Here is a 526818-nt window from a genome sequence, read left to right on the forward strand (position 1 = left end):
ATTTCATTCTTGAAGCCACTTGCTCCGTACCCACATCGTCAGCCAGCACATGAACGCACGCCACAGCTCCAAGACTCCAAGCTCTCTTCCTCAAGAATTACTATTTAATCTTCACCCTGCAGGTCGGAGTCCAGATGTGCTGGGGACATAAATAACGTTAATTCCCACCCCCTGTGCAGCCTCAAAAATCACGACACAGGCTGAGGAGGCAGCACATGGATCAGGATGAGGGGGAAGGAGAAGGAGCTGGAAAAGATCTGGCTCCAAAGAAATAGCCAGCGGGCAGGCGCAGAAACCAGAGCCCGCCCAGAACGTGAGCGAACGCGGAGCCTGTCACAACACAAACGTGTCCCCCGACACACGTGGGAGGGCAGCTCCTAGGTGAGGAGCCTGTGTGACGGCGACAAGCAAGGGGGATGATCCAGAGAGCCAAATAAAAGGAGAATAAGAGAGGGTCTGACGGTCAGGAGCTGCTTCAGATACTTAATGAAGGAGAAAAGGACAAGCGGTTGCTAAGGGAAGTGGGACAGATGGGCTGGCACACAGAACTTGCTGACTCTCGGAGACTCAAAACTCTCTTTTTGGGGGGGTTGCAGGGGAGAGTGGGCACACAACGCAGCAGCACAAGCGCGAAGATGACCGCCTGTCCCTTCCCTCCGCCTCCCATGTCACGGCAGATCAGCTCAGAATGGAGAAAGGTCACCCGAGCCGCAGGAGACAAACGCGCTTGCACATCAGCTCACCCAGAGCAATCCCCGCCATCGGCTCGCTCCCCTTCACCAGAGGCCACCAGCGCTGTCCCCACGGGCAAGTGACAGCAGCCCCCGGGACAGCGAGTGGGCAAAGTCACAGCTCTGAGAGAGGAGAAAGCCAAGGGGATGCTGGCTCTGGAGATCAAGCTGTCTGTGAAATACCATCGCTCCTGGACATGCTGTCTCCGAGATACATTTACACCTCTCCCTGACATTTAAAACCATCTGAGCCTTTTGGCTTCTGCTGCTGTCATCCCTGTGCCAGGTCTTTTTTCTGGCTCTAAAAAAGAAATAAAGTCTCCAAGTTGATTTCCCTGCACAGACAAACCCTCCCCGATGGGTCTCGAGGTGCAGGGCACGGGGATGCGGGGAGAGGACGGGAGTTTCTGCCACCGCGTCGCTTTGCTGGGGATGGAGGGAGGTGCCAAGAGCCTGTCAAATCCTGATGGCCATAAACAAGTCTCTAAAGGAAAAACCTGAATAAAACAAGCCTTGGCAGCAAAGACAGCAGAGCTCACCCACTGAGACGTGCTGCTGTGTGATGCCAAAATGCTGGGGTTTAGGGGTGCAAGGGCTCACAGGCAGAAGTAGGGGTTTGGGGAACCTTGAGCCGGACCAGGTGCCTTTTGTCACCGTGTCCCCAGCAGCTCTCACACACATGGGAATAAAAATCCTGGAGTCAGTTTTGTGCCCCTCACCCCAAGAAAGGCCTTGAGGTGCTGAGTTGAGAGAAGGGAATGGAGCTGAGGAAGTGGCTGGAGCACAAGTGTGATGGGAGCGGCTGAGGGACCCGGGGGGTTCAGCTGGAGAACAGGAGCTGAGGGGAGACCTTCTGATCTCTGAACTGCCTGAAAGGAGCTTGGAGCCAGGGGGGTCGGGCTCTGCTCCCCAGGAACAAGCGCCAGGAGCAGAGGAAACAGCCTCAAGTTGCGCCAGGGGAGGTTGAGGTTGGATGTGGGGAACAATTTCTTCCCCAAAGGGCTGTGGGGCATTGGAACAGGCTGCCCAGGGCAGTGCTGGAGTCACCATCCCTGGAGGGGTGAACAGACGGACATGAGGTTCTCAGGACATGGGGCAGTGCAACAGTTGGGCTCAATCTCAAGAGCCTTTTCCACCCAAAACGCTTCTGTGATTCTATTTCAAGGCAGGCAATACGGAGCAGGAGGAGGATGCCTCAATGGCAGGACAGGACATGGGACGTGCCACCATCGCACTCCAGCTTTGCTGTGAGACAGATTTGGGCCACCACAGATTACCAGGGCCAGCAGCATGGAGAGGAGGGGATGAGGAGGGGTGTCGGTGCCAGCTCGGAGCCGCTCGCCCGTCCCGCTCGGCTCGGCCGTGTAGGCAGCTCCATCTTGGAGCGACGCTCAAAGCAGCCGCGCGCCGCAGCCGCCACCATATTGCGTGCCAAACTGCTGCGGCTGCTGTGCAGATAAACCCACACAAACAAACAGATGCTTAGACAAGCCAAGGAGATATATTATATCAGCATCGCTCACATGCCACAGGCTGTACCCAGGCTGGCTGCTCTCCAGCTTGTCCCCTCCTGGGGGAGGACAAGTCACCAGCACATCTTGTCCCTGTACATCAGGGGACGACGAGGGGTTTGCCAGGGGCACACACAGCCCCCCCAGTCCTTGTCAGCTCCTTTTGTGCTGTGACAGCAGCTCAAATTCAAGTTCAGGCATGCAGCAGTGAGCAGGGATGCCTGGCTGTTGAGTGGTAGAGCTTAGAGAGGAACATCTGCAGCCAGACTGGGGGATTCCAGCTCCTCTCCAGCCCTGGACCAGGGGAACAAGCCCCACAAACACAACCTCACCCCATTGCCCCCTAATCAGTGTGATGTGAGTGAGACCAGGCTGATGTACACCCCCCAAGCAAGACACAAAGTCCACTGGGACCTAAGGAGCCCAGCAGCTCCTGGGACGCACTGTCACTGAGGGCCACTGACCCTCACCCTGGGACACCAACACAGCACCTCTCGCCAGCAAAAATCTGCTCTTGAAACAAGTAAGTATGTCAGAAGACCCTGGGAGAGCCCATGCGTAGGTGGCTGAGCATTTAAACACATCTGGAGCTCACTCAAGCATAGGAAGACTCAAGTACATTTTTCCCCAGGTTCTCTCTCCTCACCCAACAACCACTGAAATACCAAAAATGTGAACAAAATTAAATAAAGAGGGTAAAAATAAAGGATTCTATCCCAAGCCTTCTGCTTTCCTCTGCCCATGCACCCCAGACCCGCACCCCATTGCACCCACGATGACTCCGGTGTCCTCTATCTCTTTTGCTTGTGCCTCAGCCCTCCCAGGTGCTGATGGGGACACCCCTGCTCCTCCTGCACAGGGCACTGAGCCCCAGTTTTGGGGGTAGAGGGCTGGACAGTTGTGCCCTGTCCACCTCTGCAGGGCACAGAGCCAGGGACACGCAGGCACCGCGGCTCCGGCTGCCACAGGGCTGTCCTGCAATGAGCTTGGCAACACATGAAGAGCTTGATTTCTCGTTTTTTCAAAATTAGGCTGATGTAATTACTCATCCTTAAAAGCACCAGCCTCAGCTGCTGGCGGTGACACCAATTACACACCCGGTGCCACGCAGCTGCTGCCGGCTGTTGCTGACCCATCACCTGAAGATTCTGGTACTACAAACGATCACAACAATCACTGAATCATTTTGGGTGGAAAAGCCCCTCAAGGTCATCAAGCCCAACCATTCTCCCACCCTTGGCACTACCCCATGTCCCTGAGAACCTCATCTCAGTCTGCCCAGCCCTCCAGGGATGCTGACTTGCTCTTGCTGCTGGTTGCACCCCAGATCATCCAGCACCTTCTCACCTCCTCCCAGCTCACAGGGAGCAGCCCTGGCTCTACCAACCACCTGCTTCTCCTCCCCAGAGTCTGCCTGGGTCACCAGTGGTTTGTCCTCACAGCCACAAGCACCCAGAGGCAGTTAGGGACACAACTTGTGCGTTCCAGTGACAATACAGCAGGGCTCAAACAGCCCATGGCCACAGTTTGGGGTTCAGCCACAAAAAGCAGCATTTGCAACTACCTGCAAGGAGGTTGGAGCATGGAGGGGGTTGATCTCCTCTCCCAGATTACAAGTGACAGGACAAGAGGAAACAGCCTCAAGTTGCACCAGGGGAGGTTGAGGTTGGATCTGGGGAACAATTTCTCCCCCAAAGGGCTGTGGGGCATTGGAACAGGCTGCCCAGGGCAGTGCTGGAGTCACCATCCCTGGAGGGTTGGACAGACAGACATGAGGTTCTCAGGACATGGGGCAGGGACAGGGGTGGGGGAACGGTTGGACTTGATGATCTTGAAGGGCTTTTCCAAGCAAAAGGACCCTGTGACTCTAAGGTTTGATGGCCACACTGCTGGGTTTAACACCAAACAACCAGATCAGGAGCAGCTCAGTGAGAAATGGCACAGGGCTGTGTCACCCCCAATGCTGGTATCCGCAGGCAGAGCAAGACCCAGCCAGGCAGCACTAAGCAGGTAAAATTATTTGGGAAAAAAAGTGGAGGAAAACTCCTGGTTCATCCCCAGGCTGTAACTCACCTTCCTTGGACACAGCAACAGCAGCTCCAGAGCCCCAGGTCACAGCCACCCCTGCAGATACAGCAGAGCCAGAAGCTCATCCTAAAGAGGTTCTCCCTGCTTTGATCGTCCTTTTATCAAGGTACTTCTATCCTTAATCTGCTGCAGCTGGGAGCCTCATGCGCAGCACCTGGGCTGTGAAGGCAGCTGGGGCTCAGCCCTGCCTCCCGTCCAGGAAAACATTCCGATCAAGGGCAGGGAAGCTCCGAGCCAAGGCAGATTTGAGCTTGTGCTCAGCCTTTGTGTCCCCGCTGTCCCCCATCTGTCCCCCTGCCACCCCACCATTAGCTCCCCACCTTCAGCCTTGCTTCAGTTACATCGGGGTACGGACCCATCTGTTTTTTCCCTCCCACCCAGAGGTTCCCAAACCCCCTTTTCCCCAGGGCAGAGGCCGATTCACACGCCCCATCCCCACGTAGGTGCGATGTGGAGGCAGCTAATGAGGGAGCTCGTTTAGTCGCTCATCGGTGACCTAGATACACTGGCATACTCTGCTCCTCTGCCTCTGTAATCCGGGGGACACCAGTGGGATTTCTGCAGGTGGGGGGAAGGATCAACCCCTTTCCATCCTGGGGCTGCATCCCAGGGTCCCCCATCCCTCTCCCCACTTCCCGGAGGCTGCTCCTGCTCTCTGGGTGCTCCCTGCTCCGCATCCCTCCCTAAATCCCAAAAATGGGTGAGCCAGGCTCTGCTCCTGCCACACATCCTTATATCCTCTGGAAAATGATCCCAGGGGAAAGAGGGACCAGGGATGCTGGCGGCCACCCCATCCCACTGCCCAGTCCTGCCCCGGGAGGGAGACAAAGCCACTGGGGACCAGGGTGACATCCCTGCGAGGGACACGGGCTTGGGGCAGCAAGGAGCAAGGGAAAGGGGTGACTGCGGTGGAATATTCCAGCACATCCCGCCTCACCTCCTCGTCTTTGGCTGCTGCTTTTTAAAGCCCGTTTCCCTCGGGACGACGCAGCTAATTTAGCCAGAGGTCAGTCTCCCTGGGTCAGGGCTGAGGAAGGATGCAAATGGGACAGCTTGCTATAAAAAGCAACTCACAGCTGCTGCCTCTTTTTTTCAGCCAGGTATTGATTTTTCCTTGTGTATCTATAACTGCAGGGTACAGCATGGCAGGGGGGAACTGGCCACCCCTTCCCGTGCGAGCCGAGCAGCAGAGCCAGGTACAATCTTTTCGGCAGCAAATCCCGGTTGTTATGATCTGGAAAGGGGGATGAGCAGAGGTGTAACCCCACCACGGGGTCCCAACACCCCAAACCCCACTCTAACCCTCTCTTTTTGCTCCCAGCCGTGGCCGTGACACAGCCAGGGCAGCAGCAGAGGGATTCCTGCAGCTGCTGCTGGGAAGATGCACTTTAGGGACGTTTCCCACGGAGAAGCAACAGCTTGTGGAGACGGGGTCACAATGCATTCGGCATAGCCCGTTTGGTGTGGGGACGGGGGCACAGCGCGCTGGAAATACAACCACGCGCTGCCCCGAGGGTCCTGGTTGTTCCCGTTCTTCCTCTCCCCCTTTTATTTTAAATACCTTTGCCAGCAAGAGCGTGGGGGAAGTAAAACCAGAAATTGCTGCTGGCAGCAGAAGTGATTTTCCACTCGCAGCCTCCTGCCCCGCTCCCCGCGCTCCCACCAGCCAGGGACCGCGGCCCGAAATCAGATTTGGTGCATTAACCTAATGCGTTCCTGGAAGCGCGTGGAAACACAACCCCGGTGTCGCAGCGGGCGCCGGTGGGGTCCCCGTGGGAATCGTGGGCGCATCCCGGGGCTGCAGCTCTGTCCCATCGCGGGTCGCCCCGGGGGCTGTGACCTGGGGACAGGAGGGGCGGGACGCGGGGCCACGGCACACGGCGCGTCGGTGGGTGGTTCGGCGGCCGCTGCCCGGTGGGTGGTTCGGCGGTTCGGTGGTTCGGCGGTTCGGTGGTTGGGTGGTTGGGTGGTTCGGTGGTTCGGTGGTTGTTCTCCCCGGGTGCCACCAGGAGGAGCTTTCAGACCGCACCGCCGGCTCTGCTCCCGGGGCAGCCCGGATCCCGCTGCATCCCGGTGCATCCCGATGCATCCCGATGCATCTCGGATCCCAGTGCATCCCGGATCCCAGCGCATCCTGGTGCATCCCGGATCCCAGTACATCGTTGATCCCAGTGCACCCTGGTGCATCCCGGTGCATCCCAGTACATCCCAGTGCATCCTGGATCCTGATGCATCCCAGTGCATCCCAGTACATCCCAGTGCATCCTGGATCCCAGTGCATCCCGGATCCCGGTGCATTCCAGATCCTGGTACATCCCGGATCCCAGTGCATCCCGGTGCATCCCAGATCCTGGTACATCCCTGTGCATCCTGGATCCCTGTGCGTCCCAGTGCATCCCAGATCCCAGTGCATTCCAGATCCCAGTACATCCCAGTGCATTCTGGATCCCAGTGCATCCCAGTGCAACCCGAATCCTGGTGAATCCCAGTGCATCCTGCTGCTCTTGGTGCTTCCCAGTCCTTCCTGGAACCCACTGATTCCCAGATCCCAGTGCTTCCCCGTGCTCCCACTGCATCCCGGCTCCCAGTGCTCCCAGTGGTCCTGGTGCATCCTGGATCCTGGTGCTTCCCAGTGCTCTTGGTGCATCCCGGTGCTCCCAGTACATACTGGTGCATCCCGGATCCCATTGCATCCCAGTGCTCCTGCTGCATCCTGGTGCTCCTAATGCATCCCAGTGATTCCAGTGCATTCCACTGCTCCCAGTGCTTCCAGTGCATCCCAGTGCTCCTGGAGCATCCCTGTGCTCCAAGGGATCCCAATGCGCCCAGTGCACCCCAGTACTCCTGTTGCTTCCAGTGCATCCTGGGGTTCCTCACGTTCCCATCACATCCCAGTGCCCCCAGTGCATCTCAGTGCTCCTGCAGCATCCCAGTGCTCCCAAGAAACCTGATGCTCCTAATACATCCCAGTACTCCCAGTGCATCCTGAGTTTCCTGGTGTTCCCATCACATCCTGGTGCTCCTGGTGCACCCCAGTGTTCCCGGTGCTCCCGGTTCTCCTGGAGCATCCCTGTGCTCTGAGGGATCCTGATGCTCCTGGTGCATCCCTATGCTCCTGTGGCTCCCAGTGCATCCTGGGGTTCCTTGTGTTCCCATCCCAGTGCTCCCCGTTCACCCCAGCCCTTCATGCCCTGCCAGGGCTGCTGGAAGAGCTCCAGGCTGCAGCACCCTGGGGCTGGCAGGACCTGAGCTCTGTCCCCAGCCCCACTTCTCCTCCCTTGCCGTCCGCTGGTGCAACTTGAGGCCGTTTCCTCTGCTCCTGGCGCTTGTTCCTGGGGAGCAGAGCCCGACCCCCCTGGCTCCAAGCTCCTTTCAGGCAGTTCAGAGATCAGAAGGTCTCCCCTCAGCTCCTGTTCTCCAGCTGAACCCCCAGGTCCCTCAGCCGTTCCCATCACCCTTGTGCTCCAGCTCCTCACCAGCTCCATTCCCTTCTTTCAACTCAGCACCTCCAGGCCTTTCTTGGGGTGAGGGGCTCAAAACTGACACCAGGATTCGAGGTGCAGCCTCCCCACAGCACCCCCACCCCACTGGGGCCAGATCACAACATCAACCCCTACACCGGCAGCCAAGGGTGTCTGATTCCTCCCCGACACTGCCAATAAAGCCTTGCTAAAGCAGCACCTGGGTATTGGGGGTGGGAGGATTTGCGTCAGCGGGTGACACGCAGCCATGGAGGGGGACACCGCTGGGGGAAGTGGCAGCAGTTGAGTCACATGCGGAGAAGTTCCCCAGGGTGGGATGGGACCCACAGCAGATCCTGAGGGGTGGGAGGCCCACCATGCCAGCCCAGTATATGCCGAGAGGATGAGGATGGAAGGAGGGGGGCTATTCCCACCAGGAATAACCTGCCCTGGGGTGTGTTTCTGTTGGCCAGGAGGGAGCAGGGACTCACCCACAGTTGGGACACCAAAATATTGATCATGAATGGAGACACCCTGCTTGGATGCTTCTCAGAGGGGCACTTAAACCATCCTATCCACATCCTATCCCACCCCATCCCATCCCGCCCCATCCCACCCCATCCCATCCCATCCCATCCCATCCCACCCCATCCCATCCCACCCCATCCCATCCCATCCCATCCCATCCCATCCCATCCCATCCCATCTCCCCTCTCTCTTGACAACAAACTGCCACTAATGAGGGCAAGACCCACCAGACCCCAATTAGCGGCTGGCGCCACCCCAGCTCGTGCACAACCCAGCCTGAAGTGCCCCCATCCACAGGGTCAGGAGCCCAGAAATTGGGAAATGGCAAATCCTTGCGCTGCTCTAATCCATCCCCAACCATTCCCCCAGCTCCTGCCTCTGCTTCATCACACAGCCCCAGCTGCAGCGGTCACAGCCCCTCCTGCTACTGTCCCCCATGGGGACATACCCAGAGCCTGAGGGACACCAGGAACCCCCAAATCCTTCCCCAGGGGAATCCAGGGAAAGCAGCAGGCGCTGCTCAAGCGCTACAAATCCACATTGGGGCAATTTAAATGGCCCATTCCCCAAATGTGTGCCAGCCTCGCTCATCCAGCCGCAGGCAGCAGGTGCTGGGCAGCGCGGGCAGGCGGCTGCTGCCTTTTCAAAGCCTCTTTGGGAATTCGGGCAGGCGGCTGCGCCGTGGAATGGGTCCCACACCATCCGCACCGGGATAAGGGGCTGGGGCGGCCGGAGATGCCGTGAGCACCGCCGCGGCGCTCCCCGCCGTGCCGGGAGCTGTTTTCCCTGCGCTGCGCTGGAGCAGTGGGGCCGCTCGCTGACGACCCATCTGGCGCTGAGCCGCGGGGACCCGTGCGGGACATCTGCTGCCAGCCCTGGGGACTGCAGGGACAGGCAGGGACTGGTGTCAGGTGGCGATGCTGAAACCCACAGGCTGCTGCGAGTGTGCGGGGTGTTCACAGCCCAAGCATCTGCCGGCAAGTGGTTGGGATGCTGGTGTGGCGCAGGAGCTGCTGTGAGCTCTCTGTGCACCACACATCGTTTTTGGGGTGGGTTGGTGTGTTTTGGGAGGTGCTGAGCACTGGGGAGTGGATGCTGAGCAGAACAATCCTATTTTGGGGTACCTTCTCTGGTGTCACCCTCTCCAGCTGCAGGACACAAATCCTTCCCTGCACAAAATCAGGTGCCAGAGGCTCTAGTGATGGTGTTGGGGAGAAATCAGATGGGACAGGGGCCTGTCCCCCACTCTGGTGCTGTCCCCTGAGCAGAGAGGACAAGGATGGGCAGCAGGAGACCTTGGAGGCTGATGGACACGGTGGCACAATTCCATCCGGGGTCTGTCACAGGCAGGACAGCGTGTCCATCCGCGGCCAGGTCTGCAGGACTGACGGACACCGGGATGACCGGGGCTGCCAGGAGGTCCGGGGGCTCCCGGTCCCACCAGCCGCATGGACACCGTCCCCACGGCCCAGCCAGCGCCACAGCTGGGGACAAGAGGTTGTTATTCAGCTCTGAGTGTGGTCATTACCATTTAATAATCGCTAATCCCCTCATTACCAGTTATCTCCGCTCAGGGATTGCTCAGCTGCTGTGCAAAGCCACCGTCCCCTCCTCCTTGTCCCCAGGGCCGCTGGCAGGGACTGGTCCCACGCCTGGCACAGCGATGGTTGCCTCTGCCAGCACCTTCAACCATGGAGGGATGAGGCCACCAGCTCCTCTCCGTGACCACATCCATCCCCTCCAAGTTGTCTCCTCTCCCTGCAGCCACTTTGGATGCCGCTGGCAAATTTTGGTGCTGCCAAATCCCCCCGGGGCTGCTGGCATCCCCCTGGCCCTGGGGCACTCTGGTCTGCTGTGCCCTGCGCTCCCCTCTCTCCTCCATCGCCGATGATGTTTAATGAGGCTATTAGAGGGGTTTGGCACAACCTGTTCTTAATAAACCCTTTTGCTCACCGGCTATTAGAAACCTTTCTCCTAAGCGCCCGCATTAGTGATTCCGCTCCTCCGCAAATGGGTATTTTTTGCCAGGGCGGGATGGCAAAGCTGATTTCCCGCTTTTTCTCGCTTTGTCCTCCCTGTTCCCCTTTCCCCTGCCCCAGAGGGTCTGGATTTCTGGATCCATCACAGGCAGGGGCTGGAGGATCCTCCTGAGCCGGGACACCCGCCTGGCCTGGACTTCGCTCCGACACCTGCAGCAGAACTGAGGTGTTTGGTTTAAAGCTCCTCTGGCTCTGTCTTGCCAGGAATTTCCCGCACGTTTTCCCCACCGTGTCCCCACTTCATGGCTTTTCCATGAGTCCTTTTTGCAGCTTTGGGGACAGCCTGGTCCCCACTCCTGGGTGACTGTTCCCTGGCTCTACTGAGCCAGACCCTGTGGCTTTGGGGACACCCAACAACCCCTAATCCAGCATGGGGACTGCAAAGCCAAGACTATCCCACCCCTGAGACTTCGGGCTTGCCAGACAGGGTCTTCTCCAGAGCCTGGTCTTCTTGGTTAGTGGATCCTCAACGATCTTGAGGGTCTCTTCCATGCAGAATGATTCTATGATTCTCCAGAGCTCTTTCTTCTCCGCAGCTTTTTCTTCTCCAGGCTGCTTCTGCCCACCCCGCTGATCCCTTAAGAGGAGTTTTGTTTAATACCGGGGCAAAGCAAGGGTTCGGTGGCACTGCTGGAACATCCCTGAGGCTTTGGAGGGTGGATTCACCCCACAACATGTCCCAGGGAGACAGCAAGACCGATGTGACCACACAGGGACACCCAGACGTGGGAGAGAGCCGGGGAGCTGCTGCAAGTCGGGGCGATGAGCGTAACAACGATTTCTTTCTCCGGCTCTTTTATTTCTCCCTCGGGTTTTCAGGCAGATTTTATCCCTCTATCAGATTTTTCCCGGTCCCCCGCGCCCTCGCTCCTGCCCTTGCAGCCGTGCCATGGAAATTGCGCATCGTCACCCCCGGCCGTCCCCAGCGGCTCCGCTCCATCAGCGCCTGCAGTCGCGGGGATGATTGATTCCTAATTGTACGGTTACTCGGCAGAACCCGCCTGCCTTTCTACCCACCGAAAAAAAATGGAATAAAAACCCCAGCAATGTACTTTAGGAACTCCTGATGAGACTAATAGCATGCCTAATAGAGGTCAGTGTTCATTACGGAGCCGTGTACCGCATTTTATACGAACGCGGGGACGCAGAGAGCTTTTGTTTTGGATGCAGCACGAGCTCTCAGGCCCACGTTGGCATCGCAGGAGCACTTTGGGGCAGGCAGAAAGGGCAGTGGTTGTGGAGCATCTTCTTCCCTGGCCATCGACCGTCAGCGCCTTCCAGCGCTCATGAAATAAAGATGCCCTGAGACCAGCCCCAAAGGGTTCTGAGGGAGGGAAAATGGGGGTTCAACAGGCTTTGGCGGGGGGGGGAAAGGGAAAAGTGGGCTTGATGATGGTGCAAATTGCTCCCAGGCTGTGTTCTGAGCCCGGCAGGGCCACCGCAGACACCCCCGCTGTCACCTCCGCTGTCACCGTTCCCAGCTCCCCTGGGGACAGCATCGGGGTGGCGGGAGCAGATGTCACCCCAAACCCCTCGCAGGGCACCCAGCCGGTGCCAGCCCTGCCAGCGAGCACCTGGAGGCGCCGTGGCCACCCCCAGGGACTCGGGGTGGTGGCCCAGCCCCGATGGCCACTGGACAGAGGGGACCTGCTGAGTCAGGGCAGTGGGGCCGGAGCGAGCGCTTCTTCATCGATCGAAACCTGATCCCAAACCCAGGGCTGGAAAAACAAACTCCCTCCTCGGGTGATGGCTGCTGGCAGCTGCCACATCACTCCCCCGGTTCCCTGCCCCTTGTCCCCTGTCCCCAGGTGGGTGCTGGCATTGGGCAGGGTTTTCAGCAGCCCCCGGTGCAGGGCTGAGAGGCGATGGGTGACCACACGTCCTTCATTTCCAGCTGAGCCCTCCAGCAATTGTTTATCCCTTTATTTAACAGCATCTCAAACAAGAGGAGACACTGCCTGACATGAGCGGGGTGCAGCAAGAACAGGGGAAAACCCAGTTTTCAGTTCTGTGCTGCCAAAAGGGACAAGTGTGGGCTCGTGGTAGCTGCTCCAAGCCACCCACCTCATCTGTGGGGTTTTGGGGGGCAGTGCTCATGCATCCCTGGCCGAAACCCACCACAGAGGTTCCTGGGGTCCTGCTGCATCTCGAGGGTGTCCCTGCACCCCGGGGATGCCACGGACTTGGGAAGGAACCCAACCCAACCCTGTGGTGAAGCCCTGGCACCCGTCTCACCTGCCGAGCAGCTGCTCCTGCGGGCAAAGTCCGAGCTGTGACCTTCAGCCTCCACCTGTTGCCTTTCCCCATCTTCCTCAGGGCTTTACACCCCCTCCCGCAGCAGCAACAGCTGCGCTGCCCATCCCCGAGGCGTCAAACACCATCCCGGCTCCCGCATCGCCACACCAGAGCTCCCACTCGTGCTTTTCTCTCTTGCACATCTTCCCTCATTTACCCACCCAGGGCCAAAGGGAATTTGGGGCAGGAATATGGGGTACAGGCTGGGGTAGCGGGGCTTGCTGTGGGCTGAGCCAGGGCTCAATGTCTCCAGCGCTGCACATTAATTATAACTCATGCTTCTGGTTGTGTTTCTTTTGTTCTTTTAGTAATCTTTGCTGAATTCCTCCAGCGGAGAGCTGGATGAGCAATATCCCAGCGGAGCCTCCCAGGTCACCATCTGGAGCCTTGACGGCTTCAGCCTGGAGCCTGAGGACCATGAAATCACTGACGCATCTTCTGGAAGAGCCACCACACCTTGGGCGCCAGTGTCACCACCCACAGGCAGGGACGCGCTGTGTCTTTGCGCTGGCGTGGCCATGGCTGTGCCCACGGCAAACGTGGCACCGAGCAGCTGTGCCGCGGGAGGGATGCCCCTCCATAATTAATTGTACACCAGGCCGCTCAGTCGCCACCGGGCCAATTATTCACATGCCGAAGGGAACAGTGACCCGTGTCACCCGACGGTCTCAGCTCGGGTGGGTTTCCAGCTGTCCTGAGCAACCACAACCCACGGTTGGGCGCTTTGCTCATATACGACGTGCCGAGCTTGTCTATTTACACACCGGAATAACTCATCGCAGGGATGAGCATCCTCCCGGAGCCACACCGGGGTTCGCGTGAGCTCAGCAGCCGCCGGCCCCGCTCAGCCGCCCGACCGGTTCTGTGTTTGCACAGAAAGACAAACACGGCACCGCATCGCTGGGCTGCGCCTCCGAGGACGAGGAGGACCGGCTGGGGAGGAAGACGGAGCGGTGGGAGAGCCCCGTTGCTGCTGCCGCTTCATTACCATGTTTATTAGCTGGAACAAGCGCCGGGTCACAGCCCGCTCTTGTCAAAGTTGCGAAAGAGTTCGCTTTCTAACCCCCTGTAATTACTCCCGTTAGGCTCTGAGAATTTCATCGTTTTCAGATGAAATTTCCCCAGGCTTGGCCTCAGCCCAGAGATTAATTTGTATAAAAGCCTTGAGCGAGGGGAAAAGAACAAGAAAAGGTTCTCCCCGTTCAGTGGGAAGGGAGAATAAGAAATACCCATTTTCTCCCCATTGACAAAATAAAAGAGAAAGAGAGAAGAAAGGAGCATAATGACTCTTTTCTGAACAGTGTGAAAGCCAAAGAGGCTGGGAACTGAAAACTGCAATTTGGCAGTGGAACCTGCCTTTGCCAGTGCCTCCCGGAGAAATTTGGGTTGAGTTGGTGGAGTTCTGGCCATGTGGGAACTGTGGTTTGGGTTGCCCAGGGATTTGGAGTACACAGAGGGTTGGGATTCCAGGGGCTCAAATTGTCCGGGAATTTGGGATGTCCAGGGGTTTGGGATATCCAGGGATTTGGGGTACCCAGAGGGCTGGGATTCCAGGGGCTCAAATTGTCCAGGAATTTGGGATATCCAGGAATTTGGGATACCCAAGGGGTTCAAGTTGACCAGGGATCTGGGGTACTCAGGGGTTTGGGATGCTAGGGGTCCAGTTGCCCAGGGCTTTGGGTACCCAGGGCTTTGGGATAGCAGGAGCTCAGGTTGCCCAGGGATTTGGGGGACCCAGGGGTTCAGCATGCCAGGGGTCCAGTTGTCCAGGGATTTGGGGTACCCAGGGGCAGGTTGCCCAGGGATTTGGGGGACCCAGGGGTTTGGGATGGCAGGAGCTCAGCTTGCCCAGCCATTTGGGGTACCCAGTGATGTGGGATGCCAGGAGTCCAGTTGCCAAAGGATTTGGGTACTCAGAACTTCGGGATAACAGGCGCTCAGGTTGCCCAGGGATTTGGGGTTCACCTCCCTGCACGCCCACCTCCTCGACTTTGTGCAAGCTGTGGTTTTGGCCGAGTTTCTCCTTCCATGGTGGTCCAATGGGCAGGGAAATGCATCCCCAGGTGCCAGCCCCATGGCACGAGCGTGGCCAGCGGCGGATGCTCAGGGTGGTGCTGAGCGCGGCGCTGAGCCCGGCTCTGCCGTGAGTCAGTAGCGTGTTTTACACCCACTTGGCCCCGGTGGAAGTGACGGCGGGCGGCGGCGGAGAGTGGGTGCGGGAGGTTACGGTGCTGCCGGGATGTCTGTGCGTGCGGGGGGACGGGGATTTTAAAGCTTGCTTGAAGAGTGTGTGGGAAGCGAGCGGAGAAAAGCAAGAGTGAAAGCAAGGGTTTGTGCCAAGGGTTTAATGAGAAGGTTCCCACAAAGGGGAAAAAGAAAAACCAAAACCAAAATAAAGATGCATGTCCCTGTAAAAAGGCTTTACCACCCCCTTGAGCGGAGGAGGGGCTGGGGGCTGCTCCCCCTCCTCAGCCCACCTGTGGTCCTGGGGGGCTGGCAGCAGCCTGGCACCCACCCCCCTCGCTGGAAGAGCTTCGCCTGGGTGTACGTGCAGAAGTTTGCCTGGCACGTGGCTCCCCAGCGAGCCGCAGCGGCTGCTGCCTGCGCACGGACCACCAGCTTCCCTGGCACCCACCCCGGGCTGGCCCCGCGCCGAGGGGCTGCCAGAAGCCCCCGGCCCTGTGGCAAGTGCCACCGTGGGCAGCGAGCCAGGATGGGCAACGAGGAGCCCGCAGCGTGAGTCAGGCACACGAGACTGGGTGGTTTATCACCCCCAGTTTTGCCGGAGCGGGCAGCACTGGGTGCCAGCACCTTGCTGCCGGGAAACCCCTGGTGCTGTGGTTGTGCTTGCCCCCCAGAGCAGCCCCATCCCTAAATCCAGTCCTTGCTGGTTCAGGGGTTCCTCCACAGGCTTTTCTGTATTAAAGTTATTATAAGGAGATATTTTCTGCTTCATTCTCTGCTTGAAACCCAGCCTGGGGACAGGGAAAGTCGAGGTTTAGTCCATGGAGGTAGTTTTTCTGGCTCTTACCAGCACAGTATGACTCCAGGGGATCCTCCACCTGATCCCCTCCATCCTGCAAGGAGCCCCTCGAGGTTCCCACAAGCCCTGGACCGTCCAGGTGAGTGTCCCAGGCCCATCACCTGGTGCTGGGAGGGGTCTCTGAGCCCCCCACTCAGCAGAAGGGGGAAGCATCCACAGCTCCCAATCCTCCCAGCAAAGCCCCCCCAGCCGCCATCACCCTCCCCTGCCCCATCCCTCCGTCTGGGAGCACCTCCTGTACCAGGTGCTGGTGTCTCCTCCTCAGCCTCGCTCCATCCCACCCCAGGGACACCCAGGCCAGCACCCCGGGGACAAGCTGGGGGTGCTGGTACCTGGCAGGCCCCGCTGTTTGCACACCCCCGGTGGAGCAGCTCTCCGGTTTGTTTGCTCTTCGCCTGCGTCTCTGTAACAAATGACAAAGACGCAATAAAAACCGGGGCAGAAATTGCCTTTGCGTGCTGCGGGGAGCGGGAGGGGGAGATAGCGGGAGCGAGTCGCACGCTTCGCACCCGCTCCCATATTCCACGCCGCGTTTTCCACCGCCCGCGGCGGTCGCCGCGCCCGCAGTGCCCCGGCAGCGGCCGCCGCGCCCCGGCACCGGCAAAACCCGGTCTGGATCCCGCAGGAGCGGGGCAGCCCGGAACCTGCTGGGGTGAATCGGGGCGTGTGTGGTGGCACCGGAGGGGGTGACCCGGGGGTGCTGCACCCCCCGCGTGTGTGCGGTGCCTCCTGGGGTGCGCTTGGGCCTCCCGGGGATTGTCACCGTGCGCGCGCGTGGTCCCCATCTGGGTCAGCGGGACTGCGGGTGTGTCACCGCGTGTGTCCCCCTCCGGGGCTGTGCGTGTTCCCGCGTGGGGCCGAGCCAGCATTGACCCCCCCCCGGCCGCTTCTCCCTCTGCCCCCTCCCCCGTGGCTGCAGTTTCCTCTCCCGCCAGCAGCGAGCAGCAAGTGGATGCGCGATCGGGCGCACAGACACACAGACACACACACACACACACACACACACCCGGCAGGCAGCAGGCAGGGAGCAGGCAGCAGGCAGGCAGCGGGCGGGCAGCACGGGCTCCGCGGGGCTGCCGGCCCCCGCCGCCGCCGCATGCGGGTCCCCGCCGCCGCCCCGCCGCCCGCTGCCCCCGCGCCCGCCCCGCCGCTGCCGCCCGCCGCCTCCGCCGCCGCCGTCTGATGAGCCACAGCCCCGCCGAACCGGGCAGCCGCCGCCCCGCCGCCCGCCACCATGTACCTGCACCCGGAGGCTGCCAGCGCAGGTGAGCCCGTCGTGCGGCGCCGAGCACCGGGGGGGACACACGGACACCGGGAGACACACGCACACAGCGGGGCGAGCCGCCGCACGGTGTCCCCTGAGCGGCCCCAACGGCGGGACCGGTCCGCGCCGCCGCCCCCCCGGCCCGGGGCCGCTGCCCGGTTCCCCCCGTCGCCTCCCCGGCTGCGGCTGTGGCCGGTCGGGAGTTACGGTAGTTTGGGGAGAAAAAGTCACCGCCGCCGCTTTCAAATGAGTCACCGCCCTGCAGAGCTGCTGGAGCCCCGGTGGCCCCGGCCCGCTGCTCGGGGACAGTCCCCACCCGGGGACACCCCAGCCCGCGGGGCCAGCACCCCCTCCCGGGGCTGCACCCGGACCCGAACAACCCCCAGCCTCCAGACGAGACCCCCGCCCCCGAGGTGACCCCCCAGCCCCGCTGGGTGCCAGCACCCGGCCAAGCATCCAGTGGGCAGCGCATCACCCCCCTCCTCATTGCTCCCCCCTTCATCCTTCAGGGGGTCCCCAAGCCTCAGTCCCCAGCACCGTCCCGCTGCGCCTGCCAGGGTGGGTGACCGGGGAAGGGGCTTTGGCCAGCGCGGATTTGCTGAGCTCATGCTCCGAAGGCATCGCTCGGCCCCGTATCGAGGAATCTGGGACGCTGCTGGGGAGATTTTTGGGTGTAAAGCCTCCTGGTGAGGGCTGGCGGCAGCCGGTGCGGAGGGGAAGGGATGCTGCCGGTGCAACGCGGCTCACCGGGGCCTGGCAACCGTCACCCGCTGTGTCCCGCGGCTCAGGGGACGGTCACCGGCGGGCAGAAGGACAATGTGTCCTGCGGTGGCGTGGGGACGTGCCGGCGGGGACACGGGGAGCACCGCCGCGGTGCATGTTGCTGGGGCAGCGCCAGGCCTGCGGGAGCCGGCAGGTCGGAGCAGCGCTGGGGACCACACGCTGTCACCCGCCGCAGGTGACAACATCAGTGCCACCCCGGGAGTTGGCAGCTCCAGACAAGCTGCCCTCGAGGTGAAGTTTCCGCCTACCCGGAGGCTGAGTGCTCCCACCGCAGTCCCGGAGCAGCTCGGTCCCATGTCACCCTGTCCCCAGGACCCCGCGGGGATGTCCTGCGGGCAGGGGAGCGCCGCACGGCACTGCCGGCCGCTTGGCCCAAGGTCACCCGGCGGGTCAGTGGCAGAGCGGGGACACCAGCCTGTCCCCACCGGCAGGGCTGCCCTTCCCTCCTGATGCCTGAGATTTGCCCCTGCATTATTTCCCCTCCAAATTTCATGTTTGCCCCCTGTTTTTCCCCTTGTCTCCACCGGCCATTACCATTGGTACTTGGTGGGCCACCAACCACCTGGCACTGCTCGGCAGGCTGCCAGGTTAAAAGGCAGAGTCTGCTGGGGTTTGGGGGGGCAGACACCCTTTCTCCCCCTCCCCAAACCCCGCAGTACCCGGCTGCTGGGTCTCCATCACGTGGGAGTTTTCCCATGTCACTGTGCCGTGGCACCTGGGCCCGTGGGGTGACACGGCAAGGCCACGGACACGTACAGCCGTGCCGGCAGCTGGTGCTGGGACACCATCTGATGAATTCACCCTTTTCCCCTGGCCCTGCTTCTCCTCCTGTGCCACCGCTGTGCCATGCGGGTGGCAGGTCTGTCCCTGCTGGTGGTGGCTGGGAGGGTGCTGGTGGCTCACACCCCCACGGGGTTTGGCAAGAGCCGAGTGTTTGCCATGCCACATCCCTGGGGGAGCAGTTCCAGTTCTCCCCTGAACCTCTGCCTGGCTCCTTCAGCATCAGCCTCATCCCCTGCTCTGTGTCACCACACAGGGGTCAGTGGCTGTGGCCCCCAGCACCAGCTGCGTTTCAGGGGGAAGATGATGCCTTATGGGGAAATTTGGGAAACTTTGGTTCACAGGAAAGGGGGGAGCAAGGTGGAGCTCAGAGGTGATGCTGGAGGTGGGAGGTTTGGTTCTGGGGCTGGGGACGCCTGAGGGAGCCTGTTGGAAATGGGGACTGAGCACAGGTGCTTCCCAAAGCAGCTCCCTCCCGCTGGGCAGCTTGGCTGGGGGGCCACAGGGGGCTGTGCCGCCGGTGGGGCCATCGTCTGCGTGACCCGTGTCCCCGTGACATGTGGGGAGAGCCGTGGCCGAGTGCGAAGCAGAGATTGGGTCTGAAGACAAAGGTGCCCTCTGTGCCACAGGGACAATGTCCCCCATGCCACCCACACTGGCTCCAGGGGGGGACACCAGCAGCTCTCTCCTCCCTGCTGCAGCATGAGACCCCCCCATTCATCCCCAGCTGTCCCCTCTCCAAAGAGACAGTTGCACCCCAACTGCTTCATCTCCTCGGTGCATCACGCAGCTGTTGGGGATCTCTGGACACCCTGCCCCACATCCCCATCCTCCCAGACCCTCCTGTCCCACATCCCCATCGCCCCAGGCTCCGTCCCTGCCACCTGGATGGAGGATGCCGAGCGGCCCCGCGCCGCGGCAGCCCCGGTGGATGGAGGGTGGTGAATCAATAACCAGGCGGCTGCTTGTTTTCCCCCAGCGCTGTCTTGGGGCGGGCGATGGAGAGGTCTGCGCGCTGACGCGGTGTTGGGAGCAGATCCTCAAGGGCTGGGACAAAAGCCAAAGAGCTGGGTTCAAAATGAGCCAAAATACTCTTGGGGGGGCGAGCGGGGGTCCGGGGGGCGGCGGGGAGGATGCGGGGGAAGCGCGACAGCCGGGGATGGCAGACAAAGAGCGGAGGGCTGGCGGTGCGCGGGGCCGGCCGGTGGCGCCGGGAGCCAGGCACCTGCTGCAGCCACGCGTCCCGCACGGCACGGACACAGTGCTGGCAGCTCCGGCCCCCCCGGGCACCCCCGCCGTGCTCAGGGTTGCGGTTCACCAGATTCAAGCCCCGCGGATGCTGTTGCTGCATCTCAGAGCATCTCTCGTGGCCTCAGCCCGTCCCTTCGTCCCCCAGCGCTCCTGTCCCCCCGCGGCAGCTCCGTTCTGTCCCCCGTGGCAGGGCGGTGTCTGTGCAGGTGCTGAGGCCCCCCTGGGATCTCTCCTGCTCCCCCGCTGGGGTCCAGCCTGCTTTTGCTCTTCCCCCATCACCTCCCAAATTTTCAGCATCCCCGTGTCCAGGGGGACCCCACTCTCAGGCGTGTCACACACATGTCCCAGTGGCCCAGGGACAGCAAAGACAGGGCTGGGAGGGACACAGCCAGGCGGGGGGATCTGCCTGATCCCCCTCCCCAAACGCCAAAGAGCAGGAGAGGAGCCGGAGGCGGCTTTTCCCTGCCTGATCTCGCGGCTTTTCAGGCTGTCGGGGAAGGGCGGGGGGGGGAGCTGAGAAACGAAGACAGATGCAGATAATATCGCTGCCAGCCCCCCCCGGCCCCTGGGGGCTCGGCTACAATATCTATTATGGATGGATTCAGCAGGGGAAGGGCTTTCGAAGAGCCGCCGGCGGGGCCGAGGCGCAGGGACGGTGCACAAAGGCACAACAGCAGCCAAAGCGTCGAGCGGGGGGGACGGGCTGTGAATGGGGGGCTGGGGCTGTGTGTGGGGCTGGGGTGGGCTCAGAGGGTGACAGGCTGGGTTGTGCCAAGGGGCATGTCCTGTGTCACCGTGGATGCCAGCCCAGTGGTGGTCCAGGGGTGCTGGGTGCTGGCTGGTGAGGTTGGGGGCCCCCCCGAGCACCCTGTCCCCTCCTGATGTCCCCAGGCAGCTCCTGCTGCAGGAGGGAGAGGGTCACCTTGGGGGGAGTTAATGAGGTTTGAAAGGGAAGCGGCCGATGGCGCTGCCGGAGCCAGAGGGACGGCACAGCGCGACAGCCCTTCTCCCGAGCCGGGGGACATTGTGGGGACAACCCTGCAGCTGCGGGTTGGGGGGCTCCATGCAGCCCATGCCCTCCGGATGGGGCTGTGGGACACTGGTGGCTGCAAGGGGGCAGTGGGGGACTGTCCCTGCTTCCCCATGGGTGACTGTCCCCACTCCCCCGGGGTCTCAGCAGGTGTCACTGGAGGATGCAGCCCAGGGACCAGGGTCTGCAGGAGGATTCCCACCAGCTCCATGTCCCACCTGTCCCCTGTTCTCCATCTGGGGCCTTCCTTATCCCTTTATTCCCCTCCTCTGCCTCCTCCCTCCTCCCCTCCCAGCTGCCTTGCTCCATCTTCCTCCTCCAGCCCTCCTCTTCCTCCCCCTGCTTTGGGTGCTGATGCTGAGCATCCCCCCAGCACTGAGCTCTCTGTGGGGTTCTTGTCCCTATGGTGGCTTTCCTGGCCACAAAGCTCAATGTCGGTGTGGGTCCTGGGTGGCTGTGGCCAGGGGACACTACCCAGGGGGGCGAGGGAGCTGGGGAAGCAATTTGGGGCTCATGGGGCTGGGTACAGCGCAGGGAGCCTGCTGGCTCCTGTCCCCCCGCCCGGAGCATCTGGCTTTCTGCCACCCTCTCTCCCGCTGTCACCCGAAGTGGCCGGGAATGATGGAGGGCCCTGGGGCGAGAGGCTAAGTGGTGGTGGCGGCGCGAGAGCTGGCAATGCCACTCGGCGTGAGAGCCCGGCCAGCTCCTGCCGCTGCCACCGGGAGAGGCTCCTACATGGGTGACATGGGGCTGGGGCTGCCACCGGCGTAGGGGGTGATACCCGGGGGGCCAGGCGTGACCAGGATTTGTGTTTTGGGGCAGAGCTGAGCGGGAGCAGAAGCCAGCCTCGCCGGGGGACGAGGGGCGTTACAGCGGCGTCGGGAGCGTGGTTTGGAATGGGGAGGGAAGATGGAAAACCGACAGGACTTGGGCACAGGGGGGCGGGGGCAGAAAGCCCTCGGGGGGGTCCGGGTGCTCCTCGGGAGGAGCGATGCGATGGGGACGATTAGGCAGAGAAACCACACGCGTCTCTCCGGAAATCCTCAGCCAAAAATAGCCCAGCACCAGGGGAAGGAGCCAAATTCTCCCTCCGCTGCCGGTTCCTGCGTGCGGCCACCCCGGCGTGGGGACGGGTGATGGCCCCGAGGGGTCTGCTCTGCCGCGGGGAGGGTGACAGCTCTGTGTGTGTGTGTGTGTGTCACCCGGGGCCTTGCGGCTCGGCTGAGCGGCACGTGAACGTGTCGTGCATCCGGCACGCCGGTTGCATACGGGAGCAGGGCAGCGGTGCGGCGTGCGGGCAGCTGGGGAGCGCGGGCAGGGGGGTGCCGTGGGCTGGGGACTCGGTGAGGCACCGGGCGCCCTGAGCATTCTCTTGCTGGGATTCAGGGCTGAGAGCTCTGGGGAATCGTGGGCTGAGCCATTCCCGGTGGCTACGGCTCGTGGCAGGAGGGTGAACCGGCCACCGCGGTGCCCACCAGCTGTGGGGAGGGTGATGTGGTGATGCACAACCCCAGTGCCATTCCCAAACTGCAAGCAGCAACGTGAAATGAAACCTGGGTGCACAAGGGACCTGGTGGTTTTAACAGCAAAACACCCATGGCATCGTCCATCCCGCAGGTTTCTCGCTCTGCCCCTCACAGGATGTGTCCGTGGATGGTGGCGGTTTGGGACAGGGGATGTCTGGCTGCACCCGTGCCTGGGTTTTGGGAGGGTGCTGCTGTCCTTGATGTGGTGTTTTTGCTGGGTCTGGGTGTCTTGGCATCACCGTGGCACCAGGCACACGGGTGCTGGGGGACAGGAGCCCGCACAGGGTGCTCCTCACTGGGTGCCTGGTGACAGTCCGGAGGTAAAGCCCCCAGGGCAGGCGGCTCGGCGTGGGGGAGGCAGAGACAGACAGATTGACAGCTCCGGGGGATGGACAGATGGCTGGATGGAGAAAGCAGATGTGTATGAGGGATGGATGGATGGAAAGATTGATGGATGTGTTGGAGAGGGGGACGCACAGAGAGACAGACAGATGCACAGATGGAGAACAGACGCCTGTTCCCTTCCCTCTCGCCCCGGGCGTGCCTGGGGTGCTGAGCTGTGGCTCCTGTCCCCTGAGATGCGTCCAGTGGTGGGATACTGGCCAGGAGCAGTGGGGTGGCCATGGGGCTCCCCGTATCCCCTGCAAAGCCACCCCTGGACACGCGACACCAGCAGAACCACCCCGTTCCACCTCACAGCTCACCAAACCCGGCTCAGCGCAGCCCCAAAACACCCGGTGGGTTGTTTGCAGGGATAGCGGCGAGGCCTCGTCCCCCTCTCCGAGCTTTTACATCCTGGTATCCCCCCCATGCCCAGCTCCTGTCCCCCTGCCAGCACTGGGGACATGGGGACATCTGCCTGCCCTGCTCACCGTGCTCCTGCCCCGCTCCCACCTGCGCTGCGCCCCAGGATCCTGCACAGGAGCGCGAGAAGCTGCAAATTCACAGCTTTTCAGCTGCAACCTAAAAATAAGAGGGTTTGGGAAATATCTAGCAAATGAGTGGGAGGACGAGAAGAGGAGGAATTAACGGCCCTGGCGCCAGGCAAGCGGCATCTGGGAAGCCCCTGGGGTGGTGTGTGTGGTGTGAGGGGACGCTCTGGTGTCACACAGGACAGGATCGGGCCCCCGCCCACCCTCCAACCCCCTCCCCAGCACCATCATCCCCATTCGGGCTCAGCGTCACCTCCCTCGGCGGCTCGCGGTGACAAAATCTGGCGGTTATGGAGGGGGGAAGCGCCGCTCGCTTGGCACCTTCTCCCGCTCCCCCCTCGCCGGGCGCAGATGCGTTTCCGCCGGTTTGGCGCGGGTTGGCACGGCGGGCGCTCGCTCAGCACCGGCAGGCGGATTGGCACGGGGAGCAGCTCCCATCGGCGCTTCCAGAGAGCGCGGTGGGCGGCCGGGGCTGGGGGGGCTCTGCAAAGCTTTGATTTCGTTCCCCCCACCCAGGGTGTTTCGCATTGATGGGTCTCACCGCTGGGTGAGGATGCTCAGGGAGGTGGGGCTGGAAGAGAGAGAAGCTCAGGGGAGATGCTGTACCCACCCCCAGCTGGGCATTTTGGGGCTTTGCACCCAAAATATGGCCCTGGGAGCCCGGTTGAGGCAACTGGGTGGGAAGGGGGTGTAACTGCCCCCAAGCAGGAGGATCTTGCTGTATCGGGCTCAAGCGATGTCTTACCTGGAGAGCTGGGTGTGCACAGAGACACCGAGGTGCACAAAGCCACCCAGATGTGCCCAAAACCACTGAGATGCACAAAGGCACCCAGATGCACAAAGCCACAAAGATGTGCAAAGCCACCAACATGTGCTCAAAGCCACCAAGATGTGCCCAAAGCCACTAAGATGTGTGAAGCCACTGAGATGCACAAAGCCACTGAGATTCACGAAGCCACCAAGATGTGCCCAGAGCCACTGAGATGAGCAAAGCCGCTAAGAGGCACAAAGCCACCAAGATGAGCAAAGCTACTGAGATGCATAAAGCCATCAGGATGTGCCCAAAACCACCAAGATGCGCAAAGTTGCCAAGACGAATAAAGCCACCAAGATGTGCGAAGCCACCGAGATGTGCCCAGAGCCACTGAGATGAACAAAGCCACCAGGATGCACAAAGCCACCAGGATGCACAAAGCCACCAGGATGCGCAAAGCCACCAAGATACTCCAAACCACCGAGGTGCACAAAGCCACTGGGATGCACAGGGCCACCAAGGTGCCCAGAGCCACCAGTATGATGCCCAAGGCCAGAAGGAGGTGGCAAATGGCTGGGGCACCGCGGGGTGTCCCCGAGCTGGACTCCCCACAGAGGGACCCCTGGCTCTGCCACGACCCCAGCACCCACCACCCCGGCACGGTGCTGGCGCTCCGCCACGTGCCGAATCCGTCGACATCAGCAGTTCTGGCCGCCGGCTCCTTGCCGTGAGCTCCTCGCTCCGATCCTGCAGGATCTGCGGCTTTTCCCGCTGCTGACAGCAGAATAATCCTCCCGCCCGGATTCCTGCGCCTCCCGCTTGTGCTTGGATCAGGTTTTGAAGTGTTCCCTCCGCAGCTAATCCCGCGGTGGCTTAGGGGTCTCGGGCACACGGTGGCACGCTGCTGTCACCGCCGCTGGCCGCTTTCCCAAGGACCTGGGGGGCTGTTTGCACAGTTGGGGCTGGGAAGCATGCATGGGGTGACTTGCTTCCCTGTGCAAAGGTGCACGCTCCGAGGAGGGCGTCTTGCACCAGGACCCTCTCTCCCAGCGTGGGGACCCTCTCCCCCCGTCAAGCAGCATGGCGTACTGGGGACAGGCCAGGAGCTCCGTTCCACTCAGTTTCTCTAATTAACCAGCACTAATTGCCCGGAAAAAAAAGTCATTTAAATCATGCTGAGGGCAGCAGCAACCCTGGGGGTCAACAGCGTGTCCCTAGCGCTGGGGACACAGCCAGCACGAGCGGATGGACATGTCCCCGTGCACAGGGACCCTGTGTCACCGGCAGGGTCACGGGGTGATGCTGGGGTCACTGTCACCGCTGGCATGAGCGTCTCTCGTGCAGGGTACCCTGCTTTTGGTGTGACACCGTGTCCCCAATTAGGCATCAGGGCTGCGGGGGGCATGGGAGGTGAGGCAGCATTTGCGGGGGGCTCACCCCAATTCCCAGCCACACCAGTTTGCCCAGTTAACCCACATGCCGAACTTGAACTGGTTGGGGTCCCACACCAGCCCCACCCCCAGTGCGGTTGCTTTACACCCCCAGCAGCTTCTCGAGCTGGGCTTTATAAATGTTTGAAATTAAGGGCTGGTCCCAAATTCCCTCCTAGGCAACAGTTGCTACGGGAGGTTTATACACAGTCACGAGGAGCGATGGCTGGAGGGCCCCCCCTCGCTGGTTTTTGGCTGGAGGGAACACGTGTGCCGCTGCCGGGGCTGCCCGTGGCCCAGGAGCTGCAACCCCCCTGCCCTGTCCCCAAAAAAACCCCGGGGTGACTTCACCCATTGGCACACCAGGGTGACGGTGGCATGAGGGACCCCCGCCATGTGCTGGGGGGGACACCTGAACCCCCAGTTTGGCTGCCTCGGGGCCACTCTGACTCATCCCAGCCTCGGAGCCGCTGGCAAATTTCATTACAATAACAAGGTCTGCGGGCGAATTAATTATTAACGATTATTGTTTAATATTGATACTGCAGTACATTTCCAAGGCAGGCTGGTCTGGCCGTGGCACAGATGGTGGCCTGTCCCCAGGGCATGGCTACAGGGTCCCCACAGGGATGTCACAGCGGGGGCACCTGCCAGGGGACAGGGCTGGGACCCCCCCAAGCCACTTTGGGTCCATATTCATCCTCCCAGGGCCACCCCTCTCACTGGCCCCGTCACCATCCCCAGCTCCCGTGGGGATGATGCTGGAGGAGCACAGGGTTGTCCCCTCACTTCTGGGGTCCCCAAGGTTGTCCCCATGGCCAGGCTGGGGAGGAGCAGAGGAAGTGACAGCCTGACCCCCTCCCTGGCAACCCTTGTCCCCACCAAGCGCCCACGCTGCTGTTTGGGGTGAATTTGTGGGGATTTGTCTGAGCCAAAGAGGGACAAATCGTGTGGTGGGGATGAGGTGGGGAAGAGGAGAAGAGGAAGGAAAAGGGGAAGAAGGTGGAGAAGGTGAAGGGATGGGAAAGGCAAAGGGGAAGGGAAGAGGAAGAGGTGAGGAGGAAGAAAGAAAAGGAGGAGAGAATGGAGAAGGAGAAGAGGATGAAGAAAGTGAGAGGATGGGGATTGGGAAGGGATGGGCATTAGGAAGGCAAAGGGGAAGAGGATGGGATGGGGAAGGGGAGGGGAAAGGGGAAGAGAAAGAGGAAGAGGATGAAGAAGGTGAAAGGATGGGGAAGGGATGGGCATTAGGAAGGGAAAGGGGAAGGAAAGAGGAAAGGGGATGGGATGGCAAAGGAAAAGGGGAAGAGGAAGAGGTGGGGAAGAGGAAGGAAAATGGAAGAGGATGGAGAAGGGGAAGAGCATGGAGGAGATGAAAGAATAGGAAAGGGATGGGGAAGGCATAGACATTAGGAAATGACGGGGAAGGGGAAGGGTAGAGCATTAGGAAGGCAAAGAGGAAAGGGACAGAGGAAGGGATGAGCAAGGGGAAGCAACACAAAACGTGCCGCGATGGCCGGTGGGAGCAGGGGGAGGCACATGCCCATGCTGTCCCCGTCCTGTCCCCTCGCCGAGCGGTGGCTCTGCTCTGTCCCCCACCAGGAGCTCCCTCCCGCGACGTCCTCCTCGTCTCAGCCATCATCACCGTCAGCCTTAGCGTCACCATCGTCCTCTGCGGGATCTGCCAGTGGTGCCAGCGCAAACTGGTGAGTGTCCCCATCCCAACCGGGCGCTGGGGTGGGGAGCAAGTGTGACACACCGTGTCCTGGCCACCCTCTGCCCCTTGGTCATGGGTGGGGGTCCCACTGGCTGGGGACAGTGGCCCCGTGGAGCGTGTGGCTCCGGCGGAGGCGGTTTGCGGCGGGTGCCGGCTGCAGCTTGTATTTTGCTCTTTAGGAGATGCGATAATTAAATGTTTGGGCCAAACTGTTTGTGCAGCATAAAGGAGAGTTTCCAAATACATATGTAAGGGTATATATATATATATTTGCAACAAGCAGTAACGATCTGGCCCCTGGCCTGCTGGGCACACTCCTGCCTGGCAAAACCCTGCGGGAAGGTGGCCAGGATGTTCCCAGCGGTGCCAGGAGCCACCCGCTGTGTCCCCCAGCACCCCCAGGACATCCAGCATCCCTCCCTGAGCCTCAGAACCTTCCTCCACTTCCTGGAATATCCCAGCACCAGCACCTTTTCCTTCTCCATCAGATTTAAATCTGGGTCAAGTGCTGCGATGGCGACGGCTCTTCCTGCACGGGAGATGCTCACCCCAGCGATGCCGGCGGTGGCACCGGTTTAAGCGCTGGGGAGGAGAAGGGCTGGTTGTGCCCAAGGACAGAGCTGGCAGAGGAACAAATCAGTATAAATCGCCTGGGAAAGCGTTCAGGCTGGGAATGGAAAGACACGTCCCAGCTGGCCCTCGATGGGGCTGGAACAGCTGCGGGGAACCGCAGCCAAAGGTGGCAGCGCCAGGTCGGCGAGTGCTGGGGGAACGTGGGCCAGCAGCCGCTGCCACTGTGTCCCCATCATCCCTGTGCTGGGGACAGCGCTGGGCTCAGGGCTGAGTCCCTCCGGGCTGGCCAAAGGGCATCCAGGGAGGTTGAGCATCCCTGTGCCTGGGGCAGGATCACCCCAGGGGCATCCAGGAAGGTTGAACATCCCTGCAGCTCCATCCAGGATCATCCCAGGGGCATCCAAGGAGGTTGAACATCCCTTCAGCTCCCTCCAGGATTAGCCCATAGGCCCCCAAGGAGGATGAGCATCCCTGTGCATCCCAGCAGGATCCAAATAGATCCAGCGTCCCTGCAGCTCCCTGTAGGATCATCCCATGGGCATCCAGGGAGATCCAACATCCCTGCAGCTCCCTCCAGGATTATGCCATGTGCAGCCAAGGAGGTTGAGCATCCCTGTGCCTCCTGGCAGGATCATCCCATGGGCATCAGGGAGATCCAACATCCCTGCATCTCCCTCCAGGATCATCCCTTGGGCATCCAAGGAGATCCAGCATCCCTGCGGTTCGTGGCAGGATCATCCCAGGAACATCCAAGGAGGCTGAGCATCGCTGTGCCTCCTGGCAGGATTAGCCCATGGGCAGAAATCCCCCGTTCCATGGGCAGGAGGGATGCTGACAAGCCCAGTGCCGCTGTGCTGGGAGGGCTGGTCCACAGCCCCCGCCTGCTCCGGCAGCTGTTCCCATCCCACCTCAGCCTCCCCACACCTGCACGGAGCAGCCTTCGCTCCTAATTGTTCGCTAATTGGCTTTAATTACGCTCTTGTCCGCCCTGGATGGGAACAGCAGGCTGAACCTGTGTCGGAAATGGCAGCGAAGTGCCCTGATTACAAGCCCCAATTAGGAGCCAGCGCTGGCTTCATTATCATATGGCAACTCTTCCCGTTCGGTGGGGAAGGTGAACTCAATTAATTCAGGTTCAATTATTCCTAAAATTACCTGCTCCTTCCCCGGTGAGGCGGTGGAAGGGTACACAGGCAGTGGCTGCTGCTCTGTCCTTGGGGCGACAAAGGGCACAAGCCACCCCTGGCCCTCCAGCCCCTTGGGGACAGTGACTGGGAGCCAGGGTGGCCAGGCCAGCGTCTCCCCAGTGCCTTTACTGGTTTTAAGTGCCCAGAGATGAAGCATTGAGAATTTTGCTGCCTGGATCGGTGGGATGGAGCCCAGTGACCGGGAGGCTGTAGGAGAAAAGGGCAAAATGCAGGTTGAACCCTCCAGCTGATAGAGGGGCAGTGGGGTGTCCCTGCTGTCCCTGCTGTCCCCTGACCCCCGACCCTCTCCTCTCCACAGGGTAAGCGGTACAAGACTTCCCTGGAGACGGTGGGGACCCCCGATTCCAGCCGAGGCCGCAGCGAAAAGAAAACCATCAAGTAGGTGCCAGGGTCAGGGGGGAGAGGGGCAGGGGGCTGTGGTGTCCCAGGTCCCTCCTTGGGGACATAGGTGGCCGTCCCTCTGCTCCCAGCAAGGAGGGGCCGTACCCAGACCTGGCAGAGGGAGTTTGGGGGACACTGAGCAATAGGTGGTCCCCACCATTGTACCAAAGCATCGCCGAGCCCCCTGCTCAGTGCAGGGGTGTCCCCAGGTCCCCCAGCCCCAGTGGGAGACTGGGAGAGCTGGTGGGTCTCTCCTGGCTTACCCACCAAGCGGTGACCATGGTGGAATGGAGCTCTGGGGACCTCAATGTGGGTGTCCCCAGGGACGCAGAGGTGATGGAGCCATGGGGACCTCAGCGCTGTGTCCCCAGGGATGCAGAGGTGATGGAGCCATGGGGACCTCAGCATGATGTCCCCAAGGATGCTGAGGTGATGGAGCCATAGGGACCTCAGCATGGCGTCCCCAGGGATGCTGAGATGATGGAGCCATGGGGACCTCAGTGCTGTGTCCCCAGGGATGCAGAGGTGATGGAGCAATAGGGACCTCAGTGCAGGTGTCCCCAGGGATGCAGAGGTGATGGAGCAATGGGGACCTCAATGCAGTGTCTCCAGGGATGCAGAGATGATGGAGCCCCCTCCCAGGTTGCTCTATGGGCACTGGGGATGCATTGGGGAAAGGAGCACACACGCCCCAACTCAGGGCGCGGAGCAAGGTGGGGGTTGGCAGTGGGGGGGCTCTCTTGGCCGCCTCCAGCGCCAGCTCTGCCCCCTGTACCCCTTGGCATCCACAGGGTCTCGGGAGGAGCTGGGACAACCAGGAGGGAAATAGCCCCTGCCTGGAGCAAGGCTGTTGTAAATCTACTCCTTGGGTGCCACCTTTTTGCCAGGGTGTCATCGGGGTGCAGGCATCCGGGGTGACCTCGGGCACCCTCTACCCGGGCACAGCTGCTCCTGGCCACACCAGGGACCAGAGGGGGACACGTCCCCTCCTGACAGCTGACAGGGGACTCGCCGGAGCTGGAGGGGCTCAGGCTTGGGGGCAGCGTGGTTTGGTGTGGGGTCTGCAGTGAACGGCAGCGTCATGGTTAACCGAGCAGCCTGCGCTTTCAGGACCCGGCTGCCGAGGAGGCCAGGACACACGGACACATGTGCTGGGGACATACGGACACACATGCCGGGGACGCACGGACACGCGTGCTCGGGACACGGCACTCGCCAGCACCTCTCTAACCCCCCCCATCCTTCTCTCCTCCCCAGCCAGCTCCTGTCTCTCCGCAGCTCTGCCCTGCTCCGTCCGTCTGTCCGTCTGTCTGTGTGTCGGTGTCCCGGGGTGGGCGGCCGCGCTCCCCGTCTCTCTCCGCAGGATCCCGGCGCTCCCGGGGCGGAGGGGCTGGTGTTTTTCTTCCCTCCCCTTCTCGCAGGAATTCAGCTTTTCTCTCTTGTATTTTCCCTTTTGTTTTCTTTCTCCCCGGTCTGCGGCCGCTGTAGCGATCTAGACAGAGACTTTTGGAATAACAATGACAACACAGTGCAGCAGAAATGGAGCTCCTACCCTCCCAAGGAGTTTATTCTAAACATTTCACCTTACGCCCCGTACGGTGACCCCCGGCTTTCCCTCAAGTGAGTCTCTCCTTACCGGGTTTGCTCCGTGTAGTGAGTATTTGGGCAGCACCCACTCGCCTTCCTCCTCCTCCTCTTCCTCCTCCCGGGCTCCCCGCACCACCCCCCATGGGCAGCCCCATGGAGACGAGCAACCCCTCCTTCCCCATCCCCCCAGGGGTGACGGGTCCCCCCCAAACCCGCGGTGGCACAGGACGGGGTTGCGCGTTGGGGACACCCCCTCGGCGCGGGGACAGGTCCCCCCTGGGGCCGGGCTGCCGGCGAGCGGGACCCCGACCCCCCATCCTCCTCCCCTCTTTTATTTTGGATGGTTCCCCCCGTCCCCAGCCAGGACCCCCCTTTTATTTTTCTTTTGCAGTGCTGATATCTCTCTCTCTCTCTCTGTCTGTCTGTCCATCTCTTGTCCGTCTGCCCACCCCCACCCCACCCCCCAAAACCACCACATCCGTCTGTCCGTCCGGCTGGTTCGTGTCTGTCTGGGGGGGTCCGGCCGCCCGCCCGTCCCAGTGGCTCTCTGTTATCAGGGGCCAAGCTGACGGCGTCGGCCGCCGCGGGGTTGGCGGGGGACCACGACGCCGCTCGCCCCGGGGAGAAGCAGCGGCTCGGCGAGGACGGCCTGAGGAGCAGCGTCTCTGCCCACAGCGAGCCCGGCGCGGGGAAGGCGGCGCGAGGCCGCTGGCACACGGTGCAGAGTCACTTGGCCGCAGGGAAACTCAGCCTGTCCAAGTGAGTGAGCACGCACGGCCCGGCAGCGCCATCCCGGCATCGGCGTCCCGGCACGGGCCACCGAGAGATCCCCCGGGACCACTGTGCCGAGGGGACGCCCAGGGCTCCGGCGGCGTTGTGGCTTTGGGGGGAGCGGAGCTCAAGCCCCCTCCGGGCAGGAGGAGCACCCTTGGGTGCTGTCCCTGGCACTTTGCTGGGTGCTGCGGGGGACACCATGGCGGTGATGCCCTGAAGGCAGGAGCTGCTGTTCTGTGTCCCCATGTCCCTGGGATGTCCCTCCGTGCTGCCCCCCCGACACCGCGCTTGCAACTCCGCCACCTGATGCCAGGGAGAGTTGGGGAAAATTGTTGGTTTAACAAATTTAGGGGAAAACCAGGGTTTTGGCACATTCTGCAGGGCTTGCGGCTGGGTGGGGGTCTTGGTGAGACCCTCCGCTGCCAGCAGAGACCATAGCTCTGCTGGGGGAGATGGCGATGGCTGTGGGCTCCGTCCTATGTTCCCGGTCTCTGCGCCAGTTTCTCCACCACCGTGGTACCGGCTGAGCAGCCGGCGGGTCCCGGCAGTGGCTCCAGTGCCTTTGGAAAGGTCGGTGACGATGGCAAAGCTGCTGTCGTGCCCCATCCATGACGCTTCTTCCAGCCTTATCGGTGGGGAGAAAAACCTTCCCAAAAGAGAAAGGCCAGTCCTGCCGCCTCGGATGAATCCTGGAGCCCCAAAAATGGGTGTTCACCCTCATTTGGAGCCATAGCTGCCTGTTTGGCGTGATGCTGGCGTGTGGGGAGGCCAGAGGGAGAGGCGAGGAAGAGGGGGGAGCCATGCAGCCTTCATCCCTCCCCAAACCCACCGGGATCCTGTGCTGCTCCGCGGGATGTGCCGAGGCTGGGGATGAAAAGGCGTCGCGCAGATGCTGAGAGACATGGACCTGCGCCATTCGGTGCCTCCGCCACCACCGACTCAGAGCGGTGCCAGCCTGAGGACGGGCTCTGCCATCCCAGCAGGTGGCTCCAGAGCCTGGCAGGGCTGGGAGAGGGACAGACGGACGCACAGACGTCTGTCACTGTGCTGGTGCGGGCGGTCAGGGCAGGGTTAAGGGGACGAGGATGCCGCTGGTGGAGCATCCTGCCATGCAGCAATGGTGTGGCGCAGAGCCTTTGGGGTTGGAGGGGGTTTGGCTGCAGGCAGGGAATGCAGGCAGGGTGTGCAGGCAAGGCATGCAGGCAGGGAATGCAGGCAGGGAACACAGGGAATCCAGACAGGGTGTGCAGGCAAGGCACGCGGGCAGGGAATGCAGGCAGGGAACCCAGGGAATGCAGGTAGGGAACGCAGGCAGGGCACACGGGCAGGGAACGCGGGCAGGGAACGCAGGCAGGGCACACAAGCAGGGAATGCAGGCAGGGCACACGGGCAGGGAACGCAGGCAGGGCACACGGGCAGGGAACCCGAGCAGGGCACACGGGCAGGGCACACGGGCAGGGAACGCAGGCAGGGCACACGGGCAGGGCACACGGGCAGGGCACACGGGCAGGGCGCGCTGCCGCCTGGCACGGTGCTGGCAGGAGCCGGCGTCTCCAGCTGGCGCCGGGCCGAGAGGAGCCAGATTTAGTTTCCTGTGACTGAGAGGTTGTAAATGAAACTAATTTCGGATGTGACGGGGAAGTGAAAGGAGGTCGGCGGCAGGCGCGGGGGGGCCGTGCCCCCAGGTGCCTCCAGCCCCTGCTGCGGGGCCAGACCCGTCCCCACTCCTCTCAACCTCCCTCCCTCCTCTCTCTCTTCTTCTCACCTTCCGCTCTTTCTTCACCTCTTTATTTTTTTTCAAGCTATTTATCCTTCCTCCCTTCCCTCTCTGTCCCCCCACTGCTGGCAATGCACGACAGCACAGCTTGGCCGTGCGTTTTCAGCCAAGAGTGACATCGGTGGCTGCTGCTGGAGGTGACTCCCCAGCCCATGGGGACCTTGTCCTTGTCCATTGGGGACCCCCAAGGCTGGCTGGACCCCTGGGCTTGTGGCCAGGAGCTTTGCAGGCAGCATGGGCTGCGCCGCGCATGTCCTGCCGCCCCGGCGCGGGGCTGGTGCATGGGCCACCACCGCGTCCCCTGCCGGCATCTTGCCTGCTCTTCGCTCTCTGCCAGAAATGAAGGAATTTTGCCTTTTCTGTGTCCCCATCCCATGACTGGGGGGGGCGCTGGGAGCATGGCCAGACCCCCCCAGCATTGGGGTCCCTCTCTGCTGGCTTGGCCCTGGGGACACCCAGCTTGGTGGCATGGCACAACCGCGGGGTGCTCGACATCCCCGCGGCTGCGGGACCCCCTGGTGGCACCGTCCCGCACGCCGGGGGATGCTGAGACCCGGCGGTGCTGGGCTGGGAGGGACGGGGACAGGGACGGGCTGGCTGGCAGCACGTGAGCGGGCGCCGGGGGATTCACCGTCACGCAGCAGCCTAATTAGCTGGCAAACGAGGGCGGCCGGCGTGCTGGGAAGGCACCGGCTGCACGGCAGGAGCGGGAGGGCACCCGGCCGGTGCCGAACCCCCTGGCAGCCCCGACAGCCCCCCCGGCGAGATGGCGGCGACACGAGACCCCCGCGTTGGCGGCGAGAGCAAAGCGGGGCCGAGAGGCAGAGGAACCGGTCGCTGCACCCGCTGGCCCTTGCCGGAGCGTTCCCTGCGCTGGGGCATCTTCTCTCTAACTCTTTTCTTTTCCTTCCTCCAATTTTCCCCCTTTACCTTCTTCTCCTTTCTCTCCTCTCCTCTGCCCTTCCTCTCCCTAAGTTTCGAGGACTCCACCTTGTCCACAGCCACTACCCTTGAGTATATCCCCACCTCAGCAGGCGACCCCAAATGCCAGAGGCCCCGCACGCTCATGCGCCAGCAAAGTCTCCAGCAACCCCTCAACCAGCGCGCCAACCACAGCCAACCCACCACCAGCCAAAGCTTGGGGCATCTCCAAGCCCACAGCGGCTCCTCCACCGGCACCGGCAACCCGCGGGGCTCCCGCGGTGCTCCGGGGCGGCAGGGCATCGCCGCCGGCTCCAAACAGCGGATGGCTGGCGGCCGGAGCCGTTCCAATCCCGGCAGCTGGGACCACGTGGTGGGGCAGATCCGCAACCGCGGCTTGGACATGAAGTCCTTCTTGTAAGTCTGCGCTCGCTCCTTCTCCGTCGCTTGCTCCATCGCTCTCTGCTCTCTCCATCACTCTCTCCATCTCTCCTTCCTTCACTTGCTCTTTTGCTTACTCCTTTGTTCTGTCCATCACTCTCTCCATCACTCTCTCTGCCTCGCTTTCCTTCACTTGCTCTCTCCATGGCTCCTTTGCTCTCTCCATTGTTCACCCCGGCACAGCTGCTCAGCTGGCACCACCTCGGGGCAATGTCACCAGTGGGAAGAGCCACGTCCCCTCCAGCCCCATCATGGGCCACAGGGGTGGCTCCCAAGCCCCAGAAGGGTCTCCCATGCTCCCCCCACCTTGCTTTGCCCCGCAGCTTTGCTGCAGATCACCAGCTGGTGTGGGTGCTCCCTTTGGTCCCCAGGGAACGCCGGGATGTCCCAGCCCATGGGATGGACACTGGCATGGTCCCCAAGGAGTGACATTGTCCCAAGGAGGAGGAGGGGGGCGCAGCTTTGCCAACAGGGTGGCTGTCTGTTGTCCCCGTATCGCTGCCTGTCAGGCTGCTTTCCACCCGTGTGATCTTTAATCTGGCTTAACCCCATCTCCATATCAGCGCTGCCTTGCAAACCTCAAACGCCGGGGACTGATCCGAGTCCCCTGTCCCTTAGCACATGACATTGTCACTCCTCTGCAGAGCTGCTCCCGTCCTCCCCGGGGTCGTCCTGCTCCCTCCAGCCTCTGTTTGCCACCAGGCACCCAAAGGAAGGGGATGCTCAGTCCCAGCTCTGTGGCTGGTGTTCGGGGTGGGGAGGACAGGCCTGATCCTGCCCTTGCTGTGTCAATACAGCACCTTCTGCATGGGGATGAGGCAGAAAAAACCCTTGGGGACACAAATTCAGCTGCCCCCCCAGCTCCTGCTGCTGAATTCCCACCGAGCGGCTCCTCGCCAGCTCCATTTGCCGCGGCCTCGTGTCGCGACGCGGCTCATTACCCATCCCCAGGGCCACGTTCCTCCGTGTTTACCCAGCGCTGATGCTGGTTCCAGCTTTAATTGTGGGGGGAGCAGCCGCAGAGCTGGGACGTGCCGAGCCGGCAGTGGTTTCCCCACCGAGGAGCCGCTGGTGTTCACCACCACCGCTTGCCAAAGCCATTGACTTCACTTCTGGCTCTTTCCTCTCTTTACCCTCCCCGGCACCGCGGCGTAAATGTGGTTACGGGCTCCAGTGGAGGCTGCGCCGGCAGCAAAGGCCGTTGTCTGTGGCACCTTCCTCCAGAGAAGGATGCTGGGACCTTGTTCCCTTCACGCTGTCCCTTGTCCCCAGCCCCTCAGGGCACATTTTCCCCCCTCGGCAGGACCGCAGCATCCTGGACCGGTGGAGAATGGGGTGGTGGTACCCACGGGTCACCGGCGCTGCCACCTTTGTCCCCACAGCCCTTTGTACCCATCCTGGACATGGTTTCCTGCACAGGGATCGGTGGCCAGAGCTGGGGTCCCCTCGCTGTCACAGGGACCCCGGGATGCCACCGCTCCTGCGGGTTCCCTGCCTGATGCTGTGTTCTCCTCTTTCTCTTTTTGTTTTCCTTTCTTTCTTTCTCTCTCCCGCTGCCGGCGGGGCCGCCCCGGGCAGGGAAGGCCGGATGGTGGTGTTATCCCTGGTTTTGGGACTCTCAGAACAAGATGACTTTGCCAATATCCCTGACCTGCAACCCGCTGGGACGCAGCCGCCCAACCAGCCGAACGCTCAGGGGGACAAGAGGTATGAGCGAGGGACAAGGACAGTCCCGCAGGAGGAGGAGGAGGAGACGAGGGCTTCACCCAGGGTGGAGGAGGAGGAGGAGGAAGAGGAGGTGGAGTGCGAAGGTTGGAGCGGCACAGGGTGGCCCAGCGGGGCACGGTGACATCTGCAGCGCCCCACCGTTCTGCCACCGGAGCGGTGACACCGAGAGGACACCCCCCATCCCTTCCTCCTTCCTCCCTGCCCTCCCTCTCCTGCCATCCCCCCAACCCTGGCTGCATGTTTGGGGGGACACATGCTCGGGAGCGGGGCGCGGGGCAGGGGGACAAGGGGGTGACAGGCTCAGGGACACCCCCGTGGTGATGCCACCTGAGCCGTGTCCCATCCCAACGCATGTCACTGCCACCCCCAGCCCAGCGGGGCTGTTTGCAGCCCGGGGTGGGGTGAGCAGCTCCTTTGGGGACACAGGGACATCCCTGCGGTGGCATGTCCTCGAGCCCTGACGCTGGTGAGGGGCAGAGCAAGCGTGACAAGCTTGTGGGGACACATCAGCCCCTTCTCCTCCAAGCAAGCCTCCAGCTGCCCCCCGCCTTCCTGGGGTGCTGGAGCCTCTGCAGTGCATCCCACACTGGCACTGGGGGACCAGAGGGTCCCCCCACTGCCAGGATGGGGGTGTCAGTCCCCTCCAGAGCGAGGAGGAGGCGCGAAACTCAGCGTGTTAATGAACTGGCGCCGTTCTCAGCTATTTTTACCCCGCTCGGCTTTGGTTTCGCTCCATCTTTTAGCACTTTTCCCGGCGTTGCGCTGCGTGGCTGGTCCCTGCTGGGGACACCGGCCGCTGTGCCGTGGCATGGGGACGTGCGGCATGGGGACATGGGGCATGGGGGTAGGTGGCTGTGCCGCAGCAAGACCCTGCTCCCTGCTTCCTCCCAGCTCGCTACCCGAAAAACCCATCCTGGTGCATGCATGGCCCCCCCGCCTCCATGTCCCCCCTGCTCCCCGTCCCCATGGGGGACACGGGACATTGGGGGTTCAGCCGGCTCTGCCCCCCCCCTCCCACCTGCCCACCCTCCTGCTCTTCTTCCTCGACACGTCTCCTCCATCCCCGTTTCTCAGCTCCTTCCTTGCAGCCCGTCCCCGGCGGCTCCAGCCCAGCCCTTCGATGTGTCTCCCGTCCCGGCGACTTTCCGTCTGTCCGTCCGTCCATCCCATTCCTCTCTCGCAGTTCCCTCCCTGCAGGCCAGCACTGGACAACGCTGCTCCTCTTCCTCTCTCTTCGCTCTTTCCCGCTCTCTCTTTTTCTCGCTGTCCGTGACCTCCGCCAGCACCCACGGCTCCACGGCACCTCCTCACCCAGCGGGTCCTGCCGCCACCTGCATTTGCGCTGTTTTTAACCTGATTTTGCTTCCCCAGCTACCTCGGGCTCTCCGGTCCTCCCCGGTGCCCTCGCACCGGGATGTGTGTGCGTGGGTGTGCTGCTGTCCCCGTCGTCCCCAGGTCCCCCCCGACATGTCCCCGTTGGTGTGTGCTTGGCGTGTCGGTGGGTGTCTCGTGGCATGCGTTGTGGCTTTGCTGGGGCTGTGCCACCAACGTGCCACCTGCCGTGGTGTGTGTGTGTCCCCTTGGTCTGCTGGTTTGTCACCGTGTCTCGACGCAGGGGGGGTGCATCGTGGGGTGCCTGTCTGTGTGCGCATCCCCTCTGCCCTCGGGTCTCTCTAGAGCCACCCAGGGCTGCCCCCATCACTGCCACCACCTGTCCCCTGTTGTCCCCTGTGCATGGTGGCAGTGTGGCCCCGGCGTGTGCCCACCCGTCTCTGTCCGACTGCCCCCTCCCCGGCACTGTGGCCACCAGCGTGGCTGTCCCCAAGCCCCGGCTGTGACAACTGGGGTGTGTGGGGACAGCTGGGACACCGAGGGGGGTTTGATGGCAGATGAAAAGGGGGTGTTAGCACCAGGGCACCAAAACCACGACACAGCACAAAGCCCTGGTGGGTCAGCTCTGTGTTGCGGCAGGAAGGAACTGCGCTGGCGGGGCCTGGGTCACCACAGGGCTGGGTGGCTGCTGGTGACATCGCCATGGTCTCTGTGGCCATGGGGAGTGGGACGTGGCCGGGGCATGGGACCCGCTGCCGTGCTCTGGAGTGACATCCCGCGGGGCACCGGCTGGCACCGAACCGGAACCAGCTGTGCCGGGAGGCTGGTGGCTGCAGCCGGTGCCACACAGCTGCCGGTGGCACATCCCGGATGTCCCCACAGCCCGGCTCTGCCCGTGTCCCTGCCGGGAGAGGATGCTGCCCCTCGCTGTCCCCTCGGCTCTGTGCCCTCTCCCCTAAGGCTGTGCCTCTCTTTCCGCAGGTTGCCGGCCGGTGGCAAGGCGGTGACCACAACGCCGGTGCCAGGGCAGCCACCCCAAGATGAGTCCGACCGCAAGACAGAGCCACATTCCTCCGTCTCTGACCTGGTCAACTCCCTGACCAGCGAGATGCTGATGGTGGGTGATGGGATGGGGTCCCTGGGGGTGACATCCCACCCTGGGCATCTCCTCGCATCCCCCCGGCTCTTCCCTGTGCCACAAGCACTCCGACACGTCCCAGCCTGCTCTGCCGTGTCCCCGTCACAGCCGGGCACCGCGGTGGCACAGCCGGGGCGACGCAGCCATCCCCTCGCGAGCGAGTGGTGCCGGAGACGTGAGGGACAGGCTGTCAGGAGGAATTTGGCTAATTGGTGCTTCCCCGTCCCCGGGACGTGTGGCGCAGAGCCAGGAGTCATCCAAGGTGATGGCACTGATGGGAAGAGGCTGATGCCTTCTGACAGATGGGGGTCGGGTGCTTTTGTGAACAGAGTTTGGGTTCCAAAACGGGGGAGGGGGAGAAGGGTGTGCAGACCCCACTGGTGGTCCCCTGCACCACGCTCACCCACTTTGTCCCCCCGCCACAGCTCTCCCCGGGCTCCGAGGATGACGAGGCCCATGAAGGCATCAGCCGGGAGAACCTGGGCCGCATCCAGTTCAGCGTCGGCTACAACTTCCAGGAGTCCACCTTGACCGTCAAGATCATGAAAGCGCAGGAGCTGCCAGCCAAGGACTTCAGTGGCACCAGCGACCCCTTCGTCAAGATCTACCTGCTCCCCGACAAGAAGCACAAGCTGGAGACCAAGGTGAAGCGAAAGAACCTCAACCCACACTGGAATGAGACCTTCCTCTTTGAAGGTAGGGGCAGGGTTAGACTGGAGTGGACTGGGGTGGGAGTGGAGCTGTTGTGGGATCCTCTGTCCTCGCTCCTGGGCTGGATCAGCTCAGCTTGAGCTGCCAACGTGGTGGCCATTGGTGGTGAGACAGCTTAGCTAACGGGGTGGCCATCAGAGATGAAATGGGTTGGCCAGTGTGGTGGCTATCACAGGTTGGCCAATGTGGTGACCATCAGTGATGAGATGGGTTGGCCAACCCATTGGGGATGAGATGGGTTGGCCAACAGTGTGACCATTGGTGATGAGATGGGTTGGCCAAGCCATCGAGGCCAGGTTGAAGGATTTTGCTCTGTGTCCCATAAAAGGGACATGAGAGGAGGCTCCTTCTCCCCTCAGCAGGCACCCATGGGTGAGTGCACACAGGGAACTAATTTGTTACCAGCCGCCGTGGTGGCCCAAGACCACAAGAAGCGTCCCATGCTGTCTTCTGCCCATCCACTGCCTGTCACCAACATACCCCCATCAGCACGGGCACTGGGTGCTGCTCACCATGGCCATGGTGGTGATAATGATGGATCCTCATCACCTTCATCTCCGGCACAGGGTTCCCTTATGAGAAGGTGGTGCAACGGGTGCTGTACCTCCAGGTCCTGGACTACGACCGCTTCAGCCGTAACGACCCCATTGGGGAGGTGTCCATCCCCCTCAACAAGGTGGACCTCACCCAGATGCAAACCTTCTGGAAGGATCTGAAGCCCTGCAGTGATGGCAGCGTAAGGGTCCCCCTGCCACCCCCAGGGGACAACCCTCGAGGGGAGGCCACCCCCTGTTCCTGTGGTGTCCCGTCCTCTTGCTGCCCCAACAGGGACGTTTTCTGCTTTGCAAGAAGGTTCGCCATCCAATGGAGAGGTTTCTCTTCCCAAATCTTTATATTAAGGCACTAAGTAGCCCAAAGTAATTGTTTTATTTGGGGTCAAAAAGAGCTGGTTCAGGTAGATCTAAAATGAAAAGTTTTCTTTTTCTCCTGCCTCCAGCAAGACCAGAAAATGTCCCACTGAGGATGGCCCCGTGTCCTCCTGCCCTGATTTTCTGTACAACCCCAAAGTCTCACCTTGGGACAGGTTGGGAGGGTCTCAGCCCAGCACCCCACTCCTACGGTGGGACATCGGGGCTTGGGCTGGGTGCTGTAGCACGACGGGGGTTGGTGTTTTGGGGTGCCCACCTGAGGTGCTCCATGGGTCCCACAGGGAAGCCGTGGGGAGCTGCTGCTGTCGCTGTGCTACAACCCCTCGGCCAACTCCATCGTGGTGAACATCATCAAAGCGCGGAACCTCAAAGCCATGGACATCGGGGGCACATCAGGTAGGAGCTGTGACTCCCCCCACGCCGGCCATGGCTGTTGGAGGCCCAGCCGGGGCTGAGAGCAGCTCCTGCCCCCCCCAGACCCCTACGTGAAGGTGTGGCTGATGTACAAGGACAAGCGGGTGGAGAAGAAGAAGACGGTGGTGATGAAGCGGTGCCTGAACCCCGTCTTCAACGAGTCCTTCGCCTTCGACATCCCCACGGAGCGGCTGCGCGAGACCACCATCGTCATCACTGTCATGGACAAGGACAGGCTGAGCCGCAACGATGTCATCGGCAAGGTGGGTTCTGTGTGGTGGTGGGACCCAGGGATGTGTCCTGCTGAGGGTACGCACAGCTGGGTCCCTGGTTGATGGAGATCGGGGCCATCTCAAGCTGGAGATGAAGGTGGATGATGGTGGGGACCTGGCCTGAGCTGGAGGGAGCTCCAACCTGCCAAAAATCTATTTATAATGAGGCAAAAATCAAAGTCCCTGATGGCTTCTGTGTGCTGGGGGTCCAGGTGGAGCTGGAGAGCCTCCCCATGGTGGCACCATCCTGAGCGGGACAGCAGGGACCAGCTGTGGGGATCAGCTGGGGGTCCCCAGGGTCCACGTCCACCACCAGCTGTGTCCCCGTGCCGGCGTTACCCACCATCTCCCCATAACAGGAGTGGGGGGATCCATCCCCTCTGCATTTGATTTCCATTAAGTCCATCCCTCTCTCCGCTCGTTAGGGTAACGATGACAAACGAGCGCAGTAATCTCCGTTACTGGTGCTCACCGCAGCCAATGAGCCCCAAATGCTGTGCCATAATCACGCAAAACACATAAATTGGGATAAACTGCGGAGGGGGATGAGGTGTTGGCACCACAGATGGGACATCGCCAGTGGCACAACGCCAGCCAGGGGTCTGGACAGACGGACAGACCGATGGTGCCCACGATGTCTCCACTTTGCGTTAAAGCTACCGGGAGCATCATGGTGCAAAAGCAAAGCCGTGTGAGAGCCAAGCGATGCTGCCGATGGTGGAGCCGGAGGAGAGGAGCGTGCCCTTCACACCATGGCCGGCAGCCTCCTAATCACTCTTAATTGCATAATTAGCAGCGATCCGCTAAGCCAGAGAGGCAGCACTGGCTCCATGAGCCATAGGGCGGGCTGGCACATGTGGTTTTCCCCATCACCATATGGAAAATAGATGGATAAAAGGGCGTGGGGATGATGCCAAACATGGGGGGAGTGGGGAGGGAGGAGGTTGGGGACAAAGATGACAGCTCCAGGGAGCAGGATGGGGCTGGGGGGCCAGATCCGAGGTGCTGCGGTGTCCCCACAGATTTACCTGTCGTGGAAGAGCGGCCCCGGGGAGGTGAAGCACTGGAAGGACATGATCGCCCGGCCCCGGCAGGCCGTGGCACAGTGGCACCAGCTGAAGGCCTGAGCACCCCAAGACTGTGCAGGGGTCCCCCAATTCCCACCTGGCCCCCGTCACCCCTCCGAGGAGCCAAGGGACCAGTGGGACAGTGGCTCATGGGGACCTGGCGGTAGGAGGGGGATGGAGCCCCCCCAGCTCCCCGCTTTCTCCTTTCGCCATCACGGGGATTTGGGGGACACCCAGCCAGGACCCCCAGCCAAGGAGGGTGACAGAAGCGATGACCCCACTGTCCCCATCCCCGCCACCGGGCAGGACTTCTGCGAGTGCTTCCAGCCCTGGGAGCCCCTCTGCCCCCCCCATTTCAGGGGGACCAGGCTGTGGGTGCAAGAGGGTCCCCCCGCAACGTCCCCCTCTTTTTTCAGCTCAATAAAACCTCTCCGAGCCGTCAGTGTCACCCAAGCGGGGCCACAGACCGCCCCCCCATGCCCTGTCATGTCCCCACCGCCCTCCCCGAGGTGGGGGACACCTTGAGGGGGGGCGGAGGGTGACACCCCCCTTTCCCTGGGCCCTCTGGGATCGGAAGCCATGACACAGTTCGTTAGCCAAAGCGGGCTCTAGTGCACTGCCTTCAGCTGGGCTCGATGCTTTACCTCCATTTTCGGGCTCACTCCCTCCATGGGGACCCCACCAGCCTGCCACCACCCCAGCTCTTCCCCTGTAACCCCCACCGCGGGCATGTCCCCGCAGGGGACGGTCCCTGAGCCCCCGGGGGGACACTGAGCATCCCCGGGTGACCCAGGCACTGACGGGCTCATCTGGGACACCCTCATGAGCCCTGTGCTCAGCGCTGGGGTCCCTGGGGGATAGTCCCATTTTCCCCATCCTGGGAAGGTGACGTCCCCCTCCTGGGGAGGTGACATCCCCTGGGCCACCCCCTGTATCCCCATCAGCCTCTCCCAGACCCTCCTGCCTGCTCCACAGTGCAGGGGGTCCCCAAAGTGGGGACAGACCCGCCTCGGAGCCCCGTGGGACACAGGGACTTGGGGGGGTGACAGATGGGGTCGGTTGTCCCCACTGCCCTGCGCTGTTGGGGGGTCAGCGGTGGCTCTGACAGGACCACATCAGCACTTGGGTGGGATGTGACACATCCCTGCCCATCCCCAGCAGGTGACACTGGTGCCACTTGGTGTCCAGCTACTCCACCAGGACCGGCACAAGGCGAGGACCTGGTGGCCAATGTCTGTGTGTCCCCATGGAGGCTCCTGGGGTGTCCCCGTGCCCCTCTGGATGAGGGACATTGGCCGAGCCCTCCGGGAGGAGGGGACAGGTGGGTGCTGCCACCTCCGCAGCCATCTCAGGTAGGACACAGCCACCCATGGGGACACCCAGAGTGATCCCAAAGGCAACTGGGTGCCCACAGGCACGAAGCCACCTCCCCTGGCCAAGGGTCCCCCATCCTCAGTCTTCCTGCTGTCCCCGTGGGACCCGCCACCTGTCACCCCTCCCGCACCCGTGGGGACGACACCAAGGACACCAACACCCCACTGCTGAGTGCCACCGAGCCACAGCCCCCAGGTGCCACCGAGACCGGGGGCTGTCCCCTGCGGGGGCTGCGTACAGCCCACTTTTAGCGTGTCACCCTGTCACCATTGCCCCTGTGCCACAGCATGTCCCAGCCGGTGGCGTGTGTGTCCCCACGAGCGTTAATGCCACCCCGCGGGACTGCGTGGGGACATGGGGTGCTGGGGGGGGCACCCGCTTGAACCCCCATGGGGTTTTCTCCAAGTCACGGGGTGGGGGGATCCCGCACCAGAACACCCCAAAAGTCCCCAGGGTGCTAGTCCCTCCTCCCACTGATGGGGATGTCACCAGTGCCCTGGGGGACGAGCCGCCTGGGGACACGGTGGCAGCGGGACCGTCCCATGGGGGTTTGCCAGCCCCCCCAGTCCCTCTTTAGCCGATTTTGGACAATCTGGAGAGAAGTCATACTACTGCTACTACAGTAATAACTGACGCTTTTAGGGACATTTGTACTTTTATCATTTTCTCTCTTTATTTTTTAACACAAAAGAGATTGACACGTCCAGGGCGGGGGGGGGCACCCCAAAGCCGGGCACTACAGCGGGTTGTGCCGGGGTCCCCCCGAGCTAGGGGGGCTGTGCCAAGGTGGGTGTCCCCAAACGGCCCCTCGGTCACCCCCTGTCCCCTGGGAAGGATTTCTTGTCTCCAGTTGGCTCCCCCGGAGCCTCGTGTGTTCATTTTTTAACTCTAGAGCTCTTAGCCGTTCTCTTGTTCAGGTATCTTTCTTCTTCATGTGACAGTAACATCCAACTGGTGTGTAAAATACAGCGAAAAAGACAAAAAAAAAAATTAAAAATATAAAAAAAAAAACAATAATAAAAACAAAAGAGAAAAGCCCAGACCAGCCGGCGAGGGGGTGCCCGGCCGGCAATGTCACCCCTGCCGGTGGCTTTGCTGCGTGGGGTGGCTGTGACCAGATCCCTTTTCCAATAACAGCAGCAGAGGCCGGGGGGGCTGGGGGGGTGGCAAGGGTTGGGGCGCCTTCTTTGCAGAATCCTATTTTTGGGGAGCGGGGCCCCTCGTTTTCTGGAGGCAGCCCCTGTTCTCGGTAATAAAGGACAGTCAGTAACTGCCACTGTGCTTCGTCTCTGGGCCGGGAGGGGCGCGGGGGACGGATCCTGCGGTCCCCTGATAGCTGTGACTGCAGGGATTGCGGGCCGGGGGGGGTCACAGTGTCACCTGCACCTGGCTGAGCATCCCCCCAACACTGAGCATCCCCCCAGCACTGAGCATCCCCCCCAGCACTGAGCATCCCCCCCCAGCACTGCGCATCCCCCCAACACTGAGCATCCCCCTCAGCACTGAGCATCCCCCCAGCACTGAGCATCCCCAGCACTGAGCACCCCCAGCACTGAGCACCCCCAGCACTGAGCATCCCCCCCAACACTGAGCATCCCCCCAGCATTGAGCATCTCCCCAGCACTGAGCATCCCCCTCAGCACTGAGCATCCCCCCAGCACTGAGCATCCCCAGCACTGAGCACCCCCAGCACTGAGCATCCCCCCCAACACTGAGCATCCCCCCAGCACTGAGCATCCCCCCAGCACTGAGCACCCCCAGCACTGAGCACCCCCAGCACTGAGCATCCCCCCCAACACTGAGCATCCCCCCAACACTGAGCATCCCCCCAGCATTGAGCATCTCCCCAGCACTGAGCATCCCCCCAGCACTGAGCATCCCCCAACACTGACCATCCCCCCCAGCACTGAGCATCCCCAGCACTGAGCATCCCCCCCAGCACTGAGCATCCCCCCAGCACTGAGCATCCCCAGCCCTGAGCATCCCCCTCAGCACTGAGCATCCCCCCAGCACTGAGCATCCCCAGCACTGAGCATCCCCCCCAGCACTGAGCATCCCCCCAGCACTGAGCATCCCCAGCCCTGAGCATCCCCCCCAGCACTGAGCATCCCCCCCAGCACTGAGCATCCCCCCCACAACATGCACAAGGAGGGAGGACAATGGGACAGATGATGCTCGAGGACCCCCTGGTGAAGGGGACACGTGCTGGGGAGGACGGGAGGGGAAACAGTTCCTGCAGAGGGAGTGGACAAGGAAAGACACCTGGGCCTGCTAATGAGGGCAGGTAATGAGGGTAATTAATGAGGGTTCATTAAGAGCAGCCCTAGCAGGCAGCAGGCTCTTGAGGTGGCTCCTAGGAGGGGTGTAGGATCCTCCCTTGGGGTCCCTGCAGGGGCTTTGGGGACCCCCCCCAGCCCTGGGGGACAACGCTGCCCCAGGTGACACAGCCAGTGAGGGTGACAGAGGGGTGAGTGTCCATCCCAGCAAGGCTGGGCCCCTGGGCTGGGTCCCTGGGGGTGACATGGGGACAGGGACTGGGATATGGCTCTGCGGGGGGGACAGAGAGGGGGGACAGTGTCCCGGGCGGGCAGGTGACACGTGGCTGGCACCGCAGTGGCTCGAGTGGCTCTTAAATAATTCAACCAACGCTGGTATTGAATAAATAAAAGAAACTCCAAACTTGGGGATGGCAGGAGAGCCGTGTCCTCCGTGCCTGGGATCGTGTCCCTCCAGATCCCCAGCAGCTGGTGGCAGTGGGGGACAGCAGGGCACAAGGTTGTACCCTGCCTGGCTCCTGTGTCCCAGCAGAGGTCAGGTCGCTGCTGCTCCAACCCGTTCAGGCTCTGGTTTGTGTCCAGCTGAGCCAAATCTGGAGATTTTGGCAGCAGCAAGCCACCAACAGCACCGGTGTCACTGCGCCTGGCTGCTGTCCGGGCTGTCACACCAGAGCTGCATCTCTTTTATCGCGCTGCATGTTGAAAACAGTGAAAATAAGAATCCTCTTGGCCCTGTGCAGTGACCTGGGGGAACCGTCCGGAGCCACAGTGACCCCCCAAGCCTGTCCCTTTGTCCCCACGGCCGGTGGGAGCAGATGGGAATCACAGCGTGATCCCGGCGAGGCCACAAACGCTGCGACGCGGGGCTGCGCGGGTGGGCAGGGATATATATAGAGACAGACGTATGGATGATGCACGCTGCGCGCACGCCTTGCCGGCTGCCGGGGCTCCGGCGGTGCCCCAAAAATACTCGTGCGGAGCAGAAATGTGTGAGGGTTCTGCTGACTGCGGCAGCTCCTGGTGCCCACGTCACCGTGCCAGTTGTCATCGGTGCCACAGACCCCAACCCAGTTCCTTCCCCCCGCCGGGGTGGGAAACCCAGGGGTGGGAAAAGGCTGCAGGGAGCTGCTTCCCAGGGTGTCGGAGCTTCTGGATCCGACCCTGGCAGTGGGGACAGTGTGGTGACACCCAGGGCCACCTGCACGCCTTGTCCTGGGGGTCTGGCAGGGGTCTGCACGGAGCAGGTGACAGCAGCCGGGTTGTGCCAGGCAGAAATGTGTGTCTTGCTTATCAGCAGGGGTCTCTGCCAGGGCCAGCACCCCACTGGGTGATGGCTAATTACCTGCTAATTAGCAGCTGCGTCTCCCCAGGCAAAGCAGTAGCACCCCCAATCGATGGGGTGCACCCCAAGGTGCCGCATGTCAGGATGCTCTGCCCGTTACAACCACCACAGCGAAGGCTGCCCAGGTGGCAGAAGGGACCAAGAGCCTGTCCCTGTCCCCAAACCTGAGTGGGGACGGTGAGCTGAGCTCCTGCTGAGCTTGGGTGGGTTTGGGACCCACCCTCCGCAAGCGGGAATGGAAACGGCGCCTCATTACTGCTGGAAAGGCAAAAGCCTCATCAGCCACTCCGCGCATCCCGCGGACGAGGATGCTCCGGTGCGTCTAAAATAGCTGCGGTTCCCGCTGCAGAGCGAGGAGGGGGGGAAAAAGCCTCGTGAGCGTGGGAGAGGATGTGGCGGGAGCGCTGGCTGCCTCCCAGCCCCCAAACCCAAAGCCCTCGCGATGCAAAGCGGATGCGCGGTCTGAAACCTCCAACAATACCCCAGCGTTTGGCACCGGGGTGCCTCGGCGGAGAGAGGGAGCCGGGCGGAGGGAAACGGGGCTCCCTGGGGTCTTAAAAATAAGAGGAGCTGGCGGTTTTGCACCAGGACATGATGCTGTGTTGCCAGCAGTTTCCAAACAGCCCCCTTCTCACCCGCATCCCCACCAGAGAACAGAGCCCATCACCTTTCTTTGACACCAGGATTTCTTAGGTTTGTGCTTTTTTATTGCTTGAGTTTGGTGCAAACAGAGCTCAGGGAGGGGAAAGAGGAAGGATAAGTGCCCATTTTGGAGCAGGGGGAGCTGCTCCTCTTCCTGTACAGGGGCAAAATCCTTTCCAGGTTTGAGACGGGCTTGTGCCCCAGTGGAGTTTCCATGGGCTCCTTCCCCAGCCCGGCAGAGCCCTCTCTCTTCCCCAGCCCAATTCCAGCAGCAGGACAGGGATCTCTGGGGTGAGGAGGGATCTGCGTCTTCAATCTCAAGCCTTGCTGCTCTTCAGGGTGACGGGGTCCGTGTGGAACTGATGCAAAAGTTGCTACTTTTTCCTGTCCTGCCCCACGGAGCCAGGAGCAAAGGACGCGTGTGGAGGCAGTGGTAGGCAGGTCCCTGTGCTCGTGGGCTGGCATCTGGGGGACACCGGGCTCTCAGTAGCACCGTGCGGCCTGTCCAGCAGGCAAGGGGGTCTGTGGGGTCACCCATCAAGGCAGGGGGCTGTTTCCCCCCATGCAAGGCACCCTGCGGTTACATGGGATGCTCTGAGGTGGGCTTGTGGATCCCAGTGGTGCAGATCCAGGTGGCAGCTCCTTGTTGTCTCAGCTGGGAGATGCTGGTCCTCGTTTTCCTTTGCGTGGAGGCTGTGAGCTCCCTTCTTCCCCAGCTCTAGCTGGGAGTCCTTGGGAGGGCAGTGGAGGATCCTCATCCCTCTGCTGTGCATCCCTGAGGGCGTCTGGCTGCAGCCTGATGGCTCATGTTTCCTCCGGGGAGCCGGGCAGGGCCACAAAGTTGCTGTCCCCGTTTTCCAGTAGTGGGGAGCTGTCCCCAGGGGCAACCGGTAGGGCTTCGGTGCCTTCCTCCTCCTCCTCCTCCTGGTGCTGCAGGCTCTGCAGACGCTCCTGCCGTGCCTCCATGAACTCCTGCGCCCCGTCGCCCACCAGCCGGACAGCGTCCCCCACGCAGGGCGGCTGCCGCGCGGGGTTGTGGTCGTAGGAGAGGAGGCGCAGGGCGGTGAGGCCGCTCAGGTCAGGGAAGCGGGCGATGCGGTTGCGGTCCAGGTCGAGGACGCGGAGGTGACCCATGCGCAGCAGAGCGGGGGGAAACTCCTCGAAGCGGTTCCCGTAGAGCCAGAGCCCTCGCAGGCCGGCCATGCGGGGCAGGGTGGCGGGCAGGTGGGCCAGGCGGTTGTCACCCAGCTGGAGGCTGCGCAGCTCGGGCAGGCCCAGGAGGGCGCGGGGGAAGCAGGCGAGGAAGTTTCCCTCCAGCCAGAGGCAGCGCAAGCTCTGCAGGCGGGCGAAGGCGGGCGGCAGCCCCTGCAGCCCGTTGCGGCCCAGGTAGAGATGCGCCAGGCGGGGCAGGCAGCACACGGCCTCGGGCACCTCCAGCAACTCGTTCCCATCCAGAGCCAAGGTGCGGAGGTGCCGCAGGGTCCCCAGCTCGGCCGGCAGCTCCCGCAGCCCCGCACCGCTCAGGTAAAGCTTCCGTAAACCCCGTTGCGCCCACAGGGCCGGCGGGATCCGGCCTCCCCGCACCTCCAGCCGCTGCTCGGTGCCCTCCGGGCCCTCGGCCACCGCCAGCCCCGCCGAGCCGCCGCTCCCCATCCCCGCCGCGGGGCCCACGCCGTTGCCGCGGCAACCGCCCGCAGCCAATGAGAACGCGGGGGCGGGGCCTGCCAGCGGGAGACACGCCCCCCTCCCGGCACCTGAGCAGTTGCCATGCCCCCGTCCCGCCTAGCCACGCCCCCATGCCCCACCCTGCCCCACCCAGGCACCATCAGCATCTCCCCCAGCGCTGGGTGGGCCTGGAGGCCCCTTCGTAATCTCCCGTGGGACCCTCCAGGAGGTGCTGCAGGGTGTGTGTCCCCCAACACAGCCACCCCCCAGTGCCATGTCACACCCCATGGCCAGGGAGGGACCTTGTCACCCCGTCACCCCATGTGATCCCACCCTGCAGACAGCCTGGGGTCTCCTTCCTCCTCTCCTGTCCCTGTTGTCCCCCCCCAGTTTGTCCCCTGCCACAAACCAGCTGTGTCATCCCACAGCTGGTGACACAAAGCCAGGCTCATACAGCCCCCCAGTGGCTGCCGGCCAGGTGGCACCACCCCCCAAAATCCTCCTGCCAGCTTTGGGGTGCAGGTATCCCCCAAAATGAGGGACCTGGGGGGCAGAGGTGACAATGACTTTGTGTCCAGGAAGATCATTCTCAGTCTTTATTTCTCTGTGTGCTCTCAGGGACTGAGGGGGTCCCCAAAGAACTGGGGGCTACTAGTGAGACTGTGGCCCCTGGGGTGCCACTGGTGTCACCCAGGGGGCTGCCCACCGGTGTCCCCAACCCCAGTGGGGTGGTTGTTGGTGCTGAAGCCGCTGGGGCGCAGGGGCTGGATCCCCCCCATGGGTCTGGCCGTCAGGTTTGGGTCCCGCCAGCACCGGGCTGGAAAATCCAGGAGAAACGGGGTGAGGGGGCTGGACCCAATCCCCCTGGGACAATGACAACCCCAGTCCCAGGGTCACCCCAAACTCACCTGGCGCTGTGGGGGACATGGCGGTGCGGGGGGGCATGTACTGGCTATTGTTGGTGGTGAAACCCGATGGCTCCTAGGGGATGGAGAGGGGTTGGGGGGACAGGGATGGAGACAAGGACAGGGATGGTGATGGCCCTGCTGGGTAAGGGGACAGGGTTGGGGACAAGGCCACATCTGCACCCACCATCCTGCCAGCCTTCTGCCGTCCCAGCAGCCTGTCCCGTGTCCCTTGTGGTGCCCGCAGCCCTCGGGACACGAACCGGACGGCGTGACCCACCACGGGCAAGTCCTGCATTGGGGACAATGAGTGAGGATGGGGAGGGGACATGGGGACAAGGCAGCGGGACAGGGAGGGTCCTGCTCACCACTGTGCCCAGGGAGTTCGGCACCTCCCGGGTGAAGCCGCTGCCTCGCTCGGAGCCCCCTGGCAGCTCTGGGAGCGTCTCATCGCCCTGCGAGGGGACAGAGATGTGATAGGGGTGTCCTCTGCCTGTCCCCCAGCCCTGCCTGGTGTCCCCACCCCTGTCCTGCTTACTCGGCTGCACACAGAGGGCAGATAATCCGTTTTGGTGACACTGACACTGAGCTGTGGGAGGAAAAAAGTGTCCCCTGGGGTGTAGAGAGGATTTGGGGGGCTGGTGGGGGGTGACAAGGGACATGGCGGGGTGGGGACTCACGGGCTGGGTTGACAGGGCTGGCAGGACATTGTCACCCCGCGGGAAGGCCTTGGTGAAGCCCGATGGCTCCGTGGCGCCGATGCTTGTTTTCTGCAGGATGTCTGTGGGGAAAAAATGAGGAGGGAGACCCCCTGTCCCCAGCCCTGTCCCCCAGCCTTGTCCCCAACCCCACAGCCAGCCATGGCATTTCCTGGTGTCACAGCGCTGGGGACAGCCTGTCCCCCTGTGTTTGGGGGGTCACAAGGATGAGTGACACAGAGGAGGACGCCCCCGCTGGAACTGCCCCCAGGGCCACGGACACCCCAAACCCTCCTGGGGACAGAGCTGTCCCCAGGGCCACCAACCCTGTCCAAACTTTCCTGGGGACAGAGCTGGCCCTGGGGCCACCAATCCCCCCCCAAAGCCTCCTGGGGCTGGAGTTGGCATCGAGACCCCCCAACACCCCGAAACCCTCCTGGGGACACAGCTGTCCCCAGGGCCACCAACCCCCCCAAACCCTTACCTGGCTGAGTGCAGCTGCTGCCACACTCCCCAAGTGACTTGGGGACGTCCTGGTGATGCCACCTGTGCTGGGGACTCACGCCCCCAGCGCAGAGGCAGCAGGGGGGACACTCCTGGTGGTACCCGCTCGGCGGCTGGTGCAGGTGCCGTGGCAGGAGGCCGCGGCCATCGGGGTGCCAGTGGGGCTGGAAGTGCTCAGTGGTGGCCGAGATTCTGTCCTGGCTGTGACATGGCCAACACAGCTGTGACAAAGTGGCTCCAAAAGTTGTCCCCCAGCCCAGTGTGGGGGTACATACCACTCTGCGGTGCCGCACGAGCGGAGGAGGGAGGGCACGTCCGAGCGGTAGTTGGACACGAAGCCAGCGCCCGTGTGGTGGCCGAGGCGGGGACGGAAACATGGCTGGCCTGGGGGACAGCGGGGACAAGGGGGGCTCAGCCTCAAGAGTGAGCCCCCCCTGTTTTTGGGGAGTCCTTCGGGACCCCCGTACCATAAGCCAGCCCGTAGGTTGTGGCGTAGAAGTTCATGATGTCAGTGCTGCCCCCGGCTTGTCCCCTCACCGAGGACCGCAGCTTAACACGGGGACGGGGATTGACAAAGGGACAGACGGACGCCATGGTGGGGCTGTCCCCAAGCAGCTCCCTGAGACTGCGGAATGTCCCCGCAGGCACAGTCTCCTGGTAACCAGCACGGTGACGTGTCACCAGAGAGCAGGATGTGCGGTGACGTGTCACTGGGGAGCAGGGTGTCCCACTCCAACCTCCTGTGGGGGGATCACAGACCCCCCCAAGTGTGGGGCCACATCCTGTGGGTCCCCAGAAAAAGGATTTCAAAGGGACAGGTAGGAGTTGGGGACAGCGGCGAGCTGGCACGTGCTAGTGTCCCCTGAGCGCCTAAATCTCCATGTGACAGAGCAAAATACTGAAAACGCAGCAGAAGCAGCAGCCACGGCTTTATTCACCGTGTCCTGAGTCCGAGGGAGGAAGAGGAGGATGAGGAGGGTCACAGGGAGGGCAGCAGTGTCCGTGTTTCTGTCCCTCCTCTGCCCCAGGGACGGAGCGGGGAGCAGGTGACCCCCAGAATCAACGGGGAGGCTCAAAGAGATACTCCAGGTCCGGCTGCCGCAGCCGCTGCTCCCTCTTCTCGTTCCTGGCAAAGTCCCTCAGCATGGCCATCACGTCCGTCTCGAACTCGGCCGGCGTGGGCTTGGCTTCTGCAGGGAAAAACAGCAGAAAAAGGGCAAAAAATATGGCTCTGTCGTGTCCTCAAGCACCAGTGCCCTGCGCAGGACAAGGAGCGGCTGCTCTGTACCTGTGGCCCAGTAATAAATGTCCCAGTCGTTACTGGGCTCGTTGATGAGCCGGTCGTAGCGGTTGAGCTGCTGCTCGCTCATGCGGTTCAGGTTCTCCTTGGCGAAGAGGCTGGAGAGAGGATGGAGGAGGAGGAGGGTGGGTGAGCAGAGGAAGAACGGGGCCAGTGTCCCGCTTCCCGTTAACCACTCCCAGTCCTAAAACCTGACGGGCTTTGCCTCCTCCAGACACCCCAGAAATTACAGGTAATTCCCAAGAGATTTCAGCTCAGCAGCTCCCAGAGCTCCCCCCACACCAGCGGCAGCGCTGGTCTCTGTAAAGCTTTTTTGGGGATTTATTCAACAATTCAGCCTTCCCTGCTCTAACCAACACCGAATTACCTTCCATTTTGGATTACGGCTGCGCACAACCCCACCAAACTCTCTCCTGCAACGCTCGAGGGCTTTTCCTTGTTAATTAAAAACCTGTAGCGTCATTGGGGAGCTAAACCACCCTCACATCGACCGGCGTTTCTCCCTTAGCTGATGTTATTGCTCCTGGAAAGTACGTCCCTGTCTGCAGGGGATGAGTTGTCAGGGACAGAGCGGCCCTGACAGTGAGGAAGAGGAGGAAGAGGAGGAGGGCTGGGCCCCTCACCTGAGCAGGATGCAGTTCTCCAGCATCCCTCTCTTGCGGCTCTCGTACAGCAGCCGCGCACGCTTGGTCTCCAGCGGCTCGTGGGGCCGTTCCTGCCAGGGGGGCAGCGGGATCTCCAGTATGTCCTTCCCCGAGTCCCCGGGGGATGTCCCGCGGTAGCTGCGCTGCGGGGACACCCCCCCGAAAAGGTGCCAGCACAGCGCCCGCCCGGGCAGGGAGCGCAGCTGGGAAAGGGACAGGGACAGTGTAGGTGACGTCAGGCCTGGCTGTGGCAGCGCAGCGGGAACATCCCCAGCACATGCTGTCCCCTCAAAATTGTTGGGCATGATCCCCCATCCCGCTGCCCCCCCAGAGCCTGCTGCCCCAATCCCACAGCCCCCCCATGACCCTGCTACCTTTTATTCTCCCCTTATGATCCCCCCAGACACTGCTGCCCCCAAACCCCATCCCATAACCCCCCCAGACCCTGCTGTATCCCATCCCAAAGCCCCCTGGGCCCTGCTCCACGTGCTCCCCCGATCCCACATCCCCCCAAAACCCTATAGCCCCACCAAACCCCATCCTACACCCTCCAGACCCTAAAACCCCCCAAACCCCCATTCTACGGCCCCCCAGGCCCTGAACCCCCACCAATTCCCCATCCCACACCCTACTGTACCCCATCCCAAAGCCCCCCATCCCTTGTTCCCCTCGATTCCCCCATTCCACACCCCCCAAACCCTGAAACCCCCCAACCTCCCTTCTACAATCCCCCAGACTCTGAAACCCCCCCAATTCCCCATTCCGCCCTCCCCCAGACCCTGCAGCCCCCCGGGCCTCCCTCACCTCCGCCCTCCCTGCCTCTCCCAGGCCTTTGGCTCCTTCCCACATCCCCCTAGAAGCCCCCATTCATCCCCGGTAACCCGCATTCACTCCCAATAACCTCCATTCACCCCCAGTAACTCCCATTCACTCCTAGTAACTCCTATTCATCCCCAGTAACTCCCATTCTCTCCCAATAACCCCCATTCACTCCCAATAACCTCCATTCACCCCCGGTAACCCTCTCACCGCGACCGCCGCCATGATTCCCCCGCAGCCGCTCTACCCTCCACTCGAGCCGCTCTGTGACGGGAGAGAGAGAGAGAGAGAGAGATGTCCAACTCTATGGTGCCGCAAGAGCGGGGCCGGAAGGGGCGTGGCGCGGGGCGGAAGGGGCGTGGCGCGGCGCTGGCGGTGAGCGCGGTTGGCGGGCGCGCTCGGGGCCTGCAGGCGGTAACGGGCCGGGCCGGGGGAACCGCGACACCGCGACCCCTCCCGGGGCCTGCCGGGCCCCGCCGGACACACACGGCGGGCACGGCCCCGGCGGGGGGGCACTGGGCCGGGGGGCGGCGCGGTTCGGGGTGTGGGGAGCGCTAGGGCCCCCCCGGGGATCTCTCTGCTGTGGAGGGTTTGCCTGAGGGGGGGCACCGGGTTTGGGGCAGGGAGGTCGGGGGCTGTGGACCCCGGGGTGGGAGGGCAGGTTGTGGCTGCCGCTTGAGGGGAGCTTGTTTACCCTTGAGGGGTTTTTTTGCTATTTGAGGGGGTTTATTGCCCCCGAGTGTGTTTGTTGCCCCCTGAGAGATTTTGTTGTCCTCTGAATGGTTTGCTGTCCCCTGACTGTATTTGTTGCCCCCTGAGGGGTTTGTTACCCCGTAAGGGGGTTTATTGCCCTCCAAGTGTGTTTGTTGCCCCCCAAGGGAGTTTGTCGCCCCCTGAAGTGGTTTGTTGTTTCCCAAATGTGTTTGTTGCCCTGTGAAGAGTTTGTTGCCCCCCGACTGTATTTGTTGTCCCCTGAGGGCTTTGTTGCCCCTTGAAGGATTTTGTTACCTTGTGAATGGTTTGTTGCCCCCAAGAGGAGTTTGTTGTCCCATGGATGTATTTGATACTCCCTGAAGGACTTTGTTGCCCCCTGAGGGGGTTTGTTGCCCCCCCGAGGGAGTTTGTCTCCCCCTGAAGTGGTTTGTTGCCCCCCAAGGGGGTTTGTTGCCCCTCCTGGATCAGTCGGGTCTGGGGAAGTGGGGCCATGTTGTCCCCCAGGTGTCCTTCAGCAAGGGGGTGATTGTCCCTGTGTGTCCGAGGTGAGGGGCTGCTGGGGGTGGTGCCTGCAGGGAAACCGGGGACTGGGGAGGACATAGGAGACTTGGGGGTACGTGCAGCAGGTCCCCAGTGCCTCACTGACCCCCGTTTCCCCCCGCAGTGCACCCCGTCTCGCCGCTTCGCCCCGGTCCCGTCTCTGGAACTATGTCCGAGGGGGTGGATCTGATCGACATCTACGCCGAGGAGGAGTTCAACCAGGTGAGGTGCTGCGTCCCACCAGGGAGCAGATCCCCCTTTTTTGGGGGGCAAAACAGCGTAACCGGCGTTAGCCGACTCATTAGCGAGGTGCCGGAGTGGTTAACCAAGCTGCTGGAGCGATTAACAGGGCTGGACACGACTGGTGTGCCCAGGCAGGGGGAACCCAGGACTGGGACTGTCCCTAAATTCATCACGAGTCAGGAATCGAGGGTCTTGCTGCGGATGTGTGAAGGTGGATGTTTGAAGATCAAAAAGGGCTGTGGAAAAGAAAAGTTGGTCTGCGCTGGAGGACAAGAGGAAGCAAAAACTGGAAACAAGACCCATGGAGGAGACACCTGGGAGACCTGGGAAAAGCAAAATGCTGGAAACGGTGTGAAGCGCCTCAGGGGACGGAGGAGCTGGAATTTCCCTGCTGAGAGGAGTCGCCCTGGAGCAGGGCAGGGTCTGATCTGGCTGTATCATTGCCAAAAATAACGGGAATCTCGCTAGAAAGGTGATTTGCAAAGCAGATTGCGCTGCCTGTAGCAGCCGGACGCCCTCTGGCTCTGCCATGCTTGTGACCTTCCTGAAAAACCCCCCGGAATAAACCTGATTCCCCGTGTGTTAAACAATCTTGGGACCAAACAGAACCGCTCAGGCTTTGAGGTGGCCTAACGGGGATGTTTTTATGCAATTTGCTTTCAGTAGAAGTGGGGAAATGGGTGTGAGTGGAAGGGAGAGCTGCAGGGATGAGGATGGATTGAGAAAACGTGTGGAGGTCACTGGGCTGGAGCTTAGAAACGTGCAGAATAATGACAGAACTTAGTTTATGGCGATTTCTCTGAACGCAAAAGGGAAGTAGTGGAAGTGGACATAACGTCTGCTCTCTGGAGAAGAACTGTGCCGTTGGGAAGTCTGGAACATCTTGGAGGAAAATGAGCAGCAAAGTCAACGGAAGAATTCTGCTGCAGTTCTGTGGAGTCAATGCTGAGCCCGCAGGAAGGTTTTGCCGCAAAGGTTCCGGCACCAGGATGCCTGGAGCAGGATGGGTGACAAAAGCGGGGGCTTGAATTGACGCAGGAATGTCCTTTGGGGAGCTGAGAGGGTCTGGGAGGGGTCAGGCCTGCCCTCATGGCTGTTAGGGAGTAAAGAAGTGAAGCAACATTGAGAGCACGGAGCTGCAGAGCAGGGAACAGCATGGAACGATTTCACCGGCGGCTTTGGAGACCGGACACAGAAGATCTTTGACATGGCTGAGCAGATGGAGGCTTTATGAAGGCCAGAAGATCCCACTTGCAAGGCGAAGCCTGCCTGAAGTCGCTTTCCTCCTGCAGCCCCTTATTTATTTTCATTCTCGACTTCCTGAAACGTTTCAGGCCGAAATTCCTGCAGCCTCAGGCCATGGTGGGGGCGGGAGCGTGGGAGGGCGGGTTAAACAAACGCTGGTGCTGTTTGGAGAACAGCGCAAAAACATCGCTGAAACCCCGTAACCTTTTTATCGGCTCTGCGGCTGAAAGAGAAGTTACAACTTGCCTTAGAAACAGACGGTGCTGTCAGGAAGGGCGTTTTGGGGGAAAATGGGTGGATTTTTTGTATTTCCCTAAGCTCGCCAAGGGCTGTGTTGTGTGTGTGGTTGCCTGGGCATCGCAGCGCAGGGGATTTAATCACCTTGTGCTGTCTCTGACAGAAGACGTTGTCCCAAGTACATTCGCAGTTCTAAAATTAAAAATTAGCAGAATCTCCGGTTTTTGTGCTGCACGGGACCTCTGTGTTGCTTCCGGAGTAATTTGTAGGATTAAACGCTGCTCAGCACGCACTGAACCTGGATGAACAATGAGTCTGGACGGTCTGTAGTAAACACAGCGCTGACTGCGCGCTCCAAATTAAATACAACTGGGGAGAGGGGATCGACGAGCAGGTCTGGGACACACGAATTCGCGGCTCAGGAGCTTCCTCGGTGGCTGGGTCGTGATGGGAACGGCCGCGCTGCCAACGGGGTTTGCTTTGCTTTGCTTTGCTTTTCCGCCACTTGTAGGTGAAGCTCGGAGGAGGAAAATCAAACCAGCGTGGGGTAAAAGCTCGTGGTTCTATTTTCCTGGAGTTTTGCTGCCTTCTGGAGAACAAGTGTGATGGGGGCGGCTGAGGGACCTGGGGGCTCAGCTGGAGAACAGGAGCTGAGGGGAGACCTTCTGATCTCTGAACTGCCTGAAAGGAGCTTGGAGCCAGGGGGGGTCGGGCTCTGCTCCCCAGGAACAAGCGCCAGGAGCAGAGGAAACGGCCTCAAGTTGCACCGGGGAGGCTGAGGTTGGATCTGGGAACAATTTCTTCCCCAAAGGGCTGTGGGGCATTGGAACAGGCTGCCCAGGGCAGTGCTGGAGTCACCATCCCTGGAGGGTTGGACAGACGGACATGAGGTTCTCAGGACATGGGGTCAGTGCCAGGGGTGGGGGAACAGTTGGACTCAATGACCTTAAGGGTTTCTTCCAACCAAACCGACTCTGGGACTGGGTGGGATTTCCACATTGCACTGGGGGAAAAGCAGCTGTTGTGGTGGATCCCACAGGCAGGGGGTGGTCATAAGGCCTGTGCCATGGTTCTCACCCTCTCTCCCCTTGCAGGATTCAGAGTTCAGTAATGCCGATCAGATGGATCTGTACGACGACGTGTTAGCCGCCAGCTCGCAGCCCCCCGAAAACCGCACTGGCAGCTCGGAGCCTCCCCCAGAGATCCGCCAAGAAACCTCTCCCAAAGCCAACAACAAAGCTCCCGCCATCCTGTACACGTACAGCGGGCTGCGCAACAAGAGAGCTGCCGTCTACGTGGGCAGCTTCTCCTGGGTGAGTGGGGGGCTCCAGCACACCTGCCTGGGATTTTTGGGGTCTCCTGGGGCGTGTACGGAGGTGGGGATCCCCCTGAGAATCCCGAGGGGCTGCAGGGCAGTTTGGGCTGTTGTTCCTCCTCAGTCTGTGCCGAGCTGGTGTCCTGGGCTGGGTTTGACCCTGTGATCTTCAGGAGAAAGGAATTTTTAGCCTTGAGGGGTTTTAGATCCAGCCTGGGTGAGAGAAAAACCTGCCTGGTTCTGCCTTCTTGGGGACCGAGTCCCCTTCTCCTGGTGACAGACACAGGGACCGTTCTGGGAAAGCTCTGTCTTGTCCAGAGACACCTCTGAGACCTGTGCCCAGGGCCTGTTTTAAACTCCCTGCGTGGACTCTGAGGGCGGTTTTACTTCCAGCGCCCCCGAGTGCTAAGCCTGGCTTAACTGGGGAGCACCAGGGCCTTGTGAAGGGCTGGGTGAGGTGACACCGACCTCTTGTCCCCTCAGTGGACGACGGACCAGCAGCTGATACAGACCATCCGCTCGGTCGGTGTCTATGATGTGGTGGAGCTGAAATTCGCAGAGAACCGAGTGAATGGCCAGTCCAAAGGGTGAGAACTGAGCTGGGGGGATGGGGAAATGAGAGGGTTAGACCCTCAGAACCAGATTTTGTGTGTTTTGGGGAGCAAGGGAGCTTGTCCTGAGGGGCACAAGCCCTGCCTGGAGCTGGGGTGGCAAAGCAGAGACCCCCAAATATCACGGGAAAAGGGTTTGGGGGGGTTGTTAACCCCAGGCTGGGCTCAGCGGGAGGCGAGGGCTCTGCCTGCGAGGACAGATGGAGCCCTGGGGGTGTCCCCGTCCCCACGCAGGGGGTGACAGGCTTCCCCGCAGGTACGCAGAGGTGGTGGTCGCCTCGGAGAACTCGGTCCACAAACTCTTGGAGCTTTTACCCGGCAAAATCCTGAACGGGGAGAAGGTGGAGGTGAGGCTGGCGACCCGGCAGAACCTCTCGCAGTTCGAGGCGCAGGCTCGCAAACGTGAGTGGAGGCGACGTGGCGGGTGCGGGGGGGTCTCCATGCTGCCCGTGGGCACCCCCAGATCCTCAGCAGAGCTCGGCGAGACCTCAGGGTTTTTGGGGGGAGCAGGAGGAGTCTCTGCGGGTTGTTTTCCTTTTGCTGCTGAGTCTGATTTTTTTAGATCCTGACTCGAGTCTTTATGATCCCCTTTTTTTAGGTGCTTCCCACACTGCGAAGATCCCTCGTAGCCTCCTCCTCCTCCTCTCCAAACTGAATGGGCTTAAGCTCTTCAGCCTCTCAACATAGCTAAGACCCTCCAAATATCTCTTAGTAGCTTCTTCTCTGGATCTCCCTCCAGAATTTGTCCATCCCTGCGGAGGTAAGGTGCCCAAAACTGGACGCAGGATTCCAGCTGGGGCCTGCCCGGGGGCAATAAGGTGGTCCTGGCCTCACTCCGCAGCGATGGGACACCCCAACCTCATGCCGGGGGGGTCTCTGCCGAGCTGCAGGGACTCTCTTGCTCATTGTAGATCCTGTGACCCATTTCACGCAAGAACAATTTTTTCAGTGCTCTGGCTGAGTTGTAGCGGGGCAGCTGTGATTTTCACACCTTCCCTTTGGCTCCAGCACCCACAGGGTGCTGTGAGACCCCGTCCCATCCTCCCTGCATGTTTTGGGAAGCAGGATGTGTTTCTTCTCCCGCCCCTCGTCCCACAGAGGCTGAATTTCAGGCGGGGCTTTGCCACCGGCACAGCCGAGCTGATGTGAACCCTTGTCCCCAGCTCGGTGCTCTGCTTGATGGCTCGGGCAGCGTCCCCCGTCATCCCCTCTCCTCTCTCATCTTCTTTGGACACAGCAAAGGTTTCTCATCCCTCTCTTAAGCACCGAGTTTTCCTTCCTCCAGCAGCTCCGTGGCTGTCGGCACTTGGGTTCTGTCCCCTCGTGTTCTTCACCTTCAGGCCTTTCTGAATCCGTGCGCGGATCTCGGGCTCTCTGGGGCGTTTTATGTCTTTTGGGGACCCAGTGACCTCTTTGCTGGGGACTTCCCGCTGTTCCTTGTGGCTTTTCGCTCTCTCCCTGTGACCTCCTTGCTCGGCAGCTGGAGAACCGGTCCCCCCTTCGAGGCAGCAGGAAGCGGAGCCTGGATCTTTCTCTGGGCACCTCGAGCTCTCCCGGGGTCGGATCTCACGGGGAAGGGGAGGAAGAGGAGGAGGAGGAGGAGGTCTCCGAGGCCCGGCCCCCCCGGCAGTGGCTCAGGGCTCTTTCCCGCTGCCGTTCGCAGGTGTGCCGCCGCGGGCCCACTCCCGGGACTCGGTGGATTCGATGGACGGCTGCGCCATGCCCACGGGGAACGCTTTGCCGCCCGCCCGCCTGGAGAAACCCCGCTCCGTCCTGCCCTTCTTCAGCCGCCCCCCCACCGCCCTCCCCCTCATGGGGCTCCCCCCGCCACCCATGCCGCCTCCGCCCCCCCTTTCCTCCAGTTTTGGCGTCCCCCCGCCCCCCCCAGGCATCCACTACCAGCATCTCATGCCCCCGCCGCCCCGACTGCCCCCGCATTTGGCTGTGCCCCCCCCGGGGGCTGTGCCCCCCGCCCTGCACCTCAATCCCGCCTTCTTCCCTCCCCCAAACACGGCGCTGGCTCCTCCGCCGGACACCTACGGCAAAGCCATGGCCCCCTACAACCACAGCAGGTGACGCGGGGTGATAAGGGGGGCTGGGTACCGGATTTTTGGGGGAGGCTGACCCCCGTTCGTGCCTCCACGCAGCCGGGAGCTCAGCCTGCCCGCTCCCCCTGCGAGCGACCTGGAGTTTGAGGAGATCATGAACAGGAACCGGGCGATTTCCAGCAGTGCCATCTCCAAGGCAGTGTCTGGCGCCAGCGAAGGTACCACTCACCCCCGCATGTCCCCCGTGTCCCCAGCCCCGGACAGACCTGCGTCCCTCACCCCTTCTCCCGCCCCACAGGTGATTACAGCGATGCCATCGAGACCCTCCTGACGGCCATCGCCGTCATCAAACAGTCCCGCGTCGCCAGCGACGAGCGGTGCCGCGTCCTCCTCTCGTCCCTCAAGGACTGTCTGCACGGCATCGAGGCCAAGTCCTACAGCACCGGCAGCAGCTCCTCCCGGTACCAGTGGCTCAGGGGGGCCCCTCTGCACCCCGTCTTGGGGCTCTGCATCCCGGTGACATCCCTAAAGGTGACTAAACCTTTTTTTGTTGTTTTTTCCTCAGGAAAAGACACCGATCTCGGGAGCGCTCTCCCAGCCGGTCGCGCGAGAGCAGCCGGCGGCACCGAGATTTGCTCCACGGTGACGATCGGCACGAGGATTATTTCTCAGAGCGGAACCGAGAGCACGAGCGACATCGCGACAGGGACAGAGACAGGGACCGGCACCACTGAGACAGGTGAGGTGGTGGCAGGGGGGCCGCAGGTGTCCCCCCTTGAGGATTTGGGTGTCCCCCTCACCGCTCCACTCTCCCCACAGGAGTTTTGACAGTTTAAGTGGTTTTTAACGGACTCGTATCTCACCTCGACCAGGACTACGTGACCGAGGCCGCTCCGCTCCCCCTGTCCCTTCCCCAGCTCTCTCCGGGTGCCCGAGGGGGCTCCCACCCCCACCTCGTGGCCTTGCCTGCACCCACTGCTCCGGGGAACACCCGCTCTGCTCCGTGGACACTCGGACCCAAAGAGAAATGGTGCTTTTTTTTGCCACGGAGGGGGGTTCGTCACCTGTTTTTTGGGGTGGCTGGAGGGGATGGAGCCCCCCCGGTGCCACACAGCACTGAGGCATGGAGGGTGGACGGCTCCTGACTCTGCTATGGGGTTTTTGGCCACACTTCTGTCCCCGTGACAAGCCCTGTGAGTTGCCATGCTCCTGTTTTCCCCCCCCCCGAAAGGGGAATCGTGGCTGGCGGCGTCTCTGCCCCGATGTCACTTGCCGCAGTGGCTTTGTCACCCCCACGCTCATCTCCTGCAACAGCAGCTCCGGAGCCACCTCTCCCGCAGCATCTTCCTTGTTTTAGAGGAAGAGGAGGAGGAGGCAGAGCCCCCCCAAAACCCCGCACCCCTCTGGGGTCCCTGGGGCAGGAGAGGGAGCTGAGGGAACACAAGGTGACATCCAGGGTGGGTGGCATCACCCTCTGAACTGTGGACAGGAGAAGCCCGGCTCCGGAGGTCTTTTTTTAGGGTAAAATCACACAAACTAACTAAAAAAAGAGTCTTGTAAAGTACCGTGAGGTGCCGGGGGGGTGGGGCTCGGTGGGACAGTTCTGGTTATTTTTTTTTTACTTAACGACACAAATTTTTAGGTTTTTTTCTTTCCAAATAGTGGGGGGCAACAGCGCAGAGCAGCCCCCGATTAACCCCCAGTGAGGCGCTGCCCCCCCGCTCGCAGCCACTAGATTTGTTTGTCTTTTTCCGATAGGTTGGAAATTGTGTAATAAACTTGATGACATTGTCGATCTTTTAGACGGCGCCGTCAGGTTCTTCTCTTGCGTTTCCTCCTTATGATTATTATTGGTTTTTTAGGTAATAAGTGGGGTTGGGAGCGTTTTAGGGCAACTGTGTGGGAGGGATGAGTGGTGCTTGGGGACTGTTAGTGCTGCTGTGCCCTGTCCCCAGTTGTCACCATCCTGTGACACTTTTGAGGGGCCCCCCAAGCCAGCTCAGAGCTGTGGTGCTGGTAGCTCATGGGGGGAACCCACATGCCCAAGCAGCAGGTAAAAATAAATATTTATTGGAAAATAGTGACTTATTTTGAGAAGGCAGTAGAAAACCAAAAAATAATAACAGTTCTCTGCACCTCGAACTGAGCCGCGTGTCACAAGCCCTGGGGGGTGAGTCCTGGGTTGGTGCCACCCGGCAGGTCACCCGTGGGCACAGGCAGGGGGGAACTCCTGCTTGGTGCTGCCTGCGGGTGCCGGAGCTGGAAATGGAGCTGCCGGCTCCTGCGCCCGATCCTTTGGCATGGCACGGGGCCTCAGTACGAATCCGCGCTGCTAAGAAGGAGAGAAAGGGGATGTGTCAGTGCCAAACCTCAGAGCTCAGCGTGCTGGTTCCTCTGGGCACAAAGGGCCGGCGGTACCTGGAGAAGGAGAACAGCGCCAGGACGCCCAGCAGCACCTCCGCAGCGTAGAAGAGGAGGAGGATGGCGCTGAGGATGGCTTCCAGGCGCAGGGCGTAGGTCTGCAGCAGCAGGTAATACACGGCCATCACGGCTGCGGGCCCGGTCAGGGCCAGGCTGATGGAGAGCAGCACCTTGCGCTGGCACAGGTTGCCCTTGGAGCCTGTGGGGTGTGTGGTTATGGGGGGGGTGACACGCACAGGGGACTCTGTGGTGGGAGGGACATGGTAAATAGCACCATTGGGGTCCTAGCAGTTCCGGGGAGGGCTCTGCAGTCTGGTGTCATAGAATCACAGAATCGTTTTGGGTCGAAGAAACACTTGAGATCATTGAGTCCAACCATTCCCCCACCCCTGTCCCTGCCCCATGTCCTGAGAACCTCATGTCCGTCTCCAGGGATGGTGACTCCAGCACTGCCCTGGGCAGCCTGTTCCAATGCCCCACAGCCCTTTGGGGGAGAAATTGTTCCCAGATCCAACCTCAGCCTCCCCTGGCACAACTTGAGGCCATTTCCTCTGCTCCTGGCACTTGTTCCTGGGGAGCAGAGCCCGACCCCCCTGGCTCCAAGCTCCTTTCAGGCAGTTCAGAGATCAGAAGGTCTCCCCTCAGCTCCTGTTCTCCAGCTGAACCCCCAGGTCCCTCAGCCGCTCCCATCACCCTTGTGCTCCAGCCCCTCACCAGCTCCGTTCCCTTCTCTCAACTCCCTCCAGCACTGCTGTCACCCCGGGGGACACTGTCCCAGCCGCGCTGTCCCCAAGACTCACCGAAGAAGATGCGTGTGGCCTCAGTGCCGAGGTAGATGAGGAGCAGCACCACGTCCAGCACCAGGTTGGTGAAGGGATATGGCAGCAGCAGCACTGTGGGCAGAGCCGCTGCTATCAGCCCATGCCCGGGGTGGCGGCTGCAGCCCGCGGGGAGCCGGGAGGGATCTGGGGTGGGGGTCTCACCCTTGTAGACGAAGATTAAAGCTTCCAGGACGAAGTAGGTCGCGCTGTACCAGCCGTTGAGGAACAGCAGGACCTGCAGCGGTGCCGAGGAGCGCTGGCGGCCTGGTGGGGGCACGGCGGCCGTGGGTGGGGGCGGCACGGGCCGGCCCCCCGCCCCGCGGAACCTCGATCCCAGCCCACAACCCGCTGCCCGTCCTGGTCTCGTTGCTCCCCCCGGTCCTGGCCCCGTTCCGCCCCCATCCCCCGGTCCTGGCCCCGCTTCTGGCCGCGGACCCGCACTCACTCGTGGGCGCCATCTTCCATCTCCATGGCAACGGCCGCAACCGCCGCAACCGCCCTCGCTGGGCGGGAAAGGAGCCGGCCGCTCTCCCCGCCCTCTCTATGGTTCAGGAGGACTCAGCGCGGGACCACAGGTTCGAGTCCCGCGTCCGGCAGACGTGGCTGGGGGGAACCCCGGTTCCTCCCTCCGGTTCTGCCTCCGTTAGGCCGAGCGTCCCATGCTGCGAGGTGGGAACAGGCCCGTTCTGTGGCTGCGGGGAGCAGGATAAGGCTGTGGGGATAGCAGCTGCCATCCCTGGGAGGAAGGGAATCACCGGGGGGGCCAGGGCACACAGAAATTACAAAATGTGGTCGATTTATTTGTTTACTTTTTACTAAAACACTCCAATCCCAACAGGCGCTGTGGCACTGGGATGGAGCCTCCCACCGATCCCCAGCACCCGCAGGAGCTGCGCCGGTGCTCCCCGAGAGGAAGGTGACAGGGCTGGAGCCGTCCCCAAAGGGACCGCAGAGGTGCAGAGGGACGCTGGAGGTTGCCGGGGAGCCGAGGGGACAGATGGTGGGTCCCCCAGAACCCCAGCGGAGCCGTCAGCCGCGGAAATGGGCAAATTCTTTGCGCAGCCAGCGTGAGTCTTGGTAGAAGAGGGGGTCGCCCAGGTGCACCGCCGTCCGCTTGTAGAAGTAACAGTAGAGCACAGCCGCTGTGGGGGGGCAAAGTGAGGGGGGACCCCACCTGCACCCGCACGGGCTCCCCAAAAGGGGCAGGAGCCCAGCAGGGACCCCATGACCATGAGTCCTTACCCAGCCGCTGGAAAACAAACAGGGTCTGCAGCCCTTCGGTCCAGACGAAGCGGCTGGAGTCCCGCCAGCGCAGGTTCTGAGCCGGACAGACAGATGGACGGGAGGCAGGAATAACCCTGCGTTACTTTGGGGGCAGCAGCCACTGGGGGAGCAGCCCCTCACCCCAAAGATTAAGCAGCTCAGGGGATTTAGCAGGACCTATTTGAGCTTCAGACTCCAGATCCCGGCAAATCCCCAGCAATCCCCCGCCCGCGCGGTGTGGGCAGCGCCGGCACCACCGCCTGCTCCGGCACCCTGGTGTGGCGCAGCCCCTCCAGCCCAAAGTGATTCCCCAGGGCAGTATGGGGGGACAGACCCTCACCCAGAGCCCCACGGAGGGTGTCCAGTGTGGGGCACAGTGTGTGGGTGGCTCCTATGGAGGCTGGTGGCTGGGGCAGGGGACAGAAGGGACTTTATTTAGGAGGAGAGAAGGGGACAATGCTGCCTGGACAGAAGCAGGACCCCCAAGAGCCCCTCGGTGCTGGGGACGGGGCTGTCCTGGGCGCTGGCGTTTGCTGGGGATTAATCCTAGGTAAAGCAGGAGCCGCTGTCACGGCCCCAAGCAGGGATTAGCCCAGCGCCGGCTCCTGTGCAGCACTGAGGCTGCTGGGCTTCCCCAAGGAGGAAAGGAGGATTTTTGGGGATGGGGCAGCTCCCTTCCAGCCCGGTATTTGTGCAGGGAGTCACAGGGGGACACTAAATTGTCCCTGCCTATCCCTACCATCATCCAGACGTGGAAGGCGATGCTGAGCGCTAGGTAAGCTGCTGACAGCAGGATGGTCCCCTTGAACTTGTGGAAGAGAAGGTTGACCAAGCCAGCCTGGAAGACGAAGGTGTTGAAGAACATGAGGAAGATGATGATGACATTGAAGAGGATGGTGATGTCCTGGATGCTGTGGGAGGAGAGAGAGATGCGGTGAGACTCCCCCCAGCCGTCTTGCACTGCCCGCCCACCCAGTGCTCACATGAAGAGGACAAGCTGGACGGCGGGGGCCACGCGGAGCAGCTCCGAGAAGGAGTTGACGAAAAGGTCGTAGAAAAGCAGGAGGAACTGCAGGAACAGCACCAGGCTGTAGTTGCTGGTCTGGAGCATCTTCCTTCCCCAGGGGTTGGAGCTCTCAGCCCCAGCATCCCCAAGAGCAGAGCCGGCTGCTCATGGTGCGGAGCTGACGGGCTCAGCTGGTACCTGCAGAGTGGCAGAGGTTTATTTTGGTGGGGGGGATGCACCCCCAGTGCCTCACAAACCTCCTTAAAGTTGGGTCAAAGCAGCAGCAGCTGCAGAGCCACGCTCACAAATAAATCATTTCCCCTCTCTTCTCACCACCCTCAGGTTCAGTCTCCCCCTCCCGCCTTCCAGCCTCAGAGTCGCCCTCATCTCAGGGAACAGATGTGGTGGGATACTAGGAAAAAATTCTTCCCAGAAAGGGCTGTGGGGCATTGGAACAGGCTGCCCAGCGCAGTGGTGGAGTCACCATCCCTGGAGGGGTTTAAAAGGCGTTTAGACGAGGTTCTTAGGGACATGGTTTAGTGCTAGAGTGAGGTTATGGTTGGACTCGATGATCCTGAGGGTCTCTTCCAACTGAAAAGATTCTATGATTCTATGAAATTCGGAGACGATGGAGACGTGTAAGACTCAGAGCTCCTGCCAAAGCCCGGGGCTCCACGGGCAGTGCTGAGCTGGCCACGCTACAGGGACAGGTTTGGACACGCTGTGACCCAGCGTCACACTCCTCACCCCAGCACCGTGCACCCACCTGGGCAGGGAGGGGACGGGGACACCGGGAGGGACGTGCGAGGAGCCACACGGCCCGGGGACAGCGGCACTAGAGCACTGGGGAAGGAGGAACGGGACACGGAGGGAGGTGAGGTGCTGCTGGGGGGCCTGGGAGAACGGGGGATCCCCCGTGTCCCGGCGGGAGAGGCCTGCGCTGGGGCTGCCTCCTCTGTGAGGGAGCACAGGGCTGGAAATAGGGGAAAAGGGGTCACAATGCCACCTCCTGCCTTCACACAGCCACCTCACGGTCCCCAGGTCCCCACTGTGTCACCACACAGCCCCCAGGTCCCCCCCGTGTCCCCTACACCGTCCCCAGGTTTCCCGCTGTGTTCACACACAGCCCCCGGTCCCTCCTCCCTGGACCCTCAGAGGGCGCGGGGCCATCGGGGCTTCCCCAGACCCGCCGCCCCGGGAGGGCCCAGTGCCCCCCGCCCCGCCGGTGCACACACAGTGCCCGGGGCGGTGGGTGCCGGTGAGTACCGGGGGGTCCCCGCTCCCCAGCCGGGCCCGGCCCAGCGCTGACCTGCGGCCGCCATCTCCCGTCTCCACGGCAACGGCGCAGCCACCGCGGCGGGGGCCGGAAGCGCGGGGCTTGGAGGAACCGCGCCGGGGCCGCTCTGGCCTCTCCTCTCTCTGGTTCGCCGGGCGGCCTTGGGCAGGAGCCACCACCGAGGCGAGCGGCCAGAGCGGCGCCGTCCAACATGGAGGCGCCCGGGGAGGCGGCGGGGCTGAGGTACGGCCCCGGCCCCGTGTTCTGGGGACCGGGAGGAGCCGCTGGTCCCTGTGTGCCGGCTTCGGGGAAGCCTCGGGGCCGGGCCCCATGTCGTTGGGCCCAGGGGAGTTGTGAGGCCCGGGATTTGGGGAGCCGTGGGGCCAGCCCCACATTCGCAGGCCCAGGGGAGCTGTGGGGCCCCAACTGTGGGGGAATTGTGGGGCTGGGCCCTGTGTCCCCACAGCCGTGGGGCCCAGGATTTGGGGGAGCCATGGGGCAAAGTTCCCAGGCCCAGGGGATTTGTGGGGCCAGGCCCCATGTCCCTGGACCCAGGGGAGCTGTGAGGCCCTGGCTGTGGGGAAGCTATAGGGCCCGGCCCTGTGTCCCCAGAGCCACGTGGCCCAGGATTTGGGGGAGCTATGGGGCCAGACCTCAAGTCCCCAGGCCCAGGGAATGTGTGGGGCTCAGGATTTTGGGGAGCTGTAGGGTCAGGCCCAGGGGAACCATGTGGCCCAGGATTTGGGGAAGCTGTGGGGCTGGTCACAAGTCCCTGGGCCCAGGGGAGCTGCTCACCACTGTGATGAGCGTTACAAGGCCTCGGAGCGAGTGGGTGGTTGCGCTCGTCACCTGTGTGCTGGGCCATGGCCACGTCCCACCCACCTCCTGCCTCACGGTCCCGTGGGGGGAACATAAATATCTCTTTCTGGAGGCAGATGCAAATTACTGGGCAAACAAGCGCAGACTCACTCCTGCCAGGCTCTTACACAAGGGCTGTGGTGGCACCAGGGCAGGGGTTGGGGGGCTGTTGCCAGAAGGTCCCCCAAATCCTGGTGGGGTGAGGGCTGGTGCAGGAGGGAGTGGAGGTGCTGGGACTGCTAGGATCCAGGTTTGGGAGGTATGAGGGGCTTCCTCGCACCCCACCAGGGTGAGCCCTCGGCTGGGGGTGTGCAAGATGCTGCAGGGGTTGAGAGGGAGTGTGGGTGCCAGTGGGGAGGTGAAAGGGGCTGGGGTGCAGGTTTGGGGGTGTTGATGAGATGGAAAAAGTGTGTGTGAGAGAGAGGAAGGGGTTTGGATCAGTGAGTTCTTGGGGACGGTGAAGGGGAGCTGGGGGTGCAGACACCCAGAGGCCCCCCATGGGACCCCAGCTGCTGTTACAGGTGCAGTGCAGCGCGTCAGGGTGGGTCCTGCACAGGGACCCAGCTCTGCAGGGACCAGTTCCACCCCAAGATCCTTCCCCATGCGGGCAGCAGCTGAGCCAGAGCCACCCCCCTTGGGCTGCCGGTTCCCCTTTCAATCTGGCTCCTCCCTGGGGGTGTCCACACACAGCGAGAGCCCCGTTGGAGCCTCACTGCACATTTTATTACCCCCCAGGTGCCACCGTCCCGTCGCGGAGATGCCGGATCTGCCTTTCCTTCCCTTCTGCGTCCTCCTGGGCAGCCTGGGCTTGCTCTGCGTCGCCTTCGTGGGTGCCTGGTGCCAGCACTGGCGCGGCGGCTTCTCCCTGGACGGCAGCGCCCGCACCTTCAACTGGCACCCGGTGCTGATGGTGACGGGCATGGTGGTGCTGTACGGCGCAGGTGAGGGCGGTGCGCGGCGCGGCGCGGCCCCAGCGCGGCTCTGCCCTGACCCTCTCGCCCTGCAGCTACCCTGATTTACCGCCTGCCCCCCGCCCGGCGCGGCCCCAAGCTCCCCTGGAAGGTTGTGCACAGCGCGCTGGCCCTGGCTGCGTTCGTCTTGGCCGTGCTGGGGCTGGCAGCTGTTTTTCGCTTCCACAACGCCCATGGCACGCCAAACATGTACTCGCTGCACAGCTGGCTGGGGCTGGTCACTGTGCTACTCTTCTCCTGCCAGGTGGGTGCTGCCCCGGACCCCCCTGCACCCCATTTGTCTCTTTTCCCTCGCCCTCACCCCCTCTTTCCGCAGTGGGCGGCCGGTTTCAGCGCCTTCCTGCTGCCCTGGGCTCCCAACTGGCTCCGCGCCTTCTACAAACCCGTCCATGTTTTCTTTGGTGCCACCGTCCTCATGCTGTCGGTGGCCTCGTGCGTGTCGGGGATCAACGAGAAGCTGTTTTTCAGCCTGTGAGCATCGCGGCGGGTTTGGGGTTGGGGCTGGGCGGCGTTTCTCTATGGCAGAAGTGGCGTTGAGCAAAACTGAGCGCAGGGAAGTGAGCGATTCCCCGCTCAGGTATGAGGGTGAAAGGGTTTAGGGGGAGGTTTGGCACCTCCAGGAGAGCTCTCGGTCCCTTTTTTCTCCCCAGGAAGAACGGGACGACAGAGTACAAGCTCCTGCCGGCCGAGGCTGTGTTTGCCAACACACTGGGGCTTCTCATCATCCTTTTTGGGGTGCTGGTGCTGGGCGCCCTGGCCCGGCCCAGCTGGAAACGCCCCGACGCCAACTCCCCAGACTCTCACCAGGTACCAGATCAGCTCTCGAGGTTCAAAGGGGGGGCTTGGGGGGCCAAACTGGGGGTCCTGCCCCCCACCACAGCCCTGGGGTGGGGAGGGAAGGGGGGCTGAGCAGGGCAGCAGGGTCACCATGCCTCTCCCCCAGCCCCTGCTCACCGCCGAGCGCTGACACCCGAGGACACCGTTGACCGCTGCGGTGAGGACTTCTTTTTGCCTCTTTTCGGGACGGTTTTGGCCTCCTGCCTGCTGGAGGATGCGGGCAGCCCAGCATGATGCTCCTGCCTGTGTCCTCGGGCCCTCGCTTGCCCGTTCCTGCCGGGTCCAGCTGGTTTTTGGTGCCTGGACCACAGTGGGTGCCAAACCAGCTGCCCTGGAGCTGTCCCAGCCTTGCTGGGTCAGAAGCCACCCGAGGAGCATCCCTGTGCCTGTCAGCACTGCTGTCCCCCTCGCTGGGACCATCTCAGGGCAGTGGCAGCTTCCCAGGGCCCTTATGGACATGTAATAAACGGATGGCTTCTGTAGCGTCCCTGTGCCTGTGTCCTTGGGGACAAAGGGGACACCAAGAGCTGTGGTGGGTGCCCAGGCGCAGGTCCCGGTGCCCACGGGCCCTGTCCCCTCCCAGCGCGTCACTTGTCCCCACCAGCTGGTCCCATGCTCCCCCCAGGCCCTTGTCCCAGCTCAGGGCACCCCTGTGCTGTGGGGACAGCTCTGCCATGTCCCCTGTTGTCCCTTTCCCAGCATCCCCTCCCAGCCCCGTGCCCAGGGACATGTGAGCCCTGCGGTTTCCCCTCCCAGCACCCACTGGGGAGAGCTCGTGGCTGCCCCAGCTGCTTCCTTCCTCTTCCTCACGCCGGAGCACAGAATCAGCTGAATCTCTGCTCCTGTCCTCTGCACCTGGGGACACATCCTGTGCAAACTGGGGACGTCCTGGCTGAACCATTTCCATCCCCATCAGCCAATATCCACATCGCCCCATTCCTCACGTGGTGACGGATGCTCTCAGGTAGCTCAGGGGACCACAGAGGTTTATTGGGGGTACACTGGAGCCACGGGGGGGTGACAGATGGCTTGTCACCCCTGCAGCCCCTCCAGCACGGCCCGCAGCACAGCCGCCACCGCCACAGCTCCCGGGTCGGGCTGCAGCAGCCGCGCCGAGCCGATGTAGCTGGCTCTGCCCGCCCCGGCCTCCATCTCCTTGGTGGCCTCGGCTGCCGCCTCCCCGCTCTGCAGGGGACAAAATCAGGCTGTCGGTGGTTGTCCGCCCTCCATTTCCCCAGCTTCCCCCTGCCCTGTTACCTGCACGGCGGCCGCCAGCACCGGCAGCAGTTGGGCACCGGGGCTGCGCAGGGTGCCCAGAGCCTGCGCCACGGCCCATAGCGGGTCCAGCTGGGAGAAATTGGGGACAGCAGCTGAGAATTGGACACGCGGTGACACTGCCACCACCCCTGGCTCTGCCCCGTGTCCCCAGTGCTCACCATCGTCCTGTCCCCTGGTGCGGCTCCACCGTACCTGTGCGGGGGTGTCAGGGTAATGTGGAGGGGACGGGGATCCTAGGGAGGGTTCAGGGGTCCCAGGGGGTCCTGGGGAAGGGACAGGGGGGTCACACGGCACTCACCGCTGCATCGCCTCCACTCCAGCATCCACGGCGTCAGCCCACGCCGGGAGGTCGTCACGGTTGAGCAGGGACCGAGCGGCCGCCGTCAGAAACAGCCCATAGAGCTGCCAGGACACCGTCCCTCGTCACCGCCCATGGTGGTGGCACAGTGGGGGCCCCAGGGGGTGACGAGGCAGCCCCATGCCCCCCATCCCCATGCTCACCACGCCGGAGGAGCCCCCCATCTTCTCCAGCAGCAGGTCAGCCAGGGCGGAGAGCAGTGGGGCCGGGGCTGCCGGGGGTGGCCCAGCGCGCAACCACTCCTGGATGGCTGCAGGGACAGAGGCACTAACGGGTTGGGGACCTCAAAGTGTCCCAGGGGTACCCTGTCCCTTGGGGACAAGCAGGGACTCTCCCCCAATGCTTTGGGGCAGCTGACACTGGACACAGACGTGTCAGGACTGTGGCTTTGGTGTGGGGACCCTGTTCCCCAGGAAGGGATGGCTGGGGGTCCCCTGTCCCCTAAGAAGGGACAGCTGAGGGGACCCTGTCCTCTGGGAAGGGACAACTTGGAGGGACCCTGTCCCACAGGAAGGGATGGCTGGAAGAGAACCCTGACCCCCAGGAAGGGTCAGATCCTGCACCCTGTTGGAAAGAACAACCTGGGGTACCCCGCTCCCCAAGAAGGGACATCCCAGGGAGGACCTTGCTCCTGGGAGGGGGTGGCTGTGTCCCCTGTCCCCCTCAATCCCCATCCCACGTCACCCTGTGGTGCCAGCCCCACCTCGGGCAGCCCGGGCGTGCGTGTGGCCGCAGTCCCCGTCCCCCGCCGCCCGGTCCAGCTCGTTGAGCTTGTCCTGCATGTCGAGCAGGGTCCTGCACACCCGCTCCAGCACCCGCTGCACCCGCGCTGCGCCGGGCCCTGCAGGACGGGGAAACTGAGGCATGGGGAGGTGACAGCCCCCTGGGGAACTCGAGCATCCTGGGGACACCCGTACCCGTGCTGGCCTCGTGCTGCACAGTCCCTTGTTCCTCCGTTGGTGCCGGTATCTCCGATCTCTGGCTCGTCGCTGGTGCCGCGGCCAGGTTGGGCCAAGCTGCGGCCGTGGTGGGGGCATCTGGAGTGGCAGGAGGTGACAGGCATGTCCTGGCTGTCCCAAGAGATGGGGACCCTCCTGTCCCCCTGTCCCCACTCACCGAACAGCCCCACGAGCTCTTCATCCACCAGCATGAGGGTGAGGGAGACTCCGGCCATCTCCAGCGCCGTCATGAAGGAACCCACCAAAGCCCGGGCAATGCGGACGCCTCGGCTCTCTGTGGGCACAGGGGGGGTCTGTCAGTGAGGTGGGGGGGTCCCCAGAAGAAGAAGGGCCAAACCCATGGAAATGTGCCCGAAAAATCCCCCCAAACAGTCACCCAGGCGCCGCACGGCTGCGCCAGCCACGATGTTGAGCTCCAGGCAGGACAAACCGCCCAGGTTGTTCACCACCAGTACCACCGAGGCTCCTGTGGGGGGGGAACAGGGTGAGACACCCCCGGGGAGCACCAGGGCTCGGGAGAGGGATGAGATCCCTGCCTGGGGGGTCATGGTGGATTTTGGGGCTCACCGGGGCGCAGGGGCAGGTGGGAGGCGTTGGAGGGGTCCGTCATGTGCGCCAGCATCGTCTCCACTGCCTCGTCCGCCGGCAGCACCTGGGGGGGAAAGAGGGCGTGTGAGGGCAGAGTGGGGGGGGCCAGGGAGCTGGAGGGTGGGCGGTGAACCCCCCCTCACCTTCATCCTGCGCACACCGGCCTCGCCGTGGATCCCTGCGGAGACGGGGGGTGTCACCCCACTGCCCCACGGGGCACAGGGGACACTCAGCCCCCACTGGGAACATTGGGGGGACACGTGGGGGGCGCAGCTCCTCACCCAGCCCCAGCTCCATCTCGTCCTCAGCCAGGTGGAAGGTCGGCTTGGATCCGGGGACGCTGCATGGGGACAGGCTGAGCCCCAGGGTACCTGTGCGGGAGGGAAAATGGGGTGAAACTGCTGGGATTTGGGGCTGGGGGGCACTCTGATTTGCGCCGAGGATGTGAGGGATGGGGGGGACGTGGCACAGCACCCCCGGGGTCCCACACACGTACCCATGGCTTTAGCGGCCACCGACACCTTCTCCACGATCTCATCCAAGGTGGCCCCCGCTTCGGCCATGGCCCCCGCCACCTGCCACGGGGGAGCGCCGGGTGATAAGGGGACCGTCCCCCCCCAAGTCCCCCCCTCCCCGGGCACCCACAGCCCCCACAGACCTTGTGCAGGAGGACGGTGCCGCACAGCCCCCGGCGCCCCGCTTTTTTGGGGGCGGCGAAGGCGCTGTCGTCCCCCACCACCAGCATGCGTACGTCGGCCCCCCCGGCCCGCGCCCGCTCCAGCGCCAGCCCGAAGTTCAGCCGGTCCCCGGTGTAGTTCTTCACCAGCAGCAGCGTCCCGGCTGTGGGACAGGGACAGCAGGTGACAGTGTGGCCAGGGAGGTGACACCATGGCAGGGGGTGATGCTGGGATTTTGGTGTGACACTGTGGCGGGGGGTGACGCCATGGCAAGGGGTAAAGCCATGGGAGGGGATGTTGCTGTGGTTTGGGGTGACACCGTGGCAGGGGGGTGATCCCGGGATGGGGGGTGACACTGTGGCTGGGGGTGACACTGTGGTTGGGGTGGTGAAGCCACAGGAGGGGGTGACACCACGGGAGAGGGTGACGCCGTGTCAGGAGGTGACGCCTTGTCACATCAAGGGGTGAAGCCGCGGCGGGGGGTGAAGCCCCTTTTCCCCCCATGTCACCCTACCTGCCCCAGCCTGTGTCACCGCCCGGATGGCCGCCAGGATGCTGCCCACAGCCGGAGAGGTGAAGACGGCACCGGCCACCACGCCGGTCAGCATCCCCTTCCCGATGTACCCTGCGGAGGGGACACGGGGACTCAGGGACCTGCCGGGGGCCACCGGCACACGGCGATGGTGACGAGGGCTCACCTGCATGGGCGGGCTCGTGGCCGGAGCCCCCCCCGGAGATCAGTGCCACTCGTCCCCGGATGGCGGCCAAGTCAGCACGAAGGACCACGCGGTGTCCCCGCAGCAGCCGCAGCCCGGGGTGACAGGCCACCAGCCCCGCCAGCGCATCGTCCACACAGCCGGACACCGAGTTCACCAGCTTCTTGGGGACCTGGGGGCACAGGGGGTGGCGGTGGCGGGGGGGCAGGGGTGGCACCCCGATCCCAGAGGGGTGGCAAGGGGGTCCCCGCCGCCCTGTCTCACCTCCATGCGGGCGACGCGGTGGGACAGCGGAGGATCCCAGCCCTGGGCACCGAGTCCGAAGTCTGTCGGGAGCGGAGGGGGCCGGGGGGGACAAGGTTCGCCATGGGCAGGGACAGGCCGGTGTCCCACTGGGGCGCCCCGTGGGGACAGCGTGGCCTGGCACGGGACAGCGGGGCGTGGGGCGGGATGCGGGGTGCGTGATCAGAGAGGGGGGGCTGGGGTCGGTGCCACCCCCAAAAAGGGTTGGGGGAGGGACAGAAACCCCACAGCGGTGACCCCCTCAAGGGGAGGGTGACCGAGATGGAAGAATCGCCCTGAGCAAGGAGCCCATCCTGGGGTGAGGGGAGCAGGGTGGGAGCACCCCGAAAAGCAGGGACCCCCTCCTGGGGCAGAGGGAAAGGGGGGCACCCCCCAACAGGGACCCACTTTTTGTGATGTGAAGGGGACCAGGGTGGATGCGTTCCACCTGTCAGCGTGGGACCTGGGTGGATGCACCCCCTCCCCAGAGGGGACCCCTCTTGGGGTGTGTGGGGGGACCAGGGGGTGCACCCCCTTCCCGGGGTGCAGTGGAAGGAGTAGGGGGGCTGCTCCCCCCAAGTAGGGGGACACGGGGTGGGAGCAGGGTGGGAGCATCCTCTCCCCAGCAGGGATCCCCTGGGGTTTGGGGGGGACCAGGGGGTGCACCCCTAAGTGGGGACCCCCCCAAAGCACAGACCCCCGGAGGATCCCTCATCCCCACCTGCCCTCTCGTCTGCTCCTCCAGGTCCTCCAAACCACCTAGAGCGGCCCCCGCGTGGCTCCTTCCGGCGGCGGACGGAAGGGGCGGGGGCGGCGGCGCAGAGGCCGCGGTCCCGCTGCGCGCCCTGTCCTGTCCGGGCCCCGTCCCGGTTCTGCTCCGCTTTACCGGCCCCCGCCCGCCGCCGCCATGTCCTACAACTACGTGGTGACGGCGCAGAAGCCGACGGCCGTGAACGGCTGTGTCACCGGTACCGGCGGCGGGGCGGCGCCGGGATCCAGGGGCCTAACGGTGGCGGCGAGGCCTGAGCGGGAGTGGGGGTGATGGGGGCTGAGGGACACCGGAGGGCTGGGGGGAGAGTGAAGAGGTCCCTGGGGGTCACTGGAGGGACATTGAAGTGCCTGGGGGTCAGCGAGGCTCTGGGGCCCGTGGCGGGGTTGTGGGGCACTGGGGGAGTTTTGGGGCACTGGGGTGATTTGGGGGCACTGAGGGGGCGGTTGGGGCACTGGGGGGAGCCGAGGGGTTCACTGAGTCCGCTGTGGGGCGGCTGTGAGTGAACTGTGGTATTTTGGGGAGTGCTGAGATGTGGCGAGCACTCAGGGCTCTGGGGGTGCCCTGGGGTTCATAGGCGTGTAAAGGGGCAGCTAGGGGGGCTTTAAGGTTTTTGGGGGTGGTGTGGGGCTTTGAGGGAGCTGGGGGCGTCTTGAGTTTCTTTGGGGGGCACGTTGAGGTTCATGGGTGTGATGTGGGACGCTGGGGTTGTGCTGAAGTTCCTGGGGGTGCAGGGGGTTTTTCTGGGCCAGGCTTGAGGTTTCTGAAAGCTGGGTGGGGTTTTGGGGTGTGGGGGTGAAAGGGTGCTCCTGGGGGGCTTAGAGAGCAGCAGGGGGTTGGTTTGGTGACATCTGTCTCTGTGTCCTGTTGCGAGGTGTTTTGGGGTGTTGCAGGGAGGAGGTGTGGGGGAAAAGACCTCCAGGAATGAGGTTTCATGGGGAAGGATGAGAAATCGGAGCTCAGGGAAGGCAGTTGCCGAGGGGGTCTGGGTGTTGTGGCAGGAAGGTGCTGGAGTTTTGTTGTGCAACAGCCAAGGGGGAGCTGGTGCTGAGTCTGTGACTCTGGGGGTGCAGGCTAGATCCCCCGAAATCAGGAGACTCTGGCACATTTTATGGCGACAGCACCCCAAGGTGCCGCCTCATTTCTTCGTACAACTCAATGGCGATTTCTCCTCTCCATTTTCCAGGCCACTTCACCTCGGCGGAGGATCTGAACCTGCTGATCGCCAAGAACACGCGCCTGGAGATCTACGTGGTGACAGCGGAGGGGCTGCGGCCCGTCAAGGAGGTGGGGATGTACGGCAAGATCGCCGTCATGGAGCTGTTCCGCCCCAAGGTGGGTGCTCTGCTGAGCGGGGAGGGGGTACAGGTGTGCGGGGGGGTGCTGCTGGCTCTTGTCACCCTCCCAAACTTCATGGCACTGCTTTACTTTGGCAGGGGGAGAGCAAGGATTTGTTGTTCATCCTGACGGCCAAGTACAACGCCTGCATCCTGGAGTACAAGCAGAACGGTGACAGCATCGACATCATCACCCGCGCCCATGGCAACGTGCAGGTGGGTGAAGCTGCGGCACCGCCAAGGGGCTGTTCCCATCCTTGGGGGGGGTTTTAGCTTCCTGGTGAGGAGAGTAGGGGGTTTCTGCCTCATTATTTGCGATTATTTGCCCACCGCTGACTCTGGTGTGGTTTGCCTGCTGCCACTGGTATTTCCAGAGGGTTTTTTTTTCGAGGAATCAGTCCCGGGCTCAAGGACTGGGGACATGGCTACAACTCTGTTCTCGGGGTAGTTTGCAGAATAAGAAGGTTAATTTGAGGTGTTCCAACTGTAAAGAGAATTAATCCTCAAAACTTAGTGAACGGTAGGATTTTTCATGGGAAATTACTCCTGCAATATTTCATGTCTGGTCTTTACACCAGCAAAGTAACTTCTGAAGTTACCATCATGGCTGTACAATGTTGTTAATAACTATAGATATTCTCTATTGTTTTGGTGTATGTGGATTAAAATCACTCCTTGTGAGCAGGTCAGAGATTCACGTATCTCTTTGGATTTAATCAGTCACTAGCCAAATTATTTCCATCCAGAACATCTTCCCTTTGTTTCGAGGCGCTGAGCTTCCACCAAGGGAGTGTTGGTGGAGCTGAGCAGGGGGTTATGGGCAGGAGATGTAGGTGGGCAAGTCCTATAACACATTAATGTTTTGGGGGAAAAAGGGCTTAATCTTCCTGTGCCACAGTTCTGCCCTGTGCCATATGGCAGGTGCTGATATCAGACCCTGTCTGTGGGGGCCGATAATGGCGCTGGATTTCCAGAGGGTGATTTTTGGTTGTGGGGCTCAAAGTGCTTCACAGCAGCGGGAGAACATCACTCTCCATGTGCAATAGGAAGCGGAGACAGCGATGTGGCTTCTCTGAGGTCATTCAGCAGAGAGTTGGGATTAGAAAACCCGTTCCAGGGTGGCTGGGAGGGAGGAATTGTGCACTGTGGGAGCTCTGCCTGCCTCTTGGGTGGAAGAGCTGCTGCTGAGGTGCCCAAATCACCGTTTCCTTGCCAGGTGGTATTTTAAACCTGGTGGTAGAGAGTCCTTCCTTACCCAAGGGGCAGTAACCCACAGCTCCTATTCTCAAATCTTTTTCTGACCCTCTTTGCCCTTTCTCTGTCCCCTCTCCGCTGATCTCTCGCTCAGGATCGCATCGGTCGTCCCTCAGAGACCGGCATCATCGGCATCATCGACCCCGAGTGCCGGATGATTGGCCTGCGGCTCTACGACGGCCTCTTCAAGGTCATTCCCCTGGACCGGGAGAACAAGGAGTTAAAAGCTTTTAACATCCGCCTGGAAGAGCTCCAAGTCATCGACGTCAAGTTCCTCTACGGCTGTCAGGCTCCCACCATCTGCTTCGTCTACCAGGTACCTTATTCTGAGGCACCAGCCGAGGTCTCTAAAGGTTTTCCAAAGGCCTTGGAGGAGCAGGAGCGTGTTGGAACCAATGGAAAAAAGTGATTTGGGCCGAGCGAGAGATGGTTCTGGCTCCTGCAGGCTTGTTGTGCGGCTGAGGAAAGTCTGTTTTCCTTAGCACTGCTTTTTTGTTTGTTTCTGGGAGAGGGGAGTGATGCTTTCCCACTGGAGAGCTGGGCAACCAATGCTTTGGATGGGACCATTCCCTTGTGGAATGCCCGGGAGGAGAGTGTGGATCTCTCCAGCGAGCACCGAGCAGGTGGATTGGAGCCAGAGCCAGGGATTGCTCTGAGATTTGAGCCTTCCTCTTAAAAAAACACAGCAATATGTCTTTATTTGGGATTTGGAAGGCACGTCAGGAGTGTGAAGAGGGGCTGTAACCTCTCTGATCGCCCGGATGCTCTGTCCCAGACACAGTGTTTCTCTGAACACTTGTTTTGAACCAAAGAGCCTTTGCTGTGCTGGCTGAGCGAGGGATTATCTTTGCTTTGTCAAAGTAAGGCTTAGCCTGGGCCAAGTGGGGAGTTCCTGGGATGGCACCACAGGCTCTGGTGTGAATTTAGTTCAGTTTTAATGTAGTTCATACCTCTCACGGTGTGAATTTGCCACTACAAACCACACAGCTGCAGCAACTTGATGATTCCCTCTCTATATCGAATTCACTATTATTATTTTCAGGAGGGGTGGGTGCTGCTGAACCCCCCTGACAGTGAGAGGGGGCAGAAAGTCACTTTGTCACCAGGTGACATGGGGTTGGGACAGTGCTTGTCCCCTGTCCTGTGGGTGCCGGGTGCTCTCCCTTGTCACCTTGACAAACCTCAGCGTGCTGGGCCGTGTCACCACCTGTCACGTGTCCTCCCCACCTCGCAGACAGTTAATGATTTAACAGTGTGCGTAAAAAATAAGAAAATAAGGAGGGGTTTGATTACCTGGGAAAAACAAAGGAGTTTTTCTTTTTTTTTAGAGCAAATCTGCTGATAGTTTATTTGCTATAAACATGAGCGTGCTGCTCCGGAACGTGCTGAGCGTACCCCTGAGTTTGCTTAGTGCCGCTGCTGTTACGTGCTGGGGAAACTGAGGCAGAGAGGGATGGTGATTTGGACAAACTCTTCAGTTTGGTGTCAGGGTGGGGATGGGAGCACAGCGGTTTCCACTCAGTGCTCAAGAGCACAATAAAAAAAGGTCTTATCTCAACATCTGACATATTTACAGATTAAATCAGAGCAAATCTATTAAGACCTCATTGACTATAAACATATATTATACAAACAAAGAGTAAATTAACAGCTTGCTTCGTGTCTAACGCTCGATATGAACTTGATCCTTGTAGCAGGAGCGAGATCTAAGTTCTGACTCATTAGGTTTTACATGAAAGTCTCGCTTTGTTTTGATCCCTGGATATGTGTGGAGAGGGGAACGTTTCCAAGCTGCTGCTTTGATTCCTTTTCAATTTATTAATCATTATCACACGGTTTGGACTGAATTGAATATCAGTGTCTGAGATAATTTTGGTGTAGTTCTGAAACCAGAGGAAGACACCACAAAAAGGGGAAGCGCTTAATAAAGAAATCTTCTTGAAAGCTGCTGTGGTGTGGAGTAAAAAGGTCCAGAAATGTCCAAAGCTTCATTAATGACTCCACTGCCATTTTAATTTCAGTTTTCTCCTCCCGGAAAAGCTGTTTCTCCTCCTGCCTTCCCCTTCTCTCTCAGCTCTTCGCTTCCCTCGCGGCTGCACCGCTGGGATTTGCCGCAATTCCAGGCTCCGGAGCTCTGTTGGGGAGGAGGTTTGTTTGCCAAGCAGCAGAGGCTGCGAGGCGTGAGCCAGGAGGTGCAAAAAACCTGCTTTTCCTCCGATCTGGAAAGCGGCGAGGCATGATAAATAAAAACCTGAACAGCTCTTTTGAAGTAGTGCCTGAGAAAACCCAGCTCGCTGTGATTTAGAGCCTCATCTCAGCTTTTGAGACATAAAAGGGCTGGAAGGCGAGAGGAGTGTGGAGATGGGAGCTCAGCTGCTCCGCCACCCCAGCTCCTGAATGTGGAGCTGGAGGTGGTGGCGATGTCTAAAAATGCAATAAAATCGTTTTCAACCCTTTTTTTTTTGGCACGGGGATTTCTTCAAAAATACTTTTCAGTCTTTTTTGGCACAGGGGTTTCTTCAGAGGTTGTGGTGGGTGGTGAACCCCGTGTACGGTTTGGGGAAGGCTGAAGAGGGGTGGGCAGGGTGGAACAGCGGCAGCTCGCTGGTGTTTCTGCAGCAGACGAGATGTCGTTAGCGCACGTCACCGTCTGTGGCTTCTCTTTCAGGACCCTCAGGGTCGACATGTCAAGACTTACGAGGTCTCGCTGCGCGAGAAGGAGTTTAACAAAGGGCCTTGGAAACAGGAGAATGTAGAGGCCGAAGCCTCCATGGTCATCGCAGGTTGGTCTTTTGGAAAAGATCTTCCTTCCCGTCGTGCTGCACAGGTTCCCTGATAAATTAAATGTTTGTCTTCCCCCCTGCGCAGTGCCGGAGCCTTTTGGAGGCGCAATCATCATTGGGCAGGAGTCCATCACCTATCACAACGGAGATAAATATCTCGCCATAGCTCCACCCATCATCAAGGTGAGCGACTGATGAGTTCTAAAAGTGCATCTTGTGGAATTTTTCCATGAATTTAAACCACGCGTATCTCCAGGTGTAACCTAATAGGGCCGCTTACTCACAAAACTCACAGAGGTTTGGCGAGTACGATGTTTTTTGGGGTCTGAGGGACGTGTGTGATCCTTGCACGTGTGTTTGCGCCGCAGCGCGTGGCTCTGCTCTGCGTGGAGTGCTTGGAAATGCCACAGTAAGGCTAAAATCCTGTTTGGGCCCCGGAAAACGGGATTAATTAGGAGGCAGCACACAGAGGCCTGCGGCCAGGCCAGAGCCAGGTTTTATTTCAGGCAGCAGACTTGATTGCACTGGTGTATGATTGGGACACGTGTTCAAAAGCAAAAAAAAGACTCAGAGAGTTTGTGACAGAAGCTGAGCTTGTGGTTTCTGTCAGAGGAATGGGACAGTGCCCACATTTAAACACCGCAGGAAGCGCAAATGGTGCGGCCGGCAGAGGCTTGAGCTGGGATCAGAAGGTCCTTTAAAAATGGAAATAATGCCAGATTAGAAAGGAGCTATAAATCTTTGGTAAAGAAACACGGATATTGTTGTGAATGATGGTGCTCTGTGATGGAAAGTCTTATTGTGGAGCAGGCGGAGCGGACGTACGGATCTGAGCCTTGACCTGTGAGCAGAGCACAGGCCCGTCTGTACTCGAGGCCGGGAATAAAGATCTGAGAAAATCAGGATTTTTAAAGCAAATACGTTGACAGGAGGCCGGGCAGCATCTACTGCACAGAGCAAAACGTCTGCAGGGCTGGGGGCTGGAGATGCAGCTCCCAAATAGCATCTCTGCATCTGTGGAAAGCCCAGCATTGGGAAAACAGGCTTTCTGATGGCGTCTTTCATGGGCAGTGAACATGCTAATGATGTGGAATTTAATTTAGGGGCAAGAGGCATTTCCTAGTGACCAAAATGAGAATGTTTAACCCCAGATTCTGGTTGTGTTCACCGAAGCAGCCTGGGATGTGGTTGTTCCCTTATGGTGTGCACACAGGTGGTCCTTGCAGGATGAGACGCCCTTTTGGGGTGATTTTAACAGATTCCTACAAAAATTCCCTCCTCCTTTCCATGCAGCAAAGCACGATCGTGTGCCACAACCGTGTGGATCCCAACGGGTCCCGTTACCTGCTGGGGGACATGGAAGGGCGGCTCTTCATGCTGCTGCTGGAGAAGGAGGAACAGATGGACGGCACCGTCACCTTGAAGGACCTGCGCGTGGAGCTGCTCGGCGAGGTGGGATGCGTTCCTGTCACTTCTCCCGGGTGGCAGGAACGGTGACGCTTTTGGAACATGGGGTGGGGGGCTGTGTCATGTTGTCACATCTCTGAACTCTCGGTCGCTGGGAAATTCTTTATCTGGGTGTTTGAAAGTCTGCACCACGTGCCTGAGGTTTTGCCTGGAGCTCGTGCGCTGTCCCTGGGAGATGCTTGGACTCTCTGTGGGTTTTGTAAAGGGATGAAATTGCCCTCGTGTGCCTTCCCGCCGGGCTGCAGCTGAGCTGTGGTGCATGTGGGGTGCTGCCGGTCATTGTCGTGCCCATGGTGCTTCATCTGCATCTCCTCGATCCCCAGACATCCATCGCAGAGTGCTTGACCTACCTGGACAACGGAGTTGTGTTTGTTGGTTCTCGCCTTGGCGATTCGCAGCTCGTGAAGGTACGTGACAACCGTCTTCTGCCTTAGTTGTGTGTGCAGACAGGGTTTTGTACGTATTTATTTTCACCATGGCCTCGAGATGTGTATGTGGGTACATTTTGCTTTCTTTCTGCCCTGCACCCTTTCCACTTGTTTGGTTTTGCTCGTCAAAAGCCAATGATTGCGTTTATTCGCAGCTCAATGTGGACAGCAACGAGCAAGGCTCCTACGTGGTGGCCATGGAGACCTTCACCAACCTGGGGCCCATCGTAGACATGTGTGTGGTAGACCTGGAAAGACAAGGCCAAGGGCAGGTAACGTGCGTTCTGTTTTTTCTCAGCGCTGGGGGTGTTTGGGGCAGCCGGATGTGCGCGGGGGTTGTCGGTGGGAGGAAAAGGAGAATCTCAAAGTGTCATCCAGGTGCAGGGATGGTTTTGAGGTTTTGCACTGAAGAGTGGTGTGAGCAAGAAGGCCGCGGTTGCCTTTGTGCAGTGGGGAAAGATCAGCTGCCAAAAAACTGCTTTTGAGAGCGCATTGCTGCGAGGAGGAGTGGGGAACCCTCCCAGCAACGGCTGGTAAAGATCGTCAGCTTTTCCTCCAGCTGGTCACGTGCTCGGGCGCATTTAAAGAGGGTTCCCTGCGGATCATCCGAAACGGCATTGGGATCCATGAACACGCCAGCATCGATCTGCCGGGAATTAAAGGTGCGTGAGCTGTTCTATGCTCTCAAAAATAACCCACAGCCCAAGAAGGCCCAGCTGGGACCTGTTGTGTGAGGTTGGGCTGTGTGACAGGGGACTTGCCACCACCCACTTGCTTTTAGAATATTCACAGTGAGCAAACATGGCTGCTCTTTGTCGCAGGTTTATGGCCCCTGAGGTCGGACGCTCACCGTGAGACAGACAACATGCTGGTGCTGTCCTTTGTTGGCCAGACCAGGTAAGCTGGGCTTAATGCTGAGCCAGGCTCTCGGCCATATGTGGGAGCATGATATAACAGGAGCTACCTTTCCTTTTCAGGGTTCTGATGTTAAATGGAGAGGAGGTGGAAGAAACGGAGCTCACAGGGTTCGTGGATGATCAGCAGACTTTCTTCTGCGGCAACGTGGCGCATCAGCAATTGATCCAGGTAATGCAAATTCTAGGGAAATGCAGATATGTCATCTCGTGGTGACCCTGCAGCCCTTATTGATTGTGGTGCTGATGTAGATCTGTGCTGTTTATCCGGAGAAGGGTTTGCAGTGCTTCCCAGGGCCAGTGTTGGGAGTGGCGTGTCATTCTGGCTCTGAGCTTAAGGTATTTTCTCTCTCCCCAGATCACCTCTGCCTCAGTCAGACTTGTTAGCCAAGAACCCAAAGCCCTGGTGAGCGAGTGGAAAGAGCCCAATGGCAAGAACATCAGCGTGGCCTCCTGTAACAGCAGCCAGGTGGTGGTGGCTGTGGGACGAGCGCTCTACTACCTGGAGATCCGACCCCAGGAGCTCCGGCAGATCAGGTGGGTGCACGTCGTTCATCCTGACCCGAGGGCTTTCAGACTTGGCCGTTTATCTTTGTGCTCAAGACTGACACCTCTGTCTGCTTCCTCCTCCCTGCCAGCTGCACGGAAATGGAGCACGAAGTGGCCTGCCTGGACATCACCCCTCTGGGGGACACCAACGGCATGTCCCCGCTCTGTGCCATCGGGCTCTGGACCGACATCTCTGCCCGCATCCTCAAGCTGCCTTCATTTGAGCTGCTGCACAAAGAGATGCTGGGAGGAGGTAGGGGTGTCCCGGGGGGCGGCAGTGGTCCCTGATCTGTGTCGAGAGGGACATCAACCTTCTCTTCTCCTCCTCCCTGCAGAAATTATCCCTCGCTCCATCCTGATGACGACCTTTGAGAGCAGCCACTACCTCCTGTGCGCCCTGGGGGACGGAGCCCTCTTCTACTTCGGACTCAGCCTTGAGACAGGTGACTGGCCCGGCTGATCTCCTGCCCTCTTACTCGCTTCTTTCATCCTTCTGGAGATATCGCTCTTTTTCTTGACTTTTTCACTGTGACGGGTTCACAGGACTGGCCATGGGCACTGGGAGTTGCTGGATTTCTCCAGTGGGCTCCTTTGCCAACAGTGCGGTGATTTCCCACCCTCATTCCTTCCCAAGGTCTTGCAGCTGCATTGCGCTCGGGCATCCTGCTCTTCTGAGCTCCGTTGCAGCATCTCCCAACACCAACGCTCCTTTTCCGCAGGTTTGCTGAGTGACCGAAAGAAGGTGACCCTTGGGACCCAGCCCACTGTCCTGAGGACGTTCCGCTCACTCTCCACCACCAATGTCTTCGCCTGTTCTGACCGGCCCACCGTCATCTACAGCAGCAACCACAAACTGGTCTTCTCCAATGTCAACCTGAAGGAAGTGAACTACATGTGTCCCCTCAACTCCGATGGGTATCCCGACAGGTCAGCCTGCGCCTCACCGGGCATGACGTGGGGTGGGAGAGGTTTGGACACTGCAAAGGGGGTCCTGGGATCATAGAAGCGTAGAATCACAGAATCATTTTAGTTGGAAAAGGCTGTCAAGATCATTGAGTCCAACCGTTAATCCACCCCTGGCACTGCCCTGTGTCCTGAGAACCTCATGTCCGTCTGTCCAACCCTCCAGGGATGGTGACTCCAGCACTGCCCTGGGCAGCCTGTTCCAATGTCCCACAGCCCTTTTGCGAAGAAGTTGTTCCCAGATCCAACCTCAACCTCCCCTGGCGCAACTTGAGGCCGTTTCTTTGTGTCCCTGTCTCCCCTCAGCTCCTGTTCTCCAGCTGAACCCCCTCAGGTCCCTCAGACGCTCCCATCACACTTGTGCTCCAGCCCCTTCCCCAGCTCTGTTCCCTTCTCTGAACTCTCTCCAGCGCCTCAAGCAAGGGGATCCAGGATCAGCAGTTTGCAGAGGACAGGGAGGTTCTTGCTGTGTCACCCACCTTACAAGCGCCATTGCTCATGGCACTTTTAATTTTTCTCCCCCCCTGTATAGCTTGGCACTGGCCAATAACAGCACCCTGACGATCGGCACCATTGACGAGATCCAGAAGCTGCACATCCGCACAGTTCCCCTCTATGAATCACCCAGGTGAGCTGTGTGGGGGGAGGAGGGAGCCTGGTTTGGGGAGCCCACACGTGGAACAGGGTTGAGGACAGATTTTTGCAGTCAGCGTCCCAGCTGTATGCTCAGCACACAGGCTGAATTGAACAGCTCAGTCTCTTGTCTCCAGAGCCTCTGTGCTGTCCTCCAGGTGGCCTGTCCTGGCTCTCCCACTCACACAGCTGCTTTTTCCGCAGGAAAATCTGCTACCAAGAGGTCTCGCAGTGTTTTGGCGTGCTCTCCAGCCGCATCGAGGTGCAGGATGCCAGCGGGGGCACCACAGCGCTCCGGCCCAGCGCCAGCACCCAGGTAAGAGGCAGCTGCTCCGTTTCCTATTCCTCAGGCCAAACCATGATGCGGATTTTTCCTTTTCGCTGAGTGCAAACGCTCCCTTTGGCAGCCTGGGAGGAGACGGGGTGGTGAGATCTGTCCGTGGGGGTGAGAAGGGCTCTGTGCTGCTCACTGTTCTGTCAGATCACTTTTGGTTTTGGGTGCTGCTCCATCGATCTTCCTGTACAGGCATCTATTGGGTCTCAAGTGGTTTCTTTCCCCCAGGGATCCAGGCACAAGACTTCATAAACTCTTGTTAATTCTTTGCCACCCCTGCCACACATGTCACCTGCTGCTGTTGGCACAGGGAGTGTATCCCTTCACTCAGGCCCAAATAGCTCCTTGTTCCACCTCCTCTCCTGTTTGTTCTCCCCTCCCCAGTTGCCTCAGCCCTCATGGAGCAGCGTGAGGGTGTTTATTTTTGTTCTGTTCCATTTCCTTGTGTCCTAGGCCCTGTCCAGCAGCGTGAGCACCAGCAAGCTGTTCTCCAGCAGCACGGCACCACACGAGACGTCCTTTGGCGAGGAGGTGGAGGTGCACAACCTGCTCATCATAGACCAGCACACCTTCGAAGGTACCGGTCCCAAATGCCAGCCCTACCCTAGGCCAGTGTTCTCCTTCAGCATGAGCCTGTCAGTGTGTGACTGAGACTTGGGATCTACACTGGGACCAGGGTGGGGATTGTCCGCCTGTGTTGGGCACTGTTGAGGCCAAACCTTGAATCCTGGGGTCAGTTCTGGGCCCCTCATGTCAAGAAAGCCCTTGAGGTGCTGGAGCAAGTTGAGAGAAGGGAACGCAGCTGGTGAGGGGCTGGAGCACAAGTGTGATGGGAGCGGCTGAGGGACTTGGGGGGTTCAGCTGGAGAACAGGAACTGAGGGGAGACAGGAATACAAAGAAATGGCCTCAAGTTGCACCAGAGGAGGTTGAGGTTGGATCTGAGGAACAGTTTCTTCCCCAAAGGGCTGTGGGGCATTGGAACAGGCTGCCCAGGGCAGTGCTGGAGTCACCATCCCTGGAGGGTTGGACAGACGGAGATGAGGTTCTCAGGGACATGGGGCAGTGGTGGGTGGGGGAACGGTTGAACTCCATGATCTTGAAGGGCTTTTCCAACCAAAATTCTGTGACTGCATGATTCACAGACTTGCAGACGTCTATGATCTTGCAGGTTTCCTCCAGTCAAAGCATTTTTTTCTAGAGGAGCATCCACCATAGAACATAGTTTTAAGACATAGTGTGGTTTTTTTTGATGGCACAAGGTGTTGGGGAACAGGAGAGGGGATCTCCAGGCAGGCATCTTAGCCATGTCTTAAGACCCTGTTTTTCTACCTTCTCCCTCTGTGCGCAGTGCTTCACGCTCACCAGTTTCTGCAGAACGAGTACGCCCTCAGCCTGGTTTCCTGCAAACTTGGCAAGGACCCCAACACCTACTTCATCGTGGGCACTGCCATGGTCTATCCAGAGGAGGCAGAGCCCAAGCAGGGCCGCATCGTCGTCTTCCACTACTCTGACGGTAAGAACAAGGTGTTCTCACGTGGCAACGATCGAAGATGAGCTTCTCAGACCCCACAGAACTCGCATCCCATTTCCTACAGATGCCCAAGAATCCCTCACCAGAGTGGGATTTTGGGTTTTGCTTTGCATGTTTCTGCCCCTCTGGTCACCACAGGACCCCAGGAAATGGCAGGGAGATGGGCCAGGGGAGGGTCAGTTGGACATGAGGAAAAGCTTCTTCACACAGAGGGTGCTGGACACTGTAACAGGGAGGTGTCACAGCCCTAAGCCTGACAGTGTTCAAGAAACATTTGGACAATACCCTCAGACACATGGTGTGAATTTTGGGGTTGTCCTGTGCAGGGACAGGAGTTGGTCTCGATGATCCTTGATCCTTCCATCTCAGGACATTCTGTGATCTATGTCACTCCTGCGTTACCTGCCTGCAGATCCTCCGAGACATTTCTAGGGAGAGCGATTTTGTTTTGAACCCCCTGGGCTTACACTTTTGGGTGAGCAGGACAAATAATGGGGCAATAATGGGTTTGTTCCAGGGAAACTGCAGAGCCTGGCCGAGAAGGAGGTGAAGGGCGCTGTGTACTCCATGGTGGAGTTCAACGGGAAGCTCTTAGCCAGCATCAACAGCACGGTAGGGCTCTTGTAACACCCTCATTTATTTTTTGGGTGCGTTTCCGAGCCGGAAGCTTCTCCATGTCCCCGATCTCTGTTGGGGAGTGCATTTTGGCTGGCTCAGCGCTCTGTCCCTCCCCTCAGGTGCGCCTGTACGAGTGGACGGCGGAGAAGGAGCTGCGCACGGAGTGCAACCATTACAACAACATCATGGCGCTCTACCTGAAGACCAAGGGTGACTTCATCCTCGTGGGAGACCTGATGCGCTCCGTCCTCCTCCTGGCCTACAAGCCCATGGAAGGAAACTTTGAGGAGGTATCGATGCTGTTCGTGAGGCTCTGGGGAGGGAAAACAGTGTTTAAGGTGATAAAAGACAGAGCCTGGCTCACCCCACCTTTGAAGACCAGGCTGTAGGGCTGTGCAGCGTCACCTGGATGTGTTTTTAGACAGATCCCCATGGTTTCTGGAGGGACAGATCCCCGGGCTTCCAGGAATCGGGCAATGAATCAGGAACCTGGGGAAGAGCGGGTGCTGGTGCGTGGTTGCTGCCTGCCAGGGTGGAGCTGCCATCTGGGCAGCTGGAACGGCTCAGTGCTGCTGTCGCTGCCTCTATGTCAGCAAATGCAGCGTAGCTGGAGGCACCAAGACAATCTGTGCGCTTTAAATCGCTTGAGTGGCTCTGGGCATGGCTTTGGCGCAGGCTGCATTTGCCCAGGGAGCGTCTTGGCATTGTCCCACGTACCACTCGGGTCAGGGCCACCTCCCAAAGGTCCTCGGTGCCTTTTTCACTTCGTCTGGAGCAGAGAGGAACAGACCGGATCCCATCTGGACATTGAGGGTGGGATGAAGATCCATCTGGGCACTTTTCCACTTCTCTTGTCCCCTTCCAGATTGCCCGGGACTTCAATCCAAACTGGATGAGCGCCGTGGAAATCCTGGACGACGACAACTTCTTGGGAGCAGAGAACGCGTTCAATTTGTTTGTGTGCCAGAAGGACAGGTGAGCTGGCTGCCGGGGGTTGTGACAGCGCGTGACGGGAGGGATGCAGTCACGGGACCTTCTGGTCTCCTCCACGCTCCATGGAGATGTGTGTCAGCTTGGGAGGAGTGTCCCTGTCTCCAAAAGCAGCGAGGGGGGAAATGGGGGAGCTTTCCCGTCCCCCCAGCACATTCTGAGCCGGGCACTTTGTGTTTCAGCGCGGCCACCACCGACGAGGAGCGTCAGCACTTGCAGGAGGTGGGACTGTCCCACCTGGGGGAGTTTGTCAACGTTTTCTGTCACGGCTCCCTGGTCATGCAGAACCTGGGCGAGACGTCCACGCCGACACAGGGCTCGGTTCTCTTCGGCACGGTTAACGGCATGATCGGTAAGGGTGAGGGTCCCCCGGGCCGGGGTTGGGGTGGCAGGTCCCTGTCCCCACTGATGGGGTTCCCTCATGTCCCCGTGTTCCCCACTCTGTGCTGTCCTCCCCTCAGAAACCTCAATTTCTCCCCAAATTGCTTCCAGGAGAAGAAAACGCTCTGGTTATTCCTTATCCCAGCTCTCCGAGCTCAACTCCAGTCCCAGCAACCTACTGGAAGCTACTGGGATGAGCCCATCACCTTCATCTGTGTTCTCCCCCTTTGCAGGGCTGGTGACCTCGCTGTCGGAGAGCTGGTACAACCTCCTGCTGGACATGCAGAACAGGTTGAATAAAGTCATTAAGAGCGTGGGCAAGATCGAACACTCCTTATATCCTTCTGTGGTCCAACCAAGAGCCTGGGCCAGTCATTTCCAGGGTTTGGCTCGTGAATTCGGCCTGAACCGGGTGTGGGGTGGGGTGTTGGGTTTGTCTCTGTTGGGAGCACGTTCTTTTGCGGTGTGCCCAGGGCTTTGTGCTCAAAGAGAAGGTGCCTGTGGCAGAGAGGAGTTTATCTCGCAGGGTTTGAGGTTAAATCTGGCTAAAGCTGGCCCTAAAACGTGGCTTAAATCCTGCGACAGCACCGTCAGGCTGTTGGTGCGCCTGTCAGCCGTTCCTCCTCATGGATTTGGCTCCTTGACGGCAGCACCTGGAGATCATTTCACACCGAACGCAAGACAGAACCGGCGACGGGCTTCATCGACGGTGACCTGATCGAAAGCTTCCTGGACATCAGCAGGCCCAAGATGCAGGAGGTGGTGGCGAATTTGCAGGTGAGGCGGGTGGCATGAGCCTTAACCCTTTCCAAACAACCCCGCGCAGGCATTCGGGCTGAGCTAAACCAGTAAATCCCAAACTCCCGCCTTCCCACCAGGCGATAATTCGAGAATGTTCTTCAGCCCGTGCTCTGATGCCTTTTTCTCCTCGCAGATCGACGACGGCAGCGGCATGAAGAGAGAAGCCACCGTGGACGACCTGATAAAGATCGTGGAGGAGCTGACCCGCATCCATTAGCAGGAGCTGGGGATCCTTTCCCCCGCCTCGAGCAAGAGAATCTTGTCCCCACCCGCAGCTCGGGGACCGAGGGGACGCGGGGAAAGGGTCTGGCAGGGGATTTTAAGGGGTGTCGCTCAGGCACCGCAGCATCGCCTGCGTCAATTCCTGAACCCGCGGACTCGGCTGCTGCCCCTAGACTGGGCTTTACTGGGTCACCCAGCAGTAGCGCTGCCCTGGATCCACTCTTCACCGTTGTCTTCAGTACCTTTTTTTTTTGCTTTCGGTTTTGTTTTTTGATTCTTTTCGATTCGTTGTGTTTTCGGAAGCGGAGGGCGATGGCAGGAGGACCTTTCTGGGGTCAGGCGTGTGGGCGCGGAGTCGGGGAGGATTTTATCGGGGTGCCGGAGCCCAGCGGGACAGCGCGCTCCTCAGGGAGGGGAGTCCCGGGGCAGCTCCAGCCACTGGGGGTTTTTGGAGTTTTACCAAATAAAGTAGTCCAAGAGGGACGCTGCGTCTGTGGTGCTCGCGTGGAGGTGGCGGAGGAGCTGCTGCCGGTGTCGGGTGAGGCTGATAGATGCGGAGTCTCGGGTTTATCCTCCTCAAGCATTAATTAGCACTAACGAGGGCGGTGTGCGCCTGTGCAGCCCCACATCGGCCAACACATCCCCCACGAGCACAGCGTGGGGGCGATTTGGTCCCCACCAGGCTGTAGCGCTGGCACACACGTTAATAATTATCCTCCTGCCCTCCGTTTGTGTATTTATGGTGGAAATTGTGTGAGCCAGGGGCTGGCACGGGCTGGGGACGGGGACTTCCCCGGGTCACTGCGACCAGAATGCACGGGAGGGTGGCAGAGGAGTCCCTACCTGCCCTTCTTTCTCCTTCTCTTTCTTTCTCCTTCTCTTTCTTTCTCCTTCTCTTTCTTTCTCCTTCTCTTTCTTTCTCCTTCTCTTTCTTTCTCCTTCTCTTTCTTTCTCCTTCTCTTTCTTTCTCCTTCTCTTTCTTTCTCCTTCTCTTTCTTTCTCCTTCTCTTTCTTTCTCCTTCTCTTTCTTTCTCCTTCTCTTTCTTTCTCCTTCTCTTTCTTTCTCCTTCTCTTTCTTTCTCCTTCCTTCTTTTTCTTTCTCCTTCCCCTTCTCTTCCCTTTCCTTCTTCCCTTTCCTTCTCCTTCCCCTTTCCTTCTCCTTCCCCTTCCCTCTCCTTCCCCCTCTTTCTCCCTCTCCTTCCCCCTCTTTCTCCCTCTCCTTCCCCCTCTTTCTCCCTCTCCTTCCCCCTCTTTCTCCCTCTCCTTCCCCCTCTTTCTCCCTCTCCTTCCCCCTCTTTCTCCCTCTCCTTCCCCCTCTTTCTCCCTCTCCTTCCCCCTCTTTCTCCCTCTCCTTCCCCCTCTTTCTCCCTCTCCTTCCCCCTCTTTCTCCCTCTCCTTCCCCCTCTTTCTCCCTCTCCTTCCCCCTCTTTCTCCCTCTCGTCTCTCCTCTCCATGGCTCTGAGCTGAGCCACCCCACATCTCACCCCCCGTTTTAAGACCCCACCTCCCATTGCGGGCAGGTCGCTGTCAGCACAGGGTTGCAGCAGTGCGGGCGGGTGCAGCCTCCTGACGGCATCCTCGGGCTCCATTACCATCCCTGAACTGATGTTCCGGAGGTGACAGGGCCAGGGCTGTGTTTGGACAGGCTGCTGGGGACAGGGGGACACGGACTGTGACCCTTTTGCAACCAGCCTGGACTGGGTGTTGGTGCTGCCTGGGGTTTATGAGCTGGGATGTTTGGGCTCTGTGTCCGCTGCCCCAAGTCGCTCAGTTCTTTGGCTTCTCCCAAAAATGTTGGGGTCACAGGGAGCACCCCAGCCCAGTAAAACTGGGGGTACTGGTGCTGATGTGATGCTGGCAGCCCCCCCTTTTTTTTGTTTTCTGCAAAAAGCCTCTCACAGCTGCATTTGAAATGGGTGTTGGTCATGGGCCACTGGCCACACTCCAGCACTGGTGGTCACGTCCTCCCCAGACGGGTGTCCTTGTGTCCCCCCCAGGGCTGCACCGGGGGTCCTGCACCCCTGAAATTGGCTGTGCCCATCCCAGCACCCCATAACACTGAATTTCTAAGTGTGTGGGGACGGGTGACAGTGCTGGGGGTGACGCCAGGTCCTGCCTGGGGGGGACTGTGTGGGGGGGACCCCAACCCTTGGTCCGGGGTGTATTTTGGGAGGGGAAATTGCCCCTGGGGTGTGAGCAGGAAGCTGCAGGGATCCCCCCATCCCTGTGCCAGCCCTTTGCTCCCTGGGATCAATCATTTACCTGCTGCGACCTTCGCTTTGGCCCCCGGCCCGGGGGGGCGGTTTGAGGTGTGGGGGGGGGGGGTTGGCTTTGGAGGGGGTGGTTTGGCTTGGGGGGTGACATTGCACCTCGGAGCAGGGTGACACTGCGGTGTGGGCGCCATGGAGCATCCTCCACCCCTCTCCTTGCTGGGTGCCCCCCACCATCCTGGGTGCGCCACCCCCCCATCCGGGCTCCACTTTGGCCCCTTTATCTGGGGGGGGGCCCTGTGCAGGGCTGGGAAGGCGGCCCAGAGGAGGAGGAGGAGGAGGAGGGGAGAGGCCATGCCGGAGCTTTGCCAGATGTGGGAAAGGAGAGAAGGGGGGGGACACACATGCTTTCCGTCACATTGGGACCCCCTCCCCATCATCCTAAAGCCCCCATCCCCCCGGGATGCAGCTGCTCGTGTGCCAGAGCCCCCCAGCTTTGGGGGAGCGTTCCCCCGGGCAGGGTGTCCCCGCGATGGGGGGGGTGGAGAGCCGAGTGTCCCCCCGCAGCTCCCCCCCTGCACCCCCCGCGTTGTTCTGGGCGGGAGGAGGAGGAGCGGGGCCAAGGGCCTGCGGGCGGCAGGCAGGGAGCGGGCAGGGAGCGGGCAGGAGAGCAGGCAGGGGCTGGAACCATCTGTCATGCTGGCGGAGCTGCTCTTCCAGGCTGCCTGTGTGTCCCTGTTGCTCTCGGGGGGCCAGGGCAGGGTGTACCCCGGGAGGAAGAAGCCGCCCAGCTTTGCCGTGGAGAGGTAGCCCGGGTTTCCTCCCCCCTTCCCTTACTTTTCCTTCTCCCCGGCTACACCTGGGAACGGTGTCGAGCTCTGGCCATCTGTCCCCTCGGCTGCCTTCGGGGCTCCGGCCGCACCCCTCATCCCGGCGGGAGGGGCTGGTACCCCGTGTGTCCCCCCTCTGCCCTGGGGTGGCCGGGATAAGCGGAGTGACCCTCACAGGAGTCCCGCCCCCGCATCAACATCCTGCTCCTGGCACCCCCGTCTTGTTCCCCGCATCCTTGTCCCGCTCCCCACACCCCTGTCCTGCTCCCCGCATCCACATCCTGCTCCCCGCATCCACATCCTGCTCCCCGCATCCTTGTCTTGCTCCCCGTGTGCTGCAAGGGACGTTTCCCCCTGTCCCCACGTACTGGGGTGTCCGGGTTGGCTGGAACACGGTCCTGTCCTTCTGTCCCACCTTGTTTTGGGGTCACACCGCACCCCGGTTTGCCCTCCACCTGTATCCCCGTTCTGCCACCCCGGGCGCGGTGGCTGCGAACACGTCGTGTGTCCCCCCGTCCCCGCGGTTCCCGGGGCGGAGGCTCCCCCGGGACCTTTGCTCCCTACCCGGGGGGCTGGGGACGCGGTGGCCTCAGCTTCGTGTCCGCCCGTCTGTCCCGCAGGCGCCGCGTGGGGCCCCACGTCTGCTTCTCGGGCTTCGGCAGTGGATGTTGCCCGGGGTGGATGCTGTCTCCGGGCAGCGGGCAGTGCACCCTGCGTGAGTACGGGCTCTGGGGACACGGGGACAAGCAGGGGTCCCTGTCCCCCTGACGGCCGCCTGTCCTCGCTCCCCGCAGCGCTTTGCTCCTTCGGCTGCGGCAGCGGCTTGTGCATCGCCCCCAACCTCTGCTCCTGCCCGGATGGGGAGCAGGGAATCACCTGCCCAGGTACCCCCTCCCGAGACCCCCGGGCTGTCCTGACAGGGGACATCGCTCCTTGTCACCTCGCCCTGCGGCATCGCCCGGTGCCATCCCAGTCCTGGCAGGGACGCTCCCAGGGGAGGGCGCATCCCTTGAGGATGCAGGGAGGGGTTGGTGGCCACTGGGGTGACATCGGTGTCCCTGCGGACCCCCTGTCCCTCTTCCAGAGCCACCGGGGACGTGCGGGGAGTACGGCTGCGACCTGTCCTGTAACCACGGCGGGTGCCAGGAGGTGGCCCGCGTCTGTCCCCTCGGCTTCTCCATGGTGGAGACACCCAACGGCATCCGCTGCACCGGTGAGCCGGGCTGGGGAGGTCCCGCTGGGTCGGCGGGGGGGTGTCCCGGTGGCGGTGACCCCCCCATTTCCAGCTGTCCCCTCTCTCCCCCAGACATCAACGAGTGCCTGAGCGCTGCCTGCGAGGGTCTGTGTGTCAACACCGAGGGCGGCTTCGTCTGCGAGTGCGGCCCCGGGATGCAGCTCTCCGCCGACCGCCACAGCTGCCAGGGTGCGGGGGCCGGGGGTGGCGGGGGGACAAGCGGGGGCCACTGATGCTCAGCCTGTGTCCCCCCGCTCAGATACAGACGAGTGCCTGGCCACGCCGTGCCAGCACCGCTGCAAGAACAGCATCGGCAGCTACCGCTGCTCCTGCCGGCCCGGCTACCACCTCCACGGGAACCGGCACTCCTGCGTGGGTGAGCACCGCGACCCCCTTATCCCCGCCCCGTGCCATGAAACCCAGGGGACAGAGGTGACGGTTGAGCCCATCGGGAGGGTGCTGCCACCTTGCCCTCAGCCTGGAGGGGGTGGCTTGGTGCCGCTTCCCGGGGTGGCGGCACCTCCTGCCCGGCCACTGACAAGTCCCCGTGTCCCCCCCCCAGATGTCAACGAATGCCGGTGGGCGGGCGAGCGCCGAGCCTGCCAGCACTCCTGCCACAACACCCCGGGCAGCTTCCTCTGCTCCTGCCGCCCCGGGTACCGCCTCAGCGGCGACAGGGTCTCCTGCGAAGGTACCGGGGTCCCCCTGCGGGCAGGGACGCCCCGAATCCCCGCCTGCCCTCGGTGACGTCTGTTCCCTCCCTTCCAGGTTACCCCAAATCCATCCTGGCCCCGTCGCCCATCCTGCAGTCCCTGCAGCATCCGCCCACCCTCCTCCTGCTTCCTCCCGGCTCGGGGGGTCCCCTCCTTGTCCCCAGGGGGTCCCCTTCACCCCACTTCCCTGCCGCAGCTCCTGGGACCCAAATCCCCCCCTCCTCCCCGGCCACCCCGCGGGCGGCGGGACCCCCCGGTACCGCCACCCCATCGTCCCCTCACTGCTGGCACCGGGGGGCTCCACGGGAGCCCGGCGCTCGCTGGACAGAACCGGGGTGCCGGAGCTGCACCTGTCAGGTGAGCCCCCCCGTGCCCCCCCCCGACACCAGTACGACGTAGGGGGCTGAACGGGTGCGTGCCCTCCACAGGGGGGGCGAGTTCTGTGCGAAGCCGTGAGCTGCCCCGTCCCCTGCTCCCACCCGCTGCCCCCCCCGGCCGGGGGCTGCTGCCCCAGCTGCGCAGGTGAGCCCTGGACCCCCCCCATCCCCGCTGCCCGGGTGGCCCCCCCTGACCCCCCTGCTTTGCAGGCTGCCTGTACGAGGGGGTGTCCCGGGCCGAGGGCGATGTTTTCAGCCCATCTGATGAGAATTGCACTGTCTGCGTCTGCCTGGTGAGCCCCCATCATCCCGGGGTGGGCAGCAGCATCCCGCGGGGGCAGCATCCCCCTGCATCCCTGCTCAGCCATGAGCTCCGGGGTGATGGAGTGGGATGTGTTGGGGTGGGTGATACCCCAGCATCACCCTCCCCGCGATGGGGACAGGTTGTGTCACCCCCCCGGCCGCCCCGTGACCCCCCCGCTCTGCTCGCAGTCTGGGAACGTCTCCTGCATCTCCCCCGAGTGCCCCCCCGGCTCCTGCCCCAGCCCCTCGCCCACCGACTGCTGCTCCTGCCAGCCAGGTGCGTCCCCGGGACCCCCAAATCTGAGGCAGGGGGAGCCCAGGGGATGGGTTTTGGGGATGGGGGTCACTCCCCGGCCCCACTGTCTTTCTCCTCCCCAGCAAAATGCAGTTTTCAGGGCCGCACGTATGCACATGGTGCTCGGTTCAGCCTGGATGGGGACGACTGCACCACCTGCATCTGCCGGGTGGGTCCCGGGGGGCTTGGGGGGACCCCAGGGATGCTCCAGGTCCCCCCACACACCATCCTGCTGCTCGGGGGAGCCAGGATTTGCTGGGAGCTGAGGCAGGAGCTGACGCGTCCCCGTGTCCCCAGGGCGGTGAGGTGGAGTGCTCCTTCGCCCCCTGTCCCATGCTGGACTGTCCCCAGCACCAGCGTCACCTGGGCCCCGGGCAGTGCTGTGTCACCTGCCGGGACCCCCCCGCCCCCACCGGTGAGCCCGCACTGGGGGACAGCTGGGGACAGGGAGAGTGGGATGGGGGCAACAGCTGGGGGACAGGAACGATGGGACTTGGGGGACACCTGGGGGACGGGGAGAGTGAGATGCGGGAGAAACCTGGGGACAGGTAGAAGGGGCGTGGGGGACAGTGAGGATGGAGCCGGGGACACCTGGGGACGGGCAGGGTGGGATGGGGGGGACACCTGGGGATGGGGAGGTTGGGAATATGTGGGCACAGGGAGGGTGGCATGTGCGTGACAGCTGGGGAGGATGGGATGCAGGGGACACCTGGGGACAGGTAGGGGACATGGGGAGCTGGATGTGGGTGCATGGGGCCTGGCAGGGGGCTGGGAGGGCTGCACAGGGGTTTGGAGGTGGGGAGGGGGCACAGGATGGCACCTGAAGGGCTGGGGGGTCCTCATGTCCCTTTCTGTCCCCCCAGGTTGCTCCGTGGATGACAACGGGGTGGCGTTTCCCGTGGGACAGATCTGGTCTCCGGGCGATCCCTGTGAGTTGTGCATCTGCCAGGTGAATGAGAACCTGCTCTGCTTCACCCCCTGCCTGCCCCCACCCCCGGCTCCTGTCCCCCGTCCCTTGGGCTGCTGGTGGCCACGCTCCCCGGCAGCTCCCCGGCTCCGTGGGCTCCGAACGCGGTGGTTCGGGGCAGCCCGAGGTCTCTGGCAAGTGTTTCCCCACAGGCGGACGGGTCGGTGAGCTGCCAGCGCACGGACTGCGTGGAGACCTGTCCCTACCCCATCCGCACCCCCGGGCAGTGCTGTCCCGACTGCTCCGCAGGTGACGAGTGCTGGGGGCGCTGTGTCCCCCCTCTGTCCCCTCTGTGTCCCATCTGCATCGCTCCTGCATCCCCTGTGTCCCCCAGGCATCCCCTCTGAGCCCCTCTGCATCCCCTGTGTCCCCTCTGCACCCTCTGCATCCCTCTTGCATCCCTTGTGCCCCCTCTGCATCCCTTGTGTCCCCTCTGCATCCCTCCTGCATCCCCTTCCTGCAATCCCAGGCAGGATCAGACCCAGTAAGCCTGGGTTTAAGCAGAGAGCTCTCCTGAGGGGTCCCCAAGCCACCTGGTGACCCCAAGTTGCACCAGGGGAGGTTGAGGTTGGATGTGGGGAGCAATTTCTTCCCCAAAGGGCTGTGGGGCATTGGAACAGGCTGCCCAGGGCAGTGCTGGAGTCACCATCCCTGGAGGGTTGGACAAACAGACATGAGGTTCTCAGGACATGGGGCAGTGCAACAGTTGGACTCAATGGTCTTGAAGGTCTTTTCCACCCAAAATGATTCCGTGATTCCGTGATTCTCAGGCTGCACCTACATGGGCCGGATCTTCTACAACAACGAGACCTTCCCCTCCGTGCTCGACCCCTGTCTCAGCTGCATCTGCCTGGTGAGGGCTGCGCCGGGCACCGCCAGATGTTTCCATCTCCTGCCCCATGAGATGAACCCCAGTTTGTTCCTCCCTTGCAGGAAAAAGCTCCTGGGTATTTCGGGGCTGCCCCGCTCACCTTTTCCCCACCCTGGGGGGGCTCTGACGCCCTCGTGTCTCTCTCGCAGCTGGGCTCGGTGGCCTGCTCGCCCGTGGACTGTGCCATCTTCTGCACCTACCCCTTCCACCCCGAGGGCGAGTGCTGCCCCGTCTGTAATGGTAGGAGCCGGGGGGGGACCATGGGACCCTGTCCTGGCACCCCGTGATACCCCTGCCCCAGGCTGAGTTGTGCTTTGCACCCCCCAGACTGCAACTACCAGGGTCGGAAGGTGGTGAACGGGCAGAGCTTCACCCCCGAGGGACAGCCCTGCACCCGCTGTACCTGCCAGGTGACGGGGGGACCTGTGGGGTGACAGAGGGGATCAGGATGGGGTGGCTGACCCCGCCTTTGCCCCCCAGCTCGGGGAGGTGAGCTGCGAGAAGAGGCTTTGTCCCCGGTCCTGTGCGGAGCCGCCCGTGCTGCCCGCTGCCTGCTGCCCCCCCTGCCCAGGTAACAGGGACACCAGGGACACTTGGGGACATCCCTGCCCTGGCAGGCATGGCCACACTGTGGCCCCTGCACAGGGTGGGGGGGTGCTGGGGGTGGGTGTTAACCAAAAACTTCTCTCATTAGCCGCAGATGTCCAGAGCAGCAACGTGTCCCTGTCCCCATCCCACGGGGACTCACGCGGTGACACCCCACACCCCAGCCCCCCGACATCCACCCGGGCCCCCCCCCACCGCCTGGCCCAGCTCCTGCTCCCCAACACACCCCCCCACGCTCCCTCTCTGGGGAGTGAAAGGGCTGGGGAGTCCCCCCTGACCACCCTGAGCCCCTCTGGGGACCCTCCGACCACCCTGAGCCCCCCCGACACCCCATCTGAGGCCAGTGCCCCCCCAGGTCCCCCCAGCTCCAGCCCCAAGGATCAGGGACCCCCTGGAGGCACAGAACCCTCTGCTGTGTCACCAGCTCCCTAGGACCCAGGTGACACAGGAGGAGGATGAGGATGGGGGGTGCAGGACCAGCAGGTCTGGCCCAGCAGGTCCCCCCGGGGGGGTGGGTGACTGGGAAGGGGGAGCCAAGGAGACAAGGTGGGGCTGGGGATGCTCCTGGCCGGGCTGGGGTGTCCCAAGCCAGCCCCAAACTGCAGCATGTGCCCCTTGGAGGGGACAAAGTGCCACTCTGTCACCAATAAAGTCGCCCTGGCATTTATGTCCTGTCCCTCCTGCTCCATGAGCTGAACCCAGAACCCAGCTACAGGACTTTCCCTTGGGGTGGAAATTGGGGTGAGTGGCCCCCATGGGATGACAAGGAGGGAGTTTGTCCACCCAGCGTGGGGTCTGGGGACAGGAGGGACATCCCCAGGGATGCGATGGCAGCACCAGCCCTTCCCAAAGACACGCAACACACAGGTGCTTCTCTACAGCTTTATTGTACTTGGTGTCAGCAGCAAGAGGGGACAGGGCCAGCTCTGCCAGACACCAGGTGGGGACAGCAGGGACAGCGGGGACAGCTGCCTGTCCGTGTCCCCAGCGCCGTGGTGTGCGCTCAGAGCAGGCGGGACAGCCCCACTTTGTTGGTGGCCCTGTCGAAGATGACGTAGTACTCGCGGATGAAGACGTCCCCGAGGATCCAGAGCTCGCCTGACTCGGTGGGGACACCCATGGATTCGAAGCCCAGGCTGCAGGTCCCTTCGCTCTGCACCAAAAAATACGCTGTGTACAGTTCTGGACCCCCCTAAAACCCCCAAGTCCCCTCCCCGGTGTGACGCTCACCTCTGTCACGTAGGCGCTGGGCGGCACGGGGAATCTGTGGCCGTTGATTTGGAAGACGATGTCAGGCAGCGAAGAGACAGAGTCACAGCTGATCTGGAGGGGGACAGTGGCAGGTGGGGGTCAGTGGCCACCCCAGAGGCACCACGTGTCCCCAGGAGCAATGGGGACCAGCGCACCATGTCCCAGGGATCGATGGGCACCCCGTGGAGCAGCCCCAGGGTCCAGCCGGTCACCCCACAAAGCCCCAGGTGTCCCCAAAGCCCTGTGTGCCCCCCCAGAGCCTCACATATCCCTCAGAGTCGGCGCCCAGGTCAGACATGGTGGCTGCGTAGGCTTTGTTGGACATGACGATCAGCGAGGTGCCCGTGTCCACAATGGCCTGGCAGGTGTGGTCACAGCCGATCACATTGTCATCAAGGGTGACCCTGGGGAGAGGAGGACAGGGTGAGGGGCTGCACCCCCAAAAAACAGCGTGTGGGGGAGGGAGGAGCCGCTGGGGCTGGGGGTGGTGCTGGGTCTACTTGTCCATGGTGATCTGCCAGTAGGTTTCGGCGGACAGAGGGATCCATTTGATGCCAGTGAGGGTGTAGAGCGGGTCGATGGCACCAAAGAGGACAAAGCTGCCGCTCCTCCCATCCCTGTAAAGGGGGAGACATCAGGTGGGGGTCCCATCGCTTTGCGGCCATCATCCCCCACCAGTGCTGGTGCTCCCCAGGAGCCACTGGGCACCGCAGTGGCCGGAGCCGGCCCGCTGGGAGGAGAGCGGGAGAAAATCCTCCGTCTGGCCAGGACTTACTTGCTCAGGTAGACGGAGAAGAGGTCCCTGGCCACCAGATGTTCTGCCATCATGTTGTCAAAGACGGGGGTGGCTCCGGAGGAGGCGATGCTGGGGAAAGCCAGCCCCAGGATGCCATCGAAGGGGGCGTAGTAAAAGAAATCACCGGGCTCAGTCACAGACAGCCCAAAGATCTGGTTGTGGACCTCAATGTCTGCGACCTGGTCGGGGAGATGAGGAGAGAGGGGGATGGTTGCGTTTGAGTGGGTGGTTCCGGGGTATCCCTGCTCCCGTGGGACAGGGGGGTTGGTTTTCCCCCCGCCTTACGGTGACGGTGTCGTAGCCCAGGATGCCGGTCATGCTGCCAGTGCCATAGGCGATGGAGACGCTTTCGTTGGTGCTGACAAAGGTGGAAGACTTTGTGGGGTTGAAATGGTTGTGGTCACCTGCAGGTATGGGAAGTATATGGTGACAGTCCATCCTGTCCTGAGGGACCAAGAGTGACCCCAAGTGTTCCCACATCAACCCGTGTCCCTTGAGAGAGACAGGGCAGAGCTGTCCTCCTCTCCCAGCCCTGCCATGGGCTTCCCCAGCCTCGGCCCAGGTGGGCACGGGGCTACCAGACACCTACTGCAGGCCAGGCTTCTGCAGTAGATCGAGGGCACCCAGAGGTTGGAGGAGCCGGTGTCGAAGATGACGGTGAACTCCTGGACTGGGGTGCCGATGGAGATGGTGCCGTAGTACTCGTTCTGGCAAAGCAAGGCGGGGAAGGCATTAGCCAGATGGGTAAGAGGCTAGCAGGATGGATAGTGGGCTGGTGGATTGGGTAAGGGACTGATGGGATGGATAATGGGTTCGTAGGATGGTTAATGGTCTGGCAGGATGGATACTGGGCTAGTGGGATGGGTTATGGGTTACAGGAATGGACAGAGGTCTGGTGGGCCAGGTAAGGGGAGAGTGGGTCAGGTAAGGGACTAGTGGGATGGATAATGGGCTAGCGGGCTGGGTAATGGGCCAGTGGCCCCGCGGACTGCCTGCCGTGCTCACATCCAGGTAGTTGACCATGGGCTCGGAGGAGCCGAAGATGTCGAGGAACTTGGCGGCCGGGTTGTACGGGTGCCGCTCCAGGAACTGCTCCAGCAAGCCGTTCTCCCGCAGCACCTGCCGCAGGGACTTCCCCCTCCTCAGTGGGATCCTGGGGACGGGGGACACCAGCTGTCACTGGGAACCGGCCAGGGGATGTGCCCTGGGGGGCCACCTTGTCCCTCAACCCCTCCTGTGGGACATGGGGACCCTCCTTGCTGTACGGAGCTGCGCCCATGGCTGGGGGGCTGCTGGTTGTCCCCACATCCCTCCCGCGTCCCTCTCCCAGTGTGGGGGTCCCCATGGTCACCCCGATACCCTCGCACTCACCTGGTGATGTGGCATTGGGCCAGGGCCACCAACGCGAGGAGCAGGAGCAGCTTCATGGTTGCCTTCTGCCAGCCAAGCGGCGAAGTGACACGGCAGGTGTGCCACCGGCCCCAGCCCGGTCCCTTATATGCCAAACCCGGCTTGTTTGGCCAGCGCCCCGATAAGAAAGGCAAATGGCTCTGGGAGAGGTTATCGCAACGTCCTTACGGGGGACAGGACAGGGGCCAGAACATCCAGCCCGGGGCTCTCCATCTTCCCCGGGGTCAGAGCAGAGATGCTGGTGACAACCTGGGGGAGAACCACAGAGAAAAATATTTATTCTCCAGGGAATAATATTTATTTTCCCGAGAGAAATATTTTCCAGTTGGCTTTATCTTACGGGGGCGGCCACCACTGCTGCAGGGGGTGACATTTTTGCAAGTGCCCTGGGGCGCTCTGAGCTGCTCTTGTCGCATTGGGAACCCCTTCCTGCAGCCCTGGGGTTGGTTTTGGGTCACAAAGGACCTTAAAGCTCATCCAGTCACCCCGTGCCATGAGCAGGGACATCTTCACCCAGACCACACTGCTCAGTGTCCCATCCAACATGACCTTGAACCCTTCCAGGGATGAGGCATCCACCACCTCTCTGGGTAACCTGGGCCGGGCTCTCACCACCCTCCTGGGGAAGAATTTCTTCCTTAAATCTCATCTAAATCCATCATGTTTTTCAATTTAAAACCATCACTCTTTGTCCTATCACTACGTTTTCCCTGGAGCCTTCTCCAGGCTGAACAACCCCAAGTCTCCCATCCCTTCCTCATGGGGAAGGTGCTCCAGCCCCATCACGGCTCTTCCCTGCAGAACTGGGACCAGCTGGGGGGTCAAACTGGGACTAATCAAGGGGAAAGAGCAGCTCAGGATGGTTGAATGACGCCAAGGTCACCCTTGCTGAGCTGCGTCAGGGGCACCCACGGGTTGGACCCGGGTCCCCGTCACAGCCCCACGTGCGGTTGATGCGGCTGCCGGCGCGGTCACCTTGTCCCAGCGCTCGGAGGAAAACAAAGCCGGACCCTGCGGTGACAACCTGGGCACCGTGCTGGCTGGGAACCCCTCCGAGTCCAGCGGTTATCCCACCCCTGAGAACCTCATGTCCGTCTGTCCAGCCCTCCAGGGATGGTGACTCCAGCACTGCCCTGGGCAGCCTGTTCCAATGCCCCACAGCCCTTTGGGGAAGAAATTGTTCCCCACATCCAACCCCAACCTCCCCTGGTGCAACTTGAGGCCGTTTCCTCTGCTCCTGGCGCTTGTTCCTGGGGAGCAGAGCCCGACCCCCCTGGCTCCAAGCTCCTTTCAGGCAGTTCAGAGATCAGAAGGTCTCCCCTCAGCTCCTGTTCTCCAGCTGAACCCCCAGGTCCCTCAGCCGCTCCCATCACACTTGTGCTCCAGCCCCTCACCAGCTCCGTTCCCTGAGAAGGGGATGATTCACTGCAAACACACAGAAAATATTCATTTATATGTTATCGGAGCTGAGCACTTGAGGATGCATCCGACATCAGGGAAGCTGCCGTAGCCAGCTGCCTTGGGACCGCGCTGATGGGCTGTTAAATTGCATTTTTTCCTCCAAAAAGCGTGTGTGCACACAGGGAAAAGGCTTATTCTGCTGTTTCCCCAGCACATGCAGGTGTCACTGCTCCACAGGGACAGGTGACAGGGGGTGATCTGCTGGGGCTGCTGCAGGAACCTGGAACAGCTGCTGCAGATCCCAGGGGTTTATAAGGGAGATTCAGAGCTGGGGTTTGCTGGGTTTGCCCAAATCTTGCTTGATTGCTCTGTGCTGGGAGGGCTTTGCACTTCAGGTGGTGAATTCTTCCTGCCTGGCAAGAGCTGGGCTTTGGGGACTGAAGTTTGGGCTCTTGTTTTTCAGTTTGATAAGTTTTGCTTGTTTGGTTGTTTTCCAGAATGTTTGACAAAATGAAAATGACAGGTTTTTCGAGAGCTGTTTGTCAATTTCAGGTGGTGGGTTTTTGGTTTGGTTGGTTGGTTGGTTGTTTCTTTTGTCTCTGCTGTATCCCCTCTACATCCCCGTGTCCTCTGTGCATCCCTTGTGCCCCCTCTGTGTCCCATTCTGCATCCCTCTTGCATCCCCTGCCTGCAACCCCAGGCAGAACCAGACCCAGTAAGTCTGGGCTTAAACAGAGAGCTCTCCCAGGGGCTCCCCAAACCACCTGGGGACCCCAAGTGCAGCCCAAGCATGATGGGGACCGGCTGAGGGACCTGGGGGCTCAGCTGGAGAACAGGAGCTGAGGGCAGACCTTCTGATCTCTGAACTGCCTGAAAGGAGCTTGGAGCCAGGGGGGTCGGGCTCTGCTCCCCAGGAACAAGCGCCAGGAGCAGAGGAAACGGCCTCAAGTTGCGCCAGGGGAGGTTGGGGTTGGATGTGGGGAACAATTTCTTCCCCAAAGGGCTGTGGGGCATTGGAACAGGCTGCCCAGGGCAGTGCTGGAGTCACCATCCCTGGAGGGCTGGACAGACGGACATGAGGTTCTCAGGGGTGGGATAACCGCTGGACTCGGAGGGGTTCCCAGCCAGCACGGTGCCCAGGTTGTCACCGCAGGGTCCGGCTTTGTTTTCCTCCGAGCGCTGGGACAAGGTGACCGCGCCGGCAGCCGCATCAACCGCACGTGGGGCTGTGACGGGGACCCGGGTCCAACCCGTGGGTGCCCCTGACGCAGCTCAGCAAGGGTGACCTTGGCGTCATTCAACCATCCTGAGCTGCTCTTTCCCCTTGATTAGTCCCAGTTTGACCCCCCCAGCTGGTCCCAGTTCTGCAGGGAAGAGCCGTGATGGGGCTGGAGCACCTTCCCCATGAGGAAGGGATGGGAGACTTGGGGTTGTTCAGCCTGGAGAAGGCTCCAGGGAAAACGTAGTGATAGGACAAAGAGTGATGGTTTTAAATTGAAAAACATGATGGATTTAGATGAGATTTAAAGAAGAAATTCTTCCCCAGGAGGGTGGTGAGAGCCCGGCCCAGGTTACCCAGAGAGGTGGTGGATGCCTCATCCCTGGAAGGGTTCAAGGTCATGTTGGATGGGACACTGAGCAGTGTGGTCTGGGTGAAGATGTCCCTGCTCATGGCACGGGGTGACTGGATGAGCTTTAAGGTCCTTTGTGACCCAAAACCAACCCCAGGGCTGCAGGAAGGGGTTCCCAATGCGACAAGAGCAGTTCAGAGCGCCCCAGGGCACTTGCAAAAATGTCACCCCCTGCAGCAGTGGTGGCCGCCCCCGTAAGATAAAGCCAACTGGAAAATATTTCTCTCGGGAAAATAAATATTATTCCCTGGAGAATAAATATTTTTCTCTGTGGTTCTCCCCCAGGCTGTCACCAGCATCTCTGCTCTGACCCCGGGGAAGATGGAGAGCCCCGGGCTGGATGTTCTGGCCCCTGTCCTGTCCCCCGTAAGGACTTTGCGATAACCTCTCCCAGAGCCATTTGCCTTTCTTATCATGGCCACTGGCCAAACAAGCCGGGTTTGGCATATAAGGGACTGGGCTGGGGCCGGTGGCACACCTGCCGTGTCACTTCGCCGCTTGGCTGGCAGAAGGCAACCATGAAGCTGCTCCTGCTCCTCGCGTTGGTGGCCCTGGCCCAATGCCACATCACCAGGTGAGTGCGAGGGTATCGGGGTGACCATGGGGACCCCCACGCTGGGAGAGGGACGCGGGAGGGATGTGGGGACAACCAGCAGCCCCCCAGCCATGGGCGCAGCTCCGTACAGCAAGGAGGGTCCCCATGTCCCACAGGAGGGGTTGAGGGACAAGGTGGCCCCCCAGGGCACATCCCCTGGCCGGTTCCCAGTGACAGCTGGTGTCCCCCGTCCCCAGGATCCCACTGAGGAGGGGGAAGTCCCTGCGGCAGGTGCTGCGGGAGAACGGCTTGCTGGAGCAGTTCCTGGAGCGGCACCCGTACAACCCGGCCGCCAAGTTCCTCGACATCTTCGGCTCCTCCGAGCCCATGGTCAACTACCTGGATGTGAGCACGGCAGGCAGTCCGCGGGGCCACTGGCCCATTACCCAGCCCGCTAGCCCATTATCCATCCCACTAGTCCCTTACCTGACCCACTCTCCCCTTACCTGGCCCACCAGACCTCTGTCCATTCCTGTAACCCATAACCCATCCCACTAGCCCAGTATCCATCCTGCCAGACCATTAACCATCCTACGAACCCATTATCCATCCCATCAGTCCCTTACCCAATCCACCAGCCCACTATCCATCCTGCTAGCCTCTTACCCATCTGGCTAATGCCTTCCCCGCCTTGCTTTGCCAGAACGAGTACTACGGCACCATCTCCATCGGCACCCCAGTCCAGGAGTTCACCGTCATCTTCGACACCGGCTCCTCCAACCTCTGGGTGCCCTCGATCTACTGCAGAAGCCTGGCCTGCAGTAGGTGTCTGGTAGCCCCGTGCCCACCTGGGCCGAGGCTGGGGAAGCCCATGGCAGGGCTGGGAGAGGAGGACAGCTCTGCCCTGTCTCTCTCAGGGACATGGGTTGATGTGGGAACACTTGGGGTCACCCTTGGTCCCTCAGGACAGGATGGACTGTCACCATATACTTCCCATACCTGCAGGTGACCACAACCATTTCAACCCCACAAAGTCTTCCACCTTTGTCAGCACCAACGAAAGCGTCTCCATCGCCTATGGCACTGGCAGCATGACCGGCATCCTGGGCTACGACACCGTCACCGTAAGGCGGGGGGAAAACCAACCCCCCTGTCCCACGGGAGCAGGGATACCCCGGAACCACCCACTCAAACGCAACCATCCCCCTCTCTCCTCATCTCCCCGACCAGGTCGCAGACATTGAGGTCCACAACCAGATCTTTGGGCTGTCTGTGACTGAACCCGGTGATTTCTTTTACTACGCCCCCTTCGATGGCATCCTGGGGCTGGCTTTCCCCAGCATCGCCTCCTCCGGAGCCACCCCCGTCTTTGACAACATGATGGCAGAACATCTGGTGGCCAGGGACCTCTTCTCCGTCTACCTGAGCAAGTAAGTCCTGGCCAGACGGAGGATTTTCTCCCGCTCTCCTCCCAGCGGGCCGGCTCCGGCCACTGCGGTGCCCAGTGGCTCCTGGGGAGCACCAGCACTGGTGGGGGATGATGGCCGCAAAGCGATGGGACCCCCACCTGATGTCTCCCCCTTTACAGGGATGGGAAGAGCGGCAGCTTTGTCCTCTTTGGTGCCATCGACCCGCTCTACACCCTCACTGGCATCAAATGGATCCCTCTGTCCGCCGAAACCTACTGGCAGATCACCATGGACAGGTAGTGCCAGCACAACCCCCAGCCCCAGCGGCTCCCCTTGCCCCCACACGCTGTTTTTTGGGGGTGCAGCCCCTCACCCTGTCCTCCTCTCCCCAGGGTCACCCTTGATGACAATGTGATCGGCTGTGACCACACCTGCCAGGCCATTGTGGACACGGGCACCTCGCTGATCGTCATGTCCAACAAAGCCTACGCAGCCACCATGTCTGACCTGGGCGCCGACTCTGAGGGATATGTGAGGCTCTGGGGGGGCACACAGGGCTTTGGGGACACCTGGGGCTTTGTGGGGTGACCGGCTGGACCCTGGGGCTGCTCCACGGGGTGCCCATCGATCCCTGGGACATGGTGCGCTGGTCCCCATTGCTCCTGGGGACACGTGGTGCCTCTGGGGTGGCCACTGACCCCCACCTGCCACTGTCCCCCTCCAGATCAGCTGTGACTCTGTCTCTTCACTGCCTGACATCGTCTTCCACATCAACGGCCACAGATTCCCCGTGCCGCCCAGCGCCTACGTGACAGAGGTGAGCGTCACACCGGGGAGGGGACTTGGGGGGACCTGGGGGGTCCAGAACTGTACCCAGCGTATTTTTTGGTGCAGAGCGAAGGGATCTGCAGCCTGGGCTTCGAATCCATGGGTGTCCCCACTGAGTCGGGCGAGCTCTGGATCCTCGGGGACGTCTTCATCCGCGAGTACTACGTCATCTTCGACAGGGCCACCAACAAAGTGGGGCTGTCCCGCCTGCTCTGAGCGCACACCACGGCGCTGGGGACACAGACAGGCAGCTGTCCCCTCTGTCTTTGCTGTCCCCAGCCTGGTGGCTGCCAGAGCTGGCCCTGTCCCCCCTTCCTGCTGCCACCAACCACAAGAAAGCTGTAAAAAAGCATATGAGCATTGCGTGTCTTTGGGAAGGGCTGGCGCTGGCACCACATCCCTGGGGATGTCCCTCCTGTCCCCAAACCCTACTCATGGGGAACAAACTCCCTCCTTGTCATCCCATGTGGGCCACTCACCTCAAATCCCCCCCAAGACAAAGCCCTATGGCTTTCCTCCCTGCAAGGGAGGAACAAACTGGGGTTCAGCTCACAGCACAGGAGATGGAAACATCTGGCAGCCACCATCCCTGGAGTCACCATCCCTGGAGTGTTGGACAGACGGACATGAGGTTCTCAGGACACGGGGCAGTGCCAGGGGTGGGGGAATGGTTGGACTCAATGGTCTTAAGGGGCTTTTCCACCCAAGATCATTCTGTGATTCTCAGGCTGCACCTACATGGGCCAGATCTTCTATAACAGGGCTGTCAAACTCAGTTTCACCGGTGGCCACATCAGCCTCGTGGTTGCCTTCAAAGGACCAGATGTAATTTTAGGATTCAGTCCACAGGCCTTGTGTTTGCCACTCGGTTGTGTGCATTGCGTTTCTTTTTCACCAGCACTGTCTCATAACACAAAAGACATACTGGTTTTTCTCCTTGAAACACAACCATATATTCACTTTCCCATCTATCACTACCTTGCCTTCCTTTTGCATCAATCTTTGTCTTACTGGACGTTTTGGGATTGACAGTGTTCTACCAAAGATGGTATGATGTGTCATCTAAGTAACAGACCGAGACGAACTTTAGGACCAGGTTAAATAACACTCAGCCCTCTCACACAGGCTCAGCTCTCCTTCAGAACCCTTCCCCCTATGGCAGAGCTGGCCGTGTCTGTGGAGAACAGTGTAGAGTTCATGAGTGGGACCCTGCGTGCTGGTTACAAAGCAGTTACTAGTGTCCCCATCAGTCTCACCGATTGCTCTTCTCGCACAGGCTCAGCGCTCTCTTGTATCTATGACCACAGCTCCTGCAGCACAACGTGTGTCACACACGCTGCACAGCGACCAGCGCTGGCAGGACCTGGGGACAAGGACCCGGGGACAAGGAGCTCAGCATTGCCACCAGGTGGAAACAAAGGGCCAGGCTGGGTGAAACGAGGTGGTGGGCCAGGTGTGTGACAGTGTCATCCTCACCAACGGGACCTCCCCTCCCTGCTCGACCCCTGTCTCAGCTGCATCTGCCTGGCGAGGGCTGTGCCGGGCACTGCCAGATGTTTCCATCTCCTGCACCGTGAGCTGAACCCCAGTTTGTTCCTCCCTTGCAGGGAGGAAAGCCATAGGGCTTTGTCTTGGGGGGGATTTGAGGTGAGTGGCCTCCATGGGATGACAAGGAGGGAGTTTGTTCCCCCTGAGCGGGGTTTGGGGACAGGAGGGACATCCCCAGGGATGTGGTGCCAGCGCCAGCCCTTCCAAAAGACAAGCAATGCTCATATGCTTTTTTACAGCTTTATTGTGGTTGGTGGTGGCAGCAGGAAGGGGGGACAGGGCCAGCTCTGGCAGCCACCAGGCTGGGGACAGCAGTGACAGAGGGGACAGCTGCCTGTCCGTGTCCCCAGCGCCGTGGTGTGTGCTCAGAGCAGGCGGGACAGCCCCACTTGGTCGGTGGCCCTGTCGAAGATGACGTAGTACTCGCGGATGAAGACGTCCCCGAGGATCCAGAGCTCGCCCGACTCGGTGGGGACACCCATGGATTCGAAGCCCAGGCTGCAGGTCCCTTCGCTCTGCACCAAAAAATACGCTGTGTACAGTTCTGGACGCCCCTGAAACTCCCAAGTCCCCTCCCCGGTGTGACGCTCACCTCTGTCACGTAGGCGCTGGGCGGTACGGGGAATCTGTGGCCGTTGATGTGGAAGACGATGTCAGGCAGCGAAGAGACAGAGTCACAGCTGATCTGGAGGGGGACAGTGGCAGGTGGGGGTCAGTGGCCACCCCAGAGGCACCACGTGTCCCCAGGAGCAATGGGGACCAGTGCACCATGTCCCAGGGATTGATGGGCACCCCGTGGAGCAGCCCCAGGGTCCAGCCGGTCACCCCACAAAGCCCCAGGTGTCCCCAAAGCCCTGTGTGCCCCCCCAGAGCCTCACATATCCCTCAGAGTTGGCGCCCAGGTCAGACATGGTGGCTGCGTAGGCTTTGTTGGACATGACGATCAGCGAGGTGCCCGTGTCCACAATGGCCTGGCAGGTGTGGTCACAGCCGATCACATTGTCATCAAGGGTGACCCTGGGGAGAGGAGGACAGGGTGAGGGGCTGCACCCACAAAAAACAGCGTGTGGGGGCAAGAGGAGCCGCTGAGGCTGGGGGTTGTGCTGGCACTACCTGTCCATGGTGATCTGCCAGTAGGTTTCGGCAGACAGAGGGATCCATTTGATGCCACTGAGGGTGTAGCGCGGGTCGATGGCACCAAAGAGGACAAAGCTGCCGCTCCTCCCATCCCTGTAAAGGGGGAGACATCAAGTGGGGGTCCCATCGCTTTGCGGCCATCATCCCCCACCAGTGCTGGTGCTCCCCAGGAGCCACTGGGCACCGCAGTGGCCGGAGCCGGCCCGCTGGGAGGAGAGCGGGAGAAAATCCTCCGTCTGGCCAGGACTTACTTGCTCAGGTAGACGGAGAAGAGGTCCCTGGCCACCAGATGTTCTGCCATCATGTTGTCAAAGACGGGGGTGGCTCCGGAGGAGGCGATGCTGGGGAAAGCCAGCCCCAGGATGCCATCGAAGGGGGCGTAGTAAAAGAAATCACCGGGTTCAGTCTCAGACAGCCCAAAGATCTGGTTGTGGACCTTAATGTCTGCGACCTGGTCGGGGAGATGAGGAGAGAGGGGGATGGTTGCGTTTGAGTGGGTGGTTCCGGGGTATCCCTGCTCCTGTGGGACAGGGGGGTTGGTTTTCCCCCCGCCTTACGGTGACGGTGTCGTAGCCCAGGATGCCAGTCATGCTGCCAGTGCCATAGTAGATGGAGATGCTTTTGTTGGTGCTGACAAAGGTGAAGGACTTTGTGGGGTTGAAACGTTTGTGGTTACCTGCAGGTATGGGAAGTATATGGTGACAGTCCATCCTGTCCTGAGGGACCAAGGGTGACCCCCCAGTGCTCCCACATCAACCCGTGTCCCTTGAGAGAGACAGGGCAGAGCTGTCCTTCTCTCCCAGCCTTGCCATGGGTTTTCCCAGCCTCGGCCCAGGTGGCCACGAGGCTACCAGACACCTACTGCAGGCCAGGCTTCTGCAGTAGATCGAGGGCACCCAGAGGTTGGAGGAGCCGGTGTCGAAGATGACAGTGAACTCCTGGTCTGGGGTGCCGATGGAGATGGTGCCGTAGTACTCGTTCTGGCAAAGCGAGGGGGGGAAGCGGTTAGATGGATGGGTGAGAGGCTAGCAGGACGGAGAAGAAGCTAGTGGGTCAGGTAAGGAGCAAGGAGGATGGGTTAGTGGCTAGCGGGATGGGTGATGTTTAGAGGAATGGGTAAGGGGTTGGTGAGTCAGCTAAGGGGCAAGTGGGATCAGTAAGGGGTTACTGTGTCAAGTAAGGGGCTAGGCAGACAACTACAGGGCTAGTCGGTCAGGTAAGGGGCAAGCAGGATCAGCAAGGGCCTAGTGGGTCAGGTAAGGGGCTAGCGGGCTGGGTAATGGGCCAGTGGCCCCGCGGACTGCCTGCCGTGCTCACATCCAGGTAGTTGACCATGGGCTCGGAGGAGCCGAAGATGTCGAGGAACTTGGCGGCCGGGTTGTACGGGTGCCGCTCCAGGAACTGCTCCAGCAAGCCGTTCTCCCGCAGCACCTGCCGCAGGGACTTCCCCCTCCTCAGTGGGATCCTGGGGACGGGGGACACCAGCTGTCACTGGGAACCGGCCAGGGGATGTGCCCTGGGGGGCCACCTTGTCCCTCAACCCCTCCTGTGGGACATGGGGACCCTCCTTGCTGTACGGAGCTGCGCCCATGGCTGGGGGGCTGCTGGTTGTCCCCACATCCCTCCCGCGTCCCTCTCCCAGCGTGGGGGTCCCCATGGTCACCCCGATACCCACGCACTCACCTGGTGATGTGGCATTGGGCCAGGGCCACTAACGCGAGGAGCAGGAGCAGCTTCATCGTTGCCTTCTGCCAGCCAAGTGACCCAAGAGAAGTGACACGGCAGGTGTGCCACCGGCCCCAGCCCGGCCCCTTATATGCCAAACCCGGCTTGTTTGGCCAGCGCCCCGATAAGAAAGGCAAACGGTTCTGGGAGAGGTTATCGCAACGTCCTTACGGGAGACAGGATGGGGGGCAGAACGTCCAGCCCGGGGCTCTCCATCTTCTCCGGGATCAGAGCAGAGATGCTGGTGACAGCCTGGGGGAGAACCATAGAGAAAAATATTTATTCTCCAGGGAATAATATTCTCTAGTTGGCTTTATCTGCCACCACAGGGGGTGACATTTTTGCAAGTGCCAGTGTGAAAGGCCCTGAGGCTGCTCCGGATGGTTCTTGTCCCACTGGGAGCCCCTTCTTGCAGCCCCGGGGTTGGTTTGGGGTCACAAAGGACCTTAAAGACCATCTTGTCCAACCCCTGCCATGAGCAGGGACATCTTCACCAGCTCAGGTTGCTCAGAGCCCCGTCCAGCCTGGCCTGGGATGTCTCCAGGGATGGGGCATCCACCACCTCTCTGGCCAACGTGGGTCGGGGTCTCACCACCCTCCCCGTGGAAGAATTTCTTCCTTATATTTCATCTAAATCCATTATTTTTTCAATTTAATACCATCACTCCTTATCCCATCGCTACATTTTCCCTGGAGCGTTCTCCAGATTGAACATCCCCAACTCATCCCTTCCTCATGGGGAAGGTGCTCCAGCCCCATCACGGCTCTTCCTTGCAGAACTGGGACCAGCTGGGGGGTCAAACTGGGGCTAATCAAGGGGAAAGAGCAGCTCGGGATGGTTGAACGACACCAAGGTCAGAGGCATCGGCATCGGACCCGGTGTCCCGGTCCCCGTCACAGCCGCACGTGCGGTTGATGCGGCTGCCGGCACGGTCACCTTGTCCCAGCGCTCGGAGGAAAGCAAAGTCAGACCCCGTGGTGACAACCTGGGACCGGTCTGCCCAGAAGGCTGGAAAACCCCCCACAGCAGCTTCAGCTCAGCTCTAAATCATAAGAAATTAAGGACTGGAGCTACAGTGCAGCAGGGGAATGAAACAAATACAAACGTGGTGGGATCAGATGGGAGAAAATGGATGAAACGATGAATTTTCCCCTAGTGAAAAGGAAGGTTTGATGCATTCAGGTTGCGGTCTGGAAAGGACAAGGTCTTGGCTGACCCTCAATAATGGAAAATCTGGACCTGTCGCAGCCTGAAAGCCCCACCTGGAGACTTGGCACTGCGGTCCTTGCAGCCTCGGGCGCCGCTCGGTGCCCCGGGAGCTGTGAGCTGCCAAAAATCAGACATTAGACAACAGCAGGCACTTCTCGCTTCGCTCCCGTGCAAGGCAGCGACGTGTTGTGATGAACACGAGCTCAGATAAGCAGCAATCCTAGAAAGGGGATGATTCACCGCCAACACATGGAAAATATTTATTTATATGTTAGCGGAGCTGAGCGCCCAAGGATGCATCCTGCAGGGGAAGCTGCTGTGGGTAACTGCCTTGGGACTGCTCGAGTGGGCTGTTAAACTGCATTTTCTTCTCCAAAAAGCGTGTGTGCACACAGGGAAAAGGCTTATTCTGCTGTTTCCCCAGCACATGCAGGTGTCACTGCTCCACAGGGACAGGTGACAGGGGGTGATCTGCTGGGGCTGCTGCAGGAACCTGGAACAGCTGCTGCAGATCCCAGGGGTTTATAAGGGAGATTCAGAGCTGGGGTTTGCTGGGTTTGCCCAAATCTTGCTTGATTGCTCTGTGCTGGGAGGGCTTTGCACTTCAGGGTTTGAATTCTTCCTGAGAGTAAGAGCTGAGCTTTGGGAGCTGAAATCTGGGCTTCCCCTGGTTTTGAGGGTGGTAAGTTTTGCTTTGCTTTTCTTTTGCTGGAACATTAAAGGGAAGGAAAACGACAAGCTTTTCAAGAATGGTTTATCTATATATGTTTTTTTCCACATAATGATGTAAACATAAACCTCTCGGTGCAAAGAAGAGGCTGCTTGGGGTGGATGCTCTCCTTGTGTTTAGAAGAAAAACCCCAATGACAACAAACCAACCAATCACATTAAAAACAAACAAAACCAAACAAAAAACAAAAGCAACACAGAAGCAGCCTCATGCTCAGCATTAGTGGTTGTGTGAAATGTGACCTATTTTGTAGCATTTGGTAAATAAAACCTGTTCTATTTTCATTGCTCAGAGCAGCAAATGGACAAGAGAAGCTACAGAAGCTGCTCTGTTTGGATAAAAAAAGTCTATTCTGTGTTTTTGGGCTGATATGTGGGGTTTTTTGTGAGCTGGCTTCTTCTGAACACCCAAACTGTCCCCCAGATTTGGGGATTGTATCACGTCATGAAGGTCCAAAGCAATTGTTCAACCTTTCCCTGCACGATTGTTGCTGAAATTGGGCTCTGTGTGTAATCACTGACGATCAGGGACATGTGTTTTGATTGGTTTTTTTCTTTCAATGACAATAAATAGTTTGTCAAATGAGGGGAAGGTTTGCGGTGAGCTCATGCTTATGTCAATAGATCACATCATCGGGAGCCAACGGAAAAGCTGCGTGTTCGGATTTTTGGATGCACTGTTATACGTAGAACGAAGCGGTTGTGGGTTCAGCACCAGAGCAAGGATTTGGCGCCATTAAAGAAGTCAAAACCAACCAAATAAAGAGTGAAAAAGGGGGGAGGTTGGGCGGGGAAGGGGCGGCCGCTCTGCCGCGGCGGCGCTTGGCAGCAGAGGGCACCAAACGATGGGGAGAGCTCCCAAAGACTCGGCGTGTTCTCCAAAAACGAGACGGATCCGGAGGCTTTTAGCTCTTCTTTGCCTCTTCCCGATGCCGCTGTTAGGAAATAAACACAGAAAACCCCCCGAGATTCACGTTCGCGGACCAAAAAAATCAATATTTTAATGCTAATATCTGTCGGTTTTATATCTAAATAAGGCTGGATGTGATTCCCTGCGTGCAGAGGCTCTGTTGAGCTTGGGTGATGCGGAAACATTAAACAACTTTAAAGAAAGCACTAAAATAAAGCGGTGTTTGAAGGGGTTGTGGTTGACTTGAAAGGCAAGAAGAGTTGGGTGGTGACATTGACCTTCCCCTGCAGACAAGGACCAAGGAGATACAGGACTAGTGACAGGAGTATTTTAGGCTTTACTGCCCAAAATTTGCATGAATTTGTGCACGAAGAGACGGTTCCTCCAAGGGTTTTGTGCACCTGGAGGTAACTCACGGGATCCAGGTCACGAACAACGCGAGGCGGGCACCTCCCAAAGCCGCGTTGGCTCCCAAATCAACCCTGGGTGGCAAATAAATCAACCCCAGGGCGTGGATCCCGGTCAGGAATGCAACAGTCCCAGGTTCTATATGATTGATGCCGACGTCCAGGTGCCTGAAAGTCTCAACGGGAACCACACGAGATTAAGCGTCAACCGTTAGGCTGCGTTTAGCTGCCGCAGGCCTCACCCCAGGGTTAAACGTGGCTGGATGTGGATTTTTAAGCTTTCTGTACGGGAAAGGACTTTGCTGACTCAGCTCAGAAACAGCTTTATCCAACTTTATCGGCGCAGGCTTGAAAAGGTCCGCCCGAAAAAAAAATCGCCTTATAGAGATATCCCTTATCTTCCTAACCGCAGATTAAGGAAACAAACTTGTTTTCTCGTCCGTGTTCCTGGTTTTCCCCATCCCTTCCATCAAGGCGTTATCAGAGCTGGGACAGATTTATCAGAACCATCAGGTGAAAGGCACCAAGGCCTGGTCTGAGGCTCCTGAGCTGTCAAACCCAACGATTCCCCATAAGAATATTTGATTTAAGCCATTGAGAAAGCACTCGGAGGTGTGGGTTGGCTCCTGAGGTGTCAAACCCCCAAGATTTGGTGTAGGAATATTGAATTAAATTGTTGAGGAAGACATTGGAGATGGAGGCTGGTGGCTCCTAAGGTGTCAAACCCCCAAGATTTCATGTAGGAACACTGAATTATCAAGAAAGCCCTTGGAGATGGAGGCTGGTGGCTCCTGAGCTGTCAAACCCCCAAGATTTGGTGTAAGAATATTGAATTATCAAGAAAGCCATTGGAGATGGAGGCTGGCGGATCCTAAGGTGTCAAACCCCCAAGATCTGGTGTAAGAATATTGAATTAAATTGTTGAGGAAGACATTGGAGATGGAGGCTGGTGGATCCTAAGGTGTCAAACCCCCAAGATTTGGTGTAAGAATATTGAATTAAAGTATCAAGAAAGCCCTTGGAGATGGAGGCTGGTGGATCCTAAGGTGTCAAACCCCCAAGATTTGGTGTAAGAATATTGAATTAAAGTATCAAGAAAGCCCTTGGAGATGGAGGCTGGTGGCTTCCGAGGTATCAAACCCCCAAGATTTGGCGTAGGAACATTGAATTGCATTGTCGAGAAAGCCCTCAGAGGTGCAGGCTGAGGTTGTGGGTGGATTTTTGGTGGAGCAGGACCTTGGGGTGGTCAGCCCAGCTCTCGTGACCTGCTGTGGGTGGTGACAAACACCTTTGGTGGTGAAGGTTATTTTCTACCCAGATAGCGGCCGGACCACAAAGCTTCCCTGTCGTAGAACAGGCGAGCGCAGGGAAGGAGCTGGTTTGGTTGTGGCTGGTTTGTGGGAGCCAGGGGACATTGGTGACGTGGCGCGGAGAAAAGCCACAAGGAATGGTGTTTTCTGAGGAGAAGAAGATGGGTGGGATTGCGAGAAAAGGCTCTTCTGTCTGGATCCTCCCTGGTGAGGAACACAGGTGGCATTGTCTGCAAAACAAACATTAAAAGAAAAAAAAAACCTACATTATTGATTTTTTGTTTTGGGAAACGCTCCAAATTTCCTTTGATTCCTGGGCTGGGAAGGAACGTTCACCACAAATGAACTTGGCCAGATAATAAACAAAAGGCGAAATTTGACAAAGGATCGGGATTGCCCAGATTAAATTTGCACACCAGGAGGGTTTTTTTTAACCTTTTGCTGGTCGTGTGTTAATCGGCCCTGTGGCCTCTACCCCCCCTCGGGATGTGGAGGAGCCGCAAACCTCGTCAGCGGCACTAACGAGCCCCTGCATCCATAGCGAGCTCTGGAAGCTTCCATTTCACCCCAGTTTAATTTTTCTCAAGGTATTAAGACTTGAAGCTGCTTCAGAACCTGGTTCTGCAGCTCAGTGCTCCTACCGAAATAATTGTACTCCTTTCTGCTGGTTTTGTCCCAAGCCACGAGTGTTTTGTTGGTCCAGAACAGCTCACTTGGTGTCTATGCTCAAAATTTGGTGCCTGGAGTGATTTGACTCCCTCATTTTCAGGCATTTTCGCTCACGGTGTGTATTGGATATCGGTCTTTCACCTGATAAAACACCTGTGCGATGTATCGCAGTGACCAGCTGAAACCATCTCTTAGACAAATTAAGGATGTTGGTAAACAGATAAAGAGCAAAACCTTGAGCATTAACCAGAAAATACCCATTTATTGCATTTTTTATTTGCTGAGTAACACTTATATCATTTAACTGGATACTTTTCTGCTTAATCTTTCATAGAATCATAGAAAAGTTTTGGTTGGAAAAGACCTTAAAGATTGAGTCCAACTGTTAACCCAACACTGTTCCCAGGAACCTCGTCTGCAAAGAATAAATTTGAACAAAACTTCATTTCTCCTCTACTCAGTCCTCTCAGTTCAACATAAATTACTAATTAACTGTGCTCCAGCCCTTGCGTGCCTGCAGCTTCTCTTCAAAATACCAATCTCTTTGGAAAGTCAAGCCCCTTTTTCTTGCAGTAACATTGAGTTTTGACCCGGTTATCAACCCCGCTATGAACAAATCGCCCTTGATGGGGACCATAAGCTGCCTATTAGGATTTGCATGACTCATATTTATTATACAAGGCTCAAGTGGCCTCACGTGGTGCAGTCTGGGCAGGGACAAGAGGCGCTTTTCCCCGGGACGTGGCTCTTTGGGGACACCTGGGTGACCTTGTCCAGCCTCCATCACCTTCCTCTCCCCGCTCAGCACCTCCAGCGTGTCCCATCCCGCAACACAGAGCTTTTTCCCATCCTAACACAACCCTGAACCCTCCTCGTGTCTGCGGGAATGCGGAAGGACAGGTGGAAAGGTGGCGATAGGATTTGAGCTGCTTCTCTCTCGTGATGCTTGGGAACTTTCCGTTTTCATGCGAGGAAGAGCTAACGCAGGTATTCAAGTGGGATTGGCTTTTATCTCTTGGTTCTGGTGATGCCACCTGGAATAAAATGTCGCTATATTAGTTTTTGGCACATTTCTGAGGTCTGTGCATACTGCCTTGGTGTCTCTTTCTCCTGCACTTCCATCAGCTCTCGTCCCCACGTCCACCTCTGCCACTTCCCCCTCCACGCTCACTTTGCCTCCATCCCTTTACCCATCAAGCAAGTTCCAATTTCATTTTCATTTCTCCCAGGGCTGGATTTACCAGGATTACAGCTGACCCAGCTCCAAATCCCCCGAAACAAGAGGCGTTTGAGTGTTTCTAACACCAGCTGCTACTCTCCACGCCACGACCTGCAGGGAACAACGTGGCTTTGCAGCGGCTTTTGTTGCTCTTAGACCTCCAAAAACCCACAAGATGCAGGAGCCGGCTGCCTGTGTGGGAGGCCCTGGTGCTGACGAGGTCACAACAAGGCACAAATTGCTTCAAATCTCCCCGTAAATCCAACCGCAAACCCGTTACGCTTGAATTTCAAGCAGCTGCCCGGACACAACGCTAGGATCTGTTGTAACCCGCATGTGGTGATTAATCTCGCCCCATCTTTGCGGCTCGACGGTTTTACGCCTTTTGGAAGGAGCTGGGTGTGAAAAATGCAGTTGTGATGCGTGCTAAGATGTTTAATGTTTACAGATATAACCAAATGAGGCACGGGCTCTGAACTTGGAAAAGGGAAAAAGGTGGTTAAGTTCTATGTAAAAAGTTATGAAACTTGTTTAGGAAGTTATATTGATAGAGGGAACTAATGTTTTAAGGGTTAAGCAACTATATAATAAGGGCCTACTAACAAGCTAACATTTTAAACCACATAATTAATATCTAGTTTAGAGCTGTATGTAACCAATCGTGCTAAAAAAAGCAGGACTTCATTAAATGCCGAGATAAGAAGTTTTACAGCACCAGCTGCAACCTTGAGGAGACAAGACAGCCAAGATTTACAGCAAAAAGGGGGCGCCGGTCTGGTTTCAGTTGGTTTGGTAGCTTGGGTTCCAGCCAGTTCTTCATAATGAGCCAAAGGTAAAAAGTGCACTGTGATGAAGCTGAAGGAGCCTTCATCCAAAGACCCCTACAGACCCTTCCTCAAATTCACCAAGTGATGCTGCGCAGGCGAACAGCGGAGGGGCAAGGAGGGGAATATGGAAATGGTGATCTGAGACTCACTTCATGAATATGTATAGGCGTTCCTGGGGTCATTATTAATATGTAATACCTTACTGTATTTAAGCACACTTCTTATTGTTAAAAGTGTGCGTGTTGGGCGGAGCGAATCCCCCGCGCACCCAGCGCTGTTTTGCTTATGCTCTAATGAGCACGTGTTTAAAGAATACAACTAAGGAGTTGGATTAAACGTTGTTTATCCATAGAAAAAGCGTAAGTTATTTATTTCGTGGTGAAAGACAAGCGGCTGCTGCTCAGTGTTTGCGGGGAGACTTGAAATCAATGTATTAAAACCAGCACGGCGGCTCCAAACCACAACGGGCGACCAGGGGGACGTCCCGTCAGCTTTTGGATGTCCCTGTGGTGACGTATTAAGGTGACAAATCTCTTGCTTGCAGTGCTTGAGCTCAGCACGTACTCAGGTGTTTTCTATGAATAATATCAATAATAACACAAAATAACTAAGCAGAACAAGACAATTCTTCCAGGAAGGCACAAAACTGTAATTAGAGTCAATTATAAGGGATGGTGTGCTAGGGTATGACACAGGTAGGATGTGTAGGGAGCTTATGGTCTGATCAAGGACAATATGTTCATAAAGGGGTTGATAAATGGGTTAAAACTCAATGTTATTGTGCAAAAAGGTGCTTCCCAAAGAGATCAGTATTTTGAAGAGAAGCTGCCAAAGGGCTGGAGAAGAGTTAATTAACAATTTGTATAAAATGCCAGGATTGAGGAGAGGATGAACTAAGCTGTGTTTGAATTTATTCTTTGCAGGTGCGGTGCTTAGGGACACGGTTTGGTGCTGGGCTTGGCAGTGTTGGGTTAGTTGGACTCCATCTTAATGGTCTTTTGCACCCAAAACGATTCGATGATGTGAAGGCTCCAGGAGGCCAAAGCTCGAAGAGAGTTACACCAGCACGAAAGTACTTATATTTATTTAAAAAAAAAAAAAAAAAACCATGATATTTATCAAACACGGCCACACCGCCACAAGATGGCGGCGGCGGAACGTACCACCCGCCTTCTCCTCCCGCCCTACGGGGGGCGCCGCGTCTACCCCCCCGCCCCAACTTCGCGTGGTACCTCCCACTTCCTCTCCCGCGCCGGAAGCCGGAAGTGCGTGGCGGAAAGAGGTACCGGCTGTGCGGCGGTGAGTCGCGAGCGGGGTCGGTGAGGCTCCTGGTGTCTCCACACGGGGGGCGGACACGTCCCGTCGCTTACCCTGGTGCTCAGGACCCCTCCGTTGGGCGGTTGCAGCCGCTACTCGCCGGCATCTCCGCGGGGCGGGGGGGGCGCTCAGCCAGGCCAGGCCTCGTCCCGCGGGCCGCCGCCTCTCGGTTGCCGTTCCCCGCTCCCCTAAGATGGGCCTGGCGGTGGCAGAGCAGCCTCTGCCGTGTCCCGGTGGGGTGGGACCGGCTTTGGGTGGGCACCCCCGGGGCTTTGGGGCATGTCCCCAAACGGGGACACAGCACCGAAGGGGTGACGGTCCGGGGGGATTCCCTGGTGGGGCCTTAACGAGGCGCGGGGGCCCCTCAAAGGGACCAAGTGTCACCTCGTTTTACCGAAACGCCGCTAAAACTGCCGGGATCCGTGAGGCTGGAGCCCCTGCCCGGTACCCGGGTCTTTGTGTCCCCCTCCTGGGCTCATTTTGGGCGCTTCCCACAGACCCTCCCCACTCTCCCACCCCCGCACAGCGATGGGGATCGAGCTCCCCACTTGCCACTGTTAATCATTTTTCCTTTTCCTTCTTGAACCAAAGCGAATGGCAGGCGCAACAGTAAGTCTAAAGCATTATGAAACATTTAACGTTCAAACTTGGTTTTGCACAGACCAAAAGCCATGTTGATTCAAATACAAAACCTCTTGTCACCAATAGCTGTGACTGCTTTAGGATGAGCCAGTTCATCGCACACTGAGCAACATTGTTGGTCAAGACACCACTTTCTGGCACGGGGATATTTGTAGTAACTTTTGCTTTCTCTAAGAGGCTGCAGATAATAAGATGTGGACATTAACACCTAGTGAATGCATTTAACTTTCCATTTAGCTGTAGCTTTGTTTGGCATGACTGTGGATAAGGGCAGCATCAAACAATCATAGAAACTTAAAGAACATTTTTAAAATTAAGTACCAAGGCCTCATATTTCTTCTGAAACAGTTTTATTTTCAGGGAATAATGTTTAATTTAATTTTCTTAATATTTTTTTACTTAGTTCACAAGTTTATTATGAAAACCATACCCTTTGTGACCCTCGTTAATAACAAAAAAACCCACCCATAACTGACAGGTGAATGTGACAAATCTGTTGCTTACAGTGCTCAATCTCAGGACATACTGGGGTATCTTCTATGAATAATATCAATAATAACACAAAATAACTAAGCAGAATAAGACAATTCTTCCAGGAAAGCACAAAACTCTAGTTAAGAGTCAATTATAAGGGATGGTGCATTAGGGCATGACACAGGTAGGATGTGTAGGGAGCTTATGGTCTGATTAAGGACAATTTGTTCATAAAGGGGTTGATAAATAGGTTAAAACTCAACGTTATTGTGCGAAAAGGGACTTAAAGAAAATAACTATTTTTCCTTGCAGAGCGCTGAAATTATCTACGCACCTGTGTAACAAGGGACCTAATTTCCCGCTTTTTAGGTGGTTTTTAGTCAGACACGCTCAGCTGGATCCTGGGAGAAGCAACTGGGTAACTCTGAATGTTCCTGTGTCGTTCTGTGTTCGTACAGAGACTGACGGGACCTTCTGAGCACAAGACCCTCGAGATGTTTCGCCCGGGGCGGAGGTAGAAGAGCCACAAGCGATTCAAACGCTGCCGAAATCCCCATCACCCACTGGGTACGTCCCTTTCCCTCTCCACAGAGTTCACCCCTCTCGTGTTTCTCACCTATTTTTTTAGCATATTATTATTATTGCCCTTTCTCCCCCCACATGATTGCATCCCATCTCTTAGAACCCTGGGCATCAATGTGTGATATTTGATAAATATTAACAGACAGCCCGGGTTATTTGGAATAAGTCATGGGCAGTGCAGAAAAATCCGTTATTTCACTGATTTTAGTAATATTTAACTGATTTTTCGAATCACAACTATTACATCAAATTCACATTAATGCCATCACTTGATGTTTTCTAAGTGATAGCTGAGGGAAATAGTGGACACAGTGTGGCTAGAAAGGGAAATACATAGGAATCAAACGCAACTAAGAGATGGGAGCTGAGGAACAAAGGAGGTGACGAGGTTTGGGGACACACGGGAGGGGACGACGGTCCCACCGGTGACCATGAGGACAGTTGAACGTGAGTAGATGTGTGAGGTTTGCTCAGCAGAGCGGGAACGTGGAACAGGACAGTGAAGGGAGAGTCAGGATGACATCGAGTGGCTGTGAGTAGGTGTTTCTGTGACAAAACCACCTAGTACACATGAGAAATCCTTCCAAAAATGCTGTGAAAAGGAAAAAAAATCAGTTGCCAAAGCAAGAATGAGTGGAAATGTTGTGTTTTCCTTCTTGGTCTCACTGTTTCTTTAGAGCAGAGGGAGAATCTCTGTGTTTCAAGCAGTCTAGTTTTAAATCCTTAATAGGATTATTGCCTGTTTGCAGTTGGGCTTTATAAACCTCGGCTTTATTTGAGTTTATTTCCCCGTCGTAGGTGTGCGTGGCTCCTCGGGACAGGATGGACACGCTGAGGAACCGGACGGTGGAGGAGCTGCGGGAGCTGCAGGAAAACGCCGAGGAGATCGAGCGCCTGGCCCTGGAGTCGCAGGAGGTACGTGGGGACATCGCGACGCTCCCCGGGGCTTTTGTCACCTCGCTGGTGCTCATTGTCACCTCCCCACAGGTCCAGGAGCTGCAGCTGGAGCGCGAGATGGCCCTGGCCTCCAACCGCAGCTTGGCCGAGCAGAACCTGAAGTTCCAGGCGCCGCTGGAGACGGGTCGGACCGACCTCTCCAGTAAATACGAGGAGCTGCAGCAGCTGGCCGAGCGCTGCAAGGAGCAGAAAGCCAAACTGGGTGAGCGTTGGGCAACCTGACGTCACGGGGGAGTTTAACGCAACGTCCTTCCCTTTTACTTCTGCCCGAGTGGAAAAACCCTTTGGGGTGGTGGCAGAAAGGACTCTGCTGCCTATAAAAATCTCTGTCTTCCTGTTTCCTGGTCCAACTCTGTTGGAAAAATGAAGACATTGTCCCAGGAAAAAACCTTTCTAGTGCAGCAGTGACTAAAGTTCTTCCCTCTTCAAATTTTCTCCTCACATCAAGAGTTTCCAAGACGTTCCTGTGTGGGCTGCAGGGCTCTGCGCTCCTGATTTTCCCATTTTGTGTTTAATGTTCCATTCTGCTGCTTTCTTTTGTTTCCCCAGAGAAATTCGCCGTGGCGATGCATCCTCAGACCTTGCTGGATCTCCTGCAGGTGGAAAGCCAGAAAATCGAAGAGGAGTCTGAGGTGAGCTTCAGCTTTAAATCCATTAGCAAGTCAGCTAATTAGTCCGAAAAGGCTTGTAGTTACGCTCCCAAGCTTAATCCCTTAAATTGAGGATTATCTCTTTGTAGTTTGGTGTTATTTCTCAAAAAAACAAAAGAAAGGATTCTGCTTTGTTTGTTTGCGTGCGGTGCCGTGGTCGTGTGGGACAGACGTAAATCCTGAGCCGGGCTTGACGCGGCGCTGAACCCCAAAATCTTTCTTTTCTTCCAGAAAATGGCTGAGAAGTTCCTGGAGGGCGAAGTGCCCCTGGAGACGTTTCTCGAACAGTTTTCCGTCATGAGGAAACTGTCCCATTTGCGCCGGGTGAGGGTGGAAAAGCTGCAGGAGATCCTGAGGAAGCTGGAAACGTCACGGGAAGCCGGAGGGGACCCTCAGCCGCCTCCTCACGTACCCACCGACCCCCCCAAACCACAACCCTTCCCTCCGGGGGCTCCATCCTTCCCCCTGCCCTACAGCCCAGCCCCAAACGCGCCTCTCGGCCCCACGGCGCACGGAGCTCTCCCTCCCGCTCCTTTCTCCGCCTCCCCGCTCCCGGGGGGACACACTGCCCCCCCCCAGCCCCCCTTTCCCTACCAACCTCCCGACGCCGTGCCGGGGTATCCCCACCCCCCGTCAGGGGGTTCTGCTCCAACTCCAGCTTATTCCTGGTCTCCATCCCGGGCCCCACCTCAGCCCCCCCCATTTGCTGCCTCGCAGCCCTCTCCTCCCCCACCCAGACCCGGATTTCCCCCCTACATCCCCCCCCCGGCAGGGAGACCCGCGTGCCCCTACCCCACCCAGCCCCCTCTCCCCGCTTTCCCTCTCCCCCCGCAGCCCCCCTACCCTCCGGGAGCACCCCCACCCTTCGGGTACCCCCCACCCCCGAATCCCCAGCGTCCTGCTTGGCCTGGCTACTAAATCCAGACTCCTGGGGGGCATTTTTTCTTCTTCCCCCCTCATTTTTTGTGGACTGAGGAAGAAGAGCAAGCCCAGAGCGTCATTTCTCAATCCAGAAGCATAGGGGCTTGGGGCAGGACGATGCTGCCCTGGCAAGCTGAGACTCTTTAGGTTCAATTTAAATTGGAGGCTGATGGGTTTGAAACGTTGGCTTCCAAATCAGCTCATCGAGGTCACAACGGGCGCTAATTGCAGCCCCCTCATTTGCACGGGCGAGCGGCGGCGTTCGCCGTGCGGGCAACAAACGCTGTTAGCGTCGTTCTGAGCCTTCTCGCAGCCGTTCAGAAGACACGAGGAGAATCTCTGGGTGATATTTCTGACGCAAAATCAGAACTCGCTGCTTCCCGAGGACTTTCCTGGAAGCCGGAGGCAGAGCCGGCCCAGCGTGTGGGTGATTCAAACCCTTCGGCTGAGCACAGCCCTGAGATTTCTGCATCTGAGCTGTTCCTGGCTGTCTGCAAGCTCTGCCTGCACCGTGAGTCCCAGCGTGCTCCAAAACAGAGGGTTTTCCCCCCAAATCTTCAGGATTCAGGTGCTCCCAGCTCACCGGGGATACAAAAACCTTTCTGCTGCTGCTTCTTTCCAGCACGGAGCTCACCGAGGGTTTGGTAACTCCCCGGAGTTACACACGTGGATATTTCGGGTTTATTTGAAGTAAACTGGGCTGGCACGACGTCTTGGGCTGCTGCTGCTCTGGGGGCACGTCTGGTGATTTATTTTTTGGGGTGCTGGGGGCTCCGGCCTTCCCCCTTCTCAGGAAACACTAGATAACGGAAGGAGCGACAAATTAACGTTAATAGAGACGGGGTTTGCTTTGCTCAGCACTTTATCCTACAAATCCTGCCTGTATCTCCGTAAGTTATTTATAAGGAAAGATTTACTAATGGACTAGGACAAGGCAAATGCTTCTGGGGTTTGATGGGAACGATTCCGTAGCGGCGGTTAATTACAGTAATAAAACTTGATGAATTGCACGCGAGGTCACGGCAGTGGTTGCTTTCGGAAACGGCGCCTTCTATTGATCTTTTTATGCCGTCCTGGCGTCTTGACACTAAATTCCTTTTGGTTTTTGTCAATAAAACCTTTCCCCCTCTTGCAGGACCAGCTCATCCTTCCAGCTCATCCTTCCTGCTGGTTTTCGTCTTTCCTAAGGGGCCCATTTGTGTGCGGCTCTTGTGTATCAGCTCGTCTCTCTGGCACCGTCATGCGTTTTCCCTCCCTGGATGGAAGTAAATGGTCTAAGGAATGGAACTGGGAGCGTTAGAAGGAAGAGAACAAGACGTAATTACTAGAAAAACATCAGTTTTATTACAACAGTTATTGCTTATTAAATATCTCAGGACTTTTTTCTCAGTATTCTACCCACTCCGCGCTCCTCGCATCCTCACTTTGCTTCTTCACGTCTCTCCGAATCTCGTTCCGTCCCACGTAGACACGTCGCAGTCATTCTGTGAAGCTCAGCACCCCGATTATCACCCAGAAGCACCCGATTTCGCTTTCAGCGCGGCCCGGGTAGGACGAGGAACGTGGTTTATCCGATTTTCAGAGGGGGAAAAACAGGCAAACGCCCTCGGAACGGCCGCACTGCTCCGCTCTCCGTGCGGATACCAACCCTCCTGCCACGCCGCTGCCGCTCCCATTACACAAATAGCTTAAAACATCTCCCACCTCACACGCTGCAAGAAAAAAACAGGAGGAAGGTTTTTTGGGTGCTGGTACGGGGGAGCACAGGCAGGTTTAGGGGTCCCGGAGGTTCCCCGTCACACTGGGGGGGTCGCGGGTGGGTTTATTCCGAGGTGAGCAGCGCAGATTTCTGTCATTTCTTCTTGTCAGTTTTGTTCAGTTCGTTGCGCAGAATCACGGGAGGGTTTGGGTTGGAAAGGAACCTTCAAAAATCACCTTGTTCCCCCCCCCGCCACGGGCAGGGACGTCTTCCGTGAGATTAAACTGCTCAAAACGTCCAAGTTGCTCAAAATGTACCTTTTTTGGGCTGCCTGCAGGGCGGGAAGGGGCCTGGCGACGGAAACGAGGTGGCTTGCAAAAATAACATGCAAGAAAAGCCGCTAATTCAGCAATTGCAGCAGCCTGGGACGGTGCTGGGTGGTGGGGAGGGGGACAAGGGGGTCCCGGCTCTCTCAGTTTTGGGGGGTCACAGTCTGCGGGTGGAGTGCAGGTCGTAGTCGCTGTCGGAGGAGTTGTCCAGGGGGATGGACGCTCTGCAAGCACCTTCCAGGGCTGGGGGGATACGGCTTGTTTTTTGGGGGACTGGGGGGGTCACCCCCGCCCCGGCGTTGGCAACGTCTCGCTGTGATGCTCTCGCCGGGGCAGTTTGTCCCCCATCGGGTTTTGGGGACAGAGGGGACATTCCCGGTGTCCTGCGCCTTACCCGGGTACGCCGAGAGCTGGGAGCTCTTCTGGGGGGGCTGCGCGTAGTCGTTGTCCCCCCGCTGCGCCCGCTGCCCCTGCGCCCGTGGGGTGGCCGTGCTGTTGCGGTGGAAGGAGACTGGAAGAGATGGAGAAAAATGAGGATTTTGGGGCTGCAGCAAGAGCTTTGGGGTGATGTGCCCCACCACACTGCCCGGGGGGGGCGCTGAGTAAAAGTGGGAGCTGCTCCCGCACCCCGAGACGGGGCTCGGTGCTCCCAGGTGAGTTAATATCGCGACGGTGAGTTAATATCGCGACGCTGAGTCAACGCGGTGGCAGGAAGCGAGAAGCGGGACTGGGGACCAACCCGCTCACACCTTTGCCTGCTGGGGGGTGAGCGCCCCCCCACCCCAAAAATCCAGCCCTGTGTTGGGCGGGGGGTCACCCCACACTCTCCTCACCCGTCTGGTTGAGTCCTGTGGGGCCGATCCACTGGCGCTGCTTCTTTTTGGAGACTGGAAGACAAAGGAGCGGGGGACGACAAGCAGGGGGGTGTCTCACCGAGGATGTGTCCCCCCCGCCGACCCCATATGTCATCCCAAATAATCTCCCCCACCCGATAATCCCCCCCCTCCAAGCCCCTCCAGCTGCTCTTTTGTGCCTGCTCGGTGCCTAATCCCCCCTCGCAGCATCCCCTTCTTTGTGCCAACAGCGTGTGGGGCAGGCGTGGGGACAATGGGGCAGGGTTGGGAACAACGGGGCAGGCTTAGGGACGGACAACAAGGCAGGCTCAAGGACAACAGGGCGGGGGGATCTGTCACACTGAGCAGCATGTGTTCCCCCCGAAGAGATGGGGGGGCGCAGCAGGGATGGATGCAGGGAATGTGGCTATGGCAGAGCAGGAGGAAGAAGAGGAGGAGGAAGACGAGGAGAAGCAGCTCCAGAGCTCGGCACCTACTTCTCTTCATCAGCCTCCTGTAGGCGGGGGGGCCGCAGATGAGGAAGAGGATGGCGAAGAGCAGCAGGGCCAGGCAGATGCTCACGATGGTGCCGGCCGCTGGCCCGGGGGGCTGCGGCTTCGAGTCCTGGCCTGGGGACAGGACGAGTGTCACCGGGTGAACCCCTTGTCCCCAGGCTGGGAGCCTGAGCAGCCACCACCCAGCTCGAGGGGTTGCAGAGAGCCCCAAAAAGTCTTACACCCAGCACAGTGACTTACACGTGACCCTGGTCCGGGAGCAGGTCTGGGGGACCCCGAGTTTGTCGTGACAGAGGTGCAGGGTGGGGACACGGCAGGTGACACCCGTGGAGGGGGGGTCCTGGATTTCGGCGCTGGAGGAGAGGTTCCCGCACCGCAGCTCCCGGCACAGCTGCCGGCTCCACTCGGCTCGCCGTGCCCTGTTGTCACACAGCACCCGCCACTGTCCCTCGGCGAAGACCTCAATGTCCCCTTCGCAGGGCGTGGGGCCACTCGCCAGCCTCCGCAGGGCCTGGGGACGGGAGCCTGGGGGACAGAGAGGGTCAGACTCATGGGGGGACATCGCAGATCGGCATCCTGCATCGCACGGTCCTTTGTGGCACTGGGATGCTCACGGTGTCCCTTGTGCCACGGGGACCGTACCAGCGCCACGCGTTGAGGAGCTTTGTGCTGTCCCCACGGGGGATGCGGCGGGGAGGGCGGCTCTGCCAGCTGCCCGGTGCCGAACCCCCGAATCCCGCGGGAGGGCTCTGAGCTCAGGCAGATGGCGGAACCTGCGGCAAACCGGCTCCTCACCCTGTGGTTTGGGTCTTCGTGCCATGGCGCCAAGATGCTCCGTGGGGAGATGTTCAGGGTGGGGGGATGATCGGGGATAGAGGATGCTCAGGGATGGGGGATGCTCAGGGAAAGGGGGTGCTCAGGGAAAGGGGGTGCTCAGAGAATGGAGGTGCTTGGGGACAGGGGGATGTTTGGGGATGGGGGATGTTTGGGAATGGGGGATGTTTGGGGGTGGGGGATGCTCAGGGATGGGGGAAACTCCATAGGAGGATGCTCCATAGAATGATCCCTGGGACAGGAGGATGCTCCGGGATGGGGGATGCCTGGGGAGGGGTGATGCTTGGGGAGGGGGGATGCTCTGGGATAGGGGACACTCGGGACAGGGCAATTCTTGTAGCACAGAGAAGCTCAGGGCAAGGGATGCTCATGTCAAGCATCCAAGAGACGCAGACAAGCAGGGTGCTGGGCCCTGCCAGGACACCCCGCACGCCCATGTTGATTTTTGGGGAGCTGACACGGCGCTTGCCGTGCACTGCCCAGCTTTTCCTACTCTGCAGCGCGGATGTGTTCAAAGCCACGGGTGCCGCTGCCGGGAAGCCAGCACGCTGGGGACGTTTTCTGTTTTGTCTTTGCACGCAGGAGAGGAAGAGAAGGAGGATGGGGTGCGTGGGGTGGTTGGGGACACAACTGTCACCCTGCTCAGGGCTTGGGCCACCAGCCGGGCCAAGGGTCCGAGGAAGAGCTCTCACCCGAGCAGACGATGAAGGCCGGAGGATTTCCCTGCTGGGCGCTGGTCCTGTTGAAGCAGTCGAGGACCGAACTGCTCTCGCAGGGCTCCACCACCTCCCACCGCACCGGCAAGTGGCTTCCCCGCTCTGGCGTGGGGTGGCCGTGGCCATCGATGGCGGCGCCGCAGCCGACGGTGTGGCAAAGGCGGGTGGCCAGCGCCGGTGACAACCCCTGGGTGGCCGCCACAGCCCCCCAAAGCCCCTGTCTGTGCAGCTCCACGAAGCCCGAGCAGCCGATGTCCCCGTCCACCAGCCACAGCCGGGGGGGTCCTGCCAAGGGACAGGGGGGAGAAAAATCATAACATCATCTCGTTACAAACCGGGATGACTTTTCTCTCTGTTATTGAGCAGAAAGTCCGCGAGCCCGCCGCATCCGAAGCTTAATTGATGCCGCAAACACTATTAATGACACCAGGCCATCTGGCAAGGCTGGGGGGCAGCTTGTTTTGTGTGTGCCCCCCAGTTCAGCCGTTGCCGCAGGGATGGGGCTCTTACCCGTGGGCTCCGGGGTGGTGGTCGGCGGTGCCGGCGGGGGCTCGGGGGTGGTTTTCACCGGCTCTAGAACAAAAGGACGGGGCCAGCTTGGGGTGGTTGGTCCGTGGGGGTGTGGGGGTGTGGTGGGGGGGTCCTTTCTCACCGCTACACACGAGGACAGCGTGCTCCGTGCAGTTCGCCGGCACCCACCGGCACCGCGCCAGCGTGTCCGCTGGCCCGAAACACCGCGGCGTCCAGGCGCGTGTCGGCTCCTTCCCACCGGTGACCGTGAGCTGGGGGGGCCCGGGGACAGGGGGGCCGCAGTCCAGCTGCTGGCAGATGCTCCTGGCCCTGGCTTCGCTCACGCCGTCCCGGCACACGCGGCTCCACCGGCCCTCCAGCTGTGCCTGTAGCAGCCCGGTGCAGCGGCAGCCGCCGCCGGCCAGACGCAGGCTGGGTTCTGGGGGAAAAACATGGGAGTTCGGGGCTTTCCTTCCCTTTGTGCGATATTTCCACCCCGGCAGCCACCACAGGAATGAAGCTGTGGCCAAGGAGCTGTTAACGAAGCCGCTGGGGGTTCCCCAAGGTGCTGCTCCCCCCCAGACTCACCTCCAGGGCTCAGGGTGGCTCCTCTGGGGACAACTGCAAGAGAGAGGGGGACAAAGCGTCAGTCCCCCCGGGCTGGGGCAGCAGCTCCCGGCCCTTGGTCTGTCGCTGGTTATTTGGGGGGAAAAAGGGCAATTCTGGGGCTCAGGCCAGGGCAGACATGCTGCTGGTTGTCCCTGGACATGCCGCGCTCTGTGACATTGGGGGACAGTTGTGTCCCCAAAGCTCGGCGTTGGGGACAGAGCCCCGAGCTGGCTGTGTGTCCGCAGGGGCCAGAGGACAAGGCTGGGTTGGTTTTTTTTTGCGAGAAAAGAGCATTTTCTGGCTTCCTTAGTGGATTTGCTCTCACTCCTCCTCCTCACACCTTTAATTAAAATTAATAATTATGAATGACCACATGTGACTGACCACAGCGCTGCCCGCCCACCCCTCTGCCGGTGATCACTATGGCTGAAGGAAAAACAGACAAGGCCACCAGCTAATTACCGCTAACTAACCAGCATCGTTACCGGGAGAAGACATGGCCAAGCAGCCCTGGATGGTGCCACCGTCACCTCGGCGAGCCGGCGTGGTGCCATGAGGATCGAGGGGACAAGGACAGGGGGACAGCGGGTGCCCCCCCCACACCTGAGAATCACTCCTGGGGCATCACGAGCATCTCAGGGACCCCCAAAACTGGGGGTGGGCACACAGGACCCCCGGCACTGAGCTGGACACGCTGCTGCGTCCACGGCCAAGGGCACAGGGCTGAGCCCCCCGAAACATTCCCAGCAGCAGGGGGGGTTCGCCATGGGATTTCAGGGATCCGCAGGGTGTGGTGGGACTGGGTCCCCCCTGAGCGCGGCCCTGGGACCTCCCACCCCTCAGAGCCCCCAACATACTCACCCCACAGCCCCAGGGCCAGCAGGAGGCTCAGGGCGGGCGGGCAGGCGGCCATGGGCACAAGCGGCCGTCTGTCCGTCCGTCCGTCCCGGCGCTGGCGGGGGCACGGCCGCCTCTGCTCCCCGGCTCGGGTGAGGGGGGGGGCGGGCAGGAACAGGCTGTTTTTCCTCCCTCTGTGGTTTTCTGCGTCACGTCTACGCTCGTTTGAAGCCCTTTGAGCTGGCAGCTGCCTCCCCAGCACGGGGACAGAAAACCGGGGGGCTCAGCCCCCACTGCACCCCCATGATGGCGTCACCCCCATCTCTGCAGCGGCAGTGACGCCGGAGGGACGGTCAATGTCCCCAGGGCTGGGGAGAGCCCAGCTGTCCCTTGCGTCCCCACAAAACTGGAAGGTGGCGTGGCCAAGCGGGACCCCGGGACAGGCACCCAAAGGAACCTGCCAAAAATAACCTCCCGGTGCCAGCAGTGGCTCCTTCCCCCTCCTCCTCCTCCTCCTCCTCCTCACCCGCTTGCTTGGGCTCTACCGCGGCTGCACCGGCACCAGCACGGCCGCTGCGGTCACCGGGCGAGCGGCACCGCTGCAGCGGGGCAGGAAACAGGGCTGCTGGCACCTGCAAGGGACATGGTGGATGTCACACTGTCACATCGTGTCACACCATACATGGGCTGTAGCATGGAGCGGGTCTCTTCTCCCAAGGAACAAGTGATGAAACGGCCTCAAGTTGCACCAGGGGAGGTTGAGGTTGGATCTGGGAACAATTCCTTCCCCAAAGGGCTGTGGGGCATTGGAACAGGCTGCCCAGGGCAGTGCTGGAGTCACCATCCCTGGAGGGTTGGACAGACGGACATGAGGTTCTCAGGACATTGGGCAGGGACAGGGGTGGGGGAATGGTTGGACTCGATGATCTCGAGGGGCTTTTCCACCCCAAACAACTCTGTGATTATCTGCCATGTCACACCGAGCCACCGCGTGCCCGCGGCAGCACCGTGATGTCCCCGCTTGATGGCTACCGGGGCACTTTCATCCCAGCACATCCCCATTTCTCCCAGTTGCTGCCACCCCAGGGCCACCGTGTATCCCTGCAAGGGCACGTGGGGCACAGGCGGTGATGGACGATGCGTTAATTGATTATGTCCTAATTAATTCCTGCAAATCCAGGTCATGCATGCTAACGAAGGCAGCTGTTTTCCATTAACTCCACCGGTATTTCTGCTGAGAGGGCCTGGGGACTGGTGTTGGTGAAACTGGGCTTACTGGGTGAGGTGCCACTGTCCCCAACCCCAGAGCCATCGGGTGCTCCGGTGCCCAACCCCAGGGTGCGGGTTCAGCTCCGCCGGGAGTTTCCTGCCCCAAATCTCTCTCCGGTTGCAGATTTTCCATGACTCAAGAGGAAGCCAGTTAGGGTGGGGGGGTTGCAGGCAGCCGGGGCTGCCTGGTGCACCATGGATGTTGGGGGGGCAGGTGGGGCTGGGGCTGCTGCCTGTGCCCCCCCCATTCCCATCCCCTTCTGGGGGTCCCGCTGACCCCCAAGATGAGGTTGGTGCTGTGATGGGAGCCGGTTCTGCTCCATGGGACACTGTGGGTCCCGATGCTGCCCCCCACCCACCCATGGGCTCTGGGGTTTCTGATGGAGGGTTTAGCTGAGCCCTCTCACCCCAAATCAATACGAGGTCAGTGATTCACCCTGGGATGCTTCACCCCTCAGACAGGTGCACCCCCTGTTATCCCCGGGTGTCCGACCCCCATGGATGGGGGTGCTGGGGATCCAGACCCCTCCCAACGAGCCATATCTGGCGTCTGCAGGTTTGCAGCTCGGTTTGAGCATCTCCGTGCGTCAGCTCAGCATCCTCTGCCCGCTGCGACAGATGCGCGTGATTGTAATATCTTTCCGCAGGGTTCGTTTCTTTTTTGGGGGGTGGGGGGAGCGCTGGGACGTGCCGCCTGATGTGAGAAGCATTCTGAAGAGGCAGGAGCTGCTTTGGTGTGAGCGGGAAGGGGCTTGTCAGCTGTCAGCCTGCCACCCTCAGCCCTAATGATGCTGCAAGTGGCGCTCCCCAGCGCTTGTCACCGCGGGCGGGAGCGGGGACGGTTGGCACTGATGTCCCTGTCTTGTGAAGGTGACACAAAGACCCTTCACCCCCTTCCCTGGCTTATCCCCCACCCCGGGGCATTGGTACCCACGATGCATTGGTACCCACAGGCATCAGCATCCCCAGGCATCAGCATCCCCCATGGTCCCCTTGCAAAAAAAGTGTCACCATGTCCTCCACTGGCACAGGGAGCTGTGAATGCAGCCGGGGGCACCCCCTGTGCCCCCCCCCGTCCCTGCCTTGCTCACAGCAGCGGCTCCTTGCTCTCGCCTCGCTCCTCTCCCCTTTGTCTGGGGTTTGGTTGCTATTTTGGTGCTTCCTCCCTTGTTGCGGTGCAGCCCCTTTTGTTTCGGGGCCGCTGGAGCCTCTCGCCTCGGTATAAACAGCTGGAGGATGTGGCGGGGGGGTGAATTTTCCACGGGGGTGGGGCTGAACCCCCCATCTCCGCTGAGGTTCCACGTCGCTGTGCCCGGGGAGGTGGAAACGTGCCGGGGGGGGGGAAGATGCATCGTGGGGTTTGGCTCAGCTTTCACCCCAAAATGGGGGATGCTCTCCCCGCCTCGGGCGCCGTATCCCACCCCTGGAGCTCTGGGTGATGGGGACAAACCCGGTTTGTCCCACCTCCCAGTTTGGTATGTGAGAAGGTCCAGGACCCCTCCCTACCTTTGTCCTGAGTTTATGGGGACAGTGGCCAGCATGTCACCAGGATTTGGGGGACCATGGTCTGGAGGGGTGCAGGGAAGCTCCTGAGACTCTATATCCATTGCTGTGTTGTCACAGGGTGCTGGGGACAGCTGTGGGACACCACCACCCCCTGCCAGCCACGGGGACCCGCTTTGTCACCCCCAGCCAGGGGACTGTGTGGCCGAATCGGGCCCTGCCACCCCCCCTCCCTGGGCACAGGGGTTCCGGCTGCTCCTGCCCAGCCTGGGGACAGCTCTGTGGGCAGAGGGGACAACATCTGCTGGCAGACAAGAGCACAGAAGGGACATCTTTGGCTCACTTATCCCTTGGGTAACTCTTGGTGACCCAGCCTTGCTGCGGGGCAGGTGACAGCCACCCCTATGGCCAAGGGACACGGTGACCCACTGGGTAAAGCTTTTAATGTCTAAACATCCCCCCAGGTGCCACCAGGACCGGTCCCCACATCCCCACACAGAGGAGGTGGCCAAGAAGTCCAGAGGTGACATTAGCAGTGGGATGGCGCATCCTCGGCCACACAGTGTCAGGTCCCCCTGCCGTGTCCCACTCTCCCTGGCAGCTTCAGTAGGCAGAGCCTTGGATGTCATCGTAGTCACTGCCCTCGGAGGAGTCGGGGTCCTGTGCGTGTGTCCCCAAGGGACAGGAAGGGACTGGCCACCCTGCGAGTGACAGAGTTCATCAGGCAGAGCTGACAGGGGCGGGAAGGAGGATGCTGAGGGACAGAGGAGCCCTGGGCCCCATCGTGTCGTCCCCAGCGTGGGGACATCACCAGGGTTTGGGGACAGGTCCTCACCAGGGTTTGGGGACAGGTCCCCGGGTGGCTCCATGCCCTGGACGTTCTCGTACCACTCCCCGGAGGAGGTGCTGGAGCTGTCGGTGGGGTTGGGCTCTGCTGGGGGCACCGGCGGGGACAGCACTGGGTCGGGCACGCTGGGTGCTGCTGGGGGAACTGGGGGAAGCAGCGCGTCTCACTGGTACCTTCTGTCACTGCTCACATCCCCTGGGGTCCTCCACCCCCTCGGGTCTCTCCATCCCCTTTCCTGTCCCCACGGCTGTCCCCATCCCTTGCTTCTGTCCTTGGAGCCTCTCTCTTTCACTCCTGTCCCCAGGGCTGTCCCCATCCCTGCTCACATCCCTGGAGTCTCTCCATCCCTGTTCCCATCTTTAAGATCTCTCCATCCCTGCTGCTGTCCCCATCCCTGCCCCAGTCCTTGGGGTCTCTCCATCCCTTTCTCCCATCCCTGGGGTCTCTTCACCTCTGTTCCTGTCCCCAGGGCTGTCCCCATCCCTGCCCCAGTCCTTGGGGTCTCTCCATCCCTTTCTCCCATCCCTGGGGTCTCTTCACCTCTGTTCCTGTCCCCAGGGCTGTCCCCATCCCTGCCCCAGTCCTTGGGGTCTCTCCATCCCTTTCTCCCATCCCTGGGGTCTCTTCACCTCTGTTCCTGTCCCCAGGGCTGTCCCATCCCTGCCCCAGTCCTTGGGGTCTCTCCATCCCTTTCTCCCATCCCTGGGGTCTCTTCGCCTCTGTTCCTGTCCCCAGGGCTGTCCCCAACCCTGCCCTGGTCCCTGGCACCCCACATCCCCCTGGTGCTGCCCACCTGTGTCAGTGCAGCCATGGGCGGTGGGTGCTGTGTGCTGGTGGGTGCCATGGGTGGGGGGCGATGGGCAGGGGTGCGGGGGGGCCCCGTTTTCGTTGCAATAGGGCTCGGAGGAGGAGAAGGAGGAGGTGGAGGAGCTGCCGCAAGACGGGGGACCCAGCACTATGGGAGATGGAATTCACGTCAGGGTGGCCCCCCTCGCCCTGCCACGGGCAGGACGGACAGACGGACACCCTGTCGTGTGGTACCTTCGGCAGGGAACGGCTCCATCCCGTCCTTTCTGGGGAGCAGAGGGTCCCCGGGCTGCCGGCGTAGCGAGTCTGTGGGATGGGGACAGGGATGGGACATCAGTGGGGACACCCCGGGGCTGAGTGTTGGGGTCCTGGGGCCCTTTGGGGTGCTCACTGTAGAAGGTGGAGAGGGCGACGGGCGGTTTGCTGCTGAAATCGTAGTGTTCGTAGTCAGAGTCGGAGCTGGAGTCCTTGGTGATGGGATGGGATGTGACAGCTGGGTCTGGGGGGGACATGGGGACAGGGCCATCGCCAACCAGGACCCCCGGCCCCCCCAGAGCCCCTCAGGATGGGACGGTGACCTACCAGACCTACCTGGTCCTTTGAGAAGACTGGGGGGCACCTCCCGGTAGTCATTGGGGGTCGCGGAAGGGACATCGGGGCTCTGTGCGCTGTGGGTCACCAGCACGGGGACAGCCAGCCCCAGGGGGGACACGGCGTGGGCTGCGGGGACATGGGGGGTGCACCTGCTCAGCTGCCCCACGGCACAGCTGAGCCTGGAGAGTGGGGTGGCAGCGTCACCCCTGCCATGTCCCACAATGGGCTGGTGGTGTCACCCCCTCCATGTCCCCCACGGGAGGTCCTTACCACTCCTCTTCCTCACCCTCAGCAGGGCGGCGGTGAAGGCCAGCACGGTGAGCAGGAGCAGCGCTGCCAGCACCAGGCACAGCACGAACAGCAGCTGAGGGGACAGTGTCCCCGTGGCTGGGGACACCTCAGCTGGGGCAGAGAACGGTCACAGCTCGTGACACCTCACTCCAGGTAACGGGGGGGTGAGGTAGGTGCTCCCCTCAAACCCGGGTGATGGTTGTGGACACTCACTGCTCAGGAGGGTGACATTGCTCGTTGTCACCGTGGCCATCGGGGTGGGTGTCCGCAAGCCCTGGGAGCCTGGCGGGGAGTGGGGAGCACAAGAAATGGGGTCACAGCTCATCTCCAGGGGACCCCCACACCCCAGGGGGGTCACTCACCATTGCAAACCGCTCCGGCCGCCTGGGACTGGTAACACGGAGCCGATTTGTTGTAGACCCACTGGCAATGGGCCAGGGAGGGCTGGTGGCCCCCGCACTGGTACAGCATCCTGGTGGGCAGCGTGTGGGCGAAGGAGGGACGCGAGAGGGACACCCCGCACCCCAGGCTGTGACACAGGACATCGGCTTCCACCGCGTACCACGCGTTGTCACACACCGTGCTCCACGTCCCGCGGTAAAACACCTCGACGCGCCCGGCACAGCCGTCCATGCCACCGGTGAGCCGCCATTCCTGGTGTTCTGGGGGGAGAAAGGGAGGATTTGCGGACATCCCACCGATGCCTGATGGTGACAAAAGTGTGTGCCGGACGCACCTGAACACACCACGCCGGCGTCCTCCTTGTGGCTGCAGTCGTGGTCCGGCGCGGCCGGGCAGTCCCCGAGATGCTGCTCGTGTCCCTTGCACCCCACATCGTCACGGAGGATGGGGCCGGTGCCGCGGCCGAAGGCGCTGTCGGTGAGGACCCGCACGGCCCAGCCGCAGCGCAGCTGGCGGCACACGACGTCCCCATCGGTGACATCCCACTCATCGTCACACACCGTCCCCCAGATGCCACCCTGCTCCAGCTCCACGCGGCCCTCGCACTGACTGCGCCCGCCGGACAGACGGACTGAGCCGTGACCTGGGGGGACACGGGGGACAGGTGGCCGTGGTGCTGTCCCCAGTGTCACCGCTGGCTCCGGGAGGATGGGGTCCCCACCAAAAGGGGGGTGCACGGATGTCCTCGACCCTCACCTGGTGTCACCGAGGTGTTTCCAGCTGCGGTGCTGGGGGGTCCTGTCAGCTCCATGGGGGCTGCGAGGGGGGAGATGTGGGGGGTACAAGGGGTTGAGCCCACCGAGACCCCCCCTTGGCACCAAATGTCCCATCTGTGTGATTCTGTGATCTGAGGGGGTGACAACTGCAGGACAGACGGACAGACTGCCACCAGCTCCGGCTGCTCACAGGTGACAAACCGGGGGGATGTGGCACCCCGGCATGTGGCCACGGAGAGGGTGGGGGCAGATGGGGGGTGCAGAAATGTATACCCCAGCCCCCCGAAAAGTGACACTGATTTGGGGAAGAACAGCCAAAATGGCGTCCCCAAGCTGCCACAAAATGGGGACCCACCCCAAGCCTGGGACACCCCTAAAAACCAACCCCTGTGTCCCCACATCATCCCTTTTTGGGGGGGACATGTGCCCTGGGGACACATCCTGGCGCAGGGTCTGCTGGCGGGATGGCGGAGGCAGAATTTGGGCCTAAACATGGCGATTTTTGGGACACGACTCACCGGTGGGGACGCGGTACGGCGGGGTCACATTGTGGATCGGGGGTGTCACTGTCGCTTTCACCTCCCGGCTCACTGCCCCTGGTGACAGAGAGGGTCTGTCTGCTCCTGCCTGCGCCCCCAGCATCCCACCCTCCCTGTCCCCAATCTCCCATGCTTATCACCCCAAAATTAATCACTTGGCTATTCAAGGGCAAAAGATTCACTGCCCATAGATTTAACATCATCACTCCCAACATTATGGCATTTTCTGTACCCCCAGCCGCACGGGGTTGATAACGCAATTAGTGCAATAACGCAATTATTGCCATAACGATTTCTGACCAAAAAAGGGCATTATTTTTGCAAGCTCTACGTCAGCCCCGCGGTGCCGATCGAACCCGCTCGCACCTTCGCCCGTCGAGGCGCAAAGGAAAACGGCTGAGGGTGCAGAAAATCAAATGTCTATAGGTGAATACAGTTTTAAAGGAAAAAGTAGCGAAGGAAATTGAAATCTGAAAGGAAAAGATGTTGAAGGAAATTAAAATCTTAGAGGAAAAATTAAAGGAAGTTGAAATCTTAAAGGAAAATAATGTTAAAGGAAATTAAAATATTAAAGGAGAATGATATTAAAGGAGAAGGTGAGGGGTGAATGCAGGAGCGGGGGGACACGGGGGTGAGTTTGGCAGGTCCTGGTGTCGGTGAAGGTGTCGTTGTCAGAAACGGTGGCGCTGGTTCCCCATTCAATCCAAGGCCTTGGGGCTGCTCTTGGCAGCCATTTCACTGCAAAACCACCCCAAACCCTGCGGGGCAGGTGGCATTGTCCCCATAGCCCTCCCGGTGACGCTGGTGACACGAGCGGGTGGGTAAGTTTTTGTCCTGTACCAGGAGAGCATCACCCTGTCCCCAGAGACCATCATCCCGTCCCCACGGGGGTGGGAGCTGGGGGGGTGGGATGTCACCAAGAGCCCTTTTCAGTGTCCCCAATCCCCAACAGGGACACTTTGCCTTCGCTCCCATGGGGGGAAAAGCTCAAATTTGTGGATTTACCCTCAGAGCACCCTCAGTGCTGAACCACCCATGTCCCCACACCAACACCCCCAGCCCGGGGGGGTGACAGGTACCCGGCTCTGAGCTGTAACCCCGGGGTCCTGGCACACAGCGAGGGGACAGGGAGGTGACACTGACGTACCTTGTCCGGGTGCCACAGCGGCGAGAGCCACCCAGAGCAGGCAGAGCAGCCCCATCCTGCTCAGCAGCCGTGGGGCAACCCCATAGCAGCTGGGGGGCTGGGGGGCGGTCCTGTCCTCCTGCCACCTCAGTCAGCAGCCTGGGGACATGGTTCGGAGGTGTCTCCGTGCGTTGCTTGTCACCCGCTCCCGGGTGGTGGCTGCAGGAAGCAGCTCAGCACCGTGGGGTGGGGGTGACGATGGGGTGGCCCCATCCTGCACCGTCACGGCGGGGTGGGATCCGTCTGGGGACGTGCCATGAGTCTGCGATGTCCCTGGGGGTCACGGGAGCCCTTGGGGACCTGGCGGTCCCACCGCGGGTCATCCTCAGCCCTTGGGGGACACGGATCTTGCGGGAGCCACGATTTGGCAGCTCCTGGTGAGTCACCATGTCACGGGCTTGGGACATCAGCGGTGGCACCTCATGGGACAACATCCCCGGTGGCACCTCAGGGTCCCCGGAGCTCCGCAGGGTGACGGCGCAGAGCGTGGGGTTCCCTCCATCTTCCCCCATTTTTGGGGGCAGGAGGATGCTCTTGAGGCCACTGGCAGCTGGGACATCATGGCCAGGGACCTTCAGGGGACACCCCATGGTGACCCCAAAGATGTGCCACCTGTTTTCACCCAAAATCATGACAGAAAACGTGGTCTGGGGGGCAGTTTGGGGGTGTGGAGGGGTGGCGGGGGTGCCTGCCCGTTGTCTGTCTCCTCTGAGCTTCCTGTCTTTCTCACCTATATCTCTGTCACCTCTCTGGTCCCCTCACTGTGTCTCCAGCTTTCCCCCCCAGCCTGGGGACAATGACAGGACACTTGTCTTTTTTTTTTTTTAAATATTTTAATTTTTTTGTAACAACGTCAGAATTTTAAAAACCTGCCATAAATAGCAGCCCCCGGCGGCCGCCCCCCCCGCGGCGGGGTGTACAAAATGTCAGTCGTACAAAACGGTGAGCTGGGGGGGGCACGGGCCCCTCCCCGGGATCAGACCACAGGACTCGTCACCATCATCATCATCACTATGAACACAATGTCGCAATGAGACCCCGAGCAGCAGGGACACCGATGTCACCGAGGTTTGGGGGGGGCTGGTGTGGACCCCGAGCTGGGTGGAGACACCCCCCCCCGCCATGTGGGGTTGGTCCCTCGGGTGGCTCAGGCCACCAAGAGGGACGTGCAGTGGTCCTGGGGAACGGGGGACATGTTCTCTCCCGAGGTGACACCAGGAGGAGGTGGGTCCCTTATGGGTTTGGGGAGGCTGCCCCCCGGGGGTCAGGAGCTGCCCCGGATCCTCTCCATGTAGCTGCGGAGCTCCTCGGGGTCCCGCAGCCCCATGTCCTCGCACACCCAGCGGATGTCATCGTCACCGGCCACCAGGATGGACTGGACGTTGGGGACAGGCTGGGGGGGCTCCTCGGGGACACGGGGCGGGGCGAAGGTGACAAATTCCACCCGCTTCCTCCTCCCGCCGCCCCCCGGGGTGTCTTTGCGTGGCGTGGCGGTGCCAGCGGGGAGGACACCGGCTTGGTCACCGGGTGCGGTGTTGGCGGTGGGGACGTCGCAGCAGCAGCGCCCGGTGTCGGTGGCCGCGGCGGGGGCGGCCGGGGGCTCGGGCTGCCGCCGGTCCAGTTGCCGGCTCAGCTCCTCCTGGTCAGTGCCCAGCCAAACCCAGTTGTGGGGCTGGGGGGCCGGGGAGGCGGCCCCGGCGTCCGGCAGCTCCTTCTGCTGGTAGCGCAGGACGAAGAAGATGCAGTTGACGAGGAAGATGAAGATGGCGAGGCAGAAGACCCCCAGCAGGACGTACATCCCGATCTCCAGGTCAGTCACCCGCTGCGGAGCCTTCACCATCTCATCCTCCTCCTCCTCTTCGTCCCCGGCGGCGCGTCCGCGGCCGTAGCCTTCTTCCCCCTCCTCCTCTTCCTCGGAGGAGGACCCCAACCCTTGGAGCTTGGTGGAGGAAGGTCCCACACCGGCGGGGACCCTCCGCCGCGGCTCGGTGGCCACCGTCACCGCCTCCCCGGACATGGCCCCCTCGGCGCGTGGGAAGGGTGGGCTGGGCCGGGGGGGGCGGCCGCCGCGGGGCGTGGGGACACGCCGGTTGTCCCCCACCTCAAGCCAGGTGGTGGCCGTGGCCAACGCGGCCACGCGGTGCCGGCCACGGCGACAAGCGTCCGGGGGGTGCAGGCTGAGCTGCAGCAGAGCCCCCCGCCCCGCGCCCTCTGCCACCACCCGTGGGCGGGCGGCGGGGACACCGGGTGACACGGTGACCACAGCAGGGTCAAGTGAGGTCAAGGTCAAGGCTGCGTCCTGCCCGTACAGCTCCAGCGGGGCCAGCGTGCGGTCGGAGAAGGACAGCCAGACGGACAGTGTCGCCTCCTGCCAGGGACACCAGGTGGGTGACACCGGGGTTTGGGGACACTGGGCACCTCGAGCATCCCCCCTACCCCTCTCACCTGCTTAGGGGCACGCAGGGTGGTTGTCCCCAAGGTGGTAGCGGTGACAACACCAGGGTGACCCGGCTCTGGGCGCAGTGTCAGGGACAGCCCAGCCACCAGCTGGGGATGCAGCGCTGTCACTGCCACCTTCTCCTCTGACACCGCCAGCATCTGCTCCCCCAGGATGGAGTCGGAGAGCGGGGAGCGGACCTGGCGGGGACACGGAGGGGACCTTGTGAGCCCCCAGACTGTATGGCCTCTGTGTCCCCATCCTCTCCACACCCTGTCCTGGTCCCTAGCCCCACTTTGTCCCTCTCTCCAGCCCCCAGGACCCCCTCCAATCCCCCATCTCCCCTCAGGGCCACCCCGCACCCCTCCAAAAGGTGACACCCCCCCCAAACCTACCTCCACCGAGGTGACCCCGGGCTCCCGGCCGATCACAGTGTTTCCCTCCAGTGTGGCCACCCGGGGGTCCTGCACCCGGGTCCGGCTGGCCACCAGGTGGGTGACATCCAGGAGCCACTGGGGACCGGGCAGGTAGGCGAGGTGACGGCCACCATCCAGGGGGTGGGCGACAAAGTGCGCCAGGACCCTCAGCGCCGTGCGCTGGTACTGAGGGCGGCAGCTGCGCGCCCGCCGATCGCCGTCCTCCCCGGGCTCATCCGCCTCCGCCGGGACACTGCGGGGACACGGGTGTCACCAGCCCTGCGGAGCTGCCTGGGGCTGCTGGGGGGTGTCATGAGTGCGTGGGGGCTCGGAGGGGCTGGGGTGTACAGCGCCATGGGGCTCAGTGGGGCAGGGACACATAACGAGCATGTGGGGGCTCAAGGGGGCAGGGATATGTGTCACGAGTGTGTGGGGGCTCAGCAGGGCAGTGGCGCATCTATGGGTGCCATGGGGCTCAGTGGGGCAAGGACATGTGTCATAAGTCCCACAGGGCTCAGTGTGACAGGGACATGTGTCACAAGCACCCCCCGGGCTCAGTAGGGCAGGGGACATGCTCTCAAGCACCCTGGGGCTCAGTGGGACAGGGACACGCGTCACGAGTGCAGTGGGACTCAGCACCCGCTCCCAGCTCCCCCCTCGCCCACCGCCGCGGTGACAGGGGGTGACAGTAGCGTCCCCCCCGGTCACTGCTCTCACCTGTCGGGGCCACCGGGCAGCCGCCAGCCCCGCACCTGCTCCAGCGCGGTGTCACCCAGCTGGACGCGCAGCGGCAGCAGCGGCGCCCAGACGGTGAAGCGCAGCGAAGCGTGCAGGCGCCGCGACCAAAAATCCACCCGCGCCCCCCGCGCCCCACGGCTCTCCTTGCCCCCCACGAACACGGCGTCACAGGCGTCCGAAACCTGGGGGGGGACACGCAGAGGGGGAGCAGGCAGCCCGAGAGGGGCGAGGGGACAATGGGGGGACGTGTGGGGTCACACTCACCTGCAGCACCTGTTTGTCGGCCGACTCGCAGCCCGGCGGCTCGGGGAGCTCGGTCACGCCACCCCCCGCCTCCACCATCACCAGTTTGACCGGTACGGAACGGGGGACCCCGGTCAGCAGGGCGGTATTCAGGATCTCCAGCTCCTGGTGGGTAAATGGGGGTGAGTGTGTGGCCTCCCCATAACCAGGGTGGGGGGATCTGGTTTGCGGGTACCCACCTGTACGAGGGGGACAAGGGCGCGGACGTCCCGCTCCGACACCTGGATCTCCCAAACCAGTTTGTCCTTCTGGGCCTCGGGGTCCTGGCCCGGGTACTCCACCTGCCAGGTGAGGGGCCGCGCCAGCCCCCCCGGCGCCAGCCCCCCCGTCCTGTTCTCCACCGCCAGCTCCAGGTGCAGGAACGTGGCCGAGTCGGCCACCCTGTGTCACCGCACGGGGGTCAGGGCTGCCCCGTGCCCCCCAGTTCCCCACTGGGACCTACTGGGGTGGGACTGGTGCAATGCACAGGTCACCCTGGGCTATACTGAGATGGGAGCGATGCAAGACACAGGTGCCCCTGCTCCAACTGGGACATACTGGGATGGGACTGGTGCAATGCACAGATCACCCTGGACCCACTGGGTCATATTGGGATGGAAACAGCACAACATGAAGGTGCCTCTGGGTTACACTGGGATGGCAGTGGTGCAAGGCACAGGTCCCCGTGGGTTATACTGGGATGGGAGTGGTGCAATGCACAGGTCCCCATGGGTTATACTGGCATGGGAGTGGTGCAATGCACAGGTCCCCATGGGTTATACTGGGATGGGAGTGGTGCAAGGCACAGGTCCCCATGGGTTATACTGGGATGGGAGTGGTGCAAGGCACAGGTCCCTGTGGGTTATATTGGGATGGGAGTGGTGCGATGCACAGCTCCCCCTGCTCCAACTGGGCCATACTGGGACAGAGGCAGTGCACAGTACAGGTCATCTCCCTCCAACTGGGCCAAACTGGGATGGAGGCAGTGCCACGCAGACCCCCATTGCTCTAACTGGGCACCACTGTGCCCCCACACAGGAGCCCCCTCCCACACCGGGCACCCCCGGGGTGTCACGCCGCTCCCACCTCCATCCGCCGCGGTTGTCCCCGCTGCGCCGACACGTCACCACGACCGTGGAGTGCTTGGGACCCCGCGTGCGCTCCAGCTGGGCGCTCCAGGCGCTGGGGACACCGGGGCGGGCGGCCACCACCTGCAGCCCCTTCTTCGCCTTGATCCTGTCACCAAACCCCCGTCACACGACGTCCCGTCACCCACCACGGGGGGTCCCCTGCCCACGGGGGGGTTCTCACCGCAGCGTCAGCTGGTCGGCCGTGAAGTTGTTCCGCAGGGCGAGGGTGGCGGTGAAGCGTTGTCCCGGGCGCAAGGTGGCATCGGGGACCCGCAGCAGCACCTTGTCATCCAGCCGAACCTCCTGCCGCCGCGCCGGCTCGGCCGCCCGCAGCTCCAGAGCTCCCAGGTATTGGGGTGCGTCCCCCCCATGACGGTTCCGCTCCCGCCCCCCCCCGCCGCCGCATTCCCCCGGCCCCACCACGCCGTAGTGCAGCTCAACTGGCTCGGGGGGCTCCCCGGGGGGGTCGGCTGCCCGTGGGGATGGGGAGAACCAGCGCGGGGGGATCTCCAGCTCCACCACGCAGACGCCCAGGGGTGCCTGGGGGAGATGGAAAACAGGGTCAAAAGGCAGCGGGAGATGAGCGGGGTGGTCCCCAGGATGAAGGGGTCCTGCCCCGGTGGGTGGCACTGACCTGCAGGCGACATGTCCCACGGGCCACCCGGCCACGGTGGTGCGCGTGGAGGGCGACGCAGGGGAGGTCCCGCTCCTCGGAGTGGTCCCGCACCCCAGGGTGGTCCCGATCCCTGGGGTACTCCCTGGGGTGCTCCCTGGGGTGCTCCCGTTGCCCAAGGTGGTCCCGCACCCCGTGGTGGTCCCGCTGCCCAGGGTGGTCATGCTCCCTTGGGTGCTCCCATTGCCCAGGGTGCTCCCCAGGGTGCTCCTGCACCCCAAGGTGGTCCCGGGGGTGGTCCCGCTGCCCCAGCAGCCAGTCGGGACCCTGCAGATGGAAAAGGACGCGGGCGATGGGCTCGGTGGGGGACACGGCGCTCTCGAGGGACACGGCGCGGATGGCCCACGCTGCCGAGGGGCCGTCCCTCCCCAGGGGGCGCTCCGTGGGCAACTCCTGCAAAAAACATACAGGGATGGAGTTGGGGGGCTGGGCTGCCCCAGGGGCGGCGGGGGCGGTGGGGGTGGGTTTACCTGGCGGGTGCTGAAGGGGGGGTAGGTGGCCCGGACGAGGGGGTGCGCGGGGGGACCGTGCCGCAGCAGCAGGAAGGTCTCAGTGTGGGTGTGCAGGGACGCGTTGGGGGGCATGTCCTGGTCCGCCCGCTGCAGCCGGTAATACTCGGGCACCCCCAGCACCTCCAGATCCGCCGGTAGGTACACGGGGTCGGGGGGGTCCCCATCGCCCCTCACTGCGAGGACAGGGGCCATGTCACTGGCCTCGGTGGCCACGGAGGGCAAGGGGTGTCGGGGGGTGGTGAGTGGGGTTCTCCAAGCCCACAGTCTGATGCTGCAGCTTGGTGACAGCTCCTCTGCCCCCAGGACCCCTCCAGTTCCCCCATCTCCCTCCCTCTGCCCCCAGGACCTGCTCCAGGACCCACCTGGCCACCCCTGCCCTCCTGGGGACAAGGACACCCTGCACCCCAGGATGCTGGCCCATCGCAACCCTTGTGCCCCTCCAGTGACACCCCAATAATGCCAGGGTCAGCGTTAGGGGGTCCAGCGTGTTTCCCCCCCAGGCCTGGCTGCTCCCCACTAATGAAGCATCACTCATTAGGCTGACCTGGCTGTGCCAGCGGGGTGGGGACCCGCTCCCCTCGTGGGGACAGGGATGGTGACAGGTCCCCCAGGGTGGGATCCCGAATCGGGGTATCCAGATCACCAGGTTCCCCATGCGCAGGGAACAGATCCTGCCAGGATCCCCCATCCCCACGGGGGGCAGATCTCACCCGATCCACAGCTCCCCGTGGGCAGGGGAGGGGGCAGCTCCCCCCGCGGGCAAATCGCGGGGGATCGGGTGAGCGGAGAATCACGGGCGTGGGGGGAAAGCAGATCCCCTCGGACCGCAGGGATCCCATGTGGATGGCGGGGAGATCCACTCCCTGAGATCACAGCAGATCCCACGTTCCTTGGGGGATCGCATGTGGTAGAGGGGGAGCGGATCCCCTCGGGATCCTGGGGGATCCGGGGAAATGGGGGGGGAAGACCCGGGGGGAGCGGATCCCGGCGATCCCGAATGCGGGGAGACAGGTCACCCGGGATCGCGGGACCCCCGGTGGGAGCGGATCCAGGCGGGATGGCGGGGATTTCCCCCGCGATCGGGTGCGGAACCCGGCGCGGGGCTGCCGCCGGTGCCGGCGCTGATCCTGGTGCCGGTCCCGGTGTCGGTGTCGGTCCCGGTCCCGGTGCCGCCGCACTCACCTGATGCGCAGAGCAGGGCGGCGGCCAGCAGCGCCAGCCGCGTCCCCGGGGCCGGTACCGGAGCCGGTACCGGGGCCGGTGCGGGGGCCATGGCCGGGGCTGGCTCCGCAGAGCCTCCGTGCCAGCGGCAGCCGCCGCTCCCGTCCCTCCGCCTCCGCGCCCAGACAATGGGGCTGGGGCGGGACCGGCACCGGCGCCGCCTCGTCCCGCCGGGTCCTAAACACCGGCCCTGGGCAGCGCCGGGCACCGCTCCCGCCCCGGCCCCGTTCCTGTCCCCATCCCTGTCCCACTCCCGTCCCTGTCCCTGTCCCACTCCCGTCCCCGTCCCCAGCCCCATCCCATTCCCCAGCCCCATCCCTGTCCCCATCTCTGTCCCCGACCCTTTTCCTATCCCCGTTCCCACTCCCATCCTGTCCCCGTCCCCATCCCTGTTCCCATACCATCTCTGTCCCCATTCTTGTCACTATTCCATTCCCCACCCTTGCCCCCGTCCCTGTCCCCATCCCTCTCCCCATTTCTCTCTCTAACCCTGTCCCCGTCCCCACCAGGTGACACAACTGGCTATGCAGTGGGACCCCGCACGCACACGGAGGGGGCTCCCACACCAGTTCGTGTCCATTCTTCCCTGTCCCACCCCGACTGGGGCAGCTGGGGGACACTGGGGACACGGGAGGGACTGCGGGGTCGTTGTTGCCAGGGACAGGCAGAGCGGGCAGTGGGGACAACTGGAGGGCGATGGGGACACGGAGAAGTGGACGGAGCCTGGCACGGATCAACCCCCCCTTCCTCCTCCTCCTCAGCAAACAGAGGGAGAGGGACAAGCGTAGGGTGAGTGTGACACGCTCCTGTGCCCCCGAAATGTGCCACCCGTGTCCCCCAGCCTGAGTGGGGTGTGGGGGGACAGGCAGCCCCCAAGCGGACCCCCCACAGGGACAGCAGCCAAGCCAGGCCACGGTGAAACCATCTTTATTCAGAACCGCATATCAAAACAGTCCAAAAAGCAGCTGAAAACCCAAGGACTGACAGCATGGGGGCCGGGGGGGGGCTTCAATCCCCCCAAATGAGGACAGACCCCCCCATTTTAGGCTGGGGTGATGCCTGGGGTGAGGAGCTGGGTCCCCTCTGATGGGCACAACAGCCACCAGGGTGGGTGAGGGGGAATTGGGGTGTCCTTGTTCTCCCAATCATGGCAGGGGGGATTGGGGTGTCCCTGTAACCCCCTCACTGTGGTAGGGGGAATTGGGGTGCTCCCCCCACCGTGGTAAGGCTGGATTTGGGGCTGGGGGGATACAGGGGCCATACGACCCCCCCTAGGGAAAGGCACTTGTGGCTGTTGCTAAGGCACCGTGGTGTGTGTGCAAGGAGGGGAGCTCCAGTTTTCAGGGTGCTGCACTGAGGGAGGCCCCCCAGCAGGATAAGGGGACCCCAGTGATATTGGGGGGCTCCCAGGCTGGTGTGCAACATGGGGTGGAGTGGCTCACAAGGGCAGGGATGGGGAGCGGGCAGAGAAAGGGAGACAGGGTGCTCAGCATGGAGGCTGCAAAATCAGGGGTACAGCGCTGATGGGACGCCCCAAGGTGTGGGGGCGTCATTCCTCCTGGTTCCGAGGGCCCCCCCACTTTTGCCGCCGCCGCAGCTCCTCCACCTTCCACTCCAGGCTGCGCACAGCGGCGTCCAGATGGGCGCTGGAGCTTGAGGGGGCCAAGAGGCTCCCCAAAAGGGTGTAGAGCACCCAGAGCCCCAGCAGCATCCCTGCCTGCGCCGTGGGGCTCTCGTGGGACGCGGTGACGTGCAGGAAGGCGCCCAGGAAGCAGCAGAGTGTCACCCAGCGCAGGGTGGGGAGCAGGAGCCCCCGCACCCGCGACAGCACCCAGGACCCCGCCAGAGCCACCAGACCCCACAGCAGCACCCGCTGCACCTCCCCGGGAGCCAGCGCTGCCGCACGCACCAGCCGGTCACCTGCGGGAAAGTGTCACCGGTGTCACCAGCGTGGGCGATGAAGCTGGGGCGATCCCCCCCTGCTCCCCTTGACGCTCACCGGTGACACCGGAGGCGGCCAGGAGGTCACCGACGATCCCGCAGAGCGTGGTCAAAGCCACCGAGATCCCCGAGGACAGGAGCCAGAGGGTGGCGGAGAGGCTCTGCGGGGACAAAAAGGGGTGGCGGTGGGTGGCAGCCCCGCCGTGTCCCTAGAGGAGGGGACACCGGGACAGACCTCACCTCTGCCACCAGCCGCAGGGGCTGGGGACCCACCCAGCTCTCCAGGGTGTCCCAGGCGGCTCGGCCCAGCCGTGACAACAGATCATCGGGGACAGCGCTGGGACCCCCAAACGCGTGCTGGCTGTCCCCCGCTGTCACCCCGAGGACGGGGACCCACAGCAGCACGGCCAGCAGGGCCCGGCGCCCCGTGTCACCCCCCATCGCGTGTGTCCCGCCGCCGGGCCGGGGGCTCTGTGGGGACAGGGACCCCCCCGAGGTGCTGACAAGTTCCCCCCGCCATGGCGGGGCCACCTCCGGGCGGTTTTGGGGCCGCCGTCCCGTGTCCGCTGTGTCCCCCCCGCCCGGCTATCTTTAGATCGGACGTCAGCGGGACGCCCTGCCCAAGGACATGGGCCCGGTTTGGGGGGGACACCGTGGCACCCCCTGTCCCGGCGGGGGGCGCGGGTGCTGCGGGACGGGGTGCAGCCACCACTGCCCCCCAGGACACCCCACACCCCCGGGGACCCCCGCTCCCCTCCACCCCACCCCACCGTCTCCGATCCCGGGGTGTCCCCGTGTCCCCCCCGAGCGGGGTGTCACCCCTTCTCCCCCCGTTACCACCCCAGTCCTCCCCTCCCTCTTCGTACCCCCGAGCGCCCCCCCGCCAGGACACCCCCAAACCCGCCGGGACCCCCGTGTCCCCCGCTCCGGGACCCCCCCACCCCCCGTCCCCCTCCCCTGTGTATCCCCGCCCGAGTCCCGGGTTCCCCCGTCCCCGCGTTCCCTCCCGCCCCAGCCCCACCCGCCCGGGCCCCCCGGGTGGGGCAGCGCTCACCGCCGCCGCGCGGGGGCGCTGCGGAGCCGGGCGGGCCCGGGGCGCGCGCACAGAGCCACCGGCCGCCGCCGCCGCGGGGCACGCCGGGAGCTGTAGTCCGGGAGCCGCCGCGGGGCACGCCGGGAGTTGTAGTCCGCGAGGGGTGAAACCGCCGCGCGCGCGGTGCATGCTGGGACACGGTCGCCATAACAACAGGCGGGGCGCGGGGCACGCCGGGAGGCGTCGTTACTCGGGGGGTTGGGGGCGTGGACGCGGGGCACGCCGGGAGCGCTTCCGTTTCCGGCGGTGGCGGAGCGGCGGCGGCGCCCGCGTGAGCCGGTGGGAGCGTCGCGAGCGCCGCCCGGAACCGGAACCAGCACCGGAGCTTCGAGCGGAGGCGGAGCGGCCCGCAGGCCGAGCCCCGCGGCTGCCGGGCCCCCGCCATGGCCCTCATCTGCTCCAGTGAGCGGGGGGACGGGGGGACCGGGCGGCGAGGCCCCGTTCGGTGCCGTGATCCCCGTTCTGTGCCGTAAACCCCATTTCGTACCGTAACGCGCGGGGAGTACCGTAGCCCCCCGTTCGGTACTGTAACCCCCGGGTGGTACCGTAACCCCTCTTTCGGTACCGTAACCCGCGGGCAGTAATCCCCATTCTGTACCGTGACCCCGCGTTCGGTACCATAACCCCCGTTCCGTACCGTAACCCCCGCCCCCCTCCCCGCCGCAGTTTCCAACGAGGTCCCCGAGCACCCCTGCGTCTCCCCGGTTTCCAACCACGTCTACGAGCGGCGGCTGATCGAGAAATACATCGCGGAGAACGGCACCGACCCCGTGAACAACCAGCCCCTGTCCGAGGAGCAGCTCATCGACATCAAAGGTATCGCTGGTGAGGGGGGGGGTGTGCCGATTCTCCCGCCCTGCGGGGACCGGGGGCTGCAGGAGGTGGTTTTTGGGAGGGTGACGGTGTCGTCTCGTTGCCAGTTGCCCACCCGATCCGGCCCAAGCCGCCGTCTGCCACCAGCATCCCAGCCATCCTCAAGGCTCTGCAGGATGAATGGGTGAGTAACTGGGGCAGCAGCAGCCTGTGGCTTTCATGAGTGTATTTTGGGTGGAAAAGGCCCTCAAGATCATTGAGTCCAACCGTTCCCCCACCCCTGGCACTGCCCCATGTCCTGAGAGCCTCATGTCCGTCTGTCCAACCCTCCAGGGATGGTGACTCCAGCACTGCCCTGGGCAGCCTGTTCCAATGCCCCACAGCCTTTTGGGGAAGAAATTGTTCCCAGATCCAACCTCAACCTCCCCTTGCGCAACTTGAGGCTGTTTCTTCTGCTCCTGGCGCTTGTTCCTGGGGAGCAGAGCCCGGTCCCCCCGGCTCCAAGCTCCTTTCAGGCAGTTCAGAGATCAGAAGGTCTCCCCTCAGCTCCTGTTCTCCAGCTGAACCCCCAGGTCCCTCAGCCGCTCCCATCACCCTTGTGCTCCAGCCCCTCACCAGCTCCGTTCCCTTCTCTCAACTCAGCACCTCAAGGCCTTTATTGTTGTGAGGGGCCCAGAACTGACCCCAGGATTCATCCCCAAGCCTGTTCCTCTCCCTACCTGCACTTTTCCCTGCCTGACTCTGTGTGTTCCCCAGGATGCTGTCATGCTGCACAGCTTCACGCTGCGCCAGCAGCTCCAGACCACGCGCCAGGAGCTGTCCCACGCGCTCTACCAGCACGACGCTGCCTGCCGCGTCATCGCCCGCCTCACCAAGGAGGTCACTGCTGCCAGAGAAGGTGATGTGGGGTGACGCAGGGTGGAAGCTGCAGTTCTCGGGCATGCGGGGGGTCTCAGTGGCTGTCACCGCACCATATACCACCTCCTTTCCACTCCGAGCACCTCATGAACTCGTGTTTTTTCTCTTTCCCTGCAGCTTTGGCCACTCTGAAGCCGCAGGCCGGGCTCATCGTGCCGCAGGCAGTGCCGTCCTCGCAGCCCAATGTGGCGGTGAGTCCCCGCTGCCCCTCTGGGTGCTTTCCCTCTGGCTGCCGATGTCCCCTCGTCCCCTCTCTGGGTTTAACGAGCCCCATTTCCATCCGCACAGGGAGCCGGCGAGTCCATGGACCTGGGTGAGCTCGCAGGCATGACCCCCGAGATCATCCAGAAGGTAAAAGCTCTTTACTCGCACCGCTCCAGCCCCCAGAAGTGATTTTTTTCCCCCTCCTCCCCGCATGAAAACCCCACTGTGACCCCCTTCTCGTTTCACAGCTTCAAGACAAGGCAACGGTGCTGACCACGGAGCGAAAGAAGGTATGTGGCCCCATTTTGCTCCCAAAACACCGTGGTGGCTGAGCTGTGCTGCGAGAGCCCCTGATGTTTATCTCTGGGCTGTTTTCCTTTTGCAGAGAGGCAAGACCGTGCCAGAGGAGCTGGTGAAACCAGAGGAACTCAGCAAATACCGACAGGTTGCTTCGCACGTGGTGAGTGCTGTGACACAGTCGGGGGGGCTCAAAAAATCCCCCTGGCCCCTCCTGTGCCACTTCGCAGCATCGATAAGTGACAGATTTGTGACTCTGTGCAACAGCCCACGGTTTTCTTGCTCCTGGCATTAATTTTCTTGCTTGTGGCGTTAATCTGGCATCCTCCTCCATCACGCAGGGGCTGCACAGCGCCAGCATCCCAGGAATTCTTGCCTTGGACCTCTGTCCTTCCGACACCAACAAGATCCTCACCGGTAAGGGAAGCTCCTCCGCTTGCCGGGGACTCGCGTGGTGTCACCAAGAGCCTGTGCCTGCCTGGGAGTGGGTCCCTTTGTGCTTTTTTTTGGGGACAGAGGTGGGGCAAAGGGGCGCAAGGGATTCTGGGGCCTCAGGGCAAAGCTGCTGCGGATGGTGATTGCCAGGAAAAGTGGGTGAACTTGGCCTTGGTTGCCACACATGCGTCTCTCACCACTTCTTGCTTTGTTTTCCAGGCGGGGCTGATAAAAACGTCATCGTCTTTGACAAGAGCTCGGAGCAGATCCTGGCCACGCTCAAGGGACACACCAAGAAGGTCACCAGCGTCGTCTTCCACCCATCTCAGGTGCGCTTAGCCCAGCGTTTCGCCTCTTCTTTCACAACCAAATTTGCTTTTCTGGGCCCATTTCTGGTGCTGGGCCTGTCAAAACCTCCCTCAGACGGAGAGATGACTTTTTAGTGTTGTTAACAACATCTCTGCCTCGTTCCTCTTTAGGATTTGGTGTTCTCAGCTTCTCCCGATGCCACCATCCGCATCTGGTCTGTCCCCAACGCCTCCTGCGTGCAGGTCGTCCGTGCCCACGAGGGCTCCGTCACGGGGCTGAGCCTCCACGCCACGGGCGATTATCTCCTCAGCTCCTCCGATGACCAGGTGAGACCCTCCCAGAGCCACAGACCCCCATCCTTGCCTTCTCCTCTCTCTCTGCTCAATGTTTTTGTTGTTTTTTTTCCAGTATTGGGCTTTTTCGGATATCCAGACAGGCCGTGTCCTCACCAAGGTGACAGATGAGAGCTCTGGCTGCGGTAAGATGAGTCTCCCCACCCTGGGGGGGCTGTTGTGAGCTCAGAGCTCAAAACAACTTTGGGGGGCGCTGCTAAAAATCAGAAAATCTCCCCAACCCTCTGAATCTCCCCCCTGTGTCTTTGCAGCTCTCACTTGTGCCCAGTTCCACCCGGACGGGCTCATTTTTGGAACAGGGACGATGGATTCTCAGATCAAGATCTGGGATCTGAAGGTAGGGGGGACAGGGGATGACAGGGAGGTGACGTGTTGGGGGTTCAGTGCCCGGCAGAGCGGTGGGGCTGAGGTGTGGGGAAACACTCATGAGTTTTTCTCTCAAAATACAAAGTTTCACTTCAAGAGCAGCTGCTTCTGGTCTTGTTGAGTGGCAATAAAGCGTTCACTGCGTCCCCAAGAGAAGGGGTGACAGAAAGGAGGGTTTGTCACTGGTTGCTTAACCCTTTTAACTGTTTTATCCCCAGGAACGCACCAACGTGGCCAACTTCCCCGGCCACTCGGGCCCCATCACCAGCATCGCCTTCTCGGAGAACGGCTACTACCTGGCCACGGCGGCCGACGATTCCTCCGTCAAACTCTGGGATTTGCGCAAACTCAAGAATTTCAAGACATTGCAGCTGGACAACAACTTCGAGGTGCGTCAGCATCCGCTTGTCCCCATGATGGGTCTGCTCTCCTGCTCTCCGCCACCCCAGAATTTCTCTTGACTGTTGTCTTCTGCTTTGGGGGAGCCCCATGTAGGGGTGCTGCACCCAGCACCCCAAAAAAACCCTTTTTTTTTGGAGCTTTTTGGCCCAAATTTGAAGCTTCATTCCCTTTTCCACAGGTGAAGTCTCTCATCTTCGACCAGAGCGGTACCTACCTGGCGCTGGGCGGGACGGACGTGCAGATCTACATCTGCAAGCAGTGGACGGAAATCCTCCACTTCACAGGTGAGGGGGGGCAGAGGTTCAGGGGGGGCCTCTAGGTCGCTTTTCGGGGCCAGAAAATGGCTTTTTTGGAACGGAATATGGCTTTTTGGGGATGGAAAATGGCTTTTTGGGGTCTGTAGGGATGAAAAATGCCTCTGCCTGCACCAAGACCCTTGGGCGGGGGGTGTCCCCAATCACTGCAGTGGCTCCATGGGATTGTTTGTATTTTATTTCCCCCCCCAGAGCACAGCGGCCTCACCACAGGAGTGGCTTTTGGCCACCACGCCAAGTTCATCGCCTCCACCGGCATGGACCGCAGCCTCAAGTTCTACAGCCTGTAATGGGGTCTCCAGGGGTGGGTCTCGCTGCCGTGCTGGGGGTCGGGGAGGGAATTTTGGGGTGGGGAGGGGGGCAAGTGGTTTATCGCTTCTCCATCGCCTTCTGCGCTTTCTCCTTTTAGTTTTCTCCTTTTTGAGTTCCGCTTGTGTCTTTTTCTGCTTTTAGTTTCTGTTCTGCGGTTGTAACGCGCACCGGGAGGCTCCAGCCCCGGCGCTGGGGGGTGTTTGCGGCCAGGGAGGGGGGCAGGGTGGAATTTCGGGTTGGGGGGACGCACCGTGCAGGTTTTGTAAGCAGTGATCTAGTTTCGGTAAGGAAATAAAAGAAGGATTCACCGGAGCGCTGCGTCATCCGCAGGGTACAGAAGGCAGAGGGGGGGCTGCCGGGGGGGTTGAGAAGAGCTCTGGGTGTCACCAGCTCTGGGATGGGGACAAGGGACTGTCCCCAAGGGACAAACCACCACCGCCGCCACCGTGTTATGAACTGATTTATTTTTCCAGCTTGCTGGGGCATGTCGAGTGGTGTCTGGCTGGAGGAAGAAGAGGAGGAAGAGTTGAGTTAGAGCTGGGATGAAGCGGGGGGACAGTTCAGGAGGGGAGGGGACACTCACCCCGTCCCTTTGGCCTCAGCCTCTCTGTGCCTTGGGGACCTTGGGGAAGATGATGTGTCCCTGTGAGGTGACGATGGCTTCAGCTGTCCTGTTGTCACCCAGAGAGCGGCGGGCTCCTGCGGAGGCACAGGGGGTTGGTGTGGGAAGCTGGGGGGTGACAGGCAGGGGGGTGACAGGCGGGGGGAGGTGACAGGCACCCCAGACTCACGTGAGGGCACTCCCAGCTGGCAGGAGGGCCGGCAGGGCTCGGGCTGGGCCAGGTGACACACCGAGGCACTGCAGGAGATGTACACCTGGGAACGGGGGGTGGGACTCAGCAGGGCTGGGGGACACCCCAAGAAGGGGCTCTGACCCCCCCCCCCCCCCCCCCCCAAAAAAGAAGAGCGGCGTCCTCATTGCAGTTGTGGAGTTGGGAGAGGAAGACGCTGCACCGGCACCCTTGAAAATGTGGTGGGACGGGGGCTTGGTGACACCGGGGGGCTCAGGGGACAACAGGGAACATCTGAAGCCCCTGCCCACCCCCTGGGACGATGCTGCAGGGCCCCCACCTCTCCCTCGAGCACGGCCATGGACGGTGGCTCCACGAAGGTGAAGGTGGAGATGACGAAGCGCTGGTAGTGACTGGGGAAGGGCAGCTGCGGCGTGGCCGGTCCCACTGGCACCAGCTGCGTCCTGTAGTTGTCACCCGTATAGGGACACCTGGGTGTGCAAGAAGGACCCTCGGTTGGTACAGTGATGCCCCCACACCCTCCTCCTGTCCCCCCACCACTCACCCGTCCACCAGGATGGGCCACTGGGGCTCGGCGGTGCCGGCAGCTCCGGGGGACGCCCAGCACTGGTGCAGAACCAGCACCAAGTTGGGGTCCGTCTTGTGCAGCAGCCGAACCTCCACGTAGACGGGGTCCCGCAGCACCCGCACCAGCGGGAAGTCGCCCTCGGCATGGTACGAGCTGTAGCTCTCGTCTGCGGGGAGGGTGCGGGGGTGAGCGGGACGCGGGGGGGACACGCTGTGGGGACATGGTGGGCGCTCACCTGTGGCGATGCGGAGCTGCAGCCCCAGCGGCCCCTGCATGGCCAGGGCGGTGACGGTGGGGGGAACGGCCACCTCCATGTGGAGCGGCAGCAGGTCGCTGGCGTTGTAGATGCAGCGAGCTTGGAGGCTGGGGGGGCAGAGCAGAACTGGGTGTCCCCCCTGGCATCTTCCAGCACCCCTCAGTGTCCCCAAGGAAGGGGAGACATGCCTGGGGGTACTGGTGGCAGCAAGTGGGGGTACAGGTCTGGGGGTGCTGCAGGTGGATGGGGAACAGGACGGGCTTTGCTGAGGGGGGGGTCCCAACTTTGCCCTCCCCTCCCCTTACATGTAGGTGCTGTCGCGGGTGATGGAGCCGCGGGGGGACCCCTGGACATCGATGGTGGAGATGAGCTGGTTCTCATAAACCAGCTGGTCCTCGATCACCTGGGGGACACATACACGAGGTGTCAGTGTCCCCAGAACGCTCTGAGCGGCTTTTTTGGGGGGGTGACACCCCCGTACCTGGACGGTGGTGCCGCACTGGGTGACGGCGAAGCGGAACATGACGAAGGCGTCGGTGACGCGCAGGGGCTGGCAGCCGGGCTCCGCGCTGGCCAGGCGCACGCTGTCCAGGTTGTAGGGCTGGGTGACGAGTCCCCGCGGCACCACCAGCACGAAGTGACCGTCCAGCAGGCACTGCACGGTGGCTTGTGACACAAGAGGGGTGACCCGTGAGCACCTGTCACCCCCCTGATGAAGACGGCGTGTCCCCAGGGACCCCCGCAAACCTCCTACCCGTGTTGCCGTAATAGCAGGGCGCCACGCGGTCCATGTCATCGTAGCAGCATCCTGCCTGCAGACACGGCTCCCGGCCCGGGGGGGCCACGCAGGCCATCCTCCCCGCCGTCACCTGGCACTGCTCCCGTGTCAGCTGCATCCCTGCGGTGGCACAGAGGGGACACTGTCACCCTGAGCATCCCCCTGCCAGAGTGTCCCCTCTGTCCCACTCCGTGTCCTTACCTGCCCCTGCAGAGGGGTAGAAGAGAGCCGTGGACTGCAGCAGCCTAGGCGGGGACTGAAGCCCAGGGTGCAGTAAGCCAGGCTGGGCTTGGGGCTGGAGTCCTGGACTCACTAAACCCGGCTGAGGCTGAGCCTGGAACCCAGGATGGACCAAACCTGGGCGGGACTGGAGTCCCGGGTGCATTAGGCTGGGTTGGGAATGGACCAGTCCAGTTTGGCTCTGCAGAGCTGAGTGGACTAAACCAGACTGGGGACTAAGGTGAGACAGCCCAGTTTGGCTCTGGAGCCCAGGGTGGAGGAGACCAGTTTGGGACTGGGTCTGAAGGCTGGGGCGAGTTAAACCCGGCTGGTTTTGGGGCTGAGCTCCTGGGCGTACAAACCCAGTTTGAGTCTGAGCACCAGCGTGTGTTAAGCCAGACTGGACACCAGGGTGCACCAAGCCATGCTGGTTGTGGGGCTGAACCGCTGGGCGAAGAAAACCTGGTTGGTTTTGAGCTCCAGGGCTCACAAATCCAGCCTGGTTTTGGATCTGAACCCCCGGGCGAAGAAAACCTGGTTGATTTTGAGCTCCAGGGTGCACAAGCCCAGGCTGGATTTGGTTTTGAACCCCTGGACGAAGGAGATGGTGGGTTTGAGCTCCGGGGTGCACCAAACCAGCCTGGTTTTGGGTCTGAACCCCGGGACGAAGAAGATTTTGTTGGTTTTGAGCTCCAGGGTGCACAAGTCCCAGCTGATTCTGGGTTTGAACCCCTGGGCGAAGAAAACCTGGTTGGTTTTGAGCTCCGGGGCTCACAAATCCCAGCTGATTTTGGGTCTGAACCCCTGGGCGAAGGAGGTTGTGTTGAGTTTGAGCTCCAGGGCGCACCACACCAGCCTGGTTTGGGTTTTGAAGCCCAGGCTGGGCTGGGAGCTGCATGCCCGGGCGTATGAAGCCCCCGTGGCGCTGGAGCCCTGGGCGAGCCTGGCTAGGCTGGGACTGAATCCCTGGGTGCAGTAGGACAGGCTGGGTCTGAGCTATGGGAAGTCCCCGCTCCGAGTGGCTTTGGGGAGAGATTTGGGGTCCCGGGTGGGCAAGGACAGACTGGGACACATGGTGCAGGAGGCCAGGCTGAGACAGGGGGACAAGGACGTTGGTCTGGGGCCGGCGGCCGGTGTCACCGCGGCCGGGCTGGTGCTCGGTGCGGGTGTTGACGATCTCGTCGTCCACCGTCTGCGGACAGGTCATGTTGACTTGGTAGGAGGCCACCAGGACCCCGCTGAGCAGCAGCTCCTCCAGCTGCACCCTCAGGACGTACCGGTCCTCCTGCAGTGGGACAGGAGGGGCTGTCACCCCCCAGCCTGCTGGCACCGGGAGGGGACAACGGGACAACGGGAGGGATGAGGACATCACCTTGACCAGTACGTGGCAGCCCTCGTAGCCAGAGGAGAAGATGACAGTGCCGTCCGTCCCAGCGTGGAGCCAGTGGAGGCAGATGGAGCAATTGGCCACGTCGAAGCGGGTCCCAAATTCGTCTGCGGGCACACGGTGGCAAGGTGAGGTGACACAACCGCGTGCCGCGATGCCCACACCCCCCCCCCCCCCCATGCCAAAAATCCCACCCAACCCATCAGGCTGAACCCATCAAGGGTGGGATCTTCCCCACCAGCACCCCACAGCACTCAGGTTTTGGGGTAACCCCAAAGGTTTTGGCACGTGTCACCCCAAAAGGAGCCCTGGGGGGGGCAGTTTCTCACCCAGGACCTTGAAGCGGACGGTGCGGCCGGGGGGGGGATGTGCCAGCAGCTGCATCCCCTGCTCCCCGCAGTCATAGCGGTAGCGCAGGAGTGAGACGGCGGCTCGGGGACCCGGGGGCAGCAGCAGCAGCAGCAGGAGGAGGGAGCAGCCCCGTCCCATGGTGGTGACAGTGACACCGGAGCTTGTCTGTGGCTCGGCGCTGGGGACAGGGATTTATAGGGCTGGGACGTGGCGGGGGGGGTCAGATGACCGGAGGCCGTGCCGGTACGGTGCCCGGCCAGGGCTCCGCGCTCCCCTGCCACCGGCGACCTCGGTGCCCCCGACCGCGCTGTCACCTCCCGTGGCCGTGCCGGGGTCACCAGGGAGGGACACGAAGCTGTTTGTCCCGCGGCGGGAGAGACTGCCCTGCAAACGGGGAACAGGGACCACACCGACCAGGACGGGGCTGCTGTGTGTCCCCCCACCTTGCCACGAGCCGGTGAGGACAGCGATGGCATCTGGGGACATCTGGAGCACAATGTCACGCCTCCGGTGAGGGTGATGGTCCCCAATTCCCGCCTTGGTGACTACACAACTTGCTGTGCCACCGGGAACACCGGGAACCCCTTTGTCCCCCGGGAGAAGGGACCTCAGTCCCCTGGGGTGGCTGCTTTGGGGGTTTCCTCTCCTGCCGTTTTCCAGAACTTTCCTTTCTGGGTTTTATCTTGATTACAGACTGAACTAAGTCACCTCCCACCCCGGTGCCGCTGTGATGGTCACGGCCACCTCCTGCCCCCACACGTGTCGACCGTGACCATGACCCTGTGCCACCCCCCCGTCCCAGCATTTTGGGGGGTTCAATCCTCCTGCCCCATGGGAGTCGCTGTCCTCGGCGTTTTGGGGGGGAAAACCCACCCTGATCCCACCATCTCTTGGTGCTGAACCTCGCTTTATAGCGTAAGGGTGCGCAGAGCTTGGGGTTTGGCTATAGCCCCCCCAAAATCTTAACAGCCTCATTAAACAGCGATATCATCTCCAGCGACACCCCAAACCCCCCCATACCTATAGATGTACCTATAGACACATTGGGGTCCTCCCACGTGCTGTCACCTGGTGTCCCCACCCTGTGGGCACAGGCAGCGCCGTAGGCAGGGTGCGTTTTATTGAGTGGGGTGACAAACGGGGTGACCCTGGCCCCTTTTACCCCCCCGCAGCCATCACAGCTTCACGGTGGTGGTGGGACCCAGGTGGAGCTCCAGGAACTGGATGATCTCCTGCCACGAATGCTCCTGAGCTTTGGCGTGGGCTTGGGCTTCACCCCCCCAAACCACCGGTTTGGGGGTGCCCCGAATGCTGGAGACGCTGCAGAGCGGGGAGCCGGGGGGTTCAATCAGGTGCCCGGCCCCGGGGTAGGAGAGGAGGCGGCAGCTCGCGGGTGACATCCGCGCCATGGCCAGCTGCGCAAAGAGCTTGCTGTTGAAGCCACGGTCAGCCTCCCCCACCACGAAAAGGACCTTCCCACTGATCTTCTCAGTGGGGATGGCCGAGGAGCTGTACATGGGGTCCTGGGGGTCCCCAAAAATGGCTGAGTTGTCCAAAGCCCCCATCTCAACGAAGACGATGCGTTCAACGAAGTAGGGGATGGAGGGGATGCGGAGGTCCCTGTAGAGCAGGGGGTTGCCGTGGAGGAAGGCCGTGCCGTTGATCCACACCGTGGCCACCACTTGCGGGAGGAAGGTGGCCATGGCCAGGGCCACCTCTGCGCCTTTGGAGACACCGATGACGCCCAGGCCGGGGCCTCGCACCTGTGGTGGGGGAGGAAATGGAGCCAACTGGCAGCAGCGCTCACCAGCACGTCACCGCGATGTCCCCAGGCATGAGGACAACCCACCGGCTGGGACGTCCGTGGTCACCAGGACATCCTTCTCACTGGGATGTCACCAAGACATCTTGCTTATCAGGATGTCCCTGGTCACCAGGACATCCCATTCACTGGGACATCCTTGGTCACCAGGACGTCCCAATGGCTGGGGCATCCCTGGTCACCAGGACATCCTTGGTCATCGGGACATTCTGCTCATTGGGATGTCCCCAATCACCAGGATATCCCATTCACCAGGACATCCTTGGTCACCAGGACGTCCAAACAGCTGGGACATCCCTGGTCACCAGGACATTCTGCTCATTGGGATGTCCCCAGTCACCAGGATATCCCACTCACTGGGATGTCCCTGCTCACCAGGACATCTTGCTCTCTGGGATGTCCCCAGGACATCTTACCAGGACATGCCCCATCACCAGGACATCCCACTCATCACAACATCACCAGGATGTGTTGCTCTCCAGGACATCCCTGGTCACTAGCATGTCCCACTCACTGGGATGTCCCCAGGACATCTTGCTTATCAGGATGTCCCTGGTCACCAGGATGTCCCCATAATGCTGGTACCCCCCGCTGTGCCACAGGGCTCACCTTGGGCTGCCGCAGAAGCAGCTCAGCCGCCTCCTCGAAATACTCCATGTCGAGCTGGGCCAGCGTGGGGGGCAGGTCCTCGTAGGCAAAGAAAGCCAGGGCCAGCACGGCGAAACCCCGGGTGGCCAACAGCCCCGCGCGGAACTCAATGAGGCCACCCGCACCCCCAAACAGGTCGATCACCCCCGGGAAGGGTCCTGGTCCTGCGGGAGAGACCGTCACTGCAGGGAGAAGAGGAGCCACTGGTGCCACCCCAGGGTGTCACCGCTGGGGACAAGGACAACCAACCCAGGGTACCCACACCCCGATGCTCACCGGGTGGCAAGAAGAGGGCCCCGCGGACACGTCCCTCCCGGATGGGCACCCGCTGCACGCCGGGACCCACGTACCACCGCTCGGCCTCGCAGGACGCCAGCGGCCGGTCCTGGGGACCAGTGACCAAGCAGAGGCCATCGAAGACCTCGAGGTGCAGCAGGAAGGGGCTGCCGACCACGTCGCGCTTGACCAGCCGTCGGAAAAGGGCGTCGGGCTGCAGGAACCAGAGCAGCCCCATGGGCCAGACGCCGGTGTAGCTGCCCCCCAGGGCGGGATGGCGGCCGGGGTCCACCTCGCCCGCCTCGTCGGCGCGGAAGAAAGCCCGAGATTGGAAGATGTCGCCCTGCTCATCCACCAGCCATGCCCGCAGGGTGACGAGCTGCGATGGGGACAGTCCCCGAACGTGCACCTGCACCGGCCGGTCGGCCAGCGAGGATTGCGGTGTCACCGTCACCTCCACCATGGCGCACCTGGGGATGGGGGCGGGTGTCACCACTTGGGCATCACCGTGGGGTGTCCCCCTTCCTCCCCAGGGACGCTGGGGACACGGCGAGCGCACCATGGGGTTGGCAGCTGGGTACTCAGTCACCTTTCGCATTGTGCGCTTTAATTCTGCTGTGTGTAATCATTTTTCAGTCTTTCACAAAAATCTGTTGTGTCTGTTTCTTATCACAACTACAAGAGTCTAAACGCTGTTTGTTCTACATTGACATGGCTGTCGTGTTTAGTTATTCTCATTATTACGTTTAGTTGATTTTTGCTTTAAATGCAAATTATCTTAAACACGGTTACAGATCGGATATCTATACCTCTTTGAGGATAATGTCTAAAAATATACGTTTATATGGCTGCTGTAGAAAAAGCCCAGCAAGGTAACTCATTGTAGACGCAATTCAGAAGCTCTGAATTTACAGCGGGTGAAACCAGCGAACGCTACTTTTGAAGCAGCAGCTCATAAAGGTAAATATTCCGTAAATTATTTAGTTAATAACCCACCCCTCCCTCCCTGCTCCCCCCCAAGGACACACAGCACCGCACCCCCCCAGCACCCCCCAAAACTTGACACCCCTTTTCCTTCTGTCCCCTCACCCCATCCTCCTCCTCTGCACCCCAGGGCTGCATCTGGGGAGGGATTTGGGGGTCAGGGCCCCCCAGTCCCACCCACCCCCATTTCAGCAGCCAGGCCGATCCCAGTAAAGCCCTGGCCCCAGTCCAGCACAGGAGGAGACACCTCGTTCCCCCACGTCCCCCCGAGTGTGAAAACAGCCCCCGGAGCCCCAACCCCACGGGGACGGGCCCCTCGCGCCCCCTTACCCAGCGAGGCGCAGGCTGGGTTGGGGCCGCGGCTCCGGGCGGGATGGGGGGGACAGGACTCTGCCCGCCCCACGCTGCTGTTATCGCCTCAGTAATCATTAATCCGGGGAGCGGCGAGGGCAGAGCCCTCCCGGCCCATGACCGGAATGCCTGCCCCCCCACGGCTCCACTGGGGCCCCCCATAGTTCCACCAGACCCCCCCACCCTGCCCAGGACACCCCTCAGCTGGGAACCCCCCAATTCTTGCCCAGTGGGTTATCAGGATGTTCCCTACCCTTACCCGCCATGGGCGCTGCTAATCCTGGGGCCACCAGCTTGTGTCCCCTCCACCAGGATGAAGCTCTGGGCCCAGGTATCAGCCTTGTTTGCCCCCCCCAAAGTGACACCCCTGTCCACCCCAGCCCACCCACTTGGCTCCCAGCCAGCTCAGACACAGCCCTCAGCAGGAATGCAGAAAAGGGCGTTTAGAAAACAAGAAAAACCAGGAAAACTTAGAAATCCATGTTGTTTTCTCCTCCTGAGTCCCTTCCAGCTGCACCCCCCCCAGAAACCCACCCTGCACTCCCAGAGAAGGTGACAAGAGGCATCAGGTGTCCCCTCCCCTTGTGACAGGGGGGTAACAGGCTCAGGGGACAAGGGGACCTGGGGCTCTGTGACGCCAGGATGGCTGAGGGAGCCCCAAAGTGGAGCCACCAGCCCCCCCAAGTCCTTGGAGGCGAGTCCAGCTCAGTTCCTTTTCATTTTTATGAAGAAAAAGCAGATTTGGGCGGGTGAAGCAGTTCCTCCAGCCCCCGGTTGTCACCCACACAGGGCAGGGGGGTCCAGCAGCCGGTTCCTGCCCCAATGTCCATCCAACACTGAGCATTGTCCCTGGGGAGTGGGGGGACTTGCCGAAGCCCATGGTGCCACGCTCCCTGTCTCAATCCGCGGCTGTTTTGCGCCGCACGGGCGTTTTCTGGAGCAGGGCCAGCGTGTCCCGCTTCTCCACGCGCCGCAGCTGCTTCTTCTTGGCCCGTTTGAGCTTCAGCGGGTTACGGATCTGCATGAGGAGGGGGAAAAAGGGATTTCAGGCACAGAAACTGCACCCTCGGCAGAGGAGTGAACCCCTGCTCTAGCTGGAACTCCCCAGTTGTCCCAGTGCTGCTCGACAGGGAGAGGAACTGGAGCAAACTGGAGCCCAGTTCTCAGCTCTGGAGGTCACCGTGGTGTCCCCAGCCATGAGCGGGGTGTCCCCAGGCACTCACCACTTGGACAATCTCCGCTTTCCGCTCGTTCTCCAGCCGCCGCTTCAGGTTTTCCTCCCGGCGACGCTTCTTCTCCTGCAAGAAACGGCACCAAAACGTTCCCTGCGGGTCCCTCTGGGCTCAAACCCAAGCCAGTGTTGCCCTGCGGCTGCGGCAGCACCAGCAACACCCGCCCAAGCGTTAAATCCACTGCACAAAGCCAAGGCAGCAGCTTTTGTTTCCCTGGCATGAGGTCTGAACTGCCCGAGCGAGTCGATTCCGAGTCGGTGACTCGCAGCACGTGAGCGTTGCAGCCGAGACTTGGCAGGAGGAATAAACCGTCCCGGCTGGGGTTTGTGCTCACCATGGTAACACCGTGGTGAAATTCTGATGCCTGTAGCTTTGTTTTTAGATATATTTATATCTCTACTGTATCATTTAATGACCTCAAGTTCTGCCAGGGGAGGTTGAGGTTGGATCTGGGGAACAATTTCTTCCCCAAAGGGCTGTGGGGCATTGGAACAGGCTGCCCAGGGCAGTGCTGGAGTCACCATCCCTGGAGGGTTGGACAGACGGACATGAGGTTCTCCGGACATGTGGCAGTACCAGGGGTGGGGGAATGGTTGGATTCCATGATCTTGGGGGTCATTCCAACCAACATGATTCTATGACTCCTCTTACCTCTCGCTCTCTCTGCTTCGCCTCCTGCAGCTGCCGTGCCAGGTCCTGGACCAGCTTCTTCTCCTGCCGCTCCTTCATCTTCCTCGCCCAAGAGGAGCGAAGAGCCTTGTCCTGGATCATGTGTGAGAACCTGGGCGGGCAGAGGGGTCGTGTCAGGGCAGAGCCCCCCACAAACCCCCCAGCTCACCCCTTCCACAAATCTATTAATAGCCCCAGACGCCCCTACATACCACCCACCAACACAGCCCAGCTCAACCCACACCCAAAACAGCCCCGTTACCCAAAACTGTCCCCCCACAGAGCCTCTCCCTCGAGACCAAGAACCCTCAAACAGACCTACCCCCAAAACAGATCCCCCCCCAGAGGCCTGGAGATCCCCCTAAACCTGGAGACCTCCCCACAGACTTGGAGACCCACCCCCCCATCAGCTTGAATACCCCCCGAATTCTGGAGACCCCCCTGGAACACTGGAAACCGCCCCCCGAACTCCGACACCCCCCGCTCCCACCTCTTCTTGCCCGGGTCCTTCCACACCCTCCCCGATTTGGGCCGCCCCCGCGGGATCGCAGGCACCGCCGCCGCCGCTTCCTTTCGATTCTTCGCAGCTTTGCGACGCCGCCGGGCCGAGGCTGGAGCTGGGGCCGGTACCGGTACCGGGGCCGCCCCGTTGGGTCCCTCGGACCCCGGGGCCACCCCGTTCTCCCCCTCCATTCTCCACGTGGTCTCTTTCCCGCGACGGCGCAGCGCGATGACATCACAGACACGCCATACCAACGCGACCTCCGCGCATGCTCAGAGCGGAAGCGCTGCCACTCCGAGCCCCTGACCGCCATTTTGGTATCGGGCAACACTTCCCTCCTTCCCGATGGCGCAGGGCGGGTGGCCACCATGTTTGTTCCGGGCAGAAGCCGCCATGCTTGTTCTGGGCAGACGCGTACCGGTGCCCGTTATCCCGTTGCGACCGCGGCTTGTGCCCGGTGCCCTCCACTCCTCCCTACGCCCACCCGGTGCGGCGCCCGTGGGGGAGCCCCGGAGAGACGCGAGGCCTGAGCTGGGGGGAGAGGCCTTTATTGGGGGCCACGCAGGGGAGTTGGACCAGGCCTGGGCGCACCGGGGGGGTCTCGGTCTCCGGTTCCACCGTGTGCGTGCGGTGGCTCTGAGCAGGACACGGCCGCGGGCTCGGGCCTGGCTACATTGCCTGGGGGAGCAAAAAGAGGGGAAAAACCCCAATTTTGGGGTGATGCAGAGGGACCCCCCCAGCCCACCCGCCCATCGCCCCCTCACCATGCGCGTGTAGTTGTGCTGCTGGATGGCGGCGCAGCCGAACGCCAGGACCGCCACGGCCGCACAGAACTCCAGGAGGCTGAGGAGGACGAAGGTGGAGTCCAGCCCGTTCCTCAGCATCTGCCGGGAGGAGAGGAGGAGGCACAGGGTCACAGAACGTCAGGGGCTGAAGGGACCTGGAAAGCTCATCCAGTGCAATCCCCCCATGGAGCAGGAACACCCAGCTGAGGTTCCACGGGAAGGGGTCCAGGCGGGTTTGAATGTCTGCAGAGAAGGAGACTCCACAACCTCCCTGGGCAGCCTGGGCCAGGCTCTGACACCCTCACCATGAAGAAGTTTCTTCTCAAATTTAAGTGGAACCTACTGTGTTCCAGTTTGCACCCATTGCCCCTCATCTTGTCACTGGTTGTCACCGAGAGGAGCCTGGCTCCATCCTCCTGACACTCCCCCTTTCCATATTGATCCCCATGAATGAGTCCCCCCTCAGTCTCCTCTTCTCCAGCTCCAGAGCCCCAGCTCCCTCAGCCTTTCCTCACACGGGAGATGCTCCACTCCCTTCAGCATCTTGGTGGCTGCGCTGGACTCTCTCCAGCAGTTCCCTGTCCCTCTGGAGCTGAGGGGCCACAACTGGACACAATATTCCAGGTGTGGTCTCCCCAGGGCAGAGCAGAGGGGAAGGAAGAAGAAACGACCCACGGATCCCACTTGCTGCCAGTGTCCCTTGTCCCCTTCCCCTGACCATGTCCCCGCAGTGGCACAAGGCTCAGGGACCAGGAGTTTCCACCTTGTTCTCCAGGTTGAAGCACCACTCGGGTTTCGGCTGATATGGCAGCATCTTGTCACAGCCGGGGACGTTGCGGCTGATGGCCGTGGCATGGAGGAGCATGGCCACCAGCGTGCTGAGGGCGATGACCACATTGACGACACAGCAGGTCTTCACCTGGGCAGGGTGTCACCTCGTGTCACATCAGCCACCAGCGGTTCCATCATTTCTGCTGGGAGCCATGTGGGTGACAGCGTGACACCCACCCCAACCCCTACGAGGTGTCACAGACATGGGGAGAAGCCACCTGGGGCAGCCACCCTCTGTGACACCTTTTGTTCCCATCACCCGCGAGTGGCTCCACTGGGTCCCAAGTGTCTTGTGGAGACCCTGAAGCATGAAGGTTTGTTGGATGGGGGGGACCCGGGCACCTCCAAAGGGTAAGACAGGTCTTAGGTGGGAAGGAAAGGGACAGAAGTGGCAGAAGCAATGGGGGATTGTGTTGTCCCCCCGCTTACCAGCAAAATGTTATCTCGTTTTTCACTTTCCACCAGCAAAGAGCCTGAGACCAGGAGCTGCTCAGAAAACAGAAGAAGGGGGTCAGCAGCGAGACACCCATCCCAGCACCCTCCTGGTGTTTGGGGCTGCCTGGAGGGGACAGCCAGAACATGTGGGGTAAGAGGACACCCTGGTGATGAGAGGATCTGGTACCCAATGGGACAGTGAGGGGGTGACGGCCAGGAATGTCCCCACTCACCAGGAGCCCGAGCCAGAAGAAGATGCCGCTGGCCACGGGCAGGGACGGGCTCCGGTGCTCCGCCAGCGTCAGGATGATCCCGAAACAGATGTGGATGATCCCGCTGAAGACGTGGATGATCTGGGGGAAGGACGAGCGAGAAGGGCCCCCCCTGTCTGGATGTCACCATTGCTGTTGGCCATGTCCCACCCCGATGTCACCATCACACCGCGGTGACGGGAAGGGACCTGGGACAACTGGCACTGGGCACAGCAGCACGAGCTGGTCCCAGACATCCCATCTTCCCCAGGAGAACCCCAGAACCACCCGCCAAGGAGAACCTCAAACAGGACAATCCCCGATCCCCATTTAGTCCCCGAGGTGCCCCGTCCCCCCACAGGGGACCCCACATCTCACCCCCAGCACTTTGGGCTGAGCTCTGCGGAAGCCCCGGACCCGAAACGACGTCCCGGCGGGCGCGGGGGGCTGGGAGCCGGCGGCCAGCTGTGCCGCGCGGGGATCGCTGGCCGGGATCACCTCGGTGATGATCCTCACGCCGCCCGACTCGGTCACCGCCGTGGCTGCCATAGCGGCCCCTCCGCTCCCCGAGTGTCCCCGGGAGGTGGTGGCCGGCAGGGACGCGATCCCGCCGCCCTTTGCTCCTTTGATGGAAATCTCGTCAGGCTCCTCTTGCTCAACGAGGGATTTTTGCCAACGGAGGGGAGAGAGTTTGGGAAACACCCCGTGAGGGGTTGGGCGCTTGTACCTCAAGATGGGGAATAAAAGGAGGAAAACAGGACGCGACACAAATATTATGAACCCTGCTGGTCTATAAAGGTCTCAAGAAAACTATTTTATTGCCTTTTTTATTATCTTTGGGATTCTCTTTCCTGTGCAAGTGCCTGGATCCCATGGATCTGTCCCCAGTGGGGACATCCCCCCCACAGGAGCGAGACCGAGGGAGGTGACAGCACGGTTTGGGGTGACAGCCCGGCGTGGGGTGCCGAACCGAGCCGCAGTGGTTTCCGATAGGAAATGAGAGCTCAGCCTGGGAACGGAGCCACCGCACATGGCCTGGAGCCCCCTGGGGCCCCTCCGACCCCTGCCAGAAAACGGCCGTTTCCTTCGTGGCCGCTGTCCCCATCTGCTCACCAGGGTTTGGGGTTCTCCATGGGGACCCCCCGGACACCCAAGGGGCACGGGGTGGGATGTTGTGGGTGCTGGTGCCGTCCCCACTCATCCTCATCCTCCTCTGTGGGACTTGGGTCCCCTCCTGTGGGTCCCCCCAGTTTCTGGGCTGGAGAAGGGGACAAGGGACAAAGGGGACAAGTTTGACAACCTGGACACAGGAGGTGGCTTGGGGAGGTGGCTCTGGGTTTTTTTCCTCCCTTGGGTGCATCAAATGTCTGACCAGTGGTTTTTTTGGTGGAAAAAGGATATTTCGGTCCAGGGTCCTGGTATCTCTGAGCGTGGCCACTGCAGATGTCACCAGGATTCGGGACCTGTCCCCATCGCAGCTCCAGGCTGGTCCCAACTGAGCATTTTAGGAGTAGGTTTGGGCATCGCCTTTTCCCTTCCTGCGGCCCTAGAGGGAGCTGAGACACCTGGTTTTGGGGACAAACCTCCCCCAGAGCCGGGAGGAGGCTGAACCCCGACACCTTTCCATCTTCCATTTCTCATCACCGCATCCCTCGTTCCACCCCCATGGGGTGACGAACGCTTGAGCGCTGTGGCAACATCGAGATCCCCTCTTTAGACAAGAAACAGGTTTATGTTCCCAGCCAAAACGGCCCTTTACAGACGGATTTTCCTCCCAAATCCGCCTATTTTGGGTTCCTGAACCATTCCCGAAGCCGCAGCTTTTCAGGCAGAAGCAGCCGTGGCCACGGCCGGGTCGTGGGAGCAGAAACCCCCTTTCTGAGTGAGGTATCCGTGAAACACCCCCCCTTCTCTCCTCTAAATGGAGGCAGGGCCAGCTGGGGGTGGCAGGAGCCCAAGGCAGGTTGTTATCGTTTATTTTGGAAGCAGATGCCAGAGGAGCTGAAGCTTTTAAGCAGACGCGGGGAAGTGGCAAAGCTGGAGCCGTCCGGCCCTTTGTTTGCAGGAGTTCTTGGCTTCGCTGATATAAACAACACGTTCCTTGGGGTTTTATTTCTTCTTTAGGTTGAGTTTTGCTCTCCCAACAATGAGATTTTTATCAATATTGCTGGTTTTGCTTTTAAATCCCCAGGAGCCGCTCGGATGAAATTTCTACCCCACCAGCGCGATTTTTGGCACGAATCCCCCAATGGGTGCGGATTCACACAGCGGTGGCACCAGCAAAAGTGTCCCTTGTCCCTTAGGATGTCGCAGGATGGATGGGGGAAGCCTGGCGGGGTGTTCAGGTTCATGGGCGTTCAGCAACCCCCCCCCAAATCCCTTCCCACCAGCACAGGACAAGTTTATGAGCCTGGTGGAACCAAAAAGTCCTTTTCCAACCCCAAAAAAGCCCCTTTTTTTTCCCCAAAGAAAATAGAAATGGTTCTTAGAGCGAGTTGTGCTTCCTGTGGAAAGGAAAACAACTTTATATCCCCATAAAAACACCCCAAAGTCAACATTGTGCTTTGCCTCCACATGTTTCTGGTTCTCACAGGGCTCTCACCGCGCTGGTTCCAGAATGAGAAAAAACACGGTTTTTAGGGGTTTTTATGTTAAAAAGCAGCTGCGTTTTCCCTGTGCTGTGCGGTGGGGAACCCCTGGGACAGACGGCTCTTGGTGAACCCCCCTAAAGGCTTTTTGGGGGGGGGTTTATACTGGTTTTGGGGGGCACAAAGGTGACAAAAGTGTCCCCAGGCATTGTCCGCAGCCCCTCTCCCGTCCCTGTCACCTCCTGTCCCCATGCATTGTCCGCAGCCCCTCTCCGATCCCTGTCACCTCCTGTCCCCAGGCATTGTCCGCAGCCCCTCTCCCGTCCCTGTCACCTCCTGTCCCCAGGCATTGTCCGCAGCCCCTCTCCGGTCACTGTCACCTGCTGTCCCCAACCCTGAGCGGTGCCCGCTCCCCCACAGGAGGTTTCAGGGCTGCGTAGAAATACACATATAGAAAATAAACCTATTTCCACAGAGGCTTAAAACACCCGATTCCCGCATTTCCTGGGAAAACTGCACCCAACGGAGCGGCAGAAAACCCTGAAATCCAGGAGAGAGAGCACTTGGGTTTGAATAGCGAGGGGCTCCGGGTTTAAAGACTGAGGAGATCTGGGTTTAAAGATTGAGGAGCTTTGAGTTCAAAACTTGAGGAGCTTTGGGTTTAAAGGTTTGGAGGTTCTGGGTTCAAAAATTGAGGGGTTCTGGGTTTAAAGACTGTGGAGCTTTGGGTTTAAAGATTGAGGGGCTCTGGGTTTGAAGGTTTAGAAGCTTCAAGTTTAAAAACTGAAGGGCGCTGGATTTAAAGGTTTAAAGAACGAGGAGTTTGGGGTTCAAAGATTAAGGAGCTTTGGGTTTAAAGTTGTGGGGTTCTCGGTTTAAAAATTGAGGAGGTTTGGGTTTGAAAATTAAGGGACTCTGGGTTTAAAGACTGGGAAATTCTGGGTTTAAAGATTGAGGGGTTCTGGGTCTAAAGATTGAGGGGCTCCAGGTTTAAAGATTGAAGGGATCTGGGTTTAAAGATTGAGGAGCTTTGGGTGTAAAGATTGAGGGGCTCTGGGTTTAAAAGTTGAGGAGCTTGGGGTTTTAAAATAGTGGGGCTCTGGGTTTAAAGGTTTGGAGGCTCTGGGTTCAAAAATTGAGGGGTTCTGGGTTCAAAGACTGTGGAGCTTTGGGTTTAAAGATTGAGAGGCTCTGGGTTTAAAAATTGGGGGCTTTGGGTTTAAAGGTTTAGGAGCTCCAGGTTTAAAAACTGAAGGGCTCTGGATTTAAAGGTTCTAGGTTTAAAGACTGAGGAGCTTTGGGTTTAAAACTTGTGGGGTTCTGGGTTTAAAAATTGAGGGGGTTTGGGTTTAAAAATTGAGGGGCTCTGGGTTGAAAGACTGGGAAATTCTAAGTTGAAATATGGAGGGGTTCTGGGTCTAAAGATTGAGGGGCTCTAGGTTTAAAGATTGAAGGGATCTGGGTTTAAAGATTGAGGAGCTTTGGATGTAAGAATTGAGGAGCTTTGGGTGTAAAGATTGAGGGGCTCTGGGTTTAAAAACTGAGGAGCTTTGGGTTTAAAGCTTGTGGGGTTCTCGATTTAAAAATTGAGGAGGTTTGGGTTTGAAAATTGAGGGGCTCTGGGTTTAAAGACTGGGAAATTCTGGGTTTAAAGATTGAGGGGTTCTGGGTCTAAAGATTGAGGGGCTCCAGGTGTAAAGATTGAAGAGATCTGGGTTTAAAGATTGAGGAGTTCTTTTGTGTAAAGATTGAGGGGCTCTGGGTTTAAAAGTTGAGGAGCTTGGGGTTTAAAAGTAGTGGGGCTCTGGGTTTAAAGGTTTGGAGGTTCTGGGTTAAAAAACTGAGGGGCTCCAGGTTTAAAGATCAAGGAGCTTTAGATTCAAAGCTTAAGTGGCTCTGGGTTATCGCCATCCTAACGCCCCATTTCCCAGGAAGGGACATTTTACAGCCACAACAGGGATGCTCTGAGACCGATGCTGGGAGAGGATGAGCCAGGAGGGAACCCCCCAGAGGGACCCACCAGCCTGGATTTGGGGTGTCAGGGCTCCATGGTGGCCCCTCCAGGGCTGGAGAACCCCCCGTCTGCCTTGGAGATGCAGGGCAGCGTGGAGCCATAATGGGCCGTGAACTTGGGGTGAGCGGAAAGAGCCTGTTCATCCCGCTCCCCCCAATCTCCGGGGCTTTTTCTACCCAACCGCCTCATTATTTTTTCAGAGCCGGGACCAGAAATAACTGTCAGCGAGTGAATAATCCATGAGGCTCTGGCTGAGCAGCCCGAGCGCCGGCAGGGCAGGGCGGGGGCTGTGGGAACGGGAAAAATAGCGTAATAATAAAGAAATCAAAAATAAACTAAAGAAAATAAAGAAAACACTAAAAACACAAGCAAGCAAAACACACACGCACATTAATTTGGCCCAAAACTAAAGAGGTGGTTCCAACAGGCATGCCCTGCGCTGGGGCCCAGAGGTGACATTTGGGGGTGGATACTGTCCCCAAATGATGGTGGGGGAGCAAAATCAGCCAGAGACCCCCCCCTTAGGGTACCGATAGCTCACCAGATGCTCTCACCCCTCTGAAAAATCAGCACCGGGTTCTCCTTTCTCATCTCCATCCCAAACTCTCAAGCTGCTCTGTAAATAACCTGCTGGATGCTCATCACCGCCCTTACTCCTCATTAGCTCCTCAAACATCCCCCCCAATGTGGGGTAATTAATGATGGGAGTCAGTAACGAGCTTGTCAAACCTCTCTGCTGGTTAAAAATGGGCCGAGAGCTCTTTGGGCTCAATTCCCCCCCCCTCCCCCGAAATAAGTGATTTTTGAGGGGTCGCTGCACGGGTGAGCGCTCATCGTGCCCCCCCGGCTCTGTCCCCGTCACGTGGGGACCAGGGACCGTGTGTCACCCGTGTCCCTGCGTCACCCCAAGGAGCAGCCCCAGCCTGGGGACAACTCCTGGGCTGGTGTCATCATCATTGTCACCGTCATTGCCGCCGGCTGCCCAGCTGCTCCAGCAGCGCTATATATAGCCAGATGTGCTCTGATGTGTATAGGGGAGGATTAGGGGGGTAGGTGGGACCAGGTGAGGGTGACGGACATCAGAGACCCCTGGATGGGACGGACAGTGGCTCTGCACAGTGGTTTTCAGCTCCCAGACCCCCCAAACGAGGAGACACAGGCTTGGGCAGAGCGTTTCTTTGGAAGATAATTCAAGCTGGGGGGGTAGGAGCCGAGGTAGATGCTCCAGCTGCCCCCACACATCGGGGGCTCTATGGGGTGTCTGCAACATGGCCACCAGATCCCGAGAAGCCCTTGAACCCCCAAATGAACAAACCCCAGCAGACAACCGGGGATTTATGGGCAGAAACACCCCACGAAGCATCCCCTGCAGAAATCCCTTCTCCAAAGCAGCCGGCAGGCAGAGCCCCGCTTTGAGACACAGCAGATGGGCAGGGAGGGGGCAAATTTGGGGTGTTTGCTGGCTTTTTGGCGGGGTACCAGCATGTCCCAGCCTGCAGCGTGGCGGGAGGAGGATGCTGCAGCCCTGGGGATGGTTTGGGGAGGGTAGAAGCAGGACTCTGTACCCAAATCCTCGGGGCCAGCACCTGGTGAGATTTTGGGGATCCAAAGAAACCCAAGAGCTGCTGCTTTTTGGGGGGGGTCAGGGCTGGGGGGGGCCATGCTTTCCCGGGGTGGGAGGCACTGGTGGCAATGGGAGAAGGTCTGACATGCTGCTGGGAACCAGCCCGGCCACGGCTCCGCTTTAACTGGGCTGCTCTTTGGGGTCGTAGATCACCTCGGTGTAGCTGGGCGGCTGCGGCAGCTCGGTCAGCGGCACTGCCAGGTCGCCCTGGGTGGCACTGGGGACGATCAGCATGGCCTGGGGGACAGCAGGGGGTTGGGATAGTGCTGGGGGGGGGTCCGGTTGGGGCTCAGCCCCTTCACGCCCCCCTTGCCCTACCTCGTTAGAGCTGAGGCGGGTGGCCCGGCACCAGAAGTTGGCGGTGGCCACAGCGATGCAGAACTCCAGGATGGTGAAGATGAGCAAGACGATGGAGATGCCGTTCCCTGCGAGCTCCAGGGGGGAGAAAAACAAACCACAAAACATCAGCAGCAGCACAGGAGGAGGAAACCCCACAGGACGGGACCCCCCTCACATTTTGGAGCAAGGATTTGGGGGTTCACCTCCTCCCACAAGTCCTAAGCGCTGCAGCCCCGGTTTTGGGGGAGCCGGGGTCTTGCCCAGACCCCCCCACCTCGCCGTTTTTATGGCTTATAGAGAGAAACGGGCATTTCCAGGGTGTGAGTCATCTCCCGACGTACCAGCCTAAAATAGGTCAAGCGCACGGCACCGCAGCGGCGGACGGGCCCAGGTTGGGGTGTCACTGGCCATGGGGTCCCTGATCCCCGGGGGTGATGGGGCTGAACCCCACAAAGCCTCCTTGTCCCCTTGGAGGGCTCAAGGGGAGGGAAAACAGCCCTTGGTGGGGATGGAGAAGGGGCCGGGGGCGGTCCCAGGGGCTGGGGGGGGCTGTACCCCCGCTTACCAGAACCAGGTAGCTGTAGTAGTCGAGGCCGGAGCGGTAGAGCCCGTTGAGGTTGAGGTCTACGATGAAGGCGACGATGCCCAGCAGAGCGAAGATGGCGCTGATGACGTTCATGGTCTGGCTGCCCTTCACCTGCGGGCGCCCAGAGGTTTTGGGGACAATGGCAGACCCCAAAACCCATGGGGACACCCCCCCAGGAAACCAGGCACAGGTCACAGCTCAGGCTGCCCTCAGGGTCTTTTTCCTTCTCTCTTTCCCATTGCTCATTGACAGAAATAACCCCAGCGTGAGCTTCACATTTGGGTTTGCTCTGATGGGTTTTACCCAGGGATGAGCTGCCCCCTCCCGCTCACCCCCCCTGCAGCGTCCCCCCCGGGACACTCACCGCGCACTCCGTGGGGCTCTTCTCCGCCCCGATGGACAGGCAGCCGGAGATGATGAACTGTGCCAGGAGAGACGGGGACAATCAGCTGCCACCAAGGTCACCCTGAGCCCCCCAAGACCCCACCCACATCAACAACCTTCCCACAACTTTTAGGGGCACGGTGACCCCCACTTTGTGCATTGTCAGTCCTGGAGTTTTAAGGCTGCTGGACCAGAACCCGCTATCCTTGGGAGCTGTGGGACACCCGTGGGCATCCCCCACTGTGGGCATCTTTCCCCAGTGGGCATCCCCCTTCGTGGACATCCCCCCCGTGGGTATCCCACCCCGTTGGACACCCCCCCGTGCCACGCACCGACACGCCGCCCAGGAAGGGAATCTCGCCGATGACGAAGACAGAGGTGTAGACTTTGGTGAGCGTGGTGAGGATGATGCCGAAGCCGATGTGCATGAAGCCCGTCATGATCTGGATGGTCTAGGGGTGGGACAGGGTGACATTTCCCCCGCCCCGCCCTGGGGATGGGGTTGTCCCTGTCCCCCCGTTGCTCCAGGGCCTGTCCGGGGGGGGCAGAAATCCCCAGGGAAGGGGCAGAACCCCCCGGGGAAGGGGCAGGGGGGGATTTTCCAGGGGTACCAGCTCCTCCCAAGCCATCCCCCCGAAAAACAACTCACCCCCATCACTCGGTTCTTGCCCTTGGGCAGCGTCTCGGCCGTGTACATGACAGCGCGGCTGCCCAGCCGCAGGTTCCCCATCCCCTGCATGGAGGTGGCGGGGGGCAGCGGGACCCCCCGCCCGCCCCGGCCCCCGGAGCTGCCCCGCTCGGTCCCCGCGGGGCCGCCCCCGCCCCACCCCGCCCCACCCCGCCCCTACGGCCTCCCATTGGCTCCGCGCGGCTGACGTCAGAGCCTGCAGCATCCTCGGGCCGCCGCCCAGCCCATGGGTGGCCCCGCGACCCACGGCTGGACCCCCAGACCCACGGGTGTCCCCACGACTCACGTGTATCCCAACGGGTGGACCCCAAGACTCATGTATGTCCCCATGACCCACGGGTGGACCCCACGACTCATGCATGTCCCCATGACTCATGCACGTCCCCAGGATCCACGGGTGCACCCACAACTCACGTGTGTCCCCACGGGTGGACCCCAAGGCTCACGCATGTCCTCATGACCCACGGGTGTCCCCATGACTCATGCATGTCTCCACAACTCATGCATGTCCCCACAACCCATGGGTGTCCTCATGACCCCCAGGTGGACCACACAACACATGCATGTCCCCTATGACCCACGGGTGTCCCCACAACTCACACCTATCCCAATGGGTGGACCCCAAGACTCACACATGTCCCCACAACCCACAGGTGTCCCCATGACCCATGGGTGGACCCCACAACTCATGCATGTCCCCCATGACCCACAGCTAGACCCCATGACCCATGGGTGGACTCAAAACCCCACGGTTGTACCCGCAACCCACAGCTAGACCCCACAACCCACTGGTGTCCCCAAGGCACACTGGTCCCCATAACCCACAGGTGTCCCCTTGACTCATGCATATCCTCATGACCCACAGGTGGAACCCCCTCCCAAGCTCTGCCCACTCACCCGTGGCCAAGGGACACAGATGGAAAAGGGGGTGCCAAGGGGCAAGAAGAGCAGCCCCCACACCCCCAAACCCACCCCAACCATGGCTGCAGCCCCATGGGGAGAGGAAAGTGGGGTACAACCCTCAAAGAGACACCCCAACTGCACAGGGGGGCTGCTCAGTGTTGCCCCCCCATTCAGAGAAGGGGCCCAGGGCCCTGTGGCCCCACGGGGAGGATGCTCAGACCCCCACCCACAGCAAAGTGGGGGAGGAAGTGGGGTGTCAGGGGGGGCAGCACTGCCCCAATACACAGACTCTGCCCCCCCCGGCCTGTTTACAGCAGCTCAGAGGAGAATAAAAACGAAACAAAAAAAAAGAAAAGAAATTAAAAGCCTCTCTGCAGCGAGTTCCTGGAAAAAAGATCCATCAGAGGCCATTAGGCACAAAGGCCTCCTCCCTGCACAGGAGCGGGGACACGTGAGGGAGGGGGTGCCCCATTCCCATGACCATTGTGCCTTGCTGTCCCCCCACCTACCCCCCCTGCAGCCTCCACAGCTCCCTGGCCCCACAACAAGCCCCCCAACCCCATAGCAACCCCCCCAGAGCTCCCCAGGCCATCTCTGCCTCAACCCCCCCAGCTTTTTTCTTATAAAATCCTTTATAAGTGGGGGGGAAGATGCTCACACAACCCTCATGGGGACCCCCACCCTCACAGCCACATCTTGGAGGATCCCCCCACATCGTGGGGACCAGACCCCCATGCCCCCCCTTCCCCAGACAGGGATTGTCCCCGGCTGCAGGAGGTGACAGGCAGAGGGGACCCAAAGCAAGTCCTGGTGTCATCATCCCCCATCCCACTGCGGTGGCCTCACACCCGGGGGGGTGCATGGTCTCCCCAAACCCCCACAGACCTGGCACAGCCTTTTCTGCCTCAGGTTTATTTCTAAAACCAGGATTTTCACACCATGGCAGGGACCAGAGGAGCAGGGGGCGTCCCTGGGGCTGTGGGGGCCATGGCCACAGCTCGGGGCTCCCCGGGGGCTGCTTCGGGAGCCCCCCCCAGCCGGTTTTGGCTCCGGTGTCGCTGCACAGAGCAGTAGCAGCCGGCCATGCCCACGGTGGCAAGGATGGAGCACATGGCCACCATGGCCAGCGTGGGGCCAGGGACAGCTGGTCCTGTGGGGTCAGACAGGGGTGAGGGGGACAGCAGGGTCACCCCAACCACCCCCAGCCCCAGGGGACACACACACACGCACACACTCACCTGGGTCCCTCTTCTCCCCCCGCACCACGGGGACCGAGGGGTGGCCAGGGGGTGCGGTGCTGGGTGCCGGTGCCGTGGGGACACTCGAGGGGACAGGGGACAAGCTGGGCAGGGCCGAGAGCAGCCCCAGGGGACCCAGCTGGACGGTGGCTTCACCAAGGAGCCCTGCGAGGAGACACTGGTCAGGCACTGCTGTCACCCGCAGGGCTCTTGGGTGTCACCAAGGTCGGGGGGGGTCTCACCTCGGCCACCAGCCCCCCGCCGCTGTCGCCGGTCCCTGCAGCCCCCCGGGGAGTCACAGCAGGAGCAGTCGGCCCCATCAGGGGAGCGCCAGGCGGCTGCTGTGCCATTGTAGAAGCAGGCTTTGCCAAAAGTGTCCCCGGTCCCCTGTGCCACAGCCTTCAGGTGACAGCGGAGGTGGATCTGCGGGGACAAACAGCCTCCTGCCACCTCCTCTGAGCTGGTCACCCGCAGCCACCCCATCCCCACATCAGCAGGTGTGGGGGGGGTCACCCCGCACACCCAGGCCCTCGGCACGGACCTGGCTGCTGGAAGCATTGAGGAAGAGGAAGGTGTCCAGCTGGAAGCGGAGGGAACCGTCACCGCGCCGGGGGAGGAAGCGGGAGCGGCCAAACTGCCCGTCCAGCAGGCACCTGCGGGGTGACACGGGATTGTCACCCCGCTGGGGACAACCACGCTCTTTCCTCCGCTGTCCCCAGCCCTGGCGCTCACCCGTTGTCACCGATGACCTTGAACTTGAGCTGTGTCACTACACTGGGGCTGGCCACGCACTCATCCACAAAAACCCTGAGGGACACAGGGGGAATGGGGCTCACCGACGCCTCGATGTTGATGATGTCCCCCAGGGAATAGGTGGCCTGGTGCTGGCGGGAGGACCAGGTACCTGGGGGACACATTGGGGACATCATCCCAGAGCCCCAGCCAGGCTGAGGGGACCCCCACACAGGGGAATGGGTGGGTTTGGGGTCCCCCACTCACTGTCGTACGCGTCCAGGGCGAAGCGCAGGCGTCTCCGGTGAGCGGCGGTGGAGCCAAAGGGGACCCAGGTGGGTTGGACACCCCCGGATGAAACACTGCCCGTCCTGCAGAGCATCCTTGAGTGGGGTGACACCCCTCCCTGCCATGTGCCCCCCACGGACCCAGCACCGAGGGGTCCCATGGTGGGTGGCACCCAGAGGGCTCCACGGGGCACCCACGTACCTGGGGTAGTAGCAGTGGATGGGGAGGGTGAAGGGTCCGGCACGAGCCACGGCCCCCCTGAGCATGGGGCGGTAACAGAGGACATTGCTGTAGTGGATTCTGTCTGGGAGGAGCTGGGGGGGGACATAGGGCTGGAGGTGTCACCTGGCTCCAAGCAGGTGTCACCTCCCTGTCCCCAGCACCCAGAAAGCTCCTTGTGACATGGCAAGAGCTGGTGTCACTTCACCAGTACCAACCCCACTCACTTTAATCAGTGCCCCCACTCTAGTATGAAGGTGGGACCCTCCCCATGGGGACAGCAGGACCTGGGGGGTCCACCCTGAGGCTCCCCCAACACACGGGTTTGGTGACAATGGTGGCACCGGCACCCGCATGGTTTCCTCCCCTCACCACAGGAGTTTCGGCAGCCACAGCCAAGGACATCCCAGCATTGTCCCTCCCCTGTGGGACGCCCTACAGCCCCCCAAGGGGGACACCCCACATTGTCACCCCTGCCTCCTCACCTCCAGGGTGGTCCCGCAACCCCCGAGTGGGTGCTCCAGCTGGTACTGGTCCCCATCAGTGCTGGTCACCCCACAACTGTGTCCCAGCGTCAGCTCCCCATCGGTCACTGGGGTCCCCAGGAGGCTGGATGGCACCGTCACCGAGAGCCACGCGTGGCCACATGTCACTGAGACTGGTGGGGGGAGGAGAGGGAGCCTGAGCCAGCTCGCCGGGGACTCCCAGGCTCCCCCCAGCACCAGCGTCTCCCAAAATCCCCCCATTTTAGCATTTACAGCTTTAGGGACAGAGAAGGAGGTGGCACTGGGAGGTCGAGCCACTTCATGCTGTCACCCCAGAGCACTGATGTGACCTCTGAAGGGTCCCAATGGGGACACGGGGAAGGTGCAGGAGCCACCCCAGGGCTCCCTCACTCCAAATCCTGCCCCCCATTCCCGAACTCCTTACCCCAGGCATCCCGTGCCCAGGCTGCAGTGACAAAAAAGAGCAGAAAGCACCTTCCCTCAAGAGCCTTCATCATGCAGGGGGAGGAAGAGAAGGGGCTGCCTCCCCCATGGCTTTAACACCTGGGCCAGGGTCATCACCCACCCCCTCGCACCCACCTGGGGCTCGTCTCCTCCTCCCAGGGCCAGAACAAGAGCCTCTGTCCCTATTCTTGTCCCAGCTCTGCTCTTGGTCCCTGTCCCTGCCTGGGGGGTGACGGAGAAGCTGGGGGGGATGTCAATCTTTGGCCATGTGACACCCTCCTCTCCCCAAAACCAGGCTGGTCCATGCACACAGGGTGACAAGCGTGTCCTTGGGGCACCCTCCCACTCAGAGCCTCTGGGGAAACTGAGGCACAGCCAGGCAGATCCCTCTGCAGGGCTCTTGTCCCCCCACAGAGCCACCAGCACCTCCCAGTTTGGCATCAACCGCAGGGTCTGGTTTCCAGTCAGCTGCAGCCCTGTTCCCACCACCCCTTTGAGCTGCGTCCAGCTGGTTTGTCACCCTGTCCCTGCTCATCTCGCAGCCGTGGGATGGGGGTCAGAAGGACGCTGAGAAACAGGCTCCAAAACCTTCCTAAAATCCTGAAAAAAACACCACCCGCCACCTTCCCGTGACCCCAGAGGTGGGCGACCTTCCCACACCAGGATATCGAACCAGTTCAACGGGACTTTCCCTGTTAATCCCCACCAGTGATGGCTTTATTCTTTAAATTCTTTCCACCACCGCCCTGGGTGACCTCCTCACTCCTTTGTTCCTGGCACTGAGGTGACACTAACGGGGCTGGAGTTTCCTGGAACTTACGAGCCTATTTTTTTGTGTGTGTGTGTTGGTCTGGATACACCAGCGGCGCTTGGCAGTGCCGGGGTGGCTCCGGGAGGGTCAATAACCAGAGAAGGGCACCAGGTAAAGCTAAAAGCAGAGGGGACAAGTGAAGAAACCAGTGTCCACGGGATTTTGGTAGCCTGAGTGGCCCTGAGGACACAAGGATGCTCAACGTGGCTTTTGGCATTGGGGTCCTGCTGGCCCTGGCCGGTGGCATGGCTGTACAGGGCTGTGGTGAGTGCCAGCCCTCCTGCAGAGGGACAGCTGTCCCCACACAGAGGGGACACCCCCAGTGACCTCCCGGTGTGGGGTGTCCATCCTCTCTCCTCCCAGTTGCCCCACAGCAACTGGTCTCGGAGCTGGCGCAGCGCATGGACGACTTGATCAAGGCGGAGGGGACGCCGAACCCCAGTGTCCTGCTGGCCTTGAACTTGGCCGGGGCCACGGGCAGTAACACCCGCAAGTGGCTGCTGCAGGAGGTCGAGGAGGAAGCTGTGACCAGAGCCCAAAGAGGTAGGATGGGTGGGGGGTGCGCCCCTCTTGCAGCACCCCCGGTTCTCCCTGGTTCCTGGCGTGCCGGCTGCTCTCTTGTCCCCACAGACATGACATCAGGGGAGGTGGCTTTGTCCGTGCTGTCCCTGCTCTCCTCCTGCCGGGACCCCCGGAACGTCCAGGCGCTGGGACTGACCGTCGACCTGGTCCAGGTCCTGCAGCAGAAAATGGACGAGGAGATGGCCATGCTGGGTATGGCGGGAGGCGGCGGGGTGTCCGGGGAGGTGTCCCCAACGCCAGTCCCTTGTCCCCACCTCACTCACTGCTCTTGGCTTTGCAGAGGAGGAGGGGATCCCCAAAACCACGCTGTACAGTGTCAGCCTGAGCGCCCTGGCCCTGTGCCTGACCGGGGCAGGTGGCTACCAAGGGGCATCCGTGATCCTGGCCAAGCAGGTGCTGAGCCCCGACAGCCACCTCTCTGTGGGTAAGGGACCCCTCCGGCCCTGCCGTGTCCCCTCTCTGCCACCTTGGCAGTGACACCAGCATCCCGCAGACACCTGTGCCATGGCGGCGCTGGCCATGACGTGCACATACGGACAGACGGACCTGCAGGACCTGCAGGAGCTGCTGTGGGAAGCGCTATCGGCCGTGGCCAACAGCTTCCTCGATGAGCAGGAGGAGGGGGACGGTGTCATCGGGAACATTTACAGCACGGGGCTGGCCATGCAGGTACGGGGTGACAGGCTGTGCCACCGCAGCCGCCTGGTCCTGCTCCTGGGGCTGCTGGTGCCACCTCCTGTCCCCTCCACAGGCGCTGGTGGCCACAGGCGAGTTTTACGCCCCGCGGGTGTGGGACTGCACCCAAGCCTTGGCTGCGGTGTCCCGCCATGACTACAGCCTGCCCATGGCCATCGCCCAGGTCCTGCCCGCGCTGGTGGGCAGGTCCTACCTGGACACGGCTGACCTGGACTGCACCACCAGGATGTCCCCAAATCTACAGTCAACCCTGTCCCCAAAGCTACAGCCGTCCCCGTCCCCAAAGCTACAGCCATCCCTGTCCCCTAAGCTGGGTACAGCCGCGGTTCACAGAGGTACAGCTGCCCCTCAGACCCCGTGGGGACGATGTTTGCAGACCCCCATGACGTTGTGGCAGGTGCCCACCCTGCCCCTCTCCCCTCCCAGCAGCCACCATCACGGTTCACTACTCCATCAGCAACACGCTGCAGGGAAGATACTTCAGCTACACCACCGCGGTGCAGGTCCCAGACGGCTCCGTGCTGCTCCAGGTGCTGCAGGCAGCACAGGAAAAGGAACCCGACATCTTTAGGTGATGGAGGGTGGCTTGGGGTTTTTTTGGGGTTTATCGCATCCCCCAACCTTTATCGCATCCCCCAACCCATCCCTGAGCCCACCCGTGTCCCTGGCAGCTTCCAGACAGAGCAGACATCCTGGGGGCCCATGGTGATCTCCATCCACGGGCTGGCTGCTGACCAGAACAGAAAGACCTACTGGCAGTTCCTGAGCAGTGGGGTCGCCCTCGAGGAAGGTGGGGAGCTGGGGTAGGGAGTACGGGGGCCATGATGGAGGCCATGGTACCCCAACCTCACCTCATCCCTCCACCGCAGGGGTTGGCACCTACAAGCCACAGGACGAGGAGCACATCCAGGCCGTCTTCAGCACCTACTGAAGCCACCGAGGGACCACCATGGAGTCAATAAAGAGCCATTTGTAGCACAAACCTCTGTGTATGTGCGTGTGTGTCTGGGCTGGCTCCTTGGGAGGTGTTTAAAATACACAGGGATGAGACTCTTAAGGACATGGGTTAGTGACAGTGCTGGGTTAACGGTTGGAATCAATCTTGAGGGTCTTTTCCACCCAAGACGGTTCTGCAGGAACATGGCACAGCACAGGGGAGGGGGCAGCAGTGGGGCAGTTTTGTGCCCCTTACACCAAGAAAGGCTTTGAGGTGCTGGAGCGAGTTGAGAGAAGGGAACGGAGCTGGGGAAGGGGCTGGAGCACAAGTGTGATGGGAGCGGCTGAGGAACCTGGGGGGTTCAGCTGGAGAACAGGAGCTGAGGGGAGACAGGGACACAAAGAAACGGCCTCAAGTTGCACCAGGGGAGGTTGAGGTTGGATCTGGGGAACAATTTCTTCCCCAAAGGGCTGTGGGGCATTGGAACAGGCTGCCCAGGGCAGTGCTGGAGTCACCATCCCTGGAGGGTTGGACAGACGGACATCAGGTTCTCAGGGACATGGGTGGTTTAATGGTTGGACTCCATGACCTTGAGGGGCTTTTCCAACCAAAAGGATTCTATGGTTGTAAGGTCAGATGTGACTCCAGTGATCTCTCTCCCTCTTGCTCTCCCTGACACTGCTCAACCTCGTCACCTCCTCCGGGAGCTCCGTCACTCACAGGGGGAGCTCTGCTCCCTGGGCACAGCACCCGTAGCTGTGTCCCTGCTGACACGTGCTACGGCTCTCCGAGCAGGGCACATCCTGCCGCTGCACACCTGGCTTCCAGGTGTCGCTATGAGTTCTGGGAGAGCAGAGCCCAGCAGAATCGCCTCCCATAGTGTCCCTCCACAACGTCACCCCCAGCCCCCAACTCTGTGACAGGCAGGGGTCCCCACCAGGCAGGACCCCCCGAGTCCCCATGTCCCATTGAGGCCTTTGACAAGACCTTCCACCAAGAGAAGGGCACAACCCAAGGCTTGCCCCCACCCCTGCTGAGGCCTCATCCCCACCAAGGGGTCTGGACCCTGTGTTGTAATCTCACAGAATAATTTTGATTGGAAAAGATCCTCAGGATCATCCAGTCCAACCATTCCCCCACCCCTGGCACTACCCCATGTCCCTGAGAACCTCATCTCTGCCTGTTCAACCCTTCCTGAGGTGCTGCAGCCTCAGACACACACACACACACACACACACACACACAGAGGTTTGTCTACAAATAGGTCTTTATTCCCTCCATGGTGGTCTCTCCTTTGATTCCGTAGGTGGTGAAGTTGGCCTGGATGTGCTCTCCATTCCGCGGCTTGTAGGTGCCAACCCCTGCGGTGGAGGGATGAGGTGAGGTTGGGGTACCACGCACCCCATCATGGCCCCCTGTGTCCCCCCCCAGCTGCCCACCTTCCTGGAGGGGGACCCCACCGCTCAGGAACTGCCAGTAGGTCCTTCTGTTCGGGTCAGCAGCCAGCCCGTGGATGGAGACCACCATGGGGCCCCAGGACGTCGGCTTCGTCTGGAAGCTGCTGGGGACACGGTTGGGCTCAGGGATGGGTTGGGGGATGCCATAAACCCCCCAAACCCTCCAGTTGTCACCTAAAGATGTCAGGTTTCTCCTTCTGTGCTGTCTCCAGCACCTTAAGCAGCACAGATCCGGCCGGGACATTCACCGAGATGTTGTGTTCGAAGTATCTTCCCTGCAGCATGTTGGTGATGGTGTAGTTAACCGTGATGTCTGTTTGGAGGGGAGAGGGGCAGGGTGGGCACCAGCCACGGTGCCACTGGGCACACAGGTCCAGGAGCATTGTCCCCACAGGGTCTGGGGTCAGCCCTACCTCTGTGAACCGCAACTGTACCCAGCTCTGGGGACAGGGATGGCTCTAGGTTTGGGGACATACCGGTGGTACAGTTCAGATCAGCCACGTCCAGGTAGGTCTTGCCCACCAGCGCAGGCAGGACCTGGGCGATGGCCATGGACTGGTTGTAGTCATGCTTGAACACCACGTCGCAGGCTTGGGCAGAGTTCCACTTCCGCGGGGCGTAAAACTCCTGAGTCGACTCCAGCGCCTGTGGAGGGGACAGGAGGTGGCACCAGCAGCCCCGAGAACAGGACCGAGCAGCTGTGGTGGCACAGCCTGTCACCCTGTACCTGCAGGGCCAGCCCCATGCTGTAAATGTTCCCGATCATGCCGTCATTCTTCTCTTGCTCATCGAGGAAGCCGTTGGTCACATTGTGCAGTGCTCTCCACAGCAGCTCCCGTACGTCCTGCAGGTCCGTCTGTCTGTACGTGCACGTCATGGCCAGCGCCGCCATGGCACGGGTGTCTGCGGGATCACAGTGTCACCACCAAGGTGGCAGAGAGGGGACACGGTGGGGCCAGAGGGGTCCCTTACCCACTAAGAGCTGGTCACCAAGTCTCAGCACCTGCTTGGCCAGGACCACAGATGCCACTCGGTAGCCTCCTGCCCTGGCCAGGCACAAGGCCAGGGCGTCCAGGCTGACACTGTACAGGGTGGTTATGGGGATCCCGTCTGTGACTGCAAAGCCAAGTGTGGTGAGCTGAGGGGTGAGCAGGGTGGGGGACACCTCCCTGGACACCCCAAGCCCTCCCTCCCGTCCCCTCATACTCAGCTTGGCCACCTCCTCATCTGTTTTCTGCTGCAGGATCTGGACCAGGTCGATGGTCTTTCCAAAGGCTCGGACGTGCCGGGGGTCCTGGCAGGAGGAGAGGAGGGACAGCACGTACAGAGCCACCTTGCCCGACGTCATGTCTGTGGGGACAAGAGAGCAGCCAGGGTGTGGGGGGGCCAGGAACTCGAGAGAACTGGTGGTGTCATGTCGGGGTAGAAGCCCCCTCCCCTCCCTACCTTCTTGGGCTCTTTTCACAGCCTCTTCCTTTATCTTCTGGAGCAGCTGCTTGGTGTAATTCCCGGTGTCCCTAACCAAGTTCAAGGCCAGCAGAATGCTGGGGTTTGGCGTCTCACTCCCCTTGGCCGGGTGCTCCATGCGCTGCACCAGCTTGGAGACCAGTTCCTGTGAGGCGTCTGGGAGGAGAGACGGGACAGACATCCCACTGTCACTCGCAACGGGAGGTCACTGGAGGTGTCCCCTCCACACAGCCCCTCGCAGAGCCACCCGTCCCCCCTCAGTCCCTCCCCAGAGGGCTGGCACTCACTGCAGCCCTTTGCGGCCGTGCTGCCAGCCAGGGCCAGCAGGACCCCGATGCCGAAAGCCACGCTGAGCATCCTCATGTCCTCAGGTCTGTTCCGGCCACCAAAGTCCTGTGGGCACTGCATTCTCCGTGTGTCCTCTCTGCTTTTACATTTTCTCGGTGCCCATCTCTTATTTACCCATCTGCCACACTCCGCCCCCTGACTGTAGTCAACCCGAATAATTTGAAGACCAAAAGCCATCACCAGCGTGAGTTAATGAGGGAAATGTCCCGTTGAACTGGTTTGATATCCTGCTGCGGGAAGGGCACCCAGCTCCAGGATGACGGGAAAGTGGTGGGTGGTGTTTATGGATTTGAGGAAGGTTTTGGAGCCTGTTCCTCAGTGTCCTTCTGGATGAGGCGCGCAGCTGTGGGATGAGCAGGAATGGGGTCCCAAACCGGTTGGATGCGGCTCAAAGGGGTGGTGGGAACGGGGCTGCAGCTGACTGGAAACCAGTCCCTGCAGTTGATGCCAAACTGGGAGGTGCTGGTGGCTCTGTGGGGGGACAAGAGCCCTGCAGAGGGATCTGCCTGGCTGTGCCTCAGTTTCCCCAGAGGCTCTGAGTGGGAGGGTGCCCCAAGGACACGCTTGTTACCCTGTGTGCAGCAACCAGCCTGGTCTTAGGGTGAGAAGGGCAGAATATGACCAGAGGTTGACTGCCCCCAGCTTCTCCATCACCCCCCAGGCAGGGACAGGGACCAGGAGCAGGGCTGGGACAAGGACAGGGACAGGGGCTCTTGTTCTGGCCCTGGGAGGAGGAGACGAGCCCCAGGTGGGTGCGAGGGGGTGGGTGATGACCCTGGCCCAGGTGTTAAAGCCATGGCAGAGGCAGCCCCTTCATTTCCTCCACTGCACGATGAAGGCTCTTGAGGGAAGGTGATTTCTGCTCTTTTTTGGCACCACAGCCTGGGCAAGGGATGCTTGGGGTAAGGGGCTGTTTTGGGGTTGGCACCTACAAGTCACAGGTTGAGGAGCCCGTCTGGGCCATCTTCACCACCTACTGAAGCCACCAAGGGACCACGATGAAGGCAATAAAGAGCCATTTGTAGCACAGACCTCTGTGTATGTGCGTGTGTGACTGAGGTGGCTCCTTGGGAGGTGTTTAAAATACACAGGGATGAGACTCTTAAGGACGCGGGTAAATGACAGTGTTGAGTTAACGACTGGACTCGATCTTGAGGGTCTTTTTCACCCAAAATGGTTCTGCAGGAACAAGGGCTGTGGGGCATTGGAACAGGCTGCCCAGGGCAGTGCTGGAGTCACCATCCCTGGAGGGTTGGACAGATGGAGATGAGGTTCCCAGGGACATGGGGCAGTGCCAGGGGTGGGTTATGGTTGGACTGGATGATCTCGAGTGGCTTTTCCACCCAAAATGGCTCTGTGATGCTGTAACTCCAACCCCGGGTCCGCGTTTCCCGGGGGCGCTGCGGGGACGGACCGGGACCGGACGTGTCCCCGCCATGGCGGCCCCCTCTCAGGCACTTCCGGCGGGGCGATGCGGCCATGGCGGCTCCTGCTGCAGCTCCGGCCCGGAGCAGGTCAGGGCAGCCCGGGCAGCGCTTCGCGGGGCCGCCGCCTGCCCCGGGGGAGCGTGTCCGAGCGCCGGGGGCCCGGCGGGGAACGGGGAGCGGGGGGGGAGCTCCGGTATCGGGGCCGTCTGTATTACCGGTCGGCTGTGGCGGCCGTGGGGGAACATTGGGATCCCGGGTGGACATTGGGCTGCGTGGGGGGACATTGGGATCCCCGGGGGACATTGGGCTGCGTGGGCGGACATTGGGATCCCGGGGGGACATTGGGCTGCGTGGGGGGACATTGGGCTGCATGGGGGGGACATTGGGATCCCGGGGGGACATTGGGCTCCGTGGGGGGACGCTGCGGTCCAGGGGGGACACTGCTACCCAAGGGCGTCCCTCCTTATGCTACCCAGGGATCCCTCCAATTTCCCCGCACTGACCCCCGCTCTGTCCCGCAGGTCCCGGCGGTGTCACCATCCCCCGGGCCGGGCTGAAGAAGTTGGTGATACCCCCGGACTACAGCGGTAAGAGGGAGAACCCATGCCCCAGGAGGGCAAGGACACCCCTTGATCTGCCACCCCCACACCAGGGTGTCCCAGGTGACCCCCACACACATGTCCCCCCGCAGGTGTCACCATCCCAGAGAAGACAAAGCTGAAGTTCATGGACAAGGTCCCAGCGGTGCCCAAGGTCAAGCGGGAGCCCCGGCAGCTGCGTGACATCCGCGGGCCGTCCCGGGAGGCCACCGACTTCATCCAGGGCCAGTACGGGATCCTGGTGAGTGGGGGGTGATGAGGGGGACAGGTGTGGGGACCCCCCTGCCTGGTGCTGAGCGCTCCCCTGGGTGGTGAAGCCACCAAATCAAAGCAGTGACCAGAGGGGACCGCTGACAAACTGTCTCCGAAAAGCTGGATTGAGTGAGGCTAACGGCACATACCTCAGGGGATAAGGAATGTAAGACCGAGCTTAAATTGGAAAGGTGGCTCTGATACATCCCCAAAAAGCACCTGTGACGCCAGGGGAACAGGACAGGGGACCCTTTGTCCCTCTGTCTGTCCCTGAGGAACCCTGTCCTTCCCTCCGCAGGCTTTGGGGGGTGGCTACCTCCACTGGGGCCACTTCGAGATGATCCGCTTGACCATCGGCCGCAGCATGAACCCCAGAACCATGTTTGCCATCTGGCGGGTGCCAGCCCCATACAAACCGGTGACACGGAAGAGCTTGGGCCACCGCATGGGAGGTGGCAAAGGCCCCATCGACCACTATGTGACGGCGGTGAAGACGGGGCGCTTGGTGGTGGAGATTGGCGGGCGCTGTGAGTTCGAGGAGGTGAAACCTTTCCTCACGCAAGTGGCCAATAAACTGCCCTTCCCCGCCGTCCCCATCAGCCGCGACGGCCTCGAGCAGCTGCGGCGCGAGGAGGAGGAGAAGAAGCTCAACAACCAAAACCCTTGGACTTTCGAGCGCATCGTCACCGCCAACATGCTGGGGATGCGCCGGTACCTCAGCCCCTATGATGTGAAGTTCCAGGGACGTTACTGGGGGAAATTCTTCCTAAAACACCGGGTGTAATGAGCAGTGGGGCTGGGAGCCGTGTTAATTAAACCTCACAAGAACCTGTGTTGATCATGTTGGTTTTTCGGAGGCACAAAGACGGGGCTGGGAGCATCCCAGAAGTGATAGACCCTCCGTCCATGACACAGCACCCCAAAGCAAAATGTGGGGGATCTCTTTATTTGGGAGGAAGGCTCCGGTGTGGGTGGCGAGGCAGAGAAATCGTAGAATCACCGAACCGTAGAATCATTTTGGTTGGAAGAGACCCTCAAGATCATCCGGGCAGGAGGGGGAAAGGCCACCTGTGACAGGGACGAAGATGAGGATGAGGAAGGGGATGTGGCTGTCCCAGTCCCTCCCCAGCATGTTCCCTGGGGACACCCCTTCTACACCAGTGCCTTTTGGCAAGTCCAAGGGGGGTGAATCCCACCCAGCGTGGCCCAAACCCACCCTCCGGGTGTGGCGCGGCACTGGGAACCCCAGTGTCACCCTCCTGCCATGTCCCCTGTCACCTGGAGGGCAGCGGGGGGAGGACTCAGGCGAAGATGCTCCCGATGCTGGCAGCCAGGATGACGGCGAGGATGATGCAGCAGATCATGATCATGATCTTCTTCTGCGAGGGGAGAGAGGGGACATGAGGCAGGGGAGGGGGACAAGGGACAGGGGATGGGGAGTGGGGAAAAGGGACAAAGGATGGGCTGGGGAGAGGGGACAAGGGACAGCGGCCAGGTGGAGGCAATAGGGGCTGGGGATGAGGGGCAGGGGCTAGGGACAAGGGACTGGGGAGAGGAACAGGGGCTGGGGACAAGGGACAGGGGCTAGGGATGAGGGCCAGGGTTTGGAAAAGGTGGACAAGGGACAGGGGCTGGTGGGGCAGGTGTGAGCTGGCCCTGTGCAGCACCAGGACGTGGCTGTGCTGCTGTCCCCGTGGCCAAGGGGCCATGTCCCCGTCACAGTGACTTACCCAAAATCGCAGGGAGAGGCGGTTTGTCCCCTGTCACCTCTCCACCCTGAGGGATGGTGTCACTACAGCCCCTGAAAACCTTGGCCAAAGCCACCGGCGCAGCCACGATGTCGCTACCGTTACGAGCTGAGCTGTCCTCAGCCCCCCCATGTGGGGTGTCCGGGGGTACCAGCACCCCACTTGTCCCCATTTGTCCCCAGTTTCACCTTGTGCATGGAGCGGAGAGGCGCAGGGTGGGCGGCATCCGGGATTTTATTGTAACGGGGATTAAATAACCAAATAACCACGATGGCCGTGTCCTCCCCCTGGGGGACATGCCAGCCTCAGACATCACAGCCAGAAGGGGACAAGGGGACAAGGTCCCTAGTGGCTCTGTTTGTGGGAACAGCAAAGTGTGACCAGAGCCACCAGCAGCTGCTGGTGCCACCAAACCCCCTGTCCTGACCATATTCCCATCCCTCATCCCCATGGGACATCCACGCAAGTGACCAGGTCACCTTGTCCCTGCTCGCAGGGGATGTGGCACCAGCTGCCGCATCCCTCCAGTGTCACTGTGTCACCGTGGCCCCCTCCAAAAGATGGGGGGGACAAGGAAAATTATAAATAGAGTCCTGTCTCCCTCCTGCAGGGGACACAAGGGACAGAGCCTGCGGACTGGTGGGACAGCAGGGGACAGTCAGCGGGGGGACAGCGTCCGGTGACAGGAGGACAGTCGGTGCGTGCGGGACGCAGGGAGAGGAGGGGACTGAGCCGCGGTGCTGGGGGGGGTCCCACAAGGTGACATCGCCGCTGGGACAGTGTCTGGAGGAGGGAAAAGGGAATTTGTCACCCCACCAGGCAGAAGGGACAGTGGGGAGGGGGACAAGGGGCTGTGGGGGGTGGTGGGAGAGACATACAGATGAAATCCAGACCCCCCCGAGCACAGCAGGTTCCTGAGCATCACAGAGCCTGCAGACCCAAGGCCACCATTCCTGTCCAGTGTCCCCAAGGTCCCCATGTCCCCACAGAGGGGTTCCCCTGCCCCCCCCGACACTTACAGGCTACAGCCCCCGCCTCGAGGGGGGTTATTTCTTTTTTAGCCCCAGGGAAAGGCCGATGATGAGCGCAACTGTCCCCAGCGCGAGCAGCGCTACCGCCACCAAAACCAGCATCTTCTGGAGGGGACGAGAGGGGACACGGGGGGGTCGGTGACACCTGCCCGGTGTAAGGGGGGACAGGGGACAGAGGTGGGCACAGAGGAGCCCAGAAGAGCCAGAAATGCTGCAGACCCGGGGGCTGAGCCCCCACCAGCTCATCACACCTGAGGGCAGGAGGGGGCTCAGGGCTGGGGCTGGTGCGGGGGGGACAGGGAGGGACAGAGCTGACAGCCCCATGGAGGTGACAAGGGAGCAGCAAGGGACCAGCTGGGATGGCTGGCGGTCACTGGGGGCAGGTGGGAGCTGTTGGTGACAGCCAGGGGACACAAGGGGCGAGTTGGGGACACAAGTGATGGCTGGGGGACACTGGGAGCAGGTATGAACCATTTGGGACATCTGTGGGATATGAGGGGGGGCTGGGGGACACAAAGCGGGTCTCCGGGCCACTGGAGGATATGGGGAGATACTGGGGGCACTGGGAGGTGTGACAGCACGCTGAGGGACGAGAGGGGGACACTGGGGGTGGCTTTGGGATTTTGGGGGCTATGGATGGGACACTGGGGGACATGAGGAGTGGCTGAGGGACACAAGGGGTGGCTGGGGACATGAGGAGGTCTCAGGGCCACTGGAGGATATGGGGGGGTATTGGGAGCACTGGGAGATGTGACAGAATGTTTAGGGACAAGAAGGGGACACTGTGGGTGGCTTTGGGATGCTGGCAGCTATGGAGGGGACACAAGGGGTGTCTGAGGGACACATGAAGTGGCTTGGGGACACAAGAGGGTCTCAGAGCCACTGGAAGATACAGGAAGATACTGAGGGCACTGGGAGATGTGAAGGGGACTTTGGGGTACCTTTGGGATGCTGGGGGCTACAGAGGGGACACTGGGGGACACTGGGGACATGTTGGTCCATCTCACCCTCCTGGCTTCACTTTGGTACTTCACGGCCTTTTTGGTGTCGGCCACGGCCCGTTCCACAAAGCCGACAGACTGGTCCATGTTGTTCTCGATGCGGTCGATCATGGATCCCTATGGGGCGTGGGGGGGACACGAGGACAGAGAGGGACAGAGAGAGTGGCCGGAGCCACCACAGTGTGGGGTGCCTCTCTGTGTCCCACCCTGTAGGTCCCCACAGGTGCTGGGTGGCCCCATGGGGACGTGTCACCACCCAGCCCTGTGTGGCTCCATGCCTGGGTGTCCCTGCGTGTGTCCCTGTGCCACGCTGGGTGGCCCCGTGCAGCCCGTGCCACCCTGTGTTCCCATGGGTCCATGTGCTGCCCTGACTCCCAGTTCTTGTGTGGCTTCATGCCCAGGTCCCCTGCTTGTCCCCCTGTACATGTCCCAGCTTGTCCCCATGCTCAGGTCCCTGGTTGTCCCCATTCATCCCCATTCCCAGGTCCCTGTTTGCCCCCATTCATCCTCAAGCTCTGGTCCCTGTTTGTCCCCATGTCCAGGTCCTTGGTTGCTCCATTTCATCCCCATTCCTGGGTCCCTGTTTGTCCCCATTCATCCTCAAGCCCTAGTCCCTGTTTATCCCCATGCTCAGGTCCTTGGTTGTCCCCAAGCAGCCATTAGCACAGGTCCCTGTTTGTCCTCATTCATCCTTAAGCTCTGGTCCTTGTTTGTCCCCATGCCCAGGTCCTTGGTTGTCCCCATTCCCAAGTCCCTGTTTGTCCCCATTCATCCTCAAGCTCCGGTCCCTGTTTGTCCCCATGCTCAGGTCCCCGGCTCTCCCCCTGCCCATTTCCCTGGTTATCCCTGTGCTCAGGTCCCCGTCTGTCCCCAGTCCATGTCCTCGTCTGTCCCCACACCTGGTTCTCCACCAGCATGGCGATGTCCACGAACATGTCGTGCAGCTCCTTGATGCTGCTCTCCAGCCGGACGATGTCCTTGTGCCGCCCCTCGATCTCGCTCAGCGCCTGCTTCGAGATCTGCGAGTCCATGATCTGCAACACAGCGGGGCGGGGGCCATCAGAGGGGGGTGTCCTTGTCCCCTTGTCCCCTCCCAGTCCCCCCTGGTGCTCACCCCCGAGGTGAAGATGGAGGGGTTCCCGCTCTCCAGCATCTCCTCCAGCTCCTCATCCGTTGTGTTCTTGCCGGCTGCAGGTGGGGTCAGTGGTGGGAACAAGCCCCGCCCACTCCATTGAAGGGGTGGAGCCTGTAGGACCTGACTCCACCCACTTTGCCAAAGGGGCGGAGTCTTTAGTGCCCAGCTCCACCCATTTTACCAAAAAGAAGGGATCTGTAGAGGCTGGTTCCACCACCTTGCCAAAGGGGCGGGGTCTTTAGTGCCCAGCCCCGCCCACTTTTACCAAAGGGGTGGGGGCTGTATGACCAGGCTCCACCCACTTTGACAAATGGGCGGGGTCTGAATGTTCAAGCTCCACCCACTTTGCCAATGGAAGGGGCTGTGGGGACTGCCCCCACCCACTTCACTAAATGGGCGGGGTCTACCGGGCAGGCCACGCCCAGTTCTTCCCAAGGGGCGGGGCCTGAGGGGGCGGGGCGCACGCACTGATCTCGAGCTGGCGCTGGATCCGGCCCTTGCTGCGCTCCCGAAAGTCGACCTGCGCCTCGTTGTACTTGGTCATGACGTCGACGAACTTGCGGGACAGGACCGAGTGCTGGGGACAAAGACATGAGGTTGGAGACACCCCAGGCATGGCACACCCCTGGGGGACAGGCCTGAGGACAGGGGACAGGGGACAGGGACACGGACACGGACATGGGGCTGGGGACACCATGGGCATGGCACACCCCCTGGGGACAGGAGCGAGTGCTGGGGACAAGGACATGAGGTTGGGGACACCCCAGGCATAGCACACCCCCTGGGGACAGGAGCAAGTGCTGGGGATGGAGAAAGGGACATGGGACACTCCAGACATGGCATGTCCCAACCTCAGGGGACAGGACCCAGTGCTGACGACAGGGATGGGGACATGGAAGACCCCAGGCATGGCATGTCCCCATGGGCCATTTTCCCAGTGGACAAGAGCAAGGACAGGGGTGTGAGCTGGGACACCCCGGGCATGGTGACACCCTGGGCACAGCACGGGCCAGCCCCAGGGGACAGGAGCAAAGACATGGGTGTGACACTGGGGACACCCTCAGCACGGCACAGCCCCAGCCCAGGGGACAAGGTTACGTGCTGGGGATGGGGACAAGGAGTCAGACCAGTGACACTCTGGGCATGGCATGTCACCAGCCCCAGGAGACGGGGCAGAACAAGGTGCTGGGGCTGGGGACAGGGACATGAGACCCAGGGGACCCAGGAGATGGCATGTCCCAGCCCATGGGGGACAGGACAGCATGTTGGGGATGGGACAGAAGGACACAAAGCCGGGGAGCACCCAGCTGTGGTGCTGATGGGGACAGAGATGGGAGACCTGGTGACAACCAGGACTTCTCCATCCCACAGCGACAGGGTGGGACAGGGCGCTCAGGACATGGGGGTGCTGGGAGGGGACATCCCCGGTGGCAGGTCTGGGGCACAGGGCTCACCTGGGACTTGCGTATCCGGAGGTCGGCGGAGGATCGTGCCTCATCCTGCTCGATGTTCCTCTCCATGCCTGGCGAGAGCCGGACCCCAGCCCCTCAGACCCCACGGTCCCCGTGTCCCCAGCACACCCCACCCTTCCCGTGGGGACAGGGGGGACCCGCGGGGCTGGGTGACACAGCGGTGGGGACACAGCCACTCACTCTTCAACTTGTTGCGGACACTGTTGGCCATTTTCTTGATTTCTGTCGTCAGCTGCTCCAGGTCGTCTTTGGTCTCTGCAGGGTGACAACACGTGAGCTGGGGACATCCCGGAGACACCGCCAGGAAGGGGACACAGGGACGGGGGGGGCGCAGCCACCGCGCTCACTCTGTTCGGGGATGGGGGCTGAGAGGATGATGCTGTAGAGCTTCTTGGCTTCCTCCACGTTCTCAGAGATCTTGTCGATGTTTTGCCGCGTCTCCTCGATCTGGACAAGCCAGATGGGGGATGAGGATGAGGCGGGGACAGAGAAGGGACGCCCAGACCCCCCAACCCCATGTGTGTCCCCGCACTGTCACCTCCGAGAAGAACTCGTCCATAAACGCCGTGTTGTCGATGGCGATCTCCAGCTCCTCGCTGTCATCGTCCGCCTCCTGCTTCTGCGAGGGGGACAACACAGCACTCAGGGGGATCCCCAGGGACCACCCCAAGTGACATCAACCACACGGGGTCAGCAGGGCCACCAGCTCTGCAGGGTCAGTGGGGGACGCGGCAGGAGGAGCTGTGGGGACGTGGTGGCATGGGGGGGACATCTGCAGCTGGAGGGGGGGACGAGCGCATTGCACATCTGGCTGGGGAATTAAGGGATTGCTGGGCTTGGCTGGAGGGAGGGGACAGGGACGGGGACAGGGACATGGTTTTGTGTCCCCAGCCTTCGCACTGTGCAGGTCTGAGCAGCACTGGGGTTTGGGGGGGTCCATCACCCCAGTGTCGCGCCTGCCCCCCTCCACAGGCTCCCCACTCCGTCCCTTCCTGGGGTGTCACCCCCAGTCCCATCGCCCCCCGGCCCCCCTCGGCACCCCCAATGACCAACTGCGGTGTCCCTGGGGAGGGGGACAAGCCCCAGCCCCCCCCCCATCTTGTTACTGGAGTAAAAATAAAATTAATCCCTTCTCTCCCCCCCAAGGGTTTTATCTGGTGGCTCCATAATCCGCACTAAATCCCCGCCAAGCCTCCCGCCGCGGCCACCCGCCCCACACCGTGGCTGGGGTGCAGGGTGGGGGGCTGCTAGGACCCCCCCACCGGCTGGGGACCTCCCCACGAGGTGGGGACCCCCCCGGAAGCCAGGGGGACAGTGGGGCCCCATGGCAGGGCAGGCAGAGGGAGGAGGAAGCGGCAATGGTGGCGGGAGGGTGAGGGGTGTGAGGTGCAGGATGGGGTGCTGGCCCTCTGGGGACCGCACATTGCTCTCACCTTCCCCCCGAGGGACAGATCCCCCTACCCCATGCAGACCAGGGCGTGCTGGTGAGTCCCTGTGACCCCATCCCTGTGACACCCCCATCCACTGTGCTGTGGGTCCCAGGGCTCCCTGTCCCCATCCAACTTGAGGGGGCTCTAAGGGACCCCCAGCCCTGTGATGTCCCCATCCAGCTTGTAGGGGTTCTCAGGACCCCCAGTCCCGTGATGTCCCCATCCAGCTTGGCTGGGGGGTGTCAGGGACCCCCTGTCCCCATGACACCCCCATCCACTGTGAGGTGGGTCCCAGGGCCCCCTGTCCCCATGACATCCACCTCTGCGATCTCCCCATCCACCTGGGTTTCAGGAACCCCCATCCCTGTGACACCCCCATCCTCCGCAGGGAGGGGGTTTGGTGACATCCATCCCCGTGATGTCCCCATCCAACACAGACCTGGGATTTGGGGACCCCCATTCCCATGACACCCCCATCCACCATGGGATGGGGTCTCAGGGACCCTCATCCCAGTGGCACCCAGCTCCATTGGGGACCGTCACCACCCCCCGAGGTGTCGCCTGTCCCCTCACCCCACCCGGGAGTCACTCACCGCCTTGAGCTGCTCCAGCCGGTCCTTCATGGTGTCCCCAAGGGCTGGCGGGGCACGGGTGGGGTCCCCGTCCTCGCCCACCGCAGGGATGGGGGATGTCGCCCTCGGTCCTCCCTACATCCAGGCGAGGTGGCGGGTGGCCCTGTCCCTTGTCCCTGTCCCCAAGCCCGGGGCTGTCCCTGCGCTAATCCCCCGTGATGGGCACAAGGAAGGCGCCGAGGGGAGGGACGAGCTGGAGCCACCCTTCACCTGGGACACTTGGGGACACTGGCAACGGCTGTGGGTGCCCCCTGTCACCCCAGGAGGTGACAGCGAGGTGAGGACGGATGTGGGGTGGCCCCATCTCGGAAGCAATGGGGAAGTGTGTCCCCATGAGTGTCACATGTCGACGTGTCCTTCCCTACTGTGGGTGGCTTCATTGGGGGACACGGCTGGGGATGCGGGACATGGCTGGGGATGGGGAACACGGCTGGGGAGAGAGGACATGGCTGGGGGACACAATCATGGATAAGGGTCACAGCTGGGGGGACACAGCTGGGGATGGGGGACACGGCTGGGGACACAGCGATGGATAGCGGTCACAGCTGGTGGGTCACAGCTGGGGATAGGGGACAGCTGGGGGACATGGCTGCAGACAGGGGACACAATTGGGGGGCATGACTGAGGATGGGGGACACGACTGGGGGTAAAGGTCACAGCTGGGGGACACAGCTGGGAGGAATGACTGGGGACATGCCTGGGGGAAATGGGGTGTAGGGGACATGGCTGGGGGGACATGGCTATGGGTCACAGCTGGGGACAGGGGTCACAGCTGGGGGGCACACAGCTGGGGACACAGCAGGGACAACATGGGGTGACAGGTGGGGGGACATGGCTGTGAATAGAGGACCCATCATGGGGACAGAGCTGGGGGGACATGGCTATGCATGGGGTGACAGCTGGGGGGACATGGCTGTGGATAGGGGACCCGGCAGAGTCACAGAGCCGGGGGCACAGCTCCAGATCCGCGATGTAGCTGGGGACACCGCTGGGATAGGGACAACGCTGCGACCGCCGTGTCAACACCCGCGGGGAGAAAAGGTCACGCTGCCCCTTTAAGACCAGGTGGGATTGGGGCGGTGCGGCGCCTTTAATTCCGCGAGGAGGCGTGGCCAACGCTTGACCACGCCCCCAATCGCGCCTCACTGCCGCGCACGCGCCTTCCCGCCGGAGGGGGCGGGGGTGACGTCATGCGTCTGCGCCCGCGGCGGCGCATGCGCGGCGGGGCCCGGGACCGGAGCGGCCCGGACGGAGCCTGCGGGCGGGGGGCGCCGCCGCCTCCTCCGTCATGTTCCGGTACCAGGTCAGCGGGGAGGGGGGTCAAGTGGGGTCGGGGAGGCGGGGGGGTGCGGCGGACCGGGGTGGGGAAGGGGCGCGACGGGCCGGTTCCCGGCCCGTCGCGCCCCTTCCCCACCCCGGCCCGCCGCACCCCCCCGCAGGCCTGAGGAGGAACCGGGACCTATGGAAGACGGTGGGGGGGTCACTGTGGAGCTGTAATGCCCGTTCTGACCCCCGCCGCCATTCCTCAATCTCTCTTCCCCCCCCCAGTCCCTGGAGGACTGTCCGCTGGACGAGGACGAAGACGCTTTCCAGGCCCTGGGGGAGGAAGATGAAGATATTGATCAGTTTAACGATGACACGTTTGGAGCCGGGGCTGTTGGTGAGTGAAACCCCTCCTGGCCTCCCCTCATGTACCCCCCCGCCTCGCTGTTGCCCTCCCACCCCCTTTAACCGTCTCTCTCACCACCGGTCCCTTGCAGACGATGACTGGCAAGAAGCACACGAGCGGCTGGCGGAGCTGGAGGAGAAACCGGCGGTGACCAGGGAGCAGGATGGTGCTGGTAACGAGGAGGCAGATCTGCTGGGGGATCCCGAGGACGTACTGGCGGAGCGGCTGACCAGGCTGGTCATTGACAGCGAGCTGGAGGACCCCGCCATCATGCAGGCCGTGCAGACCAGGGTCCCTGCACAGGTGGGACTGGGGCTGGGTGGGTGCGCAACAGGACCCAGTAGCTCGGTGCTGACTCCCCGACTGGTTTTCCAGCAGCCTGGAGGGCTGAACTCCAGCATCTGGGACAGCTCAGCCGTCCTGCGGCGGATCCGGGGGCCACTCCTTACTCAGGTAGGGTGCTGGGGTGTGGGTGGCTTCTCTAATGTCTTCTCCAAACCCCTGCAGCAGCACATTGGGCCCTGAGGGATGATGTGCTGGACTCCTGTGGGTTTATTGGTGCTTGGGAGCACCAAAGATCAGCCTGGGACTAAAGGGGGTTCTGCTGGTTGGGCTGGGTCTGGGTGGCCACTGTTTGGCTCCCTTGTAGACCCTCTAGGTGTCACCTCCTGTCCCTACTCGGGGTCCAGAGAGCCGGGCAGGGCGTTCTCACAGATCCGTGGTCCCTGGCGATGTCTGAGAGACGTCAGCGCTCCTGTCAGGGCGTGGGAATGTCAGCGCCTCCAGGCAGAGGATTTTTTTTCTTGCGGTTTAATTAAGAGTCAGGGTTTTAAGTGCAAGCGGAGCGCATTGTGCGGCCAACCCTCTCCCAGCTCCGCAGGGCTGATGAGGGCCGGGAACCGAGCGTGCGTGTGGCTGCGTGGCGGTGATGCAGCTCCCACCCCGTGCTGTCACCCCAAACGTGTGTTCTGGCAGTGATGTGTGCTCTGGGGGTCCCCAGGAATGCCCACCATCGTGTGCGGCTCCCGGGGATGCAGAGGAGACCCGGCAGGAGGGAGGATGTGGCTGTCACCTCCTGGGAATGTCCCCGGTGTCCCCATTATCTTAAGGGGACCTTTCTCTCCCCTCCCGCTCACAGGAGATGCCGTCGGTGTCCGTGCTGGACTACGCTCTTCCCCAGAGACCCCCCCAGCCTCGAGAAGAGGAGCGGGACCCCTCGGAGCGAGCGTTACCCCGCCGGTCCTCGTCCCCTGTCATCGGGAGCCCCCCTGTCCGGGCTGTCCCCATTGGCACCCCACCCAAACAAGCCGCTGCCCCCAACTTCAACCAGCAGGTACCTTCCCCCCAGCCCCACTTGTGGCTCAGCGGCTGCAGGTTTGTCCCTGGGGGACTAACGGGGGGTCTGTGCTGCTTCCCTCCCTCCAGATCCTGTGCCCAAAGCCCGTCCACATCCGAGCGGCCGTGCAGCAGCGTTATCCCCCTCCCTACGGTGACAGGATGTCCCCAAACCAGCTCTGCAACGTACCGGTACCCACTGACCCCACACTCCTCTTTATGGGGGCTGAATTTGAGGTCTCCAGCCTCCCCAGAACTGCCCCCATCATCGGTGGTGACCCAGGCCCCTCTTTTTTGTTGTTTTTCCCCAGAATTCCTCCATCCTGGGCCACCCGTTCCCCCACAGTGTCTCTCCCGTCCTCACCCACCTGCAGCGAGCGCAGCTGCTTGGAGGAGCCCAGGTACAAACCCCGCTTTGCTCCCTCCCGGCCCCCCCATGGGCAGGGACCCCCTGAAATCTTCCCCCAGCTGACTTGGGGTGCCCTCTGTGCCCCCCCAGGCCGGCCGAATGTCCCCCAGCCAGTTTGCCCGGGTCTCCGGTCTGGTTGGGAACCCCCTCCCCTCCGTCAACCCCAAGTTACTCCAGGGCAGAGTCGGGCAGATGATGTCTCCGGCCAGCGGCTTTCGTGCCTTTTTTGGGGCTCCCCCAGCTCCACCTCCCTCGCAGCCCCCGCCGGGCCCCGGATCCCACCTGCAGAGCCTGAGGTGAGTGTTTTTTTCCCCCAAAACCCCCTTCCCCGCTCTGCCGCCACTTCTGAACCTTCGCGCCTCTTCCCCAGACCGCAGCCCCAAATGTTTCGGCCGGACACGACCCACCTGCACCCCCAGCACCGCCGGCTCTTGCACCAGCGGCAGCAGCAGAACCGAAAGTGAGTGCTGGTGGCAGGGGAGGGGGGTGGTACGTCCCTTCCGCTGCTGGGAGGGGGGACACCAGCCTGTGCCACCGCTCTCTGTCCCTTCCTGTAGCTCCGGTGTGCTCACGGGTGCCCTTCTTGCCTCCCGCCAGCCAACACCGCGGCCTCAACGGCTCGGTGGGGGACCGAGGGGGTCACCGGAGCGGTCACCAGGAGCAGATGCGGAAAGACCCCTACGCCAACCTCATGCTGCAGCGGGAGAAGGACTGGGTGGCCAAAATCCAGATGATGCAGCTGCAGAGCACTGATCCCTACCTGGATGATTATTATTACCAGGTATTTGGGGGCCAAACCCGCTCCTCTGCCTGTCCCGGTGTCTTCCTGATGTGGCTGCTGTGCTGAGGGGTGCTGGGTGGGAAGTGGGTGATGGAGTCAAGGGTGATGTGGCAGAGGAAGCATTTTGAGATTAAATTGTGCGGAGTAAGGTGGAAGGATGGGGTGGAGTGAGTGTCTTGGGAAGGGGAAAAGGAAGGAAAGGCAAGGGGAAGGGAAAGGAAAGGAAAGGAAAAAGGAAGGAAAGGAAAAAGGAAATGGGGCAGCAGCAGGGGAAGAACTGTCTTGCTTTCTCGGGTGAGATCTCCAGGGGTCACTGGAGATGCTGGGGGACATTGGAGATGCTGGAGGGGACACTGGCAGGATGGATTGGGTGGCTGCGTGTGACAGCGGTTGGGTAAGACCGCCAAGAATGGGCAGCGGGGAAGCCACTGAGTGTAAAAGCATCGGGAACAGCTACATGAGGAGGAGGAGGAGGGCCTGGCAGGGGGGGTGAACTGGTCCCCAGTAGAGGAGAGGAACTGGTTCCCGGTAGACAAGAGGAACTGGTACAGCTGCAGCCAGGGCATGAACCCACAAAGCTTTGGTGTTGCACAAGAGGCTGAATGTTGGCCGGGAAAGCGGCAGTGGGGAAGGCCCCGGCCACACGGTGCTGGCAGGGCAAGGCGGGCTAACTGGTGTGTACTGGGAGGGACTGGGAGCCAGGGAGCTCGCAGGGAGAGCAGATCCGTCATTTTGTTGAGAAAGAGGGGGCTGAGGAGGAATGTCGAGCGCAAATGATGAGAGGAGGGTGCTGTTGTGTACTGTGGGGAAGAACAGTGGTTTAACATGGTGCTGGTGGTGCTTGGAAAACCAGTAAGGGTTTAAAATGGTACTGGTGATGCTGGGAAGACGAGTAAAGGTTTAAAATGGCTTTGCTGGTTTTTGAAAGTCGAGTAAAGGTTTAAAATGGCTTTGCTGGTTTTGGGAAGTCGAGTAAAGGTTTAAAATGGCTTTGCTGGTTTTTGAAAGTCGAGTAAAGGTTTAAAATGGCTTTGCTGGTTTTGGGAAGTCGAGTAAAGGTTTAAAATGGCTTTGCTGGTTTTGGGAAGTCGAGTAAAGGTTTAAAATGGCTTCGCTGGTTTTGGGAAGTCGAGTAAAGGTTTAAAATGGCTTTGCTGGTTTTGGGAAGTCGAGTAAAGGTTTAAAATGGTGCTGATGACAATGGGAAAAACAGTAAAGGTTTAAAATGCTGCTGGTGACATTGGAAAGACCAGTAAGTGCTGGGCAAGGGTCAGAGCACAGGCCGGGGTGGGGGACGTGTCACATCCGTCCTCCCCCAAGTGTTTTTCGGAGGGTCTCACCCTCTCCCCCTCTCAGAATTATTTCCAGAAGCTGGAGAAGTTGGCGGCAGCTGAGGAGGTTCAGGGTGACGGCCCCAAAAAGGAACGGACGAAACTCATCACCCCCCAGGTGGCCAAGCTGGAGCACACCTACAAGCCAGGTAATGGCTCCTCGCTCCCTGTAGCCCCCCGGGGGTGAAATAAAGGGGCTGTTGGACTCCAACTGACCCTTTTTGCTTCTCCTTCCTCCCTCTGCCCATTCCTGCAGTGCAGTTCGAGGGTTCGCTCGGGAAACTCACGGTCTCCAGCGTCAACAACCCTCGGAAGATGATCGACGCGGTGGTGACGTCCCGTGGGGAGGATGATGTGAGTTTTGTGGCTCTGTCCCCCCACTCCTGAGTCCACGGGATCCCCCCCTGCAGCTCTGACATCTTTTTCCTCCTCGATAGGAAACGAAGGAGAAGCAGGTTCGGGATAAGAGACGGCAAACCCTCGTCACCATCGAGAAGGTGAGTTTGAGGTGGGAGGATCATGGCGAACCTTGAAAATCTCCTGTTAAAGAAATGGTCTTGACCCGTAGCGCAGTCTCAGACATGTTAAAAAAAATAATATTCAAAAGCCAAATAAAAATAAATACATTGAAAGTTACAGCAAAGAAACAGTCAGGACTGGGTGCCTATTAACCCAGAACAAAAGAGATTTGGGATTTTAAACCCACAAAATCTCTGTGCCATCTCTTCATGTGCTGCCCATGCACCTTTTGGGTGTAGTGGTAATTCTGATCTGGGGTTTTTTTGGTGTCTTTTTATTGGATTCTCTTTCTCCACCCTTCAGGCAGCACCCAGGTCACGATAAGTTCAGGATATACAGCCTGGAATTCCAGCGAGCCTGAGCCGCTCGCTAAGTTTGGCTCCTTTTGCTAAAAATAGGTTATTCAAACAAAAAAATACAGCTAAAATAATAGAATTTAATTTAAAAGGTTGTTTGATTCGACTTATTCTGCAAAGCAGGTGGGCTGGGGGGAAGGATTGGCTGTGGACACCACGATGTGGTGGCGATTAACTCCTCTGGACATCAAATTGGGGACAAAGGGTTGTGTTTATGGGATGTGGGCGTCCTGGAGTGGCAAAGGGGACAAGGGGGGCCTGGGGATGTCCCCAAGCAGGATTAGGGATCCCCATGGTGACGTTTGTCCTTCCGCAGACGTACAGTCTCCTCCTGGATGTGGAGGACTACGAGCGCCGCTACCTCCTGAGCCTGGAAGGCGAGCGGCCGGCGCTGATGGGCGAGAGGAAGCAGAAGATCTGCGACATGTACGATAACCTGAGGGGGAAGGCGCCCGGCCAGGAGAGGTGAGCGCAGCTCCGAGGGTCCGTGCGCGCTCACACCTGCTAAAACTGGCTTTTCCAGGCGCTGTTTTCCGAGGAAGGGTTAGACTTGGCTCTTCCAGGGCTGTGTTGGGAGCTGAAATAACCCTTTATTTCCTTTTTTCTGGCCATTTTCCCCATGCAATTACCTGCTGTGGTTATGATACTATAACAGCTTCAAACCCTGCAGCTCTGCGTGCCTGGCATATCCCCAGGTGCCTGCTTTTAACCCTGGCATATCCCCAGGTGCCTGCTTTTAAGCCTGGCCCACCTCTGGGTGCCTGGTTTTAAGCTTGTTCCCTCTTGGAGTGCCTGGTTTTAAGCCTGGCTCGTCCCTGCATGCCTGGTTTTAAGTGTCTTCTATCTCTGGGTGGCTGGTTTTGAGCCTGGCATATCCCCAGGTGCCTGCTTTTAAGCCTGGCCCATCTCTGGGTGCCTGGTTTTAAGCCTGGCTCATCTCCAGGTGCCTGGTTTTAAGCCTATCCCATCACCACATGCCTGGTGTTAAGCCTGTCACATCTCCCAAGTGCCTGATTTTAACTTTGCCGCCTCTGCAGGTGCCTGGTTTTAAGTCTTTCCTATCTCCAGGTGCCTGGTTTTTAGGCCAGTCCCATCTCTAGGTACCTGGTTTTAAGCCTGTCACCCCTTGCCCTGACCTGCAGCTGCTCCTGTGTTATTTTTCCCTCCCCAGGGATATTTTTGGGAGCAGGGGGGGATGTTTTGTGCCTGGCTTAAGCCTCAGCACCGTTTTCTGCCCCTTTCCAGGCCCAGTGACGATCATTTCATGCAAATCATGTGCATCCGCAAAGGCAAACGCCTCGTCGCCCGCATCGTCCCTTTCTTGTCACCCGAACAAGCGGCCGACGTCCTCATGGCCACCGCCCGAAACCTGCCCTTCCTCATCAAAAAAGACGCTCAGGACGAGGTGAGGTCCCCAACTCTGAAAGGTTTGGACCCAAATTTTCTCTTCTTAGCAGGGAAAAAGAGCATTTTGTGTTAAAAAAGGGTGATTTCTGCCTCTCCTGGGCTGCTGGCAGGGTCCATTGTCATTGTCACGGTCCATTGTCATTGTCACGGTGTCACCACAGAGGATTTTTGATAGATAATACATATTTTTAAATGAGCCCAGCTCTTTTGTGAGCATTTTTTGACTCCAGAGACCCTTTTTTAAATATAGATAACAAAAATGCAGGTGTCTGCAGAATAAATCCCAGCTTATTTTGAGGAAAAATGAGGATTTAAGGAGGAATAAAGAAAGTTGGGTGAATTCAAAGCCACTGCGAGGAGGAGGGGGAAAGTTGCACCCCAGCGTGGGGGTGGCTGGAAGCTTCTGTGGTGGTTTGTGGGTGTCCTGGGGGGGTGTGGGGAAGCTTGTCCCCTTTGTGTCACATCTCCTGTCCCCCCCACCCAGGTGCTGCCCTGCCTGCTGAGACCCTTCTCACATGTTCTGTACCACCTGCCCTTGGGGACGGTCACCAGCCTGGTGCAGCAGTTAACCAACCTACCTCAGAGAGGGGGGGCAACGCCCCCCCCCAACCCCCACCTCACCGCTGTGCTCCAAAATAAGGTGCTGAACCCCCAAGCTGCGCGTCCCCCCCCCCCTCCTCATTTTGCTCGCCCAAAAAAATGTTTGGAGGGGCGGGCAAAAAGCTCCCTGTCACCTTGGGGTGACAGCGGTGACTTGTGACAGCCCCAGGGCGACATTTTAACCCCCCTCCCATGTATGTCCCCCCCCAGTTTGGTCTGTCCCTCCTGTACTTGACCTTGAGCCGGGGGGAGGAACTGCAGAGCTCAGACGCCAACGCAGAGCTGCTGCAGGACAACCAGTGGTGAGTCCTCACTCCACGGGGGGGCTGAATTAACGAAGAAAAAGGGTTAATTAGTGTGTTCCCCGCCCCCCCTCCAGGACAGAGCTGATGCTCATGGCCACTCGGGAGCTCCTGCGGATCCCGGCGGGGGCTCTGGCCAAACCGGTGGCCCCCCCGTCCAACCTGGTCGCCCTCTTCTCTCGCTATGTTGACCCTCAGAAGCTGAACCTGCTGGAGACAAAATTGCAGTAAGTTCCCCCCCCCCTCAAAAAAAAAGGGGTGAAACGAGAGTGGTGGGGGCCCCACTGACACCCCCTCCTTCAATTTTTTCCCGGACCCAGCTTGGTGCACGGGATCCGGTAGGACATCGCTGCCACTCCGGAATGTTCCAGAAGATGGATTGGGGGGGAACAGACACTTCTCCCTGCCCCCCCCCAACACCCAGCGTGGTGGGGTGGTGTGTCCCCCCCCCTCAGTGATCTGGTTTGGGGGGTTTTGGCTGCTCCCTCCCCTCCCCGCCCCCCCAAAGTGCTGCATCCCCCCCAAACGCTGCTGCTTCCCCCCCACCATTGAGGAAGGCATTGGGGGGGTCTGGGACGAGTCCCCCCACGCCCCCTCCCCAGCCCCCCCCGAGCACTGAGGTTCCCCCCACCCGCACACACCTTTTTTTGCACATTTGCCTCTGTCTTCCCCAAAAATTGCTGCCCCCCGCCCCATGCGGTCAAGCCCAGCAGCACCAGGCGGGGGGGCTCAGCCGGGTGGATTCTGCTGTTTCTGCTCTATGGGAATGTGCTGGGGGGGGGAATTTTAATTATTATTATTTTTTGGCTTTTGAAAAGAAGAAAAACCAAGAGATTTGCACATTTAGGGGTTTTACAACCGGTAACTCCCTCCCTGGCATTAACCAGCGTCCCCCCCACTGATCAAGTGAAAAGTTCTTTCCCCCCCCCCACACTTCTTCCAGTTTTTGGTTCTGGCAAAATGAGAATTAAAAAAGAAAAAGTTTCTAAAAAATTTACATTTTTATAGGGGATTGTAAATAAAGACGAATTGTGTAATACTGCCGGGAATGCGGCCTCTCCTTTACTGCGGGGACACGGGATAGTCACCCCCCGGGAATCCCCCAAATCCACGGGGAAAGGGCAGAGGTCACCGCTCCCCCATCCAGGTGACAGATCGTTGTCTCAGCCAATGGCGGCGCGAGGACCCGCCCCCGCGGCCAATGGGGCGTGGGATGAGTCACCGCTCCGTCGAGCGGCCCAGCCCAGCCGAGCGGCGTCCTGGCGTCAGTGACGCGCGGCGCCGTGCTCCTCATCTCATTGGCGCGCCGAGGTGACACACAGGCCAACTGACCAGTGAGAATACGGGGGCGGGGCGCAGCCGCGCCGCCTTCAGCGCAGGCGTGGCAGCATCCAATAGAAACTCAAGCACCGCCCCGCGCCGGCGGCGCCACCAATCCTCCCGTCGGGGCGGGGCGAGCGGCGGCCGCCTCCGCCAATGGGGCGCGGCCGGGGGGGCGGGGCGGTGACGCCGGCGGGGCGGTGGCGGCGGCGGTGATGGCGGAGCTGCGCGCGGCGGCCGCGGGCCCCGGCCCGGCGGTGGCGGCGGCGGCCACGGCGTTGCCCGGGCCCATGGCGCTGCCCGCGGCCCCGGGGGCGGCCCCCGCTCTGCCTTCCCCGGCGGCGGGCGGCGGGGCGGGCCCGGGGGCGGTGGCAGCGGCGGGGGGCGGCGGCGGTTCCGGGGCGGGCGGTACCGGGTCCGGTTCGGCGCGCGAGGGCTGGCTCTTCAAATGGACCAACTACATCAAGGGCTACCAGCGCCGCTGGTTCGTGCTCAGCAACGGCCTCCTCAGCTACTACCGGTACGGTACCGGGGGGACCCGCCCCGACACCGGGACCCGGCCCCGCCGCCCCCTCGGGGCTCCCCCGTGACCTTGGGCCCGGCCGGTGTGTCCGCCGGGGCGGCCTCGGGGTCCCCCGGTGCCAGCTGGGCGGGCAGGGCCGGTCCCCTCCGTGCCCGGGCGGAGCGGGCGGCCGGTCCCGGGGCTGTTTCCCGCATCCCCTGCTCATCGGGACACCGGGGGTGGGAACCAGGCTGGGGGGGCAGCGGCGTTACCGGCCCCCCCGCCCCGTGTCACCGCTCGGTCCCCGAGGGGACACCTGAGCCCGGTCGCTCTGGGCTCCTCCGTTATTTATGAGGGAACCGGAGCCCTGAAGCAGCTGCCGGCTCCGGTTACGGACCCGCGGGGCGGGGGAGACACCGGGCCGGGCTGGGGGGTCCCGGGCGGCTCTTTCCAATCCGTCCCGGCAGCCCCGGTGACGTGGAAGGGTGCGCCGGGCTGGCACGGCCCCGCAGCGCCCAGGACTTCACCCTGCGGCCGGGGGACGGGACAGGGGATGAGGCACCGGGGGGAGTGCAGGGGGTGAGGGTTGTGCCCCCTTTCCGTGTTCTCTCCCCGAAGCGGCACTGGAACCTTGGCCACATTCCGGCCATGAAACCCCACGCCTTGGCACACCTGCCGCTGCTCTATTAATAGCCCCAGGATGGGATGGGGAGCGCCAGGGCCCCCCCCAAGGGTTTGGTTCCCCCTTTCCTCCCTCACCGTCCCCCCGTTGTGCGCAGCTCCAAGGCGGAGATGCGGCACACCTGCCGCGGCACCATCAACCTGGCCACGGCCAACATCACGGTGGAGGATTCCTGCAACTTCATCATCTCCAACGGCGGGGCCCAGACCTACCACCTGAAGGCCAGCTCGGAGGTGGAGCGGCAGCGCTGGGTCACGGCCCTGGAGCTGGCCAAGGCCAAAGCCGTCAAGATGCTGGAGGAGTCAGGTACGGCCACCAGCCCGGGGTGTCCCCTGGTCCCCCGAAGCCAGGCAGTGTGTCAGAATCATTTTGGGTGGAAAAGCCCCTCAGGATCAGAGTCCACCCATTCCCCCACCCCTGGCACTGCCCCATGTCCCTGAGAACCTCATGTCCATCTGTCCAACCCTCCAGGGATGGTGACTCCAGCACTGCCCTGGGCAGCCTGTTCCAATGCCCCACAGCCCTTTGGGGAAGAAATTGTTCCCACATCCAACCTCAACCTCCCCTGGTGCAACTTGAGGCTGTTTCCTCCCATCACTTGTTCTTGGGAGTAGAGCCCGATATCCCCTGGCTCCAGGCTCCTTTCAGATAGTCGTAGAGAGAAACATCCCTGTGGGTCCCTCTCCTTGAACACAGGGGCCGTTTTGTGCTTCCAGACGTGTCCCCATGTCCCGTCTCTGTTCCCAAGCCTCCTCCAAACCCGTTGTTCCCCGTCATCCCCCCGCACGGTTTGTCAGGGCTGTCCTGCCCACCGGCGCAGAGCCGCCTTCCCCACTGCCCGGCTCTGGCCCCAGCAGCCCTGGCCCGTGTTTCCTCGCTGGCGCAATCGCTCCTGTGCCAGGACATCAACCATCTGCTCCGAGCTGCCACTCCCTGCTCTGGCATTGCTGTTCAGGATGCTGTGACAGTCACCGGCAGCACCCATGTGCGGCTCCCAGCCCTCTGGGGGGAATCTGGGGGCTTCTCCTTCCCAGTGCACAGCTTCTCTTTCTTCCTCCTTAGTTGGGAAGAGAGGATCATAGAATTATAGAAGTGTTTTGGTTGGAAAAGCCCCTTGAGACCATTGAGTCCAACTGTTCCCCCACCCCTGGCACTGCCCCATGTCCTGAGGATCTCATGTCCGTCTGTCCAACTCTCCAGGGATGGTGACTCCAGCACTGCCCTGGGCAGCCTGTTCCAATGCCCCACAGCCCTTTGGGGAAGGAATTGTTCCCAGTATACCCCATGCAGCCTTGCTAACCTCCCTTCCCGCTGGCAGATGACTCCGGCGACGAGTCGGTGTCGCAGACGGACAAGACGGAGCTGCAGAACACGTTACGCACCCTGTCCAGCAAAGTGGAGGATCTGAGCACCTGCAACGACCTGATCGCCAAGCACGGCACGGCCCTGCAGCGCTCGCTCAGCGAGCTGGAGACCCTGCGCCTCCCGGCCGAGAGCACCGAGAAGATCAAACAGGTCAACGAACGAGCCACGCTCTTCCGCATCACCTCCAATGCCATGATCAACGTGAGTCCCGCCCCCCACGGGGGCCCTGGGGGGTGGGTTTTACCCCCAAAATGTGCACCAGATGCTGATGCGGCTCCTTTTCCCTGCAGGCTTGTCGGGATTTTTTGGTGCTGGCCCAGACGCACAGCAAGAAGTGGCAAAAATCGCTCCAGCACGAACGGGATCAGCGGATCTGGCTGGAGGAGACGCTGGAGCAACTTGCCAAGCAGCACAACCACCTGGAGAGGGCTTTCCGCGGCGCCACCGTCCTGCCCGCCGCCGCGCCCGGCACCGCCGGCTCTGCCAAAGGTACCAGCTGCTCCCCATCCTGCTCCTGAGCACGGCTCAGCTGCTGTCACATCACTGTCCCCAAGCAACGGGGCTGTCTGGTCCCTCCCGCGTGGCTTATGGCACTGGCAGCCTCAAAACCTTGTTTACTTTGCTCTCGCTCCTCCTTAAACATTCTTTGTCCCTTCTCAGTGTCCCCTCAGCTGGTGGGAGGTGACAGGGGACCCTCTGGGGGGAATTTTGAGCTCACCTGGCCCTGTCCTCCGCTCCCCAGATCCGTGCTGCACCGCGAAAGGAGACCTGAGCGACGAGGACGATGACAACGAGTTCTTCGACGCGCCAGAGATCATCCCCATGCCGGAGAGCATGGGACACAAGTAAGTGGTGGTTTGTGGGGCTGCCCCCCAAGGACTGATTCTGCACCAGCCCCCCCCCCGGGACTGATTCTGCACCCCCTGGACTGATTCTGCCCCTCTCATCCACCCCAGACGCACCGGCAGCAACATCAGCGGCACCAGCAGCGACATCAGCCTGGACGAGCAGGTGGGACAGGGCGGGTTCTGTGAGCAGAGGTGGTTGCAGAGGAACTGGGGGTGCCCCAGTTCCCTTGCGGGGGGTCACAACAGTCTTTGTTCCGCCCCCTCCCCAGTACAAGCACCAGGTAGAAGACACTAAAAAGGAGAAGAGAACCCGCATCCCTTACAAACCCAACTACAGCCTCAACCTCTGGAGCATCATGAAAAACTGCATCGGGAAGGAGTTGTCCAAAATCCCGATGCCGGTGAGCAGGGCGGGGGCTCTTGGCGGGGCACAGGGCACACAGAGACCCCCCCGTTAACCTCTTTATCCCCTCCAGGTGAACTTCAACGAGCCCCTGTCCATGCTGCAGCGTCTGACCGAGGACCTGGAGTACCACGAGCTGCTGGACCGAGCGGCCAAATGCGAGAACTCTCTGGAGCAGCTGTGCTACGTGGCGGCTTTCACCGTTTCCTCCTATTCCACCACGGTTTTCCGCACCAGCAAACCCTTCAACCCCCTCCTGGGGGAAACTTTTGAGCTGGATCGGCTGGAAGAGAATGGTTATCGCTCTCTGTGCGAGCAGGTACCCCCAAACCTGCTTCTCCCACCCCCTCCGGGGCCGTGGGGGTGGCCAGCACTGATTTTTTGTCCCCTTGTCCCACCCAGGTGAGCCACCACCCTCCGGCCGCTGCTCATCACGCCGACTCCAAAAACGGTTGGACGCTTCGTCAGGAAATTAAAATCACCAGCAAATTTCGGGGCAAATATCTCTCCATCATGCCTCTGGGTGAGCTGGGAGACGCTCGGGGGCGGGGAAGGCATCTGGGTTTGGGGACTGAGGGGACTGTCCCCAACGCAATGTCCCTCCTCAGGTACCATCCACTGCGTCTTCCACTCTTCGGGCAACCACTACACGTGGAAAAAAGTCACCACCACCGTGCACAACATCATTGTGGGGAAGCTCTGGATAGACCAGGTGGGGTAAAAACGTGGCGATGGGGCTTCCCGGGGACCTATTTGTGCCGGTTCTGTGCCTCAGTTTCCCCTCTCTGAGCGTCTCCTCTTCCACAGTCAGGGGAAATCGAGATCGTCAACCACAAGACGGGTGACAAGTGCAACCTCAAGTTTGTCCCTTACAGCTACTTCTCGCGGGACGTGGCAAGGAAGGTAGGGACGTGGGGACAATGTGGGACACGCCGGGCTGCTGCTGGCTCCTGGGTGTCCCCATTCAGGCTGTCCCCTGTCCCCACAGGTCACCGGGGAGGTGACAGACCCCGCGGGGAAGGTACATTTTGTCCTCATGGGTACGTGGGACGAGAAGATGGAGTGTTACAAGGTACCGACGGGCGCTGGGGACAGCGCACTGGAGGGACGGCAGAGACCCCACGACGCCGAGGACACCCGGGTGCTGCTGTGGAAGAGAAACCCCCTCCCGTGAGTGCTGGGGACACAACACAAAGTGTCCCCAACGGTGCGGCGGGGGGCTGGTTTGGATGTAAATCCCTTGTTGGACATGCTGAGATTTGTTCGGGAGTGAGATTTGTCACCGAGGCTGATTTTTGTCACCGTCCCTGCCCCGTAGGAAGTACGCGGAGAACATGTACTATTTTTCGGAGCTGGCACTGACGCTGAACGCCCCCGAGAGCGGGACGGCCCCCACCGACAGCCGCCGCCGCCCCGACCAGCGCCTGATGGAGAACGGCCGCTGGGACGAGGCCAACGCCGAGAAGCAGCGCCTGGAGGAGAAACAGCGGCTCTCCCGCAAAAAGCGCGAGGCCGAAGCCGCCCGTGCCACCGAGGACGGTAAAAAAGCAGTTCCCTCCCTCCCCAAGCTCCCTGCGTGCCCCCCTGGCGCTCACCTCAATTTGTGTCCTCCCAGGGACCCCCTACGACCCCTACAAGCCGCTGTGGTTCGAGCGCAAGAAGGACCCGGTGACGCAGGAGCTGGCGCACATCTACAAGGGGGGGTACTGGGAGAGCAAGGACAAGCAGGACTGGAGCTTGTGTCCGGACATTTTTTGAGCTGGGGGGGACACACGAAAAAGCCAGGTGGATGCTGGGGGGGGCGGGCTCATTGCGGCCCCCCCCTCTGTCCATCTGTCCGTGGCCGCGAGCGCCTGCCGGGGTTGCCTTAGCCCATCCAAACTGACCTTGATGCCGAGGTGGAACAGCCCCCCTGCCCCCCTGGCCTGATTTTAAGGGAGGGGGGGTGTCTCTCTCCCTGGGCAGCCCCCGAGGATGGGGGGCACGGCCCCCCCGGGCGGTGGGTGCAGCGGGGTGAGCCCGAGGCTGGCCTTGGTCTCTGCCCCCCCTCTTTTCTTTTCATGTCCCTTTTGCCCGCCCCCCCAGGCTTTGGGGTGCTGGGGGGGGGGTCATACTCCGCCCCACAGCCTGTTCTATAGGTGTATATTATATATATGTAGAGAGCAACCAGGGTCCCCTTTTCCTGCAGCACTCCGGGGAGGGGGTACCCAGCCCCCCACACACACTTTGGGGGTGTCCCCCCCCCAGGTGCCTTCCCCAGAGGTTGTGTAGGGCAGGGGGAGGTCCTGGGTTTTTCTGGGGGGGTCTCTCCCATCCATCTCCGGGGAGCAGCAGGCCCCTGCACCCCAAACACTACAGGGGCTGGGAGGGGGGGAAGGCTTGGGGGGGGGGGTCTGTGCACCCCCAAACTTGAAAAGTGGGGGGGATATGATGCCTTTTTTTGTTGTTTTTTTTTTTTTTTTCTTTTTATTTGGTTTTTTCCCCTCCCTCCAGGAAAACAAGTAAATTAAAATCTGTGAATGCCCCAGCCTGGCTGTGCCTGTTCTGTTGGGGGGGTCGGTGCTGAGCGGGGTGGGGGACATGTTACCAGGACATTGGGGGGAGCTGAGGGCCCCCCCTGCACCCCCAAAAAAGTGGAGGAAGCAGCACCTAAACAGAGACTTGAACCATGGACCCTCAGATTAAAAGTCTGATGCTCTGCTGGCTGAGCTACCCAGGCGGTTCTAGAGCTATGTGGGGAGGACATACACTCCCCAAACTTCATCCTCCTCCTCTTCCTCCTCATAGATGTGCTGCTATCATGGGCCTCCCCAAAATGTTTGCCCCCACTGCTATTATGGGGACCCAGTGTCCTTGTCCCCCCCCATCGCTGCACGTCCCCATGTGCCACCTTGACCCCCACCCCGGGGACATGGGTCCTTGTCCCCATCACCCTGGGGTGGGCTCCCTGTGGGCACACCCCCCAAGCACCCCCTGTCCGTCCCCCTCCAAGTGCCACCCTGCCCTGGGGGCTCCCTGGGGCTGTTGCCACCCTCCCAAAGAAGGGAACTGTGGGGGTCAAACCCATGGCGGGGGATGCTTGTCCACAGAGTAACCCCACAGCCCTTGGGGTGTTTGTCCCCCACTCCCCCTGTGCTGGACCAGGGGGTTCTGTCCTGGGTGTCCCTGTGTGTGTCCCCCCCCAGCAAAGGTAGCAGCTGGTGGGACTTGAACCCCCAACATTTGCCCCCCCATTAAGTACCCAACACACTTTCCCTTGGGACCCCCCAATGGTGGGGATTTTGGGGGGTGTCCTCTCAGGTCCCCTGCCGAATTGGGGGGGCTGGGGAGACCCCCTGGCTGGCTCCATGGTGTAGGGGTGATCACGTCTGCTTTACACGCAGAAGGTCCTGGGTTCGAGCCCCAGTGGAGCCAAAACTCCCTGCTTGAATGTGGCTTTTTGGGGGAGCCCACAGACCCCCTTTTGTGGGGGGCGTGTCCCCAGATGGGACCTCTCCTGTGTCCCCCCGTGCTCACCCCTGGACAGAGGTGACTCGGGGTGTCAGGGCTGGAGACGGTGCCACCCCATGTGCCATCCCGTGTACCCCCCAGCAACCAACAGACACCTCCGGCTCTGATCAAGGGGGTTTATTGGCTCCCCCAGCGCCCCCCCGGCGCTGCCACCCCCCCCGGGAGCTGTTGGGGTGGGGGAGTCTCGTGTCTGCCCAGCTCCCAGACACGGCCACCGCTCTGGCTGTTCACTCTGAACCCTAATGGTGGCAGAGAGGTTGGGCTGGTTGTGTGAGCAGGGAGCGCCTGACAAAGATGGGGTGTGTGGAGGGGTCCCTCCTCCTGACAATGATGAGGTGGCGGGGGGGGTCCCCTCCTTCTGACAAGGACGGGTTGGGGGGTCCCCTCCTCCTGCCCCGAAGCTTCGTTACCGCGATGACAGCATCATAACGAACTCTGCGGAAGGAGGGATGGGGGTGTGAAGGGACCCGGTGCTAAGTCCCCCTCGCAGCCCTTATGGGAGGGCAAGGGGGGGCTGCAGGGAACTGGGGGGGCCCCTCACCATCGAAGTCCACGCGCCCGTCCCCGTTGAGGTCCACGTCCTGCAGGATCTCGTCCACCTCCTGCGCCTTGAGCTGCTCCCCCAGCAGCGCCGCCACGGCTGCCCGCATCTCGGCCCCGCTGATCTCCCCGTCCCCGTTCACGTCGAACTGTGGCACCCATGGGTGGGGGTCACCCTCCCGTCCCGCCACGGCCACTCCGTGGTCTTCTTGTGGCCACCAGCCCCTCCGCAACTATGGTCATCCCCATGGTGGCTGTTCCCTGTGGTCACTGTCACCCTCTGGTCTTCCTGTGGTCATCATCCCCTCCATGGCTGCAGTCACCCCCGTTGTCATTGTTCCCCTGTGGTCACAGTCACCCCCTGATCTTCTTGTGGTCACCATCTCCACACCTGTGGTCAGCCCCACGGTCACCATCATCCCATGGTCTTCTTATGGTCACTGTCCCCTCTATGCCTGTGGTCACCACCATGGTCACCATTTCCCTGTGCTCATGGTCACCCCATGATCTTCCCATGCTCACTGTCCCCCTCTATGCCCACGGTCACCTTCATGGTCACCACCCCTCTGTGCACATGGCCACCCCATGGTCTTCCTGTGGTTATTGTCCCGTCCATGTTTGTGGTCACCCCCTTGGTCACCATTACCCTGTGGTCATGGTCACCCCATGGTCTCCCTGTGATCACTGTCCCCTCCATACCTGTGGTCACCCCCATGGTCATTGTCCCCACCATGGTCCCTCCAGGGCCGCTGTCCCCTCCACCCCCGTGGTCCCCCTCGTGCCCACGGTCCCTCTCGTGGCCGTGGTCCCCGCGGCGGTGGCCGTACCTCCCGGAAGGCGATCTTGAGCTCCCTCACGCCCACCATGTGAGCCGTCTCCTCCCGCAGCTTCGGCCCCATCATCTGCACAAAGTCCTCGAAGTCCACGCGGCCACCCACTGCACAGAGGACAGGGACACCCTCAGCACCCCACGCCCCATCCCCTGTCCCCCTGGTCCCCTCCCTGTCCCCATGGCGGCCACTCACTCCTCATCTTGATGTGCTGGGAGATCTCGATGAGCTCCATCTCGGTGGGCATGTAGCCCAGGGTGCGCATGCAGGCGCCCAGGTCCTTGTAGCTGATGTACCCGTCCTGGTCCGTGTCAAACTCCTTGAAGGCGTCCAGCAGCTCTGGGGACACACGGGGACACCGTCAGGTGTGGAGGTCACCCCAGCACCACATCAGCCCAGGGCAGGTTCCTCCCTGGATGTCCCACCATGAGAAGTGTCCCCATGGCACTGTCCCCATGGCACGTGTCCCCACGGCATTGCACCCCTTGGCAGATCCCTCCATGGCACTTGTCCACATGGCATCATGTCCCATAGCAGATCCCTCCATGACAATATGTCCCCATGGCACTGTCCTCATGTCACATCCCTTCATGGCACATGTCCCCATGGCCCTTTCCCCGTGTCACTTCCCTCCCTGGTATGTGTCCCCACAACACTGCACTACATAGTAGATCTGTCCAACAACATGTGTCCCCATGGCACTGTCCCCATGTCACATCCCTCCATGACAATATGTCCCCATGGCACTGTCCCCATGTCACTTCCCTCACTGGCACGTGTCCCCACAACACTGCACCCCATGACACTGCACCCCATGGTGGATCTGTCCAACGTGTCCCCGTGGCACTGTCCCCATGTCACATCCCTCCCTGGCACGTGTCCCCATGGCACTGCACCCCATGACACTGCACCCCATGGTGGATCTGTCCAACAACATGTGTCCCCATAGCACTGTCCCCATGTCAGCTCCCCCCATGAGAACATGCCCCCCATGGCCCCAGTCCACCCCAGCCCCCCGTGTCCCACTGTCCCCTCCCCTGCTCACCGTCCAGCTCCTCTGGTGACAGCTCCCGCTCCTGGGACAGGCACACATGGGGTGGGGACAGAATCAGACCCAGCTCAACCCCAACCCCCCCCCCAACCCACAGTGTCACCTTCGTTAAGCGGGGGCCAAAATTAACTCTGGCGGGAGGGATTAGAGGGATTGGAGGCAAAGCCCTTCCCTGCCCCCTGCCGCACCCCTGTCCCCCGTGTCCCCTCTGCCACCACCCCCAGGGCTGCCCAGGACCCCCAGGGTTTGCCCGGCACCCATGGGTGCTGCCCAGGGTGCCCCATGGGGGGGCACCACATTTGCCCCTGCAGAGGACAGCCAGCGTGTCCCCATGGGTGTCCCCTCCATCCCCAGGGCCCTGGGGGGTCCCCAACACCATCCCCAATGCACTATGTCCCCTCCATCCCCAGACTCCCCAACCATCCCCAACTTTGTCCCCATGTTCCCTCCATCTGTAGGGTTCCGGACTGTCCCCATCCTCAGTGCCCCCATGTCCCCTCCATTCCCAGACTCCCCAAGCATCCCCAACTTTGTCCTCATGTCCCCTCCATCCCCAGGATCCCAGAGCATCCCCAACTTTGTCCCAAAGTTCCCTCCATCCCCAGGATCCCAGAGTGTCCCTGACCCCATTCCCAGTGCCCCCGTGTCCCCTCCATCCCCAGGGTCGTAGAGCACCCTCGTCTTTGTCCCCATGACTCCTCCATCCTCTGGGTCCTGGACTTTCCCCATCCCCATCCCCAGAACCCCCATGTCCCCTCCATTCCCCGACCATCTCCGACTTTGTCCCCATGTCCTCTCCATCCTCTGAGTCCTGGACTTTCCCCATCCCCAGAACCCCCATGTCCCCTCCATTCCCCGACCATCCCCGACTTTGTCCCCATGTCCCCCCCATCCCCAGTGTCCCCACCCAGCTGTCCCCACCTTGCCAAAGACGGTGTTGAGGAAGGGCGAGTAGGTCTTGGTGGCAGCGGCGTGGGGATCCCCGTGTCCCTTCTTGCCACTCTTCTGGCCACCGTGCCGGGACTCGGAGCCGGGGCTTTTGCTGCCAGCCGGGGGGGGGCTGTCAGTTTCGGGGGGTTTGGGGGTTTTCTCACCCACCTCCCCCCCACCTTTCCCCTTGCTGGGGGTCTCCGTGTCCTTGGGGGTCCCCTTGTCCCCGCGGGAGCGTGGCATGGGTGGGCAGGGAGCAGGACCCCGCGGCGGCCGAGCCCGAAGGAGGTGACAGGGAAATCCTCTTACCCCCCGGCCCCCCCGCAGGCTCCCGGGTAAAGCCAATTAGTGCTGATTAGCAGCAGGAAATGGCCACCGGCCACCAGCTACTGTCACCCCCCATGGCCACTGTCACCCTCCACAGCCTCGCGCCCCGGTAGAGCCACTGGCCACTGGCCACCAGCCACCGGATGGGTCCCCAGGGAGTGTCCCGGGGCCACCCTCCGTGTCCCTGCACTGGCACTGGCCCATGTCCCCAGCACTGGCACCCCACAACCACCAGTGTGTCCCCAGCACAAAACCATGTCCCCAGTACTGACTCCATGACCACCACCAGTGTCCCCAGCACCAACCCATGTCCCCAATGCTGATATCCCACGGCCACCAGCATGTCCTCACCACTAACCCATGTCCCCAACACTCCCACTCTGTGGCCACCAGTGTGTCCCCAGCACCAACCCATGTCCCCAGCACTCACCCCGTGGCTACCAGCGTGTCCCCAGCACCAGCCCATGTCCCCAGCGCTCTCACCGCCTGGCCACCAACCGTGTTCCCAGCCCAGACCCCCATCCCCAGCCTGGGGACCTGTCCCCCCAGTGGGGACGTGACAGACGTGGGTGCTGTGGTGGGCACAGGGCCCCCCCGTGTCCCCCGTGTCCCCACGATACCATCGCCGGACGCAACGGCTGCGGGCGGGTGACAGCAGGAAGCCAGCACACGGCAGGAGATGCCATCGTGGGGACACTCCAGCCCCTGCTCACGCTCACTGTCCCAGCACCAATGTCCCCATGTCCCCACCCAGGGGGCTCCCTGCTGCCCTGGGACCCCCAACCCAATGCCCTGGGGGGGTCAGAAATGGGTGAGAGGGGGTCCTGTCCCATGGCTGCCCCCCTGCCCAATGTCACCGTCCCCAGGCAGTGACAGTGGGGCCCCTTCCGCTCTGTGCTGCCCGATAATGGGCAGTGGCCCCCCTGCACCCTCCCTGTACCAGGGGGGGAAACTGAGGTACAGCTGGGGCCACCCCAAGCTGCTGCCCCATTGCTCCCCACAGGGACAGAGTCAGTGCTGGGGGGTGAGAGATTTGGGGTTCACTACCAGGGGAAGGGGGGGTGAGATAGTGGGTGGAGCTTCAAATCCGCAGCACCTCCCACCTGCTCCCACATATAGGGCACCCCACAGCCGGGTCCCCCCGGCCCGCCGCCTCCAACCGAGCGCTCCCCACCATTAAAGTAGGTCCTACTTTATTTACCCCCTGGGGCAGGGCTGGTGGGGTGTCCCTGGGGACACGATGGACACAGTGGGGACAGGGTGGCACAGCCAGTGGGGGACACGGACACCATAGTGGGGGGAACCCCACAAGTGAGGGCAGGGCAGGAGAAAACCAGGTAAGGAGGATCAGGGGGGTCACAGCATGGATGGGGTGACATGGGAGGGGGTGGCATGGGAGAGGGTGGCATGGGAGGGAGTGGCACAGGGGGGATGACACGGAAAGGGGTGGCACAGGGCGGGTGACACTCCTTCCCGCAGCCCTGAGCTGCCCGTGCTGCCTGCAGGAGCCGGGGTGATGGAGCTGCCGAATGTCACCGTGTCCCCCTCGCCGTCCCTGCCGCCCCCTGGTCCCCTGCCGTGGGACGGTCAGCTGCTGGTGGCCTGCGCGGTGCTGGGGCTGCCGGCCAACGCCTTCACCCTCTGGCTGACGGGCTGGCGGCTGCGCTGCCGGAGCTTGGCCACCTTCATCTTCAGCCTGGCCACCTCCGACTTCCTCTTCCTCACCAACTCGATCCTGCAGATCTGGTCGGTGGCCCAGGATGACCGGTGGACGTTGGGGACACCCCTGTGCCGCCTCCACCAGTTTCTTTATGCTTTGGGCTACTACAGCGGGCTGTTCATGCTGGCGGCCATCAGCCTGGACCGGTGCTTACTGGTGGCCGCCCCGCTCTGGTACCGGTGCCGGCGGCCAGCGCGGTTACCGGTGATGCTGTGCGTGGGCGCGTGGGTGACGGCGGCGGGGTGCAGCGTGCCGGACACGGCCATGTCGTCGGCCGTGGAGCTGTGGCCCGGCTGGGCCGTTTGCCGCAGCGAGAGGGGGAGCTGGGAGAAGCCCCTGCGGTGGCTGGAGGTGACGGTGGAGGGACTGGTGCCGTTCGGCGTGGTGGTGGCGTGTCACGGGATCGCCTTGGTGGTGGCGTGGTGGCGGCCCGGCCGCCCGCTGACTCACTTCCAGCGGATCGTGGCAGCCACGCTGAGCGCCTACGTGCTGCTGCACCTGCCCTTCCAGGTCACCCAGCTGCTGCAGCTGGTGGCCCCCGACCGCTTCGGTCACCTCCTGTACCTGCTGGGACTGGCCTTCAACCTCAGCAGCTGCCTCAACCCCTGGCTCTACCTGCTGCTGGGAACCCGCGCCGGCCACCACCTCGCCCGCATGCCGCGGGCTGTCCTCGCCTGCTTGTCACCTGCTGCTGTCACCCCCGGGTCACCTGCCGCTGTCACCACTGAGGCATCCACTGCTGTCAGCTCTGTGCCACCCGCGGCCATCACCCCTGTGCCACTCGCCACCCTGACCCCTGGGCCACCCACCACTGTCACCCCTGTGCCACCCGCTGCCATCACCTCTGTGACACCCACCACTGTCACCCCTGTGCCACCCGCTGCCATCACCTCTGTGCCACCCACCGCTGTCACCCCTGTGCCATCCGCTGCCATCACCTCTGTGCCACCCACCACCCTCACCCGCCCACCAGCACCCGTGGGGTCCCCACCAACATCTCCATGAGCTGTCCCCCCTGTCCCCACCCGGCACAGCTGTGGGTGGCACGGCGTCATGTCCCCCATGTCCCCGCTGTGCCCCCGGCTGGGGACATCCCCACCGTGGCCCCACGTGTGGGCTAAGCCCCTTGTCCACCCACGCAGATGGGGCCTCGGTGGGGCACAGCCACCTGTGGGGACATGGGGGACAGTGGGGCACTGCTCCTCATGGGGGACCTGTGCCTGAACACTATGTGGGGGGCTGGCCCTGCCCCAGCGGGTGACTGTGCCCCAGGGGGTGGCTCTGCCCATGGGGACTGTGTCCCACAGGGTGACTCTGCCCACGGGGTGACCGTGTCCCAGGGGACCGTGTCCCACAGGGTGACCCTGTCCCACGTGGTGACATTATCCCACGGGGAGACCGTGTCCCCGGGGACCGTGCCCACGGGATGACCGTGTCCCACGGGGTGACCGTGTCCCACGGGGTGACCGTGTCCCAGGTGACCGTGCCCACGGGGTGACCGTGTCCCACGGGGTGACCCTGTCCCACGGGGTGACATTATCCCACGGGGTGACCGTGTCCCAGGCGACCGTGCCCACGGGGTGCCCGTGTCCCACGGGGTGACCCCGCTGTCCCCAGTGCCGTGGCGGGTCCCGCTGTCCCCACGATCGCGGATCCCCACAGTTCCCCCCGCCCCCCGTACCGGCTCCCCCCTCGACCCCCGCTCCCGGTGCGGGTGCGCACGCGCGGGGCGGGGCGGGGCTCCGGTCACTTCCTGCCCCCGCCCCCTCCCGCCGCACCGGCCCCGCGCGCCGCCGCCCGCTCCCACCGGCCCGGCCCCGCCCGCCCGCCGGTGAGTGCGGGGACGGGACCGCTGTCCCCCCGCGGGGATGGGGCGACCCCGGGGCCCGGCCTGGGGGGACCGACCGGCCCCATCCCCATCGTCGTCCCCAGCCCTCACCCCCGCGGTCCCCCCCGTCCGCCTCCCCTGGGCGTCATCCCCCCCTGTCCCCACCCCTGTCCCCTTACCCAGTGAGCCCGTCCGTGTCTCTGTCCTTTCTGTCCCCATCCCTGTCCCTTTACCCAGTGGGGCCATCCCTGTCTCGTCCTTGTACCCACCCCTGTCCCCCTGGTCCCCTAACGTGATGGGGCCGTTCCTATTCCTCCTTTCTGTCCCCATCCCTGTCCCCTTATCCACTGGGACCATCCCTGTCCCCATCCCTGCCCCTTACCCAGCAGGACCATCCTTGTCCCCATCCCTGTCCCCTCACCCAGCGGGGCCATCGCTGTCCCCATCTCTGTCCCTTTACCCAGCGGGACCATCCCTGTCCCCATCCCCATCCCTGTCCCCTTACCCAGTGGGACCATCCCTGTCCCCATCCCTGTCTTTGTCCCCTGACCCACCAGCGCTGTCCCCGTCCTCCTTTCTAATCCCTATCCCTCAACCCATGGCGACACCCTTGTCCTTGTCCCCATCTCTGGAGAGGCCACCCCTGTCCCCATCCGGGAGGGATGTCCCCTGTCCCCCCCACCCTGGGGCGGGGCAGGGCGGGGTTTGTTTGCCGGGCGGGCACAGGGCGCCCCGACTTCCCGCTCCCGGGAGGGGCCGAGCCGCCCTTTACCCGGGGCGGGTGACAGGGGCGGGTGACAGGGACAACCCCCATGACATCCCATGACCCCTAGCGGGGGACACCCCCACTCCTTAGGGCTGGCCGCCCAAGTGCCACCTCCCCTGTCCCTGGCTGGGCTCCCCGGCGCTGACCCCGAAGGGGGGTGTCCCCCAGCCATGTCGTTTCGGAAGGTGGTGCGGCAGAGCAAGTTCCGTCACGTTTTCGGGCAGCCGGTGAAGACTGAGCAGTGCTATGATGACATCCGCGTGTCCCGTGTCACCTGGGACAGCACCTTCTGCGCCGTCAACCCCTCCTTTGTCGCCATCATCGTGGAGGCCAGCGGCGGCGGCGCCTTCCTCGTCCTCCCCCTGCACAAGGTGACACTGGGGGGGGTGCTGGCGTGGGGACGGGGGGTGTCCTTTCTGGTGGGTGACCCCCCTGCCTCAACTTTGTCCCTTTGTCCCCAGACTGGGCGCATCGACAAGTCGTACCCCACGGTGTGCGGGCACACGGGTCCCGTCCTCGACATCGACTGGTGTCCCCACAACGACCATGTCATCGCCAGTGGCTCGGAGGACTGCACCGTCATGGTGAGGGGACGGTGGGGGTCTGGGGGTGGTGGCAGGTGTCCCTCCGCTGTCCCTACTGTCCCCTGTGTCCTGGCAGGTGTGGCAGATCCCCGAGAACGGGCTGAGCCAGCCGCTGACGGAGCCGGTGGTGGTGCTGGAGGGACACTCGAAGCGCGTGGGCATTGTCACCTGGCACCCCACCGCCCGCAACGTCCTGCTCAGCGCAGGTATGGCGGGGACCGCAGGGCCGGGGGGTGTTCTGTAGGGGGTATATGGCCGAGATGACCCTTCCCGTGTGGTCACCCAGGCTGTGACAATGTGGTGCTGATCTGGAACGTGGGGACAGCGGAGGAGCTGTACCGGCTGGAGGGGCTGCACCCCGACCTCATCTACAGCGTCAGCTGGAGCCGCGACGGCTCCCGCTTCTGCACCGCCTGCAAGGACAAGAGCGTCCGCGTCATCGACCCCCGCCGTGGCACCGTGGTGGCCGTGAGTGCAGGGGGACCTGTCACTGTGCCCGTGTCCCCAAGGCACCATTCTGCCCTGTTCCTCAGGGGGAGAACCGCCCCCCGCCCTGCTCTTGTCCCCTGGTGCTCCCTGCTGTCCCTTGGGTGCCTTTGTCCCCTGCTCCTCTCTGGGGTGCCAGGATGGTGTCACCGACCCCCGTGTCCCCTCCCCAGGAGAAGGAACGGGCGCACGAGGGGGCACGGCCCATGCGCGCCATCTTCTTGGCCGACGGCAAGATCTTCACCACCGGCTTCAGCCGCATGAGCGAGCGGCAGCTGGCGTTGTGGGACACGGTGAGGAGCGCCCCGCGGGGTCCGTGGGACAATGTCGGGGGGTCTCATGGGGACCTTGTCCCTTGGCGCTGACACCCTGCCCCACAGGAGAACCTGGAGGAGCCCATGGGGCTGCAGGAGCTGGACTCCAGCAATGGGGCTCTGCTGCCCTTCTACGACCCCGACACCAACGTTGTCTACGTTTGTGGCAAGGTACGGCCTCACAGTGACCCCCCCCATCACCTGTGCCCCCCCCAGCCTATGAACCCCCCCCAATGCTGTGTCCCTAGGGTGACTCGAGCATCCGGTACTTTGAGATCACGGAGGAGCCCCCCTACATCCACTTTCTCAACACCTTCACCAGCAAGGAGCCCCAGCGGGGCATGGGCTGGATGCCCAAGCGCGGGCTGGACGTCAGCAAGTGCGAGATCGCCAGGTGGGCACAGGGACACGGCGGGGGACAAGCGGGGTGGCCCCCATTCCCTCCGACCCCCCCATGACCCCGTTTGTGTGCCCCCTGGCAGGTTCTACAAGCTGCACGAGCGCAAGTGTGAGCCCATCATCATGACAGTGCCAAGGAAGGTCAGTGGGGACTGGGGGGTGTGGGGACTGGGACACCCCCCACTCCTTGGGACATGACAGCAGGGTGAGGGTCCCTGGGCAGGGGAAGTTGGCTGAGGGGGGTCCCTGGGTAGTTGGCGGTTGAGTAGGGTCCCTGGGTAGGATGTGGGGGTCTCTGAGTGGAGGTTCCTAATCAGGTTGGGTGAGTTGGTCCTCAAGTGCACTCATAGGTGTCCCTGGGTGGGACATGGGCGCTGGGTAGGGGTCTCTGGGTGCTGGGTCCCTAAGTGTCCTGATAAGGGTCCCAGAGCAGGACAGGGGGCTGGGTGGGGGTCCATGTTGGGGGGGCTGTGTGGGGGTCCCTGGATGGGACATGGTGACTGGGTAGGGGTCCTTGTGAGGATCCCCAGGAGGGTCCCACCAGCCCCTCTGACTTTTTTTTGCGGGGGGGGCGCAGTCGGACCTTTTCCAGGACGACCTGTACCCCGACACGGCGGGCCCCGAGGCGGCGATGGAGGCGGAGGAGTGGGTGGCGGGACGGACGGCGGGGCCGGTGCTGGTGTCCCTGCGCCAGGCCTATGTCCCCAGCAAGCAGAGGGACCTCAAGGTGAACCGCCGCTCGCTGCTGCACGACAGCGGCCCCCCCGCCGCCACCGGCCCCACCGCACCGCCCGCCGCACCCCCCGCCGCGCCCGCACCCACCCGCCTCAGCGCCCCCGCAGCCCTGGGCACCGGCCCCTCTGCGCCCACGGTATGTGTGGGGTGGGGTCTCAGTGGGTGGGGTCTCAGTGGGTGGGGTCTCTGGGTGGGTGTGGTCTCAGTGGGTGGGGTCTACAGGGTGGGTGGGGTCTACAGGGTGGGGCAATGGGTGGGCTCCTTGGAGTGGGTGCAGCCAAGCTGGGGAAGGTGGGTGGGGCAATTGGTAATGGGTGTGGCCAAGGCAGTGGGCGGGGTCTCTATGGGTGGGGTCAGTGTGGGTGGGGTCAGTGTGGGCGGGGCCAGGGAAGTGGGTGGGGCTGTTGACATAGGCGGGGCCAGCCTGGGGTGATGGGTGGGTGGGGGTGTGGCAGTGGGTGTGGCAGTGGGTGTGGCTAACGGCAGTGCGCAGGGGGGCGGGCGGCTGGCGGAGGTGCTGCAGGAGGTGGCGGCTCTGCGGGCGCTGGTGGCGGAGCAGGGACAGCGCATCACCCGCCTGGAGGAGCAGCTCAGCCGCCTCGAGAACGGCCATGTCTAGGGACCCCCCCCCCGGGGACCACTGACCCCCACCAGGGACCACTGACCCCGCCCAGGGACCACTGACCCCCATCCCCAGGGACGCCCCCACCTGCCAGGGACCACGCCTGCACCCCAGGGTCCCCTGAGCCTTCCCCTTCCTCCCTGGGGTCTGTCCCCCCATAACTGGGGTCTGTCCCCCACCTCACCCCACTGCCGGGTCCTTCTCCCGTCGGAGGGCTGGCCGCCCCTCTGGCAGCTCCCCCCCTCACCCCCATTGCCTTACTGGGTGCTGCCCCCCCAAAATCATGGACCATTATCTTACCCCCCCCCCCAAATCATGGACCATTCTCCTCCCCCATGTCCTCAGGCTGGGGGCTGCTCCTGGGATCAAACACCACCCCCTGCACCCCTTCCCCACCCCGGGTGGGGTGGGGTCTTCCCCCCCTTCCTGTGGGACTGAGCATGATCTGCTCCCCCCCATCCCCAAACTGTGGAATATTGTCCCCCCTATATTTTGGGGGCTTCTTCCCTCTCCCTGTCTCCCCTCCCACCTTACAGTGCAGGGTCAAAAACTATATTTTCACTCCAAATAAAGGACTTTATAAGAAAAGCGCTGTGTGAGGCCAAGAGCTGGGGCAGAGATGCTGAGGGGGGGGAGGTGCTCTGTGTGGGGTTGCTATGGGTTTGGGGGGGCTCGTTGTGGGGCCAGGGAGCTCTGACGGCTGCGGGGGGGACAGGAAGGTGCAGCGGTCACGGGTACCAGCTCAGCCGCCTTGCACAGGAAACGGGGGGACGCAGCACAAACAGATTGTCTGCAAGGGGATGCCCCCCCTAAACAGCTCACTAGGGGGGCTCAGTGCTCCCAGGATGGCGGGGGGGTGCTCCAGTGACCCCAGGGCTGTGATGGGGAGCAGGGGACAGCTGGGGGTGGTCACAGTGGGGCCACACAGCCGTGAGTCCCCCTGGGTTTTCTGGGTTTGTCTCGGGTAGGCGGGGGGTGCAGCACCTCGCCTCCCCCCGCGCTGATACATCCGCTGCGCGGGGGCAGGAAGCGTCGCAGGGGCCCCCCCGGCACCCGCCGCACCAGCACCCGCTTCGGCAGCACCCGCTGATGGTGAGCACCCCAAAACTGGGCAGGGTGGGTCAGGGGGAGTCTGGGACCTGGGTGGGGGGGCACCTTCTAAAATGGGAGCGAGCTGGGGGGGGCAGGCCGTTCTCCAGCCTCAGTTTCCCCTGCTGAATCTTCGGGGGGGTGGCTCTGCTTCATTCAAATTGGGCTCCCCGCATCCCCTGGTTGAGGGGCTGAGGCAGCTGAGGGGGGGTCCCTGGGGTAGATCCCCCTCCCACAGTGGGGCTGGGGTGGGGGGCAGCATGGCCTGGAGGTGCTGGAGCTGGGGGGCAGGTTTTAGGGGGGGTTGGAGGGACAAGGGCAGCACAGTGATGCATGTGGGGGGGTGAGGGACAAAGGGACAAGTTGCGGGGGGGGGACAAGGATAGGCCAGCGAGGCCAGGGGGGCATGTGAGGGGGGTGAAGGCAATGTGATGTGTCTGGGGGGCAGGTTTGGGGGTGGGGGGCATCCAGGTTGGAGACTGTGGGTGCAGGGCTTGGTGGGGGGAGATTTTGGGTGGGATAAGGGCAGCATGGCGGGTCTGGGGGGGCACTAGGGGGGAGGTTGGGTGCTAGGGTTCCAGGTTGGAGACTGTGGGTGGAGGGCTTGGTAGGGGGGGGATTTTGGGAGGGGTGAGGGCAGAATGGTGGGGCTGGGAGACAGGCTGGGGGGGGCCTGGAGCCCCGGGGGTGCTATGGGGCTGCAGCTCTGTGGGAAGGGAGCAGGAAGAAGGCTGCTATGGGGCAGCCCCACAGGCAGTGCGGAGGCGGCAGCACCCGGCTCCTCTCCCCCAGCAACCACAGGTGCTGCAGCACCCGCCGGCGGGAAGGGGACGTGGGTGACACAGCCCAGGGCCCCACATGCCCTTTGCCCCCGGGGCCGTACCCCACTTTCCGGGACGAGGTGGCGGCCCCGGGAGCGGGAAGGCACCGGGCTGGGTGCCAGGGACGCGGCGCTGACCCCGCTGCCCTCGCCCGCAGGCTGCGGCGGCGCTGGCACCGGTGCTGCTGGCGGTGGCCGGGCTGGTGGCGGCGAGGGAACCGGTGGGGACGCGCAACGACCGGGTGGTGGGGGCCCTGCTGGGGGTCCTGCTGTGCCTGGTGGTGGGTTTGGCGCTGGCTTGGCACCATCTCTGCCGGCTCTCGGCCGGGCAGTACCACCCCCGGCCCCTGGGCCGCCGGGCACTGGCGGTGCTGCGGGGACAGTGGCACCGGCTGCGGGGACAAGGTGACCCCGCGGAGGAGGCTGGGGACGGGGAGGTGGCGGCAGCGGCCACAAGGGAGGAGGAGGAAGAGCTGATGCCCTGGAGCCAGGAGCGGCGGCCGCGGGAGGAAGAGGAGAAGCAGGAGGAGGATGAGGATGAGCAGGAGGAAGAGGAGGAGGATGAAGAGGCTGAAGCCACCCCTGAGGTCGGGGGGAGCCCCCCAAGTGGGGGGCAGGTGGCGGGGGGCAGCGCCGAGGCTCTGCTCAGCGACCTCCACGCCTTTTCGGGGACAGCGGCGTGGGGGGACGCGCGGCCCCATGTCACCGCCCTGTGACATCACTGCCTCGTGACATCACCACCCTGTGACATCACTGCTCTGTGACACCCCTCCCTGCCCGCCTCCTGATTGGCTGCACGAGCCTGGAGACTGACCAATTAAAAAAAAAGCTCTGCCCATCTGTGGCTGGCAGTTTTAGGGGGTGAAGGGGGCGTGGCTTGGGGGAAAGTAGGCGGGGCCAAGGAAAAGGGTGGGGCAAATGGAAAGAGGTGGAGCGTGGGGAAGGGGAGGAGCCTGGGGAAGGGGTGGGGCACAGTGCAAGAGGGCGGAGCCTGACCCCCCACACACCCCGGGTGGGGCAGCCAATCCTCACCTCCATGCCCCCCCGGGGCCCTCCTCCCCCAGCACAGGACCACCGTGGCCTCATCAAGTCCTTTAATTGGCACACACCCAGCAGCTGGGGCCACACCCTTGGGGGGCCACACCCTCGAGAGCCACACCCCAGGGGGCCACACCCCCATCACCACACCAGGGTGGCCCCGCACCCCCAAAACCAGTCCTGCCTGGCAGTGGGGGGGCCCACCTGTGCGCCCCCCAACCCCAGGAGGGGGGCACCGGGCCCCTCCGCCACCAGCACCCGGTGTCCTTCCCCGGGTCACACCCACCCCCCCGCCCCCAACCCCTACCTGGGCACCCGCCCCCGTCCCCCCTTCTGCTTCTTGGCACCCACGGGGGTCTTGATGGGGAGCGGGGCCGTGCCCTCGGGCTGTGGGGGGGGCAAGCTGCCCCCCAGCTCCATCGGCTCCCCCGGTTTGAACGCCTCGAAGGGGGAGAACTTCACGGGGCTGGGGGGGGACACATGGGGGGGGTGAGGGGGGCACCCCTGTGCCACCAGCCCCGTCCCCTTGTGCCCAACACCCCCCACCCCTATGCTCCCATTGCAAAGCAGCCCCCCAGTCCCCCCAGGATGAGCAGGTACCTGACGGGGGTGCGGGGGCTGCTGTTGAGGCGGCGGGGGGAGCGCACCTTGGGCTGGAAGGAGAACCCCTCCTTGATGCTCTCCAGCACCGAGGGGGCCACGTAGGTGAAGCCCTGCGGGCAGAGAGCGGGGTCACAGGGGGGCTGGGTCCCCAACCCCACCCAGGGAGGGGTCCCCACTGTCCCCCTCATACCAAGAAGGCCTGGTTGGCACTTTCGCTGATGGCGGCATCGTCCGGGCTGTCAACGGGCGTCTGGCGGGTGAAGCGGGTGTCGAACTGGCTGACGTCCTCCTCCGATTGCTGCGGGGTGGGGGGCACTGGGTGCTCCCATGGGTGCTCCCATGGGTGCCCCCCAACACCCACCCTGCCTGTCCTCCCCCCCACCCCATCCCTACCAGGCAGGGTTTAAAGGGGGGGTCCAGCCTGCGGGCCAGCAGGTCCTCCCAGTTGATGTGACGGAAAAAGGGCTGTTTCTGCAGGTAGGGGGGTCAGGGAGGTGGAGGGTCTGCCTGGCACCCCCCCCGTGCCCATCCCTGTACCTGCACATCGGCCGCATCGCCTGGGCCACCCCCAACCCGCTGGTTAGGGTTTCTCTTGAGGAACTGGAAGAGAAAGGGGAATAGAGTGAGGCACTGGGGGGTTTTTTGGTAGGACCTATGCAAATAAAATGGGGCGGGGGGGGACACCTTTTTGAGCAGGTCCCGCGCGTCGGGCGTCAGATACGGCGGCAGCACCAGCTTCCCCTTGAGAATCTTATCGATGGTTTTCTTGCGGTTCTCAGCGGTGAACGGGGGCTGCGAGGAAGGCTCAGCATCACCCCGCTGGGGAGCCCCCCCAAACACACACCCACGACCCCCCCGATCACGTTAACCCCCCTCCCCGGGGAAGGAAAGAGCAGGAGTGGGACTTGCCGATCCTGTGAGCATGTCATACATCAGGGCGCCCAGGCTCCACCAGTCCACCGCCCGGTTGTGCCCGCTGCGTACCAGGATCTCGGGGGCCCTGGGGGGACACGGGGGGGTCCCTGAGTAGGAGGGGGACCCCTATATTCCCCATCATGCCGAACCCGGCTCACATGTACTCGATGGTGCCGCAGAAGGTGTGGGTGACAGCCCCGTCATGGATTGACTCCTTGCACAGCCCGAAGTCCGTCAGCTTGATGTGACCTACAGAAGGAGGAGCTTGGGGTGAGTGTCACCCTTGGGGACCCCCCACACCATCCCAAAAGCCCTCAGCCCACCTTGGCTGTTGAGCATGATGTTCTCTGGCTTGAGGTCACGGTAGATGATGCCGTGGGAGTGCAGGTGGCCCAGTGCCAGCGTGATCTCGCTCAGGTAGAAACTGGGGAGCGGGGGGGCAGCTGTGAGCAGCACTGGGGTCCTGCCCCCCTCCACAACCCCCCTCCCCAGCCCCCTCACCCCTTCCCTACCAGGCAGTGTCCTCCAGGAAGATGCCCTCCCGCTCCAGCTGCATGAAGAGCTCTCCACCTGCAAGGTGACAACCCCAAGTGGGACCCCCCTGAGCCATCCCTGTCCCCTCTGTGTCCCCCCCCCCGGCCCCCTCCGGACCGCTGAGGCACTCCAGGATGAGGTAGAGCTTGCCACCAGTCTGGAAGGCATAGATGAGGTCCACGATGAAGGGGTGCTTGACAGCCTCCAGGATGTTCCTCTCGGCTCGCGTGTGCGCAGTGTCCTTGGCGTTGCAGGCGATTTTGGCCTGGAGGGGACACGCAGTGAGCGGGGGGCTCCCCGGGGGGAGTCTTATGGGGGTCCAAGGTGGCGCTACCTTCTTCAGGACCTTCATGGCAAAGATCTTCCCTGTGTTGGTGCCTTGGACTTTGCGGACCTGGAATACCTAGAAGGATGGAGTTGATGTGGCCAGGGACATTGGGCAACGCTCGTCCCCCCCAAGCACCCCCCGATCTGCTGTGCCCCCCCCCACCTTGCCGTAGCCACCCTTGCCCAGGACACGGAGCAGCTCGAAGCAGTGGGGACCGATGTGCTCGGGGCCGTTGTTGACGCTGCTCTCCGAGATCTCAATCTCCTCATAGTGCCCCACGGGCCTGAAGGGAGAGGGGGTGAGTGGCAACAGACCCCCTTGCCTCTCCCCTTGCCTCTCCCTTGCCTGTCCCCTGCCTGTCCCTCACTTACTCCAGGCCATTCCCCCGGGGCTCCAGCTCCATCTCCTGCAGGACGGAACACACGGTCAGTGGCGGGCAGGGGGTTATGGGGAGCAGGGGACCCAGGGCGGACAGGGCACCCAGGGCAGGCAGGGGACACATGGCAGACTGGGGACCCAGGACAGGCAGGCAGGGGACTCAGGGCAGGCAGGGGACACACGGCAGGTAGGGGACACATGGCAGGTAGGGGACACATGGCAGGCAGGCAGGGGACTCAGGGTAGACAGGGGACAGGGGACCCAGCACAGGCAGCAGGCAGGCAGGACGCCCGCAGCAGGCAGAGCGGGGCGAGGTGCCACGCACCGGCCCAGCCGGATGTTTTTGGGCTGAGATCGGGCCCTGCCCAGCGGGAACCTCCCTCTGTCCTCCCGTACCGGCGGAGCTGCGCCGGGATCCCTGTCTGTCCCCTGTCCCCGGCCTGTCCCGCATTCCCCCGCTGCCCTCGATCTTCCCGTCCCGGCGCCGCTCACCCCCCATCAGCGTCCCCGTCCCGATCCCCGTTCCCAGCCGCTCCCGGTGTCCCCGTCCCTATCCCGCTCGCCCTGTCTCCATCCCCGCTCCACGCTCCGCCAGCCCCGGTGTCCCCCCGCGTCCCCAGCCGCTCCCCGCTCCCCGTCCCCAGCCGGTCCCGGTGCCCCGGTGGCGGCTCACGGCGCCCAGCTCGGGCTCGTCCCCGTCGCTGCCCTCCTCGGTCTCCAGGTCGATATCGAACACCCCCGCCATGACGGCGCCGCACCGGGACCCCGGCGGGACCCGCCCCGCTGGCCCCGCCCCTGGTCCCGCCCCTCCAGCCCCGCCCCGCCCCGACGTCACCAGGGGTACCCCGGGATCCCCGGCGCGGGGCACACCGGGAGGTGAAGTCCCGCGGGGAACGGGGGGATCCCGGGGAACGGGGGGATCCCGGGGGGGCGCGTAGGGACAACGACAGAGCCGGGTTGGCCGCTCACAGCCTTTACTGAGGACCCCCCGCCCGGCCACGCCCCCTTGCGTCACTGTGACATCATCGGCACCGCCGTGACGACAGCTGAAGGGGGCGGGAGCGCCCGTGGAAGAGACGGAGAGTCCTCGGGGTCGCTCGGGGTCCACGCGGGTTTTCTGGGGGGGACACTAGTGGTACCGCGGAGCCGACACGGCTGCATGTTGCTGGAGGGTCACTGGTGTTATTGTAGGGTCGCAGGTACTACAAGGGCTGTGTGTTATTGTAGAGTCACTGATGTTATTGTACGGTCACGGGCACTACAGGGGCTGCGTGCTATTGTAGGGTCACTGGTGTTATTGTAGGGTCACGGGCACTACAGGGACTGTTATTGTAGGGTCACTAGTGTTATTGTAGGGTCACTAGTGTTATTGTAGGGTCACTGGTGTTATTGTAGGGTCTTGGGCATTACAGGGGCTGTGTGTTATTGTAGGGTCACTGGTGTTATTCTAGGGTCACTAGTGTTATTGTAGGGTCACTAATGTTGTTGTAGGGTCTCCCTAGTGACAGCCCTTTATCACAAGGGCTCCCCATACGAGACTCTTCCTGGACGGTGTTCCCAGCTGCTCTGCTACCACGGGGAATCCCCGGGTGTTCCTTTGTTATTGTAGGGTGCCTCTGTGCAGGTCTGTTATTGTAGGGTTTTCCCGCACAGATCTGTTATTGCGGGGTGTCCCCATGCTGGTTTGTTATTGTGGGGTCTCCCCTTCAAGGTGTGTTATTGCAGGGTCTCCCCACTTCAGTCTGTTACTGTGAGGTCTCCCTTGTGCTGGTTTGTTATTGTAGGGTCTCCCCGTGTAGGTCTATTACTGCAGGGTGTCCCCAGGCAGGTTTGTTATTGTAGGGTCTCCTCATCACCAGGCTGCACCTGCTGCTCTGGTGGGGTGGCCTGGGCGCCTCTGGGGGGGCTGCCCTCCCCCTATTAGCAAAGGTTCATTAAGGGGGGACCCTGCCTACCCCCTATCGAGGGTTGGTGTCCCCCTGCATCTCCCCTGGCATGAGAGGGGCACCAAACCCCCCAGTTGCGGGGACAGGGGGCACCGGGAGCAAGGTTTGGGGTGCCAAGGCGGGAGGGGGACAGGGAGCCCAGGGATGGGGGTGCATGGGGGTGGGAAGGGAAGTTGGGGGGGATGTCAGGGGAGCTGGGGGGATGTTGGTGAACAGAGAAATGAGGTGCCAGGGGATGGGGAGATGTCAGGGAATGGGGTGTCAGGATGGCGTGGCGGGGTGCCAGAGGATGGGATGTCAGGTCAAGGACATAGGGTGCCAGAGGAGTAGGGGGGACGTCAGAGAATGGGATGCCAAGATAGGGGGTGGGATGCTGGGGAGTGGGGTGTCAAGGCTGGGGATTGGGGTCCAGGGGAGCAGGGGGATGTCATGGGACAGGGTGCCAGGGGGATGCCAGGGACCGGGGTGTCAGGAGATGTCAGGAGATGGGGTGCCAGGGGGATGCCAGGGATGCCAGAGACATGCCAGGGACCGAGGTGTCAGGGGATGGCAGGAGATGGGGTGCCAGGGGGATGCGGGGTGCCAGGGGGATGCCAGGGAGCGGGGCGGCGGGGCTGCGGGAGGGGGTGCCAGGGCAGAGGGTCTGTCCCCGTGCCTCCCGCTCCCCCGCCGGTCCCGCTGCCTGCCCGTGGCTATTTAAAATGGGACAAGAAATGCTCGACGGGGTAGCGGGGGGAGTCGATGCCCAGCGCCTGGCACAGCCCCAGCAGGCGCACACAGGCCTCTGCCCGCGTCTCCCCGCTGCAGGCAACGCTCAGATACGGCTCCTCGTACTCGCCGTCCCCCGCCGTCTCCTCGAACAGCCGGTTGAGCCGGACGAGCCCCCGGCTCTGCAGCGCCTGCAGCGCCGCCAGCCCCCCGCCGCCCCCCAGCGTCCACCCGTGCTCCGAACCCAGGCACATCACCCCGACCAAGTGCCCGCGGGGCGCGGGGCGAGCGGGCAGCACCGGCGGCGTCCCCAGCGCCACCAGCACGGCCGCCAGCAGCAAATCGGGACCGTAGACCTCCCGGATCCAGTCGCGGAGGTAGAAGCCGCCCATGCGGGGGTTGATCTCCAGCAAGCGGGGGCCGGCGGGACCCAGTTTGAGCTCCACGTTGAAGACGCCGTCGCGCAGCCCGCAGGCCAGGCAGCACTGCAGGGCTGCCCGCACCAGCTGCGCCTGCCGGTCGGCGGGCAGGCAGGAGGGCAGGCAGGCAGCGGTCTCCAGGAAAGCGGGCAGACGCGTGGGGCCGTTATCGGACACCCAAGCGCCCAACAGCCGCCCCTCGAACACCACCAGGTCGACGTCGTGCTCGGTGCCAGTCACGTACTCCATCAGCAACATGGCGTTCCCCCAGCCCAAACCGATCCCCGGGTGGTCGGCATCGTCCCGGAGGTCACGCCAAAGCCGGGCGGCGTGCTGGTGGCACTGCCCGGGGTTTTCTACCAAGCGCACCCCCACGCCGCCCGCCCCAAACTCCAGTTTGGCCACGGCGGGGAAGGGGACGGTGCCGGCCGCCCGTTCCACGTCCCCGTGGCTCTGCAGCCGGCGGCACGGCACGGCGAAGGCAGCGGGTGGCGGGCAGCCATGGCGGCACCGCTGGAGGTGTTGGTGGGTCCGGCTCTTCTGCTTGGCCACGCGGATGGCGGAGGGGGAGCAGCTGCGGAGCCCCAGGCGCTGGCACACCAGTGCCGCCAGTACCACGCAGTCGTCCCAGTAGGAGAGGCAGGCGTGGGGCCGCAGCCCTCGGGTGCGGAGCAGCTCTGTCACCCGCTCGGCGTGCTCCTCGTCCCGCCGGTGCTCGCGGCTGTCATACGGCAGGAAGGTCTGCACCAGCCCCGCCGCAAAGTGCTCCGGGTCGGACTCCACCAGGTGGATCTGCGTCCCCAGAAAGGTGTCACCATGGCAGAGCGGGGACTCACAACACCCAGTGCTGCGGCTGTGCCACCCAGCCCACCAACTGGGACAGTGAGGGACCACCCAAGGCGTGGGAACTGCTACCTAGTGTTCACTCTGAAACCTACTAATGGCAGCGCCCACCAGTTTCCTCACCCTCAGGCCGTAGTCACGGGCTGCATCCCAGACGAAGCTCTTGCTGACGCCACCAGCCCCGATGAGCAGAATGTCCTTGCCCTCGACCAGGTGACGCTGTGCCCGGTGCAGCATGGCCTCGGCCAGCAGCCGGGGCAGGTCACCGGGGGGCTCCCCCACGGCGTGCCCCATGTTCTCGGCCAGCAGGCAGGTCTCCAGGCACCGCTGGCTGTTGGTGGCCAAGGCCACCAGCTCCAGAGCGTCATCCACACACGCCAGCAAAAAGTCCACACCTGGGGACAAGGATGGGGACACTGTGCTCAGCACCCCAGGATCAGTGCCACCATCATGGGGTGGCCTCGGGGACCGGCGCTGTCCCCCCAACACTCACCCAGGAGGTCGGTGTGGGCGCGGGTGCCACCGCGCTGCTGGGGACTCAACTCGGCCTCGGTGGCCAGGAGGGCGGCCATGGCAGCCTCGGCAGCCACCTGCAACCGCTTGGCCAGTGCCTGGCGCTGGCCCGGGGCCACTACCCCCCACTGCTGCAGGCTGGAGTCCAGGCCCTGGGGCAGCGCTGCCCCATGCCGCACCGGAGCCTCCGCGCGCCCCACACCACATGCCACCTGCATGGGGACACCGGCTGCCACCGTGTTGCATGGGGACATGGACTCTCACCAGGGCATGGGGACACAGGCACACTGATCTAAGGCTTGGGGACACTGGCTGCCACCCCATAGCCTGGGGATGTGGGCTGCTACCAGGGCATGGGGACATGGGCTGCCCCCCTGTAGCTTGGGGATGCTGGCTGCCACCAGGGCATGGGGACACAGACACACTGACTCAGGGCATGGGGACACGGGCTGCCACCCTGTTGCACAGAGACATGGGCTGCCACCAGGGCATGGGGGCACAACCACCCTATAGCCTGGGGGGACACAGGGTGCCACCCAGGCCAAGGGGACAGAAACTAATCTGGGGCTTGGGGACACACGTGGCCACCAGGGCATGGGGACATGGATGACCAGCATAGCCCAGGGACACACAGGGCCACCAGGACATTGGGACACATGCCACCACCCCATAACCTGATGGAACACACCCAGCCGTTTCCCACCCGCGGGTGGGAACACCCACGGCCACACCCACCCTGCCACACCCACCCGAAGGGGCGGAGCCTGTGCAGGCGGGGCCGTACCTGGCAGAGCTGGGGCCGGTCCCCCCAGGACCTGCAGACGAGGGTGCAGATGCGCAGGGACATCGGCAGCCGCGGGGCTGGGCTGCCTGGGGGGCGAGGGACAGGGCAGGCCAGGGACGGGGGACCCTGCCTGACCCCCACCCCCTCATGGGCTTCTGGGACCCCCCCAAGTGGCACCGCGGTGGCCTTGGCCAATCCCAGGGCGCTGCGGGGTCCAGCGTGGCCACTGTCACCCCCAGACCTATGGGACTGTAAGGGGCTGAAGGTTGTCACCCCACCACCCTGCCCTGCTCCAGGGGACCATGGGGGACCAAGGCGACCACCTTCCCCCCACACACACCCCAGGGGACCACAGGGGTACAGGGTGACCTTCTCTCCCACCCCTACTCCAGGTGACCATGGGGGACCAGAGTGACCTTCCCCCCACCCCAGGGGACTTTGGGGCTCCAGGGTGGACACCTTCATGCCCTGCCCAAGGAGCCCAGGAGTTTGGTTGCCCCACCGGCCACCACCCCCACATCCCCGGGGATGGACACGTGGTCGGCACAGCCACAGGGACCCAGGGGAGCCCGGGGGGGCCCTTCCCTCCCATCCCAGGGTGGTGGGCGCCCAAGGGCAGGGGTCTTACGTGGGGGGGGCAGGGGCAGGCGGGCGGTGGGCACCAGGGCCTCCAGCAGGACGCTGTCCTCCTCCTGCAGCCCGCCCAGCCGTGCGCCCACCGCCTGTGTCACCGCTGTCCCCTCCTCCTTCCCGTGGGTGCTGCGAGCGCCCGTCCCGCGCCACCGCCACCCCGCCGGCCGCACCACCACCTGCGGACATCCCCGTCACCCCACGCCATGGCCACCCCCATCATCCTGTGCCACCCCACCACCTGCGGACATCCCTGTCACCCCATGCCATGGCCACCCCCATCACCCTGTGCCACCCCACCACCTGCGGACATCCCCGTCACCCCACACCATGGCCACCCCCATCACCCCGTGCCGCCCCACCACCTGCGGACATCCCTGTCACCCCACACCATGGCCACCCACATCACCCTGTGCCACCCCACCACCTGTGGACATCTCTATGTCACCCCACGCCATGGCCACCCTCATCACCCTGTGCCACCCCACCACCTGCGGACATCCCTGTCACCCCACGCCATGGCCACCCCCATCACCCCGTGCCACCCCACCACCTGCGGACATCCCTGTCACCCCACGCCATGGCCACCCCCATCACCCCATGCCACCCCACCGCCTGCAGACATCCTCATATCACCCGATGCTGTGGCCACCCCCGCCACCCACATGTGTCACCCCATGCCACCCCACCAACTGCGGACATCTCCATGTCTCCCCACGCCATGGCCACCCCCACATGCCACCGTGCCACCCTCTGCCATCCCACCACTTGCACACACCACCTTGTGCCACCACCACCCCAACAGCCACCCTGTATCCCCAGTGACATCCTACTAGTGTGTGACCCACAGGTGCCCCTGAATGCCCCAATGTACCCCACGGCTTGCCCCACATTTATGCCCCCGCTGTGCCCCATGGATGCCCCCGCACACCCTACCATGCCCGTGACCTTGACCCTTACACCCCAAACGTACCCCACAGGTGCCCCCCATGCCCACCTGACTGTAGGGTTCCATGGCAGCGCCCCCCAAAAAGGCGCCCACCTCCTCCTGCACCAGCTTCTCCTGGCCCTGGGGATCCTCCAGCCGCACCAGCCTCATGCCGGGGACCACCGGCTCCGTGGGGATGTCCCCCCTTGGTGCCAGGACAAATGCCAGGGTGGGGGGCACGGGCAGGCCAGCGTGGGCCGCCAGCACCCATCGGGTGACCAGCGGGTCCTCCAGCCGGTGGGCGAGCGGGACCGAGCCCCCCATGGGACAGTCGAGGTCACGGGCCAGCTCGCCCACCCAGCCCCCCTCTGTACCCCCTGTTGCAAAGGTGCCGGTCACATAGTTGGCCCGGCGCGGGGGGGCGAAGGTGTCCAGGGTGCTGTGGCCCCCCGCCTCAAAGGACACCCCCCGGGAGAGCAGCAGGGACCAGGCGCCTGGGGACGTCTCCGACGGCACCCGGCTGGCCCAGGTGGGTGACAGGCATAGCACCATGGCACCTGCAGGTGGGCAGGGGTGTGGGCAGTGCTTGTCACCTGTCCCCTGTCCCAAAACACCCCCAAGCACCCTGTGCTGGCATTTGCCGCTGGCACTGGTGTGCACTGTTGCTAATGGGACTGTGGGACAGGGGGGAGCTGGCACCACCCTCACCCCCTGCCTCAGTTTCCCTCCCAATCATGCGCAGGTGGGTCGGGGAAACCCTTTGGCCCGGGGTTGGGGCAGCCAGGTGGGATGTGGAGAGCACCCGCTGTGGGTTCATGGGTGTCTCGTATGGGGTGGGGACAAGGGGGACAAACGCACCTGGGCAGCGGGTGCCACCCTCCAGCAGCACGGGCAGGAAGGCGGTGGGGGAGCCCAGGATGCAGACGGTCATGTCCAGAGGGCCAAACCCTGCCAGCAAGGGACAGGGACCCTGGTGCCATCCTACCCCTGGCTCCCCTGTGTTCCCTGTCTGGCATCATGCCCCCAGTGCCACCGTTGTCCCTTGCACACCTGTGTCCCCAGACTGGCACTATGCCCTCAGTGCCATCTTTGTCCCTGACACACCTGTGACTCCAGACTGGCACTGTGCCCCCAGTGCCACTGTTGTCCCTGGCACACCTGTTTCCCCAGACTGCGACTGTGCCCTCATTGCCACCCTTGTCCTTGGCACACCTGTGTCCCCAGACTGGCACTGTGCCCTCATTGCCACCGTTGTCCCTGGCACACTTTTGTCCCCAGACAGGCACTGTGCCCTCAGTGCCACCATTGTCCCTGGCACACCTGTGTCCCCAGACTGGCACTGTGTCCTCAGTGCCACCATTGTCCCTGCCACTTCCATGTCCCCACCTGATACCATGATTCTATTGCCATCCCAGTCCATACCACTCCTGTGTCCCCACCTGACACTGCCCCCAGTGCCACCCTTGTCCCTGCCACCTCCATGTCCCCAGCCTGGCACTGTGTCCCCATCACCACCCCTGTCCCTATCACTCCAGCCCTGTGTCCACAGCCTGGCACCATGCCCCCAGTGCCACCCTTGTCCCTGCCACCCCTGTGTCCCCACCCGTGCGGGGCTCTGCGGATCGGTCCAGCGTGTGGGGCAGCCCCTCCTGGCGCAGGGCGCTCTGCAGCAGCTCGTAGGCCTGGGTGGCACCATCGGGGTCCCCGCTGTCCTCGGGCACGTCACCATCCGGGGCCTCGTCCTCCAGCCAGCCCGGGCACAGCGCCTCGGGCCCTGCCCACTCCTGCTCCTGCGACATCGGTGCCCGTTCGGCACTTGTCTGCTCCACCGAGAGCTGCGGGGGGCAGAGACGGGGCTGACACAGGGGTGGCAGGGGGTGGCACGGGGCTAAGGGACTGGTATGGGGCTAAGTGGATGGTCTGGGGCTAAGGGGCAGGTATGGGGCTGGCACAGGGTGGCATGAGACTAATGGACTGGCATGGGGGTGGCATGGGGATAAGGGATGGGTATGGGATTGGCACATGGTGCCATGGGGCTGGCATGGGGCTGGCATGGGGGTGGCATGGGGGTGGCATGGGAGTGGCATGGGGATAAAGGATGGGTGTGGGGTTGGCACGGGGTGTCATGGGGCTGGCATGGGGCTAAGGGATGGATATGGGGCTGGCACAGGGTGCCATGGGACTGGCATGGGGTTAAGAGACGGGTATGGGGCTGGCACGGGACTGGCACAGGGTGACACAGAACTAAGGGACTGGCATGAGCCTGGCATGGGGTGGTATGGGGCTAATGGTCTGTCCCGGGGCAGAGGGGTGCAGAGTGAGGCTGCCCACGCGTGGGTGGGGGTCAGGGTGCTGGGGGGCTGCGGGCGCCAGGCTCGGAGCCGCCTCCTCGGGGCCGCGGGGCAGTGCCAGCTGCCGGGGCCGCCAGCTCCAGGACAAAGCGTCCCCTTGTCCCCATGGGGTCACGCGGCGGGTGGGCACAGCTCGCCACGCTACCCGCGGCCCCGTGGCCGTGCCCGGCACTGCCGGGGCTCACCGGGGCTGTGCCCCGTGGGACAGGGCACCCACCTCCGCCTGGACCCCCCCCACCCGGGGGTCACTCACCATCCTGGTGACTGAGAAGCTGCAAGAGATGGGTGGGCAGAGTCAGTGGGGCTCCTTGGGGACGTGTCACACCCCTGCCAGCCCCTCCCCAGCTCCGCAGCGCGCAGGGCACCCCTCCAGCAGCACCCACCCCTCCTGGGACACCCCTTAGTGACTCAAGGTTGTCCCCTCGGTGCCAGCCCCGGTGACCCCAGCAGCTCGGGCTCAGCCCGAGCAGGGATTAGTGTAATCCCATGCCAGCTCAGCACAGCGGGGGGCAACCCCTGCCCAGCGGGGGCAAGGTGTCCTGGGGGTGCGGACCCAGGCATCCGGGGCCTCCCCGCCCCGCCGTGGGGTGCCCCAGCTCCCAGCAGGGTGCCTGGCACACCTGGTCACGGAGGGAAACTGAGGCACAGAGCTGAGCGCTGGCCACTTGCAGCCACCCACGCAGGGTCCCCCAACCCCGTGGGGTGTCCCCATGGGGTGGCCAGGAGCCAGTGACAGGGTTAAGGGACATATGGCTCTGTCCCATGCCCACCCAGTACGAGGACCCCCCCCCAGACCCAGACACGGGGCAGCCACAGGGATCCCTGCAGATCTGTGTGTCCCCTGTCACCAGCGTGGGGACCGCCTTGTGCCTGCTCCGCCCCTCGCTGGGGGATGGCCCTGAGGTCCCCAAACTGGGACATCTGTGTTCCCCGTGCCTGCCCCGGGTACCTTGGTGGCCTGAGAGCGCGCAGGGGACGAAGGCTCGGGGACGCCTGGCACAAGGGACACCGGTCGTCTCTGGCCTTTAAACCCCCCCACGCCACTCGGGGTGCCCGGCCCCCGGCCCCGTGCCCCGGATTAGGCGCTGGGCACGGCGGGCGACACAGAGCCCCATTGTCCCCTCCGCGGCCGGGGGGGCACGGGCACCTCGCGCCAGGCGCTGGCACCCTCCCCCTGAGCCGGGCTTGTACCCCTGTCCCGGCTTTGTCCCCATCTCCAGAGACAGCGAGGGACAGCAGGGAGGCCGTGGGGACACGCTGCTGCAGTGTGATGGCTCAGCGTGCTGGGGTGTCCCTGTCCCACGTCCCCGTCCCAAAGTTGGCCCCCCCTCCCCGTCCACCTCTCCCCAGCATGGCAGAGCTGTCATGCTGCACGTCCCCCGGCTTAGCTCCGGCTGCCCACGGCGTCACTGTCACCGTCACGGGCAGGCACAGAGCCACCAGCACGGCCACCACGCCGTGGAGCCCTGTGCACCCTGCCACCCACACGCTGCCACCCACACGCTGCCACCCACACCCTGCCACCCACACGCTGCCACCCAGCTACCCCTGGCACAGCCACCCCCACCCACACACGTGCAGGCATGCACACACATGCACATGTACACGCATGAACACACATGTATATGCACAGACATGCACACCAACATGCACACACATGCATATGCACACACATGCACACGCACACTGACGTGCACACACATGAACACACACATGCATATGCACACAGGCGTGCACACCATGCACACACATGCACACAGACATGCCACAGATATGTACACACACATGCACACGCACGCACACCCCGACCACGATCCCTCTGCTCCTGCACCTCCCCCAGCACTCCCAGGGTGTATACATACACCCTACCCAAAAAAAGCACTCTCCCCGCCCCCGCACACCCCTCCGGATCCCCCCCACTCCCACCCGCGCCAGCACCCACCGGCGGTGACAGTGACAGTGGCGGTGACAGTGGCAGTGGCGGTGACAGTGGCAGTCGGTGTGTCCGGTGCTGTCGCGTCCCGCACAGCAACTGTGCCCGCTGCGGTCCCGGCGGTGGCGGTGTCGCCTCCCGCCCGGGCGGGGCGGCCCTGGGGACGATCGGGGCGGGGCCGGGGGGGCCCGGGGGCCCCGGGACGGGGAGCGGGGTGCGGAGCCTCGGCCAGGGGGTACCGGGCTGTTGGGACAAGGAGGCAACGGGGAGCTGGAGACAGCGGGGTCGGGGTGCCACTGCGGGGGGGCAGGGGACGGGGACAGCCCAGCAGGGTCACCCGGGGCCGGCTGTAAAACTGACACCGCGGAGCAGAAATGTCAGGGCTGGGGCCAGGCGGCTGTCACCCCCCCGGGGAGCTATTCCCGACCGCGCAGCATGGCATGGCACGGCACACGGGGAATGGCACGGCATGGCACAGCGTGACACATGGGGAATGGCACATGGCGTGGCACACAGGGAAAGACACGGCACGGCTTGGCACAGCACATGGCATGTGTGGCACAGTGTGGCGTGGCACGGCATGGCACAGCACACGGCATGTGTGTCACAGCACAGCGTGGCATGGCACGGCATGGCACAGCGCGGCGCGTTAAGCGGAGGTGGTGGCAGCGCCGGTGCCACCTGCGGTCTGTCCCCACTGCCTGTTTACCTTGGCCCCACCTTGGGGGCTGATTAACGACTGCCACAGCCGGGGGGACAGGCAGGGACACAAACATGATGTCTGCGTCGCTTTCCTCCCTCCCAGGCTGGTTCTGCCACCCTCCACGAGCCAGGACACCCCTGTGCCACCCCCACCGTGTCCCCAGAGCCCCCCGGCGCAGTGCCCACTGAGCCCAGGCTTTCGGGTGGCCCTGGGGACGCCGGGGTGGCAACAGCCTCCCAGCAACACCCGGTGCTGCTTAGAGCGGTGGCCCCGCGGTCCCGCAGCGGGGACTGATCAGAGCAACAAGAATCTTGTGGAAACCCCCGGGCATAAAGCAGCAAGACTCGGAATAACGTAACAGAAACCTAACAGAGGAACAATAGCACTGCAGAAACCGGACAAGAGGCGAAGCGGGATGGCCTTGGATTGCGAGCTGGAATAGTGGAATGTTCTGAACAGAGAAATAAACTTAACAGCAGAGTCAGTTCTACTGTTAAATAGTGTTTTTTTTATTTTATCAGCGCTGGGGATCATCTTCTGTCAGTGCTCCAAACACTGGACGCTCTTGCGTTGCTTATATTTACATAATTATTACATATGCATTACAATTTTTGAAAATTTTGACATACATCTATGCTAAGAAACAACTGATGATGTTAGTTATGATTGTTTGGTTTCTTACTTACAATACATCTATTAATTATTAGTTAAATACAAACTAAGCGCTCTGCTTCTAAACAATGTGTTACTCAATCTTCTGCAGAAGGATCTGAAAGTTGAAAAACATCCCTTGTTTTTCCAGGTGGTCAGAAGCCTTTATCGCGGCAACCGGTTAATGATGGGCGCGTCTTTTATAACTTAATCACACCATACATTCATTTGGAGACCCTCGAATACACGCGGTCTGTGGGCAAAGGGCGGGGTTATGGAGATAATTTATGTTTAATGCATGAACTAAGCAGTAGAAACAAATGAATACGCAATAGCTACATGCAATAAATACCAAGAAGCGCGAATCCTGCGCACGCTCGGTTGGAAAACCGATCCTGGAGCGTCCAGCAGTGCAAGTGCCGCTTTTTAACGCTTTCCAAGCAGTGTTAAGGAGCCTTTTTGTCAACTTTTCGGTATCAGGACACGCTGAGGGGGGTGCACCGGGGTCCCTACCCATCCCATGGGGGACCTGAGCACTGTGTGTCCCCCGGGTTCCCCTGACCCCGCGCCCCGTCACAGCCCAGTCCCGGTGACTCCATCTGACACAGTACCTGCTCCCCCCATCTACGACCGTGTCCCCAGGCTGTCCCTGTCCCCCGAGGACCGGGACACAGATACTGGGGGCGCCCGTATCCCCCTGCCCGCGGTGTCCCCCCGCCCGGAGTGTCCCCTTGCCCAGGGTGTCCCCATGTCGCTGTGCTGCAGACGGGAGCGCCTGCAGTTCCCCCTCGCCGGGGACGGGGTGCCGCAGGGTCCCCAGGCGGGGCGTGTCCCCTGTCCCGTTGTCACCGGGACATCCCCCCCCACCGGGTGCCGCGCTGATTCCTCCGCGCCGCCAGGGGGCGACCCCACCGGGCGCTCGAGGCGCGCGGGGCGGGACGGGGCGGGGCGGGAGCGTCCGGCGGCCATGGCGGACACCGAGAAGCTCAACCTCGACTCCATCATCAGCCGCCTCCTGGAGGGTGAGCGGCCCCGCCACCCCCGGGACCCGCCGGCCCCATTACCCCTAAGAGCCCCGGGAACCCCCCGGTCACGGCCTCGGGGCTCCCAACGGCCCCGGGACCCCACAACGGCCTCCGCCCCCCGCTCCCCCCCCCCCTCCGTCTCTGGGCCTCCAACTGCCCCGGGGTCCCCTCAGGTCCTGGAGTCCCCCTAGCGGCCTCCACCCCCTCTTCCCAACGGCATCGCCCCCCCGCTGTAACGGCCCCGGGGTTCCCAACAGTCCGGGGGCTCCCAATGGCCTCCACCCCCCCAAGGGCTCCCTTCTCCCCCCGCAGTGGCCCCAGGCCCCCTTAGCAGCCTCCAGGCCCCCCTCCCGATCCTGTTGTGCCTCCGCAAAGGCCTCAGGACCCTTCAACAACCACCACCACCCCCCAACAGCCCAATTCCTCTTCCCCAATGGCCTCAAGCCCCCCCAAACAGCCCCATTGCCCCCCCTCAACGGCCCCAGCGCCTCCGCCCACACCATAGCCCCAGGCGCCTTAACAGTCTCCACCCCGCCCAGTGTTGGATGTGGGTGAGGGGGGTGTTGGGGACAGGGGTGCCGGAGTGGGGGGGGAATATGGGTTTGGGGGGGGCTCTGTCACAATCCTCAGCTCTGGCAGGAGGTGGGTGTCCTGGGGTGGGGGGTGATCCCTGCCCACCCATCATGGGGGCAGCCAGGACCCTCTCTGGGTGTGGCGGGACTCCCGAGTCCCCACAGGGTGCCCCACAGCCCCCATGTCTGTCCTTCTGTGGGGTGCATATGGGGCGCCGGGGGGGTCCCTGACGTTTATTTCTCTACTGGGACCAGTCCAAGGGTCGCGGCCAGGGAAGAACGTGCAGCTGACGGAGAACGAGATCCGGGGGCTGTGTCTGAAGTCGCGGGAGATCTTCCTCAGCCAGCCCATCCTGCTGGAGCTGGAGGCGCCGCTCAAGATCTGCGGTGAGAGGGCACAGCCTGGGTGATCTCCCAAGATGGGCGCAGGGACCAGCTGGGGCTCCCAGCATGTCCCCATGCTTCCCTGGGGACATGGATGGGGACCTGGGGTCTCACACACACCCTGTCCCCCCCACTCCAGGTGACATTCACGGGCAGTACTACGACCTGCTGCGGCTTTTTGAGTACGGGGGCTTCCCCCCTGAGAGTAACTACTTGTTCCTGGGTGACTACGTGGACCGGGGCAAGCAGTCGCTGGAGACCATCTGCCTCCTGCTCGCCTACAAGATCAAATACCCTGAGAACTTCTTCCTCCTGCGTGGCAACCACGAGTGCGCCAGCATCAACCGCATCTATGGCTTCTATGACGAATGTGAGTGCTCGGGCTGCGGCCATGGTCCCCCCCACAACCCCTCTGCTTGTCCCCGTGCTGTCCTGCGCTGACCTACAGTCACCAGGGGAATTCTCCTCCCACGATCCCCGTACCCACAACCAACCTGTGTCACCCGGTGCTCCCAGTACCATCTGCATTGGTACTCGCCCCATTTCCCTTTACCCCCCTGCCATGAGCGTGCACCGCAAGGACACCCCCTGTGTCACACAGTGCCACGTTGCCACTGTGGAGCAGCTGCCTGTGCTTCACTGAGGTGGGGAGAAACCCACATGGGGGGCCCTGTACCCCCAAAGGGGCAGCACGAGGCACCCACACCCCCTTCCCTGCAGGCAAGCGACGATACAACATCAAGCTCTGGAAAACTTTCACTGATTGCTTCAACTGTTTGCCCATCGCCGCCATCGTGGACGAGAAGATCTTCTGCTGCCACGGAGGTGGGCACGGCGCTGGAGGCGGGGAGAGGAGCTTTGGGGGTGCCCCGGGTGGGGTGACAGGGCCTGACACAGCCCCCTCTTCCCCGCAGGGCTGTCTCCTGACCTGCAATCGATGGAGCAGATCCGGCGGATCATGCGCCCCACGGACGTGCCCGATCAGGGTTTGCTGTGCGACCTGCTCTGGTCCGACCCGGACAAGGACGTGCAGGGCTGGGGCGAGAACGATCGCGGCGTCTCCTTCACCTTCGGGGCCGAGGTGGTGGCCAAATTCCTGCACAAACACGACCTGGATCTCATCTGTCGGGCGCACCAGGTACCACCGGGCACCCCACTGCAGGCGGGGGGGGATATTTGGGTCCCCAGTGGGTATCGGCAGGTGTTTTACCCCTCATGTTTGCCCCTCAAGGGCAATATTTGCTCTTGGGGCTGTCTCGGTGTGTATGTGGGGAAGGTATTTGTGCCCAGAGGGGGATGTTTGACCTTGAGGGGCTTGTCCGGACTTTGTGGGCAGGATACCTGGGAGTATTTGCCCCAGGGGGTGGTTATATACCCCATGGCCTGGGTGTTTTCCCCCAGGGGTGGGTGTTTGCCCCCAAGGCTGGGTGTTTGTCCCGGGGGGGTGGGTATTTGCCCCGAGGTGCCAGCTGTGACCCCCCCCACAGGTGGTAGAGGACGGCTATGAGTTCTTCGCCAAGCGCCAGCTCGTCACCCTCTTCTCGGCGCCCAACTACTGCGGGGAGTTCGACAACGCGGGCGCCATGATGAGCGTGGATGAAACGCTGATGTGTTCCTTCCAGGTGAGCTGGGGGAGGTGGTTTTGGGGGGGCTTTGGGCCTGCGGTGACTGTGGGGGGGCTGTGGTGTGCCCCAGTTCCTGCTGGAGGGCAGGAGAATGGGGGGAGCCTGCTCTCTAAAGGTGGGAGGGAAGTTGGGGGGCTGAGACAATGTGGGAGCACAGCCTACAGCCCCCCCATTCACCCTGTTTTCCCCCCCCTTCAGATTCTGAAGCCGGCTGACAAGAACAAGGGCAAATACGGGCAGTTCAGCGGGCTGAACCCCACGGGACGCCCCGTCACCCCTCCCCGCAACTCTGCCAAAGCCAAGAAATGAGCCGTGAGCCACCCCCCAGGGTGGGGCCCGGCCCCCCGCCCTCAGCATCAGGTCGCTTTTCTTTCGATTTGTGTCTTTTTTATTTGTAAGATCCTGCCCCCTTTCCCCCCCCTGCCCCGCCATGCTCCACCAAACCAAATCCACCCCCCGGGACAGGGACCGCTGGGGTGAGGGGGGAGCCCAGAGCCCAGCCCTGGGGTGGCAGCAGATGGAGGGGGCGGCAGGAGGATTTTTTTTCTGGGAATAAACTTGTAATGGGTCGTGGGGGGGTGCCTGTGTTTGGGGGTTGGGGTGGTGCCCGTCCTGGAGGTTAGGGGGTCACACGGTGGGGGTGTTGGCAGCTCGGGGCTCTCAGTTCTCGCCATCACTGTCCTCTGCCAGCACCTCCTGGGTGGGGGCCGGGCCGGGCCCCCCCGGCGTCAACACGGAGCCAAAAAACAGGGAGCGAAACTGTGTGGGTGGAGAGGTGGGGGTCAGGAGGGGGCTGTGCCCGTCCCCCTGTCCCCAGGCACACCCGTGCCCACCCCAGACCTTCTTGTGAGGAGGGGTCCCTGGCACAGCTCCTTCCTCCTCCTCTTCCTCGGGGTCGCTTTCGGCTGGACGCGGGGTGCGCAGGGGGAAGGTGGGGCTGGGGGGCACCCCCGAGGGACCGTCCTCATAGGCGCTGGTTTCCATGGCAATCATGTAGGACTCGAGGTCATCGGCGAAGTCGTCTGATGGGGTGGGCACGTGGGAGACGCTGGGGGAGAGGGCGAGTGAGCAGAGTGGGGACCGTTCACTCTGGTCCCTACTGATGGCAGCTGAGGCTGACACAGGCCCTGCTTACCCATTGGCCGTGGGGGGCTGCAGGTCGCTTTCGGGGTCCAAGAGGGTGGCCAGCACCAGGTGAACCTCCAGCACTGTGTCTTCCAGGGTGAAAACCACTGGCCTGGGGGACAGAGAGAAGCCTGAGCGGGCGGAACCAGGGGTAGGGCTGGCATGGGGGCGTCTGGGGGGGCTGTTCCTACTTGCCGGGTGTATCATAGTGGATGGTGAGGGGCAGGTTGGAGGCCTCAGCGAAGGTCAGCAACCCCTGGGGACAAAGAGGAAGTTGGGGGGGCTGAGGGCTGACCTGGGAGGGGGGCGCCTGGGTGGGGTCTCACCCGAAATTCCTTGAGGCAGAAGGTGATACGGGAGCCCGGGGTCACGGCCACTGTCTGGAACTCGTCGTCGGCCAACCGCAGCTCCGTCACCATTGTCTTGCTCGGCACTGCGGGGGCAGGAGGGGGTCAGGGGGTTGTGGCAGCACCCCAAGGCCTGGGGAAGGGGCTCCCCCACCCCCCAGGGCTCACCCGCCTCGTCCTCCACGTAGTTTCGGAGGCTGATCTTGCCCCCGGGGCCAGCGCCCAGCGTCACCTCAGCCAGCGTCTGCGGGAAGTGGACAACAGCCTCTGCCAGCAGCCTGCGGGGACACGGGGGGAACACCTGGGGCTGAGCACCCCAAAACCACCACCCCAGGTCCCACCGCGGTCCCTCCTTCCATCCCAGTGTCACCGCAGTGTCCCTTTTGTCCCGCCTGCACCGCTGCCACCACCATCCCCTTCGTCACCCCCATCCCCTTTGTCACCCCAGCCTCTACCTGCAGTTCCCCGGTGACCCCCACTCACCGTGCTGGGGCGCAGAGGGTGCTGGCGCAGCGCTGGGTGTCGAACACGGCCTGGAGCAGCTCGCACTCCTGGAACGCCAAATTGTGGGTCTTGGTGACACCTGGCAGCGAGGACAGCGGCTCAGCAGGGCAGGACGGCGCTGCCACCCTGTGTGTCCCCCCACCAGCACTCACCGTACTTGCAGTGGAGCTGCACGACCAGACGGTTCGCCCGGGGTTTGAGCAGGATCAGACATTTCCCCACTGTCTTCTCCAGCGAGGGCAGCGAGCGGAAGACACCGAGGAAGGACTGCGGGGAAGGGACATCACAGAATGTCAGGGGTTGGAAGGGACCTGGAAAGCTCACCCAGTGCAATCCCCCCTGGAGCAGGAACACCCAGCTGAGGTTCCACAGGAAGGTGTCCAGGCGGGTTTGAATGTCTGCAGAGAAGGAGACTCCACAACCTCCCTGGGCAGCCTGGGCCAGGCTCTGACACCCTCACCGGGAACAAGTTTCTTCTCATACATAAGTGGAACCTTTTGTGTTCCAGTTTGTGCCCATTGCCCCTTGTCCTGTCACCGGTTGTCACCGAGAGGAGCCTGGCTCCATCCTCCTGATACCCTTTATATATTGATAACCATTAATAAGGTCACCCCTCAGTCTCCTCCCAGCTCCAGAGCCCCAGCTCCCTCAGCCTTTCCTCACACGGGAGATGCTCCACTCCATCATCTTGGTGGCTGCGCTGGACTCTCTCCAGCAGTTCCCTGTCCTTCCTGAACCAAGGGCCCCAGAACTGGACACAATATTCCAGATGCAGCCTCACCAGGGCAGAGTACAGGGGAGGGAGAACCTCTCTGACCTACTGACCACCCCTGTGCCTTCCCCGCCCCGTGTCCCCAGGAGCTTTGGGGGTGCGATGGGGGCTGCACCTTCATGAGCACTTTGCATCGGACGAGCTCCCTGTCGGGCTGGCGGCCGCCCGGCTCGTACAGCTGGAAGAAGAGGGGAGCAAAGAGGAAGGAGGCGAAGGCAGAGCGCGAGGAGTTGACAGCACGGAGGGACAGCTGGGGACACACAGTGTGCTGGCACCGGTGGGGATGCAGTGTCCCCCCCAGATGCCAAAAGCCACACCCGGTGCCCCGTACCCCGCTCTCGGTGGGCTCCAGGTACAGCTCGTCTCCGATGCGGGACAGGGAGTGCACGGCTCGGCCCAGGACTGGGGGAACAGGAGGAGGAGGGTGACACAGGGCACCCCCGTGTCCCCCACACCCCTGCACACCCCCCGGCCCCGCTCACCTTTGACGTTGCCACCGGTGACGATGCACTTCATGGTGCGGGGCGGGTAACGGCACCGGGACCCGGCGGACACGTGGGGGCTTCGCGCCCGCCTGCCCCAAGCCCCGCCCCCGAGCTGAAGCCACGCCCCCGCACCGAAGCCACGCCCTCACCGGATGGTTGCGCCCGGCGGCCGCGCCACCCCGCGCGATGGTCGTGCCCGACTCCCCCCCACCCCGGCAGTGGTTCCCCCCCCGGCCCGGAGCGCCCCGACGGTGCCGTTCCCCCCCCTCAGCGGCCCCCCAGAATGGTCTCGCCCGCCTCCCTCTCCAGCCCCCAAGTGGTTCCGCCTGCTTCACCTCCGCGCCGGCACCGCTCCCGCCCCGCCTTCTCCCGCCCGCCTTCCCATTGGGTAGAAGGCTTCCTCCGTCCCGCCTCCGCTGCCGACCGATTGGTCGGCGGGATCCACGTGACGGTCCAGCGGCGGACTACGCCTCACGTGACCGGGAGCGGCCCCGCCCTGTGCTCCAACGGCGCGCGCGCGGGCAGGCCCGCCCCCCCACCCCCTCTACGTCTCTAGCTATTGGCCGACAGTGCGCCAGCGCCGCCGGCCGTTGGAGTGACGTGCCGCTCAGCCAATGGGGCTTCGACGGCGGGTGGCCGGTGTGCGTGTTCCCGCAAGGCTCCCCGGGCCCGGCCGCTCCCTGCGGCCTCGTCCTGTCCCAGAGCCCGCCTGCCCGCCCCGGCTCCTGTCCTGGGCCTCCCGGCTCGTCCCTGGGTTCCCTGGGCCCGTCCCCTGCCCGCGGCCGGCTGGCCCAGGTGCCCCGTGGGGCCTGCGGGAGCCCCGGGCTGCTCGTCCTGCCCCCGCCGTTGCCCCTCGGATGAGCCCCAGTGGTGAGTGTCCCCTTGTGCCCGAGTCCCCCTTCCCTCCTGCAGCCCCGGGCTCAGCCTGCCCTCCACCGCTTCATCATCGTTCCCTTCGGCTCAGCCCCCCCATCATGCTTCTCCCACCCGCCCTGCCCACACTCCTGGGGGACAGGGCTCCCCGGTGCTCCCGGTGCCCCCCTCTGCGACTCCATGGAGCCGGCTGTTCAGGGGTCCCTGCCCCAGGTGGCTCTGCTGATGTTACGTTCTGTTAATGATCTCTGTAAACTGCCAAGTGTTGACGTGGGAAAGGTTTACTAAGCATATTTCGTGATCATTTCAGAATTATTCAAATAGCATTTCTTGCTTGCTCGTCTAGCACATCTCATCTCATCTCATCCCACCGCAGTCTGCCGTGCAGCACCAAGGCGCAGTGAGCTTGGCAGCAGGGCAATTTACACCAATACTGCTCCTGCTGTTTCCATTGTGGAGCAGGACAAGCCACGGCAGGAGGGAACGCTCACTTCTGCAGGCAGCAGAGGACGTTGTAACCACGTTGGCAGCTTTAACGTTCTCTCCATCCCGCAGGCTGCACCGCAGCGGGAAGCCCGTACCTGGAAGGCCGGCGCTGTGGCTGAGGCTGGTGGAGGGGGAAGCTCAGCAAAGCGCTTTCCTGGCGCAGGCAGCCGGCCCGGAGCGACTGGCTCTCAGGTTGGGGCCTCGAGGGAGGCCGGGGGGGTCTGGCTATGAGGAACTCGCCTCGCGCTCGCAGCAGGGTCCTCCAGCCAGGATCAGCGCCTGCCCAAGTCCCTCCTCCTGGGCTTGGTGGCTGAGGGGCCCCAGCACACAGCATGGCTGGCACCTGAGAGAGGAAGGGGCGCAGAGCCCCTGTCCCACGACTGCCGTCCTCCAACACGTGGCCTCTCCCCCTCCACCTCTTTTCAATCTCAGGTGTGCTGATGGTGCTCAGCGCCAGTCTGAATACCCCACACCCAGCGTTTTGGACCCAGGTAGGGAAACTTTTGACCTTTGTGGGGCCGCTCTTTGGGCCAAGGCACGTGTGTGTGGCTGGGCTCAGGCTGCAGGCAGGGAGCTCAGGGGCTCCCAGGCCTGCCTTGGCCTGGGCTCGGGGTCCGGCCCCCCAGGGTTGTCTGGATCTGGCTCCCTCCGCCCCTGGGGTGAGCACTGGCTACCGGCCTCTTCCTCCCAGGAGGAGGAGGAGGACGGGATTGTGTGTGCGAGCGTCCGTTCCAACTCTGGAACGGCAGCCGGGCTCCTCTGGAGCCAGCGTCCCCAGGAGGGGCTCTGGCCTCGGGGCTCGGCGTTTTATGGGGCTGCGGATAGGACGCAGCTGGCTGCGGTCGTGACACACACACCTCAGCGGTGGCCAAAGCCACGCGCGCCCCTCCCTCCTCCCCTGGCCGCCCCGAGGCACCGGAGACCGGGCTGGATACACGGCTGGGGGGCAACCCTGGGGTTGGGGACCTTCATCCCTGTCACCTTCCCTGGGTGTCCCCTCCCACCGGTTCCCCTGAGAGCCGCCGTTTCCTTCCCGGCACATGGCGCAGTGCCCTCGCCCAGGCAGACAGACAGACGGCCACAGCTGGGCTCCCGCTCCCTGCCCGGCAGGAGGGGACAGCCGGGCTCCTGCTGCCCCAACACATCCCCCGCCTGCACCCTGGGGGTGTCCCCGAGGAGCCGGGACAGTCCCCTGCCTGCCCCAGCCCACGGCTCCAAGGGGCTGCAGGCAGTTTGGGGCTAAACCCCCGCAAAGTGCAGGGATTTGCGGGTCTCCTCTGGCCCTTGGGGGGGGCAGGCAGGGCCTGGGGGGGCCACGGGCAGGCGGGCAGCGAACTGCCCGCCGCAAAGGTCAGCAGTGGGAGGCAGGGACGGCAGTGGCGCCAGCGGGGGGGACACGTGCCACCCCGGCCGGGCCGAAGGTGAGGTCAGCTGCCCACGGCACTGCCGGTGACGTGGTCCCCGAGGGCAGCGGGTGCGCAGGGCTGGGGGAGGAAGAGGAGGAGGATGGGGCTTTGTGCCCCCCACTTTTCCTGGGGCAGGAGCTCCATCTTGGCACCTCTGGTTGGTGCGGGGCTCAGCGGAGGAGCAGGGGGAGCTGGGGGGGAAGACAGTGGGTGGGGGTGCTGCTGCAGGGATGGGGGCCACATTACCTTCCTCCTCTATCTCCTCTCTCAGGTGTTGGCCCAGCGTGAGCCAGAATAAACTCCCAGGAATGACCTCAGCGCTGCCTTTTGGGGAGGGGACGAGGCAGCGCTGAGCGGGCAGGGCTTGGTGAGCCCCCCCCCGGGCTGGCAGCCCCCCCAGGGATGTGCCGGCGGCTTTTCCCAACTTCTCCACACTGCTGGCGGGGGATGTTTGCTCAGGGGGAACCAGATACTCTGCGTGGCGGCCAGGGGGAGAGGCTGTGACCCCACACCAGGTGCTGCGAACGAGCTGGAGAACCCCCCGCCTTAACTGGGGGAGTCAAGAATTCCCCCCCCGAGCACGTCTGGTGGGCACTTGCTCGCGGATTTGACACCAAATCCACAGATTACAACCAATAAATCACCGCGGTGCCGTCACAGCGGGTGTCAGCACGTGGTTTATCCGTACGAGGGGTCCCAAAACCCGGGGCCGGTGAGTCGGGCATGGAGCATCCCTGAGGGTTTGGGGAGCGGTCAGTCCCTCCGTGCCCCTCCCCGGGGAGCTGGCAGGACGTGGTCGCTGCTGGGAAAGTTGCCGGGAGGGCTCAGACCTGGCCAGGGCTGGAGTGGAAATGAATCTGGTTTTTACCTCCCAGCACGCCCGAGCAGCGCCGGCCAGCGCCTTTGTTTTAAACAAAGCTCTTTGGTTTGGTTTGGTTTGGTTTTGGTTTTGGGGGGGCACATTTCCCCCTGTCCCCAAGAGCCCCCCAGCCTGTGGTGGGGATGTGTTGCTCACCCCTGGGGCAGCACCCACTTGTGGGTGTGGGTGAGGAGGGGATGGGCTGGAAGGTCTCAGAAGGATTTGGCCATGGGGGGGCTGCCCGCAGCCCGGGGGGTGATGAGAAACGCCACGGTCATTGCCGCGGTCACTGTCACGGTCCCCACGGGCGCCGGGCCGGGGTGTCCTACCCAGGGAGGTTAATGGGGAAGGAAGCGGCTCTTGGCTCTCACACCCCGCAGGAGGAAGGTTGGGGTTGAGGGGGGGTCGGGCGGGACCGGGCTCCCCTCTCCCGACCCCCCGTGGCCGTGGCGGGGTGGCCGGGCAGCCCGCGGCACCGGGGGAAGCTTCGGTAGCCGGTGCGGTGGCTGCGGGGCTGAGTCGCCGCCGCTCCGAGGGGTGTCCGGGTTGTGCCGCAGCGGGGAGCGGGACCCTGACAGCCGCACTGCCCCCCGCCCCAAACCCCCCCAGCACCGTTCCCGCTCCGCCGCTCCCGGCCGCTCACCTGCCGCCCCGGGGCCGCCCCGGCGGGACAGCGGCGCTGCCGGTCCCCGCGCTCCCGGGGCAGCGAGCGGGGATGGGGGGTCCCCAGGGAGTCTTTACCGAGGAGGGGGGGGCTTGGCCGTGGCAGAGGAGAGGCGAGGACAATCCTCCCCCCGCCTGCATGTCTGTCTGTCTGTCTGTCCCACCGCCCGCCCGTCTCCGCGCCTCCCCATCCCTCCGGCCGCCCCTCCCCACTCCCACCTCTCCCCAGCCCCGGGAGGGGGGGGTTTGAGGGTTGGGGAGGGGGGGGTCAAGCTGGCACCCCCCGCCCCTCACCACCCCCCGTGTGCGTGTCCCCCCCGCTGCGGGGCGGTCAGAGCAGCCGCCCCGCCGCACCTCGCCCCGCTCCCCCCCTCCCCATACCCCTCCCCGGACCCCCCCTCCCCGGACCCCCCCGGGGACCGGGCTCTCGGCGAGCGGCGGCGGCTGCTCTGCACGTCGGGAGGAGAAAAGAAGAAGCAGCAGCAGCAGCGGCAGCGAGAAGGGGGCTCGGACCGGCAAATGGGAGCCGCAGTCCCGGGCCGGTGTGCGGGACCGTTGCCTGTTTGTCCGGGAACCCCCCCAACCGCGAACCCACCGCCCCGACCCCGCGTCTGTCCCGCATGGAGCTGAGAGCAGGTAGGAGACCCCCCCTCAATAAAAACCCCGCACCGGCCCCTCCACTGCCACTAACAAAAGCCGAACGGGAGCCAGAGCCACGGGGCGAAGGGAGGGAGAAAACGGGGGGTCCCCCCCAGCCGTCCCGACCCCGGGACCCCCTTCCCGACCCTCCCCAGCGGGGTTCGGCTCCAGCCTCCCCAGCTCTGCCCGGCCGGGACCCCGGGGATGAGGAGGAGGAGGAGGAAGGGGGGAGGAAGGCCAGGGGAGAAGGAGGGAATGAATGGAGCCTGCTCTTGTGTACAATTGCATCAAATACATTCTTGAAAGCAACCTGGTTCTGCTTAACACTTGAATTTCGAAAAAAAAAAGAGGCAAAGGAGGGAGCAGCAGCTTGGAGAGGGTGTACGCGAGCTCGCTTTTTTTATTCCTGCATTCCTGGACACCAATCAAAAGAGCAAATCAAGGGAGGTGGAAGGGGGGAAAAGGCAGCGAGCGAGGCAGCCGGAGCGTGGTGCGACCCGTCTGCTCTCACACCAAAACCCACCCCACCCGCACGCCTTTTTTGGGGTTCTTGTTCTTTATTTTTCCCACCTAACGCCCAAGCAAACACAAACCAAAACAAACAGGGAGAGGAGGGAGAAAGGAAAACAAGAACAACCAAAACCAAACCCAACCCCGAGCGAGCGCAAGCGAGCAAGCGAGCCAGGGCTCGGCCGCTCGGGCGCGGAGCAAGAGCCACAGCCCTGGGTTTTGGGTTCTTCTCGCCCCCCGCTCCGCACCTTCAACCCCCCCAACCCCATCCTGCACCCCGACTATGCTAAATGTTGCTGGGGAGCTCTCAGGTAAGACCGAGGTGCTGGCGCTGCCGGCGGGGCCGGGGCGGGGGGCTGGCTGCCTGCGCTCTGCCTGCCACGGCTTCTTTCCTTTCCGAGCCACTGCTGATTTTAATTTGATGTGATTAAAACGTCTGTCTGGCTTTGGGATTGATTTAAGACTTTCCCCTCTCTAGGTTTTTTTCCTTCCCTTTCTCTCGTTCCCTCTTTTCCATGCATGTTTGTGATTACCAGGGAGGGAACCGCCGCTGAGCACGGAGAATTAAACCCCAGGACTGACAGAGGGGAGGAAAATGAAAAGTCGCTGGGATTTGGGGGGGGGGCAGGAAGAATTATTTTTCCTGCCCTGGGGCTGGATTTTGGGGTTTGCTTCGGAACGCCTCTCTGGAGCGGCCGAGATTGCTGCGGGGTTTTGGGGTGCCGGGGAAATGTCGCTCTCCAGAGGGGACCGTCCCCAGGGCTATGACCGTGGCTTTGTTCCCCCAGCCCCAGCAGCCGCCTCGGGGGTCCCGGGAGAGCCGGGGCTGTTGGGGGCCTGGCCGGCCCCACGGCACACGGGGATCAGGGGCTTCTCACCCGGAAAGGATGGCGAAAATGCTGGAAAACACCCTTAAAAGGTCAAACAGTTGGCGCCGCGAGGCTCCCCGGGGCTCCCGGCCGGTGGGACCGGGGCCGGGGCGGCACGAGGCCGGTGCCGGGTTTGGCTCGGGCTCCCGCGGTGCCGGCGGTGACGCAGGATGGGCAAAGCGGGGCGAGCGCCGGGGAACCGGAAAAGCGAGGCCGGGATCCCCGGCGGCTCCGTCGCCTCCCTCGCCCCTTCCTCTCTCTCTTCCCGCCTGCCACCGGGGCCGCCGGACGTGCCTGGGGACCCGGTGGCACAACCGGACTCTGCCGGTGCTGGGACGAGCAGGGAAGGGGACACCGAGCCCAGCACAGCGGAGCTGTGGGGCCAGAGTTTGGCTGCCCCGGCCCTGCTCCCCATTTTGGGGCATCCCTGGTTGGTGCTGGCCCTGCCATTTGCCCCAGCAGGGCTCGGGGACACTCAGCAGCCCCGGTGTCCCCGCGCCTATTTAGCAGGCTGAGCGAGGGCACGGTGGCGGCGCACATCTGGGCTGCATTAGGCGCAGCCCGCGAGCAGCCTCCGAAGGGAAATGCGAAGGGTTTTTGCTTACAGGGCCGGGCTGGGGGGAGATTTATGCCCTGCTAAGTGGCACAGAGCTCCATAAATCACCCTCCCGGCCCCGCTGCCACCTGCCCGATCCCCGGGGCAGCGCCTGTCCCCCTGTGCAGCGGGGGTGGCACCTTGCTGCCCAACACGAGGTGCCCGTGGTCCCTCGCCCGCCGCCGGCACCCCAGAAGGCACGTGGGGATGTGCTTGTCCCAGCGCAGATGGGACATCCCTGTGCCGTGGCCCCAGGGTGTGTGTGGCACGTGGGTGACACGGGGTGCTGGGGGACACAGGGTCGGCACAGCTGTCCCCAATGAGTGCTAGAGATGTTGGTCCCACGCTGACCTGGCCAGGCGGTGTCCCCAGGGCACAGCGGTGACCTCTGGGCAGGAGACGCCAGTGATGCCAGCGGGTGCGGAGGTGCCAGGGGATGGAGCGGGACATGCCACATGGGCTGGCACCGGGGTCCCCTGCTCCGCTGGAGCACGTTCTGGCGCTGGGTTCCCCCTGGTGTCACCATCCTACTGCTGAAACACCTGAGAGCGGTGCCCGGGGGGGCTGCCCGTCTGTTTGTTTGGGGGGCTGCCTGTGTGTTTGGAGGGCTGCACGGCTCCGTGATGTGGCGGTGGGTGCCGTGCCCGTGCCGGGCTGGCTGTGCGTGCGGGGTGCCGGGGTCTGGTTGGGATTAGGGGGCCTGCACCCCCCTCACCGGCGGGGGGGGTGTTTCCATCGTGCCGCTGGCTGGAGCCGGATGGGAAATCCAGGCCCGGGCTAATTACGGCCTCGCTGGAGTCTCCCGTGCGCGGCCGCATTTATAAACACACGGAGGAGACAGGATGTAAACACTCAGCACTGCGAGCGCAGGCACGGCCGGGGCGGGGGGGACGCGGGGCCACGGTCCCCCCGGCACCTCCACCCGCTCCCCAGTTCCGCACGCACCCAGCACGGTGGCTTTGGTCACCAGGAGCTGTGTGGGGACAGGGCACCTGATGTGGTGGGGGCACAGGGATCCACAGGCAGGGGCTGCAGGCAGGGCTGGGGGCTTTGGCGGCTTTTGATGGCTTTTGGTGACGCTGGGAGCCAGGAGAGTGGTCAGATGGAGGTGTGGGGTGGGAGCAGGCAGGTGGTGTCCCATGGGATGGGATGGGATGGGATGGAGTGGGATGATGGGAACCCCACTGCAGTGGCCGTGGCTGCTGTTGGGGACCAAGGGCACACGTGTCCTTCCCATCAGTGCTCCGGGACGGCCGTGAACACCAATGTCCAGATGCGGAGCGTGAACATCCTCACATCTCCGCAGGGCTGCTGCTGTGGCACAGCGTCACCTCCCCAGCCGTGGCGGGGTTAAATGCCACCAGTCTGGGGACACAGAGGTGTCTGTCCTTGAGTGTCACCCACTCCCAGGCCCACGGAGCAGTGGGCGCAGCCTGGCTGCCACCTTGTGCCTCGAAATCGTCCCGTGATGGCGCGCGGGGAAGGGTTAAGCGCTGCTGATCGGGTTGCAGGATGGTGGCCGCTGCCTGCTGCCCGCTCGCTGCCTGCAGACAGGGCCACTTTGTCCTCGATGCCACCATCACGTCTGGCGACTGCGGGACCTCCCGGGCTGAGCGTGGGGATGGGGCCGCCGGGTGGGACGGGGCTGCGCTGGCTGTTGGACACCGGCCCATCAGATACAGCGGCTCCCGCCGCGGTGCCGGGGGCCACGGGGGGCTCTGGTGTGAGGGTCCCCCCTTTTCCCGGCCGCCGCCCCCGCTTTGCATGAGGGTTTCGGGAAAGCGGCTCCGGGGCGGGTTGTGGTCAGCGCTGACCCCGGCGGCTCTGCCCACAACATGCCCGGGGAACAGCTCACCCGGCACTGCGGCTGCGCCGCCGCCTCGGCCGCTCGCCGGGAGGTCTGGCCAGCGCTGGCCACCGGCGCCACTGGGGGGGTGGGTGGCTTACGGGGGGACTGGGGTCCTGCTGGCGTGACCGTGGCTCCGTGTGTGCGCAGACAAAGGCGGGTGAGCAATGTCCGTGCTGCCACGTGTGCGAGGGATGCTCGTGGCACTGATGGTGTGTCCCGCCACCCGCCATCAGCAGCGTGGGTGCCATGGAGTGTCCAGTGCCTCCGGCCACCCCGGCTCCACCCGGTGACAAGCGGGTGACCCCGGGGCAGCCACACCGTGAGCTGCTTACGTGGGCTGGGAGCATCCTGGCCGGGCTCCAGAGTCGGTTTTGAAACCCTCGGGCTCTTCCTCTCCGACGTCACCAGGACCCAGCCGTGCCGGCCCCATGCCTCCCTCCTCCCCAGCACTGTGCCATGGCCACCGTCACTGCTGTACCACGGCCACGTCTGTGCCACCGCTGTGCCATGGCCACCATCACCGCTGTGCCACCCTCACTGTTGACCCATGGCCATGTCTGAGCCATGGTCACCATTGTGCCATGGCGGTGCATCCCACCATCCCCTGGCCATCAGCCACCCACCTCCCCATGCCCTTCCTCCCTCCTCCTCATCCTCGTGCTCCTCCACTCCACACCTGCCCAGGAGCTGCTGGTGGCTCCATCCCATCCCTTCCCGTCCAGCCCCGGCCCCCCCGCCCCCCAGCCCCGCTCCCCCGGCTGTGTTTGGTTTGGCAGCGGCTGGGCCAGGGCTGGTGTAAATCCCGCGCTGGAAACTCGAGCCGGCGACGGGCGAGGGTCCGGCCAGCCCAGCGGTGCCGGGGCTCGGCCAAAGCAAACACCCCGGGGGCGGGTGAGTCACCGCAGCAGGGGCCCCCCCCAAGCCCCGTCACCCGTCCCACACACACTCGCACGCACGCAAGGCAGGACAGCAGCACGCTCCGCGCACCGGGATGCATCGGCACGGCCACGGGCAAGCGGCTGCATGTGCCCAGCGCCGGGCACGGCTGCGTGTGCCGGCATGTGCCGTGTGTCACACGTGTGCGTCACACGTCGTCACGGTGCGTCACACATGCGTGCCGCATCCGGCATATGCACGGCGTGTTGCAAATTGTGTGGTGTGTCATGTGTGCGTGGTGTGTTGCACACTTACATGGTGCATGGTGCATGCACAGTGTGTCACACACATGCTGTGTCATGTGTGCGGTGTGTTGCACATGTACACGGTGTGCCATGCATGCATGGTGTGTCACACACATGCTGTGTCATGTGCACAGTGTGTTGCACACGTACACGGTGTGCCGTGCATGCACGGTGTGTCACACACATGCTGTGTCATGTGCGCAGTGTGTTGCACACGTGTGCGCAGTGTGTTGCACACGTATACGGTGTGCCATGCATGCACAGTGTGTCACACACATGCTGTGTCATGTACGCAGTGTGTTGCACACGTACACGGTGTGCCATGCATGCACAGTGTGCAACACACACGCTGTGTCACGTGCACGCTGTGTTGTACACGTACACGGTGTGCCATGCGTGCACAGTGTGTCACGCATGTTGTGCCATCCATGCACAGTGCGTCACGCATGATGTGTCACGCATGCATGGTGTGTTGCACACTTCCATGGTGTGTTGCACACTTCTGTGGTGTGTCATGTATGCACGGTGTGTCACACGCCCGCACAACGTGCATTGACACACTTGCACAGCGTATCCCACATGTGCACGGTGTGTCACACACCTGTGTGGCTCTTGACACTCCTGCACGGTGTATGGCACACCTATCCACTGTATCCCGGCCCTGCACGGTGTGTCACACACATGCACAATGCTCACACACTGTATTGCACACTTGCACGGTGTCACACGCCTGCATGTTCCATTGTCACACGCTGCACAACTGTACTGTGTATTGCACACCTGCAGGGTGCATGGCAGGTGTGCACAGTGTGTCGCACACCCGCGGGTGACATGCACACATGCGAGCTGGTGACAGCCGGGCCTTTCCCTGCGCCGGGATAGCCGGGGTACCCACGGTAGCAGAGCCGTCACGGCCAGAGCCGGGTGTCCCCGAGGACCCTCATGCGTCACCGGCGCTTGGCTGCTCCCGGGTTTGCAAAGCTTGTGACGGGGAGCGGTGACGCGTGAGGGCACCGCGGGGCTCCCTCCAGCCTCCCCGGGGACCGCGGCGGGGGCTGCCCGCGCCGATGAGCTGTGCCGGCGGTGGGAGTTGCCGGGAAGCCCGGCTCCGACGTGCCGAGAGGTGCCAGTTGGCCGGGAGCGCCCTGGCCGCCGGCCGTGACCTTTGCGGAACCGCCGGCTAACGAGGCCGGAGCTCGTCAGGCCGCCCTGACGTCAGGGGCGATGACGGGGACCCGGCCGGTGGTTTTCCGGCAGCCTCGGCAAAGGTCACCCCACGCCCCGGCTGCCCCTCGGGGTCCCTGTCCCCACCCCCCCGTTCCCTGGGGACTCTGGATGGGGGTGGTCGGGGGTCCCCAGAGGGGCAGGGGCTGCTGGCAGTGCTGGATTTGATGGTGGGTGCGTTCCCGTGCCCAAATATAACCCGGCCGCGCCGTCCCGGTGGGAGCCCAACGAGCCGCGCTCGCTCCAGACCATATAAAGGATTGTTGCTGCAGCCGCGGGCGGGAGGGGAGCCCGGGCTCGGCGGTGCCGGGGGGGTCAGCGCCGCAAGGCAGGGGTCCCTGGTGACGGTGACATTGTGCCCATGGGGATGCTGAGCCGCCCGGTGCCGGGGAAGGTGCTGAGCTGCTCTGTTGCAGGTGTGGGTGCCCCTTGAGCCTTCCGTGCCTCAGTTTCCCCACTCACAGGTGGGTCTCCCATGGTTACGGCACAGCAGGGGATCCCTGAGGGCTCGGCAGTGCCGGGGGGTCCTACCCACAGCCGGGGTGTCCCTGTCACCCCATGCCCAAGGGTGGGAGGAGGTGTCCCCTCTCTTTGTCACCCTCCCTGAGGTGCCGTGTCCCCCACAGGAGACTCTTGGGGGATCTTCACCTTCCTGTGTGCCGCGCTCTGCAACCTGCCGGCGCTGCCCGCCCTGAACTGCAGCGAGGAGCTGGGCGCCGGCCAGTCCATCCAGAAAACCTACGACCTGACCCGCTACCTGGAGCACCAGCTCCGCACCCTCGCCGGCACCTACGTGAGTATGGGGGGAGACCCACACCCACCCTGCCCGCCCCCCATGGCCATCACACCAAGGTCTGGTGCATCCCGTGATGAGGGTCACACCGGGACGTGGCATAAGATGGACATGGCTGTAGGGAGGGGAGCGGCCACCCCGTTGTCACCGGTGGGAACACGGTGGGGGGTGTGCACAGGGGACAAGGGGCACCTGCACAAACCGGGGGGTGTGATGGGGGCTGTGTGTGTGTGTGTGCGCGCATGAGTGTGCGTGCCTGTGCATGCGTGTGCATGTGTGTGCCTCGATATACCTGCGCACACGTGTGCATGTGCATTGGAGCACTTGCACATGTGTGTGTGCGCACATTGGTGCGCGTGTATGTGCATTGGTGAGCCTGCATATGTGGGTGTGTGCATTGGTGGCTGCGCATGTGTGTGTGTGTGCACTGATGTGCCTGCACATTCGTGTTTGTGTGCACATTGGTGTGCCTGCACATATATGTGTACATCAGTGAGCCTGCATATATGTGTCTGTGTGTGCGTTGCTGTGCCTACACGTACGTGTGTAGGTGTGCATCGTTGTGGCTGCACACACACCTACACATACATGTGTGTATTGGTGTGCCCACACATACACATGCATGTGCAACAGAGTAGCTGCATGCATGTGCCTATACAGATATGTAGGTGTGCATCGGCATGGCTGCGTGCACATCTGCATATACATGTGTGTGCATCAGTGTGTCTGCATACATAAGCATGTACATACGTGTTTCTGTGCACTGGAGTGTGTGCCTGCAAACACACGTGTGTGTTTTTGTGTGTGTGCGCACCAGTGTGCCTGTATGCATGTGTACATCGCTGTGCCTGCACATACGCGTGCAACTGTGTGCCTCGCTGTTCCTACACACACCCCCACGTCTCCCTGCACACGCGTGTGCCCTGACACGTCCGGCAGATACAGGTGACGTGTTTGCCCTCGCCCGGTGCCAGCTGTGCCCGCGCTGCCCACCCTCCCCGGGGGCTGTGCGTCCCCCCTGCCCCATTGCACCCACGCCGGGGGGCAAGGAAATGTCTCATCAGCCGAGGGCAGGGGCCCCGGAGCCGCCCTGGCCCGGGGTGCAGGCAGCGGTGCAGGCAGCGGTGCAGGCATCTGCCTCTCCCTGCCCGCCGGCAGCACCGGCTCACATGGAGGTTCTGTCTCTGCCCTGACGTGCCCTTGGTGCTGCCAGCACGTGGGGTGCTAAGTGGTGATGAGGGGGGCACGGTCACTTGATACGTTCACCTAGAGGACATGGGACCTGGGGCACAGTGGACATGTCTCCTGGGGGATACGGTGGGTGGGCATGTTCACCTGGGGAATGCGGGACATGGGGGAACTGTCTGCCTGGGGGACATGGGGCAGAGGACACGGTGGGCACGGCCACGTGGGGGACACAGTTAGGGGAACATGGAGACTGGAGATGCGGTGTGTGGTGGGACAGGGAGACCTGTGATGTGTTGGGCGTATCCAAATTTGGGATATAGAGACCTGGGATGCGACAGACACAGAGACTGGGGGACATGATGACCTGGGACATCCATGGTGGACATGGAGACTGGGCACTAATGGGAAGTGTGACGTGATGGGCAGGGGGACGTGGTGTGCAGGAGGACGTGGGGACAGAATCCCAGAATGTCAGGGGTTGAAAGGACCTGGAAGGCTCACCCAGTGCAATCCCCCCATGGAGCAGGAACACCCAGCTGAGGTTCCACAGGAAGGGGTCCAGGCGGGTTTGAATGTCTGCAGAGAAGGAGACTCCACAACCTCCCTGGGCAGCCTGGGCCAGGCTCTGACACCCTCACTGAGAAGAAGTTTCTTCTCATACATAAGTGGAACCTTTTGTGTTCCAGTTTGTGCCCATTGCCCCTTGTCCTATCATTGGTTGTCACCGAGAAGAGCCTGGCTCCATCCTCCTGACACTAAGAGAGAGACCTGAGACCGGGGGGGACATGCCCAAACAGGGGACACTGAAAGGTGGGACAGGGATGACGTGGAGACAGGGAGATGGAGGGCGTGAGGACATGGAGACCTGGCACGTGGGTGACATGGTGAGCGTGACAACTGGGGACGCAACAGGTGACTGTGGACACTGGGGACGATGGGGACAGCCCCTACCCCCACCCCATCCTCAGTGTCCCCCATGATACCTTCCAGCTGAACTACCTGGGCCCCCCTTTCAATGAACCCGACTTCAACCCACCGCGGCTGGCACGTGCCACCGAACGCGTCCCCAGCGCCACGGTGGACTTGGACTTGTGGCGGGGGTTGACCGACAACGCCCGCTTGGCCGCCAACTACCGCGCGTACAGCCGGCTCCTCTGCTACCTGCGGGCGCTGGACGGGCAGGCGGGCACGGCCGAGCTGCGGCACCGCCTGGGCCACTTCTGCTCCAGCCTCCAAGGTCTGGTCCTCAGCATCGCCGGCGTCATGTCCTCCTTGGGTTACCCACTGCCCGTTGGCCCCACCGGACCCTCGGTACCTCCTGGTACGTCAGCGGCACCCAATGACTTTCTCAAGAAGATGGATGATTTCTGGTTGCTGAAGGAGCTGCAGACCTGGCTGTGGCGCTCGGCCAAGGACTTCAACCGGCTCAAGAAGAAGGTGCCACCCGCCGTGGTGACGTTGCGCCTGGAGGCGAGGGGTTTCTGAGGTCCCCCCGCCTCGCGGGGATGGGGATGGGGCTCCTCACCTCGACGGGCCACCACGTGTCCCCTCCGCCACCTCGCTGTGCCTTGCGGGATGGGGTTCCCGACCCAAAGTGCCACCAAAGCCACCCCACATCCCCACCGTCATCACAGTGCCTTAAGGGATGGGGGTTCTGACACCAAAGTGCCACCAAAGCCACCCACATCCTCTCTCCATCACCACACTGTGCCTTGAGAGTTGGGGCTCCTGACCCCAAAATGCCACCACAGCCATCCCATATCCTTATCATCACCTTGCTGTGCCTTGAGAGATGGCACTCCTGACCCCAAACTGCCACCAAAGCCACCCCACAGCCCCACCATCACCACACTGTGCCTTAAGGGATGGGGCTCCTGACCCCAAAGTGCCACCATGGCCACCCCACATCCTCTCTGTCACCACACTGTGCCTTAAAGGATGGGGATCCTCACCTCAAAGTGCCACCAAAGCCACCCATGCCACCTCTCCATCACCAGTGTGCCCTGAGAATTGGGGGTCCTGACCCCAAAGTGCCACCAAAGCCACCTCACTGTGCATTGAGGCAGGGGGTGGTCCCACCATGGTGTCCCCACGGCCACACTGTGCCCACCCCTCCGTCTGCCCTGTGTCCCCACGGGGCTGTCCCCACACCCGTGGGGCTACAGGGGGCACCAGCCTCCTCCCCCTGCCCCACAGCAGCAATAAGCCCCACCCCAAGGGCTCCGCCCACCCTGAAAAGGACCAATCCCCCCAGAGCATAGGAATAAGCCCCTCCCCCAGCAGCAAGCCCCGCCCTGGGAGCAATAGGTTCTGCCTGTCCCCGGATGGCAATAAGCCCTGCCCACTGTGCAGCAAACTCCGCCCCCTTCCTACATCAGGCTCCACCCCCAACGCTCAAGCCACGCCCCTCCAATGGTTGCCCAGCAACCCCCAGGGAGGGCGGGGCTCTGGGTCGCAGGGGGCGGGGCTGGGGGCGGGGCCCAGGGCCGCTGTCCCGCTGCGTCTATGCGTGTTTATTTATTGGAGATGTTATTTATTGGGGTATTTATTGCAGAAGATCTATTCTTGTATGAACGAATAAAAGCCTTTCTCCAGCACCCTGCTCGTGCCACACGGAGCCAGCGGCGCCATCAGTAGGGGCCAGAGTGAACTGGGAGCTGCTCCAGCCTCTCAGCTCAGTGTGGGAGTCGGGGTGTTTCCCTCCTGTGTCCCTGGGGTCCCTGTCACCAGCAGGGTGACAGTCACTGCAGGTGGCCTGGGCTTGTTGGGATCAGCAGAGCCCCGTGGCTGTGGGGCAGGAGGTGACACCGATGATCTGTGGGACAATCGGTGACACCAGGGCCGTGGGGTGCTGGTGGTGGTGGGACAGCGTGTCCCTGCTGAGCTCACATCCCCAGGAAGCTGCTGGGGGGGCAGGGCTTGCCCCATGCCCGGTAGGATGGACCCTGCCCAATACCGCCGTATGGGGCCACCCCCCGGGCAGGGGACACTCACTGGTCCGTAACAGGACTCACCAGTGTCACCGCCTGCCACACAGAAGCAGGAACCTGCTGGTGTCACCGCCTGCTCCAGACACCCAAACTGCGACCCCCAGGGTGAGTGCTTGGGGGATTGGGGACCGAGGGGCCTCTACTGGGGATGGGGACACGGATGGGGTCCCCACCTGGGGGTCCTGACCCCCTGTTATTGTAGGGTCTCTTGGCAGGACCATGCTGATCCTGACGTGCCCGGCCCAGCTGCAGCGCCTGGAGGCGATACTGCGGAGGAGCCTGCCCCTGACCCTGCCGGTGACAGGGACCCTGCCGTCACCCTGCCACTTGCCATGACCCCCCGCTGTCACCTCTGTCCCTTTCCGTGATGGGAACCTCATTGTCACCCCTGCCCCTTGCCACAATGGGGACCTCACTGTCACCCTTGTCCCTTGCTGTCACAGGGACCCCACTGTCACCCCTGTCTCTTCGCCTGGGTGATGGGGACCCCAATGTCACCTCCCCCTGCCACACGCCCCTCTCTGGGTGTCCCAAGTCCAGGACAAGCTGCTCCCGGGCATCCGCCAAGCCACTGGCTCCGAGCCCACCAATCCCAGCCCACTTGGACTCTGCCCCAGCCAATCCCAGCCCACCTTAGTTCCGAGCCAGCCAATCCCCTTCTAGGTCCATACAAATCAGCCAATCCCCTCTGAGACTCCAACACAGGCAGGCTGCAATGCAGCCAATCCCAGTCTTCCTGTGTGCTCAAGCCACGCCCACTCCATTAGCCACACCTACTTAAGGGCAGCCTGGCTGTAGGCCACGCCCCCTCTGCCTTCACCCCACTGAGCCCTATGGGCAGAGGTGAGGGCAGGGGGCCATGGGGACCCCCAAGTCTGCCCCTCGAGCTCTGACCCCTCTGCCTACAGGTCCTGGGGGCCGTGATGAACATCAACCGGGGGAACCCGGCGGAGTTTGAGGTCGCTGTGGACTCGTGGCCTGATTTCGGTGCTGTGCTGACGCGGCACAGTGGAAAGGTGGCCATGGGAGACGTGAGGGGGGACACGGTGACCTGGTGTGTGCCGGGGAGCTCAAGGCACCCATGGGTGCTGTGCAGGTGCCGGTGGATGACTGCTACAGGAGCATGCAGGCCGCTTTCTACCGGGATGTGGGTGCCTACCGGGCACTGCTGGAGACCCCCGGATGCCTGCCCTGGGACAACGCCTTCTACATCATCGGTGGCCTGGGGACAAGGGCGTTCTTGGGGGGCATTGGGGGGCAGTGGGTGACATTGTGGGCATGCTGTGGGTGGGAATCAGGGGTGCTGGGTGGCAGTGGGTGTGTGGGACACCAGGGGGAGCCTTTGATGACAAGGGAGTAAGCAACTGGAGGTACTGGTGGAAGGAACTGGGGGACACTGGGGGCAGGTATTTGTGTACTGGGGAGCGCTCAGGGCACAACTTGGAGCAGTGGGGTGAGCACTGGGGGTAGGGGGTTGATGAGTGCTGTCACTGGGAAGTACTGGGGCTGGACTTGGGGGTACTGGGGGGCACTGGAAGCAGCAATGGGGTTAATGGGGGTGCAAGGGGCAGCATCCTGGGGTGGCACTGGGAGCATTGTGATTGGACTTGGTGGTGGAAGGAACTGGGGTGCTGGGGGTCACTGGGGGCAGGAATTGGGCTACTGGGGATAGAGACTGGGTTGTGGGGAGCCCCTGGGGACACTGGGGAAGGCACAGCCGCTGTGCTGGGGTCAGAAAGAAGGGGGACCTGGAGCAGGAATGGGGGTGCAGGACCCCCTGACAGAACCACCCCCAGGTCTGCAGGACGGGGTGCCCACAGTGTCCCAAGACATTGCAGGGACGAAAGGCATTGAGGTGGCCATTTCAAACGTCTACTTCTACGTACACCCTGACCGCAATGCCCTGCCTGAGCCCCGGTGAGCCCCCAGACCCCCACCCCGGTGTGTGCAGCCCCCCCAGACCCTCACTGACGGCTGCCCCTCACCGCAGGCTGGACCCCGACGTGCGGGTGGGCTCGCTGAGCCCGGCACACGTGGATCTGCTGAACGAGACGTGGCCATATGGCGGCAACGACCGCAGCCGGCAGTACCTGGCTGAGGTGCTGCGGCTCTTCCCCAACCTCTGCCTGCAGGACAAGGCTGGGCAGCCCATTTCCTGGGCCCTCACCAACCATTTTGGGATGGGAACGCACGGTTACACTCTGCCCAGCCATCGCCGGCGTGGCTGCATGCAGGCGGTGATGATTCTCTCCGCTCGGCGGGCGCAGGCCCATGGCTACCCCAGCTTTGGGTTCACGGTCACGGGCAACCAGCCCATGCAGCGGCTGCACAACAAGTTGGGCTTCCAGCGGTTGCCTGGGTTCTGCCACTACGTCCTGCACAACCCCAGCCTGGGCAGCGCCGGCATCTGAGTCCCCTCGGTCACCTCCATGGGGTAGGGAAGTCCCTGGGTTGTGAGACAAGAAATAAAGCCAAGCCAAAAAAAAGCAGAGTGGACTCTCTGGCAGCTGCTATAGGGTTATGTTTTCCTCCAGCACCAGTTTTCTTGCACCTGGTTTGGCCGTTACAGCCGTGACCTGTTTTGGTGTCACCACTGAGGGACAAAACTGTGTCCCCAGGGAGCCACTCAGTCCCTCTGTGCCACCACAAGCTATTCTTGCCCCCCCAAGGGAAAGCAGAAAAGCCTCAGGCAAATCTGCAGTGGTGGCACCTGCCATGTCCCCCCCGAAGTAGGTGTCACCACGGCTGGGGGTGGGGACAGGCACAGTGCCTGTGGGTCACTCACTGTGCTTCCTGGAGGTGGGGACACCAGAGCGCTGCGTGGGGCAGAGGGTGGCGGTGTCACAGCGTGAGTTGCGGCTCATGGGGGTGACGGGGACAGCCTGGGGGTGACAGTGCACGGGGTGACGGGGAGAGCCTGGGGGTGACAGTACCCAGGGTACTGGAAACAGCTCGGGGGGGTGACAGTTCTCGGGGTGACAGGGACCACCGCAGAGTTGACAGTGTGTGGGGTGACAGTGCCCAGGGTGGTGGGGACCGCTGGCATGGGGTGAAAGGGCACCCGGGGGTGCCGGGGACCGCAGGGGGGGTGACAGCGGCGGGTCCCCGGTCCAGCCCAGCCCAGCCCCGCCGCTTCCGGCCGGCGAGCGCCAGGGGCGGGGCGGCCGCGCTCCCGGTTCCCGGGGCCGCCGTCGCCACCGCGCTGTCCCGCAGGGCCATGGAGCAGCCCCGGCGCATCACCGACTCCTTCCCGCGGCGGCGGCGGCGACCCCCGGGCAGGTCCAAGGCCAAGCGCTGTCCCCAGGCCCGGCGCCGCGCTCCCCCGCCCGCCGAGGAGCCCCCGGCGCCCGCCCCGGACCAGTCGCTCCTGGAGATGCTGCGGGGCTTCGACCTCGCTTGGGAATACGGGCCCTGCACCGGTGAGAGCCGCCCCCGGACCCCCCTAAACCTCTGCCCGGGTCCCCGCTGACCTTGCCCCCCATGCAGGTATCACCCGCCTGCAGCGTTGGGAGCGGGCGCAGGCGCTGGGGCTGAACCCCCCCAAACACGTGCGTGACGCCCTCCTGGAGCACAGGGACAACCCCGATGTCACCTACAGGTGGGTGCAACCCCCCCAGTGCCCCCCGCCCTGTTGGCATCCCTCTGTCCCACCCCACCAGGGCTGGGGGGCACTGGATGCCCACTGACCCCCACCTTGTGCCCCACAGCCTGTGGCACCAGTACGAGCTCTGAGCCGCTGCACCCCACGCCAGAGGGAGGAAAAAGGGGGGGACATTGTGCCTATTGCCCCCCAGGCCTGTCCGCAGCTGTGCCGTGTCCTGGGGGGGCATTGGGCGGATTAAAGGCTGGTGTGAGTAAAGGTGGGGGGCTGCCGCCTGCTGTCTGGGGGGTACCTGGCGCGGGGGGTGAAGCTCCTATGTAGGGGAAGGGCAGGGGCTTGTATCTCCCGCCCCAAGACAGAGCCAGGCAGGTTTTCTAGTTACAGAGAGTTTAATGCCACCCCTGGGGGCTTTGCCACCCCACGGTGTCCCCACACAATGCCCTCTGCCCCATTTTGGGACCGTGGGGGGTCAGAGGGGGACAGCGGGGAGTCCAGGTGTCCCTGTGCTCATGCGTGTCCTTACCTGTGTGCACGATGACACCCTCGCGGGTGGCACAAAGTGCAGCGCTTGTCCTCCATCGTCCCCACTGGTGACACACGGACACACGTCACCGCGAGTTGCGGGAGGGATTTCTCTGCTTCTCCAAATCCATGGGGAGAAGGAAAAGGGGCTGATTTTGCTGCTTTCCTCTTCCACGCGTGGACTGTGTCACCCTGGCAGGGACCCAACACCCCCAGGGCTTGGGAGAAAAGGGGTGGGTGGACATGAGCAAAGTTCCTTGGTAGCCACACCAGGAATCCCGTATAAAGCTGAGGTTACCTGGTAGTAAGAGCAAAAACATTGAGTTTGAGTATGGACGAAACAAAACTGCGACCTGTGGAAAAAAAGGAATTTGGAGCAGGTTATTTGGGTGGAGAAGGGAAGGTGGAAAAGTAGCAAAAAGGGCCCAGAAATTGAAAAAAATTGAAAATAAAGTAGAAAATTGGGTAAACGTAAGCACAGGGGGAACTTTCTGATATTCAGGTGCAGATGGCTGCGGATTGTAGTGCCAGGTCTGGCAGGCACAGCCCCCCAGGCTGTGGGGACTGGGACCTTCCTCCCAGTGGCGGTGGAGAGAGTGACAGAGCTGCCATTCCACAGCAGTCCTATGGGATTCATCAGATTAATAATAGCTGTAATTAGTAGCTTTGCTGTGTGCAGAATCGTTTAATCAGGAGTTACTAGCAGCACGTGTTTGTTAATTATTTAGGTTATTGATTTATTTGCTCTCTAGCAGTTCGTTGCTTCATCAATAAAATAAATCGGTTCTATCCCAAGCCTGCAATCGAGCGGTGGAGGGCTGGATCCAGCAGAAATGTGGCTGAGTTTGGGGGGACATGTGGAATGGGGTGGGGGGGACCACCCACAGCACCAGCCCCAGTCACCCTGCAGGTACTCAGGCATGGATTCCAGAAATTCTCCTAAAATGAATAAACAATTTATAACGTGCAGCACGAAGCAGGTCAAGGAGGTGCCTACAGATGAGGGACACCTCCCCCCAAAAAAACCCACTGGGCAATTACACCCCACAGCCTGAGCTTCCCACCCCTTGTGTGTTAGTTTGTGCCAGTTGTAAAATTGGGGGCTGGGGTCTCACTGTTTTTCATTGGATCCCTTCCTTTTCATTGAGCGAGACATTTCTTGTCTGTGCGGGTAGATGTTTGGTATGTTACTGACCAGACCAGACCTCAATCTAAGTCCTGACCCTCAGTTTTTATTTTGCACCTCCAGTTGGGGAGAAAAAACAAGTCTTTGGCAATAACCAGAACCTTCTTCTGTTTCTCTTCTTCCGTCAGACGCGCGGTTCCGTTCCTTTAGTTATCTCCAGGGTTACAGCTTGTGTTGATGATCCAAAGCTCCCCTTATCTAGTAGCTTGAACCAGCTCTGAGGCCTTTTTTGCTTATCGAGGCGGAAAGTTCAAAAGTTCAGTCTGCAGTCTGAGCCAGCACTTCTATATAAGCAGTTTCTAACCACGGTCTGTAACCCACCCTGGCACTGCCCCATGTCCTGAGAACCTCATGTCCGTCTGTCCAACCCTCCAGGGATGGTGACTCCAGCACTGCCCTGGGCAGCCTGTTCCAATGCCCCACAGCCCTTTGGGGAAGAAATTGTTCCCCAGATCCAACCTCAACCTCCCCTGGCGCAACTTGAGGCTGTTTCCTCTGCTCCTGGCGCTTGTTCCTGGGGAGCAGAGCCCGACCCCTCTGGCTCCAAGCTCCTTTCAGGCAGTTCAGAGATCAGAAGGTCTCCCCTCAGCTCCTGTTCTCCAGCTGAACCCCCAGGTCCCTCAGCCGCTCCCATCACCCTTGTGCTCCAGCCCCTCGCCAGCTCCGTTCCCTTCTCTCAGCACCTCAAGGCCTTTCTTGGCATGAGGGGCCCAGAACTGACCCCAGGATTGGAAGTTCGGCCTCCCCAGTGTCCAGCGCCGGGGGACAGTCACAGCCCCGGTCCCGGTGACCGGGCACCGGCTGGAATTCACTCCGTTCACCACAACTCTCAGTGCCCACCCGGCGCGTTAAATCCGCAGCCGGTTCCCATGGCATCTAGGGAGGAACCCAGTGCGCATGCGTCACGGAGCGCCCTGCGCGCAAGGGCCGCTGGGAGTTGTAGTCCCACCCCCCCCCTCCGCTGCCCCGCCCGCCGCACGAGATGGCGCCGGAGCCTCGTGCCGCCCGTTCTGCCGGTTCGCGGTGGGGCGGGCACCGGCACCCCCGCCCCGGGCTGAGCCGGGGGCAGGAGGTTACACCCAACTCCCCCTTCCCGCACACGGGAGCCAGCCTTACAGCCTCTGTGTTCACTCTGGCCCCTACTGACGGCAAGGAGCGTGGGACCCACACGAGGGGCGGCAGTTTCTCGTCTTTATTCTCAGTGAGGGGTGGCAGTGGGGTCCCTGTGCGTGGGGGGGATGAGGCAGAGCCACCTCCGTCCCCCAAAAGTGCAGGCAGCGTGTGGGTGGTGGGGCGAGGCAGCTTCCTGGCCCCGCCCCTTCCCCAGGTGCCATGGCAGTGGGGTGGCTGTGCCCCATTCCCCCCCTCGGGTTAGGGGGCAGGGGGTGGGGTGGGCTCACAGGTGGCGGGTGGGGCGTGGCCACCCAGGGGGGCGTGGTCGGGGGCGGGGCCGCCATCCAGGCTGGCCTGGCGCACCACGCGGCGGGGCCGGGACGACGGTCGGTGCCCCGGGGGGGTGTCCCCGGCCGGGACCCCCGGTGCCTCCGCGGCCGCGAACACCTGCTGGAGGGGACGGGGGGGTCAACCAGCGCCGTGGCCCCGCAACCCAGACCCCCCAGCCCCGCACTCACCTCCCCGGCCATGGGCTCCCCCGGCAGCCCGGGGGGTTCCGGGGACTCCAGCTGGCTGATGCTCCGCATGACGGCGCACAGGGAGATGCGGGGGCGCCGAGAGGCCCCCAGCAGCCCCGGCCCGCTCGGCTCCTCAGGGGGCTGCGGGGAGGGGGCCGGGGACAGGCCACCCTCATCCCCTGGGGGAATCTCCTCGGGCTGGGGCGGCCGCTCCGCCGCTTTGGGCTCCCACAGGCTGCTGTGCCGGCTGCCACACACCTGTGTCAGCGGCTGGCCACGCCCTGCCCCGCCCCACGCGGGAGCCACGCCCCTCGGTGTGAGGGCGGGGCTCCCGCAGGCTCCGCCTCTACAGACATGGCAAAAAGGCGGGGCACCCTGCTCCACCCATCAGGGCGTGGTCATCGAAGTCCCACCCCACCCCCAGAGGGGCGTGGCCATGAAAATACCCACCCACCCTGCATGAGTTGGGCGTGGCCATGTCAGGCTCCACCCACTCTGTCATGGTCAAAGCAGACCCCGCCCTGCCCAGCAGGGTGTGGCCATAGGAGCTCCACCCACCCTGTGCATTTGGGGTGTGGTCATGTTAGGCCCCACCCACCATGCCATCGGGGCGTGGCCATGTCAGGCTCCACCCACCCCACCCCAAGGGGGAGTGGTCACTACATGCCCCCCTCATTCCTGAAGGGGTGTGGCTACATCAAGCCCCACCCACAGGGCGTGTCCCCCCCCCCCCCCGCCCCGCCCACCTGGCGTGCAGGATGCCCTGGTAGAAGTCGAGCTGGCGCATGAAGCCGGGGTTGGGCAGGACGCTGGGGCGGCAGTGCCGGACGTGCCGCAGCGCCCGCTCCAGGGACCAGCCGAACTCCTTCATGGCGTAGGCCAGCACCGTGGCGGCCGAGCGGCTCAGCCCCATGCGGCAGTGCACCAGCGCCCGGCCCCCGCTGGCCCTGCGGCACCCGATGGCTGACACCCAGAGCCACATGTCCCCAGACACCACAGTGTCCCCGGGGCCCCCCTGCCTCAGGGGCACCACTGCCCTGAGGGACCCCTTGTCCACATGCTGCCCTGTCCCCAGGGCTCCCCATGTCCTCAGGAACCCCCTGCTCCAGGGCTCCCCTGTCCCAGGTGCATCAGTGTCCCAAGGGTCCCCGTGTCCCCGGGTACACCCTGTCCCCAGGACTCCCTATGTCCCTTGGCCATCAGTGCTCCAGGGCTCCACATGTCCCCAGGACTCCCCATGTCCCCAAGGACCCTTGACCCAGGGCTCCCCTGTCACAAGTGCATCAGTACCCCAGGGCTCCCCATGTCCCCAGGGGTCCCCATGTGTTCCCACTCACTCTGCTGTCCCCAGAGCCCCCAGCCCCAGGAATCCCCACCTCCAGTGCATCAGTGTCCCAGGACTCCCCATGTCCCCAAGGACCCCACACCCCAGGGTGACCTGGTCCCCAGATGTCCCAGTGTCCACAGAGACCCAACACCCTCGAGCTCCCCAGCTCCCAGTGTTCCCAGTACCCAAGGATCCTCAGCACAGCCATCAAGATGCCTCTCCATGCCCCCAACCTCCCTAGATACCCTGACCCACGTCCCCCTCTCCGTCTCCTGCCCCTCTGTGCCCCCCAGGCCCTGTGTCCCCCTCATGTGTCCCCAGTGGCCCCTGCCCCACCGTGGCCCCGTGCCCCTGGTCTGCCCTGGCCCCACTGACCGGACGCGGGAGAGGAAGAGGAAGGTGTCGTTCCAGTGGGGCAGCAGCTGGGCCGTCTCCTCGTCGTACACCCGCACGTTCATGTAGGTGAACAGCGCCGGGAAGAAGTTGTCGATCTCCCGTGCCACGTTCAGGATGTGGGTGACGCTGCGGTGACACAGGCAGGGGGCATGGGAGACAGGCAGGGTTGGGGCTCTGCCTGTGCCCACCCCATCATGGTGCCACAGCCCACCTTGCCAAGCGTCCCATGATGACCCCATGCCCACCCCACCAAGCCATCTCATGATGAGCTCGTACTGCACCAACATGACACCCCTTGATGACCCTGTGCCCACCCCACCATGACACCCCATGACAGCCCTGTGCCTACGGCAGTGGGACATCACAGATGACCCTGTGCCCCCCCATGATGACCCTGTGCCCATCCCACCATGACACCCCAGATGATCCCATACCCACCTCACCATGACACCCCGTGATGTCACTACGCCCACCCCACCGTGACACCCCAGATAACTCCATGCAACCCTATTGTGATACCACATCACCCCACTGTGGCACCCCACGCTGAGCCTGTGCCACCCCATGGTGACACCCCAGATGACCTCCTGCCACCCCACACTCACCGGTTCTGCTGCAGCTCCTCCAGGTTGGCTGCGTTCCACTCGGAGCCCTGCGTGGTGGCAGCCATGAGGGCTGGGGACACCCCCGGCCACCCTGCCCACCCTGCCCGTCCCACTGCCCACCAGGTAGAGGTGCGGGAAGACACGGGAGGGCCGATCCATCTGCGCCAGCACCAGCAGCATCTCGTTGTCGATGAAATCCTTGTGCTGGGCCAGGCTGTGCCCTGTGCGCCGCTCCAGCTCCTCCCGCACCTGGGCACCGCCGCGGGGTGAGGGATGTCCCTGTCCCCACCTGTCCCCTCCCCTGCCTGGTGTCACCCACCTCCTTGGAGGTGACGCTCTCCAGGTCAGCGCTGGCCATCACGTCCCGCAGCAGCGCCCGCACCACCTGCTCCGACAGCTCTGGCGCCGACGGCCTGGCGCCCGTGTCACCGCGTCACCCACCTGCCCCAGCCCCGCCTCCTCCACGCCCAAGCCCCACCCAAGCACAAGCTCCTCCTCCCAGACTGAAAGCTCCACCCATTTACTTTAAGCTCCTCTCAGTTCCTTTAAGCTCTATCATCCAATCCCCATTCCCTCCATTAGCCACACCCTGACGCCACACCCCACCCCTCAGCACAAGCCCCACCCTCACAGCCCCACCCAATCGCTCCACCCCGTTACCACAAGCCCCTCCCTCAAAGCAGAGCCCCACCCTCACAGCCCCGCCCTCACAGCCCCACCCAATCACTCCACCCCTTTACCACAAGCCCCACCCCCTGCCCCACCCCGAGGCTCCCGCAGCCCAGGAGCAGCGCTGATTGGCCAGCAGCAGGGCGGGGCAGGAGGGCGGGGCGTACCGCTGGGGCGGGGGTGAGGAGGGGCGCACAGACTCCAGGTCGGCCATGGCCAGCCACTCGTTGATGCAGCTCTGCTCCGAGCTCAGTGCCGCTGCGTAGCCGCGGGCCCAGGCCAGCGCTGGCCCGCCGGGGATGTGCCCGCCCCGGGACGCGTCCTCGCAGGCCCGGTGCAGCTCCTGCAGCACGGCCCTGCCGCACAGCACCTGCCAACGCCGCCCCGCACCGCAGCCCCTCCCCTGTGCTGCATTCAGGGCACCCCAGACACCTGGTTTGGCCTCCCACAGAATTTGGGTGCTACCTGCCCGCTCCCGGGTGGGCACAGCCTGTGGGCATGGCTGGGTGACTGTGCTCAAACTCCCTCCGTGTCCCCATCCCCATGGCAGTGCCCGTGTGTCTGTGTCCTGGCTGTGCCCATGGTGGTGGCACTTCCACCCTGCCCATGATGGCACCCATGTCCCCCATGGTGGCACTGAGATCCTCCACACTCATGGCAGTGACCATGTCCTCCATGCCCACAGCAGTGCCCATGTCCCCCATGGTCACGGTGGTGCCCACATTCCCCATGACTGTGGTGGTACCCATGATCCCCACACCCACAGAGGTGCCCACACACCCTGTGCCCACAGTGGTGCCCGTGTCCTCCTTGTCCACAGAGGTGCTCACATCCCCCATGGCCATGGCGGTGCCCACGTCCCACACACCCACAGAGGTGCCCACACCCCCTGTACCCACAGTGGTGCCCATATCCCACATGCCCACGGAGGTGCCCACACCCCCTGTACCCACAGTGGTGCCCATATCCCACATGCCCACGGAGGTGCCCACATCCCCCATGGCCACAGTGGTGCCCACGTCCCCCAAGCCCACAGACACGCCCAGGCTTCTCTCACCACATGGTCTGGACAGAAATGGGCTTGAAGATGCGTGTCTGTCCCCCTGATGTCACGCTGAACCCCCTGGGCACCACGGGGAGACACATGGGTTGGGGTGAGCACCCCAGACCCACCCCTCCCCACAGGCCCCGCCCAATCCTGCGAGCCCCACCCTCATAAGCCCCTCCCCTTTCCAGAAGTCCCGCCTACCCCTTACCCATCGCCATCGAGGAAGACCTGGGTGTCGCTCCAGAGGGGCAGCACCATGCCCAGGGTGCAGCGGGTGGCCCTGGGGCAGTCAGAGGTCAGGAGGGGTGGCAGCCCCCCCATGTCCCCCCCCATGCCCCACTCACCCCTCGTGGGCAAAGTCCACACCCAGCAGCGCCGTTTGCCCCTCGGCTCCCTCCTCCTCGGGCCGCACCACCAGCAGGTACCGCACCCGCCGCGGCCGCGCCGACTCCAGCCGCACTGCCTGGGAGTGCGGGGGGCATGAGGGGTGTCCCCTGCACCCCCAAGGGCAGCACTGTGGGATCTGCCCCCCCAGTGCTCCCAGTGCCAGGGGGAAGCATCATGCACGTGGGGGTCAGGCTGGGACATATCCCATCCCCATGCCATCTCCATCCCACCTCATCCCATCCCCATCCTGTCCCATCATATCCCCATCCCATCCCTATCCAGTCCCCATCCCACCCTGTCCCACCCTGTCCCATCCCATCCCATCCCATCCCATCCCATCCCATCCCATCCCATCCCATCTCACCCCACCCTGTCCCATCCCATCCCTATCCTTGTCCCCTCCCATCCCATCCCATCCCATCTCACCCCACCCTGTCCCATCCCATCCCTATCCTTGTCCCCTCCATATCTCATTCCCATACCCTTCTTGCCCCCATCCCCATTCCGTCCCATCCCAATCCTGTCCTGTCCTGTCCCATCCTCATCCTGACCCCATCTCCATCCTGTCCCCATCCTCATCCACATGCCATCCCCACCCCTTCCCCACCCTCGTCCCTATTCCCATCCTGTCCCCATCCCACTCCAACCCATCCCCATCCATGTCCCCTTCCCATGCCCATCTCTTCCTCATCCCTCTCCCCATCTCCATCCTGCTCCCATCCCCTTCCCATTCCACCTCTTTCACTGTCCCCATCTCGCCTCCATCCCATCGCTGTCACCGTCACCAGCCCTGTCACCATCCCCACCCCTGTCCCGGGGGTGGCTGTGTCCTACCAGCCGGATGGCATCCTGGGGACGCAACAGTTGCATCATGAGCTGCAGGTGCTGCTCCTGCTGCCCCGGGGCCTGGCCGGGGGGCACAGCCGGGGGGGGCTCGGCCACCAGCGGCTCCTCGGCGGGCAGCAGCAGGGCAGCGCCCTTGACCATGACAAAGCTCTGCCTGGGGGGCAGGAGGGTCCTGAGTGGGACGTGGGGCCCAGCACACAACAGGACCCAGCCCTCGTGGCTGGGATAGCCTGGGGGACCATGTGGGGAGGAAATGTTCCTCAGGGGCAGTTGTGTCCCCTTCCCACCCCAGGGACCCGTGTCCCCCGTTCTGTGGCTTTGGAGCCCCTTCTCACCGCCGCTGCAGCTGACGGCGTCTGGGCGCATCTTCCTCCTGCAAAGCATGGTGGGGGGCAATGCCCCCAGGGGAGCATGACCCAGAGCACAGACCATGGCCGGGGGGGCCGGCAAACGCCCCCATGGCACATCCCACCCAGCACCGTGGGCCAGCAACACCCTGCCAAGCTCACCCCCTCAGCAGCACGGGGCATTGGCAGGGCCTGTGGGGAGCGGGGGGCCCTGGGAGGGCTCCCACGGGGGAGGCAGATCCTTGGGGATCAGCCCTGGGATGCCAGAGGGGTGCTGTCCCCATGTGTCCCCCCCGGTTGGGCACTGCCCCCTGCAGGGGGGACACATGGGGCTGGGAACCCTGATAAGGCCCAGTGGTTCCTGGAAAGGGGGGGCAAGGGCACTTGGAGCCACTGGGACACACCGAGAGCACTGGGGACACTGGGAGCAACTGGTGACAACTGCTCCCTCCACCTACACCCACCACCTCCCAGCTACGGGGTAACCGGCAGTAGGGGAGACCCCAACGTGTGCTGGGAGCAACTGGGCTCCCCGTAACCTCCCACCGGCAGCCGCCGGGACCAACCCGCACCGGGGAGCGACCGGCGCAGCCTTTCCCCACCGCGCTGGGAGCCGCCGGGACAGCCCGCTTCCCCCCGCCGGGAGCCCCCGGGGCAGCCGCGCTTTCTACCGGCAGCACCCGGGCGAACCGGGACCGCCCGCCCGCCCCCGCTCCGCGTCCCGGCAGCACCCGGTGGCCCCAGGGCCGGCCCTGCCTCCGCCACCGGGGTGTCCCCATCCCAGCCCCGTCCTGAACTCACCGCGGGGTCCCCGGCGGAACCCGCCGCCCGCCGCACCGTGACCAGCGCCATCCCCCGCCCCGCCGCACCAGGAAGCGCCGCCGCCGCTGCCCCGCCCGGACGGGAACGGGCACGGGCACGGCCCCGGGCACGGCACGGGCTGCAGCGGGAGCGTTCCCCCCCGGAACCACCGGAACCCCCGGAGGGGGAACCCCCAGACGTCCCTCCCCGGCAGTGGGACCCCCGGCGGGCTTCCCTGGAACCTAAATGCGTGTTGCTTCGGGACCCCCCAGAATGCACCCCCCAGCATCTGGGGACTTCCCCCCACCCAGATCTGCAGTAGCTGGGAACCCCCCCGAGGGTCCCCAGCATCTGGGACCCCCCGCCCAGGTCCCAAGCAAGCAGAAACCCCCCGAGGGTCTCTAGCACCCCCCTCCCCAAGTACCCAGCAGGCAGGAACCCCACGAGGGTTCCCAGCACCCAGACCCCCCCTCTGCCCTGGTGCCCATCAGGTGGGAACTCCCGAGCACCTGGGACCACCCCCCACCCAGGTCCACAGCAGGAGGGAACCCCTGGAGGGACCCCCATCCAGTTCCCCAGCAGTCTGCACGCATCCGTGTAGATATATATATCTATATGTATATGTATATGTACATACATCTGGGGTCCCCCCAGCCCCCCACTGCCACCAAGGGATGAGGCCTGGGGGTCCCTGCCATCCTCAAGCATGGGGTGCTGTTGAACAGGAGTCAGCCACATCCACAGGGACCCCTGGGTCCGTCCTGTCCCCCGCGGGGTCAACGTACAACACCAAAGAGGAGGGGGGCCCTAGGGTGGGGGTCCTGGGGATAGGGGTGTCCCTGGGGAGAGGGTCCCCAGATCAGGGTCCCTGGGCCTGGCGGGAGGGGATCCCTGGTTCGGGGGTCCCGGGGGTAGGAGGATCCCTGGATCAATTCCCCCCGTGCGGGGGCTGTGCCCACATCAGGGGGGGTCACTGGCACGGGGGTGTCACCCCAGCACTGGCCGGTTCCCAGGCAGGGCTGTGCCCGAGCTGGGGTGTCCCAGTGCGGGACGGTGCCCACATCAAGCTGTCCCCGTGCGAGGCAGTCCCCGGTGGACGCGGTGCCAACGGGGTGTCCCTGTCCCCGTGGGGGTGTCCCCACCTGGGACAACCCTGTCCCCGAGCGCCCTGGCGCTACTTGTCGGTGAGGGACAGACGCAGGATGCGCTGGAGCTCCTCATCCTCCTCGCGCCGGCGCCGCTCCCGCTCCTCCTGCTCCCGCTCCGAGAGCGCCATGGCCAAGCGCAGCTGCTCCGCGAAGCTGCCGTAGCCGGGGGGGCCCGGGGGGCTTCCCCCGCCTGCCCCGGGGGGGCTCCTGGCTGCCGGGGGGTCGGCGCTGGGGCCGGCCTGCAGCAGCATGCTCTCCTGCAGGGCTCTGTGGGGAGAAACGCTGTGGCCACGCCCCACAGCCACACCCATTTCGGAGGCCACGCCCATCTGCCCCACCCTAAAGTGGCCACACCTACTTCGCAGCTCCACCCGGGGTTGGAGAGCCACACCCCTCTCTACGTGCCCCACCCATCTGCTTAGCCACGCCCACACCTGCAGTTAGCCCCGCCCATGTGGGCCACACCCTTCAGAGTGGGAAGCCACGCCCCTAATCCAGGAAGCCCCTCCCCTTGTACCACACCCCAGGGCCCCTCCCCATAGGTGCTGCCCCTCCCGTCCTGGCCCCGCCCCAGACGCGGTGGGCGGGGCATTCCAAGGCCACGCCCCTGTGGGAGGAGTCTCACCGCTCCAGCTGCAGGTCCTCATCGTAGGGAGGCGGGTCGGTGCCCGGGCGGGTGTTGGTCAACGCCTCCCAAATGGTCACCTGCGTGGGGGGGGACGGGGCTCGTTCCTAGGGCGGGGCCACGGGAGGGTGTGGCCTGTCCCGCCGTGTGGGCGGGGTCAGTGGGAGGGGCGTGGCCGCACCTGGTCGGTCTCGGTGCCGGCGTCGAGCAGGCTCTGCTGGATGGCGAACTGCAGCAGGTCATCGTCCTCGTCCCGCAGGGGCTCGCTGCGCCCCGCGCCCAGCACCGTGTACCCCGCCGGCACCTCGAACACCCCCGGCTCCACCTCGCACGGGAACGGCCAGCCTGCTGCACCCCCTGCGGGGGGCCCTGAGCACCCCGCGGCATCCCATGGCACCCCACAGCATCCCACAGTGTTCCACGGCACCCCACAGCATCCCATTGCATCCCATTGCGTCCCGCAGCATCCCACAGTGTCCCATTGCATCCCACAGCACCCCATTGCATCCCACGGCACCCCATGACATCCCATGGCACCCCACAGCACGCCATGGTGTCCCACAGCAGCCCATGGCATTCCATGGCATCCCATGGCACCCCGCAGCGTCCCATGGCACCCCATTGCATCCCACTGTACCCTATGGTATTCCATGGCACCCCACAGCACTCCATGGTGCCCCATGGCACCCTGCGGCATCCCACGGAATCCCACAGTGTCCCACGACACCCCACAGTGTCCCACGGCACCCCATGACATCCTGTGGCACCCCGCAGCATCCCACACCCACAGCATCCCACGACACCCTGTAACCACAGGTACCCTGTGCCACCCAGCACCCCACAGCACCCTGCACACCCCAGCCCTGGCACCCCCCCCAGCACCCATCACCCATGGGCACCCTGATGGTACTCTGGACCCACCCCAACACCCACAGACACCACCCTGGGGTAACCCCCAGCACGGAGACCCCCAGAGTCCCCCCGCTTTCCCCCAGCCTCACCTTTGGTGCCGGGGGGCTGTGTGCCGGGGGGCTGTGTGCCAGGGGGGTGTGTGGGGGTGCAGACCCGCACGGAGCCCAGCGGCTGGTCGCACCCGCACAGGTTGCTGAAGGTGATGCGGGCGTTGAGGACGTGGAACAGGGGGATCTCTGGGGGGGACAGGGGTCAGCGGCCCCGCCCTGGGACAGGCCCCGCCCTGCCCCCCCCGCCGGCCCCACCCTCACCGATCTTGACGGGAAAACCGGGCGGCAGCTTGAGGGTGATGAAGTCGCGCAGCTTGGCGAAGTGGGCGTTGGAGATGGCCATGAGGTCGATGATGGGGGTCACCTGCTCCGCCAGCGACAGCGGGTGCTGCTCGCACAGCCACAGTGTGGCCTTGAACCTGCCCGGACACCGGCGTGGGCACGGGACCCAGTGTCACCACCCCATGGGTCCTCACACCCAGTGTCACACCCCCTGGGACAGTGCCACCACCCCATGGCTCCTGACACCCAGTGTCACATCCCCTGGAACAGTGCCACCACCCCATGGCTCCTGACACCCATTGTCACATCCCCTGGGACAGTGCCACCACCCCATGGCTCCTGACACCCACTTTCATGTCCCTTGCGACCCCATTACCACTCCCAGGGGTCCTGACACCCACTGTCATGTCCCTTGGGATGATGCCACCACTCCATGTATCCTGACACCCTGTGTCATGTCCTTTGGGACCCCATCATCACCCCCACGGCTCCTGACACCCAGCGCCACATCCTGTGGGTCCATCATCATTCCCATGGCACCCAGTGCCATGTCCCCAGGACTGTGTCACCACCCCCAGGGGTCCTTGTACCCTAGTGCCACACTCTGGGGGACCACGTCACCGTCCTCCCGGGTTCTGCCACTCCACTGCTGTGTCACCGCCCTGCATCACTTCCCTGCCACCCCTGTGACAATGTCACCCTGGGGACGGTGGCCTCACCTCTGCACCTTGCTGGACATCTCGATGGGGCGCCCAATGTTGCGGGTCTCCAGGTCGAAGTGGGGGTCGAAATACTCCTCGGGGGTGATGGCCGTGGGGTTGGTGGGGCTGGCAGCCTGCAGCACGGGTGCCTGCGGTGACACCGGCACCACTCAGTGTCCCCAGGGTCCCCGAGCACTGGGGGTGCACCCCAACCCCTGGGGGACCCCCTGCCCCAGACACTCACCCCGTTGTGGGTGCCGTGCTGCTGAGCGATGCCCAGGAAGGAGTGGAAGGGGGTCCTGGAGCCTGAGGGGGAGAGAGGGGTGTGACATGAGATGGGTGGCAACCCACACAGTGTCCCACACCTGATGGGTGACACACCAGTGTCCCACACCTGACACGTCCCACCCATCACCCACAGTGTCCCACACCTGATGGGTGACACCCCACACAGTGTCCCACACCTGATACATCACACCCGGCACCCACGGTGTCCCACACCTCATGGGTGACACCCCAGTGTCCCACACCTGGTGAGTGACACCCCAGTGTCCCACATCTGATGGGTGACACCCCAGTGTCCCACACGTGGTGAGTGACACCTCACATGCTGTCCCACACCTGACACATGTCCCACCCATCACCCACAGTGTCCCACACCTGACACATGTCCCCCCAGGCAGGGGGTGGACCTTGCACTGGGGTGGGGGGGGACCTTGCACCAGGAGGGGGCGTGTCCCCACTGTGCGGGCTCCCTGATTGGCCAAGGGGGCTGTCACCTTTGCTGCGTGACTTGTCCTGGTCAGACAGGTGCTCTGTCCTGGTCTTGGTGACCAGCTCCACGTTGCTGGCGCTGTACACCTGCCAGGGGGGGTGACACCAGGATCAGCCCCGCCGGGCACCGGGGGTGTCCCCTGTGTCCCCAGTGTGCCCACCTTGGCCTCGTAGCCGCTGACCACCTCCATCTTCTCTGAGCGCCAGCCCCAGATCCCCGACTTGTTCCTGGGGTGGGGGAGGAAGGTGTCACCCTCCGCAATGGGGGTGGCTCCTCGCACACCGCTCGCCCTCTTGCACAAGCGTTTCCTTCCCCTTCGCACGTGGTTTCCCCCGTGCGAGCCCTCGCACAGTCCCTGCCTCATAAGTCCATCCTGCCAGGGCACCCCCCTGTCCCCCCACCTCTCGAAGGCGATGTTCCTGGTGTCCAGGTGCGTGGAGACGATGGGGGACGTCAGCCGCCCGGCCACGTGCTCCTCCGAGGGCTGCATGGCCGCCAGCAGCAGGTCGGGCTCGTGCAAGGCCAAGGCCAAGGTCTCCGTGTAGACCACCTGCTTGTCGTGGTCCACCTCCATCACCACCGCGCCGTCCTCTGTGCACGGGGACAATGTGTCAGCACCCGCCACGGCCACCCCGGCACCCACCTCACCCCAACACCCCCCAGGCTCGGGGGTCACTGCGTCTCAGGGGTATCCTGCAGGGACCCCCAGTGCTCACAAGGGACAGTGACTCCTGTCCCCTAAGCCACCACCCCTCCAGCCCCCAAGCCCTCCTGGCCACCTGGTCCCAGTGTCCTCAGTGCCATTATACCCCCAGTGCTTCTGGTCCCATTATATCTCAGTACCCTGTCCCAGTGCCCCTAGTCCCCCAGTCCCCCCAGTCCCTTATGATCCCAATACCCCCATCCCAGTGCCACCAGCACCCCCAGTGCCCTCAAGCTCCCAGTCTCCCTCTCTCCAGTGCTCCCATCCCAATGCCTGCAGAACCCCAATCCCAGTGCTCCCAGTTGCTTCCAGTCCACTGGTGCTACAGCAGGGAATTGGGGTTCCCGCAAGGGACTGAGATCTCTGCCATTCGTCACATGGCTCAGGTGGTCCCTGGGGTCCCCAGGGGGTCCCTATAGCAAATCTGGAGCCTGGGAGGAATCCCCAGGGTGACTGAGGCATCCCTAAGGGTATTTGGGGTTCCAGGGTGTCCCCGCGGGAGGTGGCACCAACCGTCCCCCTTGAAGATGTAGCTGCGGCGGCCGCGCTGCCACGTCATGTGCTCGAAGCCCAGCAGCGTGGTGTCAACGCGCAGGCTCTCCCCCCGCTTCCAGACGCGGTAAACGTCGCTGGGACAGACCTTGGAGACCAGGGGCACTGCGGGGACACGTGTCACATCAGTGGCACAGTGGGGGGACGGGGATCCCCCCAGCCCCACAGCTCCCCCCGGTCCCGCTCACCCCAGCTGGTGAACTCCCACTTCATCTCCACGTAGAAGTCAGATGCCTGGAAGAGACAAGGGGGTCAGGCAGTAGCTGGGGGGACACGAGGGGGACAGAGGGGTGGGGGTGTCCCTGCTGGGATCACTGGGGAGTCTTGGGGACAGGGGTGGGGGTCCCTACTGGGGTCCTGGGTGGAGATCGGGGTGACCTGGGAAAGCGGGGTGAGCAGGGACGAGCAGGGGTCCCTGGGGACAGAGCAGGGTCTTGGAGGAGATGGGGGTCCTGGAGTGACCTGGGGGGCACCCTCTGCCCCCCAGACCCCAGCCCAGTGCCGTACCCGGCGCAGTTTGCTGAGCAGCTCGGGGATGCCGGCGAGCCGCCGCGTCGCCCGCTGGTAGTCACGGTACTGGAGCACCAGCTGCACCATCTCGGGGTCCCCCGTGCTCACCGCCTCCTGCAGCACTGGGACACGGGACACCGTCAGCACCCACGCCCCGGGACGCTGTCCCCAGGCTGGCAGCGGGTCCCCGTGCCCGCGTACCCGTCCAGCCGTTGGCGTTCTCCCGGCCCACGTTGGCGTTGTGCCGCAGCAGCACCCGCACCGACTCCAGGTGGCCCAGGGACACGGCCAGCTCCAGCGGGGTCCTCCCGCGGGGGTCCGTCAGCTCCACGTCGTGCTGTGTGTGTGAGCAGGGTCACTGTCACCCGCCTGCGGTGTCCCAGGCACCCCACACACCCCAGTGTCCCCTGCCCCAGCACCCCAGTGCAGGACCCTGGCACCCCAGGGTGCCTGTGCTCATGCCCAGTGCCCCCTGTCCCCCAGTGGTCCCCGTTCCCCAGTGGTCCCTGTCCCCAAAGCCACCACCCCTCCATCTCCCAAGTCCTCCTGTCCCCCAGTCACCTGGTCCCAGTGCCCCCAGTCCCATTAAACCCCCAGTGCTTCCAGTCCCATAACTTCTCAGTACCCTGCCCCAGTGCCCCCAGTCCCCCCAGCCTCCCAGTCCCCCTCTGTCTCCAGTGCTCCCAGTTCCTTATGATCCCAGTACCCCCATCCCAGTGCCACCAGCCCCCCCAGCGCTCCCAGTGCCCTCAATTTCCAAGCCCCCATTTCTCCCAGCGTTCCCAGTTTCCCTCTACCTCCAGTGCCTGCAGTACCCCAATCCCAGTGCTCCCAGTTGCTTCCAGTCCCCTGGCGCCACAGTGCCCTAGTATCCCAGTCCCCCTGGTGCTCCCAGTCCCCCAGTCTCCCCAGCGCTCCCAGTCCCGCAGTGCCCTGTGCCCCCAGTGCTCCCAGTCCCCGGTCCCCCGTTCTCCCGCCCCCCCCGCCGCTCCCGGTGCCCCCGCTGCCCTCGCATCCCCGTCCCGCACCCGCAGCTCCCAGTTCCGCCGGTCCCCCCCGCTCCCCCCGCTGCCCGGCGCTGGGTGGGGGCCCTGGGTGCCGGTGCCCCCGCCGCTGCCGGTTCCCGGTGCCGGTGGCGGCGCCCACCGTGCCGGAGCGCAGGGCGCTGTCCAGCGCCTGGTGCCGGTTGTGCCAGACGAGCCGGTGCAGCGGGAAGGTGTCTCCGGGCCGGGCCATCCCGCCACCATGTCCCCCGGGGCCGCGCCGGGCAGCGCGGGGCGGACGGGCCGGGCCGCAGCGCCGGGGCCTGCCCGCAATGGCTGCGCGCGGGGGCGGCGGCGGCGGCGGCGCAGAGCGGCGGGGCGGGGCAACGGGGACCGGCAACGGGAACCGGCACCGTACACGGCGGGGCGGGCGCCGGCAGTGGGGACCGGCAGCGGGTACAGCGGCACCGGCAACAGGGACCGGCAAAGGGAACACCGGCAGTGGCAACGGGAACAGCCACTGGGCGCGGCGGGGCGGGCACCGGCAACAAGGACCGACACTGGGAACCGGCACCGGGTACAGCGGTACCGGCAACAGGGACCGGCAAAGGGAACACCGGCAGCGGCAACGGGAACAGCCATCGGGCGCGGCGCGGCGGGCACCGGCAACAGGGACCGGCAAAGGGAACCGGCAACGAGAACCGGCAGCGAGCACTGCAGAGCGGGCACTGGCAACGGGAATCGGCACCAGGCACGGCGGGGCGGGCACTGGCAACGAGAACCGGCACCGGGCACGGCGGGGCGGGCACCGGCAACCGGGACCGACACTGGGAATCGGCACCCGGTACAGCGGCACCGGGCACCAGCACCCAGAAGCGGCACAGGCACCGGCATCCGTAACGGGCACCGGGCATAGCGGCCGCGGGCATCGGCACCCGGACCCGGCACCGGTCACGGCGGCCTCCGGCACCGGCACGCGGCCCCGGCACCGAGCACGGCGGGGCACCGGCCCCCGCGGCCCCGGGACATCCTGCGCCGGGCACCGGCGAGGTGAAATCTACCGGTCCCAGGTCTGCGCCGGGGACGCGTTATCCTGCACCTGCCCCGGTACCGGGGGCCGCTCCCTCGCCGGTATCTCCTCGTGGGAGCCCCGCGGGTGTGCGGGACCCCAGGACTCCACGGCGGGTCACCGGGACCTCCCTGCGCCGTGTCCCCGCCCCGTCCCCTCCAGGGGCCCGTGGGGACAGCGGGGCTCCGCTCTGGGCAGGTGCTGCTGTTCTGCTCCGTTCCGCGGCACAACCCTCTCGTTAGACACCGGAGAGTCCCATGGGGGTCGCGGCCCCGCCGGGCGGCGGGAATGCGGGAACACCGGGGACAGTGCTGCCTAAACACGGGGTGCGGGCAGCAGGGACAAGGGGACAGGCAAGGTCACCCAGGGGGACAGCACAGCAACGGGGACCTGACCCACCACTCCCACCCCCCACCGCCACCCCAGGACCCACGTCGCACAGTGACAACTCCCACGCAGGTGTCCCCAAAATGCCACTGTGCCCGTGGGGGGGACACACAGGCAGCCGCCAGCACCAGAAGTCACAGGGAGCTGGGGCACAGGGACATCTCTGCCACCACACAAACAGCTGGAGCCAGGTGGTGTTTTTCTAGATTTTTATTATAAAAACTCTTTTAAATTCTTTTTTCCCATTCTCACGTCTCTGCTCATTAAAATCTCACTCATCGACGGCCCCGGCCCTGCCCGGTGCCACCCTCTGTCCCCCCAGACCCTGGAGCAGAGCGACCGCAGACCAATATTTACAGATGCCACCAGGGACTGGGGTTGGGGACACCCTGGGGGACACCCTGCGCCCACCGGCCAGGGACCGGGGCCAGGGCCAGTGACACGAGGCTGATTTTGAGGGGGGGTCCCACTTGCTCACTCCTCCTTGGCCACACCTGCAGCTCGGGGGGAGGCGGGGAGCGGTGACAGGAGCCGGGGGACACAGGGGACCCATGGCACAGTATTTACAGGGGGTCCCCGCGGGCACACACACTCACACACACACACACCAAGGACTTGGCACCCACAGGACGGGCACAACCGAGCCGGGGGACGCGCCGGCTCGCGGGGAGGTGGGCAAAAGGCTACGGGGTGAGACGAGGTGGCCGGTTCCCCGCCGGCCGGAGCTGGGCACCCACCTGCCCCATTTGGCACACACAGCGGTGGCGAAGCGGGCGGGCGTGGAGAGGGGGCGCGGGGGCTGCCTTCATCTGAGCCGGAGAGTTCGGAGGGGGTTTGGGAAGGTGGGGGGACACGCCGGGGAGAGGTGCCGAGCTGCGCCGCACGCCCGGTGCCGGGACGGCGACACCGCGGCCGTGCCCGCTCCGTCCGCCAACGACAAAAAGAAGCGGGGGAACGTGGGAACCCAACCCAATAAATTAGAGGCGGGGTGGGAAGGGTGAAAAGAGGGGGGCGCGCAGAAGGAGGGGTCAGAGCCCGTTGGGGGAGCGCTGGATGAACGGCACTTTGCTGAGCTCCACCACGGGCGAGCGGGGCTTGTTCTGCATCCGTGGCACCCGCTGCAGCAGCTGCTGCGCCTGGCGCTGGGCGTCCCGCAGCTCCTTCCGCCACTGCACCAGCTCGGGGTCGCTCTGTGGGAGGGGTACGGGTCAGAACGGGGGCTCCTCGAGGTGCCAGGGCTGGGAAGGGGGTGGTTGGGGGCTCCCCAGAGTGGTTGGGGGTCCCCAGGGTGGCAGAGCTGGGTATGAGGTGGCTGGGGGCTCCCCCGGGTGCCAGGGCTCTGGGGTTGCCCCGAACTTTCTGTATTTGTGCCCTGTGATGACTTGGAGGGCTAAATGTGCAGGGCTAGTGGCCAGGAAGAGTGGCAACCAGCTGGCAGGAGGAGGTGGCTAGCACCCAGCAGGGAATGGCTAGGGGTAGCCTAGAGGTGGCTAGCACCCAGCTAACAGGAGGTGGCTAAAACGCAGGTTAGTGCCCAGCAGGAGCACCTGGCACCCAGGGGACATGGCCAGTGAGGTAGCTAGTGCCTGGCAGGAGTGGCCAGTGACCGTGGGGGACGGTGGCCAGCCCCGGCAGGTGGCCCAGGGCACACTCACATCGCACTGCAGCACGAACTGCTTGCCGCCGCGGATGCGGAGCAGGATGCACTTGCGCTCCTTCACCTGCGTCTCCTCCACCGAGTCGATCTCCTCCATGGTGAGCAGGGACTGCTGGGGGGACAGGCTGAGCCCTCACCCCCTCCGAGGCCCCCCCAAACCCCCCCATGTGCCGCCACACTCCTTGCAGTGCTACATCTGCTTCTGCACATCCCTCACCCCACGTGCCCCCCCGATGTCTGCCTGTGCCCAGGTGAACCCCCTGCTCACCCCAACACCGCCCTGTGCCCCCCCGCGCCCGCCTTACCGGCGACTCGCCCTCCCCGCGCCACTCGAGGCGGTTGGGGAAGAGGTAGAAGTAGCGGCGTTGCCACTGCGTCAGGAAGGGGTTGCCCAGCTTGGACATGTAGCCGTGCATGATGCAGTCCTTGCCCATGGCGTACTCTGCGCCCGAGAGGCACAGTCAGCCCAGGGCACTGCCGGGGGGGGTTTGAGGGGATTTCAGGGCGGGGAACCAGCCCCACTCACCCTCCTCATGGCCCAGCTGCTTTTTGGCCTTCTTCCGAGCCTCCAGCTTGTCGGTGTCGGCGTTGACGGCTTCGAAGACGGTCTCGGTCACCTCCTGCTGCCACCGCTCGGAGATGGTGAGCGGGAAGTTGCGGTACAGCTCCTGGTCGCTCTCCAGCAGCTGGCGGGCAGGGAGCGGGCGGGCAGGCAGCGCGGGGTCAGGGCTGCCCACTGCTGCCCCCGCCGCGCTCAGCCCCTCCGCCCCGCTACCTTGATGCCCTTGGTGTCCTCCTCGTCGAAGGAGCCGATGTCGAAGGCGTCGGCTGCGTTCACCTCGCCGCGGGGGGGGATGAGGGGTGGCGGGTACTGCGGGCAGGAAAGGGGTTTTAGAGGGGTGGCCGCCCATGCCTGGCACCCCTTCCTGTGCTCGGTACCCTGTCCCGTGCCCCTCACCTTCTGCAGGAAAACCATCTGCCAGTCCAGACCTTTGAAGAAGGGCTCCTCCTTCACCTCCTGGGCCCTGGGGAGTGAGTTTGGGGTGAGCACACCCTCCTTTCCTCCTGCCCCAGCCTCCCCAGGCTCCGTCCCGGTGCCCGCCGGGACTCACCCGCGGCCCATGCAGCCCAGCCGGCGGTTGACGTCCCGCTGCAGCAGCCCCTCCAGCAGGGAGCGCAGCTCGGGGGAGAAGGAGTCGGGCAGCTCGACGGCCTGCGGGAGGGACACAGCCGGTCACACCGTGAGCACATCAGCACCACAGGACACGTGTGAGCGGGGAGACCGATACACACACACGGTTGACAGCTGGAATCAATGAGCTTAAAGGTCTTTTCCAACTAAAACGATTCTATGATTCTAAAAGAATATCTTTCTTGGGCCACACGCTGTCTCTGAAGTTCCCACCTCCTGTCTCACTTTCGAGTTTGCATCTTCAGAGGAAGAAGAGTAAACGGAACTTCTTCCATAAGCTGGGCTTTTTCTCATGTCCAGTGACACTCTAGTCTCTGTTCTTTTTCACTTAAACCTAGATGTGTATTTACTGTTAGCTGGATGCAAATATCCATTCTATCTAACTGTACCTTGCAGCCAGGGAGGGGGTCGGATCTGGGGCAGCAGGAGCCAAAGCTCAGGGACCAGCCTCCCCGTCCTCCCTCCTCACAGCGGGCAAAAAGCTCAGCCGAGGGCCAGCGAGCACTAAAGTTCCCGCAGGAGTGTCCAAATCCACACGAAAAGAAACCACGGTCTAAGACTCAGGGGACGGCACAGGGTGAAAAGGGAGAGGACACACACACCCATGCACAGACGTATGCAGGATACAGGCTGACACGCACAGACCTGCACTTACACGTGCCTGTGCGCCAGAGCGCACGCATGCACACACATACGCAACGTCCCAGTGCCCCCAATCTCACACCCTGTGTGCCCCCCAGGCCTCTGCGAGCACATTCTGGGGGGGCACAGCAGCGCAGGGGTGCTCACCCCTTATCGCCACCCGCCTCAGCGCCCCCGGCACACAGGGCAAAGCCCCCAACTCACCATGGTGAGCGTCATGCGGTCGATCTCGTGCTTGTCCTTCGTCTTGTGCTGCCGAAAGGGGCTGTGCCTGCGGCCATGAGGGGATGGGGGGCTCAGCGGTGCCCACCCGTGTCCCCCCATTCCCCTCCGTGCCCGCACACTCACCCCCTCAGCAGTTTGAAGAGCATGCAGCCCAGCGAGAACCAGTCGGCGCTGCTGTCGTAGGCCACCCCTTTCTGCAGCACCTCCGGAGCCATATACCCGTGGGTGCCGCTGCGGGGGGCACAGAGCAGGGTGAGGGGTTGTGCCGGGCAGGGGGACAAGGCGGGGGGGCACGGGCACACTCACACGCTGGCGTGGGGCTTCTTCTTGGAGAAGTCGCAGGCCAAGCCCAGGTCTGAGATGCGGACGTGTCCAAACTCATCCAGGAGGATGTTCGCCGGCTGCCAAGACAGCGTGTCACCCCGAGACCAAGTGGGCACAGGGGGGACAGAGAGGCTGGGGGTGCCCACATGGGCAAGCTGGGGTGTTCTGTGGGATTTGGGGGTGTCCACAGGACTGGGAAGCATCGCCGGAGGCTGCGAGAGCCCATTTGGGTCTCAGGATGCCCATGGGGTCCTAAGGGTGCCCATGGAGTTTTGGGGATAGTTCCTGCAGGGTCAGGGGTGCCCTCTGGGTTTGGGGAGTGCCCAGAGGATTCCTTCAGGGTCTGTGGGGTGCCTGTGACTCTTGTGGGTGCCCACAGGCTCCTGGGGAGTTTCTAGAGGGCCCGGGGGTGCCTGTGGGGGTGTGGGGGCCGGTCACCTTGAGGTCGCGGTACACCACGAAGCGGCTGTGCATGTGCTCCAGGCCCAGGATGATCTCAGCTGCGTAAAATCTCATCTCTGCCTCCGAGAAGACGCCGTGCTGGGACAGGTGATAATGTAGGTCTCCCCCTGTGATGACAAGGACCAGTTGTCACCCTGGCACTGGGATTCTCCCCCAGGACCAGGGGTCAGCCATGAAGTCCCTTAGGACTGGGGTTTCTCACCATTCATGAGGTCGAGGATGAAGCTGAGCTTGTCGGGCGTGTGGAAGGCGTACGACATGCAGACGATGAACGGGCAATCCTGGCAGGAGACATGGGGTCACGCAGCGCCCCGGGGACACCCTCCCTCACCCGTGCCACATCCTGTCACCAGGGTGCCAGCCCTGTGTCCCCTCACCCCGGTGCTGACGAGGGACAGCATGATGCGCTCGTTGAGGGCCAGGGTCTCGCCCTGCTTCATCTTGATGCGTTTCTTGTCCAAACACTTCATGGCGTACCTGGGGGCAAAGAGTCCCTGCAGGGTGCTGTCCCGGTGCCACCACCACGCTGCCACATCCCCACCAATGGCAGCCGCGCCATCGCGTCCCCCCACCGCCAGCTCTCGCGGCCACACCACCGCATCCAGCTACCACCCACGGCCGTGACGTCCCTGCATCCCCCAGAGACCCGTAGCCATGGCAATACTTCCGCAAGCCCCTAAACATCTGTCGTCACTGCAACGCCACTGCAGATGCCCTCGGGACCACTACCGCAGCCCCAGCGCCCCCCCGTTGCAGGATCCCACTGCCCCCACCCCCCATGATGGAGCATGCCGTTACATTTTGCCCGTATCCGCTTTCCGGCAGCCGTAGACCTCGCCGAAACCGCCGCGGCCGATGATTCGGTGAACGCTGAAGTCGTTCATGGTGAGCTGGAGGGGGTGAGAAGGAAGCAGGGGGGTGAGCCTGGACACCTGTGTCCCACGGCACCTGCCCTGCACCAAGAGCTGCGTGTGTCCGCAGTGCTGGGGGGGTTGCACGCTCTGCCTCAGTTTCCCCGGGTAAGGAACACAGAGGCTGCTCTGCACGTCCCCGTGAGCGTGGGGAAGCACTGGGGGTGTGTGAGGGTGCCCCGGTGAGCCCCAGGGCAGCAGCTGTGTCACCACACCCCGTCCCCCTCCCTGGAAGTGCCCAGGTGCCCCTAGGCGCAGGGGACCCTGCTCACATGGATGTTCAGCTCCACATTCTTCCACTGGCAGAACCGTGTGAACTTGTCACTGCAACGAAGCACAGAGAGGGCAAGAGTGGAGGCCCTGGAGAGACCCCCTCAAGACCCATCTCGGGGCAGAAGGACCCTCTGGACTTGTCTGGGGACAGGCAGCACCCCCCGGAACCCCCATCTGGGAAAAGAGAGACCCCAGGTCAGACCTGGGGGTCAGAAGAGCCCCCCGTGAGTTGCTGGTCTGGGGACACACACCCCTGGAGCTCCTCAGAAGGGACCCCTGAGCTGGAAGAGCCTGGTCCCCAGTGGGATGGGACACCCCAATCCTCGCAGGACTGTCCCCCATCTCACCTCTCGATGAATTTCTGGAAGATGCCCCCACGCAGGTTCTGGCAGATCTCCTCAATGTAGGGCTGGGGGGACACAGGGCTCAGCGCTGGGTCCCCAGTGCCACCCCTGTCACCCGTGTCCCTCAGGTCCCTTCATTACGAGAGGTCTCCTCCACCCCTGGGATATCCCCACTGCCACCCGGCCATTGGGGATGCTTGTGCCACACCGGAGTCCCTGGTGTGACTGTGCCTGGGGACCCCACTGTCCCTTGACTACCAATCCCTGGGGACCCCCAACAATCCCCCTCACTCCCAACCTGCTGGGGACCCCCTCACCATCTCTTGGGGGTCCCCATACTGGCTGGGACCCCCCAACCCCTCTAAGGGACCCTGTCACCACCAGACCCAGTCGCCCTTTCGCCAGCCCCCCATAAGGATTAATCCCCCGAGTACCAGATGTGCCAGGGACCCCCTCTCTGTCCCCAGTGACGCCCACCTGGAAGAGGTCTGGGGGCACCTGCTTCTTGCTGAGGCGGCTCTGGACGTGCTCTGTGGCACTCTTGGAGAAGGGCTGTGGGGCAAGATGGGTCTGTGTCACCCTGGGCAGAAGGGACAGCAGGCCAGGGGCCAGGCAGGGCTGCACAAGCGGGGGAACTCACGGGGGAACCCCCACCCATAGGGCCGTGGCTCCCAGAAGAGAGTTAACGGTGATTTTGGAGCTCTCTCTGAAGGCACTGGGTACCCGGTCCCCTGGAGACACTGGGGACGTCCCTCCCACACGCTCTGGGGACCCCACCCTGGCATGGCAGGGCACTCACGTGGGAGCAGGCCAGCAGCTCCTTCATGATGTAATGGTCGAAGATGTGGCGGCTCCGGACGGCTCGCTCCTCCTCCGAGTCCAGCTTCTCGTACTTCTTGATCTGGCGAGGGCACAGCTTGGGTGGGCACAGCCCCCTCCCCACAGCGGGCAGCCCCCCAGCACCCGGTACACCAGGGACCACAACGCCAGCCCCTCTGGGTACCACTTAATGGCTATCACATCCCCTTGGCACCCAGAGCATCACCTCCCAGCCCTCTGGGCACCGTCTCCCTTGGGTACCCCGCATGTACCACATCTGTGGGCCCTGCAGGTCCCAAATCCCACCCCCAACCTTCCTCATGACCACGGGGGTCAGTCCAGATGGGTCCCCCCTTCTCACCTCCTCATAAAACTCCATGAGGGGTTTGGCCTCCTCTGCCTGGTTAAAGGCGAAGTCTCTAAAGAGCAGGTACCCTGGCAGGGACAGAGCCGTGGCGTGAGCGGTGCCAGCCCCAGAGCGGCACCGTGTGCCCCACAGCGCAGGCCAAGGGACACGGGGACATCCCCTGGGTCTGTCTGTCCCCACAACCACCCCCGCGCCAGGTTTGGGGAAGTGCCACGCTGGGGAGCGGACGGAATTTTTCGCGGCGGTGCAAGGACACGGGGGGGCTATAGGGCGCCGTGGGGCAGGGGTCCGGGGGGGAGCGGTGGGGCAGGGGCACGGGTGGGCACTGGGGAGCGGCTGCCGTGGGGCGGACGTGCCCGGAAACCACCAGAGCCGGCAGGAGGAAGCGACAGGCGCTTCCTGCCCCGGACGGTTAATGGTGGCGCTGGGGGAAGTGATGGGGTGGGGGACGTGGGGTGGGGGACGTGGCGCAGGGGGGTGTCACGCAGCCCCGGGGCACCTCTCCCCAGCCCCTCGTGTCACCCAGGGGTGGGGGAACAGCCACAGCCACCAATCCAGCCCCATCACACTTGCCCAGGCACACAGTGCCCTCATGTCCCCCGCAGTCCCCATGTGCCCAGCTCACCGATCTTCTGTGTGAAGATCTTGTCGAATGTCACCTCTCCCCGGTCATCCAGGTACTTCTGCATGACGCTGCGGATGCTGGGGACACACCGGAGGGGCTCAGCGCCCCGCTCTCCTGTGCCCCCCAGCACCCCCGCCGTGTCCCTCCTCTATCCCTGTGCCACCCCAAGCCCTGTTGGCACACGCATCCTCCCATGTGTCCCCTGTCAGATGTGACACCTGGGAAGGGTCAGGCACAGGGTGTCCCATGCGCTGGGGATCCAAGGGGAGTTGGGGAGGAGGGGACCCCCAAAAAAAAGCTTCCCTGGTACAGATGGGCAGTGGGGAGGGGACCAGCGCCACATGCCTGGGGAGGAGTGGGGTGGTGCGTTGTGCCACTGTCACTGTGCTGTGCCATGGCCACCATGCTGTGACACTGTCACCGTGCTGTGCCACTGTGCTGTGTGGGTCCAGCACGGGCTGGGTGTGCAAAGGAAGCTGTGCAGTGGGTTGTGTGCACTCTGCACACACGTGTGCACACACACACACGTAGCGCAGGGCTGCAGGAGGGCTGGGTGTGCCTGGCAGGGCAGGCGTGTTGGGACGGTGCACACGGGGGTGGCACACACGGCTGGGTGCGACTGTACCGGGAAGGGCGTGTGTCTGTGTGTCTGTGTGGTGTCTGTGTGTCTGTGTGTGTGCCGGCGGGGTGCCTGTGCACGCCCATGTACATGCGTGCACAGGGAGGTGTGTGTGTGCACACGGGTGCTCGTGCACACAGGATGTGTGTGCGCACAGGGGTGTCTGTGTAGGGCTCTGTGTATGTGTGCACAGAGGATGTGTGTGCACAGAGGATGTGTGTGCAAAGGTGTGTGTGTGCACACAGGTGTGTGTGTGCGCGCAGGTGTGTGTGTGCACAGAGGTGTTTGCGTACAGGGATGTGCGAGTACACTGTGAGTGCACAGGAGCGTGTGCACAGGTAGTCTACACAGGGATGTGTGTGCACAGGGATGCGTGTGTGCGCACACGTGTCTGTGCACAGAGTTGTGTGTGTGTGCAGTGTGTGTGTGTGTGCAGTGTGTGTGTGTGTGCACTGTGTGTGTGCGCAGTGTGTGTACACGTGTGTGTGTGCGCTGTGTGCGTGCACACAGTGTGTGTGTACACAGGTGTGTGTGCACAGGTGTGTGTGCACAGTGTGTGTGCACAGCGTGTGCACAGTGTGTGTGTGCACTGTGTGTGTGCGCAGTGTGTGTGCACGGTGTGTGTGTGCACGGTGTGTGTGCACAGTGTGTGTGTGCACAGTGTGTGTGCACTGTGTGTGTGCACTGTGTGTGTGCACTGTGTGTGTGCACACTGTGTGTGTGCACTGTGTGTGTGCACTGTGTGTGTGCACTGTGTGTGTGTGCACTGTGTGTGTGCACTGTGTGTGTGCACTGTGTGTGTGCACTGTGTGTGTGCACTGTGTGTGCACTGTGTGTGCACTGTGTGTGTGCACTGTGTGTGTGCACTGTGTGTGTGTGTGTGCACTGTGTGTGCACTGTGTGTGTGCACTGTGTGTGTGTGTGCACTGTGTGTGTGTGTGTGTGTGCACTGTGTGTGTGTGTGTGCACTGTGTGTGCACGGTGTGTGTTCCCGGCCCGTGCGCTGCTCGTTCCGGGCCGGGTTCCCGGGAGGCCGCGGGGTGCAGCGGGAGCGGGGCCGGGCCGGGGGCAGAGCCCGCGCTGCCCGGGGCAGGGGGAGCGGGGCCGGGGCGGGCGGACACGCGGACGGACACCTGGACGGACACACGGACGGACACCCGGACACCCGTCCGCGGGGCCTCACCTGGGCTCGGGCAGCAGGATCCTCTTGCTGGCGCGGGCGGCGGGCGCGGCGCGGCTCTTCTCCATGGCCATCAGGTAGCTCACGTCCGCCAGCACCGCCTCCAGGTCCGCCATCTTGCCCCGCGCCGCCGGCCCCGCCGGCCCCACCGCCCAGCGCCGGACCGGACCCGGGACGGACCCGGAACCGGAACCGGGACCCGGAACCGGAACCGGGGGCGGACCCCGGGATGGAGCCGGCTCGGCCCCGGCCCCGGCCCCGCCGCGGGGGGGCGCAGGCGGCGGCGCGCGCTCAGCGGCTGGGGGGCATGGCGGGGGAGCGCGTGCCCGTGCGCGTGCCCGTGCGCGTGCCTGTGCGCGCGTGAGTGACAGGCGGGTTTGGACAGAGGGCGGGGCTAGAGGGGGGCGGTCCTTCGCGGCGCCCCGCCCACGTGGGCGGGGCCGTGACAGCGGCGGGCGCGCGTGTGAGCGTGTGTGTGTGACAGTGTGCGTGTGACAGTGTGCGTGTGACACTGTGTCCGTGACACCGTGTGTGCGTGGCGCTGGGTGTGTGTGACCCCAGGTGTGTCTGTGTGTGACACTGAACCTGGCGCCACGTGTGTCACTCCCCGCGTCCCAGGTGACACCGTGCAGCACCACACGTGTGACAGCAGGTGTGGCTGCATGCATGTGACAGGTGTGACCACCCATGGAGCAGGAAGTCACCCCCGGGTGACCACCCGTGGAGGACGCTGTCACCCGCAGATGTCACCCCCCCACATGCAAATGTCCCGTTCTGGGGCTCGTTTTGCTGCTCTTGCTGCCGCCCCAACCGCCGCGGGGACCTGGACTGGGACGTCACCATGGAGGGGACCAGGGGACAGTGAATGTCACCTCGGTCCTGCTGAAGGGGCGGCCTTGCGCCAGGAGGGGATGGGGACACAGGGACAGCGCCACCACCCCCAGGAGGCGATGGGGACTTGGGGACGGCTGCCACCACCCCCAGCAGGCAATGGGAACTTGGGGGCGGCAGCCACCACCCCCAGGAGGCGATGGGGACTTGGGGACAGCGGCCACCACCACATAACCATGCCCCAGGCATTGTCTCTGGTGCTGAGGGGGGATACACACATGGGACATCCCAGGGGCCTTGTCCCTCTGTCCCTCGCAGACAAACAACGGGCAGAGCCGAGACGCAAACGTTTGGTTTTTTGTTTCTTTAACCTTTTTTTTTGTTTTTTTATTCCAAAAAAATCCACCCCCGAGAAACAAAATACTTCTCTTTGGAGGCCAGTGCGTCCCCCACAGCTCTCCCCTCCCTGCGCTACTCACGATATATTCTGAGCAAGATCCTCTCTAAACCAAACCAGTATTGCAGAACGCGTAGGAATAGAAAATCAAACCAAAAGAACAACCAAAAATGAACTTAAATTAAAAGAAGCCACGGAGCTCCCCCCCCTGCGACCCCCAGCCCAAACCGCCCCCACGGAGACAGCGCAAGACGTGGTTTTGCTTTTTACCCTTAATGCTTACATTTAATTTTAAAGCACAAACATCAGAGATGGACTCTAAATCGCCAACAAAAAAATATATATTTACAATATTTCTCCAGGAAGGGGAAGGGGGGGGAAGGAGAAGAGAGGGAAACGGGGGAGAAATCGAAACGAAACCAAAAAACACAACCAAACCCTTAAACAAGCGACTTTTCTCGCGGGAGGTGTCGCTCGGGAGCACTCTGGGTTGCTTTTAAATCACTAAGTGATTTCTTTTTTTAATATATATAAATTCTCTTTTTCTCTTCCTTGCGGAGTCTCAGCCCCTGGGGGCAGGTGGCAGGAGCAGGGGTGACAATCCCGAGGGTGCGCGGCCGGGAGGGGACACGTGGGGACGGGTCCCTCAACGCCACCCCCACCCCAGCTTGGCTCTACTCCAGGGGACAGTTTGTTAAAAATTGTTTGTATTTCTCATTGCAAAAAAATCAAGAAAAAAAATCAATCCAAAGGAAAAATAAAAGCTTTTGATTCTTCCACCGTCTGGTCACGGGAGCCACCAGGAGACACTAAGGCTGAAAGTTCCCCCCCCCCTCGCCCGGGATGTGGTTTTTAGCTCAAATAAACCCCCCACTGAACCCTCCGGAATCCCCACGGCAAAATTTGTCCCTTGTCCCCACGGCGCTGTCCCCTCGCATCCCCAGGGACGTGCCGCCAGCCCACCTTCTCCTCCCTTATTGCTTTGGGGTGGCGGGGCTGCCCCCCCTGCCCCTCGCTGGGCTGTCTGGGGCTGGGGACAGGTGACACTGGGGGTGACACGCTTTGTGCTATCATCTGTACGCGCTGCCAGGGGCTGGGGGGGACGGGGGGTCCTTACACCAGGCCGGGGGGACGGGGAGCGTCCGGTCACAGGCAGGACAGGGAGGGAAATAAAATAGTGACCCAAAAGAAGATTCTGACTTTTTTTTTCCTTTTTCTTTTTAGTTTTTTTTGTTCTTTTTGTTTGCTTGTTTTCTTTTTTTTTCCTTTTTTTTCCTTTTTTTTTTGTTTTTTTTTTTTTTTTTAAAGTGCACAAGCTCTCCGCTGCCCTGGAGAGACGTTCTTTGGACCGACCATTCATTGCAAAGGAAAACGGCAGCTAAAAGGGGGGGCGAGGAAGGAGAGGACAATGCAGTGGGGGGGACACACACGGGACATTCGTGCCAGTTCGGTGCCAGGCCGGACAAAGCCACCTTCGTCCCTCCGGCCACGGTGGCCCTCGAGTGCTTTACGATGCTGGGGGAGGAAGAGGAGGCAGCTCCCGGCCCCCCAGGTGCTCACTCACCCCTGGATGATGCTTTTCCCCGAGTCCTCCGTGAGCTCTGATGGACCTGGGGGGGTTTGTCCCCTGCTCCCTATCAACACCTGGCCCCTGGGACAGAGGGGACACTGGAGGGGACAGAGGGGACACTGAGGGGGGACACAGCTGCCCCAAAGTGGAAGTGCATCATCCCCGGAGGGGTAGGAGCACAAGAGGCTGCAAACACCCCCATTCCTGGCCACTGCGTGGCCAGTGAACCCCCGACCCCCCGGCTGGGGGGGGTCCTGCCCTGCTCAGATGCATGAAAATTGGGGGAAAAGGAGGGGGAGCGATCGCAGCCCCCCCACAGCCAGACAAGGAAAACCATCCGGTGGAGGTTTTGTTCCAGCTCTGCTCCTGCTTCCTTGGAGAGACCTTGACCCTCAAGCTTTGTGCTACCGGGGAAGTGACAAGTGTTTTCAAGGCGAGGATACGACGGGGAGGAGGGGGAAAAGCTGGGGGGGGGGTGGGGGGAAAGAGGGTGCCCCATTTCTCTGCACAGAGATCTCTATTCCAACCTCCACCGTGGGAGCGGCCAAGCCTCCACGCCGAGGCTCCCCTGCCATTTCTTTTAGCCCGTTCCTCCTCTGGTACTGGCCAGCCTGGCGGGACATCTCCATCGGCAGAAGTCCCGGGGGAGGAGGAGGAGGAAGGACGGTCAGAGCGCCCGCCCTGCCTGCCGAATCGGGTGGGAGGCAGCGGCAGGACGCAGAGGGCAAGGTGGGGACGTGGAGGAGCAGTTCTCCGAGAGGGGTGGGATGGGCTCTTGGTTTTTTCCTTCTCCTCAGTCTGCCCCGGGGAGGGTCTCTAGCTGATTTTTTGGATCAGCTTCTCATCGGACAGGCAGTAGAGGCTGTTGATGGACAGGTCCGAGATGAAGTGCTCACAGGCTTTGCGGGTGATCTGTTTGCAACCTCGTAGGTCGATTAGAGTGACGTTGGAGATGCGACGCAGGTACAGCAAGGCCTGGTCCGTCAGCTTATTGCAGCCTGCGGGGAGATGAGAGGAAGAGTGAGCTAAGAGGAAGAATGAGCTGCAAGGCCCGCACGAAGCTGAGCGCCCACGTCAAGCAGGGAGGAATGAGCCGCCCTCCGACGGTTCCTCAGCCACCCAGAGCACCGTACCCACCTGCCATGTTGAGCTCGGTGAGGGAATTGCGTGTGGAAGAGCCCACGGCTGTGAGGAGGTTGGCCGACTGGTCCGTAAGGTGGTTGCAGTGGCTGAGGTCGAGGCGGGAGAGCAGGGGCATATGGCGGATGATCAGCCGCAGCGTGGCGTCGGTGATATCCAGGCCGGCGAGCCGGAAATCAATCATGTTGCGGAGTTTACTGCGATTGTCCTGACCTGCAAAAAGGGAGAGAAGATGAAGGTGGGCTATCCATTTGGGATCTGGCATCGCCTCCCTGCTCAGCGCTTGGTTTATCACCCCAGGCGACAGCTTACTGGGTTTGTCTGTCGGCGGCGTGAGTAAATCCCGGATCTGAGGGTCCTTGATTCCTACTGCCCACCGAAGATCGAGGGTCCTGAGAAGGGGGCAGCTGGAGGTACTGAGAGCACAGACCGCAGACCAGGAACAGCCCGCTAAAATGAGGTCTTTCAGGCCTGCCGGGAGAAGGGAGGGAGGGAACAAGTCAGACAGGCTCTGTCAGCTCCGAGGAGTCTCAACCTCAACCGTTTTTTCTGCAGGCACATGAGGAAGCAGCTCCCCATCCTGCCTGGGGTGGGACAGGGAGCCAGGTGCTCTAAAGGAGGGGTTAACACAGCAGAAGGCAAAAACATCGCTCCCAGGTGATGAGACCCCGGAGATTTTGGGGTGCAGAGCCCATCTCTCGCTGCGCTCCAGCCATCAGGAAGCCCCGGAGCAGCCCGGTGGCAGCCGCAGGGCCCCTTCGCCAGCCCCCGCTCACCTGGCAGCCTGTTGACGAGCCACGTAAGCTGTTTTTTGGAGATATTGGTCCAGCTGAGGTCGAGGCTGACCGGTTGTCTTTTGATGATGCCGCTCAGCGCCTGGGGGGTGATGGACTTGCACCTGCTCAAATCTATCTTTGTCCACAATCTCTTGTCACAGCACCTGGGGACAAGGACAAGGCTGAAAGTTGAATCCTGAGAGGCCCGTGGGACAAGTGACAATCGGCGGGTCGCCCGACTGCAGGGAGGAGCCCAGCCCTGGGCTCCCTGAACATCTGGGAGGTTGCTGGGGGTGTCCTGCCACCCAGGGATGCCCAGAACAGCCCCAGCCAGGGTTCTGCTGCCACGTAACAAGACTCTGAGTGGCAGCTATGGGACATGTCCCCTTCCGGGTGCTCCTCCCACCAGGGCAAAGATCGTAAGCATCCTCACTCCCAGCAAGGAAAACACGCAGCCTGGTCCCACCCTGCGGCCTCGGCAGGAGCTGCGACACAGCCCAGAGGTGGCACAAACTCCTCCTCTCCCCCAGGAGACCCAGGACTCAATGTCCCTGAAGGTGCCACAGCAGTGGCAGGTGGGGGGATGCTCCCCATACCGCATCATTCCCACCGGCCGCTGATCAAAGTGAGTGGTCCTTTCCCATCGTGCCATTCCCGCTGCTCAGCGGTTAGAAACCTCCCAGTTTCCAGTCCCCAGTTAGAAACCTCCCAGTTTCCAGTCCCCGTCTGTTCCCAAGCCCTCCATCCCCAGCTGTCCCAGTGCCAGCATTGTCTTCTGCTGGCCCCCCCGAGGGGTTTCCAGCCAGCAAACCCATCCCCGCCTCCCGCTGCCTGTAACTGGGAGGCCAAGGCGGGATGGGAGGCAGGGAAGGGCAAGGACCACGAATGGCATCGTCACCTTGCAAGGACACAGCAGGGGACACAGGTGCTCAGGTGACAGCACAGTCTCCCAGAGGGGACAGGAGAAAGGCAGAAAAGGAACAATAAAGAGCAGAGCACATATGTCAACAGCACCAGATGGATACAGGGTCCGAGCGCAAGTGCCAGCTCTGGGCAGGGGGTCCCGTCCCCCTTTTCCCTCTGGTTGTCCAGGGGTCAGGACATGTCCCTGGCTGTGTCCCCCAAACTGCCACATGTCCCCACACTCACCACTTGTACCAGGTTTTGCACACCCGCATGCACTCGCAGAGCTCCCTGCGGGTGAGGTAGCGGAAGACGGACATCCACACCTCGCGCTGCATCCAACTCTCCTCGCCCTCCTGCCCCCGGCCCCCGCGGCCGTTGAGCCGGGCTGCCCCCCCTTCCTCCGCGTTCTCGTCCTCTTCTTCCTCTTCCTCCTCATCCTCCTCGGCAGCCGTTTCCTCCTCCCCCCCGCCCCGCAGGGGCATCCGTGCCGGCGCGTGGCGCATGACCACACGGGGAGAGTGCTGCAGGTTGGCGGAGGAGGCCGTGATGGCTTGGAGCTTGGGGACGATGGAAGTGCCGTGGACGTCTTTGGTGGGACGCTGGAGCGTGACGGTGAGGTAGGAGCCGTGCAGCTTGGCCTTCTCCACCTCCGACAGCTCCTTCTTGCCACTGGGATTGTTCTCTTTCTCCCTCACCATGGTTCTCTCGGTTGCCTGGAGCCGCAGGAGCTGCCGCCGCTTGAAGCGCTCGTCTCTGCTGGCGCTGTGGTGGTCGCTGGGGCCGGCTCCCGGGGACGAGCGCGTCACCACGCCGCGCGGGGACGCGGGGTCGTGGATCAGCTGCAGCATGGGGGTGGGTGAGTTGGGCGGGGGGGTCAGGGGCTCCTCGCAACTCCGCAGGGGCCGCAGCACCTTGGTTTGCGCCGTGTCGTCGTCGCTCTCCTCCACCTTCCGCTTCTGCGGGGAAGCGGGGCCACAGGTTAGCGGGGATGGAGCCATGGGAGGCTGGGAACACAACCCCCAACCCCAGGGCAACACCAGCTGTGCCCAGTATCACCAGTGTCCACTCACACCAGCAACCAATATTTTCCTTCCTCATTCACAAAAAGGGGACCGGACTGTAGCAGAAAGCTGCCAGACCCCCCCAAGCGCTGCTGCACTGCACCCCCCAACAATCTCCGCGCTCACTGGTCACTGCCCAACTGGTCCCCTGGATCACACTGGCGCCTGCCTGCCCTCCAGCCCACTCTCACTGAACACCAGCTCTCCTTCAGCAGCGGGATGGAGGACATGCGTCCCACTTTGCCACGGTGCGGCTTGTCTCGTACCTGGCCCTTCTCTGTGTCGTCACCCTGGTAGCACTTGGGGCACTCCCAGCAGTTGGGGAGCTCGTCGTTGAGCAGCCCTTCCCCATCCATCTGCCAAGAGAAGAGGGCGGTGAGCAGGAGCCCTTCCCCACGGCCGAGTCCCCTGTGCCTGGCGCTGCTCACCTGCAGACAGCCGGGGTGAACGATCTCGTTGCAGATGCAACACTCCATGAGCTTCTTCTCAAAGTCCTGCGAGTCCTCGTTCTGATCCACCTCCCCACAAAGTGCACACGTGACCGAGTGAGGCAGCCTGGGCTACAAAGGAAAGCAAGGGTGAAACCAGGGCAAGGTGACACAGCCTTCCTCCTTTCCTCTTCCTCTCCACCTGAATGATGGGGATGGGGCCAACTATCCCCCAGAAATCAAACTCTGTCCTTGTCCTCCTCTCCCTGGCCCTGATCCGCCACACAGAATCACTTCTGAGGAAAGAACCAAGCCGTAGACTCACCGCTAAGCACTGCCGAAGGACGCAGGACTGCTTCATGCGGCCAGGCCCGCCAAACTTCTTCATGTCCCTGCAGTAGTGGCACATGCCACACTCGCCCTGCATGCACGCCTTGCATTTTCGGCACCGCACCCGCCTCCGCCTGGCGCCCGACACGATGGGAGAGACCGTGGACCTGACGGGCGTCGGGCGAGGGGTTGGCTTCATGGTGTGCGGCTTGGTGATGGGGATGGTGGGCAGGCGCACCCTCAGCCGGGCCTGGAGCTTTAGCTGGGAACAGAAACAGAGAGGGAAATGGTGTGAGATGAGCGAACTGCTGCATTCAGCTCAGATGCACCAAGTATCTGGGTGCTGCACCCAAAGCGTGCAGATATCTCCAAGTCTCTTCTCCCAGAAAAGCTGCCCAAGATGCTCTTGCTGCTCAAACAGGCACCTCCAAGAGGCTTGTCTGCCTCCTAACACGCAGACGGCGTGTCGCCCACCCTTCCCAGCGCCATGGGGTCCTGCTCTCCCCACACGCCTGCCCGAGAGCCCATCTCTGACAGGAAGGAAGCTGTGACCTGCAGGATCCGTCCTGGCGGCTGGGGGACGGCAGCCTGCGGAGGGGAAGTCCGGCCGGTGCACCCGCTCCTCGCCCCACTCTGCCCCACGAGCTCAGCCCGGGCCCAGCTTTGGGCCCTGGGTCACACACCAGGGACACACCAAAAGGTCCCTTTCCTAAGAAATTGGCTGCTAGCTGTAGGTAGAGACCCCCAGGAGGAGAGAGCTGGTTAGAGGATCAGCTCTTCCAAAACTGCAGAGCTCCATCTCTGAGCACAAATGAGGGGCTGGAGAACACGGAGCAGCTGGGGTTGACCCAGTTACCGCTGGGGTAACCGGTGTGGTGGGAGATCTCCACCATGGTGATGTGGGCCAGGGCAGGTTCCCAGCTCAACCACATGTGATATCCACCCAGGTCCCCTCCTCGCAGCTCCTACCTTATCTCTCTTGGGCCACTGGACGATGGGGATGCCTGTAAGTGCCAGTTTGGGGTCGCTGTTTGCGTATTCTTCTAGCAGCAGCTAATGGAGAGAGAGAGAGGAGGAAAAAATTAACAAAAGACAAAAAGCACAGGTGTGAGCAGAGCGAAACAAGGCTCCAAGCAGATGCCAAGGCCAACACGCTTCCAACGCAGCTGGGAAGGAGCCCTCCCCAACACCCACGAGCAACGATCCTTCCCCACGTTAGACAGACAAGCTCCGTCGAGTCGATCTCCCCGAGCGCTTTCATCAACTGCGTTTCAGCCCCGAGGCCCCGCGCTGCGCGGCAGCTGGGGGAGAGCGCCAAGCTTTTGGAATTTGGGGGGATTTACAGGGGAAGAAGCTCAAGGGTCCCTCCATGTTCCCTCAGGGAGGGGGTGGCTGGAGGGGCAGTGGGGCTTGATGGGGTGCCCAGTGCAAGCTGCCGGGTAGCCAAGAGCTGCTCCTCTGCGCTTTTGGGGGTTTGGCTTTGACTCTGACACAAAACATCCCTCAGCACCAAATGCAGACACACTGCCCTACAGCACAACAGGCGCCCTGGCTTTTGGTGGATAGGGGTGCTCCTTGCACTCCCCTCACTGCCATTTTACCCCTCTCCATCACAGCCCCCTCCCCACCGAAATCTGCCGGTTGCAAAGGTGCTTTATTTACTCGGCGTTGCCATGGCTACGCCGGCAGCATCCCCACGCGTGCTGCTTCCCGCTGCCAGGCAGGACCAGGGACCGGCTGTGTCCCCTGCGGGGCTGCCCGCTCCCCGGGGTGAGCGCCCCAGCCCTGCGCGGCTTTTTGGGGCTCCCCCACCCTCTGTGGGCGGCTGCAGGAAGCGCGGCCGTCCCTCGGCTCCCCGGCAGCGCAGCGTGCTGCCTACAGCCCTTCCGCCTCCCTGGAGCACACGCCGAAAGGAAAGGTCAGGGGCTGGGGGTTTAAAGACACAGATCCGTGCGGGCAGGGAACTGCAGCCTCCCCCTGCCCGGGGCACCGCGGGGGCTCCAGCGTGCTCTGAGGTGGGGGGACAAGGAAATGGGGGGGCACCTGGCTCGGTGATGGGGTGGGTGACAGCCCCATGTCCTCTGTGACCCTTCGTGCTGTGGCTGGGGGGACAAGGCGGACCCTGAGGACACACCGCATGTGTCCCCGGCCAGCAGGAACTCGGCACCGGCGAGCGCGCCCCAAAGACGGGGTAGGCGAGTCCAAGCGCCCTCCGGGGACCCCTCCAGGGAAACAAGGGTCCCCCCGCGGTCCCCTCCCACCCCGGCTGTGTCCGGAGCGTCGCCCTCCCCGTCCCGCGAGCGCTGCCAACTGCCTGACCTTGCACCTCTGGAGCTGCCGAGACTCGGGGGCGAAGTTTGCCGAGCCCTCTTTGTTTCACTGCGAGGTTTGGGGGGGGGCCCCCTCTCCCCCAGACACCTCCAGGGGTTGGCTCAGGCTGAGCGGACCCTAACCGGAGCCCTGGTCTTCGGGGACATGGCGGGGGGAGCGGACGCACCCCCCACCCCGAGCGTCCCCCGCTTCTCCCCTGCTCCGGCAACCGCGCCGGCAACCGCGTGTTCCTCCCGAGCCCTTGGGCAGCGGCGGCAGCGGCTTCCTGAGCTTGAAACAATGCTGCTGCGTCACCCACATGCGGTTCCCAGCAATGCTTTGCAACGGGAAGATGGCAGAAGAGAGAGAGAGAAAAAAAAAAGCGAGCGAACGAGCAGGGAGGGCAGAGCCGTTCTGCTGCAGAGCCGGGAGGGGCCGGCACGGCCGGCTGGCGCGGTGCGGATTGGCGCAGGGGGCCGGGCGGCACGACCCACCGTCCTCCCTCCCGCTGCCCCCGCCAGCGGAGAGGCCGGGGTCCCCCGGGAGAGCCCCGACCCCAGCCCAGCCTCCCCATCCCCTCCCTTTTGTCTTTTCCGAGGTGGGTTTTGGGGTTCATCCTCCAGCAGAAACCCAAGTGGATCTAGGAGACTGGCATAATGAGAAACGGCTTTTAATCAATGCAAGGGGGATGAGCCCCCCAAAAACATGGGATCGCAGTGATTGTACCTGCACCTTCCCCACCTGGATGCACGACCCTTCCCTGACAAACGTCCCGGCAAGTTTGGGAGCAGCCCATGTCCCAAAGCCACCGGTGACCTCGCCACTAGAGGGGGACAAACCCACACCGGGCCAAGCAAAGGGTCCCCAACCAGCCGCAGCTTCATGAGACCCCCGCCTCCAAAACCCAGCTACAGAACCCCGCAACAAAAATAGGGGAAACTCTTGAAATAGAGCAAAGCATCTGCAGGCAACCTTGGCTTTTGTCCTCCAGGTCCCCAGAGAGCCCAGGAAGCCACGGGGACACTGTGACCAGACACCTGGGTTTGTCACCCATTGAACTGTCAACAACATCCTTGGGCCCCTGGGATCTCACGCTGGGGACACGTTGCCATCCGTCACATTGCCAAGGTCAAGCACATCAGACGGGAGCATTTCAGGCAGACGGGACCCACAGGAGGAGCAGGCCAGATGTTTGCAGAGGAGGGAGAAGATGGTTCTGATCATGGAGAGACCCAGCACACCAGATGCCAGACCACAGGCTCTCAGATGTGGTCCTGGAAACACAATCTGCACTTCTAGGAGAAGCTCCTTTTGTTTCTACAATGCTTGAGGCTTCAACACCTCCAGGCAGAGCCCGAATAGAACCTGTTGGTGACACGGTCCAAACGTGGGCTCAGCTCCCCACCGGTCAGCCAAGGGCAGGTCTGACAGCTCTAGGGTCTCACGGACCATCCTGCTCCTCTGAAGTCAAAATGATGGAAACCAGGGGCCAGAAGTGATGGACAGAAGCAGCCAAAAGACAACGGGACCTCTCAGAAGTTCCCTCTTTGCCAACGATCCTTCCAACAGCCCCAGTCCAGCCCATGCATGGTGGCATCACCAAACACACGGAGATTTTTCAGCAAGACATCAGCACTACAAGGCAACGTCTCAGCCTCATTTTGTGCAGGACCGGGAGCCTTTTGATTTCTGTGGGCTCTCCCACTGAAGCCGCTGGAGCAGCTTTCTGTCACCAGTTCAGACAGCAGCGACGTGGTGTCATCAGGAGATTTTCAAAGAGAGGCAAAGCTAGAAAGGTTAAGGAGACACAGAGGTGGTGACACGTTGTTCTTACTGAAGCTGCCTGGCACAGGATGGGTTTACGCAGTCTCAGTGGACTGACAGTCCCGCCATGGAGCTGGAAGAACATCTTTGTCACATCCACCCATCTTCTCTGTCATCAAAGCCGAACATATTTGTCACATCCCACCATGTGACAGCTCCAGGCTCAAGTCATGAAAGGACCCAGAAGGGGATTTCTTCGCGTGACCCAACACACAGGCCTCCCCAAGTCACAATCGCCACACAAGAGGCTATGGGAAGAGGCAGAATTTTCCTGCTCCGTGCCTGGGGACGCTGGTGGGACATTTGGTGTGACGGGTAGATCGAGCTGCCAGGTCACCACCTGCAGGTCTGGGCTCTACGATGAGAAAATGCCACGTTCTGATCCCAAATAAACACAGAGGCCACAGCCACAAAAGCCTTACACAATACAGCACCTGCCTAACCGAACACGGCTACGTTGTGACGGCACCAAAGCACTGAAGACACATCGGTTCTGCGCTTCTCTAGAGCGAGTCCTTCCCGATGGTCATGTTGGTCAGACCCCAGGCTGGTTCATGACCTAATTCGGTGGGAAATGGATGAAGAGAAGTGATCCAGGCCTGGGTGGCAGCTCTACATGGGTCAAGTCTCCAAGAGCTGGGCAGGAGCATCAGGACAAGCCTGGCGAAGGGAAGAGCTGAGCTTACACACAGCCAGGGTGGGACTGTGTTCTGTGCAGTTGTGCAATGACACAGAAGCTGTTAGAGGAGGGATTTGTACCCAAGCTTACAAAGGAAACACAACCAAAATAGGATCTGTACCCCACATCATGAATTGCGGATGTGTGGACGGCCACTTCACGCCTTTAGCCTGGTAACAACTTCTCCTGACTTAAACAAACAAAGGTGTTCTCCATACAAGGTGCTGATAATGAAAATGAAACCTTCACTCATTGGGTTGTTCAGTGAGCAGATCGGTTAAAAGGTTTAGCTCAAAACACCTCACCCCTTTTCAGGTTTTATAAGCCAACCTCCACCTCCCAGTTCCACCACCTTGATGGAAAATGCAAGTTTTCAAAGTTTGCTGTGGTTGCCAAACTTGCCCTGTGCTCTCCAGATGCTGCAGTCTGATGACTGAGGATTTTGGTGGCTCCAGGATGCCCTGGAGCACCAGCCGCTGTGGGACAGTGTCCTGCAGCTCAGGATCCTTCTGAACCTCAGAGGACAACCAGCTTTAAGGAGTAAATCCTTCAGGGAAGCTGTTTTTCTGACCTGACTGCAGGGACTATCACCCGCAACCAGACACAGGGTCACCATGAACAAACGTCCTGCAGCTCCAGAATGTAACAGGTCCTTTGAAGAGGTCTCAAAACCCAGCAGAACATTGACAACCTTGAATGCCTTTGAAATACCCACCGCATGACACCAGCCTCGCCTTCTCAGCACACACAGCTCAAAGACTGAGTTTTCTCCAGAGCATCATACGGTCCATGGTGAGGCCAAGGCCACCCCACGCACTGCACAATAAAGGCCACGGCACACACGAAAAAGCCACAAAAAACCAGAATTACAGTCCCCTAACAGCATCCACTTCTTCAGCCGAGCTCCACCAGAGCTTGGCATGAAACAACAGCTCACCCTGGGATCCCAGAGCTGTGTCCTCTGCTCCAGACACAGCAGAACACCCAATTTACCAAAAAAAAAATCGGCGCTTGGAAAAGAAACACAACAGCACAACACCCACAGTTGTGTCTGGATGTGAGGTTTCATACAGACAAGCACCGAACAGATCAGCAGCAACAAGGTTGGGAGAGAAAGGTGATGGTGGCTTTAGGGACTAAAATGGACTTTTGGGCAACAGAGTGAGGCTGATATTCTCACTTCAGTGCTGGAAGGGCTAAAACCCTGAAGCTCATAGAGCCAACTCAACAGGCCTGGCAGATACAGCTCTGAGTTTAAAGCAGAGTAGGGGGAAAAGAAAATAAAAAACACACATATAACCTCAGGTCAAACAACCTGAACACGGCCAAAGGCATCTGGAACAGGGAAAGGGCTCCAACTGTCCCAGTGTCCAGCAGCTCAAGGTGTCCACAGGTAGAACTGGCAACGAGCTGCAAACGAGCACATCTTGCACTGACGCCCATAAGGGACACAGAGAGGTCTCAGCCACGCTGGCTGGGAGCAGCTACTGCCCCAACTCAAAATCCAAGCCTGTCCCTCAGCATCAGCTGGTGCAACATTTGCCTCATGTAGAAGAAGAGGACACCAAATCTGCAGACACATCAGCCCTTCGCCCCAGGATGGGGATAAGGTCAAGCGCAAGTTTCCCCATGGAGAAATGCTTTTCCACCTCTGATGCTGGAATAAAGCGGATACGCCCCGACGGTCCCGAAAAACGGCAGCACTCACAGCTTCCTCCCGCTCGCGTACCTTGACGTCAGCGATGAGGGCGTCCTCGTCCTCGATGCCGGTGGGAACGCACTTCTTGTGCAGGGGGAGCGACTCCAGTTTGTCCACGAGGCAGCGCAGCCCCTCCAGCTCAAACTGCGTCAGATGCACCTTCCTGTTCTTGCGCGGGCTGCCCCCGCTTGGCTCCCAGGCCTGGCCGTTTTGGGAGCCCCGGCTGGAGTCGGAAGAGTCAATAGACGGGGTCTTCTTCAGACCCGGCAGGCTGCTCCGGCAGCTCTTGCCCAGTTCGTCATAGTCCACATTGGCACCGTTGGCGATGGGGCTGGTGAGAATGGACCGTCTGGTGACCGGTCGCCTGGGTTCCTTCCCTGCTGCATCCTCGTCGTCTTCCTCCTCCTCCTCTTCTTCCATGTTCACTGAGTCTGAGGAGCTCAGCTCCATATCTGCCGTGATGGAGAAAGAGAGAACACCACAGTGGCCAATCACTCACAGGAGGCATTTGGTTTCTAGAGAAATCCCCCCAGTCGCCAGAGATGCTGGAGCAACAGGTACGTACAGGGATAACGAGAGAGGATGGGGCACATAGGGGCTGGAAAAGAACAGCTAAAACCCCTTCCCACTCCTGGCTTGTTTTGTGGGAACATGAAGCACATAACATGGGAAAACCTCCCAGAGGAGGAGAGAGCAAAGCCCTGGACAGCATTTCACAGAATCTTAGAATGGTTTGGGTTAGATGTGACCTTTAAACATCATCTAGTCCACCCCCCACCATGAGCAGGAACATCCTTCACTACATCAGGTTGCTCAGAGCCCCATCCAACCTGGCTTTGTCTTGGGATCTCCAGCCGTCTGGTCCTGCGAGTGACTTGGGACCTTGATCCCACTGTCACGATGGGAGAGAAGAGGACATGGATGCACTAGGTGACAGTGAGGTCTCCAAGCCTGAGTGTGCACAATAAAGCACCCTTCCCTGACACTAATAGGGAAGGGAGCTATCTCTGCTCACTTCCTTTCTCCTCTCTCTTCACTGCTTTCCACCCACGCTGCTCAGTGGTACAAGGGTGATGAGGCACCAGAGGCCCCCAGGCAGGAGGAAGACAGAGCAAAACCAAGTGCTGGGAGAGATCTGGAGAGAACCCCAGGAGAAGGAGCCGTGTGCCTCTCCTAGAGCCCCTTGGACAGGAACTGGGAGCCCCAAAGAGGTTGTGGTTGTGAGGAAAGGGGCCCAGGAGACAGGACTGACAGCCTCTTAGGGCAGTGAGGACAGATTTGCCTCAAGAGATCATCCAGCTCTCTCCCACCCCACAGAAGGGTCCCTGTAAGAAATCATCTCCTGAACGAGATGCTTTAACTCTAAGGAGGCCAAACATTCCTCCCTGTGCTCCTTTGCACATAAACTCAAGAGCACTTTAAACTCTGTGTGCAGGAGGGTCTTGATCAGCATGAAAGCATCACTGCCCTGCAGCAGTGGTTACTGCAGCTACCCTCCTCCTCTTCTGCTAAACATTTTGCATGTACCAGCAAGGCCAGGAGCTTCTGTGCTGGTTTTGCAGCTGCAAGAAACCTGGGCTGTTGCAGCGGTGAAGGAGGAAGCAAAAGTCCAGCTAGTTTTGACTTCTTGCTCAAAGAAAAAGTAGTAAATTGCACCTCCTTTGGCCAGTCTGCAACTCTGCCTGCTCAGTACAACAAACAGCGAAAAGGGAGGAAATACCCAAAGAAACCACCTTGTGAAAGTAGGGAAGTGATGGTCCGGAATTCTTCCCACACAGTCCTCCCCTGGCCCCCCCGAGAGGATCCCAGCAGAAGGGTGCAAGAAACCACTTTGATACACATGAGGAAGGAACAAGGGCTGGACAGGCAGTGCAGGGGGCTCACCCATGCTGAGCGACTCCTTCTGGAAGTCCTTGGTCAGATGCGAGCGGCTGGTGATGCAGTAGACATAGCGCTCCAGCACGTACCAACACATCTCGTAATAGAAGGGGTAACGAAACTTATTTGGGACCTGCAAAAGAGGCAGGGGATCAGCTCAGGCCTCCTTTGCCGCAGGGCTGCACAGCAATAGCTCTTATTTCTGCAGCCTCAAACCAGAGCAACTCCCTCTGAGAGCCAGGAAACGCATGCCCGTGTATAACAGCACCATTCCTGCTCCTGGCAGCCTGATGTAATTCTCCTTGCAGATGAATATTATCACGAGGCAGAGCAGAGACCAGGCACTACTCATTTGCAAGCCATTAACGTTTCATTTTTTTCTTTGTTAGGGTTGCAGCTCTTCCCCCACAGCCCTCCATCTCATTAGTACAAGAAAAAAAAGCTGCAGATGCCACAAAAGGTTTTGGTTGAAGTTCAAGACCTCTTCTCAAACCCCAGCACAGCATCTGACAGTGTTTGAAAGGAAAGGGTTGGTCTATTAAGAGAGTTCAGCTATTTAGCTGAGCATGATCAGGGCTCTGTCACTTCGGCGATGACAATTCGGGCACAGACAGAAGATGTCCCTGACCCTGCCGCCTGCCTCACACCTTCCTGAGGCTCCGCTGCCCAGAGGGACCGGGCACACACATCATCGTCCTACGTCTCATCCGCTCTGGATGACTGTTTGATATCCGAGTGCCAACCCACAGGTCCCGCTGCTGCACCCTGAACTGCTTTGGAGCGGTCAACAGTCCATCCGTCACAGTCCAGACGTGTCCTGAGGCTCCGCTAAGGTGCTGAGCACTGCAGGACCCAAATCTCCACGAGGAACAAGCGAGAGCACTCACTTGACAACTGCATTTTCTGCTCAAGACCTCAGGAAGCCTTTAGTTTTGGTCATCTAAGACCAACACCAAGGTCTAAGACCAACACCAAGCAGCAGCAGAGACTGAGGAGAGCACAAAGGAACGTCACACGCCTCGGTGCACACTGCAGGCTGTCCCCCTGCCCAAGTTCGCACCTGTAGGTTTAGCAGACTAGGACATCTCACCTACAGGCAGCTGGAGGTGGAGAAATTTGTCAATGGGGTGAGACCTCCCACCCTCGGCTGCATCCTCCCCACTGTCCCAGGACACCATGTCCTCCCGCAGGTCCTTACCCGTGTCCGGTCTTCAATGCTGTAGATCCGGAGCTGCATAGGGATGTTGAAGCTGTGTAAGAAGTTGCCCCCGAACACCAGCGTGTCCATGGGAGTGTACACAGCATGGATCCAACCTTGGAGGGAAAGCAGAGTTTGAGGAGTCCTTTGAGCAATGAGGGGAGGTCGAGGTTTCCGAACTGACAGTCCCTACTAATTGGATTCCTTCGCAACCTCTTATGCAGCAGCAGGGGGGTAAGATGGGCTCACAGACTCTAACTCTTTGAGGAGAGTGGACATTTCTGTGTTACAGCAACAATGTCCACCCCTCCTGAAGCATCACTACTGAATTACTCAATACCCAGCTCACTTGATCCATCTAAGAGCTAGAGACAGCCCTGTCTGCACCTAAAAGCACCTGTGGATCTGGCCTCACATTCTCCCATGGTAGAAAAATGTGCCAGTATCCTCTTCGTGCCCGCAGTTACCTGCAAGTCTCTCTGTGTTCCTGCTTCCCAGCTCCCTACTGAGTTCCAGCATTTTCCAACATCCAGTTCTTGCTCTGTTTTCCAGTTCTCCTGTCTCCAGTACACACAGACTGTTCCATTGTCAGTCCTCATGTCCATAGCAGTCACCTTGCTCCTTAAACTCGCACACTGGCTTCCCTTCCTTGCTTTATAATTTGAAAAGAGATTTCACGAGAGACAGGCTCTGTGAAAATCATCTTTAATAACTGATCAAGCATGATGTGAGCCAGTCACAGCTTTCCTGTCGCTTGGGCTGAATCCACAGTGCCACAACAGCCACATTTTTGGAGCTGGTAAGAAGATGGAGCCACATCACATCTCCCTTTTCCAGTTACTCAAGAGGGAGAAAACTAAATCCTGCCTGTTCTGACTCTGCTTGTGTCCCAGAAGTTTCAGTCTCTTGCCACAACCCTGGGAAAGGTTGGGATGCACCTCCCACCCTGCGGTACCTGAGGGGATGACAAACGTGTAGCCCTGCTTGAGCTCGATGCGCTGGCACTCTGACACTCTGTCCCCAAGAAAAATGTCTCCCTGCTTCCCTGAGAGAAGCCAGTTTTCGTAGAGCTCCAGGTTCTGGGGCGTAGGAGGGATCAGCCAGAAGATCTGCAAATAAAGACAACACATGTATGTAAGTCATTGTATAATAGTTAACAGCTAACTGACTTCTTCCAAACCTGTCCTGCTTCCTCTCCAGACATCTAAACCTCTTCCTCTCCGCATCCACAGAGGATGCAAATCTGCAGAAATTCCCAGTAAAGTGACCTGAACAGCTGTCCCATTTGAGAAGGAAAACCACTGAGAGAGGTTCTTTCCCGAACTTGACACACTAAGTACCACAGGTAGAGTTTGGGATTATTTACATCAGTGTCAAGATATAGAGCCCAAAGATATCAGAGTATTAGAAGCAAAGGAGACGTTTACCTGCGTATTTCTGTCATGTTAGTAAGAGCTACAACTGAACTAGAGATTTGCACCTGTCTGGCTCCACACAATAGGTGGCAAGCAGATACCCACCCCCAGGTGGGCTCTTTGGAGACTGTCATCTTGTCCAAAAAACTGGATCCACAAACCATCAGAATTGTTGGGCAAGTCCAGCAGCTACATCTCCTTCACAAGGAAAGGTGGGTGAAAAGCCCAGGATTCTTCAGGTGGGACAGAGTTTGCTGCATTCCCCAAACTGAGTCTAAGTCAGAGCTGCTTATCCTAACGCTGCCCAAGGCTCCTTCTCAGGAGATGTTCACGCACCGCAGCCTTTTTATCCCCTGGCTCCTTTATTACTTCAGTCCTAGATGTCTGATGTTTTTTATGAGAAGCAGTGAAGTCTCTTCTAATTGCTGCCAAGGGTTGTCAGGAGCCAGGTGCATTTCACTGGGCAAGAGGTGGGACCTGCCTTTGCTAAATTCTGAGCTACAGGATACTTTCCTCCACATTATCTTTTCCTAATAACACTAAACTGAGCTACCACCAGATTTCGCTGCTCTGACTGCATCGATCCAAATGTAAAATGATACAATTTGTGTGCATCGCTGCCCTCTCCAGACAGCCGCACAAGGTTTTCCTGATCAGAGCAGAGCTGACAACCACAGCACCAAAAACTTGAATGTAAGGGCCCCTTCCAGACAGAATTCTTCCAAACCAGGTTCCAGTACAACATGCGGCTGTGGTCACAGATGCCTGGCACAGGGAAACCCCTGCACAATTATAACTGCAAGCCACCCATCAGGGAAGAAATACCGCACTCAGACGAGGTCTGCAACCAAACTGCAACTTGATGGAGCCTGGGGTTCAGTTTTTGTATCTTGGGCTGAAATCAGCTACAAGAAGCGACTCCAGACAAGCACCTCAAATCTGACACTGTTTCAGAGCTATTTCTCATCCGAAACCAGAAGCCCAAGGCACTGGAAGAACTGGATTATTTTATGATTCTATAATTCTATTCTGTATCATTCAGCCTTTTATAAGGTTCTCTCAGCACCGTCTCTACAGCACGGGTTTTCAGTCTGTGCCTGGTGGACTTCTGAGGGCCTAAACTACTTCTAAGAACCACAGATACACAACTTTAGGGTGGGCAGACTTCAGTTCACTGTCTGGGAGCTGCATCTTCAAAGATTGATAAGAAAGTGGACTAAAAGCTGCTCTCCTAAAGTGTCTGTAACTTTCCCAACAGGGACTGTCCTACCTTTCCCCCTCGGTGGATGTGGTACCACACAGAAGTGCCACCAAAGTCCACGTGGAAATCTGTGTAGCAGCCCTTGACGCTCATCAAACAGTACCTGGCAGAAAACAAGATGACAATAAGGTGAAAACAAGCAGTGATCCACATTTTAGAGCAGATACAGCATATTCAAAGGGAAGGGGCTGCCCAAAGCCAGGCCAGTGGCTCAGAGCAGTGCCAGGAGCCAACAACACTGCGCTGAGCACTTCAGTTGCAGCAGGGGGTGGTTTGCAGGAAAGCTCATTTTGCATTTATATCACATCCCCACAAAAAGATCTAGCCCAGGGAAGAGGAGAACTTTCATCCTCACACAGCCAGCAGCTCTAGAAACCCCCATCATGGGTTTGGCCTACAGGACAGGCAGCACCAAGGAGCTCAACCGACTCCAGGGATCTCAAGGTGATGAACACCAAGAGTTTCGCCAAAGCGCAGCGAGTTCCTAAAAGCCACACGATGACCCCTCCACTCTGTGTGGGCTTAAATAACTCACTGTGGTGTCCTTACAAGTGTCACCCGCTGTAATAAACACGGAGACTGTTTCTCCCACTCCCCCTTGGTGCAAAATGCTTCTCGCTTGGGCAGTTTTCTCGCAAGAGATGCTTTGCTGCCTGCCGCTACTGGAACAGCTCAGGAGGTCACTTACTTCTGCACCTTTGGGTACTGCATCTCCAGGATAGCATTCGTAGACTCTGTCTGACTCTCCTTCAGGTGTCTGGGCCACATGTTATCAACCCAGTCAATCAAATCCACCTACAGCAGAAAGGTGGGAGACATGAGTAGAGATGAAAGAGACACAGTAACCCCCTCTTCTGCTACCCCCAGGTTGTCCTTGGAAGCTCAAGCATCTCTTGTCTGCCTGGTGAGGGCACAGCTCACACGTGGCTGGGCACCTGTGAGATGTTGGGTTGTACTGGGCTCACCAAAGCCACTGTGGTCCCACGCACAGCCACGACAGGACCAAGGCAGGGAAGGAGGTCCTGGTGTGAGCCGAATGGTTGTGACACCCCCTTTTTGGCTCCCACACAACCCAGCAACCTTCCTGATGCCACTGCTGAAATCTCACATGTAAAGCACTTGGGACTAGTTGTTCTGGTGCCAGAACCTCTGAATTTACACAAGCAGCAAACATCACAGTGAGATCTCATGCATGGTAGTGGGATGCTGGTCTTCTGCTTAGGGGCCAGGCAGGAACTGGTGTGCACTGGGCTGGCATAAAAAAACATGCTGGGCAGCACTTGCAAGGGTGGGATTCAGCTCATTAAGCTTCAGGACAGCCAGAGCAGGCAGAGATGTCCAGGCTCCCTCTACAGTTAACAGAGAGAACCTTCATCTCCACCAACTGCAGAGGGAGTTTAGGATGCCCATGCCAGCCATCCCACGTTCTACACTTCAGCAAGGACAACTCATTTTCCCCCTGCCAGATTCCTGCCCCACTTCCATCTCACCTCCAGTCTTCCAGTGTCCCCATCTTGTCCCCTACACTCACTGTGGCTCACACGTGTTATGAGCAGCCCCTGTGCTCCCATATCCAAGTGTCACCTGGCCTACAGAGAACCACAAGGACAAGGGAAAGGACATTCCTGCAGAAGGAAGAGCCATGCTCACCGTAGCAGGTCTCTGCACCAGGTTCTCCAGTTTGGTGTGGCTGAACTCCAGGCTGATGACATTGTACAGTTTCTCCCGCTCGGCCTCTGGTGTTTCGTAGTAGCGCGCCCACTGCGCCATGGACATCTCGATATCCCTCTGCGTGTTCACGTCCATGACGTCCACCATCCGCCGGCTCCCTGCCAGAACAGACAGACGTCACCGGAACCATCCATGTGCACAAGGGACCACCCAGCAGATACTCCAGGAGACATGAGATCTTCCCTCAAAGAACCCATGTGCACAGGGTGACATTTTGGCCTCTCCCACAACTTCAACCTCTTCCATAGCCACATTGAAACAGAAGCTGCCTCAGGTCAAACTAGACTCAAGCAGGTACGAGTTGTGATTTACTGGCTAAGGACAGCTCAGGTTCAACCAGCTGCACACCAGAGGAGCTACAAAATCAGACCTTGATAAACCTGATGACTCTCCCCATCCCTCCATATCTGCCCAGGTCACAACAGGGGTGCGCCAGGGTCCCCGGACACTTACCAACACACAGCCGCACATCGTTCACGCTAAAGTCCGGATCCGGCATCCTGCAGGACAAACACCTTGCTAAAAAAATCACGAAGCGCTGCTGGTTGCAGACCCTTCCCCACCTGTAACCCCAGTATTGGCGCCTGGAAGAAACTATTGCGCTGCTTGTTGCCTCGTGGGTGCGGGTGAAGACCGTGCAGTGACACCTCTGGGGGTGTAGGTGTGGGGTGAAACACTGGAGCCAGTTTCTGGCTAGGGAAGCAGATTTGGGAATGGGATATACCCTCTCCAGAACACGAACTGTTGTACAGTGGTTCTGGCAAAGGAGCAAGCAGGCCCTGAGCTAAGCAATTCAAGCTCTCGTTTCAAAGACTGCTCATGTGAGTTATTCCAATATAAAGGGCATCGCCAGACCGGTACGAGCAGTAGATTTCACTGACACAGCATAACCACTCTCACTGTTTGTACTGGCACACTTATCTGTACAAACACTGCTGTCACAGGCAGAACGGGCAGGCAGCCATGCAGGCAGCTCTGGACCCAGAGAAAAACCCAAAAGCTCAGGAGAAAATCCAGTTTCACCCACACTGTAAATCCTCAGTATCAAATCTCTGCCTCCCAAGTCACCCAGCAGTTAAAACCGAGCCTGGCACACTTTGCTCCCTAGTGCACTGCGGTATAGCACATCATGCGCTGGATGAGATGTTGCCCGTCCCTTCCAGTTGAGGATGTTAACAGCAGTGTTGCTGATACTGGCTCTGACACTTTGCTAGGGCCAATTTATCCCTCTATACTTCTGTATTAATCTAAACCAAAAAACCACTGACCCTGCAAAACCAGCTGTGATGTTTTAACGCAGTATTACTTGTCTTGAAACTATATCTGCCACCCCATAGTGTATTTATACAAACATCATAAATGGCACAAAACCGTGTCTCAGTACAGCTTTACACGCAAAGCTGTAAACCTTAACTGACTTACTGTAGCAAGACATGGAGAGACATTCAGAAATAACTATGTTGGGTAAATCGGCTTGGAATTCTGGAAAATGCCAGAAATACTACAAATTGCTTGACTTTCTGGCAATAGAAGCCTATATTACTAGGAGAGAAATTCAGCCAGATGTTGCATCAGAGCAGCAGCAGGACTTTCCAGACATTTGGTTGAATTGTGATAACCTACAGCCAACTCAGTCCTCTCATTTTATGTCCAGACTAATAAGAACAGAATAACCGAGGTGGAAGATACTTCACACTGCACGTAAAGAACAATGTGGACAGGACACAGTCCCACCAACTTGGCAGAGCACAGATGGAGCTACCAGGATCAGATCCCACATAACGTGGAGAGAGACAAGAAATGGGGCCAGATTCCCCCCCACTCCATGCCCCAACACTTACTTTATCCCCAGGCCGTCAGAGCTCCTGAAGATGAGAGGGTCTCTCAGGCCGCCGCGCTGGATGTATTCGACTGTGAAGTCTGGTGTGGGGAGACAAGAAGAGGGAAGGTGTTAGGGTAGACTCCTTCAAAGGATTATGGACCAAATGAGGTTAGAAAGGACCTCTGGAGATCTCTAAGCCCAACCCTGCTCCCAGCAAACTGATTTCAGATTGGGTTGTTCAGGGCCTTGTGCAGCTAAGACCCGAGAACCCTATGTTTTAACAAAAGAAAGGCCTGTTCCTTGCTATTTTTACATCCCTTTGGAGATTCTGGAACTCCTTTGCGGCAGCTCTGTGAGCAGTGTGGCCTGTGCTGCTGACAAGCCTCAGACGGGCCCCCCAGGGAGTGGGGAGTTTGCTCCAACAGGCTGCGCCAACCAGGGGAACAGCACTTTTTTTTGGTTCTCCCTTCCTTAAGAAGCTCACAGCCAAGCAAGAGATGTCCTAAAGCAACGCTCCTCCCTCCCGGTAAATCCTCCAGAGGCTGGGGATGGCTGCGCGATGAAAAGACAGCCTGCTGAGCCGCCTGCGTGCTGAAAGGAAAGGGAGAGACCCCACATGGTCTTTGAATGGAGACATGCGGCTGCAATTGCAGGTGCTGACCCAGGCGAGCCCTCCGGTTCCTGGCTGCCATGTGTCCCAGCAAACCCGCTGCGCTGCAGACGGGCCCAGCGCTCCGCACACCCAGCCGCTTCCACGCTTCCCACACGTGTTCCCTGTCACTGGCTCCTCCTGGACCAAAGGCTTTGTGGGTTTGAGCCAAACCCCCACCAAACTGCCTCGAGTTGCCTTCAAAGTGCTTGGGGACAGCTGCAGGACTTGCAGGGGAGCAGATAAAAACACCCCCTGCGAGGTAAAGTGGTTTGCAGCAGAGGGAAGCACAGAACGGTCTGAACAGCGGTTCTCCCAACTTTATGGAAGGATGGAAAGCAAAAGGCAGCCAAACGCAGGACGGTGGAAAAGGATTTCAGGATACCATTAATACCAAAATTGCTTTGTAACCGCCCTTCAAGTTGGCAGCCAGGGAGGCTTTGGGTGTAGCACAAATCCAACTGTGATTGCTGTTAGTTTTCTACGAAAGGCTCAGGGAAAGGTCATTGCACACACCGCACCGCACTCGAAAAGTGGCTGGCTGGTTGCTGACAACAGCAGCACAGCAGCCCCACCACAAACCTTTGCCTTCCATGAAGACCACGAAAGTGGAGTTAAACTTGTTGGTGGACAGTTTTTCCTCGAGGTCAAACGTCCTCTTCCCTTCGATTTCATCATCAGAGATGCCATCGTCCTCATAGCGCCGCCTCATCGTGCCACGCTGAGGAGAGAACAGAGCAGGAAGGTGAAATTATGGACCAGGAGGAACAAGCGGAGCCTCATCTCTACCTCGACAGCTCAGCCAGGGTGTCTGGGAGAGTCCCTGTCCCATAGCAGTCGTTCCCTGGGAAGCCTACAAGAGGAAACCCTGTATTTCTGCATTATATTATCCACCAAATATCTCACTCACAAAGCACTGTTGATATTGCCTTTCAAGAGAGACGTGCCACCAAAGATCTATTGAAGCAACATCTGTCCCGGATCCAAAACACACCACTGGAACATCAGATTTGCTCCTCCTACAACCAGGAGATTTGTGCAAGTTGGGCTGCACGAGAGCCAGATAATTCACTCCTAACAAGTGTTAACACAGAAACACGGGAGGAGGGGACATAGTTTAGTGTAACTGGGGCAAAGGAAGAAGAATCAGTTTCCTATTTTTACAGGTGCATCAGTATTCTGTTGTGTAAAGGCACTTGTGAGTTTAAATCCCTGCCAGAACACCAACTGATAAAGGAGGGGTTTTAAGCTGAAGACAATTCTCAAGCTTTGCTATGCTTGTACACAGAACTTGATTTATTTCCTTGGTTTTGTGTGGGGAAGTAGCAGGAGGGAAGTAACCCTTTTCTTCAAGGGTTTCATACGCACATCTGCACTGGGATTCCTGACAGACATTGCTGGATCTGGAAGGAATTACTGTCCCCAGCTGTCAGCCACCCCTCCAGAGACAGCGCCGTTTGTGGGAACGCTCCCCAAAGCCCCTCTGATAAAAGTCAACCTGGTCTGAATTAGCCAAGCTGCCTTCCCCAATTAGGGACGCTCTCGTTATAAAGCATTCGTACTGACGGTTGTGCCGGCAGGTGGTCGAGGACAGGATGGGACAGGAGGTGACGCAGCAGCTACTGTCACATCTGCACCAGCCACAGATCGCCCCCTGTAACACAGAACTTCAACCTCACGCTTTCAAGAAGGCTGAGCAATTCACAAATAATTTCCCTGCCACCAAAGCAGAGCTTACCTCTCCCCGCTGTCAACATCTCATTCAATTTGCTTGGTTTCCCACAATAGCGGCACAAAGACCTCAGCTGCAAGGCAGGAACAACAGGTCGCTCCTGAATGTGGCATCTCAGGAAAAACCCTGAAACTGATGTTTTCCAAGGGCCTGTCCACATGGCCCTGAACATTAAACAACCTGGAAAAGGGCTGCGTGTTTGCAGTCCTTTGTCTTAACTCGCAGCACCGGGACTGTGAGCAGGAGTACTTCATTTCACTGTTTTTAACAACACGAAGATAAAACTAATTCTACATACAAGCTTTGGCAGATAACACCTTGTATAAATGCAGATAGGGAAAGAAGAGCCCTGAGAAAGTACGCTCCGGGTGTGCCAGGCAGATGCAAACCCAGGGCTTTACTGGTCAGTCAGTGCTTAAGTCCAAGAGAAAAACCCAGCCCAGCTGTTTGCAGCTCCACACACACCCTCAAGACGCTTCCTCACCCCCATTTGCTGCACAACGACAGTTCTCATCCCACCTCAAATCGCCTTTGTGCTGATGAGCGCTGCGCGAGGGTGCGGAAGGCTCAGGTCATACGGGCAAACACGCCAAGGAAATGCAATTTGTAGCTTCCCCTTTGTGTTTCTGCGCTTTTAGAGAAAGAAACGGAGGTCACGGTGCTTTCTTGTCAGGTCTTGTCCAGCTGAAACGTGCCTCAAATCCTGCCCGGTGACGCTGTCAGACACCGGTGCCTATTGCAGCTCCTGCTGGGACACCTTTGGCTGCTCTGTCACAAGGACGGCAGCTGCAGGAGACTTAAAACTATTTTGCAGTATCTTGCTCCCTACTAAGTCATACCAGGTAAGTTCGAGGCACACCATGCTAATAACCTTCCAGCAGGACAAGTCTTTCACTTACCGTCACTGCTAGGCAAGCCTAAGAAACAAGGCCCAGAACTACTGGCCCCAGCAGGCAGTTCTCGGTCATTAATTAGAGGATGTGTCTAACGAAGCAGAGGATGCTGGGCCCTGTAGTTCATGTGTCTCACCTGCTCTGGGCGCACTGGAGGACCAGGCTGTGATCTGCGTTTTGACCTACTCACTCCAGACACTTGCTTTTAGTTGGTTGGTTTTGGGAAAAGCAGCTGTCTTGCCTTTGCTGGGTACAACATTTCACCAGATGAAAAAGGTTTGGCATGCTAAATATGCTATATCGTACTATATCCAAATTAGTCTCTTGATAACTTTATATTTGGGTCCCAGGCTGGAAGTATAAATGGTATTTCAGGGCTCCTAGTTAAACAGTGGTTATCGAATTAGGCTGAAGCTCAGGCATCTCCCATTTGAGCACCAAACCTCGGGAGACCTGGGCTGGAACACGGCTTCAGCCACAGTGACCAGTTGCAGCCATCTCTCACCATAAAGAGCCAAGGGGCAGCTGACAGCACTTGCTCGAGGCCACCAGCAGCGAAATACAGTGCGAACGCACCGTGCAGGGGGATAAACAACATACTGGGAAAAGCCCTTCTCTGCTGTCACCTCACAGGGACGCTGGTGACCGGCTTTTGTGCTCACATTTCCTTCATCTCGGCGGAACGTCCGACGGCATCAGCTGGCTTGTTCTCAGGGACTCCGCTACAGCCGCTGCCAGGACAGGACAGACAGGGCGACACGTTTTACACTATTTAAGTGTAACTACAGCAGGGCTGAACAGGCCTCCCCGAGACAGCTCTCTTGAAGATTTCCTTGAAGAACACACACAGTTACTGCCCTGCTCGACTTCACGCCACACCAGGCATTGTCTGTCCTTCTGGAAGTGGCGCCGAGCCAGCGTGGGCTCTGGATTGTGTAGGGCAGCAAATTTAACAGAAACTCAAGCACACGGCCAGGCCTGATCCAGATCCCGCTGGTGTGCAGTGCCAGCTCTAGCACATGGTCACTCTGGTTTGCCCTTTGGGCCACAAGATTGCTTTGCGTTGGTTAATCCTGAGCACAAATTAGAGTTTGGAGGGCAGATCCCACCCTACATGAATGTGCAGCAAGTCATCCAGTCACTCACTGACAAACTTGGAGGTTTTATGACTGAAGAAACACAAGATCTTAGAGAAGCACAACACGTTTCAGAGGATGCCGCTCCACCCGCTCAACCTGCTGTGGACTCGGATCACACGGAACAGCAGCAATACAAACTTTGCTTTCCCAGCTAGATCCACCTGTGGGTCTGCACCGTGGGACTGGGGAACCGCTGCGACTCCTTCCCTGATCTTATTCACCGCACAGCCTCCAAAGCCACACCTCAAAGGGACAAACGTGAGGAAATGAGCAAAAACACCTTCAACTCAAACCCCTTTGCCATGAGGAAACGGGGATGCAGAACACGGAAGGAAGGGAACTGCCTCCTCCAGCTGAGCAAATTCCAAAGCCCAATGCTCTTGTCATCGGCAAAGCATCAGCCACAAAACCCCCTCTGCACTCCCTGCCAGATCAGCTTCGCTCGTTCCTGTGGGCAGGGGAGAGTCCGGCCTCCTAATTTGCACAGTATGGAGAAGAATGGGATCCCGGTCATGGCTGGGGACCCAAAAGTGCTGCCACAATACAAATAGCTCCCATCAGTTATACAACATCTCTCGTGTTCTCGGCCAGGGCCACGGAGCTTTCATGTCATTGTTGTCTTGGGAGGGTGGGGAAAAGCAACATTTCAGCGCAGGGAGAGCAGACAGGAGGGTGGAAAAGCTTCTGCACTTCCAAGCGTGCGTTTTGGGGGGGGAAACAGCATCTGCTGGGACTTCAGGCAAATCTCTGCAGCAGTGTTTTCCCCTCCTGGAGTCTGCAGCTTCCCCACGGCACTGTTACACCAGCTAAAGGTCCCAGTTCCCCAAAACTGGGTCTCCATACGAGGATGGACATGGTCAGTGCACAAGCCCAGGCACACTCTGGGACCCCTTTTCTTCTCTGATGTGCTTTGCTCCTCACCAGAATTGCCATCTGGTTAAATAACTGGCTACAGGTGACACCTGCCAAGGGCAAAAGACCCTCAAAGCCATGACACGCCAACGCCAATCTCACCTCCACAGTAGCACACACTGCGAGAGCCGTATTCATCCTTCCTACAGCGTAAAGTTTGATCTCCCCCGGGGAGGTGCCGGCTGGTTTGGTGCCACAGTCCACGCCAGGGTTGGGTTTTGGCTGAGCCCCCTGCCCAGATCACTCCCGCTCTCCTAAACTCTTCCTGCTTCTTGATGCGACCCCATCCAGCTCAGCCCAAGCATGGGCTGAGAGTCAAACATGTTACAGATATATTTCTGCTGGACAACCTCAGCGCTCAGTATTAAGCAGTAATATTTAAATATTGCTTTTTTTCCCAGCTTTGTGATATGCATTAGGATCCAGGCATTCTTCACCCTGATGAGAGTTTTACTAAGAAAAAACCGGCAAGCAGCCCAAAGCCTTTCTCTCTGTGTCAGGCAGGGTCAAGATAAAGGCAGTTTACTCATCCCCCAACACCAGCAGCCAGCAATCCTCATCTAAGAGAGCTGTTCTTCACCATTTCTTCCTGGTCCTCTTGGGCACCGTTCACTTAAGGTAGGAAATAGCATGAATATTAATCCTGCAGACAGCTCCAGCACCATCCCTGCTATTCTGGTCCTTTCGCCTGCAGTCTCCTCCTCCCAGGGGATGGGTTTCATGCAGCTCCATGGTGGAACTCCTCAAAACCCTCCCTTGGACACCTCTCTCCATCAGCTACCTCTGAAGGCAAAGGAACTGACAGTTGGCTGAAGAGAACCAGAAGACTCTCAAAAATACCCCACAGGAGAGTAGAACTAGTACAAGGTCACATTTGAAAAAAGAACAAGCCGTCCTTTCGCAAAAAGAGCCTCACATATTTACAGAGTGTAATTTACAGGGTATTTTAGTCCCTGTCCTGTCTGCTGCCATTCCCTCCCTGATCTCCTGACATCTCCATCTCCCAGTCCCCAGGGAGCTTCCTCCTGCTTGGCCACAGCTGCTTCCACCTCGGGACACCAGAGCATCCCTCACTTTGCCTCTTCCCCTTCAGCTGCCGCCTTCCCAGAGCAGCTCGTCTGCTTTGAACCCTTCCACAACCCTCCCTTGTTCCTTTAGAGGAAAGATGCTGACATGAAGAACGCAGTCGGGTTTCACTCTTGGTTTTGAAATCCCTCCTTCCAAACTCCCCTCGCTGCAGGTATTTTCACTTGCACAGAGCAGCGTGATGTACCAGTGGATCTCACATCCACAACCGGCTGCCCCACAGCCCTCTAAGTTTATTTTGCTGAAATGTCTCCAAACGGGTAACAAACCAACAAGCTCAACTCTCTCCAGTTTACGAATGTAACTTCTCACATGCTTTTACAGCAAACAAGTATGGCTATCGTCTAGGTAAATCCAGACCTTCAACATGCAAACTTCTTGACGGGTGATTTAATCTTGAGTGAGTACCTGTGGCAAACGGCAGTGTCCAGAATTCATCCTCCCAGACACCATGAACTAACGCCACCCCTCAAAGGTAATGTGAAATCCATTATATCAATGGGAAAGGTCCCATTCCTCTGGGAAACCACAAGCGAAGGCAGCAGAGGAAGCAGGGTCCTCTGTGCCTCCCCACCCTCCATCACTTCAGTTTCTCCTCAGCTCCTCTTCCTCCCAAGCCTGGGAAGGAGAAACTGAAACCCCATCACCTTCTGTCACCCTTGGGGTACAAAGGGTCCTACAGACATGGCCTGTGTCACTCTGTTAATATTTCAGCTCTGCAGAGCCGTTTGCTTTGCCAAATAAGCGCCAGTGCCCCAGAGATGACAAGAGGAATCCAAGAACTAACCCAGGTTAAATGCCCCCATCCTCTCCTGTCTCTTGCTCAACAATCGGCGCATCCCAGGTTGCACATTCCTGGACAGACAGACTGAAAGCACCAGGCTGAGGAGGGAACGGGGATCCCTGCAGAACTGGAGCCCTTCCAGGCTTCACAGCTCCAGGAGGGATTCCCATCACGAGCAGGGCTGGCGGCGTTTCAGACTGCTTTGGTTTGCACTTTTGGGTTATGAAACTGGACGTACACAAGCAGTAACTGGGGAATTGGAGCAAGGCTGAAAGAGGCAGGTGGGGAGACAACAGCAACGGGCCAAGGAGAACTCCAGCAGCTGCCACTAAACCACACGCTGACCAGCCACAGCGGCAAAGCCGCGAGACGGAGGAACACAGATGGGCCAGGCTGGCAACAGGCTCAGTAAAGAAACACTCTCCCCAGGAAAGGACATGGCTTCTCATCCAGTCACCCGCAGTGCATTTCACACGCAGCCAGTGTCCCAACCAGTTTTTACGGCACTTCTAACCCTCAAGGCACCCATACCCACTGCCAACCGCAGCAGCCCGATACCTGGACAAGCCCTGCTCGGGTTCTGAGAGAGCTTGAGGAAGCTCCTGAAGGACCATCAAATCTTCCAAATCCCTTTAATTACCTCCCACCCCTTCCAAACCAGAAGAAATCAAAGGAAAAAACCCCAAACCTGCTGTGTAGAGCCCCTTCCCTGCCAGCATGTCCCCAGCACGTGTGCCATGCGGTCAGGCAGATGAGCATCGCCAGCTCTGTGACTGCTTTTGCTTTGCACAGGAAGACAACAGAGCATCCCCAAAACGGAATGAAAGACCAAGCTTCTCCAAAAAGGCAGGCTTGAAAATTCAATGCACTTAACCCATTTTCCCACTTGGGAAAGAATGGACTGTTTACCTCCAGGCTGCTGAGCCCACACAGATCACTGGGCAGAGACCCAGCAGAGCTGGCATGAGGGACGGATGGAGCCACCTGCATTTGGGGACAGAGACAGCACTATGTCAGCTCTGCACAACTTCACCCCACACTGGGACAGGCAGAGCACCTCTCTGTCCATGACACAGTGGGAGTTCATAGGACTAGCTCTGAATTTCCCAGTGTCCCAAGCCAGCTCTGCAGAAACCTGTTCCCAGTTCTGTCCCATCACACAAACCAGGCTGAACCACAGGAAAACTGGGACAGCAAAAGCACAGGAAGCTCTGGGGTTTGTGCTGCAATTCCTGCTCAGCTGTCCTTTAAAGATAATAGCAACAGGCTGCCTGAATTGCAGGCTGTAGGGTCTAGGATGCCCATGAAGAAGAAAAGCAAGCCAGGAGCACTGGGATGAACACAGACAGTGTGTGAAAACAGCTACTAGGCAGGAGATTTCCTCTGTACTCTGCACTGCTACAGCATCGCTGCACGCACAACCTCCCCCTTTGCTCCACAAGAAGCCCCTTCCTGACTCCAAATGGGGCAAAGGGGCTCAGCAGTTCAGCGACACATGGAAATATTTACGCACAGCGAATTAGAGGCGCTGAGGCAGTCTAACCCTAAAGGAGCACACACTGCCAGCCCTCTCCTTTCCAATTCCAGCTGCTCAGCTCGATCCCAAAATTACAGCTCCTGAGAGCCAGGGGTACAGGGGAGAACAAGGGGGAAGCAGGGCACTCTTGGACTCAACAGCACAGGCCAGCCTTTTTAAAGATTTATTTATTTTAAATACAGGCTTTTCTGCTCTTACACCTTCTGATTGTTCCTCCAGCGTTTGCTTTGTTGTCTCTCCAAGTTGTGCAGCACCACCTCTCTTCTCTCTCACCCTGCAGACTTTTGCCGTGGCCTCATGAAAAGTTAGGTGAGGTAAGAGCCAACATCAAAAAGGACCATTCCCTCCATATATCTCGCTTGTAGCAAGAACGTACCTCTCTGGTTGGGATCTGCTTCTCTAGATAACAGTTCCACCAAGCAACGGCCTGATCCTTCCCCTCGTGCCTTTTATCAAGCAACTTCTTCTCCCAAGCTCTGCCAGGACTGGCCAAGACATGACAGGAAGATTCTGCCATCAGTTCCCAACCCTGAGGACCAGTGCTAACAAAAACCACAAACGATGGTCACACCCTGGAGCCTCTTCCTTGACATAAAAGGGTGTGGGGGTGTGTGGGGGGTGGCTGTATTAAAAAAAACACTTGTTTGCGTACAGTGTGATAGCTAAAACCAGGAAAAGACAGAAAGCAGACAGTACACTAAAGCTGTACTGTAGGGAGGAAAGTTTACTGCTGCACTCATCATCAGGATGATCTGTTCTAGTTGACAGCAGTAAAAACTGCCAGTTCCCCCCCATCTCCCCCCAACAGGTTGCTCACAGACACGAGCACATCACACACAGCACCATGAATCACATATCACCTCTTCAGGCAGCATCAATGCCACACAAATTCACACCTTCCAGGCACCCGACACGGGTGGAAGCGCTACAGAGAGTGCACCAGACAACTGCACACGCAGGAACGCACCTGCCCCTTCTTACCATCCTGCGATCTGGGCACATACCCCACAAAAACCTTCTCTGCTTCAAGTTCCTGGAACTTCCAGAGGGATCCACAGTCCCTGGCCAGCCAGCTCATGCTGTTTACTACCTGAACTGTTTGTACAGCAACAGAGATCCACAAGCATGGACACACAGAAACAGAACAGAGAGAAGCCCTGTCAGGCAGATCCATCTCCTCACCCCCGTCACGGATTCACAGGCTACACTTGGTCGCCAGGTTTATCTGAACCAGCTCAAGTGCCAGCAAGCACCACCTGCAGACAGCTATGAGCTTCCTCACCTGGTTCCTAGGAGCTGGGAAAACAAAAAGAGAGGTAAAGAGGGAGGATCAGCAAACAGAAAACTCCTGGTCTCTCCAGATGAAGCTCCAGGCTGTATGAGCAGCATCAGTGACCTCCAGCAGCTCATGCTCATTCTCATTACACCACCCGGGAGCCTCTAATTTCCCCATCAGATGAGCAAGGACAAGTGAAAATGAGCCAGTGCGGTCCGACCGTTAGCATGCAGGTTACCTCTAGCTGGGTGGGGGACACACAGCACCGAGCGCTTCTTAACTGCCCAAGATGCAACACGGAGGCAACAGAGAATTTGCTCCCAGAGCTGCTACTTGGCAGCACTGACATGACCTGAGAGGTACAGAGTTAGAGAAGCAGAAATAGGCTTTCACTGCTCCTTAGTCCCCAAAAATCAGAAGTCTTTAGTGTCATTGCCAAGGGAGATCTGCAGGTGGGCAGGACAGGGAGTTCAGACTGCTTTGGAAAGGGCAGAGGAACACCAAAGTTCCCTGCAGCCCCCAAAAGGCCCACACCCCATCCTGAGCCCTCCAGAGAAGGAATCGAGCCCGGAGCAGCACAAGCACTTGTACAGCAAAGAGTTTGGTCTGCAGCTCAACCAGCTTGAGATCACCCAAGACAGAAGATAAATGTGATGCTGGTTTCAAGTTTTATTGATAGGCTTTTTGATGATGCATTTGGACAAGTGCAGTCACAGATACCTTCTTAGCTTCAGCCAAAACGGTTCCAGATTCTCCAAGCGAACTGGAGACAACACTTCCAGTTCCGAGATACATGCTCCCCACCTTTCTTGCCTCCCAGTGCTTTTGCCAGCTTAGTATCTCCGATATCTAATCACAGACCCTATCATCCTATGGTGGGGTTTGCTCTTCCCCTTTGCTCTCTCTTTTCCCAAGGCAAACAAGCGAGAACCTTCTCTGTCCTCATCTCCCTCTCCACCAGGACCAAGAAGGGACAGGACACCCAGCAAGGCCAATCTGCCCAGCTGCAACAAACTCCTGTTTTCCAAGCACTCCAGATCATGCTCCAGATGTGCTGTTTGCTGCCACGGCTGCAGGACACCACACAGTGATCCAGCGTGGTATGCCATGTTCCTCCTCACCTTCTGCCTCGTCCACTTGCTTTAACCTCTTCGAGCCAAATAAAAGCAGATCAGGCATCATGTAGGAAAGTCTGTGAACTAATAAGTCAACCCTGGCAGCAAATCGAGCTTTCCAGAACTAAGGCTACCCACTCAAAGCTCACCCGTCATTTCCTCCTCTGGGATCAGCAACACTCTTCCATCATCAGACATCTCACTCTGAAGACAACTAATTGCTTTCCCCCATAGATTTTCCAAGGACAGTGTTAGTGCACCACCTTGTTTTGCACCTTCTGAGCATACCACCGCTTCCCCCACATGAGCCACTTCTCCCCAAAATCCAGCCAGTGACCTATACACCCCTGTCTGGGTGGCTCCTGACATAATTAGTCAATAATAAAAAGGTACTGGGGACATGCAGACTGCTCTAACCTGTCCGTGTCACCTCCAGCTGGGATAACCATGTGAAAACCTACTCTTGCTTCTCAACAGGAAACATAAATATAAATTGCAACTTTGGTAACTCAAAAGTAACTCCTGGTGCTCCAGTGCTGTCTGGCTGCTCAGTCAGCACCGCAGCTTCCAGGACACACTCACAGCACAGCCAGGCTTGGGACAGTAAGAAACCAGCAGATATTTACCTCCTGCGCTCCTCTCTGCTGATACAGAACATCATCTCATTGGTTTCCAGGATGTATTCTTCCAGGATCAGCACGCTCTTGCATCTTTCAGCATCTAAATGCTCACAGGGATTTCTAAAGCTTTCCAAGGACAGCCTTCAGTTGCTGCTGGCTTCCACCAAAGAGCTGCCCAGATCAAATCTGAACAGTCCCTAAATTATTTAGAGCTTAATTATTACACCTAGGTCATTTGGAATGACTCATTTGTAGCAACTTCAGTTGGAGGCAGAGGGATGTGGGAGCGATTAATTACCCCATTTGCGCAGGTCCTGTCTAGACTAGGAAACTGAGGTGTGTCCAGAAGACGAGGGACATGTGGCCAGACAGGGTTTCACACAGGGCTCTCTAGCAAACAAACTCCTCACCTTTTCAGGCAACAGGACAGAGCACCACTTGACAGGGCAAGTGATTTCCCCATTTAACAGGGGGACTATGCACAATCCCCCAGATTCTCACCCCAGCGTGCGTGGTTCATCCCACGCTTCAGGACACGTGGGAACTACACTGGTTTGCTCACCACAGCACACACGTACCGGTCCCAAAGCAATGGGACCAGCTCTGGGAAAGCTGGTATCAGCAGAACTGGCCCCTGTCACCACGATGTGAGGATGACAAACACAGCTGACACAAGGGATCGTTACCTGGTAGTGAGCAGATCACAAGGAGCACAAACAAGAGGTCAGGCTGAACCTGAGGGGGAGGCTTTACTTGTTCTATTCCACAGCTGGGACAGTGTGAGCTGTTCAAGATCAAGCAAGGGCAGCCGCTCGACCAGCACAGCCGTGTCCTCCTCTTCACCACCTTACCAGACACAAGCTGATCTCCCTCTCACAGCTTTGAGGCCATCTATCCCCTTGGCAATGTGAGAATAAGTGCTGGAACTTCACCACAAGTGTCACATGAATGCCACCATGTGTGGGCTTTCCTTGTCCCATGGGTTGTGTCCTGCATTTCACATTGTCCCATCCTGCAGAAAGGGCTTAGTACCAATGATACAAAACAACGTGGAAACCCCAAGATTAGAGCTGCTGTGACTCGGGGCACCCGTCAGAGCCAGCTTTGCCATCCCTCAGGCACAGGCAGGGCACACTGGAGCGCACTGGTGCCGCTCCACAGCGCACAAGCTGCAAGAGAAACCTTTTCCTCCACGTTCGCCAAGCCTCATCCCTCAGCTGATGACTCCACACACTGTAAAGCTCATGTGAACTCTCGCCCAGGGGATAGCATGGACACTGACATGTAAGGACAGGTTTGCTAAGTGCTGTTTACAGGAAAGGCCTCGAGTTTTCGGCTGGTAGGGACAGGAAGAGGCCTCCTCTCAAATTTCAAGTAAGGCTCTGACCTGAAGGCAGGACAGGACTGCCCCGAGCGACAGGAGAGATGGCATTTCACCCTGACTCCCCTCTCACCTCCAACACCCAGAGCCCTTACCAGCGGGTGGGTCTCCTCCTCCACAGGCCATTTCTGGGTGTCACAGCCATCTCCGATGCCCAAAACAAGGGTGCCAGTGCACCCAGCCAGGGATGGTCGCTCAGGAGACCCAAGAGCCACAAAACCTTCAGCAGGAGTCCAGAGGGAGGGTGTGGATCCACCGCAGGCTCTGCCAGCGGCAGAGCCAGTTTAAGAGGTTCCTATCCCACCTCATGTCCCTATCTCACACTGTCACAGTCTCACCACATTTGCTGGTGGGGCACTTAGCACCCTAGCACTGACAACCATTTGGATTAGACACCCCCCTTGCCAACTTTCATCTAAGGTGTGAGCCACAGTGCCCCGAGGCAGCATACACCTCAGGGGGGAATCGGCTTCTGAGACGCTAACAGAGGGAGGGAGAGAACCTCTTAAACCAGCTCTGCAACACCAGTAATCTTAATTCGGAACCACACCCTGAAGATAAAGACAGCAGCAGAACGACCATGAGGGGCAGAATTTGTCATTAGGGCAGTGGCAGCCACTCCAAAGCGTCCAAAGCTGCTGCTCTTCGCTCCTTATCCTGAAAGTATACAGCACTTGAGTAATCTCAACTCATGCAGTCTTGCTAGTCCTAGCTCACAGTAAAAGCCTGGCAAAATTAGCCCCGGAGCAGACGGAAGACAAGATTTCCTCATGCTTCCAAGACCCAGGAATATTCAATGGCTCCCCTGCAGAAGGACGGGCAGACGCCAGCCCTGCATCCTGCTGAGGAACCTTCAGCACATTCGCACAGCCCTGGATGGGTGAAGTGGCTTTGTGTGCGGTGAAGACTGGAGTAAGAGAGAAATCCCTCCCACCACATACACCCCTCACCTCCAGCACACCAAGCATGTCTTTATAATGAAGTGTTGGCTCAAACAGTCCCTCCAGTAGCCCCTTCCAGAGACAGACTGGCCAGCTTGCCCAACCAAAGCACCACCAGGAGATTCCTTCCCTGCTGATGATCCCACACAGATGTAACCTCACCAAAAAAATTAAGTTACAAACACGCAACAGTTTCTCCTGTTGAGCTCCACAACCTCCTCTGTAAGGAAACCAGACAGCCTGAAGCAGGCAGAGTGCCTGAGCATTGCAGAACCAGACTGACTCAACTTCTTGTTCTCCAGTGCTGCTCACGTTGCCATTCCTGCTTTCAAAGAGTCCAGGTGCCAGCGTGGCCGTGGGCTCCTCATGGGGAGCTCAGTGTGACATGGGTTGGGTGCGACCACCCAGTGACAGTCAGCAGGGGACTCGCCAGTCTCGGAGAGGGACCATTGGCATTGTTAGTGCCAGGGCTGGACTGTCACTCAGGCTGCGGGACACAATAGAGCATTTCAGCTCCTCGATTAAGGCTCTGCAAAACACACATCTACAGCTTATAAATCCGACATCTCAAACCAATCCCCCAAGTGCTGCCTCATTATAGAGCCGAGGAGCAGAAACTTATACGCAGAATTAGTAGAAAACTACTCTGCAGTGCCTCAAGTCCCATTTTCCACTACTCATGGCGCAGGGAGGCCCAGCTGAATTTTTGGGTGAGGAACATGGATACGCTTAGTCCACAGGCTGCCCTTCCCTATCTGTGTCAGCCTCACCGGGACACAGTTTTGTCCAGAATTTGTTTTGGATGAGTGCAAACATCCTCCCAACGACACCCCTGCATCCAGACCAACTCACCCCCGACTTTATCACCTTGGGAGCCGTGGATGTAGAACCTAGGAAGCGAGCACAGTTAGAGCAGCGTGACCCACCCAATGTAAACGTCATTATGTTACACAGGGATGTGTGAACTGGCAGAGATTTCTTGTAGGAGTGCGGCTACATCTGAAGCAGAGATTGATTTCTCCTCAAAACGCAGATCTATCACCAAATACTGACAAATCCATTCAGAAAATATACACAGATCAGATTTTTATTGAACCAGAGGAAGATAATAGTATTGCTCACTGGAGAAAATAACATGAAACGCTCAAGGCTTTCTCTACATCCCGATGGAAGGCAGCCTGTTTGTAAGGCCAAAAGATGCTGTTGGCATAATTACCCTCGCACGCCAGATAACAATCTTCTCCTGCCATCTCGTGCCACTGGTACCATCACACCATGCTACTTGCCCATGCAATTAATTCAGCTCCTTCACCACTATAAGCTATTCTGGTCAAGGCTGTTTGGCTGGTAGAACTACTATCACACTTGGATTGCTTTGTTTTGTTTTGTTTTTTTAATATATTTATTCTTATAAATGTATCTTTTTACATCTCACACCCACATCGATCCCCAGTCACACACAAGAAACGCAGCTTACAGCAGCAGAAACATACTGTACTATCTACCCGCTTCCCTACCTAGAAGTTTTAACGTAGGCATATTAAAACAAACTTCCAAGACCAAGGCACACGTAGGAGTAGGATATTCAAACAAGTCCCATTCAGCACTTTTGTCTTCCTGGATAATTCACCCGTGATTCCTGATTCTGCAAGGGCCAGAAGCACTAAGAGAACAGCTCCCCACACGCATCTTGAAAAGAAATAATAAACTTTTAAAGGTCCTTCAACACTGAGACAGCAAAACAAAGCAATGAGGTGGAAGCTCCCAGGAAAAGCAAAGCAGGAGGCACAAACTAAACCTCACCTACCACACAGGGGTTTTGCCTCCTCCTCTCGGCTGCAGAGACAACATGAGGACAGAGACGCCCAGGTGAGCTGCATCCTCTGCTTGCTGCCCATGAGCCTTCCCAAGCCCCTTACGCATGCAGCTCATCCGTGTGCAGGCATTTATCCAGCTTAGCACATCCTGCTGGAGCCCAGGCCACCGACACTACAACAGCAACTCTTCTCAACAACTTTTATTTGTGAGATTATAAGCATTTTTAAATGGGTACAATCCTGGCCGCTAGTCCCCTTCATCTGTCATATTGTTATCCAACCGTTTTGGGTTACTTCTGGTCAAAGTGTAGTGGAGATGGTAATTTAACCAAAATTCGAAGCTGGCGTTGCCTCCAAGAGAAGCTGTCCTGTAACCCTGGCTGCTGGCTATAGAAGTGGTCGCTCCCCAGTCACACCAGTACCTTGAGCTGCACAGCTATGGGAACAAGAGCATCAGGACAAGGGAGGAGGCGGGACTGCTGCTTTTGGCGTTGCCAAATCAAAGCGTTCACCAAAGCACTTGGGGAAAACAAGTCATCTTGAAGGGCCCATAGATGTATTACAGTTTGAGTGGTTTTTTATTTTTGCAAGTGCTTCCTCAAAAAAGAGAAAAGATTAAAAACTACTTAAAAATTTGAGTCATTTCAGGTTCCCAAAGTTGGCTAAGGTGGCTCACTATAAATGTATAGATGCCTGTCAACAAATCATCTAGTACAATTCTCTCCGCAAAAAGTAAATGTGCAATGGACACCAAGAAAAGGAGCATGTTTTCAGTAAAACGGGCGCCTGGACAAAGCACAACCTCTGCATCACCCTCCTCTCCACAGGGGCCAGTGCTGGAATAACCGTTTCTACCCTCACTAGAGGATTTCTGCCCCCAGGCTGCCTCCAAGGCATGTGCTGGCTACAACTCGCCAGCACCTTTTCTGTGGCCAAGCACCCAGCAGCAACAAAAACAGCAAAAAGAACTGCTCGCTCTTGAGGGCAAAGCTTAATGCCAGGCTGCCTTCCACCGAATGATTTCAGAGTATTAACGGATAAGGATTTACCTTTACAGACAGCACCTTGAAGGTGAGGGTACAAGCACCGCTGCTCCATCACAGCTTCAGCTATCATAGAGTTGACACAGGGCCTTCTCAGAACGTTTACAACGGCTTCAAAACAACGTGAAACCTGCACAAGGCACAGCAACTTCCCTCCTTCCCCAGGATCATCATCATCTCGGACTCTCAGCTACTCCCAAACTGCTCCCAGTTACGGCCCAACTCCCAGACTGGCAGCTTCACACGGTCCTTTTAAACAGCAGCGCAAACATCAGACAAGCCAGAGCTCCTGACAGGGCCTAACTAGGGCCCGGCTTTTGGAACAGCTCCCTCCGAAAGAAAATACCAGGACAAGACACGTGCACATGTGCACAAGTAAATTTGAGCTTGAAGCTGAAGCTGGTTTTCTCAGATTTCGCTGCACACTCAAATCAAGTCCAGGCCAATGTAACGGTAACACAGAGTATTTCAGCTTCTCCACTTGTTAGAAACACAACACGGAGAAAACCCAGCATGCCAGAAACTACATCAACATTGCATATTTCTATCCAGCAGCTTCTCAAAGCGTCTCACCCGGTCTCAGCCTCTGGTTGGAAGAGGCTCTTCCAGAGTTCAGTAGCTGAGTGCCCTTCATTAGGGCCAACTTTGTGACACAAACAGGAGCCACAAAGCCATCTCACCCTCCGCCAGCTGAGATAACACCTCTGAGCAGACCGCAGCGACCCGCCACAACACTTTCTTTGGGTAGTTTAAACTTGTTGCTGGTAAAAGTCTTTTCTTTCTTCAGTTGCAACTGAACCAATAACAGAATATGATTGTTTAGAGCCAGTACTGACCAGTCTTTGGCTGTAACGGATCCTTTCTTCCTCTGGCTCCATCTCCGACTCTTCTGAAGAGAGTGAGAAGGACACTCCAGGACTGCTGTCGTCGTCCTCTTCGTCCTTTGAAGTCAGAGGGAAATAGTGAAGCAGGGTACACAGACACAGGACACCTACAACTCTCGTTTCTTTGCTCATTTTGAGGCCGATTCTGTATCACTGTGCAGGGGTAAGCGAACACAGTGGATGAGCCCACCTCAACTTCTAACGCTCCCATTCTAACTTTAGGCATGACCCAGGGTAAATGACTTTACCAGCTGTTCTGTAACACGACATGAGCTGCAGGTCTCAGATGAGGAAAGAGCCTCTTACTCTGCTCTACTGCCCACAAAAGCAGCAGCTCAGTTGGCCCACGCTGGGATAGGAAACAGGCAAAGTACTGTCAAACGCTCCGTTTTCCCCAGAGTATATTATGCGTTAGAGAACCAACTCCTCCAAACAACACGGTTGCCATCCTCTGGATATCCTGTGGCACTTGGGAGACGCTAAATAGGTACAGAACATCTCCCACAAACAGGGAAGGGCGTGGGGGATCCCTCCTACCTACAGCACTTAGGCACGGCTCAGGTAGGGGACTAACTCGCGTCTTCACGCTCAGATCTCAAAATCTGCCACCTTGTGACACCGCGCAATAACACGGGAAAGCCTCCCAAGGTGTCAGATGGCACCTCAACTTTTTTTTTCATTTTTTTTTAAAGGAACAGAATGAAACCAAAGCCTACATCTATCTCAGCTCTTAATTCCCGCACTAAACCTTCGGCGACGGGATCCGCCACCCCGTGTAGTGTTACAGAACCGCTACCACAGCGTGGGGAGAACTTGCCCCATCCTGCTCTTCCCCGGCCCTCCGAGTCACGGTTTGACAGCGGAGCGCTCCGAGCCCCGCTCACACCTCCCCATCCCTGCGCCCGGACCGGGCTCCCCAGCCCAGCTAAGCCATCCTAAGCACTTTCCCCACACTTGCTCAAGTGTTGATAAACAGCGGCACAACCGGAGCGCAACACAGCGGCCGAACGGCCCGCTCGCAACCCCCGCTGCCCCCGAGCGGGACGGACCCCAGCCCGGCCGGTCACCGGCCCCATCCCACCCCCGCGGGATCGCCCCCCCGTCCCCGCCCGGCGCAGGAGGGAGCAGCCCCGGGCCGGCAGAACAAAGCGGCGGCGGGGGAAGCCCTGTGCCGGCGCTCAAGACGTCAGTCCCCGGGGGAGCTGTCACCGGCACCTCCGCCCCCGGGAGCCGCCCGCCCCGCCGCCCCCTGCCCAACAACTTCCCGGCCCGGCGGCCTCCCGGGGACCGCGGAGAAAGGGAGACCCGCCCGCACCCTCCCGGCCAGGGCAGCGGCCCCGCCGCCCGCGGCGCGACCCGGCCCCTCAGCGGGGGGGACTCGGGGAAACTTCAGGGTCGGCCGGGGGTGGCGGGTCGGTGCCGGGGCCCCCCCCGCCCCTCCGCGAGTGGCTCACCAGGTCTCTCCTGCGCCTTTGTCCTCTTCTAGCGCCGAGACGGGGGGAAACAGAACAGACGGAGGAGGAACCCCCGGGTCAGGCAGCGATCGCGCCCCGGGCCCGGGCCCGGCCCGCCGGCCGCGCCGCCCCGAGCCCCCCCGGCCCCGCCGCCCGCCCCTCCGCGCCCCGCCGCCCCCGGCGCGGCCACCGCGGCGAGCGGGCGCTGACAGCCCCGCCGGCCGCCCCGGGCCTCCGCTCGCTCCCGCGGGCCCCGCTCCCCGGCCCGGCGCCGCGTCCGCCCGGCGCCGCGTTCCCCCCCGCCGCCGCCGCGGACCCGGCGCCACCCCCCCCGGCCGAGTGGCCGGGCCGCCGCCGGCCCCGCCGCTCCCCGCCGTGCCGTGCCGTGCCTCGTCGCCGCCGACCCGCCGCCCCCCCCCCCGGCCGGGACGCGGTTCCCCTCCTCACACAGGAGCCGCCGCCGCCATTTTGAACCCGTCAGAGTCTCACATACACACTGACTCGGCCGCCGCACTGCGCCTGCGCCGCCCGCAACCTCCCCTGACCCCCCCGCCGCCTCCCCCGCTGCCCTCACTGCGCATGCGCCGCCGCTTCCCCCCTTCCCCTCCGCCCGGCCCCGCTCCGGCGCCGGGGCACCGCGCGGGGGCGCGCACGCAGCGCAGAGGCCACGCCCCGCCGGGGCGGGAGCGAGCGCGCACGCGCGGCTGGCCACGCCCCTCCGTCCCGGACGGCCCCCGCTCGTGCGCTCGGGGACCGGCGCGGGACGGGACGGGTCCCCGCGGGGACACGCGCACGGGAGCGCGCGTACGTACGCGTGTGTGAACATATATGTGTACATATATGCGCGCACACGCTGACATCTGCGTAGGTGAATGCGCGTATGCGTATGCATACGTGCAGACATGCCAACACAGACAGAGGGACGCGCACGGCCCACACACACGTATACAGGCACGCCTATATACACACAACACACCTGTATACATACAGCACACATGCATACGTACCTATATACATGCAGCACACCTGTATATGCATCTGTACACCTACAGCACACATGCATATGCACCCATATATATACAGCACACCTGCATATGCACCTATATACATGCAGCACACATGCATGTGCACCTGTATACCTGCAACACACATGCATATGCTCTATATACATGCAGCACACATGCACCTATATACACGCATATGCACGCCCCAGCCATATGGCAGGAGGGGGCCCATTCCCAGAGGCCGCCTGGCCGCAGGTGACATGACCCCGTTCCCCCCCAGTGCCGTGCGTGGCTGTCCCTGCCTGCAAGGACCACATGGGGACCACGCCACGGTGACATGTGTTCAGCTTTAATGACAGAATTGCACCCAGATGACCCCGTGTGGCCCCTCCCGTGCTGGCCTGCCAGCGGGAAGGGGACCCCCTTCCCCAAAAATCAGTTCTCTGCTCCCAGACCCGCCTGCCCGTGGCGCTCGGTGCGGGCGGAGGACGCTCGGACGCTGGGTGCCGTGGTGGGACGTGCTGGCACCCCATGGCAAACAGTCCTTGGGACCGGCTTGTGGGGACAGCAGCGTGGCAGCGGTGGTGGCCGGGAGCTGAGCGCTGTCCCGAGCCGGGGGGACAGCAGCAGAGCCCAGGGGTGGGGGCTCAGCTGAGCACGCAGCCCCTCCTGGGTCGCTTCCTGCGCTGGCTCCGGCGGGCGGCACCGAGGGCGGCGCTGCAGGCCACTGCAAAGATGTCCCCGACGTTCTCCTGATACCTGGCCGAGCACTCCAAGTAGGACACGGCGTGGACCTGCCGGGCCATGGCCTCTCCCTGGGGGGAGACGCAGGGTCAGACCCCCCCGGGGAGCCTGGCTCCCCCACCACCTCGTGCTTGGGGACATCCCCAGCCTGATGGGGGGTGGCACTTGCCTGCTGGTAGGAGATGGGCTCCAGGTGTCCCTCCCGCAGCTTCTGCAGCACCTCCTGGTCCCGCCGCAGGTCGGTCTTGCAGCCCACCAGCAGCACCGGGACACCCCTGCAGAAGTGGTTCACCTCCGGGTACCACTGCGGGGGGATACGTGTCACTTGGGGGACAGGGACATGGGCCGGGCAGCAGCCCCAGCTCCACGCCACCTCCCACGGAGGACACTCGGGTCTGGGACAGTCCTGCCACCTCCCATGGGGACGACATGAGAGGCTGGGACACCCCCCCCAGGGTTGCGCTACCTTCGTTAGGATGTTGTCAAAGGTGTTGGGGCTGGTGACATCGAAGCAGATGAGGACAACGTTGGTCTCCGAGTAGGACAGCGGGCGAAGCCTGTCGTAGTCTTCCTGTCCTGACAGGTGGAGAAGCCAACCATTACACACCAGTTCCCTACTGGGATGGGTCCCCTCCAACCTGGGACCATGTTTGGCCCCCCAGCTTTGGGGCATCTTGTGGCTCTGGGGACAGAAAGGCATCACTGCTGAGACTGATAGCCTTAGGGATGGTGGCTGGCTGGCTGTGAGTTAACCCTTTATCTCCCATGGTCTCCCATGGGGACACCCCCCACAAGGCACGACCCACAGGTGTGGGACACCCCGAAACCCCCAGGCTGGAGGGAGGGGGACATGACTGCCTGTCCTGTCCCCTGCTGTCCCACCTGCCGTGTCCCAGAGGTGGATCTTCACATGTTTGCCGCCAACCTGGAGGGATGCCGTGTACTTCTCAAACACGGTGGGGACGTACACCTGGCAGGGGACAAGAGGGGGACATGGGGTAGGTCCCACCCGCCCATGAGCAGTGGTGGGGGGGACCGCCACGGAGCTCTGTGTGCCCAGGACATGGCACAGGGAGGTACCCGGGGTTGGGAAAGGGAAATGGGGGGGGCAGGAGATGGTGGTGCCACCTGGGGCAGGTGGGGTGGGGATGCTCCCTGTTCCCCACAACCCTGGGACTGTGCCCCCCAGCCCAGGGCAGCACCGAGCCTCAGGCAGGCGGGATGTCCCAGTGAGACCTGGGGGGGCCGGGAGGGGGGTTCTGGGGTCTCTGTTGGCAGCCCCCGTCCCTGCACCCCTCGGGTTCCCTATGTGCCCTCGCTGTAGGGCAGACCCGGCCCCCCGTGACCCCCCAGGAGAGGCAGAGGTGCCCGACCGCCCACCGATGGGGGGCTGCTCTGGACCCCCATCAGACTTGGCCACCCCCTGCCCCAAGCCCCCTCCGACCCCATGTCCTGCTGCCAGTGGCCCTGCTGCCGCCACCGTGCCCGTCCCGTTCCCCCCGTGCCGCCGTTCCCGGGAGCCCCCCCCAACCGCGACCGGGTCCCACCGTGGCTGAGCTCGCAGGGGACACGGAGGACAGTACCTTGGGGAAGTCCCCTCTGGCAAAGGCCACCAGCAGCGACGTCTTCCCGCAGCCCCCGTCCCCCACCACGACAGCCTTGATCTCCGCCACGGGGGCTCCCGGGCTCGCCCCCCTCTGCTCCCGCTGCATGGGGGCGGCCGGCGGGACCACGGAGCCTGCGTGGCCTCGGCGGGGACAGGGACGGGGACAGGGCGACCGGCGGCACCCGCCTGGCCCAGGGTGCGGCCCCCACCCGCCCGCCGGACCCGCCCGCGGCGCCGCTCGGGGCTGGGCACCCACACGTGTACGGGCGGCCTCGCACGCACCCGCCGCCTCGCACACGCGTGGGGCTGCTCGCCGTGCGGGTCCGGGGTCCTGCTACACACGCCGTGCTCCCCTCTGCTCCCCGCACGCGTGTGCGACGCTCCCCCCGCTCCTGCCCGCACACGGGCACAGCTGCCTGGTGCACACACGGGGCTGCCTGTTGCACACTTACACACATGCGCTTGAGACTCCATTCCACGTGTGCAGCTCCTTTGCACACACATGCACCTTCTTGCATGCCCAGCTCCTCCTTGCACACATCCGTGCAAATTCTCTTGCACATATGCACGCATGTATATATGCACACGTGCACATGTTCACACATGCATGCTTGCACATCTGCCCCCACACACCTGCAGTTCCTTCCTGCACCCACCTGCACATTCCCATCCTCGTGTATGCAAACACACGCGTGTGCCCTGACTGCTGCGGGTGGGGGCCCTCCCCAGCACCCCAGTCCCTTCCATGCTGGGTTTTATTGCCCCAAGCACGGGAGGCAAAGTCCAGGGTGGAGGGAGGCGGAGGGGGGTGACTCACAGCCCTGACTCCCCCCACCAGTGCCACCCGTTCCATCACACCGGGTGACGTGCCGTGCCCAGCCCTGCTGGGCCGGGCCGTGCCACGCTGAGCCATGCTTTGCCGGAAAACTCTGTACCTGGCACCAGGTGCGATCAGACCCCGTCATTTCCCGGTGATCCTGACACGCTGTCAGGGATGGGTTGCAAGACCCCACTTTCCTTGGGGACATGCCAACCCAGCTTCTGACGTGGAGCCCACATTGACCCCCCTTTATTACCCACCATGATCCTTGCCCCCCTCCTCTGGGACAGGGACCCCCGTGGCCCCACTCTAGGAGGTGGGAGCTGCTCAGACACGAGGGATTTGGGATGTGGGGCATTTCTGGGTGGTGGCCGGGCTCAGGGAGCCCTGTGCATGGGTGCCCCATCCTGCCGGCTCCCCCAGCCCTGCCATGGGTGCTCCAGCTGCCCAGGTGAGCCATGCAGGGGTGTTAGCAGTGCTAGCAGCAATTAGCCAGGTTAATGAGCCAAAGAAGCAGTTTTCTGCCCTTGCTGGAGGAGCGGAGGACACCTGGCACTGGGGGGTGCTTTGCCTGCCATCTGGCCATGTCCTCCCACCAATACAGGGGGACCAGCAGCTGAAGGGGACATGGACAGTGGCCAGTGCCGCTCTGAGGAGGAAGGAGTGGCCATGTCCCCCACAGCCCAGCTTGGAGGTCCCCAAGACCCCCTTCTCTCTGCTCAGTGCCCTCCTCTGCCACCCCAAGACCCCTACAGGGGTGAATGGGTGCTTCTGTTATCGGGGTGCATGGAGTGATGGGGGGTCATATGTGCCATTCCCTGCTATCCCCCCCCAGCCCTATGGCTGCCTCATCTCCTGTTCTCCTGCCACCAGCCCCCCTGTCTCCCTCGCTGGGCACCAGCCGGTCCAGGAGGGCACCGCAGCCCCCAGACCAGCCAGGTCAACCTGAACCAACGGCTCAAACACCAAATTCCCACCCAAACCTGATGCACGACATGGATGGAGGAGAAATGGCCAGCGATTCCCATGCTGGGAGTCTGGAAGGCAAATATGCGCATTAATGAACAATTTCAGAAGGATGCCAGCATCAGGGCAGGGTGGAAGGAGGAGACAGGAGCAAAATAAAACAATTAGAAAGGTGGTAATTACCAGTCTGATGAGATATCAAGTTGAACCCTAAAAGCATCAAGGTTCTTTCACAGCAAAGATGTAGCTCCTGCAGTATTCATCCTCTGGAGTATTCTCGTGGGCAAAGCATTTCCTTTCCCGCAAGACCAAACAGAAACTTGACAGGAGAGGCTCCGTGATGCAGTCTGTGTCTCTGAAGCTGCCCAGCGCTCTCTCACCACCTGACCCATGATCTTGCAGAAACGCCCCAAAGAGCCGCTGTGTTTGGAGAGACGGGCTGCTCGAGCCTTCCGAGGACGCGGAGACCCCAGTTCTCCTCGGCTGAGGAGATCGTGGTGAGGAGGGGCTGGAGGACGGGACTGCCCTGCTGGGACGTGCAGCAGGTTGCCCTCCGCCTGCTGCCTGGAAAGGTAGGGGATTGGGACCGCGGCTCAGCCTGGGGGGGCTGCTCGCGTCTCCCTGCAGCTCCCCACAGCCCCTCTCACCGCTCCCACACGCATCCTTCCCATCTCTCCTCTGCACTCAACCCCCCAGCCTGTCATTGGTGAGGCAGTCGCCTCCCCAACCCACTTGTCACCCCCCTGTCGCCAAGCCCGTCACTTCACCAGGATCCCTCACCCAGACACGTCCTTCTTGCTCTTGGGGTCCCACTAACTCCCTGTCTGCTCTGACCGCAGCTGGGGACCGCGTCCCACCTCCCGCCATGGAGGTGAACCAGACATCCCCACCTCCCACATCATCCGTGCTAGAGACGGTTGGAAAAGGTCCCTGCAGGGTGGAGGTCACCGACATGGCCATAGACGGTGTCACGGTGCTCATCTGCCTCTGCGGGCTGCTGGGGAATGGGGCCGTGCTCTGGCTCCTCGGCTTCCGCATCCGCAGGAACCCCATCACCGTCTACGTCCTCAACCTGGCCATGGCCGACTTCACCTTCCTCCTCTTCATAGTCACCTCATCTGTCCTCTACATCATGGAGAACGTCTCCTGCTCCGCTCTTTTGTCCTTGAAGTACAAGAGGTCACTTTTCCTGCTCTCGCTCTTCTCCTACAACATGGGCCTGTATCTCCTGACAGCCATCAGCATCGAGAGATGCATGTCCATCCTCTGCCCGCTCTGGTACCGCTGCCGCCGTCCCCAGCACTTGTCAGTCACGGTGTGTGTCCTGCTCTGGTCCCTCTCCATCACTGTCATTGCTGCAGTGACATCTCTGTGCCTGTTGTATGACTATGAGCACTGTCGGGTGGCTCTCATCTCCATGTACATCCTCAACTTCCTCATCTTTGCACCACCCATGGTCATTTCCAAAGTGATCCTGTTCATTAAGGTCCTGTGTAGCTCCAAGCGGCGTCAACCCAAGAGGCTCTACATCGTTATCTTCCTCACTGTCCTCTTTTTTCTCATCCTTGGGGTTCCCCTCAGCATCTGGAATTTCCTGCAGCAGTTCAGCTACACCTTTGTGCCCTCCCAGGTTGTTTTCCTGCTCGCCTGCATCAACAGCAGCATCAACCCCTTCATCTACTTCTTGGTGGGGAGCTGCCAGAGGCATTGCTCCTTGGTGTCCCTCCAGGTCGCCTTCCAGAGAGTCTTCGAAGAGACGGCGGTCACCACAACCTGCAGCTAAGAGACCACTGGAGTCACACCAGCTGTGCTGCCCACCCTGGCTTCATGCTCAGCTTCCATCCTTGCTGCAAGCTGGGCCCACAGGTCACCTTCTTGTGGCTGTGTGTTAGGATGCATCCCACTCCATATCCCGTCTTGTCCCCATCTCCAACCCTTATCTCATCCCCATTCCTTATCCCACCATGGCCCCAACCCCATCCTTCATCCCATCTTGTCCCCATCCCCAACCCTTATCCCATCCCCATCTCTTATCCCACCGTGTCCCCATCCCCATCTTCATTCTTCATCCCATCTTGTCCCCATTCCCATCCTTTACCCCATCTTGTCCCCATCCTTTATCCCAAAACCATCCCTGATCCCACCTTGTCTCCATCCCCATCTGTTATCCCATCTTGTCCCCATTCCCATCCGTTATCCCACCTTGTCCCCATCCCCAACCCTTATCTCATCCCCATCCCACCGTGTCCCCATCCTCATCTTCATCCTCCACTCCATTTGTACGCATCCCTGCTTCCATCCCACCGCTGTCCCGCCCCGTCCCTCGGGCCGCTCCCCGGCTCGAAGCGCGATCTCTGGGCTTTGCTGCCCTCCAGCGAGGGCAGAGCAGCCGGGAGCCCTGCACACCCCCCCGGACCCCTCTGCCCCCGGGGAAGCGGCTCTCCGGGGCTCGGTGCCCGGCGGCCCCGCTCCTGCGCCCCCGCTAACGCCTCCGCTCCCCCCGCCGGGCTGCACCACCCGTCCCGGCCCCGGCCCCGCTCCTCCCGCCCCAATAAACGCCGCTGGTTCCACCCGCCGCCTCTCGTTCCTCTCCGGCCGCTGGCAGGGGGGCGGTGAGGGGGGTCTGGGACATCGGGGGGCTGCGACATAGCGGGGTGAACCTCTCCCACTCCGCGGAGTGGGGGTGTCCTCGAGAAACAGTCCCACAAAACCTTATGGGGTGACTCGGAGTGAGAAGCCCATAGGGAGGCACTGGAGCATCAGGCGTGGGGTTGGCTGGGGGGGGTGGGAGGTGGTGGGGCTGCATGGGGGATGCGGGACATGGTGGGGTCGGTATGAGGGGTGTGGGAAGGTCTGGGATGTGGTGGGGCTGGGGGGAAGTGGTGGGATGTGGTGGGGCTGGTCGGGGGACGCCACAGGGAGGAGAGTGATGCCCATGGAGCCCATGGTGACAAACAGAGGTGGCACTCTGCTCCTGGAAGGTGTTAGCGGGGCTGGGGGCCACAACTCCCCCTCTTCTTGCTGCTGCATCATCCCAGCCTGCTGAAGAAAGAAAAATACTCCATGCTGCTGAAGCCAGCGGGGAAGAAAAATTTCAGAAGGAAGAGTACTTTGCACTTAGACCTGGTTTAAAAAAATAGTAATAATAAAATCTTTGAGGAGATATTTGCTGTGACACTAATAAACCAGCCTGGGGGCACTGCCGTACCCCTGCGCCCATCTGGGTGTACCGGCGCAGCCCCAGCTGCGGGCACTTGGCATCGTTTTTGCTCTGAACAGCACAAACCACGTTTGTGTCTCCACCCGCACCCCTGGCCAGCAGTGGGACCCAGGCGAAAGCAGCGAGTGCTGACACACGGACCCAGGGCAGCTGTGTATTTATTAAACGATGCTGTTTATTGACATCAGGCAGCAGTAGGATACAGAACCGGGTATCGGTGGGGTACAGGAACCAGGTACCAGTGGGAGGGGAGGGCGGTGGGGCCTCAGCTGGGGTCTCCCTGCCGGCATTGCTGGAGATGAGAGGGGAGCAGAGCTCAGGGAGGCTGCACAGGCTGGGATGCAGGATGGGGACAAGGGCTTAGGGCACCAAACGGTTTTTGCCCCTGCACTGTACATGAGTCAGAGTTTCCAAAAGGCAATGCTCATCCTGAAAAGCTGGTGGGAACACGATCCTCTGGGGCATGTTGCCCTCGGGGAAGAGTGTTGCAGGACTTCGGGTGGGCTGGCAGGGAGCAGAAAGCTGAGCTTGAACACAAATTCCCCCCCGACACAGACCTTGGTGAGGCCCCTGCTCTCCTCTTCTGCAGGGTGCAGAATTACACCACAAGAGGGTAACATCAAGGAAAATACTGCAGAAAATGTATTCATCTGGCTGCTCAAGGAATCCCTCAGCCATTGTCCCAGGGCATTAAGCAGTGGAAAGGGTTCAACAGGCTGGGGCCAGCGTGTCCATCGTTGTGTCACTGCTGAATGTCATGTTGTCTGCCGGCTCCTCAAAGACCCTCCGGAAGGCGACCTGGGGGGACACCAAGGAGCAATGCCTCTGGCAGCTCCCCACTGAGAAGTAGATGAAGGGGTTGATGCTGCTGTTGATGCAGGCGAGCAGGAAAACAACCTGGGAGGGCACAAAGGTGTAGCTGAACTGCTGCAGGAAATTCCAGATGCTGAGGGGAAGAGCGAAGAGGAGGAAGAAGAGGACGGTGAGGAAGATAACGATGTAGAGCCTCTTGGGTTGGTGCTGCTGGGAGCTACACTGGACCTTAATGAGGAGGATTGTGCTGGAAATGACCATGGGTGGTGCAAAGACGAGGAAGTTGAGGATGTACATGGAGATGAGAGCCATGCGGCAGTGCTCGTGGTCATACAACAGGCACAGAGAGGTCACTGCAGCAATGACAGTGATGGAGAGGGACCAGAGCAGGACACACACCGTGACTGACAAGCGCTGGGGATGGCGGATGCTGTAGCAGAAGATGGACATGCATCTCTCAATGCTGATGGCTGTGAGGAGATACAGGGCCGTGTTGTAGGAGAACAGCGAGAACAGGAAAAGTGACCTCTTGTACTTCAAGGACAAAAGAGTGGAGCAGGAGACGTTCTCTGTCATGTAGAGGAGGGATGAAGTGAGCATGGAGAGGAGGAAGACGAAGTCAGCAATGGCCAGGTTGAAGATGTAGACGGTGATGGGGTTCCTGCGGATGCGGAAGCCGAGGAACCAGAGGGCGGCCCCGTTCCCCAGCAGCCCGCAGAGGCAGATGAGCGCCGTGACACCGTCTATGGCCATGTCGGTGACGTCCATCCTGCATGGGTTGTCTCCATCGGTGGTCAGCGTGGGTGCTGTGGGATTTGGCGACATGTGGTTCGCCTCCATGGCGGGATGCTGGGCGAGCAGTGGGATGTGGCCCCTGGCTGTGGTCAGAGTGGACATGGAGTTAGCGGCTTGGAGAAGCTGGTGCTGAGCCACGTGGCCCCTCAGCCAGCCCCCTGAGCTGGGAAGTCACCAGTGGAGGGCAAGCAGGATGTGCTGGGGAGGGGAGAAGTGGACATGGTGGCGGGGGAGACGGAGATGGGAGGGGAGGCAGAGGGAGGTTCACCAGGAGATGCGGAAGGCAAGTGGGGAGAGGACCTGGGGAGAGGGTGGGGGGAACGTAGCTGCTGGCAGTGGATGCTGGAGGAGAGGAAGGTGCGGTGGGGATGAAGAAGAACGTCGCACTTACCTGTTAGCGCTGCTGAAGCAGAAGGCAAGGGCTGGCACTCCAGCTGGGCTCAAGCGGATCAGCGTCAGTGTCTTGGCTTCTCACACTTCCATGTCCTGAAGCAGATCCTCCCAGGACAGTTGAATGAAGAAAAATGCCCCCAGGTCACCAGGATGTCCCTGCTCTCGTCCCACCAGCTCCTCTCTGCGCCCCGTCCCCAGCGCAGTGGGGTCGCACGGGAGTTGGGAACGGTTTTGTAACCGCAGCTACGTCAGAGCTCCGCTTCCTTGTTTTTATTTATCTTAATCTTTTCTTTTTGCCAGACAGGAAGTGGCTTTTGCCAGAAGCTCCACAAGCAGCATTTTGTGAATGGTTCTTCATGTATTCCTGATTGGAAACACTCATCTCCGGTCAATGACCCGCTCCCTGACTGCCTTCCATTTCCTGGAAGTTTTCTGCTGTTCTTAGTTTCTTCTCTGCCCATCTCAGGGCTTCCCGGACCTCAACATCCCCAAACCTCAGCATCCGCAAAGCTCAGCATCCGCAAAGCTCAGCATCCCCAAACCTCAGCATCCCTGGATCTCAACATCCCCAAACCTCAGCATCCACAAACCTCAGCATCCCTGGACCTCAGCATCCTTGGACATTAGCATCCCTGGACCTCAGCATCCTTGGACATCAGCATCCTCTGATTTCAGCATCCCCGGACCTCAGCATCCCCAAACCTCACCATCCCCAGGGGGGCATCTCTCCTCCATCATCACAGCGCGATGCCGGTGATGCTGGTGGTACTGGTGGTACTGGTGGTGCTGCACACAGGGAGGGCAGCTGAGAACACCCCTTTCTTTTCAACTCAGTACAAGGAGTTAATAAAGAAATGGCCTTTTTTTTTTCTTATTTCCAGTGAAGTGAAGCAGACAGAGATATTAGTCTGGGCATGATAGGAACCTGTTTTCTGCCTCCTTGTTTTGTTTTGTTATAGGGAAAAGAAGAAAGCAATTTACTCTTATTTAACCTCTTCCACAGAAATGGCACCGTCTGTCCCATCGCTGCCAGCAGTGGGAAGGGTGATTCATCTGAAGACGGGACAGCCCTGCCTGGTTCCTTCAGAAAGGGGAATTTTCCTTGTCATAAACTTCTTGCCGTGAAGGACAGCTCAGTGTGGAAAAGCACATACCGTAATTAGCCTTTCACAGAGTTCCCAAAAGACAGCACCGTTAAATCTGAATATCACAACCTGCGACTGTGTTTAATGTGCTTTTACACCTCAGAGAAAAATCCTTTACATAAAACAACAAACCTTCTCATTTTGTGCAATTGAAGTCAGTTTCATTTTCTGAGCTTGAGGGAACGGTTCCCTCCTCTCGCGACTTAGAGGGTTTGGATTTTTCTTGCCACCCCTGTGCAAATGCTTAAGGATCCATGCCATTTCTTTTCAATCACGGCTGTGCCATGCATGTGAACTAAAGGATTATTAGCCAAAAAAAACAGCAGGGGAGGAGCCATCCAGGAGCCTCCGTTATTGCTCTCGTATCAGAAAGCACCTTCTCTCTTACCAACGCAGACGCCGGTGCTTGCAGGGGCAGAGATGCCTTGTTTGCACTGACCGGTAAGAAGATTTTGCAGCTGACGTAGAGTTTTTTTCCCAGATGTCTATTTTTATCTGAGGAAAACAGGCTTGCAGCGGGCAGCATCACCCCTTGGTTGGCACTGAAGGGTTTTCAGCTTTTGCCTGAGATCGGTTCGTGCTACATCGCTGCAAATGGACCAGGAGCACCCCAAGGTTTTCTCAGCCGGTACAGCTCACAACTCCCCATCAATTCCTGCCCAGCGCTTGGGGCTCCTCGTGGCAGAGGGTTCACATGGTCACCCCGTCAAGATTCACACCCTGGGGGAAGCCCAAACAGAAGCAGAATTGTATTTGGATAAGTTTAAGTGAGAAAAACGCCCGGGAAGTGAGAGCTGTTGGGATGCAGTCGTGCCATTCGCGGCTATGGGTGCTGCGATGGGTCTTTACCAGGAGGAGGAGGATGGATGGTGAAGGACACCCTGCAGCTGCAGGAGCCGGGAGGCACCACCTGAGTGCCGATTCACATCGCCTGAAGATGGATTAAAGAAGCACAGGGTCATTATTTCCCCCTGGTCCATGGAAATCTGACTGAAGAGAAGCTTTGGAAGCAACAGGGAGATGGAGCTGCAGAGTGACTGCATCGCATTTAACACAGCCTGTTACTGGGATGGAACATTTTTAGCTCATCCTAACATGGCTTTAGCACTAAAAAGATATTTTTGGGTTGATTTTTGCAGCCTGGTTTGGAAACGTCCCACTGGATGGGGCTCTGAGCAACCTGATCTAGGTGAAGATGTCCCTGCTCATGGAAGGGGTGGCGCTGGATGGGCTTTGACGGTCCCTTCCAACCCTAAATATTCTATAACTCTGTGTTTTTAAGGCTCTATGATTGCCCGTGGTCCTGCAGCCGGTGACTGTTCCCAGCCAGCCCAGCACATTTTTCCATCGGGTGGGGGTTTCCCGAAGGATCCGTCCCATCCCACTCTCCAGGACCGGAGCAGATCCTGGGAATGTGCCCAGGGGGAGTTCGGAGCAACCCGGCTCAAAGTGCTTGTGGTCGGGAGGACATTTGGGGCAAAGGCGGCGAGAGAGCTGGATGCAGCCGCGGTAATTATTGCAAGCTTCGTCAGCGGGTTATTCACTTGGACACTCTAAAGCTCATCATCTTGAATTTATCTTAGGCTACTTAATTAATCCTGGGTCAAAGGATTTCTCTTTGTTATCAACCATCTATTTTTGTTATAACCCTGTTAGAATAGTTTATAATTTTGCTCTAATTTCCTGTAATTGCGCTGGTTCTTTTCGATTGCTGGGTGGGTTGTAAGAGGATGGGAAATCAGCGTCTGTGCTCGAGCCCTCGCAGCAGCTGCAGGCAGAGGAATGCTGATTAATTAACTGCAGCTCGCCCATATGTTCCTGTGGTTTGGTGATTTGTCCAGCTGGCCCTGGATACGGCAGAGACAGTAAGAGGCTCTCTCCAGCTCTGCTTTCTGCTTTTTAAAACCAAATTATTATTATTTATTATTTCCTGGAATCATAGTGATCTAGAAGGGGGTATGAGGCACATCAGATACTCCAGGCTTAATTAAAAACTGCTTGTTTCTGAATATTGCCGCTTTCACCCCGCTTTTACCATAGAGAGAACAAACTTAAACATCTAAAATGATGCCAAAAAGGTGCCTTTAGAGACAGTGACATGAGGGAACCTGTCACCTTTGTCCCCAGCGCGACTGTCACCATGTTGGTGGGGGTTATTAACCCACCCAACCAGGTGTGCAACCGCTGGACAGGAGGTGGCTTCCCCAAGAGCAGCTGTCAACATTATTTATCACATTAATACAAATAACAACTATTTATTATTGACTTCTTGCTTAATTTTTGTACTTTTATTTGTATTTGTTGTTTATATTTATTATTTGCTCATTATGAATTATTTATTGTTTATAATGTATTGTTTACTATTTATCCACTTATTCACTATTTATGATTTGACTCGATAATCTTGAGGGTTTCTTCCAATGAAAATGATTCTATGATTCTGTGATTCTTTGATTCTATGATTCTATCTACCATCTACAATTTATTATTTACCATCTACAGCTTATCATTTAGTGCCATATATTATTTACTCTTTGTTATTTATTTATCACGTTAAGATCATTTAACATGTAGCAAATCTGCGATGTTATTTACAAACAACTGGAAAACGTAGCCAAATAGCTGCCAGCTGCACTTACACTTATGAGTCCTACTACTCTCTCCTTTAATGTAATTTTCTGTTGAACCTTCCTTTAAATAGGAGGCCCAGAGCCTGGAGGCTGCTGAGATGCTCTCCCAGCCACCTGCATCTCCTTCCCCTTGCTCTGGGTGTATCTGATGATTTCTCCTGAGCTATTTGTTTGAATTTGCTGTACAGCAGACAAGGAAGCGAGACAGATCTGCCTGACCCCAAAAGGGATGTGAAGGGATGGAGCCGCTGCCATGAGAAGGCTCCTGTCCTGCAGAGGTCACCTATGAGGAATGGTCCCCCCCCAGGACTCACGTTGTGTCCTGCAGCCTCAGCCAGGGTGGGACGTTTGTGTCACCCCTGGGCATGGTGACCTGATGTGTCACACCATCCTGCTGCCCTCCCCATGACACAGGGTGATTGTAGAATCACAGAATCATTTTGGCTGGAAAAACCCCTCGAGATCATCCAGTCCAACCATTCCCCCACCCCTGGCACTGCCCCATGTCCTGAGAACCTCATGTCCGTCTGTCCAACCCCCCAGGGATGGTGACTCCAGCACTGCCCTGGGCAGCCGGTTCCAATGCCCCACAGCCCTTTGGGGAAGAAATTGTTCCCCAGATCCAACCTCAACCTCCCCTGGTGCAACTTGAGGCTGTTTCCCCTCATCATTTGTTCCTGGGGAGCAGAGCCCGACCCCCCTGGCTCCAAGCTCCTTTCAGGCAGTTCAGAGATCAGAAGGTCTCCCCTCAGCTCCTGTTCTCCAGCTGAACCCCCAGGTCCCTTAGCTGCTCCCATCACTCTAGTGCTCCAGCCCCTCACCAGTATGGATGATGGAGGTGTCCAACTCAGCTCTTACAAGCGGGGATGTGACAACTGAGCATCATTTCCCTAGGCTGGTGGAAAGCTGGGGGGCTTTTGTATGGCAGCGAGTTCACGGAAACCACGACACATCTCAGGGACATCACAGCTGGGCACAGAAGAGAAGCAGCAAAGGAGAAGGAAGATGATCATTTCGGGCTCAACACAACAGGTTTGCCAAGAGGAAGCATTTGTAGCAACCAGCAGATGGGCCTGCAATGCCTTTCCCGTGAGGGTGACTCTTTGGCAATCCTCTTCCGCTGCTCTCAGAAGTGATGACCAAGCCTTGGCACATCTACGTGCCCACGGCCACCCGCTCCTGAGCAGAAATCCAGGACTGTGGTCCCAGAGCCCATTTGGCCTCTAGCAGAGGAAGAGTCAGGGTGCCGGATCCCTTGGAGGAACCTCATCATGGAGTTACCTTGTTCCTGGTGGCCGGATCTCTTCTGGGAGGGTTTTGGCGAGGCAGCTTTGTAGAATTTCATGTGCAGGTCTGCCAGAGAGGACAGGAGTCTGCAGCTCTGGGACCCCGAGGCCGTGCAAGGACCTGCCCTCCCTGGACACCCCGTGCTCGGTGAGAGGGGTCGGGATCTCACCTCCACTCCTGTCTCTGGGACACGCTGCTCTGCTCTTCTGTGGTTTTTCCATTCCCCCAGTCACCTCCTCAGCCCTTTTCAGTCTTTAGAGACCAAACAGCTCTGCATCCCTTTTCTTTCTCCTTCCACTCCTCTTCCAGCTCACTCTCTGTCTCCTGCCACCCTGGGCCCAGTCTTTTCCTTCCTATTCCTATTCCTATTCCTTTATTCCCATTCCCATTCCTATTCCTATTCCTATTCCTATTCCTATTCTTTTATTCCTATTCCTATTCCTATTCCTATTCCTATTCCTATTCTATTCCTCTCTGTATTCCTTTATTCCTATTTATTCACATTCCTTTATTCCTATTTATTCCTATTCCATTAGTCCTATTTCTATTCCTATTCCTTTATTCCTATTCCTTTATTTCTATTCCTATTCCTCTTCGTAGTCCTCTTTGTATTCCTTTATTCCTATTTATTCCTACTCCATTAGTCCTATTCCTATTCCTATTCCTATTCCTATTCCTATTCCTATTCCTATTCCTATTCCTATTCCTATTGCTTTATTCCTATTCCTATCATTTGTCTCTCCTCTTTTATTTTGTTTCCTTTCTCTTTTTCTCTGCTCAGCTCTTCTCCTGTCTGGGTTGCAGATGTTGTCGCCTGTGGAGGAGGGGGGAAGACTGAATGACCAGAAGACATTCACAGTGCTGGGGACCTGAAAGTCACTAATTTTACCTTCATCTCTTGCCTTTCCCCAGGTGAGCGCTAGAGAGGAAGGAGGAAGATGGATCCGCATCCCAACATCACAATCCGTGGCCCTGTTACAGTGTTCCCAGCGCTTGTGGAGAGCATGGTCTACAGGGATGGACACAACGAGACCATGTGCTTTGCAGAACACATCCCTGAAATCGTCACCGGTGCCATCACGCTGCTCATCTGCCTCTGCGGGCTGGTGGGGAACGGGACCATCCTCTGGCTCCTCGGCTTCCGCATCAAGAGGAACCCTTTCACTGCTTATCTCTTGAACCTGGCCGTGGCCGACGCTTGCCTTCTGCTCTGCACGGCGGCTTTCCTTGTGATATACCACATGCCCATGCTCGGCTGCTTCCAGCCTGCGCTCCTGCGGGTGCTGCCGCTCTTCCACTCCATGGTGCTGCTCACCTACAGCACCAGCCTCTATCTCCTCACGGCCATCAGCGTGGAGAGGTGTGTGGGTGTCCTCTGGCCCTTCTGGTGCCGATGCCACCGCCCGAAGCCCCTCTCAGCCATCACGTGCAGCCTGCTGTGGGTCCTGGCCGGTGTCCTCGCTGGGCTGGTGTACTTTGTGTGTGACCTGGGTCACTCCGAACACTGCTGGATGGTCCTTGGAACCTTGTGTTTCCTCAATTTCTGCTTCTTCACTCCCTTTATGGTTCTTTCCAATGTGATAGTGTTCATCAAGCTCCGACGTAGCTCTTGGCAACACCACGCAGCGAGGCTCTACACCGTCATCTTCCTCACTGTTCTCTTCTTCCTCCTCTTTGGCATCCCTCTCAGTGTCCAGATCTTCCTCAACTTCTTTGTCTACACGAATTTTGTCTTTGAGATCTGCCTCTTGCTGGCCTCTGTCAACAGCAGCATCAACCCGGTGATTTATGTCCTGGTTGGGAGCTACGGCAAGTCCGAGTTCAGGGGATCCGTCAGGGTGGCTCTTCAGAGGGTCTTTGAAGACAGGGCAGACTTCCAAGAGGTGGGTGAGACCCCTGTGATGGGAATTGCTGCCTAAACCCCTATGGATGCACCTGGAGAGGTGAGCGGGACTGGCAGTGGGTGGTTGTTCATCCCCCACAGCATGGCCACGTTGAGATTTCCACGGGCAGGGCTGTTTCCCACCTCAAACTTATTTTTTTTAAGTTATTTTAATAAAAACATCTTACATCTAACTGTTGATCGCAGTTTCTTCCCTTGGTGGTTCCATGAGGTGCCCTTGCTTGGTCTCAAAATGACAGTTGTGACAGTCCCCTTATGCTGCCCGCTGGTTTATGATGCTGAAATAATGTGGTACAGAAAGTCCTGCATCATTTTTCCTCTGGGGTTAACGTGACCACACTCTTGGGCCCCAATTTGTGACTTGATTGCTTCCCAGCATGGAGATGTCCCAACTCCTCCTGCCTCCACTCTCTTCTGGGACCTTTGTGCCTGATATTAAAGCACCGACCACTCACTGCCTTGATCCCCAAAAGCCCCCAGACCAAACAATATGATGATGAGGGACAGAAATGGTGTTTTCAGCTCCCTCTGGCTTGATGTCCCCCTGTGCCACCATCTGACAGAGAAAACCCATCTCAGTCCAACTGATAGAACCAGCAGCACCAAGAACCCAAGAAAAGAGGCAGAAATAGAGGTCGGGAACTCTCGCAGGCAGTAGCTGGAGGTTGAGTTCTGCCTGCCAGATGTGTTTATTTGCTTTCCTGACACACAACAACTGCTACCAGGGCCATAATATTTACAGAACGTAGCACACAAGCCTAACCCCATACAAACAAATAACCCATGTCTGTAAATTCCCTGTTGGAAATCAACATTTCAGGTGAATACGCTCAGGATGTCGCCCACAAAAGCAGAAACTAAGAAATCCTGGGTGTTTTTTCATGATGAGAGTGGTGGGAGCCTGGCCCAGGTTGGGCAGAGAGGTGGTGGCTGAACCATCCCTGGAGACATCCCAGGCCAGGCTGGACGGGGCTCTGAGCAACCTGGGCTGGTGAAGATGTCCCTGCTCATGGCAGGGATTGGAATAGATGAGCTTTGAGGGTCCCTTCAACCCAAACCATTCGATGATTCTATGAATCGATGATTCTATGATTCTAATCCTGCTCTTTGGTCAAGCACATGGGTGGATCAGGCAGCGAGTGTTGTGTTGCACGGCGTTATCCTGGTGAACCTTGATGCTTTCCTTATCAAGTCTATGGTTCATTAAGGTCAAGTATCACTGTGAAATTGCAGTATACAAGTGACAAACTTACATCTCAAATCAGAAATAGAAGTTTTGGAGCAATGCCAAGCTTGTAACGCAGGGTCCTAAAGATACACCCCTGGAATGACAAGAGAAAAGTTTAACCGGTTCAAAGATATGAATATTTTGGGAATGAGGTTGCTTTAAAATGAAATGAAAGAGGAACCTGACTTGGAAAGAATCTTCTTTTCCCATAGGTCTAGTCTCTGAGACTCTTTTTTGTTAGTCATTTCCTGTACAAAACCAAGAATAGATTATAACCAGAACCCTGATACAGTCAAACGCAATGAAATAGTTCCCTGTTTGCGAGAACCCTGGAGAACAAGACCTGCTTGTCTAACACTGAGAAAAGTGTGTTGTGAAAGGACCTGAGAAAGACCCCGTGCTGGATGCTTCACAGGCTCCCCAAGGCAGACGTTGGTCCAGTTTTCTTTCAAGTGATAATTCCATGAAACCTGAGGAAGATCCCATCTCGGGGCTGATGAGTGCGAGGTGATGCAGTGTCCGCTCCGGTGAAGTTCCCCAGGTTGTGAGAGGAAAGAAGGTCAGACTTTTCTGGGTGTTCTTTCTTTTTCAGCCTCCCCTCGTTGGGGTTGAACCTGTTGATCAATTTGCAACAAATCTGATTGGGGAATAGTGGTCTCTAGGATATAAAGAGCTATAAATATTGTGGAAAAAGGTGGCAGGGGAATACTGAAATCAGTGTCCCACTGAAGGAACCCAACAGCTTAGCAATATCAAGTGGAAATCATGTCATTATTTTCCTGTTCCAGATCTGTCCTGTCCAAAGCCAGGAAGGAGGCATCTCCCCAGCTTTTGCTGCGCCTCTGTACCTGCTGTTGTGCCAGGTGTGTCATACCCATCTCCCCACACCCTGTCTTCCACCTCTCCTGTCCCTCACTCCTCCCTGTGCTCCTCCACGCCCAAGCTGGGGCATGGCTGCAAACATCTGAAAAGCTTTGTGTGGGGGGCAGCAGAGCTGCTGACGTGTCTCTGTGTCATTTTGTCCCTCCAGCTGCCAGAGGGGGAAGGAGAAGCAGCAGAGGTTTCGTAATGAGCACATTGATCTTGGCCATGGAAAGAGCCGGCGCTGCCTGCTGGAGCCAGCTCGGTGGGACGGTGAGGTCGGCTGGCTCGTATGAGGACGATGACTACAGCAAGACAGACTGTGAAGATGATCATTTGAGCAAAGTCCCTATCACACTGCTCATCTGTCTCTGTGGGCTGGTGGGGAACGGGGCTGTCCTCTGGTTCCTCGGCTCCCAAGACCGCAGGAACCCCATCATCATCTGCGTCCTAAACCTGGCCATCGCCGACATCACCTTCCTCTTCTCCGTCACCATTGCCCTTGTGATATTTTATGGCTCAGAGACCCTTTGTCACAGGCTGAACTGGCAGAACGTGGCAACTGTGTTGAACACCACCATCCTCTTCAGTTTCACCGCCAGTGTCTACCTCCTGACAGCCTTCAGTGCCATGACGTCCCTGTCCATCCTTCCGCTGGTCCGTGGTCCCTGTCACCGCTCCCAGCACTTGCCAGTGCTTGTGTGTGCCCTGCTCTGGGTCCTCTCCTTCCTGCTCACCATCACCCTGTACTTCTGCCCTGCAGCGCTCATCGTCTTTGCCCTGAGCCACCTCCTATCGGTGCTTATCCTGATATTTTCTGCTTTAACCCTGCTTGCCAGGCTCTTGTGCTCTTCGTGTCAACATCCTCCAAGGAAGCTCTGTGTTGCGGTCCTGCTGGTTGTCTTCTTCTTCCCCTTCTTCACTGCTGATTTTGGTTACTGGCTCTTGTTAAGACTGTTTGATTTTTCTGTTTTTGTCTCTGATGCCTCTCTCCCTCTCACCTGTGTGAACAGCAGTATCAACCCCGTTATTTACTTCTTGACTGGGAGCTGTGCAAAGAAGTTCACGCTCTCTGTCAGGGTTGCTTTCCAGAGGGCTTTTGAAGATGGAACAGAGCCCCAAAACAGAGGCGAAACTCTCAGAGAAAACACAGTGGAAGCAGCTGTTTAAACCTCTGCAGCTCCTCCCTGAGAGGAGATGCTCAATGGTTGGGGTTGGAAGGGACCTCTGGAGATCATCCAGTCCAACCCATGCTCAAGGGATGGAGACATCCCATGAGCCAAACTGAGACAAGGAAGATGGTTTTGGTGCAGGTCTGGATGCAGCTGAACAGCATGAGCTGCAGCACAACAAAACACACTGGGTGGCATGAGAACTCCTGCCTGGGGTGGGCGCTGAGAAGTGCGATTAAAAACCCGCCAAAGCCTTTGAAACCTCTGCTTTGAATCTGTTCCATCCAACAGTGCAGAGCTTTCAGTGTCTCAAAAATGAGCTTGCTCTACCCTGCGCACTATTAAAATAAAGCCATGGAGGTTGGACTCGATCTTGAGGGTCTATTCTAACCAAAATGGTTCTATGACTCTATGATGCTTAGATCCTGCCAGTGTTTATTTCATTCGATGCCTAAGACCACACTGTGGGTAGAGAAGAAGACTTGGCACAGCAAGGCAGAATAATTTGTGGGCAAACCCTTGCGTGGGCATCTCCAGTGGATGCCAGCACATGTGAAGAATATGTGGAGGTTTTCACATCCAGATTTGTTCCCAAGCAAAGAGGCAATGTGTTTTGGATCGCCCCTGGAAGGCTGTCCGTGAAACACATTGCTTCTGCCTCAAAATGAGCTTTGTCCTCACACCACGTGGGCCGCCCACACGCAAGGGTTTCCGGCTGGAGCCGCCTCTTGTCGTTCCTCGCGCTTTTCTCTCTGTCTGGATGGTTATCCTGAGCACACGCTATTTCGCAACCGTGACCTGAGGTCTGTGTCCGTTTCTGGTGTGCCTGCTCCTCATCTAGGAATAAAAGACGGGGAGCAGAATTAAAATGGAAGAGCCCCAAAAGCACAACCCCGCCTGAAGGCTCTGTTAAAGACTGGGTTTTCTCTGTGAAAGAGGATACAGGGAGCGGGGAGGAAAACAGTGGAATTTTTGTGGGAAAGACCCTGTTGAGGCCACGGGGACTGAAAATGAAACGTCTTAAAATCCTCTCCTGGTTTTCCTGTGGGAACTGATAGGAGCAGGGCTGGAGCAGATTCCCTGTCCCCGTGCAGGGACATTACTGTGCTGTTGGGTCCCTGAGACACCCCGCAGGGAGGTGACAGCCTCCAGGATGCGATGTCTCATCATCCAGCTGTCATCTGCTGCACCAAACCGTGTGCGCCTGGAGCACAGCTGGAAAGCAGCACCTCGCGTGAACTTCTTGGCACGAACATGGTCTCAAAGGCCCTTTCCAACCAAAATGATTCTGTGATTCTATAATTCTGTCATTCCATGAGCGCCGGGAACATGCAACTCATAATTCTCTGGTACTGTCGAACCTGTACTTTTCTCAGGCTGATTTAACCCTGGAACTAAACGGTGTGACACTTGAAGTATAAGAGAATGTTCTTGTTTCTCCTCCAGCTCTGCAGCCCTACTTGATGTTGGTTTGATTCTCTTTCCAGCAGTTGGGAGTGCACGGTTGGCTCCACCCACCCACTCTTTAGGCAGAAGAACAAGGATGCTCGGTGTGATCCGCACCACTCTCCTGCCATCTAGAGGCATCAGCCCCACAGATACGTGTGCAACCATCACCACCCCCATGCTGGAGGTGTCCCCGCAGCCCTCCGAGCCTGGGGTGTGGGTGAGCACCTTGTCTGGGGGAGGACACGCAGCCCTGGAGGAGGAGGAGGCAGAGGGGTTCGGGTGGGTTGTGAGAGGGGGATTTTGGGGGGGTGAGCTGCCAGAGAGGTTCTCTTCAAGAGTGTATCCTGCTTGGCTTCCAGGAGTGAGTGGCTCTCCCAGGTGTTCCCACCTTCCACCTCCCATCGGGGCAGCAGCAGATGGAGAGGTACGGACACCTCTGTCATTGCAATGTCCCCGTGCCAAGGGAACATGGGCTGAGGGGACTGCACTAAACTGAGGATGAGCTCCCCCAGGGACTAATGCGTCAGACCACCCCAGGAAAGAGACGCCCCGAAACACCACAAAACTCATCTGCTGAGCCGAAGGAGCCAGAGTTTATTTGCTGGGTCTGGGGCAACGAGGGTCATTGCAATGGGAACACAACCTGGGGAAGGACCCAGCCCGGCTGAGCTGGGCTGCGCTGGGTCTGTGCCACCAGCCCCCGGGTCTCCATCCCAGCCTGTCTGACAGGATCCACAGCTCCAGGCACCGCGGACAGACGGACCTTACAGAGTGGTCACTGCCGTAGTGACCCGAGGCACGTGAATCTTCTCCTCATTCTTCGCTTTCTCTTCAAACACTCGTCGGAAGGCGTCGTTCAAAGAGCCATGGAAATGGCACTTCTGGCAGCTCCCCACCAGAAAGTAGATGAGCGGGTTGACGCTGCTGTTCAGTGATGACAAGAGGTAAGAAACAGGAAGGTAGAAAGATTGCAGATAAAAAGGACCAAGCAAAATGGCCACATTGAGAGGAAACCCAAAGAGGAACAAGAAGATCGCACTGAGCAGGATGGCAATGTAGAGTCTCCCTGGGCGTCGTCTCTGTGAGACACATCGGACTTTGATGAACAGGAAAAGGTTGGAAAACAGTGGCAGCACAGAGAAAACGACGGAATTCCCGATGCATACAAAATTTAATACTTCTAAATACGTGTGCATAGAAGTGCGATTACAAATGAGAAGCAAAGAAGCAAAAAATCCAGCGAGAGCCCAGAGCCCACCACACACGGTGCCTGACAAGTGCCTTGGGCGGTGGTACCGGTACCAGATTGGGAACAAACCTGACAGGCACCGCTCAATGCTGATGGCTGTCAGGAGATACATGCTGGCAAAGTACCAGAACAGGAACAGGATTGGCATGACAGCAAGGGTAAAATCATATTCGGAAGAGAAAACACAGGAGAAATTTGGAATAATGAATAATGTAAGTATAACAAGAAGGAAGAGGAGCAGAGAGAAGTCAGCGATGGCCAAGTTCAGGACATAAACGGTGAAGGGGCTCTTCTTCATGTGGAAGCCCAGGAACCACAAGACCAACATATTCCCCACAAGTCCACACAGGCAAATGACAACAGATACAAATGCCATTACCAGCCTCGCATCATCTAGTATGAACTGACATGGAGTAAATGGCCAATAGTATGCATATGTATAATCCGTGTAGTCCAGATAGAGCTCTGTTATGTTGGTCTGGTCCATGGTGAGTGAGACTGCTCTGGGTGGCCAACTTCTTCCTTTCCCACCAGCTCCTAGGAGAGATGAGGGAGGAGAAGGACATGATGGCCATGGGCGCTCCCAGCACTCGCCATCTCTCCCCACGGCCCCACGCCAGCCCCAGCCTGCACCAGGAAGGTCCCCGTCCCCTGCCGTGCCCAGGACAGGCTGCCACCCCTCAGCCCTGTCCCTGCCAGGACCCATCTCCCACCTGCCCGTCCCAACCTCCTACCTCCTGCTGCTCCTGGGAACGGGGCTGCTGCAGGAGCCCCAGCACACGGACCAGGGTTGTCAGGAGAAAGGGGCTGGGGATGGCGGCTGGGCCACCTGCTCTGCTTCTGCCTCCTCTCTTGTGCGTGATGAAGCTCAGGTCTTTAGGTCTGGAAACTCCTCTCCCAATCTCATCACATTGGTCACAGCTTCCCCTCACGTGTCCCATGGTTGGGGATCTTCTCAGAAGGAGTCCTCCACGTCACCTCCCTCCTCTCCTCCCACTCTCCTCCTGCTCTGTCCCACCATGCAAGGGGCTTCTGGTGGTTTCCTGGTGCTGGACCAGGAGACCCTCCACCCTGGGAAACCACCCGTGTGGACATGCAGCACCACAAGGGCTTCACCCGCTGCCTCGGATGAAGCTCCCCGGACATGTTTATTAGAGATTGCGTCTGTGGGTTACACAGGGCTGCAAACGGGTTTTTATCTGCGAGATTCTTGTCTCACCAAATCTCATCCATCAGAACCATGGAGACAGCTCACCTTTCACTGTAGTTGTTTTGCTTTCTCATTTTCTCTCACTCTTTGTCTTTCTCTCCCTCTCTTTCTTTCTTTCTCTTTCTGTTTCTTTCTCACTCTCTGACTTGTATTTCTATCCAATCTTTTATTCTCTACACCGCTAAAGCCCATCACACATGAGGACCCTTTGTCTTGCCCATGTTTGCAATCCTTTTGGCAGAGCCCTGCCCTGCTTGGACAACAGAGGTGGCCAGAGCTCCCCCAGGGTCTGACGTGTCAGACCTTCCCCAGGAAACAGATCCCACAACACCACAAAACTCATCTGCTGAGCCAAAGGAACCAGAGTTTATTCACTGGTGCTGGGGCAATGAGGATCATTGCAATGGGAACACAGCCCGGGGAAGGACCCGGCTCGGCTGAGCTGGGCTGCGCTGGGTCTGTGCCACCAGCCCCCGGGTCTCCATCCCAGCCTGTCTGTCGGGATCCACAGCTCCAGGCACCACGGACAGACGGATCTTACGGAGTGGTCATCACTCTGGTGTCCCCTTGCACGTGGATCTTCTTCTCATTCTTCACTTTCTCTTCAAACACTCGTCGGAAGGCGACTTTGATGGAACCCTGGAACCGGCGCTGCCGCCAGCTCCCCACCAGAAAGTAGATGAGCGGGTTGACGCTGCTGTTCAGTGATGTCAAGAGGCAAGAAACAGGAAGGTAGAAAGATTGCAGATAAAAAGGACCAAGCAAAATTGACACACTGAGAGGAAACCCAAAGAGGAACAAGAAGATCGCACTGAGCAGGATGGCAACGTAGAGTCTCCCTGGGCGTCGTCTCTCTGAACAACATCGCACTTTGATGAGCAGGAAAAGGTTGGAAAATAGTGGCAGCAAAGAGAAGACGGAAGAATTCCCAATGCATACATATCTTAATGTTTCTAAATATGTACTAAAAGAAGTGCGATTATAAATTATGAGCAAAGAAGCAAAAAGTCCGGCGAGAGCCCAGAGCACCCCACACACGATGCCTGACAAGTGCCTTGGGCGGTGGCACCGGTACCAGATTGGGAACAAACCTGACAGGCACCGCTCAATGCTGATGGCTGTCAGGAGATACATGCTGGCAAAGTACCAGAACAGAAACAGGATTGGCATGATTTCAAGGGTCAAATCATAATGAATTGAGTAAAAAACACAGTAGACATTTGGGAAAATGTATAACATAAGTATAGCAAGAAGGAAGAGGAGCAGAGAGAAGTCAGCGATGGCCAAGTTCAGGACATAAACGGTGAAGGGGCTCTTCTTCATGTGGAAGCCCAGGAACCACATGACCGACATATTCCCCACAAGTCCACACAGGCAAATCACAGTACAGAAAAATGCCATTATCAGCCTCGTATCATCTAGTATGAACTGACATGGAGTAAACGGCCAGTAGTATACATATGTATAATCCATGTAGACCGGATAGTGCTCTGTTGTGGTGGTCTGCTCCATGGCGAATGAGCCTGCTCTGGGTGGCCAACTTCTCCCTCTCCCACCAGCTCCTAGGAGAGACGAGGGAGGAGAAGGACATGAGGGCCATGGGCGCTCCCAGCACTCGCCATCTCTCCCCACGGCCCCACGCCAGCCCCAGCCTGCACCAGGAAGGTCCCCGTCCCCTGCCGTGCCCAGGACAGGCTGCCACCCCTCAGCCCTGTCCCTGCCAGGACCCATCTCCCACCTGCCCGTCCCAACCTCCTACCTCCTGCTGCTCCTGGGAACGGGGCTGCTGCAGGAGCCCCAGCACAAGGGACCAGGATTGTCAGGAGAAAGGGGTTGGGGATGGCGGCTGGGCCACCTGCTCTGCTTCTGCCTCCTCTCTTGTGCGTGATGAAGCTCAGGTCTTTAGGTCTGGTAACTCCTCTCCCAATCTCATCACATTGGTCACAGCTTCCCCTCACGTGTCCCATGGCTGGGGATCTTCTCAGAAGGAGTCCTCCACGTCACCTCCCTCCTCTCCTCCCACTCTCCTCCTGCTCTGTCCCACCATGCAAGGGGCTTCTGGTGGTTTCCTGGTGCTGGACCAGGAGACCCTCCACCCTGGGAAACCACCCGTGTGTGGACATGCAGCACCACAAGGGCTTCACCCGCTGCTTCAGATAAAACTGCCCAGATGTGTTCATTAGAGATTGATTCTGTGGGTTACACAGGGCTGCAAACGGGTTTTTATCTGCAAGATTCTTGTCTCACCCAATCTCATTCATTGGCACCATGGAGACAGCTCACTTTTCTTTCTATTTCTTTGGTTTTCCCATTCTCTCTCTCTTTCTTTCTTTTTCATTTCTTTTTTTCTTCTCTACACCTCTAATCCCCCTCACCCACCAGGACCCCTTGTCTTGCCCATGTTTGCAATCCTTTTGGCAGAGCCCTGCCCTGCTTGGACAACAGAGGTGGCCAGAGCTCCCCCAGGGATTAACGTGCCAGACCTTCCCCAGGAAACAGATCCCACAACACCACAAAACTCATCTGCTGAGCTCCAGCACAAGGCGCCTCCTCAGGTCCGGGCTTGTCAGGAGAAAGGGTCTGGTGGTGGCTGCTGTGACCACCCCACTCTGCCTTGGCCTCGTGCCTGAAGGGAAGACTTCTGCTCAGAGATCACTTCCCGTGATCAGGAGACTCCCCTCCCAATCTCATCACATCAATCACAGTTTCCCCTCACATGTCCCATGGTCACCGATCTTATTAGTAATAGCTGGCCATGTCAACTTTTCAGAAGTACCACTCAATTGCATGAGGAAAGCTCCATTTGTCAACGAAGGAGGGTGCGTAAATCATTCCCAAGGACAGAGGGTGGCAGAAAGGTGAGAGTGAGAGAGAAAAGAGCCAAGGACCTTTAAACATGGGAAATCACTGACGTGCAGACGTGCAACAGAGTGAGGGCTTTGCTCAGTGCTTCTAGTGACATGTAGACTGGTGCTCGAAGACTTCTCCCAGCTTTCCTCTGGGACACGCTACCATCAGATAGAGGCTTTGGTTCAATGTGTCAAAGCGTGGAACATAATACTTGTGAGAAACGTGATGCTACAAAGACGAAGAAGAAATCAATAAAAGGAAACATTTTTTACAGTCGTCGTCAAGAAGGAAAAACAAATGCTGTTATCAGAGGACAATGATGGGCTGATTTTTACAAGCCCAAATCTGCAGAAAAGAGGAATAAAGAGACTTAATCTCATGAAGCACGGCTGAACAACATAACACACCAAACTGTCCATGTGGGGCACTCTGGTTCTCTCTTCCAGGGTCCTGAAAGCAACAGCAGGTGTTATTTGTCCTGATCCCACTCATTTGACCAAGGGCTTCAGTTAGGGTCAGCTAGGGGAAGTCTTCCACCACCAGCTTCGCACAGGAACACCCAGGAGACCCCAGCATGGAGGTGGAGGGTGCATGTGTAGAGATCCTGACCAGAAGACTGTAACACATCATGGAGTTAGTGATGCACAAAAGGGTCAACCTGAGTAGACCCGAGCCAGTGCTGTGTGTGTCTCTTGGCCATGGGATAATCCTAGCTGGTTGACCATGAGAAGGGACCCTGCCAGCAGCTCACACTGAGTGTTGGTGATTGCGCCATATGCCTGTCTTTGCCTTTATCTAAGACCGCTGCAATGATTCTCATGTCAACATCCTTCTCGTTTAACAGTAAAACGAGTGGGTTTCTTTCTTAAGAAAAGCCTGTAGTAGCTCAAATGATGATAATGGGGTAACCTTTCCATGGACAGGACCTGCCCTGAAACAGATGCCTGTCTAATGCTGTAAGAACTGGGGTTCCCAGCACCTGAAGGGACATACAATTATCTGCCCTCTCCTCTCCTCTCCTCTCCTCTCCTCTCCTCTCCTCTCCTCTCCTCTCCTCTCCTCTCCTCTCCTCTCCTCTCCTCTCCTCTCCTCTCCTCTACATGCTTTTAAATCTAGTAAAAGCTGTTCAAAAGGATACTTTACAGATGCTGAGTGCCTTTCTTAAGAAGATAGGCACCTCCTGGTGAAAAACTGGGGGGAGGAGAGGAAGGGGGTGACGTGGACGACTCCTACCGACAAGATCGTTGACCATGGGACATGTGAGGGGAAGATGTAACAGATGTGATAAGATTGGGAGGGGAGTCTCCGGGAAAGAAGACGTGGGCTTCGTCAGGTACGAGAGAGGAAGTAGAAGCAGAGCAGGTGGCCCAGGAGCCATCCCCAACCCCTTTCTCCTGACAACCCTGGTCCGTGTGCTGGGGCTCCTGCAGCAGCCCCGTTCCCAGGAGCAGCAGGAGGTAGGAGGTTGGGACGGGCAGGTGGGAGATGGGTCCTGGCAGGGACAGGGTTGAGGGGTGGCAGCCTGTCCTGGGCACGGCAGGGGACGGGGACCTTCCTGGTGCAGGCTGGGGCTGGCGTGGGGCCGTGGGGAGAGATGGCGAGTGCTGGGAGCGCCCGTGGCCCTCATGTCCTTCTCCTCCCTCGTCTCTCCTAGGAGCTGGTGGGAGAGGGAGGAGTTGGCCACCCAAAGCAGGCTCACTCGCCATGGAGGAGATCAACACAACAGAGCTCTATCTGGACTACATGAGTTCGAGATATGTGGACTATGGGGAAAATATCACATATGAATGCCCAACAGTACTTTATGGACTGAAAGTCTTTGGAGCTGTGTGTGTGGGGATTTCTCTCTGTGGACTTGTGGGGAATGGGGTAGTGCTGTGGTTCCTGGGCTCCCACATGAAGAAGAGCCCCTTCACAGTTTATGTCCTGAACCTGGCCATTGCTGATTTCTCTCTACTTCTCCTCCTTGGTATGCTTACGTTGTATGTCATTACAGATTTCTATTGTAATTTCTCATCGGAATGGATTCATTGGATCATTTATATCATGTCAAATCTGATTCTGTTTTTGTACTTTACCAGCATGTATCTCCTGACAGCCATCAGCATTGAGCGGTGCCTGTCTGTCTTGTTCCCAATCTGGTACCGGTGCCACCGCCCAAGGCACTTGTCAGGCATCGTGTGTGGGGTGCTCTGGGCTCTCGCCGGACTTTTGGGTTCTTTGCTTATCATTTCTATTTTCACTTCTCCTGTAACATATTCAAAACTATTACGATATATAAACCTTGGAAATACTCTCATTTTCTCTTTACTGCCGCTGTTTTCCAACCTTTTCCTGTTCTTCAAACTCCGATGTGGTTCAGAGAGACGACGCCCAGGGAGACTCTACATTGCCATCCTGCTCAGTGCAATCTTATTGTTCCTCTTTGGGTTTCCTCTCAGTTTGGTGATGTTGCTTGCTAGTTCTTATCACATCGGCTCAATCTACCTTGATATATCTTCCCTCTTGATATCGCTAAACAGCAGCGTCAACCCATTCATTTACTTTCTGGTGGGGAGCTACCGGCAGCACCGGTTCCAGCGCTCTGTCAAAGTCGCCTTCCGACGAGTGTTTGAGGAGAGGGTGACAAGCGAGGAGGAGAACCATGAGCCTGAGGACACCATGGCAGTGACCACTCTGTAAGGTCCGTCTGCCCATGGTGCCTGGAGCTGTGGATCCCGACAGACAGGCTGGGATGGAGTCCCGGGGGCTGGTGGCACAGACCCAGCGCAGCCCAGCTCAGCCGGGCTGGGTCCTTCCCCGGGCTGTGTTCCCATTGCAATGACCCTTGTTGCCCCAGCCCCAGAGAATAAACTCTGGTTCCTTTGGCTCAGCAGATGAGTTTTGTGGTGTTGTGGGATCTGTTTCCTGGGGAAGGTCTGACACGTTAGTCCCTGGGGGAGGTCTGGCCACCTCTGTTGTCCAAGCAGGGCAGGGCTCTGCCAAAAGGATTGCAAACATGGGCAAGACAAGGGGTCCTGGTGGGTGAGGGGGATTAGAGGTGTAGAGAAGAAAAAAAGAAATGAAAAAGAAAGAAAGAGAGAGAGAATGGGAAAACAAAAGAAATAGAAAGAAAAGTGAGCTGTCTCCATGGTGCTGATGAATGAGATTGGGTGAGACAAGAATCTTGCAGATAAAAACCCGTTTGCAGCCCTGTGTAACCCACAGAATCAATCTCTAATGAACACATCTGGGCAGTTTTATCTGAAGCAGCGGGTGAAGCCCTTGTGGTGCTGCGTGTCCACACACGGGTGGTTTCCCAGGGTGGAGGGTCTCCTGGTCCAGCACCAGGAAACCACCAGAAGCCCCTTGCATGGTGGGACAGAGCAGGAGGAGAGTGGGAGGAGAGGAGGGAGGTGACGTGGACGACTCCTTCTGAGAAGATCACCGAGCAGAGGATATGTGAGGGGAAGCTGTGACCATTGTGATAAGACTGGGAGGGGCGTCTCTGGATCAAAACACATAAGCTTAATCAGGTAGAAAAGAGGAGGCAGAAGCAGAGCGGGTGGCCCAGCCGCCATCCCCAGCCCCTTTCTCCTGACAACCCTGGTCCGTGTGCTGGGGCTCCTGCAGCAGCCCCGTTCCCAGGAGCAGCAGGAGGTAGGAGGTTGGGACGGGCAGGTGGGAGATGGGTCCTGGCAGGGACAGGGTTGAGGGGTGGCAGCCTGTCCTGGGCACGGCAGGGGACGGGGACCTTCCTGGTGCAGGCTGGGGCTGGCGTGGGGCCGTGGGGAGAGATGGCGAGTGCTGGGAGCGCCCATGGCCCTCATGTCCTTCTCCTCCCTCGTCTCTCCTAGGAGCTGGTGGGAGAGGGAGGAGTTGGCCACCCAAAGCAGGCTCACTTGCCATGAAGGAGACCAACACAACAGAGCTGTCTCTGAATGACCCGACTTCTGGATATATGAAGTATGGGGAAAATATCACATATGAATGCCCAACATTACCTTATGCACTGAAGGTCTTAGGAGCTGTCAGTGTGGGGACTTCTCTCTGTGGACTTGTGGGGAATGGCGTAGTTCTGTGGTTCCTGGGCTTCCACATGAAGAAGAGCCCCTCCACAGTTTATGTCCTGAACCTGGCCATCGCTGATTTCTCTCTACTCCTCTCTCTTCCTTGGTATGCTTACGTTATGTTTTATTACAGAATTCCACTGTAATTTCTCATGGGAATGGAATAGCTGGATTGTTTATATCATGATAATTGTGATTCTGTTCTGGTACTTTGCCAGCATGTATCTCCTGACAGCCATCAGCATTGAGCGGTGCCTGTCAGGTTTGTTCCCAGCCTGGTACTGGTACCACCGCCCAAGGCACTTGTCAGGCACCGTGTGTGGGGTGCTCTGGGCTCTCGCCGGACTTTTGGTTTCTTTGCTTGTTATTTATTCTCTTTCTTCTCGTGAAACATATTCAAAACTATTATACGATATAGGCCTTGGGAATTCTCTCATTTTCTCTTTACTGCCACTATTTTCCAACCTTTTCCTGTTCATCAAACTCCATTGTTTGTCTCAGAGACAACGGTCAGGAAGACTCTATGTTGCCATCCTGCTCAATGCGATCTTCTTGTTCCTCTTTGGGTTTCCTCTCAGTTTGTTCATTTGGCTTGTTAGTTCTTATTATCTTGACTCAACCTACCTTGAAATATCTGCGCTGTCGCCATCACTAAACAACAGCATCAACCCGTTCATTTACTTTCTGGTGGGGAGCTACCGGCAGCGCCGGTTCCAGCGCTCTGTCAAAGTCGCCTTCCGACGAGTGTTTGAAGAGAACGTGACAAGCGAGGAGGAGAACCATGAGCCTGGGGACACTGCGGTGGAGACCACCCTGTAAGGATGAGCTGGTGAGGAGACCTGGAGATGTGGAGCCTCACGGACAGGCTGGGGATGGAGGCCCGGGGGCTGGTGGCACAGACCCAGCATTGAGAAAGTGTTACTCACCTGACAAAGAGCAAGTGCAGCTGTGAAATACCACACTGACAGCTGGAATTATCTGATCTAAAATGCTTTTATGTCTTTTTTCAGCCCTGTTGACTTGAAGGTTCTTCTGTCTTAAATAAAAAATTATTTACCTGCTCCCATTCCCTTTTTCTGTCTTTATTTTCCATCGTCATTTTCCCCTTTGTTTGTTTTCATTATGATTTGCCTTCTACTTAGTGCCGTCTCTGACAATGATTCGGGTGTTATTTCCTCTGCCACACATTCTGTACTGAGTATTCCTGGTTCTCCCTGGATCCTTCCTTTTTGTTAGGAGCTTCCCATAAAATGGGTGATGCATATATTGCTGCTCTAATGCAAAGCACAGCTATGACGGAAATGCATCCCAAGGAACCTCTGGAATAGGCATAATGAGCTGAGGTAACACAATGTGTTTTAAGATGGAATAAATCATATTGCCAAATATCGATGGAAGTCATCAATTAAAACCAGATAACAATAAAAGGAAAACAATTAAGCAGGTGCCAATATGTATACAGTTACCAGGACAGAAAGAATCTCTATAAAATAAGAACATCGGTCAGTGAAAAATGATATTTTCTGTACTGCTTATCTTCTGAAGTTTCTTTCATTTCCTCTACTCGGAGATTAAGAGTCACGAGTGTCACTGAATACCCTAAAACTTGGTCTGTGTTCAGAAGAAAATGGACTTCGTGAGCTCATTCCTCCTTTGGTTTGAGGCGATGCCAAGACAGCCTCTTTGTAAATGTCCCAAGAGATTCACAGGAGACCAAATCCACACATGGTGCAGCTGGGAATTATTAGATTCAAGGTCCCTTCCAACCCAAGCCATGCTATGATTGATGTATCATGGCAGATGCTCAGAACACAGCAGAAGTCCTCAGTTCTCTTTAAAACTGATGGAGAAATGTGTCCCTAGGCTCTGCTCCCAAGGAACAAGCACCAGGATGAGAGGAAGCGGCCTCAAGTTGCGCCAGGGGAGGTTGAGGTTGGATCTGGGGAACAATTTCTTCCCCAAAGGGCTGTGGGGCATTGGAACAGGCTGCCCAGGGCAGTGTTGGAGTCACCATCCCTGGAGGGTTGGACAGACGGACAGGAGGTTCTCAGGACATGGGGCAGGGACAGGGGTGGGGAAATGGTTGGACTCGATGTTCCTGAGTCAACTCTTACAATCAAAACGATTCTATTCATCTAGAACCTTGTATGTTCCCCCTCCGTTCATGGCCAAAACCGCCCTTAGGTTGTGTCCCTGGTGTCAGGTACAATAGCCGTTTTTCTGTTGGGGCTGATTTCCACCCTCCCATTCCTCTTTTCTTTGTCATCTTTGAAAGGACGAGGTTCCCAGCCTCCCCTCCCCTGCCTTTTTTTGCTGTTGGTTTTCCCCTCTGTGCACCTGTTTCCTCTTGCTGGTTAATGTGATCAGCTGCTTCTCGTCTGGTTTCAAAACTGTGAAATCAACGGTGCTACAAAAGTTACGTGCGGTGGCCCTGAGGGGAAATGACACTTTGGCATCAATAATCCCCCTCTTTGGTCCAGCGTTGAGTCCACCAACCCAAGAAGCCTATTGCCTAATGCTGTGTGGAGCGATGTGTTCTAACAGTGAAGACACAGGTGGGTCCATCTTCACATCAGATTTCCTCATTTGCTTATTTTTACTCCTGATTTTTCTCCATTTTCCCCCCATCATCATCTAAAACGTTCACAGAGCAATATCAGCTCGGAGAGATCTACGTTCTTCCTGCTTAATGTTCTCCTCAGGGTCTATATCAAACCCATCAAATTTTTAGCTGGTCACCACATGTCGCGCCCAGCGGTTTTATTTCTGCAAACAGCGGGATGTTTGTGTTTTACCGCAGATCGTTCAGGGTTTGTACGATGGTGGTTTATGTGCAGACATCACCTTTTAAATGTCCGGGGTTGGATGTAAAGTGTTCACATTAATGTGATGTGTAACATGCGCTCACATTGAATGGTGTGCGTGTCTTCATGATGGGTCTGTTTAAGAACAAACTGTTGGAATGGGAAGTTTTCCACAGTTCATATTCTGTATATTTTTATCAGTTGATGGCTTCTTCTGAGCACAACAATGTTTTTAAAAACAACACGTTTTCCTTTAAAAAACAAAAGGCTTTTGACATTTTAAATAATAACAGAAATATTTCAGTTCTTCCAGTGATAAAGTCATTACAGATATTAAAACTATACCATTTTAATGTGTTTTCTGATAAATGGATGCTCTCTTCCCTTCAGCGGTAGAAATTAGAAGGAAAAAAAATCCTTACTAAACATAATTGATGACAGAGACCTAATTTAAATCAACAATATGTACATTGCAGAACAATAGCGTTAAAAATTAAAGAGTAGTAGGAATGCAACTCAAATTTTGTCTTTCAGGAGCTGTAAACAGGAAGGAAAAGGCAAATACAGACACTAAGGTGAAGCGCTATTTTTTAAGTGATGCTTTTCAAAATTAATAAAAAGACAAATGAACAGGAAAAAAATAACAGAAGAATGCAGCTTCACTTTAGGAAAATATTTGCAGCTGAAAGCATGAAGAGGAAATCTTAAGGTTTCTCTAAGAGAATTACCTGTGTTGTCTTTTTCTGTCTATTTAGATTAGAGGAGCAAATGCTATGTAGTCCAATAATACAACACTTCCAATAATCACATCTTGCATCTCAAGTCTAGAGAATAATTTGTTGCATATTGTGATATTTATTTACCCTTCTTCTGTTTCCTATTTTTCCCCCCATCCTTGCATTTATTTCTATTGGTAGGAGAGACGTTGGAAGCCATGGTTTTGTATCATTTTTTCTTCTTAAAAGAAGAAATAACAACCCAATGCATGCTGTAGTTAGATGCAGATACTCTAGACTGGAGGAAGCTAAAATAATATACAACTCTAGCCTTGTATTTCTTTGAAACACAAGAAAAAGGAGCACACAACTCAGTTCCTAAGGTTATAAGGCAAGTAAGTAGGGGTTGGAGCCCTTTTCTATTACATCACAACTATCTGGCCTGGAAACCTCCCTAGTTAATAGAAGAAATGAACTTCTAGGGCATGAATCATGTTGCTATTTGAAATGCACACATTAGGAAGCCGAGAATCACGCAAAAGGCTGCATGTGTTGCTGAGATGTAGGTATTGGAAATAAGTGAGATAGGCAGGGTCTCCTTCCAGGAGTTTCGTGCTGGTTTTAACAGGAGGAGGATGGGTTTCCATCTCCTCTGCAGAGATCTGAGTAAAAAGCGACGGAGGATTTATGACCTTGATGTTGTGCTCTGAAAGGCAGATTTACTAAGCGAGTTGCAATCTCTGGCTGGGATTCCTCTGATAAAATTCAGGCATGAAGACATTTCACCTTGTCAAATCCAAGTCGTTTAATGGCCACTGGAAAGAAATAGGCACTTTCAATATGGTCCTGATAGAGGTCAGATAAATCCTGTGGTCCAGGTGCTCATGTGTTTTCACCAACCACAGATGGAGCTTAAAATAACCAGCTACAGGGTAGACATCTACCCTGAAGACACCAAACTAGGTGAGATCAACCTCCCCCAGTACCTCGGAGTTCTTCAATTCTGTAAACTCTTGTCTCTCAGCCCCAGACCAATGTTCCTGTGCTAGGCACAGCGGGGTGTTAGGAGGACATAGTTATCGTGTCACGGGTTTCCCGTTCGTCTTTGTCATCTGCTGAATCTTCAAAGGCCCTCTGGAATGCCAGCCGGAGGGTGAACTTGATTCTCCGATCCCTGTAGCTCCCCACGAGGAAGTAAATGATGGGGTTGAGGGTGCTGTTCACGCAGGACAGCACAAAGCCGATCTCCGGGGAGTAGAGGAATTTGTAGCCCAAGAAGTCAAAGAGGATCAGGACGCTCAAGGGCACGGCGAAAATGATGAAGAAGAGGACGGTGAGCATGATGATGGTGAAGAGCCTGCCCGTTCGGATGTGTTGGGAGCTGCACTTGACTCTGAGGAAGAGGATCAGGCTGAAGAGCACCATGAGGGGCGTGCAGAAGAGGAAGTCCAAGGTCCCGATGGTGATGAGCAGGAGGCGGCAAGTCTTGGCAGTGGGGCGAATGGTGCACAAAATGTACCCGAGCATGTTCAGCATCAGGGAGAGACCCCAGAGCAGGCCGGAGATGACGCCGGACAAGAGCTTCGGGCGGTGGGTTCGGCACCAGATCGGACAAAGGACAGACAGACACCTCTCGATGCTGATAGCGGTCAGGAGATACAAGCCGGTCCCATACATGAAAAGATCCAAGAAGAGGAACAGCCCAAACTGCACCCCCACGTTGAACTGCATCAGGTACTGGACCGTCTCGACGGCGATGCAGAGGAGGTACCCAAAATCGGCGGCGGCCAGGTTCAGGATGTAGACGGTGAAGTGGTTTCTGCGGATGCGGAAGCCGAGGTACCAGATGACCATGCCGTTCCCCACCATCCCGCAGGCCGCGCTGATGAGGCAGAAGCTCTCCATGAACTTGAGGACCGCATAGGACGCCTCTGCCTTTCCCACGGCCCCGCTTTGATTAGTCCCGTGAGCTTGGCCGGTTATGGTTGGAGGGAAGATTGTCGCAGTTGAAATATTCATAATGAGGGATCTCAGACAGACCTGTAAGGAGAAACGAGACTTGTGGTAACTCCTGGGTGACTTTCCCTCATGGTGACCTGGTGATGGTTCTGGATTTGTTCCAGCCCTTTGTAGCTGGATCTTGATTTAGGGAGGGATTGCTGTGTTTGGGCTTGGAACGCAAAGCTTTGAGACATTGTTCAAAGTATATCTAAGGCCAAATTCTATACAACATGTAGGAAAGGTTAGATCGCAGTGTATTTTTGAAACTCATTTCTTGAGGGTCCTTTTCACAGTCAGTATAGGGAAATAAATATCTTTAAAAAGTAGCTATGTCTTAGGTTAATCGTATCTGAAAACTACCTCTTCTCTAAATAAAAAGAGAACTGAGGGTTAACCACTGTGAGATAACTTTCTTTGCTTCATGTAGCTAGGATTAGGTGAGACACACCTTGTGTCAGAATTATAGGTAATCAGCACACAGGTTTAATCAGCAGGAAATGCAATTGAGTGTTGTCCTATACATATGCTCAGAAAGCATGGTAAAGAGTACTCGGAATAAGTGGTAGCTTATTCTGCTGACTGATTTCTATTTTAATAAAGAGTATTTTAATGTGGTTGGTTAGTTTTCTTGAGCCCTGTGTACAGACAATATACAATTCAGTCTGACGCAGTCCTTAAAAACTTCATTCTCAGGAAGAAACAGTAAGAACCACATGTGGGACAACATGTCTGACCCTCAGAGGATATTGCAATTACAGCTCAAATAGTTATTTCACCCCGTTTCCTGAGGCAGCTCACCCAGTTCTTCCCCCATGACAGTGGGGTCTGAATGAGAATCTTTAAATAAAGTTGAAAAATAGAATTCACACCTCTTTTTTTTGGTCTGATGAGGTCAAACAGCACGACTCCTTTCTCCCCACCACCTATTAATTTTGACATGGGAAGGTAGAGAAGCGTCTTGAAAGGCAGCAGGAGATGGTTAAAAAGAAGAGAGGAACAAGTACAAACGGGGAGAGCATGGAAGATGTGAATCATAGAACAGTCCAATCAGTAGATCTAATCCTAGTAACCAGTCTAACCATAGAACAGGCTGTTCTCTCTTTATAAAACGCTGCAGCACGCATGGAGTCGAACTTCCATAAACATGCAAAATGTGGCAGGCTGAATTATTGTTTCCTCTCAGTGCTTCAGACACACAATATTCCACGCAAGAAAAATGCGTGATACAGGTTATTTCCTTGGCCAGCTGTTGTCCTGGAGCGGTGGAGACAATCTATCTCTATTCCATCGAGGGTACGTATGGCAGCACTGCTTGGTTGGGAATCCAGCTGGGACCATTACACCAAGCTTTTACCATTAAAAATGCAAACATCTCGTTTAAAATTGCCATCCTCCAGAAACGTGTCTCTTCACCAGCCATTCAGGGAATGACAGGTGATTTGCTGTCTGACTTAGGCTTGTCAATCATGTTTTCTAATGTTAAATGACATTGTCCTGTGCCATTGATCATATATGCATAAAGACCAGATATGGCTGCAATGGGTGGCCTGTGGGTAAATGACAAAACATCAATGATTTTGCCTTCCACTGCAATGGAAGTGAAGGGATTCTTCTCCGACTTCTGTAGACTGTGGAAAATCATCCTGAAAAATTCACTCACAGTTCTCATATATTTGTTGCGTGACCTTGGAAAGAATGATTTCCTGTCTCCAAGACACATTTGTGTCTCCAAGAGACATTCAAGATGTAAGTTTACTTCCTTAATGAAACTAATTAAGGAAAGTTTGCATCAAAGAGCAGCAGACTGAGTCTCAGTTGTCTTTTTTCTCTCTTGAAATTAAGCGTCCTTCCTGTGGTTTGTGTGCTGAATACCACGTCCTTCTTGTGGCAGGTGTCAGCCTAAACGACCTTGACACCACAAAGATGTTTTAGACTACGGACAGAACGTTTTGCTGTTGTATTTTCTTGGCTGATCTTTAGTGATCATCTAAGATCAAAACTGCTAATGCTTGGCCTCTGAATAATGACACCTTAGTATTACAGAGGTGGATTTAGAGCAATTAAATAGCACTTGTTCACAGAAAAGTGTCCTCAGAATGAAGCTCTCCTTATCTTGAAATGATCAAGACCTTTAGCCAGTTTCTAACAGCAGGAGAAGAAAATGTTTGATATCTTTTCCTCCTTTTTTTTCCTCCTCACCGTTTCTCCAAAACCACGACAAAAAGCAGTAGAGAGAGCGCAATAGCAAAGATACCATCCAGGATTTTCTCACCTTTCTATGGGTTCCTTGGGATCTCAGTGACGGATCTGCAGCAGCTGCCTGGTGTGGATCCGCTGGGTAAAACCAATTCCACCCAATTCCGTGACATACAGTCCAGATAAACTCTTCGTGCCGTACTGCAGTTCTGGGCCAGCTAGGCGCCGCTTAAAAAGCCGCAGTCCTTTCAACATGACGTCCGACAGCCAATCGCTCTCTTGGCGAAATCTCTCGTTTGTTGTGTGTGGTCACTTAGACTTGAACCACTTCCCCCTTCCCTCTTTGTACAGCACCTGTCACTGTCGTGGCTCTGGAAATGTTGTGTTTTTAAATTAGTTCTCCCTTTTGCAGCAATATGAAGAAAGCAAGAACTGCCTGTACAAAATGATACCTTGCCTCTCGGACCAGTGTTTTGTTTTCTGCTCGTGTCCCTGCGATGTTCCAGTTTCAGAGTCCCTGAAGGGGAGGCTCACGGTCACGTAGGTTGAGAAATCGTCTGTCCTCTTCCATAATGCCTGCTGATGATTTCACAACCTCCCTCAGCACAACTTCTCATTCCCTGAGGGCCTATTGTCCCTGCCAAACTGACCTTAGTGTACCCACGGCCACAGAGTGTCCTCTTCTGACCCACAGCCTCTCCCAACACAGGTTAGCGCCCTACATCATCCCTACTGCTTCACACAACACTTCCCAGAGGAGGGTCTACCCAAAGGCCATCGCCGCTCAGCAGCCACAGTTGCACAACCTCTGCTCATGCTGCCTTCAACATACAAAGCCCATTTTAGGTGACATGAGTTCTTTCAACTCAACTTCACACCCCACAGTATTACCTGTGGCTTCGTGCTGCCTTTGAGCACAGACCTTCACCACACCTCAGGCCCTTCCGATTCCACAAAATCCCTCAAGAGAGCCTCCAGCCTCGTGCCTTCCATCTCCAGTTTCACAGCTTCCCCCAAAACGGTGCCTCAGCCCCATCCTGCCCACCGTCAAATTCACACCCCATGTCTCCACCAAGACAGCCCCTTGCCACCCACAACACCTCACTGATCTTCTCACCATGCACAGACCCTCCATGTGCATGAGCGGCCACCACCGTGGTGTCCAGATCCATGTGCCAAGCGAAGTGGAGTGAAAATGGAGAAAACGCCTTTCTCCTTGCCTGGCAGTAAGCACATCTTTACGGGGAGCTATTTTTCAACAGGAGACACCAGCAACTCTTGATTTGGGCTTGTGCATTAAGTCACTTCTGCTAGTCCGTTTGGCTAGGGAAACAAAAGGAGATGAGTAGGACACCAGCCAAGTCGCTGCCATGCGTGTCAGTGGGTACAGAAACTGGCAGATCTGGCCCAAAGAGCTTAATAGACCAGATACCTGATGGTTCATCTGCAGCTTCTTCTGTCATTTGTTGTTCCTCTTCCTTTCCTAAAGGTTGTAAGACTGTTTGTACTTTCTTGCCCAATACTCTGCTTCCTATAGTGACTACTGTTAACCTTTATTAACTTGACCAGCATTCCAGGCTACAGCATAAGATGATATTTGACTTAGAGGACTATTTTCACCCAGGGCAGTATTTACCCTCCTCATTAATTTGGGATTTCCATCTTTACTGCATGGATCGCTGGCGTTCTGTGTCAGGAGATGGTTACGTTACCTTGTTTGTTATTGGGCCATTCTAAATTTCAAGAAATGCCAACAAAACCAAGTGATGGGCACTGGAGGAAACTATTTATTGGCACCCACAAGTCACAAGCTAAAAATACAGAGGAGGCTTCAGAGCAGTGATGGGTTCAAGTTGAACTGATGTGTGAATTGACATATACATTTGCTTTATTGTCTTTTGTTTCATAGATTCGCCTTTGGCTGCGTAAGTTTAATGTTAAGAAAGATGAGGTGGTTCTTGACAGCAAGACTGCATAGAATCATTGAAGGTCCCTTCCAATCCAAACCATCTTAAAATCGCCGAGTCCGAACCCACCTTTCTGTGCTCAGGGACATCTTCCACTAGACCAGGTTGCTCAAAGCCCCATCCAACCTGACCGTGAACACTCCCAATGATGGCGCATCCACAGCTTCTCTGGGCAGCCTGTTCCTGTGTCTCACTACCCTCATCATTAAACATTTATTCCTTGTGTCCAGTCTAAATCTACTCTCAGTTTATAACTGTTGCCCCTTGTCCAGTCACTACAGACTGTTGAAAACCCTTTTCCTGTCTTTCTTATGAGCCACCTTTATATATTGAAAGGACATAAGAAGTTCTTGAGGAACCTTCTCTTCTTCAGGCTGAAGTCTCAGCCTTTCTTCATAGGAGACGTGTTCCAGCCCTTGGATCACTTGGGTCACTTCCATGGTCTCCTCTGGACTCACTCTAGCAGGTCCATTTCTTTCCATAGGAAAGCCCAGAGCGACAAAGACTCAACTCAGCTGACTTCTATTGGCATAAATTATCTGACTTCCTCCCCCAGTTTCCCCGTTTGTAAAAGAGGAATTTATTTTACATTGCAATTTGCTGACCTTCGCTAAAACGTGCAAGTTCTTGCAAGAGGCTTTATTCACTGGGTTGCCAGTGATGAAACTTCATGCAAAACAGGACTTGAAGCATCATCCAGAGGTAACCCCGGCCATCTTCTGCCTCTGTGAAAGCTGAAGCATCACCGCTACTGAGAGAATTGTGCCCAAGCTGCCCTTTAAAAGATTGTCATGAGAGGTGGCGCTTTACTGAGCACGGCACCTCTCTCCTTACCACTAAAAATCTTTTTTAATGAAGATTCGTGTTTCATGTGTTTTCATTTTGTAACACACAAAGATTTGAAGTGGTGTTTTATTACTCCCAATGCTCTAAAGCCCAAGTGGTGGATCTAATGGACCCCTATGCTTGGGGAAACCATTAAAAAAGGCTTAACGAAGGACTCTGGAAAGGTTTAACTGGACGAGGTCACATCATGTGCTTGTCCAGTTTAACACTCAGCTAATCCACTGGCTGTTATTTCTACTGGACAAATCCTGAAGTGCCTTCATAATATCATCATCTGATGGTTACTTATTTAAAATATGTTTGCTTAAGCTTTTCAGCCATGACAGAATTCATTTCTCCTCCTTTGCCCCTTCCTTTCATGCCTTCCCTTTGCTCAGGCTCCACACATCCCTCCTCCAGCACCAAGAGCCCTTCAGGTGGGAGATTTCCTCAGAGAGGGTTAACAAGAGCCATTTAAACAGTTTTGTTCTCCATTTCTCTTTGCATTGCAAACACATCCAGGTTCTCTGGATTCTTTGCGCGTGTGTTTGTTTTGTTACTTTAAAAGGTATGGCATAACTTGTGGGAATCCTCTACTGAGTTGGTCACTTTAGTCATCCTCTTAGAGTCAATAGAAAGAAATAGAAAGAAACAGCAAGTAATTCATGATGTCTTTAAGCAGCCACCTTATGCTGGTCATGAATTGCCCCACAAAGGCAGAAGAGAAAGCGTGTATAAGTGGCTCAGATGTAGGTTTCTACATGATGTAAGTCAACAAGATGGAATGAGGCAGATGAACATATTGTAAAATGCAATTTGGTGGTGTTGACAGGGGCCTCCCCAAGAGGGACACAGAGTAAAACTGTCTGTTGTGAATGGTTTTTATCTTTAAAATCCTTTTGAAAATAAACACCTTGTTTTAGCTCAGGAGCTCCCCATCTGCTGGTATTCGGGAATATACTTTTCCTTGATCGTTTATTTCTTGGCCGCTCCTTTCTGAAGTGCCGGTTGACTAAATATGACACCGGGACTGGGTTTTGCTTCCAGTTCTGCTCTGGGCTGGATGGAGCGCAGCTGTTTCTTTTCCACTGGCTTCTGTACAGCCAGAAATACGCGCCCATTTCTGCCCTTTTTGTTTTCTTTAGGAAACTATGTCAGTGCTAAGTGAAAAGAAAACGAATGGAAAGAATCATAACTCCATAATACTACGTAGGAATCAATATCATGTTGTTGTTATTGATTATTTTTTTGCTTGGAAGTATATCAGAAAAGGAATTATCCATTTATGTAAATTTTACCCCATTTCTTGAATATCTTTTACCTACTGTTAGCGCAGCTGTAATTACAGAAGTCCCGAGCTTTCCCAACTTCCTCTCTAGGCTTCACTTGGTGGCTTTGAGAGCAATTCTGGTTTTTCTCCATTTCACCGTTTCCTGTGGATGCTCAATCAGGTTTTTTTGCCTGCACGAGTGTGTCTGATTTTTCTGTAATTCTGAACAGGCGCCAGATAATTTGGATTGACTGAGGCGCTCCCCAGATCTGCTCAGATCACTGGCACAAACAGGGACAACTGCTTGTGTTCCACTGGGCAGGACCTGCAATGGGGGTTTTAGCCGTGGTTGACTGGGAAATTGTTGGTGATAGGTTGGATCCTATCCAGCTGATAATTAAAATAGGCACCTCTTAGAAACAAGTTAAGTTAACCCTTGATAAATCAGATTAAAGTAAAATTCATACTGAAGATCTATGACAGAAGATCTGAAGAGATCCTTTATTTCTCCCTTTGTCTCAAAGGAACATCATTGAGATATAGAACAAGCTAAATACTAGAGCAAGTCATATATGAAATTGCTTGCTGTTTTCCCCGTGATGGATAACGTCCCCAGAACTCGTTATTGAGACCGTGGAGCTGCAAATTTATGTTTCTAAATGTATATACACAAAAGATTTTTTTCCTCTGTGGGTGGTTTCATTTCCACTCCGAACAATTCAAAGAACGTTTTATAAAATAAATCAGCATTCCAATAAATATTTTCCATTTCGTGAGAATACTCCCCCTATCCATTTCTAATATTATCTGATATCTACCCAAAGCACAATTTTTAGCTCCCTGTCCACTGATAATTTCTGACAAAACTTCGTATGCCCCCGGGATCTCATTACTCCTGATAGTCTTGTGGTTCCGCGGCGTGATTTACTTTAAATATTTCTGCGACAATTTCCCCGTCTTGTGAGCGATAATTGTACTTGTGGATGCTCTTGGTGGTTGTTTTTTAATGCAGAATGAGGAATGCAGATAGAGAGTCAGGCTGATCTTTGCAGCCACTGCAGATTTCAGGATTGGGGGAGATAGGAGCTGCTTTACAGCACCTCAGCAGCAACGTGCGGCCGAGAGATTTTGATGAAACCAGGCATTTAAGGTGGGTGACTTCTGTGAGGACCATTTTATGAATTAGAATAAACTCGATTACAAACACATTGGTCTTCCCGACAGTGCTTTCCCTTTGCTCATGGAGAGGTGTGGACATAGGGATGGGGACACCCCATCCTCTGCTGCCCTGGTTGGGGAGCAGCCAGGCAGAGAGCTCGGGAGGAAGAACGGGCTGTCCTGTGGTTGACAGGTAAAATGCAGACCCCAAAGGGCTTGTTGGTGTTGCAGACAAGGCCACTGCACATTTGGCACCTCCGTTTTCATGTATAAATTGAATCCTGGTGATACTCGTGTATCACAGGAGTGCTGCAAAGGTGAGTTCATGGGTGCTGGTGAGTAAAGAAGGGTCAGTACCAGTGTATTTATGAGGTGTTCATACTAAGTCCAGCATCTGGGTAAGGCGTACAAACCCCTGCTAATGCACCATTAGTGCAAATTAGCTCCAGATTTACTCATTCACGTGCTGTGAGAAAGGTGGTCCAAGAAAACCCTGGCCAGTTCTGTGATTGAACTTACTCAGGTCTATCCCGGTCAGAGAGATTAGGAGAGTTCTGTTGCAACCCTTTAGGGGACTGAAATGGAAAGTACAGTCCCTGCTTGTGCACAGATCTTCCTCAAACCATGATCAATGTGTCGAAACTTGAATTACAGCCACGCTGACTCCTTTAGTCAACTTTTATTTCCTCATTGTAGAGTAAAAGTGGGTCTTGAGGGGACCTGGTCTTCTTTTTGAAAAGAGGCAAAGGTGAGAGCTAGGATTCTTGAGGGTATTATTTCTACCACCCTCCTCAAATAAATAATCTAAGCTTGTTATTATATATGTCAATAACATATTCTGGTTTTAATACCACCTGTTTTTCCTTGAGAGAAACATTGACTTTAAATGGAAACTGTCCCAAAAAGACAGCAAGGGGAATGTGCTTAATATTGATAACATTTATAACAGTATGTACGTGTACTGATAATGTCCCATGTCTAACGCCATGGCTGGTGTCTCTTTTCTGTGCTTCAGGTCCTGTCTTCAACGTGTCTACGGAAAACAAAAACAATGTGACGGAGTTCATCCTCCAGGGACTGACACGAGATAAGACAGTAGCAAAACTGTGCTTCTCGTTATTCTTCATCTTCTATGCCAGTATCATTCTTGGAAACCTGCTTATCATCGTTACCATAAAGACAAGTCAACAGCTGAACTCTCCCATGTACTTCTTCCTGGGCTACTTGTCTTTTGTAGACATCAGTTACTCTACTGTCACAGCTCCCAAACTCATTTATGACCTCCTCGTTGAGAAGAAGACCATCTCTTTTGTGGGCTGCATAGCTCAACTGCTCGCAGTCCACTTCTTCGGGTGCACCGAGATCTTCCTTCTCACAGCGATGGCCTATGATCGTTGCATTGCCATATGCAAACCGCTTCACTACACCGCTATTGTGAACAAGCGTGTCTGTGGCTGGCTGGTGGCAGCTTCGTGGGTGGGAGGCTTTGTGCACTCCCTGGTGCAGACCTTGCTGGTCACTCGGCTGCCATTCTGTGGGCCCAATGAGATTGACCACTATCTGTGTGATGTTCACCCCCTACTGAAGCTGGCCTGCGCCGACACCTATGTCATTGGTGTCACTGTGGTTGCCAACAGTGGCATGATTTCCCTGAGCTGTTTCGTTGTTCTTGTTGTGTCCTACGCTGTTATCTTGGTCTCCTTGAGGACACGCTCTTCCGAAGGGCGTCTCAAAGCACTCTATACATGCACTTCCCATATCACTGTTGTAGTTCTGTTCCTGGGGCCGTGCATTTTCATCTATATGCGCCCTCCCACCACCTTCTCAGCAGACAAGATGGTCTCTGTGTTTTACACCATCATCACTCCTATGCTCAACCCCTTGATCTACACCCTCCGAAACCAAGAGGTGAAAAATGCCATGAAAAGGTTGTGGAGCAGAAAAGTGAAGAGGAGTGAGAAATGAAACAACACGGTGCGCATTTGTAAGACAATGTGAGCTTAAGAAACCATGGGGAGTGAAAGACAAGGAGAGACCTTCCAGTGATGTTGCTCTGGTTTTAACACAGCTGCTCTCAATAGAGCTGACACTAAATTTGAGGCTTTATGTAACCCTTCTTTGGAAACTGTCACTTGTGTGGTTATTGTCAACCACCAAACCCCAGAGTTGGGGTGGCATGGTGGCATTTGCCTTCAGGCACCTCACAGCTGTACCTTGGGTATTTGTCTGAGCTTCTCCTGGCATTATGAGAAACAACCAAGTGTTTTGAGAGGTTGTTCTTGCCTACTACCCAGTTTCCCCGAAAATAAGACCTTCCCCGAAAATAAGACCTACCCCAAAAATAAGCCCTAGCATGATTTTTCAGGATTTTTGAGGAAGCTCAGCATATAAGCCCTACCCCAAAAAGAAGCCCTAGTTACAGTTAATTTTAAAAAGTCAATTTAAATAGTGTCCAGGCAGCTATACATGTAAAAAAAAAGGCATCTTTTGGAGCAAAAATTAATACAAGACCCTGTCTGATTTTGGGGGAAACAGGGTAGGTCCTAAAAGCCTTGAACAGTAGCATCTCCTTACATTTCTGGGTGAAGGAGTGATGGTGGCACCAAGCTTCCAAGAGTGCACTAACCTTTCAGTACAGCACAGCATTGGCAGCTTATATCTCAAATATTTTGATGTGCTAACATGAAGTGTCCACAGCTGGGCAAGGAAAACAGCTGGGCAAGGAAAGTCATCAGCCTTTAGGTGGATGGGACTCATTTCATGGTAAAACAGGACCACGAGAGAAGTAGGAGGTTGTATCGGGTCTCTGCATGACAGGGAGAGACGGCAGATTGTACTAAAACACCCGCAAATGGATAAACGAACACCAATATGTAAACATGTAAGAAGTTTTCCAGGCAGAGCATCCCATTCAGTCCAACAAAGCGCAGCTGCTCTGTGGCCCAAGGTGTTTGTAAAATAGATTGTCACCTGCTGCTGGAAGCAACCACATCATTTCTGCTTGTGATAAATGCCTTGCTATGAACACTATGTTGTCATATTCTGAATCCATGCGTTAGCTTTTAAAAATCTGCTCCTAGGTGCCAGTTTGGTCGTTTTGTGATGCGGATAACAGGAGGGGAATTTTCAGTAATAATAATTACTGCTATTACAGCTCAGTGTCAGTGCCGTGATTCAAAAGCTCACCAAGCCAATAGCTAAAAGTTTTCCTACAATGCTGAGTCTGAATGTTCCCATTTCTAGGTATTTGGTACTTTCTGGTGAATGTGCTATCTACTTCAGTTTTCTTACTTCTTCCTCCTGCCCTTGGTTCCTCAAACATTCATAATCTAAGCTGTACACCCACAACAAATGTAAGACATGCAAACTAATGCCCAGGTCCAAAGCTGACACTTTCCTCAGCCATTTCCAGTATGGAAATGTAGAAATGCCCCTAGAATCTGATGATCCTGGGCAACTCTCTTCTACCGCAGACCGACTGTAGTCAAGACACGAATCTTCTACAAACTTCTCTTGGCACCAATATTCTGGGAAGAGAAGCAGAGGAACAGGATGTCCTTAAAATAGTTGACAACTCACTCGTTTGCCTCAAGATAATTGATGACGCATGGGAGTAAAATAGAGCAGTGAGTCCTTGTTACTTTACGATGGTAGTAAAATTAGAAGAAAACCAGCACCACTTGGACAAAGAATTTGTATAATTTCTCCATATTTATGAACAGAATAAGAAGAGAAGGAGGCAGCAATGACCGACAGAAGAGGAAGGTTTGTTTTCCTTGCTGTTAGAAGGTCAATACAGGTGTGTAGTCACCAAGATTTCCCTTCTAGATTTCAAGGTTCTTCCTCACTTCCTGGAGATGTAGCAGAAATGGCCCTAAAATTCAGCAATTGCATTTCTTCTTTTTCTAGATTGTGTGTTTTTGGAGACTGATTTCTCATCTCTGGAGCTCCTGCCATGTGGTGGGTTTAGCTTGGCGGGCTCTGGGTGCCCACTCCGCCCCTCTCTCACTGTCTGCAGGAGGATATGGGGGAGAAGATGAGATTAAAAAGCATGTGGGGTGAGATAAAGATAGGGGGATCTCTTTCCCATTGACATCATGGGCAGAATAATCAGTTCAAGCTGATTTGAACTCGAGCCACAGTTCTCAGTGGTGTTATCAGCACTGACATTTTGGACTGCCCAGACCTTCCTTTGTCTTGGGGAATGAACATTTACATTAATTTATCTTTATATCTCATCATTGATCCAGCGTACCCCTGAGGGATGGCAGTTTCCCACCAGTGTTACTATCCTAGATCTTCAGCTTCTCTGATCTCAAGCAGCATTTCCTGGTGCCCAACACTTGTCTCAATGCAGGGATTGGCAGCACAACCCTACAGTTATGTTTTTATTGCTAAAGACTTGAGTTTTTTCCATACAAATGGCTTCTGAGTGTTTAGAAGTGTGTGGTGGCTCATCCTCTCTTCATCAGCCTTTGGGACTCCGTGCACAGAAGGTGATTGAGCAAATTGATGTGCTGGGATCCAACCACCAAAACTGTTTAATAAGGCCCTCGGTGGCTGCTTGGAGTTCGGTAACGACACAGTTCTCACAGATCTAACTCCACGAGTGGAAAATCACCTTTTGCCTGCTTTTAATACCCCGTAAGTTACAGGAGTATTTATAGGTTGTGTGGGATGGGGCGACTTTAGGGAGAAGGAAGATGCGGGAAGCACAGAGATCACTTCAGAAAGCCTTGGAGATGTTGCCTCATTGGATCTTTCTATTTAAATGATAGATGGAAAACGGGACATCGATACCATCACCATAAAACGTGCCTGTAACCTATTAGGAAAAGAAAAATCCCGAAGCAAATTTCTATACAACAAGGACCTTAATCAAGAGCAAGGATATGGCAATGACAAGCAGGAGGAAGGAGAGCGGAACGATGTCCAAACCTGTTAGATGAATAACTTCAAACACATTTGGAGTGAGTGGTTTAAAATGTTTTCAGACAACAAGTGTTACAGAGTTCAGACTTCAATGTTGTGTCAACATTTAGTAGCTGGGTACACCAGTAACCATTTTTTCCTCTCCTTTGCTTATGTTCTTCATATCAGCTGTGACATATTAAAGCACAAGTGCGTGGTTGTGTATGTTTGTGTGAAAGGCAGAGAGAAATGCTTGGAAATCTGTTGAAAAACATACAGAAATATTTTAAAAGGTATTGTGACATTCTGGTCATTTGTGTCCTTCAAGGCAGCTTCGTTTAATGTTGGTTGCATCATAGACATTTAGCATGGGGCATGTATCTGCTCTCCAGTTACTCTCAAGGACAGATGTATTATTTTCTATTGTATAAGTCATCTCACTGTAGTGTAATGATCTAAACAAGGTAAAGAAAGTGTTTATTCCTCTATTTTGGGTATGCAGGGAGCCAGGATGCCTGTTGTGCAGGTCCCTGTGCAGTACAAGGGCAAGCACAGACATTTCACCCTTTCTGCAGCTGGAAGGACCTTGGGAGAGGCGGAGAGGGAAAAGCGGGACCGTTTCTAAACTGCTGCTGTGATTTGCAGACATATATTCTGAATCATGCATGAAGCAAACCTGTTTGATGGGAAAGAAAAGCAGGCTTTGAGAACTACCAGAGAGTGGCAGAGAACAGAGCAGGACGTGAGGAAAGTGTTGAGCAAGAGGCATACATGAAACACAGACACTGCTTTCTTAGCAGTAATCTCCTACTTGCTGATTTACCCACTCTGAGGCAGAAATTGGTAGCTGAAGCATTTCCTGGCGTGATTGTGAACAGAAGTGAGCATTGAGCATTCCTCCGCCGGTCACATTTTAACCTCCACAAGACAGCGAGTTTATTTGAACCTAAAGAATTCCCTGGAGCTACAAAGAGGTAGAGAAACTGTGCAGAGTTTTGCAGCTCCTGGTGTGTTAGGAATCACAATTTCTTCAGGAGAGCTTGTTCTGCTGACAACAGGTCTAACAGAGCACTCATGTTGCCAGCTCAGTGGAGAGCAATACCAGTGAAAACCCTCCAGGACCTTGTTTCTGAGCATGTATTTCTAGTTTCAGAGTGGACAAGCTACCTGGAGAGCCCTTTCATCAATTTAGAGGTCTGCAATTAGAACATGGAACAGCCCCTGGTTGAGCCATGTGTCATAGACACGATGCTTCCATCGCAGCACTTTGCACTCCCAGCAGGTAAACGAGGACAATGTCGTGTCTTTCCAGCACTTGTGGCTCTTGTCCTGTGGGAGTAGGATGCGATTTCTCCCTGACATAATGAGAACACACACTTTTGCACAACTACAACGCAGAAAAATAGTGGTGAGAGTGAGTTTGGGGGTGAGGGTCAGTGTGGAGGGACCAGAAGCCGGAGAAGGGGGTGGGAAGGCTGGAGAAGAGGACAAGTGGACAGTGGTGGGCAGTGGCCAGAAGTGGACAGTGCTCTTTGCAAACACTGCTCACCATTGATTATGGTGTGACACTGTGCTTTCTGCAGCAGGTGGAACAGCAGTAAACGCATCCTGCTCTCATCGTCCATGAACCCTGGAGCTGCAGCACATCCCCTTCTCATCCTGGTCAACCAGTGGCTCCCCCCACACCTGTGCTATGGGAGCCCTGTCTGAAGCGGTGGCACTGGGAAACTTCTCCCGGGTGACTGAATTCATCCTCCTGGGGCTTTCTGATAGAAGGGAGCTGCAAGTCATCTTCTTCGTCCTCTTCTTCCTGGCCTACGCCATGGTTCTGCTGGGGAACCTTCTCATCATTGTGACAGTCAGGACCAACCCCAAGCTGTCCTCACCCATGTACTTTCTCCTCTGCAATTTGTCCTTCATAGACATCTGCTGCATCTCTGTCACCTGTCCCAGGATGCTGGTGGACCTGCTCTCCCAGAGGAAGGCCATTGCCTTTGAAGCCTGTGTAGCCCAGCTGTTTTTCCTGCACTTTGCTGGGGCATCAGAGATGTTCCTCCTGACTGTGATGGCCTACGACCGCTACACGGCCATCTGCAAGCCCCTGCACTACACAACCATCATGAGCCGGCGGGTCTGCTGGGTCCTGGTGTCTGCCTGCTGGGCAGGAGGCTTCCTCCACTCCATCGTCCAGACGCTGCTCACAATCCAGCTCCCTTTCTGCGGCCCTAACACCATCAATAACTTCTTCTGCGACGTGCCTCCCGTCATTCGGCTTGCCTGCACAGACATCTGTGTCACCGAGTGGCTCATGGCATCCAACAGCGGCTTGATATCCCTGGTTTGCTTCCTGGTGCTGGTCACGTCTTACACGTTCATCCTGGTCACAATCAGGGTCCGCTTCACCGAGGAGCACTGGAAGGCGCTCTCCACCTGTGCCTCGCACGTGATGGTCGTCACCGTCTTCTTCGTACCCTGCATCTTCATCTACCTCCGGCCCTTCTCTACCTTCCCCTCCGACAAGCACGTCTGTGTGATCTACACTGTCTTGTCCCCGATGTTGAACCCCCTCATCTACACCCTGAGGAATCACGAGGTGAAGGTGTCCATGTGGAAATTGTGGAAGCGCTGCAGAGTCTTCTGAGACCAGATGGGTTTGCAGCAAACCCACAGTTACCTTCCTACGGACCGATGGCAGATCGGGCTGTGGGAACAGGGTTGGAATCCAACAATATCTGAAATCCAAAGGATGTTTAGTTCCATTTAAGGAATTTACCTAACTTGGGTTTCTTCAGAGCCTCAGTTTTCATCTGAAACTGCTTGGAACAGGCTGCCCAGGGCAGTGGTGGAGTCACCATCCCTGGAGGGGTTGGACAGACAGACATGAGGTTCTCAGGGACATGGGTGGTTTAATGGTTGGACTTGATGATCTTAAAGGTCTTTTCCAACCAAAATTATTCTATGACTCCAACTATGGTCTTTGTCAATGTCTTTTTACCCCTCATTGTCTTATCTTCACTTTTCTATGTTTGTTTCTGTGATGTTCCTCTGTTTCTCCTAAAAATAAATGGACTCTTCCCATCACCACAGCCATTTCTTTGCCATGCCGAGTGATTACAACCTGTTCAAAAACATTTCACAACCCTTCTTAAGATGTTTTCTATTGTTACCACAAAAATCTGGTTGTGACAGAATTCTGGAGCCCGAGCGACCCCTCTTTCCACATTGTTAGTGATAGAAAATAACTTCCTCTACTTCAGCTCTGAAACCATTAGATGTGTGGAAAAAGACACTGAACTGTCCACAGTGACTGCCTTTAGGTTTCGGGATGCTTCTTGTATGCGTTTTCTGATTCATCTGGAATTACAAACTCAGTTTATATATAAAACGGGGCTTACATTTAGCAGAGCATCATTTCAGGACAGTGTGGACCCAGTATATTACAGTCTAGGAGTCCCAAAATAGCCTTATTCCAGAGGTCTGCAGGGAAATCCAGCCCTCACCAGAGAGAATTACAAGCAGTCACACAGCGGCTTCTGCTCGGGTCGTACAAGAACCGCTGAAACGCACACCGGGGTTATTTCCCAACGCAGAAAACAAGCAACTCCGCCTGTGTCGAAATCGGCTGTGACGGAACCATTGGCCTCCGGTCATAAAGAACAAGCTGCAAATGGGAAATGGGGCTTTCGCCACTGATTTCTAAAACCCAAAGGGCACAAGTTTCATACTAAACCAGCGTAACTGCTGAATTCCCTCCGCAAAAGCAAGAATTGGTTGGTTTGGGTCGGGGTTTTTTTGACCTTACTATATATTATATATCAAACACCTTTCTTACCTGAGCCCAGCAGGGCAGTGCAGTTATACCTGACACAATCAGTATTTTAGAATACACGGGAGAGTAATGGGGTTATGTTTACATTCAAATCTGATAAATCAATGAGATAAATCAATATGCTTATCCATATTTGCAATAACTTGGGGCAGCCTCTCCCTAAAGCTCATCACTAGAATCATGCTTAGCTATTTGACCAGACTATGTTTTATATCTTGCTGTCACCACGTTAATATATAATGTAATGGTATAGTGTTCGATACAATATAACACAAGATAATACATTTTCCACAACTAGCAGCAGTAAACAATAACACAAAGACAAGTATCTACAATATATAAGCCCTCCAAATTATGGATATATATATATATATAAAACTGATAATAGTAAAAATAAATGTTGAAAAATTGAAACTTTCTAAACAGTTTCAGTTGTGTGGGATCGAAGAAATAAAGGCAGAACAGGCATTTTCTCCCTGTCGGAGATGCTGTTACGGTCCTTTGTCACCAGATGGCAGAGGCACATATGTGTGTTCCTAAAGTGTTCCTAAAGTGTTCCCAAATGCACACACTGAGGTTTCCAGGTAAGGTGGTGGAGATTTTGGCTGTAGGATTTTCCTTAGACACATGAGGATGCGATTTTTTTAACCTTTCAGAACACAGCAATAATTGTCTCACACAAGTGGGTTATTAAATTCATACAGGCGACAATATATAAAGGAAGAAGTGACACGATCCGGCATTCTATGTGGGCAGATTGCAATGGTGTTTGGGGAAGAGGACTAAAGAAAAGACAACAGGATTTTATTCTGCAAGGTGTTTTTAATAACTGAATTTTCTACCTCGCAGTAATTAATTTTCTGTACTCTTTCCGCAAATTTTATCCTTTATGAGGGTACCTAAACCGAGGACAAACACCCAGGTCTCCAGCTGGAATGAGTGAGCAAAGATCATATACCCAAGGTGTAGATTACAGAAAAGCACCCCAGAACACACAGAGGCTGGTGACCCAGTTTTGGGGTAAAAACACTGGGTTCCACTGACATTTCCCAGCTCTGGTGAATCACCGCCACCTCTAATGAAACCCCTGGGCTAAACAGTGCTCTATTGCATTACATTTTCCAGAATTGCTTGTGTTGTAGAGTATTAATGTCTCCACTGAAGATACCGGGTAAAAACATTTGTGGTAAGAGAATATTAACAAAATAATAATAAAAAACAACATAGGTTTAAGCACAGTTCTGGGCAACAGGTGGAAAAGTCTTCAGCTGTTGTAAATCAACACAAATCAGAGCCCATGGCCCAGTTATTCAGCTGATGTTAATTCGCTTTGCTCCATTGGTTCAGCAGGAATAAATCAGGGACATCAAGAAGCTGGAGCTGATGGAGTAAGTTCACGTCTAAAGTAACCAAGAGCTGTTCCCAGGAAAAGGTCAGAGCTTTGGGTTTTGGGGTGTGGGTGACAATGGCACCATAATGGCCCTTGGCCAAATATCTCAAAGTTTGGGGGGTTTCTGTACCCTGGGAATGCTGCTTTTTGCACACAGCTAATGCCAACTGGCAGTGGCTTTTTCCTCAGCTAAGGGACCCATTTTCCCATTTGCAGTGTGTCTATATAACTTAAAAATAAACACACACACCAAAAAACCACCACCAAACTAAACAGTTCACTCCTGTTGCCATTTGGTCTCTCAATCTGGGAGTTTTATCAGCTGTGTTAAAACTGCTTCAGGATCAGCAGATTTTATTAAGTTTTGTGGGGTTTTTTAGGTGAATGCAAAGAAACTTCATAGTTTGGGCAGCAGGATCAGAGGAGATTGGGATGGGAGATTGTCCTCCCGCTCAGAGATGCGGTAGGGATGTCCCCAGCTATTTTTGCTGCTACTGTTATTCATGAGCCTATTCACAAGTGCAGGTTTAGATATTTATGGGATATTTAACTAGTTTTAAGCTCTCCTGTTAGTCAGCTGCTGTGACCCATACCCTCACAGTGAAACTGGCCTGCAAGGTGCGTGTTCACCTCCCTAAAGGCATAGGCACTTGGCATATCCACTCTTACTGGTTGTATTGCTGTGTGCTGAACTCGCCGCTGGATGCTACAGTAGAAGTAGTAAATCCAATAATGTCTTTTTGTGAAGAGGAAGAACCGTGGCAAATGTGAAAGGGGAAAATGTGCAATTTAAGCGGTTGATTTATAAATAATTCTGCATTTATGTCTGTCGTGGTGATCTTCAAGCATGCGAGATTTATCACCTGGAAATAATTGGGAATGTAATTATCTCCCAAGAAGAGCTTATGGGAAGGATGTCTCTCCATCTTCATGGGGGTGAGGACAGATTCACTTTGGGTCCTTGTTTTGATTGAACTTTTGCCTTCTCCTCCCCACATGTGGTCACGTCCCCTTTACTCCTCCTTCCCCTCCTCTCCATTCTCCATCTCGAGCCAGGATCCCCCCACACAGTCAAACCCAGACCTGTAGGTTCCATCACCTCCAGCCTTGCAGCAACACTCAGATTATCCTTGTCCCCGAAGCTGTTTGTTTGGTTTTTCAGTCTGAAATATATTGCAATATAATGAGGTCAGAGCTGATGTTTGCTGGTGGGGGCAAGCGGCGTCTCTGTGTGGTCTGTTGTTGTGTGAGTGTATTCTGAGCTGCCAAAGGTCTTTTTTGGACAGGGGACCTGTATTTCCAAGTATCTAATTAGCAGCCTTCATTTGGGTCTGTGGGTTGGGAGATGTGATGGAGATGACTTTGGTTGTTGACACCGTAGGGAAAATGGGAGCGGAAATGAGGATTTGGGAGCCTTGAGTGAGCTATGGGGTGTTTGTGGGGCAGGGTTTGAGGTCAGAGCTGGAGGGGTTGTCTGATCGGTTTCTCAGCAGTTGCCTTGGGCTGCCAGCCCTGAGAGAGTCGTGGTCAACCACTGGAAGAGGTTGCCAGAGGGGCTGTGGAGTCCCCATCCTTGAAGCTGCTCATAATCTGTCTGGACAGCTGCTCTGGTTGATCTACCTGAGCAGAGGTGTTGGGCTGGGTGATCTCAGGAGGTCCCTGCCTACCTCAATGATTTAACAATTCTGTGATGTGTGTTAAGAGCCAGCCCTGAAGAGCTGGAACTCACTGTTTGCTACCAAGGAGACAGGAGGAAAAGGGACACGATTGCCAGCTTTGGGAGGGGGCTCTTCTTTCCCCTTCCTGTGCCTTCAATAACCACCCACTGCATTTATCATAGAATCATTTGGGTTGGAAGACCCATCGAGATCATTGAGTTGAACCACAACCTAACTCTAGCGCTAAACCATGTCCAATTTACCAGGATACGTACTGTCCCACTTGAACTATTCTACTGTGAACGTTTTCCTTGTACGGGGCAATCTGTTTCATAGTCCATGTCAGTGATGGACAATCTTGTCCAACATAGAATTTCTCAATTGCCATTTATTTTTCTCTCAGCATTACAGCGTGTCCCATTATGAAGGGAGGCAGAAGGGAAAGACGATGCAAAATGTGCACACCAGGCTGGCAACTATTAGTAGATAACTAACAATTTTTGCCTGATCAAGTCTCCCTCAAAACCAGCGTTAAATTTCAGCTGTTTCTTCATTCTATCTGCGATCACAAATCTGTGATCTCTTTAAGTTCTGCATGTCCTCTAGGGGAAGTGCCTATTTCCTTTGCTTCTCTATCAAAAAACACCATGCAGATCACTGCACGTATTGATTTGAAATAATCCCCTTGATTTTTCTTTGACAAGGAAGCCGAACGCAAATTCCATAGAGTTTTTGGGAGCGTGTGTCTCAAGACAAGCAATTTAATACAATTGATTTGTCTCTCCAGAAAGCAGCTTGGGGTGATTTTAACAAGGCCTCAGTAGATGCTGTTAAAAAGTTGGTGCCTGACAAGTTGCAATGGGGCAACTTGACAGGTGAGTTTATAACTGTGTGTAAATTGGCTCCACTGTGCATCGTTAAAACCTCAGGTTCTTCCTCTGCTGGAAATTAACAGTTCTCTGAGTTTGGGGTTGATTATTGCTCAAGGTTGGTTATTGCCATGGTCTAGAAGATGGTGAAGCACCGCGTCAAAGGGGAAAAGAAAGTTCTCTGAAAACTGGCAGGGTGTCTGCAATGCTTTTGTTAAATACCAAGAAAACTAAGAGATCCTGGTCTAATAATTCTTATTTAAAGGCCAGGGGTTGAGCAGAGCTACATGCATTGCAATATTGGTGGGCACAGCTTTAAAACTGCTTGGACTGGGCTGGTTTCAAATCTGTTTTGTGGGTGACACGCTGCAGACTCGTTAATCTGGTCTTCAGAGCAAAAGAATAAACTCTTGGCAAAGAGAAGGATGATCCTGAGCCGTCCCAGTGCAAACAGGGGACAACGTTTTGAATAAAAGTCTGAATTTAATTTTATATGGGCTTATCCCTGTGTCTGAAACACAAACGTGCACACAAGGAGGGTTTTCGGCGTCCAACTCTGCAGTCAGTTTGGGCCCACAATAAGCGTTCCTAGCAGGAGAATTGAGACTTGTCAAAGCTCAGTAATCCCACAACTGGTCAAAATCAAATCGCTTTGGTTGTGTTACGCTGGGGATGGTCCTGACATGACACTTTGGGTTCAAACCGTCAGGGACTGGGGTAACTCTAATCCTGCATATCATCAGCTGGTACATCTCAGTATCTGCAAATGGATTGCTGAGATTTTTTTGGTAATTTTGAGCTTATTTTGGGTTTTGTTAGTTGTTTTGGCTTTTTTGACCATGACTATTTTGGTTTATATATATATGTATATAATATACAATATACAATACATGCAATATACATATATATAATGGAAGAACAATAACTTTAAACTGTGCATCCTCAGCAAGGGATTTCTTGCAGAGGCCACAGCAAAATGAGCAAATCAAGTTGTACCAACTGACTTTGGATGACTGAGGTATTTGGGTGAATAAGATACATGAGGAGTTTCCACTGTACTACAAATACCGGCACCCTAGGGCTGTGGGGTAGCAGCATTTGGGGGATTTACACCAAGTATATTCAGCTTGCTTTGAGGTGTTATCAGGTGAGGAATAATACTACCTGGAAAAATTCATATACATATATATATACCTTGAGATAGAATACCATTTCTACAAGCAATATGTCACGTCTGCAGGCATTTGGGCTTAAGGCCTGATTTATTTTATTCTTTTTTACACTAATATATATCATAGCTGCTGCAATTACTGCACATGAACTGAATATTTCAGTATCTAGTGTACACACAGGCTAGTATGGCTATTCTGATGAAGCATTTACCTGTGTAAAATTCACTAGACCTTGGCATGCATATGGTAAATAAAACTGATAAAAATAGCAGCATGACAATGACAGCTGAGGAAGCTTTTGGTAACTGTTGATGACTTTCTTGAGAGCTTAAAGATTATATTTGCATCTGACACATGGTAATGGCATGTATAGTTCACAGGCATTATAATCCTGCGGATGAAACCTTTGTAGTGTGGGGCTAACAACATCACAAATAACCTCGTTAAATGGGAAGCCTGATTAGATGAGGCTAAAAGCATCTCCTGTGTTTCTGCCTCTGATAACCTAACTAGGAATATCCCTGCAAATGCACAGCTTGAAGATACTGAAAGCAAATAGGAGGGCGCTTTTTGTGGGCAGTGTTAGCGCATCATCTCTTGATTGTTGGTAAAGCAATGTAAATGGGGATTTTGCATCTGTTGCCCTCTTGTGGCTGCTCAGGGAAAAGATGGTAACAGTGGAAGGGACTTGAAGCCAGTTTAAGAAGATTGAAGGGCATGGTCCTAGTTATTCTGACAGCTGTAGATGGGATTGATCTCTTATTGTATCTCTTTCTGGGTTTATTACAAAATGATTAGCTCCATTCTTCACAAAACCGGCTGGGAAATATGTTCTGGTGGTCCAAGGGCTAACAGCAAACAGGCTTTAAGAATGACCGACAAACAGCATCGTTCAGGTTAAAGGTGTAGACGTTATGGGAAGGTAACGCTGGAATAAAACCAGCTCTGTTCCTAATCTTGTACATCAGATGGAAAGCACTGCTCCCATAAATAAATGCATAACGCATGGGTGATTTCTGGAACCAGAATCAAATCAAAGCAGTGCTGGTTATTTATGTTCTTTCTTATGCCATACACATCTGCTTCAACTGCGCATGGATTTCACAAGTGGTTTATCGCCTGTCATTCCTGCAGGGGCTATAAAAACTAAAAGGTTGCCTCTTGTACAAGAATTAGAGATCGCCCATAAAATCAATGTGGAAGAGTAGTGCTTGCCAAATTTATTTTGACCCAGTATATGTAAGCAATAGATTTCAGGCTCCGGAGCAAGACATATTGGTTCTAGAACAACTTGTGATCAAGTTAAGGCTGTAGTTTAAGGAAATCAGAACACTGGAGCCTTGTGAGCTGCAAAACGCAGTAACCTGGAACGGCACGAGGTGGGCAGGACCTGGGGAGAACATCATCATCGATTTCTTTTTCCTGGGAGTAGACTCGAGTATCAAACCACAGCCCTCTAAAAATGTCCTGCAACATGAAAGATGTAGGAATCAAAGGATTTGGGGTGAAGAAACAGTTTATCATGTTTCCAGCCCCAGAGCAAGCCTCATGTATGAAATAAAGGTAGCATCCAAAAAAGCTGAGAGATGCTCCTCCCCAGGTACACCCCTGCATGTCTATAAAACCTCGTTAAAGGGAAGCGGCGCTTGCCTTTGCTGTCACGCTGGAGTTTTCCAGTGCTTGCAGATGTCTGTCGATATTCCCACGCTGCTACATCTGGACCCATCGCTTCCCCAATAGATCAATGTTCCCGAGTCTGCAGCGAAAAGGATTTTCTATCATGTGTAGATCTTCTAAGCCTACACTGAAATAATTTTTCTGTCATATTGAAATATTCTTATCAGATGTAGAAAGAAGAAAAACGACAGTCACATTACCCAGAGATACAGACATCTATATATTACCAGCAATTAATTCTTTGTAGCAGTGAGTACTTCTGTGTTGTTTCTGTTGTGTTTCACCTGAGTAAGTTTCCCGTTTTAAGAACAAGTGACGCTGTGATTTAAAGCACCATGTGCCTGTTTCTTTCTGGTGACTAAAATATTTCTTATGGTAGTTTAAGCTCTGACTTTGGTCCCTTTCAAGCTTCTGAGAGAACATCAGATGATACACGTGCCTGTCTCAGATGGGTAATCATGGTCACCTATTTAATCTATTCTCTCTGTCTCTTACAAATGAGAACTACAGTATTTACAGCCTCTCGTAATCACGTTCTATCTGCAAACAAGGAGATGCTTGTGCTGAAATTTGCTTTACCTCTCTATAGGGCTGCTATGTAAATCACAACCATAAGTACTGAGTTATGTTAAATATAGCAATGGAAAGATCCCTCACTGCCTAAAGTTCTTAGACTTCTTTGAATTGGGAAAAGAAGGTGGAAAGTCCAGCTAGATCCTAAAAGTCCTAATACTGTTATGGAGCTCTATAGGGTGAAATGTATAGAAAGGAGGGAGGTCTTTAAATGGATACTAGATGATATCTCGTTTTATATCCCACTGGATAAAGCTGAAAAGAAAATAAATGCATCTGGGGCATACTACCTGTCGATTATCAGGGATTTAATTCTTCTGTGGTAGTATTGCTCACTTAAAAGACATCAGGGCTTCAGCTGGTAATCTAGGGCCCTTTTACACCAGGTGTATGCGAGTAAAATTTAGATTTTGCGTGTGGCAATGCAAACTTGCAAATGTTTTTGAACTGCAAAACAGATTAAAATCACACTCTTTAGAAGGGAGGTGGGATTTTGAGTAAGTTACAGCTTCTTTCTTCCAGGTGCAGCTCTGCAATCATTGCCACAATGAAGGACACGATGCAGAGGGTCAACCTATCAACGGTATCTGAATTTGTTCTTGTAGGTCTTTCTGATGCCCTGGAAATCCGTTTGCTTCTCTCTGTGCTGTTTTTAATCGTTTATTTAGCCACCATAGCAGGCAACATCACGATCCTTGTAGCCATTAGCACAGATGCTCGTTTTCACAACCCCATGTACTTCTTCCTTGGCAACTTGTCCTTACTGGATATTCTCTGCCCCACTGTCACCGTGCCCAAGATGCTGGAGGCCTTGTTGCTGGAGAACAAGGTGATTTCCTTCACCGGCTGCGTGGTCCAGCTGTTCTTCCTCATTGACGTTGTGGGCACAGAGATTTTTCTCTTGGCCGTGATGGCGTACGACCGCTACGTCGCAATATGTCACCCGCTGCGGTACGTCAATATGGTCAGCATGAAGCTCTGTGCTCACCTCGCCATCGGCACCTGGGTAGTCGGGTTTTTTAACTCCCTGCTACACACATCTTTGGTTTTTACGCTCTGGTTTTGCGATCCTCATGAAGTTGACCAATATTACTGCGATATTCCCCCCGTGCTGGCTGCCTCCTGCTCACCTACTTATAGTAGAGAGCTGGTCATTCTCGCAGTGGCTGGGGTCCTCGGGAGCAGCGCCTTTGCAATCACTCTGATCTCGTACATCTACATCCTCTGGGCGATCCTGGGCATGAATTCTTCGGAGAGCAGGCACAAAGCTTTCTCCACTTGTGGCTCTCACCTGACAGCCGTGTGCCTTTTCTATGGGACCACCATTTGTACTTATGTACGGCCTTCGTCCACCTACTCCCCTCATCGGGACAGGATAGTTTCCATGCTCTATGGAATCCTCACCCCCCTGCTAAACCCCATCATCTACAGCCTGAGGAACAAAGAAGTTAAATGTGCCCTAAGAAGAGTGATCAGCCAGGTGAGAGCTGCTTTAACAAGACAAGAATGTGTCCCTCAGTGTCTGGAGCCCTAGGAACTGGACAGGCACCGGGGTTTGATGGAGCTTCTCTAACTTCAGCCATCTAAAAGTCAGATGGTGGAATCAAAGCTCCTTCTCTGGGCTCCCTTTACTGTTAAAAAGGGAGGTCAACTGGATGCCACATCTTTAGGTCATTATAACGGGAGGAGATTACTTCAACTGGTAATGTTTTTCTCCACTGAGCATAGAGGAAGCTTGGATGAGACCCTCAGCCTCAGGCACAGGTGTTGGATGTGTATCCTAGAGTGTGAACGCTGGGAATTGGTACTATCAGCACACTGAGATATACATTCTTCTGCTTTAAAGCAGTTTGTAAGGGTGGTGCCTCTTACTGACCACACTGCTTCTGCAGAAAATGTGAGCACATCCTTTGTGGGACATTGACTGGAAGAAAAGCCCCTTTGCCATCACTTAAGGTCATCAATCCGAGTGTGTTTCCAACCAGCGTGCCAAGAATCCAACTGCAACACCCGCAGTGCCACCGGGCCATGGATCTCAAAATCAGTCTGCCAGGGTGCAAATCAATTCTCATAAACTAGAGATGTCAGCTGTGCTGGTGTCTATACATTAAAACTACACTCTTACAGCTTGAGATGGACCTCAGGCTGCATTAAAGTGCTGTGTGACATCATTCCAGCTGTTGCGCCAGCTGTTAAATCACTGATGTAACTTTGCACACTGCTCCTTGCTAAAAAGCAAATGTGAAGCATGACTGTTTAGTGTTTGCTGTCCTGGTGTGAGGGATAAGCTGATGACTTTCCTGCAGGAATTTGTCTTAGTGGTAACAAACGCACATTCTTCCCATTAACACAGTAGAAATAACTCAAGCTTCATCCATCCTCAGTTGCTGGTCATGTTGACAATGGGTTCAAAAGTAAACTGTAACAAACAAAGAGCTTTTCTCCAGTGTAATACACTCTGCATTTTTTTTAAGTATATTTCACCAACTTCAGAAAATGCGTGCAAGTCTATTGAAGACCACTTAAATTTCAAAGTCAAGCATTAAGAAGCTGGTAAGGCCACTCACGGAGCTGTAATGCTACAGAGCTTCCCAGAAAGTTCAGGGTTTTTTTAAACACGAGTTTTAATGGCATGCAAGGTGACCCAAGGTATCCTCTACTGCCAAACAGGGGCTGTATAGGAGCAGCAGAGAGCAGTAGATGTTTAAACAGGGTCTCCTGTGATTCTTGAGCTATGACAGTGGAATATATTTTTTAATAAAGGGCTACTTATTCCAAAGCCAAATCACAAGACACGCATCAAAGTGGACAAGGTGACAGTCCGCACGTCAAAAAACAATGCACACGGAAAACGTGGTATAGGCTGGAGCACCATTCTGCTCCTGGGGTCCCCAACTGCTCTGCAGGGTCCCAGGAATTACTGCAGGTGTTATATGGCAATGGGGAGCAGGGACCAGCCCAGGGACCCGTCTGTTCTTGCCTGCAATGCAGGGGATGCAGCCGCGGTGACCCGAGGACTGTCCTGTCACCATGCAGAGGGTGAGCACCGGGGAGCGGGACAATCCTCACCCCACAGACATCCCCTCCTTGTTCCTCCTCCCAGCAGGGCTCATGGGACAGGAGGGACACAGCAGGGACAGATGGTCATATGGGAGGGATGGGACTCTCCCAGGGCTGTCATGAGGCGCCACTCTTGCCACGTGGCTTCCCCAGAGTGATGGAGGGGAAGGAGGAGCTGTGGGGCTGGGGGTCTGTGCAGCTCCTGCTGTCAAAAGCCACCGGGCTGTGGTTTGGGGCTGCAGGGAGGGCTGGACCAGGTTGGTCCTTGCCAGTCTCAGCCCATCTGTGATTCCAGGACCGTTATTCCCAACCTGCTCCCAAGCCCTGGTGGTCCCCGCAGCGGGGCTGAGCGCTGGCGTGACATGGGGCTGTGACATCACTGAGGTGTCCCCATGCACGGGGCTGTGACCTCGCAGCAGCACCCTTACAAGACACACGTCAGCACCCCACGTCTCCTGTGTGGCCGTGACAAACGCTGCATCATGAACAACGATGACTCTCTGCTTGAGCCCAGCACCCTGTACCTGGCTGTTGGGGCCATCCTGTTCCTGGCTGCTGTCACCATCCTGCTCACCAGTAGCCGTTGCCAACAGGTATGGGGATGGGGGAACCTCTCAGGGACATCACTGATGGGGTCTGGCCCCAGGTGGGTGACTGTGCCAACATTCCTGTGCTCACAGTGTCATTGCCGCAGCTGGGAACGCCGGAGATGGAGGCAGCAAGTGGTGGCAGCAGAGCCGCGTAAGTCCCCTGTGGGTCCCCCTTGGTGTGTCCCAGGGCAAGATGGAGCAGCCTGGGTGGACAGTCCCTGCATGGTCCCAATGTCCCCTGGCCCTCCATGGCTCAGTCCCCCCTCCCTGGTTTGCAGGTGGCCCCATGGGACCCGTGTATGGGCCCTGGCGCTGCATCCCCGGCTGCACCCACTGCGTCAAGGCCGCCCAGGAGCTGCAGCAGCTGCTGCTGTTGGTGTGGGGTGGTCCCGGGGCTTCGGCCGTGCTGGATGCCAACACCTGGCAGGAGGCATGGCAGGACCTGGAGGAGCTGGTGGAGCAGGGCTGCCTGCCCTGCCATTGCTGCCGCTCCTCCGACCACCCTCAGAGCCTGAGTCGCGATGGAAGAGCCGCCCTGGAGATGAGTTCCGGCCGCTCCTTCGGACCCGTGCGTTTCGGCAGAGCCTGTTCGGCCCTGAGGACACACGTGGCCAGGAAGGGGCTGCAGATACGTCTGGGGGACCTGCCCACGGTGGTGCAGCGGTCCCATCAGCGAGCGGCGCAGGAGCGGAGCCAACGCGCCCCGCCGGGGCAGAGACAGCCCTTGCCACGGTATGGGGGGCTCCCCACACCGCAGCCCAACACCGTTGCTGGGAACATCAAAGAGACAGAAGTCTGGAGGCAGTGGGAAGAATACTACCGCACCCAGGAGCCCTCCGGTCCGCCGGCGCCATGTCCCCCGCGGCCACTCGCTCCCCAGGAGCACAGCGTGGGGAGGCCACGGTCAGCAGGGCACCCTGGGCAGGGACAGCGGGACTGGTATGGTGGTAAGGAGGAGCTGGCCACCAACCCACAAGGACTGGCCAACGATTTGCGTGAGAGACTCCTTCGCCTGTCTGGGGCTACATCGCCGTGGGACGAGGAGTGCTTGTGGCCTTCTGGGTCAGCTGAGGTCACCCCAGCCCTTCCCAGCCAGGACAACAGGGCGGCAGGACCAGCTTCCATCCCACCAAGGAACGATACTGGCCGTCAGAGCAACTTCACCACGCAGGACAGGTATGAGGTCAACCCTGAGGACTGGAGCCAGCGCCGTGCTGCAGAGCCTGGTGTCACCTCAAGGCTGGGGCTGAGCCAGGAGACGCTCAGAAAGCTCTCGATGCACCTGGCAAAAAAATGCATCGAGATACAGATGCAATGGTTCCCAGCACCAGTGGAGCAGTCCATGGCAATGATGGATCGGTCGCTGACCAAACGGGGCTGGGCTGAGGCTAAGCCTCTGCGGCCACGCAGCGGCTCCTTCCTCTGGATGAAACTAAGGAGCCGCATCCAGCGAGAGCAGGACTCGCTGCCTGGGACACCCAGCGCCTGGCCAGTGCCCTTGATGACACCACCCTCCTACCGTGTGGACCCCAGGACACCCCCCTCCCACCCGGTGGACCCCCTGACACCACCCTCCCACCTGGAGGACCCCAGAACATCCCCATCCTACAAGGTGGACCCCAGGACACCCCCCTCCCATCCAGTGGACCCCCTGACACCACCCTCCCACCTGGAGGATCCCAGAACACCCCCCTCCTACAAGGTGGACCCCAGGACACCCCCTTCCCACCCAGTGGACCCCAGGACATCACCTTCCTATCATGTGGAACCCAGAACACCACACTCCTACGAGGTGGAACCCAGGACACCGCCCTCCTATGAGGTGGAACCCATGACACCACCCTCCCACCTGGAGAACCCCATGACACCACCATCCTACAAGGTGGAACTCAGGATACCACCCTCCTATCAGGTGGACCCCAGGACACCATTCTCCTACCATGTGGAACCCAGGACACCACCCTCCTACCCAGGGGAGCCCATGACACCACCCTCCCACCTGGAGGACCCCAAGGCACCACCGTCCTACAGGGTGGAACTCAGGATACCACCCTCCCACCCGGAGGACCCCAGGGCACAGCCATCCTATGAGGTGGAACCCGGGACACCACCCTCCTACCCAAGGGAGTCCATGACACCACCCTCCCACCCGGAGGACCCCAGAACACCACCATCCCATAGGGTGGAACTCAGGATACCACCCTCCTACAAGGTGGACCCCAGGACACCACCCTCCCACCCAGACAACCCCAGGACACCACCCTCCTATGAGGTGGAACCCAGGACACCACCCTCCTACCATGTGGATCCCAGGACACCACCCTCCCACCTGGAGGACCCCAGGACACCGCCATCCTACGAGGCGGAGCCCAGGACAGCACCCTCCCGCCCAGGGGAGCCCAGGACACCACCCTACCACCCGGTGCCTGTGCCCTTCTCCAGCCCCAAGCCCTGGGAGAAGGGCAGGTGGGGGCGCAGAAGCACAGGGGGGTCCACTGGCTCAGAGGGGACCTCCAGTGCGTACAAGCCACACTGGAAGCAGAACCATAGTGCTTCTGCCACCAGGGACGTGGACTCCAGCTACCTGCACCCAGACCAGCACACCCAGGACAACCAGGACCCTGCAGAGCAGCGGTTTGGCAACACCATCCGCCGGGTGCAGGGCAAGTTTAACCAGTGGCGCAGGATGCTGTAGCCATCTCTGGGGGGCTCTGCTGCTGAGCACCACGGCCACGTACAACATGAATCAGGTCCCCTGCAGCTCCTGCTTCTCCGAAATGTTCGCTTTTTCAAAATAAACGTGGTGATTTGCTCTGGAGGGCTGTGTGAGAGGTCCCACCCTGCAGTGGGGCAGGTTGGCTTGGGTAAAGGGCAGGAAAGCGGGCTCAGGGACACTTGGGCAGCTGTGGTGTCCTGGCAGGAGGACAAGACCATGAGGATAGTCCTGAGCAAGCTGGCTGCTCCTCCTGGAGCTCCTCAGCCCTGCCCTGGCCACGGCAGGGGCTCAGCCTCACCCCAAAAGCTGCACTGCCCCATGCACAGAGGGGACGGTGGGTTCCTATGGGGCAGGAACCAGCTCTTCACAGTTGAGTTACTGGATAAATTGTGGGGAGCACAACAGAGCTTGATCCTCATACAAACTGTGAGCAGAGAACACCAAGCAAGCCCATCGCAAACCAGAGGAGCGCAGGGAAGCACAGCAGCAGGTGGGACCCCAAATTGAGGACTTGTGAGGAGCCACCATCCTGCACCAGCCCATCCCAGAGCTGAGCCAGCAGCTCCAGCGTCCAGTTGTGAAACCCATCACCGCGAACCATTGGGAGCAGCTCTCCAGGTTGGCTGGGTCAGCTCTTGGGATGTGGAAAGTCCTGGTCAGAGAGAGGAGCAGGATGAGGCCGACAGTGCTGTGTTCATGTGGGAGTTCTGTCTGTGATCTGTGTGGCCAGCCATGTATATGTGTATATGTACATGTAGTGTGCATGCATCTCCTGGAAATACATCTTCAGCATCACCTCTCTTGGGCTGTTGGATCACACATGATATATTTCCCTTTAAGAATGGCAAAAACAGACAAGTGAAAATATGATATCAAATTGATTACTGTATTTTGAATTGCTTTTTCTTTAATATATATACATGCACTTTAACCAAAACACGTAGTACAAACAAAAGTACATTTAACCTAACTGGCTACTGCAAAGGTAAACACTGATTTGCCTTAAATTAACCCATTAATAAACAGTCACTGTAGTTTGTTCTCCAGGAAGAAAAGGTTGTTCTGACTGACTTAACCCATGAAACACCTCAGCTGAGAGAAGTTTCTGGACCGCTACCATAGATGACCACAGCTCAGATTCAACTGGGGTACAAATGGAGCTGCTGCTGGAGGCCCCTGATGAGTTGATCTTCTTGGAGCAGCAGGTCTGCAGACTTTCCTCCTTAGATGGGCCATCTAATAAACATTTATTGGGCACTGAGACATCTCACCGACCTGGTAAGCAATCCGGGTACCCTTGAGAGTCTTCTCGTCGTAACACACTGGGAAGATGTGCATTTGAATCACCACCCCGGAGTTTTGGGATCTGATCTGTTCAAGTCATCTGTGTAGCAATTAACTCCTAACCAGTATCTGAACCTTTGTTTTATAATGTTATCATAGTGTTGAATAATTTTGGATAAACCCTGTTTCTAGTTAGTTTTCTGCTAAACAGTTCTGGTTAGAATAAAGTCTCTTTGGAGCTTATTGCCTGCCCAAATTGATTTTTGGGGTGTCTCTGTGACACCAGGTCAACCAGAGAGGCTGCTGAGGATTGGGTTTGCTCTGAACATCTTGAAGGATGGAGACCCCACAGCTTTTCAGGGTTTTCAGTGCTTGATCACCTTCATTGGCATAAAGCTTTTTCCTATATTTATGATCTCACTCAACCAAAATGATTCTGTGATATGTACAAGGGATGGAGACGGAGGGTAAGTGTCGGGATGAGCCTTGGATGGGTGCAGATCAAGCCATGCTTTTCCTGATGGAGCTGGCTATGGAGGAGACCACCTCACAAACTTTAACCCCTTTAAGCAACAGAGAGCAACTGAGAGCCACCAGCACAGTCAGCATCTCCTTTTGCTTCTGAGTTGACCCCCTGGATGAAGCCTCAGCCTGGTTCATCCTCTGCCATGGCTGTGGCTGTTGATGGACCCCTTGTGATGTCCCAAGCACTTGTTGCAAGCTGCTGAGGGACTTCTGCCAACCAGGAGCTGTTGGCCGGGGGCAGCTGCTGGTGGTGGGATGCCCAGATGTTCTCCTTCAAATTCCAGGGGTAACTTCTGTACAAGTGGAGGACTGGAAAGGTCTATACCAACCCATAACCACCAGCTTCAGGGTGTGGAACAGTTGTGACAAACTTTGAAGTGCTCGTTGTCTTTAACAAAGAGAAAAGTTTCTTTCTCCTTAAGTGGCTGTGAAGTTGTCCCCCAGGGGCTTGTTAGGAAGAATGAGGTGTTTACTCTGAGCTCTCTAAGAAGGTTTCAAGATCACTAGAGGCTTCTTCAGGATGCCCAGAAGGGCTTGTTAAGCTGATGACTCCTGGGTGGCTGCCCTCACTGGGGGAGTTCCTTGTTTTGGGAAGGGGAGAAGTGTAATTTGTGATGGAAACAGATCTAATGACTTAGTTGATGTTGGAGCTCAGGCCTTCCAGAGGCTTCCAGTGGGTCACGCCATCACTATTGCCCCCACCCCCTGGCCTCTTATTTAGTCTTAAGGGTTAAGAAATCCTCGGTTCTTCCTACAGCTCATATGCATTTGTTCACCTTCGCTAATCAGATACTTTGTGTTTGCCTTATCTTCCATATCTTTCACTCACGGGAAGAATATATTTTAAAAAAAGTAAATAGTCCTTTATGTGTGGTGCGAGCCTGGGCTGGTCCAGGGAAAGGCTGGTGTCCGGCTCTGACTACACTTCCCCTTTTACGTCTTGTTCTGCACTAAATATCTTTACATTTATTTCTGTATTTACCTGCTAAAGGCTTCGTCTGTCCAAGGGCTCCCTTATGCTGTCCCAGGGGACTTCGCAGGACATGGAGACTTCTCCAGTGTGCAGCCCACCAGGTCCAAACCCAGTTCTGGGCTTGCTCAGCTGATACAATTCATGGCTAACAAATGTTCTCCTGGTAGGAGGATACTGCTTTGAGCAGGACGCTTTGAACCATGTAGGTAAAAGGAGAAGGAAAAATTTTGGTTTGAAAGATGTTCCATCTGCTTCAGCTGTGCATGAGTTAGGTGACATTGGGATTTTTTCTTGCTTTCTTTTCAAGCATTGGTTTATTTAGACTTTGAGGTCCATTGTGGAAGGACTTTCAGCGGGTTTCTCTAGATCTGAGTGATTCCATTCTGTCACTGCGCTTTGGTTTTCCTTGGCCATTATTATTCCAGTGGTTTAACTGTCAAGATAAGAAATAGTAGCAAAGTCAACTCAAATCTGTTGCAAGGCAAGTGTAACATGAGCTTATATTTCTGTCTTTAGAGGAGAGAATCTGCATGGAAAATAATACACCAGACACAACAAACCATCCATTTTATATTCTCTGTTATGGCAATCAGAGAAATGAGAAAATGTTGAGAAAGTTTTCTCGTGGTACATTTTGCTGAAATCCTGTTCACGGTTGTTGGGGTCTAATTACATATATTTAACAGAAGAATACCTAATTTATCCACGTTTTAATGCCCAACAGAGTTACTATCCTCTTTAGAAAACCAAAATTAAACTTTAAATCAAGAGATTATATGTTAAAATCCCCGTTCTCCATATCATTTCCTAACGTGAGGAAACACGAAACAGACTTCTGGAGTGAAAAAAGCTCTTCAGATACACTCATTATGGAACTGATCTACTCTTTCAGACAAATATCCATAGACCCGCATCCTTTTCCTGCAATAAAGCCAAAATTAAGCACACAGCCCACATCTAACAAATTAAATATGTCAAATCAACGCGTAGCTAGGATCTTATGGCATTTCTTCACTATAGCTCCTAACATTCATATTGTCTTGATGCTGTATTGTCTAAGATGTTTTAAGGTTTTATTATGACATTGAATTTTTTGAGTAATACACGGTCACAGCTGCTGGATGCTGAGTCTTAGTGAAGTAAAAGCAGAGGAGCGGAATGCCGACGTAATTAATGCTGTGGAAGACACTAATAAATGTCACTTGATGTGCTGGGACATCTGAAGGCGGCCGTTGCGTTTGATGCAGGGAGGTCGGGGGGCTCGTGCTCCTCTGGAATGAAACTGGACAAACGACAGGTCACGATGTCTCAAGGGTTCCAGGATTCTGTGGTTGCACAGATTATTTGGATGCCTGGTCGATACAGTCAATGGGCTCCAAAGGGTGACCGAGATGACGAGCTGGTTGGTGATAACTTTAGCTACCCCAACTTCTCAGCTGTTCCTGAGCGCCTGAGTGGCCTTTTGGACTTAACCCTGACACCTGGTTTATTCCTCACCCGTGCCAGGAATGTAGATGTATAACTTACATACAAATGTTTATACGTTGATGCCTACACCTGACGCTTTAACCTAAAGCTGAATCCTATCTTGTGTTTTTAAGACCGAGCGGACCCTCACAAGCTGAATTAGCAGTTACGCTCTCAAGGGAAAATATTGCAGAATGAAGCATCTTTCCAAATCAGAAACTGTTCTGGAAGGGATGTTAAATAATCCTGAAAAGCTTCTCACTGGCACCTGTGTGAATGTGGCCGTAAGCTCCTCTGGAAACACCTGAATTTCGGTGAGATGGGTCCGATTCCTGGTGTTTAATGACATTAATCCAGTTGTTCTTCAAGACATGAGCTCTCTAGACTAGGTGGACTCTCATCAGCTACGATTTCAACTATAAGAACCTGAATAATATGAAATCCAGCATCTTTGTTAAGATGGACGTAGAACTTGAGAGATCTTTCATTGAAGCACACATATGCACAATCATTTTAAAGCCTGTGCCAACATAAACAGCTACATCCAACTTCTGATCCCACTCAGGCATTTATAATTTACATAACTACACTGCGTAGGCAAAGAACAATTACATTTTGTCTTTGATAAACCAGTTCTGATAATGTTTTTTGATGAATATCTTACCACATTAAAAAAACAGCCTTCAGGATCTGCCAACTAAGCCTCTGGGAGTGAGAAGGGGAATTTATCTATAGTATAAATAACTAGAGTGGGATTTTCTACAGGTTTCTAAATACTTTGGAGTATCTGAGACCAAGTGGTCCATGAGAGGCTCCATGGACTTGAGATCTGTGTTTCTAGATCTCTTACCTACATCTGAAAATCCCCTCCTTATATTATTGACATTAGCAGATAGCACAAGTTCTGAACTTACATATTTTGATTTTAAAGCAATTTGAAGGATGAGAGTCATCTAGGTTTTATAGGTGAGAAAAAGTAGACAAAAATAAGGTAAGTAAGCTCAGGCTTAAAAGCGGTTTCTTAGCAAAACCGTAAACTTATGATATATCTATAAGCGGGGACAAATGCACTTCTGGACCTATGTCAATTCTCACATAGCCCAAAATAACTTGAAATCATCCTGATACATCTGTGCTCAAGTTCTGTACAATTAAAGACTTATTTTTCTGTACCTGAAAATCTCAAATCTGCAAGAAGGTTGAAATTCATCCAATAACGGGAATAGTGACAGCAGAATACGCAAAAAGAAAATCACTGCCACCCCTTGCCCAGTCTCCAGAAATGTTGGATATTTGTAGGTAAGAAACAACTGTGGAGTGGTTTTGTCCTTCACAAAGACTGAACTTGTTTGAAGTGACAGCGAATCGTGGAAGAATTGAAATCGCATTTCAAAATCTCCCCTTGGAGACACCGTAACTGATTTTAAATGCCAAAGGGAAGCGGTCCCAGGGGCAGCGTTGCAATTACTTCTCGTAAGCACAAGCCCAAGTGTCATTTTAATTATTTAAGTGATAAACAATTGTAGTTTTGGTAAAAGTTTGTAAATTGCTTGTTTGAGACTTGGTGAGCTATATATTACAGTCAAATCTTAAGAGGCCAAATATTTTAATGGATTTTTTTAGAAGATTGTGTGAACATGGAATTTTATCCAGTTATTCCTATTTGGAGCCAAATGACTTCTGTGAGGGTGGAACACATCAATACTCCAATTTTGGTCTGATAATGTCTCCTAAGGTGAAATCCTCCTCCGGTGTCCAAAATCCCACCCAGGATTCAGCAAATATATTTGGGTTTGGTTGTTGTGGGTTTGGCTTTTTGCTTTTCGAACTGCACAAATTGGGGCTCCGTAACTGGGTTTGTTTCATGACACATTTTGGACGAGGTGCCAAGTGCTGGATGAGATGTCCCCAAGGTTTGCTCAAACTTTTGGAGGTCTGAGAAGGAAGACCTCACTTTGGACCTCTTTCCCTTAGGAGTATGAGCATCTTCTGCCCGGATAAAGAGGAGATGTCACCAGCTGTAATCCCCTTTTAGAGCCAGGTGCTCATCCATAAGTGTTCCTCAAAAAATGAGACGTTCTTAGTTTTTATTTATGCCCAGTAGCCTATAACTAGAAAGCAGGAGCACTATCTGCTGTGATTTTCTTTGCCAGGGCTCGAAAATACTTAACAGGGAAGGCTTATAATATACTCATCCAGTTTCTCATACTCTTTCTCTGAACGTCTATTTTTGGCTGCTGCCAGAAATCGATACCCCTGGGCTATTCTCGTGTTCCTAGAAGTAGGGCTGCCCTGCCACTGACTCATAGCCAAAACTCAACCCTCTTGCTACTACTCCCCAACTCCACCTGGAAGCTGCCAGGGCCTTGAGGGCACTAATGGGACTTGATGGTCCTGACCAGCCCCACCTGGACCACCCCACACACATGCTTATGGCCCAAGAGCCCCATTTAAGCTCAGTCTAGGGCCACTGGTCTTTCCTTGGCTACACTGAAGGTGTCTCTGCCTCCTGGATGGGCCCTGGATCAAGAGTGTGGTGTTGTTCCCCTTGGCTCCTTGTTCCCTGTTCCTTGGGGACCAGCTTGCCCCTGGAGCTCCATGACAGTGGCCATGGGGACAAGTTGCAGGAATGTGCCTCCACTTCTAAACTTCCATTGACTCTGAAAGAAAACCCTGATCAGCCTGTCTACCCCAGGTATGAAATGTCCCTCAATACCTTCAATATTTAACCCTTTTTCTTCAAAAAACTTATTGGGGTTCTTCATAAAACTTTAGGGGTAGACTCTGATGTTCTGCTCCATCTCTCCTTAAAGCTATTTTTCTCTTCATACAGTAGGAGTGACCAGGAGCTCTTATTCTACCACTTGTGCATTTCCTGCTGTGTCTGGCCACACAAATACAAGATTTTCTTTCAGTTTGATGTCCTAGCTTAACGCACTGAAATAACTGCCCTGCTTACACCTTGCATGCAGTTACATCTCTTCCCCAAAAGAATTTCTGAGCTCTAAACCCTGGTTTTGTCAGTAGTCATAAATACATGAGAATATAATTTATTAAGAGGATGGGACGAGGTGTGGTGGTAGGGTATGGGGTCCCTTTTAACACCAACCCTTCTGTCACTGTCCCCTGCTTGCTCTTCCCTCACCAGCCACAATGCCTCCGTTTCTCCACCATTGTCTCCACCCAAATAAATGGTCCACCCTCATCACTCCCCAGTGTCTGTTCTGGTTTTGCTACGTTCACACCTAAATTTGTTTTTCTAGGTAAACGAGGTCCTATGTGGTGCTTCTGGTGTGGCTCCTGGGCACTGTTGACCTCGTGAGGCTCTGACCCCAAAGGGTGCCCAGCGCTTCTCCCTGATTTTGTGCATCTAACAGGAAAATTCATATTTACTCCTCTCTGAGCACCTCATTATCAAAGGGGTGCAGTGTCTGTCTCTCAAGGTAACTTTTCCCAAGGAAGAGCTTCCCCACATGTATTTTGATCCTTTTCTCTGCTGTTCCTATGGGCCTCAGTTGATGTGGTGTGGTCTGGCATTGGTTCTGCTGATGAATAAATATTTGTGAGTGGTGATCCACCCCCTTAGATGACATTTGCTATTTAAATCCACAGTTGGGACTTGGGGTTTTTTTTGTCTCTTAAAAATAGATGGGTTTCCTGTATCACATAAAGATGTCACATAGAATTGATTGCATCAAGCTGTGTCTGATTGCTGAACCTTATCTGGGGAATGCACATATGTAGCATTGGTTTGTTTGATCTTAAAACAGCACCACTCATTAGTAATGTTAAACGCGGCTTCTGCAAGCTCGGACTACACCGCCAATTGGAAATGTTCCTGGTTTCAAACACCTTACCCCAGGTTTATCCTCAGCAAACACCCATGAGGACCCAGATCTCCTCTTCGCCCCATCATTCCCTCTTGAAAATCTGCCAGGAGAACGAAATAACAGGAGGGATGCTTCTCCATTGGAAAAATACAGCTCCTTGTGGAGGGACATGGAGAATCCCAGGTCTCTGGGGACACAAAGGTCTTTAAAGCAGCGGGTGGCATGTGGAAAGGAGTGCACGTGAGGCTTTGAGTATAATTAGTGGGTTTAAGGGTAAAATCTGTATAGCTACACCCTGACAGAGCGGAAAGGTGGCAGCGTCTCAATTATCTTGTCACAATGACCTGCACAAGCACTTGGGTCCTCACAATTACCATCTCCTGTTCACTTTTAGTTGTAAATGGTCAGAAACTGAATGGAGACTGAGATTCAAGAATGTCCAAGTTTATTTTGTGTAGTTTATGACACCTCTTTACCAGTTTGATTTCTAAAGGAAACAAGAACTTTTCCTAGGAGCCTCCTGAGCGCGTCCTTCACCTCTGTGTTCCTCAGGCTGTAGATCAGGGGGTTCAGCATGGGGATCACCAGGGTGTAGACAACAGACACCACTTTGTCCCGGTTCAGGGAGTAGCTAGAGCTGGGGCGGAGGTACATGAAGATCATAGTCCCGTAAAACAGCGAGACTGATACCAAATGTGAGGCACAGGTGGAGAAAGCTTTGTGTTTGCCCTCTGAGGAGCTGATCCTCAGGACGGTGGTGAGGATATAACCGTAAGAGATGAGAATAAACACTAAAGTGCTGAGAGCAATGAACGTAGCAACAGCAAAAAGCACATGTTCGCTGATGGTTGTAGCAGAGCAGGAAAGTTTGAGGAGCGGAGGAATGTCACAGAAGAAGTGATTGATGACGTTAGGGCCACAGAAGTGTAGGCTGAACGTCGAGCTGATGAGCGCTATTTCATTCACAGTAGCCACCACATAGGATCCCGCAGCCAGCTGGACGCAAAGCTTTCGAGACATGGTGGCCCCGTAGCGCAGAGGGTCACAGATGGCCATGTACCGGTCATAGGCCATGGCAGCCAGCAGGTAGCACTCGGTGATCATGCACACGCCGCAAAAATACATCTGGGCTGCGCACCCGGGCATGGAGATGACTTTCCTTTCTTCAAAGAAGCTCAGGAGCATTTTGGGAGCGACTGCTGAGGAATTCCCGAGGTCTACCAGAGAGAGGTGGCTGAGGAAGAAGTACATGGGGCTGTGGAGCCGGGAGTCGAGCCTGATTAATGTGATCATGCCAAGGTTCCCCACCAACGAGGTGATGGAGATCAGGAGGAACAGCACAAAGAGAACGACCTGCAGCTCCCAAGTATCTGCGACTCCCAAGAAAACAAACTCATCAACAGTCGTTTTGTTTCTTCTGAACATTCCCTTAATGAACCTGAATCTTTAAGAGGGAGAAAAATCAAAGAACACAAGTTACACCTCTGGATGGAAGAATAAATCATAACGATGCTGGGAATGTCAGGCAGGAAGGTCGTGGAAGAAAAATGGATGCTGCTTTATTTTAATGGAAACTTAGTTTGCAAGAACTGGACGCTTAACTCAATTTGCTTGCTGTTACCCATTTAACACCCCTGTAATGACAGTCCCGAACAGGATTTACTTTTGTCCTGTTGCTGAGATTGTTCCAGGAAAGAGGAAAAATTTGCTGTTCATCCTAATTTTTTAAAAAAATATGTCCTATTTAGTTCTACTGTTAAATTTAATCAAATGCTTATCTGTCTACAGTGCCTGGGAGAGATAACAGGATGATTCTGCTTATCTGCTCTGTTCTTAAATAGTGGAACAAGAAATTGCTCTCAGCTTCTAAAGATGATATTTGATATCTTCCTATGATATTGCTCATAGGAAGATACTTCCAAATTAAAAAAAAAAAAAGATCCATGTACAAAAGCAGTTTGTTAAAAAGCAGATGATAACTCCATTAAAGTTTATTTGCTGATTCCAAAGGGAATAATTCAAAGGAGAAGATGGGGCAGCGTAGTCACCAACCTTGCCCTGCGTCCCTGAACCTCTGTGTGCTAGCGGCATTCTGTCTGTCCTGACAAACTGCACGGAACACAGGAGCTGACACTGAACACAGAACGTTACCTGCTCATAGGTGGATGGTTATGGCTGAGGTGGCCGTTCACGGCTTAATTTACAGTCACAGAATAGGAGGCGGCACTTCAGATCACATTAATTTTGCCTTGTTTAAAATATCTGGGGTGCAATGATTTGTCTCCTGGAGGTGTTGGTTTCTCATGGCTCTTACGAAGAGCACACAGTTATTAGGGAGATGGTAAAAGACTCTCGCTGCAGAGGATAATATTTGGTAAGACAAAATCAAAATGATTTTATGATTCTGTGAATATCATTTGTCACTCTAAGCACAAACTCCAGGAGTAAGAGCCCAAGAGTCTCCACATCTTAGAAAAAGAAGCCACATGGACACTCACAAGTATTTCTTCTCCTGTTTTCCACAATAAGAAAAAGAATACAGCTCAGGTAAAACATAAGAAATCCTCTCTGACCACATTTTTGGGTAGACTTTACTTTTAGCATTCCTTATATGAAAACACATTAGTTTTTCTTGTTCTACAGCTGTTTCTCTGAGCATAGACTGCAATGACGTGCATTCTGTGTGCAGGATTTAAAGCAGAGCACAAGGGTAGAGAATAAACCTGTGACACAACAGTCTGTCCGATTTCATCCTATTTCAGGCTATGGATATGTCTCCTACCTCAAAAACTAACATTAGAAAGGTTGTTTCTTTTCATCAGGAGCAGATGCTGCTGGAGAGCCGGTCACAGGGGCATTTAGAGAAGCTCTGACTATGGGATGAGGCTGTCGGCACGTTCTCCCTGTCGGGAATGGGAAAGTCTCACAATCAGCTTAAATGCTTTCCTACGTCCCAGAGGGTTCTGCGGAGTGACGAAGGGTTGCAGCCTGCGGACGTCTCGGCTTCATGGATACAGAGCTCATTAGGAAAACCAAAAAGTAACAACAATTAAAACCCCTCCGGAACGTAAGCAGAGGATTCACGTTCTTCTCTAGGTAATGTTATAATTTGTTCTGACAATGAGTTGGAGCTTTTTGTGTTGGTTTTACATAGGTGGTTGCTGGCCCCAGCCTTTCTGTGAGCACCAGCAGCGGTGTAATAATTATTTCGAGTTCTTGCTGGTCCTCACGAAACAAAACCAGCACACACAAGCTGAATTCCAGCCCACATTTTCCTGATTCAATGTAAGGAGAGTTTACAACACCAGCAGCTTTCCTTGTTGGACCATTAAGATGTATTTTCACTGATTTACAGTCCGTAGTCATCTGAGACAGCTGATTAATACTGGTGGTTGATTAAACTGGTGCCTGGAAGCACAACTGGAGCAGAAGAGATAATCAGCGCTCTCCTGAGCTCAGACATGCCCATCTATTCGTGTTTGTGCTCTGGTTATTTTCTACCCCCAAACAGGGTGTTTCTTCCATATTTCTCTGCTTTCTTACATCACCCCAAACCAGAGCACCTGTCACTTGTCACGGTTTAGCCCCATCCCAGAGGTCTGGAAGCTCCAATCCCCCATCGCTGGCTACTGAAAACCTCTGCAGAGCTTGGCCGTGAACGTGTCTATGAACCAGATAGAAAGGAGGAGGCAAGAAATGCAAGTAAAGCTTGTTAGTCGGAGAATAAAAACATTGAAAGAGTTACCCAAGTGTCCTCACAGGACAATAAACCAGCTGCACACAAAGTGCAACATCTGCTAGTGAAGGGTGGTTGAATTTAAAGCTTCATTAAATTGTATCTGTCCACACACACAGCCACTGGGTGTTCTTACTTTACTTACTGATACCTTTAGGTCAGTTAATATCACAGCTCTGCTATGAAAGAACAATGATTAGCTCTTCTATTTTTTTCAAAATTACATTAATGAAAGAGATTAACTGAGTATGAGTAAAATAAGTTAAACTGCTCTAAATCTTCCTCTGGGTGTATAATCCTTCTATTACATGGGATCTTTAGCTACCAAGAACCTCTTAATTTTATGTGGCCTCGACTCCAGACCACGGGTTAAGCCTCTGTTTTCATGCCTTGAAAAAATACAGTTTATGGATTTCCAGTCGGAGAAAATATGAGAAGCATTTTCAAGAGTGACGTTTCCACACCGAGACAACACCAGCAGCCTTTTAATCGTTCGTTCTGCTCTTCCCTCCCGTGCCCAAAAGGAAGATGCAAAATCTGTGACATTCCCCAAAATAAACGTTTCCTGCATCCAGGAAAACACCCAAAGATTTCCCAAGCAGGTGAGCCTCCTGATGGGTAAAACTTCCTTCCATTGAGGGAGTTGTTTAGAGAGTGTTTTAAGTCACTTGCCTTGTTGACTGAATGAATTTCAGATGCACTAAAGGAAAAGAGTTGTGTCACGATTCGACAAAAGAAAAAGAAATACTCTATCTTTTAAAAAGGGGAAGTTTGGTTTTTATTAATTTTTTGCACCTGAAATATTGATCTGGGAACTGAAATCTCTTGCGGGTCTTCATCAGAGTCCACTGAATTGCTAGAAGCGTCGAGGGTTTCCATGCCTTCATTTCTGCACATGATCAGCAGCTGAAAATAGGAATAAACAGCCATGTGTGTAACTGTGGAATATTTTCCAGGGCAGAAAGGTTCTGTTTTACTTTCACCAGCAAGCTCTCTCACTTTGCCCGCTACAGTATCAAAACAAATTGTGATGTTATGCGGTCGCTGTTTAACTGGTCCTGGTTAAAAATTGAACACAACTGAAATTTCGTGGAACTTGCCACCTTGTTCCAGGGACGTCACTGCGGGAATTTATATCAGGACCTCAGTTAGGTCATTTTCTGGAGTAAATGGTTACATGCAGAGGATTATTCTGATTTTAGGATGCACCAAAAATGGATGATTTTCAAAGACCAAGTGATGAACACCACCCAGCCCCTGTGCTGTGCAGGCCAGGGGAGGTTGAGGTTGGCTCTGGGGAACAATTTCTTCCCCAAAGGGCTGTGGGGCATTGGAACAGGCTGCCCAGGGCAGTGCTGGAGTCACCATCCCTGGAGGGTTGGACAGACGGACATGAGGTTCTCAGGGACACGAGGCAGTGCCAGGGCTGGGTCATGGCTGGACTCCATGATCCTAAGCGGCCGCCGGCTCCCCGCCCTGCACATCCCAGCATGCCGCGCTCGGCGGCGCCGCGGTGGCGTCATCACCCCGCGACGCTGGCGCCTGATCTCTATGGCAACAGCGGGCTGGGCGCTTCCTGCACAGCCTGCGGCAGCACTGGGGAAGACCGGAAAAATACCCCGCAGTGACGCTGAGGAGGGAACGCTACGCGAACCGCCCCAGCCAGCCGGTAGCTCCACACAGACCCCGCTGAGAGCGGCACTTGATGGGGGAGACGACACCGCTCCGCGCCCCCCCCGAAGCCGCCACGGACTGCAGCTCCCAGCATGCCCCGGGGCGGCGGCGCATGCGCCGTGCTCATCAAGCCCTCTGATTGGCTCAGCTGGGCGCTCCTCCGCCGACAGCGCCCCCCTGCGGCGGCAGCGCGGCAGGGGCGCCCTCAGGTGGCGGCTCCGCGCAGCCCCGGGACCCCCGGGCCCCCGCCCGCCCCTCGGCTCCACAGCGCCCCGGCCGAGGCCTGGCCCGAGCCACCTGGGCTGGTAACGCGCCCAGGTGCTGTGGGGATTCCCTCGCCTGTCTCCTCTTGCTCCCGGGCCTGTTGGGTGAGGAGGAGCCTGCGAGGTGGGTGCTGGTTTCTGGTTCGGGGGAGTGAGCAGCAGGGCTGGGAGGAGGAGAGGGGGAATAGATTTTCATGAGGAAGAAGGTTTTACCCCTGAGGGAGGCGAGAGCCTGGCCCAGGTTGGCCAGAGAGGTGGTGGATGAACCATCCCTGGAGACATCCCAGGCCAGGCTGGACGGGGCTCTGAGCAACCTGAGCTGGTGAAGATGTCCCTGTCATGGCAGGGGTGGCACTGGGGGAGCTGGGAAGGTCCCTTAAACCCAAACCATCGTGTGATTCTATAAGAGCATTTTAGTGCTGTACCCCACCTGCCTCTCACTGTTGTTTCCTTCCTCCCTGGAGCTGCACAGACACTGAAACCAGAGGCCTAAATCTTGTACAAATACTTAGATGGCCACCTGGTTCTGACAGCTCTTCTCTTGGTGACCTGCGCTGTCCCCACGGTCTGCCAAAGCGTCCCTGCTCGCTGTAGTAGCAAGCAGAGGTTGTGCTGAGCTGGAGGGGCTCAGGGTCACCCAGGATAGAGCACAGGGATGTGCCCTGGTGTTACAATCAGCCTTGGGCAGCCAGGTGAGGTGGAAAGTGCCGCTCGGGCTGGTCCTACTAAGAGTAAGAAGACTCGGATGAGTTGTGACACAGCTGTACGGCTTGAGGAAGCAGAGCTAATGTATATGAAGACCAACGAAGTGGAAAGCACTTATAGGAAAACGAGCTTTCTTGCTTTACCATGACAGGATTAGGCAGGTGTGGTGCAAATTGTTATGATACCGGAAGGCGCCACTGGCAGTTGGCAGCTTTCTGTTGCCCTTCCTCCCCAAAATTCTTTTCAGTTGCTGTGTTTTGGAGGGAAGGGCTTGAAATGGGTGGAGGAGGGGTACGGGGAGTCCAGCTTATCAGTGTGCCAGTTATTGACCGTAATCCTGGTGCTGTAAACCAGGTGGAAATGTTAACAAAGTCTCTAAAACCTTCCTAGAAAGAGTTGTAAAGGGCAGCATTCTTCACAAGACAACTGAACTCTGAAGTTAAAGCCAAGTGCTGTAACCTCTCACATATCCCCTGAGTTGCGGTATAACGCAAGGACTATCCGCTAGTTTTCAAAGGCAAAGATAGATGCTTTTAAAAACTTGGCCTTGGCAAATGAATGGTGCCTTTCTTAGTTTGGCTACTGTGGGTATCAGACAAAACATGTTGCCTGAAAACAAAATGCTGTCTCATTCTGAAGAAGGAAAATGATTCAAGGTCATGTGCTGGTCGGGAAGAGATTGTGTCTGCTTCCCAGTTCCGAGCCCTTGGGATTTGTCTGCTCTTGTCCGTGTTGTTGCTCCATCCCGATACTCCCCCCTAAGAGGAAAGCAGAAACCCACTGAAACAGAGAGATCTGACTGATCAGGGTTGGGGCTGACGTGGGAAAAGGGGTAGAACTGTCTCCTACCAACTGTTTCTGGCAGGAGGCACTTCTGAAGGACTTAGTGTGAGAAAAGAAGTTTCTAGTTGATCTAAAGTAATGATGATGTTGCTTTCCCTTCCCGTTCCTCAGTCTCTCCGTGCCTGCTGTTTCTTACACTGGATGTGGCTGTAGAAAAGAACAGATTCTCAGTTCCCTTCCATCTTCTTTTTCAGTCTGTTCAGTTTCCAGCTGTGTTCTTTTCTGTTTGTTACTGTCGATCTCTGCGAGGTTGTGTTACTGCGATGTGAGGCTGGGCCAGTTTAGGAAATACTCCTTTCTCCTGCACTGAGCCCCTTCTGGATCGAGCTGCTTTTCTGGACTCTAGAGTAGAGCAAGAAGGTACTGAACCCTTCCCACCTGAGGAAGTTTGTGATGGTGATGCAAAGGAGAAGACACTGGCAGTGGATGTTCTTCTTTCCTTTACCAAGCTGACAGCCACCGTCTGCCCTGTTTATCATGAAATGTTCACATTTATGGGGAGGGAGGTAGACCTAGTGACTCCAGAGTATATAAAAATATGAAGAAAGCAGAGAGTAAACACAGGCTTTTCTTAACAAGTGAGCTTCTGGGCAAATAAAGAAGCTAGAGGAATGGTGGGGATCTTTTTCAGGGACTTGTGCTGCCTGAATGCCACTCGATGGCTCAACAGCAGCATCAGCAAATATCACTTATCTACTTTTTAGACCAGTCCTAATTGCTGGCAAAGCATATATGGGCAGTTCTGGCTCACTGGGTACCTTAAGTCCAAAATAATTGTTTAAGAGGGCAGTGAGACAACCTTTTTTCTTGTCTGTGGATCTGAACTGACTGATCAAAGAGGAGCGGGAGTTAAATAAGTAGGAGTTGTGATGACAAATCCGTTTGTCTCTTGCTTCTGGAAGTGAGGGACTCGGGATAACGGGTGAGCCAGGGCCGGGGTGTGTGTTCCTTGCTGGGCAAGGGCCTGCGCTTGACACAGCATCTTCTGCTGTAGTGAGGCTGTAGGGGCAGAGAAAGAAGGAGGAATTGCCCACATCAGGTGGTGTTCACAGCTGGTTAAGTCTTGCTGGGGCTTGGGATGCAGTCACTGATGAATTCTGGTAAAAGGCTGATTTTATTGTGTGTGTGGTCAGGCTAAGCCATCATACAGCTGAACTCTACTGCTAGAGTTTCCCGGATTAAGTAACAATGCTGCAATTCTGATTTATTTTAACTTCCCAGTCAGAAGTTATGTTTTCCATGGTGACCTCAGTAACACCCGCATAGTTTAACATCCCAGCCACTCCCTCCACCATCCTGTTATTTTAGCTGATGTCAGCTTGTTGCTCAATCTGCACCTCCTGACTGCAGAACTGCTTCGGGAGAGAACTCGTTACAGCTGCTTCCCTTTTGGGCCTGATTTAACATCTTCACTGCTTCTTAATGTCCAAATCCTATGTTTCAGCCTTTGCCTTTCAGCACGAGTCCCTCTGTGAGGAATGGCTTCCCAGGAGCTTTCCCCTCACTGTGTTTCATCTCCTCAGCTTGCCCAGTGCCCCGCTGCCGTCAGGCCGTATCAATCCTGCCCCGACTGACCCTTGTGAGCAAGGTGGTTGCCTCCCATATTTTTTTTTTCCTTTCTTGGCTTACACACACACTGGAAACTTAAATTTCATTTGCAAAGGTGTTGAGTTGATCGAGCAACCCACCACCCTCCCACCCAGCACCTGATTCTGGAGCTTGTTAGATCCATCCATTGGCCAAGCAAAGCCTAGGAACTGGCCTAAAAATAGTTGATTTTTCCTCTTCTGTTTTCTCCCAGGTTCCTGAGCTGAACTGGCCCGTAGAGACCCTGATGAACACTGAAGCAGAGCGCTGGGGACAGGGAAAAGAGACAAATAAGGTCTGTGGGGGTGTGTGAGGAGCACAGTCTCCTCTTTTTGACATCTTCATGCTGCACGGTGTAACTTTGCTCTGAGTCTGCTATGTGTTGTGTCCCTTTCACGATGGCCTTTGGAAGCAACCAAGAGCATTAAACAAAAGGCAAGGAGTGCTAAATAAGTATGGAGCGGAAATCTTTATTTTCTTGTTGGACTGGAAAGTTCCTGATTTGACTGGTTTCAGTCTTGGTCATCGCTGCCTATTTACACAGGTTTTGGGCAGCACGGCCACGCATGACTGAGCAAGCTACTCATAGCACAGAGCAACTGAGGGGAGGGACTGATTCCTTAGGCCAGGCAGAGCATTCCGCTGTCTTCAACCTGAACTGAAGCTGGTGCTGTCCTGGAGGAGTCACAAAGCAAACAAGACTGATAATTTAACAGCTTTTAGTGGGATTATCCTCCCAGCATGCTGACCAAAAACCACAGGGTGACATGGACCGATGGCCACGGTTTAAGAGGCTGGGAGTCTGTCTGGCTTTAGTGATTCCTCCTAGGCTGTTCAGCAGAACATCTGCCAACATCTGCTGCAGTCTGAACCAGCCAGATGTGATTGCTGCAGAGTTTGTGTACTCTGTTCTAGAGCAGAATGTCCTCCTGTAGCTGCCCTTCCGTGTTATCTCGCTGGCCTGTTCTGTAGCTGCTTTAGTGGCTGCTGAGATGTCACTATCTGTGGGCACAGGCCAACATCTGTTGAGCTGGAGAAGACAACTTATACATGGTCCTTAGATCCCATCCTATGTATTAATATCAAGGTCAGGTCCTGCCCCAGTCTAGCCTGCTGAGTATTTCCCCCACTTTATTTCTCTCTCTGTCCAAATTCATTGCTTTTTATTTGGTTATTTTTTGTTTTGCTCATCCAGAGGTGACTTTTGGGGGCAGATACTCCACGCCTCAACACCAGCTGGCTGCTCAGTGGGGAGCACACGGCGGAGCAGATCCAACTCGAGCCTCTTGAACTGCTTTTAAATATTTTGACCCTGCTAGCGAAGGGCTGGACATGGTTCAGGAGGAAATGACAGCCCTGGTGTGCAGGTGGGTGTGCGTGTGGAGCCCGCAGAGCTGTGGCTGCACGAACCACAGCGAGGTTTTCAGCATCTCCTTACAGCAGAGCAGGAACCAGCTTTCCTGCACGCTCTGAGAAAACTCCCTTTTTCTACTTGCCCTCACCAACCTTATGCCTCACCCCCGTAAAGAAAATCCCTCCAGTTCTTCTGAGCCACTAAAGATTATCTGATCTCTCCATTTCCTTTAAATTAGCCATGAAATGAGTTCCTGGAGAGACCAGCAGCAGTTTGGAGGTGCCTCCATCAGCACCTCAGAGGCTGAGACATGAGGCGCTGTTTGTTTTTGTGGTGGAGCCAGCGCTTTATCGGGCTGATGCATGTTCTTTAAGCCGGTGTTTAACTGCCAGTTCCCTGTAAAAGCTTGTTTCTTCTCATCATGCCTGAAAGCGTTTGCCTACTTACCCCTTTTTGGGTGGCTAAATATAAAAGCAACCACCACCTACTCCGAAAGGCTTAATGCTGTAGAACGTCTGTTCAAACCTGATGCTCCGCAAACCGTCAAAACGGCACCTTGGGGATGAGCAATAATTACAAATATGAGCCTGTGTTGGCAGATGAATAATCTGGATTATGGGCACAGTCGTGGGGTAGGGAAGCTTTTAAAAACTGCTGTACTGCCTTATTTCTCCCACCAGCCCTTACCGGTGTTTTGCAGGGGAATTCATGATGGAAAGGAAGCAATTTTCGGTGTATTAAGGAATTTCCCTATGGTTGTTGACTTCAGCTGGGCGGTTCTATTTGCAAGCGCCTTTTTATCCCCCAGCTTTTCAGTATCTAAGGAAAAAGATATCAAGTAAAACAGAAATAAGGAGTGAGAATCGCACCCACCTCTTCAAGATTTTGTAAATCTGAGAGGGGGAGAAAAGTGGATCACGCTACCAGAGGATGATGACAGTACAGCAAATGCTGTGGATTGTGGCCTGCAGTGGAATGTCAACATTAATTGTGGCTTTTGCAACTTGACAAATCCATTTTGTGAAGGCTGCAGTGTGCCCAGGCTGTCCCTGGGATCAGAGCGAGAGATTGTCAGTCACAGGTCGTGGTGTCAGGCTTGAAATTGGGTTAAATGGGGCTGACACACCAAATTCTGCTTCTGGCCATGCCAGGCAGAATTATTGTATTATTAACATTTTTTTTCCTCGCCATTCTTGCCTTTAAGCTCATTTTTAGAGGCAAGTCAAAGAAGAAAAATTAAATTAAAGGCGCATTTGGGACAAATTAGGGAATTGAAATCTCCTGGGGCATTTTGTTTAGACTGTGTGCAAAAATATTCCAGAGAGAGAAAAAAACCTGTAACACAACTTGGAGCGTGTTTTTCTGTCTAAAGTGAGTTTTCTGTTACTTGTCTACAAAATCCTGTAGGACAGAATGTTACAAATTACTTTGTCTTTAAGACTTTTCTCCCTATAGCAGAACAGCTCATTGTTCAGTTGTCTCCTAAGCAAATTTCCTAGAGTAAGTTCAAGTATCGTTTGACTTTCTGGCTTAGGAGCGTGTTTCCAGGAACAAGCAGTTCTGTGTAACCCAATAATTTGCATTCCGTGCCCTTAGGACTCAGTGAAAACTTGTTGCCTAAAACCTGGATTTCCCACTGGTAGAAAATTGGGCACCTAAAAGAAATGACTGAAAAATGTGCACAATGTTTTACTCAAGGAGCCGGAGGAGGAGTTTGCAGTTAACGGCGTTTCCATTTTTAGGCTATCTTCAGAACAAATGCATCTCAGATGTTTTTAATAAACGGCTTTCAAAACCCACAGTTGAGATTAGTGTCAAATTTCCAGCCACATGATCAGCCTTGGAGCCAAGTTTAGGATTGCTTTTGTGTTTACAGAAAGTCTGGCAGCCCAATGACACTGAAGTTTGGGGGTGGAATGGAAGTTCTCCATAACAAATATTTGACTGGATTCAGCATTTATCTTATTTACAGGACTTTGAGCTTTGCAAAAGAGGTGACTGTATTTTCGTTGATATAATACTCGAGGAATATTCAGCTCTCACTCAGTGGATTTGGAACAGTTGTTGCTTTTTAACTCAGATCTGTTGTTTTTCGAGCCATTAAATGAGCACGGCACAAAGCAAGCGTTTTAAAACTCTCTCTACAGATGATAAATGGAACTTTGTGCATTCCTGAACTTTGTGCCTGGTCCAACTACAGCGAGTTCTCTCTGCTCGCGCCACGGGAGGCCTCTCGTTGAAGGTCTTGCTGGGTGAATAAGTCACATGCTGAGTTTTTCTCAGAGGCTGGATCAGCAAAAATCTGGCTTCTGTTTTTACAAGGCCAGAATTTCCTTTGAGCAAATATTGTCCAGTATCTGTTTTACAATGTTTCACTGCCATCATTTGCAAAGCTCACGCACAGGGTCCATATAACTGATATTACAGTGGGTGGAAGAGCCATGGAAACTTTCCTTTTTTTTCCTATTTTATTTCTAGCATTCCCCAGGCCTCGCCCCGTGCAAAGTCTTTGCCAACATCACCCACTCTTGCTGCCCGATGCTCCGCATGGCCCTGGCTGCACAAACTTGCTGTAACCACGTGTCATGTCCTCTTACAAACCCACTCTGGGCTCCCGAACTGACAACTATTTCCCCTTGGCACAGACTGGGACCCCCTTTTCCACAGACAGACAGACAGACGCACACAGACACACGTGATGTATGAGATACTCTGCTGAGATACTCTGAGGTGCGTACGAACAAATCTCGGTGGATTTTCTGCATCCAGGTGTATCTTGACCACATCCACCAGTTCTCTGACTTAATAATTTTCTGTGTATTTATGGAAACATTTCTCGAAGAAGCTCTCATTATTTTTTACACACTGAAATTGGCCTCTCCAGCTGTCAGATGAGGAAGCTGAGCGTTGCTGTCCCTAAACTGGCTGATGTTCGGGTCTGTAATAGCCAAGCTGTAAACAACGAGAGAGTTTGCTCCATTGTTTCTGGTGGGATCTTGTCCAAGGGAAAACAAGGATTGTCTTTAACAATTTGAAGCTCGTGTAGGCAGACAATACATTGATTTTTGATTGTGGGCATCTACTTCAGACTAATGACGCAGTTGAACGATGACATAAGTTCAAAGTAATGCTGCACATGCAGAGGATGGAGCAGTCCCCAGGCAGCTGTGATGTTAGTGTGTAAAGTGTACTGAAAAAAGAGTAATTTGGATTACCAGGCTCTTTTTCCTGCATACACTGACATCTTCAATGTACTGGATTTGAATGAGAAAGGCCAGGATCTCCGCTCTGATTCGAATAGTTTAATGAAAAATGGTCAGGTGTGCAATTAACTATTAGCTACTGAAAATAATATGATAGAAAGTAGTGTGTGAAGCATTTTCAGATGCAAAAAATGACTTGAATGTCATCTGATGCGAAGTTGAGCCTGAGGATGGAAAGGCATTATTCAGGAAGAAAGGGACTAGAGAAAAGGAGGCTTAAACCACGCCATAAGAAAACAGAACGAAATAAAGTCAAAATTAAAGCACAATGTGACAGTAGTTGCACAGTCAACAGAAAAGGTACGGGTACAAGCTGGACTTAAACTCTTGGGAGAACAGAGTGTGTTAAACACTCTTTGTGTTGGTCACGAAGTTCTCATGATACGTGGCTGTGCAACCCAGTATTTCCCATTCTGGCCACAGAAATCTGCTGTCATCAAAAATAATGTGCGTGTTTGTGCAACTTGTAGTTGATCCAGGAAGCAAAATGTAGAACTTCCCTGATCTTACTAACATTTAATCATGGGTGGCACAGACTGTCCAAGCACAGAGGAAATAGTTCTTTTATTCACTGACTTTTTGCTTAATTACTTACAAATTCTGCTGTTGTGCAGCCTTTTCATGAAACAATGTCATGAGGATTTATGCTGGTTTGGTCAGGATGAGACTGGGAAAATTAAAAAGGAGTAGTTTGCAATCTATAAGCTGCTGGGCGACTTTATTCTGATAATTCCAAGCGTGGCTTAGCCACGGGCAAAAAGGTTTGGTGGAAAGAGAGAACGAACGGCAAACGTAACATCAAATAAATGGTTTAGTCTTTTGTAGGTTCAAGGACAACTCTCAACATTTGGCAAACCTCTTCAGCCAAATGGTGGTGAAAACACTATAGAATGAAAACAGGAATGCAAGTCTGCCCAGCAGTTACAAGTTGTTTTCTTTTACATAAGCGTTTATGTGGGAGGGGAACATGAGATTTCAAATGTACCTGGCAGGCTGCCGAAGCGATAGGTATGACCCACATGAACACGCAGATCTTAATGACTTCTGACAGTTAACCGACAGAAGCGACAGAAGACAGTAAAACAAGGGAAGCCAAAGGCCACGTGTTGCCTTCGGGCACCCCGAAAGCGCCGTTGTGCTGCCATGAGCCTTGCGCTGCCCTTTACTCACAGCCAGACACCTCTGCAGTCACACATGGGAAATCCCATGTTGCCGAGAAGGTGCAAAGACCGAGTGAAACTTAGTAGAAAAATCTGGTTAGAGGAAAATTGATTTAATCTGAGTTTACAGGCTCAGTAACTTCTAATATTTCGGATGAATTTCAGTGCTAATGTTGTCTCAGTCAAAACTTTGGGAGCCCGATGTTGTGGGATGATCTCAGTTTACACCTCAAGGCTGCACTCACCATCTTCCTAAAATTTCAGAAACCAGAAAATAAACGAATCCAATGTTTATTGAACATAAATGACCACACAAACTCAATGCCTTTGGCAGTGATAAAAGCTGCTGAAATAATCACCTCGTTATCAGAAGGCTCTTTTTTTTCCATTTGGCCTTTGATTTCTCAATTACCTCTTTATTATTATGTTTGAACTGACTATAAGGTCATAACCTAAACCTCACCTTCACAGAAATCCAACATCGGAGGGCCAGAAATGTTGGTTTCTCACCAGCTTTCTTGCATATGGTGCCTTTAGTCATCATGGGTATTAAAATCCAGTGTTTCCTTCCCTGAGTCCTTATCAGACACCAAGAGCCATCGCTGCTGGTGCCTGTAAATAACGTGGAGCAAGTTGGAAGAGCTCAGTTGTGTTGTTCAGTCAGGTTTGCTCGGCTCATCAGACTAACCGAGGGTTTTGCCCTTTGTTTGCTGTATTTCTTAGGAGCGTTTTAAAGGCAGTTTCCAATGGAGGGGCTGAAAAGAACTCTGAAAACCCACCAGGTCTCACCGCTGGGTCACCGGCTGCTTTATTGAGACAGCAAACCAGAGCTGCCGCTGACACCCAGCCAAGCTTTTGTACCTAGGACCACTTTAAGTAAAAGAACAAAAAATACCATCCATCATGGCATCACTGTCTTCCTTCCTAATGTTGTATAGGTGAAACAACTCGAACGTTTACTAATAAAGGCTCTAAGGCTGTTTTTATTTGATGAACAAATGCGTTTGTGTGTCACGCAGGCCCACGAGGTGCTTTGCTCTCCCGGCCTCTGCCTGTAGCCTGCGCCCTCCTTGTGGGCCGGCAGCCTCGGGCTGTGGCTGGGGGACACCCCCGGCTTCCAGGATTAGGCTGGGGCGGGGGTTGGCTCAACCTGGCGACAATTTTGGGGTGGAAGGCGGGTGGGTAACAGACCCCCCCCAATAGCCCTGGTCCGCCGCCATATTGGAAACTGTCGCTGAGGGAAGAGGCGCGCGCGGGCCACGCCCACTGGGGGGGGTGCTGAGTCACGCTGGGCCAGCAGAAGCGCGGAGGGGAGGCCACGCCCCCTCAGCTCGCGGGGAGGGGCGGGGTCTTACGTGCGGACGCTGCGTCGACTATAAAAGGGCCGTCGCGGAGCCGCTGTCCGTCAGAGCGCGTCGGCGAGGCGAGCAGAGCGGGTTCCTGCTTCAACAGTGCTTGGACGGAACCGGCCGCGCTCGGGCCCGCCGCCCCCACCACCAACACTCAATCCGCCGTCGAATCTACCGACTCAACACCTTAAGGTAACGCCATGGCAGCGCCCGTTTCCCAGGTGCGTCAGAACTACCATCAGGACTGCGAAGCCGCCGTCAACCGGCAGATCAACCTGGAGCTCTACGCGTCCTACGTGTATCTCAGCATGGTGAGCGGGGAGGCCTGTGAGGGGGAGGTGTGGGGCCTGCTAGTGGGGAAAGGAGGTGGGATGTTCGCGATTCGGGCCTGTGGGGCTTTAGGCCAGTGTTGGGGGATTTAGGCCAGTGTTCGGGGGGTGGGGGGGCTTAGGCCAGAGTTTAAAGGGTGGGGTTAGGCCAGGCTCGGGGGCGGACGGGCCCACCCCCTGCGGCCTGCCCTGTATTTGGGCCCTTGGGGGTAGCTGGCGCGGCCCGCTCTGCCCCAGGGACCGGGCCGGGTGGTGCCTGCGGGCGCAGCCGCGCTCCCTCCCCTCTTTCTTTCCCCCTTCTCCTCCTCTTTCCCCTCCTCCTTCCCCCCTCGCCTCGGGCCGGTCTGGGCCTTCCCCTGGGGCGGGGCGGCCGCTTGTTTTCTATAGGTGAGACTCTTATCTCGCTGGCGAACTCCAGTTACACGTTAACCGCTCTCTGCCCGTTGCCCTTGGCGGGCTCGTTATCAGCACAGCTCAGCAGCTTCCAGGAGGCTCTGCCCTTGGGGCTGGGCTGGATAACAGGACTTGACTAACAAAGCCATTGGCACCTTGCCCACCGGAGCTCGTGTCTCTTGAGGCGAGGTTTTTTCGTTCGTGGTTCATGAAATGAATTCACAGTTTCCTTGGTGCTGTGCTTACATGTCTCTCTTGGCACGAAACTCTCACTTTAGCCATAAGCAGATGAGTAACTTTGGTCCAAACAGCAGCTCTGACCTCTGCACAGCAATCTTGGTTCTTTAGACATGCAGGTAACTTGAGACTTTCTAGTGGCACTTTTGTGTAGAACTTGCTCCTGCGTTACTATGAAGGTCTGAACCTCAGTTATGAGCTGAATGTAATAATGTTGATGGATGATAGTGGTACACAAGCACCAGTGTCTTGCCTTGAACCTCCGGGCTGCTGCTTGAAGAGCAGAGAATTCTGTAGCAGTTTGTCTGGTAAATAACTGGCAGTTGATACAAAGCTTTCCATTGAATCCTGCCTGGTGGCTCTGACCGCAGAACAAACCAGCTGTGTGATGGCTTCTAACTGCTGCCACAGGTTGGGTTTTTTTTTTTTGGCTTTCAAAAAGATGATTTTATGTTTACTATTGAATATGTGTTTTAGTTCAATGTATCTTTTGGTTTTTTTTATGTGATTCTACTTTTGAAGAAAAAAATAGTAAGTGTGCTTCTTAGTCTAATCCCTGGTAAGCCCAGGGAAGCATTGGGAGGTTTGTTGCTGAAGTACCTCAAAGTTCTTGGTCACCCTTAACTGACTGTGCAAGTCAGAACCTTGACTTGTGATCATTGTAAACAAACTCAGGCAAACAAAGGGAGCAGTGAAGATAAATCTTTGAAAAAGGCTTGTCAGGTCTGTTGTGCTTGAGGCGTTTGAGTGGTGCTCAGATGAACAGGTATCTGAGGTGTGGGGTTTTTTATCTTCAGAGCTAAACCGCAAATATTTGTGTCTGTGGTAGGGATAAAGGTTAACATTTAATTCTAGTCAGGAAGATTGTGACTAAGGGAAGAGTTTTGCTACTCTGCCTTGCTGCTGTTGGTGCTGCTGCCAGCCTGAGCTTGGACTCCAGCCACTTCATCAGATAGGAGGCATACCCGAAGTCACAGCACAGACTTGGCTTTGTGTGGCTGCTGGAGCAAGACCTGGGGGTTTGAACATATGAATTCTTATTTTTCAGTCCTACTATTTTGACCGGGATGATGTAGCCCTGAAGAACTTTGCCAAGTACTTCCTGCATCAGTCCCATGAGGAACGTGAGCATGCTGAGAAACTGATGAAGCTCCAGAATCAGAGGGGTGGGCGCATCTTCTTGCAGGACATCAAGGTGAGGAGCGGCTCTGGGTTGTCCTGTTTGTTGCAGAACTAGACTTGTGCTCTGTCTCTGGGCTGGGAGGGGATAAATTTCTCTGTGGCTCCTCTCCCAAAAGGAGCAGCAGCTGACATAGATAAGCAAACACATTCCTGTGATCTCTGTGTGGTGCTCAGCCCAAAATCTAGAGATGCATAGTAATTTGATGATTAGTGCTGATTTGATTAATGAAAAGTTCTTCCTGCGTAGGAAAATGCCCAACCCTACGTGGTTTGCTGTGGGGTGAGGGTAACTACCACACAACCTGTTCATTTGTCTTAAATTCAATGGCAAGAGCCTTCTCTGCTCTCTGCACTGTTTTGTAGAGAACTCTTGACTTGTTTGCCATGGGAACATGAAATATCAAGTTTCCAATTCCTTGTGGTGGCTCACTGCAAGATTTCATAGTACTGTTTTCTTCAAGTTGCTTAATTAGATTATTTGGAACAGCAGAAAGTAAACAATGTCATAGGGCCAGTTTAAGAGTTTACGACTCTTTGTGGGGAAAATAGCAAAGAAAGTGGTGGGTACTTGAGAATAATTCACTCGCTCAATGGTAAGTCTGAGTACTTGTAAACACCAGACTGCACTGGGCAGTTTGAGCTGAAGATCAGACTCGCCTGTATCTGTGTCTTAACTGCTTAATTTTGAAGATTGTGCCCATTGCCTACTTAGACAGACAGGTGTTTAAACCATTAGGTTATAATGGGAGAGGAAGACAGCAGCTTTGTCAGCTGTCTTGTCTACAAGAGCTCAGAGACCATAAAACTAAGAAAACATGGGGAATGGGGAAAGGTCTGGGGCTTGGAGTGTGTATTCAGTTCTGTTCATGAACTGGGTATCTGCCAAATTTTTGAAGGTATGTAAATGGCTGAACTTGATCTAAACAGACTTTGATGTAAGAGACTATTCCCTAGTGGTCTGTGAGTACTTACAGAAAATGTGGCCATGTGCTTTCTGCTTCTAGAAGCCAGATCGTGATGACTGGGAGAATGGCCTCACTGCAATGGAGTGCGCCCTGCACCTGGAGAAGAACGTGAACCAGTCACTGCTGGAGCTGCACAAACTGGCAACTGAAAAGAATGATCCACACGTAAGTAAAGGCTGAAGCTGAGAATGCGACTGTGCAATGAGGGGGCTTGTATGTGTGTAACCATGTGGGGTTAGGGGTGGGTTCTGTGTGGGGGAAAAAAAGGGGTGCAGCCTTTCCAAAGGGACAGACCCAGGTCTCAGGCTGTACCTTAGCCATTTGGTGAGATTATTGCCATTTTTTTCCAGGAGGATGAGTTGCAGTGTGTTAGGGTGGCTGAGACCTGCCTTACAGAGCTTTCCTCAAACCCTTCTGTTCTTTGGAGCAGAGCGCACTCATGTGAACAGTGTTTTGAATAAAATAAGTGTATTAATCTCTATATAGAGAAGGCTTGATTCTGGGTGGGGGAGGATGAGTTCTAACTTTAAACCAACACATGCCTGTAAGGCATTTGTCATAAGATTGAGTTGCTTCTGAATGTTGTAAAAGCCCTGACACTTCGGAGTAAATACAGTGTCTGAAAACACAGGTTTCTTCACAGGTGTGAGTTATTAGCAAGGCTGCATTGAGGCTGCTTAGGATCAGGAAGAGATTGGCATCTGTCTGAGTCAAAGTACTTTTGAAAGCATCTTGGATAAGTTAGGGGGACTCTAAATTAAAAATAACATGGCTGGACCATTCTAGACCTGTAAATCCTCACAGTTGTGAGAGTGCTGTGCAGTGGGGGCTTCTGAATGTGTTCAGGGACCTTGCTGCTTGTAGTGAGGAAGAGAGGGGACTTGGAGTTGATGTTGTACTGTGGGGTTCTGGGGCAAGAGTGCCTAGATAAGCCTGCCTCACTTTAGCCTTGGTTCTAGCATTGCTGAGGCAAAAACTAAAGGCTTCTTTCTCTTGGGTATCTCCTGCAGCTTTAAAAGTGCCTTTTTCTGTATAATCTCCTGACCCTGGAGAGAAGTGGTAGGATTTCAGCCACTGCTTTAGCAGGATAATCTGTGTTTGGCCTAAATTTAAACTCTTTTTGTCTACTTTTCAGTTGTGCGACTTCATTGAGACTCACTACCTGGATGAGCAGGTGAAAGCCATCAAGGAGCTGGGTGACCATGTTACCAACCTGCGGAAGATGGGGGCCCCGAAGTACGGCATGGCCGAGTACCTGTTCGACAAGCACACCCTCGGGGACTGCGACAACCACAGCTGAAGCCTGGCAGAGAGCTGCCCTGCGCATTGCAGTGGGCTCCGATGTTACTGTCCAGCCGTGCATGCATCTTCAGCTATTGAGATTAAACAGTTCTAATACTCTACCAAATATCACCCTTCTTTTCTCTTGTGTTTTGTGTATCGCCCTCCATCCAATAAAGTGACTTGGTTCAAGCTGGCTTTTTGTGTTTCTCTCAGGTGTGAGAGGATTGTGCTGTTGGCTTTGTGACTCTCAAGATACCTTAAATTGGATGTGAATGAGAAATATGTTAGAGGAACTGGGTTTTAATTATTTTTTTAATATTTTTTTTCTGGTGCAGTGGGTTCTACTGCAGGAATTGTGTAGTGGTTGAAGTTGTGTTTTAAATGCCTTTGCCACCAAAGGTGTTGCTGTAATGAATGTGCAAGGAAAGGAAGGTTGGAGTATCTGGGTTTAGTCCCTGAATTGAGATGAGGCTGCTGAAGGAGGAGGGGTTGGTGCCTCACTAGGTGTGGTTCTAATAAATAAACCAAATATTCTGGAGCTGTGCTCTGTGAGCAGGGTGGACTGAAGTGGTGGTGCTGCAGGAGCTGCCCCGGGGATGCTATGGGGACATGCAGAAGGGGGTGGTGACATCTGCCTGAGTCTAGCAGGACAGCAGAGCAGGCAGGTGGCTGTTGTGAAGGGAGATTTGCAGCTGTTTCTGAAGCCTCTTCCTTAAAACAGGAGAAGTTTTGCTGTTTCTCTAAATTGTTGTGTGGAAACTAAAGTGAGGAAACTAAACAGATGATCCTGGACTCCAGCATTGCTTTTATTTTCTTAGGGAAGACAGTAAAAACTCAGCTGTGTGGTGTTTGCTGCCATCCAGGTGACTTTGAGCACTGTCAAATCGATGGCAGATGTGAAGTGGAACTTCAAAAGGGAGCAATGTGCTGGGCAAATATCTTTGAACTGCAGCTTCTTTTTGAATAGATGCCTACCCTGCCTTATGCCATCACATTTCCAGAGCTGGACAACACCTGCTCGGTGTGACCTGAAGCAGCACTGTGGGTCTGCATCACAAATGACGTGATTTGCTGCAGTCCCTTCCCTGGGGTATCTTGGCAGTGGTGCGTGTCCTGCCTGAGTCTTGTGATGGGTCTTGTGCCAAATGTTACTATAAAGCTCAGGTTCTGATTCTTGCTGTGGTGATGAGAGGGGAGCGATCATTAATAACTATATTCCTCTTCAGGTTTGGGCTGCACCTGCACTCCAGGTCCTTCAGGCTGGTACCCACTGAGCTACTTCTCTTCTGTTGAGTATCTGCAATACTCAGTCTGATTTGTTCTTTGCTACATTGGAGGGGTTTTTTATTGGTTTCGTTAGTCATGCCTGCTACCATACCTGAGCCCAGTAGCAGTGGGTCATTAGTGCTGGCTTTAGCCTGGGTTGGGCTTTAGCTGTGTGTTCCAGCAGTAGTTTGGCTGCACTACCCTTCTGTTTGGGTGAGTGCCAGCGTGGCCAGGTGTAAAGATACCGCAATATCACTAATACGGCAGGTATCTCAACAGAACCGCGTGTCTTGGTCTCCTCTAGCTGCACTGATCTGTCTGTTCCTCACACGTGCTTTCGCTGGTCTCCATGATCACCTCCATCAGCCCCACGTAGTCACCTTCGGCCAGAGAGATGCCGGAGTCGTTGGGGGACGGACTCTCTGCTCTTTTTGCTTCTTTTGTAGACTGTGTGTTAGCGCTTCCGTTTCCAGTATCCCTGGTGGTCCTGGAAACCTCTGCTGGATGATGCTCCGGAGTGCTGGCTGCATCTTCTAAACTTAAGCTGCGAGCATCGGGGCCCGTGTTCCCCATGGGGGATCTCTGCAGCACCGGGGATGTCACGGGGGTGAAGGAGAAGCAGAAGGAGGTGCTGCCGCCGGGGGTTTTGTTACTGGGGGTGTGAAAGGCACTCGAATGCTCGGAATTGGGGGTGGCGGATGCTGCGTTCTCCAGGTTTAACCAGGGCGGGTGGGAAGCTTTCAAGCTCTTCAGACTCTTGAAGCTGCCCTGCTTCTCGTGCTCTGGGGACTCCGCCAAGAAGGGGAACTTGGGGCTGTCTGATGCTGCGGACTGAGCTCCCGGACTTGCCGTGGTGGCAGCTTCTCTGCTTTTACTGTTAGAGCTGCTCTTTTCTTCTGCTGTTTCAACCAGTGACTCGGGACCTTTGCTCCGATCTGTTGGCCAAACAAACGTTTCCTTTGCGCCCGAGCCGATGGAGCTCTGGCTCTTATACGTATCACTGGCTCTGGAAGGTGAGGAGTTGGCAATGACATCTTTAAGAGAAGTCGAACACGCAGCGATGCTGGAGAGCGCAGGCGGCTTCTTGCGGCCTTGGCGTCTAGAGGGGAAGATCATGGGGATGGAGCTGATGGGCGTCTGCGGAGCGCTGTAGAAACCCGGTCTTTCGTAAAACGGGGTCGACATGAAGGCGTCGAACTCCCTGAGTTTTCCTTCCTCGCTGTCCCACTGGTCCTGCGAGCTCGAGTCTCCCCTGGGCCGGTTGATGCTGCAAGGGCTCCCGGGCTTGCCCATGTCTTGGTACATGTAATGGGAGAAGGGGGACGCGGGGTCTCCCCGCCGGCGCAGCAGGTTCATCCGGGACGAGGACCTGGAGAAGCTCGGTGACTGGACGCCGAGGAGGCGGCCCAGGTGTCCCAGTAACGGTGTGGAGTGGTTGGCTTCCTCGTTCTCTTTAATTTGCTCCAGGGGCTGGAACTCCATCTCTTCTTTCTGCATGCTGGGGAAAAGCAAAAGGGGCCATTACGCAGCCGCAAAAGGTGGTGGTTTCTGGTGGAAAGCTTTTTGCTCCTTGAGTATAATACCCTGTGCAAGGCTTGATCCAAGGTGTAAACGTGGATTGTCCTGACACCCCGTGGCTGCACTCACCTGATATCAAAAGTGGAGCCAAGGAACGATGGGCGCTTGTACTCGGCGGTGGCTGCGGTGTAGGGCGGCTGGGGATCAGGCTCGTTCCAGTAAAGATCCTTCTCCAGAATGGGCAAATCTTGATGCATCTCATCCACCGCCATCAGGGACACCTGCAGGGGACAGCAGGAGTGTCACACGCGGTGAGTGGTGTTATATGCGATGGTTATCGGTGGAAAAAGGAAGGCAGGGCAGGAGGAAGCAACGTAGCATGTAAGTGAAGCAAGTGGCTGGGTTTGCTTTGTGGTTTCCTGTCACTTGAGTTGTTTTTCACATAGATTTCGTTAATTGAAAGAAAAGAGATGCTGAAGGAGACTGAAGGAGACAGGGAAGCGATGTGGTCAGTGTTAGGAAGGGCTAAAGGTGGAGAGTTCTTGCATGGGAGAAAGCAGAGGCAGTTTTGGATAGAAACAGGGTGGAAAAAGGTCAGGAGAGGCAGGAATGATGCAGTGTGGATCCATCACGTGAGCCTTATGCTCTCCTCCTGCTCTCCCTCTGGAGATCCCGAGCTTAACGTGCAGGAAACACCTCAGGAAAGCTCAAGGGCACCAAGGGCTGCTCCTCCACCCCATCGCAGGCCTGGGAGGGGGGTGGCAGGGGTGTTGCAGGAGAACTCTGTGACTGTTCTGACTCCCTAAACCCTCCGGTGCGGTCCTGCCTCAGTGTCCCCTGCAGGTCAGGCCCAGCTGGAGGGTCCCGCCTTGGCTTTACCTGCAGGTTCCTGTCGATCAGCCAGTTGGTTTCAAAGTCGTCATCGTCCTCCCCAAAAGGATTGATGAGCTGCTCGGCCACCTGCACGTGGAGAAGCGCGTCGCAAAGGTTATCACGGTCACACCTGCCCCTTTCCCTGCAAGAAGTGTGATGTCCCTTCAATCTGCTGCTCCTCCCAAAAAGAGATGGGTTAATGGAGGCTTGGCAGGGTGACATTGGGACACAGAGATAAAAGCCCCTTGCTCACACAGCCTTAAACCATCGCTGCAGGCAAAGCGCAGCCCACTGTCTATTTCCCCAAACTAGCCAGGACTAAAGCTTTTTAGGAGCTGATCTCCAGGGGGAGATGCTCAGAAACTTGGGGAATTCTCGGCAATACCCTTTTGTCTGCCAGCACCGGGCATGTTGCCCATGGGCCAAAGAATGTGAGCACACACTGGGAAAAACCCTTGGCTGGGTCAGATTCCAGCTCCTGATGTATTTTCTTAGGCTTACCTTTAACCAGCCAGCATAGAAGAAGAACTGCAAGAACGTAAAGACGGGCACGAAGAGATCGAGTTCATGGCCAGGATACGCTTTTTCGGGGTCCAGGAACTGCCGCCCGATCAGACAGGCCAGGAAGAAGCTGTAAACGGCCACGGTCACCACCTGGGAAAGACACCGGGGGACACACCAGAGGAGCCTGAGTTCCCAGCATCTCCAAACAGCAGCGATCTGCTACAGAGATGCCATCCCTCTGGCCTTTTGAAAGCCTTGGGTTTAGTTATGACAGGCTTGTCCGCTTGATGCGGAAAGCTTTGAATACATCCTTTGCGCTTTAGCTGTTACATACACCGTATTTCATTCCCATGGAATGACATCTGTGTAGGTGTCACAAAGGCAGCGGCAGGAGAAAGCATGTGATGTGCTGGATGGAAAGAGCTTAAACAACCCACGTGTGGCTGCAGGTTTGTTCTGCTGCTGAACCAGGGGGGTCTGTGAGCTCTTCCCATTCCTGCCATCAGCTCTCATGGCTCAGTCTGTGCTGGCAGCGGCTTCCAAGCCGGGGATGGGAACCTTGGCAGCACTGAGCTGGCTCTTTCCTCATCCTCACGCTGGGCCTTTTTTACATTTGCCTGCTCGCCTGCCCAGATTTCAGGCTACAAAGAGTTTTGGCTTTTTTCCTCTGTAATCACGGGACTGGGAACTTCCCCTTTTCAAATGAAAAGCAGCTGCGGCTCTCGTGTGGTTTCTTGATGCGAGGGGGTTCCAAACAAACACCTGGTGTCACAAGAGCAAGCCTTGCAATGAACAGGGCTGTTTTGTGATGGGCAGGAGATAAAGTGCTTGGAATGACAGAATTTGCATTGTGGATGGGCACCTATTTAAAAAAAAATAGGTTGTGTGCTGCAGAGGGGGCAAAGAGACACTGTGATCTTGCTTTTGTGTGCAGGAATAGAGTTTCCCAAGGTGTTTGTTCCCCATTAACCTTCAGTGCTGCATGAGGGGAAATGGTTCCCGTTTCACAGGGGGTGTGTTGGTGTTATCTGAGCAGCTGGATTGTGCGAGACAAAGGGGCAAGTTGGTGCCGAAGCGTCTGTCTGGGTTTGTATTGGAAGAGTTATTAATATTAAAGAGCTGAGTGATATAAATATTAAAGTGGCACAAATCCATCAGAGCTGCTGGAGAGATCTCGGCTCTGCTGAGCAAGGAGAAACCATCAGGCAGTGCAGGGAGTGGATCTGCAAATATCTATGTTTTCCACATATATAAATCACGGTTAGTTATCCCTGGGCAGTGGGTTTCTGTAGAGGTGGCTGTGTCTGAGCTGTGGAAATAAGGTAAGAGCTCCATATGGAAGAACCGATGTGTAGGTAGGGGTGAGGGGTCCAGGTGTATCTCGTGTCAGCGTGGTCTGTGTGATGGGTGTAATGGGGTGCTCCTTGTAGCAGGAGGTGTGGGGGATCCCGTCTCACCTGCGTGTAAACCAGGGGGATGCTGATCCAGTCGTAGCCGTAGAGCCGCCCGCACTGGCTGCGCAAGGTGTTCAGCTCCTGCAGCGGGGAAAGGAATGGGCAGTCAGCACCAGTTTTCATCTCTTTGGGGACACTGAGCTGCTCTGGCTTTATTGTGCTTCATCTCTCCAGCTCACCCAGGCCTGCTGCTCCCTTGGTGCCCCAGACCATCATCAGGATCCCACATTTACCCTGGAGATGCTGCTGGGTGTCTCCATCCGAGCCCACGATCCCTTTTTGCTCACTTGGTAGCAGAGATTTTTCTGCTCGCAAAATGAGCGGCCAACAGTTTAGGCAAAGGACCTCTCAGGGGGATTCATTGCTCTCCTCACCATATAGTGAGTCTAGATAAGTAGCCCAGAGGGAGATCTCTCTCTGGGCACATGAATCTCACTCCAGGCAACAGAAACAAAGTGATTTTCTCTGCATCCGAGGAAGGACGAGCTGCTCTGAATGGCTTTTCTCTGCAGCTGGGCAGGGCTCATTGCCAGGTTTTGCCTGCAGAGCATGGCCTGCTTCCCAGGATTAAGAGTTTTCAATAGTGAAGTTTTCTGCAAGGACCTTGGTGGTTTGGGATGCTTTTAACCTCCCCTGGTCTCTCCCAGGCACACGCTTCCTCTGTCTGTGTCCCAGAGGGCTCCGCTGGCCGCTGTTGTTGGCTGCTCTGGAGGGTGTGAAGGCTGGAGAAACAGGTCCTGGATCAGCCTACATGGGTGTCTCCCATCACTACACCTGGATGTGAGTCCTGTGGTCCCCCCTGCTGCCACATTTGAGAAAAATGTCGCGTTCTCCTCGCCTCTAGTAAATGTGACATTGCTACCGTGTCAGTAAGCCATGAAAACCTCTGTTCTGTCATGGTCTGGAGAGTGGCAGTGGGGGTATTCCCCATCAAAATTAATGTAATATCCCCCGGGACAAGCCTGGCTCGCTGTCCTACCCCACCATCCCTATTGCCCGACACCTGGAAATGCCTCTATTTCCACCAAGAGGACTGGACAAGCATCTCAAACAGGTGCCCATCGCCTCCGCCACTCACGTTGAGGATGCCTTGGAGCAGCACGCTGTCCCGGATCCTGCCCTCATTCCTCGCCTTCACAGCCAGGTTGGAGAACCACACACACGGGATCCAGAACTTGTTGTGGGGGGAATTCAAGCTCTCGAACTTCTTGTGCTCTTCTGGTGTCATGAGGCCTGGGTGGAAGAGAGGAGGTGGGAGAGGGATGGCCACGGAGGGCAGAAATGAACTGGTCTGATAAGACCTAAATCTCAGGTGGTCACCTTAGCTCTCCTTAAAAATCATAGGAAATACCAAGGCCTTCAGGCTTTGGAAGACACATAAGGGAAGAACAAGTCTTCTGGTTAAAACATTGAGTTCTAGAAGTGTGAGAGGCAGGTTTTACCTCATTTAATTTCAGATGTCTGCAGCGTATCTGATCAGATCACAGTCAGCATGGGAATAAAGTGCAATTGCCTGGTGCACTTAGACATGTGTAGAGAACGGGATAAGTTGTGCCCTGGAAGTGCCTGTTTCTCCCCCTGGCTTGCAAAGGGAACCCAGCTGATTATGGCAGGTGCAGACATTTCCTCTTGGGCAGACTGGGAAATGTTGTACCCTGCGGAGCATCTCCAGCGAGGATTCAGGGAGCTCAGAGTTAATGTTGGTCTGAGGCTCCAGTTCTCACCTGCCCAGTGGAAAACTGTTGCTTTGAAGAAGGACAAACGTACAACTGGGCAGGGATCTGCTTGTGCTCTGCTACAGATCTGTGCACAGAGTTATTTATAAACACAACAGAGAGCTTTTCTCTTCCCATGCAGGGTGAGCAGTTACCTCCCAGTTACCTTCCTCTGATCAACCAGTGACCTGCAGCATTATCTGCATTCACAAACTAGACCGGGATACTTTCCTTATGTAAAAAACTCGGGCAGAGATCCTTCATCTTTGAAAGAAGCCTTCCAAACATTAGTAGCAACAAGCTTGCTGTGCAATGGGGAAACAAACAGTTGATTATCCCAGAAAAGCAGAGCAGGAGCAGATACGTAGCACCCGCTACAGACATCAGCTGAGCACCTTGCAGCGCTACCCCATCTGCACTCTGGAGGTCATTTGGCCATTTCCAGGGCCCCTTACCCCAAAAACCAGCGGCAAGGTGCTGCTGTGTGCCGGTACTGACCTGCCCTCACGACGTGCTCCATGCTGGGGAAGCGCTTGTAGACGGCGGTGCTGACGGAGCGCAGGATGAGCACGCTGCACAGGTTGCTGTAGCGCATGAGGGTGCGGCGCAGGAGCCGCCCGTACTCGTCCTCCCCGTCCACGTTGCAGGAGACCAAGTTCATGATGCGGTCGGGCCAGGGGATGCTCTCGTACTGAGCCCACCAGCGGGACACCACCAGAGCCACGTAGAAACCTGGAGGTGAGCTGGACAGGTTAGCCATCCTATTCCTCTATTCCTATAAAGGAGTATTTGGAGGACGGGCTGAGAGGGTTGGGGTTGTTCAGCCTGGAGAAGGCTCCAGAGAGACATTATTGGGGCAGTTCCATACTTAAAAAGGGCTGATAAGAAAGATGGGGACAGGCTTTTTGGCAGGACCTGTTGTGACGGGACAAGGGGTGATGGTTTTAAATGGAAAGAGGGGAGATTCAAGCTGGACATGAGGAAGAAATTCTTTACTCTGAAGTTGGTGGGAGCCTGACCCAGGTTGGCCCGAGAGGTGGTTGATGAACCATCCCTGGAGACATCCCAGGCCAGGCTGGACGGGGCTCTGAGCAACCTGAGCTGGTGAAGATGTCCCTGTCATGGCAGGGGTGGCACTGGGGGAGCTGGGAAGGTCCCCTCAACCCAAACTATCCTGTGATTCTATGAACCTAAAACCTATGTGTGTTTGCAGACGGAGCTCCTTACCCAGCACGAAGGACACGGGGATCAGCTCAGCGTAGCTGTTGCAGTAAAGCGCCAGCTTCTCAAACATCAGCCTTTGGCTCTCAGTCAGGATCAGCCTAAAAGGGAAAAACAGCAGCATCAGCCTCAGGGAAGCATAGTGAGTGATAGGATGAGAGGAAACGGCCTCAAGTTGCGCCAGGGGAGGTTGAGGTTGGATCTGAGGAACAATTTCTTCCCCAAAGGGCTGTGGGGCATTGGAACAGGCTGCCCAGGGCAGTGCTGGAGTCACCATCCCTGGAGGGTTGGACAGACGGACATGAGGTTCTCAGGACATGGGGCAGTGCTAGGGGTGGGTTAATGGCTGAACTCGATCTTTAGGGTCTTTTCCAACTAAAATGATTCTATTATTCTATCAGGGTTTGCCACAGAGCTTGGATGTGTACCACAATTTACTTAATACCCTGCAAAATCTCAGTCCAAGTTCTGCTCTTACGATGTGGGTTCCTGCCTTGTTCTTAGAGCTTCTTTCCTACCTCTGTGCTGCATTTGGGATTAAACCAGTTCCAGGAACTCAAGAATGTGCCCAGGGAGGTGGTGGATGCCCCATCCCTGGAGACATCCCAGGCCGGGCTGGATGGGGCTCTGAGCAACCTGGGCTGGTGAAGATGTCCCTGCTCATGGTAGGGGGGGCACTGGGGGAGCTGGGAAGGTCCCTTCAACCCAAACCATTCTGTGATTCTACCCAAGGCATCGCCTGTTGTGTAACAAGGGAAACTCTCTCCTAAAGCTCCCCATAGCGGGACATCTCCAGGACTTGATCTCCACACTGTTCTTCTGTGGGCAATCATCAAATGCATCTCTTCATCCCAAGGAAGAGAAACTGTGCTGCTTCCCAGGACAGAAAAAGGAGATTTATCAGCTTCTAAGCCATAGTGGAGCAGTGAGAAAGGACTTTTCTTTTCCTCCCGCAAACAGGAGGACGCTCCTCTTCTCCAGGATCACTGTCCCAATGCCATGTTGCTCAGTTCTGCTCCAGGACCGCCTGAGAGTGATGGTCTGTGTAAGGATGCCATGATGCTTACCTGTAGACCAGGCTGATGGTGAAGTAGAGGAAGATGAAAATAAGGAACTCGGAGTAGAGAAGTTTGTAGATGCTTCCTTTCCACTGGAGCAGGAGCTGGGAGAAGGTGCCCAGGCGGGCGTCAGCCACCCGGTTGGTGTATGTCACTGTCATCGCGGGTCCTCGTGGGGACACAAAATGAGCAGGTGTTGAAGCTGCCGGCAAGATTGCACAGACGGAGGAGACAGGGACACCACAAGTGAGAAAGAAAGAGAGGGAGGGAGGAAGGAAGGAAGAGAGGAAGGAAGGGAGGAAGAGAGGAAGGGAGGAAGAGAGGAAGGGAGGAAGGAAGAGAGGAAGGAAGAGAGGAAGGGAGGAAGGAAGAGAGGAAGGGAGGAAGGAAGAGAGGAAGGAAGAGAGGAAAGGAGGAAGGAAGAGAGGGAGGGAGGAAGGGAGGAAGGGAGGAAGGAAGGGAGGAAGGAAGGGAGGAAGGAAGAGAGGGAGGGAGGAAGGAAGAGAGGGAGGGAGGAAGGAAGAGAGGGAGGGAGGAAGGAAGGGAGGAAGGGAGGAAGGGAGGGAGGAAGGAAGGAAGGAAGGAAGGAAGGAAGGAAGGAAGGAAGGAAGGAAGGAAGGAAGGAAGGAAGGAAGGAAGGAAGGAAAGTTGAGATCAAAACACAGGTTAAGATGAAGTCATTGGCACAGCAAACCAGGAGTAACTTTATGGCAGGCAATGAATTTGGTGAGCTCGCCCCTTTTTTGCTGTCTTTGAGCTGCATGTGAGCTGGTTACAATGGCAGAGGACACACGTTCTGGTGGAGCCCCCTTGGCTTCTGGTGTTTGACTCCCAGTGCTCAGTGGAGCCGGTTGGTCGGAACGGACAGAGCCCACGTGCCTTCCCACAGAATAGTTTTTCAGGAATAATTAAGGAAAGGAAAAAACCCAGGAAGGTGAGATTTCTTGGTACTGGTCTGGATGAAGTTTTGGTGGCGCTTGCCCATCAAATACAGTTGTCTTTAAATCTGGGCTGAGGGCCATTTGCCAGGCTCACAGAGCGCAAGTTCCAGCAACTCCACCTCCCTCCCCAACCATACGTTGCACAATAAATCACGCTGGGTGGAAACAAAAAGGCATTTGGGCTTGTTAAATGTTTCCCAGCAGCGCAGCATTCCCATTGCCTCTTCTTCTAGCATAACCCTGGATAAATTATTCTTTACCATCCATTAATAAGTAGCCTCGCATGTGTATTAAACTAAATTTGTAAAAAAACAAGCAAAAAGCAGAGCAGTGTAATCCATGGCAGGCAGACAAGCGAGTGATCCCTTGGTTTATAAATGATTATCCAGTGTGAAACTATTGGTATTTTGAAATCCTACCCTGTGACCAGGATGCTACAGACACTGTCTAACAGAGGCAATAATGTTAATAATTATGGGGCTTGGGCTCCTCCCTGAATGATGGAGATGAAGCAGCACTTCAAGGGACAATTCAGACCTTCCCGCTCTGCAGGTAAGTTTGTGTCTATGCTTCTCTTTTAAACGTCTCAGTGAGGTGGGGACAACTCAGGTCCCAGTCTGCAAATAAACCCAGCAAACTATGCCTTGTTGGCTACCGCAACTAAATAGCATCTTTGTCCTGGCTTTGGCTTTTCGGTGCTGCTCCTCCTTTGGGTTTTTCCATCATAACCTGTGAGAAGGGATTTGGGGAGAGTTATATTGGAGGAGTGAAGCTGGTACCTGCCCTGCCACGGGCTGCCCAGCTGCACAAATGCACTTTTCACTAGAGCTTCATGCACATTGATGCCATTTCTGTGTATTTCTGGCCAGCGCACAGGACATAAGGAGCATTTTTAGCTGCCCTAGAGCCTGCACACATCTGGGTTCTGCAGGTGGGAAGCGTATGCAAACACCCAGAAATTTGCTGAGGGCTGCATACAGAAAACCATCTGTTTTCTCGATCCTTTGGGTCTTGAAAGCTCTTAGGGAGATTCTTCGTTGCGTAATTCAAATACACATTCACTTTTTACCAAACATGGAAAACTCCAGCTCTTGTCCGTGTAAATAATGGATGTCACCCACGTCTATGCATTTCTGCTCCGGTGCGGGATATGGGGCTTTTCCCACTGTTTTTTCCTCCAGCTTGGAATGGTTACGGCACTTCCCTGCGCACCGGTGCGGGGCGGCCCCGGGATGTCCCTCGGCGGCTGGGACACTCAAAGTACCATTTGGGGAGGAGGTACGAGGTGGGAGGTGATGCACCGGAGCCGGTGTGCGCGGGGAGAGCCACCCCCTGCGCGATGCCCGCGCATCCCCTGCCTGGTCCATCCGCACAAACCATCGCGCTCGGAGGTCCACTGACTCATCACGCTGTGGGAGTTCACAGCAACCAAGATCCCACAACGGCGCATCACCCGCCACAGAAAACGGGCAAACGGACACAAACAACCATTGCGAAGATGGAGAAGAAGCAGGTGGAGCGGATGGACGGACAGACGGAGCGAGAGAAGGTCATGGATAGGAAGGGAGATCTTTGGAGGAATCTATGTGGGAGGATGAGATACTCACAGTCATGGGCTCCCGCGCTGTGCTGGGGTTGTGGAGGTTTGGTCCCACACGTGTCCTCGCTGGCTCCTTTGTGGCCCCCGCCACGGTCCACCTCCCCGTGCCCCCCTGGCTGATGGAGGGATTGAACCTGACAGGCACGGTGCGCTAAGGAGCCTGAAACCCACTCGGGAGCTGCAGCCGGTCACTTGATGCCGTAATCCCTCCCCATTACAAAAGAGACTCTGTTGTCTTTTGCCCCGTTTCCCTCCTAATCTTCTGAGTAAGCCCTGCGTGTTTATAGAGGCGGCCGGAGGAGGGGGAGGCAGAGCTGGCTGCTCTGCAACCGCTGCTGCAAACTCCTGGCACAGCCATGGTGGCTGCCAGCAGAGAGGCATTTTTCCTTCTAATTCTTTCCTGTTTTGTCCCTTTCTCCCCGTCACAATCTTACAGGAACCCCAGCAGACTAAGTAGGGCTGGAATTTTCCACCAAGGCTGGAAAATGGGTCGCCCTTGGGTGGGTGAAACACCTGTCCCATGCTCTGCCTGGCTCTTGGATGTTTCTCTCTACCTCCTCACCATTTCTGCTGTGTCTGGATGAGTTTGCCATCTCTTCCAGCTGTGGTTTGGATGCTGGGGACTTCTACCCTGCCACTGGTTTCCTGAGACTCATTTTGTATGTTTGCTTTTTTCCCTCTTGCCTCTCCAGCAGCACTTGGGGCTGTCCCTGCTCTTTCTTGCATCCCGCTCTGGGAAACACCGCTTGCCCTTGTCCTCAAGCCTCCACCAAACCAGACAACTCCTTGCCTCTGTCTCTCCAAGGTCTCCAGTCCCTTTTCTGCTGCCAAGCTGTCCCTTGCAATTGTGACCATCCATCCTTTCCATTGCAAGCTCTCCTGTTCAATCTTTTCCCTTCCATGAGGCTCTGAATCAAGATCCTTTCTTACCAAATTCATTTTCAACTCTTCACTCACAGCAGGCTCCTGGGCGGCCACTGTGTCCCCACCGGCACAGGACTCAGTACAGTCCACGTCTCTCCAGGACGACATCAGTGTCCTCCCATCTCCTTTGGGAAGCTGTTTCTATTGCCCGAAGTAACAGCATCTGCCCCCTAAATGCCAATATCTCCTCCAGTCTGCTCTTGCAGAGCTGCTCTGAACTTTAAGCCAAGCCATGGCCCTGTCTCAGCACCTGGACCCAGCTTTGTGAGTGGGCTCTAAGCGGTGGGACACAGTGGAGGGTGAACTCAGGTCTGATTGCTGCAGGTGAGAGCAGAGGGAGATCTGGGCCCCTCGGTGGAGATCTGGGCCCCTCGGTGGAGCTCTGTGGGGTTGCCATGTGTGGTTTTTCCACTGCTCTTTCCAGCGAGCAGGCAGCAAAGTCTCCAGTGAAATTAAACTAAGAGCCAGTTCTTTTAATAACCTCCTTTCTCTTGTGGTCTTTGACACTTGTTTATCATCAGCAGCGGGGATTCATTTGTCCAAACGAAGTTTTTCCTTTCTGTGAGGCTGAGCACAGACAAGCGGAGGGTGTTGTTTGACTCTTCTGAAGCAGATGCTGCCTGGCATGTGTCTAATGCTGAGTTTCTGGTAGGGTTCTGGGAACTGTTGTCAATGGTGGGAAGATGATAATTTAAAACATGGGACTCAGTGCCAGCACCTGAGGTGTTAATCCTGGTGTGGGCTGTAGTGTGTTGGATTACCTTGTTCATTTTGACAATAAATGAAAGGAACAATCTTTGCTTCTTCTAGTTACCACATCCATCCATGCAACTGTGAGGCTGCCACGCTATACGTTAGAATGGGTATAATTGCAGGGGAAACAGATGGACCTGGAGCACTTGGACTTACCAGGGACCTTTCTACATGGATGTTCTGCATCCCTGGGTTGACTTGCTCTGCGTAGATGACAGGGCAGCACAGGGAAAAGGCAGCACGATGCTCCTGCAGTGTGAGATACAGACCCGAGAGAAGCACGAGCACATGGAGGCTCCTGGGGGAGCCCCATGTTCAAGGTGTGGAACTAGATAAGGGTTCTTATCAATGGCTGGGGGCTAGTGAGTGTGGGGTTGCAAACCCATCATACTGACTGAAGGAGCACGTAGCTTTGTAGCATGGAAGGGGTTGGTCTTTGCTCCCAAGTAACAAGGGATAGGAGGAGAGGAAACAGCCCCAAGTTGCACCAGGGGAGGTTGAGGTTGGATCTGGGGAACAATTCCTTCCCCAAAGGGCTGTGGGGCATTGGAACAGGCTGCCCAGGGCAGTGCTGGAGTCACCATCCCCGGAGGGGTGGACAGACGGACATGAGGTTCTCAGGGACATGGGGCAGTGCCAGGGGTGTGTGAATGCTTGGACTCGATGACCTCGAGGGTCTCTTCCGACTACAATGATTCTGTGATTCTACTGTGTCATCTGCTCTGTTATGGGGCTGTGCTTGCTATGAGGTCCCTGAAACTTTGCTCCTAGGTTGCAACTGCTCCCAAAAAGCCCTTTTATGGCCAGGATTGCAAGGTTGGGCCAGGATCCCCAAGTGGTTCACGATCATAATGGTGTCTTGAAACACCAAGGAGCTCTGCAAGTGGGGGTAAGAACTGGGAGAGCACAGGGATGGGCCCTCTGAAGGCTAAGTGGTCCACACAAGGGCTTTGCCCCATGGTCTGGTCCTCCCCTTTGGGAAGGTATCCACAATTAGCAGACAAGCAGGCTGAGGCAGTTCTTGGGGGTCTCAGTGCCTGAGTCCTCATCCCAATAAGTGTCAGGGGGATGAAAATGTTTTGGGAGAGACATTTGCTGGGGCTGTTCAGGTGTCCCCTGGGGACTAACAGGAAACAGCAAAACCTCAAGTGTCCTGCGTGGTGGTGGCATCTGGGGGACTCTGCTGCCCTCCTCTGAGAGCAGCTCCGCTGGCAGCTCCTGTGGCTCAGAGCTGCTGTTGGGGCAGCCTGAAATATTCGTGCAATTTAATATGAAAGTAGATAATTCGAGGTCTAGCAGCATGGATCTCTTTTCATGTCCCCTGTGGCCTCAGTCCCTGAGGAAGATGCCAGTCTGAAAGCCTGACCTCGTGCGGAATCATGGAATAGTTTGGGTTGCAAGAGACTTTTGAAAGTCATAAGGAGGTGCTGACATCCGTCCTCAGCCTCCCAGCCCTGGAACCGTGCTCATTTTGCCCATTTTACAGATGCATAGGTGGAGTTAGCATGACGGGAAGCAAACCCCCGCTTTGGGAAGCCCAAAGGGCCACTCTCTGTGCTGAGTTAGCTCCAGGTGTCTCTGGGAAGGCACGGTGCCCTTCTTCTATTCTCCAAGAAAATAACAAGTGAATATTTGAATAGGATGCGGTGACCATCAGTGCTCCTGTGAGGACGCCCAGATTTCTTTCCCTTATGTTGTGGGATTCATCGCTAATTCTGCAAATCCTGGGTGGGGGGACCTGAGAGCTGGGTTCATGCTAAGGGTGCTGCCTGCCCCCTGTGTAGCGCTCGCCTCGGTGCGGTAGTTAATTTTAATTATTATTTTTAATTATCATTAATTTACTTGTGTGCTGTTCTGACACTCCTCTCTATTGCTCCGATGTTCCCGTATCTCCCTGCGACTCAAGTGTCCATGTCTGCCTGACCCTCTGCATTTTCACTCCAAGGAGCCTGGAGGGTCACATATCCCTCCTTTTCCCTCTGATATTGCTTAGTTCAGTCCGTACCGACACAAAAAGGAGGGCAGGATCCTCACTGAGGTCTCCTTTTTCATGCTTTAGCCACTATGGTGGGGATTAAGTTCCAAAGCGAGGACCAAATGTGCTGGTCCTGGATGTCACCTGTAGGCACCAGCTGCTGCCTCACTACACATGTTGCGGGAGGGACACGGGGCTGAGAAGCTTCTGGTTGGATAAAGTGACCAAATCAGCCAGGAGACAGGAAAATCTTCCTAAAAAACTGAGGGAGCTCCTTTCCCTCTGAGTTTCCCAGCTGCTCTTCTCCCTTTTCCACCTGGGTTCAGGCTGAGTCCTTTTTTCCAAGGATCATAGAGGAGTTTGGATTGGAAGGGACCTTCAGAGCTCATCTAGGTCACTCTCTGCAGCTGAGAACCAGCGTGAAGAGCAGCGTTTCTGCCCAGTGATGTGATTGCTCTCAGCAGCATCCACCCCAGCGACCCAGCGCTGCTGCCCCAGGAGCACAGAATTACCCCTTCTCGGTCTTTTCTGTCCAACCTCTTGCCCTGGAGGAGGAGCTGCGCTTTGTTGGGGGGTCAGGGCAGATCCCCTTCATGAAACCGCAGCTTTGAGACCCCGGAGATCCCAGAGGGCGGTTGCTGAAGCTGTTCCAGCGGTTGAGCAAACGCTGCACAGCTGGCGGAGCCAGGGGAGGGCAGGGGAGGGGAGCGAGTGGGTGGATGGAGCCCGGGCTTTTAGGCCATTTGTTTTCCTTCTCATTTTCATGGCAATAACATCCGCTCTGGGCAATCTGCTGGGTCAGGGCTGCAGTCCTGCTTTCCAAGATCTAAGATAAGCCCTGTTACTCCTTCCCTTCCCAGCCTGGGGCTGGATTGGGTTTTTATTTTATTTCTTTTGTCTTTTCCTTTTTTCTTCGTTTTTCTTTTCCCCTTTTTTCTTTGTTTTCCTTTCTCCCCCCTTCTTCTTTCCCCCTTCTTCTTTCCCCCCTTCTTCCTTCCCCCCTTCCTTCCCCCCTTCCTCTTCCCCCCTTCCTTTCCCCCCCTTCTTCCCCCTCTCCCTCCCCCTTTCCCCCCCCTTCCCCCCCCTTCCCTCCCCTCCCTCCCCTTTCCCCCCTCCCTTTCCCTCCCCCTCCCCCCCCCCCTTTTCCCACCCCCTTTCCCCCCCCCCTTTTTCCTCCCCCCCTTTTCCTCCCCCCCTTTTCCTCCCCCCCTTTTCCTCCCCCCCTTTTCCTCCCCCCCTTTTCCTCCCCCCCTTTTCCTCCCCCCCTTTTCCTCCCCCCCTTTTCCTCCCCCCCTTTTCCTCCCCCCCTTTTCCCTTTTTTCTCCTTTTTTCTTTCCTTCTCTTTTTCTCTCCCTTCCCCCTTTTTTCCATCTTTTTTTTTTTAATCCTTTTTTCTTTCTCCCTCCTTTTTTTTTGGTTTTGCTTGTGAGTTCTTTCGGGATTGATTTTGTGTGTGTGTGCGTGTGTGTGTGTTTTGTTTGTTTTCTTTTAGTTTTGGTTTTTGTTTTGGTTTGCGTGTGTTTGTTTTGGTTTGGTTTGCGTGTGTTTGGTTTGGTTTGTTTTGATATGTGTGGTTTGTTTTGATTTGTGTGGTTTGTTTCGGTTTGTGTGCGTTTGCGGTTCAATTGCAGCAGGGTTTGTATCCCAGAGCAGCCAAGGCAGCCAGGGCAGGCCTGAGCCCCCTCCCATGACCGGTACCACCCCCGTGTGCTGGGCAGGCTGTCCCAGCTGAGCGCCCCTTTTGCTCTACAGCTCAGTCTTGAACCTTGTCTGAACCAAACTCGGGATTCTGAGTCCTGCTCGGGATCTAGAGGAGCGGAGGGAGCAGGTCCCTCCCAACCCAAACTGTTCTATGATTTTATGATTCTATGGCCAGGGGGACAAGTGGCGTTGTGCAGAGGGCACGGAGAAGGCAGCAGCTTGCATGGTAACCCTCCTACTTGTGATATGCGCTGAGCCCATCCGTCCATCAGGTCATGGAGACACCTAAGGGTCTGCCCAGGTTTCCTCAGTCACTCTGCCTGTCCTTTGGGGCTGGGAGCAAGGGGCAACATGTGCCCTTCTCACCTTGTGACCAGTTAATTTTTGCAGGTGACTGGGGTTCAGCATCCCCACCACATCCTCTCTTAATGCTTCCTGTCTGCACTATCAGTTCTCTTCTCTTCCTGCCTTTGTTGGATCCTGGAAGTTCTACCTTTCTTATCTGAGGACCCTCTGTCCCTGCCAGCCAGGACTTGGGAGTTAATAATTACAAAGACTAATGACTTTCTGGTGCTGTCTTGCAAACCTGAAGGTCTTTCCCCTCCTCCCAAAAGCTCCTTGAAGATAACCAAGGTTACAGCCATCGACACCAACCCCTCCCAGACTTCTGAACATGGGGTTGGCTGTTGTTGTCACCGTGGGTCCTGGCCATGGGGCAGAGCAGGGCTGTTGATGATGTGGATACCCAGGAGAAGCTGGGACAGGGTTTGTGGTCTGCAATGGGTACAAGGATCACCAACTCCAATTTCCCTGCTTTTGGCATTGTGTCTGGCAGTGAGGAAGAGGATGGGGCAGCTGAGACTGGGGTTGGAGCTCTCCCGGTGTGCGAAGGCTCGGGGGGAACAGCGCTGCCCGGAGCAAACCCCAGGGCAAGGTAGGAAAATGGGAAATATGGGATCTGGATCTGGAAAACATATCTGAGGGTGGCCTGCAAGAGAAGAGGCTGGTTTTGGTCCAGTGTGGCGGGCTGTGCAGTGGATCAGTCACTTCCAAACACCCCAGGAATTACCTGGGGCTGATGCTTTTTGCCCCCCTGTGCTAGCAGAGCAGAACAAGGGAGGGAAAAGTTCTCAGGATGAGTATGCACCTTTTAATCACGGAAAGGCTGCAGTAAGGTCGCCCCGGAGCCGCCTTCTCTCCAGGCTGAGCACCCCCAACCCAAAGCACCGTCAGGCTGATCAAACCATCGCACCGGGGGACGGGACACCGGGTCCGGGGGTCACGGGTGGCCCCGCGGGTACGAGCCCACCCCGCCTTCGGTCACCCTCCCAGCACCGGGCTGCGGGAGAGGGACCGCGTCCCGGGACTCGGTGAGATGGGTCGCGGTCCCGAACCGGCTGCTCACTCCGCGCATGCGCGGCCCCCGCCGCTCCGGGATCACGTGGCGCCCCCGCCGTTCCCCCCGCGGGCGGCGGGATCGCGTCCTTGCGGCGCCGCCCCGGCAGCGGCTCCGGCTCCGGCTCCGGCAATGGGGGCGGCGGCTCCTGCGCCCTGAGCAGCAGCGGGACCCAGCATGCGGCGGGGGTAGGTCCGGCAGCGCGGCTCCCCGGGCGGGGAGGCAGCGGTAGCGGCGGGGTCTGGCCGGTGGCGGAGGGGGCGGGGGGGGGCGACCGGGTGATACCGGGACCTGGACCGGGGGAGCGGGGGGAACGGGCTGGGCGGCCCCCGAGCCTCGGCGGGGGCGGGGATGGGGGTGTCTGGCCGGGAGCAGCCCGGGCTGAGCCTCCCCTTGGGCTCCCGTTGCTTTTGCTGCTTTTCCTTCTTTTTTCTTCTTTCCTTTGATTTTTAACACCTTGAGTCCCTGCAGCTGCAAACCCCGGTCCCCAGACCTGTATTTGTCCTATCCGTTAAGGATCTATAAGGATGTCCCGTGTCCATCAGCAGACATCAGGACACGGCGGCTGATGGAGACGCATACGAGAGTCAGGAGCTGTGATTTGCGTTATAATAGAGCAGACAAACCAGCTGTGATTTATGTTATAACAGAGCAGACAAAACGCTTTGCAGGGAAGTTTTGCGAGCAGTGCCATACGATGGGGATTCTGTCGCCGTCGGGATGAAGAAGCCGAGTCCTCTTTGCAAATCTGAGCTCAAGGGATGAACCTGGAAAGACCCGCAGGCTGTCGCTACGGGAAATAACTCTGTGGCATCAGCCCTGCGGGAAACTTGTGGGGCCCGCTGGAAAAAAGTGCAGATCCTGCACATTTTTTTGCTTTTTCTACAGAATCCAACTTTAGAAAGTTGGTTTGTTTTTTGTGTAGGTTTGCATTTCTCGCGTCAGCGTTGGGACGTTTAGGATATGATGTGTTTTCCTGAGAAAGCCGCCGGTCAGAGCAGCGATAGCAATAGAGTGCGAGCGAATGCGGTGGTATTTTAGTCTTTGGGGGGTTTATTTCAAAGCCCCAGCTTTGAGGTTGGGGTTTTTCTGGGCAGAAGCCAGCACAGCCGAGGCTTTTGTGGGGATTCTGTTTGGAGAACGTGCTATTCCATCATGAAAAATGGGATGATTTTTAGGATGGGTTTTTAGGTCCCTTGGCACTAAGGAGTGTGGGTGGGACTGTTCCGCTCCTCCGTGTCCTCCAGTTTTCTTGCGCAGCGTGTGGAAATACCCTGGAATACCTGTCCCAAGACAAACAGCTTTCGTCTGAGAACTTGAGAATCATGAAGAAACAACACTGTGGGTTTTTCTCCTGTTACGTACAGATTAGATTGGCTGTCCTAATAGTTTAGTGGGCTGTTGAAATGTTCCTTTTCCTTGCTGCTGCTTTATTACATTTTTTTACTAGCTGCCTGGTTCAAATCTGGTTTTTCCTTTACGCTCTGGGTTTGATTTTTGTGCTGATGACAGAAGCTGGAGGTGCTCAGGCTGGCCGGGGCCCTTCTGCTGTGTTTTCCCTTCTAATGCAGGAGAACCTGGAGAAATGTGTTCTCTGCAACTTTATCTAATCTCAAAAGTCCACAGCGGAGAGGGCACCCACTCTGCCACCTGAAAAACGCTTTGGCTGTTGAACAAACCTCTCTGTTTGGTGTTTTTCCCCTGCTCTGTGGCAAATCCGTTGCAGAGAACTTCCCCTGATCCCAGTGACAGGGATGAACTGGTCTCATTATATGCCCACCTCCCTGCTATAGGTTTAATTCCTTCTTTTGGGTCGTTCTCGTGCGTAATTCCTCCCTTTCCTTAGTGTTTGGAGCCCTTGGAGACCTCTTCATCCTGTTAGCGATCTCACTGTTTAGGTAAGCGATCCGTGTTAGCTATTCTTGACCTTTCTTAACCATTTCATTTCTTCTGTGCAGTTGTGTCTTCGCTGTGCTTAACCAGACAGAGCAGCCTGGCTGGATGGAGTGAGCCTGGCACACTCGGAACACCGTGCGGTTCAGGCTCAGAACACCGTGCAGTTCAGGCTCAGAACACCGTGCGGTTCAGGCTCAGAACACCGTGCGGTTCAGGCTCAGAACACCGTGCGGTTCAGGCTCAGAACACCGTGCGGTTCAGGCTCAGAACACCGTGCGGTTCACACTCGGGACACCGTGCGGTTCACACTCGGGACACTGTGCAGTTCACACTCAGAACACCGTGCGGTTCATGCTCGTGTGTTCTCCTACACCTCCAGCTGTAGATGCCCGGGGGTTCCCGTTGGTCCTGGCTCGCTCGCTCAGGCGTGTCCCTCCGTGTTTGTGCAAATTGCTTTTTATCAAGCAGTCCCAGCGTGCTGAGTAGCTCAAGACGAATTATCTTTGCTTGTCCTTATTACCTCTGGCCAAACTGAATTTTAGTTTCTTGCCCTTTCCCCTTTTATGTTATTTCTCTCACTTCCAAATTTAATTGTATCACCAAGAGTTTGCCCTGTGTGATTTTCCACCTGCTTTCCTATGCTACCTGACCTGAATTAGCTGCTACCTGCCGCTTCTTTCCCTCTTGGAGAGATGACTGTGGACAGCTGTTGCTCGTGGCAGCTTTGATGGGCTAGAAAGAGGCCATTTGAGTGGGAAAAGTGTAATAGCACCAGGCTGTTCCTGGGTTGTGTAGCCTAGGAGAGGGTCTGTCCGATGTTGGTTTGGCTGTTTTTTGTGTTTGGGTGAGACAGGGGAGAAGAACAAGGCTCTTCTGAGCTGGACGTGGCTGAGGAGATAAGCCCCATGTGGGGCTGGAGTCAGAGCAAGGCTGGAACACAGGACGCAGGGTGAATTCGGGAGAGGAAAATGCAGAAGTTGGGGAAAGAGAAGAACAGAGAGTGAACCTAACCGGAGGGAGGTGATGGGTTCTCTGCAGGAGAAGGTAGAGGCAAGAAGCAGGAGCCAGAAGGAGCGTGTGGGACGAGGGGTCAGTGCTGTGCATTCAAGGGGGCAGCCCCATGGCTCGGCCCAGGCTGCTGACCCAGAGATGACCTGCAGCAGGTTAATCCATAGCGCTGTGCGTGTCCCGTGGGGTGGCTGGATACGATAGGAACCTTCCACTTGATCATCCTCCCGCTGGCTTCAAATGGCGAGTGACCACATGGGGACAGTTTGCGTGAATAAAGGGTGACGCACGTGCTCCAGGACGTTGCAATGTCCTACTGTGCAGGCTCTCAAGCCTCTGTTTTCTTCTCGTAAGATCCCAACAGCTGCAAAGCCTCCTAAATTCATCAGCCTCTTCCAGGGGCTCTGTTAATCTGTGGAGAGGGGCCACAGAAATGATCCGAGGCTGGAACAGCTCTGCTGTGAGGACAGGGGCTGTTCATCCTGGAGAAGAGAGAATGGACGTGGGTTTGTTGCAAATGTTTGAGGAAAGCTGTGAATCACCACCATATAAAGTTTCACTGCGTTTGTTCCCCACAGCCAGGTCAGTTTTCAAGAAGACACCCAGAAGCAACCACCCGTGGGACCCTGGAAGACACCGATGCCATCCAAAGGCAGCAAGGAGGAGCCCGAGACGGGGAGCCAAGATGCTGGAGGTGCGGATGAGACCCCGTCCACCGAGCAGCTCAACGTGTCCCGTCTGCGCAGCTCTTCCGTGGAGATCCGGGAGAAGGGCTCCGAATTCCTGAAGGAGGAGCTGCACAAAGCACAAAAGGTGAAGCCCGGGGTTTGTGAGAACACCTGAGGGTAGTGGTGCAGGTTTGAGCGGGGAGGGGGGTTTCTTAGAGGTGGTGCTGAGGGGAGCAGGATCTGAAAGTGGTTGTACTGCAGTCTGGAGCAGCCAGAAGAGGGAAGAGATTGAGCTGAGGTGGCATAAAGTGCTTTGGAGCAGGACGTCGCTTGCTAGGTTGACCCAAACATGTGCCAACATCCAAATTAGTCCTGGAAACGCTGCAGCAAGCAGCTTGAGGCAGCAGTGCTTACTGTGAAGCCTCCTTGCTAATGGCAAATGAGCAATTCCAGCCTGAAAAGCTGGATACAGCTTGTGGAGGGATGGCCTTGGTGACACGATCTGTGCCGTGATGGGGGGAAAGGCGGTGATTGCTGGGTGGGGGTCTGCTCTGAGCTCACACGTCCCTCTCCGTTTCCTCAACAGGAGCTGAAGCTGAAGGACAAAGAATGCGAGAGATTGTCCAAAGTCAGAGAACAACTGGAGCAGGAGCTCGAGGAGTTAACAGCCAGCCTGTTTGAGGTACCACCCTCTTCCTTTTCCCATCCTTTCTTAAGCTAAGCTTGCATCCAACTCCTTTAAGACAGGCTTTCCCTCAGCTTCCAGCCATCCCCTCCCACATTTTCCTCCTTTTCCCTGTTCTTTCCCCCTTGGAGAAGCAGAGCTGGGCGGTGTAGCAGGCAGAGCTGCAGAGCAGGGGCTCATACCTGCTCCTGGGGAGCAATTTACGTGCTTTTCTTTACCCTTTAGCAGCCAGGGGATGGCATAAAGAGCACAGCAGTTATGGGTCTGCACATCTGGCAGCAAAAACAGATGTGGGGGTGCCTGTAGCTGGAGCTAAGCTTAGCTCCCGGTCCCTTTCCTGTGCCAGCTCTGTAACAGAGATGATTCCCTTGCTTGGGTAGGAACAAGCTGGATACTCCTCTGCTCCAGTGAGTGTTCAGAAGGTTGTTTGTTTTTGTTTTTTTCCCTAAAGTGATTCTTGCCAAATTCTATCCTGGCAAAATCCCATTTACCAGCAGCTCTGATGTCTGGATGTGACTGAGCAGTGAGAAAAGCCAGAGCCCGTCTGTGCCTTTGAAATGCGGGCTGCTGCTGAGCGCCGGGGCCCAGAGAGCATCCCCCTCCTGGAGATTTGGCTGTACAAAGATAAACTGAACCTAGAGATAACGCAGCCGAGGGCTGTCCCCTTCCTTTGGTGGCCTTGGGCAGGCGGTTTCCAGACAGCGCTGCGGGGAGGCCCCAATTGGGACTCTCACGCTTCCATCTTCCATGGGGGATGTTTCTTAAGCCAGGCTCTACCATTTGGTCCCCGCCTGAGCTGCGGCTCCTGCTGTGTCACAGGGAGGGCCGGCTGCTCCTCGAGAGGAGTGGGAGCAAAGTGCAATAACAGAGTCAGGCAGGAGCAGTGACCTCACCGGTGAGGAACCAAGATGCGAGGCAGCAAGTCTGGATCGGGATCTCTGCCACAGGGGTCAGAAAACAGTCCAGTGATCAACCAGCGAGTCTGCAGCGACAGCGCAGGACCGAGGTCAGGTCGGGAAGGCAATGTGGTGAGGCTGAGTCGAGGTCAGAGTCCAGAGGTGTTGGACTGGGCGCTTTGATATAGCACAGGTGGGTGCTCGTGTTAAAGCTTCCGCTTTAAAGCAATTCCTAAGGGCAAGGAGAGGCAGGCCCTGGCTTTTCTGGCTTTGTCCACAGCAGCCCCTATCAGTGGAAGGGGTGACCTTGGACTCGGCCACCTAAACTCTTTAATGTAGCCAACTCCACTCCTGGAAGGGGGATGCGCTCCAGGCTCTGGCGCTCAGAGCCTTCTCTGGGCAATCCTAGGGGGAAAGCTCTCCCCGGCTGGCAGAATTAAACCCTGGGATGTGGCAGGGGTGTCTGTCCCCCTGCCCGGAGCCTGTGGTACCGCAGAGCTCTGGCCTGGAGTGATGTGCTGGAACAGGCAAACTGAAGTTCTCTCTGGTGCAGGAAGCGCACAAGATGGTGAGGGAAGCAAACACTAAACAGGCGGCGTCGGAGAAACAGCTGAGGGAGGCACGAGGAAAGGTGAGAACCACGCTTTCTGTGACTTTATTTTTGTGTTAAGTGGGGACCATCCGTGCCCAGCCTGGCCCCGGCGCTGTGTGGTGGCTGGAGGAGGGTAAAGCGCCTGCAGCTCGGTCGCTCTGAGGTGCTGCGTTGACTCTGTTCCCTCTCCAGGGGACACTGAGTGAGGGGGGAAAAGGCATCTGATCCAGCTCCCCTTTGAGGAATGGATGCCAGGGGAACCATCGAGAAGCGATTCGCTGTTTAATTGCCACGGTTGTGGGGATGGATAGAGCAGAGCTGGGGTTTCCTGACGAGGCTGCGTCGCGGGGCTGCTCAGCCGGCTCCTTCTTGAGGAGAGAGGAATTTCTTCTGGGTTTTGGGGTCTAAAAAGAGCCTGGGGCAAAATGTGCTCAGGCAGAGGAGCAGAGGGACGGGTTCCCAAATAGCTGCTGTTCAGCCCTATTTAAAATTCTAGATGATGGGTGTTTGGGAAAGTGGGGTGAAGGCTTCATGACTGTGTTTGCAGCTGGTTCCCTGTGGCTTTAGTGTTCGGGGTGCAGCAAGCTCGAGTTCAGCAGGTTCTGATGGTGCTGTTGGCTCTGGCCTTGTCTCCTCAGATCGACATGCTGCAGGCGGAGGTGACGGCTCTGAAGACGCTGGTGATCACATCCACACCTTCCTCCCCCAACCGGGAGCTGCACCCTCAGCTCCAGAGCCCGTCTAAAGCCGTCTTCAGGAAGGGCCACGGGCGAAACAAGAGCACCAGCAGCGCCATGGTCTCGGCCATCAACCAGAACGTGACCCCAGAGCCCGTCAGTCACGAGCGCAAGGAGGTGGGTGAGCGCCGTTCCCGGCATCAGCGCTGGAGCCGCCACCATCACCGGGAGCTGAGTCTGACTTGGGTTTCCTGGAGAGCTCTGAGGTTTCAGCGCTGGGAGAAGCGGTTTGTGCAGCGATGTGGCTCGTTCCCTAAATTTGTGCTGAGGCAGGCGCTGGAGGGTTTCCGTTCGGGGGGGTTTCTGGGGAGCATGTTGAAGGCTGTGTCAGGACAAGGGCCAGAGGAAGCAGTTGGGGCATCCCTGGGGTACATGGACAGGTCCAGGAGTGCTGGGGGTGGATGTGTCAGGAGCTGCACCTTGGCAGTTGAGTCTTGCCGTGATTTGCTGTTGTTTTTCTTCCTCTCTGCCTGGTTTGGCTTGGGCACCCGGGCATCTCTATCGACCTGCAGTCTCTGTCACTTGTTCTGTGTTCTTGGGCATGTCGCTGTCGTTCTTTTTGCAGAGTGCATGCTGAATTAATTACATTTAATTCCTCCTTCACTGGAGGGAACTGGGCAGAGAAACACCCTGAGTGTTTGTGAGTATCTTTCAGACAAACCCTGTTTGATTCCCTTTGGTTGATCTTTTGATATATCCCCACGTGCTGTGACCATGGTGTAAGAAACGCTTCTCCCTGCTTGCACAACCTTTCTGTCTGGGAACTGCTGTCCTGGGGAGCAAAAAGGAGGGAGCTTATGGCACTTGGTCAGGAAGAATGAAAATGACTGAGGGAATACATCTCCCTGGTGATTTTTCTGGGAGCTGCGGCCTCTGTGATGAAGAATTATTGAGGGAACTCGAAGGTACCTGGTCACTTGGCTTGTGTGAGAACATATGCAGGAATTGTGAGATTAATACTCTGACTGAATAGGGCTGTGCTGGAAACACCGGTAACATCTGCTTTTGGCAGCGGATCCAATGAATGTGCCTTGTCAGCTTCTGCACAGTGTTCTTGCTGGAGTTTGGACCAGATGCTTCAGGCGACGCCGGCTGTAGCCATAGTCCTGGGACAGCAACAGCGACGAGAGATGAGGTTGTGTAGCTCTGTTTGCAGCCAGAGAGGAGCAAAGGATGTGTCAAAAAGAAAACCAAAGGAAAAAATCAGTAACCGGGAAGGCCTGGTGCTCTGGTTTCTCCTGGCCAAGCAGGGAACAATCCGGATGCTCTGCAAGTTGAGTCAAGTGCGCTCAGCTGGAAGCTGCTTTGAGGGCCAGGGAGAAGGAGGTTTAGATCGTTTTAAGGTGACCTCTCCAACGCTGACCATTCCTCCGGTCACAGCAGGGAAGCTCCAAACTGGGAGCCCGCTTTGGTGAAGCCCTGACCACCCTGTAGAAGTCGCCCTCTACCTACAATAAACTTATCCCTCGTTTTGCTGTTCTGGGCTCAGTCTCAGCAAAGCTGGTGCTGATGATCTTTAGAGAAGCGCTGGCTCTTGTAAGTGACTCGTTTGTTAAGGAGTTGGACCTGGCATTTCTTTGTGTGGGTGCAGATATCCCAGGGCTTAAAATCCTGGGGCTACAGCTTCCAAAGTGACCGATAATTTTATATTATCAAGGGTTAAGTTGTTAATTTCCGTCTTGAATTCCTTAGTGGCCCGAGTGGGAGGTGATGAAAGGGAACCTGGCATTCAGAGACTTGGTGCTCTGTGGAAAAAAATGTGCCCATCCTGAACTGAGCCTAAAAATGCCAGGATTTCTGTTTGCTTTCTGCACCTCAAGCTGAAGCATCACTTGTGGCCCTGGGATGTGTTGAGCAGCAGATTTAGCTCCTTGGAAGGGAGGACTTGGGCCTTTCCTTGTACCTTCTGTTTTGTCTCATGGTTTTTTACCTCCCTTTCTCGCTGGTCTCTAAACCTTTTCCTTCCCTGTCTGTCTCTTCCTTCCTTGCCCTCCAAGTCTGGGTTCCCCGCTCTCCTCTCTCTGCTCCTCTGTCTCCTCCCCGGGAAGTCCATCCACATCACCTATGAACCCGGCTGGCAGGACGTGGGGGCAGATGCTTCCTCCTCCTTGCGGCAGGTAACCGGGGAGTGGTGGGACCCGGCCGCCTCTCGCACCTCCAGCCTTTCAGTCCTGGCTTCCTTTTATGCTAACATCCATTTCTTAATTTATTTTAGTTTTGTGGGGTTTTCTTTTTCTTTCTCAATTTGTTTTCCCATCTTGAAGCCATCTCCCGGTACCAGGTGAGCAGTCTCCGTAGCTCGAACGCAAACCTTCACTCACATTCTTTGTGTCGCTCTGGGGGGGTTTCTTTGAGTTCTGTTTTTCCTTTCGGCAGCTTTAACAGATGCCCTCTCAGTCAGGTTGGTGCTTTGGCTAATGATCCATCCAGGTTTAATTGCCAGGACTGCAGTATTTCCAGCCAGACAGGGATGGAGGGAGCTCAGAGATGGGAACAAGCTCTGTCCCCAAGTCCCTTTTTGCCGAGCAGCGATAACACTTGTGTGCCCAGCTACAAGTAGATGTTGTTAACAGGGAAGGCTGTTCCTACTCTTGGAGTTCCCTTTGAGACCTCATTTCCTCAGCCCACCTTACCTCCGCAAGCCTGTGCGGCTGCCCAGCGTTCCCATTACATCTGCTACTCTGAATACATTTTACCTTTTGCTCCCTTTACAGTTGCTGCATCTGGTTCTGAGTTCTCCTCATTTTTTAAAAAGAAACTTGCTTAGTAAATTCTATGATATCAGATTTATCTAAAACTGATTTTATATTTGCGCTTATCTTCCTATTCATAGTGAATTTGAATTTGCTTTTAAATCATACCAGATCACAACTAGACTTGAAAGGCAGAATCATACAAAATAAGTAGAACTCCAGTTACTAGAGCTGTTGCTCTTTTAGTTTGAAGAATTAGCAAAATAACAGTATAGTTCTTTATACAGTGAAAACTGTAACACTTATAAGCTGCTCTGAGAACGTCCTTTTTCACAATCCATATGTTAGTTCCAAAAAGATAGATTTTTTTTTAATAATTATCCTAAACCGGCATAATCCCCAGTTTTAAAAAACAAGATTTTATTTGCCACTGAAACACAACGGAATGGTTTCCAATGCAGGTGAATAAAAATCTTCTTGTATCTTTCCTAATGTGTACTTTGGCATTTTTAACCAATAAACATCTTCCCGCTTTACAAAATGTGAAACACCAGAGTTGTGGGCTTGGAGTGGGTTTTAATGGGCTGGGTAGTGTGAGCTCACCCTTGGGCTCACTGAAGGTTGTTCTGCTGCTGGCTGTTTATTGATGGCTATTTATCAGTGGCCTTTTTCCAATTCATCATATTTTGGAGCAATCCTTTCCTTGCAGAATGAGCCCAGGATGGTTGTGTTGGTGGCACAGAACTGCTATGGGTGGGAGAGGAAATGTCCTTGGAGACCCAGCTTCCCTCAGACACTTGTGTGATGTCTGAGCCTTCCAGATGTTTCGTGGTTAGCTCACCGGCACGCTAACAGGTATTTTGTGATATATTATCTCTTCCTCCACCCACATTCCCTCTCCCCGCTCCTCTTGCTGCAGGTCGACTCCATTTTATTTGCCGAGTTCCAAGCCTGGAAGGAATCTCCAACGTTGGATAAATCCTGCTCTTTCCTGGACAGAATTTACCGAGAAGACGTAGGACCTTGTCTGGACTTCACTAAGCAGGAGGTGAGCGCTGCAAAAAGAGGACGCAAACCCACGCGGCCTGGCAGCACCCGAGTTGTGCCTTTCTATAGGTGACCTTTGCGTATCCATAACCATTTGTCTTTGGCGCAGCTGTCGGAGCTGGTGCGAGCGGCCGTGGAGCAGAACACGCTCACCATCGAGCCGGTGGCTTCCCAGACGCTGCCTGTGGTGAAGGTGTCGGCAGAGGAGTGCGGTGGACCAAAGTAAGGCTTAGAATAAATTCAATGGTATGGACTCAATCTATACGTTTGACCGAACAATTCATTATACCAAACGCCAAGAAATTCAGGTTATGGATAGTTTATGCTGAATAACCTAATAAGGTGCTTTCAAAACTGAAACAATGTATTCCAGTTTTATTGTAAATGTATTGACGTTTCTGATTCTGGAATACAGAAGTCAGCTTCTGTTACCCATTAACAGTCTCACCTGAATTGAAATGGAAACAAAGAGCTTGTTACGGCCTTATTCACACCATAGTAGATATCCTAATAGCACCAGAAGAGCGGAGGTGCTGTGCATGAAGCCTTATTCCTGCTGCATATACTTCTGGTCATATAGTTAATAAAAGAAAATAAATCTATTTCCAGAGTCATCATTAAGATTACAAATCCCCTCTAAATTAATTCAATACGTATTTCTGCTCTCTTTTGGTTTTTGTATCATCTGGTGGAGCTCAGCCAGGCCTCGCTCAGTCGAGTTGAACCGTTCCGGGGGCTTAGCTGAGCGTTTTCTTAACCTCTGCCCCGTGCTGGTTCAGCTCAACTCGTTAGATGAGAAGGGGAATTAGCTCATCTCAGCTGATGCGGTGGGGTTGATTATTTTGGGGAGCAACCCAGTGATGTGTTAGTGCCCTTGGCTTGGGAAAGGTTGTTATTTTTCTTTCTCCCTCAAGGTGGCAACTTGTTTAATGTTCTCCGAAGGTTTGTTTGTGCATAACCCAGGGTGAAAGGTTTAAGTCGGGGCTGCGTTATCTCATGTTCTTCCAGCTTGGAAGCTCACCTTGCACTGCTGACCTTGCTGGGTGGGTTTGAGTCTAGGCCAGAAGGGATGTCCTGCTGCTGTGTGTCACCTTCCCCACCCCACGCTGTCACTTTGCCATCAGAATCGGGGCTATCGCTGCTCCGAGCTTGTCGGACAACTTGAGATGGCCTCAGAGATGAGGAGCACAAGCAGGAGTGACATGGGCTGAAGTTGGACCAAGGGTTGGACTTGATGATCTCTGAGGTCTTTTCCAACCTAGCCAATTCTGTGTTTCTGTGACATTCCAGACAAAGACAGGGGATTTTATCCAGCTGTTGAATTGAAGCTCAGTCAGGGTTTTCTCTCTTTGTTCTTCCCTCCTTTGCCTTCAAGCAAAGCACCTTCTAAGCGGTGTTCCTGTAACAGTAAAAGCTGCTCACATACAGGTTTCCAACCACTCTCTTGTGCGTTCTGTCTCATCTCTAGGCAGATTGTTCCAAGAACAACCCATCCTGTGTTTATCCTTACCAGTTTCCTTTTGATTTTTATTTGGTTTCTTATGTCTTCACAGTGGGTTCCGGTCACAAATTGTAACGTAAGTGAGATGTTTGTTTTTCAGTCAGTGATCAAAGATCTCTAATCTATTAACAAGTTACTAACTTAGCGTAATTCAGCAGCTTTGAGGCTAGAGCTGAACTAAACTAACTTTTTAACCCACGCAGACAGGATGGTGAGGAAATCTTGCTCTTGGCAATAAAGGACCCAAAAGGAATTTGCTCCACTTTGTTTCCCAGATGCAAAGCAATGGTTTTTGCAGCAGTTTGAGGACTCCAGACAGGCAGGGACTGAGTTGACCACTAAGTGTTGTCACCTATAGAGAATCAGAGCAAAATGCTGGCCAGGAGGTGCTGGGGACATCTGATATTCACAATGACATATCTGGAAAAGCACCCTGGGGTATGTTGAGTGTTGAGGGCAGGTGTCCAAGCGCTGTGGTTCAGGTTACTTCTACCTACCCTTGTAATAACTGGGCTTACACCAAGTGGTACCAACCAAGCCAAGAGCAACCAGCAGGAGTCTGTTTTTCCCCAGTGTCCTCAAATTCAGGACCTCTTAAAGGCGTCTTGTTGATAAAAGCATCACTTATCCTGCATCTTCTGAGGATTTGATTCCCATAAGTTGTGTTAACATTCGGGCAATGATTGCTTCTCATTGCATCTGAACACTTCCAGCCCGTGCTTCCACTCTTAGCTGATATTTGCCTTGCTAATAGTGGAAAACAAGCACTATTCGGCTTGCAAATAATGGAAGGAAATGGCAAGAAATTAGAGACATGCCGCAGCCTTTACTCATTATGTCTTTTGGTGGATTTCCTGTCTTGAAAAGTCTGTTTTCTTCAATCTCCTCACAGTTGTGAAGCCAAATTTCTTCCCTGTCTGCATAGAAAGGGGTTGGTTCTGAGGAGCAGCGGCACTTCTCCGAAGCCCCCTGAAGTCGGTACAAAGCCACTCCATGTGCCTCAACTAGAGGAGCTTCAAATCAGGCTCAAATTAATTAATAGGAGCCTAGAAAGGCTGCAGTGCAGCTTGGTTTGAGCAAATCTGCTCAGATGGCGGATTTACCTGTTTTGAGCCCAGGTTTGATCGGGGAAGGGGTACAACCTTGGTTTGCTTGGGCATGGAGTGATTACTGGGTCCAGATATTTAGCCTGAGGTCTCCTAAACGTGCCGTTTATGGGATCTTTTGAGAAGAAGCTCATACAAGCCAAGGTTTTTTCCTCTTCATGCTGAAATGACACAGCATCCCGCTTCTGAGCTCCCCCTTCCACCTCTTGGGGACAGTCCTGAGGTTGTTGGATTGCTTGTGCTCTGCTCTGTCGTTAGATTGCTGAGGGTTTAAGTGTTTCTTTTCGTTTTCTGCAGGAAATGTGCCCTGAGCGGCCTCCCCAGGACCTGCAAGCACCGCATCATGCTGGGGGACTCGGGGAATTACTACTACATTTCACCATCCTGCAGGGCCAGGGTGAGTCTTCCACCTTCCCAGGGTGCCTCAGCCCTCCGAAATCATTCCCAAACCCCGAGGTGGAGGAGCCCTTGGGTCAGCCCTCAAACACACAGAGACCTGTGGGTTTGTTCTTGAAGTCAAGGTGACTCTTCATTGATGATCTCCAGCTCTGCCTTACGTTCCTTCAGAGCATTCGCTTTCCATGGTCCGATTCAGTACAGGGCTTTGATTGGTTTGCTTTATTATTATTATTTTAGCCCTCCTTTGTAAAACACAGTAATTTTCTGCTCTTTAAGTGCTGGCTCTGGTTACAGATCAGTTCTGAGAACAAGCTGTCCTTTCTTTGGAGGGAAGGGAGAAGGCGAATGCTCTGTTAATGTTGCTGTTGGGGCTCTGATTCAATGGAGCATTGTAGAAGCTTATTCTTTCCCCAGTTGCACATCAGAAGAGCTGATCCTGCAACGTGTGACTATTCTGAGGCAGAAAGTTGGGTTTGGGCATGAACTTAAGTTGACTGATTTTTGCTACCTGCACCGAATTACTCTAATGTGCCGTGAACCCCTTTACCTCCCTGCACACACACACTTTCTGCACAAACCTTTAACTCCAGAGATTTTAATGCAGTCAGGGAACTGTGCCCCTTGAAGGAAGACCATGGGCTTTGCTCCCATGTTCAGTGGTGATCACTCACGTCTCAAATCTCCGTTAGGCTGCAGTTCTCCCACAGTGTGTCTCGTGGGCAGTGTATTATCTTGCGATGGGCTTGCAGATGCCTAGAACTTTGATTTTTATTATGTTTAACCCTCTTTCTTGGTATTTCTTTCCATCTGGTGGTATGTGATACTATAATGATTTATTTCTTGGGTGCTGAACGCTGAGCTCTCCTGCTGGGTGCTGTGGGAGCCTCTTGAAGGGCAAAGCAAGTTATATAGCTGATTCCTTTTGAACTTTCCTTCCCTCCCTCAGATCACAGCGGTGTGCAACTTCTTCACCTACATTCGCTATATCCAGCAGGGCTTGGTGCGGCAGGATGGTAAGAGGCGATGCTTTCTGTGGGATATTTGGGAGGAATTAAGAGGTCCTGTTCAATGTGGCAGGCTTGGGGTATTCCCTGTGTCTTTGAGAAATGATTAAATGACAAAAAGGCATGAATTGATGCGCTTATTCTTTGCTTATCAGCTTGTTGGGAGGTTTTTCCCTGGGGTGGAGGTGGTGAGGGGTGACCTGATGGGCTTGTCCTGCTGGACCCTCCATGTCTTCCTCTAGACATGAGAAATTTTTTACAGTGAGGGTGAATTTTTGACAATGAGGGTAAAATACTGGAACAAAAGCCCTGGCTCAGGTTGGATGAACCATCCCTGGAGACGTCCCAGGCCAGGCTGGATGGGGCTCAGCAACCTGAGCTGGTGAAGATGTCCCTGCTCATGGCAGGGATTGGAATAAATGAGCTCTAAAGGTCCCTTCAACCCAAACTATTCCATGATTCTGCAATTCTATCTCTGTTTGCCCCACTTGGGGATGCACCTGGCTGGGCTGCACTGAGAGCACCGCCCAACATGAGGGGGTGTCCAGCTGCGCCTTGCTTACCAATTCATTTTATTTTGTATTGTTTTCTCCTCTTCTTCTCTCCCCCCTTCTTGTTTTGCAGTGGAGCTGATGTTCTGGGAGGTCATGCGGCTCCGGAGGGAGATGTCCTTGGCCAAACTCGGGTTTTATCCCAGCGAGATGTAAGCGTGGAGGGAAAGCTCCCGGATGAAGGGCTCGTCAAAGGCTGTTTGCCAAACAGCTGAACGCAGCGCCTCTCCTGCCATGGGCTTCGCTCCCTCCTCATCTTCCCTCCGCCTGACGCCGACCAAGGAGCGAGAAGCACAAGTTCCACCTTCAGCTGTCCTGCTTGTCCAACTGTGACTGGAACGGAGCTGCCCTGGCAGCTGGGCTGGCCTGGATGCGCTGGGGTGGCCGCCAATGGACTCTGCTCTACGGAGTCTCCTATATGCAGTGTATACCCATTTATTTTTTGTTTTTTTTAAACCTTTTGTTTTTATATGCCCTCTGCTTTGGCATAGTCTGAGGCCAGCCCTGTGCAAGGCAGGTGTCCTGGAGCCTTCTCTTTGTAAGCAACTCTTTCAGGACAGACGCTGGCTGTCTGTCCAGCCATACGCCAAGGTCCTGCTGGCCGCTTACTCCCCTACCAACCCTGTAATCACCAGCAGCACACAATAATCTTCCGGAGAGACGTGAGCAGCCTGTTTCCAGGTACTTGCTCCTTTTAAAGGAGTCTGCAAGAGAAGCTTTCTGCCAACCGAGTCACAAAGAGGGATTTGTTTCTGTGTTTTATAGCTTGCGATTTGCCACTGGGGGAATCCAGGCTGGGGGAACAGCTGGAGCAGAGGTCAGAGCTTTGCACCTGGGGCCTTGAGCAAGAAGAAAATGAGTGGGGATATTGCAAAACTCGCAGCTGGCTGCGGGATGTTTTCTCCTGGTCTAGAGATTCCGACAGTCCTTGGTGCAGAAGTCCATCCCCCGTGGTGCTCTCAGATCCAAACCTCACCCACAAACAGATGCTTCTGAGCTGTTTCTGCTGCAAAGGGGCTTTGGGCAGTATTGTTGTGACTGTTTAGACAGAAACCGTCATCCCAGGCTGAGTCCTTTGTCTCCAGAAGGAGCGTGCCCGGGCTGGGCAGTCTTAAAGCCCCGAGATTTCTTCCCCAGTGTTAGACCAGACCTAGAGAGAGATGCACATCCGCTGGGAAACCCAGCTTCTGGGCTGCTGTGGTTCCTGTCGGCTTCAAAACGCGCTGGGAAGGATGTCCCTAAAGCTGAGGTCAGCTCTAGCCTGAGCTCAGGCCCAGGCTTTTCTACCAAACTGTGTTAAAGCCATGACAGTGTTTTATAGCCAATTTAGCCCCTGTGAAACCAGCTCAGCCACAACCCACCCTGGAGGTTTCACCTCGTGTGACGTTTCTGTGCCCTTGACTGGCCTGTCACCCTGTCCCTTTGCCATCATCTTAGCAAGTCAGTGCCCAGAACCCCATCGCCATCTCCATTAAGTTCCATCCTCTCCTAGGAGATGCTACAGTAGGAGCTCTGTATCTTTGGTGGAAGGAAACCAACAGAGCTGCTGGGTTCTTGTCCAGGGGAGGGAGGAATAGATGGGGGAAACAAAGGGTTTTTGGTTGGGAACCTAATACAAAGACAGTTTCACAGCAGGTCTGAGAGCCTTCTGTGGAAGACCCCAATGAGCACAAGCTTTCCTGTCCCTGAGCACACTTAAAATACCCTTTCCTTACGGCTATACGGGCACGTGGTATTGTTTGCTGAGGGTTGGTAGCTGCATGAAGTATGAGTTATCATCCCCGGAGCTGGGAGAACACATTGCTGACGACACAAAAGCTTTGAATCCACCTCAGAAAGGGCTGAGCCACGAGTCCCAGTCGTTAACACCTCAGTTCTGCCTTTACTTCCCACAGCTGAGTGATGCTGCTCCCCCTAAATAGAAAGGTATGTACATCTGCTGCTTTCCACCAAAGGAATATGTTTCCAATGTGGAGTAAAAACCTGGAAAACGCATCTTTAGGTAAGAGTCTGGTTGGGTCTTGAGCTGGTGATAAACCTGCATCTCTTGTGGTGGTGGCTGCGGAATTGTGGCGATTTGACCTCAGTTTTTCCAGAGGGGAAAACAGAAATGTCTTCTCCCATCCGCAGATTTCAGCTCAGGTAAATTTGATTCCGTGGCAGTTTATTTCCCCACCCCGGTGTCACTTTGTAAAGCACTTTGAGATGGAAGGAATTAGAGAAGTGTGTTGTATAAGGTCGCCTTGCATTTCAAACAAAGCAGAGAGAACAATTTGTAAGTGAATATGAAGTCAGTCCGTTAACAGCGGGATGGTCGCACCCTGCTCTTTATTAAAAGGAAAATAAACATTTGTTATTAACCTCTTCAGAGGTCTGGTTGCCATTCTGGGGTTGGGTTGGTTGGGGGGTGTGGGTTCGGTAGCCAAGAGAAAAGTTTGATACCGTGCGCTGTGCTCCCCTTGCCACTGCGTGTCCTAAGGGTTTTTAAAGCTTTAAGGGATTTTTAATGCTTTTCTTGCTCAGTCTGTCCCTCCCGTAACGCCCTTCCTTTGCAAGGGGACTAGGTGATGGTGTTTTGATAGCAAACAGAGTTCTATCTCAAGTGTTTCTTGGGACAAGGTGGACCTTGACGAGTGTCCTCCTGCCAAACTCAGCACTGTCTCCGTATCCCTTCCCTGGTGCGTTCGGCATCATCTGCTTCCTGTGCTCAGATGATTCTAAAGTTGCTTTGTGCTTTTCAGCTCCCCTGTTTTCCCGCACTAAGCAACTATATTTTGTCTGGAGAGCTGTCTCCGGAGCGGGATGTCCATTTTATTTTCATTTTTAGGACCCTACAGAGCCCATAATAGTTCTTCACAGGAGGTTCATCCTGCCCTGTGCAGCGTGTCTGGCAGCCACAAGAGGGCACAGGCAGACCAGGCAGGGTCTGTCCACCCTGCGACAATGGAGCATCTCCAGGGTCCCCTACCTGGCATCATCACAGCTGCGCTCCTTGCAGGGGTGTTTCTGCAGCCTCCACCCGCTGCAGGCAATGGGAACTGGGGTTAGATGGGTACCAGTCTCCTTGGGCGACTGGGGAATGAGTCTGATGTGGAAAGAAAAGGAAAGATTTGGATTTCTCTAAGGGATTCTTGGTTAAGCCTGAGGAACGTTGCAGGGGGATGAGGCTGTGGATTTCTCATTGTGTCTGGGTCTGTAGGTGTCACTGTGGATGTCTCATTGTGTCTGGGTCTGTAGGTGTCACTGTGGATGTCTCATTGTGTCTGGGTCTGTAGGTGCCACCTCCTCACTGTTGTCTGTATGGATGATGGATTAGAAGGTTCTCTGGCTGGTAAAAGAACCATGTTGTTGGCTCCAAAGCTTCTATGGTCTGAGAAGACATCAGCCCTGTCCATTATCACCATCTGCCCACCTTGGCCACCAGAGCTTTTTCTGCTCTCCTCCCTCTCGCCAATAAACCATGGTCCAGTTTCCAGAACCTCTCTGTGTTCTTTGAACGGATTCTCTGCGTTTTTTTGTCTGTGCTGCTGGATGAAGAACATTTCTCCATGTATTTGCCCCACAATGTAGTGCCTGCTAGCTTGTCCTAGGCCGAAAAAAGAGCTTCAAAAGGGTGGTGGTTCAAACATCTGCCTTCCTAGATGTGTTTGTCTTGCCTGAAGGACAGTGAGCAAAACCATCAGAGAAGATTTTAGGTGCTCAGATGTTAATAGATGTTGAAGTGCAGAATCTAGGAGACTTTCAATGGCAAGAAGAGAGAAACCAGGATAAGGGACCTAGAGATTTGGTTGCTCATGGCAATTCCCTGGGTCTGCTGGTCCCATCCTTTGCCCTGCCTTCAACGCTACTCCAGGTTTGCACAGGGTTGTAAATCAGACTGTCTTTGCACAGTTGGTCAGGCTGCCCCCACACGCACAAAGAGATATATAGGCAGGGCTGGGGAAATCCCAGCCCTTTCAGAAATTCGGGGAGCGTGGCCCTGCCAGGACCAAGTCAACGTCCTGGCACAAGTCATCACGTGCACCTGTCACCATGAGCTGGGACTGGGCAGCTCTGCCAAGGCAGCACGTTCCTTATAGGAGCAGCCCCAGTGGTGCCACCGGTGCCGGCAGCCAAGTGTCCCATTTTGCTGTTTATCAGGTCAATATTTCCACATTTGTATGAGGGCAATTGGGCTCGAGCTGAAAGGAGCTGAAACGTTGACTTTAGCCAGTCTGTTAAGGCGGGTGGACTTTGTACCGGTCAACATAACGTTTGCAGGACTGTCAGAAGCCAGGACAGGTCCCCAGGAAGTCCTGCTTGCAAGAGATGAGTTGGGTAGACACCAAAGTGCCTCCTAGCCCTGCTGTGATGGTACCCTTCAAGTTGTGGCCAGCAGTGAAACGCTATTGTTTTGTGCCTGTTGCTGGGGGTTAAGCCAAGCAGAAGTGGTGTTAGTGCCTACTTTGCATTGAGGTCAAGTGGATACGGCTCAGTGGATGGCGAAGTCCCTTCTAGAAGGGGCTCTGGGCATAAAGTGTGGCAGAAGGCATCAAGGTGAAGAACAGGGAAAGCTTTAAATAGTGTATTTAGTAGCCAGTATCAGGAGACAAGAGAGGGAATGTGAAAGGAGATGCACCTTGAATCCTGGGGTCAGTTTTGGGCCCCTCATGCCAAGAAAGGCCTTGAGGTGCTGGAGTGAGTGGAGAGAAGGGAACGGAGCTGGTGAGGGGCTGGAGCACAAGGGTGATGGGAGCGGCTGAGGGACCTGGGGGGTTCAGCTGGAGAACAGGAGCTGAGGGGAGACCTTATCCTCTTGTGAAAGGAGGTTGTAGTGAAGAGGGTGTTGGTCTCTTCTCCCAAGTAACAAGTGATGGGATGAGAAGAAATGGCCTCAAGTTGCGCCAGGGGAGGTTGAGGTTGGATCTGGGGAACAGTTTCTTCCCCAAAGGGCTGTGGGGCATTGGAACAGGCTGCCCAGGGCAGTGCTGGAGTCACCATCCCTGTGGCAGTGTTAATTTAATAGTTGGACTCCATAATCCTGAAGGTCTTTTCCAACTAGCTCTATGAAATTGGAGAGAAGAAGGAAGACTGAGTGGCCCAGATCCTTGGAGAGGAATTTGTGGTGTGATAGGAGGTGAGATGGGCCAATTCAGAGGAGCTCAGGATGATTTCACTGGTGAGATGACAGGTATGCAGTGCACAACGTGAAGAAGAGAGAAGTGAAAGAGCTCCTTTGGGGGTGGATTAGAAGGGAAAGAAAATGTAGAGAAAATGAGACTTGGTCTAGTCGTGGGCTGGATGTGAGGGGAAGAAAGGCAAACCTGAATTGACAGTGATTCCTTGGCTTGGGAGATGTGATACCATTAGCTCGGATGATGGAGCAGAGACAGCAGGGCAAGCTTGGGAAGGAAAAGGTAACTCTTCACTTCCTTTTGGCCAGGTTGAACTTGAAACACTTCACTTTGGAGGAGGAGATACCAGACTGGGTTAGCTGAACAGGGTAAGTTGAGTCATTGGTACATGTCTGGTTACACACAAGTAACTTCAGTGATGGAAACACAGTTCACAGCAATTTGTGCAGGAGTAATATTAACAGTAAGTGACAAAACAGCTCCTTATGGGGCTGTGAAAAGGAAGCTGACAGAGAAATGGGAGGTGGTCCCTAGAAAGCTTTGCAGGGAAAACTCTTGCACTCATTCGTGTGCTGCTTCAAAAGCTTTTGGTGATATTTGTTTGGGCACACAGAACCTCATGAGCTTTTTAACTCGATGTACAACACCAGAGACTTCAAATTTTTCCTATTTATGCGTCCATTTGAGTTCTGGAGCGGCAGGTTTTCCTCAGGCAGACGTAGACGTGGTATTGGCTCAAGGACAGCTCTTCGTCCTTAATTCCCCTGGCTCGCTGTGCTAATTCTGCCCTGTTAATCACCTTAGAGTCAAGTTGAGATGCCTCATGCCAATGTGCATGTATGTCAGTCACGGTTCAAAGACACCTTTGCTCTTCCTGCGTCAGAATTGCAGCTAGGGCTGGAAGAGGTGACCTGCCCATTGCCTTTGGTGACCTTCCCCTTTGCCAGGCCACCTGCTCAGTGCCAGCTGACTAAGATGATAAGGAATGAAGCCCTAATCCAACTTTCAGCCAAACTGGGCTTGAGAAATAACGTTTCAGTGGGAATCGCAGCAGTGCCCGATGGTCCCAAAGGGGGATGACGTGAGATCTTTTGGGCAGGTGAAGTGTTGGGGCCACACAAAAAGCCTGACGGCTCTGGTTTGCATTAAGCCTAAGACTTTTCTACACTAGGAACACTAACAGAGGGGTCACGAGGACCGAATTGTGTTGGTCTAGCACTAAAATGATATGAATGTACCTGAGAGAAAAGCTCATGTTTAACCACCTGTTTAGGTTGTTTTTCCAGCCCTTCATTCTTCTGACCAGACTGTCGCACGTCTATGAATTTCACTCCTGGTTTGCAAAGGGTCTCTTGGTCTGACGACTCATTTGGACACCTCAGACACCACAACAAGCTCTTTAAAATCCTCAGTGACTCTGTGAGGTTTTGGGAATTTCCTTGTGGCTCATAGTCCTCCAAACGTCATGGCTTAGGGCTGGTGTTACTGCGTCCATGACTGATGGTTATTTCATTCCACAGGATATTTGCAAAGAAGGAAGAAAACTCTGGAGGTAATTTAGTCCAACTTCCTGGGTTACATGTTAGGTCAGGCTGGTCAGTGCCTTATCCGACTTGGTTTTGAAAATCCAGAAATAACTTTGCTGTTGTCAGGAGTTGTGTCACTGGCTTCTCTTCATTATGCTGATTTTTAGAAGCCTGGTTTTACACGTTCAAAATGCACAAATATCTTGAACCCTCTTACTGCAACACGTGTGCTGCCACACTCCCACTTGCCCTCTTGCTGTCTTAGCAACAGCACATCTGAAACTTGGGTACATTTACAAAATATTTCAGTTGAGACCTTGAAATCTGCCCCTTTCTGCTCAGAAGTGGTTGCAGAGACGTTGGAAAGGAAATTGCTTCTTAATCTCTATCCCCTGTTCTGCATGTGATTCATTTGTGCATCACTGAGCCGACTGACGCAACATCTCTTTGCTTTTTATTTATGGATTTTTTTCGGTTATGCAGACAAAACATTTCATAGAGTCATGGAATGGTTTGGGTTGGAAGGGACTTTTAAAGACCTTCTAGCTCCTGACTTGTGCAAGATGAGAGACAGAATCTCATGTTGTAATATTCAAGCCCAGACATTTTGTTATTAGAAAAATTGTTGATTATTTTTTCAGGGATGTGAAAGGAATCATGATGTTGGAATGCTGCTACACAACATGAATATCGTAGCCCTTAAAGCCTTCCTAACGATACCTTGCCCTCTAGTGATGTTGGATTGCATTTCAGTTACATACCTTCACCAAATAAGATATTTAATTTTAGCACTTTGTGAGTTTCAGCACGACTGGGAGACAAGAATGAGCAAGGGACTGCAATTGGCATTGGCAGCAGCACCTTCGTTCATATTAAACTTGGTATTTTCTTTTCCCTCCTGGGTGATGGTGAAGAACAGGTTTTGCTCATTGGGTCCATTTGGGGCAATGAGTGTGGCCTAAAGGTCAGTTGACTTGCGAAAGGCGATAATTGCAACTGGAAGTGATTGATCTGGAGTTACCCATAGGACCAGGCAGGAGGAAGAACCGGCTCCAGTTGAGAAACCAACCGCATCTTCTGCAGACTCAGAAACCAAGTAAGGATGGTTTTGTTTTTAATAAGCTTTATTTTTTTTTTTTCAGGGTATTATCATCAGTTTAATTACTCCGCTGAGCATGTTCTTTTGGTCTGACACTTTTACCTCGTCATGGGCAGGGACTCCCAAAATCTCCCAAACACCCTTTCCTGACCCAGGATGTTGTTTGGAACAGAAGGGACCTGAAACGTTTTCCGAAGCTGCTATATCGACATCTGGTCGAAGGGCGGTGAAACGGCACAAACAAGGGCTGACATGAAACTCATGAAGAAAGTTGGTTTGAGCTGGACCTAGAGACTGTCAGGCATTCTTTACAATTAGACCCATGTGTGTGGGCTCTGCCTTTGTGCTGGTCATTGTGAAAAGAGGAGGAAAATAACAGAGGAGAAAGTGCAGGTCGGTTCCTGTGGTTTATGTAGAACGGGTCACTGCTTAATACAGCAGAGGAACACAGATCTGAGCACAAGATAATTGAATGAAATTAATCAGACAAGGAAACCGGCCCCACCCATTTCAATTAGGATGTGTGCAATCACAAGCAATTACCGTGATTAATCTTCTCGTTGTCATCTACAAATTCAGCACCTGACCAATAAGTTGCATAGTGGTCTAATTGTGCTAAGAATGATGCTTCGGGCAAGGGCGGTGCTTCCATGCGAGGATCCTGCTCGTTGACTTTTTTCCCCCACTAATTTCCTGATAATTTGGAATTTCTGCTGAATTCTTGGTTGGTTTTTTATTTTGGCTTGACCTGAGTAACCTGTGTGTGATATTTTAATACCAGTTGTAAGAGCTCTCTTACAAAAAATAAACCAGTTGTCATTAGCACCAGCGAGGTTCATATTTGCAACCTCCATGGGGGTTAATTAGCGCTTTTATTTATAACACAGCTTGCTGGGTTGGGTGGAGTCTCCAAGTACAGCCTAAAAACTACGTATTTGTCTCAGGATCAGTGTAGTTGTAGCAGGATATTGCCATTTGTGTTGGCATCCCGAGTACTTGATGCCTGTATCTATTGGTAGCTCACAATTAACTCAGGCTGAAAAAACCCTGAAAACTAATACACAAAAACACAAACTGAAATAAACCCAGACAAATAAACCAACCCCAAACCAACCCAACCCCAAACCAACCCAACCCAACCCCAAACCAACTCAACCCCAACCCAACCCAACCCCAAACCAACCCAACCCAACCCAACCCCACCTTTCATCCCAAACCGACTGGCTAATTCTGATCAAGCAATGCAACAGAAAACATTGCGAGTTTCTGCAGACATTTCCCCAACAAAACTGGGCTTCTCACCAGACATCTGGAACTGGGTCCGCACGCTGTTGTGTTCTGCAGGAAGCTGATGGACAGTTTGTCTCCCTGGGGTGCTAGAAAAGGCATTTTAATACAGAGGAAAGCTGTAATTCAGGGCTTGTTCAGCAACTAGAGGAGGCTTTGAATTTAATGCCTGGTTGACAAGGAGCCCATCTTCTCACTGAGACTAGAAAAATAGTGCCTTGAAGGTAAAAAGCGTAAACATTTTAATTTGATGGTTCAATTTTATATAGCTGTCAACACTCCTTACCATAAAACTCAGTTTATCGTCAATAATCCATAACGCACAATCCGTAATCATCCCACTGCACCGGGATATTTCAGGAAATAACTTTAAGATTCCAGGTACATCATTGCCTGCAGATCATAGAATAGCACCCCAGATCTGAGGATTTCTCTGCGTTTCGTCTCGCTGGTCACAGCTGGGTGTTTGCGGTTTGTTTGTGCTGGAATGCACTTGGGTATTTGTTTCCCTTGCCAACGGGCTTTCCGCCTCTGTTCCCATTTCCAGGCGTTAATTTTACTGTTCAGCAGCAATATTTCTAACGCTGGCTCTTAGCACAGGGCTGAATGTTCTTCTGCGAGGGGTTGGAGAAGCTTTATCCAAAAAATGCATTTAAAAAAATACCCTGTTTGATAATGCTCACAAGTAGATTTATGTGTTGGTTATCATCATATAACTGATATGCTGCAGTAATAATTGGACTGACACTTTGGTCATTTTGCTTTACATTTATAGGCAAAATAGAAGTATGTAGTAAATATATTGAAGCTGCTTTTCTGGGTGTGTGAACTTTTGGGCTACTATCACTGTGTTTTCCTATAAACCCCCATTGAAATGGATGTCTGCTACATATCTTTATTTGGAATTACAGAAGACTGGTTTTAAAATAATTATTTTCTCCGATTCTCAGCTTGAGTTTCTCAAAGAAACAAAGTGAATTTAGACAATTCATGGACGTCTCCATAATTCATGCAGAAGATTCCTTTATAGGAAAGATATATAAATATGCAACCTCCATAGCATATCTATGTTCAGACCCTGTGGATTTCTCAGTGTGAACTGGGAAATAAATGAGCTTGTTCTGTAGCTCTTATTGCAATAATAGTTTTCATGTCGTTTCTGGGCAGTGTTTGGGAACCAAAATCCACACCCATCCTAATTCTGTCAGCAGGCGGGCTGTGAAAATAATAACTTCTGTACACAAAGGAGACCTTTTCACCATTATCCCCTCCTCCCCATCTCATTCATCAGCAAGAGGCCGGGCAGCATCGTAAAACTTGTGTTCTTTGAAAGGCTTCTCACGGCCTTTCTGAAAGGCCTTTGCAATGTCTTTTCTCTTCCTCTTCTTGCTTCTTCTTCTTGTTTCCTCTTCTCTCTTCCTCTTCTTGTTTCCTCTTCTCAATTCCTCTTCTTGCTTCCTCTTCTCTGGTCAGGATTCTGCAAAATATTCCTCGTGTGCCTTGTCCTTCAGACGGCGTCTCCTTCCATCACCCATTCCTGCGGTGCTCGGGATTGCGGTCCTTCTGAAAACACCGCTTTCAGCAAAAAGTGACTTCAGGTTGCTAAACAACCGACGTTTCAGGGGATCCTGGTGGATCTTAACGTCTTTGTTTTGTTTTGGACCTCAGGATGCTTGAACAGTGAAATGTCTGGGATGCTGGAGGGGTTGGGTGTGTTTCTTGCCACCACCACGCCACGCAAAGGAAGATGATGTTTTATTAAATATGAATAGATCTGCCCCAGGATAGCATTAGGGTCACCATGGGGGAATGATTCACCTTCTGGCTTGCTTTTGACTTCTGGAATTTTGTATGATTCTCTTAAAACTATTTATAACAAGGGTTTCAAGCAGATGATTCTCTGTCTGGGAATGTGAATGACATATTTGCTTTACAAGAGGCTCGCACCTTCACCTGTACCCTGTAGAACATCAATATAATGAATGTAGAACATGGTACAGGTCCCAGGAGAGAGGGACGGTATAAGTGAGACGCACTATGAAAATGTTTCTATATTATGCTTGAGGAATTCAGACAGATTTGTCAAGCTGCCCAATAAAATATAAGATAATAAACTGAGCTAAAAACTGAGTTTTTTAGGAGGCTTAACTTGTCATTGACTTTTCCGAACAGAATTTAAACCCCTGTTGCAAGGAAAGAGCTCCTTTCTGGCACTATCTGCGAAAAACTGTATATCTGAGCACCACAAACACACTTCCTACCATGTTGATGCTGCATCCCAGGTGTGTTGTGAAACACAGAGTTTCCTGAGTCATCTGCAATTGGACCATTGCAGAGTAAGTAACACAGATCTTTTATTCTTTATTTTTTTAAGCAATATTGCTCATGGATGACGGCTTCTCTCTAGATCTTGCCAATCATAAATCTTGACTTTTTAGACCATTAAGTAGCTAAAAATAGAGTTGGAACTGATGAGCTCAATGGCCGGTATATAAGTATTTAACATAAGAATAGTAGGTGTATTTTATGTTGTTTTCATGTCTTAGATTCCTTACCATCCTTGTGCTAATTTCAAGGGAGGGACGGAATTGAAAAGGCTTAATTTCAACTACTCATTGGGAGGTTTAGTCTGTCACAACTCACTGACACTTGAAGTCAGGTAAATAAAAAGTGGGTGAGCTGGACTTTGGATAAGCTGAGCCTAAGCTTGTGGAAGATAAAACTTGGGAAACTGGCTGATTTGCCACATTTCAACGAATACCTGTGGATTCCCAGCAGTGTGTAAGAGCAGAGAGTGCTTTGGCACGGCTGTGAGATGTGGCTGGAGCGTTGGCATCTTAATCCACGTGGACTCAGAACTATCAGGTCCTTCCTCCCTTTTGAACCACGATGCTCAGATATTCTGGGAAGAGTTGTGCTCCCAGGGAAGGAAGCCAGGTGATGTATCGATTTCCAACTGTTTGTTTTTGTGTAAGAGCTTCCTGTGTTTGTATTAGGGGAATGTGTTTAGTCTAGGATCAAATAAAAGTCCTAATAATGGGGCAAGGTAGGGTCATTTTCTGCTCTGTGACTTCTCATGGAGCATTTTCTGTGCAGGATGACTTCACCTATGAAGCTAGTAATGCGTACTCTGAAAGACTGTAGTATTGATTTAAGGTACCAGATAGCCATCAACCAGCCTTTCCTGACTATCATTTTGTCTCTTGACCTGGGACAGCCTATGTGCTTCCCACCCCCAGCCTCTGTCCATTGTTGTGTGCTCCTCTAACTGGGGATATGGGACAAATGGGTTTATTTGCAAGAGCTAACAGTCTCCCGGTTCTGTTAAAGCCTCTGGGCTGCCCTCAGTTTCACCGGTGGTGGTGACCTCAACCCACTGGTGGTGGTGACCTCAACCCACTGGTGGTGGTGACCTCAAGCCCACTGAAGTGCTGGATCAAGTTGTTGGTTAGAAAAGCTGCTGGGAGCTGCTCACCACACCTCTGGATGAGCAACGAATGGGCAGAAAACCGAGGTCTAGGCAAATTCTAAGAGGCTTCATCAAGTCTGATCCCAAATCCTTTTCTAGAGCTTCTTCCACTATGTTCTTCTAGTTCTTGCTCTAGGATCTGATTTCGAACTGATGAGAGCAGCAATTCCAAGACTAAAGCTGAAATTCAAACCTGAGTCACCCTTTTTGCCAAATCTTACCCTGATCCTTCAAGAATTCTGAATTTGAACACATGTTCTTGGCCTCAGGGCCAGACCTGGACGGTGACGTGTCCTCGCTATAACAGCTTGGTTGGCTTCTCCATGCTACCTGCTAGTGGGGTTGCATTGCAGAAGATGCTCCAAGAGAAACAGGTTCTTTGAGCACCACAGTGGCTCGGAGTGTGACTGGAAAAAATACATAGAGCATTTTTACGGTCAACAAATAGTTATGGTTTTATTGAGCAGCAGAATACACAAAACTGTTCTTTCTGAGTTACTGAAATATATATATATATTGTAAGAATGAGATAATCAGGAGCTTGTCATACAATGAATGTGTGTTTGATGTTTTAGCAACTCCTAGAAAACATTTGAAATGTTAGGGCTCTGTTAGGAAGGCTTTCTTAGGAAAGCATCTAGTAGAAGAGGCCATGGCTAGGACATGGCAACTTGTTACAGAAAGAAAAGGGTGTCTTTGCCCTACTGAAGACCTAAAATCCAGCCAGTAATCAGCACCTGTAGCAAGGAGATGTCCTGGTGAGGCTCTGCTGGTGCTCTGAGCTTGCCAGGCTCTATTTCAGTGAGCAGTTTGGATCTTAGACTCCTCAAATCCATGCTTAATGGAAAAAAAACTCAGTGTTTAAATGCCCTAATTCCTGTTGTGCCTCTGCCTGGAAACACAGGGCTAGACTTCATGTTAGCTCCCAAACCTGGCACAGACCCACGGCCTTCAGTGAAGTTAATTTTTGTCGCTGAAGGTCTGGGCTGTGGCTTTAACCTACTTAAGCCAGCGAGCAGGACCAGCACGAGCTTTGCAGGGGGTGGAGATGCTCTATTCAAGGGGACTGTGTGTGTCACCCTGCGCCGTCCCTGCTCCCAGAGCTGGGTAGGACCAGCTCAACGCAAGATCCAGCTCAACGCAAGATCCAGCTCCCCATGGTGTGTCCAACCTCTGCCATCACCTCGAGCCCACGCTCTGCCCTTTCCTGCCTCCTGTCTCTGGCATAACCTGTTGTCCAGGCAGATATTAATAACAGCCATTAAGGGGAGAATATGGGACACCTGATTTCAAGTTGCTTTTTCTTCTCTCCACCCCCATGGTATTTTCTCTCCATCCCTCCCCAGCTGGTTCTGTTCCCACGTTTTTCCCGTCTCTGTACTCCTCCCAAAACACATGCCCATCGCTCTCCTGCTTCAGCTCAACTCTCTTTGCCCATCCTGGTCCTCCAGTTTTCACTCCAGTCTGCGATAACAAATGACTGAAAAGCAGCAAATCCGGTACTTTCCTGCCTATTGTTTTATTATCTGCCCTGAAACGAACTCTGTGTTTCCAGCTCGTGGCCTCTCGCCGTTGCCAAGAGCTCACGGAGGCAATGACGTGGTTTAGACACCAGGTTAAATAAACCCTGGCAGGCTCCCAGCCTGTTACATTGGTTTTTTCTGTATTTGTGTCTCAATACACTGCAAATGAATGATGTTTATTGAGAGGGAATGCATGCAAGATTTCACCTCATTATTTTCAGAGAAACTAGTTAATTACGGTCCTCAGAAAGCTGGGCAAAGCCATACTTGAATTTTGGTGTTTGAACTATTTTGATGGCTAATTGTAACCTGCAAGGGATGCTGATGTGTGATGGATTGGCTGCGTTTTGACCAGGTTGGAAATAAGGTCAAGCAAGGCCACATGAATTTCATATCCACTTAAGTTTGCAGTTTTACTGAAACTTCTGGAATATCTTCTGTAAACCTAATTGCACTTTGGTGCTTCTTAAAATAATCGATTGCTCCAGGCTTTGAGGGCTTTTTCTCAGGGATGTGTTTGACCTGCTCTGGTTAAATGATGAACTTGTACATCAAGGTGCATACGAAACAGTTTGAATTCCAAAATAGAGTGCTGGGATTTTTTGGAGGGAGGGGAAGAAACAATATGAACCAGAGAGGCTTTGCCTGGAAAAGTAACCAGCATCTTACATTTTCACCAGGCAAAACTTTTGTGCATGGAAGTACAATGAGTGAGAAAAGCACACTGCAGGTTACGAAGGGCTGGTGACCTACTCTTTGTGGAACAGACCTTTTTTGCCTTGCAACAGCAAGGCCAATGCATGACACTCGGAAATCGGTTCTGACTACAGCATTGCACAGTTTTTATTTCTGGGTTTGAGCAACCGAACATTTTTCATGAAAAGGGAATTTTTTGGGAGTCTGAAAGAAGCAAGTCACTGGGGAAGAGTTAATATCAAGATCTCTCCTGTCCTTCCTTTCTTCCCTTTTGTATCTTCCGCCAAGATCTTGGGGGAAAAAATGCCCATTTGCCTAAGAGCTGGTCTTCCCTTCTGCAGATCTTGTAGCGTGGTTGTTGTCTTTGAACGTTTCAAGTTCACCATCAGGAGTAGCTGCTGCCTCCTGTTAGGCCAGGCTGTTGTGTTGGCAGTACTTTGGGTTTCTAGTAGGAAAACAGTCCTTCCAATAGACTGGTCAGTGGCAAGCAGGAAAGCCAAGCTGCTAAACCTGGACTATTTACCTAGGCTGAGCTCTCAGTCTGCTGTTGTTTCTCCGGGTGTTAAAAAGCAAACAGTTTCCCAAGATGAAAGGTGAGAGAGAGAAGAGGGGACAGCTCTAAGGAGGAAGAGGCATCTGTAATTGAGGAAATATTTGCTCTGGAAATGAGAACTGGAGGGGTGAAAATATACAAACTGTCAGAAAAATAAGCTGGATATTTCAAAGGTTGCAGTGCTGATGCTACTGAGTGCTTGTGGTCGTCCTTGCTGGAGCAGAGCCAGCCAGATACATTCAAGGAGTCAGAAAAAGAGATGCACATATTAAGGCAGTTTTACAGTGTTAGCCACTGTCCCGTTACTACCTGGCTGGAAGGATGTTATTCTTTATGCTATTAGAAACCAACTATAAAATTTGCTCAAAGTCCATTTGAGCTTCAGACAGCCCGGAGACAGTAGCTTTCCATCCTAACCATTCATAGTGATATTCAGGTGTTGCCATCTTAACAATGGGCACGAACACCAGAATAAGCCCTTAAGTATTACTCGCCGGCTTAAACTGCAGTCCTGCCTAAGGCTTTCATATCTGTAAGCAAAGAAACATTCTCATTCTCCAAAGAGGGTGTGGGGTGGTGGGATACATTGATTTTTTGAAGCCCTAGGGTTGTCTCTGTGCATGAAGAACCTCGCTGGTTCTTGACATTCTACGAGCATTCAAGGATTTTCCAGAGAGGATCCAGTTTCGGAGCAGAGCAGAGTAACAAGGCGCGCAAAGCCATTGCCTAATAACCAGAGTATTGAGTGTGCTGGAGGCAGCTGCTGGAACCAGAGGCTGCTTTGGAAACCACAGCCCTTTGTCATGAACTAAAAGGTAGGTAGGTCTCTTCGGTTGTGTTACAACTGAATCTAAAGCCCTTGATTTATTTGGGATCAGGTTGCCTGATACAGGAGCACCTGGAAGCCGTTCAACCGTATCTCCCGATAAGCCATTAATGGATTTTGGTAATTAGGTGTTAGGCAGAAAAATGGAGTTTTAGAAAACTTGTAAGAGAGTTCTCCAGAAGGTTTCATAGCACCAGCACCGCCTGGTTAATTCTGTTTGCAGCCGCCCCCTCGAAGGGCCGGGGGACCAAGTCAAATGGTCGGGCAGCTCCTCCTTTTGCAGGGAGAACCCCTTTTCTTCGCTGATTGTTCCCAAGAGAAGGGTAAACAGTCGCATTGCTCCTGGCCTCTGACAAACAGAAGGAGGTTTGGTTTCTGCCAGGCGTGTGCAAACAGGCAGAAATGTCATTTTCCTGCAGCAGGCGGCCCAACCGCTCTGCTGGAGAGACCGTTTGTGGTTACATGGGAGCACTCACGAGCAATTACTAAGTTTTGCTTATGTGCCTTATTTTGGTCTTTTGTGGAATTTACTGATGACCACTTTGCTATGCCAGACCTGTTGCTCATTAAAAATAGACCCTCTCCTAAAGGAGACATTGTGCTCTGTAAGCCCAAAGATCTTCCACGGACCCTTGGAAATAGGGGATGCTCATAAAAATACAGCTATATTAACCCTCCTGAGAGGCGGTTACACGTTAGTTGTCCAGGGTCAGTATCACAGCTTTTCCTAAAGTGATGCTATGACTAGAGAAAGGAAGGAGGGAGGGAAAGGAGGGAGCTACATTATGTTTTTGCTTGACAACAAAATTAAACATGGGCAAGAGGCATAAACCAACTGGGGTGTCCTTGGATTGTAAATAGTCACTGAAGCCTAACAAGTCTGTTGTGTCTGGGAATCAGGGCCTTGAGGGGTTTAGGTAGGACTAGACTGAATCTTGTGAAGAGAAGGTCAAGGTGGGATATTAATGCCCCTTTTTTTAAACACTCCTCCTCTCCATCCTCTCCCAACCTTCTGTTTTGTGCAAGACTGGCACCGCTTCTCATCCTCAGAAGCACATTTGAAATCTGTCTGGGTTTAACAGGTTGCCTGAGCCCACACCAGTAGCAGTTCACAAGAGACGAAGGTCCCCTCCAACTGTGCCCGTAGATATAGACCAAAATCTGTATAGACTGAAATCTGAGAGTAAAAGACACGTGTGTGATTTCCCCCCCGCGCACCCCCCCATCCCTCCCTGTCACTCACACCTCCCCATTAAGATTCACGTTCACTTATGGAGGTAAGCGTCCAGCCATAGATCTCCAGATTTCTTTAAGGACCTGTAGAAAGAAAATAAAAATAAGGGGTTTTTTTGGCTGTGAATCTTCCCTCTGTCATTTCTTTCCTATACAGAAACACATTACTGAATTTCAATACAAATCCTTAGGACGCTGAATGTCTTTCCCTGGTATAGCAAATACAGCAAGAGCTATTTTGCTCTTTAAGCCCCCAAAGTGACCAGTTTGAGACTCAGTGAGTGGGAACTTCACTTGTGTAGCCCCTCTGGCCATGACTAAAGAGCAGAGCAGAATTGCCTGGGCTCCCCACTTCCCCCCCAGAATTCTCAAGCAGAATTTCCCCATCTGCATCACCTCCCCAAATATTCTGTGTCAGATCCGAGCTGGTTTTAGGCCCAAAAGTCTCCTGACAAACACAATGTGATCTGGAGGCTGGAAATGGAGCTTTATATTGTTTACAGGAGATGATCCTTCTATTGAGAGGGCAAATAATTGCCAAGATGGTTCCTGAGAACTTATGATGGGTACCATATGGTGGGATGTTGGGCATCAACCCCTGGATCTCAGTATTGCGTTTATTTTCCTGCGCTGAGAGGACTAAAGGAGGTTTTGAGCCAGTTTTCAGCCTTTTCTGCATGTTGGGGAAAACCTGCTTTAATTTGCATTTGCTTAGAATGGTTTGAGAGTGGAGATCTCTTGACTGTACAATACTTTCTCATGTTCCCTGTCATGAATTATTCTCCTTGGAGTAACTGAGACAGAAACATTAACACAGAGGCTGCCTGACAAGGATTATTAGACCAGTCTTCAACTAAACCCATAGGGAATAACCTTCTTCTGCTGGCAGGGCTCAAATGGGAAACCGCGCATGCTGCAACCTGACTCACTCTCTTGATTTATCTCTTTACAGACTGAATATATGCTGCCAGCTCCCGAAAGCAAGAATCATCAGCATTTTGAAAAGGTAATCTTAAACAGGCCATATTACAAAGGGTATTCTAAAAAAGGTATGACAAAAAAGGGCCCTATTAGATCAAGTCAGTACCCATCTAGATGCTTGCTAAGTACTTTGATAGCGGTGCTCTGGTTGCAGAAGCTGCTCTGGGGGAGAGTTATTTCTTCCCCCATGATGTAGCGAAGCATTTTCCCATCTGTTGTCGCCTGGCATTATTCTACTACATTAGTGGAGCTGTGTCATTTCTGCTGCGGGTCAACATTTCTCTTGGTGTTCCTTGGGCTGTGACATGAAGATTATTAATGTGGTGACACCAGATTACAACGCATCGATGTGGTGTTCCTGAAGGGTCTGTAGTATCCTGAATCCTCTGTGCTAGAAAATACAGCATGTTCATCTAACAATGAATTGCAAGGTGCAGATGATATGAGGGCCTTACCCAACGATGTCAACAAATGCTTTTCCAAGAGGCTTCTCTTCGTATTGGACTCCATACTTGGCACATAATGACTTCACCAAAGGTTTCACCTTCCAGAAATTGTGCCGAGGCATGGTTGGAAACAGGCTGGAGCAGAGGAAGAGAAAACAAACCTGAGAAAACTCTGGAGACTAACCCCAAGGGATGGGCATCTCCGTCTGCCTCCTCACGGGGGTTAATTATTGAAGCCTCCTCCTCAAGATCTACAAGCAGACAAAAGCAAGAGAGGCACAGAGAGGTGTCTGTGGTTCACAGTCCTCTGCTTCAAGGAGGCTTGTGAAAACACATTGATTTCCCACCTCTGGAAGCTCAGGGAACACAGCAAAGCAGGTAAAGAAGAATTTGGGATCACCTTGCCCTGTGTTGTTCCATGGAGGTTTCCTAAGCTGACTTCCAAACCAGTCAGCTTTACCCTTTTACCTCTTCTACATTTTTTGTTGTCACTGAAAACCAATGGTCCGTATGGCCCTGGTTTTAATATCTTTCCTGGAACACGGTACCCACACAGAGCTTCAGGGAGAGACTTCTGCAATGGTGACTCAAGTTCAAGTCGTTAGCTGAGGATATGAGTCCGTAGCCATTGTAACTGGTAGATTTGTACCACTGACTCCTAATTGAATCCCAAACTAAAATTGTGGGAGCGAAAGCTGAAGTATTTGGTAGCAAGAGAGATGCCATGCCTGTAGTAGAAGCAAGACTATGACTCCCAGTAGTCTGGGATCCTTATTGTAGAGCTCCAAAAACCCTGCCCCCTCCCACACATGTGCCTTTGGAAACTTTCCTTGCCCTCAAGTCCAGCCTTGTGACAACTTGGTAACAGCCAAATGATTCTGGGTCCATACTCACTGGTGCTCGATCTGAAAATTCAGGTGCCCGGTGAACCAGTCGTTGAAAAAGGACTGCTCGATATTGCACGTGGCTGCCAGCTGTGGAGAAGGGAAAGTAGTGGTGAAAATGAGTTGAAGTCTCACCCTAAAAATCAGAATGAAGCTCCTCTTGCCGCTGGCAGGGGCTGATGCGCGTCTTGCTGTGCTATCACGCAGAAAACTGCTGTGCTGAGATGGGCGGCTGCAGCAAAAGGAGCTTTAATCCTCCTTCAGGGCTTAATGGGACAATATAAGGAGGCAGTTTGGACATTTGGTGACAAGTCACATGTCAGGCCAAGCACAGACTAAATCTCAGCTCTCCTGTTGAAGATCAGGTGGTTGACAATGGTACCAAGGTGGAAAACGGGAGGAAAAATGTACAGACAGAGCAAACCTGTTTTCCCCATCCCACCCGGTTGTTGCCCGGTTTGCCTAAAGTGCAAGATCTGAATGTTCTGGCAATATTTCTTAGCTAGTCTTGCTATTGATAATTGTAAAATCAGGTAGTCCTGCTTAAAATCCTCTTACACTGTGATTTCTGCATAGTAACCATAGGACCGACACTCTCCTCACCCCCTCAAGATGCATCATAAAACCACATCAGTGTCAAAGAGATTTACCTCTATATCACACACATTTTCTTCTGTCTCTCCCTCCCACCCAATATATCTCTTATAATCCCCCAACTTTCTCATTCTCACAGCCTCTCCCTGGCTACAAATTCCAGTTGCATAAAGTGCTTAAGCATCAGCTTAAGGTGAACATCTGAACCCTCCCATGGCTTCAGTGACTCTATTCACACCTTAAATTTAAAACAGGTGCTTTCCCAATAGTGCTTTTAGCACAAAGAAGTGGTTTTAGCACTTTTTTTTAAAGGGAGAGAAATTGACCACCAGACTTTGAAAGCTCACTTCAAGGGCCCATTACAACTCCAGATACTAATTATATTAATTAACACATGAGATGATTTCTTCTCTCAGCTCAGTTATACCAAATTCATATGGCCTGTGTCAAAGTTGCTCTCATTATCCTCTAGGTCTGAATAGGGCTTGGACCACTGTAAATAAAAGGTGGATTTGTCTGACCAGGCATTAAAAAGATGTAGAAAGGAGCTTTTCTTAATTTCAGTCCTTATTGCTGAAATATAAACTTGAGAAATATATTAAGCTCTTTTTTCAGCTTTGATTTTCATCGGGGTTCTTCTATTTGCTTGTTAAGTATAAGCCAAAATAGGCCACACGGGGAAGCAGCTTGAACCTGATATTGCCTCAAATCTGAACAGATCTTTTTATTGTAAAATTAATTAAGAGAATATGGACTTTCATGCCTTAACTCAGCATTGCTGGCTCTGGGGAGAACGTCTTGATGGGAAAAGTCATGGACAGAGACCATATACCATATACCACTCTTGGAGTAAATTTGTAATTGGTTTTGGGCAGAGTCAGGGGTTTTCTCTCCCTCCCAGGTTACCTGAGAGCTAAGCCAGTCTCTGTGCTTCTCAGAATCAATCTCCATTGGGATGTGATTCATCTGGGTGACCCACACAAACCAGTGACTCTCCAGAAACCTTCAAAAACAAACAGGTAAAAAGCACCATCATTGATATAGCACATTGGGATACGAGGTAAATAGACTCAGATTTTCTGGGAGCAATAGGAGATGCAACCTGTGAGGAAAGTATTTTTCCAAGGTATGGAATTAAATACCTCTCTTTCTCAGTACTCTTACTATAAGTCTCAACCCTGCGCTGGGCTTGGTATTGCTTTGGAGTGGCTTATTTATTGCTTATGGTATGTAACTGCATTTTTAGCACCTGTATGATAGCCTATAGAAATTAACTTTCTTCTCTTTATTTACCCAAAGTAGTTTCTCTGTGCTGAGACTTAGATGTGTGTTGACAAGGCAGTTGTGCGGAAGCATCCTCCTCCTAGTCTTTAGGCTTGTTTTCTGAAAGAACAGATGGTCTGCATTTGCAATTTTGCCTTATTTCACTTTCAGTTTATTGTATGGAGGTGTTGGAAATAACAGGTTGGTTGCTGGGGTTCTGAGCAACCTGATCTAGTTGGAGATGTCCCTGCTCATTGCAAGGGGTTTGGACCAGATGACCTCTGAAGGTCCCTTCCAACCCAAACTATTCTATGATTCTATAAGTTTTTCAACATGATTTCAGACAGAAAAGGTTGGCTAGGCTCTTAAACAAATATGTGTCTTTTGAACCTCCTGTATCCCTTAGGTACGAAGCGTTTTGAGACTATGCAAACCAAAATATTGAACAGCGACGTTAAATTTTGTGGAGGCAAAAGTACTAATATGGTGAAGGTTTTTGTATGTCTGATGCCTTTTCTTTTTATGCAAAAAAGGTCCAACACTGACCAAAGTGGGGAAAAACAAAAGCATAAATGTGGTGGGATGAGGGAAATGAGGGAAGAAAGGAGGATCCTGGCTGAGCCATCACTGGGCCAGGGATGATGCTGAGCACCAGAACCAGCTCTGCAGGGGAGGTGGAACTGGGAGATGATCAGAGGAGAGTGAAGCAGTGGGAATAGCCAAGGTAACGCACAATGAGGTCAGTGAATGCGGAGAACCTGAAAAATGGAAGGCCAAGCTGAGGCTTGGTTCCTCTGGCTCTGGAGGGAGCGGAGAGCAATGGGGATGCCCTTTATCTCCTACCTGACGAAAGTGAGGAGAGACAGGGATCCCAGAACGCCATAGAATGGGATGTATGTGATGAAGTAACGCATGTAGTAGCTGATGGCCCAGGCAAGGTCCTAGGGGAAGAGAGGAGACATCAGGCATCACTTTGGTTGTCTCATAGAACGTGTCCTTGCTGGTCGTGTTAGGGATGCTGGATAACCGGTAGAGCAAAGTGTGACCCCTGCCCACCCTCCCTCCCTGCTCAAGTGTGAACTCTTACGAGCCATCCGGACCCCGTAAAGATCGAGGGAACGTTTCACTCACCGCCCAGAACCTGCGCCTGATCATGGTGGAGATAATTTGGATTTGGAAATACACGGGGATGAGCAGAGGCGGGAAGACTGCAAAGCAAAGGGAAACGTTTTGGCCATCAGAGGGCTGGAAAGAGGAGCCAGCGACTTAGGACTGGTTCTAGGGAAAGAATGTGTGGAGCCGATTTTGGGGCTTGCACAGGGGATGGTGGTCCTGATGAAGGGAAGGATGAGTTGAGACTTAAGGAGTTGATCTCCTGAAAGGGTCGGGTGGCATTCGGGGGAAAAGGAAAAGCGCAGGGCAGATACTCACTGAGGAAGAAGTACTCATGCTGGTGGTTGTAGGGCAGGTACTTCAGCTTCTTCTTGCCATACTGCACGACACAGAGAAAGCTCAGGCTTGGACTATGATACTCACACGTAAGAGAAGATTCCCTGCAATACTTCCTATTTATTGACTGTGGAGTTTTAACTAAATTCCCTCAGTAAAGGTACAAAGTGCTTCGGTGTGGTTAAATATCTTGACTTTGTAATTGCGTGTATGAGGATTGAGAGAAACTGACGCCGGCCTAACATTTCAGATATTTTGGAGGAGGGAGATCCGGTTTTCCTTGTTGTCAGAAATATCCACATTCCTAATTTTCCCGTTAAGCGGTAGGACCTCTGTCTGCTTTTAAACTCAGTTATCAGGCAGAAGATTTTCTGCAATTAAGAGCATGATATTGATTTATATCTTCTAGAAAATGGCTTCTTTATACTCCAGGAGGTTTTCACTTTAGTCAAATATAAGAGCCCTTCTGCCTCTTGAAACTTCTGTATATGCAAGGTGTTGTCTATACATGTGCATGTATGTCCCATACATGTGTCTGGAGTTACTTTTTAGTGGTACAAAAGCTGGCTGAGGAACCATTACCTTTTTAATGTTGTATTCCCATATTTTGTACTTACTGCAGATTTATACATATATATATTTTATTTTTTTTTTTTAAACTAGAACTCCTTGTTCCTTTGTAAAAAAATACCAAGGATGGTGCACGGTTTATGTCCTTTGTATAGGTTGTTATACAACAGACAGTAAATATTTTGGCTCTAGCAGGACAGATTGAATTAAAATACCTTAACATAGCCTGTTCTTTCATGTGCAGCATCACAATATATAGATAATGTAAGAAGGTGTTGCTTATGTGAGCAATATCCCCTCAACTGCATGGCAAGGGCTCCAGTGGAGAGAACCTTGTCCAGGTTATCATCTGGAGCACAGCTGGACTAAAGTTGAAATATATTTTTCAGTGGAAACAGTAGATCAGTTTTGAAATGTTGTAATGAATTACTGAGGAATGCTGTATTTTCTCCTCTACTTTAAGCCAGTAGGATGAAGTTGTCATAAACAGCTTTCTGCTTTCTTTCCAGTCCCATCTTCATCACTTTTCCCAAGCCGCCCCAAAATTCTTGTTTCCTGTGGTTAACACAGCGAATGGATAGGGAAATACACACCAAATCCTGCTCTGCAGCCCAAGATTTGGGAGGGTGTGATGGCCAAACTCCTGTCAGACAACACAGACAGATCCCTGCATGAAACATTTCCTTTCTCAGCATCCCTGGAAGTCTTGGCTGTGTAATTCCCATCTACCAACATGGCCAACTCTCGTTTTCTCACAAGCATTCTCTGAAGCCCTTTAGGACAACCGTTTTCCACATCTTCCCCACTTTTCCTTACCTCAACAGGCTGTGTATCTCCGAGGACAAACACATGCAGCATGTTCACATCTGGGTCCTTCTTGAATATGTTGGGCTTGGCGTGGTGCTGGAAGTGACGATGGTTCCACCAGTTCGCAGAGGCACCCTGGGCAGATACAGGAATAAGGAGTTAACCCACGGAAAAGTACGGTTCCTCTGACGGTAGGATTACCCCTTCATTTATATAAACTAAACCAGCAAAACTCTGATTATGGCCAAGCCGTTATTTGCTTTTGAAATAGCGATGAGCAATAAGCGTGTAAGCTGTCGGTTGCTATGAGACTGCTGGTTTCAGAGGGCTGGTTTGCCCTCACTGAGGATCATCCATATGGAAAGATCAGGGAATAAGTATATTCTGAGTGAGTCGCATGTCACCATGCCTTCCCACATGTGAAGTTGTTGTTAGTAGCTGAATCTAAAATCATTTAGGTTGGAAAAGACTCTTAAGATCATCGAGTCTAACACTACCAGGTCCATCCCTAAACCCTCTTGCTGCTTTATTGATTATTATGCTGATTTTCCCCTACTGCCTGTGCCCATGAGGAGCCAGGCAAGACAAAATGGATTTGGGAGAATGGTCAAAGTTATGTCCCAACTTCTATAAGTTCCTACTGCAGGTGGATGCTGAGATGCCTGGACTGCACTGGACCTTGCCCAGGATAGAAGTTCTGAAGGCATCTTGAATGGATGGGATGTAGCAGGATGGGACATTTGAAAGAATAATATACCTGAGTGTGAAGGAAGTGGAGGGCATGGCAAAAATGTGATGTGAAAATCGGGTTTTATGCAATTGAATAAGCTTTGTCCTCAGCTGCTATAAACTGGCGTGGTTCCACGGAAGCTTGCGGAACGGCTGCGTTCTCTACCAGCTATGGTTGTGCTCTCTTCTCTCTTCAGCACAACATCTCCATGTGCAATGGCCACTAACTTCTCCTCTGTGCATCTGCTCGCTGTGGAAATGCTGCAGTTTGCTACTTTGACATAGTTGTCACAGTGCCCTGGGTCCATCACTCCCTTTACCTTCAGGTGTCCTATGACAAACTTGTGGACGATGTGGTTCCAAGAAGACTTCTTGAAGACAGAGAGGTGTCCAAAATCGTGTTGCAGCCACCCTGCCTGCGCCTGGGATGAAGGGAAATGAAGTAGTTAGGAAGGTGTTTGAAATCAGAGTTAAGCGCGAAAGGAAATGGAGATAGAAGGCAAATTGTGAGTGTGGGGAAGAGAGGGAATTAATTGAAGTGAGAAGGCGAAGGTCTCTGTTTTCATTCTGAGGGGGGAACATAGAATCATCTAGTTTGGAAAAGACCCTCAAGATCGAGTTCAACCTCAAACCTAACACTACCAAACCCACCAAGGAAAGGTCAAAGAGGAGAGGAAATTACACGAGCCACAATCAGCAGTGGGCAGGGGTGGCCAGAAAGCACCACAGTGGCAGGTAGGTCGTGAATATTTTTCACAGGCATTAATGTTTTGCACTGGTAATTAATGTAATATGAAAAGTTTAGCACACACTGGCCTTCTCCTGAGTGATTTGTGTAGCCAGCATGCTCCATGCCTACCATTCCTCACCTGGGAAGTTGTAAGGATGCAGGCGAGGATGAGAGTTGGGATCCAGCCGGTACCAAAGTACGAAAGCATCAACCAAGCCAAAATTTCCATCACAATAATATGGCCCAGGTAAAGAGAGAAGAACAAAGGACTTGCTCTGAACAAGTTCATGTCCTCCACCGTCTTCCTCAGGGTTCGGAAATCCTCCACCAGCTGGGACTGCAAAATAGATGCACAAGACACAGCGTGCAGCTCGTGAGCCTGAATCTGTCTGAGGAAAGGTTAAGTTCCGTACTAGTTCTTGCATTAGTTGACCACTCCAGAAATTCCTCCATGTTTTCATAGCACTTTGCTATGAATAAACATCCTGAGCCCATGTCCTGACCTTTTGCACCTTGAGCTAGGAGAGTAATTCAAGCTCGCTGCTGTGAATCAGCAGCACGACCTGGCTCCATTGAGAGTTACATCAGCTGATGACTCTCCTCTGAATGAGCTTTACAGGTATCAAAAAGGCAGCTGGAGAAAGAGAGAATTCAGTCCTATTACTTATGCATCATTCTGGAGCTCACCCAATACCAGAGCTCCCGTCGTCTATTTAATACTTGGGTCAGCTACCGTGCGGTCATTCACGAGGAGCGTTCCTGGGTTAATGCGGGTTGGAGTCATCTCCTCTATTGTGAGTGAGGCAGATATATCATAATCATGGCCAGGCACAAACAACGGGACGGGATTGAGTTTCGTGGCAAGAGCTCGTCGTGCCGTGCACAGCGCCTGAATAATGGATGAGCAGAGCGTCTGGGAGGGATGCGGAGCTGCCCCAAGGATGCTGAGCAGGTGGAAAAGGAACTTGTTGGGTTGCTGCTCCTTAAATATAGCCACCAAAACAAGACATCTGGTTCACCTCGCCCACAGGTACCTACTGCTCGTGGCACGAATGTGACTGCTCTCCAGAGCTTTGCTCCTACTGGGTTTAGCAGGATAAGCCAGTTTGAGTCTGAAAGAGGAATTTCCCCTGGGAGTTAATCTGTCAAAGGAAGCTGCAGAGCAGTGAAAGAGATTCAGGTCTTGCTGAGGTGGTGAGGAACTTGTTCAGAAGTCTTTTCAGACTTCCTCGCCTACTCCTTTCCTTCCCCCCACAACAAGCAAGCGGTTTAGAGGATGTGGTTTAGAGGTTGGTCACCAGTGGAGGAATAGCAGCAGGGACACCGTTCCCAAGAGCTGGTGCACATTTCCCAGCCCACGCGTCTCAGTTGACATTTCCCACCAGGATGGGACCCGTCCATCCCGAGCACATGGAATAGGCTGCTAGAAATGGGACACAATGACCATGACAGAGCTGTCGGCGGCTCTGGGGGAAAGGAAAGGTTTGTACAGCCAGTCTGAATGTGTCACCCCCTCCCACACACATTTTCGTCTATACTGGGATGTGCACATTGCTAGACAGACGTTGTCGCTCACTGAGCACTTTTCTCCCTCTCTAGAGAAGAGACCTTTATAATCTGCCTGTCCGTGGCCTGGAGGTCACGCCAAGAGGGAAAAAAATGATGGGATATACCCATCATAAGCCCCAGCTGAGAAACAAATACTCACATTTTTATCTCGGTCGTGGCTGGGTTCCCCTGGAGCAAGCTCCCCAATAAGTAACGGCTTGAGAAACTTCTGCACCAAGGTGGGATTGATGTGGAAGGCCTGGAACGCATCCTGGAGTGGAAATACAAGTAACGGCGTGAGATTCAGAAATAATAAATAATAAACTGTTGCTTCCCGCTCCTCGGGTCATTCCCATCCATCTCCAGCACTGTCCTTCTGGGTATTTGTCCCCCCGTGTCGCTGTGAAAGAGGGTGCCAGCCTGACTTCCATCTCTGCGGTCACTGGTCACTACTGGAGAATTGTGATTTCTTTTTTTAATCTACAGGGAGCGAATGGTGAGATAAAGGATGCTGTCGAGACATATGGTGAAAGGCACCTCAAGAAATGTTTTTTCCCTAAGCAACTAAATACCTCAATCCTGTTAATTCACTTAGAAGGCAGGTAGAGAGGAGTCTGTGCAAATCCCCAGCAGGATATAAATACCCTTTGGGAGTCTGCTGGCTGGAGGCAATTCAGGAGAGGGGGCGACTGAACCTGGACATGACTGCAGATACAAAAAATAGGGATTTTGGCCAGACCTGTAGGTCCCAGCACTAACACGGCTGAGCAAAGAGTGGTGACTCTTCATTTTGGAGACTGTGTTTCTCCTTTTTTTTTTTAATTGAATGCTATCTTGATGCTTCTTGATTCTACAACCCGGCAATTCTCCTTCCATGCAAGTCCAAGAAACACGTCTTAGAAAGGAACCAAACCAAAAACTGGGTTGTATATTAGAACTTGAAGCAATTGCTTTGAAGTGCTAACTATCAAACTCTGTAGTGGCTAAAAGAGCAGTTATACCAAAAAGCAACTTTATTCATTACTCTGAAATATGCTACTGCGTTCAACAGCCTCCAAGACCTGATAGTTCCCAATACTTCTGATAAGACTAATTATCGTTTCTATTGTGTTGTGTTATGTGGCTGCTTGTCCTTGTAAGAAGCCCATTAATCTTTTGTGAGCTTGTTTGTGTAATTTTTGTTCAGTACACGCTGTGAGCATTGGCTACGTTTTCTGTATCCTCTCAAGCATGTGATAATAGACATAAATAGCTTGTTAAGTTTCAGCAACCGACTCTATCGCATCCACTCCTGAGGCTGGGAAAGCAGGAAACCCATCTGGAATAATCATTTTCTTACATATTTTCAAGCCTTCTTCCAATAAGGAAGGAGAAAGCCTCGTTTGTAGAATATTTTTTGATCGTGGCGTTCATGGCTTTGCCTGGCTCTACTGTTATCTGGACTCCTTTCCTGTTGCACGTGTTTTTCTCTACCCATGTCCTACAGATGCTTGGTGGGACCACATATTTGATGCTGGGATGTTGCGCACCCCTCGTTTTGCATGGCATGGCTTGAATTTTAACCCCCAAATAGAGGTAGGGACAGAAAGCTGATAAAGCTCAGGAGCTTTTACTCTGTCCTTGCCCTTTTCTTACAGCACAGAGCTGGAGTTAACTCTAGGAAATCACCTAGGAGAGTTGTAAAGATATAAGTAATTACATGAAGTGCTAAGGCTGGTGGAGAAAGAACAGTCAAAAATAGAAGTCATGAGTACCATACTTGAGCCTTTCCACCTTTGTCCCAATGCCTAACAATGGCAAGGACCAACTAAAACCTCATTTCTGGCCCAAACAGAAAGGGCAGGCTGGGAAGTGCTCAGTGACCCTTCTGGGAGTTGACCTGCATCAAAAGTCTAGTGCTTGTGTTCAAAAATATCAGCCAACAACCTTGGCCCCAAAGTCCACCAGAATCAACACAAACTTTCACCTCATTCCAAGACTTTGGATTGAGCTTCAGAGGAATACTCTGACCATAGAGGTTTTGCTGTGGGAGGCAAAGGAGGAGAGCGAAAGCTGATCTGAGCCATTTAACTTAAAGAAATGATATATGAGACATTAGAGATGCAGCATTGGCGGAGGGGCTGGGGGAGAGAAGAGTTACAGGTGCAGGAGAGATGGGATGTGGGGTGATCTGAAGATTATAAAAGCCGTAAAATGCCAGAGGCTACAGGGGAAGAAGTAAGGAGGGTGGGGAAAAAAGGTCATTTCTTCATTCCTTAATTTGGGGAATTTGCTTTACCATAATTTCTGCATGCTTCACCCTCTCTCGTGTTATCTTCCTAGCCCATCTAAGGTTAAAAAATACTGTTCTTTCCCTTGTACAGACAGGGGACCATGCGCTAAAGAGCTGGTTTGCCCAAGGTTACAGTGGGGGGCTGTAGCAGAACTGGTAGCAGACCAGCCTTAAAACTTCTTTACCGGTGCTATAGTTTTTGTAGCATTTTCTGCTCTTGGACCCATAAAAGCGACCCTGAAATGTTAGGTCTGGTTCCTAGTTTCCTCCCCTGGCACAATTCGCAGGTGGTGTGAAAGAAGAGGGGAGAGCAGGACGAGTGGGGAAGTGAAGAGCAGACTGTACCTGCTGCAAGGGTTTGCAATTTGGGGGTGAAAAAAAGGGGAAGAAGGAGAAAGAAGAAGGTGATCACATAAGAAGCATTAAATATCAACTCAGTATTATTTAAACTAACAGCCTTTGGAGGTCTGACCGGGTACTACCTGATCTCCGTGCTGGAGATCTCGCTGATTTGTGTTGTATTAATTGGGGGGTGACTCACAACAGCAGCTTCTGCCTGGTCACCTAAAAGGTATTTTCATCTACCTGGGGCTTCCCTGCCAGAAGCCTCTCTGTTTTCTAAACATGCTTGTAAATGCTCTGTAATGACTCCTCCATGAGTTGTCCTCTGCCTCTGAGCTTATTAGCCTCACTTCTTTCTGGATGGGACGAAAAGTAAAGGTAGGAACAGGTCAGAAATGCAAACACATGTCAAAACATGGTTGTTACTTAAAAACCCACACCACCTGTCTTCCACTCCACTGCTCTCGCAAGCCTGCGCCACGAAGGAAATACTGGCAGCAGGAAAGTTTTACATTCATTTGATAAATAATACATATATATGTCATTGGCATATGTAGAGAATGTTTTTTTCAGGATGACTGCCAAGCAGGAGAGAGAACAACATCTCCTGGATACTCTTATCACCATCAGACAGAAAGCTATAGTAATAGAAGGATTATTTTATTAGCTATATCTTATGCATCTCCTTTACTAATAGGTCCTGAATGTAAGATACTGCCTGAATTTTGGAATTGTCCTCAGTTCTGTACTGGAGATCAAAAGTAAAAGGCAAAAGATGGGATGTATTGTGTGATAGTCACACCTGACCTCCCAGCTTTGTCATCTACTGGCCAAATAAGCTGAAGTGTCCTATAAGGATTGGGCAAGTGGGAATTATTCCAGCTGCTTTTGGTGAAAAAGCTTTGTATTACTGAGGCATGAGCAGTACCTGATCGTTGAGGTGCTTAGTGCCATTAGCCAAGGATGTTCTTTCACATCCTTGAACATCTCTGCAACATTTTGTGAAGGCAACGGTGCATGATGTGACCCCAGAACAGGTTGTCTCAGACTAGGATGTTGTCTCAGCATGTTAAAGTATGGCCTAAAATTAATAAATGCTCAGTATTGTTAGAACCTGTGGGGAAAATTTGTGCATCAGCGAGCCTGGGTGTTTCTAAGCTGATGAGCTGAGCATGCTCAACAGATGTCATGGAAGCTTCTCAATGAGATGTCTTGTGAGCATCTTGAGCTGAATTAGCTCACACATGGCCAAGAAGGTATCTTTAGAGTGGCCTGGCACTGAGGAGCGCAGTGGTAGATGGACACACATGGTCGTCTAGAGGACTGGTCCAGGATAAATGGACAAGACGCTGAGGTTCCTTTGGTGCACGTGTGCTGGGCGGGAGCTCCTGACTACACATGGGGCTACGGACAACCTGAGAAAAACGGGAGCCGTGTACAAACCAGGAGTGTAAACATGTTAAACTGAATTTTTATCATCACCTTTTCCTCCTCCTGAGCTCCCCCAGTTGAGATATCTTGCAACACAGAAAAACGTGTCAGTTAAACCTTGACAGTGTCAAGCCCGAGGCTTTTCTCACCCTGAATGAAAGAGAGGTATTTTTGGCAGTAAACTGTTATTCACCACAGGGGAAGCTGGAAACCAGATGTCAATTCTGTTTGAGTGCTCAGAGCGGTGATGAGCAATTTCAGAGCATTCATGGAGATAAGTCCATAAGAGGATAGTGGGATGCAATGGGAGGTGGGAGGAGGGCAAGCAGTAGAATCCCAAACCCATGTTTCACTCTCCCCTGTAAAGATTCGAGACAAATCCAAGAGCAGATGCTTTTTGGTTCCTAGTGGAAATATTGGAGTTAAATTCTTCAGGACAGGAGTCAAATTCCTCTGGTTTCAGCAGGCCTGTGTTTAAGCAGCTAAAAGTAAAACCTGGCCCATCTTTTGGACAGAGAAAGCTATTCATTCAGAGGATTTATTGGAAGGGGACAGGAACACCAAAACCCAGCTCAGTGCTTCAAGGAAAGGAATGGAAAATAGCCATGGCTCACAGGCAAATGGAGACGGGTGGAAAAGGAAAGGTTAGTAATTCTTGCCAGAGGATTGTGCCACACGCAGAGCGTCCTCCTCGCTAAGGTGTTAAAAGCCGTGGGAGACAAACAGTTAAAGTTACAGCTTGGTCTCTCCTGCCTCTTCCCATGCACATATTCGGAAAAGCTCTGCAGCAGTTTAAATGTTCTTAACTATGGGCTAATGCCCCGGGGGTGAGAACGTGCTCTCTGGATGCACTTCCGAACAGGGTGGCTTGGGGGGGAAAACTGCAGATAACAATCTCCGAGGCAATTTGTTCCTTTTGGGTTTGTTTTGCTTATTTTATTTATTTATTTATATTTTAAAGCTGCTGAAACATGAGCGGCAGCTGAACCCAACTGTGAAGTGCAGGAGCAGCTGGAGCAGCACCAACTGGGTTTCTTTTTTTTGTTTAAATTTTCTGTAGCAACCTGTAACTAAATTCTCTAGAGAATTCTCTCCTGGGGGAAAGAAAAGAAACCCCAAAAGGCTCAGAAGCTCCTTGTTTTAAAGCCTCAGGCTCACTCTCCTCACAGAAGCAACTTCGAAGCACAGAGCGGCCTCTCGTTAACCCTTTCTTGTGCTTGGCTGCTGGGACATCTCACAAGCTACACGCTGCAGAAGGGCAGATTTGGGACACTTTGCTCATGGATTCAGAGCTCCAGGCACAGCACAAACAAGAGACAAAGACAAAAAACAGCGGGGTTTAAGCCGAGCAATCTCCACCAACCCATCTTCCAGATGCCGCGAATTGCTACGGCTCAATGGAACTGATCGCCAAGGAGCTGCATCAAATTTGGATCAACCCTTTTTCTTTTTCTCCTAAAAAGCAGCGAAAAAGACCTGGGTGTGCAGCAGGTGTTAGAGAGAGATGGGGAGAGGCTGCCCAAAAGCTGGCTCGCTTCTCAGGAACCACCGCGACCTGCCAGAGGTTGGTGATGGGCGCTGGGTGACAGCGTGGGTGTGTGTCTGTGTGTCTGTCCTTACCGTGGCATCTTCGCCGGCGCAGTGGCTGATCACTCGCTGACCCCCCGGGTGTCTATTTGCCCATTTGGTGACATTATACACCTTGCGCTCTATCACCAGCCACTTGTCCGTCCGCAGGTTGTGCTTCTGGATCTCCTCCCAGGTGTAGAAGCGGATCTGCGCCTCCGGCTCCCCCGGCTCCCCTCCTTTCTCACCCCCTTTCCCCATGGGGCCAACTCGCTTCTTTGTCTTCTTGCCCAAAGCAGGGGAAGGGGGGGACCTGTCGCTGCGCTTCTTCGGGATGTGCCGGAGGGGAAGAGCTTTTTTATTTCCGTGATTTAACTCAGCTGATCCCTTTGCCTTCGCTCATGTCCTCCCTTCTCTTTGTCTCCCGCTGCCTGGCCCTTGCGATCGCTCCGTCGCTTGCTCGGAAGTGCCCCCTAGGTTGGTTTTTCCCCGCACTGATGCATTTTCTCCACGCACATAACCCTGTTTTGTGAGAAGCTCGGCCCCTTCCCACCCCTCCCTCTCCCCCCCAGCATCCTCCCCCCCCAGCATCCCCCTCCATTCAGTCCCGCCGAGGTTTCCGCCGGGATCAGCAGAGCTCCTGCACCAATCCCGCCGCTCCCCCCGCCGCCACGGCCGCTGCCATTGGGCCGCCGCGATCTTGCGAAGCGCAAAGCCGGGCCCGGCGGGGCCGCCGCTCCGCCCGCTCCCCCCGCCGCGGGGCCCGCTCCGGGCGGGCATCCCCTCGGCTGCCCCGCCGGCTCCGTGTCTTGGCCTCGGCGCTTGGGCTCCTGCTTTCAAAAGCTGCTCCCCTCCCCCCTTTCTTTTTTTTCCTTCCCCCTTTATTATTTTTTCCTCCTTTTTTTCCCCTTCCCCCTTTATTATTTTTTCCTCTTTTTAAATTTCTCCCCTTTTCACCTTCTCTCCCCTTTTCCCCCTTTTCCCCCCTTTTCCCCCCTTTTCCCCCCTTTTCTTCCCCTTTTCCTCCCCTTTTTCCCCCCTTTTCCCCCCTTTTCCCCCCTTTCCCCCCCTTTCCCCCCTTTCTTCCCCCTTTTCCCCCCCTTTCTCCCCCCTTTCCCCCCCTTTCCCCCCTTTCTTCCCCCTTTTCCCCCCCTTTCTCCCCCCTTTCCCCCCCTTTTCCCCCCTTTTCCCCCCTTTTTCCCCCTTTTCCCCGCTTTTCCCCCATTTTCCCCCTTTCTCCCCCTTTTTTCCTCCCTTCTCCCCCTTCCCGCCTTTCCCCCCTTTTTCTCCTCTTTCCACCTTTTCCCCCTCCTTCCCCCCTTTGCCTCCTTTTTTCCCCCTTTTCCCCCTTTTCCTCACTTCCCCCCTTTCCCCACGTTCCCCCCTTTTTCCCCCTCTTTCTCCACTTCCCCCTTTTCCTTTTTTCTTCTCTTTTTTTCCCTTCCCCCTTTTCCCCACACTTTCCTCCCTTCCCCATCTTTTCCGCCCCTTTCCACCTTTTTTCCCTTTTGTCTTTTTTTTATTTTTTTCTCATTTTTCTCCCCCCTTTTCATTTTTCCGCTTTTTTCCTTTTTCCTTTCCCCCTTTTCCCTTTCTTTTTCCTTTTTTTGTTTTTGTCCGTTTCTTTTTCCCCTTTTTTCCTTTTTAAATTCCCCCCCCCCTTTTTTCTTTTCCTTCCCCCCAGCTCCCCCTTCATCCTTTTTTCTTTCCCTTCCTAGTGATGGGTTTCGAAGGGAGATTTTGACACTGCCTCAGATTGGCCCCGTTCTGCTCTATCTGATCCCGCTGAACTCCCCCCATCAGCCTGACCAGTTCCCTTTGTCTGCCAGCGGGCTCAGCCACAGGGCAACGCTTTGCTTTGTTCCCAGGTGGGATGGTGCCACCTTTCCTTTGCCATGGGGCACTCCATAATAAAATAATCCCCGTCATTAAGTTATGCAAATGGTTGCGGTGCAAGCGCCTAACAATAGGAGAGCGTTTTCACCGCTGTCTCTCTGTGTCTGAGGGTATCTGCCACCTACAGCTTTCCTGGGGATGTATCTGGGTATCTGCCACCCACAGCTTTCCTGGGGATGTATCTGGGTATCTGCCACCCACAGCTTTCCTGGGGATGTGTCTGGGTATCTGCCACCCACAGCTTTCCTGGGGATGTGTCTGGGTATCTTTTCTTGTGACCGTTTTGCATTTAAAAAGTGGAAGTTTTATTAACCCTTTCTGCAGTGGCACTGGCTGAGCCTGAGAAAATTCAATAGACAAGCAGTTCAAATGTTTTAGGGTGCAGACTGCACTCCCTAAAATACAGAATTCAGTTGTGTGATCACCTTTTAGTACTGGAGCAACACTGGCTTCCCGTAGCTCAGCCCTTTATTCGTCTCATCTTCCCATAGCACTGTGTTCTGACCTCCTGGGGAAGGAACCCATATGTTTTACCGTCAAATGTTTTAATTCCCAATGCTTGTTTGCTCTCCCGTTGTTGAAGGAGGGAGGTTATACATGGGATAAGAGGCCACGTCCTCCAGTGAAAGCAAGAAATGCCTCCAGTCCTATAGGTGCTATAGGTTTCCTCTGTTTCTCCCCAGTCTTACGGCTGCACAAGGACTTGAGCCTATTAACCAGCCTTTCCCTGTGGTGTGGGATGACGGAAGTCAGAAACGAAAGGAATGTTTTCCTAAGACTTGCTAGTTTTATTTAGTTCGGTTCAAAATAGACCTCCGACAAGGATAATAATAAATGCCAGCAGGACACTCCATTAAGGTGGACTTGAAGCCCGTTGCTCGTGGTGTGGGAAAAGTTCACCGTGACACTTTCTGTGCTCAGTTCCTTGCATTTCAGGATGTTTAAGCTTGTTGGCATGTCTGTGTGGCATGTTGGATACTCTAAGCTTTGTAATGCCAAGGGTGTCCCCCCTATATCCTGCATTTCCCTGTACCCACTCACCTGGAGCTGCTCTCCCGGTGCTTTTACTGTGGTACCCAAGTGTTTTTATCCTCAGGGCCTCGCACAGATGCATTTGGATGTGTTTTTCTATCTATTGTGTCCAGTTTCTCTTGATATATATATATATGTAATTTAGTGCTAGAGTTAGGTTCTGTTTGGACTCAATGGTCCTGAGGGTCTCCTCCAACTGAAATGATTCTATGATTCTATTCTATGATTCTAATCAATATAATAAATATTGATTGCCATGGGTAAATGAATCATCCTTTCTTACTCTATTGTTTTTACCCTTTGCCTTGTAGCTTTTCATTTACAACTTCAGCTAAAAAAATAGAAAAAAATAAGAGTGATGGAATTTGTTGGTTGAAAAGGGAGCTGAATGAGGGGGACAAACAGCAGCAGCTCGGATGTGTTTGTTTTGCATTTGGACGTTACCATACTCAGAATATTTCTGTTTAATGAAAGGAAATACATCAAACAGAGAAAATTATGTCAGGGTAATGACATATATAATAAAAATGTGGCCATGCTAACCTGGCTTGTGTGCTGGCAGCACATCTTCTTGAGAAATTAGGACAGAGAACAGGAGCCTGAAGTGTGAATTTAGGTGTTTCAGAGCATCCTGTCTGAGTCAAAGACATGACTTCTTTTGTCTTGGAGAGATCAAATACCTATTATTGGTAACTCACAGTATTAGCTGACAGTCCTGGTCCATCAGGTGACTGCTCCACAAAGGGAATATATTTGTGTTATTGAATTTGGGGGTTATTTTGTACACATGGGAGTTCATAATTCAGAGATGATGACTATAAGCAGCGGATAATCCACGCAGGGCTGGTTACGTATGCAAAGGTTGGGTTTCAATGGTATATTTGCTTGAGCAAATCCTCCCTCGTGAGAAACGAACTGTTGAAGAGAGGGATCAGTTTTGGTATTGGCTCTTATACCTGCAAGATAGATGTAAAAGCTGCACATAGAACTCCTCATCTGGATATTTCACAGAGAGAATTGTGTAATAACTTAACGACAAGTCATCAAAAGATTCCTATATAGAAAGAAGTGCGTTATTCTCTTGCAGCACAGCCTGTAATCCCGTCAAGGCTTTCTGCGGCTCTTTTTGTGGGCTTTTTTTGGCTCCTGTAGCGCAACCCAGCCATGGCAATGAGAGAAGAACAGACTCTTTTCTGTGGCCAAGTAGGTGAAAGGCTGCGCTTGTTGCATGGTGTAGATTTAACGGCACAAAGAGCTTGTGTGAGGGACGGAAAAGTCCTGAGTTTAATCGAGGAGTCACGAGATGAGGGGGGAAAAAGGTGAGAAACACGACAGGAAAGAAAGCACAGAAAAGGGGAGATATATATATATATGTAAGTGTAAAGCGGGAGAGTTTTTGTAGGGGGTATGTCTGCTCTCAAAATAAAATAGAAATACATACGTTAACTTGGGATATGTGAAGGAGATCTTGCTGGGTTAGTGTGGAACGGGGAAAATACGGGGAGAATTGGTAGTTTAGGTACCTTTACACTATGTCATGCATTGATTTGTTAATGGAAAAGAAAGATAGTGACACCCCGAGAAAAGTGGTTTATATTAGAAATCACAGTTTTTCAATTTGTTGTCTTCTCCCTGTGGAATTTGGTAAGATGGCATAGAATTATTTTAATTTGCCTTTTAGAAAGGATTAGCGTCTCCATTAATACCTGGGTGATGTTGATAGCAGCACCCTGGTTGGCACCAGCACATGGGAATCACTTCAGCTGTGGGGAAAATCCTCCTTGTCCCCAGTTTGACAAACACCTTTAGGCTTTTAACTCCCTTTAGTTATTCTGCTCAGGAAAAACACACGTAAGGAGAGAAAGAAGCGCAGGGTTTTGCTTGCGTTCACTAGAAGGAAAGGCGGAGGAGCTCTGGACGTTCAGTAGAAGGAAAGGTTGAGGAGCTCCGGATGTGGGTTGAGATGGGGGAATGATCAATTGAAATACAATGAGAAATAGATACATGAGATCCTGAGAGCAAGGGAGCCTGGGGTGAGGGAACCCAGTGGTTGGGTAGAGATGTCATTGAGCATCACTTTAATAACCAAAGTAAACTCTTCCTCCACCCCTCAGGGGCAGACAGGAACTTTGTTCTCTTTTTATTTCCTAACTTTAATCATGAAAATGTCCATTGAAAAGCATAGTGTTCAATATAAATCTTGTTTTCAGTTAGTCTGTATAATACTGGCCATTTTGCTTCCTCTGTTACATGTGCTACTAGAGCTGGCTAATTAATTGAGCTATTTCAACACTATTTAAAATTAAGGATGCATTTGATATTTTCCTCTGACACGTTCTGGCATTTTGAAGGAAGTTGGTGATGCTTTTTGTGTTTCATGGGAGAGCTGACTTAACTTTACAAGGCAACCAACCAACAGCGATTCCCATTGTGTTTCTGTCGCTGGCACGAATGGCACATTCCGCAGTGATCTCGGGTTGGTTGTGTGGGATTATCAGGGTCAGGGCACAAACTGCTCTGGATGCCAAGGAACCCGAGTACATAATCCCACTTGTTTAGCAGAGAAAGGAGAAGACATTGCGAGCACCCATCGGGATAAAAATAAGGAGGCAAAGACTCTGTTCTTAATGGTGCCTTGTCAGTATAATCTGATTTGTAGTAATTTATAATGAAAAGTCACCAATCTTAATTTACGTATCAAAAAATACACTTATTTTCATTTCAACAGCTCCATCCCTTATGTACAGTGATTTCTTCTTGTTTATTGTTTTTCTGGCAAGATGTAAACTCCTCCCAAATCACAATCATCTTCCTCCAGTAGCCTGTAATATATTAATTCTTTCCATCTGTCATCTAGTATAATTATTGCATCGAAATTTTAACAGACAGTTGTTAGGACAGAGAACAAGAGCAAATACTCCATGCAGTTAATGTGGGCCAAAGAAACACCATTTATACGCAAACCCAAGAATTTATAGTCAGTATAATTAAAGTGTTAGCAACCTAGACAATTGCAGGTACAATATTAACTTGTCTAGTCCAAATTACTCAGCTATTTCAGCTCATTCCCAACAACACAACAGCTGATAAGAATAAAGGAAATATTTCTAGTATCTACCCCTTTTTCTGCTGTTAGGCTGATCCAGTGCACCTTCCTAAACCTGAGATTAGGAACTGAGCTCACAAGAGCTAAGATTAGTGGTTTCCTCTTGCATTTGCTTCATCAGCGAAATGGTTTTAATTGCACTGGTAGCAGCCTCTTGTAAATTCTCACATGGCAATTCCCATGCACTCTGCACCCGAGGCTTCTCTGAAGCTGAACAAAAGCCAAGAACTGCTTCTTCTTTCAGACTTCTCTGTTTTAAACTGTGTTTTGTTGTTTGGTTTTCTTTAAAATCTCCTGTTTTCTGTGGGTTCAGACTTCACCATCTATTATTCTGATTCATTTTCTCCTGTTTCAAGATGATAAAATAAAGGCTGCCCCCCTTTCAGCCCATCTCCTCTATTACTGGTTTGGTCACCAGGTGCTTGGGTACTAAGTGATCCCTCACCACCCAGGTCGCTTAATGTATATTAAAGTGCATTACAGCCCAACCGTGGTAGTGACAGAAGGAGCTCTAATACGTTTTCTCTAACATTTGATGATCCCAAGTCGTCTCAGATGCTAAGAATGAATTGCAGCTGCATCAGAAGACTGAATCAAAGAGCACCTCTTATCTCTCCTCTGATTTTTGATGGTTTTTGCTAATCTAGGAAGCTGGGTCACAGCCAGATCATGACCATAAAGAGAAATGGACATGGGAGTTACTGGAGGTAAAACAAGGAGTCAAACACTGAAAAGGAAAAATGCTGTTGGAAGAACAGGGCAGCCAGGTCTGGTTTTATGTTAGCTAATTATGCTAATTGTCTTCCAGCAAGGATGGGCTCCCTGTTAACGGCAGCAGTCACAGCTGGATGTGGGGTGGTGGTGAGTGTATAACAACAGCTGTTTCCTCTTGCAATCTTTGTTACAAAGATCTCATTCTCTGTGAGCTCCATTGAGATCCTGAGGATGGTGAGTGCAGGAGAACCAACCACTGATGAAAACTGGGGGCTTGTAGCAGGACACGAAAATTCCTCACTGCTTGGAATTGGGTGATTCAAGGAGCCTCTGTGATGTTTTACCCTGGGTTAAATCACCCATTGAGAGGAAAAGGAGCAGAGCACAGATTTTTCCATCAGAAGCAGCTTTGAAGGTAATTCCAAGGACTGTTGTATAATTTGTTTGGGGAAATATGTTAATAATGTGTTAATGTTCCTTATAGCTTCTGGTCCTGGTGAAATCAGTGGGGGCACGTGAGGGGAACAAGGCTGTGGTTTGGCAAGCTCAGTGATGCTCTTTGGCTTTTGTTACCATCCCCTAAAACAAGATTCCAAATGTGTTTTTCAATGTGGTGTATAGGAAAAGGACACCTGAACAGTGCCTCTCGTATCGATGATGAAAAGTCAAACTAAAAATATCGACTAAATTCACAACAATTGTTCTTTTGTGCAACAATCAGGAAAAAAAAATAGAAATGGAAATAATTATTGCATTGTTACAATTATGGTTAAATTAAAAAATATGCAAAACATTATTAATGTCTTTTATGGTTATGTTTGTGAGATGGCCAGCAGTCAGCATACAAAGCAATTTGTTGTTCTTTTGCTGAGATTAGGAGAAAACCTTTTATTTTATGGGTGACAGTGCCCATGTGCCTAAGCAGAGATTTGATGTATTAGCTGTGGCACTGCTAAAGGAAGAGAAATACAAAATGCTCAATACAGCGTTTCAGAGAATTCCAATGCAGCGGTATGTGATGTAGCATCAGGTGATGTTCAGAACGAGAAGGGATGCAGCCCGGTCTGGCGGTTCTTTGTTTCTATGGTTACATTCAACTGGAATTGCTGGAACTGGGTCAGATTGGAAGGTGTGAATGAAAACAAAGGAATTTGGAACCGGTGACGAGAGCTCAGAGAGAAGACTCTTGCTACTAGAGAAAGCAAGAAGGGAGCTGAATGTGGAGACAGGCATTTTAAAGTACGTTTAATGTATGGGTATGAAGTCCCACGCAGATGGATCTGTCTATTTTAGCATTGTTAGCTCTTATATCATTACTCTGTGGTCTAGTGTAAGGATAATCCGCAGACCACCCTCAACAATGTGATTTACCTGCGGTGCCACCTTCCCTCCCTCTTACTGCGCATCAGGTGGCAGCAGCCACGTGTGGCCACAGCAGCAGAAGATGCTGGGGGAGCTGAGAGGGAGAGGCAGGAGAGACGGAAAAGCAGGAGAAATTGGTTGGAAAGGGGGTAAAAAAGCCACGATCAGGGAAGATGAGGCATCCTCAACCCGGAAGCGAGGAGAAACAGGTTGTAAATTGGTCTAGAAATAAGCAGTTTGGGTGTGAATTGCACCGCTTTCCTGCTTCCTCCAAATCGTATATCTTGTTCACAGTCTAATTTTCCAGGCTGTATTTTCACCTGGCGTGTAGCACTGACCACCAAGCCTCTGTCCTTTCCACATAACAAGTCATCTAGGACCAGCCACTCGATATTTTCACCCCATTCCCATGTTCTTTACGTCCTCAGCGCAGGACTTGGCGCTTGCTCAAGCCAAACTACTTGATGTTCTTGTCAGCCTGCCCATCTCTCTTGCCCTCCGGTGTATCAAACCCACAGTTTGATACAATCAGCAAATCTATATAAAGCCGCATTTATCCCATTTCCCCTGGTAGGAAGCGAAGGCGTTTAAATAACTCTGGCACCTGCACCGACAGCTTTAGGAATGTGTCTTGTAACCAGCTACTTTATGAGCAAGCCAAGATGATGAGGGCTGTCGGTTGCCCTCAAATATGTTTGATATAATTTTATCCTGTGCCTATGGCTGCACCAAAGGTATAGAATCCTAAAATTATAGAATATCCTGAGTTGGGAGGGACTCACAAGTGTCATTGAGTCCATCTCCTGTCCCTACATAAGACACTTGTGAGTCTGATATTTGTCCTTTCAAAGCTGACTCCTCTAAAACCAAATGAATGAGTTACTTATGTTAAACTACGCATTTTTTGTTTGTTTTCTGATGTTATACCAGGCAACTACGAACCTTTTAACTTTTTAAAACTAAACTTATATACCTCCTTCTAAAATGAACGTCTTTGTTAGCACTAAAATGGTTTGCGCAACAGTGGAATAACTCTGAGTGTCCATGCTACTGCTTCTGTGTTTTGTGGGTGGGGGTTTGTTTGGGTTTTTGTGTTTTCCTCCCTCCTACTTTTGTCTGTTGACGTCACTTCAGTCGGCATTTTATGGATCCTGATTTCTGATGTGACGTTTCAGGGGCCATTTGTTCAGTGGATCACAAGTAGCGTTTGCTATGTTATTATGGGAAAAAACCTTCAGAATGTGTTCTAACTGCTAAACTCCCAGTGTGTGGATACCTCAAATATATAAGGCTGTAATATTAGAAACCTGAAAGTTGATTTTAAGCTCTCAGTGTTATCATAAGCTTTGGTATTTTGCTATTGTTTTGGTTGAAGTATCAATCATATACACGAAAACATTTGGAAAAAAAAACCCCAAAACTTTAAGTATATCACAGCCCATCATTTATTACAGCCTGAACAGTTGAAGATGCGAAGCTGGAGGCCGAAGTTTCCTCCTTTTCCCCGATTTCCACCACCAAACCGCGCTCCTGCAGCCCCGAGCCCCGCTCCATAGCGCGTCCCTCCAGGGGGCGGGCACAACGCGAGCGAGGACCAATGAGAGTGCGGGAGTAGAGGGGGAGGCGGGGCTTGAGGGAGCAGGGAGCCAATGGGAGGCGAGCCAGCGGGCCGGTTTTCAAGGGGCTGGGAAGGAGCGAGGAGGGCCGAGCCGAGCCCAGCTAAGCGGAGCCGAACCGAGCCCAGCCCAAGCATGGAGGACTCCGAACCGGGCCGGGGGCTGCGGCGCTTCACCTGGGAGGAGATCGGGCAGCGGAACGGGCGGGGGCCGGGGACGCAGGAGCGGTGGCTGGTGATCGAGAGGAAGGTGTACGACATCAGCCATTTCTGCCGGAGGCACCCGGGAGGATCCCGGGTCATCAGCCACTACGCCGGGCAGGACGCCACGGTGAGCGGCGGGGGGGTGTCCGTCCCCCGGGGCTTCATCCCTGGAGTGTCCATCTCCCGGGGCTCCATCCACCGGGGGGTCCGTCCCTGGAGTGTCGGTATCCGGGGGCTCCATCCCCCGGGGGGTCCGTCCCTGGAGTGTCGGTATCCGGGGGCTCCGTCCCACGGAAGGTCCGTCCCCGGTTCTTTCGGGGCATCCCGGGGAGGGATGGATGGAGGAGGAAAGTTCGGGGCAGGGGCACAAGTGTTGTTGTCCCTTATTCCTAAGCAGCGTGAGTGGTGACACGCGTGGAGTGGGGGGGGATCACCAGGGACCAAAACACGAGCAGGGGGCGAGTGGCAAGGCGGGGGCGAACAAGGGGCTGCTCAATGAAGAGACGCTGGGCTGTGTTCTGCACATAGCGTGAGCTCCTATGTGCAAAGCTATCTACTGAATTTTATAGATTTTTACAAGAAAACGTTTTTGCAGGGGTAACAAAAACGTCCCACAAATAATGCGTCTGCAAACGGCCGTGAATCTGGGAAAAAAAACCCAAACAAAACAGCAGCAACAACAACAAAACCCAACCAACAATGATTTTTGCATGCATGTAGCAAATAGGAATTCTCTTGTTTTAATACATGGTGAGCCACAGGCCAGAACTGAACAGAAACACATGAGGTATTTGTAGCGATGCTGTGTGCACACATGGACTTGCTATTTTCTTTTTTTGCAAGTATATGGGTGCATTCGGCTTCCTCTGACTTTAAAAACTCAGCACCACGTTTCCAAGAGATGCAAAATATTGCTGAAAATCGCATTTCAGTCTTTGTAATCGAAAAAAATCATTCATGTCTGAATGCCAATTACTATTGCAATGCGGAGGAAACATTGTTTGAATTGACAAGCGGGGTGTGGGGTAATTTTGTTGCTGTGTTTCCTTCCTTTGTCTGCTTATGTCTTTCGCAAAAGAAAATATGTATCTTTCTAAATGTAAATATTTAGAGCCAAGGGCAGGTGTGGGATGGTGAAGCTACCGCGAGAATGTTTTTAATGGGCGCTGTTTCAGGGCAGTTTTGTCCCTGCCCAGAAAGGATGGAACTCAAGATCTAGCGCTTTCCTTCACTTCATCATACGCATATAATGTAAAGCTGGAGATAATATACAAGTTTGCACCTGTTTCATGCACGGATGCGTTTTTGAAGCCCTGTTGGTGTTGTGCAATCAGGAACAAACCAGTGGCAGTGACCAGCACGCAGGGCTGAGCGCAGTTAGATGGTCACATTGCAGCCAGCTGCATTTTTCAGGCGTTATCGTCTCCGTCGCTGCGGCCGAACTGCTGACCGCTCAGGAACCCGAGCCAACTCAATTCCCATTTTTCCCGTAGTTTTGTCCTGGAAATGAAAATAAAATAATAAATCAGGCTTCTCGAAAACAGGAGAAAAAAGAAAGAAGTCAAGAAAGAACACTTTTAGTTTGCTGAATGCCACTAGAGCGCTGTGATTTCTAGAAGGTGCAATCAGTGGTCCCTTAAGCTCCCCTTAGTGTTGCTCTGCCAGGTTTTACAGCCTCCATGGGAAAGACTGGTCTGAACGTGTGGTACCATCCTCCTCTGGTTGGCCCGCATACTCCTCCCCATTTTGTTCTTCCTTTTTCAATGAGAAAATGCAAATGTACATTCCCTTCTCCTCTTCCCCTCATTCACATAAACCTTAGCAGAGAGGATGCTACAAGTAAGATACAACAGCCCTGACCCAGAGCTTGCAACATCAGCTGCTTTTTTAACCCCTTTCTTCACTAGATATCTTTCAAAAGGACGATTTATTTTAAAGCACGCAATGATAAATTAGTAACTATAGTGCTGAATGGCGTGTGGTGCGGGCAGTTTACAAACTGATGTGCGGTGGGCAGATATTGTCTTTAAAAAAGCATCCTTAGGCTGGAGGAGATGGTAAAATACGTGCTGGTTTGGATGCCAGGAGAGAAATATGTAAAAGGAGGTAAATGGGAGATCTTTGTTAGGAAACAGATGTCGAACAGCCATGTGTGCTCAGGGGATTTGTCATCTAAGTGTAGCGGGAGAGTCGACAGTGATAACAACCCCTAATGATTTTTTCAGCTGGCTGCCTGGTCACCATGGAGATTGCCGTGAGATTGAAATGATAAAAGTAACTGATTTCTCCAACAGGGATCCTTGGAATTGCCAGAGAAAATAAAACAGGAGGAAATCAAACTATCCTAGGCAGATGTGGCAAGGTGGGCATTGGAGATTGCTGAGGGTGCGTGTTTGGAGAAACAGGGGGATGTCAAGAGAGTTGCTGGAGCTGCCATCACCTGTCTGTGTCCTGCTTGTCCTGGTATTTTTCCCAGTTTGGCCAGGTTTTTGTGCTGATATCCTGCCCTTCTCCCCAGTCAGATGCTCATTTCAGGATATGGAGCCTGAGGAAAAATAAGGTGGAAACTAAAGATAAAAGCAGAGGAGTACGTGGCGGAGAATACATCTTGTGGTTCAACAGGAGATGTAATTTTCAGACTCAGAAGAGGGAAGTGAGCCTGTATTTATTGGGAACGTGCACTTATCAGCATCCAGATAAGAAATTATACAGAGAATCCACCTTCAAATGGTGTGAAGAAAACAGGAGGATTTGTGGAGTAAAATCTGGTTCGGCTCCATTAGTAGGGTTGTTTTCTGCTGAGCCCAGGATATCACGAAATGTATTTATTTTCCTGCCACCTGAATGATCATTTGTCTTCATCCTGTCCCTGTATCTGTATTTCAGGATCCTTTCGTAGCGTTTCATCTTGACAAGACACTAGTAAGGAAGTACATGGGCCCACTCTTAATTGGGGAGCTGGCACCAGATCAACCCAGCTTTGAGCCCAGCAAGAATGTAAGTATTTAAAAGCTTGGTATTTGGGATGAAAATGTGCAATTTAACTTCTCTTACTGGCAGCCAGAAGTCCCTGTACATACAACGACAGGATCTCCTGGATCACTATGTTGGTCTGAAGCTTCCCCTTCACCTCATTATTTATAGTCTTAGTGAAGATTTGTCTCCAGGTGACCCTCAGCTTTTCGCCATTGCTACAGAAGCTCCTTGAGAGGAGAAACCGAGCTCCTCCTTGGGTTCCTGAGCCATTTTCACACCAGCAGATACTCTTGGGTCTCCCCACAGAAAAAGCTGGTAGAAGATTTCCGTGAGCTCCGCGCAGCCGTGGAGAAGATGGGGCTTCTCAACCCCAACCCTGCCTTTTTCATCCTGTATCTCTGCCACATCTTGCTGTTGGATGTTGCCGCTTGGCTCGTCATCTGGTATTTCGGAGCATCCACGGTGCCTTTCCTCTGCTCGGCGCTGCTCCTCGGCACGGTCCAGGTAAAAAAGCAGGCGAGACATGAGGAAGAAATTGTTGGCCCTGAGGGTGGTGAGAGCTTGGCCCAGGTTGGCCAGAGAGGTGGTGGATGAACCATCCCTGGAGACTTCCCAGGCCAGGCTGGACGGGGCTCTGAGCAACCTGAGCTGGTGAAGATGTCCCTGTCATGGCAGGGGTGGCACTGGGGGAGCTGGGAAGGTCCCTTCAACCCAAACCATTCTATGAAAAAGCCCTAGAAACACCAACCCTTTGAGACTTAGATGCTCATTGCCATAAGCACAGGAGAAGCCTGATCTTTGTGGACTTCCCCAAATCCTCCTTCTCCCAAAAGGGCACAATGACAGTGCCACGATGCTCTCCTTTGCTAGAGCAGGCTTTGCCCTGCTTTTTCCTTCCCGTAGCCCATCAAAGCCCTCCTTATTCCCAGCCTTTTTCCCACAATGAGAACCACACTACGCCTTGGAGATCCCTGGTGCCAGGACTCCGAAGCTGTGGCCAAGCCACCAAAGTTCCCATGGGAACCCGCAGCGAGTCAGAGGAGACGGCAGAGCCACTCTCAAAGCCCCGGCTATTCCTCCCTGCCTGCCCGATCCCCTTGGAATTACAAGTACTCAGAGGAGGCAGCAACAAGCTGCTCCTTAAAGGAGACTTTGTTGCCGACTTCATTGCAGTTTTGTGAAAGAATAAATGCTGTTTCTGAGCTCTGTGACTTTTTTTTCCCCTCCCCACAATGATATTTTTTGATTCCTCTTGAAAACAACTATCTAGGACTAAAAGTCATCAGGCAAAGTCTGGGATGCATAGTGAAAGAGAAGTGTTTGGACCGGGTTTTAGTGGAAATTAGCGCAAATTAGTGGAAATGTTCTCGCTGTCCAGGGTTGTGTTGTGAGGAGTGTGGGAGTGGGAGAACTGAAAGCCCTTTTCACATGCGGAGACTCCTGACTCTTCTTTTTATCCCCAGCAGCGCTGATCTTTTTAAAATCTATTCTTTAATTGCAGGCCCAGGCTGGCTGGCTCCAGCATGATTTTGGACACCTTTCAGTCTTTAGCAAGTCCAGGTGGAACCACTGGGTGCACAAGTTCGTCATCGGCCATCTGAAGGTGGGCACTGGGTGTTGAAAGGGACTGTGAGTCCTTGCCCGGGATGCTCTGCGGTCAAAACCAACCTCAGTTACAAGAAGAAAGCGAATTCAAGGAAATACTGGGGTGGGAGGACTAAGGGCAGAAGATACAACTTCTTTACAACACCCTCTTCTCATTCCTTCCTCCAGGGAGCACCAGCCAGCTGGTGGAATCACCTCCACTTCCAACACCACGCCAAACCCAACTGCTTCCGAAAGGACCCCGATGTTAACATGCACCCCTTATTCTTTGCTTTGGGAAAAACACTCTCGGTAGAGGTGAGACCTGGCGGAGGTTGGGAGGGTGCAGAATTAGGGTTTCAACTGGGAAAGCTGCAAAGAGCTTGGAGACTTGTTGGGTTGGTCAATGAGATCTCTCGGTAAGTCAGGAATTTGGAGAAAGCGCAGCTTGGCATTAATCACCTTTGGAAAACAAGAAGAAAGATCCTGATGCATCGCTACCTTCCATATACTTAATGTCACACTGGTTTGTTTGTTTTTCCTTAACATAATCTTGCCGTGGGTTGAAATTATCCGAATTTATTCTGAAGGTTTAAAGAAAAACACCAAAACTCCTTCTGTAAAGTGAGAAGTACATCCCAAAAATGGTTTGACTTACTATTTGATATAGTGCTACTTTACTTTCCAGTAATCCCTAGTATTCCTTAATTATACTTCAGTACTTCTGGGGTTTTTCTTAAAATTTCAACTGAAGTTATTTTTGCTGTGTTTTAAAATAAGGATGAAATATTTGTCACAGTTCCAAGTTCATATGTCTCTGAAGAGATATTTGCAGAAAGATGAGGTTCCAAATTCTATTTGCCAAGATCAGCTTTGACGAATTGTAACGTTTTGGGAAGTGAAGCAGTGGGTGATAAGCAAGGACTATCTGGAAAATTTACAATTGCTGATCAAAAGAGCTATTTGAGGGGTCTCAGTCTGACAGGGGCTGTCAGACCAGAGTCCAACTCGATTTCTGATACAACACTGAAATTAATGGAATGGCTTTAGCATTTTCCGATCCTTTAAAAAAAAAATAGTTACATAAATTCCTAGCGTCACCTGGCTTACATGCTGTGATTTGCATTGAAATTAAGGAAGGGCTGCGATTCGGAAATGGTTTGGACGTGCACAGGAATATAATGGAGTTCCTCAAGGAAGCCAGTGACGTGATCTGTTATATTTATACAGCAAACATTGAAAAATTAGTGGCCTCAGGGGGAGGATAATCTGTTCACCCCTATTCCTGTGGGCGCAGTTTAGTGTCTAGATGCTCATTTTTCCGCTTTGGGGATTAATTGCGAGTAGGTGGGAGTTCTGCACACTGTTATCTTTATTTATAGCTTCAGAAAAAAGAAACACCTACAATGCTATATTGGCAGCAAACTGTTCTCAGTGCCTTACGTGGTTCTGGGTTTAAGTGTTAAGCAACTGTGCCCTCTGTAGGGAAAGGGCCTCCAGTGCACGCTGCTTTTTGTGGTGCAAGGGACTCATCCAGCCTGTTGTGCACCTAAAGCAGGGCAGAAAACTTATCATAGCAATCAGAGGCTGGAATTCCAGGGGATGATGAAGCCAGTGGCGTGGTGGAAGCTGGCGTGGTTTGGTAGGACATCTCTTTGAAAGGTTAGAAGGTATCTAAGCATGCATTTCTTTGCAAGCATAAGTAGGAGTGTATGCACGGATGTCTCGAGCTGTCTTCACAACCTGAGTAATTTGCTTCTTTCAACAGCTTGGTGTGCAAAAGAAGAAATTCATGCCTTATAACCACCAGCACAAGTACTTCTTCATCAGTGAGTAACCCAACCCTTAAGTGGTTGTATGGACAACGTTGACTCAACCCTTTCCTTTCCCAGTTCGCCTCCCTGGGGTAAAAGGACACGATTAATGTCTCTGTTTCTCCACTCTAGTTGGTCCTCCAGCTCTGGTGCCTCTTTACTTCCAGTGGTATGTCTTCTACTTCGTGGTCCAGCGGAAACAGTGGGTGGTAAGTCAGCTGCACTTTGCCAACGGTGGCTTCTCCTTCTTTAATGGATGCTTTTCAGTGCAAGAAATTACTGGAAGGAACGCTGAGCTGTGTACCACATTGGCAATATATGATCTTGGAAATAATATCTCATGTTCTGGCTCGGTCCAGGGTGTGTGAGTGTCTAGAAACGTTCCTTCTTCTGCAGGTTTGATGTTCATACAAAGCTTGTCCTTCAGGTGGCATGAGTGTCTGCTTTAAAGGAGAAGTGCTCATTATGGCCATTGGTTTTTGTTTTCTAAAAGCAGTACAACAGAATCTTTTGGGCACAGAAAAAGGGGAAAAGTAGCAGAATTCAAGGGGGTTTGGAGGAGATTGAAGTACACTTCCATTTTGCAAAATGATGTATTAAAAATCAAGAAGGTTTCAGGGAGCTAAAGCTGAATGCTCACAGTTCAGCGTGAAGTGGAATAGGGGGTGTGTAGCCGTCTTTTGGAGTTAGGAAGGTGGTTTGTTAGGGGAAAATTTAGGACCTTGAGGAATAACATGGTCTCTAGTGACTTTAGAAAAAAAATGCAGCAAAAGCTGGCTTTGTTTTGAGATGTGGGGGTTGCAGACAAGGCGGCTTGGCTGCTTTATTCTTCCTCGGGAGGTGGGACAGTCAGGAGAAAATAAACACGAGGGGAATAAGAGATTCCAAGAAATGTGAAAAGGGACAAAAAAGGATGAGGTGGAGGTAAAGCAGAGCTCTTCATTCTTTTCACTGCCTGGGTTTTTGCTTTTCTCACTGCTTGCTTTATCTTTGTAGCCAGAGGAAAATGTGATGCTTTAGAATATGTCCTCTCTAGTGTTTGTTCTGTGCTGGGCTCAGAAAACCAGGGTAATTCCTGAGCACAGGAATGTCTGTGGCTATGTCAGATTGCTTTGTCATGGGGCCAGGGAGGAAAAATCTGTTAGTAGAAGATATTACGGGAGGTTTTCAAAGGAGTGCCATGTAGAGTGGATGGCAGATTCAGAAGCCAATAATTCTTCCTCTTAATGAAGTTGTATCTGTTCCCCATACTGCAGGACCTGGCCTGGATGCTGAGCTTCTACATCAGGTTTTTTCTCACCTACTTGCCCTTGCTGGGGGTGAAGGGTATCCTGGGGCTTCACCTCTTAGTCAGGTATGATTTCAACTTAAAATTCCTTCATTTTCTCTACCAATAGCCTATTGATCCTTTGTGTCAGCTTTTCTTCAACCTCTGGTTGTCTTTCTCATCTGCTCCCTGTCCCTCTGTCTCCTTATGGGTTTCCACAAGACAAACGTGGTTGTCTGTCAGCTGTGTGTCTTTAGAAGGTGGAAAGTATCTTTGTAGAGAATAAAAATGTCTATAGGTTTGATCTTCTGAGCAGATGTTTGGGGTTCTTGGCGTTCATTTTATCAAATAATGACTAGCTTATATATGTATGAGTGTTTTGTAGAGATATTTTTACAGCGTAGGTGTGAGATAATGTTTTTTGTGTGTCTTTGTATGCACAGGTTTATAGAGAGTAACTGGTTTGTCTGGGTTACACAAATGAATCACATCCCGATGCACATTGATTATGATAAGAACGTGGACTGGTTCTCCACCCAGGTGAGCCCATCTTTCTGTGGGGCTTTGGAGGTTCTGTGTATGTAGCACCCACAATAGCGGATCATAGAAATGATAGGAACTGAGAGAGGAAAACAGAAGGACCTTGTCCTCCCTGTGCGGAGTGATTACTGCAAAGAAAGAAGGTGCAGAAGTGGGATGGAGGCTTCAAACGCCAAGCATAGATGCCTCAAATGAAATAATTAGAGATGCTACAGTGCTCTTCAGGTAGAAAAGAGCTTTTTGTGCATGAAGGATGCAGATCTTTCTTGTGTGCTCAGTCTTATTTTAGTTCCGAAGCCATTACACAGGTTTTTAAGTGAGAGAGATGAAAGTTATGGTTGTTATGGCTTATCTCATTGGGGAATTTAAGTCTGTTCTGAATTCTGTTGCTAACAATCGTATATCACAACATGACCATCTCGTGTTGACTGGAGATAGCTCTCGGAGTTGCTGTATTCAGCCAGAAGACACGTGTTGATGAGGAACTTGTACCTGCTTACTGTTGTGTTTGGCACCTGTAAGAGAAGGGACGTTGCTAAAACAACACTTAAATGTCACTTTTTTTTCTCCTCTCAGCTCCAGGCAACGTGTAACGTTCATCAGTCCTTTTTCAATGACTGGTTTAGTGGACATCTGAACTTCCAAATCGAGCACCAGTGAGTTGGAGCATGGGTTGGGGGTGCGAGGGAATTTCAAGTGCTGGTTACACCAGATCTGAAGCGCCTATGTGGTCCCTGTCTCTGTCAGCTAACACAAGAACAAAAGCTAACACAGATAAAGTCTCTGTTCTTTATATGGTGATGGAATGGGAACTCCAAGAAACTTTCTGGAGTGCCTGTGAGCACCAGCACCACTTCAGATATGAGTGGCATGGCACGGAGTGAGAACTACAAGCCTCCTTGTTATTACAATGGTGACTAAAGTGACATGAGAGGGACCACCATGGAGCGCTGATGGCCACGAGCACAAGGGGAGGTTGGGCATTCTTGGGCTTAGACCCAGAAGAGGGCCAGGAATTCTCTGGGGTGACAACAAATGCCATTGAATCACCACGTGCTTTTCCCGCAGCCTTTTTCCTACGATGCCTCGACACAACTACTGGAAGGTGGCCCCGCTGGTGAAGTCCCTGTGTGCCAAACACGGCGTCGAGTACCAGTGCAAGCCGTTGCTCACCGCCTTTGCGGACATTGTGTAGTACGTATCCACCCCTGGCATTCCCTGGGTGGAGGGTTTCCAACATTACGGGGCGAACAAGTGAGGAACGTGGGGAAGAGGCAGCCAGCTTGGATCACAGGACTTATGAGAAGAGCTGTAGATAGTGCAGGTGACTGTGAAAGGGAGCAGAAAACTGTTCAGCCACAGGGCTGGTTTCAGTCACAGCAGGTGAATTAAGAACACAGAGGTGTCAGTAGGAAGGACCCAATGGAGAGCTCCTTGTCTTCAGCCTGGAAGAGTCGCAGGTCAGAAGGATGCCAGGTCTGGCACCTCTGTCTCCAATTATGCTCCAGGGAAAGAGGTGTTTTCCTAAAGATAAGCTTCAACTCTCATTTATTCTTTCTTTGTCCTTCCTTTCTTCCCCTCTTTGCCCCCCATGTATTTCTTATTCCATTGAAAAGTCACATGGTTCGCTTCTGCCGTGCTCGCTCCTTTTGTTTCCATTCTTATCAAGTTGTTTGTTTTAACCTTCCAGTCTTTGAGGTAGCCCCAGTGGTTTGGTTCTTCTCCATCTTTGTCTGCATTACCTTGTCTCTGAAGATCTCCGAGCAACCCAATCTGGTTGAAGATGTCCGTGCTTATTGCAGGGGGGGTTGAGACAAGATGAGCTTTAAAGATCCATTCCAACCCAAACCATTCCATGATTTTATCATCTCCTTTGCTTAATCTCTGGATGGGAATTCTTCCCACAAGGCTCCGTTCCTGGACGCTGTATTTTATTACCTGGTGTCTAAGGAAATGTCGTTCTTCTCTTGGCAGCTCTTTGAAGGATTCGGGGGAGCTCTGGCTTGATGCCTACCTACATAAATAAGCAGCAGTGGATCCTTACAGAGGAATTCCCCACCCTCGTTGCCTCCTGTGGAGAACATCGTGAAGATACAGCACAGAGGAGAGAGCTGGCTAAGCCAGAGGTGGGGAGGTGGTGCAGCTTATTCCAGTGATGAATGTGATTAATATGATTTTTTAGTCTTTTTTTTTTTTTTTTAAACGACATGTTCTTGATTCTTCTTTCATTCCTCTTCTCTGGTGCTGAGTTATGGGGAAAAGGTGAATGGAGGAGGTTACGTTCCACCAGGCTGGAGGCAGCTTTGGAACCGGGGGGCAGATTCCTTTCTGTCTGCTGATACTTCATTTGCTGAGTATATAGGTGGGAAATCTCATATCTAACATAGACTTTTCTGAGGTGGCTCTCGTGATGAATGTAGTAAGAAAGTTGAGACAGCATGAAATCAAAGCACATGGCAATTATTGACATGTGGAAGCAATAGGGAGTTGTGTAGGTACAGTATGTTCAAATACCTATATCTAATTAACAATGGCAATAGAAGTGCAAAACCGAGGGGCAGCGAGGAGCATGTGAGAGCCCAAACCAATTTGTATATATGTGGGTGAGGTGGAGAAGGTGCTGGCAGCAGTTCTGTAGGAAATAATCGTGGGGAAAAAGATCTAATTAGAGCCCTAATCAACAGGAAAGAGGAGGTTCTTCCCCAGGTGCATAGATGTGAGAGCTCAACTGTGTTCTGTGCGAATGCTGCCCTCCACATCTCCTCTGTGGTGAAGACCTCCGGGTTATTTGCCCATTTGTAACCTCCCATGGAGTCTCTGCACCTGGTTTCCACTTCTGGGTGTGATTGAACCCGTTCCTGAAAGACAGAAGAGGCAGAAATATGGCACGTCCATGCTTGGGATCCCTACAAGGGTTATTAAGGCAGCAAAAGGGTCACCTGAAGCTTTTTGAGTGATTTGTTAAGCAGAGAGAACTTGTGACTTCTGGTCCATGAAGCAGGAGGTATTCCCATCCGAGCTGCAGTCAAACTTAATGAAGATATAAAAGCATTAGGGGTTAGGGTGCTGTTTAAATGCGTTTAACTCTTCAACCAGCAGAAGTCAACAGGCTGCATAACCCCGTAGGTACATGTCAACCAACACGTTGCTGGTCTTTCTCTTTTGGATGATGTGCCTTCAAAACACACCCTAAAAGGTCACGTGCTGTGTGATTTTTGGGGGTGTGAATTAGCCTTACAGTATTTTCCTGGGGTCTTTTCATTCACTACACCAACGTTACAGATGCCAAACCAGGATATGGCACCTGGTGTAGCACTAATGAAGATGGTTCCATCGCCCTGTTACCTCAGCGATGGGTGGTTTAGTCTCCAGAAGGGGTGAGTTGATTTTGGAGAATATATGGTGCTTTTTCTGAT

General features: G+C 56.9%; 66 protein-coding genes, 4 long non-coding RNA genes and 1 other non-coding gene across 124 annotated transcripts in view; 34 read left to right on the plus strand and 37 right to left on the minus strand.

Moving 5' to 3' along the window:
* The first annotated feature begins 16807 nt into the window (after positions 1-16807).
* Positions 16808-42864, plus strand: SYT7 (synaptotagmin 7). 4 transcript variants are annotated; one of them, XM_065838937.2, is made up of 13 exons: positions 16808-16961; positions 27049-27152; positions 29243-29322; positions 30814-30945; positions 31453-31671; positions 34439-34801; positions 36404-36532; positions 38867-39002; positions 39449-39719; positions 40301-40470; positions 40945-41059; positions 41141-41340; positions 42372-42864. In XM_065838937.2, the coding sequence occupies exons 1-13, from the start codon at positions 16931-16933 to the stop codon at positions 42474-42476; spliced, it is 2055 nt and encodes a 684-aa protein (XP_065695009.1). In that variant the 5' UTR covers positions 16808-16930; the 3' UTR covers positions 42477-42864. The 4 variants fall into 4 exon arrangements, with proteins under 4 accessions (XP_065695009.1, XP_071664830.1, XP_065695010.1 ...); XM_071808729.1 differs by lacking the exon at positions 36404-36532; XM_065838938.2 differs by lacking the exons at positions 34439-34801; positions 36404-36532.
* A 5246-nt stretch (positions 42865-48110) lies between these two features.
* Positions 48111-49775, minus strand: LRRC10B (leucine rich repeat containing 10B). Its single transcript, XM_065839008.2, has one exon. The coding sequence runs from the start codon at positions 49701-49703 to the stop codon at positions 48855-48857; it is 849 nt and encodes a 282-aa protein (XP_065695080.1). The 5' UTR covers positions 49704-49775; the 3' UTR covers positions 48111-48854.
* Positions 49776-50282: 507 nt separating this feature from the next.
* On the minus strand, positions 50283-52599 carry SAXO4 (stabilizer of axonemal microtubules 4). 2 transcript variants are annotated; one of them, XM_065838988.2, is made up of 9 exons: positions 52290-52599; positions 52098-52206; positions 51803-52023; positions 51301-51401; positions 51159-51209; positions 50989-51075; positions 50808-50912; positions 50624-50696; positions 50283-50532 (listed from the first exon to the last, which is right to left on the minus strand). In XM_065838988.2, exons 1-9 carry the CDS (start codon positions 52414-52416, stop codon positions 50402-50404), a joined length of 1005 nt encoding a protein of 334 aa, XP_065695060.1. In that variant the 5' UTR covers positions 52417-52599; the 3' UTR covers positions 50283-50401. The 2 variants fall into 2 exon arrangements, with proteins under 2 accessions (XP_065695060.1, XP_071664845.1); XM_071808744.1 differs by lacking the exon at positions 51159-51209.
* Positions 52600-52734: 135 nt separating this feature from the next.
* SDHAF2 (succinate dehydrogenase complex assembly factor 2) lies at positions 52735-54906 on the minus strand. Its single transcript, XM_065839049.2, has 4 exons — positions 54796-54906; positions 53746-53969; positions 53111-53220; positions 52735-53012 (listed from the first exon to the last, which is right to left on the minus strand). Exons 1-4 carry the CDS (start codon positions 54808-54810, stop codon positions 52882-52884), a joined length of 480 nt encoding a protein of 159 aa, XP_065695121.1. The 5' UTR covers positions 54811-54906; the 3' UTR covers positions 52735-52881.
* Positions 54907-54928: 22 nt separating this feature from the next.
* CPSF7 (cleavage and polyadenylation specific factor 7) lies at positions 54929-63340 on the plus strand. 6 transcript variants are annotated; one of them, XM_071808735.1, is made up of 11 exons: positions 54929-54960; positions 55964-56061; positions 58076-58111; positions 58659-58877; positions 59363-59466; positions 59747-59892; positions 61154-61562; positions 61638-61756; positions 61837-61999; positions 62104-62277; positions 62358-63340. In XM_071808735.1, exons 2-10 carry the CDS (start codon positions 56008-56010, stop codon positions 62270-62272), a joined length of 1419 nt encoding a protein of 472 aa, XP_071664836.1. In that variant the 5' UTR covers positions 54929-54960; positions 55964-56007; the 3' UTR covers positions 62273-62277; positions 62358-63340. The 6 variants fall into 6 exon arrangements, with proteins under 6 accessions (XP_071664836.1, XP_071664839.1, XP_071664835.1 ...); XM_071808734.1 differs by having other exon boundaries at positions 54956-54999; XM_071808737.1 differs by having other exon boundaries at positions 54956-54999; positions 62411-63340.
* A 247-nt stretch (positions 63341-63587) lies between these two features.
* TMEM216 (transmembrane protein 216) lies at positions 63588-65487 on the minus strand. Of its 3 annotated transcripts, none has more exons than XM_065839053.2 (5): positions 65226-65487; positions 64943-65044; positions 64760-64852; positions 63957-64158; positions 63588-63870 (listed from the first exon to the last, which is right to left on the minus strand). In XM_065839053.2, the coding sequence occupies exons 1-5, from the start codon at positions 65236-65238 to the stop codon at positions 63852-63854; spliced, it is 429 nt and encodes a 142-aa protein (XP_065695125.1). In that variant the 5' UTR covers positions 65239-65487; the 3' UTR covers positions 63588-63851. The 3 variants fall into 3 exon arrangements, with proteins under 3 accessions (XP_065695125.1, XP_071664853.1, XP_071664851.1); XM_071808752.1 differs by having other exon boundaries at positions 63588-63867; positions 63957-64203; XM_071808750.1 differs by having other exon boundaries at positions 63957-64203.
* Positions 65488-65559: 72 nt separating this feature from the next.
* On the minus strand, positions 65560-67159 carry TMEM138 (transmembrane protein 138). Of its 2 annotated transcripts, none has more exons than XM_071808747.1 (4): positions 67027-67159; positions 66783-66954; positions 66023-66098; positions 65560-65893 (listed from the first exon to the last, which is right to left on the minus strand). In XM_071808747.1, the coding sequence occupies exons 1-4, from the start codon at positions 67152-67154 to the stop codon at positions 65586-65588; spliced, it is 684 nt and encodes a 227-aa protein (XP_071664848.1). In that variant the 5' UTR covers positions 67155-67159; the 3' UTR covers positions 65560-65585. The 2 variants fall into 2 exon arrangements, with proteins under 2 accessions (XP_071664848.1, XP_065695120.1); XM_065839048.2 differs by having other exon boundaries at positions 65560-65922.
* A 1172-nt stretch (positions 67160-68331) lies between these two features.
* Positions 68332-71478, plus strand: CYB561A3 (cytochrome b561 family member A3). The gene is made up of 6 exons (XM_065839013.2): positions 68332-68568; positions 69919-70124; positions 70190-70398; positions 70471-70625; positions 70805-70961; positions 71098-71478. The coding sequence occupies exons 1-6, from the start codon at positions 68537-68539 to the stop codon at positions 71119-71121; spliced, it is 783 nt and encodes a 260-aa protein (XP_065695085.1). The 5' UTR covers positions 68332-68536; the 3' UTR covers positions 71122-71478.
* A 482-nt stretch (positions 71479-71960) lies between these two features.
* On the minus strand, positions 71961-76645 carry TKFC (triokinase and FMN cyclase). The gene is made up of 18 exons (XM_065838964.2): positions 76571-76645; positions 75832-75893; positions 75550-75739; positions 75366-75476; positions 74833-75014; positions 74671-74749; positions 74456-74545; positions 74318-74352; positions 74154-74238; positions 73963-74052; positions 73744-73860; positions 73545-73664; positions 73331-73468; positions 72771-72877; positions 72568-72671; positions 72428-72461; positions 72249-72338; positions 71961-72176 (listed from the first exon to the last, which is right to left on the minus strand). The coding sequence occupies exons 2-18, from the start codon at positions 75835-75837 to the stop codon at positions 72024-72026; spliced, it is 1731 nt and encodes a 576-aa protein (XP_065695036.1). The 5' UTR covers positions 75838-75893; positions 76571-76645; the 3' UTR covers positions 71961-72023.
* On the plus strand, positions 76628-92307 carry DDB1 (damage specific DNA binding protein 1). Its single transcript, XM_065838899.2, has 27 exons — positions 76628-76817; positions 77805-77953; positions 78055-78171; positions 79304-79525; positions 81878-81992; positions 82078-82175; positions 83286-83444; positions 83783-83866; positions 84043-84159; positions 84447-84549; positions 84709-84784; positions 84865-84973; positions 85160-85338; positions 85440-85603; positions 85686-85793; positions 86070-86277; positions 86846-86941; positions 87151-87262; positions 87734-87857; positions 88630-88794; positions 89330-89424; positions 89550-89720; positions 90296-90405; positions 90603-90772; positions 91035-91137; positions 91455-91578; positions 91736-92307. The coding sequence occupies exons 1-27, from the start codon at positions 76757-76759 to the stop codon at positions 91817-91819; spliced, it is 3423 nt and encodes a 1140-aa protein (XP_065694971.1). The 5' UTR covers positions 76628-76756; the 3' UTR covers positions 91820-92307.
* On the minus strand, positions 89644-93525 carry LOC139828057 (uncharacterized). Its single transcript, XR_011739223.1, has 2 exons — positions 93329-93525; positions 89644-89743 (listed from the first exon to the last, which is right to left on the minus strand). It is a non-coding gene; the product is annotated as an uncharacterized lncRNA (long non-coding RNA).
* Positions 93526-94652: 1127 nt separating this feature from the next.
* VWCE (von Willebrand factor C and EGF domains) lies at positions 94653-100897 on the plus strand. Of its 3 annotated transcripts, none has more exons than XM_065838928.2 (20): positions 94653-94840; positions 95485-95579; positions 95659-95748; positions 95949-96077; positions 96171-96287; positions 96358-96474; positions 96661-96789; positions 96867-97168; positions 97240-97333; positions 97399-97481; positions 97681-97768; positions 97870-97955; positions 98084-98201; positions 98650-98735; positions 98906-99002; positions 99524-99606; positions 99687-99864; positions 99952-100034; positions 100105-100195; positions 100319-100897. In XM_065838928.2, the coding sequence occupies exons 1-20, from the start codon at positions 94731-94733 to the stop codon at positions 100660-100662; spliced, it is 2520 nt and encodes an 839-aa protein (XP_065695000.1). In that variant the 5' UTR covers positions 94653-94730; the 3' UTR covers positions 100663-100897. The 3 variants fall into 3 exon arrangements, with proteins under 3 accessions (XP_065695000.1, XP_065694999.1, XP_065695001.1); XM_065838927.2 differs by having other exon boundaries at positions 94654-94840; positions 99774-99864; XM_065838929.2 differs by lacking the exons at positions 94653-94840; positions 95485-95579; positions 95659-95748 and having other exon boundaries at positions 95954-96077; positions 96151-96287.
* A 236-nt stretch (positions 100898-101133) lies between these two features.
* On the minus strand, positions 101134-103827 carry LOC136101827 (pepsin A). The gene is made up of 9 exons (XM_071808596.1): positions 103649-103827; positions 103283-103430; positions 102867-102984; positions 102563-102681; positions 102257-102456; positions 101981-102098; positions 101747-101929; positions 101461-101553; positions 101134-101383 (listed from the first exon to the last, which is right to left on the minus strand). Exons 1-9 carry the CDS (start codon positions 103702-103704, stop codon positions 101234-101236), a joined length of 1185 nt encoding a protein of 394 aa, XP_071664697.1. The 5' UTR covers positions 103705-103827; the 3' UTR covers positions 101134-101233.
* A 2650-nt stretch (positions 103828-106477) lies between these two features.
* LOC139828056 (uncharacterized) lies at positions 106478-108958 on the minus strand. The gene is made up of 3 exons (XR_011739222.1): positions 108822-108958; positions 107921-108672; positions 106478-107653 (listed from the first exon to the last, which is right to left on the minus strand). It is a non-coding gene; the product is annotated as an uncharacterized lncRNA (long non-coding RNA).
* Positions 107238-109707, plus strand: LOC136101828 (pepsin A-like). Its single transcript, XM_071808756.1, has 9 exons — positions 107238-107293; positions 107512-107659; positions 107958-108075; positions 108260-108378; positions 108485-108684; positions 108843-108959; positions 109056-109194; positions 109388-109480; positions 109558-109707. Exons 1-9 carry the CDS (start codon positions 107238-107240, stop codon positions 109705-109707), a joined length of 1140 nt encoding a protein of 379 aa, XP_071664857.1.
* A 1626-nt stretch (positions 109708-111333) lies between these two features.
* Positions 111334-113915, minus strand: LOC136102127 (pepsin A-like). Its single transcript, XM_065838985.2, has 9 exons — positions 113860-113915; positions 113494-113641; positions 113039-113156; positions 112734-112852; positions 112428-112627; positions 112153-112269; positions 111918-112056; positions 111632-111724; positions 111334-111554 (listed from the first exon to the last, which is right to left on the minus strand). Exons 1-9 carry the CDS (start codon positions 113913-113915, stop codon positions 111405-111407), a joined length of 1140 nt encoding a protein of 379 aa, XP_065695057.1. The 3' UTR covers positions 111334-111404.
* An 8519-nt stretch (positions 113916-122434) lies between these two features.
* On the plus strand, positions 122435-127735 carry VPS37C (VPS37C subunit of ESCRT-I). Of its 3 annotated transcripts, none has more exons than XM_065838983.2 (6): positions 122435-122481; positions 124074-124182; positions 124996-125112; positions 125185-125356; positions 125704-125786; positions 126036-127735. In XM_065838983.2, exons 3-6 carry the CDS (start codon positions 125020-125022, stop codon positions 126720-126722), a joined length of 1035 nt encoding a protein of 344 aa, XP_065695055.1. In that variant the 5' UTR covers positions 122435-122481; positions 124074-124182; positions 124996-125019; the 3' UTR covers positions 126723-127735. The 3 variants fall into 3 exon arrangements, with proteins under 3 accessions (XP_065695055.1, XP_071664843.1, XP_071664842.1); XM_071808742.1 differs by having other exon boundaries at positions 122444-122464; XM_071808741.1 differs by lacking the exon at positions 122435-122481 and adding an exon at positions 122509-123108.
* A 311-nt stretch (positions 127736-128046) lies between these two features.
* On the minus strand, positions 128047-133745 carry CD5 (CD5 molecule). Its single transcript, XM_065838963.2, has 10 exons — positions 133632-133745; positions 132750-132782; positions 132304-132600; positions 132162-132224; positions 131628-131936; positions 130342-130626; positions 130084-130215; positions 129587-129640; positions 129148-129264; positions 128047-128996 (listed from the first exon to the last, which is right to left on the minus strand). The coding sequence occupies exons 1-10, from the start codon at positions 133681-133683 to the stop codon at positions 128911-128913; spliced, it is 1428 nt and encodes a 475-aa protein (XP_065695035.1). The 5' UTR covers positions 133684-133745; the 3' UTR covers positions 128047-128910.
* A 403-nt stretch (positions 133746-134148) lies between these two features.
* On the minus strand, positions 134149-141837 carry CD6 (CD6 molecule). Its single transcript, XM_065838309.1, has 14 exons — positions 141783-141837; positions 140615-140692; positions 140077-140136; positions 139655-139963; positions 139281-139580; positions 139132-139200; positions 138898-139029; positions 138616-138753; positions 138425-138532; positions 138268-138339; positions 138020-138181; positions 137215-137370; positions 136851-137109; positions 134149-134239 (listed from the first exon to the last, which is right to left on the minus strand). Exons 1-14 carry the CDS (start codon positions 141835-141837, stop codon positions 134149-134151), a joined length of 1989 nt encoding a protein of 662 aa, XP_065694381.1.
* Positions 141838-142640: 803 nt separating this feature from the next.
* TMEM132A (transmembrane protein 132A) lies at positions 142641-149362 on the minus strand. Of its 2 annotated transcripts, none has more exons than XM_065838906.2 (11): positions 149192-149362; positions 147968-148182; positions 147459-147890; positions 147006-147364; positions 146781-146930; positions 145895-146096; positions 145677-145820; positions 145392-145594; positions 144654-144927; positions 144267-144458; positions 142641-144189 (listed from the first exon to the last, which is right to left on the minus strand). In XM_065838906.2, the coding sequence occupies exons 1-11, from the start codon at positions 149280-149282 to the stop codon at positions 143086-143088; spliced, it is 3366 nt and encodes a 1121-aa protein (XP_065694978.1). In that variant the 5' UTR covers positions 149283-149362; the 3' UTR covers positions 142641-143085. The 2 variants fall into 2 exon arrangements, with proteins under 2 accessions (XP_065694978.1, XP_071664858.1); XM_071808757.1 differs by lacking the exon at positions 149192-149362 and adding an exon at positions 148554-149166.
* Positions 149363-150141: 779 nt separating this feature from the next.
* TMEM109 (transmembrane protein 109) lies at positions 150142-152675 on the minus strand. The gene is given in 5 exon segments (XM_065839007.2): positions 150142-151150; positions 151230-151332; positions 151412-151642; positions 152226-152255; positions 152257-152675. Coding segments are annotated over 5 exon segments (1137 nt in total). The 5' UTR covers positions 152659-152675; the 3' UTR covers positions 150142-150779.
* Positions 152526-157299, plus strand: PRPF19 (pre-mRNA processing factor 19). Its single transcript, XM_065838959.2, has 16 exons — positions 152526-152666; positions 152931-153080; positions 153185-153261; positions 153834-153975; positions 154113-154186; positions 154284-154346; positions 154448-154489; positions 154585-154659; positions 154838-154913; positions 155151-155260; positions 155411-155566; positions 155649-155718; positions 155845-155930; positions 156178-156348; positions 156540-156645; positions 156868-157299. Exons 1-16 carry the CDS (start codon positions 152648-152650, stop codon positions 156963-156965), a joined length of 1515 nt encoding a protein of 504 aa, XP_065695031.1. The 5' UTR covers positions 152526-152647; the 3' UTR covers positions 156966-157299.
* Positions 157300-157434: 135 nt separating this feature from the next.
* On the minus strand, positions 157435-162314 carry ZP1 (zona pellucida glycoprotein 1). 2 transcript variants are annotated; one of them, XM_071808758.1, is made up of 12 exons: positions 161337-162314; positions 160993-161114; positions 159603-160905; positions 159378-159521; positions 159105-159289; positions 158929-159026; positions 158603-158730; positions 158344-158533; positions 158119-158269; positions 157779-157863; positions 157571-157686; positions 157435-157485 (listed from the first exon to the last, which is right to left on the minus strand). In XM_071808758.1, exons 1-11 carry the CDS (start codon positions 161494-161496, stop codon positions 157586-157588), a joined length of 2667 nt encoding a protein of 888 aa, XP_071664859.1. In that variant the 5' UTR covers positions 161497-162314; the 3' UTR covers positions 157435-157485; positions 157571-157585. The 2 variants fall into 2 exon arrangements, with proteins under 2 accessions (XP_071664859.1, XP_065695002.1); XM_065838930.2 differs by having other exon boundaries at positions 157435-157489.
* Positions 162315-162417: 103 nt separating this feature from the next.
* Positions 162418-165784, minus strand: LOC136102117 (acyl-coenzyme A amino acid N-acyltransferase 2-like). Of its 3 annotated transcripts, none has more exons than XM_071808761.1 (4): positions 165699-165784; positions 164105-164574; positions 163790-164031; positions 162418-163121 (listed from the first exon to the last, which is right to left on the minus strand). In XM_071808761.1, the coding sequence occupies exons 2-4, from the start codon at positions 164565-164567 to the stop codon at positions 162534-162536; spliced, it is 1293 nt and encodes a 430-aa protein (XP_071664862.1). In that variant the 5' UTR covers positions 164568-164574; positions 165699-165784; the 3' UTR covers positions 162418-162533. The 3 variants fall into 3 exon arrangements, with proteins under 3 accessions (XP_071664862.1, XP_065695043.1, XP_071664861.1); XM_065838971.2 differs by lacking the exon at positions 165699-165784 and adding an exon at positions 165419-165519 and having other exon boundaries at positions 163790-163992; XM_071808760.1 differs by lacking the exon at positions 165699-165784 and adding an exon at positions 165419-165519.
* A 120-nt stretch (positions 165785-165904) lies between these two features.
* CCDC86 (coiled-coil domain containing 86) lies at positions 165905-168244 on the minus strand. The gene is made up of 4 exons (XM_065839047.2): positions 167831-168244; positions 167323-167452; positions 166663-166737; positions 165905-166457 (listed from the first exon to the last, which is right to left on the minus strand). Exons 1-4 carry the CDS (start codon positions 168031-168033, stop codon positions 166338-166340), a joined length of 528 nt encoding a protein of 175 aa, XP_065695119.1. The 5' UTR covers positions 168034-168244; the 3' UTR covers positions 165905-166337.
* A 130-nt stretch (positions 168245-168374) lies between these two features.
* On the minus strand, positions 168375-170776 carry LOC136102155 (membrane-spanning 4-domains subfamily A member 15-like). Its single transcript, XM_065839029.2, has 6 exons — positions 170523-170776; positions 170127-170246; positions 169888-169944; positions 169391-169546; positions 168607-168726; positions 168375-168520 (listed from the first exon to the last, which is right to left on the minus strand). The coding sequence occupies exons 1-6, from the start codon at positions 170691-170693 to the stop codon at positions 168512-168514; spliced, it is 633 nt and encodes a 210-aa protein (XP_065695101.1). The 5' UTR covers positions 170694-170776; the 3' UTR covers positions 168375-168511.
* On the plus strand, positions 169541-170957 carry LOC139828058 (uncharacterized). The gene is made up of 2 exons (XR_011739224.1): positions 169541-170044; positions 170130-170957. It is a non-coding gene; the product is annotated as an uncharacterized lncRNA (long non-coding RNA).
* Positions 170958-175907: 4950 nt separating this feature from the next.
* On the minus strand, positions 175908-178487 carry LOC136102156 (membrane-spanning 4-domains subfamily A member 12-like). Of its 2 annotated transcripts, none has more exons than XM_065839031.2 (6): positions 178329-178487; positions 178012-178131; positions 177660-177716; positions 177275-177406; positions 176689-176795; positions 175908-176607 (listed from the first exon to the last, which is right to left on the minus strand). In XM_065839031.2, the coding sequence occupies exons 1-6, from the start codon at positions 178416-178418 to the stop codon at positions 176598-176600; spliced, it is 516 nt and encodes a 171-aa protein (XP_065695103.1). In that variant the 5' UTR covers positions 178419-178487; the 3' UTR covers positions 175908-176597. The 2 variants fall into 2 exon arrangements, with proteins under 2 accessions (XP_065695103.1, XP_065695102.1); XM_065839030.2 differs by having other exon boundaries at positions 176689-176802.
* A 1715-nt stretch (positions 178488-180202) lies between these two features.
* Positions 180203-182747, minus strand: LOC136102120 (zona pellucida sperm-binding protein 3-like). Its single transcript, XM_065838975.1, has 9 exons — positions 182678-182747; positions 182233-182405; positions 181730-181842; positions 181508-181611; positions 181241-181412; positions 181050-181161; positions 180751-180931; positions 180509-180673; positions 180203-180420 (listed from the first exon to the last, which is right to left on the minus strand). Exons 1-9 carry the CDS (start codon positions 182745-182747, stop codon positions 180203-180205), a joined length of 1308 nt encoding a protein of 435 aa, XP_065695047.1.
* Positions 182748-183699: 952 nt separating this feature from the next.
* On the plus strand, positions 183700-185736 carry LOC136102118 (cobalamin binding intrinsic factor-like). The gene is made up of 9 exons (XM_065838973.2): positions 183700-183772; positions 183872-184051; positions 184139-184282; positions 184371-184514; positions 184584-184759; positions 184842-185121; positions 185213-185357; positions 185458-185576; positions 185656-185736. The coding sequence occupies exons 1-9, from the start codon at positions 183703-183705 to the stop codon at positions 185715-185717; spliced, it is 1320 nt and encodes a 439-aa protein (XP_065695045.1). The 5' UTR covers positions 183700-183702; the 3' UTR covers positions 185718-185736.
* Positions 185737-186977: 1241 nt separating this feature from the next.
* LOC136101831 (cobalamin binding intrinsic factor-like) lies at positions 186978-189004 on the minus strand. The gene is made up of 9 exons (XM_065838314.1): positions 188935-189004; positions 188627-188803; positions 188387-188530; positions 188153-188296; positions 187908-188083; positions 187594-187825; positions 187355-187493; positions 187163-187281; positions 186978-187084 (listed from the first exon to the last, which is right to left on the minus strand). Exons 1-9 carry the CDS (start codon positions 189002-189004, stop codon positions 186978-186980), a joined length of 1308 nt encoding a protein of 435 aa, XP_065694386.1.
* Positions 189005-190422: 1418 nt separating this feature from the next.
* MRPL16 (mitochondrial ribosomal protein L16) lies at positions 190423-192105 on the plus strand. The gene is made up of 4 exons (XM_065839014.2): positions 190423-190509; positions 190944-191009; positions 191114-191262; positions 191572-192105. Exons 1-4 carry the CDS (start codon positions 190467-190469, stop codon positions 192055-192057), a joined length of 744 nt encoding a protein of 247 aa, XP_065695086.1. The 5' UTR covers positions 190423-190466; the 3' UTR covers positions 192058-192105.
* A 94-nt stretch (positions 192106-192199) lies between these two features.
* STX3 (syntaxin 3) lies at positions 192200-200037 on the minus strand. 3 transcript variants are annotated; one of them, XM_065838998.2, is made up of 11 exons: positions 199684-200036; positions 198199-198279; positions 198008-198107; positions 197841-197915; positions 197643-197710; positions 196657-196765; positions 196168-196241; positions 195953-196087; positions 195060-195170; positions 192552-192652; positions 192200-192341 (listed from the first exon to the last, which is right to left on the minus strand). In XM_065838998.2, the coding sequence occupies exons 1-10, from the start codon at positions 199711-199713 to the stop codon at positions 192575-192577; spliced, it is 861 nt and encodes a 286-aa protein (XP_065695070.1). In that variant the 5' UTR covers positions 199714-200036; the 3' UTR covers positions 192200-192341; positions 192552-192574. The 3 variants fall into 3 exon arrangements, with proteins under 3 accessions (XP_065695070.1, XP_065695067.1, XP_065695069.1); XM_065838997.2 differs by lacking the exons at positions 192200-192341; positions 192552-192652 and adding exons at positions 193673-193804; positions 194041-194157; XM_065838995.2 differs by lacking the exons at positions 192200-192341; positions 192552-192652 and adding an exon at positions 192662-193804 and having other exon boundaries at positions 199684-200037.
* An 849-nt stretch (positions 200038-200886) lies between these two features.
* On the plus strand, positions 200887-209470 carry PATL1 (PAT1 homolog 1, processing body mRNA decay factor). Of its 2 annotated transcripts, none has more exons than XM_065838933.2 (19): positions 200887-201025; positions 201271-201382; positions 201483-201694; positions 201767-201844; positions 202530-202724; positions 202817-202918; positions 203038-203127; positions 203226-203431; positions 203506-203595; positions 203733-203916; positions 205273-205396; positions 205504-205601; positions 205685-205744; positions 206439-206587; positions 207368-207527; positions 208014-208169; positions 208340-208431; positions 208509-208658; positions 208752-209470. In XM_065838933.2, the coding sequence occupies exons 1-19, from the start codon at positions 201011-201013 to the stop codon at positions 208771-208773; spliced, it is 2295 nt and encodes a 764-aa protein (XP_065695005.1). In that variant the 5' UTR covers positions 200887-201010; the 3' UTR covers positions 208774-209470. The 2 variants fall into 2 exon arrangements, with proteins under 2 accessions (XP_065695005.1, XP_065695006.1); XM_065838934.2 differs by having other exon boundaries at positions 201770-201844.
* Positions 209471-209948: 478 nt separating this feature from the next.
* On the plus strand, positions 209949-216078 carry OSBP (oxysterol binding protein). Its single transcript, XM_065838932.2, has 14 exons — positions 209949-210271; positions 211033-211241; positions 212254-212501; positions 212591-212789; positions 213043-213145; positions 213257-213311; positions 213418-213549; positions 213625-213870; positions 213954-214074; positions 214160-214263; positions 214359-214454; positions 214540-214721; positions 214870-215090; positions 215167-216078. The coding sequence occupies exons 1-14, from the start codon at positions 209967-209969 to the stop codon at positions 215307-215309; spliced, it is 2364 nt and encodes a 787-aa protein (XP_065695004.1). The 5' UTR covers positions 209949-209966; the 3' UTR covers positions 215310-216078.
* An 814-nt stretch (positions 216079-216892) lies between these two features.
* Positions 216893-216965, plus strand: TRNAV-UAC (transfer RNA valine (anticodon UAC)). Its single transcript has one exon. It is a non-coding gene; the product is annotated as a tRNA-Val (tRNA).
* A 347-nt stretch (positions 216966-217312) lies between these two features.
* CABP4 (calcium binding protein 4) lies at positions 217313-221284 on the minus strand. Of its 2 annotated transcripts, XM_065839020.2 has the most exons (7): positions 221170-221284; positions 220404-220524; positions 219477-219507; positions 218627-218770; positions 218429-218538; positions 217603-217750; positions 217313-217496 (listed from the first exon to the last, which is right to left on the minus strand). In XM_065839020.2, the coding sequence occupies exons 1-7, from the start codon at positions 221259-221261 to the stop codon at positions 217468-217470; spliced, it is 675 nt and encodes a 224-aa protein (XP_065695092.1). In that variant the 5' UTR covers positions 221262-221284; the 3' UTR covers positions 217313-217467. The 2 variants fall into 2 exon arrangements, with proteins under 2 accessions (XP_065695092.1, XP_065695091.1); XM_065839019.2 differs by lacking the exon at positions 221170-221284 and having other exon boundaries at positions 220404-220655.
* A 971-nt stretch (positions 221285-222255) lies between these two features.
* On the plus strand, positions 222256-223464 carry GPR152 (G protein-coupled receptor 152). Its single transcript, XM_065838974.1, has one exon. It carries the CDS (start codon positions 222256-222258, stop codon positions 223462-223464), a length of 1209 nt encoding a protein of 402 aa, XP_065695046.1.
* Positions 223465-224214: 750 nt separating this feature from the next.
* On the plus strand, positions 224215-228781 carry CORO1B (coronin 1B). Its single transcript, XM_065838962.2, has 11 exons — positions 224215-224290; positions 225222-225424; positions 225515-225637; positions 225714-225843; positions 225924-226105; positions 226297-226416; positions 226504-226608; positions 226686-226831; positions 226920-226977; positions 227414-227707; positions 228065-228781. Exons 2-11 carry the CDS (start codon positions 225224-225226, stop codon positions 228188-228190), a joined length of 1485 nt encoding a protein of 494 aa, XP_065695034.1. The 5' UTR covers positions 224215-224290; positions 225222-225223; the 3' UTR covers positions 228191-228781.
* A 217-nt stretch (positions 228782-228998) lies between these two features.
* PTPRCAP (protein tyrosine phosphatase receptor type C associated protein) lies at positions 228999-230934 on the plus strand. The gene is made up of 2 exons (XM_065839044.2): positions 228999-229285; positions 230261-230934. The coding sequence occupies exons 1-2, from the start codon at positions 229283-229285 to the stop codon at positions 230816-230818; spliced, it is 561 nt and encodes a 186-aa protein (XP_065695116.1). The 5' UTR covers positions 228999-229282; the 3' UTR covers positions 230819-230934.
* A 494-nt stretch (positions 230935-231428) lies between these two features.
* Positions 231429-234787, minus strand: RPS6KB2 (ribosomal protein S6 kinase B2). 4 transcript variants are annotated; one of them, XM_071808777.1, is made up of 15 exons: positions 234769-234787; positions 233892-233926; positions 233683-233803; positions 233527-233595; positions 233310-233457; positions 233171-233228; positions 232982-233082; positions 232817-232907; positions 232653-232743; positions 232428-232535; positions 232281-232343; positions 232137-232214; positions 231934-232041; positions 231741-231853; positions 231429-231606 (listed from the first exon to the last, which is right to left on the minus strand). In XM_071808777.1, the coding sequence occupies exons 2-15, from the start codon at positions 233921-233923 to the stop codon at positions 231444-231446; spliced, it is 1344 nt and encodes a 447-aa protein (XP_071664878.1). In that variant the 5' UTR covers positions 233924-233926; positions 234769-234787; the 3' UTR covers positions 231429-231443. The 4 variants fall into 4 exon arrangements, with proteins under 4 accessions (XP_071664878.1, XP_065695033.1, XP_071664879.1 ...); XM_065838961.2 differs by lacking the exon at positions 234769-234787 and adding an exon at positions 234572-234696; XM_071808778.1 differs by lacking the exons at positions 232137-232214; positions 234769-234787 and adding an exon at positions 234572-234696.
* A 271-nt stretch (positions 234788-235058) lies between these two features.
* CARNS1 (carnosine synthase 1) lies at positions 235059-245080 on the minus strand. Of its 2 annotated transcripts, XM_065838924.2 has the most exons (10): positions 244963-245043; positions 243274-243292; positions 242273-242504; positions 241528-241617; positions 240739-241226; positions 239740-239920; positions 239112-239197; positions 238308-238539; positions 237938-238209; positions 235059-237763 (listed from the first exon to the last, which is right to left on the minus strand). In XM_065838924.2, the coding sequence occupies exons 2-10, from the start codon at positions 243274-243276 to the stop codon at positions 236537-236539; spliced, it is 2811 nt and encodes a 936-aa protein (XP_065694996.1). In that variant the 5' UTR covers positions 243277-243292; positions 244963-245043; the 3' UTR covers positions 235059-236536. The 2 variants fall into 2 exon arrangements, with proteins under 2 accessions (XP_065694996.1, XP_071664874.1); XM_071808773.1 differs by lacking the exon at positions 243274-243292 and having other exon boundaries at positions 244963-245080.
* Positions 245081-247243: 2163 nt separating this feature from the next.
* PPP1CA (protein phosphatase 1 catalytic subunit alpha) lies at positions 247244-250289 on the plus strand. Its single transcript, XM_065838992.2, has 7 exons — positions 247244-247329; positions 248160-248291; positions 248428-248658; positions 249009-249113; positions 249203-249426; positions 249776-249910; positions 250112-250289. Exons 1-7 carry the CDS (start codon positions 247275-247277, stop codon positions 250220-250222), a joined length of 993 nt encoding a protein of 330 aa, XP_065695064.1. The 5' UTR covers positions 247244-247274; the 3' UTR covers positions 250223-250289.
* Positions 250290-250300: 11 nt separating this feature from the next.
* RAD9A (RAD9 checkpoint clamp component A) lies at positions 250301-253501 on the minus strand. Of its 3 annotated transcripts, none has more exons than XM_065838979.2 (12): positions 253482-253501; positions 253144-253235; positions 252993-253063; positions 252777-252839; positions 252042-252156; positions 251869-251968; positions 251554-251663; positions 251365-251471; positions 251230-251294; positions 251049-251150; positions 250754-250961; positions 250301-250672 (listed from the first exon to the last, which is right to left on the minus strand). In XM_065838979.2, exons 2-12 carry the CDS (start codon positions 253175-253177, stop codon positions 250574-250576), a joined length of 1074 nt encoding a protein of 357 aa, XP_065695051.1. In that variant the 5' UTR covers positions 253178-253235; positions 253482-253501; the 3' UTR covers positions 250301-250573. The 3 variants fall into 3 exon arrangements, with proteins under 3 accessions (XP_065695051.1, XP_071664885.1, XP_065695049.1); XM_065838977.2 differs by having other exon boundaries at positions 250306-250672; positions 252777-252911; positions 253482-253499; XM_071808784.1 differs by lacking the exon at positions 252777-252839.
* Positions 253175-256570, plus strand: LOC136101832 (uncharacterized). Its single transcript, XM_071808786.1, has 3 exons — positions 253175-254697; positions 254938-254996; positions 256183-256570. Exon 1 carries the CDS (start codon positions 253333-253335, stop codon positions 254005-254007), a length of 675 nt encoding a protein of 224 aa, XP_071664887.1. The 5' UTR covers positions 253175-253332; the 3' UTR covers positions 254008-254697; positions 254938-254996; positions 256183-256570.
* A 1158-nt stretch (positions 256571-257728) lies between these two features.
* Positions 257729-268942, plus strand: CLCF1 (cardiotrophin like cytokine factor 1). Of its 2 annotated transcripts, none has more exons than XM_065839022.2 (3): positions 257729-258069; positions 264927-265093; positions 267272-268941. In XM_065839022.2, exons 1-3 carry the CDS (start codon positions 258054-258056, stop codon positions 267764-267766), a joined length of 678 nt encoding a protein of 225 aa, XP_065695094.1. In that variant the 5' UTR covers positions 257729-258053; the 3' UTR covers positions 267767-268941. The 2 variants fall into 2 exon arrangements, with proteins under 2 accessions (XP_065695094.1, XP_065695093.1); XM_065839021.2 differs by lacking the exon at positions 257729-258069 and adding an exon at positions 258521-258893 and having other exon boundaries at positions 267272-268942.
* Positions 268943-269291: 349 nt separating this feature from the next.
* LOC136102721 (glycine N-acyltransferase-like protein 3) lies at positions 269292-271770 on the plus strand. Of its 2 annotated transcripts, none has more exons than XM_065840045.2 (6): positions 269292-269376; positions 269487-269568; positions 270180-270287; positions 270368-270488; positions 271068-271188; positions 271262-271770. In XM_065840045.2, exons 2-6 carry the CDS (start codon positions 269491-269493, stop codon positions 271680-271682), a joined length of 849 nt encoding a protein of 282 aa, XP_065696117.1. In that variant the 5' UTR covers positions 269292-269376; positions 269487-269490; the 3' UTR covers positions 271683-271770. The 2 variants fall into 2 exon arrangements, with proteins under 2 accessions (XP_065696117.1, XP_071664863.1); XM_071808762.1 differs by having other exon boundaries at positions 269293-269376; positions 269474-269568.
* Positions 271771-272011: 241 nt separating this feature from the next.
* On the plus strand, positions 272012-274189 carry POLD4 (DNA polymerase delta 4, accessory subunit). Of its 2 annotated transcripts, XM_071808763.1 has the most exons (5): positions 272012-272119; positions 272485-272690; positions 272758-272869; positions 272979-273121; positions 273897-274189. In XM_071808763.1, exons 2-4 carry the CDS (start codon positions 272489-272491, stop codon positions 273001-273003), a joined length of 339 nt encoding a protein of 112 aa, XP_071664864.1. In that variant the 5' UTR covers positions 272012-272119; positions 272485-272488; the 3' UTR covers positions 273004-273121; positions 273897-274189. The 2 variants fall into 2 exon arrangements, with proteins under 2 accessions (XP_071664864.1, XP_071664866.1); XM_071808765.1 differs by lacking the exon at positions 272012-272119 and having other exon boundaries at positions 272395-272690.
* A 1568-nt stretch (positions 274190-275757) lies between these two features.
* Positions 275758-282926, minus strand: SSH3 (slingshot protein phosphatase 3). 7 transcript variants are annotated; one of them, XM_071808768.1, is made up of 14 exons: positions 282638-282926; positions 281825-281862; positions 281478-281492; positions 280601-280719; positions 280465-280536; positions 280266-280331; positions 279376-279564; positions 278859-278952; positions 278660-278788; positions 278540-278586; positions 277914-278060; positions 276958-277158; positions 276212-276458; positions 275758-276143 (listed from the first exon to the last, which is right to left on the minus strand). In XM_071808768.1, exons 1-14 carry the CDS (start codon positions 282924-282926, stop codon positions 275952-275954), a joined length of 1845 nt encoding a protein of 614 aa, XP_071664869.1. In that variant the 3' UTR covers positions 275758-275951. The 7 variants fall into 7 exon arrangements, with proteins under 7 accessions (XP_071664869.1, XP_071664868.1, XP_071664867.1 ...); XM_071808767.1 differs by having other exon boundaries at positions 275758-276140; positions 279376-279551; positions 281478-281643; XM_071808766.1 differs by having other exon boundaries at positions 279376-279551; positions 281478-281643.
* Positions 282927-283233: 307 nt separating this feature from the next.
* Positions 283234-290212, minus strand: ANKRD13D (ankyrin repeat domain 13D). 2 transcript variants are annotated; one of them, XM_065839084.2, is made up of 15 exons: positions 290042-290212; positions 289097-289232; positions 288893-289017; positions 288574-288619; positions 288347-288490; positions 287532-287721; positions 287291-287357; positions 287135-287216; positions 286600-286661; positions 286374-286504; positions 285634-285791; positions 285412-285558; positions 284592-284755; positions 284411-284490; positions 283234-284052 (listed from the first exon to the last, which is right to left on the minus strand). In XM_065839084.2, exons 1-15 carry the CDS (start codon positions 290129-290131, stop codon positions 283812-283814), a joined length of 1863 nt encoding a protein of 620 aa, XP_065695156.1. In that variant the 5' UTR covers positions 290132-290212; the 3' UTR covers positions 283234-283811. The 2 variants fall into 2 exon arrangements, with proteins under 2 accessions (XP_065695156.1, XP_065695155.1); XM_065839083.2 differs by having other exon boundaries at positions 284592-284779.
* A 1317-nt stretch (positions 290213-291529) lies between these two features.
* Positions 291530-301240, minus strand: GRK2 (G protein-coupled receptor kinase 2). 3 transcript variants are annotated; one of them, XM_065839912.2, is made up of 21 exons: positions 300978-301240; positions 299176-299252; positions 298545-298618; positions 298164-298265; positions 297842-297916; positions 297368-297429; positions 297020-297071; positions 296635-296726; positions 296214-296313; positions 296039-296117; positions 295813-295943; positions 295357-295451; positions 295174-295281; positions 295030-295096; positions 294104-294204; positions 293950-294016; positions 293767-293862; positions 293518-293677; positions 293297-293433; positions 292990-293100; positions 291530-292524 (listed from the first exon to the last, which is right to left on the minus strand). In XM_065839912.2, exons 1-21 carry the CDS (start codon positions 301088-301090, stop codon positions 292363-292365), a joined length of 2061 nt encoding a protein of 686 aa, XP_065695984.1. In that variant the 5' UTR covers positions 301091-301240; the 3' UTR covers positions 291530-292362. The 3 variants fall into 3 exon arrangements, with proteins under 3 accessions (XP_065695984.1, XP_065695983.1, XP_071664876.1); XM_065839911.2 differs by having other exon boundaries at positions 292990-293103; positions 300978-301238; XM_071808775.1 differs by lacking the exon at positions 299176-299252 and having other exon boundaries at positions 292990-293103; positions 300978-301056.
* A 1285-nt stretch (positions 301241-302525) lies between these two features.
* Positions 302526-344028, minus strand: KDM2A (lysine demethylase 2A). 2 transcript variants are annotated; one of them, XM_065839191.2, is made up of 22 exons: positions 343941-344028; positions 343494-343521; positions 341992-342096; positions 325462-325600; positions 324250-324328; positions 322862-322908; positions 322328-322506; positions 321366-321472; positions 320687-320780; positions 318957-319110; positions 318002-318117; positions 316810-316936; positions 314956-315377; positions 309383-309466; positions 308409-308675; positions 308084-308215; positions 307922-308011; positions 306838-307550; positions 305689-305852; positions 305225-305383; positions 304910-305125; positions 302526-304770 (listed from the first exon to the last, which is right to left on the minus strand). In XM_065839191.2, exons 1-22 carry the CDS (start codon positions 343958-343960, stop codon positions 304589-304591), a joined length of 3624 nt encoding a protein of 1207 aa, XP_065695263.1. In that variant the 5' UTR covers positions 343961-344028; the 3' UTR covers positions 302526-304588. The 2 variants fall into 2 exon arrangements, with proteins under 2 accessions (XP_065695263.1, XP_065695261.1); XM_065839189.2 differs by having other exon boundaries at positions 304910-305383.
* Positions 344029-344878: 850 nt separating this feature from the next.
* On the minus strand, positions 344879-346957 carry RHOD (ras homolog family member D). Its single transcript, XM_065838627.2, has 5 exons — positions 346825-346957; positions 346124-346211; positions 345708-345817; positions 345407-345545; positions 344879-345308 (listed from the first exon to the last, which is right to left on the minus strand). The coding sequence occupies exons 1-5, from the start codon at positions 346951-346953 to the stop codon at positions 345145-345147; spliced, it is 630 nt and encodes a 209-aa protein (XP_065694699.1). The 5' UTR covers positions 346954-346957; the 3' UTR covers positions 344879-345144.
* Positions 346958-349498: 2541 nt separating this feature from the next.
* LOC136101968 (mas-related G-protein coupled receptor member H-like) lies at positions 349499-350416 on the plus strand. The gene has a single exon (XM_065838625.1). It carries the CDS (start codon positions 349499-349501, stop codon positions 350414-350416), a length of 918 nt encoding a protein of 305 aa, XP_065694697.1.
* A 1592-nt stretch (positions 350417-352008) lies between these two features.
* On the minus strand, positions 352009-354100 carry LOC136101967 (mas-related G-protein coupled receptor member H-like). The gene is made up of 2 exons (XM_065838624.2): positions 353853-354100; positions 352009-353544 (listed from the first exon to the last, which is right to left on the minus strand). Exon 2 carries the CDS (start codon positions 353504-353506, stop codon positions 352562-352564), a length of 945 nt encoding a protein of 314 aa, XP_065694696.1. The 5' UTR covers positions 353507-353544; positions 353853-354100; the 3' UTR covers positions 352009-352561.
* A 3399-nt stretch (positions 354101-357499) lies between these two features.
* On the plus strand, positions 357500-360936 carry LOC136102693 (proto-oncogene Mas-like). Its single transcript, XM_065839991.2, has 2 exons — positions 357500-359063; positions 359829-360936. The coding sequence occupies exon 2, from the start codon at positions 359855-359857 to the stop codon at positions 360833-360835; it is 981 nt and encodes a 326-aa protein (XP_065696063.1). The 5' UTR covers positions 357500-359063; positions 359829-359854; the 3' UTR covers positions 360836-360936.
* Positions 360937-362363: 1427 nt separating this feature from the next.
* LOC136102636 (proto-oncogene Mas-like) lies at positions 362364-364818 on the plus strand. Its single transcript, XM_071808599.1, has 3 exons — positions 362364-362606; positions 362836-362910; positions 363078-364818. Exon 3 carries the CDS (start codon positions 363116-363118, stop codon positions 364076-364078), a length of 963 nt encoding a protein of 320 aa, XP_071664700.1. The 5' UTR covers positions 362364-362606; positions 362836-362910; positions 363078-363115; the 3' UTR covers positions 364079-364818.
* Positions 364819-364860: 42 nt separating this feature from the next.
* On the minus strand, positions 364861-369719 carry LOC136101836 (uncharacterized). Its single transcript, XM_065838318.1, has 5 exons — positions 368530-369719; positions 367776-367849; positions 366298-367315; positions 365599-365779; positions 364861-364917 (listed from the first exon to the last, which is right to left on the minus strand). The coding sequence occupies exons 1-5, from the start codon at positions 369717-369719 to the stop codon at positions 364861-364863; spliced, it is 2520 nt and encodes an 839-aa protein (XP_065694390.1).
* A 2498-nt stretch (positions 369720-372217) lies between these two features.
* Positions 372218-373520, plus strand: LOC136102552 (proto-oncogene Mas-like). The gene is made up of 2 exons (XM_065839714.2): positions 372218-372295; positions 372493-373520. Exon 2 carries the CDS (start codon positions 372543-372545, stop codon positions 373518-373520), a length of 978 nt encoding a protein of 325 aa, XP_065695786.2. The 5' UTR covers positions 372218-372295; positions 372493-372542.
* An 841-nt stretch (positions 373521-374361) lies between these two features.
* LOC136102632 (proto-oncogene Mas-like) lies at positions 374362-375945 on the plus strand. Its single transcript, XM_065839881.2, is given in 3 exon segments — positions 374362-374477; positions 374675-374982; positions 374984-375945. Coding segments are annotated over 2 exon segments (981 nt in total). The 5' UTR covers positions 374362-374477; positions 374675-374724; the 3' UTR covers positions 375707-375945.
* A 346-nt stretch (positions 375946-376291) lies between these two features.
* Positions 376292-383045, minus strand: LOC136102720 (proto-oncogene Mas-like). The gene is made up of 2 exons (XM_065840044.2): positions 382681-383045; positions 376292-380447 (listed from the first exon to the last, which is right to left on the minus strand). The coding sequence occupies exon 2, from the start codon at positions 380424-380426 to the stop codon at positions 379470-379472; it is 957 nt and encodes a 318-aa protein (XP_065696116.1). The 5' UTR covers positions 380427-380447; positions 382681-383045; the 3' UTR covers positions 376292-379469.
* LOC136101837 (olfactory receptor 4S2-like) lies at positions 381947-389789 on the plus strand. Its single transcript, XM_065838319.1, has 6 exons — positions 381947-381961; positions 383017-383144; positions 383314-383450; positions 385128-385273; positions 385965-386145; positions 388840-389789. Exons 1-6 carry the CDS (start codon positions 381947-381949, stop codon positions 389787-389789), a joined length of 1557 nt encoding a protein of 518 aa, XP_065694391.1.
* A 4639-nt stretch (positions 389790-394428) lies between these two features.
* LOC136102230 (olfactory receptor 4E2-like) lies at positions 394429-395376 on the plus strand. Its single transcript, XM_065839168.1, has one exon. It carries the CDS (start codon positions 394429-394431, stop codon positions 395374-395376), a length of 948 nt encoding a protein of 315 aa, XP_065695240.1.
* Positions 395377-404462: 9086 nt separating this feature from the next.
* On the plus strand, positions 404463-405437 carry LOC136101838 (olfactory receptor 5F1-like). Its single transcript, XM_065838321.1, has one exon. The coding sequence runs from the start codon at positions 404463-404465 to the stop codon at positions 405435-405437; it is 975 nt and encodes a 324-aa protein (XP_065694393.1).
* A 9689-nt stretch (positions 405438-415126) lies between these two features.
* LOC136101948 (olfactory receptor 5AR1-like) lies at positions 415127-419773 on the minus strand. The gene is made up of 2 exons (XM_065838587.1): positions 418853-419773; positions 415127-415153 (listed from the first exon to the last, which is right to left on the minus strand). The coding sequence occupies exons 1-2, from the start codon at positions 419771-419773 to the stop codon at positions 415127-415129; spliced, it is 948 nt and encodes a 315-aa protein (XP_065694659.1).
* Positions 419774-423654: 3881 nt separating this feature from the next.
* Positions 423655-431149, plus strand: LOC136102756 (uncharacterized). 2 transcript variants are annotated; one of them, XR_011739226.1, is made up of 4 exons: positions 423655-424145; positions 427371-427451; positions 428352-428523; positions 430107-430982. It is a non-coding gene; the product is annotated as an uncharacterized lncRNA (long non-coding RNA). The 2 variants fall into 2 exon arrangements; XR_011739225.1 differs by lacking the exon at positions 430107-430982 and adding an exon at positions 430989-431149 and having other exon boundaries at positions 423656-424145.
* A 3177-nt stretch (positions 431150-434326) lies between these two features.
* On the plus strand, positions 434327-438861 carry LOC136102671 (ferritin heavy chain). Its single transcript, XM_065839958.2, has 4 exons — positions 434327-434593; positions 436290-436436; positions 437428-437553; positions 438524-438861. Exons 1-4 carry the CDS (start codon positions 434483-434485, stop codon positions 438686-438688), a joined length of 549 nt encoding a protein of 182 aa, XP_065696030.1. The 5' UTR covers positions 434327-434482; the 3' UTR covers positions 438689-438861.
* Positions 438862-439300: 439 nt separating this feature from the next.
* LOC136101864 (bestrophin-1) lies at positions 439301-451013 on the minus strand. Of its 2 annotated transcripts, none has more exons than XM_065838364.2 (10): positions 450830-451013; positions 448291-448450; positions 447230-447324; positions 446501-446734; positions 445366-445520; positions 444291-444368; positions 442831-442983; positions 442336-442416; positions 441586-441737; positions 439301-441436 (listed from the first exon to the last, which is right to left on the minus strand). In XM_065838364.2, exons 2-10 carry the CDS (start codon positions 448440-448442, stop codon positions 440239-440241), a joined length of 2298 nt encoding a protein of 765 aa, XP_065694436.1. In that variant the 5' UTR covers positions 448443-448450; positions 450830-451013; the 3' UTR covers positions 439301-440238. The 2 variants fall into 2 exon arrangements, with proteins under 2 accessions (XP_065694436.1, XP_071664875.1); XM_071808774.1 differs by having other exon boundaries at positions 448291-448483.
* A 5065-nt stretch (positions 451014-456078) lies between these two features.
* Positions 456079-474718, plus strand: RAB3IL1 (RAB3A interacting protein like 1). 7 transcript variants are annotated; one of them, XM_071808783.1, is made up of 13 exons: positions 457420-457759; positions 459418-459469; positions 461054-461288; positions 461730-461825; positions 463278-463355; positions 463955-464170; positions 466051-466170; positions 467666-467794; positions 467903-468015; positions 469347-469370; positions 470698-470797; positions 471746-471812; positions 472428-474718. In XM_071808783.1, the coding sequence occupies exons 1-13, from the start codon at positions 457588-457590 to the stop codon at positions 472508-472510; spliced, it is 1485 nt and encodes a 494-aa protein (XP_071664884.1). In that variant the 5' UTR covers positions 457420-457587; the 3' UTR covers positions 472511-474718. The 7 variants fall into 7 exon arrangements, with proteins under 7 accessions (XP_071664880.1, XP_071664881.1, XP_065694438.2 ...); XM_071808779.1 differs by lacking the exons at positions 457420-457759; positions 459418-459469 and adding an exon at positions 456079-457109; XM_071808781.1 differs by lacking the exon at positions 459418-459469 and having other exon boundaries at positions 457627-457759.
* Positions 474719-487190: 12472 nt separating this feature from the next.
* On the minus strand, positions 487191-505827 carry FADS2 (fatty acid desaturase 2). Its single transcript, XM_065838719.2, has 12 exons — positions 505347-505827; positions 499842-499952; positions 498273-498470; positions 497724-497825; positions 496684-496809; positions 495280-495340; positions 494980-495056; positions 494692-494789; positions 493492-493588; positions 492002-492081; positions 491117-491242; positions 487191-489764 (listed from the first exon to the last, which is right to left on the minus strand). The coding sequence occupies exons 1-12, from the start codon at positions 505551-505553 to the stop codon at positions 489713-489715; spliced, it is 1335 nt and encodes a 444-aa protein (XP_065694791.1). The 5' UTR covers positions 505554-505827; the 3' UTR covers positions 487191-489712.
* LOC136102002 (acyl-CoA (8-3)-desaturase-like) overlaps positions 504600-526818 on the plus strand; it is a 22465-nt gene continuing 246 nt past the window's right edge. The window contains exons 1-12 of one of the 2 annotated variants that reach the window (XM_071808772.1): positions 504600-505290; positions 518108-518218; positions 518504-518701; positions 519699-519800; positions 519971-520099; positions 521550-521610; positions 521728-521804; positions 522852-522949; positions 523306-523402; positions 523979-524058; positions 524471-524596; positions 525377-526818. The exon at positions 525377-526818 is cut by the window's right edge and continues 246 nt beyond it. In XM_071808772.1, coding sequence (XP_071664873.1) covers positions 505231-505290; positions 518108-518218; positions 518504-518701; positions 519699-519800; positions 519971-520099; positions 521550-521610; positions 521728-521804; positions 522852-522949; positions 523306-523402; positions 523979-524058; positions 524471-524596; positions 525377-525428 — 1191 coding nt within the window. In that variant the 5' untranslated portion in view covers positions 504600-505230 and the 3' untranslated portion in view covers positions 525429-526818. Of the gene's footprint in view, positions 505291-515061; positions 515349-518107; positions 518219-518503; positions 518702-519698; positions 519801-519970; positions 520100-521549; positions 521611-521727; positions 521805-522851; positions 522950-523305; positions 523403-523978; positions 524059-524470; positions 524597-525376 lie in introns of those variants that run through there. The other variant, XM_065838720.2, reaches the window with a different exon arrangement.

Source organism: Patagioenas fasciata, chromosome 5 (genome assembly GCF_037038585.1).
Source record: "Patagioenas fasciata isolate bPatFas1 chromosome 5, bPatFas1.hap1, whole genome shotgun sequence".
NCBI classification, from domain to species: Eukaryota; Metazoa; Chordata; class Aves; order Columbiformes; family Columbidae; genus Patagioenas; species Patagioenas fasciata.

Excerpts from the sequence above, each read along its gene's own strand:
- LOC136102127 (XM_065838985.2), bottom strand. The coding sequence starts at position 113,915 with ATGAAGCTGCTCCTGCTCCTCGCGTTAGTGGCCCTGGCCCAATGCCAC. Across the intron at positions 113,642-113,859 it reads GCCCAATGCCACATCACCAG|GATCCCACTGAGGAGGGGGA; the intron begins GTGAGTGCGTGG and ends CCCCGTCCCCAG. Across the intron at positions 111,555-111,631 it reads CCAGCGCCTACGTGACAGAG|AGCGAAGGGACCTGCAGCCT; the intron begins GTGAGCGTCACA and ends TTTTTGGTGCAG.
- LOC136101828 (XM_071808756.1), top strand. The coding sequence starts at position 107,238 with ATGAAGCTGCTCCTGCTCCTCGCGTTGGTGGCCCTGGCCCAATGCCAC. Across the intron at positions 108,960-109,055 it reads TGGCAGATCACCATGGACAG|GGTCACCCTTGATGACAATG; the intron begins GTAGTGCCAGCA and ends TCCTCTCCCCAG. Across the intron at positions 109,481-109,557 it reads CCAGCGCCTACGTGACAGAG|AGCGAAGGGATCTGCAGCCT; the intron begins GTGAGCGTCACA and ends TTTTTGGTGCAG.
- LOC136101838 (XM_065838321.1), top strand. The coding sequence starts at position 404,463 with ATGCAGAGGGTCAACCTATCAACGGTATCTGAATTTGTTCTTGTAGGT.
- MRPL16 (XM_065839014.2), top strand. The coding sequence starts at position 190,467 with ATGCGGCCATGGCGGCTCCTGCTGCAGCTCCGGCCCGGAGCAG. Across the intron at positions 190,510-190,943 it reads GCAGCTCCGGCCCGGAGCAG|GTCCCGGCGGTGTCACCATC; the intron begins GTCAGGGCAGCC and ends TCTGTCCCGCAG. Across the intron at positions 191,263-191,571 it reads AGGGCCAGTACGGGATCCTG|GCTTTGGGGGGTGGCTACCT; the intron begins GTGAGTGGGGGG and ends TTCCCTCCGCAG.
- LOC136102552 (XM_065839714.2), top strand. The coding sequence starts at position 372,543 with ATGGAGGAGATCAACACAACAGAGCTCTATCTGGACTACATGAGTTCG.
- DDB1 (XM_065838899.2), top strand. The coding sequence starts at position 76,757 with ATGTCCTACAACTACGTGGTGACGGCGCAGAAGCCGACGGCCGTGAAC. Across the intron at positions 77,954-78,054 it reads TGGAGCTGTTCCGCCCCAAG|GGGGAGAGCAAGGATTTGTT; the intron begins GTGGGTGCTCTG and ends TTACTTTGGCAG. Across the intron at positions 85,604-85,685 it reads CAAAGAGATGCTGGGAGGAG|AAATTATCCCTCGCTCCATC; the intron begins GTAGGGGTGTCC and ends TCCTCCCTGCAG.
- LOC136102721 (XM_065840045.2), top strand. The coding sequence starts at position 269,491 with ATGCTGATCCTGACGTGCCCGGCCCAGCTGCAGCGCCTGGAGGCGATA. Across the intron at positions 270,288-270,367 it reads TGACGCGGCACAGTGGAAAG|GTGCCGGTGGATGACTGCTA; the intron begins GTGGCCATGGGA and ends GGTGCTGTGCAG. Across the intron at positions 270,489-271,067 it reads CAACGCCTTCTACATCATCG|GTCTGCAGGACGGGGTGCCC; the intron begins GTGGCCTGGGGA and ends AACCACCCCCAG.
- VWCE (XM_065838928.2), top strand. The coding sequence starts at position 94,731 with ATGCTGGCGGAGCTGCTCTTCCAGGCTGCCTGTGTGTCCCTGTTGCTC. Across the intron at positions 97,482-97,680 it reads GCACTGTCTGCGTCTGCCTG|TCTGGGAACGTCTCCTGCAT; the intron begins GTGAGCCCCCAT and ends CTCTGCTCGCAG. Across the intron at positions 98,202-98,649 it reads GGACCCCCCCGCCCCCACCG|GTTGCTCCGTGGATGACAAC; the intron begins GTGAGCCCGCAC and ends CTGTCCCCCCAG.
- RHOD (XM_065838627.2), bottom strand. The coding sequence starts at position 346,953 with ATGCAGCGGGAGCAGAGGGGGGCGAGCCCGGGAGCCCCCGTGGCGGAG. Across the intron at positions 345,818-346,123 it reads CCACCTCTGGGACACGGCAG|GACAGGAAGACTACGACAGG; the intron begins GTGGGACAGCAG and ends TCCACCTGTCAG. Across the intron at positions 345,546-345,707 it reads TTGACAACATCCTAACGAAG|TGGTACCCGGAGGTGAACCA; the intron begins GTAGCGCAACCC and ends ATCCCCCCGCAG.
- STX3 (XM_065838995.2), bottom strand. The coding sequence starts at position 199,713 with ATGAAGGACCGGCTGGAGCAGCTCAAGGCG. Across the intron at positions 198,280-199,683 it reads GGCTGGAGCAGCTCAAGGCG|AAGCAGGAGGCGGACGATGA; the intron begins GTGAGTGACTCC and ends TCCCCCTCGCAG. Across the intron at positions 197,916-198,007 it reads AGCCCCCATCCCCGAACAGA|AGACCAAAGACGACCTGGAG; the intron begins GTGAGCGCGGTG and ends GTCACCCTGCAG.
- RAD9A (XM_065838977.2), bottom strand. The coding sequence starts at position 253,177 with ATGAAGTGCATCGTCACCGGTGGCAACGTCAAAG. Across the intron at positions 252,157-252,776 it reads GATGCAAAGTGCTCATGAAG|TCCTTCCTCGGTGTCTTCCG; the intron begins GTGCAGCCCCCA and ends CCTTCCCCGCAG. Across the intron at positions 251,295-251,364 it reads TCTGCCTCAAGGAATTTCGG|GGGTTGCTGACCTTCGCTGA; the intron begins GTGAGACCCCAC and ends CTTTGTCCCCAG.
- LOC136101967 (XM_065838624.2), bottom strand. The coding sequence starts at position 353,506 with ATGGAGGCGAACCACATGTCGCCAAATCCCACAGCACCCACGCTGACC.
- LOC136102156 (XM_065839030.2), bottom strand. The coding sequence starts at position 178,418 with ATGCAGGGGATGGGGAACCTGCGGCTGGGCAGCCGCGCTGTCATGTAC. Across the intron at positions 177,717-178,011 it reads CCTTCCTGGGCGGCGTGTCG|TTCATCATCTCCGGCTGCCT; the intron begins GTGCGTGGCACG and ends CTCCTGGCACAG. Across the intron at positions 177,407-177,659 it reads AGAGCCCCACGGAGTGCGCG|GTGAAGGGCAGCCAGACCAT; the intron begins GTGAGTGTCCCG and ends GGGCGCCCGCAG.
- POLD4 (XM_071808763.1), top strand. The coding sequence starts at position 272,489 with ATGGAGCAGCCCCGGCGCATCACCGACTCCTTCCCGCGGCGGCGGCGG. Across the intron at positions 272,691-272,757 it reads GGAATACGGGCCCTGCACCG|GTATCACCCGCCTGCAGCGT; the intron begins GTGAGAGCCGCC and ends CCCCCCATGCAG. Across the intron at positions 272,870-272,978 it reads AACCCCGATGTCACCTACAG|CCTGTGGCACCAGTACGAGC; the intron begins GTGGGTGCAACC and ends TGTGCCCCACAG.
- FADS2 (XM_065838719.2), bottom strand. The coding sequence starts at position 505,553 with ATGGGGAAAGGGGGTGAGAAAGGAGGGGAGCCGGGGGAGCCGGAGGCG. Across the intron at positions 495,341-496,683 it reads GAGATACACAGCCTGTTGAG|TATGGCAAGAAGAAGCTGAA; the intron begins GTAAGGAAAAGT and ends TGTGTCGTGCAG. Across the intron at positions 494,790-494,979 it reads TCAGGCGCAGGTTCTGGGCG|GACCTTGCCTGGGCCATCAG; the intron begins GTGAGTGAAACG and ends CTCTTCCCCTAG.
- LOC136101831 (XM_065838314.1), bottom strand. The coding sequence starts at position 189,004 with ATGCTCAGCGTGGCTTTCGGCATCGGGGTCCTGCTGGCCCTGGCTGGC. Across the intron at positions 188,804-188,934 it reads CACGGCCGCAAAGGGCTGCA|ACGCCTCACAGGAACTGGTC; the intron begins GTGAGTGCCAGC and ends CTCTCCTCCCAG. Across the intron at positions 187,826-187,907 it reads GCATGGGGCTGGCCCTGCAG|GCGCTGGAGTCGACTCAGGA; the intron begins GTACAGGGTGAC and ends TCCCCTCCACAG.
- LRRC10B (XM_065839008.2), bottom strand. The coding sequence starts at position 49,703 with ATGGGGAGCGGCGGCTCGGCGGGGCTGGCGGTGGCCGAGGGCCCGGAG.
- CCDC86 (XM_065839047.2), bottom strand. The coding sequence starts at position 168,033 with ATGGAGGGGGAGAACGGGGTGGCCCCGGGGTCCGAGGGACCCAACGGG. Across the intron at positions 167,453-167,830 it reads AAGGACCCGGGCAAGAAGAG|GTTCTCACACATGATCCAGG; the intron begins GTGGGAGCGGGG and ends CTGCCCGCCCAG. Across the intron at positions 166,458-166,662 it reads AAGCGGAGATTGTCCAAGTG|ATCCGTAACCCGCTGAAGCT; the intron begins GTGAGTGCCTGG and ends CTCCTCATGCAG.
- CPSF7 (XM_071808735.1), top strand. The coding sequence starts at position 56,008 with ATGTCCGAGGGGGTGGATCTGATCGACATCTACGCCGAGGAGGAGTTC. Across the intron at positions 56,062-58,075 it reads CCGAGGAGGAGTTCAACCAG|GTGAAGCTCGGAGGAGGAAA; the intron begins GTGAGGTGCTGC and ends CGCCACTTGTAG. Across the intron at positions 58,112-58,658 it reads GAAAATCAAACCAGCGTGGG|GATTCAGAGTTCAGTAATGC; the intron begins GTAAAAGCTCGT and ends CTCCCCTTGCAG.
- TMEM132A (XM_071808757.1), bottom strand. The coding sequence starts at position 148,848 with ATGGGATCCCTGCGGTCCGAGGGGATCTGCTTTCCCCCCACGCCCGTG. Across the intron at positions 145,821-145,894 it reads CCCTTGTCCCCCTCGTACAG|GAGCTGGAGATCCTGAATAC; the intron begins GTGGGTACCCGC and ends TTTACCCACCAG. Across the intron at positions 144,928-145,391 it reads CTGCCCGGTGGCCCCGACAG|TGTCCCGGCGGAGGCGGATG; the intron begins GTGAGAGCAGTG and ends GTGTCCCCGCAG.
- CD5 (XM_065838963.2), bottom strand. The coding sequence starts at position 133,683 with ATGGCCGCCTGCCCGCCCGCCCTGAGCCTCCTGCTGGCCCTGGGGCTG. Across the intron at positions 131,937-132,161 it reads CACCACCCCGGAGCCCACGG|GACCCCCCCGGCTGTGGCTG; the intron begins GTAAGAGCCCCA and ends GTCCCTTGGCAG. Across the intron at positions 128,997-129,147 it reads CCAGCTCTCGGCGTACCCGG|CCCTGGAAGGTGCTTGCAGA; the intron begins GTAAGGCGCAGG and ends GTATCCCCCCAG.
- LOC136102671 (XM_065839958.2), top strand. The coding sequence starts at position 434,483 with ATGGCAGCGCCCGTTTCCCAGGTGCGTCAGAACTACCATCAGGACTGC. Across the intron at positions 434,594-436,289 it reads CCTACGTGTATCTCAGCATG|TCCTACTATTTTGACCGGGA; the intron begins GTGAGCGGGGAG and ends CTTATTTTTCAG. Across the intron at positions 436,437-437,427 it reads TCTTCTTGCAGGACATCAAG|AAGCCAGATCGTGATGACTG; the intron begins GTGAGGAGCGGC and ends TTCTGCTTCTAG.
- KDM2A (XM_065839189.2), bottom strand. The coding sequence starts at position 343,960 with ATGGCGGCGGCGGCTCCTGT. Across the intron at positions 343,522-343,940 it reads ATGGCGGCGGCGGCTCCTGT|AAGAGGACAAAGGCGCAGGA; the intron begins GTGAGGAGGGGA and ends TCTCGGCGCTAG. Across the intron at positions 318,118-318,956 it reads CACGTTTGTCATCCCCTCAG|GTTGGATCCATGCTGTGTAC; the intron begins GTACCGCAGGGT and ends TTTCCCTCCAAG.
- CLCF1 (XM_065839021.2), top strand. The coding sequence starts at position 258,866 with ATGCTAAATGTTGCTGGGGAGCTCTCAG. Across the intron at positions 258,894-264,926 it reads TGTTGCTGGGGAGCTCTCAG|GAGACTCTTGGGGGATCTTC; the intron begins GTAAGACCGAGG and ends TGTCCCCCACAG. Across the intron at positions 265,094-267,271 it reads GCACCCTCGCCGGCACCTAC|CTGAACTACCTGGGCCCCCC; the intron begins GTGAGTATGGGG and ends GATACCTTCCAG.
- GPR152 (XM_065838974.1), top strand. The coding sequence starts at position 222,256 with ATGGAGCTGCCGAATGTCACCGTGTCCCCCTCGCCGTCCCTGCCGCCC.
- RPS6KB2 (XM_065838960.2), bottom strand. The coding sequence starts at position 234,643 with ATGGCGGGGGTGTTCGATATCGACCTGGAGACCGAGGAGGGCAGCGAC. Across the intron at positions 233,596-233,682 it reads GCAAGGGTGGCTACGGCAAG|GTATTCCAGGTCCGCAAAGT; the intron begins GTGGGGGGGGGC and ends CCATCCTTCTAG. Across the intron at positions 232,042-232,136 it reads CCCCCTTTAAACCCTGCCTG|CAATCGGAGGAGGACGTCAG; the intron begins GTAGGGATGGGG and ends CCCACCCCGCAG.
- LOC136101832 (XM_071808786.1), top strand. The coding sequence starts at position 253,333 with ATGGTCGTGCCCGACTCCCCCCCACCCCGGCAGTGGTTCCCCCCCCGG.
- LOC136101827 (XM_071808596.1), bottom strand. The coding sequence starts at position 103,704 with ATGAAGCTGCTCCTGCTCCTCGCGTTGGTGGCCCTGGCCCAATGCCAC. Across the intron at positions 101,554-101,746 it reads GCGCCGACTCTGAGGGATAT|ATCAGCTGTGACTCTGTCTC; the intron begins GTGAGGCTCTGG and ends GTCCCCCTCCAG. Across the intron at positions 101,384-101,460 it reads CCAGCGCCTACGTGACAGAG|AGCGAAGGGACCTGCAGCCT; the intron begins GTGAGCGTCACA and ends TTTTTGGTGCAG.
- LOC136102230 (XM_065839168.1), top strand. The coding sequence starts at position 394,429 with ATGGGAGCCCTGTCTGAAGCGGTGGCACTGGGAAACTTCTCCCGGGTG.
- TMEM216 (XM_071808750.1), bottom strand. Across the intron at positions 64,853-64,942 it reads TTTAATCTTCGTCTACAAGG|TGCTGCTGCTGCCATATCCC; the intron begins GTGAGACCCCCA and ends CTCTGCCCACAG. Across the intron at positions 64,204-64,759 it reads GGCCACACGCATCTTCTTCG|AGTCCCCTGTGCGTGTCACC; the intron begins GTGAGTCTTGGG and ends CTCCCACCACAG.
- GRK2 (XM_065839911.2), bottom strand. The coding sequence starts at position 301,090 with ATGGCGGACCTGGAGGCGGTGCTGGCGGACGTGAGCTACCTGATGGCC. Across the intron at positions 297,072-297,367 it reads TTCCAGAAATTCATCGAGAG|TGACAAGTTCACACGGTTCT; the intron begins GTGAGATGGGGG and ends GCTTCGTTGCAG. Across the intron at positions 296,118-296,213 it reads TGTCCCTCGTCAGCACCGGG|GATTGCCCGTTCATCGTCTG; the intron begins GTGAGGGGACAC and ends GTCTCCTGCCAG.
- SAXO4 (XM_065838988.2), bottom strand. The coding sequence starts at position 52,416 with ATGGCGTCCGTCTGTCCCTTTGTCAATCCCCGTCCCCGTGTTAAGCTG. Across the intron at positions 52,207-52,289 it reads AACCTACGGGCTGGCTTATG|GCCAGCCATGTTTCCGTCCC; the intron begins GTACGGGGGTCC and ends GCTGTCCCCCAG. Across the intron at positions 50,697-50,807 it reads GGCAGAAGGCTGGCAGGATG|GAGCCATCGGGTTTCACCAC; the intron begins GTGGGTGCAGAT and ends TCCATCCCCTAG.
- TMEM138 (XM_071808747.1), bottom strand. The coding sequence starts at position 67,154 with ATGCTCCAGACCAGCAACTACAGCCTGGTGCTGTTCCTGCAGTTCCTC. Across the intron at positions 66,955-67,026 it reads GTCCAGCTTGTCCTCTTCAT|CATCCAGGACATCACCATCC; the intron begins GTGAGCACTGGG and ends CTCCTCCCACAG. Across the intron at positions 65,894-66,022 it reads GTTTGTTTTCCAGCGGCTGG|CGGACGGCGGTGCACCTGGG; the intron begins GTAAGGACTCAT and ends TACTTCTACAAG.
- PPP1CA (XM_065838992.2), top strand. The coding sequence starts at position 247,275 with ATGGCGGACACCGAGAAGCTCAACCTCGACTCCATCATCAGCCGCCTC. Across the intron at positions 248,292-248,427 it reads GGCGCCGCTCAAGATCTGCG|GTGACATTCACGGGCAGTAC; the intron begins GTGAGAGGGCAC and ends CCCCCACTCCAG. Across the intron at positions 249,427-249,775 it reads TCATCTGTCGGGCGCACCAG|GTGGTAGAGGACGGCTATGA; the intron begins GTACCACCGGGC and ends CCCCCCCCACAG.
- ZP1 (XM_071808758.1), bottom strand. The coding sequence starts at position 161,496 with ATGGGACGGGGCTGCTCCCTCCTCCTGCTGCTGCTGCTGCTGCCCCCG. Across the intron at positions 159,027-159,104 it reads AGTGCGGCACCACCGTCCAG|GTGATCGAGGACCAGCTGGT; the intron begins GTACGGGGGTGT and ends TGTGTCCCCCAG. Across the intron at positions 158,731-158,928 it reads ACCCGCGACAGCACCTACAT|CCTCCAAGCTCGCTGCATCT; the intron begins GTAAGGGGAGGG and ends CTGCCCCCCCAG.
- LOC136101968 (XM_065838625.1), top strand. The coding sequence starts at position 349,499 with ATGGAGGTGAACCAGACATCCCCACCTCCCACATCATCCGTGCTAGAG.
- ANKRD13D (XM_065839083.2), bottom strand. The coding sequence starts at position 290,131 with ATGGCCCGGCCCGGAGACACCTTCCCGCTGCACCGGCTCGTCTGGCAC. Across the intron at positions 287,722-288,346 it reads CTACATCTTCAAGGGGGACG|AGGACGGCGCGGTGGTGATG; the intron begins GTTGGTGCCACC and ends CCCCGTGCACAG. Across the intron at positions 285,559-285,633 it reads CGGTTTTCCCGTCAAGATCG|AGATCCCCCTGTTCCACGTC; the intron begins GTGAGGGTGGGG and ends TGTCCCCCCCAG.
- PRPF19 (XM_065838959.2), top strand. Across the intron at positions 153,081-153,184 it reads GCAGCTCATCGACATCAAAG|TTGCCCACCCGATCCGGCCC; the intron begins GTATCGCTGGTG and ends TCTCGTTGCCAG. Across the intron at positions 153,976-154,112 it reads GGTCACTGCTGCCAGAGAAG|CTTTGGCCACTCTGAAGCCG; the intron begins GTGATGTGGGGT and ends CTTTCCCTGCAG.
- SDHAF2 (XM_065839049.2), bottom strand. Across the intron at positions 53,221-53,745 it reads GAGAACTGCATCCTGCTCAG|CCTCTTCGCCAAGGAGAACC; the intron begins GTGAGGGGCCCA and ends TCCTCTCTCCAG. Across the intron at positions 53,013-53,110 it reads CATTTATTACTGGGCCACAG|AAGCCAAGCCCACGCCGGCC; the intron begins GTACAGAGCAGC and ends TTTTCCCTGCAG.
- CYB561A3 (XM_065839013.2), top strand. The coding sequence starts at position 68,537 with ATGGAGGCGCCCGGGGAGGCGGCGGGGCTGAG. Across the intron at positions 70,125-70,189 it reads GGTGGTGCTGTACGGCGCAG|CTACCCTGATTTACCGCCTG; the intron begins GTGAGGGCGGTG and ends CTCGCCCTGCAG. Across the intron at positions 70,399-70,470 it reads TGCTACTCTTCTCCTGCCAG|TGGGCGGCCGGTTTCAGCGC; the intron begins GTGGGTGCTGCC and ends CTCTTTCCGCAG.
- LOC136101836 (XM_065838318.1), bottom strand. The coding sequence starts at position 369,719 with ATGGGTCCTGGCAGGGACAGGGCTGAGGGGTGGCAGCCTGTCCTGGGC. Across the intron at positions 367,850-368,529 it reads ACCAGAGTGATGACCACTCC|GGTGGAGGGTCTCCTGGTCC; the intron begins GTAAGATCCGTC and ends GTGGTTTCCCAG. Across the intron at positions 364,918-365,598 it reads TTCTTCTGCCTAAAGAGTGG|ATGAGGAGCAGGCACACCAG; the intron begins GTGGGTGGAGCC and ends TTTTATTCCTAG.
- LOC136102118 (XM_065838973.2), top strand. The coding sequence starts at position 183,703 with ATGCTCAACGTGGCTTTTGGCATTGGGGTCCTGCTGGCCCTGGCCGGT. Across the intron at positions 183,773-183,871 it reads CATGGCTGTACAGGGCTGTG|TTGCCCCACAGCAACTGGTC; the intron begins GTGAGTGCCAGC and ends CTCTCCTCCCAG. Across the intron at positions 185,122-185,212 it reads TACAGCCGCGGTTCACAGAG|CAGCCACCATCACGGTTCAC; the intron begins GTACAGCTGCCC and ends CTCCCCTCCCAG.
- LOC136102720 (XM_065840044.2), bottom strand. The coding sequence starts at position 380,426 with ATGAATATTTCAACTGCGACAATCTTCCCTCCAACCATAACCGGCCAA.
- CORO1B (XM_065838962.2), top strand. The coding sequence starts at position 225,224 with ATGTCGTTTCGGAAGGTGGTGCGGCAGAGCAAGTTCCGTCACGTTTTC. Across the intron at positions 225,844-225,923 it reads CAACGTCCTGCTCAGCGCAG|GCTGTGACAATGTGGTGCTG; the intron begins GTATGGCGGGGA and ends GTGGTCACCCAG. Across the intron at positions 226,978-227,413 it reads TCATGACAGTGCCAAGGAAG|TCGGACCTTTTCCAGGACGA; the intron begins GTCAGTGGGGAC and ends GGGGGGGCGCAG.
- CABP4 (XM_065839019.2), bottom strand. The coding sequence starts at position 220,655 with ATGCCACGCTCCCGCGGGGACAAGGGGACCCCCAAGGACACGGAGACC. Across the intron at positions 218,539-218,626 it reads CCAGCACATCAAGATGAGGA|TGGGTGGCCGCGTGGACTTC; the intron begins GTGAGTGGCCGC and ends TCCTCTGTGCAG. Across the intron at positions 217,497-217,602 it reads CGGGCGCGTGGACTTCGATG|AGTTCGTTATGATGCTGTCA; the intron begins GTGAGGGGCCCC and ends CTCCTTCCGCAG.
- VPS37C (XM_065838983.2), top strand. The coding sequence starts at position 125,020 with ATGGACACGCTGAGGAACCGGACGGTGGAGGAGCTGCGGGAGCTGCAG. Across the intron at positions 125,357-125,703 it reads GGAGCAGAAAGCCAAACTGG|AGAAATTCGCCGTGGCGATG; the intron begins GTGAGCGTTGGG and ends TTGTTTCCCCAG. Across the intron at positions 125,787-126,035 it reads AAATCGAAGAGGAGTCTGAG|AAAATGGCTGAGAAGTTCCT; the intron begins GTGAGCTTCAGC and ends CTTTTCTTCCAG.
- SYT7 (XM_065838937.2), top strand. The coding sequence starts at position 16,931 with ATGTACCTGCACCCGGAGGCTGCCAGCGCAG. Across the intron at positions 16,962-27,048 it reads CCCGGAGGCTGCCAGCGCAG|GAGCTCCCTCCCGCGACGTC; the intron begins GTGAGCCCGTCG and ends GTCCCCCACCAG. Across the intron at positions 41,341-42,371 it reads GCAACGATGTCATCGGCAAG|ATTTACCTGTCGTGGAAGAG; the intron begins GTGGGTTCTGTG and ends GTGTCCCCACAG.
- SSH3 (XM_071808766.1), bottom strand. The coding sequence starts at position 282,926 with ATGCTGGGGGGTGCATTCTGGGGGGTCCCGAAGCAACACGCATTTAGG. Across the intron at positions 281,644-281,824 it reads CGCCGTCAGCTGCAGCGGCG|GCAGAGCTTTGTCATGGTCA; the intron begins GTGAGAAGGGGC and ends CCTGCCCCCCAG. Across the intron at positions 277,159-277,913 it reads CTCTTCCTCTCCCGCGTCCG|GGCCAGCGGGGGCCGGGCGC; the intron begins GTCAGTGGGGCC and ends CGGGTGCCGCAG.
- LOC136102693 (XM_065839991.2), top strand. The coding sequence starts at position 359,855 with ATGGATCCGCATCCCAACATCACAATCCGTGGCCCTGTTACAGTGTTC.
- LOC136102636 (XM_071808599.1), top strand. The coding sequence starts at position 363,116 with ATGAGCACATTGATCTTGGCCATGGAAAGAGCCGGCGCTGCCTGCTGG.
- LOC136102117 (XM_071808761.1), bottom strand. The coding sequence starts at position 164,567 with ATGGTGGAGGTGACGGTGACACCGCAATCCTCGCTGGCCGACCGGCCG. Across the intron at positions 164,032-164,104 it reads GGCCCTCTTCTTGCCACCCG|TGGCTCCTCTTCTCCCTGCA; the intron begins GTGAGCATCGGG and ends GGGTGGCACCAG. Across the intron at positions 163,122-163,789 it reads TGCTTCTGCGGCAGCCCAAG|GTGCGAGGCCCCGGCCTGGG; the intron begins GTGAGCCCTGTG and ends CCCCCACCACAG.
- LOC136101864 (XM_065838364.2), bottom strand. The coding sequence starts at position 448,442 with ATGACAGTGACATACACCAACCGGGTGGCTGACGCCCGCCTGGGCACC. Across the intron at positions 445,521-446,500 it reads GGAGCACGTCGTGAGGGCAG|GCCTCATGACACCAGAAGAG; the intron begins GTCAGTACCGGC and ends TCTTCCACCCAG. Across the intron at positions 442,984-444,290 it reads TCCCCCTGGTTTACACGCAG|GTGGTGACCGTGGCCGTTTA; the intron begins GTGAGACGGGAT and ends TGTCTTTCCCAG.
- LOC136101837 (XM_065838319.1), top strand. Across the intron at positions 385,274-385,964 it reads ACTTGAAGCATCATCCAGAG|GTATGGCATAACTTGTGGGA; the intron begins GTAACCCCGGCC and ends TTACTTTAAAAG. Across the intron at positions 386,146-388,839 it reads CGTGTATAAGTGGCTCAGAT|GTCCTGTCTTCAACGTGTCT; the intron begins GTAGGTTTCTAC and ends TCTGTGCTTCAG.
- TKFC (XM_065838964.2), bottom strand. Across the intron at positions 75,015-75,365 it reads GGTGACACAGGCTGGGGCAG|CCGGGACGCTGCTGCTGGTG; the intron begins GTAGGGTGACAT and ends CCTGTCCCACAG. Across the intron at positions 72,672-72,770 it reads TGGGGGGCTCCTCCGGCGTG|CTCTATGGGCTGTTTCTGAC; the intron begins GTGAGCATGGGG and ends GTGTCCTGGCAG.
- RAB3IL1 (XM_071808779.1), top strand. The coding sequence starts at position 456,886 with ATGGGGCAGAGCAGGGCTGTTGATGATGTGGATACCCAGGAGAAGCTG. Across the intron at positions 457,110-461,053 it reads GGAGCAAACCCCAGGGCAAG|CCAGGTCAGTTTTCAAGAAG; the intron begins GTAGGAAAATGG and ends TGTTCCCCACAG. Across the intron at positions 464,171-466,050 it reads TCAGTCACGAGCGCAAGGAG|TCTGGGTTCCCCGCTCTCCT; the intron begins GTGGGTGAGCGC and ends TTGCCCTCCAAG.
- CARNS1 (XM_065838924.2), bottom strand. Across the intron at positions 241,227-241,527 it reads GGGTGGCACCCGCTGCCCAG|GTGCCATGGTGCTATGCCTG; the intron begins GTGCGTTTGTCC and ends GCCCACCTGCAG. Across the intron at positions 239,198-239,739 it reads CCTGCCCCTGCCCCCCCCAC|GCAGCCCAGCCCCGCGGCTG; the intron begins GTAAGACCCCTG and ends CTCGCCCCCCAG.
- LOC136102155 (XM_065839029.2), bottom strand. The coding sequence starts at position 170,693 with ATGGCAGCCACGGCGGTGACCGAGTCGGGCGGCGTGAGGATCATCACC. Across the intron at positions 169,547-169,887 it reads AACGAGATAACATTTTGCTG|GTGAAGACCTGCTGTGTCGT; the intron begins GTAAGCGGGGGG and ends CACCCTGCCCAG. Across the intron at positions 168,727-169,390 it reads GCTTCAACCTGGAGAACAAG|ATGCTGAGGAACGGGCTGGA; the intron begins GTGGAAACTCCT and ends TCCTCCCGGCAG.
- LOC136102120 (XM_065838975.1), bottom strand. The coding sequence starts at position 182,747 with ATGAAGGCTCTTGAGGGAAGGTGCTTTCTGCTCTTTTTTGTCACTGCA. Across the intron at positions 181,162-181,240 it reads AAGGTCATCGGTGACAACGG|GTGCCTGCTGGACGGGCAGT; the intron begins GTGAGCGCCAGG and ends GTCACCCCGCAG. Across the intron at positions 180,674-180,750 it reads GCGGGGGGCTGGTGGCCGAG|GGCTCCTTGGTGAAGCCACC; the intron begins GTGAGACCCCCC and ends GTCTCCTCGCAG.
- PATL1 (XM_065838933.2), top strand. Across the intron at positions 202,725-202,816 it reads CCCCCAACTTCAACCAGCAG|ATCCTGTGCCCAAAGCCCGT; the intron begins GTACCTTCCCCC and ends CCCTCCCTCCAG. Across the intron at positions 205,602-205,684 it reads CGTCCCGTGGGGAGGATGAT|GAAACGAAGGAGAAGCAGGT; the intron begins GTGAGTTTTGTG and ends CCTCCTCGATAG.
- LOC136101948 (XM_065838587.1), bottom strand. The coding sequence starts at position 419,773 with ATGTTCAGAAGAAACAAAACGACTGTTGATGAGTTTGTTTTCTTGGGA. Across the intron at positions 415,154-418,852 it reads TCAGGAGGCTCCTAGGAAAA|AACTGGTTTATCAAAGACAA; the intron begins GTTCTTGTTTCC and ends AAACATTATCAG.
- OSBP (XM_065838932.2), top strand. The coding sequence starts at position 209,967 with ATGGCGGAGCTGCGCGCGGCGGCCGCGGGCCCCGGCCCGGCGGTGGCG. Across the intron at positions 211,242-212,253 it reads CAAGATGCTGGAGGAGTCAG|ATGACTCCGGCGACGAGTCG; the intron begins GTACGGCCACCA and ends TCCCGCTGGCAG. Across the intron at positions 212,790-213,042 it reads CACCGCCGGCTCTGCCAAAG|ATCCGTGCTGCACCGCGAAA; the intron begins GTACCAGCTGCT and ends TCCGCTCCCCAG.
- CD6 (XM_065838309.1), bottom strand. The coding sequence starts at position 141,837 with ATGGGGCTGCTCTGCCTGCTCTGGGTGGCTCTCGCCGCTGTGGCACCC. Across the intron at positions 138,754-138,897 it reads GAGGGTGAGGAAGAGGAGTG|CCCACGCCGTGTCCCCCCTG; the intron begins GTAAGGACCTCC and ends ATGTCCCCGCAG. Across the intron at positions 138,533-138,615 it reads CAAAGGACCAGGTAGGTCTG|ACCCAGCTGTCACATCCCAT; the intron begins GTAGGTCACCGT and ends TGTCCCCCCCAG.